The sequence below is a fragment of the Aquarana catesbeiana genome, linkage group LG07 (assembly GCF_042186555.1).
Source record: "Aquarana catesbeiana isolate 2022-GZ linkage group LG07, ASM4218655v1, whole genome shotgun sequence".
Taxonomy (NCBI): Eukaryota; Metazoa; Chordata; class Amphibia; order Anura; family Ranidae; genus Aquarana; species Aquarana catesbeiana.
This window is the reverse complement of record NC_133330.1, coordinates 92180533-92755546: the sequence shown is the minus strand read 5'-3', so window position 1 is coordinate 92755546 and position 575014 is coordinate 92180533. Positions and strand designations below refer to the sequence as shown.

Below are 575014 nucleotides of genomic sequence, written 5' to 3'. Positions count from 1 at the left end.
CTAAAGCTACCTGAAGAAAATTGGTGGTGTTCTTCTAATCCTATTAGTACCACAGGCAGGCAGCTGCAGTATATACAGTTAGTATACTGTGTCCTCTGCACACTGTGCACCTAAAGCTACCTGAAGACAATTGCTGTTGTTCTGATCCTATTAATACCACAGGCAGGCAGCTGCAGTATTTACAGTTAGTGTACTGTGTCCTCTGCACAGTGTGCACCTAAAGCTACCTAAAGAAAATTGGTGGTGTTCTTCTGATCCTATTAGTACCACAGGCAGGCAGCTGCAGTATTTACAGTTAGTGTACTGGGTCCTCTGCACAGTGTGCACCTAAAGCTACCTGAAGACAATTGCTGGTGTTCTCATACTAACAATACCACAGGCAGGCAGTTGATTCTGCTAGCTGCAGTATCAGTATATATATACATCCCAGCTTTGTGCAGCTACATCTCACTGCAGGCCATTAGTATGTCTGGAAGGCCAACAAGGAGAGGCAGACAGTCACAAGCCAATAAAAGACGGCAAGCAGGCTCTGTGTCTAGAGGCAACAGTGCTGGTCATGGAAACGGTGCATCCTCATCAGTATGTGGCCGTGGGATATGCTTGTCCTTTTTTTCAGCAGCTGGCTGTGTTGAGCAGCAACATGCGGAAGACTTGGTAGAGTGGATGACCAAGCTGTCCTCATCCTCCTCATCCTCTCTCACCCAGGCTCAGGGTACTTTGTCTGGCAAAGCAGCTGCCAATGCGGCCTCTTCCCTCGGCTCAATGGCATCAGTCACTCCTTTCCTAGCCCCATCATGTCCTCCTGAGGAGTCCCCCGAAGTGTGCGACCACAGTGTTCGGTACATGCTCCAGGAGGATGCCCAGCGTTTTGAAGGCTCCGATGATGGTACCCAGCTAGAGGAAGGCAGTAACGTGAGCAAAGAGAGAGGGGGTGCCCAAGGACAGCAATCTGGCAGTCATGTTCCCTCAGCTGCAGCATACTGCCAGCTTTGCTCCAGTGATCAGGAGGAAGGGGATGATGAGGTCACTGACTCCACGTGGGTGCCTGATAGGAGAGAGGAGGAGGAGTAGGAGGAGGCACATCTCCAACGAGGCAGGATGCCCTCCAGGGGCCAGCTTAAGAGCAGCACACCGATTGCATCACACCGCAGAGCTCCGCATGTGCAGGGCGCGCTGTCTCTGCGCGTTATTCCAAAAGTTCTTTGGTGTGGGCCTTTTTTGAGACGAGTGCATCAGATCCCACCGCTGCTATTTGCAACATATTTCTCAAGCGTATCTCGCGTGGCCAAAACATCACCCGCTTGGGCACGACATGCTTGACCAAACATATGTCAGCCTTCCATGCAGTTCGTTGGCAAGTGTACCTAAAAGACCCACACCAAAGAACAAAGCGGACGTCTCCTTGCTCCTCATCAGCTGGGATCTCCAACCCCACTATACCTTCAGCCCTCTCTGAAACCTGCACCGAGAGGAATGAAGGTGTAGAATTAGGTGTGTCACAGCCAAGTACTTGCGGGTAATCTGCTATCGGTACACCGACGTCAGATTGTACCAGGAAAATTTCCCTGCCCCAGCTGCTGCACCGCCGAAAGAAGTTTGCTCCCAGCCATCCACATGCCCAGTGGTTGAATGCTAGCTTGGCTAAATTGCTAGCACTTCAGCTGCTGCCTTTTCAGTTGGTAGACTCTGCCCCCTTCCGTGAGTTTGTGGAATGTGTGGTTCCTCAGTGGCAAGTTCCCAAACGCCAGTTTTTCTCACGGAAGGTGATTCCAGGTCTCTACCGGCATGTGGAAGGCAATGTCTTGGCCTTGCTGGACAGGGTCAGCGGTAAGGTGCATATTACCGCTGACTCATGGTCCAGCAGGCATGGACAGGGACGTTACCTATCTTTCACCGCGCGCTGGGTGACTCTTCTGGCAGCTGGGAAGGATGCAGGACAGGGTGCAGTAGTGTTGGAGACTATTCCGCCACCACGCCTCCAAAATTTTACTAATGGTGATTCTGCCACACCTCTCTCCTCCACCCCCTCCTCTTATTCTTCCTCCATGGCCTCTTCCTGTGCTGATTTGTCCTCGGAACCAGCGGTACTCCGTAGGCGTTTAAGGGGCTATGCAAGCACGCAGGCAAAAAGATGCCATGCAGTGCTTGAGCTGGTGTGCTTGGGGGACAGGAGCCACACTGGGGCAGAGATTCTGTCAGCTCTGCAGGGGCAGGTTCAGAGGTGGTTGACGCCACGCCAGCTTAAGCCAGGTATGGTGGTTTGCGACAATGGCACCAACCTCCTCTCCGCCCTCCGACAGGGACAACTGTCCTTAACTTGGTGGTGCAGCGGTTCTTGGGCAGGTACCCAGGCTTACAGGATGTCCTGAGGCAGGCCAGGGAAGTCTGTGTGCATTTCCGCAGGTCATATAATGCCAGTGCTCGGCTGGCTGACCTCCAAAAGGAATTCAACCTGCCCAAGAACCGCCTAATCTGTGACATGCCCACCAGGTGGAACTCAACGTTGGCCATGCTGAAGCTGCTGCACACGCAGCAGAGGGCCATAAATGAGTACCTATGCGGCTATGGCAGCAGGACAGGGTCAGGGGACCTTGGTTTTTTTTCTCCCACGCCAGTGGGCTATGATCAGGGATGCATGCACTGTCCTGTCACCATTTGAGGAGGCCACAAGGATGGTGAGCAGTGACAGTGCATGCATCAGTGACACTGTCCCTCTTGTCCACCTGTTGGAGCACACACTGCTTGGAATAATGGACAGGGCACTTGAGACAGAACAGAGGGAGGAAGAGGAGGACTTCCTTACCTCTTAAGGCCCCCTTTATCCAGAAAGTGTTCCTGCGTGCCCGCCGATCACACAGGAAGAGGACGAGGAGGAGGAGGATTGTGTCAGCATGGAGGTGGAGCCTGGCACTCAGCATCAGCAGCAGTCTTCAAGGGATCATTTACAGTCCCAAGAAACCCATGGACTTGTACGTGGCTGGGAGGAGGTGGCTGCAGATCATGTCTTCCTTAGTGACCCAGAGGACTCTGGACCAAATGCCTCAGCAAACCTATGCTGCATGGCCTCCCTGATCCTGCAAAGCCTGTGGAAGGATCCTTGTATTCGTGGTATCAAGGGAAGGGATGATTACTGGCTGGCAACCCTCCTTGATCCACGTTACAAGGGTAAGGTTGCGATCCTTTTCTTGTGTCGCAGAGGGAGCAGAGGATGAAACATCTTCGGGAGGCCTTGCAGAAAGGTTTGTGCAACGCATTTCCAGAACCTGGGAGGTTACAATTTCCTGGTCCTCCTGGACAACGTGTTGCTGAGGCTTCGGTCAGTCAAAGAAGGAGCGGTGGAGAAGGTGGCCACTTGACCGATGCGTTCAGACAATTTTTTAGTCCGCAGCCCCAAGGTCTGATCGATTCCAGCAACCATCGCCAGCATCTGATTCACATGGTGCAGGATTGCCTAGGGGCAAGATCAGACTTGGACACCTTTCCCACAGAAAATCCTCTGGGTTACTGGGTCTTGAGGATGGCTCACTGGCCAGAGCTTGCACAGTATGCAATTGAGCTACTGGCCTGACCTGCATCCAGCGTTCTTTCGGAACGCACATTCAGTGCTGCTGGAGGCTTTGTAACCGATCACAGGGTGCGCCTGTCCACCGAATCGGTCGATCGGCTGACCTTCATAAAAATGAATCAGTCTTGGATCACCAGCTACCAAGCACCTGATGCTGATGTAACCGATTTTTTTTTTTAATGTGAGATCCCTTCAAGACTGCCTATGCTGATGCTGAGTGACTTTCCTGTTATGCTGAGTCACAATCCTCTTCCTCCTCAATTTTCATGCTGATAGCTTGTAAGAAAGTTTTTGGTTCTGGGCACCGCCACCACTGGCCAAGGCCCAATTTTTCTGCCCCTGTTTAACAGGGGCGTGTAATTACAATTTTTGATGCTATACTTTGCAGCAGGGCTCATTCCTGCGCTCCAACTATAGTATCTGTGAGGGGTTGCAGTGTTGTGGCACCAGCACCAGTGCCCAAGGCCCAATTTTTCAGCCCCTGTTTAACAGGGGCGTATAATTTAAATTTTTGATGCAATACTTTGCAGCAGGGCTCATTCCTGCGCTCCAACTATAGCATCTGTGAGGGGTTGCAGTGTTGTGGCACCAGTGCCTAAGGCCCAATTTTTCTGCCCCTGTTCAACAGGGACATGTAATTACAATTCTTGATCTAATAATTCACAGCAGGGCCCATTCCTGCGCCCACCAAGAGTAACTGTGAGGGCTTACGGTGTTGTGGCAACACCACCACCACCACCACCAAAGGCCCAATTTTTCCGCCCCTGTTCAACAGGTGCATGTAATTACAATTCTTGATATAATATTTCACAGCAGGGCCCGTTCCAGCGTCCACCAAGAGTAACTGTGAGGACTTACAGTGTTGTGGCACCAGCACTACCACCACCAAAGGTCCAATTTTTCTACCACTGTTCAACAATGGCATGTAATTACAATTCTTGATCTACTATTTCACAGCACGGCCCGTTCCTGCGCCCACAAAGAGTAACTGTGAGGGCTTACAGTGTTGTGGCAGAAAGTGAGGTGAAATCCTCTAAAGAGGAGCACAGACAGCAAAACAAATACAGGGGTGATAACCTTTTCCTATGTTTTCCAAAAAGCTTAAAAATAGATTTTTTGGCTGGAGCTACACTTTAAAAATGTACCAGTTCAAAATTACATTCTACTTAACAACAAACCTACAGTCCCTGTCTTGTTTGCACCGCCTGTATACTGCTGTTCAAAGTATATAGGGCCTGGGGGCCCCACGCCTTTCCTTTTTTTAATTTGGGTGCGGGGTTCCCCTTAATATCCATACAAGACCCAAAGGGCCTGGTAATGGACTGGGGGGTGGGGGGTACCCATGCCGTTTGTCTCACTGATTTTCATCCATATTGCCGGGACCCAACATTACATTAAAGCCGCAAGCAGTTTTAAATGACTTTTAATCCTTTAAAAATGTCATTTTGTAGGAAAATGATGTTCAGGACTGCGACCCCGGCATTCTGTGGGAAGCCTATAAGTGCGGTCTACGGGGTGTACTTATTAAACATGGGGCAATTATTAAAAAAGAGAGAAATGAGCAGCTTACCAGGTTGCTCTCTGACCTGTCCACAATAGAAATGCAACATAAACAGCTCCCTACTCGAGACCTTGAGACGAAGTTGGGGACCTTGCGTGCACAAATTACAGATTTACTTCTCTATAAAGCAAAGGCCGCTTTGCAGTTTTGCCGCAAGATGTCTTACGAGTCAGGAGAGAAATGTGGTAAGCTGTTGGCCAGGTTGGTGAAGGAAATTAAAGCCGCCTCGTACATTCCACAGATAACACTACCAGATGGTAAGAAGGCCACCCTTCCTAAGCAAATAGCAAAGGGCTTTGAAGCCTTCTACTCTGATCTATACAATCTCCCCTCCCCCTCCTCCAGTCAAGCGGACATTGACAAATACGTCTCGGAAGCCCAAATCCCCTCATTACCAGTAGAAACTAAGAGCCTACTAGACGAACCAATCACGTTAGAAGAACTACAAATAGCAATAAACTCCATGAAAATAGGTAAAGCGCCAGGACCGGACGGTTACACAATTCAATATTATAAGACTTTTCTGACTGTGCTAGGCCCACGACTAGTGACATTTTTCAACACTCTAGGGGTGAGTTCTAGCTTTCCAAATGAAACTCTCAAAGCTCATATCTCCTTAATTCACAAGGAGGGGAAAGACCCATGTTCTTGTGGGAGCTATAGACCCATATCCCTTTTAAATGTCGACCTCAAAATATTTTCGAAAATCATAGCAACTAGGTTAGCAACACACCTCAACTCCCTGATCCACTTAGATCAAGTGGGGTTCATTCCTACCAGAGAAGCCAGGGATAATACCATTAAGGTTCTCAACCTTGTTCATGTAGCAAAGACCAAGAAAATTCCCAGCATATTTGTTAGTACCGATGCGGAAAAGGCCTTCGACAGGCTGCATTGGAACTATATGTTCTCTGTTCTCCGTCATGTTGGCCTAGGAGACAGAATGATGAAATGGATTGGTAGTATCTACTCGATTCCATCTGCACAAGTGAAGGTCAATGGTATACTCCACTGCCCTTTTCCCATTAGGAATGGTACGAGACAGGGGTGCCCCTTATCCCCCTTACTCTTCGCCCTTTCCCTTGAACCCTTCCTTTGTAAGGTCAGATCGCACCCGGACATAACAGGTCTCCAAGTAGGTGACACACACACTGCAAAATCTGAGCATATGCTGACGATCTCCTGTTCTCCTTAACAAACCCTAAAATCTCTCTCCCAAACCTTATGCGAGAGTTTAAAACTTATGGAGAAGTCTCTCATCTAAAAATAAATTTCTCTAAATCTGAAGCAATGGGTGTTTCGGTGCCCCCTACTACCCTAACTGAACTCCAGTCAAGTTTCAAATTTAAATGGACCTCATCGGCACTTAAGTACTTGGGTACGTTCATCCCCCCAGATGTAACACGAACGTTCGACCTAAACTTCCCTCCACTATTGACAAAGACCCGGACATTATTAGACAAATGGCACACAGGCTTCCACTCCTGGTTCGGGAGATACAATCTGCTTAAAATTAGTATTTTACCAAAATTCATCTACCTTATTCAAGCCTTACAGATTCACATCCCGCCCTCCTTCTTTAAGCAGATCCATGCACTCTTCACCAGATTTATCTGGGCACACAAAAGACCGCGCTTACGCCGTCCACAGTTGACCCTTCCCAAACAATATGGGGGGTTAGCAATGCCCGACATACGTTTATATTATATGGCCTCACACCTGGGACGCATACTCGATTGGAGGAGAAATGGAACATCCAAACTATGGATACAGCTTGAACAATCACAGTCGAGTGTACCTCTAGGGGGAGTGCTGTGGTGTATTAGTGACCTTTCATGCACTCTGAAATTTCACCCTCTCATAGGGGCCACCCTGAGGAATGGCCACCAAATTGCCTCCCACGCAACTCTCACATCAAAGACTTCGCCCCTATTTCCCATTTTGGGCAACCCAAAATTTGAACCAGGCATGGGGGCAGCAGAATTAATGTCTCTTAGAGAGGCAGGAAGGGATTGTGCAATTAAGTTTATCAGCGGGGGGATGTGGCCAACCATAGCAGACCTCTGCAATCCAGCGGGTGTGTACCAACTCACATTTTGGAAAGCATTACAACTACACCACTTTCTCCACTCACTCCCAGATCCACATAACTTCACTCGAGAACAAACGTCGTTCGAGGCCCTTTGCTCTGAGGACACCCCATTAGCGCACATCTTGTCACAAACGTACTCATTACTGAATACACCGACAACACAACCTCATTTGGCCTGTCTAGCAAGTTGGGAAAAAGATCTACACTGCACCTTCTCATCCTCACAAAAGACTCGAATCATTACCCTCTCCCTCAAATCCTCACTTTGCACTAAAATACAAGAATCCAACTTTAAACTGCTCACTAGATGGTATCTGACCCCATCTAGACTAAGAAAATGTTTCCCGGATTCCTCCGGATTATGCTGGCGATGTGAGAAGGAGGTGGGAGCTCTGATTCATGTCTTCTGGACATGCCCTAAGTTACAGGTCTTCTGGGGTGAAGTTAGGCGCATCACACAAAAGTTTACTGACTATGTGGTACCAGAGGACCCCGCATTTTTCCTTCTTCACCTCTCTTCGGTGCCTATTAAGACATACAAAAAATCACTTGTACGCCATCTACTTAATGCAGCAAAGGGGTGTATTCCCATTTTTTGGAAACAAACCCTCCCTCCTCCCATAAAATTTTGGCTCAAAAGAGTTGAGGAAATTAAGCAGATGGAGGACCTGATACTTACAGCACAACATAAGCAAGAGACATTTAAGCAGACTTGGGACAATTGGAATATGTTCATATTTTCTGATGAGGGTCAACGACTATTGGGCTGACTCGGCGGGTCACGCCCTCTTAGTCTGATATAGTGAGAAGTCCTATCTACCGCCGTGTCTTCCTCCCCCCCCCCCTCCTCTTTCCCTTCTAATCTTTCTGTACTTTCCTTTTACCCTCCTCCCCATCCCCACACACTCTCCCTTTAAGATACCTCAAGGTATTGCTTGAGTTTCTTCTTTTTAGAGTAAAGTGGAAAATCGGGTGAGGATCACCATAATCAGATAACTCCCATACGAGATGAGGATTGCCACAGAGTGTACCTTAACAGAAGACAATACACATGTCCATGAACTTTATGCTTGCCATCCTAACCTGTTTTATAATGCATACTTCTTCTTTACAAATTACAAATGTACCATGGTTTATCTCTGTGTAACTGTATGTATTGGTGGGGTCCCCGTCCATATTTGGAGTTTAATAAACTTTATATTTGAAAAAAAAAATGTCATTTTGTGCAGGGACTGTTCTAAGCACGGGAAACACGCGCCACTTTAAAGGCATACTATAGACACCCCCCAGGTACGATATTTAAAGGAATATTTCACCTTTTTTTTTTTCACTTTAAGCATCATTAAAATCAGCCGGCCGTTTTTAAAACTTTTTTTGGCATTGATACATGTCCCCTGGGGCAGGACCCGGGTCCCCAAACCCTTTTTAGGACAATAACTTGCATATTAGCCTTTAAAATTAGCACTTTTGATTTTGAACGTTCGAGTCCCATAGACTTTAATGGGGTTCTAAAGTTTGCGCGAACTTTTGGTCCGTCCGCAGGTTCTGGTGCGAACCGAATCGGGGGGGTGTTCGGCTCATCCCTACTGACCGGATGTCTCCAGTGATTCTGTCAGCAGTTTGTGTCAGTCCTTTATCCAGCAGCTCCGAGATTTTAGTGAAGAGGTCAGAGACATTAAATGTGACATCCAGGGCTGGATCAGCTGGGGCTGGGCTGGGGTCTGGGTGTACAGGGGTTAATTCCAGCGAGGACAGTCCATAGGACCCCATGGATCGGTCTATGAGTGATACTGTGGAAGCTGGGGACGGAGTATGGGTGTTTGGATTGGTGCCTCGCATCTGGGATAGGGTCGCTGGTGTCAGCACTTGCCTGGATGCTGTGGAGTCCTCTGTGGCCTGGTCTCGTGTCTGTGACGTGGCCGCCATCTTGGATTTGCTCCGGTTTTCCAGGGACTCAAACTGGGGTTCTAGGGCTTTTCTGGCAGACCCTCCCGGCATGTACTGGTGCTCGGGGGTCCCCCCTGTGCTCCACCGTTGTTTGTGGGCGTCCTGCAGGTTCCGTTCTGTGGTAATGTGAGCTGTGTGGCTGGTGCAGTGCGGAGCTCCGGGCTTACGCAGCCGGGCTTACGCAGCCAAAAAAAAGTGTCACTTTTATTCCTATTACAAGGAATGTAAACATCCCTTGTAATAGAAAAAAAGCATGACAGGACCTCTTAAATATGGGATCAGGGGTTAAAAAGACTTTAGATCTCATATTTACACTAAAATGCAATAAACAAATAAATAAATAAATAAAATGTTGTTTGAAAAAAATAAATAAAAAAATGTTGCTTTAAGATGTCCCATCATGCCCTGGGACTGTGACGTAATAAGAGGTGGGGTCACCGGGTGACATCACCCAGTGACCACGCCCCATCCCTATATAAGTCGTTGCGGACTGCGCACATGGCATTACAGTGGGAGCGAGCGGCGTGTCAACATCGGAAGAAGAGAAGAGGGAAGAAGACGGCGGAGAAGACCGGGCCACCGCTAGCAAAAGAGCGGGCAAAAGAGCAGAAGATATCAGAGAGCGGGAGAAGAACTGGAGAGCGCGGAGAAGAGGTCGGAGGGCGCAGAGAAGAAGGAAGAGACCACGGAGAAGAAGGAAGAGACCCCGAAGTTGGAAGAAGACCCCTGGAGCTGCCTAATAAATTATTTTAAAAACTTGTCTAGTGTGTTTTTTTATTGACACTTTTTTCCCTAGGTGAATGGGTGGGGGTACGATGTACCCCATACTCATTCACATAGGGTGGGGGGCCGGGATCTGGGGGCCCCCTTATTAAAGGCTGCTCCCAGATTCCAATAAGCCCCCCGCCCGCAGGCCCCGACAACCAACGGCCAGGGTTGTCGGGAAGAGGCCCCCCTGCCCCAAAGCACCTACCCCCCATGTTGAGGGCATGCGGCCTGGTACGGTTCAGGAGGGGGGAGAGCTCGCTTGTCCCCACCCCCTTTCCTGACCGGCCGGGCTGCATGCTTGGATAAGTGTCTGGTATGGATTTTGGGGGGACCCCCACGCCGTTTTTCGGCGTAGGGGGGTTCCCCTTAAAATCCATACCAGACCCAAGGGCCTAGTATGCTCTTGGAGGGGGAACCCATGCTGGTTTTTTATTTAAAATTTGGCGTGGAGTTCCCCCTCAAGATTCGTAACAAACACAGTGCCTGGTATTGGCGGGGATCCCCGTTCATTGAAAGTCGGACGCATGTCGGCTTCAAGTCGCAGGGCAAAGTCGGACCTAAAGTAGGACGGCTGTCGTGTCGCACCAGTGTAAACCCGGCCTGAATGTGACTTGAGGCATCTGGAAGTGTTTGCAAAGCATGGCTTTACGTTTTACACAGCTTTTCTCCCGCCAGGAGGAAGGCGTTCAGAAGAGCTGGGCAAACAGCCAGTGTGCATGAAGCCTTAAAGTGGTGTTCCGGCCGAATACTATTATTCGGGGTATTTAAATAAAAATACTCCTAAAATACACAAGCTTAATGTATTCTAGTAAAGTTAGTCTGTAAACTAAGGTCTGTTTTGTTAGTTTATAGCAGTAGTTTGTTATTTTATAAACTTACAGCAGGCCGTGGCCATCTTAAGTCAGGGCATCTGAAGCCAGACTGTATTTCTTCCTGGATCTCATCCTTGCAGATCTCGCACATGCTCAGTGTAGCACAAGCAGTGTAATAGGTTTCAGGTCAGGTTTCCATAGCAACGGCAGTGTCAGAGATAGTTGCTGCTCCTTCCCAGAAGGCATCGCAAAGAGGAAATGATGCGATGGGCCGCGGCCAGGGAGGAGGAAGTGAAAAATGAATACAGCAGATATACAGTAAGTGCTGAGAATTTTTTTTTTTAAATATCCAATTCGTTTACAGTGCACAGTTTAGTGAGGGATGCTGAAGAGTTGTAAAAGTGGGTGGAACTCCACTTTAAGTGGGGCACACACTATAAGAAAATCGGGCAGACATTTGTCAGATTCTTCTCGCTGTTTCACAGCAAATCGTCCAAAAATTCTTGTACAGCAAAGGATTTTTTTGTTGTTTCTGATCATGCGCAGTCTTTTTTTTACTGATTTTTCTTGTATGAAGATCGTTTTTTGTTGTTGTTTGTTGTCATTGTTTCTGATCATGCGCAGTCTTTTTTTTCTGATTGTTCTTGTATGAAGATCGTACAAAAACGGTACACATTAAACGAAAATTGTTCATTTGGAGTTTGTCACACTATGAAAATCGTACAAATATTCTCTGGTTGAAAATGTTCACCTGATTTTCTTCTAGTGTGTACGAGCCTTAGAGTGTTCATTTCACCTGTACATACATGAGGACTTTATGGAACATAACATGTTTATTACTTCTTCCAGCCTCTGCCAGGAAGACTCTGCATAAACACAGTAAATGACTCCCTCAGTGTACAAGAGGCCATAAATACAGTGCTGATAATATGAGTTTAAACAGCTCTGCCTTCACTGTACATAGGAGCAATGCGGTGGGCGGGGCCTTCCCTCACAGGTCTGCCATTACCCAGAAGGCCCTTCTCCATTCACATCTCCAGTGCAGATTTCTCCTTATAGGAGTTCTGTCCTTTGGGCCTGTCTACTTCCTCTATCATCATCCGGACTATACCACTGCACAGCGTAGGGGGTGATCGCCGTGTTCTCCTCTCCCAGCTCCTGCAGTGAAGGCCGGATTCCCCCCTACTGTGTACAGTCAGCCGCTCCTCCAGGGCTTCCATTGGCCATGCCGGGGTCACACCCCTCACCCTCCAGGACGGATCTCGTATTGTGACAGCTGCGGACGTGCAGAGGATCAGATCGGGGCCGGTGTGATTATTAGAGCCCGAGGGTGACTGGGAGGACCAGGGCATGTGAAGGACATCGGAGGGGACACGTGACAACACAAAGCACAGGCCTCTGACACTGAGCGGACCTACCTAGTGTGTGTGTAGGGTGAGTACCCCCTGGAGGACTACAAATACCAGCGTGACCGGGTTATGTGGAGAGAAGTATGGACAATATATATATGTAGATCAGGAGGGAGGATTATTTCTATGGTCACATCCGCAGAGTTCAGCTGGTAAAGCAGTTCTACACCTAAAAGCAAACATTGATTCTATTGCAGCATTCCTATTCTTAGATGTGGTGACTGCATTCGTTTTCTTTTCACCTGATGATCCAGCCAGTCACCCCTCCTGCCTTCTGGTGGCCATACACACTTCAATTTTATTACCAGATCCCAATCCTACCTATAGACATCACTTCCCTTCAATCGATTGACACTGAACTCTGATCAGCCTGAGATGATTGGTCGGGGTGGAATTTTATTGATTAGTTTTGCAGCAATCGATGCTGAGATACTTTTGTTCACAACTATGATTGTATTTTGATCGATCAGATTATGAGATTGCATGGTGGAAACTGAGATGAGATCAATAATTTAGGATTGTAAGTTGCAATCATATTTTAACTATCCTGTGAAATCCATTTTCTCATGTGTGGTGGATCCATTGATTGTAGAACAATATTTATTTTTTTCTATCGAGGGATCAATTGGAAAAGAAAGCAATCATGTATCAAAGAGTGTATGGCCACCATTAGGGTGTCTCCACTCTGGATGGAGGAGCAATGGAGCCACCTTTAGACAGCAGCATTGTCAGTCGGGGGGAGTGATAAAGCGGTATAAAACCCCAAACCAAAAATCTATTTCAGCTTACCAATCATTAGATGTGGTGGCTGCATTCGTTTTTTTCCTTTTTTTTTTTTTTTTCCCCTCTACTTTCACCTGGTGGTCTGCCCAGTAACACACCTTCTGTGTTAGTGGAACACAACTCTGGAGGAATAAACATAGGAGGCACAGCAGCATTGTCACTCTTGGGGGAGGGGACTGTTAACTATATTAGCAGACTTAGAATGGTTAAACCAGCCATACATGGTGCAAAAAATTTTGCACGGTGCCCCATCAACACAGACAGTGCTGATGGGGGGGATTGTCATTTGTCTTCTCCTGGCGGGGGAAGCCGTCCCCACCAGAAGACATTGATCATCGCTAGCGGCTATAGCAGCCGCTTGCGATCATCAGAAGCAAGTCTGGCAGGCTGGTTGTACCCAAGTTGATCGATCACTCAGCTTGGTACATTCAGCTTGTCCTTTTAATGGTTCAAACCTTGGCCCGTTCTTGCTGAACATGCCGAGATTCAAACTGTGTATGGCCGGCCTAACAAATTGAAGCTGAACTCCAGACCACACTTTGAGTGGCAGCAAATGTTGTGTTAAGTGGTTTGTCTCATCCATGTAAACTGATACATTCTGCTGGAGAGCTTGTGAAAAACAGACTTTCTGGCTGAATCACCAGATGAAAACAGAAGAAATAGACTTCAAAAGAAAACGAATGCAGCCTTCACATCTATGAATTGGTAAGCTGCAGTTTAAAAAGATGTTTGCTTTTGGGTTGAACTAGTTCAGCTATTTGGCCATACTACATGTGTCCAAAGAGTGAACTGTAGGACCCCTTTCACACTGGGGCGCTTTGCAGGTGCTACAACACTAAAAATAGTGCCTGCAAAGCGCCCTGAAAGAGCCGCTCCTGTCTATTCAGTGTGAGAGCCCCGATGACTTTCACACTGGAGCGGTGCGCTGGCAGGACGCTAAAAAAAAAGTCCTGCTAGCAGCATCTTTGGAGAGGTGTGTATACCGCTCCTCCACCGCTCCTGACCTTTGAAATCAGTGGGCAGCACGGCTATACTGCCGACAAAGCGCTGCTGCAGCAGCGCTTTGCGGGTGGTTTTAACCCTTTTTCGGCCGCTAGCGGGGTTTAAAAGCGCCCCCGCTAGCGGCTGAATACCTCCGCAAATACAACGGTAAAGCGCTGCTAACAATAGCGGTGCTTTACCGCCAACGCCGCCCCCGCCTCCTGCTTGTGCAGGTTTTTTTCAGCCGGCTCCCAGCTTGAAGGTGATGCAACGGAAGAGCCAAATTATAACAAAATGTATTAAATTTTTTTTTTTAATTTGCCTTAACCCCTGTTGCCCTACATATGTAACCCATGGTGGAACATGTGTGACGTGTCACCGCGAACGTCAGTGACAACAATAACTCGCATAAGAGCTCCTGGTTTACTCTAAACCGATGAGCTGTAAAAGCGTCTCCTATGGAGATTTTTAGGTACCGCCATTTTTTGCGATATTACAGACGCACACAATTTTAAGACTTGCCATGTTCGGTATCTATTTACTCGACACAACCTCAGCATTTATATTTTACCAAAATAATGGGTATTGTGTGTGTTTGCACTAAAATTCATTTTAATTATTTTTTCCTGAAAATTTGCATTTAATAGTTAAACAAATATTGTGATATAAATATTTGCAACTATCATCTTTTTATTCTATAGGGCCTCTGTTTTTCACACAATGTGTAAATATTCTGGGGGTTTAGGTATTTTTATGGTCAAAAATGAATATTTATTGTGTGTGTGTGTGCAAAAAAAAAAAGAAAAAATTGGCTCTACAGCCGAACTGGTTAATACTGCTTTAAGCTGGCCATACATGGATCGAAATTCAGCAGGATCCGGTCGAGTTTCAATCTGGGTGTAGCTCTCTCTCGATCGAACGATTCTGCTTCACAACCAGCATTTTATCAGCACATTCTGATGGGGGGGGGGATTGTCATAGTGCGACACAGTAGGGAGGATTTTCCCATCCACCTCAAATATGTGATGTGGATGGGTTGTGTTTTGAGGACTGTGGTGGTTTGTTTTTTTATTTTTATTTATTTTTTTTTGTTCAGCAGATTGGTTGACCAAGAAGATTTACATAGACTTAAAGGCTTAGGTTACCTTTTTAAGTGTTAAAAAAAAAAAATTACATTTTTTGCAGCTAAAAAAAATGTTAATTTTATATTTTTCCCCACAACCTGCAGAGCACACTCTTGCTCCATCCTTCTGCCTGATACCTCCATACAACCTTTCTGTTAGAATGGACCAGGAACATGCTGATCAGCACATAGTCCATTGAGAACTATGAGCAAGTCTGCTGCAGTGGCAGATGGGACTTGTAGTTTATTCACTGATCCCTGTGAATGACTGATGTGGCATTTGCCATGTGATAGCAGCTGCGGGGGAGAAGAACCCCTGCCCATTGTAAGTGGAGGGGGGGGGGGGGGGTTACTGGAACAGGATAAACAGTTACAGCAATCCGTTTATTTTTTTGGGATAAAGATTTTACATTATTTCTGATCATTGTAAGTACCCTGTTAGTGGTAAATGGTTTGTGTCGACCCTCTAACTGCTACTTTGTCTGGACAATTTGGGCACTCACTGGCCAGATCACCAGGTGAAAATAAAGGAACACAGAAAACGAATGCAACCACCACATCTAAGAGTTGGTGAGCTGCAATTTCATAAATGTTTGTTTTTGGGTTTAATACTGGTTTAAGGGCGGCTCCTAAACACGTAGAATGGGGCTCATCCACATCATGTCCATTGATCTGCATGGATCAAGGAAAGCTCAACACCACGGTACATGGAAAACTATAGTGTTCTATGTGCCCTGTTCACTCTATACAGGCGCTGTAGTGGATGTCACCTCAGCACATAACATATAGAGATGAATGAAATGCCATTTTGGGACATTTTTTCTGAAAGTTAAAAAAAAAAAAAAAACAAAAACAAAAAAAAACTGCTGTAAGAACTAATCCCGCCGCCCATATCCCGCCCACATTATACGAAGCATCACACACCCCAACTGCTGTGAATGAGCTCTTCAACTACAAAACTACGCTGCAGCCCTTGGGGTTTGCTCACAACTACAATGCTTTGCTTCATGGTGCTGCAAATATAAGCCAGCATGTCATGTTTGGTAGATAGTGCTGCTTGCAAAATGCACCCATTGAAGTCAATGGGACCACACTGTGACCACATACCAACCACCTGGCACGTGGTTGCAGGATTGTATTGTAATGCAAAACCTCCCTAGGGGTTGAATAAAGGCATTAGTATCACCTTTTGATCACTGAAAACTGCCATTTGGCGGCCTCCTGAAAAGCGATCCACCACAGAGAACGGGCCTAATTTGACAGGCGTGCAGGTGAGTGGCCCTGAATGCAGACAGTGTACATTTGGGACTGCTCACTTATATGGACATACCTGTCAAGTCCTCATAGACCTACATGGGCTGCCTGCATCCAGCACCTCCTGCCACATTGACATGCAGCCCATTCATGGACTATGGGTCTCAGCGCCGGTGTGAATGAGGCCTAATAATGTCTTCCATCAAAATGTCACTCAGATTTAGGGCCAGTTCACACCACATGCAGTCCAGTGCATTTTTTTTCTGCATCAAAAACACATGGAAAGTAGGTTATATGGTTTTCAATGGCGTAGTTCACATCAGTGCTTGCAGTTCCAGTTCCAGAAAAAAAGTAGAGCATGCTGCATTTTTCCTGCACTGGACTGTACTGAATGCTGTAAAACGCATCAAAAACACACCTGTCCTTATTTAAGGTTAAGAAAAATAGAGGGGGGGGGGACGCACTGGATCGCATAAAAAAACCAAAAACGCACATGCAGAAAAACATCTGGAACACATCCAGACTGTCTTTCTATGGTGTGAATTGGCCCTAAATGAAACTGCCCATAGCATAATCCAGTTTCTTTATGTCAACCCCTAAAACCACCTCCCAGTGGCCCTTTAAATGGGCTTTAATGGTGATTGGCTCTCACAGCAGTCACATGATTGAGAACCTCTCCCGCTGGCTTCCTATTAGAAGCCATGTTGGTGACAGCTCGGTCAGGTGTTGGAATACACGCAGTGAGCCAACTCTTACCACACAACCTCATGCCACTATGGACGTGTATGTGTGGCAGCTGGGTGATAAAGCCCAATTTTCTTGCTGAGAAATGTTTGTGTGATTGACAAGCAGTTAAAATGGCAAATACACTCACATGCTAAGACTGCACTAGTTGCACTAACGTTATTTGATTGTTAAATCCTATAGTCACAGTAGACTAATCCCAGGGGTCTGCTCATGCAAGGTCCGTAGGATGACATGAGATGTAGTGTGAGGATGTTAGTCCTGTGTTGCAATGGTGGCCATATGGGTTTGTTTTATTATCCTCCCTTTTTGTGTGTATATATGTATGTATACTATATATAAAAAATAAATAGTAAAGCTTAAATAGTAGCTCTTCCCTCTGCATACAAACCCCTCCCTCTACTGCCCTCACCCCCCCCCTCCTTAAAAGCTCCACCATCTGTCATACCTTTGTTGCAATATTAAGCTGAAACACCTATCTGGCTGTAGTGACTCCCAGCATACTATACTATACTACAGTCACTTGCAAGGGAGATTATGCAGTAGGAGCATCAACAACTGGTCACCAGGGAAAAAATGGAGACCACAGAGGGCGCAGCCTACCACGTACCCTCTCCTACCCATGACTGCACTGAACCCTGGGCACCTGTTCTGTATCTCCCTTGTCACTGTCCGGCACTCAGTGGGATCTGCGCAGGGGATCTGACCTGTGGGAGCTAATGGGAGATAAGCTATCACTTGTAAACACAGAAGCTGGACTTCAGTGTTACCAAGTGATAGTGGGGAGCAGAAGTTCCCCCTAGTTCCTGCTGAAAAAACACACACACACACACACACACACACACACACACACACACATATTAGACTGGATTCGATCACACTGAGACGATTGCCCAAGGCAGAAAAATTATTGATCATGTTGCGTCGATCAGCTGTTCTAAGATACTTTGTCTCTTAAATCTCACTCTCCAGTGTGTCTCATATAAGCAGGGGCAGATCTGCCGGAAGGCAAACAAGTGTTTGCCTTGGGTGGCATTTTTCCAGTGGAGTGGCACCACCCTCCAGGCGACCGCGCTATAGCCCTCCCCCTGCACTGTACTGGCTGTCGGCTCATCAGCTGACTTTCTGCTTCAGTGTAGGGGAGGGGGCTTTATCCACCATGTGTTTCTCCTGGAGAGGCAGAGCACCGCACGGAGCGACGGATGACGTCATGGGACATCGACTCAGCGGACTCGCAGCGTTGTGAGCGTCTGAATCGCGATGCTGTGATTATATTCACACCTCTAATATCGGCATTCTTTTCCTCGTGCTGTCACAGCATGAAGAGAGGAGAGAGCCAGTAACTGGCTTGTGTAAAAAGGGACATCTACACTGATCATCAGTATCCTGATTATTAGTGCAGCCCCATCAGTGCCTCCTATGAGTCCCCACTAGAGCCACCCTATCCTCTTCTCCAGCCTATTCGCAGCCACAGCATTTTTACTTTGGACTGCAGAGTTTATTGGGCGGCACCACCTGTCAAACTCGCCCATTGAGATAAATAGGGCTACATCACAACTGCAAGCACACTCAACTCAATTGACACAGTTGTGGTATGGCCCACAATGTAAAATTGCTGTTTAGTAATAATAAAAAAAAAAAAGTGAACAGACATCAGGAGGGGGCACTAGCACCTCCCGAATGCCTACCAGCTGGTGCTCTACCACCCTCTAAAAAGCGATCCACCGCAGATCACTTTTTAGAGGGTGGTAAGTACTACCACCTGTCTGAAAAAGACCCAAGTTAGTGGTAAGTCTCATTCCTTGGGTGATAAAGTGTTTTCGGAGGAATAAAAACATGGAGATATGCGTGTTTGTTTTTTTTTTTTTTTCACTGTAATACACTCCATTGGATCTTTTTAAAGAATGGAGACGTACAATCTTTCACTTAATTTTTTTATTTGTACTATTACAATTTATACGGCCTATGTGTGACAACACTCGGCAAGAGGGACTTTTGTTCTCTTCAACACAGGCAGCTCCCAGCTCTACACTCCAGTCATCCAGTGCTAGTAGGTTAAAGAGGAAGTAAACTCTTCCTTTTTTTTTTTTTTCCTACAAAGTAAAGACATGATGTGCTAGTATGCATCGCATACTAGCACATTATTTGAAACATACCTGCAAATGAAGCCCGCGTCGTCCCCGCTGGAGGCCGCATCCATCTTCACCTGTTTTCCTTCCGGGGTCCCTCCCGCGCATGCCGCCAGTCACGGCACAGGCTTCTGAAGAAACGGCACTGGCGGCCATTCAGAACACATGTGCTGATGACATTGGCGCAGTGTACAGTAAATGTATCCTAAACGGTGCAAGTTTAGGAGATATTTACAGTACCTATAGGTAAGGCTTACCTATAAGTACGAACATTTAGGGGAAGTTTACTTCCTCTCTAAATTAGCCCTAGTTTGTGTATGTTTGAATGTGAGTTGGGAACCTTAGATCAGGGGTAGGCAACCTTAACCACTTCAATACAAGGCACTTAGACACCTTCCCGCCTAGGCCAATTTTCAGCTTTCAGCGCTTTCGCAATTTGAATGACAATTACGCGGTCATGCACCACTGTACCCAAACAAATTTTTTATCATTTTTTTCCCACAAATAGAGCTTTCTTTTGGTGGTATTTGATCACCTCTGTAGTTGTGTTTTTTTTCAAAAAAAAAAAAGTTTTTCTTTGTTTGTTTAAAAATTTTTGTAAATAAGTACGTTTTCTTCTTCAATGAGGGGCACTGATATGGCTGCACTGATACAGCAGCACCGATGAGGCGACACTGATAGGTGGCACTGGTATGTAGCACCGATGGGCACTGATTGGCACAGACTGGGCATGGTGATGACTGGGATGACCATGGTGTACATAGCTGGCCATCCACATGTTGCCCGCTTTCCTGGTGGTCCAGTGTGGTCATCTGAGGGGGGGCTGCGCTGATAAACAATCAGCGCAGACCCCCCCTGTCGGGAGAGCTGCCGATCGGCTCTCCTCTACTCGCGTCTGTCAGACGCAAGTGAGGAAAAGCCGATCAACGGCTCTTCCTATTGACATTGCGATCAGCCGTGATTGGACGCTGCTGATCACGTGGTAAAGAGCCTCCGCCGGAGGCTCTTTACCAAGATTGGTGGAGCGGTGAGTCAGACTGACACACTGATCGCTGTGATGCGCGCCCCCACAGACGCACCGCGGCATGTTATCCTGCTGGACGTCATATGAAGCCCAGTCAGGATAACTGAACCACCGCCTGGCCGTCGATCTGCTATAGGCTGGGCGGGAAGTGGTTAAAGAGGTGGAGCGCTACCTGAACAATGTGGGATAAGTCAAAGATCACTGGGCACAGTGTCGCCTCCTCACACCTGATTTAAACCTCTAATTGAATCGCATGCATTGCACACCAATCGTGGGTATTAATCGGGGGCAGGGGTGGTAAAAAACACATCTTAACTATGGGGATTTAACAACCCTAAACTACAAATATAAATGAACCCTTATTGTTCTGAGACCCCTATAGGGCTGCTTTCACACGCAATGCATCTGCGCCCATCCTGGGTTATCTGCGCTTTGCCATAGACTTTATTATATCTTGCATTCAGAAAGTGCACCAAACCCACAGGGCTAAGAGCAGCAAATCCGCAGGTACACTGCACTGCACCCCCGATATGGGTAAACCGCAGCCCTATACTATTATGCCCAGTGTATTGCTTCACACTGACCTGAGAATCTTTTTTCTTTCCTGCTGCTGACACCACACTGGAGACCGCTAGCCAGGATAAGAGATGGAGTGCAGTTGGTATCACTCCGCATGGGACAGGAGCCAGCACTACAGAGGAGGCATCGGCTTAGGTGGCTCTTGCTCCCTACTACAGCTCCAACTTTACAAGTAGTCCCTCTACATTGTACTCCTTGTTTGATGCTCTGGAATGGCGGGTCAGCAACCCCAGACCGTGATCTACCAGTCATCTGTCCAATCTACTGGTAGATCCTGATCTACTGGTTGCTGACCCCTGCCTTATATTGTAAGCTCCTTGAGGGCAGGGACTGATGTGAATGTATGTAAAGCATAGCGTAAATTGATGGTGCTATAAAACTACTGATAACAACATTAAACAAAACTTTTTAAAACCCGTATTGTGTTTTTGGCTCATAGATTTCAGTGGAAGTGCTTGGGGGGAACGTTGTCATTTGTTGCCAGTGGAAATTGTTGACTTTCTCTGGAGTGCCATAAAGATGTATCTCTTGTAGTTGATACACCACCATGAGTGCACTGTTTCATCACTGGCTCTGCTCCAATTACCTTTTGCTGACCCCTTTATCATTGTCTGTTGAGTATTTGGTAAATTTGCCCATTCCATTCGGAAAGCTCTGTTTATTTGCCGTAGCTGAGATGTCGCAGTATACAGACTCCAGTAAAGTCCACAGACCTGTATTCTTTGCTCGTCTAGGATGAACCCTGAGCTCTGCTGGCAATGAAATGACTTTATTGCTTGGAACATCCTCGAGTGTTCGCTGACTGAATGTGTGCACGTTTTTGCACTTTGTACACAAATTGACAATAATTGTCATGTAACAGCACATAATAATGAATTCTGTAGATATACAGTATAATATAGGATGTAGCTGTGAGCTTTTCAGAATGTGCAATAAAGTGGTTTCTTAAGGCATTTTTTTTTTACATTGAAATAAGAGGGTATTAGAGGTGCACCGAAATTTCGGCCGCCGAAAATGGTGTTTTTTTTTTTTTTTCATTTGGCCGAAAGGAAAAAGCCAATAATGAAAGGGGGTGTGGTCTGCCTGGGTGCCGCCCATTGCGGGAGTGTCACCTTGGTGCGCCCAGTCCCCTCACCCCTCCCCCATCTCCGCGATCTCCGTGTGTCAGAGCTGAATTGCCCAGGCCATAGTAACCATGTCCCGCCTCCTGTGATAGACGGGACATTGAATCAGTGTGATGTGATCACAGGAGGCGGGACATTGTTACTGCGGCCCAGGCAATTCAAATCCAGCTCCGTGACACACGGAGATTGCCGCTGATGCGGGCACAGGCAGGCTGCATATGATGGGCACTGGTGAGGCTCTGACCATCTCCTGTATCATATCTGCTAGAGGTGCACTGAATGGAAATTTTGCTAAAACTATTGGCAATGTGTTTAAGTTCATGTAAGAGACTGCAGACATGATACAAGAGATGGTCAGAGACTGCAGACTGCATTTTCTTAACCTTTCTTGCACAAAAGGTGCCAATAATGGCCAAAAATAAATACATATTAATTTAAATTGATATTGATTAAAACGTTGAATTTAATACAATTGTATATAAAAATTTAAATATTTTTTTTAAAACTGTAATTTTCTATATCGGTTTCTGTTTTTGGCCTTGTACATCCTTCATTTTTGGTTTCAGCACCAAAATTTCTTTGGGAGCACCCCTAGAGGGTATACCTACCTGCTCTAAGCAATGAAATCGCACAAAGCCTGTGTTCTGTCAAAAGAGCCAACTCATCAAAATCTCCAATTATGTCACTTCCCGTGACTCCCCAGCAGCAGTAATTGCAGATTTTCGATGACTTGGCTGTTTTCACAGAACTCCGGCAGCGTATACAGTACGGTACACAATATAATAAGTGGACCATGTTAGACTGTCCACTAGAAACCGACGACATGGCTGCCTCCAAGGCAGCGACCACTTTTTATACTCCTTACCCGGTGTTCTGTCAAAACAGCCAAGTCGTCGTATACCATAGTGTATACACTGCCGGTGTTTGAAAACGGCCAAGTCGTCAAAATCTGCAATTGCTGCTGGAGAGAAAACTAAAGTGACGTAGTTGGAGATTATGACGAGTTGGCTGTTTTGACAGAACACCTGTCCTTCACCTCTTTTGGTGGTTTCCCACGATTACTGCCCCCTCCTCCCTCTTATGAGTGCTCCCATAGCAGGCCCTGTACTATGATGACACCCGTGTGGGTGTGCCCCTGAGCTGGACTGGGTGTGTCCATTGACACACACAGTGTGAGCAGGAGCTGCTGTCAGTGTTTTCTGTGAATCCAGGAAGAGAGAAGAGTAGAGCTTCAGCCAGGCACAGCAATGGAGTGATAGAGGCTTGGGTGAGTGTTTGAGGGGGTAGTTAGTGGGGTGTTTCATCTTAATGCAGAAAATGTATGAAGGTAAAAAGAAAAATAGAAATCAAAACCACTTTATTTAAAAACATGGAAACTAATAGAGTGAAGTAAATGCGCCCCCCACTGAAAGGGTTAAAGCCAATGCTTAGTCTAGGGGTGTACTAATCGCCTTCTTTCCTTGTTCTAGCACTGTCCCCCTCTGCCTAAAGCTCCAGGCTGTGGGATGTGTTGTAAATGGTAATGAAGACCAATAGTTTAATGTAATTATTGGTATTCTTGTGGAAACGGGTGTGCGCTGATGTGTATGTATAACGCATGTCCTTAAGGCAAATATCCAAGATATTCCAGATTGTAGCAACTTTTTGGATCCTCAACAACCGATGACTAGTCCAGCAGAGTATGTGCAGAATAATACAATAATCAGAAGCTTTCCAGTTCTGTTATGTCCTAGCAAGAATATCCAGCATACAGTATATGTCAAATCTGTATGAGGACCTAGGTGGCTTTAATGCATGCATTTATTTATACTGCTTTTTAAATCGATGTTTCTCAACTCCAGTCCTTGAGTACCTCCAACAGGTCATGTTTTCAGGCTTACCATTATTTTGCACAGGTGATTTGATCAGTTTCACTGCCTTAGTAATTACCACAGCCGTTTCATCTGAGGGAAATCCTGAAAACATGACCTGTTGAGGGTACTGGAGGACTAGAGTTGAGAAACTCTAAATCATTCCTTCCATAATCTCCCTACAATCGAAATCTTTCCTTGATAAACCATTTCTTTCCTTATTTGCCAATATTTACAGGCAGCTGATTGGTTGATCCAAACACCTTTTGATCTTGTTTCTTAAACAAGATAAAAGATCCTACCTACAATTAGTGAAAATAACAATTCAAGCCAACTGTAGTGTTTAAAATGCTGCTTTTTTTTTTTTTTTTTTTTTTTTGTTATTTTTTACCTAGGACAGTAAACAATTGCCCATTTGACCAATTACAATAAGGCCTGGCCATACATTATACAATTTTTCCTTCTATTTACCAAAACCATATAGCAGGGATATGCAATTAGCGGACCTCCAGCTGTTGCAAAACAAGTCCCATCATGCCTCTGCCTCTGGGTGTCATACGTGTGGCTGTCAGAGTCTTGCTATGCCTCATGGGACTTGTAGTTTTGCAACAGCTGGAGGTCCACTAATTGCATATTCCTGCCATATAGTATCAACTAGAGCTGCATGATTATTCGTTAAATCGTCATCTCAATTCAACTTCCCTCATGATACTAATACAGCATTTCCACGATTTTTGTTAAACAAGTGAAGAGCCGTTCTCTGCTCAGAGCTGTCAAACATTTACCTACTGAATTTTTTTTTTTTTTTTTTATCAACAGCGCTGAGATAAAGAGAAACAATGTATCCACCTTAAAGAGGAGGTCCAGCCAAAAAATGTCAGAAGCTACAAATACTGTAGCTGCTGACTTTTAATATTAGGGCACTTACTGTACCTGTCCAGGGAGCCAGCGATGTCGGCGCCCCAGCCGATCTTAGGATCGAGTCCTGGGTGCTGAACCCCGCTTTGAAGGCTAAACCTTTTTTTGACACTTGTTGCTTACAAGTTACAATCAGTATTTTTTTGCTAGAAAATTACTTAGAACCCCAAAAAAAAAAATATATATATATATATATATATATATATATATATATATATATATATATATATATATATATTAATTATTTTTCACTCTTTGTTATATTGCAGCCACTTGCTAAAATCATTTTAAGTTCATTTTTTTTTTTCCTCATTAATGTAAACACAGATTTGTTGACATTTTTGCAGATTTATTAAAAAAGAAAAACTGAAATATCACATGGTCCTAAGTATTCAGACCCTTTGCTGTGACACTCATATATTTAACTCAGGCACTGTCCATTTCTTCTGATTATCCTGGCCAAACTGAGCTATCCGGGGAGAAGAGCCTTGGTGAGAGAGGTAAAGAAGAACCTAAAGATCACTGTGGCTGAGCTCCAGAGATGCAGATCGGAGAAAGTTGTAGAAAGTCAACCATCACTGCAGCCCTCCACCAGTCGGGGCTTTATGGCAGAGTGGCCTGATGGAAGCCTCTCCTCAGTGCAAGACACATGAAAGCCCGCATGGAGTTTGCTAAAACACCTGAAGGACTCCAAGAAGGTGAGAAAAAAGATTCTCTGGTCTGATGAGACCAAGATAGAACTTTTTGGCCTTAATTCTAAGCGGTATGTGTGGAGAAAACCAGGCACTGCTCATCACCTGTCCAATACAGTCCCACCAGTGAAGCATGGTGGTGGCAGCATCATGCTGTGGGGGTGTTTTTCAGCTGCAGGGACAGGATGACTGGTTGCAATCGAGGGAAAGATTAATGCGGCCAAGTACAGGGATATCCTGGACAAAAACCTTCTCCAGAGTGCTCAGGACCTCAGACTGGGCCAAAGTTTTACCTTACCCTAAGTACACAGCTAAAATAACGAAGGAGTGGCTTCACAACAACTCCGTGACTATTCTTGAACGGCCCAGCCAGACCCCTGACTTAAACCCAATTGAGCATCTCTGGAGAGACCTAAAAATGGCTTTCCACCAACGTTTACTACCCAACCTGACAGAACTGGAGAGGATCTGCAAGGAGGAATGGCAGAGGATCCCCAAATCCAGGGGTGAAAAACTTGTTGTATCTTTCCCAAAAAGACTCATGGCTGTATTAGATCAAAAGGGTGCTTCTACTAAAATACTGAGCAAAGGGTCTGAATATTTAGGACCATGTGATATTTCAGTTTTCTTTTTGAATAAATCTGCAAAAATGTCAACAATTCTGTGTTTTTCTGTCAATATGGGGTGCTGTGTGTACATTAATGAGGACAAAATGAACTTAAATGATTTTAGCAAATGGCTGCAATATAACAAACAGTGAAAAATTTTAAGGGGGTCTGAATACTTTCTGTCCCCACTGTATGTATATGTGTGTGTGTATGTGTGTGTGTGTGTGTGTGTGTATGTATATATGTGTATATATATATATATATATATATATATATATATATATATATATATATATATATATATATATATATATATATATATATATATATATATATATATATACAGTATCTCACAAAAGTGAGTACACCCCTCACATTATTGTAAATCTATTTTATTATATCTTTTCATGTGACAATACTACAGAAATGACACTTTGCTACAATATAAAGTAGTGGGTGTACTGCTTGTATACCAGTGTAAATTTGCTGCCCCCTCAAAATAACCCCAAAGTGTCTATTTTGTATGGTCACCATTATTTTCCAGCACTGCCTTAACCCTCTTGGGCATGGAGTTCACCAGAGCCTTACAGGTTGCCACTGGAGTCCTCTTCCACTCCTCCATGACGACATCATGGAGCTGGTGGACGTAGAGACCTTGCACTCCTCCACTTTCCGTTTGAGGATGCTCAATAGGGTTTAGGTCTGGGGACATGCTTGGCCAGTCCATCACCTTTACCCTCAGCTTCTTTAGCAAGGCAGTGGTCATCTTGGAGGTGTGTTTGGGGTCGTTATCATGTTGGAATACTGCCCGGCGGCCCAGTCTCTGAAGGGAGGGGATCATGCTCCGCTTCAGTATGTCACAGTAAATTTGGCATTCATGGTTCCCTCAATGAACTGTAGCTCCCCAGTGTCGGCAGCACTCATGCAGCCCCAGACCATGACACTCCCACCACCATGCTTGACTGTAGGCAAGACACACTTGTCTTTGTACTCCTCACCTGGTTTCCGCTTCACATGCTTGACACCATCTGAGTCAAATAAGTTTATCTTGGTCTCACCAGACCCCACAGGACATGGTTCCAGTAATCCATGTCCTTAGTCTGCTAGTCTTCAGCAAACTGTTTGCAGGCTTTCTTGTGCATCATCTTTAGAAGAGGCGTCCTTCTGGGATGACAGCCATGCAAACCAGTTTGATGCAGTGTGCGGCGTATGGTCCTGAGCACTGACAGGCTGACCCACCCCCCCACCCCTTCAACCTCTGCAGCAATGCTGGCAGCGCTTGTATGTCTATTTCCCAAGCTCTGGATATGACGCTGAGCACATGCACTCAACTTCTTTGGTCAACCATGGCGAGGCCTGTTCTGAGTGGAACCTGTCCTGTTAAACCGCTGTATGGTCTTGGCCACCATGCTGAAGCTCAGTTTCACGGTCTTGGCAATCTTCTTATAGCCTAGGCCATCTTTATGTAGAGCAACAATTCTTTTTTTCAGATCCTCAGAGTTCTTTGCCATGAGGTGCCATGTTGAACTTCCAGTGACCAGTATGAGAGTGAGAGCAATAACACCAAATTTAACACACCTGCTCCCCATTCACACCTGAGACCTTGTAACACTAACAAGTCACATGACACCAGGGAGGGAAAATGGCTAATTGGGCCCAATTTGGACATTTTCACTTAGGAGTGTACTCACTTTTGTTGCCAGTGGTTTAGACATTAATGGCTGTGTGTTGAGTTATTTTGAGGGACAGCAAATTTACACTGTTATACAAGCTGTACACTCACTACTTTACATTGTAAGTGTCATTTTTTCAGTGTTGTCACAGGAAAAGATATAATAAAATATTTACAAAAATGTGAGGGGTGTACTCACTTTTGTGATATACTGTATACTTTGTGTCTCGACAAATCCCAGGCGCCAGGTCACCATGGTGACTAGAAGTTGTGTCCTGGGCCTCCCACTTGCCAGCCATGCTATAGCCGAAAGACCACTACAAAGCGCTCGTCCAGTCTTGGAAGGGCGCCTATTGATGTCCTCCCAGAAATCTTCACCCAACTCAATATTGAACCCCATGCCCTTGACATTGAAATTCACGTGCGTGCAGGTGTCACAATACTTTTGACAATACAGTGTATGTATAATATGTGTGTGTGTGTGTGTGTGTGTGTGTGTGTGTGTGTGTGTGTGTGTATTGTGACATTATGAAAGGTGAGGTGATTGGTGGGCGTTGTATTTCACCTCGCATGCGTTCATTTGCTGAGATCTAAGGTGGAATCTTGTCCAGGTTTTACCACCCACCTTGGCAGGGTTGGTTCCAGACCAAATTTTGCGGTCAACAGGTGGTATAAATAAGGCAGGACTGGAGCCAAGAGTTGCTCTTGGCCTGGGACTCGGGAAGCCACAAAACCAAGAGAGCTGTTGATATGAAGTTTGCTTTTGTGAGACGAGGCTTGTATTCTCTTTGTTTTTGGGTGACTGGAAGAAGCCCATCACCTGTGAGTTAAGAACCTGCAATGTTTAGTTAGTGCCTGGATGTCAGGATTTATTTTCTGTTTTTAATTTTTGTGTAACATTTTACAATTAACATGGCTGCAAGTAAGATTTTCAAGCGGAGGTTCACACAAAAATGGAACCTCCGCTTTTCGGAACCACCCCCCCCCCCCCCCTCCGGTTTCACATTTTGGCACCTTTCAGGTGGGAGGGGGGTGCAGATACCTGTCTAATACAGGTATTTGCACCCACTTCCGGGCATAGATAGCTGCAGAAGCCACTCCCCACTGTCTGCTAGGAAACACATGGGTCCCAGAGACAGCAGGGACCATTCGGATTGCGCAGTGTGACTCGCGCATGCGCACTAGGGAACCGGGAAGTGAAGCCGCAAGGTTTCACTTCCTGATTCCCTTACCGAAGATGGCGGCAGCACCCGAGAGCCGAGCGACAGATCAGCTTTGGTAACCGACATTGCAGGCGCCCTGGACAGGTAAGTGTCCTTTATTTTAAAAGCCAGCAGCTGCAGTATTTATAGCTGCTGACTTTAAAAAAAAAAAAAAAAAATTTCGGCAGAACTCCGCTTTAAGAAAACCTGCCGTTTTTGGACTACCTTTTTCCCAGGGAAGGCGATTCCCCCCTGAAAGCTAACCCCTGATATTGACTGACACACACACGCATGTGTATATATATTTTGCACATACTATATACAGCGCTGGCCGTTAACGCTGCATTGTATGTATTTAAAAGATGAGCATGCCACCTTAGAGAGGCTACAGTGCTGGACCAGTTGCATGGATGTAGGATGGTGGAGCACGAAATAAGGTAAATATTACACTTTATTCCTGCACCCTTAAACTAAATGATTACCGTATTTATCGGCGTATAACACGCAGCGGCGTATAACGGCGTAGGAGGGAATTTTAAGGAAAAAAAACTTACTTACATTTAAATGCCCATCAGTGCAGCCTTGCCCCAGTGCAGCCATGTCAGTGCAGCCATGTCAGTGCAGCCATGTCAGTGCAGCCATGTCAGTGCAGCCATGTCAGTGCAGCCTTCCCCCGTGTCCATTGCAGCCTTGCCCCAGTGCAGCCTTGCAGCTCGCAGTTTGAAAATCCTGTGATCCCCTGCGATCCTGAGCTTCAAAATCGCCAACCGCGATTTGAAAATGGCGCCGCCGGAGCCGAAATACACAGAGCCGAGGACCTTCTTGGTGGCTCTCGTTCACTTTCGGCTCCACTCGTAGTCCCGCCCGGGATGGGCGTGACTGTGAGCGGAGCTATCCGAACCTAGCCGAGTACACTCGGCTAGGTTCAGGCGGCGCTCGAGTGAAGCCGAAAGTGGCCGAGAAGAGCCGAGGACCGGCTCTGTGTATTTCGGCGCCGGAGGCGCCATTTTCAAATCGCGGTCGGCGATTTTGAAGCTCAGGATCGCAGGGGATCGGCGTATAACACGCACCCGCGATTTTCCCCTGATTTTAAGGGGGAAAATAGGGCGTGTTATACGCCGATAAATACGGTATTTAACTTGTAGTGCAGGAGGAGATTTTGCCCAATTCCTGGAATTTTAGTGTGAATATGCACACAACAATGCATACCTGTACATTTTGCAGTCTCTATAGTAATGTGAAATGGCATATCCACTTACCCTTACCCCTCTCCCTCTCCTTAAGTTTATAAGGTCGGTCTATCTATCTCAGGCTTCTGCAGGCAAGCCCTGCAGCTTTCAGCCCATACCTCCCATAGGGCTGTCAGTTTCAAAGCTGTGGGGGGTTGCGAATGAACTACAAGGGTGCTCATCAGCACCCCCACAGTTCAGAATTACAAGCTGGCATGCAATACACGTCGTACTCATGTTGGAAAGGAAGTACATATCCGACCTGCTCCACATGAACCAAATCAAACCATTCCCCACATTACAGAAAGAGTTTCACCTCCCAAATTCTGACCTATTGCTATGCCTACATACCAAACACTGTATTGCCTTGATCAAAAGCGTATCTTGCACAATTCCCCAAGAAGCTTGGATATATCTTAGAACCACACCGAAGAGGGATATCGTTGTTTTACAACCTGATGCAGAACAAAAACATTTTTACCAAATCCACTCCACTCCTTAAATGGGAAGCAGACTTGGGACAATCCTTCACAGCGGATAACTGGGAAAGAGCATGTAAATCCACATACAAAACCACTTGTTGCTCAACCCTATGGGAACTAGCAATTAAATTTACATACCGCTGGTACCTCACTCCCGATAGAATAGCCAAATTCAACGCAAACCATGACGACTCCTGTTGGAGGCGTGTGGACAGAAAGGAGACATGATACACATTTTCTGGAAGTGCCCTAAACTGACACAATACTGGTCCTCCATATTCCGCTTACTTTCTGCTATCGCACAAATCTCCATTCCCATGAAACCCTCCCTGGCACTACTATCACTAGAAATAGAGCAATATCCCAACCCAATGAGAAATATAATACTCCATATTCTACTATCTGCAAGACTCATTATTACTAGGAAATGGAAAAACACAGATCCACCCACAGTTAGCGAAGTGGTACAAACAACCCACGTTCACTTCTCATATGAAACCATACTAGCGCTACGCAACAAACACAAATTACAATATCATAAAATATGGGAACCATGGATTAGATGGACTAGTTCCCCAGGACAGATTGAATACATTAATCCTCAACTCTGGTAGAACTCTTACTAGATCTCTCATTTACAGATAATCGTTTTCTGTCTGGTTAGTTAAATTCAGAATAGAAAGTTTATATAGAAAAGCATTCCTATGGTGTATGACATCAGAGGAGGAGGGGGTGTGCCTATATGGACACAGAGTAGCACCGACCAGGGTGTGTAGGTGGGCATGTACCTCCTCATTACCTATATACGATTGGCTGATCGTCGCTAACGTCCGACACCTACGGATATTGAGTTTAGTTCTGTTTCTTCTACTTATACTATATACTACTATATTCTACTTGTACTACTTCTACAATAACTGAGATTATATCTGTTTGAAATGTAAAATAAGAAATAACTAGTGTCCACTATGATTGTTTGGATAATTATCATATGCATAACTCAAAAATACGTTGCTTATTATTGTATTGTACAAAATTTTTAATAAAAACCTATTGAGAAAAAAAAAGAATTACAAGCTGGCTTCCACGGTAGATGATGGTATATGTAGTTCATTGATTCACAGGAAACTGTGAATGAATGATATGGCTGGGTGGGCTGTGCTCTCTTCAAAAAGGGACATCGTCTTATTACATGGCTTCTCATTCTTTTACTTTTTCTTTTTTATAGGATCTTCATCATGACCCACCAACTTCTGCCCCGAGCTTTAGTTTCCTCTCGCTGGCTTTGGGACAATTTACGGACTGGTTCAGCTCTCAGGACAAATGTTCGGGTACTTGATGCATCATGGCATCTCCCCAAAACTGGGCGTGACCCTTGGCGTGAATACAAGGAGCGCCACATTCCTGGAGCCTACTTCTTCGACATAGATGTCTGCAGTGACCGCACCTCCCCATATGACCACATGCTTCCCAGCGCAGACCAGTTTGCTGAATATGCTGGGAAACTTGGAATCTCTAATAGCAATCATGTTGTGGTGTATGATGCCAGTGATTTTGGCTCATTTAGTGCTCCCCGGCTGTGGTGGATGTTTAGGGTTTTTGGGCATCCAAATGTGTCCGTGTTGGATGGTGGTTTTAAAGGTTGGTTAAGGGAAGGACATTCAGTAAAGTCGGGGAAGGAACCTCGCCCAGTGCCAGTAGAGTTCCAAGCAAAGCTGAACACTTCTCAAGTTATAGACCATGAGGAAATTGTGGACAACGTTGAAAAGAGGACATTTCAGATGGTGGATGCCAGAGTGGAGGGAAGGTTCAGAGGACTTGAACCTGAGCCCCGGGAAGGTAAGAATGGATTATTGCTTCCATATCATATTGATGGATTCATCTTTAGAATGTTTGCAGAGGCAATGGCAAATGTATATTTGTTCAGATGTTGTAGCTGCACTAAGATTTAGGGGCCCATTTAAATAACAAGATCATTGGTTTGGTGCTGGGACCTCCTCCCACTGTCGCGTTAATCAGCTTACTTCTAAGTCAGGAGATAAGCGGAAGCCATTTTTCATCATGCCCTAACCATTTACTTCCTGACAGATAAGCACTGAGACATTTATAATGCTACAAGGTTTATTCTGATGCGGTTTTGGGCAGGAAAAAGAACCGCATGTTCCTCAGTTACATATTATGAACCGTGAGAGATTTCAAGGTATCTCAAAGGTTACATCTATTTGTCTAATGTCATTAAAAGATTGTGCTTGTAAATGTATAGGGCTGTTTGCTAACCAAGCCTGCCACTGCATGGAAGTAGTATCAATTATTATTTTTAATTTGAACTCCAGGCATATAGCTAAATCTAGAGAAAAAATCCATGCAAAGCTGTTTTACCTGCCAAAGGATTTGTACTGTACACAACCCAGCCATCTGGCAGCAAAGGAGAGCTTAAATTTTCTTCTTTCTTTTGCAATTTCAGTAACATTGACAATCTGCTTTTCCCTCCTATCTGCATGCTCTTTGCACTGCAGCACAGCTGATTGGCCCAATGTGCTGCTTCTTCCTCCCTCTTTCTTTCTGAGCTCTGCTGTACAGGGTTTGCAAGAGGCTGATACCAAGTTTAAATTTAGGCTCTTGCACTGCTTGCATTTAAAAAATACAATAGTGATTATAAGTCAGACAATTTGCATGCAGGAGCGCAAATCTATCCCTGTTCAGATGTGCAGATACCAGCATACAGCCGTAGCCTCTGCAGCTGTGTGAATGAGCCCCTGCTGAATTGTCTGTTTGCATTGTGGTATACCAGCAAATGGTAAAAACAAGCATCAGGCAGATTAAACAAAAAAAGTAGAAATTCACAAACGTAAGCATGTCCTCGATATCGCAATAATGTAAAGCAGTTGGGTACTAGCACTGCAGTTTACCCTAAAACCTTGTACACACAATGAGAATATTGGACGAATAATCCTCTGTTTTTTATTATAATATATATTTTTTTGGATGCTAGTTTCATATGTAAAATGAAGAAGTTAGTTACAAAAATTCTCACATGACTGAATACAACTTTGGAAATGTATGTAATGTAGAGTAATCTTTTGTTTCTCAGCATGCGCAGTCTTGTGTTTTTTTTGGGGGGCGGGGGTTGCAGACGAATACTGTGCTGATTAAATGAAAACCGTACGTTCTGTTATCGTACGAGAATTTTTTTTTGTCCCTTCGGATAATTTTGTACGATAACTCCAAAAGCAGTATAATATATATTTTTTTTTTTTTTTTCCCATCTGATTTTCTGATTGTGTGTACTAGGCATAATGATACAAGTGATAGAAGAAGGGCAGATCCTAAGACCCCTTTCACACTGGGGCGGTTTGCAGGCAGTATTGCGCTAAAAATACCGCCTGCAAACCGCCCCTAAACAGCCTCCGCTGTTTGTTCAGTGTGAAAGCCCGAGGGCTTTCACACTGAAGCGGTGCGCAGGCAGGACGGTGAAAAAAATCCTGCAAACCGCTTTTTAGGAGCGGTGAAGGAACGGTGTATTCACCGCTCCTGCCCATTGAAATCAATGGGACAGCGCGGCTATACCGTGGCTATAGCCGCCCTGTACGAGGGATTTTAACCCTTTTTCGGCCACCAGCGGGGGTTAAAACCGCACCGCTAGCGGCCGAATACTGCTGCAAGAACGACGGTACAGCAGCGCTAAAAATAGCACTGTTGTACCGCCCACGCCCCCACCGCCCCAGTGTGAAAGGGGCCTAAGTGTAAAATGTTGCCTATGGCTTCAAGTAACCAGTTTAACAAGTCCTATTTGTTGTTGACCAGTTAACTTTGTGGTCCCAACCTCAGGCCCTGTGTTATGGTCACGTATACATGGAGGTTTCACATACCTGATCTGTAACCTAGTACGGATTTGGGACAAAGAGCTAGAGATATACATGATTACATTGGCAGGGAGCAGAGTATGTGTTCTTGTTTCATTTTAATAATCGATCATTGTGTTTTGCAAGGATGCAATCGCATTTACCAGTGGAAAACACTTCGCTTGAATTCCCCCCACCCCAGCATGACATTCTCACATATTTCTTTTACCCCAACACCACTACATTTAGCTGCAGGAAGCGATTCGACTGGCCTGTGTAATTTTTAGAAGTCATACAAGCCACAGCTTTCACAGAACTGGTGCTTGGTGATTGGCCCAGCAGTTTCACATGGAATTTTAGTTCATACATATATATATATATATATATATATATATATATATATATATATATATATATATATATATATATATATACTTTTCAAGGACATTTCTAAATTCAGGTATTGATTTCTCAGTCAATGCAATCGCTTGTACAGAGCGAATGAGGCATTTGTTTGTGTGACCAGAGCTCCTTGCAGGTACCCTTTGTATGTGAATATAGATGCAGTGGCTGTATGGACACGGGGGGGGGGGGGGGGGGGGGCATCAAACATGCACTAATAATGCAGCACGTAGGACTTTTAAAAATGCAATGGACTGGTGTGAAGGGTTCCAAGCAAAAGCAGAAGGAACACTGATTTAGTGTGAAAGGGCCCTAAATGAAATGTACTGCTTAGGATAGACCAACCAATGACATGTATTTACCATCCTTTCACATTTTTGCTTTGTTGTAGGAATTGAGCCTGGTCACATATTTGGTGCCGTGAACCTCCCTTTCCCAAGCTTCCTCACAGAAGAAGGCAATGAGAAGTCTCCAGAAGAACTTAGACGGATTTTCCAGGAGAAAGGCATTGACCTGTCAAAACGACTGGTGGCAACGTGTGGCTCCGGAGTCACTGCCTGCCACGTGGCTCTTGCCGCTTTCCTTTGCGGTAAAGAAGATGTTGCCATATATGACGGTTCTTGGGTTGAGTGGTACATGCGCGCCAAGCCAGAGGATGTTGTATCAGAGGGCAGGGGGAAGACCCTGTAAGTGTCTCGTGACACATTCTGCTTCTAAAGACTTGTGAACTCGCTGGTCTTCACAAACTGCTGGCTATGTATAGCCCTTGTGCTATCCTTGTCGGGTGTACTTGTTCACTTTGAAAACCTTCTGCTATGTTACAACAACATTGCTACTACGTGCCTTAAATCTTTTTTTCATACAAAGTATATGCTTGCATTCATTGACATGAAGACTTGAAGGACTAAAAAATTCAAAGCTGTATTATATAAAGGAGCTTGTAACATCAGAGTCAGGAAAGTATGCGGGGTCTTTAGGAACTTCTCAGAAGTGATATTTGAAGTTATTAGGACCTTGTAGGGGAGATATTTCCCTTTTAAGCAACCGAGCGGCATAGTCCACTCATTTTACCACGTGGCCCATTTAGAGTAGATGCAGTGGGGCTATGCTGTCAGCTATTTTCATTGCAGCCGCAACACATAGACCAGGCTAAAATGCCTCACTTCCTGTAGTGTGAGTTCACACCACAGCAATGCTTATGGTGTGTACTGAGAGAAGTACTGCATGTGCCAGTTTTTAGTTTTTACTTTTTTTTTTTTTTTTTTTTTTTTGTGAAGCGTAAGAACTCACTTGTGACTCTTCCTCCAGCTCTATATCTGTACCGAGGTACGATCTTTCAGTTGGAGAGCTGAAGGTAAATGTCGGTGGACTACAAGCATGGTTATCACTACATTTGTGTTCCTGTTGAAGACAAGTCCATCTGCTGTGGTGGCAGATGGGACTTTTAGTTAATTCTATTCAGAGATCTGTGAACGAACGACACAGCTGAGTGGGTGGAACCACACAAATTTTAAAAGTGACAACTGCTGCAGGGGAGAAGAACCCCTGAACTCTGTCACATGAATGTGGGGGGTCTGATTTGCATCACATGCGCAACGTTCAGAGTCTGTTCCTGTGACTTTTTTTTTTTTTTCTGCTTACAATTGCATTCAAACTTGCAAGGTAGGTTTTATTCCAGGTTGGCTTTTTTTTAATTCTGACATTTTTCACATCAGGCTTTCTTTATGTGAAGGTCCACAAAGAAGCTCCAAGTAGCTAGTGGGCTTTGATCCCTTTGTAGATAAGACTTAAAGTAGAATTTTATATATATATACACACACACACACACACACACACACACACACTAACTACCCTGTGTAAGAAGGATGTATATATACGTAACTATTTTCAGGCCCCTTCGATCCAGTCACGTTATCTAGCTCCTCTGTGTCAGTCAGTGGAGGCTGCAGGGGAGAGGAGGGAGCACCAACAGGTGGACCATAGAAGACTATGGGTGATGTCACCACACCCAGACATAACCAGCATTCTCTCCTGCAGCTGCCACTAGCTGGCACAAGGGATCAGGTGACCGGAGTGGGCTGAAAATAGGTAAGTGTATACATCTTTCTTGCACAGTCCCCATAGGTGTGGGGTGGGAGGGGGAGCATTTTTAAGACTAGTTTGGTTTAGCCTGGAATTCCATTTTGATTTTCAATTTTATGCTGGGAAGTACTGTTCAAAGGAATCATGTCATTTATGACCGGCTTCTGAAATTGCTAGGTACCCAACTGACCTCCATGCTTTGGAGACACTGACCCAGAAGAAGCATATGGATCAGTAAAATCAAGGAAACATCAAAAGTTCTTTGCTGCATATTCAGAAAGTTCTGAAGACAGGGTTAGTGTAACAGCCAAGCAACTAGCATTTTCAGGAAGAGGCCAGCAATGGCAGCTCTGTTTTTTCCAATCATCACAGGATTACTTTAGCACAACTGATATTTTGTCCAGTCATCTTATTTAAAAAAAAAAAAAAAAAAAAAAAAAGGCAGTTGCAAAAGCCCTGCTTTTAAAAAGACCCTGTCACCCGGTTAAAAAAATAAAAGTTTAAAAAAAAAAAAAAAAAAAAAAGTTTATTTACAGCGTATATGCATTTGCTAGAAAATTTGACTGATTTAAGAAGAGTCAATTCCCTAACACAGCCCCTCCCTCCTTGCAGATCCTAGCCCTGTCCTTGACTGGGAGTGTCTAATTGCTCTCTCTGCTGGCCCAGCTCCTCTGTCTCCCCCCCCCCTCGCCTTCCTACATAACCTTTAATGTAGCTGCGGGGGAAGGACTTAAATGGAATACTGTAGAGTGTCACTTAAGTAACAGCTCCAGGGTAGATAAAAATCAAGGTTTTTTTTTTTTTTTTTTTTTTGGTTTAAAATTTTTTTTTTTTTCTTATTACATTTTTTTATTTAATAAACTGCTTTTGGAGTAAAAAATCTATTTTAGGATAGTTTTCTATTTAACATTAACAATTTTTACTTTATTCAGCATGAAATGGAGCTTGGTTTTGTAGCATGAGGCTGTATATTCTGCATTTTTGGTAAACTCATTCAATGAAACCAAGCTCTGCAAGCTGAGATAACATGCACTGCATTGATGCATTCACACAATTTCACAGTACCCATGAGATCCATTGTTTTGCAAATCTATGTACACTACAAACGCTATGATCGAATCGGTTCTGATATCGCTGTTTTACTAACCTGACAGCTTATTATTCTAAATGGGAAACCTTCATTTTGTTTGCAAATATTAGAGATTTAACTACCAGCAAAAATAAGTGCTTTCATTTAAAGAGCACCTGTCATTTCAGATCCATCATGGCAGCGCCTGTTAGCGGGCATCCACTCACCTGCTGCTGCCATGTCCCTCACCTTGTTGTGTCACTGCCGCATCGCCAGCCGTCCCATTAAAGTGAATGGGACTGTCTGCGAGTCAACAGCAGGTCAGAGGAGAGCTGCTGCAGGACAGAGATGACAGTCGCTCTTTAAAAATCCTGATTTGAAATCAAGCCTTTTTACTAGTGATTTAAATCGCCTTGATTTAAATCAAATCCACCCTGGACAGCTCTGAGTCTGCTGACATCACATCCAAGATGGGTAGCAGTAGTCTCAGCTCAGTGCTTTTAGAAGTCTATACAAGGGAGGCTTTTACAGCCATGACATGCATAAACTATGTTAAATGCACATACAATCGTATGATAAGGTTTTCAAATCAAAAATATTTGCAGCTTACCAGTCCTTAGATGTGGTGGCTGCACTAGTTTTTTCTCCTTTTTCAGGCTAAGAACATTTTCAGCAAGTACAGAAAATACCCGCTGATCTTATCAGAAATACAGTGTTTGTGCTTTTTAAATTTTTAAAGGAAGTTACACAAAGAACTTTCTTTTGTAAAGTAGTCCCATCAATCCACCATTTAATGGAGATGAACAAAGGTGGACATTTTCGAAGTCTAGCCTATGTGACAACCATGGCTGCCTCCATTGATACAATGGAGAAAGGAGTGTAGACATGAAGGGGCAAAGACATTTGGCATTATCAGGTGAAAATGCAGGGGGGGGGGGGGGGGGGACAAAAAAAAGAGAACTAATATACCTACAACATCTAGGACTGGTAAGCTGCAATATATTACATTTTTAGTTTTGAGTTTAAGTTTGAGTTTTTTACCTGAGAGGTCTGTACATAACTATCTGTGAAACTCAAATCTCTGGTGTGCATGTGAAGTTTAGAGTCCTGTTGTAAGATTCCTGTTATAAGATTGACATCCATGGATGGCTCTCATTGAGCTAATGTATTATGGGGCTATTAGGTTTTACTGGGACAATCTGATATTTTTATGACTGAAAATGAATACAGCAAGCAGAGATCACCTCATATTTGCTGTAAGATTATAAGTAAAAAAATCAGTAGGGATAGTATGTGAATTTGTATGGATCTGTATTAAAAATGGGAACTTAAAGGCCAAATGTTGCAAAAAGATAACATTTTGTAAATCATTCACAGCGGGGAGATTCAACATAGTTGAGGATACGTTTTTTTTCTCCTATCGCATTCCAGGACAGCACACTCGAGGTAGGCCTGCCATCCTGGCAAGTTCTTAGAAATAACGTTACTGATACGTAACGTAGGTCTTTTTGTTTCAACTATGTATTGCCAACTATTGCAACTAAGTATTTAAAGTGAATTTGTGCCTAAAACATGAATACTAAAGTATTTACATATTTTGAACAAGCCGTAAAAGCAATTTAGAAACAAGTTCTCATTCACCTCTGTATCTAGAAGTATTGTGAAGAAATTACATTTTCAAAATTTTTAATGCAGGCACTGTGTTTTTCTGCGACGAACAGAATGGGGCTCTGATGTAAACAACCAGCAGGTGTTTCTAAGCTGTTAGGAATCTACTAAACGCAACTTTGTAGTGATCTTTAGGCTGAATTCACACAACTTGCAGTAAACTGCAGGGAAAATAGATATTCATTTCCATCCATTTTTTTTTTACCATTCATTGACTTGGGTTTTAGCACACTTGTAAAATGCAGGTAAATTGCATTGACACAAAAAAAAAATTTGTTTTTGTCCTGTTCACACTACAATGCTGCGTTGACCTCTGTTATGTTAAAATGCAACATGAATGCATTTTAACACAAATCGGGTCAATGTAGCGTTGTAGTGTGAACAGGACAAAAACAATTGTTTTTTTATGTGTTGTAAAATGCAGGTAAACGCATAGACACATAAAATAACAATTTGTTTTTGTCCTGTTCACACTACAACGCTACATTGACCTGAGTTGTGTTAAAATGCATTCATACATAACAGAGGTCAACGCAGCATTGTAGTGTGAACAGGCCACACAACTATTTTTTTTTTTTTTTTTTTTTTTTTTTTTATGTTTCTATGTGTTGACCTGCATTTTACAGGTGTGCTAAAATGCAAGTCAGTAAAAAATAGATGGAAATGTATAATCCATTTTCTCTGCATTTCACTGCAAGTCAGTGTGAATTCAGCCTTAATCAGTTGTGGACATGCTACACATGTGTAGTACATTCTGCTCTGCTGCTGCGTCACCCCCCCTACCCCCCACACTCTTGCCAGCAATTCCCAACTGTCAAAATGACAGCCAGGATTTGCTGTGTAAGGTCTCATGCACACAGGTGGTTTTAGCCATCATCCATTGCCCTGTATAGAGTGGCAGATGCAATCGGACATGTGACCGTTTACACCCACTTACATTCGATCCAGTCCTATCTGCTAAAAACAGACGGATGTGGGATCCATTTCCCATCCTGGCAGATCGGATCAGATGATGGATGTAAACGGATAGGCGGTCCGTTGAAATCCAACTGCCCATAGAGGAAAGCGGGCTGTGTCTGCTCTACATAAGTGGAGCAGACACGGACCAGCCATTCGCCTGCTCAGTGGGGATCCACAGACAGATTCCCCACTGAGCTGGTGGGATCTGCCTGTGTAAACGTGCAGGAATAGAAACTACACAACTCAGTTTCCCCAATATTTATAAGCACTGTTCAAGGTAGTAAATACAAAAGTAACATTGTTACTTTGTGTTGCTCTGTATTCTGTGTTATTCATTTGTAGATTGAATGAAAATTGTTTTTGATCAGCAGATATCAGATAATGCCTTCTTCCCCTTCTCCCCTCAACTATTACTCATAATTTTTCATTTTGAAAATTAAAGAATACAGTGTATTCATTTTGTTTACAGTAACAATAAGTTTTTGAAAAGGCCCTCTAATTTAAAATGGGGGGGGGGGGGGGTTAAGGTGTGTGTGTGTGTGTGTGTGTTTTTTTTTTTTTTTTTTTTTTTTTAATATACATTTTTGTCTATGGATTGTATAAAAAATAAAATCATTTTGCAAGACCATGTCCCACACATGAGCTTTGTTTGTCCTAGAAAACATGCTCCACACAAAGTGTACAAAATTGCTCTGGTACATGGGGGGGGGGGGGGGAGCTGAAGTAGTTAAGAAGCTTTGATACTGAATAACTTCATATTAAATACAGTAGTCAGGGGTGGCTTGTTTAAAATCTCATTTATTGTTGCTAAGGAATATGTACCTAGTTTTAATATCCATTGTCTGGGCACAAGTGCACTTTAAATCGGGTTCAGGTTGTCCCTTGACTATAATTACTAATGATTAGCATGTGTTTCCTTCTCTTATTTTGCTGTGATTGGCTGTCATGGTTAGGGGTGGGACACATTTGAGGGACTGCCTATTTATTGGCAAAAAAAACAAACGCTTGCGCCTTCATATTTCCATTTATTTGGTTTTCACTTAATAGTTGTGTTTTTTTGATTGATACAATGAAGCAAGAATTTCTAAGCTGTAAATTGTCAAAACAATCTAAAATTATGAATTTAGATAAACATAGTGATTGGGACCATTGTAAAAATTTAGTAGGTGCAACAAATTGATATAATTAATAAAGTTATTCAAGTTTAATCTTCTCTCGGAATCTGACTTTTTTTGTTTGTTTCTGACTCATGATCCGTATGTATAGATTTAGTAATACATTACTTATTCCCTATTTATTATTTGTGCACAGTCGGACATATTTTCTAAGTTGTTTTGGCAAATGCATCCTAGTGAAGCCTTGACTACTGAACAAGGTTGTTGATTCATAAACTGAACCTGTCATGTGAAATGTGTTGGCTGTTGATATTTGTTTTTCTAAGAGAAACAAAGGCTTTTATTTCTGACCTCCTTCCGAAGATACCATTGGGCTGGCTATTATGCTGACCCTTGACTTTAGTGCTTTGAGTCACTGACTTGGCGTACATATATAGACCAGAAATCCAGTTAAAGAGGAACCCCTTTGCATTTATTTTGTATCGCTTCTTGCCTAATGCTAGGTGGTCTTCAACTCGCATACTCAACCGGCCAGTGAATCCAGCGTTGACCTGCTGTGATTTGCGTTCCACTGCCACATGATCGGACCCTCCTCGTTTCATTTTAAGCCCATTGGCTGCATCTGCTGATCAATAAAAGCTTTCAACAAGCCTGGTTCACAGAAGTCACTCGTTAGATTGACTTTTGTTGAGCAAGACTGGACACATGGATCGACATTAGATTGGTCCCTGCTGAACCAGCCAAATTTTGAGCTATCTATGGCCAGCTTAAAGTGGATGTAAACCCGATTCATGGAATTTGAGCTGGACACATACATCTGTAGTGTGGTTTTTTTTTTTTTTTTGTTTTTGTTTTTTTTTGTTTTTTTTTTTATTATCTCTATTCAAAGCACTATGTCCTGCGGCTTTCTCCTGCTCTGTTCTTCTGTTTATCAGCATCATCACTTCTGACAAGTTCTCCAACACATGAAATAAAACCAGCCTGAAATTTTTGTTGTGGGAGGTTGCTGTAATTAGGTTAGCAGAGAACTGAAGTATTCACAAAACAGCTCTACAAGTCTCTGCCTATGAGGAGAGGGGGTGTGTGCACGCCAATCATCTGTCTTTCCTGTATGCCCAACTTCACACTCAGTGCTGAACAGGAAGAGAAAATCTGTAACACGATGTGGACTTTCTAAAGAAGCTGAAGACAGTAGATATATATGTAAAACTTATGTAGGGAGATTTGTTTTATCCCTGTGTATCATCTGAGGCTGTTCACTTCACTGGGTATATGTGAGGGTTTATATCAACTTTTAAATGCTTGCATGTTTTCTATTTTCATAATTCTCATCCTTAGGGCTTTCCTGTACTAGTGACTTCAGGTTACACGTGCAAAGTGTCTAAAACGTTTAGCAATAGCGGCTCCTGTATTTCTTTCCCCAAAGGTTCCTTTTAACGTGATCTCAGTGAAAAGATAAAGCCATAAACAAACATAAATTGACCATTTCAGACAAATTATGCAATAATCCCTCTGTTTTATGACAAGCAGTCAGTTATTAATAAGTCTGTTAACGTTATATTGTACTTTTTGTGCCTCCTTAATTTAAGGGCCAGGGCTGTGTGCACAAAAAGCTAAAGAAGTACGATGAGTAAATAGGTTTGTGTCTGTACATCTTTTCTTTCTAATTGGCTTTTTAGCTATTTTCCAGGCCAGCTTGTCATTCTGGCAGGCAGATATGACCATGCCTTCTGACATCAGAGTGTTTTGCTTCCTGATCATGCAGATAAAGAAGAAGTGGTTGCACACTGACTGCTTATATGACCTGACAATTCTACATGGAGGAATACATAAAAGTGATTGCAGTATTGGGTCCATATATTGGACTTCCCACCCCTGCTGTTTATACTCCCCTTCCATCCAATGCCTCCTGCCCATCACAACCTTGTTCTCCTGCAGGAGTGCAGTGAAATATTCTCTGTGTACAGACTAATACAGTGTATAGACCAATATGGAGATTGTCGAGCGAGGGGGTGGATTCCTACTATAGTATAAAAAAAACATTTGGGATAAATGTCCATTTGTTTTTTTTTTTTTTTATTTAAAATTTTAATGCTATTAAAAAAAAGTTAAATGTCTGTAGCCATCTTGTGTAAGGATATACTGCTGCTCCTTACTGCAATAAAACGGAAAATTGTATCATACTTACTGTAATTTTCCTTTCCTGACACCAATCCATGGCAGCATACTAGTGATAGGCTCCGCCTTTCTCCCCTCCCTCAGGACCAATGAAATAGCATAAATTAAAGGCCAGTTAGGCCCGCCCCATTCTTCGTAATTAGCTAGATACCGAAACGCATAAGGGTGGGTCCGTATGCTGCCATGGATTGGCGTCAGGAAAGGAAAATTACGGTAAGTATGATACAATTTTCCGTTTTCCTGACGCCACCATGGCAGTATACTAGTGATACATATCCTAGCTGACAGGGTGGGTTCTACTTAAACCAATATAATTATTTTATACATTTTTAAATGGGACAGAAGACTGAACAGTCATTCCTCCGAAGCCCACTGATGCCAAGGCACCCAGATCTATTCTGTAATGGTTGGAAAGGTATGCTGGGAAAAGCATGCCACTTTCTGTTAGAATGAATCCATAGATGCTTTCAACTGGGCCGCCTATGAGGCCTCAACCCCTCTCGAAGAGGATGCATCCTGTCACTGAAGGAGGCTCACGACCCATTTCCCATCTGCACAACCAATCTTGCTAAAGTCTAGGAGGCAACCTCTCTTGCCTGATGAATTCCATCTGGAACAGTGAAAGACTTATCATATGAACTGAAAAGAGCAATTGTAGACAGAAACTTCTTTAAAGCTCTGGGAATGACCAATTTGTGTGGTTTTCTTGCTTGAACGTCTGGAAAGTTAGGCAATGGACAGATGTTTGATAGATGGAGGGCTGTTGCTACCTCTGATATAAGCTGAACTACAGGATGCAGCTCTACTCCTGTAACAAAAGCAATATGCTTTTCTGAAGCTCTAAGGGCTTGAAACTCAAACCGACTTCTGTTTGACGATTTGCGCTAAATACTGGTTAGTAAGCGATGTCTTAAACCGAACACTGCCCTGTTGGAGTAAACAGTTGAAATAAACCCCAACAGCATGGAAAGATTTTAATTGTGAAAGATTCTCTCTCGCGGTTGACGAAACCTCCTGTCTTCAAAATTTTGCAAACTAAAGGGCCTTTCGCCAAATTTAAACCTTGTTCTTGCTGGCACCTGTAATCTCAAAAGAGTATAGGGTAAGGTTCTTGTCCAATCTGACCTACAAGAAGACCAGAACAGCTGCCACCAGAGGCGCAGTAAGAAGTTTGTTCCAGATCTTGGCACAAGTTTGTTCCAGATCTTGGCATAGAGGCTGTTAGTAGAGTGCCTTTCGCACCCCTCAAAGTAGAGCTCACTCTTGGAGCAACTCTGGAGCAATCTAGGTTCTGCGGCTTCCCCTTCCCGCCATTATGCTTGCATCTCTGGTCTGTGCATGTGTGAAGGGGAATCGACTTCTGTATTCTGAAGTAGAAAGCCAGGAAGCACTAAGACTCCTATGGTCAGAATGGAGGGGTGGTCGTGACTACCATGCTCATTCTTGACAGTTTCCAGAGGAATTTCATTACGAGAGAAGTTGGGGAAACATATACAGTAGGCTTGATTGCAGTTTCATGGAGAAACTCAGCTTCTATTCTCCGCTTTGGGGAGCGGAAACCGAGTCAGACCTCTTCTTAAATTGGCCTTTGCTGTGAGAAGCAAAGAAGCCTGTCTGTAGTAGGCCACCTGTGGACAAGCCTCCCCCTCATGCTCTGGCAAGCTTGCATGATGGACCGTATTCCAGTCCCCTAGGAAGTAAATTGCTTCCGTAATTTGCTTGTGATCTTCCTACCCAGACATTCTGGGTTCTACATCTCTCAATAGCATATTGCCGCCAGATCCTCCCTGGAGCTGAAAATACGCAATTGCTGTCCTGTTGCTCAACCGCAAGATGACTGGTCACCCTTGATTCTGTGTAGCAAGATCAAAGTGATAAAAAAAGGCTGCCTGACCTTCCACCGCTTTCGAGACTACCTTCCTTGGCTAGCAAACTCCGCTTGCCTTGACCAGCAGACCCTCGCAGTGCACCTTCCAGGCTGTCTTGCCAATATGATTCATCACATTGATCCAGTCAGGTGGTTCGCGACATCCTCAAAGTCTTTCCATCACCGCGGACCGCTATACAAACTGCGTGACGCTAACCATAGCTGCGCCGGATCCCGTTTCCTCTGTTGTAGTTGAAACTAGCAACGGTGCCCATGTACCCAAGGTATCATCGGTATGAATGACAACATTACGGCCAGGAGGCTGAGACACCTAGAAGTCCTCCCGGAAGTAGAGGAATCTGATCTCAGAATTCTCCTTATGACCGTCATCATCCTTTTTTTAAAGGAAGCAAAACAGAGGAACCAGTAGAGCCCCCACAGGCACTTCAACTGTTGGAAAACAAAAGTTGGCATTTTTTTTTTTTTTAATGTAGAAAGGAATGACGCCCAGGTAGTGGCGAATCCGGAGACCCTGTTCTCCAAGAGGAACTTACATGGCACTGAAACCTCTGTGAATATTCTTAGAGATATTCATAGGCTAAAAGGTAGGCTGATAAAGCGGAGATGTGTCCAACCAATCAACAAATTTACTTACTTTGGAATAAAAAAGAAAAGAAAAAATTTTTGGGTTGTGAGGCTAAGAATCCTGATGATCTAGCGAAAGCCTCCAGCCATCCGCTGCAAGCGAATGCTTCTCCAACCCCCGCAACCTACAAACAGGGGTGGGTAGGAAACCTACAATCTCTACTGTGAGATGGGATCAGGACAGCTCCCCTCTGAGTCTGAAGTGTCTGTAAGTATTGTAACTGCCCTGGTTGCGGTGGATTTGGCAGCTCCGAGGGGGAGAAAAAGGTCCGGAGAAGGAACAGTGAGTAATCCACCGAAGTGACCATGAGTGCCTATCCTCCAAGGATCTGCACAATCCACTGTCCAGTAACCCGTGATGCATGCCCACTGGAACTTACCTTAAAAGTCTGGGCATGCACCCGGTAAAAGGGTTTCCTGTCGCATCTTCATGGCAGCATACACATTGGATTGTGACTCCGCCTCCACAACCTGATGGGACCACATAGCTATAAATTAATGAGTAGGCACCCGCCCCAGTATTCTCTTATTTTTCCTCACCTGTCAGGACCGCACGGATCAGCACCCCCTTACCGATTCGCCCCAGCCTGGTTCTAGCCTCTCCTGGGTGGAAGTCCTTCCTGTACAGCCTCTAAACGTGCTAAATGGAAGGAGCCCCACTCTGGTGATCTCAGGGGCACCCTCTTTCTCTTTTGTCTGCCTGACCATGATATAAGCCTTAAACAGACTTGATGTGTAGCAGCCCATATAAAGCCTTAAATGGGCTTGCTGGAGGAATGGCCTCAAAAGCTTCAGTTTAGGCCTCAGAAATAAGCCTTAAACAGGCTTAGTTGTGTGCAGCGGTCTCCCCCCCCTTCCCCCTTCACTCTTCCTACCTGCTGGGCTTTGTTGTCCTCCAAACCATCCTCTGTGGTCGCCGAGCATCCTTGGCATTCTCGCGCATGCGCAGTGCGTCGTCTCAGGGCGCTCCTCTGCCTTTGCCAGATTCTAAGATGGCGCCGAGTGTCTCTCGGCGCTACTGCTCGGCACTAATGGTGGCAGTTTTAAAAAGCCCAGTGTCAGTTTTTCATTGCTGCTGCTGGATGACTGACCTGAGACAGTTTTTTTTTTTCTCTCTGAAAACGCTCTACAAAGGTAGGTGTCTTGTCTTTTGTCCAGCTGTCTCCTAAAAACCCTATTTTTGTCTGCATATCTCAATCCTACTGTCTCTGCAGGTTCCCAAACCACTCTTCCACTATGGAGACCGCTGCCCCAGTAGATCACCGCCAGCCTAATAGGTAAGGGGGGGGAAGACAATGGTAAGTAGTGAAGATCGAAAAAGAGAGCACGATTAATGCTACCTAAATTGGTCAGCCCTACCAGGTCCTCAGGAACGTCTGCTTCAAGACAGAGAGAGACCTCGCATAGGAGAAGTCGCTCCAGACACAGACGGAGCCGTTCCTACCACAGGAGAAGCCGCTCAAGAGGGAGTCGCAGAAGGAGCCGGTCTAGATCATATTCCAGACACGGTCGATCCCGCCATAGAAGATCTCCTTCGCGCAGACCCCGGTCTCCCGCACGCCACTCCCGTCCCTCCGGGAACGCCTGCTGGATTTGTGGTGTGGCGGCTCTCCCGGATAAACTGGCCTGTCAAAAATGTCTAGAGGAGGCCACAAAAGAAAGAATCTCGGATACCGGAGAATCTGCTGGAATCTCAGCTCCGCAGGCCTCGATGGCGGATGTGGATTTTTCTACCAGTGCCTCTCCAGCCCGGGCCAGCACATCAAGGGAGCAAGACTCTCTGTCCGATAATGAGGGTTTGGAGGTATCGGCCGGATTCGACTTCTCTCTAATAGAGCCGTTTGTCAAGTCGGTCAAAGAGGCGATAGGATGGGAGGACCCCCAGGAAGTCCAACCAAAACAAAGAAAATATTTCCTTCACCTTAAGAAGGATCCAGAGGCCTTTCCGTTTATAGACGAACTGGATGACCTGATTAAGGAGGAATGGCAAAGACCAGAGAAGAAATCAAGTCTGAATAACAGACTTCTTAAGCTATATTCGCTCAAGGAGCCTAAAGTGACCCCCCTGGTGTCCCCTCCGGTGGTAGATGCATCTTTGATGCGCCTAGCCAGGCACGTTACACTCCCGTTAGAGGACGCAATAACATTCAGGGACGTGCTCGATAGGAAGATCGACACGGACCTCAAGAAGGCTTACCTGTCGGCAGGAGGCGCCTGCAGGCCTGCGATAGCACTTGCAGCAGTAGGAAGAGCCAGTAGAAAGTAGAAAGAGTACCGAAGGAGCTGGAAGAATCCTCAGTCATCTTTTATGAAGTTCCAAAAGCCCAAGACTCCCGCTTCCAGTGACCAGAAGCCCTTTTGAAGGTGCGCCCGTCCAGCCAGCGGTAGTGGGAGCAAGACTCTCCAGATTCAAGCTGGTCTGGGCGGAGACCATAAAGGATACCTGGACTCTGGCCACCATCAGTTTTGGCCACAGGTGGTCCTTCAAAAATCGACCCCCAAGGGATCAATTTTGTCCAACCCGCATTCCTCCATCTTGGGAAAGAAGGTTGTCACTACTGAATTATGTTCAGGACCTCCTCCAAAAGCGGGCAATAGTAAAGGTCCCGCCAGCACAAAGAGGCAGGGGATTCTATTCTCCACTATTCCTCGTCAAGAAAAAAACGGGGGATCTACGTCCAGTTCTAGATTTAAAGAACCTCAACAGATCCATCCGGGTGGAGTCATTCAGGATGGAAAGCTTGCAGTCTATCCTCCAGGCCATAAATCTGGGAGGCTGGATGCTTTCCATAGATCTCCAGGACGCCTATCTGCATATTCCAATCCATGCGGCATTCCAGAGATTCCTGCGATTCTCGTGGGTCATGGGCACTTCCAGTTTCAAACTCTTCCCTTCGGGATCTCGACAGCCCCCAGAACTTTCATAAAGGTCCTATTACCAGCAATAGCCTCCTTAAGAGAGAAAGGTCTGTGTGTTCACCACTACCTGGACGACATCCTCCTCCTCTCAAACAGCCGGGAATCACTCGTGCAACATCGCGAGATCCTAGCCTCCACTCTAAAAAGTTTGGGATGGATAATAAATTGGGGAAAAAGCAACACCCAGCCTACCCAAAGGATGGTTTTCCTAGGGGCCGAACTGGACACCCGAGCAAATACATTGGAGCTGCCACGGGAAAAAATATCTCTACTAATCCATAAAGTAAAGAAATCCCGGCTCCGTTCTTACCAGCCAGAGCATGCCTCAGCCTTCTGGGTTCCCTATCAGCAACCATTCCAATGGTCCAGTGGGCGCAATGGAACACCAGACTCCTTCAAGCCTCCTTCTTGTGCCAGTGGGACGGCTTGTCCATGTCCCAACTGATTTACATCTCGGAGGAAGCCAATCTCTGCAGTGGTGGACACACCCCTACAATCTCAGGAGATGCAAACAGATAGTCATTTCCCATCAGGAAGTAGTCTGGAGGGATGGGGGGCACACTACCTACATTATGCGGCTCAGGGCCGCTGGCATTTCAAAATCAAGGACTTGGTCTCGAATGTTCTAGAGATGAAGGCAGCCTTCCAGGCCCTTTTGGCATTCAGCACCTTTCTGAGAGGGAAACAAGTTCTCATAAAGATGGACAACCGAGTGGCAGTAGCCTACATCAACAGGCAGGGGGGTACCAGGAACGTCTCCATGATGCAGGAGGTCGGCCCGGTGATGCGGTGGGCTCAACTGCACCTTCTGGATCTGAAGGCGGCTTATATTCCAGGCGTCCAGAATCTCCTAGCGGATTCACGCAGCAGAACATTCATTTCCAACGAGTGGTCTCTGAGCTCCCAAGCATTTGCCCTCATATCCCAGACATGGGGTCGTCCGGACATCGTGTTCGCTGGCGTTGCTGCGAGGTCTAAGTGTCAGAGATTTTTGTCGAGGATTCCCTTTCCCTCAGCGGAGGGAACGGACTGTCTCCTACACCCCTGGAACTTCCGCCTAGGCTACATTTTTCCACCAACTCCTCTTATAGCCAAGTTTCTTCTGAGGCTCAAGCATTCAGCTGCCCTAGTGCTGGCTGTGATTCCCTTCTGGCCGCGGAGGCCTTGGTTCACCACCCTCCGACAGCTGAACACAGCGGATCCCTTTCCACTCCCCGTGTCGGCAGACTTACTGACCCAGGGCCAGCTACTCCACCCGAACTCGGAGAAGTTACACCTAACGGCCTGGAGGCTGAAAGGTCTAGATTTCTAGGCCAAGGATGCTCTCAGAAGGTAGTCGATACCCTGCTCCAGGCTAGAAAGCCTACCACGAATAATACCTACCGAAGGATTTGGGAAAAGTTCACTTCCTTTGCTCAGGAACAAGCTTGGGACTCTTCTTCCCCATCAGTAGCGCAAGTGCTCGAGTTCCTCCAGTCAGGCCTGGACAAAGGTTTTGGGTCCAGCACCCTAAAAGTACAAGTATCTGCCATCTCTGCCTTGACAGGAGTTAAGTGGGCCCTCAATCCACTGGTGGTTCAATTCCAAAGGGCCTGTCTAAAACTAAGGCCCCCTAGAAAGCCTTCATTTCCGACATGGGATCTCTCAACCGTCCTGGAAGTCTTACCCAGAGAACCATTCTTCCCACTCGAAGACATCTCCCTTTGGGACCTGACACTAAAGGTCTCATTTCTAATCGCTATTACATCAGCGAAGAGAGTCTCAGAAATGCAAGCCTTGCTAGTCAAAGAGCTGTATCTGATGATCTACCCGGACAGGCTAACCCTGAGGCCTTCGGATTGATTTATCCCAAAAGTCTCCTCTTCATTTCACTTTAACCAGGAGATTGACCTCCCGGCCCTCGTCACGGATCGGGGCGCTCCTCATCCACTAGATGTCAGGGGTAACATTTTGCAGTACCTCTCAATAACCAAGCCGTTCAGAAAGTCTGAGAACCTTCTAATCATCCCACACGGATTTAGAAAAGGCCAAGCAGCATCTGCCCGTACCATCGCTTCATGGCTTGTGAAAATGATCAAGAAGGCCTACTCCTTGAGCACCTTGCAGATTCCAGAAGGCTTAAGAGCACATTCTACCAGGGCAATGGCTACTTCATGGGCAGCTTATTGTAGAGTCTCAGCGGAAACCATTTGTAGAGCGGCCACTGGTCCTCCAGAAACGCCTTCATATCCCATTATAAAGTGGATGCTGCAAGCTTATCAGCAGTAGAATTCGGGAGGGCCGTTATACAGGCCAACTCTTCTGTTTCTTGTCAATAAATTTACTTTGCATTCCCACCCAGTGTGACGAGTTACTCCCCAATGTGTATGCTGCCATGATGCGACAGGAAAACGGAAAATTGTATACTCACCTTTCCGTAATTTTCCTTTCCTGTCGCATCTTCATGGCAGCATACAATCGCCCACCCTTCTGAGGTGACTTATATATACAGAGAATACTGGGGCGGGTGCCTACTCATTAATTTATAGCTATGTGGTCCCATCAGGTTGTGGAGGCGGAGTCACAACCCAATGTGTATGCTGCTATGAAGATGCGACAGGAAAGGAAAATTACAGAAAGATAAAGAGTATACAATTTTCCGTTTTTGCGGGTACCTGCGGTACACTCAAAAATGTTCATTTATGGACCTTATGAAAGGTTGCCCCTAGAGGAGCGGAACCTAGTGGGAGAAACATATTTCTCCCTTTATTTTTTTTTATTTATTTTTAGTTATATATAAATATTTTTTTTACTTTCCTGCTTTCTGTTATGGGAAACGAACAGACCCTCCTCCTGTCACTTCCGACATGGTTGTCTTTGGTTTCATATCAAACAGAGATCTTGCACTATAAAGTGACTATTCCAATTTTGTTTCTAGGAAGCCAAACACAGCCCCGGGTCTCAACCCAATGGGTACCCCTAGCCGTAACTGAGTATAGCATTGCCTTAGCCAGGCACCAGGTTGAGACTATTGCTGCTTCCGCAGTGAAATTTGCCGATACATCTTGGCTGGGTCCCAAGATATCACCCCTAAGGATTTCCTCTCCAACCATATCCTGGGAGCAGAAACCCAAAGTACCCGTCACCAAGGTAAGGGCCTCTGTTGAGTGGCAGGCCCTTCCCAGCCGCCACCCTATTGGACAACAGCCGGTCCCACTGTAGGCATGGATTTCAGCAATGCTATATCCGCCTTGAATTAAACCAGTTTCCTAATGGAAAAGTGATTGCTCATTAAAAGGGTAAATAGGACTTTGTCTTTTAACCCATGTAATGGTCTGCATGACTGCCTGGATGCACAGTTCTCCAAAGAAAAACTGACACCAAGTAGCTCCAGATCTTCCTCTGGTGCAAGGGAGCTAAAATCATTTGCAGGCTGCGCCCCCTCCTCAGGAGTACTGAGAGGATGAGTGATCCATGGGGCAGATTGTTCTGCTAGTGGCTAGACCCGCATCAAGGGGGCTGACTAGCTAGAGTAATTACAGTGAGTTTAAAACAGAAGGTTTGTGCCACCTTATAAGTAATAAGGACATTCGAAATTACCTGTCAGCTGCAAACTTCAACCAGGCCGACTTCACTCACCGGCCTTCTGGGCATAGGCACTGCGCCACAGGTCCTGCAGGACTCTTGTTGGGATGCTTGGTCTGGGAAAGAAGAGCTAAGATGTTTTCCTTGAAACCTCTCTCCTGAGTGGGAGCGGCATCCTAGCTAAGCTCCTCTGAAGAACGTCCGCCTTTCTATGGCCTCTGGCTCTGGCCTTTGAGCGTGTGGGCGCGCGGAGCTGAAGCAAATCAAAGCAATCCGCATGAGAGGGCACTCTTTTCCTGAAAACTTACCGACACGGTGGTCCCCACCCTAAGTTTTGAGTGTCTTTTGTATGGGTTTGTGACTGATACTTGAACCATGGAGAAATGGGACGACCAGCTGAGAGACGGACAGCCACAGAAAGACAGAGAAGAGGAAAAATAGATAAGGCAACAGCGACTTTGCTTCTCCCTCCAATAATGTATATCTAAATATATACATCTATACACTCTCTCCTCCCCCCCCCCCCTTTTTTTTTTTTTTAAACAATATGCATGCATATATAAATTCATGCACATACCGCTCAATATAACACCCCCCACACACATACATACCAACCAACATAAGAACACACACACACATATATATATACAAACATATACATACTGCAGAGGGTAAGCCTGGGGCAGTGTTAAGAAGGGGTTAATCGAAGAGGGCAGGTATTTCCCCTTCAGACCTGCTAATTGTCAGCTGGGCTGAAAGTCTCAGCTGTTTGAGTAGGAGTGAGAGACACAGGAGCATGCTGTGTGTGAAAATGTCCATTGCTGGAAGGTGTGCTGGGTGAGCTTACCACATAAAGACTGTAGCTCTGATTGGAGCCATGAACTATTATCTATAAGCCTGTGTGCTGCTGAACTGTGAGCTGTACCTGTGTGCACAACTTTGAGACAAGACAAGTCTGTCTTATCTTATGTTTAATTTGCCATTTTGCTGAATAAAGCCACTTTTGTTTTAATGGGCTGTCTCTGAGCCAGCTGTCCAGACCTCTGATCCCCTACAATACACACACATACATATCTACATATATATATATATATATATATATATATATATATATATATATATATATATATATATATATATATACATACATACATACACACACATCCCCACCTACCCCAAACCTATACATACACAACCTACAAACATAAGCTATACCTACAGCCGGCCTAAGACAGCAAAGGACAGAGAACCTGTCTAGGGGGAGTAATGTACCCAGACCAGTGCCACTGCAGGAGGAAAAGAACAGGAGGTGCAGAAAGTGAGAAAATGACAGGAGACAAACAAAGGCAAAGTTAAGAAGGATGCAAAGCTGGCCTCCCAAAACCCAACCAGCGTTGCAGACACCAACCTTAAAGGCAGATTTCATTCCTAAATAGGAAATACTGCTCAGCGTCATCGAGACCCACAGAAGGAGCTCCCAAGCTACTCTGGCGCTTTTAGCAGCCTGATACTGGGACTTCGCACTGGGAGGGGCTTAACCCAGCCAGCAGCTGCCTGGAGGCAGAGGGGGGAACATAGTACTGCTTACTCTTCACTGGTGCGTGGAGGTATGAGGACGAAAAGAAGAATGGGGCGGGGCCTAACTGGCCTTTAATTTATGCTATTTCATTGGTCCTGAGGGAGGGGAGAAAGGCGGAGCCTATCACTAGTATGCTGCCATGGTGGCGTCAGGAAAAATCCTTTTTTTTTTTTTGCCTAAAACCATGACATTTCTTGAAACTCTGGCTTGTTTGGTCTTTTTATTCCAACTTCATGCAGCGGGTAAACATGGTCAGTGAACTGGTAATGCTATGTCCAGAAAATATTGCAGCTGTGATAAAACAAGAAGGCTTGCTCAGTTTTATATGTTCAATTTAGCATACCCCTTGCTATCTTTGTTATATGGTTCTGTACTGTGCAACCGCCCTCTCATGGTCCAGTGTGCTGAGGAGTTTGCAGTGGATACAGAGCGTGTGGTTTAGGAACACTGCACTTCTGTTTTCACAGGCTCACATTCAGTGCAATTGAGAAATGAAGACATTGGTACTGAGATATCAGGGCAGCCAGGAGCAGAAGTTGAATGTCTGTATGACAGAGCCATTGGGCAGTTTGGTTCAAAGCATATCTAAAGCCAAAACGTTTTTTTTTTAAAGCTTCATTTAGACGTGTGGTTGGAGAAAGGTGACAAAAATGCACGTTTGTATCTCAGAAAAACAGTAAGTGAGGGGACATCACCTCTTTGACCAATTGTTGCTGAAACAGGTGCCCCCATCAGAAGTTTCCCCCACCTGCTCCTTTTTCAATGACCACTCTTAAATTTTGGATTTATTATTATCATCATCATCCAGGATTTATATATTGCCAACAGTTTGCAAAGCACTTAATAAAATCAAAGGAGACAGTACAGTTATAAATGAGGGTTAGAGGATGGCCCTGCTCATGAGACCTTACAATCTAATGGGAGGGGCAATTGTTACAAAAACCTAATGGCTGTTAAGGATGAGCGGATGGAGATAGTAGAATCACAGTTTGTAGATAAAGATGGGATAGTCTTCCCTAAAGGCCAGCTATAGCGCTGCTTGCGTTAATCGGAAGTGAATCCAGCTGAGATTTGAACCATGTATGGCCGGTATAAACCTGCAGTTTGGACACCTTTCCCACTTTGCCTATTAAGCTGAACTCTGGAGAATATTTGTATTGCATACTTGCATTGGTCCAGTGTGGCTCCCCAAGAGGTGGGGGAGTGATATTACACTCTCTACCTTTTCCAATCAGAAAGCACCTTGTATTGGTTGGAAAAAAAAAAATACGTTCCATGACTGGCAGTGAGGCAGCCACTTGCACAGGGCCCGAAAGATTTTAGCTTATACTGTAGTTGTGCCAGCTACTACAATGATTTTCAGTTTCCCTAGCGGTCCCTCAGGTATGAGTAATGCATACTTGTGCTGTGCCACGCTAGATCCGTGTAAGTATGCAATACAAATATTTCCTAAAGTAAAGCCTTAAATGCAGGGTTGCCTTTTCTCATTTTTGTACCTGGTGATCCTGCCTTTCCTAGGACCACCTGCTAGGTAACAACACGCACTCTTGTGAATCTATGCAGAAGCAGCATTGTCGACCTGGGACGCATGCTTCAGCTGAAGAGTACAAGCACACGGTGGTCCTGGTAGGCTCCTATTGTTCCTTAAACACAAAGCATCTGATTGCTTCCAGCGCTCAGAAATCCACCAGAGACAGAAAGTATTGCAGACCGAGGATGACATCTGTCAGGAATAGGGATGAGCTTTCTGTTCGGGTCGAAAATTGGCTGTTCGCCCATTCGTCGAAAACCTAGCATTATGGGCCATTCACGCCAAACTCGAGCGGTGCGTGAAGGCCCCTAATGCACTGCGGAAGCGCAGTGCATTGCTGTATGATGATTGGCCAAAGCATACACCATGACCTGCATGCTTTGGCCAATCCCAGCGCCCTCAGCTAAGAGAGCCATAATTGGCCAAAGGCAGGGTGCCTTTGGCCAATCATGGCTCAGGGGGACTAAGTCCGCGCCCCACACTATATAAGGCTGCCTGAGCGTCGGCCCCATGTAGTGTGTTGTTGGCGTGGACGGAGAGAGAGTGTCATTTAGATTGAGCAGGCACGTAGGTTATTCAGTTAGCTGCAGTGTATTTGTGTGTGTGTGTATATATGTATATATGTATGTGTGTATATATATATATATATATATATATATATATGTGTATATATATATATATATATATGTGTGTATATATGTATGTGTGTGTATGTATGTATCTATGTATCTATGTATATATATATATATATATATATATATATATATATATATATATATATATATATATATTATATTCTATCCAGTTTAGCTATATCTGACTGCAGGTCGTTCCTACTTGCTACTACTTTTCTGGTGGTGTACACAGTACACCCATAGTTATTACACTTCTGTTGGTGTACACAGTACCGTGCACCCCTAATGCACTTGCTACTACTTTTCTGGTGGTGTACACAGTACACACTACAGTGTAGTGTTGCTAAACAAAATTTACAGCATGTCCGGAAGGCCACCAAGAAGAGTCAGACGCTCACAGGCCACTAAAAGAGGGCAAGCAGGCTCCATGTCGACAGTGCTGGTCGTGGACACCAGCACGTGTCCATGGGGCACGTGTGTCCTTTTTTTCTGCAGCTGGCCATGTTATTGAGCCACAACATGCAGAAGAGTTGGTGGAATGGATAACAAAGCCCTCCTCATCCTCTGTCACCCAGGCTCAGAGTAGTTTGCCTGCCAATGCAGCCTATTCCATCGGCTCCATGTCAACAGTCACTCCTTCCCTAGCCCCACCATCATGCACGGAGGAGTCCCCCGAACTATTCGACCACAGTGTCGGGTACATGCTGCAGGAGGATGCGCAGTGATTTGAAGGCTCCGATGATGGTACCCAGGTTGAGGAAGGGAGTAACGTGAGCCTAGAGAGAGGGGGTGCCCAAGAAGGTCAAACTGGCAGTCATGTTCCCCGAGCTGCAGCATACTGCTAAGTTTGCTTCAGTGATGAGGAGGGAGGGGATGATGAGGTCACTGACTTTACTTGGGTGCCTGATAGAAGAGAGTAGGAGGAAGAGGAGGCACATCTCCAATGAGGCAGGATGCCCTCCAGGGGGCAGCTTAAGGGCAGCCAAACTATTGCATCACACCGCAGAGCTAAGCAGGTGCAGGGCGCTGCTGGCTCCCCACATATTTTGAAAAGTTCTTTGGTGCGGGCCTTTTTTGACACGTGTGCAGCAGATCGCACCGTTGCTGTTTGCAACATACAGTGGCTTGCGAAAGTATTCGGCCCCCTTGAATTTTTCAACCTTTTGACACATTTCAGGCTTCAAACATAAAGATATAAAATTTTAATTTTTTGTGAAGAATCACCAACAAGTGGGACACAATTGTGAAGTGGAACGAAATCTATTGGATATTTTAAACTTTTTTAGCAATTAAAAAACTGAAAAGTGGTGCGTGCAAAATTATTCGGCCCCTTTATTTTCAGTGCAGCAAACCCACTCCAGAAGTTCAGCGAGGATCTCTGAATGATCCAATGTTGTCCTAAATGACTGATGGTGATAAATAGAATCCACCTGTGTGTAATCAAGTCTCTGTATAAATGCACCTGCTCTGTGATAGTCTCAGGGTTCTGTTGAAAGCGCAGAGAGCATCATGTAGACCAAGGAACACACCAGGCAGGTCCGTAATACTCTTGTGGAGAAGTTTAAAGCTGGATTTGGATACAAAAAGATTTCCCAAGCTTTAAACATCCCAAGGAGCACTGTGCAAGCGATCATTTTGAAATGGAAGGAGTATCAGACCACTGCAAATCTACCAAGACCTGGCTGTCCCTCTAAACTTTTAGCTCAGACAAGGAGAAGACTGATCAGAGATGCAGCCAAGAGGCCCATGATCACTCTGGATGAACTGCAGAGAACTACAGCTGAGGTGGGAGAGTCTGTCCATAGGACAACAATCAGTCGTACACTGCACAAATCTGGCCTTTATGGAAGAGTGGCAAGAAGAAAGCCATTTCTCAAAGATATCCATAAAAAGTCACGTCTAAAGTTTGCCACAAGCCACCTGGGAGACACACCAAACATGTGGAAGAAGGTGCTCTGGTCCGATGAAACCAAAATCGAAATTTTTGGCCACAATGCAAAACGATATGTTTAGCGTAAAAGCAACACAGCTCATCACACTCAACACACCATCCCCACTGTCAAACATGGTGGTGGCAGCATCATGGTTTGGGCCTGCTTTTCTTCAGCAGGGACAGGGAAGATGGTTAAAATTGAGGGGAAGATGGATGCAGCCAAATACAGGACCATTCTGGATGAAAACCTGTTGGAGTCTGCAAAAGACCTGAAACTGGGACGGAGATTTATCTTCTAACAAGACAATGATCCCAAACATACAGCAAAATCTACAAAGGAATGGTTCACAAATAAACGTATCCAGGTGTTAGAATGGCCAAGTCATAGTCCAGACCTGAATCCAATCGAGAATCTGTGGAAAGAGCTGAAAACTGCTGTTCACAAATGCTCTCCATCCAACCTCACTGAGCTCGAGCTGTTTTGCAAGGAAGAATGGGCAAGAATTTCAGTCTCTCGATGTGCAAAACTGATAGAGACATACCCCAAGCGACTTGCAGCTGTAATCGCAGCAAAAGGTGGCTCTACAAAGTATTAACGCAAGGGGGCCGAATAATTTTGCACGCCCCACTTTTCATTTTTTTATTAGTTAAAAAAGTTTCAAAAATCCAAAAGATTTCGTTCCACTTCACAATTGTGTCCCACTTGTTGGTGATTCTTCACAAAAAATAAAAATTTTATATCTTTATGTTTGAAGCCTGAAATGTGGCAAAAGGTTGAAAAGTTCAAGGGGGCCGAATACTTTCGCAAGCCACTGTATGTCTGAAGCGTATCAAGCGTGGCCAAAACAGCTGTCGCTTGGGCACCACATGCTTGACCAGATATATGATGACCTCCCATGCAGTCCGTTGGCAACAGCACTTAAAAGACCCACATCAAAGAGCAAGGCGGACCTCTCCTTGCTCCTCATCAGCTGGGATCTCCAACCCCACTATACCTCCAGTCCTCTCAAACCTGAACTGAGAGGAATGAGGGTATAGAAATAGGTGTCCCAAGTATTTGAGGCCAATCTGCTAGCGGTACACCAACATCAGATTTTAGCAGGCAAATTTCCCTACCCCAGTTGCTAAACTGTCTAAAGAAATTCGGTCCCAGCCATCCACATGCTCAGCATCTGAATGCTAGCTTGGCCAAATTGCTAGCACTGCAACTGCTGCCTTTTCAGCTGGTAGACTCTGCCTCCTTTCGTGAATTTGTGGAATATGCGGTACCTCAGTGGCAGGTTCCCAAACGCCATTTCTTTTCACGGAAGGCCATTCCGCCTCTATACCAGCATGTGGAAGGCAATGTCTTGGCCTTGTTGGACAGGGCAGTCAACAGTAAGCTGCATATTACTGCTGACTCATGGGCCAGCAGGCATGGACAGGAACGTTGCCTTTCTTTTACGGCGCACTGGGTAACTTGGCTGGCAGCTGGGAAGGATGCAGGAAAGGGTTCAGTATTGTTGGAGCTTGTTCCGCCACCACACCTCCAAAATGCTAGTGGTGATTCTGCCACAGCTCTCTCCTCCACCCCCTCCTTCTTCTTCCTCTATGGCCCCTTCCTCTGCAGATTTCTCCTCTGAACCAGTGGTGCTTCGTAGGCGTTCAAGGGGCTACGCAAGCACTCAGGCAAAAAGAAGCCATGCTGTTCTTGAGTTGGTCTGCTTAGAGGACAGGAGCCACACTGGGGCAGAGATTCTGTCAGCTCTGCAGGGGCAGGCTCAGAGGTGGTTGACGCCATGCCAGCTTCACCCAGGAATGGTTGTATGCGACAATGGCACCAACCTCCTCTCCGCCCTTTGACAGGGACACTTGATCCATGTTCCCTGTTTGGCTCACGTCGTGAATTTGGTGGTGCAGCGGTTCTTGAGCAGGTACCCTGACTTTCGGGTTCTCCTGAGGCAGGCCAGGAAAGTCTGTGGTCATTTCCGCCGGTCATATAATGCCAGTGCTCGGCTGGCTGACATTCAAAGAGAATGCAACCTGCCCAAGAACTGCCTCATTTGTGACATGCCCACCAGGTGGAACTCAACATTGGCAATGCTGCAGCAGCTGCACATGCAGCAGAGGACCATCAATGAGTACCTGTGTGAGTATGGCACCAGGACAGGGGAGCTTGGTTTTTTTTTCACCACGCCAGTGGCTAGTGATCAAGGATGCATGCACTGTCCTGTCACCATTTGAGGAGGCCACGAGGAAGGTGAGCAGTGACAGTGCATGCATCAGTTATACTGTCCCTCTTGTCTTCCTGTTGGAGCACACGCTTCGTGGAATAATACGCTGCATGGCCTCCCTGATCCTGCAAAGCCTGCGAAAGAACCCTAGGATTCATGGTATCAAGGAGAGGGATCATTACTGGCTGGCAACCCTTCTTGATCCACGTTACAAGGGTAAGGTTGCAGAACTTATCCAGCCTACGCAGAGGGAGCAGAGGATGAAACATCTTCGGGAGGCCTTGCAGAAAGGTTTGTGCAATGAGTTTCTAGAGCCTGGGAGGTTACAATTTCCTGGTGCTGGACAACGTGTTGCTGAGGCTTCATTCAGTCACAGAAAGAGCGGTGGAGAAGGTGTCTGGCTGACCAATGCCTTCAGACAATTCTTCAGTCCTTAGCGCCCAGGTCTAAATGGTTCCAGCAGCCATCGCCAGCGTCTGAATTACATGGTGCAGGAATATCTAGGGGCAAGATCAGACTTGGAGACCTTTCCCCCAGAACATCCACTGGGTTACTGGGTCTTAACGATGGACCTCTGGCCAGAGCTTGCTCAATATGCAATTGAGCTACTGGCCTGTCCTGCATCCAGCGTTCATTCTGAACGCACATTCAGCGCTGCTGGAGGCTTTGTAACCGATCACAGAGTGCGCCTGTCCACAGACTCTCTTGATCGGCTCACATTCATAAAAATGAGTCAGACTTGGATCACCAGCTACCAAGCACCTGACGCTGATGTAATTGATTGATTTTTCTATGGATGTGGGATCCCTTGAAGACTGCATATGCTGAGTGACTATCCTATTATGCTGAGTGACTATCCTATTCCTCCTCAATCTTCATGATGATGGCTTCTAGGAATATTTTCGGTTCAGGGCACCACCACCACTGCCTAAGGCCCAATTTTTCTGCCCTTGTTTAGCAGGGGCGTGTAATTACAATTTTTGATCTAATATTTCACAGCAGGGCCTGTTCGTGCACTCAACAAAAGTATCTGGGAGGCTTTACAGTGTTGTGCCACCACCACCACCGCCTAAGGCCCAATTTTTATGCCCATGTTTAACAGGGGCATGTAATTACAATTCTTAATATAATATTTCACAGCAGGGCCCATTCCAGCGCCCACCAAGAGTAACTGTGAGGGCTTACAGTGTTCTGGTACCACAACACCTAAGGCCCAATTTTCCGCAGAGTGTATAGGGCCCGCCGTATAGTATATACAGGCGGTCCCCTATTTTCAAACATCCGACTTACAAACGACTCCTACTTAGAAACGGAGGGAGACAACAGGAAGTGAGAGGAAATCTATCCCTAGGAAGGGAAATTCTCTCCTGTAAGAGTTAATATGGGGAAAAGGTGTCTCCACTGATGCTTTATCACCAATCCTTGTACCCCTAATAACCCAAAATCTTCTAAATCCAATTGTCATTGGGACAGAAAGTGAGGTGAAATCTTCTGAACAGGGGCACAGACAGCAAACAAGTGTTATAGGGGTGATAACCCTTCCCTATGTTATCCAAAAAGCTTAAAAATAGATTTTTTGGCTGGAGCTACGCTTACAAAATGTACCTGTTCCGAATTACAAACAGATTCAACTTAAGAACAAATCTACAGTCCCTATCTTGCTTGTAACCTGGGGACCGCCTGTATACTGCTGCTGTTTAGAATATATAGGTCCTGGGGGCCCCCCGCCTTTTTTTTTTTTTTTTTTTTGAATTTGGGTGCGGGGTTCCCATTAATATTCATACCAGATGGGCCGGGGGGGGGGGGCAACATTACATTACAGCTGCAAGCAGTTTTAAATGACTTTTATTCCTTTAGAAATGTCATTTTGTGCAGGGACTGTTCTAAACACGGAAAAAATGCGCCACTTTACAGGCATACTATAGTCACCCCCCAGGCACGATATTTAAAGGAATATTTCACTTTTATTGTTTCACTTTAAGCATTATTAAAATCACTGCTCCCGAAAAAACGGCCATTTTTAAAACTTTTTTTTGCATTGATACATGTCCCCTGGGGCAGGACCCGGGTCCCCAAACACTTTTTATGACAATAACTTGCATATTAGCCTTCAAAAATTAGCACTTTTCTCACGTTCAAGTCCCATAGACTTTAACGGTGTTTGCACACATTTTTTGCCTGTTCCCTAGTCAGGAATGCTCAGGCAATGCAGCCCTCCTCACATCTGGGAATCCAATGAAAACTACAAAAGAAAGACAGGAGGGTGCAATCACCTAGTGCATTAGCAGAGACTATTCGGCCCATAGCCAAAAGATGGCTACAGCATGGGCTTAAAATGCCGGGAGGGCGTACATGGACGTCCTCCCGTTCTCACGCCCTGCGCGCTCTGATCGCCAAGTCCTTTGGACTCAGCTGATCATTGATCGAGTTAAAGGGCCAATCACAGCAGGTCCTTTACCACATGATCAGCTGTCAGCCAATGACGGCTGATTGCGGAAGTAAACAGAAGCCGGTTATCTGCTTTTTTTTTAATTTTCTCATGCTGTCCGCGTGAAGAAAGCTGGTAATCGGCTTCTGTTAGAGGGACATCATTCCCTTTAGTGCCCTCCAGTGCCACCTACCAGTGCTCATCACTGCCTCATCTGTGCCACCTATCAGTGCCCATCGGTGAAGGAAAAAAATACCTGTTTACAAAATGTAATAACAAAATATGAAAAAGGTTTTTTTTTTTTTTTTTTTTTTTTCAAAATGTTTGTTTGTCAAGCAAAAAATAAAAAACCCAATGGTGATTAAATACCACCCAAAAAAATGTCTATTTGTGTGAAAAAAAAATGATAAAAATTTCATATGAGTACAGTGTTGTGTGGCCGCACAATTGTCATTCAAAGTGTTTAGCCCCATACACACTATCAGATTTTCTGCTGAGTTTTTCCTTCAGATTTATCAAAACCATATAATATGAGGTCAAACCTTAGGAGTTTCAATGTGTATGCAATCAGGCAGGCCCTTGCACTACATGGTTTTGGTATATCTGAAGGAAAAACTCAGCAGAAAATCTGATAGTGTGTATGGGGCTTGACAGTGCTGAAAGCTGAAAATTGGCCTGGGCAGGAAGGGGGTGGTTAAGAACATAGTTGGAAAGACAATAGAAACCAACTGTCATTTATATTGCATTTAAAAAAAAATTACCAAGGATATTTTTCATGATGGTTTCTAGCTTCTCCAGCAGCCCATCAGGTCTGAAATACAAATTGTTCCTGGAGTTCAGCTTTAAAGTGCAAACCACCTAAGAGAGACAATGGGGGTTAAAGCTAAACTCCAGGATAAGTAAATATTGCCTAATTGCTGTATATTCCTTGTGTATTCTTGAATCTTGTGCTATGTATATTTCTTCCAGATCTGTGCAGTAATCCAGTGTGAAATGTTGCCTTTGTGTAGGAGCTTTCTGTAATAAAGACCAGTCATTGCTGTTCTCTCACCTTTTACAGGGTGACTGGTCTTGTCTCCGCCCTCTCCTGTAGTTATCTGCAGGCAGGCTGTAGTAGGAGGAGCCTACTGGGTCCCTCCTACAGCTCTGCTCTGCACAGGCTAGGTGTAGCACAGTGATGATGTTACTGCTACTTTTATAAGGCAATATCTGGGTTTGCACAGGCAATTGGTAGTGGATTTCTATCCTTTGTAGCTATTGAGGAATATATTTGAATGAAGATTTTCATGCCCTGGGTACAGCTTTAACTACAGTTTACTGTTTTTTTAGGACTCATCACACAGGTGTTTAAAATGCAACATACAAAACTTTATGCTGTACTCACTACAGGAATCAATGGGGCCATACACACTGCAAACATGAACATGCAGCGTACAAAAAAAAGTAAGAAACAGCTGCGTCCAGGACATACATATCTGCAGATTTTACATGTAAACACGTACATGTATAAAGTACACATCTAAATGAGTACGTTGTACTTTTGATGTGTATTTTATGCTGGATCTTCTACTAGCTCTGCCAGCAAGAACCTGTGTTCTATGCAGAAAATACACATATGTTCGTGTACAAGAGCCCTTAGGGTTCAGATAAATTTCAAATTATTTGAATTAACAGCTTGAGATCTGCCAGAAAGGTGACACAGCTAAGGGATTTCCTTTTTTTTTTTTTTTTTTTAAGCATTTATCACCTTATTAATTTGCACGGATCACTTTTCCTCATTTGCATCCAGTATGTTACCACTCTTAATCTGGGATTCATAGAAGGACCAGAATAGCGGTTGCTACTGACAAGGTGAGAAAGGCGATCTGATGACAGATGGGACTCTAAGAGGTATCTGCCTGGAGTACACCTGCGGTGACAACCTATCCCATGGGAGAGGGTGTGGTGTACACAGACAGAGGGAGAAGAACCAGAGCTCCTCCAGCACTGCTGAAGAAGAAAAGAATTAAACGATTAAAAAGTAATTAGCCAGAGAAAAGATAACGCCTCTGCTGCTGCACGAGGGCTCGGAGTTGTGTAGGAGCGGAGTTACCGTATTTACCAGGATAGAGTTTCTCGGTCTGCTTAGCATCCGAGTAATTTCAGAGAGCTGCTCCGGAAATCCCGAGGTACCAGAGACTGCTACATCTGATCAGGAGACAGAAGACAATGCAGGTGCCACATTGTATATCTGCCGGAGGGTTTGGCACCCAGCGGGTGGCTGGCGAAGGGGCTAAGTGGGTGCGTCTGAATGTTGGAGGCACGGTGTTCCTCACTACAAAACAGACTCTGTGCCAGGAGCCCAACTCCTTTCTCTGCCGCCTCTGCCAGGAGTCCCTGTTGTTGTCTGAGACGGTGAGACACACAGCCTGTATCTTTCTATTATTACTTCTGCAATCTGTCTTTCCCTGTCTGGTGGTAATACTGACACTGTTCTGTCTTCTGCTTCCTCCCACATTCATCCTCTTAATTTAATATTCACACCGCTCATCTTTCAGTAAATCTCTGGGTCACGCCATGCATTTCTCTCTCTTTAGGATGAGACGGGAGCCTTTCTTATTGACAGAGACCCCACTTATTTTGGTGCCATCCTACGGTATTTGCGCTATGGCAAACTGGTCATAGACAAGAATGTTTCCATTGAAGGTAAGTTTTCTTTTTCAGTGCACATTTTCTTGTTTGTTAAGGGGAATCTTGCGAGACAAAGTGCCTGTGTGAAAAGCCTCAGATGAAAGCTGACTTCTATAGCAGTGATGCTGTACCTGCTTGCTTGGCACTAGCGTGTAGCCGGGAGTCAGAGAGTGACAGCTTTTGCCTTAGGATTCTCAAACAGGTATATTTATTCATCAAAAGTTGGTACTCCAAGTATTTTTTTCATACTTACATTGGCACAGCTTGGCTTGATATAAGCTTCCATATCTGATATCTGGAGGGCCGCTGGGGATAGGGTTGCCACCTTTCCTTCAAGACAAACCCGAACACTTTAGCTGCGCACAGCAATTTTTTTTTTAAGAACACAGGTGAAAAGGGGAACTCTGCTCACCAAACCTCCCACTTACATAAGTTCCCAGCATTCCCCTTAAATTAGGGTCCTTAAAGCCCCCCTTACATCAGAGTCCACAGGACACCCCTTACATCTGAGTCCCCCTAACCTTAGTGTACTCACTCGCTTGGAGGCAGGAGAGAGAAGATAGGAAGGGGGAGACCTCCGCCACAGACAGAGGATGGAGGCTCAGGCACCTGCAACTTTCATCCACAATGTATCTGAGCTGAGTTGCTGAGCTTCAAACTTCCAGCCCACACATCCCTTTCCTGAGGCACAGAACGCTGGGGATTGGAGTGTGAGTGGGCAGACAGAGGGGTAAAAGTGGGAGAAGGAGGAGCAGATCAAGCCCTCCCTTCGCTCCTGTCTGTGTATGGGGGTGGGACCCATGTGCACACCTATGCACTCTGCGTTTGCGGCACTTGGTTAATTGGGGAGCCACAGTCCATTCTGAATATTGTGTTGATCTGAAACCTCGACACAGGATTTAAAACCCGGACTGTCCGGGTGAATCCCGGACAGGTGGCAACCCTAGCTGGGGATGCTGTAAATCATTGTAGTAATCTGTGCATACAATGAGAGCAGCCATCCATTCTGTGCAAGTGGCTTCCCCAATGCTTGGCCTAGGCTGAGAAGGCCCAGGCCTATTGCGGCACTTTGCAGGGAGAGCGGCACCAAACGTGTCCCTGCCAGCCAGTTTAATGGGGTGGACTGGGCCAGGAGGCAGATCAGTCTGGCACCCCCAACTAACTGCTGCTGGTGTGTGGGCGCCCGACGTTCCGCAACTGTGGAGGGGGGGGGCTCACCGCTTCTAGTTTTGACTGTCCTATCATCACAGTGGCTCTCTCACCTGAGTTCTCAGCTACAGAGAGACAGATGCCATGTCGGGAGACTGAAATTGTCTGGAGGAGAAAGTCAGCTGACGGTCGCGGGCCAGTTGAGTGAAGGGGGAGGAGCTCTTCATTGTGTGAGGAGATCCCAATGTTGGGAGAAGTACAATGGAGACACTTGAAGGGAGATAAAAAGGCTGTCAGTACCCAGGCTTAAAGGAAACCACCAGTTGAGTGGAAATTGCAGGATAACTATCTAGCTGCCATGGGGATACTAATCTGGGTAGTGGGGATGGTGCAGATGCAAGGGAGACTGAGATGGTCAGCTACACTTTGGAGGTAGGTAGTAAGACTTGCCTGCAAACCTTTGGGTGATCACAATCTAATACATATACTTTATATACTAGAAACCCCTGAGGGCTTTCGAGCTTGCAATGATGCATATGGCAGTTAAATATTAGGAAATCTGATTTATTTGCCTTTGGCAGAGGAGTTGCTATACAGTGGGGCAAACAAGTATTTAGTCAGCCACCAATTGTGCAAGTTCTCCCACTTAAAAAGATGAGAGAGGCCCGTAATTGTCATCATAGGTATACCTCAACTATGAGAGACAAAATGTGGAAACAAATCCAGACAATCACATTGTCTGATATTTGAAAGAATTTATTTGCAAATTATGGTGGAAAATAAGTATTTGGTCACCTACAAACAAGCAAGATTTCTGGCTCTCACAGACCTGTATCTTCTTCTTTAAGAGGCTCCTCTGTCCTCCACTCATTACCTGTATTAATGGCACCTGTTTGAACTTGTTATCAGTATAAAAGACACCTGTCCACAACCTCAAACAGTCACACTCCAAACTCCACTATGGTGAAGACCAAAGAGCTATTGAAGGACACCAGAAACAAAATTGTAGACCTGCACCAGGTTGGGAAGACTGAATCTGCAATAGGCAAGCAGCTTGGTGTGAAGAAATCAACTGTGGGAGCAATAATTAGAAAACGGAAGACATACAAGCCCACTTATAATCTCCCTCTATCTGGGGCTCCACGCTAGATCTCACCCTGTGGGGTCAAAATGATCACAAGAACGGTGAGCAAAAATCCCAGAACCACACGGGGGGACCTAGTGAATGACCTGCAGAGAGCTGGGACCAACGTAACAAAGGCTACCATCAGTAAAACACTACGCCGCCAGGAACTCAGATCCTGCAGTGCCAGACGTATCCCCCTGCTTAAGCCAGTGCATGTCCGGGCCCATCTGAGGTTTGCTAGTGAGCATTTGGATGATCTAGTAGAGGATTGGAAGAATGGCATATGGCCAGATGAAACCAAAGTAGAACTGTTTGGTAGAAACACAACTCGTCGTGTTTGGAGGAGAGAAAATGCTGAGTTGCAACCAAAGAACACCATACCTACTGTGAAGCATGGGGGTGGCAACATCATTCTTTGGGGCTGTTTCTCTGCAAAGGGAACAGGACGACTGATCCGTGTACATGAAAGAATGAATGGGGCCATGTATTGTGAGATTTTGAGTGCAAACCTCCTCCCATGAGCAAGGGCATTGAAGATGAAACGTGGCTGGGTCTTTCAGCATGACAATGATCCCAAACACACCACCCGGGCAACGAAGGAGTGGCTTCGTAAGAAGCATTTCAAGGTCCTGGAGTGGCTTAGCCAGTCTCCAGATCTCAACCCCATAGAAAACCTTTGGAGGGACTTGAAAGTCTGTGTTGCCCAGCGACAACCCCAAAACATCACTGCTCTAGAGGAGATCTGCATGAACTTTTGATATTGATCAAATACTTATTTTCCACCATAATTTGCAAATAAATTCTTTCAAAAATCAGACAATGTGATTGCCTGGATTTGTTTCCACATTTAGTCTCTCATAGTGGAAGTATACCTATGATGACAATTACAGGCCTCTCTCATCTTTTTAAGTGATAGAACTTGCACAATTGGTGGCTGACTAAATACATTTTTGCCCCACTGTATATAATAGTGACTTGCCATAGATATCAGCTACTGGTAATCTATATAGGAGGTAGGTGTTAATGTTTTATACCAAAGCTGACTAGATTATATAGCATGGGGTACCAAGGGTAGAAGGAAAGCTAAACTATTTTGGTGAAACTTGCAGGGCACTTTCCTAGCTGCCAAAGGGCTTTTAATCTAGGGATGGTGCAGACACAAGGGACACTGACATGGCCACCTATACCTGGCAGGTAGGTAGTAGGACTCTCCTGCAGTCTTTTGCTTGTGTCAGTTGTACATATTAAGGAATCTTAATTTTATTTCTTTTGATTGCTGATGAGAAAAATAAAGAGATGGATTCATTTGTTCCAGCCCCCAATCCTTCCTTTGCTCAAAGCCTGGAGCACATACCTTCATCACTGTGCTATATGTGTTCTGCTGCACCACTGGCATGGTTATATCCTCTTAGTTCTCTCCATACGTTTAGTAGAAATGTGTGCATAAAGTAGAACTATAGACACTTTTTTTTTTCATTTTGGATAGAGTAAGGGAGGGTTATAGCTCTTGTCAGTTTATTTTTTGCCATCTCTGCAAATTAAGGGAATCCATTGCCCCCTCCCCCCTCCAAGGCCCTCAGAACTAGTGTCCCCACTGGAATTTCAGGGCAGATCTTAAACAGGAAGGGGTGTGGCCTTGACAGGAAGGGGTGGGTCATATTTAAATTAGGGGGTGCCTAAATGTCAGGCCTAGGGCAGCACAAAACCTAAATACACCACTGGGCTTCCCCTTTACACACTGACCACAGGGAGTCACTTACTGGGTACCCCTGACATTTATAAAATGCCTTGTAAAATAAATACAAGGTGTTCTATGATTGGACGAGGTGGCAAATGTGATGTCACTGCCCTTCCTCTCCACCTTATCTAGTCAGAGAGCATTTTGTATTCATTAAAAAAAAATTAAATACAATACACCTCCTGTAGTCTGTGTGCAGAGGGAAGCTGCTCACACAGAACCTGGAAGATCACAGCTATCACTATATGCAGGTCAGACTACTACAATGATTTACAGCATCCCTAGAGGGCCCTGTGGATTTTACATATGCATATTTACATCATGCCAAGCTGGACTAACAATATGCTATAAATTTAAAGCTGAACTCCAGCTTTTGATATACTTTACATGATTCTTGTGGGCCAGCTTGGCCCAAACAAATTATGTCCCCTTACTAACATGTGAGGCCGCCGGATGTGAGCTGGGGCTACATACAGCATATCGCACTGTGTTCGAGCCGAGACTTCCTGTCACATAACCGGAACATAAGTAAGTCTATCTTATCAGTGTTCAGCCATTCAGAGGAAGCGATGTATTCTAGCAATGAATATAAAGCTTTCTATGATTAGCTGAGTCAGTGAGGCAGGCTGATGAAATCACAACCTCTGACTCTAAAGCCGGGGTCAGCAAACTATTGTGGGCTACTTGTCAACTGCGGGTAGGTGACAGGTAAACCGAGAACGAGTCTGTGCCTTCAACCCCAGCTACTGCTAGCTGCCAGTCCTTCTATTTCTGCCCTCAGCCTCCTCCACGCCTTCGGTTATTCTCTCTCCCTTCCCTCCAGCCTCCTCCGGCGCTGTGAACAGCAGAGAGCGAGAGGCAGCACAGCCCGGGATGGAGGGCGGACGAGGAGCTGGCCAAGTTAACTTTTCAAGTTAACCCGCAGGTGGTTGGCTGCTAGGTCCTAAGCAACCAATCACCAGCTTGTTAATACTAAAAGTCACTCTGCTCGCTCCTGCTGCCGCCCCCTGTACAGAACTGTGCTGCTTCTCGGTCTCCTGATGCTATTGGGAGGGAGATAGAGGACACTAGTGTGTGTGTGTGTGTGTGTGTGTGTGTGTGTGTGTGTGTGTGTGGGGGGGGCTGATGTGAATGGGGCAGTGGACACTGCTATGGGCAGGGCCACCCCATAGCAGTGTCCTCTACCACCCTGCACATCACCCCCCTCCTCAATCCCTTCACTCTGAGCATAACGGAATTCTGATACTTGCATTTTTAGCGCAGCGCACTCCTGAACCCTGCATTCTGAGCATAACGCAATCCTGATCCCTGCATTCTTAGCGCAGTGCACTCCAGAACCCTGCATTCTGAGCGTAACGCAATCCTGATCCCTGCATTCTTAGCACACTCCTGAACCCTGCATTCTAAGCGTAACGCAATCCTGATCCATGCATTCTTAGCGCAGCGCACTCCTGAACCCAGCATTCTGAGCATAACACAATCCTGATCCCTGCATTCTGAGTGTAATGGAATCCGGATCCCTGCATTCTTAGCGCAGTGCAATCCTAATCCCTGCATTCTTAGCGCAGCGCAATCCTAATCCCTGCATTCTTAGGGCAGCGCACTCCTGATCCCTGCATTTTGAGGGTAACGCAATCCTGATCCCTGCATTCTGAGCGTAACGCAATCCTGATCCCTGCATTCTGAGAATAACGCACTCCTAAACCCTGCATTCTGAGCATAACGCACTCATGATCCCTGCATTCTGAGCGTAACGCACTCCTGATCCCTGCATTTTGAGCGTAACGCACTCCTGGTCCCTGCATTTTGAGCGTTACGCACTCCTGATCCCTGCATTTTGAGCGTTACGCACTCCTGATCCCTGCATTCTGAGCACAACGCAATCCTGATCCCTGCATTCTGAGCACAGCGCACTCCTGATCCCTGCATTCTGAGCGTAACGCACTCCTGATCCCTGCATTCTTAGCGCACTCCTGATCCCTGCATTTTGAGCGTAACGCAATCCTGATCCCTGCATTCTGAGCGTAATGCAATCCTGATCCCTGCATTCTGAGCGTAACACAATCCTGATCCTGGCATTCTTAGGGCAGTGCAATCCTGATCCCTGCATTCTGAGTGTAACGCAATCCTGATCCCTGCATTCTGAGCATAACGCCATTCTGATCCTGGCATTCTTAGGGCAGTGCAATCCTGATCCCTGCATTCTGAGCATAACGCCATTCTGATCCCTGCATTCTGAGTACAGCACACTCCTGATCCCTGCATTCTGAGCATAACGCCATTCTGATCCCTGCATTCTGAGTACAGCGCACTCCTGATCCCTGCATTCTGAGCATAACGCACTCCTGATCCCTGCATTCTGAGCGTAACGCACTCCTGATCCCTGCATTTTGAGCGTTACGCACTCCTGATCCCTGCATTTTGAGCGTTACGCACTCCTGATCCCTGCATTCTGAGCACAACGCAATCCTGATCCCTGCATTCTGAGCACAGCACACTCCTGATCCCTGCATTTTGAGCATAACGCACTCCTGATCCCTGCATTTTGAGCATAACGCACTCCTGATCCCTGCATCCTGAGCACAACACAATCCTGATCCCTGGATTCTGAGCACAGCGCACTCCTGATCCCTGGATTCTGAGCGTAACGCACTCCTGATCCCTAACATTAACAACAAGTATAGGCGCAACAACTCAGGATTCACATGAAGTCAAAATCTACGTCTGCTGATACATAATTATCAAAATAACTTTCGTGAATGGGAATTAAGATAATAAAAAATAGTCCATGTAGCAAACACAGGCAAATAAGTCCATGTGATGATGCTAATGGGGAAATAAAAAAGTCCAAAGGAAGCAAGCAGTTCTGCCATCATAGTAGGAGAGAAACCATAATCCTGGGGCTGCAAAACAAGTAGAGAGGTGCCTCTGGGTGCAGTCGTTTTTATATAAAATAACACTTTAATAGCAAATCAGATAAACTCACATTTAGCAAGAAGAAACAAGCATGGTATCAGATGTCTCGGATGGCGCTCCCAGAACTGTGCCATATGTGGTTTGTGCTGTGAATGTAGTTTAAAAGCTCTTCCGGATGTTGTGAAGGCTGGCTACGGAAGGCAGCCTCAGAGCGAGGCTTGAGACACAGGAGACAGCTGGCTGCAGGGGGATGACGTCATCATAATGGACATGTTTCCTGGGCATGCGCACTTGGATGTACTGCAAGTCGCACCCCTTTCTCAACAGACATGGTCTGATTACCATGCGGGATAGTTAAATAAGGGAAAGGGGAGGAGATGGGGGCGGAGTACACGGGGGCGGAGAGAAATGTACGGTATGCACTAAAACTTCTGATGGAAGCTGACAATTTGGTCATCAAATCGGCAGATGAGGGTGGTGGTATTGTCCTACAGGATAAGAGTGATTACATCAAAGAGGCGAAGAGGTTGCTTTCTGACACCTCCACCTACCAGAAAATCAAGAAAGACCCAACTCCTGAATTTGCCAAGGAAGTCAACACTCTGGTGTCCATGGCTTTTCAAAACAACATTCTCAATAAATTTGAGAAGTCGTTCCTTTTCAAAGACTTTTATAAGATTCCCTACTTTTATCACCTCCCCAAAGTTCACAAGAGTTTAGAAACCCCCCCCGGTAGACCTATAGTGGTTGCCATGGACAGCGTCACTACAGGGCTTAGTCTATACATTGACCACTTTCTCCAGCCCATTGTCCATCACCTGCAGTCCTACATCAGAGATGGGACCCATCTATTAGAACTTCTTTCTGCATACAAGTGGGAGCCGACGTATGTATGGCTCTCACTTGACGTGAACTAATTGTACACATCAATCCCCCATTCTTTTAGCCTAATGGCACTGGAATATTTTTTGGCTAAAGATCCTCTTATTAACCCTCCCCAGGCAGCATTCATTTTGGATGCCACTTCTTTTTGTTTAACACACAATTATTTTGATGGAGACTTTTATGTTCAGATACAAGGAATGGCTATGGGGGCAAACTTTGCGCCCTCCTACGCCAATCTCACAATGGGTTACTGGGAGAATTTGCATATTCTCCACAATAAACTATTTGCATGCAATATCGTGTTTTTTGGCCACTATATCGACGTTATTGTCATTATTTGGGATGGTTGTCGATTTGATTGATAAATTTGTCACTTACTGTAATGGCAACCAATATGGTTTATCTTTCACCTTCGTCACCAGTCCCAACACGTTGCCCTTCCTTGACCTGGAGTTGGGCTCAGATGCAGCTACTTCCACTATTGTTTCTAAAAATTATGTAAAACCTATTGCGGGTAATTCGTATCTGCATCACAACAGCTGTCACCTCCCGCAATGGATTGACAATATCCCTAAGGGACAGTTCTGTCCACTCAGACAGAACTGCACAAGAGAATGCGACTACATCGATCAAAGCATCCTGCTTAAAAATAAGTTTAGAGACAAAGACTATCCCCCAGCTCTTATTGACCAAGCCTTTAAGTATTACCTAAAAGGAAAACCTCAAGAGCATCCCCGTTAACCAGACCATCACACTGTCCGTTTTACCACCACCTTTCACTACCAATTTAGGAAAATGGAAAAAATCTTGGCAGATCATTGGAGTATACTACCACAGGACCCACTCCTGAAACCTTTTACACCCAAGGTTACATATTGCAGAGCGCCCAGCCTTAAAATGAAAATAGCTCCTAGCAAAATTCGATCTAGATGCACCTCTCCCGATAAGCCTGTACTCGTTCCATTAGTGGGGATGTTCCAGTGTCGCAAACCGTTATGCAAAACATGTTCGACATGGCCAAAAGTAATTTACCACAAAGGGAGTCACCCACAGTCTGAGGGATTTTTACAACTGTTCTTCAGATTTTGTGGTTTATGCACTCACCCGCCCCTGCGGCCTACTGTATGTGGGCCGCACGATACGAGCCCCCAGGACGAGGTTCGGCGAACATCGGAGATCCATTGAGGGTGGTATTGATCCTTTTAAAGTGGCACACAGCGTACCTAAACACTTCACCCAAGCTCACCAACAATCCACGGAAGGGCTGCAAGTTTGGGTGATTGAACAAATTTCGAAATCCTTACCAGCTGCAGAACGTTTCAAAAAACTTTGTGCCAGAGAAACGTTCTGGATTTATAATTTAGATGTACTTTCACCCGGTGGTATGAACGAAGGAATAGAGATCTCCACCATTTTATAATATTCTGTTTGATCCTTCTGCTTTCTATACATATGTGTTTCTCTTATGTGTATTATTTATATTTTATTTTTTATATATATGTTTTTTACACATGTATATATTTTTTATATATTTTTTATGTATTATCTATATATATGTGCATTCATATATCCCTTATTTATTCCATGTCAATTTTATACTATTGATACTGGGCTTCTAGGCTTATTAGATGCCATTTTTTCTACAGACCCCAATTTTACGTATATACTCATATATCTTTTTCATATACTCACCATATATTTACCATCTATGAGATTTTATTTTATATATGTCAGTTAATTCCATTTATCTTTCATATATATATGTTTCCACTTCCATTGTGTAATTATCATGCATTTTCCACTCATTATGGTTTGTATAGTTACTGGTGGCAGCAGTCACCCTGTTCCGGAACTTCTGTATGTTTGTATGCCTATATACATTTAATTTTGATTAGTTTTGTCAGTTCCCACATGTCATCTATATTCATGAGGGCAGCTTCCACGCATGCGCATTGGTAGTCTGCACGTATGGCTCCAACCTCTCTCCCTCTATTTATTTACACCCCTATTGCAATAGCGAATATATATATATATATATATATATATATATATATATATATATATAGTACGCATCGCCTATGGCGCTGTTCTCTATATAAATACTTCCCCTCGTCCCCCCCCCCCCTGTTTTTAGCTTCTTATATGTCCATTTTATTACACTTTATAGCCTTCGGATCAGTATACATTTCTCTCCGCCCCATCTCCTCCCCCCCATCTCCTAATCAGACCATGTCTGTTGAGAAAGGGGCGCGACTTGCAGTACATCCAAGTGCGCATGCCCAGGAAACGCGTCCATTACCGATGACATCATCCCCTTGCAGCCAGCTGTCTCCTGTGTCTCAAGCCTTGCTTTGAGGCCACCTTCCGTAGCCGGCCTTCACAACATCCGGAAGAGCTTTTAAACTACATTCACAGCACAGACCACATATGGCACAGTTCTGGGAGCGCCATCTGAGACATCTAATACCATGCTTGTTTCTTCTTGCTAAATGTGAGTTTATCTGATTTGTTATTAAAGTGTTATTTTATATAAAAACGACTGCACCCAGAGGCGCCTCTCTACTTGTTGTTTCACTCCTGATCCTTGCATTTTGAGCGTAACACACTCCTGATCCCTGCATTCAGAGCGTAACGCATTCCTGATCCCTGCATTCTGAGCGTAACACACTCCTGATCCCTGCATTCTGAGTGTAACGCACTCCTGATCCCTGCATTCTGAGCGTAACGCAATCCTGATCCCTGCATTCTGAGCGTAACGCAATCCTGATCCCTGCATTCTGAGTGTAACGTAATCCTGATCCCTGCATACTTAGCACAGCGCACTCCTGAACCCTGCATTCTGAGTGCAAAGCACTCCTGATCCCTGCATTCTGAGCGCAACGCACTCCTAAGCACTGCATTCTGATTGTAACGCACTCCTAAACCCTGCACTCCCTTGTAATACTTTTTTTTGTGTCCACTGCTTTTGAGATCTGTTTTGGGGTTAACAATGTATCATCACCCGCAGTAGATCACAAAGGAAGTGCAGTGTGAACACTATGCAGGAAACACACATGGAACATGCCTTCATGGCATCACGTTCTGGTGTGAACTGGCCCTAACAGGACACTGTGTCCAGAGATCTTTATCTTCATCATTGTTGTTCAAGTAGATCTCCATCTCTCTAAGGTTGCCTACCCCTGCTCTAAAGTATATCTAAAGCCTAGACTTTATAGCTGAAATATGATCCAAAACAATTTTTGTACATTCGCACACTAAAAATAAGTTAGCTCTAATGAAGTGTGTCGTATATCTGGCTGCTGCAGTGCTTGTAGTTTCAGCTGTAAAACAGATATCACAGGAGGTCTTCGCTCAGCAGCTCCTCAATTCAGAAAAAGCCTTACATTCTTTACACTGAATGCAAGGCTTTCTGTAAATGGAGGAATTGTGGATAAGCATTACGGTCTCCTCTCCTCCAATCACAGAACTCCCTACATTTAGTGAAAAGAATACAAGGTTGTTTTTGTTTTTTATGAATGGAGAAGGTGCCAAGTGAGTGGCCCTCCTGTGATATCTGTACTACAGCCAGAACATCAAGTCTCAATGCTGGACTTTTGGCACAAACAGAAGGGTGCAGGCTGAATATATGTTAACATTTTAACAAACGCTGCAGCAGTCAGAGATGGGACGCACTTCACTGGAGGTAACATGTTTTTATTGCGCAAATGTACAAAAATTAATTTTCAGCTTCATGTTTTGGGTAGCATAGGGAATAGTTAAAAAATGTAGACATCGGTCCTTTAGAAACTTTCAGGGTTGCCATGGGGCAGTAAAAATTGGCAATGAATCCATGTTTTTACACCCAACCGCCCACCTACAAGCAGCCATGGTGCCATTCGGGTGAGTACACACAATCTCAACGCAACATGCTGAATTTGACAGGTGCCACTGCCTGTCAAACTCTTCCATGTAACGGAATAGGCAGTTTCAGCACGGTCCTGCAATTCAAAATCACCATTTGGCAGTAAAAAAAAGAAGGCATCAAGAGTCTTTATTGCCCTCTACTTCCTAACCACAAGTCTTTGGGAAGGTGTCTAACCGTCACAACAACTGGATTGCAATGATTAATGTATTTTCCTTAATCCTAACCTATGTGTTGCCTTTTCTGATTGCCCTTGGCAGCCCTGTTTCATAACAACGAAAAATAGAGGTCAGTGAGTCTCCACAGATGCTGAAGGCAACAAAAGAAGCTTTTGAAAGCAGCACTTGAGGGATTAATTGGACTCCTGTACAGCATCAGTTTACAAGGCCCAAGAGGCTGCCTCACTTCATTCGTGGATTTCATGCAATAACCTGGGTAAAAGGAGTTTAAACTGCTCAGACAAGCATACTTAAAGTAAACCTCTCCTGGAAGAAATATGGGATTGGTCTTTGCTGGCCCTTTCTTGAAACAGGTACCTGGTCAATATGCTTAAATGCTACCTTCAATACATTGAGTTTCTGATCTGGAACAAGTTTACTAATCAATATTTGTTCTGGGTCACTGACTCAAAGTATTGAAGCCAAAGGGTTGCATGACAGCCAGGCAACTAGCATTTGCAGAATGAGAAATCAGCTCCATGTTTCAGGAAATGTTTACTTTAATAACTTGGCTTCTGGAAGGTGCTACCCCATTCATGACCACTATTTTACTTTAACTGTCAATTGCGTGATCATGCAACATGGTGCGCAAATTTTTATATCTTTTTTTTTTTTCACACAAATAGAGCTTTCTTTTGGCAGTATTTATTCATCATCTTTTTTTTCACACAAATTGAGATTTATTTTGGCAGTATTTGATCACCACTTGTTTTTTTATTTTTATTATATAAATGAAAAAGACCAAACATTTTGAAAAAACCCCCAATATTTTCTACTTTTTGTTATAAGACATCCAATAAATTCAAATTTCTTCATAAATTTCGGCCAAAATGTATACTGCTGCATGTCTTTGGTGAAAACCAATCTGCGTTTTTGAGGACACTGATATAGTTCTAATCGCGATCAAGATACTGATCCGTACAGACAGCATACTAGTAATGGCGGTGATCAGCAACATATAGTGTGACTGCGATTATGTGGCAGGAAATCTAGCGCTAACCTACACTGGCTGGGGGAAAACTAACTGACACTGACTTCACTAGTGACACTGATACAGTGATTAGTGATAATAATGTACACTGTACTATCAGCACTGGCTGAAAAGGAATATCATTAAGGGAAATCGAGGGGTTAACTGCATGTCAAGTGTAATGTATGCTGCTTTTGCTAACGGACCTGTCTGCTTTTTCTCCCTGAAATTGATTTCAGGGAGAAGAAACAAATCGCTGTCTGTTTATCAACACACAACTCTGTGCTGTGATTGGCCACAGCCAAAATCAATGGCTGAAATCTGCCGACAAACTTGTGCTTCGTCCAATCACAGCATGGCTCAGCAGGGGGCGCACCTCCTAACCAGGAAGTGCGTTGCGGTACATAAGTTGTGGTGCCTGGCTATGCCACCCACTCACTGTACATCCACTGTGGTTGGCAAGAGGTTAAAGTTGAATTTCAGCTTTCATTTGATTTGAAATAGTTTGTTTGGGGATTTTCCTTAATCCTAACCTATGTGTTGCCTTTTCTGATTGCCCTTGGCAGCCCTGTTTCATAACAATGAAAAATAGAGGTCAGACACAAAAATTTATGCAAAACTCATAGCAGCCAGATTAGTAAATATTATGCCCTCACTGATCCACCCTGACCAATCCGGATTCACAAAAGGTAGGCAAACGTTTGATGCAACCCGTAGAATCATTAATATAATCCACCATGCTGAGTCTGAGCGAACGCCTTCTCTGCTTCTATCTCTAGATGCAGAGAAGGCGTTTGATAGAGTCAATTGGATCTACCTCCAAGCTACACTCCTTAAATTCGGCCTCCAAGGTCCCATTCTTTCCGCTATAATGGCCTTATACTCAAAACCTTCAGCCCAGGTTTATACCTCTGAGATGCTATCTAAACCATTTCCAATTTCTAATGGCACTCGCCAGGGCTGCCCCTTATCACCCATAATCTTCAACTTAATGATGGAACCACTGGCTGAACATATTAGAATAAATAAATCCATCACAGGTTTCAAAATTGGTAAATTAGAACACAAGATCAACCTGTTTGCTGACGACGTCATCATAATGGTAACCAACCCTATATCCTCCCTGGCTTCGATACAATCTATACTACAAAAATTTAGTACCATTTCTTACTATAAGGTAAATGAAAATAAGTCATATATTCTGGACCTAGGTCTAGATGCCATAACCAGCAACCTTCTACGAAACTTCTATACATATCCATGGGCAGATACAGGTATATCATATCTAGGAATCACACTTACTAAATGCACCAGAAACCTCTTCACCAATAACTACACCGAACTGAAAAGGATGCTTATTAAAGAAACCTCCAAACTTTCAAAATTTGAATTTTCATGGACTGGTAGGCTAGCAGCATTTAAAATGCTCATACTCCCTAGATTGCTCTACACATTCCGCACTCTTCCTATTCCACTTACCAATACATACATCAAATCTCTTCAATCAATTGTACACCACTACATTTGGCAAAGTAAGAAACCTAGATGTAGTCATCTCAAAACTACTAAACATAAACTGGCGGGTGGCCTGGGATACGTAAATATTAAAGATTATTATTTAGCTACCGTTCTATCTCAACTGAAGGAATGGGTAAGCACGCACACTACTACATTATGGGGAAACATTGAAAACAACATGACTCCAGGGCCCAACCTTAAATACTGGTTATTCAGCACTACAATCAAACGCCCAAATCTTCGATTATATTCGCCAACCATACAAGCTTCGGTTAGGGCTTGGACAATACTACACTCCGCGAAATGGTCCCAATTACCAACCAAAAGCATTCCAATACCTATCCAAACCCTACAATTACTGTCACCTGATTTGACTATTCCCAAATGGATAACAGACCAAAACCCTCATACCACAGACGTCAGAGCTAAGATACTGCATAAACCCTTTACCCAATTACAATCTCAATACCAAGCACCCTCCACAGACTTCTTTAGTTGTACCAGAATTCAACAATGCCTATCGGCTCACCCACGATTAGAAGGAGAATTACCACTTAAAATGTGGAACTACTACTTCTCCAATAACACACCTACCAAAGGCACCTCACTAATATACTCTACTCTGCAGGAAAAAACAGTATTCCTAAAATCTAAACCATACACAGACTGGGAAAAAGAATTGCATCTACAATTCTCAGAACAACAATGGCAAAAGGCAATTCAATCCACATACAAATCCACTAGCTGCACCTCTCTATGGGAATTAATGCATAAAATACACCTAAGATGGTACCTAACACCACAGAGATTGGCCAAATTTCATCCACAATCCTCATCCAAATGTTGGAGAGAATGTGACCACATAGGCACCTTATCTCACATTCTATGGTCGTGTCCAGTCTTAAAAACCCTCTGGCAAGAGGTGGAATACATTATACAAGACATCTGTCACCTTCCCATCAAACTCACTCCACAACTGGCCATACTGAACTTGAACACTGAACTATTACCACCATCTTTTAGACTTGTAATCACACACATACTTCTAGCTACTAGGTTACTCATAACTAGAAAATGGAAAACAAACTTACCCCCAACATTAACAGAAGTCATAACACTAGTTCACTCCCACTTCGCATATGAACTAATTATTTCAAAAGGAAAACCCTCTTATGGGAAAATTCACAAACTATGGCACCCCTGGTCAAATTGGTACGCACAAAAACTTACCTGATAATTTTCTGATACTACTTACACATACTCGTTCCACATTGTTCTCTTCACTCAATACATGACAATGCTCTCCACCCTCACCCACTACTCCTCCTACCCCCTCCCCTCACCCACCCACCCTTTTTTCTTCTTTCTATTATTTATCCCCAACTACCTTACTTTCTACTATCTCTACTACACGTTACATACAGTTCCGTACAAGTACGAATAGCTCTCATAATTATACTCAAGTTTGATAAGTACTCTAGACAAGATACGTTCCAACACAATCCTACACTTGAAGTTATACAACCTAAACTTCTGAGTATTAACTTCCTTTCGTACGAATGGTTAATGTTATTCTAAGTTGTTAAACGATTACTGTTTAAAATGTCTCTACATCATGGGACTGAAGGTTACCACAACCACCCATGCTACAGCATGAGCCCGCACGGGGTACATGGGGATAATAATCCACACACCTTATCTTACCTTCAACACCTGTTATAGTTATATTACTCTCACCACAATTGACGAATGAATATTGATATGTAATTCTTTCAACTGTATGTAATAAGAATGTGATTTTTGACAATGTCTGTTCAATCTTTCATTGAAATCTTCAATAAAAACGATTGAAACAAAAAATAGAGGTCAGTGAGTCGCCACAGATGCTGAAGGCAACAAAAGAAGCTTTTGAAAGCAGCACTTGAGGGATTAATTGGACTCCTGTACAGCATCAGTTTACAAGGCCCAAGAGGCTGCCTCACTTCATTTGTGGATTTCATGCAATAACCTGGGTAAAAGGAGTTTAAACTGCTCAAGTTGGTTCCTAGTTGGCAGACTTATTACTGCCTGGCTGCATTACAGTAATAAATCATGAGGGTTCAATGGGCATTAAGTATTGACACCACACTACAAAGTCAGCCAGACTGGGCCAAGCTGTAGATCCCCTAACTGCATATTTTAGGCAGTTATAGACCATTAAAAAGTATATACATACACATGTCCATAATGTGTTTATCACCTAACGCTCTCCTTTTAACATTTACCCACCAGGTGTTTTAGAAGAGGCCGAGTTTTATAACATTGCTTCATTGGTCAAAATAATCCATGAAAGAATGGACGAAATTGAGGCCAGCAAGGTAAAAAAATGTCTTATGTCTTAATAGCACATTGATAGTTAAAGTTATGCATTTATATAATACTTGTTGCTAGAACTCTAGCATCACATAATTGTTTAGTTGTTCATAGAATTAAGCTTTTCAGCTGAGCAGGTGAGTGGGTAAGGAAGACAGAGGGCAATTAGCTCGTAGGTCAGCAATGGGATGCCTTTCTATTGGAATGTAGTTTTCAGAGCACGAACAGAAGAAGCAGAGACCGATTGAATACAGTTTGAAGAAAAGCTACAGTGATTGATCTTGGTGACCTGGGGAAAAGGCAGGGAGAGTGTTGGGGTCTAAAAAGGATAATTGTACTAAAAGTACACCAGAATTCCCTGCAGATAATGTTGACACCAAGATCCATCCACGGTGACTGTCAATAACCATGTGGTAAAGATGCTAATGGCACGCATGTTCCTCTGTCACCAGGAATCAAGAGAAAGGCAAGATTATACAATTTTTCCTTGCTGTTTACTAGTGTAGCAGCACACCCATAATCAAGCTTGTGATATCTTTTAAGGTACAAAGGAATATACAGTTTTTTAGAGACAAATTGACATGGAGGAGAACAAATATACAGTGCCTTGCAAAGATATTCACCCCCCTTGGCTTTTTACCTATTTTGTTACATTACAGCCTTTAGTTCAATGTTTTTTTAATCTGAATTATATATGATGGATCAGAACAAGTTGGTGAAGTAAAATTAGAAAAATATATACATGAAACTATTTTTCAGAAATAAAAAAATGATAATTGGCATGTGCGTATGTATTCACCCCCTTTGTTATGAAGCGCATACAAATCTCTGGTGCAACCAATTACCTTCAGAAGTCACATAATTAGTGAAATGATGTCCACCTGTGTGCAATCTAAGTGTCACATGATCTGTCATTACATATACACACCTTTTTGAAAGGCCCCAGAGGCTCCAACACCTAAGCAAGAGGCACCACTAACCAAACACTGCCATGGAGACCAAGGAACTCTCCAAACAAGTAAGGGACAATGTTGTTGAGAAGTACAAGTCAGGGTTAGGTTATAAAAAATATCCAAATCTTTGATGATCCCTAGGAGCACCATCAAATCTATCATAACCAAATGGAAAGAACATGGCACAACAGCAAACTTGCGAAGAGAAGGCCGCACACCAAAACTCACAGACTGGGCGAGGGGGACCTTAATCACAGAGGCAGCACAGAGACCTAAGGTAACCCTGAAGGAGCTGCAGAGTTCCACAGCAGAGACTGGAGTATCTGTACATAGGACGACAATAAGCCATACACTCCATAGAGTTGGGCTTTATGGCAGAGTGGCCAGAAGAAAGCCATTACTTTCAGCAAAAAACAAAATGGCACATTTTGAGTTTGGAGAGACGTGGGAGACGTGGGAGACTCCCAAATTGTATGGAGGAAGGTTCTCTGGTCTGATGAGACTAAAATTGAACTTTTTGGCCATCAAAGAAAATGCTATGCCTTGTGCAAACCCAACACATCACATCACCCAAAGAACATCACCCCCACAGTGAAACATGGTGGTGGCAGCATCATGCCGAGGGGATGTTTTTCAGCAGTCGAGACTGGGAATCTGGTCAGAGTTGAGGGAAAGATTGATGGTGCTAAATACAGGGATATTCTTGAGCAAAACCTGTACCACTCTGTGTGGGATTTGAGGCTAGGATGAAGGTTCACCTTCCAGCAGGACAATGACCCCAAACACACTGCTAAAGCAACACTTGCGTGGTTTAAGGGGAAACATGTAAATGTGTTGGAATGGCCTAGTCAAAGACCAGACCTCAATCCAATAGAAAATCTGTGGTCAGGCTTAAAGATTGCTGTTCACAAACACAAACCATCCAACTTGAAGAAGCTGGAGCAGTTTTGCAAGGGGGAATGGGCAAAAATCCCAGTGGTAAGTTGTGGCAAGCTCATTAGATACTTATCCAAAGTGACTTGGAGCTGTGATAGCCGCAAAAGGTGGCTCTACAAAGTATTGACTTTAGGGGGGGTGAATAGTTATACACACTGACTTTTTCTGTTATTTTGTCCAATTTGTTGTTTGCTTCACAATAAAAAAAAAAAATCTTCAAAGTTATGGGCATGTTCTGTAAATTAAATGATGCAAATCCTCAAACAATCCATGTTAATTCCAGGTTGTGAGGCAACAAAACACGAAAAATGCCAAGGGGGATGAATACTTTTGTAAGGCACTGTAAATTGCCTGGTAGCCTAAAATTGCAGCATTCAATAAACAGGTATTTTCATAGCATTGCTGTCAAACTTCTGGGTTGCGACCTATATTGATCCCAAAAGCTTACTGAGTTTGTTGTTTGTTCCTTTCTGATGCTTTGCCAGGCTCTAGCTGCAGCTGTCTTCAGTTGTTCTTTGTGGGTCTTTCTGTCTCCTTTAGTTTTGCCTTCAGCAATTCTTTGAAGAGGTATAATTGATATTTTTACAATTTTACGGCTAGTACTTTGTTTGAGCCAGGTGCATTCAGAGTGTATGAATCTTGGTGCCTATACTGTATTGATAAGGGTTTATTGAACAATGCATGGTTGGCAATGCAACTGGGCTTGAATTGCTGCCATATTGACACATGCTACTTTTTAGTTTAGAGATGCAAAGAAGTCTGTCTTAGTCCACTTTGTAGAAAATAGAATATAAGCACACCTTGTTTTCTTGGGTAACTGTTGAGATGTCTTTCCCTCACTCCCTGTTCCAATGATTACTAACAGGAAGTGAGGCAATGGAACATGGACAGCAAAAAAGCCTGACAAAAGTTCTGTTTTCACATTCTAATAAAATATATTCTTTTTTTGTGATTGCTTGATACCATATGTTATAGAAGATACATTATATAGAAATCATATTGCCACAGTGAGCAGCGATACAGTTATTATTATAATACATACAGTGAGCATATATAGTAGTACCGGTATAGAGAGAGCCCTAAATTTATGTTGCCATTATAGTATATCTAAAGTACATACAGCAAAAAGTCTGTCAATCAGTAAGGAGATTAAAAATCCATGCAAGGGGCATTGCAAAAACTATTGACACAGAATATTACATTGTGTTCAATGCACTCGGAGGCTCTGGGAATTTTATACTTGAACATGTAGTCAGTCAATCAATCAAGCTCAATAGCTCTGGGATGGTGGCTCCCACACAACAAGGCTTCCCTCGATGGGGACCCAATAGTAACTCAAACCAAAGCAATACAGAAAGGAGTCATGAACCAAAACTGGATGAAAGAGTTCAAGGTCATTTTAAGTGTTGGTAAAAAAAAGTCATATAATAACAGCCAACACCACTGCCCCTTCATCAGGGCTCAACACAGGATAAAATTTTGATTCAGATATCTATATTAAAACCAGTATTGTACAGAAGGCGCATGCGCGGCTGCCTGAGAGGACAGTAATGCCGGCTTAGAGCTCCGCTCCATTGACGTCCGCGCCGGAGGACTACAGGTCCCAGAGGTCCTTATTTTTCATAAAAACAGCAGGCATTCATGCCACAAAGCCTCAGGTACAACCTAGTATGGTTTTGAGGGGCACAAGAACGAAATTTAAAGCCGGCATTAACAAAGAAACTCTGCCTCAGCCGTCTTCCAAGATGGCGGCGGCAATCCCCTCACAGTCTAATACCTCACAAAAGGCTAAACCTCTAAAAAACAAACTTAATGCTGTGGATGTTAATGAGGAGTCTGATTCTGACTCTGGAAACTCTCAAACAGATCTTCAATCTGCCTTATTTAAAAAATGTGAGAGTATTTTACAGAAAGCTTTAAAACAAACATCAGACCACATTACGGATAAACTGACAAGAGAAATCAGAGAACTGAGACCAGAGATCAGAGATTCGTGTAGATGATATTGAACACCAAACTCAGCATTATATTTCTGAATTTAAAAATCTAAAAGAAGAGAATGTTATTTTACAATCTCGTTTAGAGGACCAGGAGAATAGAGACAGACGGGCTAATCTACGGATCAGGGGTATCTCTCAGTCTGTCATAGATGTGCAAGCCTATATCACTGCATTATTTCAGGAATTACAACCTAGTATTCCTATAGAGAGATTAGAGATGGACAGAGTGCACAGAGCATTGGCTCCACGCAAATATAATGGCCCTCCTAGGGACATAATTGCTAAAATGCATTACTACCGCACAAAAGAGCAATTGCTTACAGCAGCTAGAGGAAAAGATTCCCTCACTTTCCAGGGTCAAGTCTATCAGATATTTGCAGACTTATCCCCTATTACAGTGGCTAAAAGACGCGCTCTTAAACCCCAATTACAATTACTTCAACAGCATCACATCACCTATCGTTGGGGGTTCCCTTTTTCTCTCAAATTCACACACTTGGAAACTAGATATGTTTGTCGTTCTTCAGAGGACTTACAATCAGCCTTACTTGAATTGGGCCTTACTGATCAGCTCCCATCTACAGAATTATCCCGTAGAAGATCAGGCTCCAGATCACCTCAACAAAATACAGCAGCAGACCTAAATCCATCTATTTCTCCTTGCCAAAATCTACATAAGTGTGGTCGCTTTGAAAATCCAACTCCTAACACTGAAGATTCGATGGATTGATTTTCATATATTTCATGATTCACTCATCTATTTTCTTTTTCAGATCTACAGGACCATTCGATGTCTAAAATGACTTAATTTCTAAGACAAAATGTTTTCAATCTTTTGATCTCCCTACATGTACATCATTTGATGCATTTATATATTTAGTTGAAGTCTTTTTACTACAGAGGTAATTTACTGGTTAGTTCAGGCTTCGATAGATTATGGTGTTTTTGTTTTTTTTTTTAAGGGAAAAAAGAAAGAAAATTTCATCTATTATTATATATATAGTTGACCTTATGGTTCCTGTGGTTCTTCGGCGGTGTTTGTCCTTTCTGGAACTACGTGCTGCCCCCTTTGCCACCCTCAGACCCTTGCTATTATTATGCAGGATTCTGATGATGGCTTTGGAGCCCCTGGGGGTCTTTTCATGACTCCCAGGAGTTGCTCCCACACCCTAATGATTTTTCATTACTTAATATCTGAATACTATTATATTAGGGTTATTTGTTCAAACATTATTTATCCTCACTCTATCTTTTCCTCTCTTCTTCTTTCTCTCGAGGTGATGACTAATATGCTAATTGTAGACCATATCTCTTGTCTAATGATAATCAATTTTATATTGCTATGGCTCCCATAAACATTTTATCCCTAAATGTGCAAGGATTTAATATCCCACAAAAGCGAACAAAAGCTATGTGATCATTTTCAGCTAAGAAAGCACATATAATCTGCTTACAGGAAACACACTTCATTGATAAATCTTCCCCTAAATTCCTCTCCACCTCTTATCCACAATTTTACACTGCTTCTACCACAGTTAAGCAACGTGGAACTCTTATAGGTTTTCATCGCTCCATGCCATTTACTTTATTGACACAACTTAAAGATCCAGAGGGAAGATATATACTTCTCACTGGTTACTTATCGGAAATTCCCATCACAATAGTATCATACTATGCCCCGAATAAAAAACCAGAAGCTTTCTTATCACATCTTTTCCAAGTGGTTGAAACACACAAAATTGGTACCGTTATCATATGTGGAGATTCGAATACAACAATATTCCCTTTTTTAGATAAGTCTCCCTCTTCTCCTATCATAAACTCCAACAAATTAAACCTCCAACATTTACTTACTAAACATGGTTTGGTGGATACGTGGCGTGAAACTAACCCTACTAGCAGACGTTTTACACCTTACTCTTATCCGCATAAATCTTTTTCTTGTATCGATCATATTCTAGTCCCCTCAAGTATGCTTCCTGAAATTTTATCATCCAACATTCTTCCGTTTACTTGGCCAGACCATTGTGCAATTTGAACTACTATTGCTTCCACTGTTCCCAGGTCATACGATACAACTTGGTATATAAATGACTCTACATTAGCTAACCCAGTTCATCGTCTTGAGATCGAAGGAGCACTAAATGATTATCTTTACTCTAATGATACAGGTGATGTTTCGGATCTTACATTATGGGAAGCTCATAAAGCTGTCATTCGGGGCAAATTGATACAGCAAGCCACAAAACTCAAAAGAGAACGTAAACTTATGTTTGCTAAGTTGGAAACTAATTTTAACTCATGTCATAATGCATTTCAATTATCCCCGAATCCCACTACTAATGCTAAACTAGATAAAGCCCGCCTAGATTTAGATTTATTTTTAACGGATTCAGCAGATAAACTTTTACGTAAACGACAACATATACAATACATCAAAGCAAATAAACCTGACTCCCTCATGGCCAGGAGTTTAAAATCAATAAATCACACAAAGTCTTCCATAAGGCTGAAAACATCTCGTGACACATATACTAGTAATCCGATTAAAATTTTAGAAGTGTTCCGTTCTAATCTAGCTAAATTATACTCCCCCACAACTGATTTTAACCGGACCAACGCTAATAATCTATTTTCTAATATTAAACTTCCCACTCTTAATACTGAGCAATGAGGGAGACTTGAGCGCCCTATCACAACTAATGAAATCCAGATTGCTATAAAAGAATTGAAATTACATAAAAGACCAGATCCTGATGGGTTCTCGGCATCATATTACAAAAATTTTGAGCACATTTTAACTCCAATCTTAACCAGGGTGCTTAATTCTCTCTTGGCTGGACACTCGTTTACTCCTGAATCATTAACATCTATCATAGTTATGCTACCCAAACCACACTCTGACAATACTTCTTGGTCTAACTTTTGCCCCATTTCCCTCCTTAATTTAGATATTAAATTACTAGCCAGGATTCTTGCTTCACGCCGGAATAATTTCATAGGCCACCTAATACATCCAGATCAAACTGGTTTTATAACCAAGAGACAAGCAGGAGATAATATTAGACAAGCTCTTTTACTCATTCACGCTGCTAAATCCAGACGTATCCCAACTTGTCTTCTATCATTGGATATTCGAAAGGCATTTGACTCAGTCACATGGCCTTATATGCAATATACGCTCCAACAGTGGGGTTTTGGTGAACATTTCTTGACTTGGGTCTCCTCTCTCTATAACAATCCTAAAGCATATATCAAATACGCTGGTTACAAGTCAGCAATGCTGGATATTAGAGGAAGCCCAAGACAGGGCTGTCCCTTATCCCCGTTACTATTCGCCCTACTTATAGAACACTTGGCACAACTAATTAGATCCAACCCAGACATTAGAGGTATTGAATTAGGTGGTCATTATCACAAACTTTGTCTTTTTGCGGACGATATACTTATTTTCTTATCTCATCCCCACATTTCTGCTCCAAATCTACTCAATATATTAGATACATTTTCTCATATATCTGGACTCATCGTAAACCACACCAAATCGAATGCACTGAATGTCTCTATAAAACAATCTGACCTTCTTCAGGCTCAATCCTCTTTACCTTTCAATTGGGTTAATCGTCATTTACCATATTTAGGAGTACTCCTCACTTCTTCATTATCTTATCTTTTGCAGCCAATTATCTACCTTTGTTAAAACAAACTACATCCTTAATGAAACAATGGTCCTCATTACAATTATCGTGGTTGGGACGGATAAATGCTGTAAAAATGTCAATACTGCCAAAGTTGTAATATTTATACAGGGTGCTTCCAGTATCTTTACCGTCATACTTCTCACGTCTCACACAACGTAGGGTTATGTCTTTTATTTGGGATAACAAACCACAAACCACGTGTTCCAAAATCCACTTTATATCTTAGCAAATCTTGTGGGGGATTGGGACTACCAAACTTCTCCTCTTATTATTATGCAGCCCAATTATCAGTACTAACTAAATATCATTCAACTGAGGACATACCCTTGTGGGTATCTATTGAATCCATTGACTGTGATCCCATCTCAACTGCCAATCTTCTATGGATTCTACCAAAAGATAGATTTCATCTCAACAACCCCATCACGAAACATTCATTGGCTATTTGGGATAGGTTCAACAACTCATATAGTCTAAAATCAAAACATAATCCTCTCCTCTCTTTTCTTGGGAATCCAGCCTTTTACCCTGCGTGGAAATTTGAACATTTGATAACAATGATTGGTCTAATATTTGGTTAGCTACCAAATCACCATCTCCTAATTGTTTCGCCTTGGAAACCAACTTCAAAGTTCTAGCAAGATGGTACTTAGTACCAGCGAGAATAGCAAAATTCTCCCCTTCTTATCCCAATACTTGTTTTAGAGGTTGCTCTTCACCAGGTACACACTACCACATCTGGTGGGATTGTCCAGTAGTTCAAGAATTTTGGAAAGATATTTTCGCAATGGCTTCTAAGGCTCTAGACTTCCCTATTACTCCAGACCCAGCCATTGCACTTCTGAATCTTCAACCAGCTTCACTCACCAGGACACAATTCAAACTACTTATTCTCATTAATACTGCAGCCAAGCAAACTATAGCCAAGGTATGGAAGAATAAGAATTTAATTGCGGCAGAGGTCAAACATAGAATGAACAAAGCTCTCATTTTTGCTAAAATGACAGCTATTGAAGAAAATAATATCAACAAATTCCTTTTAATTTGGCAACCATGGATAAAACACTTCTTTACCTCTGATTTCGACCAGTCATTGTTGTCACCATGCTAAAATCCTTGTGTTATTGTTATTATATAACTTGTTCATGTCATGGTCCAAGTCATCACCTCGAGAGAGACTCCTTTCTTTTCTTTCCCTCTCTTCTCTTTCCCCCTTTTTTTTCTCTCCTTCTTCTACCTTTTCTTTTATACTCTAAGCCAGGGATCCTCAAACTACAGCCCTTCAGCTGTTGCGGAACTACACATCCCATGAGGCATTGTAAAACTCTGACATTCACAGACATTACTAGGCATGATGGGAATTGTAGTTCCTGAACAACTGGAGGGCCGTAGTTTGAAGACCCCTGCTCTAAGCTTATATATTAAGCTAATGATGAATTTGGGATACCTTATCATTTCAAATACTAATCTATACCTCAATAACTTGGAGATTTAATTATACTATGTAGAGTCGATTTTTTTCTCTACAATTTTTCTTTACACACTAGGTTATGATTATCTTATGTTTCTCTATGAGATAGTTACATCTTCATATTAAATTTCATTTAAATATAATAATTATAAATAATTTCATTTTCAACTTTGACTATAAATGTCCCCACCCGTCCACAGTTAGTGCCCATATGGGGTGGACGGGTGGTCTGGAGGCATAGTTTAAATTTTAAATTTTGATCTTATATTGGATATGTCTTCTTGCTATAAAGTCTCTAAGTTACATAACCTTTTGCTTTCAGCAAGATCAATTTGAATTTTATATACAAATCAATAATCATATTGTTCTTTTATTTGTATCCCATGCTTTATTATTTATTACTTGTTAAAATTTATATTTTATTTATACAAACTTCAATAAAAATATTGAACAAGAAAACCAGTATTGTACTCTCCTCAATGAGTAACAACTTAACAGCAGTCGCTGAGCAGCAATGAAGACTCTTTGAAGTCACTGTTTTAATTCAAGCTTTATCCTGTGTGGAGCCTTGTTAAAGGGGGTGTGGTGTTGCCCTCAAAACATGTTAGCTGTTTTTATATCACTTGTTTTTTTACCAATAATTAAAATTATCTTGTACTTTTTCATCCAGCATTGGTCTGGCACTCATTTCTGTTTAATATGTTATGTTGTGATGGCAGCTAATGAATACAGTTAGGTCCATATATATTTGCACACAGGCACAAATTTCATATTTTTGGCTCTGTATGCCACCAGAATAAAAGTAAAACGAAAGAAGCCAAATTAATTTGAAGTGCAAACTTTCAGCTTGAACATAAATATCAAGTACAAATTTTAGGAACTGCAACCATTTTTATACACAGCCCCCCCCCCCCCCAATTTTCAGGGGCTGAAATGCAATTGGACAAATTAATATAATCATCAATTAAATGTTAATTTTTTATATTTTGTTGAGAATCCTTTACTGGCAGTGACTGCCTGAAGTCTGGAACCCATAGGCATTACCAAAGACTGGGTTAACTCCTTTCTGATGCTTTGCCAGACTCTAACTGCAGCTGTCTTCAGTTGTTCTTTGTGGGTCTTTCTGTCTCCTTTAGTTTTGCCTTCAGCAAGTGAAATGCATGCTCAATTGAGTTAAGATCAGGCGATTGACCTGGCCATTGAAGAATACTCCACTTCTTTTCCTTCAAAAGCTCCTGGGTTGCTTTTGCAGTGTGTTTTGGATCATTGTACATCTGTTCTGTGAAGCGCCGTCCAATCAACTTTGCTGCATTTGACAGAATCTGGGCTGACAGTATATCTCTAAACACTGCAGAATTCAACCGGCTGCTTCTGTCTTCTGTCACATCATCAATAAACACCAATGACCCAGTGCCACTGGAAGCCATGCATGCCCATGCCATCACACTGCCTCCACCATGTTTTACAGATGACGTTGTGTGCTGTGGATCTTGAGCTATTCCAAGCCTTCTCCACACTTTTTTTTTGTTCCCGTCATTCTGATACAGATTCATTTTAGTTTCATCCATCCAAAGAATGCTTTTCCAGAACTGGTCTGGCTTTTTTAGATGTTTTTTGACAAAGTTCAATCTGGCTTTTCTACTCTTCAGGCTTATGAATGGTTTGCACCTTGTGGTAAACCCTCTGTATCGAGTGCCCGGCATCCACCGAGCGGCTTCTGTTGTAAATTATTACAACAGAAGCAGCTTGCCAGTGGTGTGCGTGCGTGCCCTATGCAGGCAGAAGTGCAGGATTACATATATATATGTGATCCTGTGCATACCTGCCACCCTTTAGCAGTAAAAGTGCTATAGGGTGGCCAGCAAGCAGTTAATATTTAGTACAGGAAAATATAAAAGATGTATTATGTACAGTATATGTGGTGTATGGCAGATATCATAAGATATTGTTATTGGGGCAGATAATACCAGAAAATAAGATTGTCAGTATCAGTAGGAATAAAAAAATATCCTTCTTCAAATTAAACTTAGAAGTCCTGCCTAAGAGGCGCAACATGACTGGCATTCCATATGTGTCCATCCGACTGTTCATAGGTGTAAGGTTCTAATTGACTTGTCACTTTAAGCAGATTGGAAAATTTGGATTGTCCCTGTTTTGATAATACTGATCTCCTAACCCTAACTATAGATCCAGGATGAAAATTTACCTCCGTAGCCAAGTGAAGAATGGAGATTGAGATAAACACTAGCTGCAGAATGCTTTGTGTAGCTGCTGCCTTGTGGTGCTGAACTGGCTAACTGGCTAACAATATCAACTAGAGGGGGGAGCTTCTGAGCAGGAAGAGTCAGGCAGCAGTGCACTGTGGGAACTGTAGTCAGGAGGTGAGAGATTCTACTGCAATCAAGAGCTTTTGAACTGCATTTCCCAGAGGGAGATTGCCAGTAGGAGGGGAAAAAGCTGTATTTTGTCGGGCTCTACAGGTCACGGCTTCCTCTTGCCATGAGGTGGACCAGAGAGTGCACATTGCTGTCCAGTATGCACCATCACTGCTATATATCAGTGGCCTGAGTGGGATCTGGAGTGCTGAGTTCGGGAGTGCCGACGGACAGAGCCAGCTGGGTACAGAGCAGAGAGTGGACTAATCGCTATGTGTGATCGGATGGTGAGCTGTATTATCACTGGAACTGGTGAGCTGCTATTGTGTGAAATTATAATCTGCTGCTAGAGAGACCTTTAATAACTGACCATACAGCCATCTAGTAGCCTTATTGCTGCCTGCAGGCTTTACGGGGACTAGTCTCATGTACACCAGCAGTACAATTAAGCCCCAACGCTAGCCGGCTGAAGAGGTAGGACTAAAGACTGCCTCTTTACAGCTACTACACAGAGACATTTACTTATTGCTAATGTAAAGAGGTACCTCTTAAGGCACATTGCACCACATCCTAGCCATCCTCCTAGAGTGGACTTTAGATGAATTAGTATTACTTTTTATTGCAGTTAATGCTTATATGCATTGTTTATAGCTGACTTTGCTGATGTATGAGTTAATTCCAGTCTACTGGTACAAAACTCTATTCTAAGTAACTTTGGCATAGTGATTATATTGTCTAGCATAGTGGTTCTCAACCTTAGTCCTCAAGTACCCCCAACAGGTCATGTTTTGGGAACTTCCCTTAGGTAAAATAGCTCTTATCAATACCATGTAATTAATATTGATTTAAAACAGCTGTGCAAAGTAAAGGAAAACCTAAAAACAAGGCCTGTTGGGGGTACTTGAGGACTGAGGTTCAGAACCACTGGTCTAGTGGATTGTGTATGAACCTACCTTCTGTATGCTCAATCCAACATTCATTCTAATCCATACCAATATATTGAGTTCATATACCACTAAACGGTCTTGCGTCTATTTCCTCATACTAATTTACAGTCGAGTTAAAAGTATCCACACTTGTGTTCCTATAAATGCGTGCAGTAACTTTCACTCAACCAGGTGTTCAAGAGGGGCTGGGGTTGTTCTTGCAGTCGAGGTGCAGAACAGGGAAACCAATATACCAAGCAACTCTTTCTGAGGTGGCACTACACTTCTCTTACACTGTGTTTCTGATCAGTATTTGCCTTACTTTTATCTTGCTGATTTTTAACAGTCTTAGCAATCAATAAATTGAGAGGTACTGGACTTTGTGGGGTTTTTTACATTTTTAAATTTAGCTCATAGTTTAGAGGTGCATATTTCTGCCATGTGGTAGGCCTCAGGTGATTCTTGCATCTGTGCATCTGTCACCTGGTCTCAGGTGACCTGACAGTTTGACCAGCCATGGACCCAGCTGACGTGTCGCTTCCTGCAGCTGATCCATTGCAAGGCATAGTCCGCAGACTTGAGACCCAGGAATCTAATCAGACCCAGGTGATGCCATTCCTTTAGGATTTGGCCTCCTGTTTTGAACAGGTTCAGGCCTCATTAGGACCCCCGGTTCAACAACCTCAACCGCTATCTGCTGCTGCACCTATCGCACCAGTCTCAGCCACACATTCATTACAACTGCCAGCTCCGGGCCGCTTCTCTGGTGACTCCAAGGCCTGCAGGGGGTTCCTTAGCCAGTGCACAATTCATTTTGAACTCCAGCCCCAAAACTTCCTGTCCGATCGACGAAGCCTATATTATATCCCTCCTGTCTTGCGAGGCGTTAGCCTGGGTTGCTCCTCTGTGGGAACTGAATGATCCAGTGGTTTCTAGCCTGTCTTATTTCTTGAAACTTTTTCGGAATATCTTCGAGGAACCGGGTCGTGTCTCCTCAGCGGCCAGCGCTCTTTTAGTCTCCGTCAAGAATCCGCTTCTGTGGGACAGTACGCTCTTCATTTTCGTACTTTGACTGCTGAGCTGGAATAATGAGGCCCTAGTTGCAACCTTTTTACATGGCCTCTCTGATAGATTGAAGGATGAATTAGCAGGAAGATCCCTTCCTGCTGATCTGGACGGTGTCATCACCTTGTGTAACCAGATCGATATTCGCTTTCATGAGAGGACCCTGGAAAAAAGACGCCAACACTCCCCGTTCTTTAGGCAGCCTGAGCTCCCTGTTCCTTCTCTTTGACCCAAGTATCTTCCCCTGCCTGCTGAGGAACCTATGCAGCTGGGCCGGACCAAGTTATCTCCCAAAGAACGCGCTAGGCACAGAACTCTGGGCCTGTGCCTCTACTGTGGGGTCAAAGGTCATGTTCTCTTCGTCCAGAAAAATGCTCGGGGCTAATACATCTGGAATGTGGAGTATTAGACCCTGAAATATCACCTTCACCTTCTCGTCTTCTTCTTTCTGCGTTCTTTCATGTCAGCACTTCCTATCTGCTTCCAGACCCACCCTGTTAAGATGTCGATAGGGACACTCCACCAGGAGTGGATATCCTTCCTTGTCTTACCTAAGGCTTCATCTCCTATCATATTAAGTCTTCCTTGGTTAAGGCTCCATTCTCCACACGTTGACTGGACTGCTGGACAGATCCTGGCTTTTGGTTCCTCCTGCTCCTCTTCTTGCCTACTTAAGGTTGCCCCAAAGGAGAAACTTCCTGTTGCCACCATTCCAGTATCTTATGCTCTTCCAGCTGTATATAGCGATTTCTGGGATGTGTCCTGCAATAGTTGGACTGATACACTCTCTAGGTCATGTGGCACTCTGGATGAGGAGCCCACCTATGAACCTGAGCCGATCATTCACTCCAGTTTGCATAACCACTTACCTTTGCCTGTCCCTAAACTCCCTTGGAAGCACACCCAGGTTAACTCGTCTACCAGTTCCACAGTTGCTATGCCCTGCGAGGCGATTGTGGTAGCCGCTGCACCTGGCGATGCTATTCAGTTGGCCTCTGCACCAGTTATGCCAGTCCAGCCTATGCCGAGTGAGCTTCTTGCTTCTTCTTATTCAGGACCTTCTGTAACCTGGCCTCACCCTACTACTACGTCCATTCAAACCTGTTTAAAAGGCCTAATCCATCCTTTGGATAGACTGCCTCATTCGGCCAGGTGGGGTTTTCAATCTTTCTTTCTGGGCTCTCTGCATTCTGCTTGTGTTTCAGCTATCCAGCTTGACTCTTGTGACACGTCACCTTCTAATCAACCCGGCCTCAGGGATCCTCTGCCCAGTCTGATGGTCCTGTGCTGGATGTCCAGCTCATCATTAAGGGTCTGGGGGACCCTGCTCAGACTTCTGATGGTCTTCTCATGCCCTTACCCATTCCTAAGAAACCTTTAGTCCTCAATAAGTCCTCTCATCCCCTCCCTACCTCGGTTTCGGTCTCTGATGTTAATCTAAAGTACAAGGTTAGTCAAGTTCTGGATTCCCAGCTCCGTAGAGGCATTCTTCAGTACCTCGTACATTGGAAAGGGTTTGGTCCTGAGGAGAGGTCTTGGATCACTGCATCTGAGATCTTTGCGCCTCGTCTGTTGAGGAGGTTTCATCTGGAGTTTCCCTTTAAGCCTGGGCCCAGGCGGGGGAGGGGGAGGCCTCATAAGGGGGGTATGCAGTAATGTGTGACTCTCTCCATGTGCTCCTTTAGAGGCCAGCCACTCTCACCTGACTGCACATATAATTTTCCCTCAGCATAGCTCCACCTCAGCCTCTAATTAGGAACACTATATTAACCTGTGCATTGCAAGCCAACCTTGTTGATCAACCATTGTGTGTTTGGCTTCCTGTTTCCTGCTTGCTGTGTGCTCTACGTATGTGTCTGTTACCGACCTTGGCGTGTTCTCGACTATTCCTGTTTGCTCGTGACCCTGACCTTTTGGAGTGTCCCCGACTATCCCTGTTTGCCTGTGACCCTGAAACTTTGGCGTGTACTCTGTTGTCCTTGTCTGCTAGTTGCCCCAACCTTGGCTTATCCCCTTATTATGGTTGTTGTTCCAGCCTGCTGCTTCCTTCCTCTATTTCCTGTAGTCAAACATCAGCGTGAGCTGTGAGACCCTGGGGGCCGTGACCTGGAGCCAGACTGCAGCGCAGTCCATCCTCACCACTAGAGGCTCTGGTGAACACCTGCTGGCTCTTAGACTCCGCGCCCTGGGGAATCTATGTTCTAGCTCCCACTGGGATTTGTGTTAGTGATCTAGTAGACCTTCTTCCTGAACCTCCCAGGGTTCAATCCGCAGTAGTCAGTCCTATCGGTGCACTCCTGACTCATACGGAGTGCATCTGTCACCTGGTCTCAGGTGACCTGACAGCAATATTTCTTCAGCACTACTGAAGCTGTCCTGAGAATGCACTATTCTTCAGGAAGAGTGGAGAGAAATGTAGTTACAGTAGCAGGTGTTTTATATTTGAGACCATTTCTGGACATTTACTGTGATAATCTATTAATGTTATAGCAAATCTGCAGTCCACAGGTGTCTCTAATGCCATGTACACACGAGCGGAATATCCAACAGAAAAAGTCCGATGGAAACTTTTCATCGTCTATTCCGATCGTGTGTATGCCTCATCGGACTTTTTTTTTTGAAAATTATGATGGACCTAGAAATGGAACATGTTCTAAATATTTCCAACGCTCGTCTGTATGCTGTTCCGACAGGCCAAAAACGACGCATGTTCTGAAGCAAGTATGAGAGGGAAGCTATTGGCTACTGGCTTTTGCACTTCCCTTTTCTAGTTCCGACGTACGCGTTGTACGTCACCGCGTTCTGGACGGTCGGACTTTGGTGTGACCGTGTGTAGGCAAGACCGCTTGAGCGGAATTCCGTTGGAGTTCCGCCGGAGAAACCTTCGGAGTTTATTCCGACGGCAAAACCGGTCGTGTGTACAGGGAGGTAAGAAGAAGGTGCCTAAAATATTAATAGCAAACCTTTCCCAAGCAGAATCCAGAAATGGCACTGGCTGGAGTGGAGGAGTGCTTGGGACAGCAGATTTATCATGACTCTGACAAGTAATGCAAGATTGAATGGTAATTGGTACTTGGCCATCCTTGCCTGGCCATCAGTATAGTTTACATAGTCTTTGCCTTATTCTTACAATTCTTTGGTGACTCTTTTGTGCAAGCTGTACAAGGTCTCAAGGTCTCTGGTACTAGTAAGTGGTGAGGTTCATGGACAATATAGCCCCAAACTAATGACAGATCATATCTAATCCAGGGTTGCCAACTGTCAGTAAATTTACTCAGTTTGTAAAAGTCTGATTTTTACAGCGGTCAGTAAATGTACGTTAGAGAAATTTTATGTCAGTAAAAATCAGTTCTTTTAAAAAAAAGGGAGGTTACTGTTGGCTCAGCAAGTGGAAGAAAGAACCCCCTTGACAGCTTGATGCAGCAGCAGCAGCCACTTATCCAGGAAGAGTTTGGAGCCAGTTTGGATTTTTTAAAAATAGAAGCAGGCTGGAGCTGGCTGCGGAAGAAGCAGGTGGCCGCATTTGCCAATCCTGCTTCTCTAGTTCTGGCTGCGGAGTGATCTCAACTGTGCTCTGCCTGCCGCCTCTCTGCATAGATAGGTAGTTGGATACTATAGGTAGTTGGATAGTAGGATACTAACATTTATAGGTAAAGTTGATCAAGGGAAAATCTGATTGCCTCTTGGGGATCAGGAAGTAATTTTTTTCCATGCTGTAGCAAATTGGATCATGCTTTGCTGGGGTTTTTTGCCTTCCTCTGGAACAACTGTGGGTATAGGATTGGGTATACGGGACTGTTTGATATTATTTTTTATTTATTTATTTTTATGGTTGAACTAGATGGACTTGTGTCTTTTTTCAACCAAACTAACTATGTAACTATGATCTTTATACCCTGATCTGTGATGCTTTATACCCTGATCTGTGATGCTATATACCCTGATCTGTGAGGCTGTGTTGTATTCCCTTATCTGTAATGCTATATACCCTGATCTGTGATGCTGAGCTGTATACCCTGATCTGTAATGCTATATACCCTGATCTGTGTCATGCTGAACTTTATACAATGATCAGTGAGGCTGAGCTGTATACCCTGATCTATATACCCTGATCTATGTGGCTGAGCTATATACTTTGTCCTGTGATGCCGAGCTGTATACTCCTGACACTGTTGCCTGCTCCTGAAATTGACCATGAGCTATGTGATTTATAGTGTACATAGAGCAATGCACATGACCACAACTAACATGCACTACTTGTTCCAAACAAACTAAAGTAAGGGGGGAAAAAAGAGGTTCAATACCTCATGTTACAAGGAAGCAGAAAAACACAGTAGGAAATGATTTAATGAAAAATGGATTACAGGACACGATTCTTCCTGCGATTCCAGATCAAGCTAAATTTGTGACAAAACGCGTGACGCACATTTTGGTGCCATTCTTTTTTAATGGCACCCCAAATATGGTGTGATTTTGCTGCTATTGCTTTGGTGAAAGTAAAGCTTGTAGCCCAAAAAGGTGCTAAAGAAAACATGGCGATTTACCATGAATAGGCAAAGCACGGGTATGCTTTAATGTAATGTCATTGCAAATATGGGCTGTTTAAATACCTTACCTCTTACCCATTGTAACACAAATATAGACAACACAGCTGAAAATACACCAAGATTGCAGACATGTCAACTTCATTTTTTAGGGTGAAAAAATTCTAATATCTCATGGGACTTCTGGTTTTGGGATGACATATGCAGCCCACTTATAGATCTACCAAATCCTCCAGTCTACACAATATTCGTATAGATTCATATGTGGTATGAGCAGGCTTCCTTAAGCTGGCCACACACTTATAGAAATTCAGCTGGTTCAGCAAGAACTGGCCGAATTTCAATCAAGGAATGGCCATCTCTGATTGTCTGAAGTCAATTACTTGAATGACTTCTGTCAAAGGGACCTGCTGGAACGTTTTTCTTGATTTGCATCTGCAGATGGTGATCATTGTATTCTGACAGCGTAGGGTGCAGGTTTCAGAATACAATGTCCTGGCCAGGGGGATTCCTCTATCCACCTCATTTGTGCGGATGGAGGACTTTTTTTTTTCTCTTTTCATTTAAACCCACTGGGAGAAATCTCATTATATCCTCTTCTGGTCACATGTTCTTAGACTGTAGTGTTAGTCTATTTTCTCTATTGTTTGAATGTTCTATAACTCTTCTGGTTGAACGCTCTTATCATTTTTTTCTTTTAAGAACAAATGTTAGATGATGTTACATCTGCTTTGCGAAAAGCAATAGAACCTGACATTTCACATATTACAAACATTATGGGCAATATTTGTGACTTTAACTCAAATGCTGAGATATTCGCAAAGCAGATTTTTTGAACATTGACCCCTAACTACGCCAACTTGCATTGAAAATGCCTGTTTTGAGTCCAGTCACATTTTGTTCTCTGTTTTCTCTGATTACTGTACACCGGATTAAAGCGGAACTGCAGTTTGCTCACATAATTTGTAATAAAAACATCTTTGCCATTCTGAAACTTCCCTCCAACCACTTTGCATATTATTTTATATACACTGTGATTCTGTACTTGTCAAATATGCTGCAGAAATCTCCCTCCACTAAGTCTGTCTGCAACCATTTTAACTGTGGGCAGCTGAAGCTGCTGCCTGTTCACTTCTTGGATTTACACAGACACACAGAAGCATAGCTCTAGCTCTGCAGCCCTGCAGCTCTCATTGGCCCTCCTATGACTCCTCCCCCCTCCCTTCCTGGCAAACTCTCACGAGAATGAGAGCGGGAGAGCTGTTCATGATGCTATAAGCCTAGGCAAATGACCGGACAAAAATCAGGAAGTGGGCTGTATAAGGTACTTACTGGCAGAAAAAAAATGTTTTTCTATCCAAAGTTAAAACAAGAAGAGCAGAAGATTTAATAGATGGAAAGTTGAAAAAATTACTGAAGATCCGCTTTAAATCTAAATAACCCGTAGGCAGCAAATTTTCATACAGCTCTCGGAACTATTTCTAAATATTATTTTCTTATCATGAATCACATCATAAAATAAAATATGGGTAACAATTTTTTTCAACAGTAGCTACTTACACACAAAGCGAATGATATAAATAAGTGTGAATAAAATATTAACAAAGATGTCTGCTCACAAAAATGATTTAGGAGCCTAAATGCCACACCAACACAAAAGTCTGTTCGCCCTAATTAGTTTTTGTGTATACTGTAGACAAGAACAGAATATGCTATTCATGGATGCTGCCCAGGGGTGAATGATTAATTTAAAATGTATTATGTATTCCTTTATCTAATACAGCTGGATGCAACATGGAGCCTCTCGCTGTCACACAAATAAGACACTTAGATAAATGCATAGAGTGTGTCTAAGGCACTCTTTGGAATGCCGATGTGCCTCTGTGTGACAAATTCATGTGCCTGTAGTAGACGGGTACATGAATCTGGAGCACACACTGCATGTGGAGGCGCATTGAGTGTTCACATAGACTCTCTGTCCTCATTGCAGCTGTTCTTCTTGATGCGGTGGCTCTTACACAGACAGCACAGCGCGCTAAGGAGTTTTAAAGCTGGGTGGGTGAAGTCTGATGAACCTTCACAGACTCTAGGTCCCCATTGGGTCCACCGCATTGTGATTGACAGCAGGCAGTGGGCAGATCCAGAACAGACACAAACGGCTATTGGCTATAGAATCTACTCACTTTCAGCTGTCAATCACAAGTAGAGTGTGGTCCTGATGGGGGATTAGTGTTTGCGAATCTCGATCAGGCTCCACCACTGTCAGTGTCACTGGTTACTTGGAGGCTGTCAACTGTGAATACAAAAGCATCCTTAAAGTGACACTAAAGGTTCATGTTTTAAAAAAAAAAAATAGCAAACATGTCATACTTACAGTACCTCCACTGTGCAGCTTGTTTTGCACAGAGTGGCCCCGAACCTGCTGTTCTGGGGCCCCTTGGCGGCTCTCTTTGCTCCTCCCCACATCAGATAACCCCCTGAGAGAAGCGCACTCCCTGGGAGTTACCTTGCGGGCACGTTCCCGAGTCCAGCATTCGGTGTCCATAGACGCCGAATGCAGGACTCTGCCCCGCCCCCTGGCGCTCTCGTCATTTAATTTGATTTACAGCAGCAGGAGCCAATGGCTGCGCTGCTATCAATCTATCCAATCAACAGCCGAGACCCCCCTCGCAGAGAGACAGCGCATCCCTGTGGGACAAGTTCGAGGGTTCAGGTAAGTAAAACAAGGGGGCTGGGGGGCCGGTCACTGACAGGTGTTTTTTCACCATAATGCATAGGATGCATTAAGGTGAAAAAACACGAACTTTTACAACCCCTTTAACCAGTGACAGGTGAGGAGGGGAGGAGGCTTTGGTACGCAGCATACAGGGACAGGCACTCTGCTTTTCCCCTGTAAAACTCTATAAGAGGCTGAAAACTGCAACAACTGGATAAGTCTGGATGGTGCACCAAGTGGTACTAATGTTTAAGGCAGTATGTTCCCAAAGACGAATGCCAAAAATTCAAGCAGTTTGCATTCTGGGCATTTGTCCATGGGCGTATACTGCCCTAAACATTACTACCACTTGGTGAGCCGGCAGTCAGCTTTTCTCCCTGACACTCTGGGTTGTGGGCAGTCCCTGGTCATCCTCATGTACAATACATGACCATAGGTCCTTCATTGTAATTGAAGATGTCAGAGTGCCTGCGACTGATGGAGAGAGGAGACTAAGTAGTTGTCACCACTTTTGCAGCCTCCACTCTTCTGCAAAGGCTTTTCCCCCAGGTTTTGCAGCTTCTCTGTGGTAGTTTGTGTTCATACAGCCATAAGAACATTTGTGAGATCATGTACTGATGTTCATTGAGAAGACCTGGCTTGCAGCCTTCAAGCCCATACCTTCCAACTTTGGGAAATGATGAAAAGGAACACCTTTTAGCACACAGTGTGTATACAAAGCACACGTCCTGGCCATGGTTAGGTTACATGGACCATAAAGATATGATAAGCAGAAAATGACGGGCTAAACCACACAAGTGCTTTTTTGACCCTTATTTAGCTTTTTAAAATAACAAATGCAGTAATATAGAGGTTTGATAATAATTGTAGCACCCTCCTAATTAGGTGCCAAGTAGGTATGTTTTAGGTAAATTTAGTTATTTTTGGGCTCTGCTGTAGCCAGTGGAGCTGAGTTGATTACTTTGATCTGTTGTGGGCTCTACAACTGCAGGTGTGCCTGTCTCCAGAAAGCAATGGAACATAGTGGGTGAAAGTAGAAAGTAGAGCCTGGGATGAACTGGTATGCAGCCTCAGCCAATCTCTTACCTGGAGAGTGACCAGCAGGGGCTGAGAGGTGTATATAGGGTCTGGAGCATGGAATAGCAGGGTCCTTTGACTGTTGGAGAGTGACCCAGCCTGAAAGTGCTGTTAAACTTTCTAAGGCTCTGGAAAAGCTGCAATGAGTTCTGGATGAATTAAGGTCACCGAGGAGCTGAAGGACCACCCCCAAGTCGCACAAACAACTAGGCAATGTCCAGGGAGGACCTTATTAGGTGGCTAATGGTACAGTGTCAGCTGAAACTGGAAGGAGGCATCCAGATAGCCTGTGACACAGTGGAATCAGAATCTGGGTTATTCAGGGATCAGGTGGAAGGTCTGTGTTACATATGTTTAGCGCAGAATGAGTAACCCATTTAGTAATAAAATAGTATATTTAGTATAGAGGGACAACTGAGTCTGCACGAACGACAGAGGCATTTGGTCTCAAAGGAGGGACAGCACCTCCAAATGAGGGACTGTTGGGAGCTATGTTCATATGTATTCACTCCAAAGGTGTATATTGGGGCTGTGAGCAGACACCCTGAGTTTCTGAGCCTGAGCCAGACAGAAAAGCGCCTTTCTAAAACTGCATGAGATTGGAAGGACACAGTTGTCTTAAATGTCTCTGTATATCGTATGATTCACTGGAAACACCCAAACTCAATAATTTAGTGGTGTAGTTCAAGGATGTCCACAATCTGTACAAACCCTGCATTTGATGGCTGTCAGACTAGATGGTTGCAGATCTGACTACCAAATCATCTTTGACTCCCATCAATTCCCTCATATCATGCAAAACATACAAGTTTATATTGCACAGAAACAGGTGCGCATGTCCCTTTAAATCAATAGTGTTGATAAATAAATATAATATAAATTTTCAACAGTGTACAAAAAAAAAATACAAAACGAAAACATAAATTTAGAGATATACAATTCAGAGAAGAAGTCCCACTCCAGCAACAGTGCGTGCTTTATATGAATTATTTTTTATTACTATACAGGATTTATATAGCGCCAACAGTTTGTGCAGCGCTTTACAACATGGGAGCAGACAGTACACTTACAATACAAATAAATACAGGAGGGGTCAGAGGGCCCTGCTCGTTAGAGATTACTATCTATAAGATATCAATCAATTACAGTGCTGTGAAAAAGTATTTGCCCCCTTCCTGATTTTTAATTGTTTTGCATATTTCTCACACTTAAATGATTCAGATCATCAAAGAAATTTTAATATTACACAAAGACGAAGAGTAAATCCAAGATCCAGTTTCTAAATTATGATTTCATTTATTAAGGGAAAAAAGCTGTTCAAACCTACCTGGCCCTATGTGAAAAAGTAATTGCCCCTCCCATGCTGAATTATGAATGAACTGTAAATAACCACAATTTTTTGGAAAGCTGAGGTAAATTTCACATCCCACACTCCCCAGGCCTGACTACTGTCAGACCGGTTGAATCATGAAATCATATAAATAGAAACTGTCTGACAAAGTAAAGCACGCCAACAGATCTCAAAAAGCCACACATCATGCTGCAATCTAAAAAAAAATTCAAGAACAGATTAGAAACAATGTAATGTACATGTATCGGTCTATGAAGGGTTTCAAAGCCATTTCTAAGGCTTGGAATCTCCAGTAAACCACGGGGAGAGCCATTATCCACAAATAGAGATAACTTGGAACAGTGGTGAACCTTCCCAGGAGTGGGCGCCCTACAAAAATTACTCCAAGAGCATGATGACGACTCATCTAGGAGGTCATAAAAGAACCCAGAACAACATCTAAAGAACTACAGGCCTCACTCGTCTCAGGTAAGATCAGTGTTCATGATTCAACAATAAGAAAGAGACTGGGCAAAAATGGCATCCATAGGAGAGTTCCAAGGCCAAAGCCACTGCTGAACAGAAAGGCTCATCTCGCATTTACCAAAAAACATCTTAATTATCCCCAAGACTTTTAGGCAAATATTCTGTGACTGATGAGACCAAAATTTTACTTTTGGGAAGGTGTGCGTCCCGTTACATCTTGCATAAAACAAATACATTTCAAAACAAGAACTTCATACCAACAGTCAGACATGGTGGTGGTAGCGTGATGGTCTGGGGCTGCTTTGCAGCTTCAGGACCTGGACATCTTACCATAATTGATGGAACCATGAATTCTGAGCTCTACCAGAAAATCCTAAAGGAGAATGTCTGGCCATCAGTTTGTGACCTCAAGCTCAAGTGCACTTGGGTTATGCAGCAGGACATTAATCAGAAACACAACAGCAGGCCCACCTCCAAATGGTTCAAACAAAGCAAAATTTAGGTTTTGGAGTGGCCTAGTAAAAGCCCGGACTTAAATCCAATTGAAATGCTGTATCATGACCTTACACAGGCTGTTCATGCTGGAAGACCCTTTAATGTGGCTGAATTAAAATAATTCTGCAAAGAAGAGTGGGCCAAAATTGCTCCACAGCAATGTGAAAGACTCATTGCCAGTTATCGCAAATGCTTGATTGCAGTTGTTGCTGCCAAGGGTGGCACAACCAGTTATTAGGTTTAGGGGGCAATTACTTTTTCACATAAAGTCAGGCAGGTTTGGACAGCTTTTTTGCCTTAATAAATGAAACCATTGTTTAAAAACTATTTGTATTTACTCGAGTTATCTTTGTGTAATAATAACATTTGTTTGATGATCTGAGTCATTTAAGTGTGACAAATATGCAAAAAAATAAGAAATCAGAAAGGGGGCAAATAATTTTTCACAACATTGTATGTCACGATTGTACATATCCCTTTAAATTCATAGTGCAAATAAAACAAAATAAAAACCACTGTGGTGCTTGAATTTGTTTATGCTATTTGTTAAACTGCTTGCTAAGTTAGTGCCAATACTCTTTTATTAAATTTGGTTTTAAGTTTACTGCACCATGAGGCTTCTCCTGTGTTTTATCACATGATGGTTTTGCTATATATGGCTCAGAGTGATATAAAGTGAAGTGTCCGGTCCTGAATATCTCTTTGGCGATACAAGCTTTGGAGCCAGCTACTGGAATCATCTGCTGTGCTGCAGCTAAAGAGTGGAGTCACCTGCTTTGTTGCAGGTAAAGCACTTTTGATCTCCGTTTGTTAAGATACTGTCTGGTTAAGGGGCTTTACATGGGGATGGCACTGGAGCACTTGGATCACAATATTGATTGGCACTATGAGCACTTTACACCACAAGACATAATACTGAAGCATGAATAGAGATGTTCTTTTTGCCCATTGTGCATATATATTAATTGGACTATACTTTATTGATTTATGATATAACCTAATATTTGTGATGTCTGGTTATAAAGACAAGACACAATTGATTTTTCTGAAATTGTTTTTATTTATTTGCACTATAAATTCAAACGGATATGCACACACTGTTGCGGGACTGGGACCTCTTATGTAGATTGTATATATGAATTTATGTTTTCATTTTTTTTTTTTTCTACACTGTTGAAATGTTATGTTTTATTAATCCGCACTATTGATTTAAAGGGGCATGCACACCTATTTTTGTGTAATTTAGCATTAAAGTTTGGAATTCAGACTTGCCTATGTGCTGCATCTTTTTTAGTCTACTAAGCGAGAGTTTAACTATATCCCAGAAGAACAATTTGTTCACTTATTTAGGCAAAATCCTTTTTCCTCAGTGGAGGCCAGAGGCTGAAGAAGTACCAAAGACAATCTGATTGTCCCAACGTATCCAAACTAAGCTATCACACTACAATTGTCTGGTTATTGAAGACTAAAACATCATACACACCATGAGAATATCAGATGATTGATCATCCCTTTTTTTTGCAAGCTGCTCTCATATGGAAAATTAAGAGATTACTCAACTTACAGAAATTCTCGTACAACACAATACAACTTCCGAAGTGGTGTAATATGTTGTATTGTAATGTATTCTGTCGTTTCTGAGCATGTTTGGTCCTGGTATTTCGATTTTATTTATTTTTTGGACTATTACTGTACTAATTAAAGAAAATTGTACAATCTGGTATCATACGAGAAAAATTTTCATGTTTGTTCCTTCGGATAATTTCGGATGATCATGGTGATTGGCTCTCGAAAGCTGTGTACCAATGATCAGATTATCATACGATCGCTTCGATAGCAGTATTTTTCGTCCAATTTTCTGATCGTGTGTACAAGGCTTAAAGCGTTTGTTAACCCAAAAAAAAAAAATTACAGATCCTGGTCCCTTAAAGCAGATTAAACAGCACAGTGCTTGTGGTATGTAATCTGCCTCCCTCTAAACTGTAAAAAAAACTCCCTGAACCTTCTACTTCCTGTTTCCTCCTCTCTGCGCTGACCACGAAAATCAGGGCTGCTGAGCCCTGACCATCGTTGTCAGCGTACGTCCCTTCGTCATCCCCAGCCTTACTCTCAGCTCTCCTCTCTCCCCCTCTCCCCCTCCTCTTTGCCTGTCAGCTCTGTCTGTCTCTGCCCCCCCCCCTATCCCCGCCGCTATTAGTACAAATAAAAGTTTGCAAAATGTCAATGCCAGCCCCTCTAAAATAGTTAGGCATAGCACACTGTATAAGTATTTAATAAAAACAAGCGTTGTAAATACAGTTTTAGCGCGATCTTCAGGCTGGTCACGTGACTCTCGGTCAGTTTCCAGGGCTGCTGCAGGAGGGGCTGAGCGGCCATGTGATCTCCCTGGCTGACGTCAGTGGGAGATCTCGGCCCCTCCTGCAGAAGCCATATATCAGATGTGTACAGCGGCCGCGAGTTATGTGACCGGCCTGAAGATCACCCCAAATATGTATTTACAATGCTCGTTTTTATAAATGATTTAGAGTGTGCTCTGACAGGCTCTAATAGAGAGGCTGGCAGTGATTTGCACATGAGGGTTAACAAACCCTTTAAGTCTATTCTGGTAAGTACACAAATCGCTATGGAAATCAATAGAACCAGTTAAAGCAGATAAAGACCAAGTGTGTGTCACAACTGACCCAAGCAACTGCAGCTACAAAAAAATGTTCTGGTTGCTTTAATTCCTGTGGTTAAATTGAATGGTGAGTTATAAGAAATCCATTTTCCTAACTTAACCACTTAGAGCTCAGGCCATTACTTCTGCTCAAAAGTAATAGAAGGCAACATTGGGAAAAACAAACACCAAGCTGTGATCATTACTAAAGGCTATAAAAGAGAATTCTTTGTAAATGCTTGCCGGTTTATCAAAGTCCACCAAAATATATTTGTCGGCTAAGCAAAGTTCATTAGGGCGCAGCATTTGTACTTTAATGCATGTTTACAACTTGTTGCTTCCAGAGGTGTTTGCACTGGATTAATGTACTTGGTTATATTTTGTGGTTTGAAGTGGTTAGACCTGGCTGTTTCAGTTGTGTGTGTGTGTGTGTACAATAGTAAGTAAATAGTGAAATCTCCATGTCAAAGTTTCCTGCTTTGTCCCAGTGCAAGCATTCCAAAGCCAAGCATATGAGAGTCTTGCTCCTCATGCTGCATTCCTGTTAATGGAAAATAAATAAATGCAAATCCTAACCATAAATTAGGTGTTTTTTAAATAAATAAATACTCCAATGCTTGCTAAAAGTGCTGAGATACTTTAAAGAAGTATTCCTCTCTTTTTTTTTATTATTCATTTCCTGATCGGAGAAAGTACATGCAGAATTTTGTCCCATTGGAGCATAGCCATTCATCGTGGCAGCTATCAAGGAGATGGCTGCTTTGCTAGGGAGCCCTTAACTCTGACTCCCAGCTCTTGCCCAAGGCAAGCACCCATAGGAGAAAAACAAAGGGAGGTGAGGCTGACACACCACACCTTTTTCTGCATTTCTCTTGCCAGTGCTTGCCTCAAGCAAGTGCTGGGAGCCTGGCTAGTGTTACAGGGCACCTATAAAGCTGGGACAAGGTACTGCATGGGCCCACTGGGAACTCCTTCCTGCCAGCAGAGGTGAGCTGATCTAATATTGAAGCATATGACCCTGCTGGCAGGGAAAAGTTAAGACAGCTTCACATTTAGTCAGCTTGAACCTTTTTAGCCCCGGACCCTTAGTGTACCCATGTTCCAGAGACAATTACTGTCTGGTCTTGCCTGGCATAACGCAATTTTTCTTTCTTAATAGTTCTGGCTGGGCCATGAGTCCACTGTGCATGCACCTTTACAAAGTATGGAGCCACATCCAAAGGAATGAACAGGATAGATAGTGTGCATGGGCAGTGGATGCAAAGCTCATCCTGTATTGTTTCCAACAAAGGGCTGTATGGTGCCAACCAAGTACACAGTAAAGATCTTTAAAGTGAAAGTAAGTATTTAATACTTCTGAGTACACTGAGGGGGAGGTGAATGAGAGGACTGTTCCTGTGCAGCCACCTTGGCTACAGGAGCCAGTTGTGACTTCCTGATTGCTCACAGCATGTGCAAGATGCAACTGTAGGAAATTGCCCCAAAGCTTTCTGGGATGTGTGGTGTGACCCTAAGGGCCCTTTCACACTGGGGCGGTTTGCAGGCGCTATTGCGCTAATAATAGCGCCTGCAAACCGACCCGAAAGTGCCGCTGCTTTAATTCCAGTGTAAAAGCCCCGAGGGCTTTCACACTGGAGCGGTGCACTGGCAGGACGGGAAAAAAAGTCCTGCCAGCAGCATCTTCTGAGCGGTGAAGGAGCGGAGTGTATACCACTCCTTCACTTCACCTGCCCATTGAAATCAACGAGATGGCGAGGCTATACCGCCGGCAAAGCGCCTCTGCAGAGGCGCTTTGCGGTGGTTTTAACCCCTTCTCGGCCGCTAGCAGGGGGGTAAAACCGCCCCGCTAGCGGCCCAATACCGACGGTAAAGTGCCGCTTACAATAGCAGCGCTTTACCGCCGACAACGCCCCCACCCCAGTGTGAAAGGGGCCTAAAAGGCTGAGGTTGGATTGTGGACTGAGGCTACGTGTCAGGAACCATAAACCAGGTAGAGACAGAAAATGCAGTCAAAATCACGCCTAGAATAAAATGACAAAAAAATAACAGTTCAGGAACGTAGTCAAAAACTGAAGCCAGGATTAGGATACCAGAGCGGGTAATCAGGCGAGTTGGGGTCGGGAAGCCAGAAGTCAGCATAGTAAGGAGCAAAAACAGGAACAGATATCGTAAGAGAAGTCAGCCAGGCCAAGTCATACACAGGACCACACAGGAGATCACAGACCATGCAAGGGCACGGAGGATATTAGCAAATCTGTTTAAATAGCCAATAGGGGCTGACTGTAGGCTGGACTAATGAGGCAGGTAATGGTAACCAGGTGAGTCACTGTAGAAACAAGTGGCTGGTAATTAACCGACAGCTGAGCAGCCTCTGTGCACTGAAAGAATTTTTTTTTTATCCGCACATGTACATTCAGCTGTCCATCAAAAATGACAGTTGCAGGTGTTGAGACAAACCATGTTGGACACAGGAGTGCTTACCATAATCACCTTTTATTAATGTTTTTATGTTCTAACCCCCTGCCCCCCCCCCCCAAAAAAAAATGTTACTGTAACTTCTTAAAAAGTGTTAGCTGGCAGTGATCTCCAGCTTTCATCTAAGATTACAGTGCCCATGCCCTCAGTGATTTCAGTTTTAAAGTGCTGTAAATTAAAGTTAAAAAAAAATCTACTGGCAGGTCTTTAGGTAATAAAACTATGTGATGGGTACTCAGAAAATAAACTGCCATGTTAATTCTGGTGGCAGGCTGCATTATGTGTCATTTTTTAGATCCACGTTAATATTAATGCCAATTAAAAATGCTGAGTTTCTTTTTCAGTCCCAACCGAAGCATGTTTATCGAGTGCTGCAATGTCAAGAAGCAGAGCTGGCACAGATGGTCTCTACAATGTCTGACAACTGGAAATTTGAGCAGGTAAAGCCCATTACTGAATCTTTTAGGTGGGTTGGGGGTAATTAAAAATAAACAAGAAAAGTTATAGAAAATAAAATGTGCATCACTTTTAGTTTTCCTCCCAACTATTTGGGGTGGTAGATCTACAGTACACCACAAAAGGGTCCACAGTAGGGAAAAGTAATGTGTAAGCAGCACTGGAAGGCACATGCCTATAGACACCACTTTGTAAGCTCCTCTAATTGCCAGGGACAGTTGTCATTTGCACAGCTGGATTTTACAGTTTTGGATAGAGTAGAGAAGATATTTACTACAGTTAGTGAGAGGTCCCTGAGGACGTCCTATTGGACAAAATGCGTAGGGAAAGGCCTACGTGCTGACGTCACACCACTGCATAACCCTGCTGTGAGGAAAGGACAGAGATGGTGTCCACTACAAGGCTTGGACAGCATGAAGAGCAGTGGCTCAGAGCAATCAGGCTGTTGTAGCTACACTTGCTATAGCTGAGGATTCTGGTGATTGTGCAATTCACTGGGCGGCAGTGAGCAACAACACATTGTAAGCTTTGGTGCTTATTGGATTGGGTGGTGGATGGCACTTTTTTTTGTGTCTTGTTTTCATTCACATTTCAAATGACTTTTTGGTAAAGAGACTTTCTTTATGAACACTTCATTATATACCATGTAAGGAACATGGTATACAATGAAGTGCTCATAAAGAAAGCCTCTATATCAAAAAGTCAGTGACTATTTGGAGCATGTTTTAACTTACAATTGGTAGTTTAATTATTTGTATTTATCATTTATATTTATTTTATGTATATACACTGTCGATAGAGTGATTATTATTTGGATGTACATATTGGCACTGCAAATGCATTTTTATGTAGATTTCTTAGGATTTGTATATCAATCCCTACTTTACCAGCAGCCTGCTAGCTACACCATAGCACTGGCTTTTCCCCTCACTTTTATAGAAAGTTATCCTACAGAAAGTGATGGGAAGTCTCTGCAGCAAAATACCTTTTCCAGTAAAAAAAGTGAAGGGTTAGAACCTCTGGCAGACTATTATTACTGGCTGTGTTTTCCACTCTCAATGACCACTGCTTCTCCTATATCTTGTCCTGTGGTCAGTTGGAGACATCTGCCTAACAGAGTCACAGACAGCCATAAATGCCTAAAGCGGTATTAAACACCAAAAATGTTATATGTTGCATCTAACCAATTAATGGATGTGGTGGCTGTATCAATTTTCTTTTCTTAGTCTTTTTTCCCCCTCTGTTTTCACCTTGTGATCTGGCTAGTAACACTCCTGTGTTAGAGTGCCCCCCCCCCCACTCTGGATGAAGGAGCACTGGAGGCACAGCAGACAGCAGCATTGTCAGTCTGGGGGGAGAGGAGTGTTAGATGTACTAGCAGATTTAGATCTACCAACAAATTGAAACCAAACTCAAGCTCCTATCTTATAATCCTTTTGCAAAAATAAACAAAAGCTGACCATTGTAAGCACCCCTACCAATGGTTAGTCTCATCTCTGTGCTTGATACATTCTGTTGGAGAGCTTGTTCTTTTAAAAAACAACAGACTTGTTGTCTAGATCCACCAGATGAAAATAGAAGAAAGAAAGCCCTAAAAAGAAAATGAATGTAGCCACCGCATCTAAGAAATGGTAAGCTGTCATATAATGTTTGCTTTTGGGCTTATTACAACTTTAACAAAAACATTTATTCCTCCCATTTCCATCCAAAGTAAAAAAAAGTTCAGCTTTGAACCTTTACCAATAAATCAGAGCTGTGGGTCTAATCCCTCTGTGTATGTTAGCCTGTCACTGTGTTTTCACATGGTAATGACCGTCTCTTTCAATGTTTGGGCCTGGTGATTGGTTCAAGCCCTGCATCTTTGGAGCAAGGAGAGGTCATGTTCCTCCATAGCCAGGGTAAGGCATAGTTGAGTATCAGTTTGTGAGGAGGGAGGTCTGGCCTGTCAAGAGAACATAAATGGGAAAAGTAACAGACTCCCTTTAGTTATGAAGGTGAATGCACAGATACACTTTTTTTTACTTAATTTTTCATATTTGTACTATTTCTGCAGTTGGTGAATGTGGGCTCCCCATATAATTACAGCAGTGAAGGACAACCAGAGTTTCTTTGTGTGGTCTCCCGGGAGTTACAGAGTAAGAAGAAAACATGTGGATCTGGGGCATGCAGCACAGCGCAGGTAAAAAACATTTTGTAAACAAAAAACACAAATGTTTTTCCTTGTCAAAAGAAGTTTATTGAGTATACAATGTTATAAAGATACATAAAGTAAGTTTACAAGGATCTATAAAGTAAGCTCATTGTTTTACAGTAGGGTTTCTATAGGTAAATATAATGAAATTTCAAATATTAAACATTGGGTTTACGTAAACCTAAATTAAAGATATATATAATTTCCTTAGTTACTTTTGTAGGTATTTAAATGATTTATACCTACTATACATATTGTTTACAAGTAGAGTGTATATAGGTCAAATAAATTCTGATAATGAGCTTTAATCGTAAGGTGGAGAAAAGGAAAGAAAAAGAAGAAAAAGGGTTGAAAGGTAGAGGTATGGTCCACAAGGTTGTCCCGCCCGTCAGTTTATTATTCTTTTTAGTTCTCTTTGAAGCCTTAGAATGGGTGTCTCTGTAAGTCATTTAATCTGTTACCATGGCAACAGGACAGAGTCATTGAAGTTTGACAGGAACTGTTGTTTTATCCAAGGATGCCAAAGTTTTTCAAATTTTGGAATTTGATTTTGATCGATGGCTACCATCTTAGCATGGGACATTGTATTATTCATTCTGTGAATTGTTTCTGCTAGTACCAATGTAGGAGATTTCCATGCCTTGGCCACTGTTTGTTTTGCAGCCGTTATTAGTTGGATCATAAGTTTGAATTGAGAGAGTGTTAACCATTCCGGTTTTAGATTAAGTAAAGTTAAATATGGATCTGGTTGTATTATTTTTTTAAATATTTTAGATGCAATCACGAAGACTTCCTTCCAGAAGGTTTGGATTACTGGGCACGTCCACCATATGTGTAAATATGTGCCTATTTCTGGGCATCCTCGAAAACAAAGAGCTGAGGTATTAGGTGAATATTTTGCCACTCTAGCGGGTACAAGGTACCAGCGAGTTAGGACTTTATAATTTGTCTCCAGTGCTAAGATGTTGGGTGAAGATGACTTAGATGTGAGCCATATGTTAGACCAGTCCGTGTCTTCTAAAGTTCGTCCCAGGTCCTCCTCCCACCTCTGAACGTAAGAGGGTCTATTAAGATTTGCTACTCCATATAATTGATTATAAAGTGATGAAATTGTACCTTTAGCAAATGGATCTTTTGTACAGATTGATTCAAAAATGGATAATTGGGATAATGGTGTATCCCCCTTTAGGAATGGTGTATAGAAATTTTTGATTTGGAGATATCTAAATATCTCAGAGTTTGGTAGATCATATTTTTCTCTAAGCGATGGGAATGAAAGGAATGATTTAGATGCTATGAAGTCATTTAGTGTCTGAATGCCTGATGTTGTCCAAGCTTTAAAAGAATTTGGGTAGATCCATGCCGGATAAAAGGCCGGATTTCTGATAAAAGAAAGGAGAGGATTGTGTGGAGATTGTAACTGATATTTGGTTTTTAGTTTATCCCAGAGAGATAAGAAGTGTTTAGTTATGGGATTATGAATTTTAAAGCGGTCTTTAGGATCAAGCCATAATAAATTTGATATTAATAGAGGGTCATTTTCTGAAGCCTCTATAAATACCCATAATGGGATTTCCTGTTTTGCATGGTATTTGGACAGACTGGCCAAATGTGCTGCTCTGTAGTAGTTAGTAAAATTAGGGTATCCCAGGCCTCCTTTATTTTTGGGAAGATGTAGTGTGTGTATAGGTATACGTGGTTTAGAAGTGCCCCATATAAACGAAGTTGCTCTTTTTTGTACTATTCTCAAAAAATAGGAAGGAATTGGAATAGGGAGGACTCTGAATAGATAAAGCAATTTGGGTAGAATAGTCATTTTGATTGCATTAATCTTCCCTATCCAGGATAAAGGAAGTTGCGACCATTGTTTTATTAGATTTGTGATCTGTCTTAATACAGGAGGATAATTGGTTGAGAATAAGTCAGAATGAGATGCTGTTAAATGAATTCCAAGATATGGGATTGATTTTTCTGCCCATGTGAATGGGAGTGCAGCCCTAGCCGGGATCAATTCCATGTTTGTGAGTGAAATATTAAGCATTAGGCATTTCTTAGGATTAATCATAAGGCCGGATAGGGCTGCAAATCCATCAAGAGCTGGTATTAAGTTAGGACCAGAGACCTGTGGTGATGATAGAAAAAGTAATATATCGTCTGCAAATATACATAATTTGTGTGTAATACCTCCTACTTCAATGCCAGTTATAGTTTGGTTTGTTCTGATGTATTGGGCCATGGGTTCGAGTATAAGGGCAAATAATAAGGGAGATAATGGCCAACCCTGTCGGGTACCTCTTTCGATATTAAAGGCTTCAGATTTGTATCCAGCATATTTTATATAGGCTTTGGGTTTATTATATAATGCTTTGATCCATGTTAAAAAGTGGGGTCCAAAACCCCATTTTTGTAATGAATATTGCATATATTGCCAGGATACTGTGTCAAATGCCCTCTTAATATCGAGAGATAGAAAACATAAAGGGATTTTCCGTTTTTTAGCAATATGTGCCAATAACACTGCCCTGCGTATATTATCGCCTGCCTGTCTATTTGGCATGAAGCCTACTTGATCTCTATGTATTAATTTTCCTATAATGCTATTAAGGCGTTTTGCTATTATTTTTGCTAATAATTTAATATCGAGGTTTAACAGAGAGATAGGCCGATAATTCACACAGGAAGTATCATCAGAAAGGGGTTTTGGGATCATACAAACAATTGCCATTAGTGTTTCTTGCCGAAAAGAATGTCCATCTAGAAGTTTGTTAAACGTTTCAGTGAGAATGGGAGAGAGTATTTCTGAGAATGTTTTATAGTATAAAGCCGAGTAGCCGTCTGGGCCTGGTCTTTTGTTAAGTTTTAGGTCTTTTATGGCGTTAGCAACTTCATCTATAGTTATAGGCTCATCCAAACTGCTTTTTTGATTCTGAGATAACTCAGGTAAGGTTATTTTTGAGAAGAAGGATTCAGCCTCTGTAGGATTAAATTCATTGTTTGTCTTATATAAAGTTACGAGATGTGAGTGAAATTTATGGACTATTTTAACTGGATTACAAGTGTAAACATTTTTTGATAATTTCAAACGTATTGGTTTGAAAGATTTGTTAGTTGAATTTAATGCCCGAGCCAAATATGTACCTGGTTTGTTTGTATTCATGTAGAAATTGTGTTTGGAGCGTTTGAGGGATTTATCAACTGACTCAGTGAGAAATAGATCGTATTCCAATCTAGATTTTTCCAGATGAGATTTTGTACTCTGAGATGGATTATCTTGAAATGATATGTAGGCTGCATTAAAATTGAGTTCTAGTTTTTTTGCTAGATTTTTGCGTTCCCGTTTAAATAGTGCCATTTGTCTTTGTATTGTACCACGCAAGACAGGCTTATGAGCTTCCCACAGTGTTATTGGGGAGATGTCTGTTGTATTATTAATTGATGTGTATTCCTTTAAAGCTTGTTCAATGGCCATCTGATGTAGTGGGTGTTTGAGCATTATATCCGGTAAGTACCACGTTGGGTCATGCGCTTTTGGTATGGCTGAGGCTATAGTAGTGTATACTGCATTATGGTCAGACCACGGAATCGGAATTATATCTGATGCAATAATTTCTGGTATCATTCCTATTGTTAGAAAAATATGATCTATTCTGGTGAAGGTTTGATGAGGGTGCGAGAAATAAGTGAATTTCTTTTTCATTGGGTTACTTTCTCTCCACGAATCTACCAGATTGTATTTGCAAAGAAGTTGAGAAAAAGGTAATCTAGAGGTTATTTTGGATGGTGTAAAAGGTGATTTATCTAGAAATGGGAGGAGGACCTGGTTCGAATCCCCACACATTATCACTGTTCCTATTTTGTGTGTATTAATCACTTGTAATATATGTGAGAGGAATGGTGTAGGTTGTTTGTTAGGAGCGTAGTAGGAAATCACCGTGATTGCTGTATCCATTATATAACCCATGAGTATCAGGTATCTACCTTCTGGGTCTTTAATTTCTGATGATAAGGTGAATGGTGTGGATCGGTGAAATGCAATTAGAGTTCCCCTTTGCTTGGTACAGGCAGAAGCCATGTAAATTTGTTGATAAAAAGGAGAAATATATTTTGGAGTAGAATCTTTGGTGAAGTGTGTTTCTTGGAGGCATACTATGTGAGCCTTCTTGTTATGGAAAGTACGGAAGGCTTTGGTCCTTTTTTGAGGGACATTTATTCCCTGAACATTCAGGGAAAGTATATTCAGTGGTGCCATGGCAATAGATCAAATAGTTTTGACTTACTTTTTGTTATGCAGAGCTGACTGCGCAGATCAACCTGTGTGGACTGAAGAGATGAATAGATAGAAAAGAAACCAGTGAATTCTGGAGTAAAGAGTAAACAAAAAACATATGAGATTAGATGATACATTGTATAAATTATTTTTTGCAAGTAATCACAATTTACCCGTGAAAGAGAATAAATATATCTCTCAGGGGAATAAGTGCCTTCGTCACACTCCCACATAATATGGTTGGGAGAATGAGGAGGGCTAATGGGGGTACACGGATCTTCCGCTTACAGGAGAGAAGTGCTATGTCAAAAGACATCAAAATGATGATTCATTAATTGGAGTGCAGAATATAGTTTTTGTTGAAATTATTTATTCCAGGGTGGTTGTATATGGTTAGTCTTGCCCTAGGTTAAATAATTCAGTTAGAAAGGTACTGTTAATAACTTTGGTATTGATGAAGATAATTTGAATTATTTTGGGATTTTAACCCTTTTAGAGTAAACAATTACATATTTTATTCATATGTAACTGTTTAGAAATGTTAACTCATAAAATTAAGGTTGTATTGCTTCAGATTAGAATAAACAAAAACATAATTCTAGGAACTAGTTAGGTAATAATATATTTGTTTTAAGAAAAGAAAAAAAAAGCTTCCATTACTTCTGGATTATTGAACATATTTGTCCTAAAAAGTAATAAATCTATTGTTATTACCTGATAATATATAACTGAACAAGAATTTCCTTATTTCACTTATATATTCTAAGGCTATATGAATCAGAAGTAATAAGAAATATAACTGGAATGTAACATGATCCCACACAGTGTGTGACTATCAGAATGCAGTTACATTCAGTTATAAATACAGGTTTTTTTATAGAGAACCATCTCTTAGTATAATAAATGAAGAGATATCAGGAATTAGGATGTCAGTCCATTGAATCTTCTTGGTCCATGGATGATGTGGCATAACGGCCTCTTTTGTGAGAATGATGATTCCCATTTTGTTCTGAAATTTTCTGGGTGCTGCCTGAAGGTGAAGATGATGTCATTCTTCTGCGTGTGGGAGTGTTGCTGCTTGTGGGTTCTGTCAGATTTAATTTTAAAAGGGTTTGTTGTAGTTCATCTGCTGATCTGCTTCTGTAAATTGTACCTTGGTAGTTAAATCTGACTGAAAAGGGGAAGCCCCATTGATACATAATGTTGTGGCGTTGCAGTTCCATTAGTTGGGGTTTCATGGATCGTCTTTTAGTAATAGTAAGTTGGGATAGGTCAGCAAAAATTTGATAATTGTGTCCTTGAAAATTAAGTTCCTTTTTTTCTCTTGCAGCAATTAGTATTTGTTCTTTCGTTCTGTAATAATGAAATTTTGTGATTATATCACGTGGGGGTCCATCTTTCTTTTTGGCTGTGAGGGCTCTGTGTACTCTGTCCAGTTCTAAACGTTCAATAGGGATATCTGGCTTTAGTTCTTGTAATAGAGCAGTAATAGTAGATTGCAGGTCTGTCGCAGTTTCAGGTATTCCCCTTATGCGCAAGTTTGAACGTCTGGCTCTATTTTCGTAATCTTCGAGCTTAGTTTGAAGTATTAAATTCTCTTTTTTTAATTGTTCCAATTCTGTTATATTTTCTTGGGTTGTAATTTCAATTTCATCCATTTTTATTTCTAGGGCTGCGGTGCGGTTTCCCAGCTCTCTTATTTCTTTGGTTAGGCTTTTTGTTATTTGGTCTGAGGTTTGTTTTAAAGCCTTATGAAGCATCTTTTCAAATTGTAATAATATTACTGGGGATGCTGAGGAGGTTTGTGGAGAAGTTTGTGAGAGGATTTGTTCTGTATCTGACTCAAATGGAGAGTCTTGCTGTGACATTTTCTGTCTGTGAGAGCGCCCTGATGCTGTATCTTGTGAGGTGACTGGAGCTGCTTCAGCTGCAGTGAGTGCCTGTGAGCTCTTTGTGAGGTGATTTTTATTTCTGCCACGGTTTCCTCCCAGTACCATATTTCCTGCCCAAACTTTCACAGTTTGTTCCCAGGGGCAAAAAGGTTCAAATGGATACCTTTTGAGCCTGCAGGCTCTGCTTTGTCCTTCTCTTCTCTCCTCAGCGGTGTGGAGCTCTAACAATGCATGTCTGCTCCGCTAGGCTCCGCCTCCTGCCCCCTCTTCACACAAATGTTTTTCAACGCCAAAAACAAACCGGAGTACAGTGGTTATATAAGTTCGTGCTATGCATGGGCTGCTAGCAAAAACCAAGAAGTATCTATGAAATGGCGAAGAAGCAAAAACAAAGGCAAGTGTACACAGCCTAGTGATGTAGCCCCGTAAAGGATCTTCTGTTCATGGCAGACAAACCCACCATATAATGCCCTAAGACAATTAAAAGATTATGCAAGATGGTAATAAAGTGGCAAATTCCACAAAGCACATATTCCAAAGTCCTGTTAAAGGGACAATGGTGGGGGATGATAGGCATCTAATACCAACCGACTCCAAAGTCCACTTTAGATTAATGAAAATGTCAATATCTGTATGACCATGATGGTGTCCAAACAGTCAGAATAAAAGGGCCAGAAAACCAAAGGAAGCAAATCATGAGATCATCTTAATTGTAAACAATATGATGGAAGGTTATCGAGTGGGGGGATACCATGGGAAAGCTGCCAGGAGGGTGATGGCGGAAGAACCGCATGCAAGCAAAGTGAGCTGCACGCCAGGCCGCGCTGGTAGATAGGACCAGAACTGACGTCAGCCTTCTGAGAGCCAAACACTTCTGGGTGGATGGATTGCTGTCCTGCAAGACTTGCGAAAGAGGTGTAAGCCTCGAAAGGCGTTGTCATAGAGATGTAGTGAAGCTTCCCTCCACCATGGATTGTTTGGCTCTCAGGCCACTGACATCATTTATTACCAGCGTGACCCGGCCTGCAGCTCACTTTGCTTGCAGCGGTTCTTCTGCCCTCACTCTGCTTGCAGCTTTGCCCAAGGTATCTCCCCTCTTGATTGGCCACAAGTCAGAGCACAGACCTTTCATCACCACATTGCGGGAGCACCAGGAAAACTCCATGAGTCGGCTTTCTTTTACTGTAAGTGGATCACCTTTCATCATATTGTTTTCAATAAAGAGGATCTAATGATTTGCATCCCTTGGATTTACTTGGCCTTTTATTCTGAATATTTTGATACCATCATGGTCATCCAGATATAAACATTTTTATTAGCCTAAAGTGGACGTTGGAGCCAATTGCAATTATATTTGCATTATTCTCCACCATTTCCCAGGAGTTTGGGATATATACCTTATGGAATTTGTCTCATTATATGGTGGGTTTATCTGTCATGAATAGAACATCCTACATGGAGCTCCAGCACATAGCCTGTGATTGACAGCCTCAGCTCTGTTGAGGTGTGCTGTATGAAGAGGGGTGTTTCCCTTGTCTCCAATCAGCTATCACTGAGCTCTGAAGAATGTGACTTGAGCTCCCGCCCCCTGCTTTCTGAAGGCTCAGGCAAGCTATATAAATTCTGGTCTTTAAACAGATGTATAGGAAAGAGGGCTGCAGATAAACTGGTACAACTTATGTAGGAGGGTTTGTTTCACTTCTGTGTATGACCTAAGGCCAGTCACTTCACTGGGTATATGTGAGGGTTTGCAACCACTTTAAGGCCCCATTTACACCTGAGTGTTTTGTAGCTGGAAGCTCAAAGCTCCAAAACTCAACAAACACTCTCACATGTATTGCAGTGGTGGTTGTTTACATATGAATGCTCAGGTACCTGTAGCTCGATTCCTGATGCTCCAAAAGCTACATGAGCTACTTTTAAGGCCGCACTCACACATCAGTGTTTTGAATCGTGGGCAGATTTGCCAGGAATCTTCCCGCGATCTGAAAGCGCTAACATGTGAATGGCAAATCGCGGGACTCGCATTTGAGATGTCATTCATTTGAATTGCGGTGCAGGTCTGCTGCGATTGTTGCGCGATAAATCTCGCTGCTATCGCGGCAACACACATCGCAGGAAGCATGTCGCCCATAAAAGTTCAGGAGCTACTTTTGGGCGACATGTTTCGCGCAATGCGTGTTGCAATGGCGGCAGACCCGCGCCACAATTTGAGGTGTCATTCAAATGAATGGCATCTCAAATGCAAGTCCAGCGATTTACCAGTCACACTTCAGCTCTTTCAAATCATGGGCAAATTCGTGGCAAATTCAAAGCAGTTTGGGAGCTTTTGGCACCATATACAGTACTTTAATGGGAATACCTGTAAACCCTGGAATAGAGCATTTTTGAGCTTGTTGGCTGGTCAAAATTCATATTTATCCGTCCTAAAGTGGCCAATCTTATCATCTTCCTCTGAGTCTCAGTTGCTCCTCAGTCTCCCTAAATCATCTTCTTACTTTCAAGTTTATACTATATACAGTATATATCTTATGTACAGTGGGGACAGAAAGTATTCAGACCCCCTTAAATTTTTATCACTCTTTGTTATATTGCAGCCATTTGCTAAAATCAAGTTCATTTTTTTTCCTCATTAATGTACACACAGCACCCCATATTGACAGAAAAACACAGAATTGTTGACATTTTTGCAGATTTATTAAAAAAGAAAAACTGAAATATCACATGGTCCTAAGTATTCAGACCCTTTGCTGTGACACTCATATATTTAACTCAGGTGCTGTCTATTTCTTCTGATCATCCTTGAGATGGTTCTACACCTTCATTTGAGTCCAGCTGTGTTTAATTATACTGATTGGACTTGATTAGGAAAGCCACACACCTATCTATATAAGACCTTACAGCTCACAGTACATGTCAGAGGAAATGAGAATCATGAGGTCAAAGGAACTGCCTGAAGAGCTCAGAGACAGAATTGTGGCAAGGCACAGATCTGGCCAAGGTTACAAAAAAATTCTGCTGCACTTAAGGTTCCTAAGAGCACAGTGGCCTCCATAATCCTTAAATAGAAGACGTTTGGGATGACCAGAACCCTTCCTAGAGTTGGCCGTCCGGCCAAACTGAGCTATCGGTGCAGAAGAGCCTTGGTGAGAGAGGTAAAGAAGAACCCAAAGATCACTGCGCTGAGACCACTGAGCTCCAGAGATCCAGTTGGGAGATGGGAGAAAGTTGTAGAAAGTCAACCATCACTGCAGCTCTCCACCAGTCGGGGTTTTATTGCAGAGTGGCCCAACGGAAGCCTCTCCTCAGTGCAAGACACAAGAAACCCTGCATGGAGTTTGCTAAAAAAAACCTGAAGGACTGGTGAGAAATAAGATTCTCTGGTCTGATGAGAACAAGATAGAACTTTTTGGCCTTAATTATAAGCGATATGTGTGGAGAAAACCAGGCACTGCTCATCACCTGTCCAGTACAGTCCCAACAGTAGGGATGAGCCGAACACCCCCCGGTTCGGTTCGCACCAGAACCTGCGAACGGACCGAAAATTCGCACGAACGTTAGAACCCCATTGACGTCTATGGGACTCGAACGTTCAAAATCAAAAGCGCTCATTTTAAAGGCTAATTTGCATGGTATTGTCCTAAAAAGGATTTGGGGACCCGGGTCCTACCCCAGGGGACATGTCTAAATGCAAAAAAAACTTTTAAAAACGGCCGTTTTTTCGGGAGCAGTGATTTTAATGATGGTTAAAGTAAAAAAAAAAAAGTGAAATATTCCTTTAAATATCGTACCTGGGGGGTGTCTATAGTATGCCTGTAAAGTGGCGCGTGTTTCCCGTGTTTAGAACAGTCCCTGCACCAAATGTCATTTTTAAAGGAAAAAATCTCATTTGAAACTGCTTGCGGGTTTAATGTAATGTCGGGTCCTGGCAATATGGATGAAAATCAGTGAGACAAACGGCATGGGTACCCCCCAGTCCATTACCAGGCCCTTTGGGTCTTGTATGGATATTAAGGGGAACCCCCCACCCAAATTAAAATAAGGAAAGGTGTGGGGCCACAAGGCTCTATATACTCTGAACAGCAGTATACAGGCGGTGCAAACAAGACAGGGACTGTAGGTTTGTTGTTAAGTAGAATCTGTTTGTCATTTTGAACGGGTACATTTTTAACGTGTTTAGCTCCAGCCAAAAAATCTTTTTTAAGCTTTTTGGAAAACATAGGGAAGGGTTATCACCCCTGTGACATTTGTTTTGCTGTCTTTCCTCCTCTTTAGAAGATTTCACCTCACTTTTTGTCCCAATGACAAATGTTTTTTGAAAATTTGGGTTTTTTTGTGGAACAAGGATTGGAAAGCATCAGTGGAAAGGAGAAATGTTTTTCCCATATTAACTCTTACAGGAGAGAATTTCCCTTCCTAGGGGTAGATTTCATCTCACTTCCTGTTGTCTCCTTCCGTTTGCAAGTAGGAGTCGTTTGTAAGTTAGATGTTTGAAAGTAGGGTCCTGCCCTATATACTCCGCATAAATTTGGCCCTTAGGTGTTGTTGTGGCCACAACAACGTAAGCCCTCACAGGGCCCTGCTGTGAAATATTAGATAAAGAATTGTAATTACATGCCCCTGTTGAACAGGGGCAGAAAAACTGGGCCTTTGGTGGTGGTGGTGGTGGTGCTGGTGCCACAACACTGTAAGTCCTCACTCGCTCTTGGTGGGTGCAGAAATGGACCCTGCTGTGAAATATTTGATCAAGAATTGTAATTACATGCCCCTGTTGAACAGGGGCAGAAAAATTGGGCCTTTGGTGGTGGTGGTGGTGGTGCTGGTGCCACAACACTGCAACCCCTCACAGACACTCTAGTTGGAACGCAGGAACGAGCCCTGCTGCAAAGTATTGCATCAAAAATTGTAATTACAGGCCCCTGTTAAACAGGGGCAGAAAAATTGGGCCTTAGGCACTGGTGCTGGTGCTACAACACTGCAACCCCTCACAGACACTCTAGTTGGAATGCAGGAACGAGCCCTGCTGCAAAGAATTGCATCAAAAATTGTAATTACACGCCCCTGTTAAACAGGGGCAGAAAAATTGGGCCTTAGGCACTGGTGCTGGTGCTACAACACTGCAACCCCTCACAGACACTCTAGTTGGAACGCAGGAATGAGCCCTGCTGCAAAGTATTGCATCAAAAATTGTAATTACACGCCCCTGTTAAACAGGGGCAGAAAAATTGGGCCTTAGGCACTGGTGCTGGTGCTACAACACTGCAACCTCTCACAGACACTCTAGTTGGAACGCAGGAACGAGCCCTGCTGCAAAGTATTGCATCAAAAATTGTAATTACACACCCCTGTTAAACAGGGGCAGAAAAACTGGGCCTTAGGCACTGGTGCTGGTGCTACAATACTGCAACCCCTCACAGACACTCTAGTTGGAACGCAGGAACGAGCCCTGCTGCAAAGTATTGCATCAAAAATTGTAATCACACGCCCCTGTTAAACAGGGGCAGAAAAATTGGGCCTTAGGCATTGGTGGTGGCGCCCAGAACCAAAAATGTTCTTTCAAGCTATCAGCGTGATGATTGAGGAGGAAGAGGATAATTACTCAGGGATAGTCACTCAGCATCAGCATAGGCAGTCTTTGAAGGGATCTGAGATTTAAAAAAAATTATTCGGTTACATCAGCATCAGGTGCTTGGTAGCTAGTGGTGATCCAAGACTGATTCATTTTTATGAAGGTCAGTCGATCGACCGAGTCGGTGGACAGACGCACCCTGTGATCGGTTACAAAGCCTCCAGCAGCACTGAATGTGCGTTCCGAAAGAACGCTGGATGCAGGACAGGCCAGTAGCTCAATTGCATACTGTGCAAGCTCTGGCCAGTGATCCATCCTCAAGACCCAGTAACCCAGAGGATTTTCGGTGGGAAAGGTGTCCAAGTCTGATCTTGCCCCTAGGTATTCCTGCACCATGTAAAACAGACGCTGGCGATGGTTGCTGGAACCGATCATACCTTGGGGCTGCGGACCAAAAAATTGTCTGAACGCATCGGTCAGACGGCCACCTTCTCCACCGCTCCTTCTTTGACTGACCGAAGCCTCAGCAACACGTTGTCCAGAAACAGGAGTTTGTAACCTCCCAGTCTCTGGGAACGCGTTGCACAGACCTTTCTGCAAGGCCTCCCGAAGATGTTTCATCCTCTGCTTCCTCTGCGATGGCAAGATAAGGTCCGCAACCTTACCCTTGTAACGTGGATCAAGGAGGGTTGCCAGCCAGTATTGGTCCTTCTCCTTGATACCACGAATACGAGGATCCTTACGCTGGCTTTGCAGGATCAGGGAGGCCATGCAGCGTAGGTTTGCTGAGGCATTCGGTCCGGAGTCCTCTGGGTCACTAAGGACGACATGGTCCGCAGCCACCTCCTCCCAGCCACGTACAAGTCCATGTGTTTCTTGGGACTGATCCCTTAAAGACTGCTGCTGATGCTGAGTGCCAGGCTCCACCTCCATACTGACACAATCTTCCTCCTCCTCCTCTTCCTCCTCGTCCTCTTCCTGTGTGATCGGCGGGCACGCAGGAACACTGTCTGGATAAAGGGGGCCTTGAGAGCTAAGGAAGTCCTCCTCTTCCTGCCTCTGTTCTGCCTCAAGAAGTGCCCTGTCCATTATTCCACGCAGAGTGTGCTCCAACAGGTGGACAAGGGGGACAGTGTCACTGATGCATGCACTGTCACTGCTCACCATCCTCGTGGCCTCCTCAAATGGTGACAGGACAGTGCATGCATCCCTGATCATGGCCCACTGGCGTGGGGAAAAAAAAACAAGCTCCTCTGACCCTGTCCTGGTGCCATAGTCGCACAGTTACTCATTGATGGCCCTCTGCTGCATGTGCAGCCGCTGCAGCATGGCCAACGTTGAGTTCCACCTGGTGGGCATGTCACAGATTAGGCGGTTCTTGGGCAGGTTAAACTCCTTTTGGAGGTCCGTCAGCCGAGCACTGGCATTATATGACCGGCGGAAATGCACACAGACTTTCCTGGCCTGCCTCAGGACATCCTGTAAGCCCGGGTACCTGCCCAAGAACCGCTGCACCACCAAGTTAAGGACGTGAGCCAAACAGGGCACATGGGTCATTTGTCCCTGTCGGAGGGCAGAGAGGAGGTTGGTGCCATTGTCGCAAACTACCATTCCTGCCTTAAGTTGGCGTGGCGTCAACCACCTCTGAACCTGCCCCTGCAGAGCTGACAGAACCTCTGCCCCAGTGTGGCTCCTGTCCCCCAAGCACACCAGCTCAAGCACCGCATGGCATCTTTTGGCCTGCGTACTTGCGTAGCCCCTTGAATGGCTACGGAGCACCGCTGGTTCCGAGGACAAAGCACAGGAAGAGGCCATGGAGGAAGAAGAAAAGGAGAGGGTGGAGGAGAGAGGTGTGTCACAATCATTAGCATTTTGGAGGCGTGGTGGCGGAACAACCTCCAACACTACTGCACCTTGTCCTGCATCCTTCCCAGCTGCCAGCAGAGTCACCCAATGCGCCGTGAAACTTAAGTAACGTCCCTGTCCATGCCTGCTGGACCATGAGTCAGCGGTAATATGCACCTTACCGCTGACCGCCCTGTCCAGCGAGGCATGGACATTGCCTTCCACATGCCGGTAGAGAGCCGGAATCGCCTTCCGTGAGAAAAAGTGGCGTTTAGGTACCTGCCACTGAGGAACCGCACATTCCACAAACTCACGGAAGGGGGCAGAGTCTACCAACTGAAAAGGCAGCAGTTGAACTGCTAGCAATTTTGCCAAGCTAGCATTCAACCGCTGCGCATGTGGATGGCTGGGAGCAAACTTCTTTCGGCGGTGCAGCAGCTGGGGCGGGGAAATTTGCCTGGTACAGTCTGACGTCGGTGTACCAAAAGCAGATTGCCCACAAGTACTTGGCTGTGACACACCTAATTCTACACCTTCATTCCTCTCAGTGCAGGTCTCAGAGAGGACTGAAGGTATAGTGGGGTTGGAAATCTCAGCTGATGAGGAGCAAGGAGAGGTCCTCTTTGTTCTTTGGTGTGGGTCTTTTAGATACGCTTGCCAACGAACTGCATGGCAGGTCAACATATGTCTGGTCAAGCATGTGGTACCCAAGCGGGAGATGTTTTGGCCACGCGAGATACGCTTGAGACATATGTTGCAAATAGCAGCGGTGCGATCTGATGCACTCGTCTCAAAAAATGCCCACACCAAAGAACTTTTTGAATAACGCGCAGAGACTGCAGCGCCCTGCACATGTGGAGCTTTGGGGTGTGATGCAGTCAATGTGCTGCCCTTAGGCTGGCCCCTGGAGGGCATCCTGCCTCGTTGGTGATGTGCTGCCTCCTCCTCCTCCTCCTCTCTCCTATCAGGCACCCACGTTGAGTCAGTGACCTCATCATCCCCTCCCTCCTCATCACTGGAGCAAACCTGGCAGTATGCTGCAGCAGGGGGAGCATGACTGCCAGATTGCTGTCCTTCTTGGGCACCCCCTCTGTCTGCGCTCATGTTACTACCTTTATCGAGCTCAGTATCATCATCAGAGCCTTCCAAACGCTGGGCATCCTCCTGGAGCATGTGCCCAACACTGTGGTCAAACAGTTCGAGGGACTCCTCAGGAGGACATGGTGGGGCTAGGGAAGGAGTCACTGATGACATTGAGCCGAGGGAAGAGGCCGCTGCTTTGCCAGACAAAGTACCCTGGGCATGGGTGAGAGAGGATGAGGAGGATGAGGACGGCTTGGTCATCCACTCGACCAGGTCTTCCGCATGTTGTGGCTCAACAGGGCCAGCTGCCGAAAAAAAGGCCAAGCGTGTCCCACGGCCACATGCTGATGAGGATGCACCATCTCCATGACCAGCACTAGACACAGAGCCTGCTTGCCCTCTCTTATTGGCTTGTGATTGTCTGCCTCTCCTTCTTGGCCTTCCAGACATACTAATGGCCTGTAGCTGCACTAAGCTGGGATATGTATATATATATATATATATATGTACTGATACTGCAGCTAGCAAAATCAACTGCCTGCCTGTAGTATGAGAACACCACCAACCTTCTACATGTAGCTTTAGCTGAACACTGTGAGGTGGACGCACCCCACTAACTTGTAGGTTTAGCTGAACACTGTGAGCAGGACGCACCCCACTAACTTGTAGGTTTAGCTGAACACTGTGAGGTGGATGCACCACACTAACTTGTAGGTTTAGCTGAACACTGTGAGGTGGACGCACCACACTAACTTGTAGGTTTAGCTGAACACTGTGAGCAGGACGCACCCCACTAACTTGTAGGTTTAGCTGAACACTGTGAGCAGGACGCACTGCACTAACTGTAAATAGTCTAGCTGCCCGACTGTGGTACTAATAGGATCAAAAGAACACCATTAATTTTCTTCAGGTAGCTGTATATACTGTAACAAGACAAGCCTGCCTGTCAGTAAGAAGATAACAGGAACGGATCTAGCTGAACACTGTGAGCAGGACGCACTGCACTAACTTGTAGGTTTATCTGAACACTGTGAGGTGGACGCACCACACTAACTTGTAGGTTTAGCTGAACACTGTGAGCAGGACGCACCCCACTAACTTGTAGGTTTAGCTGAACACTGTGAGCAGGACGCACTGCACTAACTGTAAATAGTCTAGCTGCCTGACTGTGGTACTAATAGGATCAAAAAGAACACCAGTAATTTTCTTCAGGTAGCTGTATATACTGTAACAAGACAAGCCTGCCTGTCAGTAAGAAGATAACAGGAACGGATCTAGCTGAACACTGTGAGGTGGATGCACCACACTAACTTGTAGGTTTAGCTGAACACTGTGAGCAGGACACACCCCACTAACTTGTAGGTTTAGCTGAACACTGTGAGCAGGATGCACTGCACTAACTGTAAATAGTCTAGCTGCCTGACTGTGGTACTAATAGGATCAAAAGAACACCAGTAATTTTCTTCAGGTAGCTGTATATACTGTAACAAGACAAGCCTGCCTGTCAGTAAGAAGATAACAGGAACGGATCTAGCTGAACACTGTGAGCAGGACGCACTGCACTAACCTGTAGGTTTAGCTGAACACTGTGAGGTGGACGCACCCCACTAACTTGTAGGTTTAGCTGAACACTGTGAGCAGGACACACCCCACTAACTTGTAGGTTTAGCTGAACACTGTGAGCAGAATGCACCGCACTAACTTGAAGGTTTAGCTGAACACTGAGCAGGACGCACCCCACTAACTTTTGTAGGTTTAGCTGAACACTGTGAGCAGGACGCTCTGCACTAACTGTAAATAGTCTAGCTGCCTGACTGTGGTACTAATAGGATCAAAAGAACACCAGTAATTTTCTTCAGGTAGCTGTATATACTGTAACAAGACAAGCCTGCCTGTCAGTAAGAAGATAACAGGAACGGATCTAGCTGAACACTGTGAGCAGGACGCACCGCACTAACTTGAAGGTTTAGCTGAACACTGAGCAGGACGCACCCCACTAACTTTTGTAGGTTTAGCTGAACACTGTGAGCAGGACGCACTGCACTAACTGTAAATAGTCTAGCTGCCTGACTGTGGTACTAATAGGATCAAAAGAACACCAGTAATTTTCTTCAGGTAGCTGTATATACTGTAACAAGACAAGCCTGCCTGTCAGTAAGAAGATAACAGGAACGGATCTAGCTGAACACTGTGAGGTGGACGCACCACACTAACTTGTAGGTTTAGCTGAACACTGTGAGCAGGACGCACTGCACTAACTGTAAATAGTCTAGCTGCCTGACTGTGGTACTAATAGGATCAAAAGAACACCAGTAATTTTCTTCAGGTAGCTGTATATACTGTAACAAGACAAGCCTGCCTGTCAGTAAGAAGATAACAGGAACGGATCTAGCTGAACACTGTGAGCAGGACGCACTGCACTAACTGTAAATAGTCTAGCTGCCTGACTGTGGTACTAATAGGATCAAAGGAACACCAGTAATTTTCTTCAGGTAGTTGTAAATACTGTAACAAGACAAGCCTGCCTGTCAGTAGGAAGATAACAAGAACGGATCTAGCTAAACTCAATACAGTGTATATATATATATGCAACACCTGGGATGCATATATATATACACAATACACTGTAAGTGCAGCTAACTGACTGACTGTTCTGCCTAATCTATCTAACTCAAATCAAATGTCACTGTCTGTCTCTCTCTCTCTCTCTCTCTCAATGAACGCCGGAACACACACTACACAGGGCCGCCGTGCAGGCGGCCTTATATAGTGTGGGGCGTGTACTAAATCCCCTGAGCCATAATTGGCCAAAGCCTCCTTGGCTTTGGCCAATTACGGCTCTCTGTTCAGGCGGCGCTGTGATTGGCCAAGCATGCGGGTCATAGTGCATGCTTGGCCAATCATCAGCCAGCAATGCACTGCGATGCCGCAGTGAATTATGGGCCGTGACGCGCCACACGAATTTGGCGCGAACGGCCCATATCGTTCGCAATTCGACGAACGATCGAAGCTCATCCCTACCCAACAGTGAAGCATGGTGGTGACAGCATCATGCTGTGGGGGTGTTTTTCAGCTGCAGGGACAGGACGACTGGGAGAGATGAATGCGGTCAAGTACAGGGATATCCTGGATGAAAACCTTCTCCAGAGTGCTCAGGACCTCAGACTGGGCCGAAGGTTAATCTTCCAACAAGACAATAACCCTAAGCACACAGCTAAAATAACCAAGGAGTGGCTTCACAACAACTCCTTGACTGTTCTTGAATGGCCCAGACAGAGCCCTGACTTAAACCCAATTGAGCATCTCTGGAGAGACTGAAAAATGGCTGTCCACCAACGTTTACCATCCAACCTGACAGAACTGGAGAGGATCTACAAGGAGGAATGGAAGAGATCCCCAAATCCAGGGGTGAAAAACTTGTTGCATCTTTCCCAAAAAAGACTCATGGCTGTATTAGATCAAAAGGGTGCTTCTACTAAATACTGAGCAAAGGGTATGAATACTTAGGACCATCAGGCCCGTCGCGACAGGACAGGCAAAACAAGCAATTGCTTGGGGCCCCCGAGCTGGCCTGGGGCCCCAGCCGTGCCGCCGGCCGCCGCTTCCTATAAGCGGCAGCCTGTAGTGTGGCCGAGCTCATCTTCCTTCCTCCTGCAGTCTGTGCGGTACAGGAGATTCAGTTAACTGTTCCCGGCCCGACTGACAGGAAGTGCACACACTGAGTGCTCACTTCCTTTCAGTCCTGCCGGCCGGGAAAAGAAAACAGAATCTCGGGGGGGTTAAAAAGAACACGGGGGGGGGGAGTAGTAAGGGGGGGAGGCAGTCATCAAGACCTATTTAGTAATAAAAATATGGTAGCTTGCTGACCATAATAAAAACAATTACCATAGCTTTCTTGCCATTGCCTTCTTTCTTTACCATCCCATTTCCATCCTATTGCTTCTTTTTTGAATCAATGGTACAGTGGTGTTTTTTTTGCAAATGTTCAATTGTTGAAAATGTTCAAATTTTATGCACATTATATGCAACAGCAGTATTTGCACTGTAAACCTTTTTTATTTATAAAAAGTGTTGGTGAACTTCAACTGTATCGTTATGCTGTGACTCCTGTAGGCTGTGCATGGGGGGGGGCCCTCCATGTCCATTTTGCTTGGGGGCCCCCAAATTCCTATAAACGGCCCTGAGGACCATGTGATATTTCAGTTTTTCTTTTTTAATAAATCTGCAAAAATGTCAACAATTCTGTGTTTTTCTGTCAATATGGGGTGCTGTGTGTACATTAATGAGGAAAAAAAATTAACTTAAATGATTTTAACAAATGGCTGCAATATAACAAAGAGTGAAAAATTTAAGGGGGTCTGAATACTTTCCATCCCCACTGTATGGTAACTCCATCCACCCTGTATATTTAATATATTTGAGGGTGGACATAAGTCGTCTTATACCATTGGTAGAATCATAACACAATGATTGTAATTAATCTTTGTGCAGGTTTTTGTCTTAGCCACAAGTTCAGTTGGACATTTTGTTATGATTGCAGGTTTTTTATTTATTATGCTTATATTTTGTTGCATGCAGAGCTGTGAACCTGAGAAGGAAGAAGAGATTGTGTTGAACCCAGACTGTATTGTCTTCCATGAGAAAGAAAGAGACGGACGGCATTAACTCCTGTGAGTTTCCATTTTCCTCCCTGCTTGAGTAGCTAATCAAGTCAGTTTTTTTTCTCTCTTCTGTTCATGGTTTCATGGATAATAGTTTCCTTATATCTGGATACGGAACTTTCCGGTCTCTTTTCTCAACAAAGACTACCTCTCTGGATTTATAAACAATAATGTGCAGCGCCTCTAGTCCCAGAATAAAGTGTATTCCAATGAGAAAAAAAGATTGTCTTCCAGTGTCCAAAGAAAACCTTCCAGCTTGAATCTTAACACACCACCACTTGTGCTCAGTGCTAATAATGTATCCCCCCCCCCAGATTCTATGCAGCCATAAGCAGCAAGCAGCGCTTCAATGACATAAAAACTCCCAGCCTCTCATACACGACCATCCAACTGCTAGATAGGTCTATAGGTGTCCAACGTTCTGATGTTTGCCAGAGGGAAGCCTTACACTGTGCATAGAAGGGCTGTATGGAAAGAGGGTGCCCACCACATAGAACCACACCGGAGGGTCTTATAGTGTAGTAATTTATTAAAATGTATGGCTGCTTTCACACTCAGGCGCTTTACAGGCGCTATAGCGCTAAAAATAGTGCCTGCAAAGCGCCTCTCCTCTTCAGTGTGAAAGCCCGAGAGCTTTCACACTGGAGCGGTGCGCTGGCAGTCCTGTAAACAGCATCTTTGAGGCGCTTTAGGAGCGATATAGCACCCCTGTCCATTGAAATCAATGGGCAGCGCCCTGCATCGGCGCTGTGCTGGCACTTTTAACCCTTTTTCGGCCGTTAGTGGGGGTTAAAAGTGCCCCGCTAATGGCCGAAAAGCACTGCAAAAATGATAGTAAAGCGTCGCTAAAAATAGCAGCGCTTTACTGCCGACGCCCAGACACTGCCAGCGTGAAAGTGCCCTAAAGGATAACATGGCCTATAAAAATAGCAATTCAAATCCACATTCTAAGATGGCCGCCAATTTCCGATCACTGGAAATGATGGCATTACATCAGCGTGTAATCCATCCTTAATGCATTTCATGCAAGGGCACTATCTCAGAATGCCCTCTGAGGATCTGGCGAGTGCATTATTAGCACTGAGCACAAGTACAAGTGGTGTTGTGTTAAGATTCAAGGTGGAAGGCTTTCTTTGGACACTGGAAGACGACCTTTTTTTCTCATTGATATAAAAAAAAAATTCTCAGTGGAATACACTTTATTCTGGGACTTTTTTGATTCCATATACAGTCAGGTCTATAAATATTGGGACATCGACACAGTTCTAATCTTTTTGGCTCTATACACCACCACAATGGATTTGAAATGAAACAAACAAGATGTGCTTTAACTGCAGACTTTCAGCTTTAATTTGAGGGTATTTACATCCAAATTAGGTGAGCGGTGTAGGAATTACAACAGATTATATATGTGCCTCCCACTTTTTAAGGGACCAAAAGTAATGGGACAATTGGCTGCTCAGCTGTTCCATGGCCAGGTGTGTGTTATTCCCTCATTATCCCATTTACAAGGAGCAGATAAAAGATTCAGAGTTCATTTCAAGTGTGCTATTTGCATTTGGAATCTGTTGCTGTCAACTCTCAATATGAGATCCAAAGAGCTGTCACTATCAGTGAAGCAAGCCATCATTAGGCTGAAAAAACAAAACAAACCCATCAGTGTGATAGCAAAAACATTTAGGTGTGGCCAAATTAACTGTTTGGAACATCCTTAAAAAGAAAGAATGCACCGATGTGAGCACAGCAACACCAAAAGACCCGGAAGACCACGGAAAACTACTGTGGTGGATGACCGAAGAATTCTTTCCCTGGTGAAGAAAACACCCTTCACAACAGTTGGCCAGATCAAGAACACTCTCCAGGAGGTAGGTGTATGTGTGTCAAAGTCAACAATCAAGAGAAGACTTCACCAGAGTGAATACAGAGGGTTCACCACAAGATGTAACCATTGGTGAGCCTCAAAAACAGGAAGGCAAGATTAGAGTTTGCCAAACAACACCTAAAAAAGCCTTCACAGTTCTGGAACAACATCCTGTGGACAGATGCGACCAAGATCAACTTGTACCAGAGTTATGGGAAGAGAAGAATATGGAGAAGGAAAGGAACTGCTCATGATCCAAAGCATACCACCTCATCAGTGAAGCATGGTGGTGGTAGTGTCATGGCGTGGGCATGTATGGCTGCCAATGGAACTGGTTCTCTTGTATTTATGGATGATGTGACTACTGACTAAAGCAGCAGGATGAATTCTGAAGTGTTTCGGGCAATATTATCTGCTCATATTCAGCAAAATGCTTCAGAACTCATTGTACGGCGCTTCACAGTGCAGATGGACAGTGACCCGAAGCATACTGCAAAAGCAACCAAAGAGTTTTTTAAGGGAAAGAAGTGGAATGTTATGCAATGGCCAAGTCAATCACCTGACCTTAATCCGATTGAGCATGGATTTCACTTTCTGAAGACAAAACTGAAGGGAAAATGCCCCAAGAACAAGCAGGAACTGAAGACAGTTGCAGTAGAGGCCTGGCAGAGCATCACCAGGGATGAAACCCAGCGTCTGGTGATGTCTATGCGTTCCAGACTTCAGGCTGTAATTGACTGCAAAGGATTTGCAACCAAGTATTAAAAAGTGAAAGTTTGATGGATGATTGTTAATCTGTCCCATTACTTTTGGTCCCTTAAAAAGTGGGAGGCACATATACAAACTGTTGTAATTCCTACACCGTTCACCTGATTTGGATGTAAATACCCTCAAATTAAAGCTGAAAGTCTGCAGATAAAGCACATCTTGTTTGTTTCATTTCAAATCCATTGTGATGGTGTATAGAGCCAAAAAGATTAGAATTGTGTCAATGTCCCAATATTTATGGACCTGACTGTATTATCACAGTTAATAGGACTTTATTGTTTTATATATGATTCATGTACATACAGTACATATTTTGTGTGTAGACCTATTTCTAGCTGCCTTCTCTATACCTCTAGCACAGACTTCATTTTTACTATTTACCCCTCTGGATTTAAATTATAGATGTAGATAAAATAAAAGAGGTGTTGCCAATAGCAAACCAAGATATTGCAGCTGTTACTTTTTTTGTCTAGTTAAAGTTGGACATCTTATTGGCTGCTTGAGGTCACACCTCCACTTTTGTATACATTTTATAGAGTATCATCTTTATTTTATTGTCAGTATTATAATTCTTTCATTGTTAAAAATAACTCAACATCATCATTCTCATCTCATTCCTTTCTTTTTCTTTTACAGACATTATCTTCAGTGATCATTGCCCTACAATCCCTTCCTATGTCAAATAATTCATCAAGTAAACATGCATTTTCATAGCAGTCTCATTGTTTATTACCATGCATTATGGAAACCTTTTAATAAAATCTATCCACTAACCAAGGCATGTGTGAATAGCAGTATTTGTAAACACTCTTTAGCTTCTACCTGTTTAAGGCCCCTTTCAAGTGGCCGCTATGATCAGGTCCACCTGAAAAACAAATCATAAGCTCTATAAAACTATGGGAAGATGGATGTAAACAAATGTGCATCCATCTACATTCGACTAACTAAACTACGAGTCCAGTCAGGTCCAGAAAAAATACCAACTGCAGCACCAGACGGTGTGGTGCACACAAAAACGTGTGTGTTTGCAGATGTGTGGGGGTGCCATTAACAACTAATGGAATCACTACACAACTACTAAAGGGTAGTTCATTCCTCTGCATGTCGAGAAAGCATGCAAATATGCTCATGTTCCTAAGATGCAAAAGTCTAAGACCCCATACACATTATTAGATTTTCTGCAGATTTTTGTCTTCAGATTTACCAAAACCATATAATATGAGGTCAAACCTTAAAGCCTCGTGCACACGATCAGACTTTCCGGTGGGAAATGTTCGATGACAGGCTGTTGGCGGAAAATCCGACCGTTTGTATGCTCCATCGGACAATTGTTGTCAGATTTTCCGCAGACAAATGTTGGATAGCAGGTTTTCAAATTTTCCATAAACAAATGTGTGTTGTCGGATTTTCTGACCGTGTGTACACAAGTCCGTCAGACAAAAGTCCAAAGTATTAACACGCCTGTTCGGAAGCAAGGGCGAGCCAGAAGCGGTCGGTCTTGTAAACTAGCGTTCGTAATGGAGAATTAACATTCGTGACGTGGCAAATTATGAAATATCGAAATGCAGCGCACATTCTCTTCTTCTTTAATGGGATAATAATGAAGCTGCTTTGCTGGTGATACTGGTGGAGTTATTGCAAACAAATTTTCAAAGGCTTTTTTTTTCTAGTGATATCAAGAATAATATTATTATTTTTTTTTTATTTGGACAAGTTACCACAACACCATTATCCCGTAGTTTTTAAGATCAAAGATACAACTATGTTGGTGTCCCTTGTCAATTTTACATTGTATTTTTTTTTAAATGTAACTGCCTAATCCCAAACTGTCATTTGAAATAAAATACATAGCCAAATATTATTCTCCACAATTTTTTTTATTGTGCATTAAAAAAAAAGAAAATTAGACATGCTATCTACCAATAGAACTTAACCAAAAAGTGCTTTCTATGCATCCAAAAATTTACAAAATATACCAAATCAAATCATTATTCAACCAATAAAATAATGTCAAAGCGAAAACTCCAAGGCCAATAATAAATAACACGTTATCTCCTCCGATTCCTCCGATTCTGTAACACAAAATTAGCAGAAGGAGCCCAAAGGGTAGCACTAAAGAGCTGAAAAACAACGTAGTACGTCACTATGTTCGTATTTGTTGGCCAACAATTGTATGGCCGTGTGTATGCAAGATAAGTTATGGCCAACGTCCTTCAGACAAAATTCCATGGTTTTGTTGGCGAACAATCTGATCGCATGTACAAGGCTTAAGAGTTTCAATTTGTATGCAATCAGGCAGGCCCTTGCACTACATGGTTTTGGTAAATCTGAAGACAAAAATCTGCAGAATCTAATAGTGTGTATGGGGTCTAAGACTAGCCTAGGTGAGAATCTTAACCATAATTATAAGACATTTACTGCTTTGATACACTTTTGAGAATCATACAGAACTGGCAGTACTCATACTTGCAGCTACCTGAGTTGCATATAAATCTACTTTTCAGGACATGTAACTTGATAAATTTCTTCCATTCTAATAAAAAGTATATATATTTACCCAGCAACTTTAGATAGGATAAAGTGTTGCTGTTTTAAATAGACTGCTGGTATGTCATTTACCTGGGTAGGGATTTGGAACTTTACAAACAATAAAACACATTAAGAGATCAATTTATTAAATGAAATAGGCTGTTCATTTTGCAAAGGATTTTTTTCCTCAGCTTAGTGAATGAGCTGAAGCTCTGCTGAGTCCCATCATTTAATCATGTACAAGCAAAAGTACCAGGTGTACTCAGAGGAGTTATCTCTTTTTGCACACTTGAAATTTCACTGTGGGACTTTTTCTTTTTTTAGGCACTTTATATTAAGGTACACAGAAAAATTTGTAATGTGGTCACAGATTTGACAGCGCAACACATGTTTTCTTTATTTCTGGCTTATTGTTGATGTGCACAACATTGTGAGTGCTGCTGTCTAAATTACACTTATTCATAAAAATTTTTCACTAAGTGCAGGTTTTTTTCCAATATATCTATGAAAGATGGAAACAACATAATTGAAGTTTTAGGGAATATTTTCCATCTCTATAAGACATAATGGCAAATGATAAACCTGTATTTCAGCTGCTGATTTTTAAAATTTCCATAATGTCCATAATTGGACTTAAAGATCACAAATATTTCTGCAGAACACCAATGCTAATTGTGTGTGCTCTGGTTTATGTTCCTGTTAAATTCAAATAAATTATAGTTTTCAAAATAAACTATGATGTTTCATGTTAGTTTCCTGCCCTGTTTAAATGACTCTGCAGATCTAATTTTTCCTCTCTGATTAAATGTAGTAAATCATTATAGGCTGACTATACAAAATAAACTTTGTATTGATCAGGAATGCCAAAGATTGCCACGTTAAGCGGGACATAAAAGGTTAGCTTGGTCCAACTGAGGATCATACTTTAACAGGGAATCAACAGGCAAGGTAAATCCTATCGTAACCCTAAGAGAAAACCAGGAATTAGATGGCATTTTAGGTACCAGTTAATTTTAGGTTGACACATGTTATGGCCAAGATAAAAATAGGGAATTTTTGAAAACATTAGTTGTGTAGTAATACCTCAGCAGGAACTGTTAGGTCCTCCTCTCATCCTTAGTGATGATCCACCCTGAAACTGGACTAGACAATACATCAACACACCAATAGCTATATTTGTATTTTATGAAAAAAGCAATAAAGCCTGGAAAAAAGTGTTGGTTAAACACATTTGACAGCAATAAAAGCAACAGTTTGATTACAGAGAGATGCCACCAGCGAAAATCCTTGCCTCAAGGTGAGACTAGAACATCAATGCAGGTTATAACAGGCAACACTCAATACAACAAGCCGAATGAGTGTTGGGACCTAGCTACAATCAAATAGACCCTAGCTAACCAATGATCAGAGGGTAAATCTATCACAGAGTCTACCAGCGGCAAGGCCCTTTAAACATAACAGTGGAGTGAGTGCTCAACCTGCAAGCAAAGGTATTTGTGATCCATAGGGGTATATCTTCGCTAAGTGGCTAAAAACAACTGACAAGATAAGGATAGGGTGGCAAGATAAGATAAGATAAGATCTACTCAGCTGGCCTGAACCAGTTCTTAGGAAATTGATTTCACATTTTCACTGCTCCTACTGCAAAGAAGCCTTTCTGTATGTGGCAGTTACACTTTTCCTCCATATGTAAAGAGTGCTTTGTAATGACCTTAAAGTGAATAACTTTGCACCAAGTTCACTATATGGACCACATATATTTTATACTTGGTGTTAAAATCCCCCCTTAATTTATCCTTCCATGGCTCTCGTCAGTTTGGTTGCCCTTCTCTGTGCTTTTTCCAGATCTCCAATATCCTTTATGAGATGGTGCCCAATACTGAATGGCATGTTCTAAATGAGGTATTACAAATTCCTTATAAAGGGCCAAAATTATGTATATCTCTCTCTGTCTGTTTCTCTCTCTGCAGTCTATGCCTCTTTTAATACAAGAAAGTATTTAGCTTGCTTTAGAAATTACAGCTTGATACTGCATGCTATTATTGAATTGATGATCTACCAGAACACCCAAATCCTTCTTGAGCACTGACTCCCCAGTTGTTATCCTCCTAGAATGTATGATGCATGCATGTTTTTTGTCCCCAAGTGCATACATTTACATTTATCAACATTAAACCTAATTTTCCACCTAGTTGCCCAGTTAATCAGTACATTAAGGTCTGCTTGTAAGTAGGGGACATACTTTAAGGATGTTATTTCACTACACAGCTGGGTGTTATCTGCGAACACCGTCCCAAACTCTGTATCATTTATAAACCTTAAGGTACATGTACACCACTAATAACCTTAGACCATTCAGAGTATAAAGCATTAATCTCTACTCTCTGAATACGGTCTTTTAGCCAGTTTTTTGTCCATTTACAAACTTAATTTTGTAAGCCTTCAGCTTTCTTATTCATATAGTTACATAGTTACATAGTAGGTGAGGTTGAAAAAAGTCCATTAAGTCCAACCTATGTAAACAGTCGTGTGTGGGGAACTGTTTGAAATGCTTTTGGAAAGTCTAAATACACTATATGTGTGTGCACGTGGGCTGTGAGTGCACGTGGGCTGGGAGTGCACGTGGACTGTGGGTGCACGTGGACTGTGAGTGCACGTGTGTTGCGATTACCTGTGTATTGTCTTGACGAGAACCTGTGTATTGTTGAGTATTAGTGTCAGGAAGCTAGTTGTTAGTTCATTTGGACAGAGTATAACCCCCAATCCCCATTAAGTTAGTGGATACGATGCCCGGCGGGTGTGGAGATGCGACTCAGTGTACATCTTGCAGCATGTATGCGTTCCTTGATCATCCAATCGAGGACGAATACTGCTGTGCAAAATGTAAGCACAATGTTTCCCTGGAAGCCCAGGTTCTGAATCTAGGGAAGCAACTGTCAACACTGAGAAGTCCCTCCATACTAAATGAGAGTTGGGATCGTACCAGGCAGGTGCCAGCACAGAGGCGGGTGGAGATAAAGAGGGCAGGCATCAAAGCAGAGTAGATGGGTGACAGTCAGGAAGGATAGGGGGAACGAGTCAGGGAGGCCGATCCTGGGCTGGAACATCCCAATAAGTACGTCCCGTTGCATGACTTTGATTAAACCAGTCAGGGACCAGCACTGCTGGAGCTGAGTGACTCCCCTAGCTGCCAGGGGAATGACTCCTCCAGTGAGGGGGGGAGTAAAGCCAAGTGAAAGGAAAGACAGATTCTGGTGGTAGGGGACTCAATTCTTAGAAGGACAGAGAGGGCAATCTGTCACAAAGACCTGAAGCGCTAAACTGTATGTTGTCTACTGGGCGCTCGGGTTTGGCACATCATGGATCTGGTGGAAAGATTACTGGGAGTGGCTGGGGAAAACCCGGCTGTCATGGTCCACATTGGCACCAATGACAAAGTCAGAGGAAGATGGAGTGTCCTAAAAAACGATTTTAGGGACTTAGGAGCTAAATTGAGGAAAAGGACCTCCAAGGTAGTATTCTGAGAAATACAACCTGTACCTCGAACCACACTAGTAAGGCAGAGGGAGATTAGGGAAGTAAACAAGTGGCTGAAGAGCTGGTGTAGAAAGGAGGGGTTTGGGTTCCTGGAGAACTGGGGCGACTTCTCAGTCTGTTACCTGCTCTATAGAAGGGACAGACTGCACCTAAATTGGGAAGGTGCAGATCTGCTGGGAGTGAAGATGACCGAAAAGTTAGAGGGGCTTTTAAACTAGGCCATGGGGGGAGGGTCCAGAGGTAGAGATAGCCAGCGCAGAACATATTCCAGAGGGTAGTATTAAGGGTATTAGTGGTAGGTTGACTAAAGCACCTAAACCCGAGGTAAGTAAAGTAACATGTCCTATTTGCAACCCCAGAGCACCTAATAAGGAGATAGTATGCGACCGGTCTAAACTAAGTGGCATTTTAACCAATGCCAGGAGTCGGGCGGACAAGATGAGAGAACTGGAGCTATTGTTGTACGAGGAGGATTTCGATTTTGTAGGAATTACAGAGACTTGGTTCGACAGCTCTCATGATTGGCTGGCAACCATTCAAGGGTATTCCCTATATAGCAGGGATACAGAGGGTAAAAAAGGGAGATGGGTATGCCTGTATATCAAAAATGATGTACAAGTGAATGTGAGAGTTGACAACACTAAGGGAGCAAGGGAGGAGGTGGAATCCTTATGGGTAGAGCTACAAAGGGAGGAAACTAAGGGGAAAGTAATACTAGGAGTATGCTATTGGCCCCCTAACCAGAGGTAGGAGGCGGAGGCGGACCTCCTATCACAATTTGGATTAGTGGCAAGAATGGGAAGTGTCATTATAATGGGGATTTTAATTATTCAGACATAGTCTGGGTGGAAGGAACCGCACATTCATCTAAGGCTCGCCAGTTCCTAAATGTCTTGCAGGACAATTTCATGGGTCAGATGGTAAATGTTCTAACTAGAAACAAAGCATTACTAGACCTACTGATTACCAACAATACAGACCTGATCATGGTTGTGGAAATACGGGGCAATTTAGGAAACAGCGATCACAAGTCAATTAGTTTTAGTATAAATCACACAAATAGGAAACATAAGGGGAATACAAAGACACTGAATTTCAAGAGCCAACTTCCCTAAACTATGATCCTTCCTAGATAATAATTGGGATAAAAACTTAGGAACAAAGAACACAAAGGAAAAATGGGTATGCTTTAAAAGCATATTAAATGAAGGCATTAGCCAGTGCATCCCAATGGGAAATACATTTAAAAAAAAAAAGCTAATAAAAGTCCTGGGTGGCTTAACTCCAACTCAAAAATGCATATAAAAGCAAAGGAGAAGGCCTTCAAAAAATACAAGACTGAGGGATCATCATCAGCATTCCAACTTTACAAAGAATGAAACAAGAAATGTAAGGGTGCAATCAGGGTTGCTAAGATAGAACACGAAAGGCACATAGCGAAGGAGAGTAAAAAAAAACCCAAGAAATTCTTTAAGTACATAAATAGTAAGAAAGGGAGGTCAGATCATATTGGTCCCATAAACAATGATGAAGGGAATCTGATTACTAACGATGGAGAGATGGCGAAGGTATTGAATTTATTCTTCTCCTAAGTCTTCACGAGGGAATCGGAGGGCTTCAGTAACCAAGACTGCAATGTTTATCCTTATGACATGTCACAGGAAGAACCCTCATGGTTACCAGGAGGATAGAATTAGAAATAGATTTGAAAAACTTAACATTAATAAGTCACCGGGACCAGATGGCTTGCACCCGAAGGTCCTTAAGGAACTCAGTCAAGTAATTGCCAGACCATTTTTCCTAATTTTTCCAAACATTCTACTGACTGGAATGGTACCAGCTGATTGGAGAAAAGACAATGTAGCACCAATATTTAAAAAAGGGCCAAGATACATCCCTAGGAATTACAGACCAGTTAGCCTAACATTAATTGTATGCAAGCTCTCGGATGGGGATGATAAGGGACTATCTACAAGAATTTAGCAATGACAACAGTATCATTAGCAGTAATCAGCATGGATTCATGAAGAATCATTCTTGCCAAACCAATCTATTAACCTTCTATGAGGAGGTGAGCTGCCATCTAGATAAAGGAAGGCCCGTAGACTTGCTGTATCTGGATTTTGCAAAAGCATTTGATACAGTTCCCCATAAATGTTTACTGTACAAAGTAAGGTCCATTGGCATGGACCATAGGGTGAGTACATGGATTGAAAACTGGCTACAGGGGCGAGTTCAGAGGGTAGTGATAAATGGGGGGTACTCAGAATGGTCCGGGGAGAAAAGTGGTGTCTCCCAGGGTTCTGTCCTGTGACCAATCCTATTTAATTTATTCATAAACGACCTGGAGGATGGGATAAACAGCTCAATCTCTGTATTTGCGAATGATACTAAGCTAAGCAGGGCAATAACTTCTCCAGAGGATGTGGAAACCTTGCAAGAAGATCTGAACAAATTAATGGGGTGGGCAACTACATGGCAAATGCGGTTTAATGTAAAAAAAATGTAAAATAATTTGGGTGGCAAAAATATGAATGCAATCTACTCACTGGGGTGGGGGAAACTTCTTGGGGAATATAGGATAGAAAATTACCTGGGGGTCCTAGTAGATGATAGGCTCAGCAATGGCATGCAATGCCAAGCTGCTGCAAGCAAAGCAAACAGAATATTGGCATGCATTAAAAAGGGGATTAACTCCAGAGATAAAATGATAATTCTCCCACTCTAGATAACTCTGGTCTAGCTGCACCTGGAGTATGCTGTCCAGTTCTGGGCCCTAGTCCTCAGGAAGGATGTGCTGGAACTGGAGAGAGTCCAGAGAAGGGCAACAAACTAATAAAGGGACTGGAGGACCTTAGTTATGAGGAAAGGTTATGAGCACTGAACTTGTTGTCTCTGGAGAGGGAACGCCTGAGAGGGGATATAATTTCAATGTACAAATACCGTACTGGTGACCCCACAATAAGGATTAAGCTTTTCCGCCAAGACATGCGGCCATTCACTAAGATTAGATAAAAAACGGTTTAACCTTAAACTGCGTAGAGGGTTCTTTACTATAAGAGCGGTTAGGATGTGGAATTCTCTTCGACAGGCAGTGGTTTCAGCGGGGAGCATTGATAATTTAAAAAAAACGATTAGATAGGCATCTGAACGACCACAACATACAGGGATATACAATGTAATACTGACGTAAAATCACACACTTAGGTTGGACTTTATGGACTTGTGCCCTTTTTTCAGCCTTGCCTACTATGTAACTATGTAACTATATCCACAGCCTCTCCTTTTCCTTTAAGTTTTTGCTTACTTCCTCAGAAAGCAGATTTGTGGCCTTACTCCAGTCTATTACAAAACCTTCTTTGAGACGCTTTCTAAACCGTTAGTAACTGCACTCAATTCGATCACGAAAGGCAACTCCTTCCCCATAGATTCCCTTAGAGCCTATATATCTTTCATCCCCAAGGAGGGAAAGGATCTGCTCCATTGTGGGAGCTACAGACCGATAGCCCTACTGAACACCGACTTGAAACTGTTTGCCAAGATTTTGGCAAACAGACTGCTTCCACATATACCAAGCCTAATCCACAAAGACCAAGCAGGCTTTGTTCCTCAACGAGAACCCTGTGACAACACCATTAGGGTGCTTAATCTTGTACATGCTGCCAGGACATAACGACGACCCCTTCTCCTGCTGTCAACAGACGCGGAGAAGGCTTTCGATCGGGTGGATTGGACTTTTATTAGGGCTACCTTAGAGCATATTGGTCTTCGTGCCTCGATGCTCAGTTGGATACTGTCACTTTACTCCAGCCCCACAGCTGCAGTGAAGGTTAATGAAACTAGGTCTGGTTATTTCAATATCCGAAATGGTACTCGGCATGGCTGTCCCTTATCCCCACTGATCTTTATACTCACCCTGGAACCTCTGCTCTGTAAGATACGGCAAACCAGCATATTAAAGGCTTCCGCAAAATTTCAGGAGCGCACAAGGTCGCTGCCTTTGCGGATGACCTCATCTTCTTCTTAGCAGACCCTATTACTTCACTCCCTGTACTGCTTCACTCCCTGCAGGAATATGGGGCTCTCTCCCTTTTCAAAATAAATGTCTAAATCTTCCATGCTTAATATTACACTGGGCTCGCACATTATTTGGCAATTGCGCTTGGAATACCAATTCCATTGGGCAACCGATACCATCCCATACCTAGGAGTGGCTATCACCCCGGACCCTATCAACCTCTATCAAGCAAATTTTGCCCCTCTACTTCACAGACTCAAAACAGATTTACAGCACTGGCATTCCCTTACTTTAACATGGTTTGGACGCTGTAATGCCATCAAGATGACAGCACTTCCGAGGGTACTCTATCTATTGCAAGCCCTCCCCATCCATCTTCCATCCTCTTTCTTTAAGCGAATTTATGCACTGTTTCTAGAATTTGTCTGGTCGCACCGGCAACCATGCATTAAATTGCAACTACTCTATATGGCAAAACACAGGGGAGGGGTTGGACTCCCGAATATGAAAGCTTACTACAGGGCAACGCATCTCACCAGACTAATTGACTGGTACTGCCATGCAGAAGCCAAACAATGGGTCACAATGGAGTTAGAAGACTCCGGGGGCACAGCCAAGAGTTGGCCATGGCTTGCCACCCCTATCCCAAAGACCCTCACTGACCACCCAACTCTAGGAAGTACACTGCAAGTCGCCAGAGAAACCTTTCGTAAAACCTCGATATCCCCCCACTCCCTCTCCCATGATACCGATTCTGGGTAACCCAGACTTCCCACCAGGCTGCCAGGGTCCAATTTATAGGTCCCTATCCGATGAGAATAGATGGCCACACCTTCATGACTTTCTGGGACCAAATGGCCAGCTTAATGCGGCTGCCGGGTTGGAAGATCTTAACCCGCCATTGGACTTTTTAAGTAGACTCCAACTGCGTAACTATCTACGCCGGTCCGCTCGGACTCTGGGTAATCCACGCCCACTTACGGAGCTAGAACGTATATGTCACCGCAGGGAACCCACACGCCATTCTCTATCCCTAATTTACTCATCTGATTGCTCCAGCAGAGGGGTTTGTCCCCCCCTTTCTTACTAAGTGGGAAGCCGATCTAGGAGTTTGCTTAGATGAATCACAAAGGGAAAAGATCTTACATTTCGCCCAAAAGTCTTCTCTGGCCACCAGGGTGCAGGAGACATGTTACAAGATTGTGACTAGATGGTACAGAGTGCCATCCACTCTGCATCGTTTTTTTCCGCAGGTCCCGAGTCTTTGTTGGCGCTGTGGATTGGGTGAAGGAACAATGTTCCACATTTTCTGGCACTGTCCAAAGATTAAACCATACTGGCGGGAGGTGACACGTACGATCGAACACCTGATGGGGGCCACTTTGGAAGAGGATCCTGGGGCGTGTCTGCTGCACCTCTCTAGACGGCCAATCAAGAAATACAAAGCCTCCCTTACCATACAGTTATTGAATGCTGCTAAGGCCTGTATCCCCTTATTTTGGAGATCAGAAACCCCACCAACGAAAATTCAGTGGTATGCCAAGGTCAATGAACTGCGTGACATGGAAGATCTTACAGCCACTTTGTACAGCAGGGAGGAGGCCTTTCGGGAGACATGGCGTCCTTGGCAGCACTTTATTTACTCCGAAGCTTACCTCCGCGAGGTAGCATAGTTTGAATATACCCCGGTATGGGGGCCCCGCCTGGCGGGGGGGCCACACCACCGTTCTTTCTCTTTACCCTCCCCCCCCCTCCTCTTTTCCCCTCTTCTCCTCCTCATGTTCTCTCCCCCACTCCATCCTCTCCTGTCTTCTTTTCCCGCTCACCTCTAGCCCCCCTTCATCCCTCCTTTTATTTTACCCCCCTCCTTACGTCCCTCCGGCTAAGGGAAGGTCTGGTCAGATATGTTGTATATCATGGTCTACATCACATCATGGTAGTAACCCCTTGCTGGACTCCACTGGCTGTATAGGAAATTTGTTATTCCTGGTCAGTGGAGAGTCTCTCTTTTTTAGCTAGTTGTTTTATTTTATTCTCTGTCTGGTCATGATAATTGCATGATCTAATAGACCGAGTAAGGTCACTCACAGGAAACTACCGTATTTGGGTAATAAGATAGTTACTTTACAAGATGCATTCACTTTGTTAGATTCCATTCTTACCCCACAGATCGTGTAATCAAGGGAAATGTTAATGTGTACGCTTATACCGGCATTTGACTCTGTCATAGAATTATCTCTCTATTTTTGTTTTATTATATACATAAAAGCTGTATGTGATTTATTTTTATGTTCATCACATTGTAACATGTTTTCTTGGAAAATAAAGGAATATAAAAAAAGAAAGCAGATTTGTTTAAAAACTTTGGTCTTTCAAGATATAAGTATCAAATTGGCCTTGCGCCATTCTAGTAGTACCAAGCAAGTCATTAAAGGGCCTCTAAATATTAGAAACAATGGCTTAAAATAATAGACCTCGACTCTTTGAGAACCCTTCGGTATAAACCATCTGGTCCAGGTCTGATTCTGTGACAGTATTACTCAGTTTATCCCTTTTCAAATTCCAGATAATGTCTGAAGCGGAGCTCACAAACTCCCTACTACCCCCTGTCTTAATGATATGAGAGGCCTCCCACTCATTGACGGTCTGTGCCTCCTGGTCTATCCAAGTCTCCAAGTCCCCCTCTCCAGATGGCACATGCATCTTCCCTGAATAAGATTGCAGATTCCCGTATTCATAGTTAATGGGTGGAGAGGAATTTCTTCCGACATCGACAAAGGGTAAATTAGGAGGGTATCCTGATGGAAACACCAGAGGCGGCATTGATTATACTTAAGTTACAGTGGGGAAAATAATTATTTGATCCCCTTCAGATTTTGTAAGTTTGCCCACTTACAAAGAAAATGGACCGGTACCTTCCTGTCTTCGAGACCCAGTGCGATCTCCAGAAAATTGACGAAGCTCACTGGGTCACCATCCTCATCAGCAAGCTGTCTGGTCGAGCACCGGATGCTTTTGAAGCCTGGGGGTGACAAAAATGACTACGAGCAAGTCAAAGAGCGATTGCTGGCAAGATACGCAATTAACCCCAAAGCTCATAGGTCCAAATTTTGCAGCCTACAATGGAAAGAGGGCCAGCCCTATACGGAATGGGCTCATAAGATGTCCTGATCAGTAGATGCATGGTTCTACTGATTGGAGATTAGCGGATGCTGCCCAACTGATCCTACTGGAACAGTTTTACAACCAATCCCCTAGTGAAGTTTGCCAGTGGGTCCAAGACCAAAAGCCCTTGATGGTAGACAAAGCAGTGGAACTAGCCGACCAGTATATGGATACCTGGAGATCCCACCAACCGGAGCCTCGCGGCATCTCCAGACAACCGCCAGAACCTGCCCATATCCAGCCATCCACCCAGTAGTCAGTCGCCCTCCCTGCAATGGCCCGACTGGCTATACCCATCAAGAAGACTGGGCCTCGCTGTTATGGGTGTAATTAAATGGGACACCAACGAGCTAACTGTCCTCGAAATGTCACTGTCAGTCCATGGAACCGTGCTGCCCCTGGCCCAGCCCGAGTGGCTGCTCATTACCTGGAAGCCGCCACACCATCTACCTCAACTGGCTGGATTAGGTCCGCAGTAAATTGAGTCTCTTGGTCTGAGATAATCTCCTGAGGGAAAGCCAACCTGGCAAAGATTTCGGAGCAGGGCCTCCACTACTGTCTCTGCATTGATGTTTGTCAGAGGAACTGCCTCCGGGTAACGAGTAGCATAATCCAGCACCATCAAGATATATCTCTTCCCAGAGGGACTAGGTCGGGGTAATGGTCCTTCCAGGTCTACGGCTATCCAGCTAAATGGCTCAGCTATGATCGGTAGGGAGTATAAAGGAGCTTTAGATCGGTCTCCCTTCTATCCCACTGCTGCCACCAAATGTGACAGACTCCGGACACCCTGTTGGGTATTTCCGCCAAGAAGCTGCTTCCAAGTCCTGGAACATGAGACCAATGGATCTGGCTATAGAAACCTCAAGGACCAGACAACACCAGTCTTGGAGTACACCAGAAAATGAACTGCTTTATTTTTAGAAACACACTGAATTTATACAGCAAACCATCAGATAAGGGCTACTCCCATTATCTCAAACAAAGGTTACCTTACACAGTAGAGCTAGTCCTATTATCATAACAATGACCTCCTTAGACAGTCCGGCTCCCCGGACTAACTTGCATAAGAAGCCACAAGTAATTAGTGACCAGCTCTGGATAACTTAAGGACACATTATAACACAGAGTTCTCCAGCCCATGGTTCTCCTGCAGCCCAAAGTTTGTGACATGCTTCTTCTTGAGCCACTCCTTTGTTGCCTTGGTGGTATGTTTTGGGTCATTGTAATGCTGGAAGACCCATCCAAGACCCCATATTCAGTTTTCTGGCTGAAGGAAGAAGGTTCTCATCCAAGATTTTACAAAACATGGCCCTGTCCGTTGGCCCCTAAATGCGGCAAAGTTGGCCTGTACCTTTAGCAGAGAAACAGCCCCAAATCATCATGTTTCTACCTCCATGCTTGACTGTAAGGAGGTGTTCTTAGGGTCAGAGTCAGCATTTTTCTTCCTCCAAGCATGGTGGTTCGAGTTAATGCCAAAGAGCTCAATTTTGGTCTCATCTGACCACAGCACTTTCTCTCAATCCTTCTCTGAATCATTTAGATGTTCATTGGCATGACTGTACATGTGCCTTCTTGAGGAGGGGGACTCGCTGTATTTGGAAGAAGAAAAATGCTGACTATGACCCTAAGAACACCATCCCTACAGTCAAGCACAGAGGTGGAAACATGATGCTTTGGGGCTGTTTCTCTGCTAAAGGTACCAACCGATTTTTCTGCATTGAGGGGCCAATGGATGGGTCCATGTATTGTAAAATCTTGGATGAGAATCTTCTTTCCTCAGCCAAAACACTAAAGATGGGTCATGGATGGGTCTTCCAGCATGACAATGACCCAAAACATACCGCCAAGGCAACAAAGGAGTGGCTCAAGTAGGAACACAATAAGGTCATGAAGTGGCCTAGTCAGTCTCCAGACCTTAATCCTATAGAAAATTTATGGAGGGAGCTAAACTTCAAGTTGCTAAGCGACAGCCAAGAAACCTTAAGGATTTAGAGAAGATCTGTAAAAAAGAGTGGACCAAAATCCCTCCTGAGATGTGTGCAAACCTGGTCACTAACTACAAGAAACAACTTACCTCTGTGCTTGCCAACAAAGGTTTCTCCACCAAGTACTAAGTCATGTTTTGCTTGGGGATCAAATACTGATTTTACTAACTGAATTGTAACTCAATTTATAACATTTGTATCATGTTTTTTTTCTGGATTTTTGGTTAATATTCTGTCTCTATCATTTAAAATACACCTATGATAAAAATTAGAGACCCTTCATTTCTTTGTAAGTGGGCAAACTTAAAAAATCTGTAGGGGATCAAATAATTATTTTTCCCACTGTAGGTGCTATCTGACTTAAGCTCTCTGGTTTAAAGATTATCTGGTTTGTAGCTGGCACATGGTGATAAATGAAAATGGTGCTACCATGCATGATAGTAGTGATTTAGTACCTGGTATCTGACAAAATGGCATTGCTACTGTGTATGCACCTGCTATTGTCACTTATTTGCTTACATCACCGACAATACCAATCATGTATTCAGTAAAAAGAGAAAAGCAGCAAAAAGCATTTACCGAAAAGCATTCAGCAATATGGTACCATAAACTGGCACACAGCTTTCTCAACCTTTATACCTTAACGTGACAGGGTCTCCCCTAAGGGTAGTACCTGGTACCATAAGTCAGCCTCTGAATTCTTATATGCTTAAGATATTCCAACAGAAAGATTTTACAATTTTATTTTCTAACTTTGTTATGGTTTACCTGGGTGTTTTCTGTGTTCTCTACACACTTTTGTATGATCCAGCTCCTCCTGTTGCATTCTTCATAATATAAAGTAAATAATTTAATAATAAATTGAACAAGTGGAGTGTGAACCCCTTATAATAGAGGCATATAGACCCAAGAACTCAAGTGCTGAGATCTTATAAAGTGTATTAACATTGCACAAAGTTAATATATTTTTTTATTAAGCTAGATTAATGCATACCAAAAAAGATGTACACTTTGCATGATAGTCAAACAATTATTTCATACATTCTAATATGCGATCTTATTTGTTCCCTTTTGATAAAGCATTAACAGATAAAGTAGAACATTGCAGTAACCTATATGAACCAATCATTTTGAATAACTGCAGTAATAAAAGAAAACAGATTCTGAGCGGTTGCCTTGGATTACTGCCTTTTGTCTTTAAAGTGTATCTATACTAAAACATTTTTAGTTTGGTATAAAGTTAGAACAGTTAGAACCCTTGTCAGGATTTCATTGCTGTCTGTGTCCCCTCTTGGGACCCTCTCAGATTGTCCTGGTGACCACTGACCATGATGAAATAAAATGATGGTAAATCTGCAATTTCACAGTTGTTACCACACCGAGAGGTGAGTAAAAATCAGCAAATAGGGACATCTGTGTAAGCTGGGATTTCCTTTTTTTTCTGTTATGTCTTCTCTGGCACAGGAAGTGAAAGAAAATATCCCCGGTATGACACAAGCAGAAAAAAAAAACAATACAGGATTTGTATCTATGATTCAGTGGAAGAGGTAATTGCAGGTCTTGCAATTGCCTCTTCTGCCTGACTGTTTGTATCTACTTGCCCTGAGTGAGTCTCTTATCTGAGTGCTGTGCCTATCCAGGGCCGATCCTACCCAGGGTGCGAAGGGTGCTTTGCACCCAGGCGCCTGCAGAGGTGGGGGCGCCGAAGAGCCAGACTTCTCCCCTCCCTCCTTCTCTCCTTGTGAGTGTCTGTCCAGAACTCCAGTGTGAGCATAGGGCAGCCCGTCCAGCCTGGCAGTGCTCGGGGGAGGGGCGCTCCTCTTCCTGACACGAGGGTTCTAGTCAGTGGCTGCTGATGTGCGGGAATAAATTCCTCACACTGGGATCCCGCACTGTCTCTACCAACACCAGTTGGAATGCCTCCCCCTCCCTTCTCGGTCTGCACAGAGAGAGAACTGAGGTGAGTCAGTGTGCTGTGTGTAGGAATGGCATCCCCTGCACACCTTTAGATGTGCTCTGGGCTGCCCCTGCTAGGAGATGTTTTATGGCATGATAGATTACATAGGATACACAGGCCCTGTACCTTCCTGCACCTCAGTAGTTCATTTACAGATGTGATGTTTAATGAGATGTACTAAGAGCCCTTTCACACTGACAGTGCGGGGGCATCGGCGGTAATGCGCTGCTACTTTTAGTGGCGCTTTACCGTCGCTTTAAAGGTACATTTAACCCCCACTAAAGGGTTCAAAGGCGCAACTGCCGAGGCGCTTTCCAGGCACTGCCTATTGATTTCAATGGACAAGGGTGCTTTAGGAGCAGTGTATACACCGCTCCTAAGGCGCCTTAAAGAAGCTACTTGCAGGAATTTTTTGGACGTCGTGCCAGTGCTCTGCTCCAGTGTGAAAGCATTTGGGCTCTCACAGTGGGATTGCAGATAAGGCTTTTTCCAGGTGCTATTTTTAACACTAAAGCACCTGAAAAACGCCTCCAGTGTGAAAGGGGTCTAATGGACCATCTCCTGTACTATGTCTGCAGACTAAGGATGAGCTCCAGCGTGTTCGCAAGCTGCATGTGCAGAGCCCGCCAGGAACTCGGCACTGCACAGCGCTAATCACAAGCAGTAAGACATTTCCCAATGTGCGGCTGCAGAGATCGGGAAATGTCTCACAGCTTGTGATTAGCGCAGCGCATTGCCGACTTCCTGGCGGGCTCTGCACGTGCAGCTTGCGAACACGCTGGAGCTCATCCTTAGTCTGCAGTCTCGGATCATCTCCTGTAGTATGTCTGCAGTCTCTGATCATCTCCTGTACTATGTCTGCAGTCTCTGACCATCTCCTGTACTATGTCTGCAGTCTCTGACCATCTCCTGTACTATGTCTGCAGTCTCTGATCATCTCCTGTAGTATGTCTGCAGTCTCTGATCATCTCCTGTAGTATGTCTGCAGTCTCTGATCATCTCCTGTATCATGTCTGTAGTATTTCTGGGGGCTCTTTCTAACAGACTCTCTAACAGAAGCACTCTCTGTCTCCATCAGAGAGGCCCACCTCCAGGTCCCAATAAAGTACTCTTGCTTCTCTTCCTGTATTTTTTTTATTGTACCTGTAAGGATCCCAGGGTAATGAAGACTTTGTGGTGGAGCATCTCTGTGGTTGAGTCGTTGCCATAGAAATATTTGTAAAGGGGAGGAGTTACTAAAATGACCACGCCCATGTGGGGGCGCCAGAAATATTTCTGCACCCAGGCGCCTGTGACCCTAGGATCGGCCCTGTGCCTATCATTGGACTAATATATACAAAATCTTAAGCTCAGCTCAATAAAAATAAGCAATAAAAGTTAATTTGTTATATAAAAATCTTCTCCTACTACCTCCATTAGGTGAGGTTTTTAAAGACTAAAAGCTTGAACTCAATGACTACTAGGAGGTTATCAATCATGGCAGCTGCTAGTTCTGAACTTCGGGTTACTGAAAAACAGCCACGAAGTATTATACTCATTATATATTCCTGAATTGTTAGTTCATGGTTTTTGGTTAAACACACGTTCGCTACTTCAGCAAATATTTTGTACACGAACCTGAAGGTGTTATAAGGAAATTCTAGACCATTGTTTTTTTATAGAGTGGGGAAGGTTTTTCTCTTAGAGTCAGGGTAAATTGATTACTCGGCTGTCTCTTTCAAGTTCTGTGTTTGGTGTAGAAAAACACAGGATCCTCAGATGCCTGAGTGAGTAGGTTGCCTGTTAACATATTCATGGCTATAGCAATGACTCGCTTTGGGTGCTTTCAACGATTAGTGTAGGAACATGCATTACAAAGGTGCCCTGACAGCATGGCTTCACATATACTTGTGTCTATGTACTACTGTGTCCTCTGCCTATAATCTAAATTTTTGATTATTGAAAGGTTTTGTTTGCAGCAGGGTTGATTATAATAAATTCATTTTCCACAGTGGAGATTTCCCCTAATTTTCTGTTGTGTCCCCAAGGTAGGCAGTGAGGGAAATTCTCCCTGTTGAGTACACAGACAGCAGTAACAACCTCACAGAGGTTCTATTCACCCCAGGCAAAGCTGGAATCTCACTTTGAGTAAGCAGCAGTGTGGATAATGGTGAAAGAAACTATTAGAAACTCTTTTTTATTGACCTGATTGGTTGCTATCTATGACCTTATATCATCTTTCTGTACAACAATGTTAAGGCCAAATACAACATTAGAGCTATCTTGTAATCCTCAACAAATTCAACAAATTAATTAATTGTAAGCATAAGGTCCTAAGGAGGCTGAATTACTAAATAACATCAAACATTAAATTGGACAAGTCTGGATATAGGAGCTCATATGCATGTGTCTTTAAAATATAAAGTAGGTCTAATTTCTGCCTATATAACTTTTCATTGAACTTATATAATAATGCAGTGAAGAAAACAAAAATAATCTGCAAAATGCAAAAAACAATATCAGCCAATCAAACTGCACAGTTCCCTAATGAAGAGTCATATGCAGATGTGAGTTACAGCACACTGGTTTATCTTTTGTGTAAAACAATTTTAACAGACAATTTAGTTGCTATAAAATATTTGCCTGGAGATCACTGGTTTGTTATGCCATTTTTTCAATCTCCAAAATTTTCTATTCCTTTACTACGTCATATATAAATGGTACATTATTTTAGTGTTTTCTTTAAAGCAGAGAACTTTTTGATAATAAATAAATTCATTTATAATAGCAAATTCTGGAAACGAATTGCTTCTCTTCTTTGGTTATCTTCAGTTCCTTTCTTTAGTTAATTGTACCCTGTTCCATTGGTATTGAAGGTATTCGTTGTATCTTATTTTGTTACTGGGCCGTGACATTGTGAATCCATCCAACAATTCTAGTTATTCTGGTATATATTCCATAATGGTTGGGTCTTGCACAACCCATGCCCCAACTCACCACCCCTGCTATAAACCATCGCCCTCCAGGTTCTTGGCAAACAAGTGGACTGCCAGAGTCACCCTGAAATACAGAAAGACAGTAGTGTTGTTAGACCAACCTCATAATGATTATTTAGCATAAAATTTACCTCGGGTAGAAAGACTGTAAGGAGATCAGGAATCAGGAGCAGAAAGACAGTATAGTCTAGACAGACTGAGAACAGGGGACCAAGAATCAGGGATCTTTGAGACAGGAGTTGGGAATATGGACCAGTAAGTATGGACCAGTCATTAGGTGTATATTCTTCATGTGGGTAGCTCATCTAAGGGAATAAAAAATAATTTGCTCATAAAATGGCATAGGAGAGGGCCTGGACTGCAGGTAAATGCAAAGAGTAAGAAGAGGGCCAGGACTGGAAGAGCAGTAAGTAATCAGCAAGGCCCAGGAAGGATACAGCAGAAAGCAGAAGATTCAAAGTAGAAACTTAAAGTACAGCAACAAAACATCAGCTGGGGCAGCAGGAAGCAACCAAATATTCCAAAGATGGACACAGTGATAATAATTGTCACCTGTCAAGAACCTAAATGCATCACAGACAGTGGAGCAGGTTGCAATAACTTGCAATCACTTTGCATGTCAACCCCCAAAACAGGTAGGTGAGAGGTCCTTACAAAACCAGAAGTTTAGTTAGAACATCTGTCAGGCTTTTGTTGCTCTATTTGCTTTGTTGGCGAGATTTCATAACACTTCTTGTCAAGGAGACCCATGTCACCAGGACAGAAAATGAAGAGAAAGCAACCTACCAGGGACTCAAACAGCTAGAAAAAGCAAAAGGACACATGTCTATAGAGGTCAATTATCAAAAAACAAAACCTAAGAACCTGCATCCACAGAACACTAACTCCATGGTTGATCCAAAGGAAGGCAAAAAAACGTATAAAGCATGGTCCAATTTCTTATCGGGGAAAATTCTTCCCTTATCCCCTAAGGCAATGTTTCTCAACTCCAGTCCTCATGTACCCCCAACAAGTCATGTTTTTAGGATTTCCCTCAGATGAAACGGCTGTGGTAATTACTAAGGCAGTGAAACTGATCAAATCATCTGTGCATAATAATGGAAAGCATGAAAACATGACCTGTTGGGGGTACTTGAGGACTGGAGTTGAGAAACATTGCCCCAAGGCAACAAGATATTCTCGCAATCAACACACTCTGTGGTGTTATTTCTTATGAATATTACCAGCAAGGTATTTTCTGTGCATATAGTAACACATCCAGCCTTTTTAAAAATAAACTAGCGTTGGCAACAACTGGCTCCTGTAAAAGGATTTTCCACATGTTCACTGCACTTACTGTAAAGAAGCACCCTATGCAGAGGTTATAGCCTTTTCTCTAGTCGCAAAGAGTGCTCCCATGCCATTTGCAATGACCTTAAAGTGGACAACTTTTCACCCGGTTTACTATATGGACAATTTATATAAATAAATAAGAAGGAGAAAGAGAACTTGTTGCTGGATGTAGAATCACCGTTGGGCAAAATTAAACTCTAAGGCATTAAAGGAGAGGTGTGGGATTTGAAAAAAACAAACACACATCATCACTCATACTTGTGATGCTACAGCTCTCCCAGGTTGACTCTAACACTGAAAAACTGAGCATTCACATGACCGCTGATTGCTCAGTTCTTGTTCTGCTCAGAACGAAGAGCAATGGCTGTCAGTCACTGCTCTCCACTCTGTCCCTCCAGCGCTCACTGGACGCTGGGCTGGAAAGGGGAAGGAAGCAGCTTGCTTCAGCTCTCAGCAGTGTGCTGAGAGGTGGTGCCAGCTGCCAATCGGGTATCCGGGTGTATCCTGACAATATTGTCAGGAACCCTTCCAGATCCAGGAGCAGCTCTGCCACATCAGCTGACAGTGGGCAAAAGCTCACTATTGGCTAACGCTGGGTCACAGGAGAGCAAAAGAATGTGCAATCATGTGACCCACAAGAGAAGTATGGCCAAAAAAGTTTTGGCACATACTTCTTTTTTAAATACAATGATAAAGTGAAACTGAGGTGAGATAATTAAACTCTAACTTAGCCTTTATTTGATTATGGATAGTTGGACCTAGTCTGCTAAAAGAATATGAAAAGATCGGAGGATAACTAGGAGCAGAATGGAAAACTTCTTTAAGAAACAATTTTTAGAACTACGTTCACACAGAAGAGAGGCTTTTATGAATGATTTAAACTTGTAACTTGCGCAAATACATACATTGCATGAATCTTTAGTTCCACTAGGCTCCCCAGCACAAAACATTCTAGGAGTAATCCGATAATTGTATAGTTCACTGCAGAGATCTTCAGAGATTAAATTCAAGTCCACTTTTTGGAGAATGTCATTGATTGGACCTAAAATGCACAAAACCTGATTATAAAAATAATAAACATTTGCTAAGATATTTTAGGACATATTCTTAGGTCCACTTTAAGACACTAACCTCCCTGGTGGTATAATTATGTCAGATTTTTGAATCTCAAAGCGGTACATTGTTTTGCATAGAATTTGGCGTTTTATATTGTAGTCCTGTAATTCTTAGGAATAACTCACTTAAATCTGTCCAAACAAATCTAGTAAACATCCCGGGTATGATAAAGTTTGAAACACGAAATCATAAATTATAATATAATAAATAACTATAAATAATTATCAAAAATAATAATATAATAATAAAATGTATTCAAAAATGTAATCAAATCAAAAACACAGAAAATTGCGCAGTTGCAGAATTGTCGCTGTCATCACTTTCAGTGTCTGATGGGGAATTTCCCCACGATTCATTATCGCTCAATTCTGCAAGTGATTCTAATTTACTATCGTTGTTTTCTAGCTGGTCTAAAGCCCCTTTTGACGTAAAGGGACACTTTTTGGATGCCATGGACATTCTCAAGTTTCCAGGCAGAAAGAACAATATATATAAAATAAAAGTGCAGGCAGGGCACTGGGCAAAGCACTAGGGACAAAAGGGAAGTGAAATGATTTAATACAGTAATGTCCAGTAATGTAATCTTATAGATTACAGTGTATTATGTATGTGTTTTGTACTTTTTGAATTTATTGCCGGGCTCCGCCCCCATGCGTTGGGACGCTCGCAGGGAACGGAGCACGGAACAGTAACACATCGGGAGGAGGATCCGGCGGAGGACATTGCAGGATCCTGGGGACAAGGTAAGTAACCTGTACCAGGATACTGTGATACAATCCTCTAACAAGTGATCAGAGTTATTCAGCTAAAATGACCCCCCCCCTCCGCCACCTCTCTACCTGTCGCCCGCTGCTTCCTCCACTCCTGCACTGCCTAAAATGCCTGCTATGTCCCCCTGCACACTGTCCTCTGCCCACTACATCTGTCCCCCCAGCACTCTTTTTTTTACCCCCCAGCTTCAACGCCCCTCCAGCATGGATCTCTGTGGATCTGTTGCAACTGCCGGCTCCCTCCGCTGCCACTCCCACCGGCAATTGCAGTGTTAAATTTTTTTTTCTCTTGAATGATGTCCTCTTCCGCTGGCACCCCCTTCAGTACCCCCCCCGCTCACCAATCCCCGGCGGCCCCTCCATGTAGCTCTGCAAGCCAGCATTCTCGGAAGCTGCTGCCCGGGAGATCGGCGAGTGCAGTGTGTCAGGATGGAGAGCAGGGGGGCTGGTAAACATGTGTTTACCAGCCCCCTTCCTTTCCTAGGTGAACATAGTGAGCATTTGGTACCGATCGCTCACTATGTTCAGCTGTCACTGTGGCATAGTAAACAGTGTTTACTATGTCACCGTTTATGAATGAATGAGAGCCACTATTCAGAGGCTTCCATCCATTCATAAGTATTGCAGCTGAGCCTGCAGAGAAGGGGACTGAACTCTTCAGTCCCTTTCTCTGTCTAAAAAAAAACATTAGAGGTTTGTTAAGACCCCTGATGTCTCTCCAAAGACCCCCCCCCCATTAAAAAAATAAAAATAAATTATATATATATATATATATATATATTAGCAAGGCCTCTTTCACACAGGCATCTCCATGGGATGGAATCTGCTTGTTCAGCAGGGGATCGGTCTGATAATCCCCCGCGGATGACAGGTCCATCTCCGCTGTGCAGAGCAGAGATTGACACAATCCTGCTCTCCTCTCCTCTATGGGGAGATCGGGTGGAAACGGACTGCATGTCCATTTTCATCCGATCATATCCGATCCATCAGACAGATGGAAAATAGGACCACCATCTGTCTGTTTTTTGAAGGCAGGATCGGCAGATGTCAACAGACTTGTCACCGATGACATCCTCCTCTCCATAGGAGAGACTGGAGGGTCCGATCAAGTCCACCTGAAAAACTGACAGGTGGACCTGATGAGACAGCCTGTGTGAAAGGGCCCAAATGCGCTGCAACTGCATGGAGCCTTGTTCACGCAGGGCATACCACTACAGGGCCATTTTTAGGCTGCAGAGGGATACACAGGTTTTCCATGCATCCCATGCAGGCAATCCCATTGATGTCAATTTGGACACAGCAGCTACAAGGACACAGCCACTGCTCCCAACTTGACATCCGTGTGGGTGCATGTCCCTGAACTCACACTGTTTGCGTTTGGGTCCATGCACCTACACCCACATGGATTTCAGATCTGTCCTTGCAGCTGCTGTGCCCCATTTGGCACGAATAGGATTGCCTGCACAGAATACCTGTGTATCCCCGTGCAGGTAAACACAGTCCTCCATGGCCGTACATTTTAGCACACTCCACTGAACAAGGTCTTAGTAGGAATTTAGCAGGAAATACGTAAGTTATATTGTGTTTATGTGTGCAAAGGATTTTAGTGTTTTTTTAGTGAAAATAGTGATTTGATAAACATTTGCGCAAAAATTGCGGGGCCTTAAAAATCAGTAGCAGATTCTTTTTATTGTACTGGTCATGTGCTTTCAGGAAATATATGGGGGGGGGGTCTTTCAAAAATTCTGAATGCTGTAAGGGAAAAATGAAAACCTTCAGATTTTCTGAAAAAATTGGATATTTACATTTTTGCGTATGTTCGATTGTCACCATTTTGCAAAAAGGTGCAAGGAAAAAAGTTAACATTTTGTGTTATCTATTAACTCCAAACAGGTTAAGCTTTTTTTTCTTGTAAAATTAGTTGTGTTTTTATCTGCTAATAATGGTTTTAGTGTTTTTTTTTTGCAAATATATTGTTTTGATAAACATTTGTGCAAATACCGCGGGGTCTAAAAACATCAGTAGCACATTCTTTTTATCCTAGAGATCATATGCTTTCAGAAAATATATGGCTTGGGTGGTCTTTTACAAATTCTTAAAGCTGTAAGGGATCAATGAAAACCTTCAGAATTTAAGAGAAATTTGGATATTTACACTTTTGGGTCAGTTACAAATATTTGTTATTTACTAACTCAATACAGGTTAAGCTTTTATATTTAGTAGGTATTTTGTAAAATTTGCTGTGTTTTTATCTGCAGTAATGATTTTAGTGTATTTTTAACGAAAATATTGATTTGATAAACATTTGCGCAAATATCATTGTGTCCTAAAAATCAGTAGCACCTTATTTTTATTCTACTGGTCATGTGCTTTCAGAAAATATATGGTTTGGGGGGTCTCAGAAAGCTGTAAGGGAAAAATAAAAAAGCAATGGAAAAGTTGCAAAAATGGCCTGGCCACCTAAGGGGTAAAAATGGAGCACAGGGTCTGGCAGCGAAGGGTTAAATAGAACTGTGGGAGAGACGGTTAGGGCCAGGACACCCTTAGATAGAAGCAAAGATAATTGGCAGACTCCAAGACTTCTATAGGCAGACAGCTATACATGTGAAGGCCTCCAGCCGGACACCACTTCTGTATAGGTAGGACCGCTGTCTCCTATGGCAACAATCTTGTAGCGGTTACTAATGGCAATTGAAGTCAACTTTTTACAACACGAACAGTTCTTAGCTTATCCCACCATCACTCACTGCCGGTCTTCACTCAACGAGCTTCCAGTCTCTCTCACTAGACTTCAGATCCTCTAGCCACTGGATCCCCTGAGCTATTTCACTGTTAGCACTCAGTATCTTCCTCAAGCGTCACCCCCGCTTCCCTGCTGGGTGCCTGGCTTGGCACTCACAGATACTCTTTAAGCGTCACCCCCGCTGACACGCTAGGTCCCTGGATTGGCACTCACTGATGCTCCGCAAGCGTCACCTCTGCTGTCCCGCTGGTTCCCTGACTTGGCACTTGCTGAAGTTTTCCCATTTCACTGTCCCCGGCTGGCGAGAAGTCTGCTCTGGTACTGACCTCAGCTTACACACAGTGGTCTCCGGTAGCAAGGTGGATGGTCCCCTAGTGGCGACAGCTTCCTCTCTACCTATGACCACAACTGGTTCCCCGGCCGGTGGAACCATTACTTCTGGTTGGGCTACAAGCCCGCAGTCCCAACCCTACGCTACTTCTGGATAGGCTATCAGACAGCCTAGCAGCCAGATGTTCCCAGGATAGGCCTTAGGTTTCTGGCCTAGCAGCTCGGGGCAATAAAACACATGTCCACCCAGACAGCCACCCAGGGGGCACAGAACCCCGATCACTTGACTCCACCCAAATAAATAGGCTCTCCCAGCAGGCCAAGGGATCCAATAAAATCCCACCCCATTGGCTGAGACACCCCATTCATTCTTAATCTGTCCTTGCTATGCCCTTGTCTTATCTAATGTCACCACCTACAACGCCACCTAGCGACAGAAGAGAAAAGTGCAGCAATTCCAGAATTAGGGGGAAATCAATTGATCTCCTAACAATTGGCATAGACAACTATCACCTGGCAACTAAATTTGATAGCAACCCTGCCTAAACTAAACCCTAAACCCTGCTACAATTATTTAAAGAGGAACTGCAGTCTGAAGCTTCCCTCCAACCACTTTGCATATTATTTTATATATATATATATATATATATATACTCTGATTCTGTACTTGCCAAATATGCTGTAGAAATCTCCTTCCACTAAGTCTGGCAGCAACCATTTTTTTTTGCTCTGGCCCATTCTGCCATTGTTCTTACATTTACCACTGTGACACATCTTTTTGTCTATTTAGATACATCTCATCCGCATCCACCCCTGATGAGCGAGCAATGATCTCGCAAAATGCGCGTCAGGTTTTCTGATGCGTGCCTTTGTATATACTGCATTGTATAACGTTTGTATCAACTTTATTTATTCTCTTCATTATGTGCAAATTCATTGGCTGAGCTAATATTCTATATTATCCATGTATGTACACTCATTTTAATAAACATTTATACTGCTATTACTCTTGTTACTCAGTGGCTAACTGTGACCACTTACCGATCGGCCATTGTATATATACGTCATTACTTTGAAGATGGATATCTCGGTAAGCAGCTGCTGCCACAACCGAGGTATCCATCTTTAGGGCCGGCGGTTCTGTACACGATAATGGTCTCTGCGGCGGGTTCGCCGCGAGATCACCGTTATCAGTGGCGGGAGAGGTGCCACCCCTCTCCCGCCACTCTCCCACGCGCCCTCCGCCGCTTACCAGAGCCGTCGGTATCGGCGGAGGCGATCAGGTCCTTTCACTTCTTAGGTATGGAGACGAGTGAGGCTAAGATGGCCCCCACCCGTCTCCATACCATAGGAGGGCGGAAGCGATGTCATTACGTCAGCTCCGCCCATTTGTCTTAAAGGCACAATTTTTTTTGTGTCATTTTTTCAAACGACTTTTTTTTTTTTTTTTTTTTTTTTTTGCATTAAAGTCCAAATATGAGATCTGAGGACTTTTTGACCCCAGATCTCATATTTAAGAGGACCTGTCATGCTTTTTTTTTCTATTACAAGGGATGTTTACATTCCTTGTAATAGGAATAAAAGGGATCTATTTTTTTTTTTTTTTAAAACAGTGAAAAAATAAATAAAATAAAGTAAAATAAATAAGAAAAAAAAATGTTTTTTTAAAGCGCCCTCTCCCGACGAGCTTGCGCACAGAAGCGAACGCATATGTGAGTAGCGCCCGCATATGAAAACGGTGGTCAAACCACACATTTATTTATTTATTTATTTCAGGTACTTATATAGCGCTGTCAATTTACGCAGCGCTTTACATATTCACTGTACATTCACATCAGTCCCTACTCTCAAGGAGCTTACAATCTAAGGTCCCTAACTCACACTCATACATACTAGGGACAATTTAGACAGGATCCAATTAACCTACCAGCATGTCTTTGGAGTGTGGGAGGAAACCGGAGTACCCAGAGGAAACCCACGCAGGCACAGGGAGAACATGCAAACTCCAGGCAGGTAGTGTCGTGGTTGGGATTCGAACCAGCAACCCTTTTTACTGCTAGGCGAGAGTGCTACTCACTAGACCACTGTGCCGCCCACATGTGGGGTAGAGCGAGAGCAATTATTCTAGCCCTAGACCTCCTCTGTAACGCAAAACATGCAACCTGTAGAATTTTTTAAACGTTGCCTATGGAGATTTTTAAGGGTAAAAGTTTGACGCCATTCCACGAGTGGGCGCAATTTTGAAGCGTGACATGTTGGGTATCAATTTACTTAGTGTAACATTATATTTCACAATATAAAAAAAAAAAAATCAGGCTAACTTTACTGTTGTCTTATTTTTTTATTCAAAAAAGTGAATTTTTTCCAAAAAAAGTGCGCTTATAAGACCACTGCGCAATAAAAAAAGTATTGCAATGACCGCCATTTTATTCTCTAGGGTGTTAGAAAAAAAAATATAATGTTTTGGGGTTCTAAGTAATTTAATCTAGCAAAAAAACCTGTTTTAAACATGTAAACACCTAAAATTCAAAACGAGGCTAGTCCTTAAGTGGTTAAAGTGCCAGGGCGACTCTCTCTTTTTTTTTTGCATATGTATATAGGGATGGAGGTGTATCACTGGTGACTGCAGACCTTTTATTTTTTGCTACTAGTGTATATTCAGCAGGTTTATTATACTGTGGTAATGGTAGTTTTTCCTATGCCCCATGTTTCTGGTTCATTTATGGTGCAATGTTCATGGCCATCCTACTGGCCTATCATACACCACGGGACACCTGTTCCTGCCTAGGCTCTGTTCCTTTTGTGTGTGGGTGGGGGGATGGAGGGGTTGTGATGATTTTTGTGTGTGTGTGTGTGTGTGTGTGTGTGTGTGTGTGTGTGTGTGTGTGTGGGGGGGGTTCAGGTATGGGCCAATTGGATGTCTTATATCCATGTCTTATACCTGAACTCACCTTACCATTTGCCACATGTGATATATACATATACTTCTATGGTCATGGCTACATAAAGGGTCCTATTCTTTGAACAATTTTGTTTGGTACTACTAGACGATCATTGGCCTCTCTATATGAAGCTTTCTATACGGTCCAACGTCCATCAGACCAGGCTGGTGAATCTGGCTTCACTGCCCTATCATTGTAGGGTGTGTCATCTCCTTTCCCTCTTGGTGTTGCGGTCGCTGAAGTATCAAAACCACAAGTTTGGTGAGCACTCATACCCATTGTATAATCATCTATAAATGTGAATAAAATAATTGTTATTGGTATTAACTGTATCTTTTTATAATCTACACAATGTTATAGATGCATGCCGAGCTGCCTTGAAGAAGCGGATAAGAAGTCTGCGAAACGCGTCGGATTTCCGCATACACAAGCATCTGCCTTTATCCTGTGTATTGAGTATTAATTATGGTCAAATAGTTATGACCAAATGCTATTGTTGTATTGATCATTGATCTACTTTTTGTGACCAAATGTTATTATTGTAATATTATTGTAACCTTTTAACTTATTAATCTTTGTAATAAATGTAATCATTTTATGAACACTTTTTTTGTGGTTGTGCTTACCCCAGTGACAGTTTTAAACACATCCTTAAAAATCCCACCAGCTTATAAGGGAGTGGTGTGCTCTCTCTAATTTTCTCTATATACACCAGTGATGTGGATGTGCTAAACTGTCTCTAGAAACTGTCCAACATACAGTGTGTGTGTGTGTGTGTGTGTGTGTGTGTGTGTGTGTGTGTGTGTGTGTGTGTGTGTGTGTGTGTGTGTATAAATAAATATATATATCTTTTATTACTACTCATCTTCTATTACTACTCAATGTGAGTTCTCCCTGTCGGGTTGCCTTCCCGACAGGCTTGTACTATTTTGCTGAACTTCAATTACAATATATTTCTGTTTCTCTGAGTGTTTTCTGGCTCTGTACCGTGCTGCGCCTACACACACACTGCTGTTAGATTGACTTGTGTACAACCAGCTAGCCCATACATGAATGATTCGTAATTCGGTCGGTTCAGCAGAGGCAGGCAGAATTTAGATCCATGTACGGCCAGCTTTATTCAGAAGTCTGTAGCTTGTCAATCAGCATCTGGTTACACCTAGTCCTGACCGTCTCGATCACTGCCGGGCTCCTGCGATCTCTCAGGGCACATGGAGAACCCTGAACTGTGTGTGTAAACAGCGGACTGACAGATCGTCTGTTCATACAGAGTATGAACAGAGATCTGTTAGTTTCCCTGCACAGTCCCCATCCCCCTTCAGTTAGAACATAACCTAGGACACACATTAACCCCTTCACTGCCCCCTAGTGTTAACCCCTTCACTGCCAGTGACATTTTTACAGTAATCAATGCATTTTTCTAGCACTGATCGCTGTATTAATGTCAATGGTCCCAAAAATGTGTCAAAATTGTCCGACATTTCCGCCATAATGTTGCAGTCACGATAAAAATCGCTGATCGCCGCCATTACTAGTAAAAAAAAAAAAAAAAAAAAATTGTTAATAAAAATGCCATAAACTATCCCCTATTTTGTAGACGCTATAACTTTTGCGCAAACCAATCAATATACGCTTATTTCAAATTTTTTAACCAAAAATATGTAGAAGAATACGTATCGGCCTAAACTGAGGAAAGAAAATGTTTTTTTTTTATTTTTTTTTTTTTGGGGGATATTTATTATAGCAAAAAGTTAAAAACAATGCGTTTTTTTTTTTTCAAAATTGTCACTCTTTTTTTGTTTATAGCGCAAAAAATAAAAACTGCAGAGGTGATCGAAGAACTCCAAAAGGCTCTATTTGTGGGGAAAAAAGGACGTAGATTTTGTTTGGGAGCCACGTTGCACGACCGCGCAATTGTCAGTTAAAGTCACGCAGTGCCGAATCGCAAAAAGTGCTCTGGTCTTTGGCCAGCCAAATGGTCCGGGGCTGAAGTGGTTAAAGAAGAAATAAGTAAAATTTATGATTTTCCACACTTCTGACCCTAATCTGAATTTATAGTAGCTGGCACTCAAGTGACAAATTCCACTAAAAAGTGAATAGCAATAATGGGTGTGTTGTGCTTCCTACACCTAGAATTTAAAAACATATACAAAAATCAACTTATTAAATCTATCATTAGTGCATTAATGATCAATGTGCAAAAAAAGCAGTAACAATAAAGTGTAAACTGTGTCCTGTATTAATTCCAAACTGTGTCCTGTATTAACTTCAAAAGCAATAATTTGTTATATTGCAGCTTATCAATTCCTAATGTGATGGCTGCATTGGTTTTCTTTTTTAGGCTTTCTTTCTTCTATTTTCATCTGGTTATCTGGCCAGTTAGTCTGTTGTTTTTTTTAACAGAACAAGCTGATCTGCAGATGTAGCAGTTAGAGGGTTGAGACAAACCATTTAACACTGACAGGGCTGCTTGCAATGATCAGCTTATTTACGTAAAACCTCTATCCCAAAAATGTACAAACCTGTTACAGCAACTGCTTAAATAGCGTGGGCTGAAGTTTGGCTTCATCTTGTTTGTTTACCTAAATCTACTAGTACATCTAACACTTCCCTTCCCCCAAACTGATAATGCGGCTGTCCAAAGGTGTCCTTGTGCTCCTTCATCCAGAGTGGGGGGCACTCTAAGGAGGTGTATTGCAAGCCCGATCACCAGGTGAAAACAGAGGGGAAAATGTCTAAAAAAACAAACAAATGCAGCCACAACATCTAATGATGGGTAAGCTGCAATATATTACATTTTGGTTTTGGGTTTAATACCGCTTTAAGGTGTAAATAGTAAATATCAATGGTCAAAATGTAAAATCGTATATTCATTTCCACATCGTATTTCAATTATTTCTAGCCTAGTCCTATTAATGTGGACAATGTTGAAGCCACTTTGTGAAGATCCCTACACATTTACCTCCTTGAATTCTGTGACACTTATTCACTATGGCCTGTGAGTAGACACTGATGTGTCACAGAATTCATAGAGCCTTCCTTCTGAACTACAGAGGTGCTGAGAGTCAGTACAGGCAGCAACGTACCATGGGATGTGTTGACGGTCTTGAGAGAGATCTTTGCTTTTACCCATCATGAGATGTTTCTTGTGTGACACCTTGGTAATGAGACACCTTTTTATAGGCCGTCAATTGAGACTGAACTAGCTGATATTAATTTGCACTGACAAGGGGTGGGATTGCTTTCTAATTACTGATAGATTTCAGCTTGGCTTTCCATGCCTTTTTGCACCTCCCTTTCTTCCTGCGTTCAGTACTTTTTCCCTGCACCATTCTATTTTATTACACATAACTTCATTTCTGAACTTATTTGATTTGGTTTCTTTATATGTATGGATTGCATGGGTTGTTACCGACATGTGGTGAAAATTTCATGTCAATAGCAGCTTTAGAAATATATTTACCTAGAAAAATGGTGACGTGTTCAAAACTTATTGTACTCGCTGTGTATCTCTTCTGTCTGTTATTCTGAGTGGATTAGATATTTTGTTCCCCAACCATATAGCTGGTTATTTATATTTACCACTGCATATAGATATTCAAGAATAAATTGTCTTTTTGTAAACTTTACATTTACATTACTAAATTATACACCACACTTTTTTGAGGTTTTAATCGATTAATTGAAACAATAATTGGCCAACTAATGGATTATGAAAATAATCGTTAGTTGTAGACATATGCAATCGTTTTCTTCCGAATTTCAGAGATTTTTGTGTTCGTTTTAACAAACGATAACGAACGCGCAGAATCCGAAATCCAACAGATCCGAAATAAAAAAAATGCTTTATTTTCATATCCATTATATTTTCGTATCGTTGTGACAACAGTTCAATATAGATAGATAGAAGATTCGACATGACGGTGACAATAGTGATCTGTGTCTATCAAACCTGCGGTTGAATGTGCCTAACCTAACTCTATTAGTCCAAGATTATTCGACATAGAGAGAAAAGATTCGAAATTATAGAGACATGAAGATTCGATGAAGCAGCTAAAAACATACGATCACCACGAGCGGACATTTACGGTCAAATGCTCCGCCCATAGGCTATAGAAGACTTCTAATGTTGTTTGACTAGTGATAATAATAATAATAATAATTATAATTATTACTAGTCAAACAACTTTAGAATTCTACTATAGTTTGTGGGCCGAGCAGTCGGCCAGAAATGTACGATTGCGGCGTCGTACATCCTACAGAAACCATAAGCCTTCAATTGCCAGATTCTACCTTAATTAATTCGGATTTTCAGACAAATGCATTTTGTAAGGAAAGAAAATAACTCATTTCGGGCGTAACTAAATAAATGTATTTTTCGGACAAAATCGAAATTCTAAAACAAAATATTTCAGTGTGCACATGTCTAGTTAGTTGCAGACTCAAAACTAACGCTGCTTATATCTTTGGATCTACAAAACCAAGCACGTTGTTTTTGTTGGACCTTTGTATATGTTCCATGTAAATTACTCAGTTTTACTTCAATAAGTGAGGCCCGGAACGGAAAAGAAAGAAAGAAAAGTAGTGCAGGGCTGGGCATGACAGTGTGTCAAGAGGAGACAACGTAAGGGTTAATATTTGAAATGCTAAGAGGGGAGGTGACAGTGAGGAAAGTCCGACCGGAGTGGTGTTATTTAAGGAGGAGGCGGGACCGAGCTGGGGAACAGAAAGTTGGGGAAAGAGAAAGGAGGAGGCAGTTTTCCCTCACTGCTCCTCCACCATGGCTGACATAGATTTAATTTTGGCACGGTTAAGAATGACTGCGGCGAGCAGGGGATCAGAGTGGCTGCACAACCAGGTGGCAGCATTGATAGAGGACCAGGCGGGTGGATCCGCGGAGGGAAGTGAGATGTCCCCATGCGCGCGGAGGTCTAGGCCTCTGGCGCGTTTTTCCTCCCCCCTGGGCTGTGCGCCATCCTAGGAGCCCTGGGGAACAATCCACTCCCTCAGCAAAACAGAGTCAGCAGGATGCCGCAGCGGGGCTCGGGTGGACTCCTCGCTGCCGGCCGAGCTCAGTGGGTGGGGCCACGGGCCGCCATAGCGCCGCTTCCCCATCCGCATCGCGGGACTATTGAACACTCGACCCCCCTCTCTGCCTCGCTTGCCACGAGGGGGGATACTCAGCGGGGGGAAACACAAGCACGGACGCTGCCGGCAGCCCTGCAAGTGGGCGAGGCCTACCCGGGCAGCGGGAAGCGGGTCAAAATGGCGTAGGAAGGCCGGGACAGGCTGGCCGGGGCACAGCACGGGATGGCCTACGTGGAACCGCGGCAGTGGGTGGAGTTTCAGGGACAAGCCGGGCCCTACAGCAGCGGGACACTACGGCCTCATTTGGCACAGAATTTGAAATCAGCCTTGCAGCATTTGGGGGTGGTGTTCACGGTTAAACCTTTGCCGGACCTGGTGGTGTCTCCATTGGGGGTGGTGCCTAAGAAGGAACAGAACAAATTTCGCCTCATTCACCACTTATCTTTCCCAAAGGGGGGTTCTGTCAACGATTTCATTGACCCCGATGCGTGCACTGTGTCCTATACATTATTTGACCCAGCTGTAAGGTGGGCTAGGCGCTATGGTAAAGGGGAGCTTATGGCAAAATCAGACATGGAATCCGCGTTCCGCTTGCTTCCAGTTCATCCGGAGGGCTGACAAGAGGAGTTTTACGTGGATTGGTGCCTGCCCATGGGTTGCTCTACTTCTTGCGCCATGTTTGAGATGTTTGCCGGATTATTCCGATGGGTAGGGTTTTCTGGCGACAGCTGTCGGCTGCTACAGCGGGGGTTCAGGCCTCGACCCATTTTATACGGCTTACTAGGGAACATCGGTGTGGATGTCCGGCCCAGGGAGTAATTCCGAAACGGGGGGTCAACGGGCTATGGGGCTTTCTTTCAGGGGCAATGGAGCTTGGAACCTTGGCCCCATTCTTGGGTGGAAGCGGGGTTCCTTCGTAACCTGGTGCTATTGGAACTTTTTCCAGTGGTTCTGGCTATGGAGCTGTGGGGAGAGTCATGCAGGAACCTGAAAGTGAGGTTGAATTGTGACAACATGGATGTGGTTCACGTGGTCAACCGCATGTCCGCATTGTCACAACCGGTCATACGGCTGCTACGCCATTTGGTGTTGCGTTACTTGCAGTTGAAAATTTTTCTCTATGCTGTTCATCTTCCGGGCATCAACAACGCACTGGCTGACTCCTTGTCTCAATTTCAGTGGGACAAGTTCAGAGAGCTGGCTCCGGCCGCGGAGGAGGAAGGAGTTCCTTGCCCGGGCTGGATATGGGAGCTGGCATTGGAGGCGCCACGGGATGGATCCGGCAGTCAGTGAGTGAGTCCACATGGGCGGTTTACGCAAAGGTTTGGAGGGTATTTTTGGTTTTGGTGCAGGAGTCTGGGGTCAGCATGGATGGGTCGGGGGTAAGGTTGTTGGTTTTGTACTTTTTTTCCAGGAACATGGAAAAGGGGAGTCAGTGTCTGACATTGAGCGGAAGCTGATGGGTTCAGCTTTTGCTTTAAGCTACTGGGCGGGGAGGATTGGACAAAGTTCGTATCGGTGTTCCAGAAATGCCTCAGGGAGGCAGGGTTGGATTGTGCCGACTACGCTTCACACTCTTTCCACATCAGAGCAGCTACTGAAGCTGCCAGATGTGGGTTGGATGAAGCGGTGGTGAGGAGGACTGGTAGGTGGGAATCAAGGAGATTCCGCAATTACATACACCCTCATCTGGTGGTGGATTTAAAAAAAAAAGCAAGGGTGGGTAGGCTGTACACACAAGCTGTGCTGTTTGTTGAGTGGGGTATGTTGGTTTTTCTTTTAGAGTTGGTGCTACCTTTTGTTTTGTCCATCTTTTCGTTTCGTATGGAGGGCCTATATGCCTCGTCTGGATTCTTGGTCACTCGTATGTCTGTTGGGGGGCCAGGAGAGCAGATGTGAGACTGGATGGCAGACAGTTGGGTATCTCGAGGAGGGAGGCGTGTATTCGCTGGCTAGGGGTACCCGGGATGATGTAGAGCAGGGTGGTATTGGAAGTAGAACATTATGCGCGGCGGGATAGACCGCCGGACGTTTTGGTTCTGCATGCAGGTGGTAATGATTTGGGGGTCCGCATAAGAGTTAACAAGGTGGTGGGGAGGTTTGTGGCTCAGAATGGGGTCATGGTGATCAGGCACGTAGAGTTAGAAACTAATGTAGGCCTGTATTTGAGGAGCGATGGAGTATACCTCTCGGCAGTTTGAAGGATATCTTTCGGCAGGATTGATCTCTGGGCGCTGGGCTGGGGCTGCAAGATGGGATCCAGCTGGCCCTGCGGGTGTGGAGGGGCCCTTAAGGGTAAGGTGTTATCCTTGCGGGCTGTGGCGGTGTTTTGTCTTTGATGGTGGCAGTAAACATTTGTGATGGAAAGGGGTGGGGGGCTCATCGGTAGTATGTGCCCCTCTGGTGTATTCCAGCAGAAAGGTTAGCTGGAATACTGTAATGGTTGCACTGCGGGAAGGGGGTTGTCTCTGAGCTGGTTATACGGCTGGAGGCCTATCATGTGGAAAAAGGTTCCGCAGTGTATTGTGGAATATGTGTTGGAGTTCGGGGGTGCCGTCAAAGACCAACAGACTGGGGTTAAACAGTTGTTACGGATGTTAGATTTTGTTATATTTTATATTGGAATTATTTATATTGTGTTAATAATAAAAAGGCTGCTATGGCCATTTATACTCCAAATTAAGGTGTGGCCTCATCATTTTAGAAGGGTAATAAATGGGGGTGTTGGAGTACAAGTGGTATAGCAGTAAGAGGCAGGTTTAGTACCTCTGGACTACACTGGTCAAGTGAGGCCCGGAACAGAAAAAGAAAGAAAAGTAGGGGCGGGCATGACATGACAGTGCGTTAAAGGGAGATAACGTAAGGGTTAATATGCAAAGTGCTAAGAGGGGAGGTGACAGTGAGGAAAGTCCGAGGGGGAGTGGTATTATTTAAGGAGGAGGCGGGACCGGGCTGGGAAACAGAAAGTTGGGGGAAGAGAAAGGAGGAGGCAGTTTTCCCACCTGCCCTCCCTGTATGTTGTCTATGTTTGTTTGGTTGTGTGTTTTCTTTCTTACAGGAGCATGGAAGATGGTCGTTATGGCAGCTGTGGATTGGCGGTGTTTTGTTGGTCTTTGACGGTGGCAGTAAACATATGTAATGGAAAGGGGTGGGGGGGCTCATGGGTAGTATGTGCCCCTCCGGTGTATTCCAGCAGAAAGGTTAGCTGGAATACTGTAATCGTTGCACTGTTGGAAGGGGGTTGTCTCCTAGCTGGTTATATGTCTGGAGGCCTATCATGTGGAAAAAGGTCCCGCAGTGTATTGGTGGAACATGTGTTGGAGTTCAGGGGTACCGTCAAAGACCAACAGACTGGGGTTAAACAAGTTGTTATGGATGTTATATTTTGTTATATTTTATATTGGAGTTATTTATATTGTGTTAATAATAAATAGGCTGTTACGGCCATGTATGCTCCAGATTAAGATGTGGTCTCATCATTTTAGAAGGGTAAGAAATGGGGGTGTTGGAGTACAAGTGGTATAGCAGTAAGAGACAGGTTGGGTACCTCTGGACTACACTGGTCATGCATTTTACTCATTTATCCAGCATTTGTGCAAATGATCCCAGCTAAGGTTAGTCCTAGCCAAAGTTTTGTAGTAAACAGTAAGTACACAGCTTAAATACACAGCTGAGTATAACTGAAAAAAAGGTTTTTTAGCATGTACAGTACATATCACACATTTGATTGCAAGAACTATGTGTTACTTACCATTGTAAACAGCTGCTCCCCAACCTGTGACCCAGCAAGTGGAACCAACAGGGAAATGGTGAGTACTGGCAGGAACACAAATAGGTTGCACATGGGGAGACGTAAGAGGCACAGGGTGGTCAAGCTCTGCGAGTGCAATATCATAATCTTGTGTATCATAATCATAATATGGGTGAAGGATTAACTGCGTGAATTTGAAAGCCATCTCCTTCTGGCTACTGCTTTCTTTTAGATCCACCTTCCCCAGGATCACTGTCCAGGCCTCAGCAATAGAGTTTCTGCAACATGGAATCAAGGGTGATAAATGTGTTAATTGTGAGAAACTGTAAAAAGAACAGATGATAGGTGATATATCTCAGCTAGGCTTGTGCGTTTACTTGTGCATGTTGCAGGTAGAGCAGCCCATTAATTTCAATGGGCTGCCCTACCCACTAGACACGTAGGGACAGAAGTCCCTGATGCTTGATAAAAATTGCACCGCACTGAATCACATGGTGCTGCAGCACCATGCTGTTTAGTGCACATGAAAACATGCAAAGTTTGACAATGCGCCATTAAGATTAATGTCACCCTCGTGCATCTGCTAAAGCACAGTGTGTTTCTCTGTGGGTCCCAAATGCAGGCGATTTGCACACATTCCCCATCCGCAGAGATGTGAATCTAGCCTTTACGTGTGTGAAAATGTATTTTTCTACATTTTGAATAAAGTAGGGAACCCTTAGACCATGGGTGCTCAATCTGTGGCAGATGCGCCATTAAGATTAATGTCACCCTCGTGCATCTGCTAAAGCACAGTGTGTTTCTCTGTGGGTCCCAAATGCAGGCGATTTGCACACATTCCCCATCCGCAGAGATGTGAATCTAGCCTTTACGTGTGTGAAAATGTATTTTTCTACATTTTGAATAAAGTAGGGAACCCTTAGACCATGGGTGCTCAATCTGTGGCCTTCTAGCTGTTTCGGAACTATAAGTCCCATCATGCCTCTGCCTTTGGGAGTCATGCTTGTAACTGTCAGCCTTGTAATGCCTCATGGGACTTTAGCAACAGCTGGAGGGCCACAGGTTGAGCACCCATGCCTTAAACCTTCTGTCAGGTTTTTATTGCCGTCTGTGTCTGCTCTGGGGAAATTCACTCATCTATTTGTCCTGGTGACCACTATCCTGTGTGGGGAATCCAACAATTTTGAGTTGTCACCAGAGGGGAGGTCTTCCAATTGGGACTATTTCAGTGAAAACTAAGACAAAAATTCTCCTCACTCTCATTTTTGGTTGCATCTCCCAGACAGGAAGTGGGTGGCAATCTTTCTGGGGGGGGACACAGAAAGCAAAAAAAATGCCTGATAGGGGGTTTAACCCTTTATTTCTTTATCCAAGACTGACAAAAAAGTTTTGAATAAACAAACTTTTTGGGGCCTTTTTATGAAAAAAAAATTCACCAATTGTTTACATATTCTGATCGTATTTTGCTTAATACAGTGATTTCCTAGTACATTTGTAACATGTTACATGGGTGTAACATGTAACATGTTACAAAAGTTGAACTTATCCTTTAAGCAAACTATGGTCAGAATTGGTCAAAGATGGACGAATGTTTGTCACATTCATCACTTTTTTTTTTATAAATAGACCTCAAGTTTTTCAATTCGCATTGCAACTTGTCACAGAGTGTGAAACCAAAGATATCCTTCATTTAGACTGCACCAGAAGAATAATGCTACCAATCTGATTGCTATGGGCAATGGTTTAACTTTTGCTTTTTTACAGATATTTTTACCAACAGTATATGTGCCTCAGACATTACTAGTAAGGTTTAAACTCTAAAGTTTATCTAATTTGGAAATAAGTGGTATTGTACTTAAGTAGTCCTGAACATTGTAGAAAAAGCCCATTGGTAAGGGCCTTTAGCTCTTGCTTAAAACAACTAAGGCCGACCATATGATTTTCTTTCCTGCAACCATGGCTTGCAGAAAAGAAAATTGATTCCCCCATCAACACAGACAATGTTGACAGGGGAATCCCTCTTGCAGAGCCATTGTGTTCTCCCGGTGGGGGAAGCTGTCCCCACCGGGAGAACACAGTGATTATTGCTAGCGCTTATAGCATCCACAGGCAATAATTGCATGTAAAATCCGGCAGGCTGGTTGTAGATCGATCAGCTTGGGTACATTCAGCCTGCCCATACATAGTTCAAATTGTCTATGGCCAGCTTAAGGTTTAGGAATTACATTTACAACCATTCAAAATGATTCAATACTTAAATCTACAAATTCAATGAAAAGAAATACAGTAAGATAAAAAGTAAAACATGCATGTTGTTTTATGAAAATATTATTTATATTTTAGGCATTGTAGGAGAGGAAAAAAACACATGCTGGTATAAGCAGGAAAGGAGACACATACTGTGAAGATACAGAGGCTGCCAGAAGGACAGGTCAGCAATGATAGTCTACATACCTCTTCAATAAGGTTTTTCCTTTACTTATCACCATACAAGCATTTCTTGCAAATGCTTGAGTTGCCAAATGATCACGTTAACACACTAATACAGATATTCTCAACTAAGGTTCCTCCAGAGGTTGCTGTGGGGGGGTTCCTTGAGCTGTGATTAATTTAACCTTCCATTTGATGAGTCCTGCATAGTAGCAGGACCATCGTCATTTAGCAAAGTCAGCACATTATGCCAATTTTCTTTTTTAGCCGTCTGTAGGGGGAATTATGCCCACCACTGTAAAGGTTGCCTTTTTGCCATTGACCCCCATTAAATTGGTTCAAGGAAGAGTTCTCTGAGACATGAAATTATTTTAGGGGTTCCTCTGGGGTAAAAATGTTGGGAAAGGCTGTACTAATATATAAAACTCCATGACCCCATGAACTCAGATTTCTTGGTAGCACATTTGTACAGAACCATGGTGAGAACATCCAGCTGCTTCTTTGTTTTTTTGGTATTTATAGAATGATGTCACATAATGGGACTTTTGTGAGAAAAGGATGCAGATGTTATGAGCTAGTCCAAGGAATAATTTATATTAAGGACTCCCTGGAAGTCTATAAAACTTTAATAAATAACTGAAATATTCATGACAATAACAGTGGATATAGTGACTCCAACTGGCACACAGAGCTTTCGGTGTAGTCTGTTTCTACAAAACAAAAACAGAATGTGGTGCACACTGGACACCCCCTACTTTTTATAATGTACTAATGCCCCATCACCTGTCAAATACAATACTCAGATAATACACATAGGGGTTGATTTACTAAAGACAAACAGGCTGTTCACTTTGCAAGGGAAGTTGCACTTTGCTAGAAAATTTTCCCCAGAGTTTTGTGAATGCGGAAACATTTCTTTAAGCAAAGAATACCCAATCACGGGCAAGAAAAATAAACAGCATTTTTGCTTCCACATGAATGGATAATGAAAGGCCAGCAAAGCTTCACCTCATTCGCTAAGCTGAAGAAAAGTCTCTTGCAAAATGAACAGTATATTTGCCTTCAGTAAACTAACCCCAGTGCCTCAAAGGTTAGCACTTAGCAAAGCCATTCCTAGAAAGTCATGATTCTCTGGGTCTCTTCCTGCAGATGCTCTCTCTCTGCTCTCTAACTAGGATAGAAATACAGGCTGGAGGTGTAGTCTGCAAGAGTTGGGTGTGGCATTGCAGGCTAAATGCTAAAAGGGTAGGGCTGTCACCTTCATATTATAGACCGCTTAAAAAAATTAAAGTAACACTTTGAAAACACATCAGATCTCAATAGTGAAAAATATCATGCTGGATATCTATACTGATATGGACTGGCTAAGGTGTTAGGAACGAAAGGATGCCACATTGTTTGATGAAAATGAAACTTACCAACCTACAGAGGGCTGAATTCAAAAACACCCCGAAAATCAAAATTAAAAATTATGCAGCAGGCTAGTCCATTTGCTGAAATCTTATTGCAGCAACTCAAAATGGTACTCAATAGTTTTGTATGGCCCCCATTTACATGTATGCTTAACAATGTCGGGGCATGCTCCTTATGAGATGACGGATGGTGTCTTGGGGTATTTCCTCCCAGATCTGGACCAGGGCATCACTGAGCTCCTGAATAGACTGAGGTGCAACCTGGCGGCGTCAGATTGACTGAAACATAATGTCCCAGAGGTGTTCTATTGGATTTAGGTCAGGTGAGCGTGGGGGCCATTCAAAGGTATCAATTCCTTCATCCTCCAGGAACTGACTTCATACTCTTGCCACATGAGCCCAGACATTGTCGTGCACCAGGATGAACCCAGGACCCACTGCACCAGTGTAGGGTCTGACAATGGGTCTAAGGATTTCATCCTGATACCTAATGGCAGCCAGGGTGCCATTGTCTAGCCTGTAGAGGTCTGTGCGTCCCTCCATGGATATGCCTCCCCAGACCATCACTGACCCACCACCAAACAGTTTATGCTGAACGATGTTACAGGCAGCATACTGTTCTCCGCGGCTTCTCCAGACCCTTTTACGTCTGTCACATGTGCTCAGGGTGAACCTGCTCTCATCTGTGAAAAACACAGGGCCCACTAGAGGACGTCGGGCCCTCAGGCCACTCTCATGAAGTTTGTTTCTGATTGTTTGGTCAGATACATTCACACCAGTGGCCTGCTGGAGGTCATTTTGTAGGGCTCTGGAAGTGCTCATCCTGTTCCTCCCTGAACAAAGGTGCAGATACCCATCCTGCTGATGGGTTAAGGACCTTCTACGGCCCTGTCCAGCTCTCCTAGAGTAACTGCCTGTCTCCTGGAAGCTCCTCTATGCTCTTGAGACTGTGCTGGGTGACACAGCAAACCTTCTGGCAATGGCATGTATTGGCAATATATAGAGAAGAAAGGAGTGCGCACCGACCTTGTGCATTACCAAAGATAAAATGTATTAAAAAAGTGTAACAGCAATAGTAATACTCACAAACAAAGGTGATAAAAAGGCTTGTCAGTGCACCAGCAAATGGAACCGTGTCTCTAGACACCTGCAAACTGGACCGGGTGTTAGGGGGGACCAGATGGCATCGCAAATGGCTTACGTGTTTTGAGGGAGGACCCTCGACACCCACTCAGATGGACGATAGTAGGATCTGGTGGGTGTTTATTTGGACATGTGCATGTGGAAAACTGGAGGAGGCCAGAGGAAACTGGAGGAGGCCAGTCTTTCACCGCTGTGGCTCTGAGGAAGAGGGTCCTCCCTCCAAACGCGTAAGTCGATTGCGATGCCATCTGGTCCCTTCTAACACCCGGTCCAGGTTGCAGGTGTCTAGAGACACGGTTCCATTTGCTGGTGTACTGACAAGCCTTTTTATCACGTTTGTTTGTGAGTATTACTATTGCTGTTACAGTTTTTAAATAAATTTTATGTTTGGTAATGCAGAAGGTTGGTGCGCCCTCCTTTCTTCTCTATATGTTTCAGTTCTAAGGATACCCATTGTTCTGAGGAGGGCAGAAAGACCATTGACATTCCATATCCTATCCAAAGGGTTGGCTGCGCCACTTACCTATAGACTAAGCCCCTAAGCACAGGAGATTGTGTTGTGTTGTTTGGACGTATTGGCAACTCCTGGAGTTGGACTGCCTGTGCAACCTGACCCTAGCCAAATGCGAAACTAGTGGAAAACAATCAAAAAAGATGAGGAGGGGAAAAAAATGTCAGTGGTCTCCACCTGTAAATCCATTCTTGTTTTGGAGGTTGTATTACTGTTGCCCATCTAGTGCACCTGTTAATTTCATTAACACCAAAGCAGCTAAAACTGATTGACAACCTTCTCTACTACTTAACTGACCAGATCAATATCCCAGGAGTTTAATTGCCATGGTGCTATACTCTGATTAAAAAGTGTTCCTTTAATTTTTTGTGCAGTGTAGTTTGGACTGGTCTACCTCCTTTCCTTTGACCTCTTTTCCTTTGACACAATCCACCACCCACTCCAGTGGCAACACCCTCAAACTTGTATTCTCCCACCTATGCACTCCCTGCAACCTCTCTAACACCCCTTTCTGCTACTGACTGCCTTTATGATAAAATTGCATCCCTACAGCTGTCTGCAGCAACTTACTGTCATCCTCCCTACACACAGAAAAAACTGATGACACCAGAAGTCTAAAGAGATGCAGCTGTGCTCTTGAACGAGCATGGCATAAAACAAAATCCCTGCAATACTTCAACCGCTAGAAACCTTCTTAAATACAACTCCTGCATCCATGCTGCTAAACAAACCTACTACACCACTTCCATCAAAACCCTCTCATCCAATCCTTGTCAACTCTTTTCTACCTTTAATGCCTTACTTCACTCCCCACTGCCTTCACCCACCAACTTTCTTACTGACCAAGAGATTGTCAGTCATTTGAAAAACAAGATCAACACAATATGTGATGAGATCTCAAGTGTCCAGCTTTCTCTTCCAACCAACATAGCAGGTCCATTACCACACTCAATACTTTTCTCCTTCGATCCTGTTACCACTGAGGAAGTTGCCAAACTCTTTTCCGAGGCCCACCTCACTACCTGTCCCCTGGCCCCTGTCCCCTCATATTTACTACAGCCCCCTTCCTGCTCTATCCTAAACTCTCTAACCCACCTCTTCATCACCCCTCCTTCTCCCCCTCTCCCAGTGAGTTGCTACCTCACTGACAATAACCTTCCTAATCCCCTACAGTCTGGCTTACGCTCACAACATTCCACTGAAACTACCCTACTAAAATTGACTAATGACCTACTAACTGCTAAAACCAATGGCCATTACTCCATACTCATACTCTTAGATCTTTCCGCTGCCTTGGATACAGTTGACCTTGACCATCCGCTCCTCCTAAATAAACTTCACTTCCTTGGCCTTGCGACTCTGCTCTATCCTGATTTTACTCTTACCTATGTCAGCGCGCTTTCAGTGTCACATACAACACTATCTCCTCCGCTCCTCTTCCTCTTTCTGTTGGGGTACCCCAAGGCTCCGTCCTTGGGCCCCTATAATTTTCTCTTTACACTTCTTACCTGGGCCAGTTGATAACCGGTGTGCACCTCATGCGTCGGCAGTATTCTATGCTGGCGTTCAGGTGGTAATTAATAGAATTATATTTATCATTTATTATCATCAACTTTTTATTATTTATCAATTATCCTTTCGTTCGTTATTCATCATCATTTTTACAATAATATTATTTATCATTTTGCAGGGGCCATTTTGGTCTCTCTGTGGGGGCCATATGGTTCTCTGGTCCGTTTGAGCTGTTGCCTGTAAGGCAGCTGTATGTTCAGGCTGACGTCGGGGGGCTTTAATGAGCGGCTTGCCTTTGACTTCTTTGAATTCTGACCCCAGCAATATTGTGCCGATCAGTCCTTTACCGCCTACATCATTGACGGGCAACGAATGACGCGGAGGAAGTGACGCGTATCCCGCCTCTTCCTCCTGCCTGGAGCGCAAACGTATCGGCGTGCGTTCCAGGACGGGATTACTATCAGAAAATGATCAGCGCATTGCTGCATACCTGACGGTGCGTCTTTCCACGTGTATGGTTACTCTGAGAAGATATTGAAGGTACACTTTCCACTCTGATACCATCGGTTGTGTAAAATGGGGGGTCCCCCTATTTATTAGGTTCACACACCTTACGGTCATGTCATCTCTGCACTTCATATTCGCAGCATGCCATGACTTGTAACCAAGGGCTTGTTATGCTCCCATTATGGGCAGTTCTCTATTAGCATTATTTACGTATTTATTTATTATCTATCCATTTATTTATTTCTAGTCATCTATTGATCTATTCTACCGCCCATATGATTGAGGGGCGTGAGAGGGAGGGGTGTAATGAGGGGGGGTCCCTAGCGCCCTCCCTGATCCACTGATAGTGTTTTCAGGCTTACATATATAGGGACTGCTGAAGGAGTGTCCACTGCTGAGCTCTGATGAAGAAGCGATGTTCCCTTTGAAACGCGTCAGCTGGTAGTGATGCTTGTGCATTCCTCCACAACCTTTGGAAGGTTTCACTCATCCTAGACTGCATGCTGCTAGTCGGTGCATTTTTTCATTGTGCCTTTTTCTACAACTGCTTGTGAGTAATTTCTTTTTATCATTTTATTCAATAAATATTTTTATCTAAAGATAATGCACATGGCTGGTGCACCCCTTTTTTCCTTTTCTCCAGTTGATAACCTCCCATGGCTTCCAATACCACCTCTAAGCCGATAACACCCAGATCTAACTCTCTACTCCCCAGTTCACCCTCTTGATCTCCTTATGTATCACAAATTTACTGAGTGACATATCAGTATGGATGTCACACACTTCCTCAAACTCAAATCTTTCTAAAACTGAGCTTGTAATATTTCCTCCTCCCTGATCCCCCCTTATGACTTTACCATTGAGATAGACAACACAACCATTGGTCCCTCTGCACATGTCAGGATGCTAGGTGTAACCCTAAACTCTGACCACTCCTTTGGGCCCCACATCCAATCACTGGCTAAATCTTGCTGTCTTAACCTCCGCAACATTTACAGAATTCACCCCTTCCTGACTAACGACACCAGAAAACCAGTATTCGCTCTTTAGTTATATTCCTCCTTGACTACTATAACTCCTTCCTCACTGGCCTACCTTTACACAGGCTATCCCCCCTTCAGTATATTATGGATGCTGCTGCTAGACTTATACACCTTACTAACCGATCCATGACTGCTGTCCCACTCTGCCATTCCCTTCACTGGGTTCCACTAGTCCAACGTATAAAATTCAAAATACTAACCACAACACAGCTACATCACCAACCTCATCTATAGATATCGCCCAAATCATTCTCTCTACTCCTCTCAAGACATCTTGCTCTCTAGCTCCCTTGTTAACTGCTCCCATTCCTGCCTTCAGGACTTCTCCAGAATCTCTCTCATTCTCTGAAACACCATACCCCAGTATGTCTGGTCAGCAATTACCCTGTTCGCTTTTAGGTGATCAATAAAAACAAATGTATTCAGGGAAGCCTACTCCACCTAAAAACAGTATTTGAGTCACCTCCATCAGATCATCCCCTGCAGCTATTACCTTTTATACCACCTCCCCATCCCTTTATGTTGTAAGCTCCATGAGCAGGGCCCTCCTATACCTTTAGTATTGAACTGTGTTGTAATTTTACTGTCCCCCTGTATATTGTAAAGTGCTGTGAAAACTGCTGGTACTATAAAAAAGTCTGTATAATAATAATGTGGGTTGAGTATTATTGAGTCAAAGCCTATCCTAAGTGTGGAAGAGAAAAATTCTATAAGAATCTTCTACTAAAAGCATAAAATGAACTGTTATATTAGGGTCAATTCACAAATGAATACAACCTATCAATGAAATATCATAAATATGTATAAATACTATTATAATAAACCTAAACCATTTTTTCACATACTACACAACATGTTACTTATGTACAGGACTGTCCTTGTGGGCTTTGCTATATGGGATGTACTACTAGACAACTATATCACATGATTTGTGAACATGTCAAAAACATAATAAAGGGGTTCAAGAGACATAGCGTATCTTGGCATTTTAAAGAACTCCACAATGGGGATCTGAGTAAACTGACAATTCATGGAAAAGATAGAGTGTTTGGAACCTGAAGGACAACAAAATTAAAAGAGAAACTTCTAAAAATGAAATAAAGTGGATTAATTATTTAGAAACCATGCAGCTAAAAGGTGTAAATATAGAATTTGTTTTATACTGTTCTATCTCTAAAGATTAATAAAGATTTTAGCATATACTGGAATTAGGGGGTTATTAAATAAGGAGGATAATTTAGGAATTTTACTAGTTAAATAGTTTTAGATTGTGTATTTACACTTTTATTTATGGAATGTCCATTAGGGTTTATTGACTAGATTGGGTATTTTTTGTATTTATAATATATGCCGTATTTTATATATTTTATTTATATTTGTGCCAAATTTGGTTGTAATAGATGATTTGGACACTCATGGGAGTTGCATATACCACCTGGTGTTCAGTCCCATAAGTGATGTTAGTATTGTAGGTTTATTGGAAGCGAATTGTTTAATGCAGGGTGAGAGAGGAGGGAGTATTGCATCAGCATAAGTAAAAGTGTAACCATAGTGATGCCCCACAAGCCACTATCAAGGGAGTCGACTGGTCACACAATGCATAGAGTGAGTGGAACGATGTTGTCCTATGTTTTACTTTACTTTTTCTTGTAATAAAGTGAATGAAAGATTTTACACAATTTATACATGTATTTATGAGCTTAAGCACAGAGGACAATTAAAGGGGGCAACAAGGATAACAGCATACAAGTACATCGGGACCTTATAAGGGTTAATGATATTTGGTGAATGAAATTAATTAAAGGAATAAAGCACTAGGTGAACCTGCACATGGGACTGGGTTTGATATATACAGAGTGGATGAGTTGACATTCTTTGATATTCACAGACTGGATTTCACCTGGATTTTGGACTCCCTACACTATACACTACTGGGCAAACGTTAAAAAAAAATTAAATTAAGAATGCTTTAAGAACAAGAAGTGTGAATAGTTTATTTTTATCAATTAACAAAATGAAAAGCAGTGGCGTCACTAAGGAGGGGCCAGAGGGGGCCTTGGCCCCACCAACATTATACTGTGCCCCTCCATGTGCCCCCTAATTAAAATGCCTTTTTCTATATGTGTAGCAAGTGCTGATGCCGACCCCCCCCCTCGCACCTTCCATCAGCAGGACACAGGGTAGCGGAGCCGAAACTGACAGGCTCTGTGAAGGGAGTGACACAGGCAGAGCTGCAGCTGAGGGGGATTTTCACCCCTCTCTCTCCTCCTTGAGCCCAAATTGTGGCTTCTCAATTACCTGATGTGCCCCCAGCATTACTGCCTAATGAGGAGGAGAGAACGTGGCACCTTCCAGCAGAGAGCAGAGGCAGGGCTGCCTGTGTCTCTGACATGATGGATTCCTGGGCTCCGTCGTGAGGACAGTGCCTGATAATGGAGGACACCCCGGCTGGCTCAGATTACACTTTGCTTCCTGTGACACAGGCAGTGTGGAGCATGGCTAGAATAGCAGCAAAGAGGTCAGCAAGTTTCACTGATGATATGATCTAATCTAAATTTACATGTGCATAGTGTCTGGCTTTTTTTCTGACTATGGGTGTGTAGTGTTCCTGGGGTGGAGGATGGACTCCATATTACTTCAGGCTCTTCAGGTGTCAGGAATAGTGTAAACATATGCAGGGGAGGCGGGCTCTGCGCTGGCTTCTGTTGTCAATTCCCAGGTTTCTTCTGCCCAGACTTCCCCTGACATGCCCTTGGGATGGTCTGAGCTGTGACCTCTCATATGGGGTGGTGTGCACAGGACTAGGGATGAGCCGAACACCCCCCTGTTCGGTTTGCACAAGAACTTGCGAACAGGCAAAACATTTGTGCGAACACCGTTAAAGTCTATGGGACACAAACATGAATAATCAAAAGTGCTAATTTTAAAGGCTTATATGCAAGTTATTGTCATAAAAAGTGTTTGAGGACCTGGGTCCTGCCCCAGGGGACATGGATCAATACAAAAAAAGTTTTAAAAACGGCTGTTTTTTCGGGAGCAGTGATTTTAATAATGCTTAAAGTGAAACAATAAAAGTGTAATATCCCTTTCAATTTCGTACCTGGGGGTGTCTATAGTATGCCTGTAAAGGGGCACATGTTTCCCGTGTTTAGAACAATCTGACAGCAAAATGACATTTCAAAGGAAAAAAAGTCATTTAAAACTACTCGCGGCTATTAATGCTTTGCCGGTCCAACAATACACATAGAAGTCCATTGATAAAAACGGCATGGGAATTCCCCACAGGGGAACCCCGAACCAAGATTTTAAAAAAAAATGACGTGGGGGGTCCCCCTAAATTTCATACCAGGCCCTTCAGGTCTGGTATGAATATTAACGGGAACCCCGGCCAAAATATAAAAAAAACGGCGTGGGGTCCCCCTAAAAATCCATAGAAGACCCTTATCCGAGCACGCAACCTGGCAGGCCACAGGAAAAGAGGGGGGGACGAGAGAGCGCCCCCCTCCCTCCTGAACCGTACCAGGCCACATGCCCTCAACAGTGGGAGGGTGCTTAGGGGTAGCCCCCCAAAACACCTTGTCCCCATGTTGATGAGGACAAGGGCCTCATCCCCACAACCCTGGCCGGTGGTTGTGGGGGTCTGCGGGGGGGGGCTTATCGGAATCTGGAAGCCCCCTTTAACAAGGGGACCCCCAGATCCCGGCCCTCCCCCCTGTGTGAAATGGTAAGGGGGTACTCCTACCATTTCACTAAAAAACTGTCAAAAATGTTAAAAATGACAAGAGACAGTTTTTGACAATTCCTTTATTTAAATGCTTCTTCTTTCTTCTTTCTTCTATCTTCTATCTTCCTTCGGTTTCTTCCTCCATCTTCTTCTTCTTCTGGTTCTTCTGGTTCTTCCCCCGGTGTTCTCGTCCGGCATCTTCCTCCGCGGCGTCGGCGTCTTCTTCCCTTCTTCTCCTCGGGCCGCTCCACATCCATGATGGCATGGAGGGAGGCTGCCGCTCTTCTCTTCATCTTCTTGTCTTCATCTTCTTTTCGGGCTGCTCCGCATCCATGATGGCATGGAGGGAAGCTCCCACTGTGTGACGCTTCTCCTCTTCTGACGGTTCTTAAACAACGGGGGGGCGGGGCTGGTGACCCCGCCCCCCTGACGCATGGTGACTTGACAGGACTTCCCCGTGGCCTCACGGGGAATGCCACAGGGAAGTCCCGTCAAGTCCCCGTGCGTCAGAGGGGGCGGGGTCACCGGGTGCCCCCCCCATTATTTAGGAACCGTCAGAAGAGGAGAAGCGTCACACAGCGGGAGCCTCCCTCCATGCCATTATGGATGCGGAGCGGCCCGAAAAGAAGATGAAGACAAGAATATGAAGAGAAGAAGATGAAGAGAAGAAGATGAAGAGAGGAGAGGGAGCCTCCCTCCATGCCATCATGGATGCGGAGTGGCCCGAGGAGAAGAAGGGAAGAAGACGCCAACGCTGCTGAGGAAGATGCCGGATGAGAACACCGGAGAAAGAACCAGAAGAAAGTAGAAAGAAGAAGCATTTAAATAAAGGAATTTTCAAAAACTGTCTCTTGTCATTTTTAACATTTTTGACAGTTTTTTAGTGAAATGGTAGGAGTACCCCCTTACCATTTCACACAGGGGGGAGGGCCGGGATCTGGGGGTCCCCTTGTTAAATTCCAGATTCCGATAAGCCCCCCGCCCGCAGATCCCCTGTGGGGAATTCCCATGCCGTTTTTATCAATGAACTTTTATGTGTATTGTTGGACCGGCAATTCATTAATAGCCGCGAGTAGTTTAAATGACTTTTTTTCCTTTGAAATGTCATTTTTCTGTCAGACTGTTCTAAACACGGGAAACATGCCCCCCTTTACAGGCATACTATAGACACCCCCCAGGTACGAAATTTAAAGGGATATTACATTTTTATTGTTTCACTTTAAGCATTATTAAAATCACTGCTCCTGAAAAAACGGCCATTTTTAAAACTTTTTTTTGCATTGATACATGTGCCCTGGGGCAGGACCCAGGTCCCCAAACACTTTTTATGACAATACCATGAATATAAGCCTTTAAAATTAGCACTTTTGATTTCTCTCATAGACTTTTAAAGGGTGTTCCACTGCATTCGAATTTACCGCGAACACCCCAAATGTCCACTTTAAATAGCGGAGTGGACACAAATCTGTCATCCACCAGGTTAGAGGGGATCAGCAGACAGATCCCCCTACTGAGCAAGCAGATTCCACTTCACGGAGGCGCCCCTATGAAAGGGGCCTAAAGGAGTTCACAAGTCATGTGCACAGCTGTGTGTGGCAGTGCAGGTGTTTTTCTGCATTCAGGCACTCCATGCATTGCAAGTGGGCCTCCAATGCACTTAAGCACATCTAAACATGTCTGTGAGACTCTTACTTGTGGCACAGCAATCTAAGCTTATTTTATGGATACAAGAAAGCTTTTGGTTTATTTAACCATGCCACTTTAAGCCCCTTCCATTATTAGCACATTAGTACAATCTGGCCTTACCAACGGTTTACTGTGGTGTGCATAGAATGCCGCATAACTGCTCTCCTTGAGGCACCAAAAATCTTTTACAATCCTATAGTTTATACAACAAAAAAAGCTGTGCACCGCTAAAGGGATCGAGTTTGGCTTGAAGAAAAAGTGGCAACCCTGGGCCCAGTGGCTCTCAACCCTGAGCCCAGTGGCTCTCATTCACCCAGCCCAGCAAGCAATTCAGGGCCAATGGGAAACTAACAGCCAGAGAATTATGGGCTTGTAGTCCCAGATACCAGTGGGCCCAGGACGATTCCCTGGGAGTGGACTGCAGCCCTCCAGCATGCCGAGCAGGAGGGGGAAGGAGAGAGGAGAGAGGACCGGGGGCCGGAAGAGGAGACGAGGAACCACAAGGCTATCCAGCTGTCCACAAGGTATGAATACTTTTTCAAGTCGCTTTGTGTGTGTGTGTGTATATATATATATATATATATATATATATATATATATTGTAATAGTGAGAGTCCCTGTCACTGTGAAAATGGGGTTGAGGTGGACATGGGGTATGCACGTTTGCTTGGGGCAGGGCTTCAGAGCATGAATGTGGACTGGAGAAAACTGCTTTTGCAGCTTTCTCCAGGTTTTGAGATCCACCAGCAGATTGACTGGTCAGGTGTGTGTTGGGCTATTTGTAGACACCTGACCATAGTTCTGGGCTCCACCCTCCCGAGGAGTCCAGGCAAGCAAGGGAGAAGTGTGCATGTCTGCACAGGTCTGTCTGTCAGAGCAGACAGAGGGTCTAAGCCTGTGGGCTGGAAAAGAGTGCTGAGGTACTGGGTGTACAGGAAATCTGTTATAGAGCCGAGAGGGCTGAAGCATGTGTACAGGAAATCTGTTATAGAGCCGAGAGGGCTGAAGCATGTGTACAGGAAATCTGTTATAGAGCCGAGAGGGCTGAAGCATGTGTACAGGAAATCTGTTATAGAGCCGAGAGGGCTGAAGCATGTGTACAGGAAATCTGTTATAGAGCCGAGAGGGCTGAAGCATAAGTTTGAGCAGCAGTGCTGCTAAAGAGAGCCAGGTGGCTTGGTATTTCTGATTGAACTTACATTGTTGCTGTGGAAAGCTGAAACCCCTGTGTGGGCAACACTTCTGTTATCGGACATTTTCTTTCTTTAATAAAAGTGGGCTGACAAGCCCTTAAAACTGCATATCTGGCGTGGACTCAGCTCACTGGTAAGCTCTACCTTTAAGCTAAATGAACCCCCGATGTTACAATATATATACAGTATCTCACAAAAGTGAGTACACCCTTCACATTTTTGTAAATATTTTATTATATCTTTTCATGTGACAACACTGAATAAATTACACTTTGCTACAAAGGAAAGTAGTGAGAGTACAGCTTGTATAACAGTGTAAATTTGCTGTCCCCTCAAAATAACTCAACACACAGCCATTAATCTCTAAACCGCTGGCAACAAAAGTGAGTACACCACTAAGTGAAAATGTCCAAATTGGGCCCGATTAGCCATTTTCCCTCCCCAGTGTCATATGACTCGTTAGTGTTACAAGGTCTCAGGTGTGAATGGGGAGCAGGTGTGTTAAATTTGGTGTTATTGGTCTCACTCTCTCATACTGGTCACTGGAAGTTCAACATGGCACCTCATGCCAAAGAACTCTCTGAGGATCTGAAAAAAAAGAATGGTTGCTCTACATAAAGATGGCCTAGGCTATAAGAAGATTGTCAAGACCCTGAAATTGAGCTGCAGCACGGTGACCAAGACCATACAGCAGTTTAACAGGACAGGTTCCACTCAGAACAGGGCTCGCCATGGTCAACCAAAGAAGTTGAGTGCACGTGCTCAGCGTCATATCCAGAGGTTGTCTTTGGGAAATAGACATATGAGTGCTGCCAGCATTGCTGTAGAGGTTGAAGGGGTGGGGGATCAGCTTGTCAGTGCTCAGATCATACGCCGCACACTGCATCAAATTGGTCTGCATGGCTGTCATCCCAGAAGGAAGCCTCTTCTAAAGATAATGCACAAGAAAGCCCGCAAACAGTTTGCTGAAGACAAGCAGATTAAGGACATGGATTACTGGAACCATGTCCTGTGGTCTGATGAGACCAAGATAAACTTATTTGGTTCAGATGGTGTCAAGCGTGTGTGGCGGCAACCGGGTGAGGAGTACAAAGACAAGTGTGTCTTGCCTACAATAAAGCATGGTGGTGGGAGTGTCATGGTCTGGGGCTGCATGAGTGCTGCCGACACTGGGGAGCTACAGTTCATTGAAGGAACCATGAATGCCAACATGTACTGTGACATACTGAAAGTGGAAATTCAGTAATGTTTTCAACTTTCCATCTATTAAATCTTCTGCCCTTGTTGTTTTAACTTTGGATAGTAAATACCTTATACAGCCCACTTCCTGATTCTTGTCTGGTAAAAAGCCTAGGCTTATGACATCATGCACAGCTCTCTCTCTCACTCTTGTGAGAGTTTGCCAGGAAGGGAGGAGGGGTGAGTCATAGGAGGGCCGATGAGAGTTGCAGAGTCGGAGATGTGCCTCTGTGTGTCTGTGTAAATCCAGGAAGTGAACAGTCAGCAGCTTCAGCTGCCCACATTTAAAATGGATGCAGCCAGACTCAGTGGAGGGAGATTTCTGCAGCATATTTGGCAAGTACAGAATCACAGTATATATAAAATAATATGCAAAGTGGTTGGAAGGAAGCTTCAGAATGGCAAAGATGTTTTTATAACAAATTATGTGAGCAGACTGCAGTTCCCCTTTAAGCAGAGCATGATCCCCTCCCTTCGGAGACTGGGGCACAGGGCAGTATTCCAACATGATAATGACCCCAAACACACCTCCAAGATGACCTCTGTCTTGCTAAAGATCCTGAACATAAAGATGATGGACTGGCCAAACATGTCTCCAGATTTAAACCCATCTGTGGAGCATCCTGAAACAGAAGGTGGAGGAGAGCAAGGTCTCTAACATCCACCAGCTCCGTGATGTCATCATGGAGGAGTGGAAGAGGACTCCAGTGGCAACCTGTGAAGCTCTGGTGAACTCCATGCCCAAGAGGATTAAGGCAGTGCTGGAAAATAATGGTGGCCACACAAAATATTGACATCTTGAGCCCAATTTGGACATTCACAGGAGTGTACTTACTTTTGTTGCCAGCGGTTTAGCAAAGTGTAATTTCTTCAGTGTTGTCGCATGAGAAGATACAATAAAATATACAAAAATGTGAGGGATGTACTCACTTTTGTGAGATACTGTGTATGTGTATATATATATATATATATATATGTATACACAGTATCTCACAAAAGTAAGTACCCCCCTCACATTTTTGTAAATATTTTATTATATCTTTTAATGTGACAACACTGAAGAAATTACACTTTGCTAAAATGTAAAGTAGTGAGTGTACAGCTTGTATAACAGTGTAAATTTGCTGTCCCCTCAAAATAACTCAACACATAGCCATTAATGTCTAACCCACTGGCAACAAAAGTAAGTACACCCCTAAATGAAAGTGTCCAAATTGGGCCCAAAGTGTCAATATTTTGCGTGGCCACCATTATTTTCCAGCACTGCCTCAATCCTCTTGGGCATGGCACCAGAGCTTAACAGGTTGCCACTGGAGTCCTCTTCCACTCCGTCATAATGATATCATGGAGCTGGTGGATGTTAGAGACCTTGCGCTCCTCCACCTTCCATTTGAGAATGCCCCACAGAAGCTCAATAGGGTTTAGGTCTGGAGGCATGCTTGGCCAGTCCATTACCTTTACCCTCAGCTTCTTTAGCAAGGTAGTGGTCATCTTGGAGGTGTGTTTGGGATCATTATGATGTTGAAATACTGCCCTGCAGCCCAGTCTCCCAAGGGAGGGGATCATGCTCTGCTTCAGTATGTCATGAGACATGTTGGCATTCATGGTTCCCTCGATGATTTGTAGCTCCCTAGTGTTGGCAGCACTCATGCAGCCCCAGACCTTAACACTCCCACCACCATGCTTGACTGTAGGCAAGACACACTTGTCTTTGTACTCCTCACCTGGTTGCCACCACACACGCTTGACACCATCTGAATCAAATAAGTTTATCTTGGTCTCATCAGACCACAGGAAATGGTTCCTGTAATCCATGTCCTTAGTCTGCTTGTCTTCAGCAAAATGTTTTTGGGCGTTCTTGTGCATCATCTTTAGAAGAGGCTTCCTTTTGGGATCACAGCCATGCAGACCAACTTGATGCAGTGTGTGGCGTATGGTCTGAGCACTGACTGGTTGATCCTCCACCCCTTCAACCTCTGCAGCAATGCTGGCAGCACTCATACGTCTATTTCCCAAAGACAACCTCTGGATATGACGCTGAGCATGTGCACTCAACTCCTTTGGTCGTCCATGGCGAGCCCTGTTCTGAGTGGAACCTGTCCTGTTAAACCACTGTATGGTCTTGGCCACCATGCTGCAGCTCCGTTTCAGGGTCTTGACAATCTTCTTATAGCCTAGGCTATCTTTATGTAGAGCAACCATTCTTTTTTTCAGATCCTCAGAGAGTTCTTTGGCATGAGGTGCCATGTTGAACTTCCAGTGACCAGTATGAGAGAGTAAGAGCGATAACACCAAATTTAACACACCTTCTCCCCATTCACACCTGATACCTTGTAACAGTAATGAGTCACATGACATTGGGGAGGAAAAATGGCTAATTGGGCCCAATTTGGACATTTTCACTTAGGGGTGTACTCACTTTTGTTGCCGGTGGTTTAGACATTAATGGCTGTGTGTTAAGTTATTTTGAGGGGACAGCAAATTTACACTGTTATACAAGCTGTACACTCACTACTTTATATTGTAGCAAAGTGTAATTTCTTCAGTGTGGTCACATGAAAAGATATAATAAAATATTTACAAAAATGTGAGGGGTGTACTCACTTTTGTGAGATACTGTGTGTATATATATATATATATATATATATATATATATATATATATATATATATATATCATTGCTTTATATAGTTGGCCCCCCTACGTTTGTCCCTGTTCCCCCATGTGCCCCCCTAAATATAAAAACTGGAGTCGCCACTGATGAAAAGTAAATGAACAGGAGAGAAATCCAAATAAAATCTGTATTTGGTGTGACCATTCCTTGCTGTCAAAACATAACTCATTCTAGGTACACTGGTACACAGTTTTTAAAGGAACTCGGCAGCTAGGTTGTTCCAAACATCTAGGAGAACTAACCATAGATCTTCTGTGGATGTAGGCTGCCTTAAATCCTTATGTCTCTTCATGTAATCCCAAAAAGACTCCAAGAGGTTGAGATCAGGGCTCGGTGGGGCCCAGGCCATCACTTCCAGGACTACTTGTTCTTGTTTACACTGAAGATAGTTCTTAATGACATTGGTTGGATGTTTGGAATTTTTGTCCTGCCGCAAAATAAATTTGGGGCCAATCTTACACTTTCCTGATGATATGGCATGATGGATAAGTATCTGCCTGTATTTCTCTGCATTGAGGACACTTTTGGTCCTGATTAGGGATAAGCCGAACACCCCCCGGTTCGGTTCGCACCAGAACCTGCGAACGGACCGAAAATTTGCACGAACATTAGAACCCCATTGACGTCTATGGGACTTGAACGTTCAAAATCAAAAGTGCTAATTTTAAAGGCTAATTTGCTTGGTATTGTCCTAAAAAGGGTTTGGGGACCCGGGTCCTGCCCCAGGGAACATGTATCAATGCAAAAAAAAACTTTTAAAAGTGTCCGTTTTTTCGGGAGCAGTGATTTTAATGATGCTTAAAGTAAAAAAAAAAAAAAAAGTGAAATATTCCTTTAAATATCGTATCTGGGGGGTGTCTATAGTATGCCTGTAAAGTGGCGCGTGTTTCCCGTGCTTAGAACAGTCACTGCACAAAATGTCATTTTTAAAGGAAAAAAAGTCATTTAAAACTGCTTGCGGCTTTAATGCAATGTCGAGTCATGGCAATATGGATGAAAATCAGTGAAACAAATGGCATGGGTACCCCCCAGTCCATTACCAGGCCCTTTGGGTCTTGTATGGATATTAAGGGGAACCCCGCACCCAAATTAAAAAAGGAAACAGCAGTATACAGGCTCTGTACTCTGAACAGCAGTATACAGGCGGTGCAAACAAGACAGGGACTGTGGTTTGTTGTTAAGTAGAATCTGTTTGTAATTTTGAACTGGTACATTTTGAACGTGTTTAGCTCCAGCCAAAAAATCTATTTTAAGCTTTTTGGAAAACATAGGGAAGGGTTATCACCCCTGTGACATTTGTTTTGCTGTCTGTGCTCCTCTTCAGAAGATTTCACCTCACTTTTTGTCCCAATGACAAATGTTTTTTGAAAATTTGGCTTTTTTTGTGAAACAAGGATTGGTGATAAAGCATCAGTGGAAAGGAGAAATGTTTTTCCCATATTAACTCTTACAGGAGAGAATTTCCCTTCCTAGGGGTAGATTTCATCTCACTTTCTGTTGTCTCCTTCTGTTTGCAAGTAGGAGTCGTTTGTAAGTTGGATGTTTGAAAGTAGGGGCCTGCCCTATATACTTAGCAGAAATTTGGGCCTTAGGTGTTGTTGTGGCCACAACACTGTAAGCCCTCACAGGGCCCTGCTGTGAAATATTAGATCAAGAATTGTAATTACATGCCCCCGTTGAACAGGGGCAGAAAAATTGGGCCTTTGATGGTGGTGCTGGTGCCACAACACTGTAAGTCCTCACTCGCTCTTGGTGGGCGCAGAAACAGGCCCTGCTGTGAAATATTAGATCGAGAATTGTAATTACATGCCCCTGTTGAACAGGGGCAGACAAATTGGGCCTTAGGCACTGGTGCTGGTGCCACAACACTGCAACCCCTCACAGATACTCTAGTTGGAACGCAGGAACGAGCCCTGCTGCAAAGTATTGCATCAAAAATTGTAATTACACGCCCCTGTTAAACAGGGGCAGAAAAATTGGGACTTTTTTGGGAACCAAAAATGTTCTTACAAGCTATCAGCGTGATCATTAAGGAGGAAGAGGATAATTACTCAGGATAGTCACTCAGCATCAGCATAGGCAGTCTTTGAAGGGATCTGAGATTTCAAAAAAAATTATTCGGTTACATCAGCATCAGGTGCTTGGTAGCTGATGGTGATCCAAGACTGATTCATTTTTATGAAGGTCAGTCGATCGACCGAGTCGGTGGACAGACGCACCCTGTGATCGGTTACAAAGCCTCCAGCAGCACTGAATGTGCGTTCCGAAAGAACGCTGGATGCAGGACAGGCCAGTAGCTCAATTGCATACTGTGCAGGCTCTGGCCAGTGATCCATCCTCAAGACCCAGTAACCCAGAGGATTTTCGGTGGGAAGGTGTCCAAGTGAGATCTTGCCCCTAGGTATTCCTGCACCATGTAAAACAGATGCTGGCGATGGTTGCTGGACCTGATCATACCTTGGGGCTGCGGACTAAAAAATTGTCTGAACGCATCAGTCAGACGGCCACCTTCTCCACCGCTCCTTCTTTGACTGACCGAAGCCTCAGCCACGTTGTCCAGAAACAGGAGTTTGTAACCTCCCAGTCTCTGGGAACACGTTTCACAGACCTTTCTGGAAGGCCTCCCGAAGATGTTTCATCCTCTGCTCCCTCTGCGACGGCAAGATAAGGTCTGCAACCTTACCCTTGTAACGTGGATCCAGGAGGGTTGCCTCCTTCTCCTTATTACCATGAATACGAGGATCCTTACGCAGGCTTTTCAGGATCAGGGAGGCCATGCAGCGTAAGTTTTACTGAGGCATTTGGTCCGGAGTCCTCTGGGTCACTAAGGACGACATGGTCCGCAGCCACCTACTCCCAGCCACGTACAAGTCCATGTGTTTCTTGGGACTGATCCCTTAAAGACTGCTGCTGATGCTGAGTGCCAGGCTCCACCTCCATACTGACACAATCCTCCTCCTCCTCCTCTTCCTGTGTGATCGGCAGGCACGCAGAAACACTGTCTGGATAAAGTGGGCCTTGAGAGCTAAGGAAGTCCTCCTCTTCTTGCCTCTGTTCTGTCTCAAGTGCCCTGTCCATTATTCCACGCAGCGTGTGCTCCAACAGGGGACAAGGGGGACAGTGTCACTGATGCATGTACTGTCACTGCTCACCATCCTCGTGGCCTCCTCAAATGGTGACAGGACAGTGCATGCATCCCTGATCATGGCCCACTGGCGTGGGGAAAAAAAAACAAGCTCCCCTGACCCTGTCCTGGTGCCATAGTCACACAGGTACTCATTGATGGCCCTCTGCTGCATGTGCAGCCACTGCAGCATGGCCAACGTTGAGTTCCACCTGGTGGGCATGTCACAGATTAGGCGGTTCTTGGGCAGGTTAAACTCCTTTTGGAGGTCTGCCAGCCGAGCACTGGCATTATATGACCGGCAGAAATGCACACAGACTTTCCTGGCCTGGCTCAGGACATCCTGTAAGCCCGGGTACCTGCCCAAGAACTGCTGCACCACCAAGTTAAGGACGTGAGCCAAACAGGGCACATGGGTCATTTGTCCCTGTCGGAGGGCAGAGAGGAGGTTGGTACCATTGTCGCAAACCACCATTCCTGCCTTAAGTTGGCGTGGCGTCAACCACCTCTGAACCTGCCCCTGCAGAGCTGACAGAACCTCTGCCCCAGTGTGGCTCCTGTCCCCCAAGCACACCAGCTCAAGCACCACATGGCATCTTTTGGCCTGCATACTTGCATAGCCCCTTGAACGGCTACAGAGCACCGCTGGTTCCGAGGACAAAGCACAGGAAGAGGCCATGGAGGAAGAAGAGGAGGGGGTGGAGGAGAGAGGTGTGTCACAATCATTAGTAGTGGCATTTTGGAGGCGTGGTGGTGGAACAACCTCCAACACTACTGCACCTTGTCCTGCATCCTTCCCAGCTGCCAGCAGAGTCACCCAATGCGCGGTGAAACTTAGGTAACGTCCCTGTCCATGCCTGCTGGACCATGAGTCAGCGGTAATATGCATCTTACTGCTGACCGCCCTGTCCAGCGAGGCCAAGACATTGCCTTCCACATGCTGGTAGAGAGCCGGAATCGCCTTCCATGAGAAAAAGTGGCGTTTGGGTACCTGCCAATGAGGAACCGCACATTCCACAAACTCACAGAAGGGGGCAGAGTCTACCAACTGAAAAGGCAGCAGTTGAAGTGGTAGCAATTTTGCAAAGCTAGCATTTAACCGCTGGGCATGTGGATGGCTGGGAGCGAACTTCTTTCGGCGGTGCAGCAGCTGGGGCAGGGAAATTTGCCTGGTACAATCTGACATCGGTGTACTGAAAGCAGATTGCCCACAAGTACTTGGCTGTGACACACCTAATTCTACACCTTCATTCCTCTCAGTGCAGGTCTCAGAGAGGACTGAAGGTATAGTGGGGTTGGAGATCTCAGCTGATGAGGAGCAAGGAGAGGTCCTCTTTGTTCTTTGGTGTGGGTATTTTAGATACGCTTGCCAACGAACTGCATGGCAGGTCAACATATGTCTGGTCAAGCATGTGGTGCCCAAGCGGGAGATGTTTTGGCCACGCGAGATACGCTTGAGACATATGTTGCAAATAGCAGCAGTGCGATCTGATGCACTCGTCTCAAAAAAGGCCCACACCAAAGAACTTTTGGAATAATGCGCAGAGACAGCAGTGCCCTGCACATGCGGAGCTTTGGGGTGTGATGCAGTCAGTGTGCTGCCCTTAAGCTGGCCCCTGGAGGGCATCCTGCCTCGTTGGTAATGTGACTCCTCCTCCTCCTCTCTCCTATCAGGCACCCACGTTGAGTCAGTGACCTCATCATCCCCTCCCTCCTCATCACTGGAGCAAACCTGGCAGTATGCTGCAGCAGGGGGAGCATGACTGCCAGATTGCTGTCCTTCTTGGGCACCCCCTCTGTCCGTGCTCACGTTACTGCCTTCATCTAGCTCAGTATCATCATCAGAGCCTTCTAAACGCTGGGCATCCTCCTGGAGCATGTACCCAACACTGTGGTCAAACAGTTCAAGGGACTCCTCAGGAGGACATGGTGGGGCTAGGGAAGGAGTCACTGATGCCATTGAGCCGAGGGAAGAGGCCAAGTTGGCAACTGCTTTGCCAGACAAAGTACCCTGAGCATGGGTGAGAGAGGATGAGGAGGATGAGGACGGCTTGGTCATCCACTCGACCAAGTATTCCGCATGTTGCGGCTCAACATGGCCAGCTGCCGAAAAAAAGGCCAAGCGTGTCCCACGGCCACGTGCTGATGAGGATGCACCATCTCCACGACCAGCACTGTTGCCTCTAGACACAGAGCCTGCTTGCTTTTATTGGCTTGTGACTGTCTGCCTCTCCTTGTTGGCCTTCCAGACATACTAATGGCCTGTAGCTGCACTAAGCTGGGATATATATATATATATATATATATTGATACTGCAGCTAGCAAAATCAACTGCCTGCCTGTAGTATAAGAACACCACCAACCTTCTACAGGTAGCTTTAGGTGAACACTGTGCAGAGCTCGCAAAAAACTAACTTGTAGCTTATTTAGCTGCCTGCGGTAGTGATAGGATCAGGAAAACACCACCAACCTTCTACGGGTAGCTTTAGCTGAACACTGTGCAGAGCTCGCACTACACTAACTTGTAGTTTTAGCTGAACACTGTGCAGAGCTCGCAAAAAGCTAACTTGTAGCTTATTTATCTGCCTGCGGTAGTGATAGGATCAGGAAAACACCACCAACCTTCTACAGGTAGCTTTAGCTGAACACTGTGCAGAGCTCGCAAAAAACTAACTTGTAGTTTTAACTGAACACTGTGAGGAGGACGCACTACCCTAACTTGTAGCTTTAGCTGAACACTGTGCAGAGGTCACACTAAACTAACTTGTAGCTTTAGATGAACACTGTGAGGAGGACGCACTACACTAACTTGTAGCTTTAGCTGAACACCGTGCAGAGGTCGCACTATACTAACTTGTAGTTTTAGCTGAACACTGTTCAGAGGACGTACTACACTAACTTGTAGCTTTAGCTGAACACTGTGCAGAGGTCGCACTACACTAACTTGTAGTTTTAGCTGAACACTGTTCAGAGGACGCACTACACTAACTTGTAGCTTTAGCTGAACACTGTGCAGAGGTCGCACTACACTAACTTGTAGTTTTAGCTGAACACTGTTCAGAGGACGCACTACACTAACTTGTAGCTTTAGTTGAACACTGTGCAGAGGTCGCACTTCACTAACTTGTAGTTTTAGCTGAACACTGTTCAGAGGACGCACTACACTAACTTGTAGCTTTAGCTGAACACTGTGCAGAGGTCGCACTTCACTAACTTGTAGTTTTAGCTGAACACTGTTCAGAGGACGCACTACACTAACTTGTAGCTTTAGCTGAACACTGTGCAGAGGTCACACTACACTTATGCCGCGTACACACGAGCGGACTTTACGGCAGACTTTGCCCGGCGGACTTTTCGACGTACTTTCTGAATGAACGGACTTGCCTACACACAATCCACCAAAGTCCGTCGAATTCGTACGTGATGATGTACGACCGGACTAAAACAAGGAAGTTCATAGCCAGTAGCCAATAGCTGCCCTAGCGTGGCTTTTTGTCCGTCGAACTAGCATACAGACGAGCGGACTTTTCAACCGGACTCGATTTCGACGGATTGATTTAAAACATGTTTCAAATCTAAGTCCGTCCAACTTTTGAGAAAACAAAGTCCGCTGGAGCCCACACACGATCGAATTGTCAGACGAAATCCCGTCCGCCGGGCAAAGTCTGCCGTAAAGTCCGCTCGTGTGTACGCAGCATAACTTGTAGCTTTAGCTGAACACTGTGAGGAGGACGTACTACCCTAACTTGTAGCTTTAGCTGAACACTGTGCAGAGGTCGCACTTCACTAACTTGTAGTTTTAGCTGAACACTGTTCAGAGGACGCACTACACTAACTTGTAGCTTTAGCTGAACACTGTGCAGAGGTCGCACTTCACTAACTTGTAGTTTTAGCTGAACACTGTTCAGAGGACGCACTACACTAACTTGTAGCTTTAGCTGAACACTGTGCAGAGGTCACACTACACTTATGCCGCGTACACACGAGCGGACTTTACGGCAGACTTTGCCCGGCGGACTTTTCGCCGTACTTTCTGAATGAACGGACTTGCCTACACACAATCCACCAAAGTCCGTCGAATTCGTAAGTGATGATGTACGACCGGACTAAAACAAGGAAGTTCATAGCCAGTAGCCAATAGCTGCCCTAGCGTGGCTTTTTGTCCGTCGAACTAGCATACAGACGAGCGGACTTTTCGACCGGACTCGATTTCGACGGATTGATTTAAAACATGTTTCAATTCTAAGTCCGTCCAACTTTTGAGAAAACAAGGTCCGCTGGAGCCCACACACGATCGAATTGTCTGACGAAATCCCATCCGCCGGGCAAAGTCTGCCGTAAAGTCCGCTCGTGTGTACGCAGCATAACTTGTAACTTTAGCTGAACACTGTGAGGAGGACGCACTACCCTAACTTGTAGTTTTAGCTGAACACTGTGCAGAGGTCACACTAAACTAACTTGTAGCTTTAACTGAACACTGTAAGGAGGACGCACTACACTAACTGTAAATGAATGAATGAATGAATGGTTTGTAAAGCGCTGCAAATGCGAATTGAATCGCCTCAAGGCGCTAATGCGTTTTGTGCTGTCATCCTCTCAGAAGAGGAAGGTCTTGAGTTTTTTTTCCTGAAGGCCAGATAGTTTTCTTCCATGCGGATGTGAGTCGGAATAGCGTTCCATTGCCGAGGTCCCTGGACTGCGACTCTTCGTTCTCCCCTTGCTTTGTAGCGGTATTTGGGAATGAGGAGGAGGTTTTGGTTAGATGATCGCAGATTGCGATTGGGATTGTAGTGTTTTATTTTCTCTCGGAGGTATTGAGGGGCGTTACCTTGTATGCATTTGTGGGTGAGGCAGAGGGTCTTAAATGTGATCCTATTCTTTACGGTTAGCCAATATAGGCTCCTCAGGGATGGGGAGATAAATAGTATAGTAAATAGTCTAGCTGCCTGAATGTGGTACTAATAGGATCAAAAGAACACCAGCAATTTTCTTCAGGTAGCTGTAAATACTGTAACAAGACAAGCCTGCCTGTCGGAAGATAACAGGAACGGATCTAGCTAAACTGAATACAGTGTATATATATATATATATACACAACACCTGGGATGCGCATATATATATATATATATATACACAATACACTGCAAGTGCAGCTAACTCACTGACTGTCCTGCCTAATCTAACTAACTCAAATGAAATGACACTGTCTCCCTCTAACCACGCCGGAACACACTACACAGGCCCGCCGTGCAGGCGGCCTTATATAGTGTGGTGCGTGTTCTAAACCCCCTGAGCCATAATTGGCCAAAAGCCACCCTGGCTTTGGCCAATTACAGCTCTCTCTACTGACGGCGCTGTGATTGGCCAAGCATGTGGGTCATAGTGCATGCTTGGCCAATCATCAGTCAGCAACGCACTGCGATGCCGCAGTGAATTATGGGCCGTGACGCGACACACGAATTTGGCGTGAACGGCCCATATCGTTCGCAAAACGGCGAACGATCGAACAGGCGATGTTCGAGTCGAACATGGGTTCGACTCGAAAACGAAGCTCATCCCTAGTCCTGATCAAGTCTCCAACTCCATTTGCAGAAATGCAGCCTCACACTTGCAAGGAACCTCCACCATGCTTCATTGTTGCACATTATTGTACCGCTCTCCAGTCCTTTGGTGAACACACTGCCTCCTGCTGCAACCAAATATTTCATCAGTCCAGAGCACCTACTGACATTTTTCTGCACCACAGTTCCTATGTTTTTGTGCATATTTGAGTTGCTTAGCCTTGTTTCCTCATCAGAGGGATGGCTTTTTTTGGCTGCAGTTTGTCTATGAAAAACCAAAAAAGTTCAAAGCATAAGGTGAAATAATAAAACTAGTCTATCCCTGACACCACTCACCTAAGAAGGTGTCATTGTAACCATCAACAACATACCTTCAAAATCCTACACTCTCGTCTCAGTGTTGGCAATGTGGTAAAATAAAAGTTACCCACTATCATATTTTCTGGCAACGTGAGTTAAATGTTCCGATTTGGTCCATGGTGATGTCTCTGCTCCAACGAATATTTCAATCTCCCCTCCAATTGGACCTGCTACATTACCTTTTGGGTCTCCCTTTTCCTGGGATTGAGAAGTCTATGAATAAGTTAGCCTCATGTATCTTGTTAGCTGCCAAGAGAGTTATTCCATTGCATTGGCTATCTCCTTTTCCCCCCTCCCAGGATCAGCTTCTGATTGTAATCTCTGAAATTTGCAGAATGGAGCATATGACGGCTCTGGTGAATGACGCTATGACCAGATTGATGGGATTTGGGATAAACGGGACAGATCCGAATTTGGTTCCCCTCCCATGTACTGATTGAATCTGGTGCAGATGAAACGTATCTTGGGATTCTTATCCCACCCTTCCCATTTTTTGTTATAGCTTACTAAGTACAACCCCCTGGTGTATGTATCCAAGTTCTTGTCCTTGTTTATTTACCTGATGTCTGTGTCTATGCTCATCCGTTGAGTAAGATATTGCTTCTCTAGAAACTTACCTTTGATTTAATCATAACTTGATATCATTTTTTTGTTTTGTATTATTTCTGTTATTTCTTTTATTTTGTTGATCTTTTCTTATCTTAAACCATGCATAACCTGTATGGTTCAAATTCTAATAAAAATACAATTATAAATAAAAAACAATATACCTTCACGTCACGTTACGCCACCTGCACTATGCCCTGCTGATGGGAGCTGACAAGCGTGAAGGATAGCAACTTTAAGTACTTCCTTGACATGGATTGGTATTATGCAAGAGGAAGGTGATATGTCAGATAATGGACTCTAGCAGCAGTGGTGCATGGATCTACAATGACTGTGGTGGAGTATGAACAAGCATTTACCAAACAAGATTTAAATGCTATCGGCTAAACTGTTGCAGGGGGGCAGATGCTGACAAGCCAAGGTGTTCAGTGAAAGCACAACGATTTAAGGACTGATTGCATTATTTGAATCATGGAATTATTTTGCCATTGCTCCACTATCTACATTATCTACATTGCCAACAGCTTGTGAACATCTAGATGCTGCTTACTCGCCCTTTTTCCTCACCCTGCTTTATGCTGCATACCTTCTCATCAGTGCCTTTTTATACTAACTAACCTCCCTGTGTTTCTTGGATGCCGCTAAAACTCATTGAGCGCTCCCGGTAAATCGTGCAATGCCTGTCATGGATCTGCAGTAGTGTTCCTGTCTGCTTACCTCTCTGTGTGATCAGCCTAAAAGACTGTCCGCCTCTCACCTAGCTGCTTAAGTAATCTTCCCTCAAGCATGGCTCCACCCCAGCCTCTAATTAGGAACACTATATTAACCTGTGCATTGCAAGCCAGCCTCACTAATCAATATTGTGTGTTTGGCTTCCGTGTGCTCATTGCTGGGTGTCCTACGTCTGATCCTGTTTACTGACCTTGGCTTGTTCTTGACTGTCCTCATCTGCTTCATATCCTGACCTTTGGCGTGTTCTTTGACTATCCCTATCTGCTTGTTGCCCTGACCTTTTGGCTTATCTCCTAACTATCCTTGTTGTCCCAGTCTGCTGCTTTCTCCCTATCCTCCAGCAGTCTGCCCTGAGCATGAGCTGGGAGAACCTGGGGGATGCGACCTCCAGCCAGTCTGCAGCGAAGTCCATCCCCACCATCAGGGGCCCTGGTGAACACCCACTGGCTCTTAGATTCCGCGCCCTTGGAAATCTCATCCTCTAGCTTCCAGTGTGATTCGTGTTGGTGCTCCAGAGTACCTGCTTTCTTGAACCACTCAGAGCTCCATCCACGGCAGTGAGCCAAAGGGTCCACTACCACAGTGGTGCACTCCTGACCCCAATGGGGTACATCTGTCACCTGGCCTTTAGATGACCTGACAGTTTGATCAGCCATGGACCCGGCTGATGTGCCGCTACCCGCAGATGATCCATTGCAGAGCATAGTTCATAAACTCGAGACCAAGGAATCTAATTTGACCCAGGTGATGCGATTCCTCCAGGATTTGGCTTCCTGCCTCAATTAGCTTCAGGCTTCCTTAGGACCCCGATTCAGCAATCGAAATTGGCAGCTTTACCTATTCCAGATGCAGTCACAGCCACACAGTCGCAGCAGCTTCCAGCTCCGTCCCATTTCTCTGGGGACTCCAAGGCCTGTAGGGGGTTCCTCAGCCAGTGCACCATTCACTTTGAACTCCAGCCTCTAAACTTCTCGTCTGATCAGGCAAAGGTAACCTATATTATTTCCCTCCTCTCTGGTGAGGCTTTAGCCTGGGCTCCCCCCGTGGGAGAAGAATGATCCAGTGGTTTCTAGCCTGCCTGACTTCCTGAAGCTCTTTCAGGATATCTTTGAGGAACCAGGCCGGGTTTCTTCAGCAGGCAGTGCCCTTCTAAGTCTTCTTCTGTGGGACAGTATGCTCTTCAGTTTCGTATACCAACAGCTGAGTTGAGCTGGAATAAAGAGGCCTTAGTTACAACCTTTTTACATGGCCTCTCTGACCGAGTGAAGGATGAATTAGTGGAAAGAACCATCCCCGCCGATCTTGGCGATGTCATCTTCTTGTGTAACCAGATCGATATTCACTTTCAGGAGAGTCCACTCCCTGGTCCATAGTCAGCCTGAGCTCCCTTCCCTTCGTCCCGTGGAGCATCTTCTGCCAGCTGAGGAACCTATGCAGCTGGGCCAGACTAGGCTAACCCCAAGGAACGTGCTAGGCGCAGAACTCTGGGCCTGTGTCTCTATTGTGGGAGAAAGGGTCATTTTCATGACTCCAGCTCGTTTCATTCAGGAAACGCTCGAGTCTAATACATCTGCAAGGTGGAGTATTGGACCCATAAATATCACCTTCTCGTCTTCTTCTTTTGGTGTCCCTTCCCTGGAGAACTGCATCTTCTATGAAGCTTACCCTTTCGCCCCTCACTATGCCACTGGTGGTCTTGACAATTAATTGATGGCACTGTTCTTCCAGGGGGCCGTATCTGCTTCCAGATTCCCCCTGTTAAGATGTCGGTAGGCATATTCCACCAGGAGTGGATATCCTTCCTTATCCTACCTAAGGCCTCAACCCCCATTGTATTGGGGCTTCCTTGGTTACAACTCCACTCTCCACATGTGGACTGGACTTCTGGGCAGATCCTGGCTGGGGGTCACTCCTGTTTCTCGTTCTGCCTACTCAAGGTTGCCCCCAAGGACAGACTTCCGGTTGCAACCACATCTGTATCTTCTGCTTTTCCCCCTGCATATAGCGATTTCCGGGATGTGTTCTGCAAAAAATCAGCTGAGGTGCTCCCTCCTCACAGGTCTTTGGCTGTGCTATTGACCTTGTTCCCAGAGTAACTCTGCCCAGGGGCCATATCTACCCTCTGTCTATCCCAGAGACCCAGGCCATGTCCAAGTATGTCGCTGAAAATCTAGAGAGAAGTTTCATCCATCGCCTGCGGGAGCAAGGTTCTTTTTCATTGCCAAAAAAGATGGTACCTTAAGACCCTGCATTGACTATCGAAGTTTAAATGCAGTGACAATCAAAAATCGATACCCTATACCCTTAATCTCTGAGCTATTCAACAGGTTGAAAGGTGCCTCCATTTTTACCAAGTTGGATCTCAGAGGTGCATACAATCTGATCCGGATACGGAAGGGTGATGAATGGAAAACCGCGTCTAACACTAGAGATGGGCATTACGAATATTGGTTATGCCTTTCGGTTTGTGTATTGCCCCAGCTGTGTTTCAAAACTTTGTCAACAAAATCTTCAGGGATCTGCTGTATCAATTTGTTGTTATATATCTGAATGACATTCTCATCTTTTCAGAAAATCTGCTTGCCCACAGAAACCATGTCCCGATTGTAATTCAGCACCTTAGAGAGAATAATCTGCATGCCAAGCCGGAGAAATGTTCTTTTGAATGTTCTGAAGTCCTGTTTTTGGGTTGCTTTGTCTCTAGTTTAGGTCTTCGTATGGATCCTGGAAAGGTCTCGGCCATTACCAACTGGTCTCTTCCTGCCAGCTTCAAGGCCACACAGTGTTTTATTGGGTTCATAAATTAATATAGGCAGCTAATTGGGAATTACTCTTCCTATTATCGCCTTGACCAAGAAGGGTGCTAATGCCAAGGAGTGGTCCCCTGAAGCTGTCTCTGCATTTCATGATTTGAAACAGGCCTTTATTTCTGGACCTCTCTTGAGGAGACCTAATCCTGGGAATCCATTTTTTAATGAAGTGGATGCTTCTTCAATGGAGGTGGGAGCTGTTCTTCTTCAATCCTTTGAGAAGAAACGTCAACCATGTGCATTCTTCTCCAAAAAAAATTCCCAGGCAGAGAAAAATTATGCTGTTGGTGATCGGGAACTTCTTGGAATTAAATTGGCATTAGAGGAGTGGCGTTATCTCTTGGAGGGTTCTCCTCACTCCATAACGATTTTCATGGATCATAAGAATCTGTAGTACTTACAGAATGCCAAACGTCTGAATCCCAGACAGGCCAGGTGGAGCCTTTTCTTTTCCCGTTTCAATTTCACGATTACGTACAAACCTGGTTCCTGCAAGAATCGGGCTGATGCACTCTCTATGTCATTTGACACTTTGGATGAGGAGTCCACCCCTGAACCTGAGCTCATCATTCCAACCTCATGCATTCTTGCCGGCCATTCTATCACCCTGAAGTCAAAAATTCCTCCTGGCAAGACCTTCGTCCCCACTGAGCTAAGAGCTAAGATCCTTCGCTGGGGACATGATTCCAAGGTGGCAGGTCATGCTGGGTTCCTCCGATCCTTCCTGCTCATCAGTCACCACTACTGATGGCCTACTGTCTGCTCAGATGTCAAGGACTACGTTAAGGCTTGCCATGTCTGTGCTCAGTCTAAATCCTCCACACAAGCTTCTGCTGGTCTTCTCATGCCCTTGCCCATTCCCAAGGAGCCCTGGTCTCACATTGCAATGGATTTTATCACTAATCTTTCACTGTCTGAGAATAATACGGTCATTTGGGTGGTAATAGATTGGTTCTCCAAGATGGCTCATTTTGTTCCCCTTTCTGGTCTCCCTTCTGCTCCTGCTTTGGTTCCCATTTTTGTTTGAGAAATCGTCCACCTCCATTGGGTTCCTTCTCATATTGTTTCTGACAGGGGTGTTCAATTTACTTCTTGTTTTTGGAGAGCCTTTTGCAAATTCATCAATATTGTCTTGGATTTTTCCTCTCCTTACCACCCTCAATCCAATGGACAGACTGAGAGGGTTAATCAGAAGTTAAAGGTCTTTCTCCGCACCTTAGTCTCTGCTCATCATGACGATTGGCCCTCTCTACTCCCGTGGGCAGAATTCTCTCCAAACAATCATGTAAACACCAGTTTTTAGAAGACACCCTTTTTCACAGTTTATGGAAAACGCCCTCAGCTCCCCCTGCCCATGACCTGTTCTCCAGACATTCCAGCTTTGGCTATGGCTCAGGAGTCTTTCAATTCTATTTGGGGTGACGTTCTCTCTAGGCAGCTGCTGGCAAATTCAAAAGTTTTGCGACTGTCGCAAGCATAAACTGCCTTCTCTACAGCTAGGGGACAAAGTCTGGCTCTCCATCAGAAACATGAAGCTCTGGGTTCCTTCTCTGAAGTTTGCCCCAAGGTTCATTGGCCCGTACACTATAACCTCTAAACTAAATCCGGTATGTTTCAAACTTCAGATTCCTAAAAGCCTCAAAATTTCTACCTCCTTCCATGTTTCCCTTCTGAAGCCTTTAGTCCTCAACAAGGTTTCTGAGGATAATCAGGAGTATGAGGTTAGTCAAATTCTTGATTCCCGACTCTGTAAAGGCATTTTTCAGTACCTCGTGCATTGGAAAGGGTTTGGTCCTGAGGAGAGGTCTTGGATCACTGCATGTGATGTTTTTGTGCCTCCTCTGTTGAGGAGGCTTCATCTGTGGTTTCTCGCCAAGATTGGGCCCAAGAGGGGGAGGCCTTGTAAGAGGGGAGTTACTGTCATGGATCTGCAGTAGTGTTCCTGTCTGCTTACCTCTCTGTGTGATCAGCCTATAAGACTGGCCGCCTCTCACCTGGCTGCTTAAGTAATCTTCCCTCAAGCATGGCTCCACCCCAGCCACCCCCAGGCTCCACCCCAGCTAATTAGGAACACTATATTAACCTGTGCATTGCAAGCCAGCCTCGCTGATCAATATTGTGTGTTTGGTTTCGGTGTGCTCATTGCTGTGTGTCCTACGTCTGATCCTGTTTGCTGACCTTGGCTTGTTCTTGACTGTCCTCATCTGCTTCATATCCTGACCTTTGGCATGTTCTTTGACTATCCCTATCTGCTTGTTGCCCTGACCTTTTGGCTTATCTCCTGACTATCCTTGTTGTCCCAGTCTGCTGCTTCCTCCCTATCCTCCAGCAGTCTGCTGTGAGCGTGAGCTGGGAGACCCTGGGGTCTGCGACCTGGAGCCAGACTGAAGCAAAGTCCATCCCCACCATTAAGGGCCCTGGTGAACACCTGCTGGCTCTTAGATTCCGCGTCCTAGGAAATCTCATGCTCTAGCTCCCAGTGTGATCCGTGTTGGTGCTCCAGAGTACCTGCTTTCCTGAACCACCCAATGCTCCATCCGCAGCAGTGAGCCGAAGGGTCTGCTACCTCAGCGGTGCACTCCTGACCCCAACGGGGTGCATCTGTCACCTGGCCTCAGGTGACCTGACACTGCTTATTTTGTGTCCTATATTTTTGTGTGTCTCCTCCCCTAGCTGTACTTTTGTGGGATATGGACACTATGGTCTCTAATTTCAATCTATCTTAGCGGTGGGAACCTAGAGAATCTGTTCTAGATAGGCTTTTAGCTTGAGCTCCCAAGGGGCTGTACACATATGAGTGGATACCATTACTTGATGTTTTTTGGTAAACTTTACTTAACAGCAAATGTCAAGGTACCAGTTAACACTTGGCATCTAGACAATGTTAATTATTTATGTCATTGTATGTTTGTTAGTCAAGCATCAATCTGCATGTTTCTTTTTACTTTGGTGAATCCTTAAGGCTAAGAGGATACATATCCACCTACTGATGGTAACTTTGGATTAAAATTTTGATACGTTTTTTTCTATATTTAATAAAGTTCTTTTTTAACCAATACCCAGCCACGACTTTTTGTCATTGGAAGTAACCTCTTTTTTCTTCCGCTGTAGTCGCTGTACAGGGGCAATTCTTCTATGAAGATCACTTCTGTCCAGACGTCTCTGGGTAGTAGGTGGGTGTACCCGGGCCCCACTGGTTTCCACCAGTTCTGTGCTGATAACACTGCTGGACATCTTCCGTCATCGAAGGGCAGTAAGTATAATGTGTCTTCCATCTGCTGCATAAAGTTTCCTTGGCTGACCACTGTGTCTATGGTCCCTAACATTGCCCATTTCTTTGTGCTTCTTCAGAAGAGCTTGAACAGCACATCTTGAAACCCCAGTCTACTTTGAAATCTTTGCCTGCGAGAGACCTTGCTGATGCAGTATAACTACCTTGTGTCCTGTTGCTGTGCTCAGTCTTGCCATGATGTATGATCTGTGACATCAAAGTGTCTTCCACAAGATCACCCTAGCAGCAGAATTTGGCTGTTCCTCACCCAGTTTTAAGCCTCCTGCACAGCTGTTTCTACTTCAGTTAATGACAAAATCCCTGACTTGCAAGTGTACAAAATGTGCAAGTGTAAGAACTGATGCTGGTTGGAAGCCAGAGGGTAGTCATACCAAATATTGATTTGATTTAGATTTTTCTTTTGTTCGCTCACTTTTCACATTGTAAATTGATAAAAAAAAAAAAAAAAAAATATATATATATATATATATATATATATATATATATATATCCCAGCTTAGTGCAGCTACAGGCCATTAGTATGTCTGGAAGGCCAAGAAGGAGAGGCAGACAGTCACAAGCCAATAATATATATATATATATATATATATACATTTTTTAAGCATTCTTACTTGATAGCATTTCTTCACACCTGCCTAAAATGTTTGCACAGTATTTTACAAATACACTGGGGTTTATTTATAAAATATATGTTAGATGAAGGTCACACATTCATGCAGGCTGGGCAAATTTTCACTATATTTGTTTTGTAATAGATTAAAGGGGTTGTAAAGGTAAGATTTTTTTTTTTTTTAAATAACAAACATGTTATACTTACCTTCACTGTGCAGCTCGTTCTGCACAGAGTGGCCCCGAACCTGGTCTTCTGGGGTCCCTCGGCGGCTGTTTCAGCTCCTCCCCGCAAGCATTAACCACCTTAATGCGAGCTCCCTCGCATGGTGGTGAGTGCTTGCGGGCGCGCTCCCGTGATACAGCCGGCGGCTATAGCCGCTCGCTGTATCACTCGGCCCTGCCCCCCGGCGCGCCGCGTCATCGGATGTGATTGACAGCAGCGCGAGCCAATGGCTGCGCTGCTTTCAATCCATCCACTGCAGCCAATCAGCGACCAGGCTGAGCTGCAATGAAGATGACGAGAACGAGCAGCGAAGATTCGAGGCGTCAGGTAAGTAAAACGGGGGGGCTGGGGGCGGCGGTATTGTCAAAAGTTTTTTCACCTTAATGCATAGAATGCATTAAGGTGAAAAAATTTTTACCTTTACAACCCCTTTAATTCCTATGACAGTGATGGCGAACCTATGGCACGCGTGCCACAGCTGGCACATAGAGCCATCTCTGTGGGCACGTGAGAGGGTCCAGGTTCACGGCGGGGAGAACATGGCAGCAAGCAGCGGCGAGGTGCAGGAAATTATCTGCACGAGTGAGTGGGCAGCTCCGCAGCCTCCATGTGGAATGCTACAGGCCTAACAGCTGGGGGGGGGGAGAAGCAAACAGCGGCGAGGTGCAGGAAACTGTCTGCACAAGTGAGTGGGCGGCCCCGCATCCTCCGTGTGGTAGGCTACAGGCCTGACAGCGCGGGAGGGAGAGAAGAGAAGAGCTTCACCGCTTAATTTTATGGCCGAAGAGGGGGATTCCTGGTGCCTTCCGGAGCCTGGACTCCTCAAACCTCCAACAGTGAGGCCCGGAGAAGAGACTGACTGTGGGCCCGGAAGACGAGGACAGGCACAGGCTGTGAGGGAGCCGCTGGATGAGACAGAGCAGAGGGCTCTCCCGGATCAAGGATGGAGACAGGTACTGGGCACAATTTTACACTGAATACCTGCATACAAAGCCTGGGGCATGGAGGCAGACCAGGGATTGCAGATAGGGACAGAGCTAGAGGTCTCCCTTTCTCTCAGCTCCCCTCCTTTTCAGTCCCCCCCTCCGTGTCCCCTCTTTCTGTTCCCCCTCGCTGTCCCCCTTTCTCTCTGTGTGTCCCCCCTCTCTCTCTCTGTGTCCCCCCTCTCTGTGTGTCCCCCCCCTCTCTCTGTGTACCCCCTCTAAATTTTGCTAAATTGGGAATAAAATTCAATTGGTAAACCATCTGAGCCTGGGGATTTAGATCTGGCGAAACTGGCAATCGCAGTCTCCATTTCGTCTGTGGTAAGAGGCGCCTCCAATAGGTCAACCTGGCCATTTAACAATTGTGGGAAGGTGACACTTTCCAGGAAGAGATTCATCAGTTCTGGGTCTGCAGGTATTTTTGATGTATACAATGTATACAATACAATTCAGCAAAGAAGTCCCTGAACATAGATTTTACTCTGGGTGGGTCTGTAATCTGCTGACCTCCAGAGCCATGTAAAGAGATCACTACTGGGGGTCTGTCCTCGCTATGTACTAGGTATGCTAGTAATTTGCCTGCCTTTTCCTCATGTTCAAACATCTTTTGTTTAGTGAAGAACAGTTTTTGTCTTGCTTTTTCAAACTGCAGTTGAGTCACTACTCTGTTTTGCAGTTTGAGCAGATTAGCCGTTGCTGGGGATGGGTTGGTCGTGTACTCCAGTTCTGTGGAGGACAGTTCTGCCATCGCCTTATCAAAGGCGCTAGCAGAGTCTACCTTAATTTTATTAATGTGTGACATTAGGGATGTGCGAGCGTATAACTTGAAGGAATCCCAGACTGCTGATGGGGGGGCAGAGTGGTCATTCTCCATAAAGTACTGCCTCCATTGATTCATGATCTCTTCATCCTCTGGGAGTAGTGAGAGCCAAAATGGGTTCAAGAGCCACGTTCGCAGTAGTTTGTTAACAGTAGGGATGAGCCGAACACCCCCCCGGTTCGGTCCGCACCAGAACCTGCGAACGGACCGAAAGTTTGCAAGAACTTTAGAACCCCATTAAAGTCTATGGGACGTGAACGTTCGAAATCAAAAGTGCTAAATTTAAAGGCTAATATGCAAGTTATTGTCCAAAAAAGGGTTTGGGGACGCGGGTCCTGCCCCAGGGGACATGTATCAATGCAAAAAAAAAAGTTTTAAAAACTAACGTTTTTCCGGGAGCAGTGATTTTAATGATGCTTAAAGTGAAAAAAAAAAAAAAAGTGAAATATTCCTTTAAATATCCTACCTGGGGGGTGTCTATAGTATGCCTGTAAAGTGGCACGTGTTTCCCGTGCTTAGAACAGTCCCTGCACAAAATGACATTTTTAAAGGAATAAAAGTCTTTTAAAACTGCTTGAGGCTTTAATGTAATGTCTGGTCCTGGCAATATGGATGAAAATCAGTGAGACAAACGGCATGGGTACCCCCCCAGTCCATTAACAGGCCCTTTGGGTCTTGTATGGATATTAAGGGGAACCCCACACCCAAACTAAAAAAAGGAAAGGCGTGGGGCCCCCAGGCCCTATATACTCTGAACAGCAGTATACAGGCGGTGCAAACAAGACAGGGACTGTAGGCTTGTTGTTAAGTAGAATCTGTTTGTAATTTTGAACTGGTACATTTTTAAAGTGTAGCTCCAGCCAAAAAATCTATTTTTAAGCTTTTTGGAAAACATAGGGAAGGGTTATCACCCCTGTAACATTTGTTTTGCTGTCTGTGCGCCTCTTCAGAAGATTTCACCTCACTTTCTGTCCCAATGACAAATGTTTTTTGAAAATTTGGGGTCTTTAGTGAAACAAGGATTGGTGATAAAGCATCAGTGAAGAGGAGACACTTTTTTCCCATATTAACTCTTACAGGAGAGAATTTCCCTTCCTAGGGGTAGATTTCATGTCACTTCCTGTTGTCTCCTTCCGTTTGCAAGTAGGAGTCGTTTGTAAGTTGGATGTTTGAAAGTAGGGGCCTGCCCTATATACTCTGCAGAAATTGGGGTCTTAGGTGTTGGTGTTGCCACAACACTGTAAGCCCCCACAGTTACTCTTGGTGGGTGCAGGAACGGGCCCTGCTGTGAAATATTAGATCAAGAATTGTAATTACATGCTATTGTTGAACAGTGGTAGAAAAATTGGGCCTTTAGTGGTGGTGGTGGTGCTGGTGCCACAACACTGTAAGTTCTCACAGTTCTCTTGGTGGGCGCTGGAACGGGCCCTGCTGTGAAATATTATATCAAGAATTGTAATTACATGTACCTGTTGAACAGGGGCAGAAAAATTGGGCCTTTGGTGGTGGTGGTGGTGGTGGTGTTGGTGCTACAACACTGTAAGTCCTTACAGTTACTCTTGGTGGGCACTGGAATGGGCCCTGCTGTGAAATATTATATCAAGAATTGTAATTACATGTCCCTGTTGAACAGGGGCAGAAAAATTGGGCTTTAGGCACTGGTGCCACAACACTGCAACCCCTCGCAGATGCTATAGTTGGAGCGCAGGAATGAGCCCTGCTGCAAAGTATTGCATCAAAAATTGTAATTACACGCCCCTGTTAAATAGGGGCAGAACAATTGCCACAATACTGCAACCCCTCACAGATGCTATAGTTGGAGCGCAGGAATGAGCCCTGCTGCAAAGTATTGCAGCAAAAATTGTAATTATACACCCCAGTTAAACAGGGGCTGAAAAATTTGCCTTGGGCACTGGTGCTGGTGCCACAACACTGCAACCCCTCACAGATACTATAGTTGGAGCACAGGAATGAGCCCTGCTGCAAAGTATTGCATCAAAAATTGTAATTACACGCTACACAGGGGCAGAAAAATTGGGCCTTGGCCACTGGTGGCGGTGCCCAGAACCAAAAATGTTCTTACAAGCTATAAGTAAGAAAATTGAGGAGGAAGAGGATTGTGACTCAGCATAACAGGATAGTCACTCAGCATCAGCATAGGCAGTCTTGAAGGGATCTCACATTAAAAAAAAATCAATTGGTTACATTAGCATCATGTGCTTGGTAGCTGGTGATCCAAGACTGATTAATTTTTATGAAGGTCAGCCAATCGACCGATACGGTGGATAGGCGCACGCTGTGATCAGTTACAAAGCCTCCAGCAGCACTGAATGTGCGTTCTGAAAGAACGCTGGATGCAGGACAGGCCAGTAGCTCAATTGCATACTGTGCAAGCTCTGGCCAGTGATCCATCCTCAAGACCCAGTAACCCAGAGGATTTACGGTGGGAAAGGTGTCCAAGTCTGATCTTGCCCCTAGGTAATCCTGCACCATGTGAATCAGAAGCTGGCGATGGTTGCTGGAACCGATCAGACCTTGGGGCTGCGAACTAAAAAATTGTCTGACGCATCGGTCAGACAGCCACCTTCTCCACCGCTCCTTCTGTGACTGACCAAAGCCTCAGCAACACGTTGTCCAGGAGGACCAGAAAATTGTAACCTCCCAGGCTCTGGAAACGCCTTGCACAAACCTTTCTGCAAGGCCTCCCGAAGATGTTTCATCTTCTGCTCCCTCTGCAACGGCAAGATAAGGTCTGCAACCTTACCCTTGTAATGTGGATCAAGGAAGGTTGCCAGCCAGTAAATATTCTTCCCCTTGATACCACGAACACGAGGATCCTTCCGCAGGCTTTGCAGGATCAGGGAGACCATGTAGAGTAGGTTTGCTCAGGCATTCGGTCCAGAGTCCTCTGGGTCACTAAGGACAACATGATCCGCAGCCACCTCCTCCCAGCCACGTACAAGTCCATGGGTTTCTTCGGACTGTAAATGATCCCTTGAAGACTGCTGCTGATGCTGAGTGCCAGGCTCTACCTCCATGTAGTCACAATCCTCCTCCTCCTCGTCCTCTTCCTGTGTGATCGGAGGGCACGCAGGAACACTGTCTGGATAAAGGGGGCCTTGAGAGGTAAGGAAGTCCTCCTCTTCCTCCCTCTGTTCTACCTCAAGTGCCCTGTCCATTATTCCACGCAGCGTGTGCTCCAACAGATGGACAAGAGGGACAGTGTCATTGATGCATGCACTGTCACTGCTCACCATCCTCGTGGCCTCCTCAAATGGTGACAGGACAGTACATGCATCCCTGATCATAGCCCTCTGGCAAGGGGAAAAAACCCAATGTCCACTGACCCTGTCCTGGTGCCATAGTCGCATAGGTACTCATTGATGGCCCTCTTTTGCATGCGCAGCCGCTGCAGCATAGCCAACGTTGAGTTCCACCTGGTGGGCATGTCACAGATTAGGCGGTTCTTGGGCAGGTTAAATTCATTTTGGAGGTCAGCCAGCTGAGCACTGGCATTATATGACCTGCGGAAATACACACAGACTTTCCTGGCCTGCCTCAGGACATCATGTAAGCCCGGGTACCTGCCCAAGAACCGCTGCACCACCAAGTTAAGGACGTGAGCCAAACAGGGCACATGGGTCAGTTGTCCCTGTCAGAGGGCGGAGAGAAGGTTGGTGCCATTGTCGCAAACCACCATACCTGGCTTAAGCTGGCGTGGCGTCAACCACCTCTGAACCTGCCCCTGCAGAGCTGACAGAATCTCTGCCCCAGTGTGGCTCCTGTCCCCCAAGCACACCAGCTCAAGCACCGCATGCCATCTTTTTTGCCTGTGTGCTTGCGTAGCCCCTTGAACTCCTACGGAGCACCGCTGGTTCCAAGGACAAATCAGCACAGGAAGAGTCCATGGAGAAAGAAGAAGAGGAGGGGGTGGAGGAGAGAGGTGTGGCAGAATCACCACAAGTAGAATTTTGGAGGCGTGGTGGTGGAACAACCTCCAACACTACTGCACCCTGTCCTGCATTCTTCCCAGCTGCCAGAAGAGTCACCCAGTGCGCGGTGAAAGATAGGTAACGTCCCTGTCCATGCCTGCTGGACCATAAGTCAGCAGTAATATGCACCTTACCACTGACCGCCCTATCCAGCGAGGCCAAGACATTGCCTTCCACATGCCGGTAGAGAGCCAGAATTGCCTTCCGTGAGAAAAAGTGGCGTTTGGGAACCTGCCACTGAGGAACGGCACATTCCACAAACTCACGGAAGGGGGCAGAGCCTACCAACTGAAATGGCAGCAATAGAAGTGCTAGCAGTTTAGCCAAGCTAGCATTCAACTGCTGGGCATGTGGATGGCTGGGAGCGAACATCTTTCGGCTGTGCAGCAGTTGGGGCAGGGAAATTTGCCTGGTACAATCTGACGTTGGTGTACCAATAGCAGATTGCCCGCAAGTACTTGGCTGTGACACACCTAATTCTACACCTTCATTCCTCTCAGTACAGGTTTCAGAGAGGACTGAAGGTATAGTGGGGTTGAAGATCCCAGCTGATGAGGAGCAAGGAGAGGTCCGCTTTGTTCTTTGGTGTGGGTCTTTTAGGTACGCTTGCCAACGAAATACATGGCAGGTCGACATATGTCTGGTCAAGCATGTGAGCATGTGGTGCCCAAGCGGGTGATGTTTTGGCCACTCGAGATATGCTTGAGACATATGTTGCAAATAGCAGCGGTGGGATCTGATGCACTCGTTTGAAAAACAGCCCACACCAAAGAACTTTTGGAATAACGCGCAGAGACAGCAGCGCCCTGCACATGCGGAGCTCTGCGGTTTGTTGCAGTTGGTGTGCTGCCCTTAAGCTGTCCCCTGGAGGGCATCCTGCCTCGTTGAAGATGTGCCTCCTCCTCCTCTCTCCTATCGGGCACCCACGTGGAGTCAGTGACCTCATCATCCCCTCCCTTCTCATCACTGGAGCAAAGCTGGCAGTATGCTGCAGCTGGGGGAACATGACTGCCTGACTGCTGTCCTTCTTGGGCACCCCCTCTCTCTGGGCTCATGTTACTGCCTTTCTCTAGCTGGGTACCATCATCAGACCCTTCAAAACACTGGGCATCCTCCTGGAGCATGTACCCAACACTGTGGTCAGACAGTTCGGGGGACTCCTCAGGAGGACATGGTGGGGCTAGGGAAGGAGTGACTGATGCCATTGAGCCGAGGGAAGAGGCCGCGTTGGCAGCTGCTTTGCCAGACAAGGTACGCTGAGCCTGGGTGAGAGAGGAAGAGGAGGATGAAGATGGCTTGGTCATCCACTCTATCAAGTCTTCCGCATGTTGCGGCTCAACACAGCCAGCTGCCGAAAAAAAGGACAAGCGTGTCCCACGGCCACGTGCTGATGAGGATGCACCGTCTCCATGACCAGCGCTGTTGCCTCTAGACACAGAGCCTGCTTGCCCTCTTTTATTGGCTTGTGACTGTCTGCCTCTCCTTGTTGGACTTCCAGACATACTAATGGCCTGCAGTGAGATGTAGCTGCGCAAAGCTGGGATGTATATATATACCGATACTGCAGCTAGCAGAATCAACTGCCTGCCTGTAGTATTATTAGTATAAGAACACCAGCAATTGTCTTCAGGTAGATTTAGGTGCACACTGTGCAGAGGGCGCAGTACACTAACTGGAAATACTGTAGCTGCCTGCCTATGGCACTAATAGGATCAGAAGAACACCACCAATTTTCTTCAGGTAGCTTTAGGTGCACACTGTGCAGAGGACACAGTACACTAACTGTAAATACTGTAGCTGCCTGCCTGTGGTACTAATAGGAGCAGAAGAACACCACCAATTTTCTTCGGGTAGCTTTAGGTGCACACTGTGCAGAGGACGCAGTACACTAACTGTAAATACTGCATCTGCCTGCCTGTGGTACTAATAGGATCAGAAGAACACCACCAATTTTCTTCAGGTAGCTTTAGGTGCACACTGTGCAGAGGACGCAGTACACTAACTGTAAATACTGCAGCTGTCTGCCTGTGGTATTAATAGGATCATAACAACAGCAATTGTCTTCAGGTAGCTTTAGGTGCACACTGTGCAGAGGACACAGTACACTAACTGTAAATATTGTAGCTGCCTGCCTGTGGTACTAATAGGATCAGAACAACAGCAATTGTCTTCAGGTAGCTTTAGGTGCACACTGTGCAGAGGACGCACTACACTAACTGTAAATACTGCAGCTGCTTGCCTGTGGTATTAATAGGATCAGAACAACAGCAGTTGTCTTCAGGTAGCTTTAGGTGCACACTGTGCAGAGGATGCAGTACACTGACTGTAAATACTGCAGCTGCCTGCCTGTGGTACTAATAGGATCAGATGAACACCACCAATTTTCTTCAGGTAGCTTTAGGTGCACACTGTGCAGAGGGCACAGTACACTAACTGTAAATACTGCAGCTGCCTGCCTGTGGTACTAATAGGATCAGAACAAAAGCAATTGTCTTCGGGTAGCTTTAGGTGCACACTGTGCAGAGGACGCACTACACTAACTGTAAATACTGTAGCTGCCTGCCTGTGGTATTAATAGGATCAGAACAACAGCAATTGTCTTCAGGTAGCTTTAGGTGCACACTGTGCAGAAGATGCACTACACTAACTGTAAATACTGCAGCTGCTGGCCTGTGGTACTAATAGGATCAAAACAATAGCACTTGTCTTCAGGTAGTTTTAGGTGCACACTGTGCAGAGGACGCACTACACTAACTGTAAATACTGCAGCTGCCTGCCTGTGGTATTAATAGGATCAGAATAACAGCAATTGTCTTCAGGTAGCTTTAGGTGCACACTGTGCAGAGGATGCACTACACTAACTGTAAATATTGTGGCTGCCTGCCTGTGGTATTAATAGGATCAGAACAACAGCAATTGTCTTCAGGTAGCTTTAGGTGCACACTGTGCAGAGGACGCACTACACTAACTGTAAATATTGCAGCTGCCTGCGGTACTGATAGGATCAGAAGAACACCACCAATTTTCTTCAGGTATAGTTAGGTGCACACTGTGCAGAGGACGCACTACACTAACTGTAAATACTGCAGCTGCCTACGGTACTAATAGGATCAGAAAAACACCACCAATTTTCTTCAGGTAGTTTTAGGTGCACACTGTGCAGAGGACGCATTACACTAACTGTAAATGCTGCAGCTGCCTGCGGTACTAATAGGATCAGAAGAACACCACCGACTTTCTTCAGCTAGCTTTAGGTGCACATTTTGCAGAGGACGCACTACACTAACTGTAAATACTGCAGCTGCTTGCCTGTGGTATTAATAGGATCAGAACAAAAGCAATTGTCTTCAGATAGCTTTAGGTGCACACTGTGCAGAGGATGCAGTACACTGACTGTAAATACTGCAGCTGCCTGCCTGTGGTATTAATTGGATCAGAACAACAGCAATTGTCTTCAGGTAGCTTTAGGTGCACACTGTGCAGAAGATGCACTACACTAACTGTAAATACTGCAGCTACTTGCCTGTGGTACTAATAGGATCAGAACAATAGCACTTGTCTTCAGGTAGCTTTAGGTGCACATTGTGCAGAGGACGCACTACACTAACTGCAAATACTGCAGCTGCTTGCCTGTGGTATTAATAGGATCAGAACAACAGCAGTTGTCTTCAGGTAGCTTTAGGTGCACACTGTGCAGAGGATGCAGTACACTGACTGTAAATACTGCAGCTGCCTGCCTGTGGTACTAATAGGATCAGATGAACACCACCAATTTTCTTCAGGTAGCTTTAGGTGCACACTGTGCAGAGGACACAGTACACTAACTGTAAATACTGCAGCTGCCTGTCTGTGGTATTAATAGGATCAGAACAACAGCAATTTCTCTTCAGGTAGCTTTAGGTACACACTGTGCAGAGGACGCACTACACTAACTGTAAATACTGCAGCTTCCTGCCTGTGGTATTAATAGGATCAGAACAACAGCAATTGTCTTCAGGTAGCTTTAGGTGCACACTGTGCAGAGGACGCACTACACTAACTGTAAATACTGCAGCTGCCTGCGGTACTAATAGGATAAGAAGAACACCACCAATTTTCTTCAGGTAGCTTTAAGTGCACACTGTGCAGAGGATGCACTACACTAACTGTAAATACTGCAGCTGCCTGCGGTACTAATAGGATCAGAAGAACACCACCAATTTTCTTCAGGTAGCATTAGGACACACTACACTAACTGTAAATACTGTAGCTAATAGGACTAATAGGATCAGAAGAACACCAGCAATTTTCAATTTTTTCTTCAGGTAGCTGTAAATACTGTAAAAACACCTGCCTGCCTGTCAGTAGGAAGAGAATAACAGGAACGGATCCAGCTAAAATGAATACAGTGTATATATATATATATATATATATATATATATATATATATATAACACCTAGGATGCATATATATATATATATATATATATATATACACAATACACTGTAAGTGCAGCTAACTGACTCGCCTGCCTACTCTAACTTAAATCAAATGACACTGTCTCTCTGTCTATCTCTCCACCGCCGTCGCAACACACTACACAAGGCCGCCATACAGGCAGCCTGTAACGAGCCCCTTGCTCGCTCGGTTCCACTCTCCCAACACTCCTCTGCAGCTATAGAATCAGATTGCAGATCGCAACATCTGATTGTTCGGTCATCCAATGCTCCGGGATTAGAACTACAGCTATGTGCCGTTCTAACCCAGTTGTGATAGCTCAGAACAAACACCAGGCAGGCTGTATGTAAGTTCAACCAGGAATCTCTCTTTATTGACAGGAATACAGTCTCTTTTATACAATAAAAGAGGAGGTGCAGACCTTCTGCTCATATTACTCTAACAATACAGCTGTAACCTAATTAACCTAATTAACATGAGCTAATTAACTAATCCCTTTAGACAGCCTAGATGACTCAGACATGACCTTTAGGCCAGACTGGCCATCTTGTAGCTCAGAAAACCCAATCAACATTAAATAGCAGAGTTAATTAACAAAAACAACAATGGGGATCTAATGACTCTTAGATCCCATACTAGAGACTTATTTACAATACACATTTTAGCAGACAACAGACAGGTAGCTGGAATTGATGACATTAGCATTTAACAGTAGGAGTCCCAACGGTATGAATCAGTCACTATTCCAATATGGCAAATCCAGGGTCCCCAGAGTCTGTGTGTCCTGGGGGACCAGGACCCGAATCCACAGTAATACCACCTCAAGGGTCCCCGGGCATACAGCTCACAAAGAGCACCGTTCCCCCAAATGCCAGGGCCCACGATCGATCGGCAAGAGGCTAGCATACAGTCCCCTCCAAAAGTCTCTCTCCTGGCTAGGTCTGTCACATTTCTCCCCTTTCGGCAGGAGACTAACACAGGAGGAGACCCCCGACGGGTTGACTCCGAAGTTAGTCAGTAGTTCCAGTCCTCTAATGCTGATATCCACACAGTACCCCAAACAAATTGTTCCAAACAAAGCATTACTCACCCAGCCAACCTCTGCCTCTCTCAGAGAACATATCTGCCGCTGGGGAGAGTCCTGGACTGGCTCTTCTCCCTGGAGTCCTTCTGCATCTGGAGAGAAGACAGGGTGTCTGGGCTCACTCCGTCATGCTGTTGGGGATCTGAGCTGACTGCCCAGCATCCCTGGGGTATACAGGTGGAGATTGAAGTCCCATCCACCTTCACAGGAAATCCATCCTCTGTTAGTTGAGGGCAGAGTCCAGCAGTACTCGGCCATGTTGCCAGCCCTTCTGCTGGAAACCCCACACCATCTGCTCCGGCTAACTGTTGGGGAGGGAGGCCGACTGCCCTGCCTCCCTGGAACTCCACAGTTGTTGCCGGTGCTGGGCAGAGGTTGGTAGCACTCTGCCCTGTTGCCAGCACTTCTGCTGGGGACTCCGCATCCTCCGCTCCAGCTAACCGTTGGGGCAGGAGGCTGGCTTCCTCCACTCCCAAACTGTGTAGCTGCCATTGGGGAGGTGAGCCGGCTGCTTCCTTTTCCATTCCCTCATCTGGATGTTGGGACGATATGTCTGTGGTACTGTCTCCCAGGTGCACGGAACTTTGCTGGGGAGGAAAGACCACTTCCTCCACCCTGGCCAACTGTTGGGGAGGGATGACGAACACCTCCTCTCCCTTCTCCCCCATATCCTGATCTGCTGCTGGGAAGTGACCACCTCCTTCTCACCCTGAGCCTCCGAAACCGCCGCAGGTGTAGGGCAGAGATCTTAGACCCTCTGTCCGGTTGCCAGCGCTTCAGCTGGGGAAGTTCCTTGTAACTTCACAGATACTTCTGTTGGTGCTGGGCAGAGCACAGTGAAGTTTGGCCCTAATAACAGCTCTTCTTCTGCTAGAGGCTCACCAGGTTGTTCTTCCTCAGCAGAAAAGTCTATCAAATCCCCTGTCTCTGCAACTGGTGTCTGGAGATAAAGGTTCACCATCTCCTCTCCGTGGAACCCAGAAGATGCTATCAGTGCTGGGCAGAGGATAGCAGAGCTCTGCCCTGTTGTCAGCACCTCAGGCTTGGGGACGGCAATCTTCAGATTTTCCACTGCCGACTCTCTGTCATGCTGCTGGACAGGCACATTCCTCCATCCAAGATCATCCAATGCAGAAACAGGTTCATCAAGGTCAGTCAGCACTTGCTGCATCCGCCATAAGACCTCCGCCTCCATAGCTGCGGGGCCAGGTTGGCAAAGCACACTGTTACTCTGCCACATTGTCAACTCTTCAGCCAGGATTTCAGAGTTGTCAACTGGCATTTCCTGATAGTCCCAGGCAAAGGGAGCACCACCCTGCTGCTGAGCAGAGTCTAACAGCTGTCTGTAGGCGATCTCCAGCTCCCATTCCTGAACGGCCAGAAACTCCAAATCTTCCTGTGCCCAGCGCACTTCTGAGACATTCAGTCTTCGCTCTCTGTGCTCCATTATTTCCTCCAAGAGCCACTCCCGATCACTTCCAAAGTCAGGGTCCCTGGACAGCCTCCAGTACAACAATCCCAGGCCATCGTAGTCAAAGCCTTCCGTGGGGCTGTCATCCGCTGACCATGGGCACACTTGGGCTACATACCACTGGAGGGCTCTGTAGCTCTTGTCCAACTGCATTTCTGCCCGGATCAGCCTGCTTAACTCAGCTGTCCACTCCTGGTTCGGCTGTTCCCCCAATAACAGCATTCGCACTTCATACTGCGACCAGTAAGTTACATGGATGGAGGGGAGAACTTTTCCCTGGTTTCACTGCTCACGGGCTAGCGCTTCCTTCCAGAGTTCGCAGCGGATAGAATCAAACCATCCTAGCAGGACCTGCTCTGATACTGGTCCTCTGTGCTGTATCTGCTTCTCTCGCAACCTCCTTCTGAATTCCTCATCCATGGTGGCTGGTATCTCTTCTCTCCTGCTATCTGGACCTTGGATCCAGGTGATGGTTTGGATGTGTTCACGGCAAGGAAGCACGATCCTACCATTCCCTCCACGGCTCTCAAGTAAGTCTTTCAGCGTGGCTCTCCTGCAGGCTGGTTTGGAGTGTCCCAGTAACTGGAGAGCAAATCCCACGGCTGCCAACCAATGTAACAAGCACCTTGCTCGCTCAGTTCCACTCTCCCGACACTCCTCTACAGCTATAGAATCAGATTGCAGACCGCAACATCTGATTGTTCGGTCATCTGATGCTCTGGGGTTAGAACTACAGCTATGTGTCGTTCTAACCCAGTTGTGATAGCTCAGAACAAACACCAGGCAGGCTGTATGCAAGTTCAACCAGGAATATCTCTTTATTGACAGGAATACAGTCTCTTTTATACAATAAAAGAGGAGGTGCAGACCTCCTGCTCATATTACTCTAACAATACAGCTGTAACCTAATTAACCTAATTAACATGAGCTAATTAACTAATCCCTTTAGACAGCCTAGATGACTCAGACATGACCTTTAGGCCAGACTGGTCATCTTGTAGCTCAGAAAACCCAATCAACATTAAATAGCAGAGTTAATTAACACAAACAACAATGGGGATCTAATGACTCTTAGATCCCATACTAGAGACTTATTTACAATACACATTTTAGCAGACAACAGACAGGTAGCTGGAATTGATGACATTAGCATTTAACAGTAGGAGTCCCAACGGTATGAATCAGTCACTATTCCAATATGGCAAATCCAGGGTCCCCAGAGTCTGTGTGTCCTGGGGGACCAGGACCCGAATCCACAGTGATACCACCTCAAGGGTCCCCAGGCATACAGCTCACAAAGAGCACCGTTCCCCCAAATGCCAGGGCCCATGATCGATCAGCAAGAAGCTAGCATACAGTCCCCTCCAAAAGTCTCTCTCCTGGCTAGGTCTGTCACATGGCCTTATATAGTGTGGGGCGTGTACTAAACCCCCTGAGCCATAATTGGCCAAAGCCACCCTGGCTTTGGCCAATTACGGCTCTCTGTACAGACAGGGCTGTGATTGGCCAAGCATGGGGGTCATAGTACATGCTTGGCCAATCATCAGCCAGCAATGCACTGTGATGCTGCAGTGAATTTGGCGCAAACGGCCCATAACGTTCGAAATTCGTCAAACATGCGATGTTCGAGTCGAACATGGGTTCGACTCGAACTCGAAGCTCATTCCTAACAGTAATACTTGGGGTAATCCAATATGGGCTATGGTCTGATAGTAGCCTAGGGCAGAATGCTGTTTCCAGCAGTCTGGGTGTGAGTCTTTGGGATGGCAGAATGAAATTAATGCGAGACATGGAGTTATGGAGACATGGTGGATGAGAAGCAGGAATAGGACTGTGTGTGTGGGAATCTATGTCTTAATGTGTCCACTAGGTGGACACAAGTCTGTAAAATGTAGTATCACTGGCTGCTCTAGTTGTTAATGAGGGGGGCTGGAGCCTATATAAGGCAGGATTTAACGTGGTGTTGAAATCTCCCAACCAAACTGCATGTATTGAGGGGTGTCGGGCCATAAACCCTCCATGATTACAGAGGCAGAGAATGGGAGGGACATAAAAGGCTAGCAGAAGGAAGGGTTCCCCATATAGTTTGGTGGATAGGAATATATAGCGTCCTTGTGGATCAGTGGAGATCTCACATAGCTCAAAATGTGCAGACTTAGCTATAAGGATTGAGACTCCCCTGGCATGGGTCGTGTGGGTAGAATGAAATGCCCATTAAACCCATTGGCGACTGAGGGCCATCTGTAGTCTCCCCTCAATATGTGTCTCAACCAACACCACCACATCTGCATGCTGTTTTTTGAGGAATGTGTGAGGGCTGCCAAGCACTTAACTTTCTCTCGCAGGCCTCTCACATTCCAGGTGAGAGATTTAAAAGACGCCATGGGCAAAGTATCACAAAATAATATGTCTCAGTTATACTAAAGATTTGGTTTCTAGAGGTCTGATCTCCAAGATCCTTCCAACTTAGACATTTTAGTAGCAGTATCAATTAGGCAAAACATAAAATAACCAACTTAAAATTATACATTTCCAGAGTTATATGACCCTTGTTTCTTTGGCTTAAAGTGTCAGGTAGGTGCTTACAACAGCCCCAGTCGTCATAGCTGTGTTTCCTGGATGTATGTGAGGCAAAGTCACGCTGCACTTTACATGTGGCTTGTAGGACTGCTATGATCCCGAGGCTCCTGCTACCAATGTAGCATACTAAGGTGTGTAGGACCCCAGAGGGGGTAAACAATACAAGTTTGACTCTCGTAGATAGGGTAACCTTGTGTTTGGCGTGCACTTGCACCCGTGTACAACAAGAATTTTGCAGTGAGTTCAGCCAGGGCGCATGTCTCGGTTTGCTCCGCAACAGAAAAAAACAACAGGCAGACGTCTGGGCACCATGAGTCATGGCGCGGGAATCCAGGCTATACATCACTGACAGGCGGAAGTGCAATGTAATGGTCTTGGTAATAGTTTACGGTGCATCATGTCCATACTGTTATCAGTCAGCATTTGCAGGGGGTACTCGGCGTTCTAGCCATGAAATCACTTCTTCAGGGTCCTCGAAGAATACGGCACGGCCGTCATGCTCTACCCTGAGGCGTGCAGGAAATAACATGGCATATTTAAGGTGGTGGGCCCGAAGTCTGCATTTGGCTTCCATGAAGCTTTGGCGGCGACGCTGGACCTCCGCCAAGAAATCTGGGAAGACGGCAACTTTGACATTCCCAAAGGGGATATTACCCTTTTCTCTGGCCATTCTCAGGACTGCATCCCGATTTTTATAATTGAGAAATTTAGCTATAAATGTGCGGGGGGGGGGGGGGGGGTCTGGCCAGCATGCGATGTGCCCTCTTGACCACCAACATGGGGGGAGAAGGCCTCTCTACCATAAGCTGTAATGAGTAGTTGTTCCAAGAACATAGTGGGGTCCTTACCTTCTGCCCCTTCAGGAAGTCCGATGAAGCGCAGATTACACCTCCTGAGCCTGTTCTCCATGTCATCTTGTTTGGAGCTTAGCTGGTGTATCCGTTGTTGCATACGGTCGGTTCCTGTCTGGAGTGACGGGATGGCATCTTCTACAGTGCTTAACTGGGTCTCCGTGGTCTTGACTCGGTCACGGAGCTTCTGAAAATCCTGCCTTATCAGGGAGATGTCTACCTTGACCTCCTCGATTTGTGCAGTCAGCGAGGTCCCACAGAATGTGATTGCTTCCAGTAACCTGTCCGTGTCTCCCTTCACCTGTTCTCCCCCTGTCTTCACAGCGTCGCCATCTTCCTCTGGTTCCTCTCCTATCTAGCCAGCAGAATTGTTCCAGTTTCTCCGCGGCGGCTTTCTGTGCTTTGGTTGGGGACATGATGCCAGGAGTCTTGGGTGCTCTAAGAGGTGAGTCTGGATCTAAAATATTGTCTGCGGGTCCGAGGATTCGTCGGGTAACAGGATTAATGGACGGAGCACCTTGTGAAAGTGTCCTACTCCATGCGGTGTCAGGCCACGCCCCCGGCTGAAGTGCATTCCTACAGGATTTTGATTGCCTAGCTCTCAGCACGTTGTTGTCCGCCACAACTCCTGGAAGTGTCAGAAACAATGCCCCAGGCAAGTCATTTTTCCTGGTGCCTCCATAGCAGCATACCTGTGACAAGCTCCGCTTTGGTTCCTGCCACAGGACTAGTGAATATCATAAAAGAAATGGTTAGCACAGCCCCAGCATTCTCCTTTTTTTCCTCAAACCTCATGCCAGTGAATTTTGGTTGAATGTCCTTACCTTCTACATTCGGCAGCTTCCACCCGGGTTCAGCCTCTCCCGGATGCGGTCCCTTCTCTTGGACAGCTAAACGCGCTTATAAGGTTCGGAGTTTCTTCTGTAGGATCTTTTGGGACAAGCAGTTTGTCTCTTAACTAAGAGCTTCACCTGCACGAGTGTTTTCTAGGCATTAGCTCAGGCCTGGCAACAGAGGCAGCAGCTACTCTCTGTTTTCCTTTCTTTTTCCTTTCCAGGGTTCTTTCCAGCTTTCTCTCTACACTCTGTCTCTCTTCCATTTTCCTATATGTCCCTGTCGCCCTCACAGTCACCTTAGGAGCAGCACACGATTTGCACCCCCCTTTTCATTTGTTCCCGGCATCTTCCGCCACATTCTGCACATGCGCCAGCAGCCGGGACTTCCGGGTCCTGAGGAAAGTGGCAGGACACGTGTCTCTTTGCCCTCATACACTAGGCTCAGGACAGAGGTGTTTCCTCTGCCTTTGCCTTTCCCTAATTATCTCCCTGGCAGCCTCAGTGGGACGCCTGATGCTGCCTGAGGAGGTTGTCCGAGAGCTCCAGGGAGGAGTACATTTCGTTTTCACAGGTGGGTAAAACAATCTTTAAAAAAACAAACCCTTAACATTTAAAAAAAAAAAAAGAAAGAGGAATAGCAAAAGGGAAGGGGAAAAGGGGAAAAAAAAACAACAATATATAGGCAAATATCCGCTTAGTCAAGTCAGGACCTAGCCCATTAACCCTTTCCTAATCCTTTCTTAGCTGCTTCTTCTGCTAGCCACCTAAAATGAGCCATTCGCCGCCCGAACAAGATCCTACTCCACATTTAAGGTAAGGGCCTACGTCCAGGTAAGTTTGCACATGTAAAAAAAATAAAAAAATAAAAAAGAGTGCACTTTATAAGGGTACTCTTATGTATTTCAGCCCTGTATGCCTGAAGACGTCCAAGAGGACCTCAAAGTGACATGAAGACTCTGATGATTCTAGTTCCAGCAGAGAAAGGTCATCCAGGCCCGGACATCATAGAAGTGTCAGGAAATCATTGGCCAAAAGAAGCCGACATTCACATTCTCCGAGACCTAGATCTCCAAGATGTCGGGCCTGTGGAGCCCTCCCACTATCAGACAAACTGGTCTGCCAAAATTGTCTCGGGGACTATGCAGCGGACAGAGAGTCTGAAGGACTGCAGGTGGCGGACCCACTTAAGAAAGCAGTCACACATTCTCTCGCAGAGTTGGTAGTGACAATGCCATCGCAACGACCAGCCTCTCCTCCTCAAGAAGAAACGGCCACAGGTCAAACCTCCCACCTGATGGCTGCTTCCTCCTCTAAACATCTGGAGGAGAATGCCATTTTGGGGGACTCCTCTGACGACCTAGATGCCTCAGGTTTTGCCTTCTCCATGGTCCAACCTTATGTGCAGGCAGTAAAACAAGCGATCGACTGGGAAGATACTGACACAGAGGCCAAGAAATCAAAAACTTACTTCCCTTTTCTAAAACATCAGATTTCTTTCTTCCTGCTCATGGACGAGATCAGAGACGTGATTGCAGTGGATGCAGCTGTAGTGAGGTTGGCTTACCAGATGGCGGGCAATGCTTGTAAACCTGCAACAGACCTGACTTCAGTGTCCAATGCTCTGCGTGTTTGGACAGACAACATAGAATCACCAATCCTGCAAGACATCTCAAAGGAGGACATCATCAAGGGCTTAGATAATCTAAAGCTCTCAGCAGACTTTATTGGGGAAGCTGCTATCGACTCAGTCCAATGCTCTGCAAGGTCAATGCTCCACACAGTGATGGCCAAACGGGCCCTATGGCTGAAGCCATGGTTGATGGATGTCACCTCAAAACAAAACTGGTATAAGATACCATTTGACGGGAAAGCCTTGTTTGGGAGAAATTGGATTAGGCCATCTCTCGCGTCACAGGTGGAAAATCAGGCCTGTTACCCCAAGACAGATGACCCAGGCGCACCAGGGCAGGGGAAAAGCTTTAGACAGAATTGGAGAAGCACGCAGTCCACCTTCCTCAAGACTCGTAGACAGAGACCCTTGTCTACCCCTAAGGATCCTGAAAATCTGGGAACAAAAGTGCAGAAACCCCTGGGTGGTCTCCAAAGTCAAATACAGTCACTTTTGGACATTTCTAGACAAACCCCCCGAAGACTTCTTTACTCTAACAAGGGTATCAAGGTCCCCTCAAAAAGCGGAAACGCTACATGAGTTTCTTCTCTCCTTGCAGGAACAACAAGCAGTGTTACCGGTGCCTCCATCTGAAAAAATTTCAGGTTTCTACTCTACCCTGTTTCTAATTCCCAAGAGAAATGGAGGTTGGAGACCCGTGATAGACCTAAAAAGACTAAATCACTATATATTTCTAGAAAAATTCAAGATGGAGTCACTACAAACAATTATTTGTGTAATCCAACCAGGGGACTGAATGCTGTCGATACACCTGCAGGATGCCTACCTGCACACACCTATACTCCCACCATTTCAGAAATATCTGAGGTTTGCGGTGGGGCAAGTACACCTTCAATTCCAGAGCCTCCGTTCGGCCTCTGCATGTCGCCCAGAGTCTTCACGAAGACCCTAATCACTATCATAGCCCCTCTAAGAGAATTAGGTCTCACAGTATATCACTACTTGGACGATATTCTCCTGCTGGTGAAGGATCCAGCTCAGTTAGTGGAACACAAGAATGTTTTGTTGTCAACGCTAGCAGAATTTGTCTGGAAGATAAACCAGGAGAAGAGTCACCTTTCTCCAACCCAGGAGATGGTTTATCTAGGCGCATTATTCAATACAATGAATGGAACAGTATCCCTCCCGCCTCAGAAGGTGACATGCATTATTCGACAGATGAACAGCGTGAGTGTGAGGTCCTGCATGACAGCTTCGAATTGCCTGAGCCTGATAGAACTGATGTCATCATGTATCCCCATAGTCCCTTGGGCCCATTGACACCTGAGACATTTTCAGTTGGAATTCTTGAGGCTTTGGAACAGACGGCCTCTCTCCCAACCCATACACCTAACAATTCTAATGCTCAGGAGTCTACAGTGGTGGATGAAGAAAACACACGCTTATGAAATTGCGTCCATTAGGGTATGTCAACTGGATCACACCGACGCCAGTGCAGCAGGCTGGGGGGCACACTGCAACCAGATTTCAGTGCAGGGAAGATGGTCCTTCCGCACAACAGGCCTGGTATCGAACATCCTACCTAGCGCTACTAGCCCTAAAATTCGAGATTACGGGGAAGCCAGTACTTCTTCGAATGGACAACAAGGTATCTTACATACACCGACAAGGAGGGACACACAGCAGCTCCCTACTGAGGGAGGTGGAACCCATTATTCTATTGGCGGAAAGGAATCTAAGACACCTAAGGGCGGTCTATCTTCCTGGTCGTCTATACTCAAGAGCCAATCTGTCTATCTCTCAGGTTCGTGGATGCCAACGAATGGTCTCTGCACCCGAAGATTTTTTATTGGATTGTAGATCAGTGGGGTCTCCCCGAACTGGACCTGTTCACGACAGCGATCAATACCAAGCTACCAAGGTTCATCTCCATGCGGTCTGGCTTATGCCTTCCCTCCCCGGCCTCTCATCCCAAAATTCCTGATGAGACTTATGATAGAAACCACAACGGTAATAGCAGTCCTACCGTACTGGCCAAGACGCCCTTGGTTCCCCATGGCAATGTACCTGAGTATCCAGCCTTCAGTCAAGATTCCAATAATACCTTTTCTCCTGTCACAGGGATGTCGCACCCATCCGGATCCCCACAGGTTGAGTCTTCACATCTGGCGGCTGAGAGGCAAAGGTTACAATCCTTAGGGTGCTCCACCAAAGTTATTGCAACCCTGCACAGGGCAAGAAAGCCATCAAAAAACAGTATATATGACAAGGTGTGGAACAAATTCAGGACTTTCTCGGTTGGCAGAAGCTTCAATCTGGATTCCCCATCATCCTCTCAACTTCTTGAATTTCTGCAGGCAGGCCTAGACCTAGGCCTGGGGCTGAATACACTAAAGGTACAGGTAGCGGCAATTTTAGCGGCAACCAGTAAGTAGGGATGAGCTTCAAGTTCGAGTCGAACATCGCTTGTTCGACCGTTCATCGAATTGCGAACGTTATGGGCCGTTCGCGCCACATTCGAGTGGCGCGTCATGGCCCATAATTCACTGCGGCATCACAGTGCATTGCTGGCTGATGATTGGCCAAGCATGCACTATGACCCGCATGCTTGGCCAATCACAGTGCCGTCTGTACGGAGAGCCGTAATTGGCCAAAGCCAGGGTGGTTTGGTCAATTATGGCTCAGGGGGTTTAGTACACGCCCCACAATATATAAGGCCGCCTGCGTGGCGGCCTTGTGTAGCGTGTTGCGGTGAAGAGAGATAGACAGAGAGACAGTGTCATTTGATTTAAGTTAGATAGAGTAGGGAGGCGAGTCAGTTAGCTGCACTTACAGCGTATTGTGTATATATATGCATCCTAGGTGTTATATATATATATATATACACTGTATTCAGTTAGCTATTTACAGTATTTACAGTTAGTGTACTGTGTCCTTTGAACAGTGTGCACCTAAAGCTACCTGAAGACAATTGCTGTTGTTCTGATCCTATTAATACCACAGGCAGGCAGCTGCAGTATTTACAGTAAGTGTACTGTGTCCTCTGCACAGTGTGCACCTAAAGCTACCTAAAGAAAATTGCTGGTGTTCTTCTGATCCTATTAGTACCACAGGCAGGCAGCTGCAGTATTTACAGTTATTGTACTGTGTCCTCTGCACAGTGTGCACCTAAAGCTACCTGAAGAAAATTGGTGGTGTTCTTCTGATCCTATTAGTACTACAGGCAGGCAGCTACAGTATTTACAGTTAGTGCACTGTGTCCTCTGCACAGTGTGCACCTAAAGCTACCTGAAGAAAATCGGTGGTGTTCTTCTGATCCTATTAGTACTACAGGCAGGCAGCTACAGTATTTACAGTTAGTGTACTGTGTCCTCTGCACAGTGTGCACCTAAAGCTACCTGAAGAAAATTGGTGGTGTTCTTCTGATCCTATTAGTACCACAGGCAGGCAGCTACAGTATTTACAGTTAGTGTACTGTGTCCTCTGCACAGTGTGCACCTAAAGCTACCTGAAAAAAATTGGTGGTGTTCTTCTGATCCTGTTAGTACCACAGGCAGGCAGCTACAGTATTTACAGTTAGTGTACTGTGTCCTCTGCACAGTGTGCACCTAAAGCTACCTGAAGAAAATTGGTGGTGTTCTTCTGATCCTATTAGTACCACAGGCAGGCAGCTACAGTATTTACAGTTAGTGTGCTGTGTCCTCTGCACAGTGTGCACCTAAAGCTACCTGAAGACAATTGCTGTTGTTCTGATCCTATTAATACCACAGGCAGGCAGCTGCAGTATTTACAGTTAGTGTACTGTGTCCTCTGCACAGTGTGCACCTAAAGCTACCTGAAGACAATTGCTGTTGTTCTGATCCTATTAATACCACAGGCAGGCAGCTGCAGTATTTACAGTTAGTGTAGAAAGAGTCGTGCTAAGGCATTAACTTAATAATGTGTACATTAATCCATAATACTGCCCATGTACCATGTGCATGTACCATATACCGCAAACAAATTGCCAAATAATGATGTGACACCAAAATTAAAAACAATAAAAACAATAAATGTTGATGAAATTAAGACTGTATATGGCATATAGTGTAATGTTCAAACACTAAAAATGGCCAAACACCCGTGAACAAATAAATATGGTGAAATAAAAAAATTTATTGGAAAAGTCCATCAAAATATGAATTAAATGTAATCTTCTATGACGTGAAAAAATCTTGTGTTCAATCCACCACCAGTGATAGAGCTTTGCCGCTTACCAGAACCCCATGATCCCCCACTACAGAGGATTAGGGGAAGCCTGTATAGAAGAAGCCCTCCGGAGGTTAGCAAATGGACCCAGACTCTGGATTCGTTGGTGGTAATGAAACATCCAAAGATACCAAATGGAGCTATTGAACCTCAGATCCCATCATATTTCCCCAGCTCATAAATAACCGTTTTCATCAGCAAATTCTTGGATAATGTCCCTCCCAGATGAGTCAAAACTCATGTGGATCTCCCCACGAGCTCTTTGCTCTCACTTCCTCTTCCCAATCAATGGTGGGTAATCAGGATGGCTTTTTTCTTAATGGTAACTCTGCTCATTAACATCCAAAGAAACGGATCATCTCCCAGCTTGGCTCCCAGATGCGGATCTCCCCACGAGCTCTTTGCTCTCACTTCCTCTTCCCATTGATTGATGATGAAAACGGTATTAGTAGCATAAATTCATGAAAGATAGTTCTTGCCAGACCAACCTGTTAACAACGAGGAGGCCACACTCGCTATTTATGAGCTGGGGAGATGATGGGATCTGAGGTTCAATAGCTCCATCTGGTATCTTTGGATGTGTCATTACCACCAACGAATCCAGAGTCTGGGTCCATTTGCCAGCCTATCATTATTTGTCAAATTGTTTGCGGTATATGGTACATGCACATGGTACATGGGCAGTATTATGGATTAATGTACACATTATTAAGTTAATGCCTTAGCACGACTCTATTATCTTTCTATATTTACACTGTTATTTTGTTGTACCGAAGAATCACTGCTTTTATTATTAAGATTTATTTACTATTTGTGTTTATGTACACTATTTTGATTCACCTTAGCGCAGTTTTTTTCCCCTTTTTTACAGTTAGTGTACTATGTCCTCTGCACAGAGTGCACCTAAAGCTACCTGAAGACAATTGCCGGTGTTCTCATACTAATAATACTACAGGCAGGCAGTTGATTTTGCTAGCTGCAGTATCAGTATCTATATACATCCCAGCTTTGTGCAGCTACATCTCAGTGCAGGCCATTAATATGTCTGGAAGGCCAACAAGGAGAGGCAGACAGTCACAAGCCAATAAAAGAGGGCAAGCAGACTCTGTGTCTAGAGGCAACAGTGCTGGTCGTGGAGACGGTGCATCCTCATCAGCACGTGGCCGTATGACACGCTTGTCTTTTTTTTCGGCAGCTGGCCGTGTTGAGCCGCAACATGCGGAAGACTTGTTAGAGTGGATGACCAAGCCGTCCTCATCCTCCTGATCCTCTCTCACCCAGGCTCAGGGTACTTTGTCTGGCAAAGCAGCTGCCAGCGCTGCCTTTTCCCTCAGCTCAATGGCATCAGTCACTCCTTCCCTAGCCCCTCCATGTCCTCCTGAGAAGTCCCCCGAACTGTTTGACCACAGTGTTGGGTACATGCTCCAGGAGGATGCCCAGAGTTTTGAAGGCTCCGATGATGGTACCCAGCTAGAGGAAGGCAGTAACGTGAGCCCAGAGAGAGGGGGTGCCCAAGAAGGACTGCAATCTGGCAGTCATGTTCCCCCAGCTGCAGCATACTGCCAGATTTGCTCCAGTGATGAGGAGGGAGGGGATGATGAGGTCACTGACTCCACGTGGGTGCCTGATAGGAAAGAGGAGGAGGAGGCACATCTCCAACGAGGCAGGATGCCCTCCAGGGGCCAGCTTAAGGGCAACACACCGACTGCATCACACTGCAGAGCTCCGCATGTGCAGGGTGCTGCTGTCTCTGCACGTTTTTCCAAAAGTTCTTTGGTGTGGGGCTTTTTTGAGACGAGTGCATCAGATCCCACCGCTGCTATTTGCAACATATGTCTCAAGCATATCTCGCGTGGCCAAAACATCACCTGCTTGGGCACCACATGCCAGACATATGTCGACCTGCCATGCAGTTCGTTGGCAAGCGTACCTAAAAGACCCACACTAAAGAACGAAGCGGACCTCTCCTTGCTCCTCATCAGCTGGGATCTCCAACCCCACTATACCTTCAGTCCTCTCTGAAACCCACTGAGAGAATGAAGGTGTAGAATTAGGAGTGTCACAGCCAAGTACTGGCGGGCAATCTGCTATCGGTACACCGACGTCAGATTGTATCAGGCAAATTTCCCTGCCCCAGCTGCTGCACCGTCGAAAGAAGTTCGCTCCCAGTCATCCCCATGCCCAGCGGTTGAATGCTAGCTTGGCTAAATTGCTAGCACTTCAACTGCTACCTTTTCAGTTGGTAGACTCTGCCCCCTTCCGTGAGTTTGTGGAATGTGCGGTTCCTTAGTGGCAGGTTCCCAAACACCACTTTTTCTAACGGAAGGCGATTCTGGCTCTCTAACGGCATGTTGAAGGCATTGTCTTGGCCTCGCTGGACAGGGAAGTCAGCGGTAAGGTGCATATTACCGCTGACTCATGGTCCAGCAGGCATGGACAGGGACGTTACCTATCTTTCACCGCACACTGGGTGACTCTTCTGGCAGCTGGGAAGGATGCAGGACAGGGTGCAGTAGTGTTGGAGGTTGTTCCGCCACCACGCCTCCAAAATTCTATTAGTGGTGATTCTGCCACACCTCTCTCCTCCACCCCCTCCTCTTCTTCCTCCATGGCCTCTTCCTGTGCTGATTTGTCCTCAGAACCAGCGGTGCTCCGTAGGCGTTCAAGGGGCTACTCAAGCATGCAGGCAAAAAAATGCCATGTGGTGCTTGAGCTGGTGTGCTTGGGGGACAGGAGCCACACTGGGGCAGAGATTCTGTCAGCTCTGCAGGGGCAGGCTCAGAGGTGGTTGATGCCATGCCAGCTTAAGCCAGGAATGGTAGTTTGCAACAATGGCACCAACCTCCTCTCTGCCCTCCGACAGGGACAACTGACCCATGTGCTCTGTTTGGCATCACGTCCTTAACTTGGTGGTGCAGTGATTCCTGGGCAGGTACCCAGGCTTACAGGATGTCCTGAGGCAGGCCAGCAAAGTCTGTGTGCATTTCCGCAGGTTATATAATGCCAGTGCTCGGCTGGCTGACCTCCAAAAGGAATTTAACCTGCCCAAGAACCGCCTAATCTGTGACATGCCCACCAGGTGGAACTCAATGTTGGTCATGCTGCAGTGGCTGCACACGCAGCAGAGGGCCATCAATGAGTACCTATGTGACTATGGCACCAGGACAGGGTCAGGGGAGTTTGTTTTTTTTTCCCACACCAGTGGGCTATGATCAGGGATGCATACACTGTCCTGTCACCATTTGAGGAGGCCACGAGGATGGTGAGCAGTGCCAGTGCATGCATCAGTGACACTGTCCCTCTTGTCCACCTGTTGGAACACACGCTGCGTGGAATAATGGACAGGGCACTTGAGGCAGAACAGAGGAAGGAAGAGGAGGACTTCCTTACCTCTCAAGGCCCCCTTTATCCAGACAGAGTTCCTGCGTGCCCGCCGATCACACAGGAAGAGGATGAGGAGGAGGAGGATTGTGTCAGCATGGAGGTGGAGCCTGGCACTCAGCATCAACAGCAGTCTTCAAGGGATCATTTACAGTCCGAAGAAACCCATGGACTTGTATGTGGCTGGGAGGAGGTGGCTGCGGATCATGTCGTCCTTAGTGACCTAGAGGACTCTGGACTGAATGCCTCAGCAGACCTACACTGCATGGCCTCCCTGATCCTGCAAAGCCTGCGTAAGGATCCTCATATTTGTGGTATCAAAGTGAGGGATGATTACTGGCTGGCAACCCTCCTTGAGCCACGTTACAAGGGTAAGGTTGCAGACCTTATCTTGCCATCGCAGAGGGAGCAGAGGATGAAACATCTTCAGGAGGCCTTGCAGAAAGGTTTGTGAAATGTGTTTCCAGAGCCTGGGAGGTTACAAACTCCTGTTCCTGGACAACGTGTTGCTGAGGCTTCGGTCAGTCAGGTCTGATTGGTTCCAGCAACCATCGCCAGCGTCTGATTCACATGGTGCAGGATTACCTAGGGGCAAGATCAGACTTGGATACCTTTCCCACCGTAAATCCTCTGGGTTACTGGGTCTTGAGGATGGATCACTGGCCAGAGCTTGCACAGTATGCAATTGAGCTACTGGCCTGTGCTGCATCCAGCGTTCTTTTGGAACGCACATTCAGTGCTTTGTAACCGATCACAGGGTGTGCCTGTCCACCGAATCGGTCGATCGGCTGACCTTCATAAAACTGAATCAGTCTTGGATCACCAGCTACCAAGCACCTGATGCTGATATAACCGATTGATTTTTTTTTTTAATGTGAGATCCCTTCAAGACTGCCTATGCTGATGCTGAGTGACTATCCTGTTATGCTGAGTGACAATCCTCTTCCTCCTCAATTTTCATGCTGATAGTATGTAAGAACATTTTTGGTTCTGGGCACAGCCACCAGTGGCCAACGTCCAATTTTTCTGCCCCTGTTTTTCTTTTCTGCCCCTGTTTAACAGGGGCGTGTAATTACAATTTTTGATGCAATACTTTGCAGCAGGGCTCATTCCTGTGCTCCAACTATAGTATCTGTGAGGGGTTTCAGTGTTGTGGCACCATCACCAGTGCCCAAGGCCCAATTTTTCAGCCCCTGTTTAACAGGGGCATATAATTACAATTTTTGCTGCAATATTTTGCAACAGGGCTGATTCCTGCGTTCCAACTATAGCATTGGTGAGGGGTTGCAGTGTTGTGGCACCAGTGCCTAAGGCCCAATTTTTCTGCCCCTGTTCAACAGGGACATGTAATTACAATTCTTGATCTAATATTTCACAGCAGGGCCCATTCCTGCGCCCACCAAGAGTAACTGTGAGGGCTTACAGTGTTGTGGAAACACCACCACCAAAGGCCCAATTTTTCTGCCCCTGTTCAACAGTTGCATGTAATTACAATTCTTGATATAATATTTCACAGCAGGGCCCGTTCCAGCGCCCACCAAGAGTAACTGTGAGGGCTTACAGTGTTGTGGCAACACCAATACCTAAGGCCCCAATTTCTGCAGAGTATATAGGGCAGGCCCCTACTTTCAAACATCCAACTTACAAACGACTTCTACCTGCAAACGGAAGGAAATAACAGGAAGTGACATGAAATCTACCCCTAGGAAGGGAAATTCTCTCCTGTTAATATGGGAAAAATGCGTCTCCTCTTCACTGAAGCTTTATCACCAATCCTTGTTTCACTAAAAACCCCAAATTTTCAAAAAACATTTGTCATTGGGACAGAAAGTGAGGTGAAATCTTCTGAAGAGGTGCACAGACAGCAAAACAAATGTTACAGGGGTGATAACCCTTCCCTATGTTTTCCAAAAAGCTTAAAAATAGATTTTTTGGCTGGAGCTACACTTTAAAAATGTACCAGTTCAAAATTACAAACAGATTCTACTTAACAACAAACCTACAGTCACTGTCTTGTTTGCACCGCCTGTATACTGCTGTTCAGAGTTTATAGGGCCTGGGGGCCCCACGCCTTTCCTTTTTTTAATTTGGGTGCGGGATTCCCCTTAATATCCATACAAGACCCAAAGGGCCTGGTAATGGACTGGGAGGGGGTACCCATGCCGTTTGTCTCACTGATTTTCATCTATATTGCCGGGACCCGACATTACATTAAAGCCGCAAGCAGTTTTAAATGACTTTTTTCCTTTAAAAATGTCATTTTGTGCAGGGACTGTTCTAAGCACGGGAAACATGCGTCACTTTACATGCATACTATAGACACCCCCCAGGTAGGATATTTAAAGGAATATTTCACCTTTTTTTTCACTTTAAGCATCGTTCAAATCACTGCTCCCGAAAAAATGGCCGTTTTTAAAACTTTTTTTTTGCATTGATACATGTCCCCTGGGGCAGGACCTGGGTCCCCAAACCCTTTTTAGGACAATAACTTGCATATTAGCCTTTAAAATTAGCACTTTTAATTTTGAACATTCGAGTCCCATAGACTTTAATGGGGTTCTAAAGTTCGCACGAACTTTCGGTCCGTTCGCAGGTTCTGGTGCGAACCGAAACGGGGGGTGTTTGGCTCATCCCTACCAGTAAGAGATGGGCCGAGGATTCCTTAATGATCCAATTCTTCAAAGCCGTCAAAAAGATCTGCCCACCAACTAAACTAATTTTTCCCACCTGGGACATTTCTATCATCCTAGAGTCTTTAGCCAACCAACCATTTGTCCCTTCAGAGTCAGCGTCTCTGTGGAATCTAACCTTAAAACTGACTTTTCAAATAGCCATAGCTTCTGGCAGAGGAGTTTCAGAGCTTCAAGCTTTGGGAACAAATCGTAATCATGTCATATTCTATCCTGACAGAGTGGAACTCAACGGTGCGAGTATTTATCTCCAAGGGTCTCATCTTCCTCAAGTATGTCGGAGCCTTGGGCACTCCCAACATTTTCAGAGAAGGACTCAGGTTCTCTTCATGAGCTGGATATTGTCTCCACTTTGAGATGCTATCTGCAAGCCATGGCATCCTTCAGGGATTCATCTAGGCTGTTTATAATTCCCTGGGGCAAGAACAAAAGCAAGGAGGCATCAGCGAGAACAATTGCCTCATTGATTGTTAAACTCATCCAGAATGTGTACAGGGCAAAAGGACTGATACCACTTTGGCTGTCAGGGCACACTCCACCAGATCGGTTTCTGCCTCTTGGGCGGCAAGAGGCAATGTGTCAATTGAAACCATTCATAGGGCAGCGACTTGGTCGTCCCAACATATGTTTCTAAAACTTTACAAAGTGGATCCGGGAGCTCTCTTATTGGTGGAGTTTGGCAGACAGGCAATAAAATCATCCTTTGCTTCTAAATAGTTACCTCTTCAAATAAACTTCTTTCTAAGCATCATCCCACCCGTCTCAGCTAGTTATTTGTCACAGGTATGCTGCCATGGAGGCTCCAGTAAAACAGAAAATCGTACCATACTTACAGTAATTTTCTTTTCTTGGTGCCTATTCATGGCAGCATACAATCCCACCCTCGGTATTCTTTATTACCGAGAATGCTGGGGCTGCGCAAACCATTTCTTTTATGATATTCACTAGTCCCGAGGGAGGAGCCAAGGCGGAACTTGTCACAGGTATGCTGCCATGGATAGGCACCAGGAAAAGAAAATTACGGTAAGTATGGTACAGTTTTCTGTTTTTTTTTTCAATGGTCTATGGTTTTAAGTCATTTGGATTGAAAGGGCAGGTGACTGGCGGCAAAAAAACAGACTTTCTGTTTTCCATGGAAAGTCCACTATAAAAGATTGTACATGTCATTTTTTATTTTGCCCATTGCTCAACTTTAACTACCTGACCCCCTGACCAATCCTGACATTTTTCTCCTACATGTAAAAATCAGAATTTGTTTTGCAGACCTTATATTGCCATCGCAGAGGGAGCAGAGGATGAAACATCTTCGGGAGGCCTTGCAGAAAGGTTTGTGCAATGTGTTTCCAGAGCCTGGGAGGTTACAAACTCCTGTTCCTGGACAACGTGTTGCTGAGGCTTCGGTCAGTCAAAGAAGGAGCGGTGGAGAAGGTGACCGTTTGACCGATGCGTTCAGACAATTTTTTAGTCCGCAGCCCCAAGGTCTGATCGGTTCCAGCAACCATCGCCAGCGTCTGATTCACATGGTGCAGTATTACCTAGGGGCAAGATCAGACTTGGACACCTTTCCCACCGTAAATCCTCTGGGTTACTGGGTCTTGAGAATGGATCACTGGCCAAAGCTGGCACAGTATGCAATTGAGCTACTGGCCTGTCCGGCATCCAGCGTTCTTTCGGAACGCACATTCAGTGCTGCTGGAGGCTTTGTAACTGATCACAGGGTGTGCCTGTCCACCGAATCGGTCGATCGGCTGACCTTCATAAAACTGAATCAGTCTTGGATCACCAGCTACCAAGCACCTGATGCTGATATAACCGATTGATTTTTTTTTTTAATGTGAGATCCCTTCAAGACTGCCTATGCTGAGCGACTATCCTGTTATGCTGAGTGACAATCCTCTTCCTCCTCAATTTTCATGCTGATAGCTTGTAAGAACATTTTTGGTTCTGGGCACAGCCACCAGTGGCCAAGGTCCAATTTTTCTGCCCCTGTTTTTCTTTTCTGCCCCAATTTTTGTGCCCCTGTTTAACAGGGCATGTAATTACAATTTTTGATGCAATACTTTGTAGCAGGGCTCATTCCTGTGCTCCAACTATAGTATCTGTGAGGGGTTGCAGTGTTGTGGCACCATCACCAGTGGCCAAGGCCCAATTTTTCAGCCCCTGTTTAACAGGGGCGTATAATTACAATTTTTGCTGCAATACTTTGCAACAGGGCTGATTCCTGCGTTCCAACTATAGCATTGGTGAGGGGTTGCAGTGTTGTGGCACCAGTGCCTAAGGCCCAATTTTTCTGCCCCTGTTCAACAGGGACATGTAATTACAATTCTTGATCTAATATTTCATAGCAGGGCCCATTCCTGCGCCCACCAAGAGTAACTGTGAGGACTTACAGTGTTGTGGAAACACCACCACCACCACCAAAGGCCCAATTTTTCTGCCCCTGTTCAACAGGTGCATGTAATTACAATTCTTGATATAATATTTCACAGCAGGGCCCGTTCCAGCGCCCACCAAGAGTAACTGTGAGGGCTTACAGTGTTGTGGCAACACCAACACCTAAGGCCCCAATTTCTGCAGAGTATATAGGGCAGGCCCCTACTTTCAAACATCCAACTTACAAACGACTCCTACCTGCAAACGGAAGGAGACAACAGGAAGTGACATGAAATCTACCCCTAGGAAGGGAAATTCTCTCCTGTAAGAGTTAATATGGGAAAATGCGTCTTCTCTTCACTGAAGCTTTATCACCAATCCTTTTTTCACTAAAAACCCTAAATTTTCAAAAAACATTTGTCATTGGGACAGAAAGTGAGGTGAAATCTTCTGAAGAGGTGCACAGACAGCAAAACAAATGTTACAGAGGTGATAACCCTTCCCTATGTTTTCCAAAAAGCTTAAAAATAGATTTTTTGGCTGGAGCTACACTTTAAAAATGTACCAGTTCAAAATTACAAACAGATTCTACCTAACAACAAACCTACAGTCCCTGTCTTGTTTGCACCGCCTGTATACTGCTGTTCAGAGTTTATAGGGCCTGGGGGCCCCACACCTTTCCTTTTTTTAATTTGGGTGCGGGGTTCCCCTTAATATCCATACAAGACCCAAAGGGCCTGGTAATGGACTGGGAGGGGATACCCATGCCTTTGTCTCACTGATTTTCATCCATATTGCCGGGACCCGACATTACATTAAAGCCGCAAGCAGTTTTAAATGACTTTTATTCCTTTAAAAATGTCATTTTGTGCAGGGACTGTTGTAAGCACGGGAAACATGAGTCACTTTACATGCATACTATAGACACCCCCCGGGTAGGATATTTAAAGGAATATTTCACTTTTTTTTTCACTTTAAGCATCATTCAAATCACTGCTCCCGAAAAAATGGCCGTTTCTAAAACTTTTTTTTGCATTGATACATGTCCCCTGGGGCAGGACCTGGGTCCCCAAACCCTTTTTAGGACAATAACTTGCATATTAGCCTTTAAAATTAGCACTTTTGATTTTGAACATCCGAGTCCCATAGACTTTAATGGGGTTCTAAAGTTCGCACAAACTTTCGGTCCGTTCGCAGGTTCTGGTGCGAACCGAAACGGGGGGGGGGGGGGGGGGGGTCAGCTCATCCCTACCAGTAAGAGATGGGCCGAGGATTCCTTAATGATCCAATTCTTCAAAGCTGTCAAAAAGATCTGCCCACCAACTAAACTAATTTTTCCCACCTGGGACATTTCTATCATCCTAGATTCTTTAGCCAACCAACCATTTGCCCCTTCAGAGTCAGCGTCTCTGTGGAGTCTAACCTTAAAACTGACTTTTCAAATAGCCATAGCTTCTGGCAGAGGAGTTTCAGAGCTTCAAGCTTTGGGAACAGATCATAATCATGTCATATTCTATCCTGACAGAGTGGAACTCAACGGTGCGAGTATTTATCCCCAAGGGTCTCATCTTCCTCAAGAATGTCGGAGCCTTGGGCACTCCCAACATTTTCAGAGAAGGACTCAGGTTCTCTTCATGAGCTGGATATTGCCTCCACTTTGAGATGCTATCTGCAAGCCACGGCGTCCTTCAGGGATTCATCTAGGCTGTTTATAATTCCCTGGGGCAAGAACAAAAGCAAGGAGGCATCAGCAAGAACAATTGCCTCATTGATTGTTAAGCTCATCCAGAATGTGTACAGGGCAAAAGGACTGATATCCCCTTTGGCTGTCAGGGCACACTCCACCAGATCGGTTTCTGCCTCTTAGGCGGCAAGATGCAATGTGTCAATAGAAACCATTTGTAGGGCAGCGACTTGGTCGTCCCAACGTATGTTTCTAAAACTTTACAAAGTGGATCCGGGAGCTCTCTCATTGGTGGAGTTTGGCAGACAGGCAATAAAATCATCCTTTGCTTCTTCTAAATAGTTACCTCTTCAAATAAACTTCTTTCTAAGCATCATCCCACCCGTCTCAGCTAGTTGTTTGTCACAGGTATGTTGCCATGGAGGCTCCAGGAAAACAGAAAATCGTACCATACTTACAGTAATTTTCTTTTCCTGGTGCCTATCCATGGCAGCATACAATCCCACCCTCGGTATTTTTTATTACCGAGAATGCTGGGGCTGTGCAAACCATTTCTTTTATGATATTCACTAGTCCTGAGGGAGGAGCCAAGGCGGAACTTGTCGCAGGTATGCTGCCATGGATAGGCAACAGGAAAAGAAAATTTTTTCAATGGTCTATGGTTTTAAGTCATTTGGATTGAAAGGGCAGGTGACTGGCGGCAGAAAAGCAGACTTTCTGTTTTCCATGGAAAGTCCACTATAAAAGATTGTACATGTCATTTTTTATTTTGCCCATTGCTCAACTTTAACAACCTGACCCCTGACCAATCCTGACATTTTTCTCCTGCATGTAAAAATCAGAATTTGTTTTGCTAGACACTTACTTAGAACCCCCAAACATTATATATTATTTCAAGTAGAGGCCCTAAAGAATAAAATGGTGGGTGTTGCAACTTTTTATGTCACTCAGTATTTGTGCATTTGTTTTTTTAAACACAATTAAAAAAAAAATACACTTGAATGAATTTTAATGCACAGAAACACAATATAATACCCAATTGTTTGGTATAATATCAAAGATGTTGTTACACCAAGTAAATAGATATCAGCGTATCATGTTTTAAAATTGCGTCCATGGAATAGCAACAAACTATGGTACTTAAAAATCTCCAAAGGCAACGCTTTAAAAGCCTTTACAGGTTACCAGTTTAGAGTTACAAAGGAGGTCTGGTGCTAGAATTATTGCTCTCACTATAATGGTTTGCAGCAATACCTCACATTTCCAACTTTCCTAAACTACAAACCTTGCTAGAAGATATAAATTGGGATACAATCTTAGAAACAAAGAACACGGAGGAGAGGTAGGTTTGCTTTAAGAGCATATTAAATAAGGGCATTAGCCAGTGCATCCCATCGGGAAATACATTTAAAAGAGCAAACAAGAGTCCTGGATGGCTTAACTCTAATGTAAAAATGCATATAAAAGCAAAGGAGAAACCTTCAAAAAGTACAAGGCTGAGGGATCATCATCAGCATTCAGACTTTACAAAGAATGCAACAAGATATGTAAGGGTGCAATTAGGGCGGCTAAGATAGAACACGAAAGACACATAGAGGAGGAGAGCAAAAAAAGTCCCCAAAAATTCTTTAAGTATATAAACAGTAAAAAAGGGAGGACAGACCATATTGGCCCCATAAACAATGAGCAAGGACATCTGGTTACCAAGGATGGGGAGATAGCGAAGGTATTGAATTTATTGTTCTCTTCAGTCTTCACAAGGGAAACAGGGGGGGGGGGCTTCAGTAAACAAAACTGCAGTGTTTGTCCTCATGACACATCAAAGGAAGCACCCTCATGGCTAACAGAGAACAAAATTAGAAATAGACTTGGGAAACTTAACATTAATAAATCACCAGGACCAGATGCACCCGAGGATACTTAGGGAACTCAGTCAAGTAATTACCAGACCATTGTTCCTATTTTTTACTGACAGTCAGCTGACTGGAATGGTACTATCTGATTGAGAAAAGCCAATGTAGCACCAATATTTAAAAAAGGGCCAAAATACATCCCTGGGAATTACAGACCAGTTAGCCTAACATCAATAGTATGCAAGCTCTTGGAGGGGATGATAAGGGACTATAATCAAGATTTTAGTAATGAAAATGGTATCATTAGCAGTAATCAGCATGGATTCATGAAGAATTGTTCTTGCCAAACCAATGTATTAGCCATCTATGAAGAGGTGAACTGCCATCTAGATAAAGGAAGGCCCGTAGACGTGGTGTACAGGCGGTCCCCTAGTTACAAACATTCGACTTACAAACGACTCCAACTTGCAAATGGAGGGAGACAACAGGAAGTGAGAGGAAATCTAGCCCTAGGAAGGGAATGTCACTCCTGTAAGAGCTATTATGGGACAAAGGTGTCTCCACTGATGCTTTATGACCAAGGCTTGTTTCCACAAAAACCCAAAATTTTCAAAAGCCAATTGTCATTGGGACAGAAAGTGAGATGAAATCTTCTAAACAGGCGCACAGACAGCAAAACAAACATTACAGGGGCGTTAACCCTTACCTATGCTATCCAAAAAGTTTTTTCCGCTGGAGCTACACTTAAAAAATGTACCTGTTCTGACTTACAAACATATTCTACTTCAGAACAAACCTACAGACCCTATCTTGTTTGTAACCCGTGGACCGCCTGTATTTGGATTTTGCAAAAGCATTTAACACAGTTACCCATAAACTTTTACTGTACAAAGTAAGGTCCGTTGTCATGGACCATAGGGTGAGTACATGGATTGAAAACTGGCTACAAGGGCGAGTTCAGAGGGTGGTGATACATAGGGAATACTCGGAATGGTCAGGGGTGCGAAGTGGGGTCCCCCAGGGTTCTGTGCTGGGACCAATTCTGTTTAAATTGTTCATAAATGACCTGGAGGATGGGGTAAACAGCTCAATCTCTGTATTTGCGGACGACACTAAGCTAGGCAGGGCAATAATTTCTCCGCAGGATGTGGAAACCTTGCAAGAAGATCTGAACAAATTAATAGGGTGGGCAACTACATGGCAAATGAGGTTTAATGTAGAAAAAATTAAAATAGTGCATTTGGGTGGCAAAAATATGAATGCAATCTACTCACTAGGGGGTAAACCTCTGGGGGAATCTAGAATGGAAAAGGACCTGGGGGTCCTAGTAGATGATAGGCTCAGCAATGGCATGCAATACCATGCTGCTGCTAACAAAACAAACAGAATATTGGCATGCATTAAAAAGGGGATCAACTCCAGGGATAAAACGATAATACTCCCACTCTACAAGACTCTGGTCCCGCCTCACCTGGAGTATGCTGTCCAGTTCAGGGCACCAGTCCCCACTGGAAATGGAGCGAGTACAAAGAAGGGCAACAAAGCTAATAAAGGGTCTGGAGGATATTAGTTATGAAGAAAGGTTGTGAGCACTGAACTTATTCTTTCTGGAGAAGAGACGCTTGAGAGGGGATATGATTTCAATTTACAAATACTGTACTGGTGACCCCACAATAGGGATAAAACTTTTTTTGCAGAAGGGAGTTTAATAAGACATGTGGCCACTCACTAAAATTAGAAGAAAAGAGGTTTAACCTTAAACTACGTAGAGGGTTCTTTACTTTAAGAGCGGCAAGGATGTGGAATTCCCTTCCACAGGCGGTGGTTTCAGCGGGGGGGGGGGGGGGGGGGCATCAATAGTTTAAAAAAACTATTAGACAAGCACCTGAATGACCAAAACATACAGGTATATACAATGTAATACTGACATATAATCACACACATAGGTTGGATTTGATGGACTTGTGTCTTTTTTCAACCTCACCTACTATGTAACTATGTAACATGTGTGGGGCAAACACTGTTTACATATGTATGCGGGACCTACATATGCTTTCGCTTTTGCACATGACCATGTGGTGGGTGGTGGGTTAAATTTTTTTATTATTATTTATTTTATTTTTATACTAATCTTTTTGTAATCACTTTTATCACTCTTTTTTTTTTTAATCAAAGGTATGCACAACATCTCTTAGCTGGGGTAGTGACAGGTTCTCTTTACTGAGACATCTGGAGCCTTTTAGACCCCCGATCTTCCATCTGCTTTTTAAAGCAACTGATCAAACTGAGATTGGCTTGATTAGATGCTTTCACAAGCCAGTAATGGCTTGTTTACATCTGAGCAAAACCGTACGTTGCAAAATCTTTGTTGCTTCTGGTTTCTTAGACCAGTGGTTCTCAACTTCAGTCCTCAAGTATCCCCAACAGGGCATGTTTTGGGAATTTCTCTTAGGCCCCTTTCACACATGCGGACAGTATGTCTGTATTTCATCCATCCGTTTTCGGATGAAATACGGACATACATGCATCCCTATGGGATAGCGGGTGTCAGCGGATGTACATCCGCTAACACCCGATGTCGTCCGCCTCCGCTCTCGTCCGATTCTGCGGACGGAAGAAAATCCTATTTTTCTATCCGTCTGCAGAGCGGATCGGAGGAACAAGGACAGACGGTCCGTGTTCCTCCGATCCCCCATAGGGGAGAGCGGAGATCTGACAGGGCGGTCCCTGCACAGTGTGCGGGTCCCGCCCTGTCATCTGCCTGCTCAGCTGGGGAAAGCGGAGCGATCCCTGCTGAGCAGCGGATAAACACGGGGCGGATCAACACGGATCCGTCCTGTGTGAAAGGGGCCTTAGATGAAATAGCTGTCCAAAATACCAAGTCATTGACTCTGATTTAAAGCACCTGTGCAAGATAAAGGAAAACCTGCAAGCATGGCCTGTTGGGGGTACTTGAGGACTGAGGTTGAGAATCACTGTCTTAGGCCTGATTCACATCTATGCATTTTTAGTGTTTTTTGCATTTTGTAGATTTGCACTACAGAACCTGTTCCATAGGAAACCATGTTAAATGGATTGTAGTGCAAATCTGCAAAATGCAAAAAAACGCTCGATTCACATCTATGCATGTTGCTTTTGAGTGTTTCTGCAGTGCTTTTTTGTGGTGCTTGCCACGTTTTTGGACACGCATTTTTACCACGATTTTGCTGCGATTTGCGTTTTGTTTTTTTTTTTAAAAAGACTTGTCGAAAACTGTCTACTCTATTTTTTACACTACACTACTTTTTTTTAGTGAATGGATAGGGGTACAATGTACCCCATACTCATCATTCACATAGGGGGGGAGGTCGGGATCTGGGGACCCCCTTGTTAAAGGGGGCTTACAGATTCATTTTTTTTTACATTCAGCGGGGAAGCCCGCTGACAGCTGATGACTCATCGATTGTTAAGGACACGGTGGCCGGCTTCCCGGCCCCCTCCTTAGCAACCAGTTATATACAGTGAATGTACAGATAAAAAAAAAAAAAAACACAAATTGCAAAGTGCAAATCGTGGCAAAATCGCACTAAAATCGCGGTAAACACGCAGTGCCTGCGTTTTGGATGCGGGTCTGTTGAAGTCTATTACATGCAAAATGCTGCACTTTGCGGGAAAAAAGTCCCCGCACCTTTCCAAAAACGCAGAGGAACAAAAATGCATTGATGTGAACATGTTCCATAGGAACCCATGTTAAAAAATTTCCCTGCATTTCTGCAAAATGCATCAAAAAACGCATTCGTGTGAATCAAGCCTTAGACCATAGAGATGATCAGGAAGGTTCCAGTTCTTGGCCATCTCTATGGCTCTACGGCTTCAGTCCCGGGCTCCCTGGTAGAATGGGAGAGCCTGGAAAGGTGGCTGGATGAGGTGGGGGACCCCTTCCACCACATGTAAAAGCAATCCAGTGGCTATTTAGCTGCTAGGATTGCTTTTACATGAAAGAGCATCGCTGGCTAAAAATAATGGGGTCATAACTGCAACTGCAGCCAGGTACATTCTATGGGCGTTATAAGCCAAAAGGCGTATTTGATCTCCTGACCACAGATCAAGGGAGCTGGTAAGAGGCAGTTGTTTTGAAGGTGAAGGACTGTCCTATCTCCAACACTATTTTCTACGGTGATTTTGAGTATGATGTCACTTTTTTGCTGGGGATGAAGATTTGTGTCCTATGGTGATCTCCTGCCGGATGTCAATTGACACTGTTCTGATGTTTTTGATGGACTCATTAATTTGATGTACACTTACTTCCTTTTAATTTAATTTTATTTAGCGCGGTTTCTATTATTATAATCATCAGACAAGGAACCCGGTTTTGCTGGACTCCTAAGACACAGTTGGCCTTTGAAGAACTCAAGGCTCTGTTTACCTCGACCACCATTCTTAAGCATCCCAATCCAGCCCTACCTTTCGTATTAAAAGTTGACGCATCTGAAATTGCGGTAGGAGCTGTGCTCTCGCAAAGGCAAGGCGCCAAAGCCCTACTGTATCCTGTAGGGTTTTTCTCACGTAAACTTTCACCTTCAGAGAGGAATTATGATGTGGGGGATCGGGAGCTCCTGGCCATTAAGGTAGCGTTAGAGGAGTGGCGCTTCTGGAGGGTGCTGCTCACCCCATTCTGGTCTACACGGACCATAAGAATACCTAAGAACGGCCAAGAGACTAAAACCGCGGCAGGCCAGATGGGTACTTTTTTTCCCGATTCCAGTTCCACATTACCTACAGACCCGGATCCAAGAATGTCAAGTCTGACGCACTCTCTCGCATGTTCCACGACTCAGAAAAAGCCCTGCCTCCAGACACTATCCTCCCTTCTGGAAATTTCCTGCTGCTTCAAGAAGATCTTGTTTCTCAAATTAGACGGGCCTCTATGGGGATGACCCCACCTGCTGAGGCTTGCGCCAAGGACGGGCTGTTTTGGCGTGAAAACAAAATTGTGGTCACTGAGGAGCTAAAGGTACAGGTGTTAGAACTTTGCCATGACCATAAGTTGGCCGGACACTTTGGTGCACGAAAAACAATCGACCTAGTACAACGTACCTTCTGGTGGCCTCACCTTATTAAGGATTGTAAGGAGTACGTTGACTCTTGTAATACCTGCGCCAGAAGAAAGAACAGCCGGGCGAGGGCTTGGGGTCTATTAAAACCTTTACCAGTCCCAGAGAGGCCGTGGAGCATGATTTCAATGGACCATCAGAAGGCTTCTCCTCCATCTTTGTTGTGGTAGATAGACTGTCTAAGATGGCCCATTTCCTTCCCATGAAAAGTACCCCCTCGGCTATGAATACAGCTAGAATCTTTATTAAAGAAATTATTAGATTACATGGAATTTCAATGAACATAGTTTCTGATCGAGGTGTCCAGTTCACCTCCAGATTCTGGAAATCCCTCTGCGGCTCCTTGGAAATCAAATTGGCATTCTCCTCGGCCTACCATCCTCAGTCTAATGGGCAAACTGAAAGGACGAATCAAACTCTGGAGCAATATCTCCGCTGTTTCTCTGCATTCTCCCAGGACGATATGGCTTCCTTGCTCCCTATCGCGGAGTTCTCATATAACAATTCTTTACACTCAGCTACCAACCAGACACCATTCTATGCCAACTATGGCTTCCATTCGTCCTTTCTGCCTGGGTCAATACCCGAGTGCTCTGTTCCTGCAGTATCCAAAACCTTGGATTTCTTTTCAGCAAACAACAAGCTACTACAGGATACCATGGCCAAGGCCCAAGAATACTACAAGAGGATGTTTGACAGGAAGAGGCGTGGAGAGCTTGTCTTGGAACCAGGTAACCCAGTATGGTTGTCCACCGCTAATCTGAAGTTAGCCTGTCCGTCTAAGAAACTAGGCCCTAAGTTCTTGGGTCACTTCTTGGTAAGGGGGAAAATTAACAACGTGGCCTACGAACTTGACCTGCCTAATTCTCTGAAGGTACACCCAGTCTTCCACGTGTCTCTCTTGAAACCAGTTACTCCCAATTCGTTTGTTGGCCGTAGTGTTGGTCTACCCAAGCCTATTCTAGTTAACAGCGAGGAGGAGTATGAAGTAGAAGCAATTTTAGATTGCAGAAGGAGGCGCAATCAAACCCAATACCTCATTAAGTGGAAAGGGTATGGGCCTGAAGACAACTCGTGGGAGCCAGAAAATAACTTGCATGCCAGAGAACTCTTGCAAGCATTCAAGGATTCGCATGCCTCCAAGTTGGCCCAGCTGGGCATCCGGAGTCTGCCCTTGAGGAGGGGACACTGTCAGAGAGGTTACCTGGTTGGGCGCCGGGTCGCGTTGGTGCACGCGTTCCTGTGCGTGCTGGGGCGCGTGCCTCTGGATGCACTGGTGTGTCTGATCCAGCTGGCCATGGTGTGCGCGGTGGTGCCCGCACGCGCGCGCGTCCGCCTATGGGCATTGGGATGTGTGTGCCTAGTGGTGCTGGTGTGCGCGCCGGTGTCCGGGGGCACGCTCGGGCGCGTGCAGGTGTGTGGGCGTCTGTGCGCGTCGGCGCGCGCACGTGCGCAGCGTTTGGCGCCAATCAGCCTATTTAGGCTTGCTGCAATCTCTGCTCAGTGCTGCCTGATCAACAGCTCCTGTGCAAAGTTCCGTTACTCTCTCTGTGTTCCGTATTCCTGAAGTTCTGATCTGTTACGACCCGGCTTGCCTATTGGACCTTCCTGACTGCTGCCTGAACCGACCCCGGCTTGTTTGACCCCGCTCCTGCCTGCTCCTCTTGTACCTCTGCAACCTGCCCGTTGCCGACCTCTGCCTGTGTGTGACCAGTCTAAACAGCTCCTGCTCAGCATCTGTTTCCGGTGTTCCTGACTACTACCTACTGTTTGAAGGACCGCTTCTCTTCCGGCATCCGGATCCCTGCACCAGGCTCTCATACCATTCCACACTCGTGGGCTCCCTGTCTACTCTATCAGGGGTCCAGAGTCGGATACGTAAGGGAGCCTACCCTCTGCCCAAGCGGACTCACCGGTCTAGTAAGTGAGAGACCTGACAATCGCATCGGCTGCTAGGTCAGTGAGAGAGGCCTATCCGGTGATTGCTATATCCAGTTGTGGAAACCGTTTGTCCTCTGGATTGAAGAAATACCCTGATCCGCAATACCAGGTACCTGAATCTCCCTTAACCCTCCATCCCTCTATCTGACTTTGTTAAATAAAAGAATTGGAGAAAAAGAAACTGAGTGTTTGGTGTAGACATCATTGAACATTCTTCTAATGTGACCCCTGTGACGGATACGGTGGAACGGTGAGGTAACGGTCAGCCCAATTTAAACCAACAGCTTCTTCAGGGATCAGTGCTACATGTGGTGACTAAAGGAACCAGTGGGAGGAGTTCTCCCACCTGCTTGCTGCGTGAGACACCGTGTGTGTCCAAACATTCAGAGAGAATGATCTGATTTTACAGCCATGTTCCAAATGTCAGGCTGTATGGAACTTTGCTGACGGACACCGGTATTCGCCTGAAACCGCATGGGCGTTTCATACTATACACGACAGGAGATGTCGAGGCCTTGGGTATGCTGTGCAACAGGTGTGAGGGACAGGTTGTAACTCCCCATCCATTTATCTGGTGCCTACACTGCGGGGAGTACCTGTTCGCCGTAGAACAACCCACCATGCCACCTCGTGCCTACCGGATGGACTGGGCCACGGGCATCACTACTGAGGAGACCGCTACGTTTGCTCCTATGGTGAGGCCTACGCTTACCACATCGGCTACAACGAGTACTCCGGAGGGAGATGGCGTTGTTACTGCCATCACAGAATCACCAGCGAACATCGTCACTGCTGCTACTTTCACTTCTACAAACCCTGTTGTATCTGCCCAAAGGAAGGTGGGATATGTAAAAGCCTCCTGCGGCCACGGTCGAGGCATACCCCAAAGATCACCAGAACCAGATCCGAAGACCATTCCGGGAACGGGTGAGAAATCTGGGGAATGTATACCAGTGGGGACTGTATGTAAATATGTGCCCGCAGAGGAGTTACAGGACTCTGAGTTGGATTCCCTGTCAGACGTTTCAGGGGATGATGACCTATTTGAAACTTTGTCTCAGGAAATGTTGTGGGCGAATAGCGATGATGTCACCTCGGCTTTTGCTTTTTCCGACTAGGTAGCCATAGACTCGGGAAAGACATCACCCAGTGTGGAAACTCCCGTTGTTACTAATGAAGTTCTGGCCAGAGGTATCAGTTCATTTGGGTCTAAAAAGCTGTCTACAAATGCTATGGTGTGCAAATCGCCAACCTCATGTGTACCCCCTGGACTGGGAAGTAACAGAGCTTTGCCAAAGCTAGCCCGATCTCAAAAACTACTCAATGAAAGGGTGGCCACAGAATATGGACTGGAATTTCCTTATGTTCCCAAAGAGATCATGCAGGAAATTGAGTGCAACTGGGAGAAGTGGCACAGTGATGCTGTTTGGGACTATTTAAAGGTACCAAAACCTTTCAGGAAAACAGGTTATTCTTCCACCATGGATGATCGTTTCAATGGATGCCTTTTGCATTGGAGCTATGGAAGACACATTTATGCTGATAAAGTGATCATCTGTCGGCCTGGCAAAGATAATGTTGTGTACTTTGTCACTACCGTGGATACACAAGGAAAAGCCTTGACTTTGCCCAATCCCCACTTTTACTGGTGATCAGTTACAGTGACTGTCCTGTTTGATGTCATTTTGAAAAAAAACAAAAAGGGAAACCTTTATGCTACAAGGACTGTGGGGTATATAGTTAGGTAGTGTTAGTTAATAGAGAACTTTGAGTCAAGATCTTCTACCTACTCCAGTACTTGCATCAAGGACTTGTGTCACAATGCCTTCTGCCACTAGGTGGTAGAAGTTTGCACAACAAAGGTTGAACTTTTACATTTAGTTATTACATACAAAAAAAAAGGGGGAAAGAGAGTTTCATCTTTTAGGAGATGAGGCTTTGCTTCCTACATTGTATAATGATGCGTGTATGTTGGTTCTTCTATGTGTTTTGTTTCAGGTTCAACTGGATCTTCTGTCAAGCTGCTAGAGAGTGGGTGGCTTAGATAGAGAGTTAGATGTTGGGAATTATGTTGCTGTAATTCTTCTTAATGTGTGTTAAAGTTAAGTCTACATTTTGTTGTTACTTTACCCTTCTTCCCTTCCCCATCCAAGTTTGGGATTCAGGTATGGACTCTCAGGATTGAGAGTCAAAATTTTTTTTTTTCAGACGATTGGTGTAGACATCATTGAACATTCTTCTAATGGGACCCCTGTGATGGACAGTGCTACACATATTTTGAGCTCAATGTTTAGAGGTCAGATTTATAACCTTGTGCATACCTTCCTCATTATTTCACTATTGGTTTCTACATTTGTATTGTTAAAATTTATGTCTTGTCCTGCCGTCTCTGCAAAAAAAAGAGCTTTGATGCATTAATCACCCTGCCCCATTTATCATTACCCATTCTTCACAAAGCAGTGAGCCGCAGTCAGAATCCACTTATCAGCCACCAAGGTCCCGCCACATGTGTGTTGTCCATGCATCTGTAAACTGGCTTGCCAAGGCCATTCTCCTTCTAGAGCCTGGGTTCCTCCAGCAATGCGATTTTGATGTCCTTGAACACCACAATCTTTGTGAGAAATAAGGACAAGTTTTATTAATATCAACAATAAAAAAAAAAATTATTGTGAGGGGGTATGAAAGGGTGAAAGAGTTGACAAAGAGATAATTTATGTTTTAATAAGTTAGACCATATAGCACTAGCAACCAAAACAAATACTTTTTTTTACAGTTTAACTTAATATTAACTATTTGATTTAGTGGAATAATGTAGGAAGACTCCAAGTCCTGCCTGTGAGTGTTGCTAAAGGACAACATGGCCGGTTCTAAAATTGAATTCAAGATTTGATGCAGAAATTACACTACTGTACCTTCTAAAATAGTTTTCACATCCGAGCTCAGCTACTGTATACAATATGGCCAACCAGCAGCACTACCTGTACCAGAGATGTACCTCCAGTGCTCTACCCAACATACAGTTAGTGTCAGAGTATTATAGTATGAGTGCAGGCACTGCTATTTCACCCAACAGATTAATATTTCATTCTGGAACCAATGTCATTTAACAGAGTCCACAGCAACAAGACCATGAAGAAGATGGAAGCCTGCTGTTCTTGCTGGTAGGTAGATAGAGGTGCAAACACTGGCACCAATGATATTTTTGCTGCCCATTTGCATTTTACCACTGGCCACCAATATAAGGGACATTCTTTTTTCACCGACCACCAATGTAAAGGGCATTCTTTCTTCCACTGACCATGAATGTAAGAAGCACTCTTTTGCCCACTGACCATCAATGTAAGGAGATTTTTTTTCCTACAGACTATCAATGTAAAAGGCATGCTTTCTTTTAATGACCACCAATTTAAGAAAGATTTTTTTTGTCCACTGACTACCAATGTAAAGGACATTCTTTCTTCTACCGACCACCAATGTAAGGGGCATGTATCCCACTGACCAACAATGTAAGGAGTATTGTTCCACTGACTACCAATGCAAAGGGCATTCTTTTTTCAATGACCATCAGTGTAAGGGAAATTTTGAATGCCCCTAACATTATTTGTTAGTGGGAAGAAAGCCTCTTACATTTGTGGTAAGCGATAATAAACATGACTCATTACATTGGTGGTCAGAATGCTGAATTGTTCTATAATTTGCTACCTACTTGCATTTTTCCACAGGCCACCATGTAATGGGCATTTTTTCTTCCAGTGACCACCAATGCGAGGGATGTTATTTCTTCCACTGACCACCAATGTGAGGAATGGCATGTTCTTTCTCCCCCTGTCCACAATTGGAAGGGATGTTCTTCATCCATATAATTACGAGGGCATTTTCCAACAGACCACCAATGTCAGGGAAACTTGTCCAGCTGATTCCCAATTTTAGAATCATTCTTTTTTACAGCCCACAAATGTAAGAAGCATGTTTTTTCCCACTGAGCATCAATGTAAGCAACATTCTTCTCCCATTGCCTACCAATGGGGAGAAGAATGCTAATGCTTAATTTCCGTTGACCGCCGGGGTTAGGCCTATAAGTGGAAAAATGCCCCCTGCGTCAGTGATCTCTGGGAGGGAGAATACCACTGACATTGGTTATTAGGAGAAGCAAGATGTAATTTTTCCAAAGATGACAAATGGAAAGGGAACTCCTCTTCCCACTGATAAACAATAAAAGGGACATTCGTTCTCCCACTGACCTCCAATGTAAGGAACATTTTTCTGCTCACTAACAATTGAAGGGGCACTCGTTCTTCCACTGATCACCGATGTAAAGCTAATTTTTCTGCCCCCCCACCAATATAAGTGGAATTCTTTACCTTGATGACTACCATTGTAAAGTTAAACCATTTGACCACCAATATAAGGTCTCTGGGAGGAAGAATGTCCATCATATAGGTGGACTCTATAATGGAAAAGTCATATTGGCTGCCAGTGGGAAGAGTGCTGTATAATTTCCACATATTGTCTATACATATATAAATTCAAGAGGAGTTTTCACCATTTAAACTTGGTAGATGTTAATATTACCACATGGAGACAGAAAGTTGATTTTTATATATAATGGCATTCACCTCATCCTATAGATATACCTAATATGGTAATTTACATATTTTTTATGATTTACAATAAAGGTTAAGTTTTAGTTAAGTGGCCTTTTGGTGCATAGGGAAGCGCACCCTCGTCTAGTTCTAGTATAATTTCCGTTAACCACAGGTGCAGTGCATTCTTTTAACCATTTACCAACCATGTGAAGGTCATTTTTCCCGCTACTAACTACCAATTTTTCCTTCCACTTTGGACTTTGATAATGGAATTTTCATTCATTCAATATTAAAGTGGAACTTTGGGAAAACCCTAACTACTCTTACAAGTGTTAACTTCCCTCTCCTAACACATACCTCCCAACTTTTTGAGATGGGAACAAGGGACACCTATTAGCAAAAGTATGTAGGTTTAGGACACACCCCCTGCCATGCCCCGTAGCCTCCCTGGCGGTATTCCCGAGTGTGGCTCGGGGTTAAATTTCAGCACCATTAGTGGTAACCCCGAGCCACACTCAGGATTACATCTCAGAATCCTGGTGTGGTATACTTACCTTGTCCCCAGGATCCTGCAATGTCCCCCCGCTGTGTCCGCAGGCTCTGTCCTCCTCCCGAAGCCTAGCTGTGCTGGGCTCCGTTCCCTGCGAGCATCGCGGAGCCTGGCGGCAAAGTCAAAAAAGTGAAAATTCATAACACATACAGTACTGTAATCTTACAAATTACAGTACTGTATGAAATTATTTCACATCCCTTTTGTCCCCAGTGCTTTGTCCAATGCCCTGCATGCAGTTTTATATGATATATACTGTTCTTTCTGCCTGGAAACTGGAGATTGTCCATAGCAACCAAAAAGTGTCCCTTTACGTCAAATGTGGCTTTAGACCAGCTAGAAAACAGCGATAGTAAATTAGAACACTTGCAGAATTGAGCGCTAGTGAATCGTGGAGAAATGTATTTTATTATTATTATATTATTATTTTTTATAATTATTTATATTTATTTATTATATTATAATTTATGATTTTATGTTTCAAACTTCATCACACCCGGGATATCTACTAGACTTTTGTTTTGACAGATATAAGCGTGTTATTGCTAAGAATTAAAGGCCTACAATATAAAACACCAAATTTCTATGCAAAATAATTGTACCGCTTAGAGACGCAAAAATCTGAAATAATCATACTGCCAGGGAGGTTAAAGGGGAATTATAAAAAAATATATATATTAGTTAAACCCACAAGAGCTTTAATTTGCCACTACTATTCCTATATATTTGCTTTTGAAATCTACAAATGCAGCAAATTAGAAATTGGATTGAAAGGTTTAGCACTGGGAAACACTTTTTTAAAAGATAAATAGTGTGTTTTATATACAACTACAGTATATAGATCAGACCAAAATGAGGGACAAATGAGGAGGAAAGAGGACAAAGGTGCATTTTCACTTAGGGGTGTACTGTTGCCAGCGGTTTAGACATTAATGGCTGTGTGTTGAGTTATTTTGAAGGGACAGCAAATTTACACTGTTATACAAGCTGTACACTCACTACTTTACATTGTAGCAAAGTGTCATTTCTTCAGTGTTTGTCACATGAAAAGATATAATAAAATATTTACAAAAATGTGAGGGGTGTACTCACTTTTGTAAAATATTGTGTGTGTGTATATATATATATATATATATATCATACATACATACACACTTACACACATGGTATATAAAGGTCATTCACCTGGTTCCTTTGCCTTGTGCCAGTGGCTGCTGGGGAGTTGGATGCTTTACTAGGCCTTTTTCCCCCACAAACGGTGTTGCACCCTCTTTAAACATCACTGACATCTACTGGGTAATTAGAGATTGCTGGTGTTACTTATAACCAAATATTTATTGCTATCTGGTTTGGGTTACCTTTGCTGATTCCTTCTTGAATGTATATATTGTTGCAAACCCATTTGTAACCCCCTAAATATTAATTTGTGCTACTTAAAATATTTACTAAAATATTTGAAACAATTGTGGTAACCACATTTTTTGTCTATTGCCATTTACTCTGTGATAGGTATTATTGGTGATCGGTTTATTGAACTCTGGTTATCTAAACAACATCTGAACGTAGAGTGTCAGAAGGGATGGGGAGCTTGCAAGGTCAGGGCAGATTCAGAGGAAAAGCATCTTCGAGTGGCTCCTACCAGCGTGGCGTTACATGTTCGATCCAAGATATTACATAATTTTAGAGACAGACACACTTCTTACTGCAATTCTTTTCATCAGAACCATCACGACAGTCCCTAACCGAGTCACACTCAGGGTTAATCTTCTTCACACAGGTCCCGTCTGCACATTTATAGTTGAAGGCACCACAGGGAACAGCTATATGGGTGAAAACAATAAATGGTTAAACAATATGTTGCTTTATTCAAAAGAAGGGTTATGTGTACTTTCTACTAAATTTACAGTGGAAATCCAATCAAAACTGTTTCAATAACTTTAGTAAGTACTTTTAACCACTTCAGCCCCGGACCATTTGGCTGCCTAAAGACCAGAGGTCTTTTTACAATTTGGCACTGCGCTGCTTTAACTGATGATTGCGCGGTCATGCAGTGCTGTACCCAAACAAAATTTCTTCCCACAAATAGAGCTTTCTTTTGATGGTATTTGATCACCTCTGCGGTTTTTATTTTTTGCGCTATAAACGGAAAAAGACCGAAAATTTTGAAAAAAAATGATATTTTCTACTTTTTGTTATAAAAAAAATCCAATAAACTCAATTTTAGTCATACATTTAGGCCAAAATGTATTCGGCCACATGTCTTTGGTAAAAAAAATGTCAATAAGCGTATATTTATTGGTTTGCGCAAAAGTTATAGCGTCTACAAACTAGGGTACATTTTCTGGAATTTACACAGCTTTTAGTTTATGACTGCCTATGTCATTTCTTGAGGTGCTAAAATGGCAGGGCAGTACAAAACCCTCCAAAATGACCCCATTTTGGAAAGTAGACACCCCAAGGAAATTGCTGAGAGGCATGTTGAGCCCATTGAATATTTATTTTTTTTGTCCCAAGTAATTGAATAATGACAAAAAAAAAAAAATTACAAAAAGTTGTCACTAAATGATATATTGCTCACACAGGCCATGGGCATATGTGAAATTGCACCCCAAAATACATTCAGCTGCTTCTCCTGAGTACGGGGATACCACATGTGTGGGACTTTTTGGGAGCCTAGCGGCGTACGGGGCCCCGAAATCCAATCACCACCTTCAGGATTTCTAAGGGCGTATATTTTTTATTTCACTCCTCACTACCTATCACAGTTTTGAAGGCCATAAAATGCCCAGATGGCACAAACCCCCCCAACTGACCCCATTTTGGAAAGTAGACTCCCCAAGCTATTTGCTGAGAGGCATGGTGAGTATTTTGCAGCTCTCATTTGTTTTTGAAAATGAAGAAAGACAAGAAAAAACTTTTTTTTTTTCTTTTTTCAATTTTCAAAACTTTGTGACAAAAAGTGAGGTCTGCAAAATACTCACTATACCTCTCAGCAAATAGCTTGGGGTGTCTACTTTCCAAAATGGGGTCATTTGGGGGGGATTGTGCCACCTGGGCATTCCATGGCCTCCGAAACTGTGACAGGCAGTGAAGAGTGAAATCAAAAATTTACGCCCTTAGAAAGCCTGAAGGCAGTGCTTGGTTTTCGGGGTCCCGTATGCGGCTAGGCTCCCAAAAAGTCTCACACATGTGGTACCCCCGTACTCAAGAGATGCAACAGAATGTATTTTGGGGTGTAATTTCACATATTCCCATGGAATGTTTGAGCAATATATCATTTAGTGACAACAGTGCAAAAAAAAAAAAAAAATTTGTCTCTTTCCCGCAACTTGTGTCACAATATAAAATATTCCATGGACTCGACATGACTCTCAGCAAATAGCTTGGGGTGTCTACTTTCCAAAATGGGGTCATTTGGGGGGGTTTTGAACTGTCCTGGCATTTTATGCACAACATTTAGAAGCTTATGTCACACATCACCTACTCTTCTAACCACTTGAAGACAAAGCCCTTTCTGACACTTTTTGTTTACATGAAAAAAATATTTTTTTTTTGCAAGAAAATTACTTTGAACCCCCAAACATTATATATTTTTTTAAAGCAAATGCCCTACAGATTAAAATGGTGGGTGTTTCATTTTTTTTTCACACAGTATTTGCGCAGCGATTTTTCAAACGCATTTTTTGGGGAAAAAACACACTTTTTTAAATTTTAATGCACTAAAACACACTATATTGCCCAAATGTTTGATGAAATAAAAAAGATGATCTTAGGCCGAGTACATGGATACCAAACATGACATGCTTTAAAATTGCGCACAAACGTGCAGTGGCGACAAACTAAATACATTTTTAAAAGCCTTTAAAAGCCTTTACAGGTTACCACTTTAGATTTACAGAGGAGGTCTACTGCTAGAATTACTGCCCTCGATCTGACGTTCGCGGTGACACTTCACATGCATGGTGCAATTGCTGTTTACATTTGACGCCAGACAGACGCTTGCGTTCGCCTTTGTGCGAGAGCAGGGAGGGACAGGGGTGCTTTTTTTTTTCTTTATAATTTTTTTGCTTTTTTGTCTTATTTTTAAACTGTTCCTTTCATTTTTTTTTTAATCATTTTTATTGTTATCTCAGGGAATGTAAATATCCCCTATGATAGCAATAGGTAGTGACAGGTAAACTTTTTTGAAAAAATTGGGGTCTATTAGACCCTAGATCTCTCCTCTGCCCTCAAAACATCTGACCACACCAAGATCGGTGTGATAAAATGCTTTCCCAATTTCCCAATGGCGCTGTTTACATCCGGCGAAATCTAAGTCATGAAATGCTCATAGCTTCCGGTTTCTTAGGCCATAGAGATGTTTGGAGCCTCTCTGGTCTCTGATCAGCTCTATGGTCAGCTGGCTGAATCACCGGCTGCATTCTCAGGTTCCCTGTTGAGACAGGAGAGCCAGAGAAAAACACGGAAGACGGGGGGGGGGCATTCCCTCCCACTGCTTGTAAAAGCAGTCTAGAGGCTAATTAGCCGCTAGGATTGCTTTTACATGAAAGCTGACCGCTGGCTGAAAAGAATGATACCAAGATGATACCTAAACCTGCAGGCATCATTCTGGTATAACCACTCAAAGTCGTGAATGGCGTACCTGAAGACAAAAAAATGGTTAACAATAAAACACAGTAAACGGTAAAGTATAAAAAATTGCATACCTGAAAAGCAAACATGATAAAACATAATAACAATAAAACATTGCAGAATAGAATACAGTAAAAAAGAGCAGAACAATAGAGAGAGAATAGAGAGAGAGAACAATAAAACGACAACTATTTTTTTTAATTTTATATATTTTTTTTATTATTTTTACAATTTTTTTTGTAACTAACTTTTATAACTGTAACCGGTTCCAGGTTCGGGTCTCTCAAAATGCGATGGCATCTTCGGAGACCCTGTGAAAGTGCGCCTAGTCTGTGCAATGCTGTACCCTACGCTAATACTCAACTAGTGAATGGTAGCGTTCAAAACATTCACCAATGCAAAGACCAGGATTGTCAGGACAGGAGGGACAATAATAACGGGTGTCACGCCTATATCCGCGCTTGCTGCAGACACGACATCTTTTTTAGGGGGGGGTTCGTTGGGTAGGGGTACTCGGGAGGACATAAAGAAAATGCCTCTCATGCAGCCGACTGCATTTGGTTGGGGATGTGAATGGGGGAAGTACGGGCGCTGCAGAAGCGGTGGGTTCCCAATTAGGATTGGCGAATGCAGCAGGAAGGACATTATGGGCACGACAGGCCTGTGTTTGTCTTCTTCTTGGTGGCAGCGGGACACTACTTGTGCTTGCCACCTCACCAGCTTGAACTGCACTTATGGGACTCGCCACGTCACCAAGTGTTACTGCAGTGCTGGTTTGACTATGACCGGGGTGTACTAGGCCGCTGGTGCTTGCCAGTTCACCAAAACGCTACCAAAAAAACTGTTAGCGATCGCAGGGATCAGGCCTGACTCTGCGAATGCTGCAGTTATGCGTTTAGTGTTTTGTAAGTGACAGTGATCGATCGGTACTGCACTTGGGTGGGCTGGGCTGGGCCGGGCGGAGGGGCAAAACGCAGGTGCTAGCAGGTATCTGGGCTGATCCCGCTAACACTGCATTTTTGGGAACCCTAAACTGCTGGGGACGCTAGTATAGATCTGATTGGATCAGATATTGATCCGTTCAGATACTATACCACCAAGGGAGGCATATGCTGCGTGCGTGGGTGTTAGCGGTACTGGCGCTAACCTGACGCTGCCTGGGGCTGGTGCTTGCCAGTTCACCAAAACGCTACCAAAAAAACTGTTAGCGATCGCAGGGATCAGGCCTGACTCTGCGAACGCTGCAGTTATGCGTTTAGTGTTTTGTAAGTGACAGTGATCGATCGGTACTGCACTTGGGTGGGCTGGGCTGGGCCGGGCGGAGGGGCAAAACGCAGGTGCTAGCAGGTATCTGGGCTGATCCCGCTAACACTGCGTTTTTGGGAACCCTAAACTGCTGGGGACGCTAGTATAAATCTGATCGGATCAGATATTGATCCGATCAGATACTATACCACTAAGGGAGGTGTACGGTGCATGCGTGGGTGTTAGCGGTACTGGCGCTAACCTGACGCTGCCTGGGGCTGGTGCTTGCCAGTTCACCAAAATGCTACCAAAAAAACTGTTAGCGATCGCAGGGATCAGGCCTGACTCTGCAAAGGCTGCAGTTATGCATTTAGTGTTTTGTAAGTGACAGTGATTGATCGATACTGCACTTGGGTGGGCTGGGCTGGGCTGGGCGGAGGGGCAAAACGCAGGTGCTAGCAGGTATCTGGGCTGATCCCGCTAACACTGCGTTTTTGGGAACCCTAAACTGCTGGAGACGCTAGTATAGATCTGATCGGATCAGATATTGATCCGTTCAGATACTATACCACCAAGGGAGGCGTATGCTGCGTGCGTGGGTGTTAGCGCTACTGGCGCCAATCTGACGCTGCCTGGGGCGACTCATATCACCGCCGGGCGATCAGGGGGCTAAACCTTTATTCGGTAATAAACGGCGGGTGCCCTGACACTATAAAAAATAAACGAACTAACCAGCGTCACCCGTAACGGTTATACGGTGATCAGTGGTGAAAGGGTTAACTAGGGGGCAATCAAGGGGTTAAAACATTTATTAGATAGTATATGGGGGTCCCTGTCGCTAGAAAACGCTGACGGTGAACCTAAATATTTACTTCCCTAACTAACGTCACCAGCGACACTAATACAGCGATCAGAAAAATGATCCCTTAGCGACACTGGCGACGGGGGGTGATCAAGGGGTTAAAACTTTATTGGGGGGTTAGGGGGGTATCCTAGACCTAAAGTGTCCTACCACACTAACTGTCACAAACTGACACCAATGCAGTAATCAGAAAAAAACAAAAAACTGCTTGGTGTTAGTGTGAGGGGGGGGGGGGGGGGGGGGGGGTGATCGGGGGGTAAAGGGGGGTGTAATGTGTGCCTGGCATGTTCTACTGTGTGTGTGTGTGTGTTGTGCACTCACATTACAGTCTTCTCTCCTCGGCGCCGGAATGGAAAATACTGAGCCGAGGAGAGATGACATCATTTCCTTTGCTGCTGTTTAGCATACAGCAGCAGAGGAATGATTCTCATTGTCTGGGAGCGATCGCGAGGGGGGGGCCACGAACAGATGGTCTTCCCCTCATCTCTGATTGCTCCCAGACCAAAGACGACCGCCTCGGGCACCGCCTCGCCCGCGGGAAGGCAATCACGTACCAGGTACGTGATTTTGCCTGCCCGTGCCATTCTGCTGACATACATCAGCGTGAGGCGGTCGTCAAGTGGTTAAAAGAATAAATAATACATAGCAGAGGGGAAAGGGAACCTTTGGCCCAGAGGGCAAATGCAACCAAGTGGTGGGGCCAGATTCCAGTAAATTAAAGGATACGTTCACCTTTCATAACATGTAACACATTACACCTGTATTCAGGGTGTAACATGTAACATGTTACTAATGCAGCAGCCCACCACCCCCCAATCCCCCATTGTGAAAGCAGGCCGGGGATCTTCTCCCCGCACCCGCTGTTACTATAAAATAAAAAAAAGCAGCCATGCTGGGCTGGCCGATCAAGTCGTGTCATTCATTCACAGAGTTCATTGGGGAAGTGCAACTATTGTCAGCCATTGTAGTTCTCAAAGAACTACCAGGGCCCTCATGAGCGCTCTAGCTAGTTTATTGATTCTTCCTGTCATTTAGTAACTGCCTGCCCGTATGAGGTATGGGCAGACAGCTGCACTGGCAGTCTGCAGGAGCCTGAGCTTGCACCCATGATCTTCTGATTACAGGCTCCTAATAAAATGTATTACTTTTTTTTTTTACAAAGGTAAACTTATCCTTTAAATAAAGTCTACCATACATAGTGTGCCATAATGTTGCACTGATTGATTGAAACGGGTTAGGATGATACTTGTCTTCTAGCATCAGCTTCCTTTTTGGTTATTTCCATTATGTCCCATGATACTCTGAAACCACAAAGAAGTAATTGCAGGAATACTTATTTTTGCCAAGCACTAAACAAAGAACAGATTGCTAAATAATGCCCACCATATGTCATTAAGAGCAGTTCCCACCTTTCCCGATCTAGGTGGCAGGTGGCGGGCATCGGCATCTGGCAATAGGCGACGGGCAGCGGTGGCAGGCATCGGCTCCTGTGTCCTTTCCTCCATAGCTGCGGCAGTGCGACTCCTCCCCTCCTCCTAGTGTCCAAAAGGATCGCCTGTCCTTTCAGCCAATCGGGTGACGGGTCTCATGACCCACTTCCTGATTGGCCGGGAGAAGGAGCGGTGTTAAAATAGGGAATATTAATTCGCTATTATAACACACCTGGGTGGGCTCAGAGCTCATTCTCTGATCCCCGAGCCCACCCTATTTTGAAGCCTATTATGAGCCTCTAATCGGTGCTTCAAAAAAACACCCCACCCCCATTGGAATCCATGTATCCAACGCCCATGTGCCCTTAATGGACGGGCCTCCCCTGTCTAAAGGCCTCTATACTACTGTGCACAAAACTTATAATACAAACTTTCATTTTTTAGAACATTTGGAGAACACCAAGCAGGATATGATAATAAGGAAGGTGAAAACATAGGTACTTTTTGTAAAGCTTAATCACCTGTATAATCTAAGTGGCATACTGTAGTTAAGCACTGTTCACTCATACTAGTGTAGCGCCCCCCTGGGTCTACTAGGAGCAAAAGGGAACCTCCAGAGCCAGGGAGCGAGCTTATATTTACCCCAGAGCTGAGTCTATGACTATGATGGGAATTTAGAACAGATTTTAGGCACCAGTCACTTTAAGTATTTTGCAATGTTTTAATGAGAACTTTAGAAAAGTAGTAGGAGAGAGGTTTAGGGGAGGTTTCAGATACACTTTTTAGCAGATCACTTACAGACTCCCTTACAGACTCCTTAAATCCAAAGGACAAAACAGCTTTCTTTTAGAAGATCTTGAATAGACTTAGCAGCCATTAGAACTCTTGGATAAGTCTCTCTCACAGACTTAGCAGCCAGGAGCTAGTTACCTTGATTGGATTGTAGAACAGCTTAACAGTACTGGGACCTTTAAGCTGACCCGGCGGTACTGTAAGGGTAGTTAGATGTAGGTGCGTCCTCCAAACGAGTTACCAGGCCCTTCTGAGAGACCTGCCTTCATCCTGGCTCTCTCCAGCAAGGGGCCTCCCCTGGATCTCCTCAGCTTGGCTCGGCTTCTTCCACATAGGCAAGACAGCCTAAGGACCACCTTAGGATTAGTAGGCCCCAGACAGGCTTCTGGGCCTACTGCAGGATATGCAGCAGCACATCCTCTGGCCAGAAGGGCCCCGAGGTAACGACTGAACTGAGAGCACATGGCATCTGTCCAATAAATACCCCTTCCCAGAATGCAGAGTGGCCAGGAACCTCCTACTGGGCTGTTTCCGGAAAAAGAATATTCATTACAGCTCAACCTAGTTTTAATTCCCACACTGTCCTGTGGTACCAGTGACACCTACTGGCAACAGTGGGAAATGCACAACTCAGCCAAGTTTAGAACAGAACCAAATATACAATCAAATCTGAGCTGCTTACACCTCAGCCAAAAAGGAAATTTACACTATAGCCCCATTTTTAGGAACAGGTGGCTACACTAGTATACCAATTTCAATTATGTTGCATTCTTTGTGAGAAGAAGCACTGAAGTTTTTCCGCATTTTTGTGTGCTTTTTTTTATCTTGGGGTTCTCTTAGCTTTCATAAAATATTGAACATTAAGATATGAATGTTGCAATTGGCAGATCACAAGTTTCAGTAGTTTAGTCCATTGACTTAAGTTTTTTGGTAATTTCTTGGACAACCTTTATGCTCATAAATTACATTTTTGAAGGGGTTTTTGGTACTTAAAACAGATCTCCATGAGATATCTTTAGAAAGGACTGCAGGCGGTAATTGTAATGTGTTATGTAGCTCTACTCCCGTAAGAGCTCCTTGAATACTTTTTCTGTCTTGCTTTATCTCTTCAGCCAGGCATGCAGTATTTCCCACAGCCAGGCACACACTTAGGCTCATTTCTTGAATAATCAGTCTAGGGGTTTTGGTTGTTTTTGATGTTTTATTTGAGAACTTGGATAGGAAAGGGTATATAGATATAACTGATTACAAGGAGGACAACTCCTTCAACTTGACTGTGGAATTCCTATCTTTAGCAACATGCACTCTTGAGCAATTCCTCTATGAGGAGGACAGACTATTGCTCTTCAGTACACTAGCCAGTGTCCCCTTTCTGCTGTTCCCAGTAGCTGACTTTCCTTGCACAGAGGGGGTAGCCCACAAAAGAACAGGCCCCTAGATCTTTGGTCTGTATTCACAGGAGTCGCAAACAGATCCTCTTAGGCATGGCTCACCTCAGTCAGCTCTTCAGAACACATGGGTCGGCTCTCCAGCCTGAGGCCGCCTGGCAGCAGGCACTAAGGAGAGCAAGACGCCCTCTCCTCGCTGGACTCTCCTCTCCAGGCAAAGACCACTTCCTGTGTCTCCTCACTGAATATAAATACCCCCTCCGAGCATGCACAGGGCCCTATGCGTGCAACTGGCTAGGATGGCATCCATAGTCATGCCCCTGACCTGCATGAGTTACTCCTGTCCACTCCACAGTTTCCAAAACTGCCTAGATACAGATGAGTCACCGCAAGATCCAGTGACACTTGGTAAACACACAGGACTCCCTACGCCAATTCAGTTTCCCTGTGAAAGAGGTTGTAAACCTCCCTGTGTAAGTTGTACATATAGGTAAGCCTAGAATAAGGCTTACCTATAGGTACTGTAAATATCTCCTAAACGTGCGGCATTTATGTCATCGGCGCATGTGCTCTGAAGGAACAGCCGCCCGTGCTGTTTCTAAAGGAGCGTGTGCCGTGACGTCACATGACTCCGGACAGTCACAGAGCCAGAATCCGTGCCCCCAAAAGGAAGAGGGGCGAAAATGGATGAGGCCTGCAGCGGGGGCGATGCAGGCTTCGTTTGCAGGTAAGTGTCACATAATGTGCTAGTATGCGATGCATACTAGCACATCATGCTTTTACTTTTTAGGGAAGAAGAACGGAAGAAAAACCCACCATGGTTTACTTTAAGCAGGAAAACTACTGTATTTTACCTTAGTTTCCCGTTAAGCAGGAGACCACACTATGCTAACTATATACAGGCGGTCCTCGGTTTACAAACATCCGACTTACAAACGACTCCTACTTGCAAACGGAGGGAGACAACAGGAAGTGAGAGGAAATCTACCCCTAGGAAGGGAAATTCACTCCTGTAACAGCTATCATGGGAAAAAGGTACCTCCACTGATGCTTTATCACCAATTCTTGTTTCCACAACTTCCAAAAATTTTCTAAATCCAATTGCCACAGGGACAGAAAGTGAGGTGAAATCTTCTGAACAGGGGCACACACAGCAAAACAAATGTTACAGGTGTGTTAACCCTTCCCTATGCTAGCCAAAAACTTTGAAAAACATTTTTTGGGCTGAAGCCACACTTAAAAAAGTACCTGTTCTGACTTACATACAAATTCAACTTAAAAACAAACCTACAGACTCTATCTTGTTTGTAACCTGGGGACTGCCTGTACAGTGCATCCAGAAAGTATTCATTTTTTCCACATTTTGTTATGTTACAGCCTTATTCCAAAATGGATTAAATTCACTATTTTCCTTAAAATTCTACAAACTATACCCCATGACAATTTGAAAGAAGTTTGTTTGAAATCTTTGTATATTTATTAAAAATCAAAAACAAAAAAAATCAACTGTAGATAAGTATTCACCAGTGGCAACCGCTCCATAAGGGGCGCCGGCCCCCGTCAATGCGTACGGCCCCCTAATTTACATGCAGGGTGCCGGACGCATGGATTCCAATGGTTTTTTTTTTAAAGCAAGTGATTAGAGCCTGAGGCTTAAAAAAAAGGGTGGGCTTGGGTTGCTGAGTAGGGATGAACCCGATGTTCGAGTCGAACGTAAGTTCGACTCGAACATCGGGTGTTCGCCTGTTCGCCGAATTTGGGGGCACCCCCACGCATTTTTTTTTAAATTTTGGTTTGAGGTTCCCCTGTGGGGGAATCCCATGGCGTTTTTATCAATAAACTTTTATGTGTATTGCCGGGACCGACAATTCATTATAGCCGCAAGTACTATTAAATGACTTTTTTCCTTTAGAAATGTCATTTTGCTCTCGGACTGCTCTAAACACGGGAAACATGCGCCACTTTACAGGCATACTATAGATACCCCCCAGGTACGAAATTTAAAGGAATGTTTCACTTTTATTGTTTCACTTTAAGCATTATTAAAATCACTGCTCCCGAAAAAACGGCCGTTTTTGAAACTTTTTTCTGCATTGATCCATGTCCCCTGGGGCAGGACCCAGGTCCCCAAACACTTTTTAAGACAATAACTTGCATATAAGCCTTTAAAATTAGCACTTTTGATTTTTCATGTTCGTGTCCCATAGACTTTAACGGTGTTCGCGTGTTCAAACAAATTTTTTGCCTGTTCGCATGTTCTTCTGCAAACCGAACCGGGGGGTGTTCGTCCCTAGTGCTGAGCACACCCATTTGTGTGACAATAGCGAAATAATATTCGCAAATGTCTTCCTCATTCTCTTCCTGGCCAATCAGGATCCCCGATTGGCCAATTGGCCAGAAGGGGTGGTGGGTGATCGCCGCCGTTCCTACCCCACATGCGCGGGGGGGTGGTGGTCAGATGATTGCCGCTGATCGTCTCCTGTGGGGGGCTTGGAGTCATTGTGTGATCACCACTAAACGTCTTCCGCACGCGTGGGGGGGAGGTGTTAGTTAGTGTGCCGTCCCCAAAATTTTGAGCACCAGCCGCCGCTCGTTTTCACAGCCTTTGCTTAATATGTTGTTGAAACACCTTTAGCAACAATTACAGCCTCAAGTCTTTTTGAGTATGATACTACAAGCTTGGCTCACCTAATTTTGGGCAGTTTCTCCCATTCTGCTTTGCAGGACTTCTCAAGCTCCATCAGGTTGGATGGGAGTGTTGGTGCACAGCTATTTTCAGATCTCTCCAGAGATTCTCAATCGGGTTCAAGTCTGGGCTCTGGCAGGGCCACTCAAGGACGTTTACAGAGTTGTCCCGTAGCCACTCCTTTGTTATCTTGACTGTGTGCTTAGGGTTGTTGTCCTGTTGGAAGATGAACCTTCACCCCAGTCTGAGGTCCAGAGCGCTCTGGAGCAGGTTTTCATCAGGAAAGTCTCTGTACATTGCTGCGTTCACCTTCCTCTCGATCCTGACTAGTCTCACAGTTCCTGCTGCTGAAAAACATCCCCACAGCATGATCAGGGTTGCCAACCTCCTGCAGCATTTTTTACTGACAAAACATGGAGAATTTAATGGCGGAGCACATTTTTTTACTGGCAAAACATGGAGAATTTAATGGCGGAGCACGTTTTTTTACTGGCAACCTGAGAAATTACAGAACTCCTATTGAAAACTAACACAGTGAATATTTGAACAGTATAAACATGATATTGAAACACTGACAACACCTATAACAAAGTAATTTGCTTGATTTATACTTAAAAATTCAACACAGCATGAAATGATCAGCCCCTGATATTTACTGTAAAAAAATCACAGATTTTTAAAAAACTGCCAGTAAATTTACTGGCGGTTGGCAACCCTGAGCATGATGCTGCCACCACCATGCTTCACTGTAGGGATGGTATTGGCCAGGTGATGAGCAGTGCCTGGTTTCCTTCAGACATGACGCTTGCCATTCAGGCCAAAGAGTTAAATCTTAGTTTCATCAGACCAGAGAATTTTGTCTGAGAGTCCTTCAGGTGCCTTTTGGCAAACTCCAGAAGGGCTGTCATGTGCCTTTTACTGAGAAATGGCTTCCGTCTGGCCACTCTACCATACAGGCCTGATTGGTGGAGTGCTGCAGAGATAGTTGCTCTTCTGGAAGGTTCTCCTCTCTCCACAGAAGAACGCTGGAGCTCTGTCAGAGTGACCATCGGGGTTCTTGGTCACCTTCCTGACTAAGGCCCTTCTCCCCCGATCGCTCAGTTTGGCCGGGCAGCCTGCTCTAGGAAGAGTCCTGGTGGTTCCAAATTTCTTCCATTTACAGATAATGGAGGACACTGCTCTCATTGGGACTTTCAATGCTGCAGGAATTTTTCTGTACCCTTCTCCGGGTCTGTGCCCCGATACAATCCTGTCTCTGAGGTCTACAGACAATTCCTTGGACTTCATGGCTTGGTTTGTGCTCTGACATGCACTGTTAACTGTGGGGTCTTATATAGACAGGTTCGTGCCTTTCCAAATCATGTCCAATCAGCTGAATGTACCACAGGTGGACTCCAATCAAGTTGTAGAAACATCTCAAGGATGATCAGTGGAAACAGAATACACCTGAGTTTGTGAATATCTGGGATTTAATATTTTCAATAAATTTGCATGCAAAGATTTCAAACAAACTTCTTTCACATTGTCAATATGGGGTATTGATTGTAGAATTTTGAGGAAAATAATGAATTTATTCCATTTTGGAATAGGGCTGTAACATAACAAATTGTGGATAAAGTGAAGCTTAGTGAATACTTTCCGGATGCACTGTACATCCTAGCAACCTACCTAGGAGGGTGCTACAGTTAATTACATGAGATAACAGTCTCCCAAAACTAGTCTAGTGTCTAGAGTGCAGCAGTAACATTAGCTGGCCATGTACCTTCTACTTTCAGTCCCTGCTATTTTCTGAATGGACTGAGTCACTGCAAATTGCAGCTTTATAGAATTCTATTGCCATGACTAATAATTTTAAAAGAAAAATATTATCTTGAAGAAGGACTTTATTTTACAAGTTAGCAATAGAGATTCTTGTGAGGTGGAATACAGGTATTTATCTTTTTCTTGTGATTGAAGCATGCCTAAAAACATACATTATCTAAGTTCAACAAGATTTAGTCAGTTTGGTTAAACTCATCCAATCCATTGTTGCCATCCGTAAGTATTTTTACTGGCAGCCAGTAAAAAACAAGCATTTTCTCCTGCCAGTAAATGCCAGTGACAGGAAAAGGTTGCCAGTACAAATATGGCTGTGACCAGTGGCGGCTGGTGCTCCAAATTTTTTGCGGGGAGCAAACTGAAAAATTCTGAAAGAAAAACCCCATCAATTGCAGCCTCACTGTACCATCAAATGCAACCTCACTGTACCATCAAATGCAGCCACTGTACCATCAAATGCAACCTCACTGTACCATCAAATGCAACCTCACTGTACCATCAAATGCAACCTCACTGTACCATCAAATGCAACCTCACTGTACCATCAAATGCAGCCACTGTACCATCAAATGCAACCTCACTGTACCATCAAATGCAACCTCACTGTACCATCAAATGCAACCTCACTGTACCATCAAATGCAACCTCACTGTACCATCAAATGCAACCTCACTGTACCATCAAATGCAGCCACTGTACCATCAAATGCAACCTCACTGTACCATCAAATGCAACCTCACTGTACCATCAAATGCAACCTCACTGTACCATCAAATGCAACCTCACTGTACCATCAAATGCAGCCACTGTACCATCAAATGCAACCTCACTGTACCATCAAATGCAACCTCACTGTACCATCAAATGCAACCTCACTGTACCATCAAATGCAACCTCACTGTACCATCAAATGCAGACACTGTACCATCAAATGCAGACACTGTACCATCAAATGCAGACACTGTACCATCAAATGCAACCTCACTGTACCATCAAATGCAACCTCACTGTACCATCAAATGCAACCTCACTGTACCATCAAATGCAACCTCACTGTACCATCAAATGCAGACACTGTACCATCAAATGCAGACACTGTACCATCAAATGCAGACACTGTACCATCAAATGCAACCTCACTGTACCATCAAATGCAGCCTCACTGTACCATCAAATGCAACCTCACTGTACCATCAAATGCAACCTCACTGTACCATCAAATGCAGCCACTGTACATTCAAATGCAGACACTGTACTATCAATCCAATTCCTGACACTTCACCCCTTAGATCAGTCCCAATTCCTGCCCCATCAGACCTCAAATCCTTGTATATAGCATTTCTCACAAATCCTGCACAATTACCCCCCTCCAGTCTGCACAATTACCACCCCCCGTCTGCACAATTACCACCCCCCCAGTCTGCACAATTACCACCTCCCCAGTCTGCACAATTACCACCCCCCCCCATCTGCACAATTACCACCCCCCCAGTCTGCACAATTACCACCCCCCTTTGCACAATTACCACCCCCCTCTGCACAATTACCACCCCCCGTCTGCACAATTACCACCCCCCTCTGCACAATTACCACCCCCCAGTCTGCACAATTACCACCCCCCTCTGCACAATTACCACCCCCTCTGCACAATTACCACCCCCCCAATCTGCACAACTACTACCCCCCGTCTGCACAATTACCACCCCCCCAGTCTGCACAATTACCACCCCCCCAGTCTGCACAACTACCACCCCCCGTCTGCACAATTACCACCCCCCCAGTCTGCACAATTACCACCCCCCTCTGCACAATTACCCCCCTGCACAATTACCACCCCCCTCTACACAATTACCACCCCCCGTCTGCACAATTACCACCCCCCCCAGTCTGCACAATTACCACCCCCCAGTCTGCACAATTACCACCCCCCTCTGCACAATTACCACCCCCTCTGCACAATTACCACCCCCCCAATCTGCACAACTACTACCCCCCGTCTGCACAATTACCACCCCCCCAGTCTGCACAATTACCACCCCCCCAGTCTGCACAACTACCACCCCCCGTCTGCACAATTACCACCCCCCCAGTCTGCACAATTACCACCCCCGTCTGCACAAATACCACCCCCCAGTCTGCACAATTACCACCCCCCAGTCTGCACAATTACCACCCCCGTCTGCACAATTACCCCCCTGCACAATTACCACCCCCCTCTACACAATTACCACCCCCCGTCTGCACAATTACCACCCCCCCTAGTCTGCACAATTACCACCCCCCAGTCTGCACAATTACCACCCCCCGTCTGCACAATTACCACCCCCCCAGTCTGCACAATTACCACCCCCCCAGTCTGCACAATTACCACCCCCCGTCTGCACAATTACCACCCCCCCGTCTGCACAATTACCACCCCCCCAGTCTGCACAATTACCACTCCCCTTTGCACAATTACCACCCCCTCTGCACAATTACCACCCCCCGTCTGCACAATTACCACCCCCCAGTCTGCACAATTATCACCCCCCTCTGCACAATTACCACCCCCCTCTGCACAATTACCACCCCCCCAATCTGCACAACTACCACCCCCGTCTGCACAATTACCACCCCCCCAGTCTGCACAAATACCACCCCCCAGTCTGCACAATTACCACCCCCCAGTCTGCACAATTACCACCCCCCTCTACACAATTACCACCCCCCGTCTGCACAATTACCACCCCCCCAGTCTGCACAATTACCACCCCCCAGTCTGCACAATTACCACCCCCATCTGCACAACTACCCCCGTCTGCACAATTACCACCTCCTATCTGCACAAATACCCCCCCTCTGCACAATTACCACCCCTGTCTGCACAATTACCACCCCCCAGTCTGCACAATTACCACCCCCGTCTGCAAAATTACCACCCCCATCTGCACAATTACCACCCCCCATCTGCACAACTACCCCCCCCGTCTGCACAATTACCACCCCCCCCATCTGCACAAATACCACCCCCCATCTGCACAATTACCACCCCCGTCTGCACAATTACCACCCCCCCCAGTCTGCACAATTACCACCCCCCCAGTCTGCACAATTACCACCCCCCGTCTGCACAATTACCCCCCGTCTGCAAATTTACCACCCCCCATCTGCACAATTACCACCCCCATCTGCACAATTACCCCCGTCTGCACAATTACCACCCCCCTCTGCATAATTACCACCCCCAGCCTGAACAATTACCAACCCCTTCAGTCTGCACAATTACCCCCATCTGCACAATTACCACCTCTCGGTATGCACAATTACCACCCCTATCTGCATAATTACCCCCGTCTGCACAATTACCACTCCCCATCAGCACAATTACCACCCCGTCTGCACAATTACTGCCCCAGTCTGCACAGTTACCACCCCCATCTGCACAATTACCACCCCCCCAGTCTGCACAATTACCAACCCCCGTCTGCACAATTACCACCCCCAGTCTGCACAATTACCCCCAGTCTGCACAATAACCCCCCAGTCTGCACAATTACCACCCCCATCTGCACAATTACCCCCGTCTGCTCAATTACCCCCAGTCTGCACAATAACCCCCGTCTGCACAATTACCCCCCCAGTCTGCACAATTACCACCCCCATCTGCACAATTACCACCCCCATCTGCACAATTACCACCCCCCAGTCTGCACAATTACCACCCCCCATCTGCACAATTACCACCCCCATCTGCACAATTACCACCCCCCGTCTGCACAGGCCAAGCAGCCAGGCCTCCAGGGATTAGTGTGACTGTGTGCAGAGCAGAGGGGCAGCTCACGTGCCGCGGCCACATACAGACTCAGCGACTGAGTCAAAAAGAGAGAGACACACCAGCCTGACAGTGACACTACATACCTTACCGCGCCAGTCAGGCCGGCTTCTTCCACACACCACACACCCGGCTCCGTCTCAGTCCACTCGCGCCAAATACAGTGAGCCGAGAGACCGGAAGTGACGCGGTGCCGGGCATTAAAATAAAAGAACAGGAGCTGCTGCAGGCAAATTCCTGGAGCTTGGAGAATGGGGGAGTGTTTGTGGGCACATCTTTTGCGCCCCGGACACTCCCTAAACGTGGGCAAATCGGCTTCCCAGCCTGCAATCAGGTGATTGCAGGCTGGGAAGCTTCCCATAGACCGCCGCATGTCCAGCGCCTGGTCACTCTTAAAGTGACCATTTTTTTTCACAGATTGGGGGGGTGGCACCCGAGCGCCCCCTATGGATGGGCCTCCATCTGCACAATTACCCCCGTCTACACAATTACCACCCCCCCGTTTGCACAATTACCACCCCCAGTCTGCACAATTAACACCCCCCGTCTGCACAATTACCCCCCCATCTGCACAATTACCCCCATCTGCACAATTATCTCCGTCTGCACAATTACCACCCCCATCTGCACAATTACCACCCCCCATCTGCACAATCACCCCCCGCCTGCACAATTACTGTAATTGTGCAGACCGGGGGGGTAATTGTGCAGACGGGGGTAATTGTGCAGATGGGGGGTAATTGTGCAGATGGGGGGTAATTGTGCAGACGGGGGTCTGCACAATTACCACCCCCCCGTCTGCACCACGCGTCCGGGTCTGTCTTAGTCACTCCTTCACTCGCGCCAAATACAGTGAGCCAAGAGACCGGCAGTGACGCAGTGCCGCGAAAAGCACCGCCCACTGTCCTCCGGTCTCGGCCATTAAAATAAAAGAACAGGAGCTGCTGCAGGCAAATTATTGGAACTTGGAGAATGGGGGAGTGTTTGCGGGCGCATCTCTTGCACCCCGGACACTCCCTAAACGTTGATTGCAGGCTGGGAAGCTTCCCATAGACCGCAGCATGTCTGGCGCCTGGTCACTCTAACCATTTTTTTTACAGATGTGGGGGGCGGCGCCTGAGCGCCCCCTATGGACGTGCCACCACTGGCTGTGACACTTGCTCAGTTCTGGTCCGGACCTAGCCAAGACCATCAGAGTTCTGGTGGAGACAGTGCCTGAGTGTGTCGTGTGAGGTCATAGTGCAAGGAAACTAGTGGAGCAGCCAGATCCTCGTATGTAGGTCTGCGGGACGGAGTAAGGCAAGCAGGGAGAGGGGGCTGTCAGTGCTGTTTGGACTGGAGTGTGACTCAGGAGGGGATGTGTCATGTCAGTGAGGTGTCATCATTACCTGTGTTGCTGCACACTGCTGTAAGTGTCACTGTGAAAAGTCAATTTCACATGTGTGTGCGTGCCTGCCCATTCTAATGTCTTGCCCTTCTGAGTCCTGTCCCTGAGCTACTAATTTTCTACATCAAAAATAAAATAATGTATGTTTTTTGCCTTAACATCTACCTTAAACCACATTGCTAATTGCATAGTGTACTTGTTTGTAGCCTAAATACTGAAATTTGCACTTAAAACTATAATTTTGTAACTTTTGGAAATGCCAGGAAAACCGTGGCTATGCCAGTAAATTTTGGGTGTTGTGTCAGTAAATTTGAATCTGGCAGGTTGGCAGCAATTTGGGTACTGATGCATACATTTGTGCATAAATTAGCCACCTGCATAAGTGTAACAGGTTGTAGAGTATACAAAAATGACTAAGCTTGTCTATGAATTTTAGGGGTATACTGTATGCTCATGCCCGCTTCCTCCAACTCTGAATCACCCAGATTTTTATTTCCAGCTGCTTTTTTTTTGGTGTAGGGTAGGATTTGTTTTGTGAGAAAAATCACATGAAATATTTGGGGACAATCTGGGTGGTTTGGTATTATCATCAGATGTCTGATCCTCCATTCCCAGTAGCCTATTAAGGGGAAACATGTTGGAAGGAGATGGGAGCTGTAATGTGATGATCCATACTCATAGTTGCCAACAGTCTCGATTTTCCCGGGACAATCCCGATTTTGGGACCCTTGTCCCGATCGGAGGCCATCTCAATTCGGGATTTTGCCTTTTGTCCATGGAAAAACTGGAATGTTTGGCTCTGCAGCAGTTCTGGCTCCAACAAAATGGCCAACGCCGCCACCGTGAGAGCTTTCCCCTTGTGTTCCGCTACATCTCCTCTCATTCCTTGTGTTCAGTGGAGAGGGGAGGGGCTGATCCGTGCAGTCAATGAATTGGCTTCTCTCTTCACAATTCTCCAGCCGGGGTTAGCTGCACGGATCGGCCCCTCCCCTCTCCATTGAACACGAGGAACGAGAGGAGATGTAGCTAGACTGCAGCCAACGCTCCGTCTGCAGCCAACACTCCGCTGGGGGCACTGATTTAAGAGGCACTCTGCTGGAGACACTGACCGCTGGGGACACCTGATGTAAGAGGCACTCTGCTGGGGACACTTGATGTAAGAGGCACTCTGCTGGGGACACCTGATGTAAGAGGTACTGTACTGGGGACACCTGATGTAAGAGGCACTGTTGCTTGGTGACACAGATCGCTCTATAAGGAGGGCTCCACTGCTGCCAGCTGCTGGGGACACTGAAGTAAGGAGGGCTCTGTTGCTGGGGGATACAGATCTGTAAGGAGGGCTCTGCTGCTGGGGGACACCAGATGTAAAGGAGGGCTCCGCTGCCAGGGACACCAGATGTAAAGAAGTTCTCCATTGCTGGGGACACCAAGTTTAAAGGATGAATGTACAAGTTTAGCAGCGCTAGTGGAATATACAGTAAGTGCTGACATATAATGAATATAAATATAAACACATTAAAGTGATATAATAAGGTGAAGTGCCAAGTGCTTCCAAAGGCAATCATCCAGGTAGAAAGGAGTCTCAGAGAACACAATCAAAAACACACTCCCCTCTTGTGACCCCACTCACCAGAGCTTATGGACCCTCAGCTTTGCATTCCAGGGGTTAAATGTGCTTTGTGGAGTTATAGTATATGGATCCAAAGTCAGAGAGGCTTCCACAGTCAATTTTATGCGGACCGAGGAGGATGGTGTATATTTGAGAAAAGAGTACATAATGAAGTACTGCCGGAACTAGGTTATTGAGCATTAACAAAAACGGCACTCACGAGACGGCTTGTAAAAACAGGCATCAATGTATTCCGGGTCTGCATACCAGAAGTTGCGTCACTGGTACATAAAACCGGAAATGCGTAGATGCGGTTCGCCCCTCCTCCAGGACGTCATCAAGGACATCACTTCCAGTTTTCGCAAGGATCTACCCTGGGAATAAGAAGTAAAATGTGTGGTTTTCCTAGTTCTATGTTTGGATGTTCGGCAAATCATACATTTACCACAGTTGAAAAAACCTGTTTGATCTAAAAACGTGAAAGTTTTCTTGGGGGGATTGATCACATTATGTGCCAATTTCAACCTGAGAGTTGGAGGTTTGGTATAAATGAATTGCTTTTGAGCTGGAAAAATGCTACAGAGGTCTCTATCTTTGAGTAACAAGGGCCAATGTTCTTTTATTATTTTGTCAAATTGTTTGTGTTGTCTGGTAAAACCTGTTAGGAACGCCACCCCATAATCTCTCTTTTTGTGTGGTTTCTTCTTAAAAAGAGATTCCCTATCCATATTTCTTACATTTTCTTTTGTACTCTTAAGATCACTATACCCCTATACCCCTTTTTTTGGAACCTATCAACAATGATTTGCGACTGGATGCCATAATCTTCGATTTTATTACAATTTCTTTTTACTCTAAGCATCAGACTATTGGGGATGCCACTCAACCATCTTTAATGGTGGCAACTGCCCAATGGTATATATCCGTTCCTATCGACTTCCTTAAAGAAAGTACGAGTAAATAACTCCCACTTTCCTTAAAAATGGTCAGATCCAGAAAACTAAGCCATGGCCATATAATATCAAAAAATTCATCACGTGTGGAACTACCCATGTTGCTTACCTTTTGTCCTGCCCTTGTGGCTTCCAATATGTAGGCAGAACTACCAGAAGATTGGGCATCAGGCTACGAGAACACGTGAATAGAATTAGAAAGAGTTTCAAACACCATAGTTTGTCTAACCATTTTAGACTGTTTTATAATAGGGATCCCAGGGGTTTCATGTTTTGTGGAATTGATAGGGTTAAGGCACATTAGAGGGGCTCCAAGCTCTAGAAATCCATTTCACAGAACGAAACCCAGTGGATACACAGGTTGGGCACTTTGAGTCTGTATGGTTTATATATCGAATTAGATTTGAATTGTTTTTGTCTAATTGGTAGGGATCAGCATTTTAGTTTTATGTTGTTATTTTTAATTTTTATTTATTTATTTTTTAATTTAATTAATTTTTTTTTATATTTGTATTTTTATTTTTATAACTTTTTTTCATTTTATTTTTATTTTACTTTTTATTTATTTTTGCTGACCATCTATTTGCTATCATCTAGGACAGGGATCCTCAAACTACGGCCCTCCAGCTGTTGCAGAACTACACGTCCCATGAGGCATTGTAAAACTCTGACATTCACGGACATGACTAGGCATGATGGGAATTGTAGTTCCTGAACAACTGGAGGGCCGTAGTTTGAAGACCCCTGATCTAGGATCTTGTTTATCGTATTAACTTCATTAATGAATTTTACATTTTATTTTTATCTATTAATAGATTGTCATTTATTAATGAATTGAAATGTTTTAAACTAAAATTGTTTGTTAATAAAGTTTTGTCAAATTTACGGCAATTAACAAGAAGTGATGTGAGTGAAGGGAAGTGGGTGTTTAATTACACAAGATGGTTTCACCGCACATGATTGGCCATTTAGCTTGGAGACACCCACTCCGTTGCATATAAATTCTGCCTTGCGAAAACCATAAGTGATGTCCTTGATGATGCCCTGGAGGAGGGGTGAAACGCGTCGCCGCATTTCCAGTTTTACGTACCAGTGACGCAACTTTCGGTATCCGTGGAACGCACGCTGCAGATGCGGACCCGGAATACACTGATGCCTGTTTTACAAGCCGTCTCGTGAGTGACGTTTTTGTTAATGTTAACTCAGTGCCGGCAGTACTTCACTATGTACTCTTTTCTCTTTTTTTAGATATACACCATCCTCATCGGTCCGCATGAAAATTGACTGTGGAAGCCTCTCTGACTTTGAATCCATATACTATAACCCCACAAAGCACTTTTGACCCCAGGACTACAAAGCTGAGGGTCCATAAGCTCTGGTGAGTGGGGTCACAAGAGGGGAGTGTGTTTTTGATTGTGTTCTCTGAGACTTCTTTGTACCTGGATGATTGCCGTTGGAAGCACTTGGCACTTCACCTTATTGTATCACTTTAATGTGTTTATATTTGTATTCATTATATGTCAGCACTTATATTCCACTAGCGCTGTTAAACTTGTATATTTATTTTTTAAGGTTTTAGCACCTGCTGCTGTGTGTCCTTATATTTTGTTTGCACTTTTTCATTAATTTCTCACCTATTTCATTATTCCATCAGCGCGAGTTTTAGCTTGTATTGTAAATTTAAAGGAAGGACACCAGATGTAAAGGAGGGCTCCACTGCTGGGGACACCAGAAGTAAAGGAGGGCTCCGCTGGTGGGGACACCAGATGTAAGGAGGGGCTCCACTGCCAGGGACACAGATCTGTAAGGAGGGCGTCTGCTTCTGGGGGCACCTGATGTAAGGACGGACTCTCCAGGGGGCACCTGATGTAAGGACGAACTTTGCTGGGGGCACCTGATGTAAGGACAGACTCTGTGGGGGGCACCTGATGCAAGGACGGACTTTGCTGGGGGCACCTGATTGCATCTGGTGGCAGGTGACCTGGCAGGTGACACGCTCAGGGGTCCTGCTAATTCTGGAATATGGTGAGTTGAATGATTTCATATATCTATATTACAATGTAATAATAGTAAAAATACACTTCAATCATCCTTACACCACAACAACCATGGTGCTTGGATGATTGAAGCGCTAACACCAGGTGTTTGGAGTATCTTTATCTGCTGATTTGTTAAACTCTGGAATACACATTTCTATTGTGGTGTAGCATCTGGGCCTGCTGTCCCTCCATCCCTTTTTCCTTCCTTCTCTCTCCTTCCCTCCTTCTTTCCTTTTTTTTCTCTCCCACCCTCCCTCTTTTCCCCTTTCTTTCTCCATCTCAGGCTCTAACCACACCCCATTTGAACCACACCCATATAAGCCACGCCCACTATTTCACGTAAACCACGCCCATTTTTCCGGTGTGGCGCTTTTTTCTTTTTTGCTATGCCATGCCTACAAATGCATGCCCCACCCCCTAATTATAATAAGACTCCGCCTAAAGCCAAAAGAGTGTCCCTAAAAAAACGTTAAATGGGTGTGTGGACAAGGGATTATAGCGGTGCTAGGGTCAGGAAGATTAGAGAAGAAAAGATAAAACAAAAAATACTAAAATTACAAATTTTATTAATAGTCTATCATAAATACAATGTACATTATAAACAATTCATACAGTAATTATACAAATTTTGTGGATACATGTACTGTAAGTGACCCTAAGAATGGTCAAGTGGGCCAGATGGCAAGTGGCCGTTGAAGGAGGGGGGGCTCATTTTCCTACATGTTTCGCCAAAACATTGGCTTCTTCAGGGAACAGGAGCTCATAGGGTGGATATATATAAAAAATTCTGTGTGGTGGACATAAAAACACATGTTAGAAATATTAATTTGACCAAACACTGCATAGTAAAAACAATAACACATTGCAACTGTGGCTGGACATTCATGCAACCCTAAGCTCCACACCACTAAACGGAACTGCGGACATACCTGGGGCGTCAGTGCCCAAGACGGGAGGGAGGAGAGGGAGAGGGGGAACACAGCCACCCAAGGAGATCCCCACAGGGGAGCAGGCAGACCGCGCCGTAAATTGTGCCTGCAGGGGGCATACAGTAGACCTGGCAAAGGAATGTAAAGATAGTCATGTGTCATAATGCACTGTGGTAGTTATTCCAGGAATAGAGGGTTGCGCATATATGCATTGTATTAAAAAGAGAACAAAAAATATATGTATATAAATAGGTATAAATGTATCTATATCTCTGGAAAAGGTGCGGACTTACATGTATATCTAAAAGCTGTAGAGAGGCAAGGTCAGGAAGTGCCTGTGATATATGTATGCACACAGCAAGGAAAGGACATCAAGGTTGAACCATATCTGCAGACCACTTAAAGCAGGCCTAGTTGGAAAAATGGGTAATGTTAGGGGTCTTGCTGTTGTTAACTGGGGCCAGATATGGTAGTTTATGCCTATACTTACTTGATGGTATCTGCTGTAAGAAAAGATTCTCATAGCGGTACATTCACAGGTATATAGTACCGGTGCTGGGATGAAAAAGGGATACAAATAAACGTGGATCCTATATGAAATATAAAGGAAAAAAGGAGGATCAGAAAGGTAGGGAAATGGAAGCTTTAAAATGTACTTGGGCACAGGTGAGGCTAGTGAAAAGGAGTCTATTACCTAATTCATCATGAAGCACACCGTGTTGCTTGAGAAAATCAGTGTTAACCACCAGAGTAAGAGGCCGGTCCAAAGTAAGTTCTAAAAAGTATGTAAAAGAATAATAAATAATTCATGTAAACAACATGAAGTCAGGCTGTTTTGAAAGGCAGAAGTTTACCTTGTAGCTGTGTGCAGAGCGAATGCAGGCACGTCCCTCGTCCATGGGAACTGAGGGACTGGCCGGTTACTCATATACCCCCCACACCTGATCAGATGATGATCAGGTGTGCGGACGCTAAACGAGGGGTAGCCACGGCTGTGCACTGCACGGTGCCTAGGAACTGCGAGTTCCATCATGCAATGCGCGCACATGCTCAGATCTCACGGACCGTGTGGCGATTGGAGAGGCGAACACCCCTGGAATGGGAAGTACCAAGGTGTCATCTCACCCAATCTGCCGATGGAATAAAGGACCAGAGGGTCTGAGAACAGACGTGGGCACCCAGGGGCAGACAGTTGTCTGCGCCTTGGCGTCCGTACAGGCAAAGACAGCGCTAGCCATGTCACCCCCAAACCGGGAGAGCCCGCGGAGCCGCCGCCCACCACCCACGCCACAAATAATCCCCCCAGTCGTGGGGCTAGCAAAGGCACCAGGGACAACCGCAGTCCAGTGGCGGGGAACAAAGGGGCACGAAGTGTAGTGCGCCGAGACACAGGATGGGAGGATATCCCAAAGGTTACCCAACGATCCACAGAGGCCACTGGGGAAGGTGGGAATTACTGTGTGTCAGCACACGACATCCAGCCACAATGTGTGCAGTGTGCATAGAGAACCACTGGGTCCCAGTACGACAGTGAAACCTGCAACCAAAAATTGAAAATACAATGCAAAAACAATATATAGAAAAGAATATATAAAAAAGGAAACACACAGTATATGTATTGCAACAATTGTGTCGAAAAATATTGTTCAATAATGGCAAAAAAGAGTTTTAAGTCGCAAATAAATACAGGCAATATACACTTATAGAATACACAGGGATATAAGATATATTGAGTCAATTTGCCAGCTTGTCTCAGAAAAGGAAAAAGGCATTTGTAATCAATGTAGAAGGCAAGGTATTAGTCCATGTCAAAAAAACATTATATGGATGAAATACCGGGTGGAGCCATGGCAGCAAAGGGAAAGAAAGACAGGGAATACAGGAGAATGAGAAACTAAGAAGGGAAGAGAAGGGGGGAGGGGGGAAAAAGGGATGGAAGAGGATAGGGTAGAGAGGAAAAACCACAAACGACGTTGTCTGGGGAAGGGGCATGGAAAAGAAAAACTTAAAGGAAGGGCTTAAAACTAATATATTCATTGAGTCCTGGGAAGATGGTAGCATTTAATATATGAATCCATTTGGTTTCGAGTCGTAATAGTGAATTATCAGTACTACCGCCTCTTACATGTGAGGGGATATGTTCAAGTGCGGAAAACAAAATAACATGGGGATCGGAGTTATGTTGGGCAGCGATATGTCTATTAATGGCCGTAGTGGTGATGTTCTTGTATAGTGGTTTGATATGGTCCCGGATACGGGTCTGAAAGGGGCGCTTGGTTTTGCCAACATAAAATGCGCCGCATTGGCATTGGGCCAGGTATACAACCCCAACAGTGGCGCAGGTGACATAGTGTCTGATGGTGTGTGTGTTTCCATCGGGTAGATTAACAACCTGAGAGTTGGCAACGAATGTACATATGTCACATTTGCCACATTGATAGGTACCGGTGGCAGTGGGCCTATGTGCAGTGTCAGTAGAATGATGACTATGAATCAGACGATCACGGAGAGAGGGAGAGCGTCGATAGGTAATATCAGGATAAGTGTTAATATATTTGGCAATGGTAGGATCAGATGTGAGTAAGGGCCAAAATTGTTTGAGGACGTCTTTGATTTGGGTATGCTGATTGGAGAATTGGGTGATGAGTCGTGTGGGTTGTTTAGAATCCAATGGTTTGTCGGAGAAAACCAGGTCTTTACGGTTGAGTTTTTTTGCCTTATGGAATGCTTTCTTTAAGAGAGAGTGGCTGTAGCCTCTATCTAAGAGTCTATTATAGAGGTCGTGTGCCGCCCTGAAGAAATCTTCATCGCGGGTACAGTTACGTTTAATCCTGACATATTGACTATATGGTATACTTCGAAGGAGGGGCTCAGGATGGGCACTCTGGGCATGTAGGATTGTATTGCCCGAAGAGGGTTTGCGATATAGAGTAGTATAGACTTGGCCATTGGGTTGTACACCAATCTGGAGGTCCAAGAAATGGATCTGAGACTGGCTGCACTCCATGGTAAATCTTAGATTGTATGTGTTGTCAGTAAGGCTTTGTACAAATGAGGAAAGTTCTTCCTTAGTACCGGCCCAAAACAGAAGTATATCATCGATATACCTGTACCAGGATATAATCCTGGACAGGTAGGGGTTGAAGTGAATCGAGTCAAAAAGTTCCCTCTCCCACCCCCCCAGGTACAGGTTGGCATAGGCAGGGGCACACTTAGTCCCCATAGCCACACCCTGCACCTGGAGGAAGTGGGAGGAGCCGAACATGAAATAATTGCGTGTGAGTATGAACCTCAATAATTTGAGGACAAAGTCCCCGTATTCATCATATTGGGGGCCTCTGGCACGAATGAGTTTGCTGATAACTGAGATACCTCTATTGTGGGGGATTACGTTGTATAACCTGTACCTGGGGGGGTGGGAGAGGGAACTTTTTGACTCGATTCACTTCAACCCCTACCTGTCCAGGATTATATCCTGGTACAGGTATATCGATGATATACTTCTGTTTTGGGCCGGTACTAAGGAAGAACTTTCCTCATTTGTACAAAGCCTTACTGACAACACATACAATCTAAGATTTACCATGGAGTGCAGCCAGTCTCAGATCCATTTCTTGGACCTCCAGATTGGTGTACAACCCAATGGCCAAGTCTATACTACTCTATATCGCAAACCCTCTTCGGGCAATACAATCCTACATGCCCAGAGTGCCCATCCTGAGCCCTTCCTTCGAAGTATACCATATAGTCAATATGTCAGGATTAAACATAACTGTACCCGCGATGAAGATTTCTTCAGGGCGGCACACGACCTCTATAATAGACTCTTAGATAGAGGCTACAGCCACTCTCTCTTAAAGAAAGCATTCCATAAGGCAAAAAAACTCAACCGTAAAGACCTGGTTTTCTCCGACAAACCATTGGATTCTAAACAACCCACACGACTCATCACCCAATTCTCCAATCAGCATACCCAAATCAAAGACGTCCTCAAACAATTTTGGCCCTTACTCACATCTGATCCTACCATTGCCAAATATATTAACACTTATCCTGATATTACCTATCGACGCTCTCCCTCTCTCCGTGATCGTCTGATTCATAGTCATCATTCTACTGACACTGCACATAGGCCCACTGCCACCGGTACCTATCAATGTGGCAAATGTGACATATGTACATTCGTTGCCAACTCTCAGGTTGTTAATCTACCCGATGGAAACACACACACCATCAGACACTATGTCACCTGCGCCACTGTTGGGGTTGTATACCTGGCCCAATGCCAATGCGGCGCATTTTATGTTGGCAAAACCAAGCGCCCCTTTCAGACCCGTATCCGGGACCATATCAAACCACTATACAAGAACATCACCACTACGGCCATTAATAGACATATCGCTGCCCAACATAACTCCGATCCCCATGTTATTTTGTTTTCCGCACTTGAACATATCCCCTCACATGTAAGAGGCGGTAGTACTGATAATTCACTATTACGACTCGAAACCAAATGGATTCATATATTAAATGCTACCATCTTCCCAGGACTCAATGAATATATTAGTTTTAAGCCCTTCCTTTAAGTTTTTCTTTTCCATGCCCCTTCCCCAGACAACGTCGTTTGTGGTTTTTCCTCTCTACCCTATCCTCTTCCATCCCTTTTTCCCCCCTCCCCCCTTCTCTTCCCTTCTTAGTTTCTCATTCTCCTGTATTCCCTGTCTTTCTTTCCCTTTGCTGCCATGGCTCCACCCGGTATTTCATCCATATAATGTTTTTTTGACATGGACTAATACCTTGCCTTCTACATTGATTACAAATGCCTTTTTCCTTTTCTGAGACAAGCTGGCAAATTGACTCAATATATCTTATATCCCTGTGTATTCTATAAGTGTATATTGCCTGTATTTATTTGCGACTTAAAACTCTTTTTTGCCATTATTGAACAATATTTTTCGACACAATTGTTGCAATACATATACTGTGTGTTTCCTTTTTTATATATTCTTTTCTATATATTGTTTTTGCATTGTATTTTCAATTTTTGGTTGCAGGTTTCACTGTCGTACTGGGACCCAGTGGTTCTCTATGCACACTGCACACATTGTGGCTGGATGTCGTGTGCTGACACACAGTAATTCCCACCTTCCCCAGTGGCCTCTGTGGATCGTTGGGTAACCTTTGGGATATCCTCCCATCCTGTGTCTCGGCGCACTACACTTCGTGCCCCTTTGTTCCCCGCCACTGGACTGCGGTTGTCCCTGGTGCCTTTGCTAGCCCCACGACTGGGGGGATTATTTGTGGCGTGGGTGGTGGGCGGCGGCTCCGCGGGCTCTCCCGGTTTGGGGGTGACATGGCTAGCGCTGTCTTTGCCTGTACGGACGCCAAGGCGCAGACAACTGTCTGCCCCTGGGTGCCCACGTCTGTTCTCAGACCCTCTGGTCCTTTATTCCATCGGCAGATTGGGTGAGATGACACCTTGGTACTTCCCATTCCAGGGGTGTTCGCCTCTCCAATCGCCACACGGTCCGTGAGATCTGAGCATGTGCGCGCATTGCATGGTGGAACTCGCAGTTCCTAGGCACCGTGCAGTGCACAGCCGTGGCTACCCCTCGTTTAGCGTCCGCACACCTGATCATCATCTGATCAGGTGTGGGGGGTATATGAGTAACCGGCCAGTCCCTCAGTTCCCATGGACGAGGGACGTGCCTGCATTCGCTCTGCACACAGCTACAAGGTAAACTTCTGCCTTTCAAAACACCCTGACTTCATGTTGTTTACATGAATTATTTATTATTCTTTTACATACTTTTTAGAACTTACTTTGGACCGGCCTCTTACTCTGGTGGTTAACACTGATTTTCTCAAGCAACACGGTGTGCTTCATGATGAATTAGGTAATAGACTCCTTTTCACTAGCCTCACCTGTGCCCAAGTACATTTTAAAGCTTCCATTTCCCTACCTTTCTGATCCTCCTTTTTTCCTTTATATTTCATATAGGATCCACGTTTATTTTTATCCCTTTTTCATCCCAGCACCGGTACTATATACCTGTGAATGTACCGCTATGAGAATCTTTTCTTACAGCAGATACCATCAAGTAAGTATAGGCATAAACTACCATATCTGGCCCCAGTTAACAACAGCAAGACCCCTAACATTACCCATTTTTCCAACTAGGCCTGCTTTAAGTGGTCTGCAGATATGGTTCAACCTTGATGTCCTTTCCTTGCTGTGTGCATACATATATCACAGGCACTTCCTGACCTTGCCTCTCTACAGCTTTTAGATATACATGTAAGTCCGCACCTTTTCCAGAGATATAGATACATTTATACCTATTTATATACATATATTTTTTGTTCTCTTTTTAATACAATGCATATATGCGCAACCCTCTATTCCTGGAATAACTACCACAGTGCATTATGACACATGACTATCTTTACATTCCTTTGCCAGGTCTACTGTATGCCCCCTGCAGGCACAATTTACGGCGCGGTCTGCCTGCTCCCCTGTGGGGATCTCCTTGGGTGGCTGTGTTCCCCCTCTCCCTCTCCTCCCTCCCGTCTTGGGCACTGACGCCCCAGGTATGTCCGCAGTTCCGTTTAGTGGTGTGGAGCTTAGGGTTGCATGAATGTCCAGCCACAGTTGCAATGTGTTATTGTTTTTACTATGCAGTGTTTGGTCAAATTAATATTTCTAACATGTGTTTTTATGTCCACCACACAGAATTTTTTATATATATCCACCCTATGAGCTCCTGTTCCCTGAAGAAGCCAATGTTTTGGCGAAACATGTAGGAAAATGAGCCCCCCCTCCTTCAACGGCCACTTGCCATCTGGCCCACTTGACCATTCTTAGGGTCACTTACAGTACATGTATCCACAAAATTTGTATAATTACTGTATGAATTGTTTATAATGTACATTGTATTTATGATAGACTATTAATAAAATTTGTAATTTTAGTATTTTTTGTTTTATCTTTTCTTCTCTAATCTTCCTGACCCTAGCACCGCTATAATCCCTTGTCCACACACCCATTTAACGTTTGATTATTTAGGGGATGAGGTGCTGTATCCTCTGGTACCATCTAGCCATCTTTACTTTTTTTGAGTGTCCCTAAAAATTTTTTTACAATGTTGGCAACTATGCATACTTGTTGATAATCTCTTGGACTACCCTCTCTATTGCCTAAATTTATCCTAGTTGCTGTACGTACATTATTTTAGCTTTTAATAAACCTTTTTGTAAACGTATTATGTGATGAGTCTTCCCTATGTTTAAACCCCACACATACACCGAGTGGAGAGCATCAAGCGAGTCCTGGCTGGAGTGTGCAGGGCTGGGTAGCTAATTAGGAGGCTGCTGGATTGATCCATCGAGGAGGTCCGGTTGCATATAGGAGGAATAAACATATCTGTTCACCTCATGCGATATACAGTGGGGACGGAAAGTATTCAGACCCCCTTAAATTTTTCACTCTTTGTTATATTGCAGCCATTTGCTAAAATCATTTAAGTTCATTTTTTTTCCTCATTAATGTACACACAGCACCCCATATTGACAGAAAAACACAGAATTGTTGACATATTTGCAGATTTATTAAAAAAGAAAAACTGAAATATCACATGGTCCTAAGTATTCAGACCCTTTGCTTTGAGACTTATATATTTAACTCAGGTGCTGTCCATTTCTTCTGATCATCTTTGGTTCTACACCTTCATTTGAGTCCAGCTGAGTTTGATTATACTGATTGGACTTGATTAGGAAAGCCACACACCTGTCTATATAAGGCCTTACAGCTCACAGTGCATGTCAGAGCAAATGAGAATCATGAGGTCAAAGGAACTGCCTGAAGAGCTCAGAGACAGAATTGTGGCAAGGCACAGATCTGGCCAAGGTTACAAAAAAAATTCTGCTGCACTTGAGGTTCCTAAGAGCACAGTGGCCTCCATAATCCTTAAATGGAAGACATTTGGGACGACCAGAACCCTTCCTAGAGCTGGCCGTCCGGCCAAACTGAGCCTTGGTGAGAGAGGTAAAGAAGAACCCAAAGATCACTGTGGCTGAGCTCCAGAGATGCAGTCGGGAGATGGGAGAAAGTTGTAGGAAGTCAACCATCACTGCAGCCCTCCACCAGTCGTGGCTTTATGGCAGAGTGGTCCGATGGAAGCCTCTCCTCAGTGCAAGATACATAAAAGCCCGCACGGAGTTTGCTAAAAAACACCTGAAGGACTCCAAGATGGTGAGAAATAAGATTCTCTGGTCTGATGAGACCAAGATAGAACTTTTTGGCCTTAAATCTAAGCGGTATGTGTGGAGAAAACCAGGCCCTGCTCATCTCCTGTCCAATACAGTTCCAACAGTGAGGCATGGTGGTGGCAGCATCATGCTGTGGGGGTGTTTTTCAGCTGCAGTGACAGAACGACTGGTTGCAATCGGAGCATCTCTGGAGAGACCTAAAAATGGCTGTCCACCAACGTTTACATCCAACCTGACAGAACTGTAGAGGATCTGCAAGGAGGAATGGCAGAGGATCCCCAAATCCAGGTGTGAAAAACTTGTTGCATCTTTCCCAAAAAGACTCATGGCTGTATTAGATCAAAAGGGTGCTTCTACTAAATACTGAGCAAAGGGTCTGAATACTTAGGACCATGTGATATTTCAGTTTTTCTTTTTTAATAAATCTGCAAAAATGTCAACCACTCTATGTTTTTCTGTCAATATGGGGTGCTGTGTGTACATTAATGAGGAAAAAAATGAACTTAAATGATTTTAGCAAATGGCTGCAATATAACAAAGAGTGAAACATTTAAGGGGGTCTGAATACTTTTCGTCCCCACTGTATGATCTCTTATAACTTGGAGATCATTGGGATCTGGTAAGCGGCACATTTAATTATATTTGGAAAAACGGATTGAAAACATTCTTTCACTGGAAGTGGTTCCCTCGATTTGATAGGAAGATTTGAACATGGATTGAAATGAAGACACCAGGACACTGTTTTTGATGAAAAGATATAATTTAAAAAAATGTTTGATGAACTATAATTTTGAACTTTTTTTTTTGACGAATAATTTTCTGATGAATTTGGTTTCACATTATGTTATTATGTTCGTTTAATCACATAGTGGTAATTTTTGTGCTTGTTCACAATACTCCACTTTATTGATTCACATGAGACAGCGCATATCTTTTATATTTTGAGCACCTTATCATCAGATGTGCCTATAATAGTATATATTTGTAATGCAGCCCTAACGAAAGGAATTAAAAATTCATATGTGGTGATCACTACTTGTATTTCATTCATTTCATTTATATGCTTCTACATTAGCTGTAGGAAGGAATTCATTATATAACACAAGCAATTACTGTAGATTCACCGGAGAACATGAAAAATGAATGGGGTACCTTGGTTACAGTGCTGTTCATCTGTGCCATTAATACAGTCCTCAATTCCATCACATATCTCAGTAGAATTAATACATTCCCCATCTGGGCATTCATAACTGGCAGGACACACTGAAAAAAAAAAAACATTAAAACACCCAATACAGGTTTTGATACATAGATTATATATTAAATACATAGATTATTACCAAGAGGTACTGGAAAGGCGGGCTTATTCAATAAGGTAGCGCAAAGAAAACTGGAAGTATGTACATTTTTATCATCAATAACAAATATAATTCAATTTTGCTTTTAGGAAAATTATTTTAGATTGCTCACTCTGAGTCACTGCACTATGCACATTGCTCTTCGCCTCACTCAGTAAACCCTAATGCCGCGTACACACAAGCGGACTTTCCGACAGACTTGGTCCGACGTTCTTCCCGCCGGACTTTCCGGCGGACTACCGCCGGACTTTCTGAACGGACGGACTTGCCTACACACGACCGGACTTTCCAGCAGGCTAGGTCCGCCCGTATTTCCGACGGACTTTCGCCGGAGTTACGGCGGACTTTCAGAATGAACGGACTTGCCCACACACAGACAAGTCCGTTCATTTTGAACATGACTCGGGTACGACGGGACTTGAAAAGGAAGTGAATCTCGCCACTTTTATCGGTGAGATTGACACCTTGCGAGCCCCGTCGCGGGGCATACCAGGCCCTTAGGTCTGGCATGGATTTTAAGGGGAACCCCCTACACCGAAAAAACGACGCGGGGTCCCCGCAAAATCCATACCAGACCCCTATCCGAGTACGCAGCCCGGCCGGTCAGGAAAGAGGGTGGGGACAAGTGAGCGCACCCCCCCTTCTGAACCGTACCAGGCTGCATGTCCTCAACATGGGAGGGTGGGTGCTTTGGGGGAGGGGGCGCCCTGCGGGGCCCCCCCACCACAAAGCACCTTGTCCCCATGTTGATGAGGACAAGGGCCTCTTCCCGACAACCCTGGCCGTTGGTTGTCGGGGTCTGCGGGCGGGGGGCTTATCGGAATCCGGGAGCCCCCTGTAATAAGAGGGCCCCCAGATCCCGGCCCCCCACCCTATGTGAATGAGTATGGGGTACATGGTACCCCTACCCATTTACCTAGGGAAAAAGTGTCAATAATAAAACACACTACACAGGTTTTTGAAGTTTATTAGACAGCTCCGGGGGGTCTTCTTCCAGGTTTGGGGGTCCCTCTGGTTCCTCTTCTCCCAGTGTCTGGTTGGTTCTTCTTCGCTCTCTCTGGCCTCTTCTCCCGGTGTTCCAGTTCTTCTGCCGGCTCCTCCGCAATCCTTATGCCGCTCTTTTGCCAACGGAGGCCCGGACTTCTGGCCTCTGGCTTTTGGGCTTCTGTGCTTCTTGGCTTCTTCTCTTCTTCCCATGTTGACACAACGGTCTCTCCAGCTGGAATGCTCTCTAAGAGCTCCGATGTGTCTTATATAGGCGGAGACCCCGCCCCCTTATGCCGTCACAGTCCCTGGGCATGCTGGGACTGTGACGGCATAAGGGGGCATGGTCACTGGGTGATGTTGACCACACCCCCTTATGCCGTCACAGTCCCAGCATGCCCAGGGACTGTGACGGCATAAGGGGGCGGGGTCTCCGCCTATATAAGTCACGTCGGAGCTCTCAGAGAGCATTCCAGCCGGAGAGACCGTTGTGTCAACATGGGAAGAAGCCAAGAAGCCCAGAAGCCAGAAGCCAGAGGCCAGAAGTCCGGGCCTCCGTTGGCAAAAGAGCGGCATGAAGATAGCAGAGGAGGCGGCAGAAGAGGCCAGAGAGAGCGGAGAAGAACCAACCGGACGCCGGGAGAAGAGGAACCGGAGGGACTCCCAAAGCCAGAAGAAGACCCCCCGGAGCTGTCTAATAAATTACTTCAAAAACCTGTGTAGTGTGTTTTATTATTGACACTTTTTCCCTAGGTAAATGGGTAGGGGTACCATGTACCCCATACTCATTCACATAGGATGGGGGGCCGGGATCTGGGGGCCCTCTTATTATAGGGGGCTCCCGGATTTCGATAAGCCCCCGCCCGCAGACCCCGACAACCAATGGCCAGGGTTGTCGGGAAGAGGCCCTTGTCCTCATCAACATGGGGACAAGGTGCTTTGTGGTGGTGGGGCCCCGCAGGGTGCCCCCTTCCCCAAAGCACCCACCCCCCCATGTTGAGGGCATGCGGCCAGGTACGGTTCAGGAGGGGGGGTGCTCGCTCATCCCCACCCCCTTTCCTGACCGGCTGGGCTGCGTGCTCAGATAAGGGTCTGGTATGGATTTTAGGGGGGACCCCACGCCGTTTTTAAAGTCACTAGGATAACTCAGACACCTTCATCCAATCACCATGAATTGTGTCAAGGCAGATATTGATTTTCAAAGGACATGGCATACGGTTTGAAAGTCTGTGAAACCACCCTGTTCTAGTTTCATAATATAATGCCCCTTTCACATGGTCAGACAATCTGTCCGTTTTCCATCCATCTGTTGACAGATAAAAAAAGAACAGTAATGTAGTTTTATGGACCAGCGGATGTGAACAGATGATCATCCCTTTACCATCCATTTACATCTACATTTTTCCAGTCCATTTTTTCAAACAGACAAGGTTCCATCCAGATCCAATGAAATAGAACAGAACGGAATGGATGGAAACGGATGCCATCTGGTTACATCCATTCTGTTTATGTCCCTTTTTAGGCAAGAAACATTTTATGTTTATAGTTTTGTCACCTCTGGTCTCTGCAACAACTAAGAAAAAAACTAATGTAGTGCCCCTTTCACATGAATGTTCCGATCAGGTCTGCCTGTCCTTTTTTGATTGGAACCTCCATTCTCCTCTATGGAGCAGCAGGTGTAAATGGACATTTGTCTGTTTACACCCGCCTACATCCAATCCGATCTACTAAAAACAGATGGATGAGGATCAGTTTCCCTTCCATCCAGCAGATTGGATTGGATCGGATAGTAGTCGGGTGTAAAGGGACAGGCGGACGGTTTATTTCCAACTGCTCATAGAGAGCAACAGGCTGTGTCCAAGTAAGGTGAATGGATGAATCCTTCCCACTGTGCTATTGTATTCTGACAGCAGGACTCCTCCCCTGTCAGAATACCCTGATCCGCGCTGCAGCCGAATGACTGCAGTCACTGACTGAATGAAAGCTTTCCAACAGTCCCATTCGACAGAAGTCAATCTACCAATCGACTCCTGCCAAATAAAGAGGGCCTCACACATATTAAAATTCACCTGTTCCCTGGTGAACTGGCCGAATTTCGATCCGTGTGTATCCAATTTAAGTCTACTTTGTCTTTCTAGATGCTATCTTTGAGCCGGTGCTGATGAGGCTGTCAGCACAAACTCCTGGTCAGCACCTTGAAAATAGAAGGGTATAAGTGAAGCTTGCTTGTATAAATATTCAGCAGTTCTTGTGAGGCAACTGGCTGCCTTTTGATTTACAATAAACAGGTAATTTGTGCAGATTTAATTTACTATAATCTTCTTAAACAGTGCCTAAAAAAAGTATTCATACCCCTTGAAATTTTCCACATTTTGTCATGTTACAACCAAAAACATAAATGTATTTTATTGGGATTTTATGTGATAGACCAGGCGTTACTAAATAGCCACCCGCGGTCTGGTTTCCGACCCCAGTGGCCATTCTGCCCAGACTGCAACCAAGTAGTTTCCTGTGTGTCCTGTGTGTCCTCCCCCTGAGATTTGAACATCTCACAGAGCACTGTTCAATCCACCATCTGAAAATGGAAAGAGTATGGCACAACTGCAAACCTACCAAGACATGGCCGGCTCAGGTGGGAGAATCTGTCCACAGGACAACTATTAGTCGCGCAATCCACAAATCTGGCCTTTATGTTAGAGTGGCAAGAACAAAGCCATTGTTGAAAGAAAGCCATAAGAAGTCCTATTTACAGTTTGCGAGAAGCCATGTGGGGGACACAGCAAGCATGTTGAAGAAGGTGCTCTGGTCAGATGAGACCAAAAATGAACTTTTTGGCCTAAAAGCAAAACGCTATGTGTGGCAGAAAACTAACACTACACCCTGAACACACCATCCCCACTGTGAAACATGGTGGTGGCAGCATCATGTTAAGGGGATGCTTTTCTTCAGCAGGGACAGGGAAACTGGTCAAAATTCATGGGAAGATGGATGGAGCCAATTACAGAGCAATCTTAGAAGAAAACCTGTTAGAGTCTGCAAAAAACTTAAGACTGGGGCGGAGGTTCACCTTCCAGCAGTACAACAACCCTAAACATACAGCCTACAATGAAATGGTTTAGATCAAAGCATATTCATACATTAGAATGGCACAGTCAAAGTCCAGACCTAAATCTAATTGAGACTATGTGACAAGACTTGAAAATTGCTTTTCACAGACGCTCCCCATCCAGTCTGACAGAGCTTGAGCTATTTTGCAAAGAAGAATGTGCAAAAATGTCACTCTCTAGTTGTGCAAAGCTGGTAGAGACATTCCCAAAAAGACTTGCAGATGTACTTGCAGGGAAAGGTGGTTCTACAAAGTATTGACTCAGAGGGGCTGAATACAAATGCACGCGACACTTTTCCTTGTCAAAAGAAGTTTATTGAGTATACAATGTTATAAAGATACATAAAGTAAATTTACAAGGATCTATAAAGTAAGCTCATTGTTTTACAGGAGGGTTTATATAGGTAAATATCATGAAATTTCAAATATTAAACATTGGGTTCACGTAAACCTAAATTAAAGATATATATCATTTCCTTAGTTACTTTTGTAGGTATTTAAATGATTTATACCTACTATACATATTGTTTACAAGTAGAGTGTATATAGGTCAAATAAATTCTGATAATGAGCTTTAATCGTAAGGTGGAGAAAAGGAAAGAGAAAGAAGAAAAAGGGTTAAAAGGTAGAGGTATGGTCCACAAGGTTGTCCCGCTCGTCAGTTTATTATTCTTTTTAGTTCTCTTTGAAGCCTTAGAATGGGTGTCTCTGTAAGTCATTTAATCTGTTACCATGGCAACAGGACAGAGTCATTGAAGTTTGACAGGAACTGTTGTTTTATCCAAGGATGCCAAAGTTTTTCAAATTTTGGAATTTGATTTTGATCGATGGCTACCATCTTAGCATGGGACATTGTATTATTCATTCTGTGAATTGTTTCTGCTAGTACCAATGTAGGAGATTTCCATGCCTTGGCCACTGTTTGTTTTGCAGCCGTTATTAGTTGGATCATAAATTTGAATTGAGAGAGTGTTAACCATTCCGGTTTTAGATTAAGTAAAGTTAAATATGGATCTGGTTGTATTATTTTTTTAAATATTTTAGATGCAATCACGAAGACTTCCTTCCAGAAGGTTTGGATTACTGGGCACGTCCACCATATGTGTAAATATGTGCCTATTTCTGGGCATCCTCGAAAACAAAGAGCTGAGGTATTAGGTGAATATTTTGCCACTCTAGCGGGTACAAGGTACCAGCGAGTTAGGACTTTATAATTTGTCTCCAGTGCTAAGATGTTGGGTGAAGATGACTTAGATGTGAGCCATATGTTAGACCAGTCCGTGTCTTCTAAAGTTCGTCCCAGGTCCTCCTCCCACCTCTGAACGTAAGAGGGTCTATTAAGATTTGGTACTCCATATAATTGATTATAAAGTGATGAAATTGTACCTTTAGCAAATGGATCTTTTGTACAGATTGATTCAAAAATGGATAATTGGGATAATGGTGTATCACCCTTTAGGAATGGTGTATAGAAATTTTTGATTTGGAGATATCTAAATATCTCAGAGTTTGGTAGATCATATTTTTCTCTAAGCGATGGGAATGAAAGGAATGATTTAGATGCTATGAAGTCATTTAGTGTCTGAATGCCTGATGTTGTCCAAGCTTTAAAAGAATTTGGGTAGATCCATGCCGGATAAAAGGCCGGATTTCTGATAAAAGAAAGGAGAGGATTGTGTGGAGATTGTAACTGATATTTGGTTTTTAGTTTATCCCAGAGAGATAAGAAGTGTTTAGTTATGGGATTATGAATTTTAAAGCGGTCTTTAGGATCAAGCCATAATAAATTTGATATTAATAGAGGGTCATTTTCTGAAGCCTCTATAAATACCCATAATGGGATTTCCTGTTTTGCATGGTATTTGGACAGACTGGCCAAATGTGCCGCTCTGTAGTAGTTAGTAAAATTAGGGTATCCCAGGCCTCCTTTATTTTTGGGAAGATGTAGTGTGTGTATAGGTATACGTGGTTTAGAAGAGCCCCATATAAACGAAGTTGCTCTTTTTTGTACTATTCTCAAAAAATAGGAAGGAATTGGAATAGGGAGGACTCTGAATAGATAAAGCAATTTGGGTAGAATAGTCATTTTGATTGCATTAATCTTCCCCATCCAGGATAAAGGAAGTTGCGACCACTGTTTTATTAGATTTGTGATCTGTCTTAATACAGGAGGATAATTGGTTGAGAATAAGTCAGACTGAGAGGCTGTTAAATGAATTCCAAGATATGGGATTGATTTTTCTGCCCATGTGAATGGGAGTGCAGCCCTAGCCGGGATCAATTCCATGTTTGTGAGTGAAATATTAAGCACTAGGCATTTCTTAGGATTAATCATAAGGCCGGATAGGGCTGCAAATCCATCAAGAGCTGGTATTAAGTTAGGACCAGAGACCTGTGGTGATGATAGAAAAAGTAATATATCGTCTGCAAATATACATAATTTGTGTGTAATACCTCCTACTTCAATGCCAGTTATAGTTTGGTTTGTTCTGATATATTGGGCCATGGGTTCGAGTATAAGGGCAAATAATAAGGGAGATAATGGGCAACCCTGTCGGGTACCTCTTTCGATATTAAAGGCTTCAGATTTGTATCCAGCATATTTTATATAGGCTTTGGGTTTATTATATAATGCTTTGATCCATGTTAAAAAGTGGGGTCCAAAACCCCATTTTTGTAATGAATATTGCATATATTGCCAGGATACTGTGTCAAATGCCCTCTTAATATCGAGAGATAGAAAACATAAAGGGATTTTCCGTTTTTTAGCAATATGTGCCAATAACACTGCCCTGCGTATATTATCGCCTGCCTGTCTATTTGGCATGAAGCCTACTTGATCTCTATGTATTAATTTTCCTATAATGCTATTGAGGCGTTTTGCTATTATTTTTGCTAATAATTTAATATCGAGGTTTAACAGAGAGATAGGCCGATAATTCACACAGGAAGTATCATCAGAAAGGGGTTTTGGGATCATACAACACGCGACACTTTTCAGATATTTATTTGTAAAAAAATAGTGAAAACCATTTATCATTTTCCTTCCACTTCACAATTATGTGCCACTTTGTGTTGGTCTATTACAGAAAATCTCAATAAAATACATTTACGTGTTTGGTTGTAACATGACAAAATGTGGAACATGTCAAGGGGTATGAATACTTTTTCAAGGCACTTAACTGAATTACAATCATGAGTGATAAATTGTGACACATAATGAGGTATGAATATGTATACACAGTACTGTGCAAAAGTTTTAGGCAGGTGTGAAGAAATGCTGCAAAATAAAAATGCTTTCAAAAATATATATTTTTAAATATTTATTTTAATCAATTTACAAAATGCAAACTGAGTGAATAGAAGAAAAATCTAAATCAAACCAATATTTGGTGTGACTACCCTTTGGCTTTAAACCAGCATCAATTGTTATGCCCCATACACACGGTCGGATTTTCCGACGGAAAATGTTCGATGGTAGCTTGTTGTCGGAAATTAAAGACAAACTGATTTCTTTATTATTTTTCGTGATCTCATGAATATTTTTTTTTTTTCATCAGATCTCCATAATAATGTTTAGAATTTTTGTTTTTATTTATTTATTTAATCCAGATCTCCTTTTTTTTTTATAGTGATCTCCATAATTTTTTCTTTAATTTTGTGTCAAGTTACCACAACACCATTATTATCTTATATTTTTTAACCTCAAGGAGGTTGGTGTTGGTGTCCCTTGTTAATTTGACATTGTATTTTTTAAATGTACCTGCCTACTCACAAACAAACTGTCCTTTTTGAAGTAAAACACATAGGCAAGTATTTGTGAAAAATAAATAGCCATTTATTATGGGTCATAACAAAATAAAGAGAAAGGCAACACTGGAGAAACTGGTGAAATTTGCAAAGTCTTTGTACCCCAGGGCAGACATCAATTATTTTACAGTCAAAATTGGTGGACTGAGGAGTCCTTATAATAGTGAGCACAATCCAGTCCAGGACTACAAGAGATCAGGAACAACAGCAGATGACATATCTGTCCCCAGGCTGTGGTCTTACAACAGCCTGCGTCTTTTGTCAGATCAGACTGAACCCAGGCCATTACTTTCTTGTCTTCCTTCCACGCTTCCTTCCACGCTTGCTTCCAGGCTGTGGCTCTGGTGTTGTAGTTGTGGCAGGAGGTGGAGGAGGAGGACCATGTTTGAACTCACAAACGTGGCTTTGGCTTGTGAGTTTGCCCCTCAACCCCTTATTTAGGGCTTGTAACATAACTTCTTCCAGTAAGAGGCGTTGGCCCTACTCCATTTCCTGTTGTCATTTCTAGGCTGTCATGTAAGGCATAGCATGTTGCATTTGTTACAATATGATTTTTTTATATCAATCAGACATAAGATACATGGGACATAACATTACACAATAGTGGTTGGTCATAGAGATACTGTCAGGTTTTGGCTTGAGTAGACAATAGGTACGTAGATACCATTGATGTATTACAGTTTGAATAGGCTATTGTCTCTATAGCTACAGTAAAGGAGTAAGAGATTTTTTCCACAAGAAAAAACAAGTAAGAGATTTACTTGTTTGATATTCTTTCAGCTCTCAAACTGAAAGAATGACTGTTAGTCTCTCAAACTGAAAGAATGACTGTTAGTCGGTTGTTATGGAAACAAGTTTGTAACCATTAACTTTTGGTAACAAACTTGTACATAAAAGGGATGAGTAGAGACTGGGAGAATACACATCATCATGCTTTGAAGATCAGAAGCCGCCACTCATGATACAAGAACAGTGCCTGGTGTCCAAGAAGTATCATTGCCAATGGAGATCACGAACATACAGTAATAGAAGATAAGTAACTTTTAAGTGTATTTGTACTAATATAGACCATAGGCTGTTAATTTGCTAGGCATTTTGCTTGTTATAGATATCTGTCAGTCTTGTATTGTATTCCTAATATTGTAATAGTTTTGCATGTACAGCATCTTTGTATAGTAAAAGCAAATTTACACACTGCAGAATCTCAGCTTCCTGGTTTATACCACAAAGTAACCTTGCTAGATAGACGCAAGCAAAACACATAGTCCTCTTGAATATTGGGGGGGGTCTGAGGGCCGCAGTAGCCTTCCGAAATAGGCCAAGTGCTGCCTCCTCCAGGTTACTTCTCTTCCTGGGACTTTTTTTTGGAAGGCGGAGGGGAGGGACCTGGCATTCGGGCAGGCTTCTGGGCCCGGCCACCTCCTGGCCCACTTTCCACAGCCTCCTCCTGGCTGAGACTTTCCTATGTATGAAAAATGGACATAGTTTTAGTTTTTGGTTCAATCACATACAATTTTCAGCTCATGACTGTTGCAAATTGAATGTTAATAAATAGAAAAGACTATCATTCTGACCCCAGCATTTTTCATTCTTGTCGCAATCATTTGTGGCCACTACTGTCTATTGATATGTAAAATAGTTTGTAAAATCAGAAATTACTGATCAATAATAACATCTAGTTAATATCATTAATTATTTGACTAGAAATATGTTGAACAATGCTATACCTGGCTCAAGCTGGGCTCCTCCACTTCTTCCTGGCTGGAAGGCCCAGGTTTGGACGTCGGAAGCCTCAGCTGAGGTGGAAGGAAGCCTTGAAGGAAGACTGGAGAGTGCTGGCCTGGGTTCAGTCTGGCCTGCCAAAAATGCAGTCTGTCATAGTACCACACCCTGGGTACATAAATGTCATCTGCTGCAGCTCCTGATCTCTGGGAATCCTGGACCTTCTTGTGCTCCCTATTGTAAGTGCTCCTTATGCCACCAATTAGGGCCTTCAAATGGGGGATGTCTGCCGTGGGGATCACTGGCTTCACAAATTCCAGCAATTGATCCAGCGCTGCCTTCCTCTTTGGTTTATTGTTATAAAAGGGGTGGTTTACCTGCCACAGACAGGGCAGCTCCCTGGACATATCAGTGAATATGGGGATAAAGTCCTGATCCATTTTCTCTGCAAAACACAACACAAGACAAACCCTAATGTCAGGCTAAACTCTCCTAATCTTGTCCCAATATAGGCCTCAATCTATAAGCAGTATAGGCCACTGATGCACCAAGTTAACCGCTTCAGCTCCGGAAGATTTTACCCCCTTCCTGACCAGAGCACTTTATGCGATTCGGCACTGCGTCGCTTTAACTGACAATTGTGCGGTTGTGCGACGTGGCTCTCAAACAAAATTGACCTCCTTTTTTCCCACAAATAGAGCTTTCTTTTGGTGGTATTTGATCACCTCTGAGATTTTTATTTTTTGCGCTATAAACAAAATAAGAGCGACAATTTTGAAAAAATCACATTATTTTTTACATTTTGCTATAATAAATATCCTCCAAAAAAAATAAAAAAACATTTTTTTCCCTCAGTTTAGGCCGATCGTATTCTTCTACATATTTTTTGTAAAAAAAAAAATAAGCATTTATTGATTGGTTTGCGCAAAAGTTATAGCGTTTACAAAATAGGGGATAGTTTTATGGCATTTTTATTAATAATTTTTTTTTTACTAGTAATGGCGGCGATCAGCGATTTTTATTGTGACTGCGACGTTATGGCGGACATGTCGGACATTTTTGACACATTTTTGGGACCATTGTCATTTATACAGCGATCAGTGCGATTAAAAATACACTGATTACTGTGTAAATGACACTGGCAGTGAAGGGGTTAACCACTAGGGGCGGGGAGGAATTAAGTATGTCCTAGGGGAGTGATTCTAACTGTAGGGGGGATGGGCTGTGTGTGTCACTACGCTGATCACAGCTCCCGATGACAGGGAGCTGTGATCAGTGACACTTGTCACTAGGCAGAACAGGGAGATGCTGTTTACATCAGCATCTCCCCGTTCGTCCTCTCCATGAGGCGATCGTGAGTATCCCCACGGCGATCGAGTCCGCGGGACCCACGACCCGTCTCACGGAGGTCCCGACTGGCGCGCGCGCAATGGCATGGCAGATAATTCAAATGGACGTACCTGTAAGTCCATTTGCCCAGCCGTGCCATTCTGCCGACGTACATCGGCGTGCGCTGGTCGGGAAGTGGTTAAAATTGTACCTTCATTCTAACGATCCGATACTCCTTTCACCTCTCACAGATCGTACGTACGACGCACGCATGTTACGCTTTATATACACTGCGCATGTGTAAAACTCCGCCCGCCCCTGGCGTTCTTTCTAGTCTATTTCCCATCCCGTCGGCGCAGTGGAAGAGCACATGGTGAAGAAAGAGCAAGTGCATGCAGAGGAAACAGCAATGACAAAAGCCCGGAGCCAAGAACGACCCGATCCTGGAGAAGATTTAAGGCCTCAAATATGTCCTTTATAGAGATGGTGGACATCTTGAAGAGGGCCGACTATGATGGTAAGCATGGACCTTACCCAAACCCAAATGTCAGAAAGGCCAAAATCATGGCTAAAGTTGTGAAAAGTCTGCACAGGAATTTTGGGGTACGACGATCCAAGGATCAATTAAGGAAACGCTGGTCAGACCTGAAACTGAGGGAGCAGTAACAGTACAGAAAGATCAAGAGAGTTCTTCAAAAAAGTAAGTAGTTGTCGTGTGTTCCTATTATTATTATTACATGCATGCTGCTCCATGTGCTTTTCTTTACTGTTGTACAGTTTAAAATGGCAATTTTCAGGTTCGCGGGCACAGTAATCGTTCATAGTAAACATCGTTCGTTCGCCCACTAATACAATGTTTTTGGCAGGTTAACTACATTTGTTCAGGCCTATTTGTATTAAAAGAAGTTTATGACATTGTTGTCTAGATGGGTTAGTACTAGAATGAAATGCAAACTCGATTCAGTGTAAGGAGAGGACACTCAGCAGCTGTTTACACGTCTGGACGCAGGAGCACTAGTGTGGGACACCAGAACAAACTTTTTAGGGTGTCCCACACAGGTGCTCCAGTGGATACTAAGGGTGTCTCCATGTGTGAAAATTGTACAAAAAAGGTAAGTATTCCAGCTTTATAAAAGGAAAAAAACAATGTCTTCAGCTTGGAAACCTGCCAAAAAAGACAATTGTACAACACTTCCAAGCAATGTTTCATATTACTATTTCTGGCCTCAAATATCTGTGTGCTAAGTATACCTTTTTTTTATTCACATAGGGGAGAAAAGACTCGGGACATCTGAGGACACCAGGAACCCACAACCTCCTAAAGAAAAGGAAATCCCCACACCACAACCAGAAGATGTGGAAGAAGGAGAGGTTTATGAAGTGGGCAAAATAGTGACCACAACAGGTGAGTGTCTGAGACCACAGCTTCATGTAATAGATGTATGCCTGCATATTTATAATACATGGTGTGTTTTTTAATTTTAGGTGATGTGGATGTTGTAGAAGAAGATTTGTATTTCACAAGTGCAAGTGCACACGTCCTCATCGGGGAGATCATGGTGTGCAATCGTGATTTATAAAAGATCAAGGAAGACATCAATGATGTGGAAAAAAGACTATAAAACATCATTGATGTTTTAGGCAGAATCTAAAAAAAACACAAAATTCTTCTAGTTTATTTTTATTTTAAGTATTTTCACACATTTTAAATATTTTTTAGAAAGCCAAATTTTGAAGATGCACACAGCGTGTCAACATGTGCTATCTGCCATCACGGGATATCAAGGTTCACATTTTGGGGGTGCAACCCCTTCCTCGCAAATAAAGTAGATGAGAGGAAGGGGTTGCACCCCCGAAACACGTCCATTGATCCCCCATGATGGGAGCTAGCACATGTTGACATTAGGCATGGGATCAGGAGGGAAATCCCCATTTTGACTCTCAATTTGTGTGCATTTTCAAAATTTGGCTTTCACAGGGGTGACATCACCCCATCTGATGAAGGCAAGATCAACACAGTTTGGACATACTAATGTCTAATATTGCCTTCATTTTGTCAAAGTTGAACTTTGTAAGTTCCTGAGTTGTGTATTGTTTTATGGTTTTAAACATGCCTGTTTTAACACAAAAAAGGCTATTTGTACTGTCAAAAACAATAATGTTATTACTAAAATATGTTGGTTTGTTCAAAAAACATTTTCTAACGCACATGTGAATCTGCACAGAGTAAAAAGTTTTCTACTCAACAATGTATGGCTTCTTCTTTCAATGCTCAATATCATTTTTTGGACAAAGTTGGTGTTTATACTGAAATGGGGGTTATTTACTAAAGGCAAATCCACTTTGCACTACAAGTGCACTTTCAGTGCTGTTTCAAGTGCAGTTTCAAGTGCACTTTTGCAGTGCACTTGTAGTGCAAAGTAGGTTTTCCTTTAGTAAATAACTCCCACAGTGCTTTAAAATTTGCCACAATCATGCCATTTTCGTGACTCTGCAAAATTCATTCATGGTGCTGAAAATGATGTATATTTTTAACAGTAATGCATTACATACATCAACAACAAAAACAAGGTGTGTGTGTAGCAGACCTACAACATAATACTAGTTCGCTGAAGAAGAGATTGTCACCGCATGTATAAAGTAAATTACGTTTGCACTATTGCAGAAAATGTAAAGAAAAAAGCTCATTGGAGAACCGAGGGGACAGCCAAAACAAATACAAGCAGTAAATCAAAGGAAATATTATTTCAGTTTAAATAAATTTTTTTTTTTGGAAAAAGGTTTATTAAACATTTTCTGGCATATCAATGGCCCTCCTACCTGCAAAGTACTCCATATATTTTATAGGGACCTCCCGTGCACTTTGGGGGACAAGAACTCAAAACCAGATAGGGACCCACAAGCACAAACTGAAGAGCAGTAACGATCGGAAAAGCACGAGGCTGAAAAGCGCAAATCGTCTCTCACCAAACTTCTACTAACACAAGATTAGCAGAAGGAGCCCAAAGGGTAGCGCACTTGGTATTGAACTTCCCTTTTCTAGTGCCGTTGTACGTGTTGTACGTCACCACGTTCTTGACGTTCAGAATTTCTGAAAAGATTTGTGTGACCGTGTGTATGCAAGAAAAGTTTGAGCCAACATCCGTCGGAAAAAAAACATGGATTTTGTTGTCGGAATGTGCGATCGTATGTACACAGCATTACACTTTCACAGTTTGTACACTTGAACAAAGTACAAGTTTTGTAGGATTCGAGTTAGGTGTATGAATAATCAGTTATACCAAGCAGGTGCTAATGATCATCAATTTCAAGGTTGAAACACAGTCATTAACTGAAATAGAAACAACTGTGTAGTACGTTTTAACTGGGCAGGGAACCTAAGACTCTGCTAAACTGCAGAAACTTTGCCAAACTCTGCTACTAAATTGAGTTTGTGGAAGACAGTTTCATGTCACAGGTCATACACATGGGAAGACTGAATACAGCAACAAGATACAAGGTAGTTATACTGCATCAGCAAAGTCTCAGCAAGGTCTCTCCCAAGTAAAGATTTCAAAGCAGACTGGGGTTTCAAGATGTGCTGTTCTTCCTCTTTTGAAGAAGCACAAAGAAATGAGCAACATTGAGTACCATAGACGCAGTGGTCAGCGAAGGAAACTTATTGCAGTAGATAAAAGACACATCATGCTTATTTCCCTTTGACATCGGAAGATGTCTAGCAGTGCCATCAGAACAGTACTGGTGGAAACCAATGGGACCCAGGTACACCCATGTACTTTCCAGAGAAGTCTGGCCAGAAGTGGTGTAAGAACAAAAAGCCATACCTCTGATGTGGAAACAAGGCTAATTGAATCAACCATGCACAAAAACATAGGAACTGGAGTGCAGAAAAATGACAGCAGGTGCTTTGAAATGAACAGTCAAAGTTTGAATATTTGGCTGCAGCTGGAGGCAGTTTGTTGGCCAAAGGGCTGTAGAGTGGCACAATAATGAGTGCCTGCGGGCAACAGTGAAGTATGGTGGAGATTTCTTGCAAGTTTAAAGCTGCATTTCTGCAATAAGTGTTGGAGATTTGGTCAGGATCAATGGTGTCCTCCATGCTGAGAAATACAGGCAAATACTTATCCATCATGCCATGTGTGATTGGCCCTAAGTTTATTCTGCAGCAGGACACCAACACCAAACATACAGCCAATGTCATTAGGAATTTTCTTCAGTGTAAAGAAGAACAAAGAGTCCTGGAAGTGATGGTTTGTCCCCCACAGAGCCCTGATCTCAACATCATCAAGTCTGTATGGGATTACATGAAGAGAAAGAAGAATTTGAACCATCCTACATCCACAGAAGATCTGTGGTTAGTTCTCCAAGATGTTTGCAACAACCTACCTGCCGACAAGTTCCTTCAAAAAGTGCAAGTGTACTTAGAAGAAATTATGTTGATTTGAAGGCAAAGGGTGGTCACAGTAAATATTGATTTGTTCATTTACTTTCCATTTTGTTTATTGATAAAAATAAACTAGTAACACTTCTTGTTCTGAAAGCATTCTCAAAGTGGTTGTTAAGCCACTCTAACATCTTTTTACTATCTGCACTGTCTCCTAATCCTGTGTCCCTCTGTGTGGGTGATTTATAAAAAAAATGCAGTGTATATACCTCATTTCAGAGTGTCGCTCAGTGCTCATGTGATTGGCTGGCTTTCTCCTCTCCCTGTCTGACAGCGGCAGGGGCTGAGATTTCCTTTCTGATGTCAGTCGAGAGGGGAGGAGAACTGACATCGGCAGGTGAATCTGAAATTAGGTATACAGTGGAGATGTAAAGTATTCAGACCCCCTTACATGTTTTACTCTTTGTTATATTGCAACCATTTGCTAAAATCATTTAAGTTCATTTTTTTTCCTCGTTAATGTACACACAGCACCCCATATTGACAGAAAAACACAGAATTGTTGACATTTTTGTAGATTTATTAAAAAAGAAAAACTGAAATATCACATGGTCATAAGTATTCAGACCCTTTGCTGTGACACTCATATATTTAACTCAGGTGCTGTCCATTTCTTCTGTTCATCCTTGAGATGGTTCTACACCTTCATTTGAGTCCAGCTGTGTTTGATTATACTGATTGGACTTGATTAGGAAAGCCACACACCTGTCTATATAAGACCTTACAGCTCACGGTGCATGTCAGAGCAAATGAGAATCATGAGGTCAAAGAAACTGCCTGAAGAGCTCAGAGACAGAATTGTGGCAAGGCACAGATCTGGCCAAGGTTACAAAAAATTTCTGCTGCACTTAAGGTTCATAAGAGCACAGTGGCCTCCATAATCCTTAAATAGAAGACGTTTGGGATGACCAGAACCCTTCCTAGAGCTGGCCGTCCAGGCCAAACTGAGCTATCGGGGGAGAAGAGCCTTGGTGAGAGAGGTAAAGAAGAACCCAAAGATCACTGTGGCTGAGCTCCAGAGATGCAGTCGGGAGATGGGAGAAAGTTGTAGAAAGTCAACCATCACTGCAGCCCTCCACCAGTCGGGGCTTTATGGCAGAGTGGCCTGACGGAAGCCTCTCCTCAGTGCCACATGAAAGCCCGCATGGAGTTTGCTAAAAAACACCTGAAGGGCTCCAAGATGGTGAGAAATAAGATTTTTTGGTCTGATGAGACCAAGATAGAACTTTTTGGCCTTAATTCTAAGCGGTATGTGTGGAGAAAACCAGGCACTGCTCATCACCTGTCCAATATAGTCCCAACAGTGAAGCATGGTGGTGGCAGCATCATGCTGTGGGGGTGTTTTTCAGCTGCAGGGACAGGACGACTGGTTGCAATAGAGGGAAAGATGAATGCGGCCAAGTACAGGGATATCCTGGATGAAAACCTTCTCCAGAGTGCTCAGGACCTCAGACTGGGCTGAAGGTTTACCTTCCATCAAGACAATGACCCTAAGCAGACAGCTAAAATAACGAAGGAGTGGCTTCACAACAACTCCGTGACTGTTCTTGAATGGCCCAGCCAGAGCCCTGACTTAAACCCAATTGAGCATCTCTGGAGAGACCTAAAAATGGCTGTCCACCAACGTTTACCATCCAACCTGACAGAACTGGAGAGGATCTGCAAGGAGGAATGGCAGAGGATCCCCAAATCCAGGTGTGAAAAACTTGTTGCATCTTTCCCAAAAAGACTCATGGCTGTATTAGATCAAAAGGGTGCTTCTACTAAATACTGAGCAAAGGGTCTGAATACTTAGGACCATGTGATATTTCAGGTTTTCTTTTTTAATAAATCTGCAAATATGTCAACAATTCTCTGTTTTTCTGTCAATATGGGGTGCTGTGTGTACATTAATGAGGAAAAAAATGAACTTAAATGATTTTAGCAAATGGATGCAATATAACAAAGAGTGAACAATTTAAAGGGGTCTGAATACTTTCCGTCCCCACTGTATACACTACATTTTTTTTATAAAACACCCACACATGAGGACACAGGATTAGGAGACAGCGTGGATAGTATAATGTAGATGTAGATGTTATTAAGCAGGGAGGAGAGGAGGACAGAAGACACAGCAGATGACTGAGGCAGGTAAACTGACCAAAGTGTCAGGGATCCGCAGCCATGATATACCGTGGTCAGTTTACAGAGGGAGGACATAGCCAGGCAGGATCAGCCAGGTATTTCAGGTGATACAGGGGGCCAAATTACACAGCACCAGCACTGTGCTGTATAACATGCTTTAAAGGGACAGGATCCATTTTTCTTTTTTAGGTTAACAAACGCTTTAATTTACAGCATTTTTTCACACCTGCCTAAAACATTTGCACAGTAGTGTACATTTTCATTCTATATGTAGATTTCATCATGGTGTCCCTTTGATTGCCGCAAACACTCCATGAGTTTGAGGAATGCTTGCATTTTTTGTGAGGGGTTGCTTGAGTCCCCCCTCATTTGCCCTGATGTAGGCCATGGTTTAACCTAAAAAGTGTACATCTTCCTGGTAGAATTTGATATATGCTTGCCTTATTGTTATTGTCTGTGCAGTTCTTGTATGATTTATTGATTTGTTGATTATTTCTTTTCTCTCAGGCGCTGGACTTTCAGATAAAAGTGATCCCTGCAGTGGATCACCGCGAGACCCCCCCCCCCCGCCCGCCTCTACCCAAGCCTTCCCTGTCCCCGCGAATAGTGAACACATACGTAGGTCACGCCCACATATGTAAACGGGGTTTGCACCACACATGTGAGGTATCGCAGAGAACGTCTGAGTGAGAGCAATAATTCTAGCACTAGACCTCCTCTGTAACTCTAAACTGGTAACTTGTTGACATTTTTAAAGCGTTGTTTGAGATTTTTAAGTACGGTACTTTGGCGCCATTTCACAAGCTTGTGCAATTTTAAAGCGTTACATGTTAGGTATCTATTTACTTGGCGTAACATCATCTTTCATATTATACAAAAAAAGTGGGTATTATGTTTTTTTACATTTTTTGTTAAAGTGTATTTTTAAAAATTGCATTTGAAAAACCGCTGCACAAAACATAATACATTGCAATGACCACCAATTTATTCTCTAGGATCTCTGCTAAAAAATACATATACCGTATATACTCGAGTATAAGCCGACCCAAATATAAGTCGAGGGACCTAATTTTACCACAAAAAAACTGGGAAAACGTATTGACTAGTGTATAAGCTAGGGTGGGAAATACAGCAGTTACTGGTAAATTACACAGGCACACACATGTACACAGACATACACACACACAAACACACACACATGTACACAGATACACACACACATGTACACAGGCACACACACACATATGCACACAGACACACACACAACCCCCTTACTTGTAGAACAGCCCTTACTTGTTAGGTGGTGTTCCTTGTCCCACTCCCAGCTGTTGTGCAGGACACAAGAGGGTTGCACATGTAGGAATTTACCAGAGGGGGCAGCAAAGAGCCCAATGTCAGCTCAATAAAAACTCACACACATTCCAAAAAGCCGCGGAGCTCTCCTGCACCCGCCCCTGCTTTCTCCCATCCTGCCTCACTTGAGTATAAGCCGAGTGGGGGCTTTTTCAGCATAAAAAATGTGCTGAAAAACTCGGCTTATACACGAGTATATACGGTATATAAAGTAATTTTCTAGCAAAAAATACAGATTTTTACTTGTAAACAACAATTGTCAGAAAAAGGCCTGGTCTTTAAGTGGTTAATACGGATGATAGGGCACTACTTGCTGAGGGGTTACCACAGGGTCCTTCTTAACTTTTATTTGAACGTAAAATATTGAGATTTTAAAAGATGTTTTGTTAAATGAAATACTGTAGGTTATATATTTTTATAAAAAGAGTCTGTGTATGTGAAGTTTGCATATTCCAGGTGCATTTTGTGTTTTGCAATACACGTTTTTGATCCATTGAAGTCAATGGAACCAAAAACTACAAAAAAGTGCCTAGTCCTTTCCATAAAATGCACAGGTGTGAACTACAGCCATAGGAAACCATTGGAAATTTGGCCAGCAAAAGACCGATGAGAGCTTTTGGTCTGAAAATGCGACCGTGTGCATGCTCCATCGGAATTTTGCTGGCGGAATTCCAGCCACCAAAAGATTGAGAGCATGCTCTCAATTTTTCGGTCGGGAAAAGTTCCTATCCGAAAATGTGATCGTCTGTACAAATTCCGACGCACAAAATTCCTATGCATGCTCGGAAACAATTTGACACATGCTCCGAAGCATTGAACTCAATTTTCTCGGCTCGTCGTAATGTTGTACGCCACCGCGTTCTTGACGGTTGAAAGTTCAGAGAACTTTTGTGTGACCGTGTGTGTGCAAGGCAAGCTTGAGCGGAATTCCATCGAAAAAACCATCCAAGTTTTTTCCGACGGAAAATCCGCTCGTGTGTATGGGGCATTAAACTGTTTGTAGAAGGATGTGGCACAATAATTAGCGCCTTGCCAAAACAAAGTCTAGAAAATAGAGGGATGGTGGGCCAACTTGCTGAATTTCAATAGGAGTAATTAGGAAGGAGTATTAATTGGCTTCCAGGGGTGGGGATGTCTAAATGTATATTACTGCAGTCACTGCAGCTGGATTGCCTCCTCTGATTTGTTTTCGAAAGGGTTTATTGAACCCTATGAGCAGCGGATCTGCAGTATGAACATGTGCTTGGCGGTTCCATAAGACATGGTCCTGCTGGGACCCTTTGTACTTTGTAAGCACAATATATATAGTACAGTTTGACCTCGCTATCACCCTTCTACACTTTCTCTAAAGTGTATTTTTTACTTGTCAAATTTGTTTATTGAAGTTTTATAAGTCAGGGAACAGGTTCAAAAGCAATACAGGAATATACAATAGTAAGGTACAGTATAACATTATAATATGACAAAAGATAAAGTTGTCTCTTACTTTAAACAAAAAATTGTCAACTCAGAGTGACATTTCCTATAGTGTTAAGAAAGCAAAAATGTCTAAACATATACTATGATAGAATAATGGAATCTCAATAAAATTATAAATTGAGAATATCTAAAGTTTTAAATAAAAGAAGCGTTAAGGAATTGTCGCTCTCATATTTCAAGTAAGAGGAAATTCCAATGGTTAATAACGTCATAGAAACATGAAATATAATTAAAAGTGACGCTATATGAACCTGATGAAGAGCAAGGAGTATAAGAAAAAGGAAAAGAAAGGTAGGATAGTCAAAGGGTTAGAAAAGAAAGGAAAGAGGAGAGAGGAAAGGAAATGAAAGGGAAGGGATCTCGTACCCTGATATTAACTAAAACTATAGAATTAATCAAGCCGTGGTTCATGCCAAAACAGAGGCTATAACGCATGACAAAATTCCTAAATTTAAGAATATATGGCTTCCTTGGACGACACATTTCCTGCCTTCTAATTTCAATGCAACCTTATTGATGCCTGGGTAAATTTCTCATGCATTTTCTCTAAAGTGTATTTTATAAAACCTTTAAACCTGGTCACCACTGTCTTTAAAACAGAAAATTATGTGAATTCTCAAACAGGAGGTGATGGGAAATTGTCCAATAAGGACACCTGCATCAGTAATAACTATCTAAGAGAGGATTTCCCCTCACTTTCTATTGAGTCTTGGGGACAGGAAATTAAGTGAAATATCCCCAACAGGACCTAGACACACCCACACAAAAAACACTCTCTAATTTACTCAAAACTTAAGAAAAATGGCAAAATTCTGAAAAGTCAAATAATTTTGTAGTAAGATTGAAGCCATCAGAAATAGCAAGGCATATATCAAAGTAATATGTTGATAAAATTGTTTTAGCGGTAGTGTATTTTCTTGGCAAGCATTCAGGAATAGATACGGTAGAATTTTATAACGCAATATTTGAAAATACACATGCTGTCACATACACCAGTAATGTGAACATCAAACAAAAAAAATACTAAGAAAAACAGCAAAGTGGATGCTGCACTATTCATGTGAGGCCATAAAATATTGTATTTGCAAGTCAAGGAAATGAATAGGCAGTTGTGGGTGTATAGAGGTGTGAAAAGGGCAATCAATTGATTCCAGCAGTCTCCTTTGTACTGCTTTTTCATGTGCTGTCTGTCAAACACCAAATTTGCAAGCTAGAAGACAAAGATGACAGCCAAAGATTTTTTGCAAGCATATACTTCACCTGGGGATCACATAAGTACAGTTCATTCTGCACTCCTGTGACCCGTTTTCAGCCGACAGCAGGGTAAGGTCCGCTGTCGGCTGACGTCACCCGAGTCAGGCTTTACAGTTGGGATTAGACATGTGCAGAATGAAAAAATGTGTAGAGTTTCGTTTCAGATAGATTCGTTATGTTACTAGTTTCCTTTTGGTATTCATTTCCGAAGGATATCCACATTTTCGAAACAAATACAATTCGAAATGGTCAAAAATTGATTGACCAATCTGACATCTGTGTAAAGAATAGCTGTTTTTTAGGAGAAGGCTGGCAAGTCGGTCGTGACGTCCTTAAAAACCATGACTCATCTGCTGCCGCCCCCACTCCTGAACCATACCAGGCCACATGTCCTCAAGGTGCTTTGGGGGGATCCCGAAGGGCCTGGTATGGATTGGGGGGGACCCCCACACTGTTTAAAAAAAAAAATGTAATGCCATTCCAAATATACAAAACTAATTTCGAAATTTGTTTTGTATCTTCGGCATTTATTTTGTTTATTTGTGGATTGGAACTGGAACAGCATTAAAGAATGAAAAAACAAATGCAGAAGATTCAAAACAAATTTTAGAATTAGTTTAGTATTGTTGGCAATCGTTTTATTCATAAATTATAACGTATATTCACAAATTACAATAGCTGGATGTTAAGGACCGGCCGGCCACAACGCTATTAACAACTAATACTTACCTGCTGTCCAGATTCCCCGCTGACAGCAGAATGTAAACAAAACAATTGCTGGCATTACATTAAAAAAAAAAAAAAAAAAGAAAAAAAGAGTGGGTTCCCCCTCCCCCCAATCTGAAGGGTCTAGTATGGATTTTAAGGGAAACCCCACACCAAAAAAAAGGCATGGGGTCCCCCCCAAAATCCATGTCAGATGCCAGGAGGCAAGCAACACGTGTGGGCCTGTTTTCTTTTTTTTCGGGTCAGCGGTGGTGGCGTTCATTGTGATTGGTGCTGGATTTACTTCGGGGGACATTGTTTTTGTTTTTTTTTAATAAAGGACTTCAAAATCGTCAAAATCTGTCTCTTTGTTTTTATTTAATTTTATTACACTTTTTTGGTGAATGTGTAGGGGTACAGTGTACCCCATATTCATTCACATTAGTCCCCCACACGCAGACCCCCACAACCACCGCTCAGGTTTGTGGGAACCCTTGTGGGAATTGTGGCAATGTTGGCATTGTTTGTTTATATTCTCCCACTGACAGCAGATGAGTCATGGTTGTTAAGGGCGCTGCAGCCGGGAGGCCGCCCTGCTCGTTAACCACCAGCTGTTATTAAATTAATTTGAATTATTCATTTAATTTGGATGCTTCACACATCCGAATTAAACAAATTAATTTTGTTTCCTTCGTTACTGTTTAATTCGGATTAGTGGAAATTCATTACTGTTGTATTGGGAAATTCGGGTACCTGCTTATTTCTGAATAAGAAAAATTTTGTCCGCATTTCACATGTCAAGTCGTGATCCACCCAGATGCCTGGACCGGCATCTGGCTTTGCCTCTCAGCGAGGCTACGCCCGCCCCCTCCATGGCCTAGTGCTGCAGTGAGCATTGGAGGGGCAGAGCAGAGAGCTGGTGACTGCTCACCAAAGGCTGAAAATGGTCTTTGATCGCTCATTTCTCAGTCTTAGAGCCGGAGGGGGACAAATGCGGCATCAATCCGAGGTGAGTATAAATTTTTTTTTTTTTTTTTACAAGCCCATACTTCTTTTTTAATAAAAAGGAAGCTGAATTCCATTAAAAGTGTAATTGTAGGCAGGTTTGAAAGACTTTCGTTCAAGGTAGGCCATACATGATTAATTTTTTTGCATTTAAAATGAAAGAAAACTCCCATGGAGCTACTGTATTCTGACAGCAAGGAGGCTTCCCCACTGTCAGAATACACTCAACAGCACCACTAGCTCTAGCCGGAAATGCTGATTGAGTGAAAATTTTCCAACAAGAAGACTCCACTGCAGCCCTGATTGACAAGATTCCAGCCCTGCCTTGGTCCAATCGGACGCCAGTGAAATCACTTCCTGTTCCACAGTCCACGCTGGTCAGTGTGGAGCTTCCTGGTTCCTGCTGAAACACTGTGCTCCATTCCAGTCAGCTGCCCAATCCTTTCCAGCTACCCAGAACAGTGGTGGGACCCGCAGAGCCATGTGGAATGCCAGGACTGCACTTTAATTTGACATCTTCTACCATCTTGTAAGTGTTTTTAATCTAATCCTATTAAAGTCATCATTTTAATACTACACTCAGGTCGGCGCCTCCCCTCCCTGTTTTTTCCTTATTTGGCAGATATGACGGGCATGGGTGGAGAACCATCTTATCTTTGTGAACCACTAAATAAGGAGTACGACAGGATAAGGCCACCAGCTCCGACACTCTGCGTGCAGAGGTAATAGCCACTAAAAAGGCAACCTTCTGTGACAAAGTAAGCAAGGAAATCTCCCAAATATTCCCAAATGGAGTCTTCTGGAGAGCGGAGAGCACACTGGAGGAGCCACGTGCCAAACCCCTTAAATGAAGGTACAAACCAAAGAATGTGTGGCCAAGGGATGTTGAAAGAAAACCAACACAGCGGACATCTGGTCCTTGATGGTACTCAAGGCCAACTTTTGTTCAACTGTTGAAGAAAGGCCCAAATCCGAGCCACTGAAAAGGAACCGGGTGGACGCAAGTTGACTAACACCATAAGATGTACACCCTCCAGGCAGGGCCGCCATCAGGGGGATACAGGCATTACACTTGTAAGGGGCCCGAATGTTCCCAGGGGCCCGAATGTTCCCAGGGGCCCGGCCGCCCCCCGTTCTCAGCTTGCGGCTGAGAGGAGAGAAAACACTTTCATTTCGGCAGTTCCTCCCCCCGCTCTCATGTTATTGCTGGAGAGAGGAGAGAAAATGGTCACATGATAATCTAACCCACCAGCAGACTTGCAGTTCGGTCCAGCTGTCATTCAGCTGGGCCCCTCCTCCTATCACGTGTCCCAGCAGTGATCTCTCCTCCCCCTGATCCTCGGTGGAGTCTGTCCCCAGCCTGCCAGTGATCGTCTCAGCATGATGGTACGTGCAGAGGGGAGGGCGGGGGAATGGATTGGCGCCTGTGCAGGGCATAGTGCTGGCTGTGGAGCCCGAGGGGCTCTGCGAGCAGGGTAACAGTGTGTGTTTTGTTCTCTTTATAGCAGGAAGGCCTGGATGATGGACCCAACTTCCTGTCAGAGGAGGACAGAGCGGTAAGTGGCCACATACCCTTCTCATGGCTGTGTGACACCTCACAGGGAATGGATGTGCCAATGTATGGTAGACATCATGGGCAGAGCCAGTATACAGATGTGCAGCTCATAGATACTCCCCATGGCATACACTACTTCTCATCCATTCATCCCCCAAGCATAGTCTGTGCCTTATTCACTGACCCCCCCTGTCATAGACTGCCCCCTATTCACTGACCCCCCCTGTCATAGACTGCCCCCTATTCATTGACTCCCCCCGTCATAGACTGCCCCCTATTCACTGACCCCCCCGTCATAGACTGCCCCCTATTCACTGAACCCCCTGTCATAGCCTGCCCCCTATTCACTGCCCCCCCGCCATAGACTGCCCCCTATTCACTGACTGCCCCCTATTCACTGACCTCCCCATCATAGACTGCTCCTTATTCACTGTCCCCCCCTCGTCATAGACTGCCCCCTATTTACTGTTCCCCCCTGTCATAGACTGCCCCCTATTCACTGACTGCCCCCTATTCACTGACCCCCTGTCATAGACTGCCAGGGCCGCCAATAGGGGGCACAGACAGCACCCCCCCGGTTCTCAACTCGCTGCAGGAGAGGGCAGAGGAGGTGAGATGACACTTTGACTTTTTCGCCCCCCCGGTTCTCTGCTCCAGGGGGCCCATGCCTGAAGCTGTGTAAGGGGCCCCAAAATTTCTGATGGCGGCCCTGCCTCCAGGTTTGATGCCAAGAGGAAAGAATACAGGCCCCAAAAACATGGCCACCATATCCCGAGTACAGCAAGGGAAAAGAAACAGCAGGCAAGTGACTGTGGCTGAGGGATGCTGGAGGAACAGGGATGAAGGGTTGGCTCCCTCTGATGATAGTGGTAGCTGGCTGCTGAAGGGGTTGTGGCATGGTATATGTGTCTCTCCCTGCAGCTGGAGCCCCGAATCCCACCGCCCCCCCCCGCACTGATTGACAGCCCCAGAGAGGGGCGACCCGGACACCTCTTCAGCTCTTCTCTCCTCCCTCCCCCTTCCATCGGCTCCAATACAGCCCTGGCGAGGCTTCCTCCCCAGCGAAACCCTCCTCTTCCCCTCTGCTTACCAGTCAGGCGCCAGATGACTCCCCTGGGTGTGCCGGGATCACTCAGTGGAGCACTTCAGGGGGGGTGAGGGGGGGAGATCTGCTCTGTGGCTTCGGAGCAGTGGGAATATTTGTATTTTAATTTTGCTCCAGCTACTGTAATGAGTTGCCTCCCCTTTTCCTCCCCCGGACAATACAGTGCTGGCCCCGCCTTCTCCCCAAGACACACCCACAGCTCCGTCTTCTCTCTCCACGGAGCTCACAGGCAGCTCTGCTGGCTGAGTGGCTGGAGCGCAGCGCCACCGCAGCAGCTTTGTCAGCAGAGGTGGCTCTGCAATAAGGCAAATTAGGCAGTCGCGAGGCCCCTGTAAGTGCGAGGCCTTAGGCCACTGCCTAATTTGCCTAATTAGAGAGTCGCCTCTGGATCTAGATTCTCCAGCCCATCGCCCAGGCCAGCCCAGCAGTTGATTGCAGATCTCCGCAGGTAAAAAACAAGAAAAAAAAGTTAAAAATAAAAAGAAGTATAAAACCAAAGGTCCCAGCAGGGAGCTAGATCCTTACTACTGAAACTAGGCAGAAAAAATGGATGCCTATAGCAGAGAGAGATATTTATACCAGCTAGGACTGCCCATAGGCATTGTCACGTTTATTTTCTGCCTAGTGTCCTGCTCGGTAGGTGGCAATATAAGCCTATGGTCGAGAATATGAAGAGCTGTGTCTGTCAATGAACATAAGAGAAAATCATTTTATTCTTTAGTCACAGCGTGTGTTTTGGAGAAGCGTATTTAGGGTAGTTTAATTTATTTCAGATAGTGTTGTAGTAGGGTGTATTAGATTCCTATTTGCCACTGTTGCTTCTTTCTATGGAAAAACTGTATGGTAATAAGTGCTGTTTTTGCAACAAAAACAGATCCAGGATAGTTAAAATGGGCTCTGTAACCCACAGGAGACATTTAAAGCCCACTACAAACCACCATAAACCATCTTAATTTATCTTTCCCAAGTTAGTGTTCACCAAAATAGCAAAATTTTGCCATATCTCCCAATTTTTAACAACATTTTGAGAGAAATGAAGACTCGTGAAGACATTTTTTGTCTCATTTCTACAATTCAGATCAAGAAAGCAAGGGCAGAATTTTATTGCTAGGCAATACACACTTATGTTCTGCTACATGGAAAATAATTCCAGTGGCAGGTAAGTATAACATATTTGTTCTTTTTAACTAAAAAAAAAAAGACTTTAAAAGGAAAGTGTAGGTAAGACTATGAAAATGGAGGCTGTTACTACAATGTTTATATGGCCGCATATCTATCATTGTGACATGAACTGAGCTTTAATATTTAGTTTCGGTCTTAATCATTTTTGCAGTGGCTGAATTTAGTCCGTTTACTCACCACAGTTTCTCTCATCCAACCCGTTTGGACAATCCTTGACACCATCGCATAATGGAACACACATACCATCAATTTCGCACAGGTACTCCCCAGGACAAGCTGCACAATGAGATGTGACAATGTTTGGACTTTAGAAACACAGCAGGCTTTTGTAAAAATGTTCTGAAGGAGGTTAATATTACACAGCACAACTCACGGTCTGTTCGATTGAAGAGGCTGTAGGAGGCCCGTATTCCTGGGCCAGTTTGTGATCCTTGACAGGAAAATTGTATTGGGATGTTATTTGACTTCCCCATGATCCTTAGAGTGTGTGATCTAAGCGCACGTAACCCACAGAACCTATGGATTAAAAGTGAAAGAGTGAAGTTACTGTATTGGAATTTAGATACTGATGGATTCTTCTTTTGTACCTCCATTTTTATGTGTATGGACACTTGTATAATTTGGAAATTGCCTTCTTCTCTTAAATAAAAAAATAGAAAAAACGTGAAATAGTAAGTACCACTTTTGACATTACCTGAAAGTGACCCTGTCAGCACAGGATCACTTTTATGTACAACATGCCAGCCATAAGAAAGCTACACGTATTCCCTTTTTAATGGCCCTTTTCTTGAATTACTTCTGAAGAATTACTGCACTCCCAGCCACTGCACGGGAGGTGTGTGATACCCGCTCTACCCGCTGCTAACTCTGGGTTTTTATACAGGCACATACATCACAACAGGACATACACCGATCAGCCATAACTTTATGACTGCTGATGGGTTAAGTGAATAACATTGATTTTCTCCAATGCCGCGTACCCATGTCCGGTTTTGCTGTCGGAATAAACTCCGAAGGTTTCTCTGACGGTACTCTGACGAAATTCCATTCAAGCGGTCTTGGCTACACACGGTCAAATCAAAGTCCGACCAAAAGTCCGACCGCTCAGGATGCGATGACGTACAGCACATACGACGGGACTAGAAAAAGGAAGTTCAATAGCCAGTAGCCAGAAGCTTCCGTCTCGTACTTGCTTCAGAGCATGCGTCGTTTTTGGTACTTCGGAACAGCATACAGACCAGCGGGTTTCCCGATAGTAATTAGTTCCGTCGGAAAAATTTAGAACGTGCTCACTATCTAAGTCCATCACAATTTTCGACAGAAAAAGTCTGAGGGAGCATACACACGGTCGGATTATACGATTAAAAGCTCTCATCTGACTTTTTCTGACGGACAGTCCGCTCGTGTGTACGCGGCATTACAGTGGCATCTGAAAGTCAGGATATATTAAATGGCAAGAAAATATGTTTCAGTCTTTGCAGATGACACCAAGCTGGAACTGGAGAAAGTGCAGAGAAGGGCAACCAAACTGATAAGAGGTATGGAGGAACTGAATTTATTCTCTCTTGAGAAGAAAAGATTAAGGCAGATATGATCAACATGTATAAATACATAAGGGGTCCATATAGTGAACTTGGTGTTGAGTTATTCACTATAAGGTCATCACAGAGGACAAGGGGGCATTCTTTAAGCCTAGAGGAAAAAAAATGTAATCTCCAAATACGGCAAGGTTCTTTCACAGTAGGAGCTGTGAAAATGTGGAATAGACTCCCTCCAGAGGTGGTTCTGACCAGCTCACTAGCTTGCTTTAACCACTTGCCGACCGCCCGCCACCAGCAGAATGGCTCCCCTGCGAGAATCGCCATAGCTGTATGGCCGCTTTATGGGGTATAGGGGCGCGTACCCATCGCGGTACTGAGGAGCTGATGCGCGATGTCTGCTGGGCACCCGCGAATGCTCCTGACAGAGCGAGAATGAGGATCTGTGTGTGTGTAAACACACAAATCCATGTTCTGGCAGGGGAGAGAAGACAGATTGTGTGTTCCTAGTATATAGGAACACCGATCTGTCTCCTCCCCCAGGCAGTCCCTTATCCCTTACAGTTAGAACATGCTGAGGGAACACATTTAACCCCTTGGTCGCCCCCTAGTGTTCCCTGCCAGTGACATTTATACAGTAATCAGTGGCTATTTTTAGCTCTGATCGCTGTATAAATGTCAGTGGTCCCAAAAAACTGTCAAAAATGTCCGATCTGTCCACCACAATGTTGCAGTCCTCATAAAAATTGCAGATCGCCATCATTACTAGTAAAAAAAAAAAAATAATAAAAATGCCATAAATCTATCCCCTATTTTGTAGACACTATAACTTTTGCGCAACCCAATCAATATACGCTTATTGCGATTTATTTTTACCAAAAATATATAGAATATATATCGGCCTAAACTGAGGAAGAAATTTTTTTTTTTAATTTTCGGATATTTATTATAGCAAAAAAAGTAAAAAATATTGTGTTTTTTTGAAATTGTAGCTCTTTTTTTGTTTATAGCGCAAAGAATTAAAACCACAGAGGTGATCAAATACCAACAAAGGAAAGCTCTATTTGTGGGGAAAAAAGGACGTCAATTTTGTTTGGGCACAGCGTCGCACGACCGTGCTATTGTCAGTTAAAACGACGCAGTACCGTATCGCAAAAAGTAGCTCGGTCAAGAATGGGGTAAATCCTTCCGGGGCTGAAGTGGTTAAAAAGGCCTGCATTCTTTCCTAAATGTAAATAATATAACTGGATACTAACATTTGTAAGTAAAGTTGATCCAGGGAATATACTATTGCCTCTCGGGGGATCAAGAAGTAATTTTTTCCCCTGCTGGAGCAAATTGGATCATGCTTTGCTGTTTTTTTTTGCCTTCCTCTGGATCAACTGTGGGTATAGGATTATGTATATGGGATTATTTTTTTTCCCCTTGTTTGAACTAGATGGACTCGTGTCTTTTTTCAACCTGACTAACTATGTAACTATGTTGTCCATGAAGTTGATATGATTAAAGCAGAGAAAATGGGCATTGCAGTTAGCTGTGTATGGGGCTGTGTAGCCAAAGACTGGTCAGGGTGCCCATACAGACCCATGTCCACAGCCAAAAGAACCTACAGTGGGCATGTGAGCATCAGAACTGGATCACAGAGCAATAGAAGATGGCCTGGTCTGATGAATTGAGTCTTCTTTTACATCATGTGAGTGGCCGGATGTGTGTCCATCGCTTACCTGGGGAAGAGATGGCACCAGGATGCAGTATGGGAAAAAGGTAAGTGGGCAGAGGCAGTGTGATGCTTTGAGAAATATTCTGCTGGGAAACCTTGGGTCCTGCCATTCATGTGGATGTTACATGACACGTACTACCTACCTAAACATTGTTGCTGGCCATGAACACCCCTTAATGGAAATGGTACTCCCTGATGGCCGTGGCCTCTTTCAGCAGGATAGTGCCCCCTACCATACTGCAAAAATCATTCAAGAATGGTTTGGGGAACACAGCAACAAGTTTGACATGTTGACTTGGCCACCAAATACTCCAGATCCCAATCCAATTGAGCATCTGTGAGATGTGCTGGAAAAACAAGTCTGATCCATCGAAGCCCCACCTCACAACTTAAAGAACTTAAAGGATCTGCTATTGGCAGCTTGGTGCTAGATATTATTGCATACCTTCACAGGTGTAGTGGCATCCATGAACCTGTTGGGTTAGGGCTGTTTTGGTGGCAGAAAGGGCTATTTTGGGGGAACTACTAAATAGTAGGTGGGTGGTCATAGAATTATGGCTGACCGGAATATAAGCCAGCAGAATGGACCACAACAACTGACAGGGAAAACAAGTATTCCACCGTCTGTTAATTGCTTGTAAAGGATGCCAAGCAGTGAAATTACATCTTTTTAGGAAACTGGCCATGGAAAAGGAAAGTACTGTATATGCAGTCTTATTTTAGCAGATATATGGTAAGCATAAGTGATCCTGTAAAGAAAGAGTAATTATAGTAGGCGCCTGCTCTAATGATAAAACACAAACTAAAAAAAAATAAATACAAATGAAAAAGCCCCTTTAAGTGTTGTAACACACACAACAAAATGACTGGTATATACAAAAGGTATGGTGCTTACCACAATATAGTCGTGCTCAAATCCATAAAATGATCCCCATGTATTGATTCCAAAAAAAAAATCTCAGTGAAAAAAAGTCCCAAACCGTGCTGCATACAGTTTTTGCACTATTTTGCGCTATTCAATGTTCTTCCTTTTTCTTCTTAAACCAAACCAGTGCTCCACCACGTGCGACAAACAATTGCACTTACCACCAATATATAGTTACATAGTTACATAGTAGGTGAGGTTGAAAAAAGACACAAGTCCATCAAGTCCAACCAATGTGTGTGATTATATGTCAGTATTACATTGTATATCTGTGTATGTTGTGGTCATTCAGGTGCTTATCTAATAGTTTCTTGAAACTATCGATGCCCCCCCGCTGAGACCACAGCCTGTGGAAGGGAATTCCACATCCTTGCCGCTCTTACAGTAAAGAACCCTCTACGTAGTTTAAGGTTAAACCTCTTTTCTTCTAATTTTAATGAGTGGCCTCGAGTCTTGTTAAACTCTCTTCTGCAAAAAAGTTTTATTATTATTGTGGGGTCACCAGTACGGTATTTGTATATTGAAATCATATCCCCTCTCAAGCGTCTCTTCTCCAGAGAGAATAAGTTCAGTGCTCGCAACCTTTCCTCGTAACTAATATCCTCCAGACCCTCTATTAGCTTTGTTGCCCTTCTTTGTACTCGCTCCAATTCCAGTACATCCTTCCTGAGTACTAGTGCCCAGAACTGGACAGCATACTCTAGGTGCGGCCGGACCAGAGTCTTATGGAGCTGGAGAATTATCGTTTTATCTCTGGAGTTGATTCCTTTTTAATGCATGCCAATATTCTGTTTGCTTTGTTAGCATTGCATGCCATTGCTGAGCCTACCATCTATTAGGACCAGCAGGTCCTTTTCTATCCTAGATTCCCCCAGAGGTTCTCTCCGCAGTGTATAGATTGCATTCATATTTTTGCCATCCAAATGCATTATTTTACATTTTTCTACATCGATAGAAAAACAAGGAAAAAATTTGCGCTGAACTAAAAATAAGCAAGCGGCCAGCAAAATTCATTGATATCAAACACAAAGTCACATAAAAAATATATAATGCACGCTAAAAAAACAGTCCAAAGAAATCTGAAGAGTGGGAGGAGTCAAATCACCAGATACAGTGTAGATGTGGAAAAGGCACTCGTCACCACGTGATGATGTAGTCTGCTTACCAGAAGGTAATAAGAATTAGGCATGAAGGGGATGGTTCTCAATGGCATCCAGCAAATCCAGCCCTCTGGAACCCCTCGTCAGACAACAACCTCCGTGTAACTTCCTTCATATATATATATATACAACTCCCAATAATCGCATCAAAGATGGGGCTTTCCAATATGTAGTCATCAAATACCCGGGAAGAGAAATGAAGGACCCATAGTGAAGCCCATAATAATATATAAAACATTCAGCATTCAGCGTGCGGATGTCAACCTGCCTGACATGCGTTAGGAAGAAACATGTCAGGCAGGTTGACATCCGCACGCTGAATGCTGCAGCCGATTGTCCTTTCTCTGATGCATGCTGACTTGAACTTGAATTGTAAGTTACTACAATAAAGTTGTTTTATATATTATTACGGGCTTCACTATGGGTCCTTCATTTCTCTTCCCGGGTATTTGATGACTACATATTGGAAAGCCCCATCTTTGATGCAATTATTGGGAGTTGTATATATATGAAGGAAGTTACACGGAGGTTGTTTTCTGACGAGGGGTTCCAGAGGGCTGGATTTGCTGGTTGCCATTGAGAATCATCCGTTCATGCCTAATTCTTATTACCTTCTGGTAAGCAGACTACATCATCACGTGGTGACGAGTGCCTTTTCCACATCTACACTGTATCTGGTGATTTGACTCCTCCCACTCTTCAGATTTCTTTGGACTGTTTTTTTAGCGCCGCATTATATATTTTTTATTTTTCTACATTGAACCTCGTTTGCCATGTAGTTGCCCACCCCATTAATTTGTTCAGATCTTTCTGCAAGGTTTCCACATCCTGCGGAGAAGTTATTGCCCTGCTTAGCTTAGTATTGTCTGAAAATACAGAGATTTAACTGTTTACCCCATCCTCCAGGTCGTTTATGAACAAATTAAACAGGATTGGTCCCAGCACAGAACCCTGGGGGACCCCATTACCCACCCCTGACCATTCCGAGTACTCCCCATTTATCACCACTAGGGATGAGCTTCGTGTTCGAGTCGAACCCATGTTCGACTCGAACATCGGCTGTTCGATCGTTCGCCGAATTGCGAACGTTATGGGCCGTTCGCGCTAAATTCGTGTGGCGCGTCACGGCCCATAATTCACTGCGGCATCGCAGTGCATTGCTGGCTGATGATTGGCCAAGCATGCACTATGACCCGCATGCTTGGCCAATCACAGCGCTGTCAGTAGAGAGAGCTGTAATTGGCCAAAGCCAGGGTGGCTTTGGCCAATTACGGCTCAGGGCATTTAGTACACACCCCACACTATATAAGGCCGCCTGCACGGCGGCCCTGTGTAGTGTGTGTTCCGGTGTGCTGAGAGATAGAGAGAGAGAGAGACAGTGTCATTTGATTTGAGTTAGATAGATTAGGCAGAACAGTCAGTCAGTTAGCTGCACTTACAGTGTATTGTGTATATATATGCATCCCAGGTGTTGCATATATATATATACACTGTATTCAGTTTAGCTAGATCCGTTCCTGTTATCTTCTATCTAGACTATTTACATTTAATGCAGTGCGTCCTGCTCACAGTGTTCAGCTAGATCCATTCCTGTTATCTTCTAGACTATTTACATTTAGTGCAGTGCGTCCTGCTCACAGTGTTCAGCTAGATCCGTTCCTGCTATTTACATTTAGTGCAGTGCGTCCTGCTCACAGTGTTCAGCTAGATCCGTTCCTGTTAAATTCCTACTGACCGGCAGGCTTGTCTGGTTACAGTATATAAAGCTACCTGAAGAAAATTACAGGTGTTCTATTTGATCCTATTAGTACCACGGTCAGGCAGCTAGACTATTTACATTTAGTACAGTGCGTCCTGCTCACAGTGTTCAGCTAGATCCGTTCCTGTTATCTTCCTACTGACAGGCAGGCTTGTCTGGTTACAGTATATAAAGCTACCTGAAGAAAATTACAGGTGTTCTATTTGATCCTATTAGTACCACGGTCAGGCAGCTAGACTATTTACATTTAGTACAGTGCGTCCTGCTCACAGTGTACAGCTAGATCCGTTCCTGTTATCTTCCTACTGACAGGCAGGCTTGTCTGGTTACAGTATATAAAGCTACCTGAAGAAAATTACAGGTGTTCTATTTGATCCTATTAGTACCACGGTCAGGCAGCTAGACTATTTACATTTAGTACAGTGCGTCCTGCTCACAGTGTTCAGCTAGATCCGTTCCTGTTATCTTCCTACTGACAGGCAGGCTTGTCTGGTTACAGTATATAAAGCTACTTGAAGAAAATTACAGGTGTTCTATCCCAGCTTAGTGCAGCTACAGGCCATTAGTATGTCTGGAAGGCCAAGAAGGAGAGGCAGACAGTCACAAGCCAATAAGAGAGGGCAAGCAGGCTCTGTGTCTAGTGCTGGTCGTGGAGACGGTGCATCCTCATCAGCACGTGGCCATGGGACACGCTTGGCCTTTTTTTCGGCAGCTGGCCATGTTGAGCCGCAACATGCGGAAGACTTGGTCGAGTGGATGACCAAGCCGTCCTCATCCTCCTCATCCTCTCTCACCCATGCCCAGGGTGCTTTGTCTGGCAAAGCAGCGGCCTCTTCCCTCAGCTCAATGTCATCAGTGACTCCTTCCCTAGCTCCACCATGTCCTCATGAGGATTCCCTCGAACTGTTTGACCACAGTGTTGGGTACATGCTCCAGGAGGATGCCCAGCGTTTGGAAGGCTCTGATGACGATACTGAGCTCGATGAAGGCAGTAACATGAGCGCGGACAGAGGGGGTGCCCAAGAAGGACAGCAATCTGGCAGTCATGCTCCCCCTGCTGCAGCATACTGCCAGGTTTGCTCCAGTGATGAGGAGGGAGGGGATGATGAGGTCACTGACTCAACGTGGGTGCCTGATAGGAGAGAGGAGGAGGAGGAGGAGGAGGAGGAGGAGGAGGAGGAGGAGGAGGAGGAGGCGGCAGCACATCACCAACGAGGCAGGATGCCCTCCAGGGGCCAGCCTAAGGGCAGCACATTGACTGCATCACACCCCAAAGCTCCACATGTGCAGGGCGCTGCAGTCTCTGCGCGTTATTCAAAAAGTTCTTTGGTGTGGGCCTTTTTTGAGACGAGTGCATCAGATCGCACCGCTGCTATTTGCAACATATGTCTCAAGCGTATCTCGCGTGGCCAAAATATCTCCCGCTTGGGTACCACATGCTTGACCAGACATATGTTGACCTGCCATGCAGTTCGTTGGCAAGCGTATCTAAAAGACCCACACCAAAGAACAAAGAGGATCTCTCCTTGCTCCTCATCAGCTGAGATTTCCAACCCCACTAGACCTTCAGTCCTCTCTGAGACCTGCAGTGAGAGGAATGAAGGTGTAGAATTAGGTGTGTCACAGCCAAGTACTTGTGGGCAATCTGCTTTTGGTACACCGACGTCAGATTGTACCAGGCAAATTTCCCTGCCCCAGCTGCTGCACCGCCGAAAGAAGTTTGCTCCCAGCCATCCACATGCCCAGCGGTTGAATGCTAGCTTGGCAAAATTGCTAGCACTTCAACTGCTGCCTTTTCAGTTGGTAGACTCTGCCCCCTTCCGTGAGTTTGTGGAATGTGCGGTTCCTCAGTGGCAGGTACCCAAACGCCACTTTTTCTCACGGAAGGCGATTCCGGCTCTCTACCGGCATGTGGAAGGCAATGTCCATGCCTCGCTGGACAGGGCGGTCAGCGGTAAGGTGCATATTACCGCTGACTCATGGTCCAGCAGGCATGGACAGGGACGTTACCTAAGTTTCACGGCGCATTGGGTGACTCTGCTGGCAGCTGGGAAGGATGCAGGACAAGGTGCAGTAGTGTTGGAGGTTGTTCTGCCACCACGCCTCCAAAATGCTGATTGTGACACACCTCTCTCCTCCACCCCCTCCTCTTCTTCTTCCTCCATGGCCTCTTCCTCGGAACCAGCGGTGCTCCGTAGGCGTTCAAGGGGCTACGCAAGTACGCAGGCCAAAAGATGCCATGCGGTGCTTGAGCTGGTGTGCTTGGGGGACAGGAGCCACACTGGGGCAGAGGTTCTGTCAGCTCTGCAGGGGCAGGTTCAGAGGTGGTTGACGCCACGCCAACTTAAGGCAGGAATGGTGGTTTGCGACAATGGCACCAACCTCCTCTCTGCCCTCCGACAGGGACAAATGACCCATGTGCCCTGTTTGGCTCACGTCCTTAACTTGGTGGTGCAGCGGTTCTTGGGCAGGTACCCGGGCTTACAGGATGTCCTGAGGCAGGCCAGGAAAGTCTGTGTGCATTTCCGCCGGTCATATAATGCCAGTGCTCGGCTGACGGACCTCCAAAAGGAGTTTAACCTGCCCAAGAACCGCCTAATCTGTGACATGCCCACCAGGTGGAACTCAACGTTGGCCATGCTGCAGCGGCTGCACACGCAGCAGAGGGCCATCAATGAGTACCTGTGCGACTATGGCACCAGGACAGGGTCAGGGGAGCTTGGTTTTTTTTCCCCACGCCAGTGGGCCATGATCAGGGATGCATGCACTGTCCTGTCACCATTCGAGGAGGCCACGAGGATGGTGAGCAGTGACAGTGCATGCATCAGTGACACTGTCCCCCTTGTCCACCTGTTGGAGCACACGCTGCGTGGAATAATGGACAGGGCACTTGAGGCAGAACAGAGGCAGGAAGAGGAGGACTTCCTTAGCTCTCAAGGCCCCCTTTATCCAGACAGTGTTCCTGCGTGCCCGCCGATCACACAGGAAGAGGACGAGGAGGAAGAGGAGGAGGAGGAAGATTGTGTCAGTATGGAGGTGGAGCCTGGCACTCAGCATCAGCAGCAGTCTTTAAGGGATCAGTCCCAAGAAACACATGGACTTGTACGTGGCTGGGAGGAGGTGGCTGCGGACCATGTCGTTCTTAGTGACCCAGAGGACTCTGGACCGAATGCCTCAGCAAACCTACGCTGCATGGCCTCCCTGATCCTGCAAAGCCTGCGTAAGGATCCTCGTATTCGTGGTATCAAGGAGAAGGACCAATACTGGCTGGCAACCCTCCTTGATCCACGTTACAAGGGTAAGGTTGCGGACCTTATCTTGCCATCGCAGAGGGAGCAGAGGATGAAACATCTTCGGGAGGCCTTGCAGAAAGGTCTGTGCAACGCGTTCCCAGAGACTGGGAGGTTACAAACTCCTGTTTCTGGACAACGTGTTGCTGAGGCTTCGGTCAGTCAAAGAAGGAGCGGTGGAGAAGGTGGCCGTCTGACCGATGCGTTCAGACAATTTTTTGGTCCGCAGCCCCAAGGTATGATCGGTTCCAGCAACCATCGCCAGCGTCTGTTTTACATGGTGCAGGAATACCTAGGGGCAAGATCAGACTTGGACACCTTTCCCACCGAAAATCCTCTGGGTTACTGGGTCTTGAGGATGGATCACTGGCCAGAGCTTGCACAGTATGCAATTGAGCTACTGGCCTGTCCTGCATCCAGCGTTCTTTCGGAACGCACATTCAGTGCTGCTGGAGGCGTGGTAACCGATCACAGGGTGCGTCTGTCCACCGACTCGGTCGATCGGCTGACCTTCATAAAAATGAATGAGTCTTGGATCACCACCAGCTACCAAGCACCTGATGCTGATGTAACCGAATAATTTTTTTTGAAATCTCAGATCCCTTCAAAGACTGCCTATGCTGATGCTGAGTGACTATCCCTGAGTAATTATCCTCTTCCTCCTCAATCATCACGCTGATAGCTTGTAAGAACATTTTTGGTTCTGGGCGCCACCACCAGTGCCTAAGGCACAATTTTTCAGCCCCTGTTTAACAGGGGCGTGTAATTACAATTTTTGATGTAATACTTTGCAGCAGGGCTCGTTCCTGCATTCCAACTAGAGTGTCTGTGAGGGGTTGCAGTGTTGTGGCACCAGCACCAGTGCCTAGGGCCCAATTTTTCTGCCCCTGTCTAACAGGGGCGTGTAATTACAATTTTTGATGCAATACTTTGCAGCAGGGCTCGTTCCTGCGTTCCAACTAGAGTGTCTGTGAGGGGTTGCAGTGTTGTGGCACCAGCACCAGTGCCTAAGGCCCAATTTTTCTGCCCCTGTCTAACAGGGGCGTGTAATTACAATTTTTGATGCAATACTTTGCAGCAGGGCTCGTTCCTGCGTTCCAACTAGAGTGTCTGTGAGGGGTTGCAGTGTTGTGGCACCAGCACCAGTGCCTAAGGCCCAATTTTTCTGCCCCTGTCTAACAGGGGCGTGTAATTACAATTTTTGAAGCAATAATTTGCAGCAGGGCTCGTTCCTGCGTTCCAACTAGAGTGTCTGTGAGGGGTTGCAGTGTTGTGGCACCAGCACCAGTGCCTAAGGCCTAATTTTTCAGCTCCTGTTCAACAGGGGCATGTAATTACAATTCTTGATCTAATATTTCACAGCAGGGCCCTGTGAGGGCTTACAGTGTTGTGGCCACAGCAACACCTAAGGCCCAAATTTCTGCTGAGTATATAGGGCAGGACCCTACTTTCAAACATCTAACTTACAAACGACTCCTACTTGCAAACGGAAGGAGACAACAGGAAGTGAGATGAAATCTACCCCTAGGAAGGGAAATTCTCTCCTGTAAGAGTTAATATGGGAAAACAAGTTCTCCTTTCCACTGATGCTTTCCAATCCTTGTTCCACAAAAAAACCCAAATTTTCAAAAAACATTTTTCATTGGGACAAAAAAGTGAGGTGAAATCTTCTGAAGAGGAGGAAAGACAGCAAAACAAATGTCACAGGGGTGATAACCCTTCCCTATGTTTTCCAAAAAGCTTAGAAAAGATTTTTTGGCTGGAGCTAAACACGTTAAAAATGTTCAAAATTACAAACAGATTCTACTTAACAACAAACCTACAGTCCCTGTCTTGTTTGCACCGCCTGTATACTGCTGTTCAGAGTATATAGGGCCTGGTGGCCCCACACCTTTCCTTATTTTAATTTGGGTGCGGGGTTCCCCTTAATATCCATACAAGACCCAAAGGGACTGGTAATGGACTGGGGGGTACCCATGCCGTTTGTCTCACTGATTTTCATCCATATTGCCATGACCCGACATGACATTAAACCCGCAAGCAGTTTTAAATGAGATTTTTTCCTTTAAAAATGACATTTGGTGCAGGGACTGTTCTAAACATGGGAAACACGCGTCACTTTACAGGCATACTATAGACACCCCCCAGGTACGATATTTAAAGGAATATTTCACTTTTTTTTTTTTTACTTTAAGCATCATTAAAATCACTGCTCCCGAAAAAACGGCCGTTTTTAAAAGTTTTTTTTGCATTGATACATGTCCCCTGGGGTAGGACCCGGGTCCCCAAACCCTTTTTAGGACAATACCATGCAAATTAGCCTTTAAAATGAGCACTTTTGATTTCGAACGTTCGAGTCCCATAGACGTCAATGGGGTTCTAACGTTCGTGCGAACTTTCGGTCCGTTCGCGGGTTCTGGTGCGAACCGAACCGGGGGGTGTTCGGCTCATCCCTAATCACCACCCTCTGAACTCGCCCTTGTAGCCAGTTTTCAATCCATGTACTCACCCTACGGTCCATGCCAACGGACCTTATTTTGTACAGTAAACGTTTATGGGGAACTGTGTCAAATGCTTTTGCAAAATCCAGATACACCACGTCTACGGGCCTTCCTTTATCTAGCTGGCAACTCACCACCTCATAGAAGGTTAGTAGATTTGGCAAGAACGATTCTTCATGAATCCATGCTGATTACTGCTAATGATACCGTTCTCATTACTAAAATCTTGTATATAGTCCCTTATCATCCCTTCCAAGAGTTTACATACTATTGGTGTTAGGCTAACTGGTCTGTAATTCCCAGGAATGTATTTTGGGCCCTTTTTAAATATTGGTGCTACATTAGCTTTTCTCCAATCAGCTGGTACCATTCCAGTCAGTAGACTGTCTGTAAAAATAGGAACAACGGTCTGGCAATCACTTGACTGAGTTCCCTAAGTACCCTCGGGTGCAAGCCATCTGGTCCCAGTGATTTATTAATGTTAAGTTTCTCAAGTCTAATTTTAATTCTGTCCTCTGTTAACTATGGCGGTGCTTCCTATGATGTGTCATGAGGATAAACACTGCAGTTTTGATTACTGAAGCCCCCCGATTCCCTCCTGAAGACTGAGGAGAAGAATAAATTCAATACCTTCGCCATCTCCCCTTCCTTTGTAACCAGATGTCCTTCCTCATTCTTTATGGGGCCAATATGGTCTGTCCTACCTTTTTACTGTTTACATACTTAAAGATTTTCTTGGGATTTTTTTTTCGCTCTCCTTCGCTATGTGTCTTTCATGGTCTATCTTAGCCATCCTTATTGCACCTTTACATTTCTTGTTGCATTCTTTATAAAGTCTGAATGCTGATGATGATCCCTCAGCTTTGTATTTTTTTAAGGCCTTCTCCTTTGCTTTTATATGCATTTTTACATTAGAGTTAAGCCATCCAGGACTTTTGTTCGCTCTTTTAAATTTATTACCCAATGGGATGCATTGGCTAATGCCCTTATTTAATATGCTCTTAAAGCAAACTCATCTCTCCTCCATGTTCTTTGTTCCTAAGATTTTATCCCAATTTATGCCTTCTAGAAAAGTTTGTAGTTTAGGGAAGTTGGCTCTTTTGAAATTCAGTGTCTTTGTATTCCCTTTATGTTTCCTATTTGTGTGATTTATACTGAAACTAATTGACCTGTGATCACTGTTACCTAAATTGCCCCGTAATTCCACATCCGTGATCAGGTCTGTATTGTTGGTAATCAATAGATCCAGTAATGCTTTATTTCTAGTTGGTGCATCTACCATCTGACCCATAAAATTGTCCTGCAAGACATTAAGGAACTGGCGAGCCTTATGCTCCGTACACACGGTCGGATTTTCCGATGGAAAATGTCCGATCGGAGCGTGTTGTCGGAAATTCCGACCGTGTGTGGGCTCCATCGGACATTTTCCATCGGATTTTCCGACACACAAAGTTGGAGAGCAGGAGATAAAATCACACATTTTCCATAGGAATTTCCGACACACAAAGTTTGAGAGCTTGCTATAAAATTTTCAGACAACAAAATCCGTTGTCGGAAATTCCGATCGTGTGTACACAAATCCGACGGACAAAGTGCCACGCATGCTCAGAATAAATAAAGAGATGTACGCTATTGGCCACTGCCCCGTTTATAGTCCCGACATACGTGTTTTACGTCACCGCGTTTAGAACGATCGGATTTTCCGACAACTTTGTGTGACCGTGTGTATGCAAGACAAGTTTGAGCCAACATCCGTCGGAAAAAATCCTAGGATTTTGTTGTCGGAATGTCCGTACAAAGTCCGACCGTGTGTATGGGGCATTAGATGAATGCGCGGTTCCCTCAGCCCAGTCTATGTCTGGATACTTAAAATCCCCCATTATGATAACACTTCCCATCCTTTCTGCTAATCCAAATTGTGATAGGAGATCTGTCTCCACTTCCTCCCTCAGGTTAGGGGGCCTATAGCATACTCCCAGTATTATTTTCCCCTTTGCTTCATCCCTTTGGAGCTTTACCCAAAGGGATTCCACCTCCTCCCTAGCTCCCTTAGTGATGTCATCTCTCACATTCACTTGTACATTAATCTTGATATATAGGCATACCCCTCCCTCTTTTTTACCCTCTCTATCCTTGCGATAAAGGGTATACCCTTGAATGTTTGCCAGCCAATCATGAGAGCTGTTGAAACAGGTCTCTGAAATTCCCACAAAATCCAAATCCTCCTCGTACAACAGTATCTCTAGTTCACCCATCTTGTCCGCCAGGATCCTGGCATTGGTGAACATGTCACATAGTTTAGACCGGTCGCATATTATCCTCGTATTGGGTGTTCAGAGATTGCAACTAGGACTTGCTACTATACTTACCTTGGGTTTTTGTGCTTTGGTCAACCTACCACTAATGCCCCCAATACTGCCCTCTGGAATATGTTCCACGCTGACTATCTCTACCTCTGGGCCCACCCCCCAACACCTAGTTTAAAAACCCCTCTAACTTTTTGGCCATCTTCATTCCCAGCTGATCTGCACCCTCCTCATTTAGGTGCAGTCCGTCCCTTCTATAGTACCGGTTATCAACTGAGAAGTCGGCCCAGTCCTCCTTGTCATTTTGTGCTTGAGCCAATATTTATGGGTTCTCAGGTGGTCTGGTTCACAGGTAATTCTCAAGTATTCAGATCTCTCTTCCCCAATATCCAATGCCAGCTTTCTCTCAGGAAACAATTGATTTGTACCAAAAGATAAATATGTTCATAGTTTAGTATTTATTTACCACAATATGCATAAATTAAATCCACAACGTGAAACTCACATTATTAAGTGCCCAGTACCTTGGCACCAAAACACACTGCTCAGTATTCTGTTCACCGTCGCTCTGCTCGCTGTGGCCAGCGTGCGTTCCAAAACCCAGAGCCTGAAACTGACGTCACTACGTTACCAGAAACGTTTTGCTGTGTCAGCTTGTTCAGGAAGCTCTACTTCACCATTTTGTTAAAGCCTTATATACCCCATGGAGTGTGGTGATTGGTGTGAATAAAATGGCTTACAAAATGATGGCTGCCATCTGTATACTTAACTAACTATTAAACTAAATATTTGCTGTACATAAAAATGTCTACTGGCTGTGTGTACTGTGTCAAGGACTTTACATAGAACTGATACTTTATTAACTAAGAAAAAATAAAAAAATATAACAATAGAAAAAGGGACTTTATGTATAGAATAACACTATGCCATACCCCAACATGTGTTCTATATGATACTACCTATTATTGCAAAATAAAATCAAAGAAATTTCCAGCTCAACTTACCGACAAGCCTGCTAACCAACTAAATTGTCCTGTCTAACAGCATGTGCCCCTGTGCCTTTAACCACTTGGCATCCGCGCTATGGCCAAATGATGGCCACAGCGCGGACCTGAATTCCCGGGAGGCCGTCATATGATCACTGAGACTCGGGTGATCACCGATCCAAGGAAGGGGTCGGTCCCGGCCCCTTACCATGTGATCAGCTGCCAGCCAATGACAGCTGATCACATGATGTAAACAAAAGATCGGTAATCATTTTTTTGTTCTACTCACGCTGACAGCGTGAGTAGAAAAAAAAGCCGATCACCGGCTCAGATGTGAGGGACATCAGTCCCGAAGTGGAAGAGGCACATCTGCCTCATCAGTGCCACCTAATAGTGCCACCTAACAGTGCCCACAGTGCCACCTAACAGTGTCCACAGTGCCACCTATCAATGCCCACAAGTGCCACCTATCAATGCCCACAAGTGCCACCTATCAATGCCCACCAGTAGTGCCAATCAGTGCCACCTAGCAGTGCTGCCTATCAGTGTAACTGATCAGTGCCCATCACTGCCACCCATCAATGCCCATCACTGCCGCCTATCAGTGCCCATCACTACCGCCTCATCAGTGTACATCAATGAAGGAGAAAAATTACCTGTTTTAAATTTTTTATAACAAAATATAAAAAAAAAAAATTTTTTTTTTTTTTATTTAGTTTTTTACATTTTTTTAACAAAAAGTAAAAACTGCAGAGGTGATCAAATACCACCAAAAGAAAGCTCTATTTGTGGTGAAAAAATGATAACAATTTCATATGGGTACAGTGTTGTATGACCACGCAATTGTCATTCAAAATGCGTCAGCGCTGAAAGCTGAAAATTGGTCTGGATAGGAGGGGGGTTTAAGTGCCCAGTAAGCAAGTGGTTAAGGAGGATTGGGCTCCCTCCAGGCTCACCTGCCCTCTGCCCATCCATTGTAATGCATTTGCTTCCACTGTGGAGGCTCTCAACATTTAGAGTTAAGACTATAGAAACTCTACTGGGGTGCCTTGATGGGGCTCTTTAGCTTACGCATGTATTTGCAAATGTGTGCATATGAAACCCCTGTTTTTAACACATACTGTTAGACGGAATAATTCGTTTGGTTAGCTTGCTGGTCGGTAAGTTGAGCTGGGAATTTCTTTAGTTTTATTTTCCATGCATTAATGGATACAATGTTCAATATTGGGAAATAGAGGAAAGTATTAAGCAAACTGACCTATTCTACTTAAAGATCATTCTTTATAAAAAATGATCCCCCAAAAAAACTAAATGTATTTACAAGAGAGCTCCAGGACCTATGATAGCCCAGAATGTAGTAGAACCCCCTAAAAAACTGTTGAGTTTTTAGATGGGAAGAAATTTTATGGATGCAAGAGGTGTAGGGCTTGTAATACCATGCAGGATGAAAAAGAGAGAATTCTATCAATCCATAGAAAAAAATTATGGATAAAAAAATTGGTGTATATTGTGCTGGCACACAAAAGTGTATCTAATAGCAGCCAGCACAACACTAGATCAAGTGTAAACCAAAAGGATAATGTGAAAATAAAATTCTGTGCAGCGCTCAAAAATTCATAATGATACAAATTCATATATATAAAAAATCCAATGTATGATGTGAAATAACCACAACAGTACAAATAAAAATCAAAACAGTGAAAAGTGATGTGAAATTCACACCCAAACTAAAGTCCGTATTCCATCATATAGCGTTATTAAACCATAAATACAACAGTTCATGGATAGACAGTGAGAAAAAAAGGGTATTCCACATGCCGTCAGTGTTGGATTGAAAACACAACAATGAAACCACCACCGGTTGTGTGAAGGCTTACCGGAGTGTAGGAACTCAAATGGGCATATGCTCAAAGAGTCAACAGGGCATATGGTGTAAACACCAGTGTATTGGACCTCCACATCTGGGCTCCAGATCAGGATTGAAGATGGTCCAATTATTCAGGAGATAACTCAGAGAAGCAGTCCTCAGAAGCAGCCAACATGTAAGACCAAATCCTCTCATGTGCTCAAATTGGTGTAACCAAAAAAGAAAATATTCCACATAGTGTGAATCCGTATAAACATAGAAAATTTATTAAAATGGGGAACACTCACATTTGATATGTAGATCAAGCGCTTGAAAATATATGATTTGGGTTACACAATAACATCAGCAGGGCTTGTGCCGGCGTGTTTCGTCTAAGGAGACATCATCTGGGGTATGAGCCTGCTGTAGTTACTGCATTTAAATAGAATAGAGACCCAATAACAAAATTACCAACCTATGATCGTAATTGGTGCTTCTATCCTGTTAGCATTGCGCTTACTGGTTAACTAAAATGGCGCTGGAGTGTGCGTTCCAAGCCTCACTCTGAGGTGAGTTTGAAAATGTATTGGTTTGTGAGGAGGTGGGCTGATGCGGGCCAAGCATCGCAGTGAATGATATGTAAAGTAACCAAGTCAGCTGACACATAAAACATCCTATATGGATGTCGACGTTTTTCCTGCCCTGATCACCTCTGGATTGTATGCGGATCAAGCCTCAATTTGAGACAATGAAAGCAGCCAGCACGTCTACCACGTCATCAACAGAAAAAGTGTGAAAGGCGATGATCATCGGCAATAGACCCGCCTTAATCCTCTCACCCAAACATCATGCAGTTCAGACCTCACTCCCAGTAAACAGAGAGGTCAGTATATCCAAAGCATTCACATGTAACAAACAAATGGCCCCTTCTGCCCATCTATAACTGGCCTTCACAGCAAGGAGCACATGGAAAGGCAAACGCATGAAAGACAAAAACAGAACATTCCATAGCTCAACTCACCAACTAGTCTGCAAACCAACCAAACTGACCTGTCCAACAATCTGCTTTAAAAACAGGGATTTAGTTAGCATGCATTTGCAAATGCATGCATAAGCTGCAAGGCCATCGCATTCACAACCGGAAGTTATGAACAACGATTACACCATCATGTGCTTTTTTTTAGAAAAAAGGGAACAAATAATCGTGTTACAAACCTAATAAAAATAAATACAAAATTTAAAAATTATATTACGATCACAGGACTGGTCTCTGTTACAAATGAATAATACAATAACTATAAGTGCATTACATAATTGAATAAACTGTGATAAAATTATTAAATAAGTAGTTCATGTAAGCTTCACTTTAGGTTTTATAGAAAAAAATTATGAACTAAATACATTTATTACATGCGATAGTCGATATGTAACTTATCTTCTTACCTGTCTCTGTGGACTAAAATACATAGGCTGCACTATCAGGAAGTTATCTAAGCGGATTCATGAACATATTACCAACATCAAAACCAGGTTTAAGAAGCATAGCATTTTAAACCACTTTAGGTTGGTGCACAATAAAGACCTCACTTTACTATAATTTTATGGGACAGAGATAAAGAGGGATAGAGAGATATCAAAAAGTATAACAAAGTCCATATACAAGCTAAATACTTTCGCTCCAAATGGATTTAACAGAAATTCATTTAAACAGTTTTTTACAAATTTTTAAATAATACGCATAGTCAAGGGTACAAGGGTACAACTTTGTGACTGTTTTAGATCACCATATCCTCCCTTTAATTTAAATGTTTTGTCTTTTTAGTTTTTGTATTCATCCTTCTTTTTAGGTTTATTTATGTGCATAATCATTGACTGGGTAATATATTAGATTGGCACTAGATGGAGCCATATTGGGATATAATATGCTAGAATATGGGGCTTTTTACACATTATTCACTTCAGCGCTGGAAGATTTTACCCCCTTCATGACCAGGCCATTTTTTTGCTATTGCGCTACTTTAACTGGCGATTACGTGGTCATGCAAAGCTATACTAAAATTACATTTATATCATTTTTTTCACACAAGCAGAGATTTCTTTTGGTGGAAGTTGATCACCACTGGGTATTTTATTTTTTACTATATAAATGAAAACAGACTGAAAATTTTGAAAAATTACCTAATATTTTTTACTTTCTCCTTTAAAACATAGCAAATAAAAAAATGTTGGCAAAAATGTATTGTATTCTGCTACATGTTTTTGATAAAAATCCCAATAAGCATATATTTATTAGTTTGAGTTAAAGTTATAGTGCCTACAAACTCTGGCATATACAGGTACTCCTCACTTAACGACCAGGTTCTGTTCCAACGACCAACAAGGAGCCACAAGTAATCAATATTTTAAGCATTTTTAACTACTGTCCTGTAGGTATGGGCAAACGGTTCGGTCTGGGTATAAGTTTGGGCCAAACTTTCATTGTTCGGACAAGCGGCGAACAAGCGAACAAATGGGTCGTTCGACCATTTGCCCCCCCCCCCGAACCGACCACAATGCATTGCGGCGCTGAACGGTGCATTGCAAGCCCTGATTGATTTAAGCAGTGAAAGCTTCAGCCAATCAGGGCACAGAGTACTGTCAGAGTCATGATTGGACACTGTCATCATGACTTTATCCAATCATGGCTCATTCCCGCCCCACAGTATAAAAGTATTATTTCAATGGCAGCCATTTTCAGTGTGATTTTGGCGTGTAGAGAGATAGAACAGGGCTCTATTCAGTGCTATTAGTTAGTTAGTGTGCTATACTGTGCTATTCTGCTTCAATTGTCAGTGTAGAATATTAGTTTAGTGTCAGTCTAGGGATAGTGTGAGTGTAGTGAGGAGGACCATCATTCAGCTTTGCATAGTGTGCAGCTAGAGTAGGAACAGCTCAGATAGTTTCACTGTAGTGTAGTGAGTCTGTGTCAGTAATCTTTACATTAGTGTATAACTAGAGTAGGGACAGTTCAGATAGCGTCAGTGTAGTGACAGTTGAACACTGTCTATTTAATTGCGTTACTGCCAGTTTAACGCCATTTACTTCTGTGTGCGTTACTGCCAGTTTAACGCCATATAGTTTTGTGTGCGTTTTTGCCAGTTTAATGCCATATAGTTCTGTGTGCGTTACTGCTAGTTTAATGCCATATAGTTCTGTGTGCAATACTGCCAGTTTAACGCCTTATAGTTCTGTGTGTGGTACTGCCAGTTTAACGCCATATAGTTTTGTGTGCGTTACTGCCAGTTTAACGCCATATAGTTCTGTGTGCGTTACTGCCAGTTTAATGCCATTTACTTCTGTGGGCTTTACTGCCAGTTTAACGTCATATAATCCTGTGCATTACTGCCAGTTTAACACCATATAGTTTTTTGTGCGTTACTGCCAGTTTAACGCCATATAGTTCTGCGAGTTACTGCAAGTTTAATGCCATATAGTTCTGTGCGTCACTGTACGTTTGGTGCATTATATTGCAGTATATTATAGTGTAGTGTAGTGTGTCTGTGTAGTGTGAGTACTCAAATTAAAGTGCACCAAACACCACTTTACATTGATTAAAGTGCATCTACGTACAGATTTCCACTTCTTCTTTATATTTGTTTATAAGCACTGCCCCCTCCCTCCCAATAATGTCTGGGAGGGCAACAAGGAGAGGCAGACGTTCCCTTGGCACTGTAATGCCCTGTACAAACGGTCGGACATTGATCGGACATTCCGACAACAAAATCCATGGATTTTTTCCGACGGATGTTGGCTCAAACTTGTCTTGCATACACACGGTCGCACAAAGTTGTCGGAAAATCCGATCGTTCTGAACGCGGTGATGTAAAACACGTACGTCGGGACTATAAACGGGGCAGTAGCCATTAGCTTTCGTCTCTTAATTTATTCTGAGCATGCAAGGCACTTTGTGCGTCGGATTTGTGTACACACGATCGGAATTTCCGACAACGGATTTTGTTGTCTGAAAATTTTATAGCAAGCTCTCAAACTTTGTGTGTCGGAAATTCCTATGGAAAATGTGTGATGGAGCCTACACACGGTCAGAATTTCGGACAACAGGGTCCTATCACACATTTTCCATCGGAAAATCCTATCGTGTGTACAGGGCATAGGGGGGCCAGCAACAAATGTGTCCACAGGCAAAGGTGGACGTGGTGGTCAGTTCTCAGGCAGGGCATCATTTCCTTTGTGAGTTTGCCCGTGCTATCCAGCCACAGCATGCAGAGGAGGTGGTGGACTGGCTTACTAAACCTTCCTTATCCTCCTCATCCTCTGTCACGCAAGCAGAGACAAGTGGGCAGTCCCCTGCAGTTGCCAGAGTGGATAAACCTGCCTCCCTGTCCACATCTATTCCTGTTATAGCCCCAACATCAGCCATGTAGGAGTCAGCTGAGTTATTTGACCACAGCGTCAGCCACTTGCTCCTTGATGATGCCCAGCCATTACTAGATTCAGATGTTGCTTCTGAGGTTAAGGATGACAGGAACATGAGCCTAGAGAGAGGGGAGAACACAAATTTCTCTGCCCAATCTGCTGCAGCGGAAAACAAAATACAGTCCCTGCCACCCACATGCCCAGCATCTAAATGCAAGCTTGTCAAAGCTGTTGGCTCTCCAACTTCTGCCTTTCAGCCTGGTGGATTCTGCCTCCTTCTGTGAATTCGCACAATGTGCTGTACCACAATGGCAGGTTCCCAGTCTCTACTACTTTTCACGTAAGGCCGTTCCATCTCTCTACCATCACGTGGAAGGGAATGTTCTGGCATCATTGGGCAAGGCAGTCAGCCGTAAAATCCACCTTACTGCTGACACATGGTCCAGCAAGCATGGGCAGGGACGATATATTTAGTTCACAGCACACTGGGTAACGCTGCTTGCAAATCGCAGGATCCAGGACAGGGCTCGGTGCTGCAGCTTGTTGTGCCCCTACGTCTCCATACAGCTAGTGGTGATGATGCTAGACCTGTGAGCTCTACCCCCTCCTCCTTCACCACCTCCATGCTCTCCTCTGCAGAATTGTCCTATGAACATCAGGTAACCCCTAAGCATTCAAAGGGCTATTCCATGAGTCAGACTAAAAGGTGCCATGCATTGCTTCAGCTGGTGTGTTTAGGGGACAGGAACCACACCAAAGCAGAGATTCTTGCAGCTCTGCAGGGACAGGCCCAAAGGTGGTTCATACCACTCCAGCTGGAGCCAGGAATGGTAGTGTGTGATAAAGGCTCAAACCTCCTGTCCACCCTTAGACAGGGAAAACTGCCACATGTGCCATGCCTGCCACATGTCCTTAATTTGGTGGTGCAGTGTTTCCTAAATATGTACCCAGGGTTCCAAGATGTGCTAAAGCTGGCCAGAAGATTCTGTAGCCATTTTAGGTGGTCATACACAGCCAGTGCTCGGCTGGCTGAAATTCAGCGGGAATTCCACCTGCCAGTAAACTGCTTGATTTGTGACATGCCCACCAGGTGGAACTCGACTTTGGCAATGCTGCAGTGGCTATACATGCAGCAGAGGGCCGTCTTTTGTTGGTCAAGAGAGGAGCACTGGAGAAGGTGTCCGCCTAAGTGAGGCATTTTGAAATTTTTTTAGTCCTCGCCGTCCAGGGCTGTCAGCTTCCACATTCCATCGGCAGCGTCTGCATCACATGGTGGACGATTACCTCGGGTGACGAAACAGAGATGGAGAGCTTTCTAGCTGATGATCCACTGACTTACTGGGTCATGAGAATAGACCGCTGGCCAGAACTTGCCCAGTATATTATTGAGTTGTTGGGCTGCCCTACATCCAGCGTGCTTTCAGAACAGGCATTCAGAGCTGCAGGAGGTTTTGTTACTGATCATAGAACGCGTCTGTCCACAGACTCCGTGGACTGTTTGACTTTTATAAAAATGAATCAGTCCTGGATTACTAGCTATGAAGCCCCTTATGCCGATGTCACTGTTTAATTCTTTTTGGGATGTGGAATCTCTACAGGACTTCAAGGCTGCCTAGCTTTGAGGGTGTTCAATCATTTTATCTGGAAGAATGTTTTTGGTATAGGTTTCATGGGCACAATTAACACCCAAAAAAAACAATTTTTCAAAATCTGTTTGACAGGTGCATATCATTGCAATTTTTTTTGCCTTCATCAAGAGCACCTCTATAGGGTTGCGGTGGGAAGGCTCTACTGACACACAAAGACCAATTTTTCTGCACCTGTTTGACAGATACATATCATTGCAATTATTTACAGCAAGGCCAATTCTTGCTTCCATTAAGAGTACCTCTATAGGGTTACGGTGGGAAGGTGCCCCCGACACCCAAAGACCAATTTTTCTGCACCTGTTTGACAGGTGCATATCATTGCAATGTTTTACAGCAAGGCCAATTCTTGCCTTCATCAAGAGTACCTCTATAGGGTTATGGTGGGAAGACGCCACCGACACCCAAAGACCAATTTTTATGCGCCCGTTACTTCTATCCAAAGTCAAAGTGACACCACAATCTATCCAAAACATCTCTAATCTTGTTCCCAGTGCACTAGATTGTGGCCTCATCATACACACTGGGTCCCCAGCTGTTGCTGAGCAAAATAAAGGAAGCTTGCAGGGAAAATGTCTTTTTTTGGCTTTATAGATGCAATTATTGCTGCAGCAGATTCTAGACATGGTACAGATCTGCCACTTAACAGGTAGACTAAGGGGACCCCCAGACACTATATTGGAAGGAATTTTTCATTTTTATGCTTTCACTTTAAAAATAAAAAAAATCATTGGTCATTTAAAAATTATTTTATTGATACATGTCCCCCAGGGCAGGGCCCGGTCCCCTATAACCATTGTATTCCCAATTACTTGCATATAAGCCTTCCAAATGGGCACTTTTGATTTTTGACGTTCAGGTCCCATTGACTTTAATGGGGTTCGTTATTCAGGTCTGAACTCTCACGGTGTTTGAAAGTTCTGGTGCGAACTGAACAGGGGTCCGTTTGGCCCATCCCGACTGTACTGTACTGTACTGTGAAAAAAAGGTCTAAACACAAAACTCCAGCTCAATAGTGTTGCTTTAATTTGCACAAGTACAGAACACAATCGAAAATTCTGTACTGTACTGTACAATAAAATGTTTAGCCCGCCATTCGGGTGGGGAGAGCTGGTCGTAAGTCCGAGTGAAAATGTCCAAATTGGGCCCAATTAGAAATTTTCCCTTCCCGGTGTCATGTGACTCTTTAGTGTTACAAGGTCTCAGGTGTGAATGGGGAGCAGGTGTGTTAAATTAGGTGTTATCGCTCTCACTCTCTCATACTGGTCACTGGAGGTTCAACATGGCACCTCATGGCAAAGAACGCTGAGGATCTAAAAAAAGAATTGTTGCTCTACATAAAGATGGCCTAGGCTATAAGAAGATTGCCAAGATCCTGAAACTGAGCTGCAGCATGGTGGCCAAGACCATACAGAGGTTTAACAGGACAGGTTCCACTCAGAACAGACCTCGCCACGGTCGTCCAAAGAAGTTGAGTGCACGTGCTCAGCTTCACATCCAGAGGTTGTCTTTGGGAAATAGATGTATGAGTGCTGCCATCATTGCTGCAGAGATTGAAGGGGTGGGGGGCTTAGCCTGTCAGTGCTCAGACCATATGCTGCACACTTCATCAAATTGGTCTGCATGGCTGTCATCCCAGAAGAAAGCCACTTCTAAAGATGATGCACAAGAAAGCCCGCAAACAGTTTGCTGAAGACAAGCAAACTAAAGACATGGATTACTGGAACCTTGTCCTGTGGTCTGATGAGACCAAGATAAACTTTATTTGGTTCAGATGGTGTCAAGCATGTGTGGCGGCAACCAGGTGAGGAGTACAAAGACAAGTGTGTCTTGTCTACAGTCAAGCATGGTGGTGGGAGTGTCATGGTCTGGAGTTGCATGAGTGCTGGCACTGGGGAGCTACAGTTCACTGAGGTAACCATGAATGCCAACATGTACTGTGACATACTGAAGCAGAGCACAATCCCCTTCCTTCGGAGACTGGGCCGCAGGGCAGTATTCCTACATGATAACGACCCCAAATACACCTCTAAGAAGACCACTGCCTTTCTAAAGAAGCTGAGGTTAAAGGTGATGGACTGGCCAAGCATGTCTCCAGACCTAAACCCTATTGAGCATCTGTAGGGCATCCTCAAACAGAAGGTGGAGGAGCGCAAGGTCTCTAACATCCACCAGCTCCGTGATGTCGTCATGGAGGAGTGGAAGAGGACTTCAATGGCAACCTGTGAAGCTCTGGTGAACTCCATGCCCAGGAGGGTTAAGGCAGTGCTGGAAAATAATGGTTGCCACACAAAATATTGAGACTTTGGGCCCAATTTGGACATTTTCACTTGGGGTGTACGCACTTTTGTTGCCAGCGGTTTAGACATTAATGGTTTTGTGTTGAGTTATTTTGAGGGGACAGCAAATTTACACTGTTATACAAGCTGTACACTTACTACTTTACATTGTAGCAAAGCATCATTTCTTCTTTGTTGTTACATGAAAAGATAAAATACAAAAATTTACAAAAATGTGAGGGGTGTACTCACTTTTGTCAGATACTGTATTTTTTATGTCATAAAGATTTTGACATCAATGCAGATAGTTAAGGATTATGTAATAATATGTAGTATCATAAAAAACACATGTTGAGTGATGGCATAGTGTTGATGGCATTCTAGTTGGCATTCTATACATGAAGTCCCTTTTTCAAGTATTTCTATTGTTAATTTTTTTTTTAGTTAATTAAGTATCTGTTCTATGTAAAGTATTCAGCACAGTACACACAGCCAGTAGACATTTTTATGTACACCAAACATTTAGTTTAATAGTTAAGTATACAGATGGCAGCCATTATTTTGTAAGCCATTTTATTTACACCAATCACCACACTCCATGGGATATATAAGGCTTCAACAAAATGGTGAAGTATAGCTTCATGAAGAAGCTGACACGGCAAAACATGTTGAGGCAGTACTACCTCTGTCATTGCTGGTAATATAGTGATGTCATTTTCAGGTTCCGGTTTTGGGGTCGCACACCGGCTCCAGCAAGCGGAAGGGCGGTGAACAGGATACTGAGCAGTGGTATTGGTGCCAAGGTACTGGGCACCTAATAATGTGAGTTTCTCATTGTGATTTTAATTTATGAATATTGTGGTAAATAAATACTACATTATGAACATATGTAGAGTATCTTTTGGTGCAAATAAATTGTTTCCTGAGAGAAAGCTGGCATTGGATATTGGGGGAAGAGATTTCTTAATAAGAGGAATTACCTGTAAACCAGACCACATGAGAAGCCATAAATATTGGATCAAGTGCAAAATTACCTTCTTTTAATTAAGTGGTCATATATTGGTGGTAAGTGCTATTGTTTGTCATACAAGGTGGAGACTGTATGCAACACTGAGATTTTTTGTCACTGAGATTTTTGAATCAATACATGGGGATCATTTTATGGACTTGAGCATGACTATATTGTGTTAAGCACCGTACAAGAGATCCTATGTTGAAAGGGTCACTTTAGAAGCTTTTACACTTTTTAGTAAAAAGTGCACTCCAGGCTGGAACTGACCATCTCTACAGTAGCAAAATGGATGGATTGCCCTTAGTACACAACCTGAAGCACCAAATTACTTTTTTTCTCCAGTAAAATGTACATAATAGTAAGTAAACTGGAGCACCAGAACATAGAAAAAGGCACAGCCACCCTTTATGCCAGTCTCCTCTTTTGAGAATGAATTCAAATCAGCAATCATCCCACCCAATGCTGGCCAGGTAGCAGCCACTATAACCTACGTAAAATTGTTATTTAAAGGTTTGAATAAAACAGTATCTGTATACAGTGATGCACAAAGCCAATAAGGAATCCTGTGCAGAAATGATATAACACCCTCAACCCTGCTATTTTTAATAAGAACAATTACAATATAACTGTAAAAAAATAAAAATAACATTACACTAAAAGGCAATAAGCGGGGGGTTGAAAAGACTTTTTTGTGCTTACGTCTAATAACTTCCGTGGAATGCTGTGTATTTACCAGACCCTGTTGAGATAATATAATGCACAACTCCATAGTAGGCTCAATTCTCAAAAGCATAACGCAAGTGATATTTTCATACTGTGCGTTATTTTCTTTTTTATGAGAGAAAGTTGATTTTTCAATTAATAAAAAAGTATTTGCAGGGATCCAATGAATTTACCAAATGCACATTTTATTTATGTAGTGCCCTCCTAGGTAGGTGCTAGAGTGAGTGTATCATATTTGTTGGTTTCTCTGCCTAACAGAGAGACAGTAGGTAAATGTATGTGCTGTCTGCTTAACAGAGAGCTGCGATTGTTTAGCAGAGTCTGCTCAGTGTGCTCTGGTGCTGCTCATGCTGTCTTGACGTTCATACTGATCTAGCGGCTATGGAAAGTGCTGGACTGTGGGTGGACTGTGGGTGGAAACCATGCAGATGGGAGCATGAATATCCATATAACCCTGGCCAATTAGAAGGGGAGGTGCTCCTAAGCATGCTGGGTGACTGTATTTTTATTTGATGAGCACATGGGCTCTGGGTCTTCCTCTACAGAGAGAGGTCCAGGTGGCGAGGGTACCTGCTGCCCCTCCTCAGCACAGATTGCCATGTGACCTCAGGTGGGCGACCTGAGGGCCTGAAACATTGAAGCGGAAACCCAGGGTTCTCCTAAAAGCTGACTGAGGGTGGATGTCCACTAATCCTGTCTGGTATCATGGTATCTGGTATCCAATTGAGCATCTCTGGAGAGACCTAAAATTGGCTGTACACCAACGTTTACCAGAGATGCTCAATTGGGTTTAAGTCAGGGCTCTGGCTGGGCCATTCAAGAACAGTCACGGAGTTGTTGTGAAGCCACTCCTTCGTTATTTTAGCTGTGTGCTTAGGGTCTTGTTAGAAGGTAAACCTTCGGCCCAGTCTGAGGTCCTGAGCACTCTGGAGAAGGTTTTCATCCAAGATATTTACTTGGCCGCATTAATCTTTCCCTCGATTGCAACCAGTCGTCCTGTCCCTGCAGCTGAAAAACACCCCCACAGCATGATGCTGCCACCACCTTGCTTCACTGTTGGGACTGTATTGGACAGGTGATGAGCAGTGCCTGGTTTTCTAAGCACATACTGCTTAGAATTAAGGCCAAAAAGTTCTATCTTGGTCTCATCAGACCAGAGAATCTTATTTCTCACCATCTTGGAGTTCTTCAGGTGTTTTTTTAGCAAACTCCATGTGGGCTTTCATGTGTCTTGCACTGAGGAGAGGCTTCCGTCGGGCCACTCTGCCAAAAAGTCCCGACTGGTGGAGGGCTGCAATGATGGTCGACTTTCTACAACTTTCTCCCATCTCATCTCTGGAGCTCAGCCACAGTGATCTTTGGGTTCTTCTTTACCTCTTTTACCAAGGCTCTTCTTCCCCGATAGCTCAGTTTAAGGATTATGGAGGCCACTGTGCTCTTAGGAACCTTAAGTGCAGCAGAAATTTTTTGTAACCTTGGCCAGATCTGTGCTTTGCCACAATTCTGTCTCTTAGCTCTTCAGGCAGTTTCTTTGACCTCATGATTCTCATTTGCTCTGACATGCACTGTGAGCTGTAAGGTCTTATATAGACAGGTGTGTGGCTTTACTAATCAAGTCCAATCGGTATAATCAAACACAGCTGGACTCAAATGAATGTGTAGAACCATCTCAAGGATGATCAAAAGAAATGGACAGCTCCTGAGTTAAATATATGAGTGTCACAGCAAAGGGTCTGAATACTTAGGACCATGTGATATTTCAGTTTTTCTTTTTTAATAAATCTATAAAAATGTCAACAATTCTGTGTTTTTCTGTCAATATGGGGTGCTGTGCCTACATTAATGAGGGAAAAAAAATGAACTTAAATGATTTTAGCAAATGGCTGCAATATAACAAAGAGTGAAAAATTTAAGGGGGTCTGAATACTTTCCGTCCCCACTGTGTATATATATATATATATATATATATATATATATATATATATATACATACACACAGTATCTCACAAAAGTGAGTACACCTCTCACATTTTTGTAAATATTTTATTATACCTTTTCATGTGACAACACTGAAGAAATGACACTTTGCTACAATGTAAAGTAGTGAGTGTACAGCTTGTATAACAGTGTAAATTTGCTGTCCCCTCAAAATAACTCAACACACAGCCATTAATGTCTAAATGGTTGGCAACAAAAGTGTGTACACCCCTAAGTGAAAATGTCCAAATTGGGCCCACAGTGTCAATAAATTGTGTGGCCCCCAATTTTTTTCCAGCACTGCCTTAACCCTCCTGGGCATGGAGTTCACCAGAGCTTCACAGGTTGCCACTGGAGTCCTCTTCCACTCCTCCATGATGACATTACGGAGCTGGTTGAATGTTAGAGAGCTTGCGCTCCTCTACCTTGCGTTTGAGGATGCCCCACAGATGCTCAATAGGGTTTAGGTCTGGAGACATGCTTGGCCAATCCATCACCTTTACACTCATCTTCTTTAGCAAGGCAGTGATCATCTTGGAGGTGTGTTTGGGGTCGTTATCACGTTGGAATACTGCCCTGCGGCCCGGTCTCCGAAGGGAGGGGATCATGCTCTGCTTCAGTATGCCACAGTACATGTTGGCTTTCCTGATACCATCAATAAACTGTAGCTCTCCAGTGCCGGCAGCACTCATGCAGCCCCAGACCATGACACTCCCACCATCATGTTTGACTGTAGGCAAGACACAATTGTCTTTGTACTCCTCACCTGGTTGCCGACACACATGCTTGACACCATCTGAACTAAATAAGTTTATCTTGGTCTCATCAGACTACAGGACATGGTTCCAGTAATCCATGTTCTTAGTCTGTTTGTCTTCAGCAAACTGTTTGTGGGCTTTTTTGTGCATCATCTTTAGAAGAGGCTTCCTTCTGGGACGACAGCCATGCAGACCAATTTGATGCAGCATGCAGCGTATGGTCTGAGCACTGACAGGCTGACCTTCCCACCCCTTCAACCTCTGCAGCAATGCTGGAAGCACTCATACATCTATTTCCCAAAGACAACCTCTGGATATGACGCTGAGCATGTGAACTCAACTTCTTTGGTCGACCATGGCGAGGCCTGTTCTGAGTGGAACCTGTCCTGTTAAACCGATGCATGGTTTTGGCCACCGTGCTGCAGCTCAGTTTCAGGGCCTTGGCAATCTTCTTATAGCCTAGGTCATCTTTATGTAGAACAACAATTCTTTTCTTCAGATCCTCAGAGAGTTCTTTGCTATGAGGTGCCATGTTGAACTTCCAGTGACCAGTATGAGAGAGTGAGAGTGATAACACCAAATTTAACACACCTACTCCCCATTCACCCCTAAGACCTTGTAACACTAACGAGTTACATGACACCAGGGAGGGAAAATAGCTAATTGGGCCCAATTTGGACATTTTCACTCATGGGTGTACTCGCTTTCGGTGCCGGCGGTTTAAACATTAATGGCTGTGTGTTGAGTTATTTTGAGGGGACAGCAAGTTTACACTGTTATATAAGTTGTACACTCACTACTTCACATTGTAGCAATGTGTAATTTCTTCAGTTTTGTCACATAAAAAGATATAATAAAATATTTATAAAAATGTGAGGGGTGTATTCACTTTTGTGAGATAGTGTATATATAATTTTTTTATTTATTTTTTTTTTTTTTAGGTATCTTGACTCAAAAAAGCCATTCATTAATTCATTAAGATTATCAAACAGGTCAGTGCACCAGATTTAGGCTGAAGTTAACTGTGTTCAGGAAAATAAGCTGCTAATGGTGATAAAAATGGGTGACAATTTTTTTAGACTCAGTTCACTAAGCTATAATGATTTTTATTTGATGTAACAGTTATTTTTGTAGGGGGCCTATGGGAGCCCATGCATTATAGATGCATTATAGATACATTGATTGAGCTTTCTTTTGTAAAATAAAAAACAAACAAAATCCTGAGAATATAAGGCTTTTATGTGCCTATTAAAAAAAAAATCCAAAACAAAGACATTTATTTTCTAGAACTGAACATAACACTGAGCCTACTATGGCATGCCACAATAGCACTGTACATTATACTACATCAGCAAATCATATCACCCAGCAAAAGCACAATATACTGTGCTGTGCAAGAAGCAAATTACACTATCCAGCACAAAGCATATCATATCACACCACAACGTCACACAGCATCATTAAATCACCCAGAAAAAGCATGATATATGTACTAACAACATAAAAAAAGCATACTGCAACAGCAGAATATATGAGAACTCATTTCCAACCTCTTCAACCTTTGTGAAGCAACTTTCATATTCATCTATACCCCCTTCCCCAATCACTTACATCCCATCTAATTCAACCACCGTCTAATGAAATCCCTGTGTACATTGTTGTGCTGTGAGAATGCCTCCGGAACAATAGAGTTTATGAATGCACCTGTTATTTTTGTGGTCATTGCTTGCTACTCTTTTACATTGGGTGTTAGTATACATGTTTGTTACATTGTTGTTCAGTGGTCAAATGCCCTGTTACATTGATGTTCAATGGTCAGCTCCAGGATAATCTTTATCTTTGGTATCGGTGGTTACTATTCCCAGGCAGCAAGCATCAGAAGAGACACAGATGCTACTGGTGGCAACAGTACTGACAAAAACCTATATCGGATGATATCATACTGTGACAACAAACTATATGATTGAGCATAGTCATCGCTAGGCCTGGGCACCTAGGGCACATGCCCTGGATCTCCTGCTTAGTATCCCCGATTTGGCAAGACTCTCTGCTCTGTACTGGAAGGGTGATATCCTTCCTGATGCTAATTGCATATTTCCAGCATGACATAACTTTGCAGAGACCTGTAGCATCACAGGCACTTTGTCCATCCCGACCTGTATGAGCATTTTGAACATTAACTACTCATGTAAAAAAATAAGTGGTGCGTTGTTACCTTCGGTTGTGGATGATCCACTGTCCCTGAGGACAAGGAGCATATGTATATTGTCCGACAAATAAATAGCCTTCAAAACTCAGAGCGAGTCCATATTTATTAGATGGGATCTTATGAATAAGAAAAACAATATATCAGAAGCGCATTTCAATGTATAGACTGTAGCCTAAGGATTCTAATTTAATATTTTCAATTTCAATTGAATTTTCAAGTAAATACATTTCAGCGGTTAAGAAATTTATGGTGGATCTATTAAAGTACTCTTTCCATTCCTTTGAATTTTATCAAATCTATTCAAATACTATTCAAACATATTTCAATATTCTCGAGAGAGACAGTCCAAAGTTTTCAGCATAACAATTGTATCCTTCAATATTTGAAAATGTTTATCTAACTTTAACCTTTTCGCTGCCAATGCCGTTTTTGCACACATGTTTAAAAAAATAATTTTAGGCCTGAAGATTACACAAAACCCCAAAACTTTATATATTTTCTGAGAGCATACACCCTAGAGCAGTGGTTCTCAACCTCAGTCCTCAAATACCCCCAACTTGCCATGTTTTGGGAATTTCTCTTAGACCCCATACACACTATTAGATTTTCTGCAGATTTTTGTCTTCAGATTTACCAAAACCATGTAATGCAAGGGCTTGCCTGATTACATACAAATTGAAACTCTTAAGGTTTGACCTCCTATTATATGGTTTTGGTAAATCTGAAGACAAAAATCTGCACAAAATCTAATAGTGTGTATGGGGCTTTAGATAAAATAGCTGTCCAAAATACAAAGCCATTGACTCTAATTTAAAGCATCTGTGCAAGACAAAGGCAAACATGACCTGTTGGGGGTACTTGAGGATTTAAGCCTTGTACACACAGTACGAAAATCAGAAGGGGATTGTCGTTTTGACAGGCTGTTGTCGGAGGTTCTTACCATTAGTACGCTCCTTTTAACAATTGTTTTCCAATTTTAGGCCAACAAATGTTGGATGACAGGCTAGTACATTCTTGTCAAACGACAGCTCCACGTCAGATTTTCAGATGGTCAGTACACAAATCCGTCACACAAAAGTCGAAAGTACAAACACGCATGCTCGGAATCAATGCTCACCAAACACGAAATTAGCAGAAGGGGCCCAAAGAGTGGCACTCAAGAGCTGAAATTCCTTGTAGTACGTCACTACGTTCGTGTTTGTGGCACGACAATTTGTGTAACGTTAGTATGCAAGACAAGATCCTGGCACACGCCCTTTTGACAAAAATCAGATGCCTTGTTGCCCAACAATCGTACCATGTGTATGAGGCTTTAGGTTAAGAACCACTGCCCTAGAGAATAAAACAATGGTAGGTTCAATTTTTTTATATAACACGATATTCCCGCTCAGTCAGCTTAATTTGTGTGGGCCTGTGAAATGGCGACCCTATATTTTCTATAGGCGACGCTTCAAAAGTCCCCTATAGGTCATCAGTTTAGTGTTATGGAGGAGATCTTCTGCTAGAATTATTGCTCTCACTCTGGCGTGCTTGGCCATATGTAACATGTGTATTGAAATCAACGTTTTAATGCGTTGGCGCCCTCAACACCTGTGTTTCTGTTTGTACGTGCATATATGTGGGGGTGGGGGGCCTCAAAAAAATTTTTTTAATGTGTTTGGGTGTAACTTTATTTTTTTGCAATTAAAATAAAATTTTTTTTTACTTTTTTTTTTTTCAACACATAGGGACAAAGAGTCCCCTATGTGATGATTTTTAGGTGACATGTTCTCTTTAATGAGCTCCACTGGATGCATTGCAATGCATTCCTTCCTGGCTATGCTACAACGTAAGGACCTGGCAGCCAAAGGCTTAATAGACTTATTGTTAATAATTATGTTATATTAATTATATATAGGGAGAAACATTTAGGAGGAATCTGTCATTTGTCATATTCAGGGCACGCTAAGTGCTGTATTTATAAAAAAATTTGCATAACAATTTGCCCAGTGAAAGTGCATGTACATTCATTCTGTGTGAATGGGACAAAAAAAAAACAAATGTCATTTTGATATTTCCTGTACTGATCAATTATTCATTGGTTAAATCAAATTCAATACAGAGCACTTCTTGCCCAGGCCAATTTTTAGCTTTCAGGACTGTCGCACTTTGAATGACAATTGCGTGGTCATGCAACGCTGTACCCATATGACATTTTCATCATTTAGTGCAGACAACGAGACATTTCTTTTGGTGGTATTTAATCACCACTGCTTTTTTTATTTTTTTGCTAAATAACCTAAAAAAGACTGAACATTTTGAAAAAACCTAGTTTTTAGTTGTTTCTCTTATGAAATTTTATAAAACAAATAAATAATTGTTCTTCATAAATTTAGGACAAAATGTATTCTGCTACATTTTGTTTGGTGAAAATAACCCAAATCAGTGTATATTATCTAGTTTGTAGAAAAGTTATGTAGCAGAGTCCACAAACTATGGGATATATATGAAAATTGATCAATCCTGATGTACTGACGGTCTATCTCATTTCTTAAGGCCCAAAAATTTCAGGACAGTACAAATCTTCCCCAAATGACCCCTTTTTGGAAAGTAGACAGTCCAAGGTATTTAGTAAGAGGCATGGCAAATTTTTTGAAGTTGGAATGTTTTGTCATAATTTTTTGTAAAATTAAGCAATTAAAAAAAAACAATGTTCACAATTTTTTTTATATACTGTCACCAGTGCAGTATAGCGTCATCATATAACTGGTGTGGCGCTGATCAGGGACACTGACTGCATAAAAAAAAAAATGTAAATGTTTTATAAATGTACATTTTTTATAATTTTTTTTTCTTTTTTTTTACGATTTTTTTTTAACACACTGTGACCAGAGTAATATAATGTTACCATAGTAACAGTGTACTACTCTGGGGAAGTTATCAGGATATTTTTTTCTTTTGCACATTATGATTGCTTATAGCAGTGAATTTCATTGCTATGAGCAAGCATTTTACTGAATGAAACTGATTCAGTTTGTTTTGTTGCAATTAGCTGTGATCGGACAGAGCTAATCACATCGTACAGATGAGCTGTGATTAGCCTTGTATGTACCATGTGATCACATTGACCAATCACAGCTAACAACACAATTGTACACAATGTATGACATTAAAGGAAGCCATTCATTTTTTACAACTGTCATGTGACCTGCTGTGATTGGTCACAGCTGTCACATGGTACCAGCAGTGAGCGATACACTGATCAGTCATTGGCTGTGTCCAATGGACACAGCGGGTGACAGATTGCACTTCTGCGTTGCGCCTTCTGGGAGGATGTCATATGACGTTCACTCTGAAGGATGAAAGGCCCATCCAGCTGTCAATCTGCAATAATCTGGGCAGAAAGCTGTTAAAAAACAGAAAATACATTTGGCCACTAGATGGCGCTAAGTATCATAGGACATTCCTATGATACATACCACCAACTAGTGGCCAAGTGCTGTATCCTCTCTTTTAAATCAATGAAAATCGATCAACCAGCAAAGACCTAATAACATATATTTTTTTCCCCATTTGCACAGAATTATTATTATTATTATACATGATTTATATAGCGCCAAAAGTTTACGCAGCGCTTAAACTGATTGAATGTGCATTCAATTTCACTGGGCAATCTGTGAGCTTTATTTCTCTCCGCTAAACTGACAGACCAAATTCAGTCTGATAAATGTAATTGATCTAATGTGTACAGTCTGGAGGAAAGAGGGGAAAGGGGAGGCATGATTGAAATCTTTAAATACTTTAAGGGAGTGAATAGGGTTTAGGAGGGAAGTTTTTTAATATATACAAAGTGTTTTCTTCTGTGACATATAAGATTAGATGAAACGTGAAAAAAACAGTGGTGCTATCTAGAAACTAATACTTTCACTCATTAAAGTGAACCCTTAATTAAATGGGCATACAAACGTAAATGCAAATATATATATATAGTGAACACCAAGTGACAAGTGGAAAAAAATATACAAAAACTGCACTACAGCTGATCAAATTAAAAATATTAGTCTTTACATAGAAAATATCGAAAAAATATTTTGAAAAGAAAAATGGAATAAAGTCTTTGAAAAGTGACGTCTTCTTTGCAACTTCCACCACACCAACTCCAATTGCCCACACTCTCCTGTAAGGCTTCAGTGCGTTTGGTACCCACACAGGAAGGGTCACAGCGACAAGCCAAACATCCAAATATAAGTGCAGGAATCGTCCCACATGTAAAATGAAAAAAAGTGCTGCAATAGTGTAATTCGCATAATCAGTTTAATGAAAAACACACAAAAATCCTCAATGTTTAAACTCACATTTTCAGCAATCCCATGAGTAAGTCACTGTTGCGACGAAACATGTCGGGGCGTAGCCGCGTGATGCTGAGCACCAGAGAAGTGTGACGCGCTTTAGCTTACCAGGAAGGGGGATCTGTCAGAGCGGCTTGTATAACGAGAAGTAGGTGAGAGAAGTGATTAGACGCCTGCACACCTCGGGTCCGCCGTGACCGCAACCCCTAACGTTGTTATCCAATAGTTTGCTGTGCTGTGCATTGGAGTTCAGTGTGCTGTGGAAGTTTACTCTGCGTATTTTGAATTTTGAAAGTGTGAATTTTTGTGTGTTTTTCATTAAACTGGTTATGCAAATTACACTATTGGAGCACTTTTTTTCATTTTTTGTGGAACGATTCCTGCACTTATATTTGGATGTTTGGTTTGTCACTGTGACCCTTCCTGTGTGGGTACCAAAAGCACTGTAGCCTTACACAAGAGTGTGGGCAGTTGGAGTTGGTGAGTGAGTTTCTATAGGGAGTGGGCTCACTCAGCACCTGGGTGTGGTGGAAGTTGCAAAGAAGACATCACTTTTCAAAGACTTTATTCCATTTTTCTTTTCAAATTTTTTTTTTGACATTTTCTATGTAAAGACTAATATTTTTAATTTGATCAGCTGTAGTGCAGTTTTTGTATATTTTTTTCCACTTGTCACTTGGTGTTCACTATATATATATATATATATATATATATATGTATATATATATATATATATATATATATATATATATATATATTTGCATTTACGTTTGTATGCCCATTTAATTAAGGGTTCACTTTAATGAGTGAAAGTACTAGTACAGCGCCACTGTTTTTTTCACGTTTCATCTAATCTTATATGTCACAGAAGAAAACACTTTGTATATATCTTCACGTTTAAGGTGGCAGCTTTAGTTAGTTTGATTAATAATTTATTTGTGTATACTCCGAGGCGCAGTGGTGGTAAACAAGGTATAGGTGGGCAGTGATACTTTGAATATCAATTTTTGGTGTGAAGTTTTTTAATATGAAACCAAAATAAGGAACATGGGGACATGACCTCAAACTAACTGGAGGGAAGTATTATATTACTGAAAGGGTAGTTTGGAAGAAACTCCTAGCAAAGGTAGTGAGACAGTCAACAGTAAATGGCTTCAAACGTCCTTGGGACAAACATAGATCTATACTAAGACAAAAAGGTTAACAGAAAAAACACCCAAAAAAACAAGGAACTTTCTTTTCTTTTCTTTTATTTAATTAATTTTAAGATTAATGCAAATGTTAACACTGATAAAATAGATGATATTGAAAATTGAATGCATTGGTATGCTACAGTGGTAAAGAAAAAACTGAAGGGGGCAATATAACAAATACAAATATGAGAAACTGAGAGATGCATTTTTACTCTGTGTTTACAGTAGAGATTATTCTTTGTATTCTGTACCACCATCTTTCACCTGAGGGAATATCAATATCAATCCAAGCCAGATGAATTAATTATTAGGACAGAGATACCATCTTGATCAGAGCATGCCATCTTGAAAATATGACAGTAAATTGCGAAATTATATTCAAATTTCTCTGCAGAGTTACAAAGAAAAAATGTTCCAGGAGTCAAAAAATGTTATGCTAAAAGTGCTATATACCATGTTTTATCCTGCTCAACAAAGTTGTTGCTGGGGGGGTAAACTTCTTTTTATTTACCTGCTGATGCCACTTCATGGATTGATGAGAACAAAAATGAAAAAATGATAATAATGGCTAGAATAATTTTTTGCACCTAACTATGCTAAAAAAAGACTAGATGTACATTCGTGGAAATTGGGAGTATGGGATGCGAGTATCATAAGTAGAGACAGGCTTTTTCTTATTGTGACTATGTTACTATGCTGCTAATGCAGAATTTAACTTTTTTTACCCCTTATGTTCCTGAGGAAAAATTGGTATGTTATGTCTTTTTTTTCTTCCTTCTGATCCTTGTTTTCTGCTGAGCTTGAGCATTTATTATTGTCAGTAGGGAATGTTGCGCTTTTCACAATGTGTGTTACGTTATATGAATAGTGGAAGATTTACTTATTACTTTTTTCTTCTTTTTTTTTTGGTAAGAGCATTTGTTATAGTCAAAGGGGAATGATGTTTTCTCATATTATAATTTAGAAAAATACTGTAATCTAAAAAATCTTTAAAATATTATATTTATATTTTGATTGTTGTTTTTCTATAATAGATATTTGGAACACAAATAATTCCATACATATGGTTTCTTGGAATGTAAAAAAGATTTAAACTAAGTGGAAAACAATTTTTGTACTTATTAACCACTTTCGGACCAGCCACCGTATACAGCTGTACGTTGGCCCTTTAAGATGCTGTAGGAGGCGCACGCCCGCAGCGAGCCGATGCGAGTGCCCGGCAGGCGCGATGACTGTCGGGCACCCGTGATCGATCGTGAAAGAGCGAGAACCGGGATCTCTGTGTGTAAACACACAAATCCCAGTTCTCTCAGGGGAGAGGAGACAGATTGTGTGTTCATACTAAGTATGAACACCGGTCGGTCTCCTCCCCTAGTCAGTCCCATTCCTGTACAGTTAGAACATACCTAGGGAACACAGTTAACCCCTTGATCGCTCCCTAGTGTTAACCCCTTCCCTGCCAGTGACATTTATACAGTAATCAGTGCATTTTTATAGCACTGATTGCTGTATAAATGTCCATGGTCCCAAAAATGTGTCAAAAGTGTCCGATTTGTCCACCGCAATATCGCAGTCTCAATAAAAATCGCTGATTGCTGCCATTACTATTAAAAAAAAAAAATAATAAAAATGCCATAAATCCCCTATTTTGTAGACAACATAACTTTTGCGCAAATCAATAAATATACGCTTATTGCGATTTTTTTTTTTTACCAAAATAATGTAGAAGAATACATATCGGCCTAAACTGAGGAACATTTTTTTTTTTTTAAATGGGGATGTTTATTATAGCAAAAAGTAAAAGATATTGTGTTTTTTTTTTCAAAATTGTTGTTCTTCTTTTGTTTATAGCGCAAAAAATTAAAACTGCAGAGGTGATCAAATACCACCAAAAGAAAGCTCTATTTGTGGGAAAAAAAGGACGTAAATTTTGTTTGGGTACAGCGTCGCACAACCACGCAATTGTCAGTTAAAGCGGCGCAGTGCCGTATCGCAAAAAATGGCCTGGTCAGGAAGGGGGTAAATTCTTCCGGGGCTGAGGTGGTTAAAACAATACCAACCTGCTAATGTTACACCAGATACAGTGAAGTATATACAAAGGTTTAAATACACTCAGGGGCGTACATTCTTGTTATTCTTCTTATTCATGGGGGAGTAGTATTCCTATACACTATATGTATATATACTGTAGGTTAGTAGAATATTAATATGATTCCTCTAATTCATAAAATTGAATATAAGGCTAGGGGAATCTTTGATAACGCTCCATTAGTAAAAAAATTTAAAGACTGCTTTCATTTATTCTGGCTTTAATGTTTTTTTAGGTGGACTGTTACTACAGTTTCTTCGTAAGTAGTCTGGGGCGCCTTGAAATCACATGTCTGAGGACTACTTGTGTAACAAATTTCCCCTTGTTAAAGCAAATACAAAGGAATGGGAAATCAATCTGATGGTACAACTGAAAAAGAAGCAATATAACAGTTCTGCAACAGCTGGAGGTCCACTAATTGCATATCCCTGCTGTATGGGATTTCCCCCAGGGGAGCCATAGATGGTCTCTGCTGAACCTGCCTGAGATCTGAACCATCTATGGGCAGGCTGATTTGATCAACTTGGGTACAGCCAGCCTGTTGGATTTTTTTATGATCATTGCCAGTAGCTATAGCCACAAGCTGTCAAGTACCTATGTTCTCTTAGTTTGATGCATTACCTTGGACTCACTAGCCCCACCTGCTGCCAGCTGTGGACAATCTCCAATCAAAGCAGCCCATAAATAGCAGCACTTCCTATCTCTCAGTGCCCATTTGTTTGGACTAGCTTCCTGGGTGTTTTGACTGCATTTTGATCCGAATACCGTGTTTGAACTTCTGCCTGAATTCCTGACTACTCTCTAGCCTGCTGATTTTGTACTTCATTGCCAGCTCGTGTATGACCTTTGCTTGCCTGACCAATCTCTGGATTTCGATTGTGTACCGCTTTGCCTGATCTGTTGCTGTCCTGATCTGCCTGATTAAGTTTTCGTCTGAATCCTCAGCACACAAGCTCCAGTTCAGACACTACCTATCACAGGTACCTTACATTACAAACGGGCCACAATGGCAGTGGACCCTGCTGAGTTTGTTAAGGCAATTTCACGTCAGGGACAATTGATTGGAGCTCATGAACAGCATCTTTCTTCTCTAAGCCAAGTTAGATGAACTTTGTACTATGCTTAAATCTTGCTTGCCTGGTCCTTCTGCAACGGTCCAGACTCCTGCTCCAATTCAACCTGCCTCTTCTGTACCACCCAAGCTTCCCTGCTTGAAAAATTTGGTGGTGATTAGGGATGAGCCGAACACCCCCCGGTTCGGTTCGCACCAGAACCTGCGGACGGACCGAAAATTTGCACGAACGTTAGAACCTCATTGATGTCTATGGGACTCAAACGTTCGAAATCAAAAGTGCTCATTTTAAAGGCTAATTTGCATGGTATTGTCCTAAAAAGGGTTTGGGGACCCGGGTCCTGCCCCAGGGGACATGTATCAATGCAAAAAAAACGTTTAAAATCGTCCGTTTTTTCGGGAGCAGTGATTTTAATGATGCTTAAAGTAAAAAAAAAAAAAGTGAAATATTCCTTTAAATATCGTACCTGGGGGATGTCTATAGTATGCCTGTAAAGTGGCGTGTGTTTCCCGTGCTTAGAACAGTCCCTGCACAAAATGTAATTTTTAAAGGAAAAAAAGTCATTTAAAACTGCTTGCAGCTTTAATGTAATGTCGGGTCCTGGCAATATGGATGAAAATCAGTGGGACAAACGGCATGGGTACCCCCCAGTCCATTACCAGGCCCTTTGGGTCTTGTATGGATATTAAGGGGAACCCCTCACCCAAATTAAAAAAGGAAACAGCAGTATACAGGCTCTGTACTCTGAACAGCAGTATACAGGCGATGCAAACAAGACAGGGACTGTAGGTTTGTTGTTAAGTAGAATCTGTTTGTAATTTTGAACTGGTAAATCTTTAACATGTTTAGCTCCAGCCAAAAAATCTATTTTAAGCTTTTTGGAAAACATAGGGAAGGGTTATCACCCCTGTGACATTTGTTTTGCTGTCTGTGCTCCTCTTCAGAAGATTTCACCTCTCTTTTTGTCCCAATGACAAATGTTTTTTGAAAATTTGTTTTTTTTGTGAAACAAGGATTGGTGATAAAGCATCAGTGGAAAGGAGAAATGTTTTTCCCATATTAACTCTTACAGGAGAGAATTTCCCTTCCTAGGGGTAGATTTCATCTCACTTCCTTTTGTCTCCTTCCGTTTGCAAGTAGGAGTCGTTTGTAAGTTGGATGTTTGAAAGTAGGGGCCTGCCCTATATACTCAGCAGAAATTTGGGCCTTAGGTGTTGTTGTGGCCACAACACTGTAAGCCCTCACAGGGCCCTGCTGTGAAATATTAGATCAAGAATTGTAATTACATGCCCCTGTTGAACAGGGGCTGAAAAATTGGGCCTTAGGCACTGGTGCTGATGCCACAACACTGCAACCCCTTGACAGATACTCTAGTTGGAACGCAGGAACGAGCCCTGCTGCAAAGTATTGCATCAAAAATTGTAATTACACGCCCCTGTTAAACAGGAGCTGAAAAATTGGGCCTTAGCTTGTGAAACCATGAGTTTGCAGATGTATTTTGCAAGCAAAAGGCAGAGGTTTTACCTCCACATCGTTCTTTTGATTGCGCAATTAATTTGATTCCTGGAGCACCTCTTCCCAAAGGAAGGACCTATCCCCTGTCTTTGCCTGAACAAAAATCCATGGAAGAATACGTGAAAGACAACTTGGAAAGAGGTTTTATCCGACCCTCTTCTTCTCCAGTAGGGGCAGGTTTTTTCTTTGTTGAGAAAAAAGATGGGGGTTTTCGACCATGCATAGATTATCGAGGGTTAAAACAAATCACTGTAAAAGACTCCTACCCTTTGGCACTCATTCTTGAACTGTTTGATGTACTTAAGGGAGCCGTTATCTTCTCTAAGCTGGACCTACGAGGGGCTTATAATCTGATTCAAATTAAAGACGGAGACGAGTGGAAGACAGCATTCAACACTTGTAATGGACATTTTGAATATCTGGTTATGCTATTTGAGTTGTGTAACGTGCCTGCTGTCTTCCAACGTTTCACGAATGACATTTTTCACGATTTCAGCAAGAGTTTTGTGATCATATACTTGGACGACATTTTAATCTTTTCCAAGACTCATCTAGAGCATATCTCACATGTAAAGCAGGTATTACAATGAATGAGAGAAACCCATCTTTATGCGAAGATTGAGAAATGCAGTTTCCATCAAAGCCGTATTCCTTTCCTTGGATACATTATAAGTGCTGTCGGTTTCCAAATGGACCCTCAAAAACTTTCCGCTGTCTTGCAATGGCCCAACCGACCACTTTAAGAGGGCTCCAAAGCTTTCTAGGGTCCGCAAATTACTATAGACGCTTCATCAAAGGTTTTGCCTCCATTGCGACCCCCCCTTACTGCTATGACTAAGAAAGGTACAAATTGCAAGCTGTGGTCCTCAGAAGCAGAATCGGCTTTCCAGCAATTAAAAGACATATTCAACAAGGCTCCAATTCTTCAGCATCCAAATCCCGATCTCTAGTATATAGTTGAGGTTGATGCCTCCGAAGTATTAACAGGTGCCGTGCTGTTCCAGAGACAGCCTAAGTCCAGTAGAATCCATCCAGTGGCGTTTTTTTTCTAGAAAATTTTCTCCAGCGGAGATGAATTACGACGTTGGGAATTGAGAACTACTGGCCATCAACTTGGCATTGTCTGAATGATGACATCTTCTGAAAGGGGCTCCCAAGCCTTTTTCTATCCTCACTGACCATAAAAACCTTGATGTATCTTTAGACTGCAAGACATTTGAACTCACGTCAGGCTCGATGGGCTCTGTTTTTCTCCCGTTTTAATTTTGTTCTTTCTTATGTGCCTGGGCATAAAAACAAGAAAGACAATGCTCTTTCCAGACAGTTCGCTACCTCTGAAAAAGATCAACCTACCAAGCAGTATATAATCCCACCTCACAAAATTGTCGCACAGATCTCTATGGCTCTTTCCCAACAGTTACAAGAAACCCAGAATCGCGTTCCCCAAGGCTTGAAGATACCACCAGGTCGCCTGTTCGTAGCCCCTAGCCTCAGAAAACCTGTACTCCTCTAGGCTCATGATGGTGTGTTATCAGGTCATCCTGGTGTTACCATCACTCTTAAGACCTTGCAACATCATGTCTGGTGGCCTCATATGAAAAGGGATGTTACTGACTATGTGGCTGCCTGTTCAACTTGTGCTGCTAATAAAGTACCTCACACATTGCCTAGTGGACTATTACAACCACTTCCGGCACCTCGCCAGCCTTGGACCCATTTGACTATGGACTTCATTACAGACTTCCCCAAGTCCGAGGGCATGACTGCTATATGGGTCTTAGTGGATTGCTTTTCCAAAATGTCTCATTTTGTGCCGCTCCCCGGATTACCTACAGCAGAAGCACTGTCTACCCTCTTCCTTTCCCATATTGTGAGATATCATTCTACCAAATTGGGCCCTCAATTCATCAGAATTATTGCTCAAGTCAGGCCAGTCTCCTATTGGCTGAAATTGCCCTCCTCTCTCCAGATTCACCACGTATTTCACGTTTCCCTCCTCAAAAAGGGAATTTTCAATTGTTACTCCAGAACACTACAGTTACCTCCTCCTGTTCTTGTTGATGGACAAAATGAGTTTGAAGTTTCTAAGATTCTTGATTCTAGAAGACAGGGTTGTGGCCTAAGGTATCTGGTTCATTGGATGGGATATCCTGTCACAGACCATTCCTGGGTCCCAGCCAAAGATTTGCATGCTCCTGCTCCTATTTGAGACTTTCTTGCCTCCTTTCCCACTAAACCCTGCTAGGCCCCCGGTGGGGTCTACTGGGGAGGGGGCCCTGTCATGTACCTGGGTGTATTTGAACCGGGATGTTCCTGGTCCCACAGATGCTGTCTTACTTGTTGTGCCACAGAAGAGCTCTGGAGTTATAGCTATGTTCTCTTAGTTTGATGCATTACCTTGGACTCACTTGGGCCACCTGCTGCCAGCTGTGGACAATCTACAATCAAAGCAGCCCATAAATAGCACTCTTCCTACCTCTCAGTGCCGTTTGTTTGGACTAGCTTCCTGGGTGTTTTTGACTGCTTTTTGACTCTGAATACTTCTGCCTGAATTCCTGACTACTCTCTAGCCTGCTGATTTTGTACTTCACCGCCAGCTCATGTATGACCTTCGCTTGCCTGACCAATCTCTGGATTTCGATTGTGTACCACTTTGCCTGATCTGTTGCCGTCCTGCTTTGCCTGACTAAGTTTTCGTCTGAATCTTCAGCACACAAGCTCCACTTCGGGCACTACCTATCACAGGTATCTTACACAAGCAATAATCACAATAACTTTGTGTGAGGGATTTCCTCATTAACACTGACTGTGTTGATGGGAAAAAAAGTGCAAAAAAAAAAATACACTTTATTTCATTTGTAAATAACTTTGCAATGATTTGTATACCAGAATCATAAATTTTGTGTAATTTTGAAAAGGACAAATTCAAGAATAAAATGCATATACTTTATGTGCAGTAACACCATTTATTTTAAACAAACCGCTCAAAAACGAAAAAAAAAAAAGTGTGTTTTGTTTGTTTTGTTCTCTAAGGATTGCAAAAACAATAAAAAAATGAATTGTTGCAAGACAATATCATGAAAAGAAAGCCTTGTGTGTCTTTAACCACTTGCCGACTGCCCTATAGCAGTTTTACTTCTACAGGACGGCCGTGCTGCACAGGTTAATGCATATATATGTGATCCTGCACTTCCGGGTATCAGGCGCGAGTGTGTGCCGCTGGTGTGGTAACTAGTGTCATGGTGAACAGGGAAACTGGTGACAAAAAAATATTAATTTAACTCTTTTTTTACATACTGTCACCAGAGCAGTACAATGTCACTGTATAAGCAATCATTTTCACTTTGTAAATGGCATCCATGTATGTCCGTTGTGATCACTGTGACCAATCACAGAGATCATCACAATAGTACGCAATGGCTATAAATGAAAGCCATTGTTTACAACTGACGTGATTGCACAGCGGCCTGATACATCGATCCGTGTTTCGCTGTGTTCAGCAGACACAGTGGGTCACAGATCGCACCGCTGTGTAGATTCTAGGGCACGCACGAGGCTTGCAAATGGGAGGACATCGTATAACATCCCCCCAGGATAGCAGTGCTCCGACCCGCTTGTATTATTATAATAGGTCTAGCGGAAGGTGGTTAATAGTGTTTTTGGTATGTGGTGCTCAGATGCAGTTATGCTTTAAGTATTAATGTAAAATGGAATCATGACAAAAATTACATAAAGATAAACTCTGGTCAACAACTATTTTTGGACATGCACTGTAAAAATAAATTACCACTAGTGAAGCGTGTCCCATTTGTGTAAGCTGCTATTTTTTTAATGACTTTTACTTTTGTTTACCCCTTACTAGGGATGAGCTTCGTGTTCGAGTCGAACCCATGTTCGACTCGAACATCGTGTCTTCGGTCATTCGCCGAAATACGAACAATATGAGCCGTTTGCACCAAATTCGAATGGTGCGTCACAGCCCATAATTCACTGCGGCATCGCAGTGCATTGCTGGCTGATGATTGACCAAGAATGCACTATGACAAGCATGCTTGGCCAATCACAGCGCCATCTGTACAGAGAGCCGTAATTGGCCAAAGCCAGGGTGGCTTTGGTCAATTATGGCTCAGGGGGTTTAGTACACGCCCCACACTATATAAGGCCGCCTGCACGGTGGCCCTGTGTAGTGTGTTCTGGCTTTGAGAGAGAGATAGATAGACAGAGAAACAGTGTCATTTGATTTAAGTTAGAGTAGGCAGGCGAGTCAGTTAGCTGCACTTACAGTGTAGTGTGTGTGTGTGTGTGTGTATGTATGTATATGTGTGTGTGTGTGTATATGTATGTATATATATATATATATATATATATATATATATATATATATATTATTCAGTTTAGCTAGATCCGTTCCTGTTATTCTCTTCTTACTACTGAAAGGCAGGCAGGTGTTTTTACAGTATTTACAGCTACCTGAAGAAAATTGCTGGTGTTCTTCTGATCCTATTAGTCCTATTAGCTACAGTATTTACAGTTAGTGTAGTGCGTCGTCTGCACAGTGTGCACCTAAAGCTACCTGAAGAAAATTGATGGTGTTCTGATGATCCTATATTAATACCACAGGCAGGCAGCTACAGTATTTACAGTTAGTGTACTGCGTCCTCTGCACAGTGTGCACCTAAAGCTACCTGAAGACACCTGGTGTTGCTACCTGGTGTTCTCATACTAATAATACTACAGGCAGGCAGTTGATTCTGCTAGATGAAGTAAAAGTGTATATATAAATTATATATATATATATATATATATATATATATATATATATATATATATATATATATATATATATAAAATCTATATCCCAGCTTTTTGCAGTTGCATCTCACTGCAGGCCAGTGGTATGTCTGGAAGGCCAACAAGGAGAGGCAGACAGTCACAAGCCAATAAAAGAGGGCAAGCAGGCTCTGTGTCTAGAGGCAACAGTGCTGGTCATGGAGACGTTGCATCCTCATCAGCACGTCGCTGTGGGACACACTTGTCCTTTTTTTCGGCAGCTGGCCGTGTTGAGCCGCAACATGGGGAAGACTTGGTAGAGTGGATGACCAAGCTGTCCTCATTCTCCTCATCCTCTCTCACCCAGGCTCAGGGTACTTTGTCTGGCAAAGCAGCTGCCAATGTGGCCTCCTCCCTCGGCTCAATGGCATCAGTCAATCCTTCCCTAGCCCCACCATGTCCTCCTGAGGAGTCCCCCGAACTGTTTTGACCACAGTGTTAGGTACATGCTCCAGGAGGATGCCCAGTGTTTTGAAGGCTCCAATGATGGTACCCAGCTAGAGGAAGGCAGTAACGTGAGTCCAGAGAGAGGGGGTGTCCAAGAAGGACAGCAATCTGGCAGTCATGCTCCCCCAGCTGCAGCATACTGCCAGCTTTGTTCCATATATGAGGAGGGAGGGGATGATGAGGTCACTGACTCAATGTGGGTGCCTGATAGGAGAGAGGAGGTGGAGGCACATCACCAATGAGGCAGGATGCCCTCCAGGGGCCAGCTTAAGGGCAGCACACCGACTGCATCACACCGCAGAGCTCCGCATGTGCAGGGCACTGCTGTCTCTGCGCGTTATTCCAAAAGTTCTTTGGTGTGGGCCTTTTTTGAGACGAGTGCATCAGATCCCACCACTGCTAATTGCAACATATGTCTCAAGCGTATTTCGCGTGGCCAAAACATCTCCCGATTGGGCACCACATGCTTGACCAGACATATGTCGCAGTTCGTTGGCAAGCGTACCTAAAAGACCCACACCAAGGGACCTCTCCTTGTTCCTCATCAGCTGGGATCTCCAACCCCCCTATACCTTCAGTCCTCTCTGAGACCTGCACTGAGAGGAATAAAGGTGTAGAATTAGGTGTGTCACAGCCAAGTACTTGGGGGCAATCTGCTATCGATACACCGATGTCAGATTGTACCAGGCAAATTTCCCTGCTCCAGCTGCTGCACCGCCAAAAGAAGTTCGCTCCCAGCTATCCACATGCCCAGCGGTTGAATGCTAGCTTGGCTAAATTGCTAGCACTTCAATTGCTGCCTTTTCAGTTGGTAGACTCTGCCCCCTTCTGTGAGTTTGTGGAATGTGCGGTTCCTCAGTGGCAGGTTCCCAAACACCACTTTTTCTCACGGAAGGCAATTCCGGCTCTCTACCGGCATGTGGAAGGCAATATCTTGGCCTCGCTGGACAGGGCGGTTAGCGGTAAGGTGCATATTACCGCTGACTCAAGGTCCAGCAGGCATGGACAGGGACGTTACCTATCTTTCACCGAGCACTGGGTGAGTCTTCTGGCAGCTGGGAAGGATGCAGGACAGGGTGCAGTAGTGTTGGAGGTTGTTCCGCCACCACGCCTCCAAAATACTACTAGTGGTGATTCTGCCACACCTCTCTCCTCCACCCCTCCTCCTCTTCTTCCTCCATGGCCTCTTCCTGTGCTGATTTGTCTTGAACCAGCAGTGCTCCGTAGGCGTTCAAGGGGCTACGCAAGCACGCAGGCCAAAAGGTGCCATGCGGTGCTTGAGCTGGTGTGCTTGGGAGACAGGAGCCACACTGGGGCAGATATTCTGTCAGCTCTGCAGGGGCAGGTTCAGAGGTGGTTGATGCCATGCCAGCTTAAGGCAGGTATGGTGGTTTGCAACAATGGCATCAACCTCCTCTCCACCCTCCGACAGGGACAACTGACCCATGTGCCCTGTTTGGCTCACGTCCTTAACTTGGTGGTGCAGCGGTTCTTGGGCAGGTACCCGGGCTTACAGGATGTCCTGAGGCAGGCCAGGAAAGTCTGTGTGCATTTCCCTAGGTCATATAATGCCAGTGCTTGGCTGGCTGACCTCCAAAAGGAATTTAACCTGCCCAAGAACCGTCTAATCTGTGACATGCCCACCAGATGAAACTCAACGTTGGCCATGCTGCAGCGGCTGCACACACAGCAGAGGGCCATCAATGGTGACTATGGCACCAGGACAGGGTCAGGGGAGCTTGTTTTTTTTTCCCATGCCAGTGGGCCATGATCAGGGATGCATGCACTGTCCTGTCACCATTTGAGGAGGCCACGAGGATGGTAAGCAGTGACAGTGCATGCATCAGTGACACTGTCCCCCTTATCCACCCATTGGAGCACACACTGCGTGGAATAATGGACAGGGCACTTGAGGCAGAACAGAGGCAGGAAGAGGAGGACTTCCTTAGCTCTCAAAGCCCCCTTTATCCAGACAGTGTTCCTGCGTGCCCGATGATCACACAGGAAGAGGAGGAGGAGGAGGATTGTGTCAGCATGGAGGTGGAGCCTGCCACTCAGCATCAGCAGCAGTCTTTAAGGGATCATTTACAGTCCCAAGAAACCCATGGACTTGTACGTGGCTGGGAGGAGGTGGCTGCGGATCATGTCGTCCTTAGTGACCCAGAGGACTCCGGACCGAATGCCTCAGTAAAAACCTACGCTGCATGGCCTCCCTGATCCTGCAAAGCCTGCGGAAGGATCCTCGTATTCGTGGTATCAAGGGGAAGGATGATTACTGGCTGGCAACCTTCCTTGATCCACGTTACAAGGGTAAGGTTGCGGACCTTATCTTGCCGTCGCAGAGGGAGCAGAGGATGAAACATCTTCGGGAAGCCTTGCAGAAAGGTTTGTGCAAGGCGTCCCCAGAGCCTGGGGGTTACAATTTTCTGGTCCTCCTGGACAGCGTGTTGCTGAGGCTTTGGTCAGTCACAGAAGGAGTGGTGGAGAAGGTGGCCGTCTGACCGATGCGTTCAGACAATTTTTTAGTCCACAGCCCCAAGGTATGATCGGTTCCAGCAACCATCGCCATCGTCTGTTTTACATGGTGCAGGAATACCTAGGGGCAAGATCTGACTTGGACACCTTTCCCACCGAAAATCCTCTGGGATACTGGGTCTTGAGGATAGATCACTGGCCAGAGCTTGCACGGTATGCAATTTAGCTACTGGCCTGTCCTGCATCCAGCGTTCTTTCCGAACGCACATTCAGTGCTGCTGCAGGCTTTGTAACCGATCACAGGGTGCGCCTGTCCACCGACTCGGTTGATCGACTGGCCTTCATAAAAATGAATCAGTCTTGGATCACCACCAGCTACCAAGCACCTGATGCTGATGTAACCGAATAATTTTTTTTTTAAATGTCAGATCCCTTCAAGACTGCCTATGATGATGCTGAGTGACTATCCTGTTATGCTGAGTGACTATCCTCTTGCTCCTCAATGATCATGCTGATAGCTTGTAAGAATATTTTTGGTTCTGGGCACCGCCACCAGTGGCTAAGGCCCAGTTTTTCAGCCCCAGTTTAACAGGGGCGTGTAATTACAATTTTTGATGCAATACTTTGCAGCAGGGCTCGTTCTGTGAGTATCTGTGAGGGGTTGCAGTGTTGTGGCACCAGCACCAGTGCCTAAGGCCCAACTTTCCAGCCCCTGTTTAACAGGGGTGCGTAATTATAATTTTCGATGCAATATTTTGCAGGAGGGCTCATTCCTGCGCTCCAACTAGAGTATCTGTGAGGCGTTGCAGTGTTGTGGCACCAGTGCCTAAGGCCCAATTTTTCTGCCCCTGTTCAACAGGGACATGTCATTACAATTCTTGATCTAATATTTCACAGCAGAGCCTGTTTCTGCGCCCACCAATAGTAACTGTGAGGACTTACAGTGTTGTGGCACCAGCACCACCATCACCAAATGCCCAATTTTTCTGCCCCTGTTCAACAGGTGCATGTAATTACAATTCTTAATCTAATATTTCACAGCCGAGCCCGTTCCTGCGCCCACCAAATGTAACTGTGAGGGCTTACAGTGTTGTGGCAACACCAACACCTAAGGCCACAATTTCTGAAGAGTATATAGGGCAGGCCCCTGCTTTGAAACATCCAACTTACAAAAGACTCCTACTTGCAAACGGAAGGAGACAACAGGAAGTGAGATGAAATCTACCCCTAGGAAGGGAATTTCTCTCCTGTAAGAGTTAATATGGGAAAAACGTGTCTCCTCTCCACTGATGCTTTATCACCAATCCTTGTTGCACTAAAAACCCCAAATTGTCAAAAAACATTTGTCATTGGGACTGAAAGTGAGGTGAAATCTGTTGAAGAGGTGCACAGACAGCAAAACAAATGTTACAGGGGTGATAACCCTTCCCTGTGTTTTCCAAAAAGCTTAAAAATTTACTTTTGGCTGGAGCTACACTTTAAAAATGTACCAGTTCAAAATTATAAACAGATTCTACTTAACAACAAACCTACAGTCCCTGTCTTGTTTGCACCGCCTGCATACTGCTGTTCAGAGTATATAGGGCCTGGGGGCCCCACGCCTTTCCTTTTTTTAATTTGGGTGCCGGGTTCCCCTTAATATCCATACAAGACCCAAAGGGCCTGGTAATGGACTGGGGGGGGGTACCCATGCCGTTTGTCTCACTGATTTTTCATCCATATTGCTGGGACCCGACATTACATTAAAGCCGCAAGCAGTTTTAAATGACTTTTATTCCTTTAAAAATGTAATTTTGTGCAGGGACTGGAATAGGAAACACTCTCCACTTTACAGGCATACTATAGACACCCCTCAGGTACGATATTTAAAGGAATATTTCACTTTTTTTTTCACTTTAAGCATCATTAAAATCACTGCTCCCAAAAAAACGGCTGTTTTTAAAACTTTTTTTTGCATTGATACATGTCCCCTGGGGAAGGACCCGGATCCCCAAACCCTTTTTAGCACAATACCATGCAAATTAGCCTTTAAATTTAGCACTTTTGATTTTGAACGTTTGAGTCCCATAGACTTCAATGGGGTTCTAAAGTTTGCGTGAAATTTCAGTCCGTTTGCAGGTTCTGGTGCGAACCGAACCGGGGGATGTTCGGCTCATCCCTACTCCTTACAATACAATAAGCACCAAACATTCAACGCTGAGACTCAAACTTTAAGCTGGAGTGCATTGTGAGCAGCTTGCTCTGCACCTCATCCATTCAGAAAACATCTTACATTCTTCTTAGATTGGAGAAGGTGCGGGTGAACATCACAATCTCCCCTTCTCCAATCACAGAACACCTTTTTATTCTGTGAAAAGAATGCATAAATAGTTTTGTTTGTAAAGTTTGCATGTCTGTTAATAAATAGGTCCAAAAAAATGCAACCTATTGTCTTTTATTTCACCCATAAAAAAGATGCCGATATTATTATTCAATGTATTTACAAATACATATTTCTTTAGAACCTTCCCATAAAATAAACATGACATCAATAAAACAAACCCACAATGTTATGTAGGCCAAATATTGCAACATATCTTCATCATATACAAACTTCTCTTCCCACCAACCGAGAAACAAGTTTGCAAAGAGGTGCACCTCAAGTCCCCTTTGCTTTCTTCTCTCTTGAAAACTATCTCATCAAAGAAAAGGTAATTTATTATGCTTGAGGACAAATTTTAACCAAACCAGTACAAACTCAGAATATTTTTAAAAGCGAATACCCCTTCTGACTGGGAAAAAAGAACTAGCTTCTAAACCTAATTGATATTCTCTGTTGCTAAATAAAGCTTCAACATCTAAACTTGGCAGAAGGGTATTTTCTGAAATAATCTTTGTAGTCTTCAATAAAGGATGGAAGTGCTTAACAAATGGTCTTAAAATTGTATCTACTTATATTTTCACATACATTCTGGTTTCCGGACACTTTTGGCCAGCATGTAAGCATTTCTCTATTTTTATATGGTTTAAGTAAGGCATAAAACGTAGTAATCATTGGATTCCGATTTAAAAGGAATGTACTCTCATCCCTTGCATTAAAATTGCATTTTAAAGCCTTTGCTCAGATTTCTCTATTTTTCTATCTTTCTTCTTACATATATCTTCATGCTTTCCTTTCTATTAACTGGATATTATTTCTTCATCAAAAATCCTTAGCTTTACATTTTTCCTATTATTTTCTTATTTCCGCTTTCTATACTAGGAATCCCCCGACTCAACTAAAATACAGCCCTTTCCCCACAGATATATCTACATTTTTTTGCTCAGTGTTTTTAAGTGCTTAAGTGCACAGTTGTGTGTATCACACAATTGGTATAAATATGGCCACTGACCTTTTAGGACACCACCCATATATAGCCTATCTTGTGTCTGACAATTTGGGTACCATCTAAATGATGTCATGTTAATGCCATACCTTGCTCCACCTTCCTATACTGTATATTCCCAAATGGGAACTATTACAAGGAGTACAATATCATTAAAGGAGAAGTAGGGCCAAAGCTTTTTTGGCTGTACTTCTCCTATAGATCATAGGAGTGCAGTTTGTTCTGCACTCCTATGATCCATTCTCAGCCGACAGCCGGCTAAAGCTGGCTGTCGGCTGACGTCACAGAGCCAGTCCAGGCTCTGAAAGATCTCGACCCATATTGTCAGGATCCACCCAGATGCTTGAACCAGCAGCTGGCTCAGCCTATTAGCGATCCGCTGAGCCAGTCGCCCCCACCCCCTCCACAGCCCAGTGCCCCAGTAAATGTTTGAGGGGTAGAGCAGAGAGACAGTGATTGACAATCACAGGCTCACTGCAGGCTGAAGATTGAGTGATTAGCGGTGTTTGATCATTCAGTTCTTGATCTGCAGCCGGTGGGGGACAGATGCAGCATTGAAGGGATGCTGCATCCACCTAGGTAAATATATATATATATTTTTTTCCCCGAACTTCTCTTTTAGCCTTAGCTGAGCACATGTTATTCCAATGCTGTCCAACAGATGGCTTCCTACTTCTCCTAACATTCTCCATAATATTCTACATTTTTCCATTGTCAATGGCCCATTCCTCTACATCAGGGGTAGGCAACCTGGGGCCCTCCAGCTGTTGTGGAACTACATTCCCAAGGCTGGCAGTTACAATTACCCCCAGAGGCATTATGGGACTTGTAGTTCTGCAACAGCTGGGGGGCCCCAGGTTGCCTACACCTGCTCTACATTTACAATAAAGATGAATATTTAAACCTCAACTCAAAAGTTTTTTTTTTTTACCTTAACAAACGTTTACTTTACTTACTTTATACATAGTTGTTACTTGTTTATTCTTTTTGCTGCCCTGCCTCTAACGTGGGGAACACACTATAAGAAAATCAGGCAAACAATCGTCCGATTTTCCTTGTTGTTTCACAGCAAGTCAGAAACCAAGGAAGGAAATAATGCACAGAAATTCTCCTACAACAAAGGCTTTTTTTTGTTGTTTATTGCTTCTGATCATGTGCAATCGTTTCTGATTTTTCTCATATGAAAATTGTACGAAAAAGGGTACACATTAAATGAAAATCGTTCGTTCTGTTCCCGTACAAGAAAGATTTTGAAACTCATCCCTTCGGAAATTTGAATTTGGAAGTTCGGAATCGGCTGTCGAAAGTTTTGTACACACTATCAGAAAATCGTACGATCGCTCCTCAGGCGAAAATGTTCGCCTGATTTTCTTAGTGTATACAAGCCTTAAGTGTACTATTATGCAAAAATCTTATCCTCTTCTACATCAATTTTATTTTGTTATTATTATTGTTTACACTTTACATACTGTACATTAGTCTTCCGTATCTTTATATACTGTATATCCATAATTACATTTTTTTGGTTTATATTCTGTAATGCCTTCATTAAATATATTAGGACTCTAATGCCCTGTACACACGGTCGGACATTGATCAGACATTCTGACAACAAAATCCATGGATTTTTTCAGACGGATGTTGGCTCAAACTTGTTTTGCATACAGGCGGTCACACAAAGTTGTCAGAAAATCCGATGGTTCTGAACGCAGTGACGTAAAACACGTACGTCGGGACTATAAACGGGGCAGTAGCCAATAGCTTTCGTCTCTTAATTTATTCTGCGTGGCACTTTGTGTGTCAGATTTGTGTACACACGATCGGAATTTCCAACAACGAATTTTGTTGTCTTAAAATTTTATAGCAAGCTCTCAAACTTTGTGTGTCGGAAATTCTGATGGAAAATGTGTGATGGAGCCTACACACGGTCGGAATTTCTGACAACAAGGTCCTATCACACCTTTTCCGTCGGAAAATCGGACCGTGTATACAGGGCATTAGAGTTCAATGTAAACATGCATTTGTTTCAGTGCAAAACATTTTCATGTCCAAATTTCCTTTTCTGGGGCCCAGTTTTAAAAACTGTAGACCACAATAGTACTATAGGCATATTGCTCTTACATTGTGCAAAATATTGTGAGCAAGCCTGTGGATACAGGCAGAAAGATAGTTATAACAGTTATGAATAAATATCTGACTATGTGCCTCACATTACTACAGAATATGACAAATTAACATATTAGGGGATGAATCTACAGCGAAATATATATAGGAAAATGTTGCAATAACAAATAAAGAAAACATACTGTATGTTGAAAATACAGTTTTGAGGCTCTTTACTCACTGTAATATTCCAGGTGCACTTTGAAAATGGTGGGAAATAACTGGGATAGTAAGGTGTCTGCAGGTGGCCTTGGACATGGAAGCCCTCATTAAGTTCTATATTTTCTTCACAGGCTGCAAACAAAAAACTGTTCGAATTACCCATGACATAAATTTGTAATAGGTTCTCAAAAACAATGTAAAAACACAGGAATTAACACTCTGAATAGCTAGGTAATTAAATTAGAATAATGAAGTTAAGCTCAAAATGTTGGATCCAATTGCCTAAAGGTTAAATTCATATTTTATCTTTCGAAAAATTCTTCTTATTTATTCTTCAATAATTCCTTAATAATGTATGTATACACTGGGGTTTTATATGTGCTATTAACCCTCTTAGGACAACAAAGTATGACAAGGCACCCCATTTTTGTTTTGATTGTGTAAGTACCTTGATGACAGGTGAGTTCTGGGGACATCATAAATGTTGGTATTTATTAATCTGGGTCCTTCAATGAATGGCGTCTATTGATTTACTGGGAACAAATGTATTTACATCTCACATCCCCAAAAAAGCAAGTAGTGCTTAATAAAAGATAACAACTCAGACTTTAAAAACTGTTTAATTGGGTTTCTAACAGTTTAGATAGAAATTCTGTATGTTTGCTAGTAATGAGTTGAATGTGCCTGGGTTTGGTTTGAGGGACATTTCCAGAGCAGTCACCAAAAAGTTCAAAAACTGCGTTTGTTCCTCAAACTCCACTAAAGTCTATGGGGAATGAACTCTAAAAATGCTTATAGGAAAGGGTTTGTCAGACAAAGGGGGTGGAGAGCTGGGCACTGCCATGGGGAAGAAGTACCAAAATATCAAAAACTTTTTTTTTAAATATGGCGGGTGGAGCAACACTTTCAAAGATGGTTATATGGTTAAAAATGCACAATTCCTCCAAATAAAATGCTCGGGGGAAGCCCTAAACTTGCCTGTGAAGTGGTATACTTGTACCATATATACAAAAGAAAAAGTGACATTTACAAAGAAAAACTATTTAAATTGACAGTAAATGTCAGTTTCCAGCATCTTTGTTCTGTTGGTAAACAAGAAGCTTGGGATTTCCTTTAACATTTATACTAGACCTTTATCCAGTATGTGTTGTAAAAAAAAGACCCGCCCCTTCCTGAAATGCATACCAGATTTTAAAGGTATTCCCTGTGGAGAAAACAAAACATACAAATCCATGGAAAAAATCTGAGCAAGCAGCCTGGCTGGCCAGGAAAGAGGGGGAAGGGTAGTGAGCATGCACCCCCTTCTCCGTGAACCATACCAGGCCACATGCCCTCAGCATGGGGGGGGGGTAGAAGGGGCCTGTTAAAGCGGCCTGTGCCCATATTGATGTAGACAAGGGCATCCTCCCCACATCCCTAGTGGAGGTGGGACAGATATCCATCCCTACCACCTGGTTACCAGGTATGCTTGTTACATATGTGGCTGGTCCAGCTGTATGCACAATCAGCACAAGGAGACTAACAGTAGAATAGAACACATAGTAGGAAGGACCCACAAGGCCATTGCACACTTCTAGGTCCATGTGTAGCCCAAATGGCTGACCTAGAGCTGCACAGTGACACTGAAACATGCATGGGAGCAGCTGGGCAATTCCAGTTGCAATAGACTATCGGATGTACACTGGGGGGGTTTTGCCCTAGTCACTAGATGATTTCTCTAGTCCCTGCCTTGCCTGTGACACATTTTACATGGGAACTGGATGCATTATTACATATAAGAAATAATCTGCTGTTGCTTAGAAGGCCGCCTTGCTTATGCAGAAGCACAATGCAGAAAAAAGAAAGGTCCACTTGATCACATCCAAGTGCTGAAGGATTTATTGATTTCAAGGTATTCAATTTAAAACTGCTGAACTTTAAAGAAACTCTCTGATACCTGGATGTGATCACGGAAACCTTTCTTATTTTTGCTTTGTGATAAACCTTTTAATTAGCCTTAGTAAAATATTTTTAATTCAGCTTATTTAAAATATGTTTAGTTAAACTTTTCAAATCACAATGCTTCTAATATATGGTACATTATACTGATTTAAAGTGGTTCTAAAGCCTTAGGCCCCTTTCACACGAGGCAGACTCCACTTCCACGGAGTCCGCTTCAGTCCGCCGGCTCAGCGGGAGATCTCTCCGTTGATCTCCGCTGAGCCAGCGGATGACAGGTCCCTCTCTGCTCACTATGGAGAAATCGGACGAAAACGGACAGCATATCCGTTTTCATCAGATCTCACCAAATCCGATCCGCCAGCAACGGATCTGAACGTAGGGCCATCCATCTGCTTTTAGCGGATCGGACGGGGTCGGATGTCAGCGGACATGTCTCCGCTGACATCCGTCACTCCATATGCTAACATGGAGCGCCCGTTCAGGTCCGCTGTCAAAACTGACAGGCGGACCTGAACGGTCCGACCGTGTGAAAGGGGCCATAACATTTTTCACCTTAATGCATTCTTTGCATTGAGGTGAAAAATTCCCCCAGTCCCCCCTTAGACGCCAGCAGGACAGCTCGGGAGCGAGCATGCATGGATGCCCCCATGGAAAGCAACACTTGCGGAAGAGGAGGATCCTGAAGAGCCAGCGGGGGACCCCAGAAGAAGAGGATCGGGTTAGTATTACACATTTGTTATTTTAATAATTTAAAAAAAACTTTTATGTTGCTTTAAGCTCTTTCCCTTTATCCCTGCCCTCTGCCGTTTAATAGATTTAGTCCTTGAGACTTGGTTAAAAACTGTCTAGTTTCCTGGCTCAAGTTTAATATTTTTACTCATCTGCTTGGTCTTCTCACTTTTGCTGGGCACAGACAGTGCTGTGATTATGAATGGGTCATAGTAGCTGTATGTTCCCTGCTTCCAGACAACCAGCATTGAAGTCCCAGAAGACAGCACTTCAGACGATGGCTCCTGCTCACTGCAGCCATAATACCTGAAAGAGAAAAGCAGAAATACACTGTCAGAGGAAAACATTATTTTTTTTTTTTTTTTTTACTGCTTGCAGAGACGCTGCAAGCATTTTACTGCAGTAGTGGCAGACAGTGATTGCTGCCTATCTAACGTTATGCTAACTTCCTGACACACACTATTTCTACAAGAATAGCACCAGCTGTTATCTGGGCTCTGCACTCATATTGCTAACAGGTCCTCTTTTACAGAAACCTTTACCAAGAATTTTAATTCCCCCATGGGGTGGGACTTTAAAGGCTGAAGAAGGTATTTATTTTTCTTATAAAAAATGTATACATTTTATTAAAGATACAGTAAAATTGGGGACACAGAACAATATTTAAAATGCCATATAGCAAAGCAAGCACAGGATCATATAATATGATACATGTACACTAATCTTTAAGTAGAGGTGGCAAATTTGGACCAACACGTTTCCCAAAGTCGACTGGCTTCTTCTTCAGGGTCAACTGTGAATATTATGGTGTGAGAAAGTGTTCTCAAACAAGTGGAAATGAAAAGCGATCATATAAAAACAACATGTGAAAACACACATTTGCCACCTTCTTCATGAACCAACTGCCACTCCCCAAGGCAGTATGGACTTGTAGGGGGGCAGGGGGGAGAAAGAAAGGATGCAGTTCCTTGGCCAGAGCGGGCCAATCAGGTGTGCACTGAGACCACCTCATATTGAAGCATAAAGCTCCCAAGTAGGTTTTTAGAAAAGGGGTAGTAGCTTTTGTAGGTAGGTATTAGGGATGAGCCAAACACCCCCCAGTTCGGTTCGCAGCAGAACATGCGAACAGGCAAAAATTTTGTTTGAACACGCGAACACCATTAAAGTCTATGGGACACGAACATGAATAATCAAAAGTGCTAAAGGCTCATGTGCAAGTTATTGTCATAAAAAGTGTTTGGCGACCCGGGTCCTGCCCCAGGGGACATGTATCAATGCAAAAAAAAGTTTTAAAAACGGACGTTTTTTCGGCAGCAGTGATTTTAAAAATGCTTAAAGTAAAACAATTAAAGTGAAATATTTCTTTAAATTTTGTACCTGGGGGGTGTCTATAGTATGACTGTAAAGTGGCGCATGCTTCCCGTGTTTAGAACAGTCTGAGAGCAAAATTACATTTCTAAAGGAAAAAGAGTCATTTAAAACTACTCGCGGCTATAATGAATTGTCGGTCCCGGCAATAAGGATAAAATAAGTCATTGAAAAAAACGGCATGGGATCCCCCCAGTCCATTAGCAGTCCCTTTGGGTCTGGTATGAATATTAAGGGGAACTCCGACCAAAAATTTAAAAAAAAATTGCGTGGGGGTCCCCCCAAATTCCATACCAGGCCCTTCAGGTCTGGTATGGATATTATGGGGAAACCCGTGCCAAAATTGAAAAAAAAATGGCGTGGAGGTCCCCTCAAAAATCCATACCAGACCCTTATCCGAGCACGCAACCTGGCAGGCCGCAGGAAAAGAGGAGGGGGCGAGAGAGCGCCCCCCCTTCCTGAACCGTACCAGGCCACATGCCCTCAACATGGGGAGGGTGCTTTGGGGTGGCCCCCCAAAGTACCTTGTCACCATGTTGATGGGGACAAGGGCCTTATCCCCACAACCCTTGCCGGTGCTTGTGGGGGTCTGCGGGCAGGGGGCTTATCGGAATTTGGAAGCTCCCTTTAACAAGGGGACACCCAGATCCCGGCCTCCCACCCTGTGTGAAATGGTAACGGGGTAAAAATGTACCCCTACCATTTCACAAAAAAGTGTCAAAATGGTAAAAATTAGAAGACACGGCTTGGGACAAGTCCTTTATTAAAAAATAAAAAAATAAAAATGTTCCATGAAGTCTTCTTCTTCTTCTTCTTCTCTTGCTCTGCTGATGGACCGAAAAAAAAACGTCACCAACCCACCTCCATGAGAGGCTCCCGCCGTATGACGTGTCTTCGCTTTGACGGTTCTTTTATAACTGAGGGTGGGTCCACACAGTGACCCCGCCCCCCTCTGATGCACAGGGACTTCCCTATGGCTTACCCGGGGTGTCAGAGGGGGATGGGGCCACCGGTCGGTCGCGTTTCAGAGCATGCGCAAAGTCCGTGAGGCGCATGTGTGCTCCTTTCTCAAGTGTAATGATGGGGAACAGACGAGACGGCACTTAAATACGCCATCTGCTGACCAAAAAAACACAACTGACTGCATAATTTAATTTATTAAATTGTGTGCTGCATAACACTGTGAGGACTAAAGGATATGTGATTGGAGGGTTGTATTATATACGTACCTGCCCAAGGAACATTTTTCGCGACTATGTGAATGTGAAACGTTCTGGATTTTCACTCTGGACACTCTTGCACCCAATAGGCTCAACGAGGAACTTGAGATCAATACTATTCTATAACCTCATGTTGTTTGTCCCCCTATGAGTAGACTGGCTAATTGCTCGTCAGCCCAGATAATTATTTTTCTTTAGTGTGTTGTTTCTGGTTTTCTCCTATAATAGCTCCAGGGCATTTGATTGATCTGGGCGATTACTCTCTATTCACTTTCTCTTTGAGTAAGCTTCTTATACTTACAAACCTTAGTACTATGGCTAGCATTATTATCACCTCTTTATATAACGGTAGAATCTATACAATCTATACATATATATATATATATATTTTATTTTATATATATATATATATATATATATATATATATATATATATATATATATATATATAATGTAATTTTATATTTACTTTTATTTTTATTATTTTTTATTTCTGGTACATTTATCCTCTAGTGTCCATTACAGTTCATATTATGTGATTTTTTAACGATTGTTTTTTGGTCTGCGCGCGCATGTAGCTCTAGATGAAGGTGTGCGCCTCATTTTAGCTGCGCTACTGCCTATATGTTTATATATCCATTTGCCATATACTATGTCTAGGGTTGTAATTCATTTACCCCCTAGTTCCCATTAATTATATATTATTACGCAGCTAGATTATTATTTATTTATTCCAAATCGTTTTAGCCTTAGGCAGGTATATAATACAACCCTCCAATCACATATCCTTTAGCCCTCACAGTGTTATGCAGCACAGATTTAAAATATGCAGTCAGCTGTGTTTTTTTGGTCAGCAGATGGCATATTTAAGCGCCGTCTCGTCTGTTCCCCGTCATTACACTTGAGAAAGGAGCGCGCATGCTCTCCTCACGGACTTTGCGCATGCTCTGGAACGTGTTGTGTTCCCCTCACCTGCTGACGTCACACGCAGTTTCCACGAGCTGCTCGCCACTCTCCTCTGCAAGAATCAGCTCTTTTCCTTCCCGACTCCCCGCCGCTATTGCAGTATAGATTTGTGACACTCCTGGGAACTTGCCTTTGACTACAACTACATCACTCTGTTATATGTTGATTCGTGTAGAGCTTTGTTGCATAATGACATGTAAGTGCCTACTAATATGGATTAAAACACTTTAACTCAGAGGTGCTCTTCTATCTTTGTTTTTTGCTTTGATGATCCCGAGCTGGCTTCACTCCAGAGAAGAGCAGCCCTTTGTGACAGTGGTAAATTGCTCTGATTCATCTTTTCAACTTGCAACCTATCTATAACCACCGCTGATTGGATATCTCCCATATATCAAATATTATGGACTTCCTTTCTTTGTTCAGACATTTTTTTAACATATTAATTATTACAGAATTTTCTTATGGTTATTATTTGCCTTTATCATCATATATTAATTGATTGTGTGATATTACACCGGTGCTCTGAGCGCCAGCATTTTTGTTTTTTGACCAGGCAAGGGTTGTGGGGATGAGGCCCGTGTCCCCATAAACATGGGGACAAGGTGCTTTGGGGTAGCCAAAGCACCCTCCCCATGTTGAGGGCATGTGGCCTGGCATGGTTCAGGGGGGGGTGCTCTCTCGCCCCCCCCTCTTTTCCTGTGGCCTGCCAGGTTGCGTGCTCGGATAAGGGTCTGGTATGGATTTTTGAGGGGACCCCCACGCCATTTTTTAAAAAATTTTGGCATGGGGTTCCCCTTAATATCCAAACCAGACCTGAAGGGCCTGGTATGGAATTTGGGGGGACCCCCACACAATTTTTTTTTTTTAAATTTTTGTTCGGGGTTCCCCTTAATATTCATACCAGACCCAAAGGGACTGGTAATGGACTGGGGGGATCCCATGCCATTTTTTTCAATGAACTCTTTTATCTGTATTGCCGGGACCGACAATTCATTATAGCCGCGAGTAGTTTTAAATGACTTTTTTTCCCTTAGAAATGTCATTTTGCTCTCAGACTGTTCTAAACACGGAAAACATGCGCCACTTTACAGGCATACTAAAGACACCCCCAGGTACGAAATTTAAAGGAATATTTCACTTTTATTTCACTTTAAGCATTTTTAAAATCACTGCTCCCGAAAAAATGTCAATTTTTTAAAACTTTATCTTGCATTGATACATGTCCCCTGGGGCAGGACCCAGGTCCCCAAATACTTTTTATGACAATACCATGCATATAAGCCTTTAAAATTAGCACTTTTGATTTCTCCCATAGACTTTTAAAGGGTGTTCTGCAGCTTTCGAATTTACCGCGAACACCCCAAATTGTTCGCTATTCAGCGAACAGGTGAACACCCGATGTTCGAGCTGAATTTACGTTCAACACCAACATCGGCTCATCCCTAGTAGGTATTATACATACATCGAAAAAGGTATCTAAAGGCTCAGTGTGAATTCATGGCTGGATCAAATCAATACAGCATGTCTATAGAAAGGCAGCACTTTCTTTTCCAGAAATGCCACATATTTTAGGCACTTTTCTACAAGGACAATTTCGTAATTTTTCGTACATATTAAAACCTGTAAAAAAAAAAAAAAATACTTTAAACCCCCAATGTTAACTTTTCTGAAAACACTGGACTTATAGAGTAAAGTAGTGGAAGTTGCAATTTTTTATGTCACACAGTATTTGTGTAACTGTTTAATTTTTTTTGTTTTCATTTTATTATTATTTTCAGCATTTCAGAAAATTCCAAACAGTGTAACTGTTTATTAAATCTATATTTTCATGAAAAAAATTCACTAAAATGAATTATAATGCACATAAAAGATGGAGATGCATTGAGAGAATAGATACCAAACATGTAAATCCTTAAAGGGATAGTTCACCTTTACCAAAAACTGCCTTTGCAGATAAGGGGCACCTGTAGAAAAAAACAACCTGTGCAGCTCTGACTAAAAATGAATAATACGCTTGCTATATGTGTAGGAGATTTACATACCTTATGAAGCCTGAGTAGAATACTCCCAGGACATTGTCAAGTACTCCCAAGACATTGCTAAGTGAGGCTTAGTTATCACTAGGGATGAGCTTCGTGTTCGAGTTGAACCCATGTTCGACGCGAACATCGCCTGTTCGCCCGTTCGCCGAATTGCGAACGATATGGGCCGTTCGCGCCAAATTCCTGTGGCGCGTCATGGCCCATAATTCACTGCGGCATTGCAGTGCATTGCTGGCTGATAATTGGCCAAGCATGCACTATGACCCGCATGCTTGGCCAATCACAGCACCGTCTGTAGAGAGAGCTGTAATTGGCCAAAGTCAGGGTGGCTTTGGCCAATTATGGCTCAGGGTGTTTAGTAAACGCCCCAAACTATATAAGGCCACCTGCATGGCGGCCCTGTGTAGTGTGTTTCGGCGTTGAGAGACAGAGACAGAGAGACAGTGTCATTTGATTTAAGTTAGATAGATTAGGCAGGACAGTCAGTCAGTTAGCTGCACTTACAGTGTATTGTGTATATATATATATATGCATCACAGGTGGTGTGTGTGTGTGTGTGTGTGTGTGTGTGTGTGTGTGTGTGTGTGTGTGTGTGTGTGTGTATATATATATATATATATATATATATATATATATATATATATATATATACACTGTATTCAGCTAGATCTGTTCCTGTTATTATCTTCCTACTGACAGGCAAGCTTGCATTGTTATAGTATTTACAGCTACCTGAAGAAAATTGCTGGTGTTCTTCTGATCCTATTAGTACCACAGTCAGGCAGCTAGACTATTTACAGTTACTGTAGTGCGTCCTCCTCACAGTGTTCAGCTAAAGCTACAAGTTAGTTTAGTGTGACCTCTGCACAGTGTTCAGCTAAAGCTACAAGTTAGTGTAGTGGGACCTCTGCATAGTGTTCAGCTAAAGCTACAAGTTAGTGTAGTGCGCCCTCTGAACAGTGTTCAGCTAAAGCTACAAGTTAGTGTATTGCACAGTGTTCAGCTAAAGCTACAAGTTAGTGTAGTGCGTCCTACTCACAGTGTTCAGCTAAAGCTACAAGTTAGTGTAGTGCGTCCTCCTCACAGTGTTCAGCTAAAGCTACAAGTTAGTGTAGTGCGACCTCTGCACAGTGTTCAGCTAAACCTACAAGTTAGTGTAGTGCACAGTGTTCAGCTAAAGCTACAAGTTAGTGTAGTGCGTCCTCCTCACAGTGTTCAGCTAAAGCTACAAGTTAGTGTAGAGTGACCTCTGCACAGTGTTCAGCTAAAGCTACAAGTTAGTGTAGTGCACAGTGTTCAGCTAAAGCTACAAGTTAGTGGTGTAGTGCGTCCTCTGAACAGTGTTCAGCTAAAGCTACAAGTTAGTGTAGTGTTCAGCTAAAGCTACAAGTTAGTGTAGTGCGTCCTCCTCACAGTGTTCAGCTAAAGCTACAAGTTAGTGTAGTGCGTCCTCACAGTGTTCAGCTAAAGCTACAAGTTAGTGTAGTGCACAGTGTTCAGCTAAAGTTACAAGTTAGTGTAGTGCGTCCTCTGAATATCGTTCAACTAAAGCTACAAGTTAGTGTGGTGCAACCTCTGCACAGTGTTCAGCTAAAGCTACAAGTTAGTGTAATGCGTCCTCTGAACAGTGTTCAGCTAAAGCTATCTGTAGAAGGTTGGTGGTGTTTTCCTGATCCTATCACTACCGCAGGCAGCTACATTATTTACACGTTAGTGTAGTGCGACCTCTGCACCGTGTTCAGCTAAAGCTATCTGTAGAAGGTCGGTGGTGTTTTCCTGATCCTATCACTACCGCAGGCAGCTACATTATTTTAACGTTAGTGTAGTGCGTCCTCTGCACAGTGCTCAGCTAAAGCTACAAGTTAGTGTAGTGCGAACCCTGCACAGTGATCATCTAAAGCTACCTGTAGAAGATTGGTAGTGTTCTCATACTACAGGCAGGCAGTTGATTTTGCTAGCTGCAGTATATATATATATATATATATATATATATATATATATATATATATATATATATATATATATATATATCCCAGCTTAGTGCAGCTACATCTCACTGCAGGCCATTAGTATGTCTGGAAGGCCAACAAGGAGAGGCAGACAGTCACAAGCCAATAAAAGAGGGCAAGCGGGCTCTGTGTCTAGAGGCAACAGTGCTGGTCGTGGAGACGGTGCACCCTCATCAGCACGTGGCCGTGGGACACGCTTGGCCTTTTTTTCGGCAGCTGGCCGTGTTGAGCTGCAACATGCGGAAGACTTGGTCGAGTGGATGACCAAGCTGTCCTCATCCTCCTCATCCTCTCTCACCCATGCTCAGAGTACTTTGTCTGGCAAAGCAGCTGCCAACGCGGCCTCTTCCCTTGGCTCAATGGCATCAGTGACTCCTTCCCTAGCCCCACCATGTCCTCCTGAGGAGTCCCTCGAACTGTTTGACCACAGTGTTGGGTACATGCTCCAGGAGGATGCCCAGCGTTTAGAAGGCTCTGATAATAATACTGAGCTAGATGAAGGCAGTAACGTGAGCAAGGACAGAGGGGGTGCCCAAGAAGGACAGCAATCTGGCAGTCATGCTCCCCCATGCTGCAGCATACTGCCAGGTTTGCTCCAGTGATGAGGAGGGAGGGAATGATGAGGTCACTGACTCAACGTGGGTGCCTGATAGGAGAGAGGAGGAGGAGGCACATCACCAACGAGGCAGGATGCCCTCCTGGGGCCAGCCTAAGGGCAGCACACTGACTGCATCACACCGCAAAGCTCTGCATGTGCTCTGCTTGGGCACCACATGCTTGACCAGACATATGTTGACCTGCCATGCAGTTCGTTGGCAAGCGTATCTAAAAGACCCACACCAAAGAACAAAGAGGACCTCTCCTTGCTCCTCATCAGCTGAGATCTCCAACCCCACTATACCTTCAGTTCTCTCTGAGACCTGCACTGAGAGGAATGAAGGTGTAGAATTAGGTGTGTCACAGCCAAGTACTTGTGGGCAATCTGCTTTCGGTACACCAACGTCAGATTGTACCAGGCAAATTTCCCTGCCCCAGCTGCTGCACCGCCGAAAGAAGTTCGCTCCCGGCCATCCACATGCCCAGCGGTTGAATGCTAGCTTGACAAAATTGCTAGCACTTCAACTGCTACCTTTTCAGTTGGTAGACTCTGCCCCCTTCCGTGAGTTTATGGAATGTGCAGTTCCTCAGTGGCAGGTACCCAAACGCCACTTTTTCTCACAGAAGGCGATTTCGGCTCTCTACCTTCATGTGGAAGGCAATGTCCATGCCTCGCTGGACAGGGCGGTCAGCGGTAAGGTGCATATTACCACTGACTCATGGTCCAGCAGGCATGGACAGGGATGTTACTTAAGTTTCACGGCGCATTGGGTGACTCTGCTGGCAGCTGGGAAGGATGCAGGACAAGGTGCAGTAGTGTTGGAGGCTTTTCCGCCACCACGCCTCCAAAATGCCACTACTAATGATTCTGACACACCTCTCTCCTCCACCCCCTCCTCTTCTTCTTCCTCCATGGCCTCTTCCTGTGCTTTGTCCTCGAAACCAGCGGTGCTCCGTAGGCGTTCAAGGGGCTACTCAAGTATGCAGGCCAAAAGATGCCATGCAGTGCTTGAGCTGGTGTGCTTGGGGGACAGGAGCCACACTGGGGCAGAGGTTCTGTCAGCTCTGCAGGGGCAGGTTCAGAGGTGGTTGACGCCACGCCAACTAAGGCAGGAATGGTGGTTTGCGACAATGGCACCAACCTCCTCTCCGCCCTCCGACAGGGACAAATGACCCATGTGCCCTGTTTGGTTCACGTCCTTAACTTGGTGGTGCAGCGGTTCTTGGGCAGGTACCCTGACATACAGGATGTCCTGAGGCAGGCCAGGAAAGTCTGTGTGCATTTCCGCCGGTCATATAATGCCAGTGCTTGGCTGGCAGACCTCCAAAAGGAATTTAACCTGTCCAAGAACCGCCTAATCTGTGACATGCCCACCAGGTGGAACTCAACGTTGGCCATGCTGCAGCGGCTGCACATGCAGCAGAGGGCCATCAATGAGTACCTGTGTGACTATGGCACCAGGACAGGGTCAGGGGAGCTTGTTTTTGTTTCCCATGCCAGTGGGCCATGATCAGGGATGCATGCACTGTCCTGTCACCATTTGAGGAGGCCACGAGGATGGTGAGCAGTGACAGTGCATGCATCAGTGACACTGTCCTCCTTGTCTACCTGTTGGAGCACACGCTGCATGGAATAATAGATAGGGCACTTGAGGCAGAACAGAGGCAGGAAGAGGAGGACTTCCTTAGCACTCAAGGACCCCTTTATTCAGACAGTGTTCCTGCGTGCCCGCCGATCACACAGGAAGAGGACGAGGAGGATTGTGTCAGTATGGAGGTGGAGCCTGGCACTCAGCATCAGCAGCAGTCTTTAAGGGATCATTTACAGTCCCAAGAAACACATGGACTTGTACATGGCTGGGAGGAGGTGGCTGCGGATCATGTCGTCCTTAGTGATCCAGAGGACTCTGGACCGAATGCCTCAGCAAACCTGCGCTGCATGGCCTCCCTGATCCAGCAAAGCCTGCGGAAGGATCCTCGTATTCGTGGTATCAAGGAGAAGGAACAATACTGGCTGGCAACCCTCCATGATCCACGTTACAAGGGTAAGGTTGCGGACCTTATCTTGCCATCGCAGAGGGAGCAGAGGATGAAACATCTTCGGGAGGCCTTGCAGAAAGGTCTGTGCAACGCGTTCCCAGAGACTGGGAGGTTACAAACTCCTGTTTCTGGACAACGTGTTGCTGAGGCTTCGGTCAGTCAAAGAAGGAGCGGTGAAGAAGGTGGCCGTCTGACCGATGCGTTCAAACTATTTTTTAGTCCGCAGCCCCAAGGTATGATCGGTTCCAGCAACCATCGCCAGCATCTGTTTTACATGGTGCAGGAATATCTAGGGGCAAGATCTGACTTGGACACTTTTCCCACCGAAATTCCTCTGGGTTACTGGGTCTTGAGGATGGATCATTGGCCAGAGCTTGCACAGTATGCAATTGAGCTACTGGCCTGTCCTGCATCCAGCATTCTTTCGGAACGCACATTTAGTGCTGCTGGAGGCTTTGTAACCGATCACAGGGTGCGTCTGTCCACCGACTCCACTGTCAATCGACCAGTGCCTAAGGCCCAATTTTTCAGCCTCTGTTTAACAGGGGCGTGTAATTTACAATTTTTGATGCAATTCTTTGCAGCAGGGCTATTTCCTGCGCTCCAACTAGAGTATCTGTGAGGGGTTCCAGTGTTGTGGCACCAGTGCCTAAGGCCCAATTTTTCAGCCCCTGTTCAACAGGGACATGTAAATAGAATTCTTGATATAATATTTCACAGCAGGGCCCGTTTCTGCGCCCACCAAGAGTATCTGTGAGGACTTACAGTTTTGTGGCACCAGCACCACCAGCACCACCAAAGGCCCAATTTTTCTACCCCTGTTCAAATTTCTGCTGAGTATATAGGGCAGGCCCCTACTTTCAGACATCCAACTTACAAACGACTCCTACTTGCAAACGGAAGGAGACAACAGGAAGTGAGATGAAATCTACCCCTAGGAAGGGAAATTCTCTCCCGTAAGAGTTAATATGGGAAAAACTTTTCTCCTTTCCACTGATGCTTTATCACCATTCTTTGTTTCACAAAAAAACCCAAATTTTCAAAAAACATTTGTCATTGGGACAAAAAGTGAGGTGAAATCTTCTGAAGAGGAGTACAGGCAGCAAAACAAATGTCACAGGGGTGATAACCCTTCCCTAGGTTTTCCAAACAGCTTAAAATAGATTTTTGGGCTGGAGATAAACATGTTAAAAATATACCAGTTACAAAAATTACAAACAGATTCTACTTAACAACAAACCTACAGTCCCTGTCTTGTTTGCACTGCCTGCATACTGCTGTTCAGAGTATATAGGGCCTGGGGGCCCCACACCTTTCCTTTTTTTAATTTGGGTGCAGGGTTCCCCTTAATATCCATACAAGACCCAAAGGGCCTGGTAATGGACTGGGGGGTACCCATGCCGTTTGTCTCACTGATTTTCATCCATATTGCCAGGACCCAACATTACATTAAAGCCGCAAGCAGTTTTAAATGACTTTTTTTCCTTTAAAAATGACATTTTGTGCAGGGACTGTTCTAAGCACGGGAAACACGCACCACTTTACAGGCATACTATAGACACCCCCCAGGTACGATATTTAAAGGGATATTTCACTTTTTTTTTTTTTACTTTAAGCATCGTTAAAATCACTGCTCCCAAAAAAACGGCTGTTTTTAAAAGTTTTTTTTGCATTGATACATGTCCCCTGGGGCAGGACCCAGGTCCCCAAACCCTTTTTAGGAAAATACCATGCAAATTAGCCTTTAAAATGAGAACTTTTGATTTTGAACATTTGAATCCCATAGACGTCAATGGGGTTCTAACGTTCGTGCGAATTTTCGGTCCGTTCGCAGGTTCTGGTGTGAACCGAACTGGGGGGTGTTCGGCTCATGCCTGAGTTATCACTTAGAACTTGAATTGCTCGCAAACTAACCGAACATATGGGGCATTCGCGGGAAATTCGAGCGACGTGGAACGCCCCATAATGCACTGCGAGATCGCAGGGCATTGACGTCTCATGGAAAAAACTAAAAAGTAGGGAAAGGGATAATGCCTATAAGTAAGATTTCCAGATTGGGTAATGTGTGTAGAAACATATAATACGTCAAATCACATACCCATGGCTGGAAACTGAGCCAAATTCCTGCGTATATTATATATGTGAGCAGGGGCGTTCCTCTAGACCATAGCATACATGAAAAAAATGGGAGAGGACCAGGGGGTCACAGGACAGGGTCAATCAATGAGGAACACACTGGCTATAATTATAAATAGAAACAATTTATTGCAAAATGTATCAAAAAGAAGTTTCCACCCACATACTGTAATAAAAAATAAAAACCAACCTCCACCACTGAGAAAGTGACAGTGCAAAAGGACAGATTCACCACCTGGAAAACCCTGCATACATGTATGTACCCATTATATTATATCTTTTCATGTGACAACACTGAAGAAATGACACTTTGCTACAATGTAAAGAAGTGAGTGTACAGCTTGTATAACAGTGTAAATTTGCTGTCCCCTCAAAATAACACGCACCCCTTTCAGGAGGGAAGTTTAAGGAAAAAAACTTACATTTACATGCCAATCAATGCAGCCTCATCAGTGTCCATCTGCAGCCTTGTCCATCATTGCAGAATGATCAGTGTTTGTTTGCAGCCTTGCCAGGTGCCGTTTGCAGCCTTGCTAAGTGCCATTTGCAGCCTTGCCCATTGTCATATGCAGCCTTGCCCAGTGCAGCCTTGTCCATTGTTATATGTAGCCTTGCACATTGTCATATGCAGCCTTGCCCATTGTCATATGCAGCCTTGCCTAGTGCAGCCTTGCCCAGTGCCGTGCGCCGTTTGCAGCATTTAATTGTTTAAATTTGCAGCCGAGATGGACAGAGCCTGTGTACTCGGCACGTCATGCCTCCCCGCCTCCCTGCTGTCTCAGAGGATGAGGAGCGAGCGCTGCCGAAAAAGACCGAGCCAGGTGTACTGTGTACTCGGCTCGGCTCCGCTCGCAGTCCCGCCCAGTCTGCCATTGAACGGAGTGTTATGTCCATCATAGGAGCTAGGCGGGACTGCGAGCGGAGCCGAGCACTCGACTCAGTCTTTTTCGGCAGCACTCGCTCCTAATCCTCTCAGAGACAGGAGGGAGGCGGGACGCGTGACTGCGAGTGGAGCCGAGCGCTCGTTTTTTTACGGCGGCGCTCGCTCTTTTTTGGCACACAGACAGTGGGGATCGGTGTATAACACGCACCCACGGTTTCCCCCTGATTTTAAGGGGAAAAAAGTGCGTGTTATATGCCGATAAATATGGTATATATATATATAGATAGCTATAGATATATATCTATCTCTAGATAGCTATATATAGATAGATAGCTATATATATACACACACACAGTCTAGTCAGCCTGCAGGCAATTTCTTTAAAATCTGGCAGGTTGCCAGGTTTATTTAGCAGAGGTTTGCAAACGCACAATAATGAAAACAAACAAAAAAATAGTAAAGCAAATCCTTGCCATCCGGCACTAAACTATACAGCAGACTTCTCTCTCTCTTTAAGTCTAAACAGAGATCTCTCTCTCAGATTCCTTTCTGAGTCTCAGGCCAGAGCTATCCTGTGCTCTCTTCCTGCTCATTTAAAGTCCATCTGAGAGTAGACTCAAGTGGACCACAACATCCGGACCTGAACCAAGCCTACCACAGAGGCTGGAAAAACCCGGGCCGGATTCCGGTATATATATCGATTATCCATTACCTCACCTCGCATATCATCACATATCCTCCCCTCTGCTCAAGCCCCTGCGTCCCAAGCATACAGTGCATGTTGCAGAGGGCATCCACATTGTTTTGGAGCTTGCCTGACCTATGCTCAGGGCCGGACTTATCATTGGGCTCGAGGGGGCTCAAGCCCATGGGCCCTGCTTAATAGGGGGCCCCGCGGGCAGGGCCAGATCCACGGCAAACTCCCGCCCGCTAGCCAGCACGTTTCGCCGGCACCGCTGCTTATTATTTAACGGGGACCGATCGGGCTTGTGTACTCTCACTTCCTGGTAGCAGTGGAACGCAAGATAGGGCCTCCCATGTCTTGCATCATTTCCGGCTGATTACATCACGTCCGCCCTATCGTGCGTTCCACCACTACCAGGAAGTGAGAGTACACAAGCCTGATCGTCCCCATGAAATAAGCAGCGGTGCCGACAAAACGGGCTGGCTAGCAGGCGGGGGTTTGTGGCCCCCCCCCGAATGTTAGAAATCATGGGGCCCCCGTACATCCTACCTGACGGGGCCCCCTTCGACCCGGTGGCAGGCGACATGACAAGTGACACCCTGCATCCCCTGGCAAGTGACACCCTGCAAGCGCTGGCAAGTGACACCCTGCAAGCGCTGGCAAGTGACACCCTGCAAGCGCTGGCAAGTGACACCCTGCATCCGCTGGCAAGTGACACCCTGCATCCGCTGGCAAGTGACACCCTGCATCCGCTGGCAAGTGACACCCTGCATCCGCTGGCAAGTGACACCCTGCATCCGCTGACAAGTGACACCTTGCATCCGCTGACAAGTAACGTGGCAAGTGACACCCTGCATCCGCTGGCAAGTGACACCCTGCATCCGCTGGCAAGTGACACCCTGCATCCGCTGGCAAGTGACACCCTGCATCCGCTGACAAGTGACACCTTGCATCCGCTGACAAGTAACGTGGCAAGTGACACCCTGCATCCGCTGGCAAGTGACACCCTGCATCCGCTGGCAAGTGACACCCTGCATCCGCTGGCAAGTGACACCCTGCATCCACTGGCAAGTGACACCCTGCATCCGCTGGCAAGTGACACCCTGCATCCGCTGACAAGTGACACCTTGCATCCGCTGACAAGTAACGTGGCAAGTGACACTCTGCATCCGCTGGCAAGTGACACTCTGCATCCGCTGACAAGTGACACCTTGCATCCGCTGACAAGTGACGTGGCAAGTGACACCCTGCATCCGCTGACAAGTGACACCCTGCATCTGCTGACAAGTGACATGGCAAGTGACACCCTGCATTACCTGGCAAGTGACACCCTGCATTACCTGGCAAGTGACACCCTGCATTACCTGGCAAGTGTCACCCTGCATCCGCTGGCAAGTGACACCTTGCATCCGCTGACAAGTGACGTGGCAAGTGACACCCTGCATTACCTGGCAAGTGACACCCTGCATCTGCTGGCAAGTGACACCCTGCATCTGCTGGCAAGTGACACCCTGCATCCGCTGACAAGTGACGTGGCAAGTGACACCCTGCATCCGCTGACAAGTGACACCTTGCATCTGCTGACAAGTGACGTGGCAAGTGACACCCTGCATTACCTGGCAAGTGACACCCTGCATCCGCTGGCAAGTGACACCCTGCATCCGCTGGCAAGTGACACCCTGCATCCGCTGACAAGTGACACCCTGCATCCGCTGACAAGTGACACCTTGCATCCGCTGACAAGTAACGTGGCAAGTGACACCCTGCATCCGCTGGCAAGTGACACCCTGCATCCGCTGGCAAGTGACACCTTGCATCCGCTGACAAGTGACGTGGCAAGTGACACCCAGCATCCGCTGGCAAGTGACACCCTGCATCCGCTGGCAAGTGACACCCTGCATCCGCTGGCAAGTGACACCCTGCATCCGCTGACAAGTGACACCTTGCATCCGCTGACAAGTAACGTGGTAAGTGACACCCTGCATCCGCTGGCAAGTGACACCCTGCATCCGCTGGCAAGTGACACCCTGCATCCGCTGGCAAGTGACACCCTGCATCCACTGGCAAGTGACACCCTGCATCCGCTGGCAAGTGACACCCTGCATCCGCTGACAAGTGACACCTTGCATCCACTGACAAGTAACGTGGCAAGTGACACCCTGCATCCGCTGGCAAGTGACACCCTGCATCCGCTGGCAAGTGACACTCTGCATCCGCTGGCAAGTGACACTCTGCATCCGCTGACAAGTGACACCTTGCATCCGCTGACAAGTGACGTGGCAAGTGACACCCTGCATCTGCTGACAAGTGACATGGCAAGTGACACCCTGCATTACCTGGCAAGTGACACCCTGCATCCGCTGGCAAGTGTCACCCTGCATCCGCTGGCAAGTGTCACCCTGCATCCGCTGGCAAGTGACACCTTGCATCCGCTGACAAGTGACGTGGCAAGTGACACCCTGCATCTGCTGGCAAGTGACACCCTGCATCTGCTGGCAAGTGACACCCTGCATCTGCTGGCAAGTGACACCCTGCATCCGCTGACAAGTGACGTGGCAAGTGACACCCTGCATTACCTGGCAAGTGACACCCTGCATCTGCTGGAAGTGACACCCTGCATCCGCTGACAAGTGACACCTTGCATCTGCTGACAAGTGACGTGGCAAGTGACACCCTGCATCCGCTGGCAAGTGACACCCTGCATCCGCTGGCAAGTGACACCCTGCATCCGCTGGCAAGTGACACCCTGCATCCGCTGACAAGTGACACCCTGCATCCGCTGACAAGTGACACCTTGCATCCGCTGACAAGTAACGTGGCAAGTGACACCCTGCATCCGCTGGCAAGTGACACCCTGCATCCGCTGGCAAGTGACACCTTGCATCCGCTGACAAGTGACGTGGCAAGTGACACCCTGCATCCGCTGACAAGTGACACCCTGCATCTGCTGACAAGTGACATGGCAAGTGACACCCTGCATCCGCTGGCAAGTGACACCCTGCATCCGCTGGCAAGTGACACCCTGCATCCGCTGGCAAGTGACACCCTGCATCCGCTGACAAGTGACACCCTGCATCCGCTGACAAGTGACACCTTGCAATCCGCTGACAAGTAACGTGGCAAGTGACACCCTGCATCCGCTGGCAAGTGACACCCTGCATCCGCTGGCAAGTGACACCTTGCATCCGCTGACAAGTGACGTGGCAAGTGACACCCTGCATCTGCTGACAAGTGACATGGCAAGTGACACCCTGCATCCGCTGGCAAGTGACACCCTGCATCCGCTGGCAAGTGACGTGGCAAGTGACACCCTGCATTACCTGGAAAGTGACACCCTGCATCCGCTGGCAAGTGACACCCTGCATCCGCTGGCAAGTGACACCCTGCATCTGCTGGCAAGTGACACCCTGCATCCGCTGGCAAGTGACACCCTGCATCCGCTGGCAAGTGACACCCTGCATCCGCTGGCAAGTGACACCCTGCATCTGCTGACAAGTGACACCCTGCATCCGCTGACAAGTGACGTGGCAAGTGACAATCCGCATCTGAAGGCAGGTGATGTTGGCAAGTGACACACTCAGGCTCCGACTGATTCTGCTTATGGTGAGTTGAACTATTTTATTTTATATAACAATGTAATAATAGAAATATTGCACTTCAATCATTTTTTTTGCGAAACAGCACTGCGTCGATTTAACTGACAATTGCGCAGTTGTGTAATGCTGTACCCAAACACTCGCAGTCCCGAGCGGAGCCGAGAGCCGCCGAGATACAGAGGACTCTGTATCGCGGCGGCACCGTTTTTAAACTTCAAGACTGCAATGACAAGGCTGCAAATGACAAGGCTACACTGACAAGGCTGCAATGACACTGGACGAGGCTACAGATGGATGGACAAGGCTGCAGATGGACGCTGTGCAAGGCTGCATTTATGGGCATTAAAATGTAAGTTTTTTCCTTAAACTTCCCTCCTAAAAGTTTTTTTCCTTAAAATTCCCTCCTAAACTTGGGGTGCGTGTTATACGCCGATAAATACGGTTATGTATAGAAGGTAGGGCCCGAACGGGACTCAAGCCCAGGGGCCCCCACCACCCTAAGTCCTGCCCTGCCTATGCTCTACTGTAAACTTAAAGGGCTGTAAAGCCAGGAACCATCTTGTCACGCGGCCATTTTTCTCCCTGTTGTCACACATCCACTTTAGGGGAGCATGGTTGGTGACCAGCTTAAATGACCTCCCCAACAAGTAATACTTCAGGGAGTCTAAGGCCTATTTAATAGCGAGACACTCCTTCTCAACAATGACATCGATTTTTTTTTTTCATGCTTGTTCAGATTTCGGCTCAGGTATACAACCGGGTGCTCCTCACCATCTCTGTTCTGGCATAGTACAGGCCCTAGGCCCACCTTAGAGGCGTCTGTCTGTACCACAAACCCGTTTGTGAAGACCGGGGTCACCAGCACCGGTAGTACACAAAGGGCTGCTTTAATTTCTGAATTGCCTCCTCGGCTTCAGGATTCCATTTGACCATGACCGACCCTCTACCCTTCGTCAGGTTGGTCAGAGGGACGGCAATGGTGGCAAAATCGGGTATAAACCGTCTGTAATACCCCGTAATGGCCTGGAAAGCCCGAACGTGTTTCTTGTTTACCGGTTGGGGCCATTTTTGAATTGCCTCAATCTTATTGGTCTGAGGCTTGACCAGTCCCCAGCCAATAATGTACCCAAGGTATTTGGCCTCCTCCAGGCCTATGGCACACTTGGGTTGGCCGTGAGACCTGCTTCCCTAAGGGAATCCACCACTGCTTGTACTCGGGGCAGGTGCGATTCCCAATCTGGGCTGTGGTTGACCACATCGTCCAATAAGCAGCTGCATACGGGCAATGTGGTCTCAAAGTTTTGTCCACCATTCACTGGAATGATGCAGGGACCCCATGCAGACCAAAAGGCATCCTCTTGTACTGAAATGAGCCCTCAGGACTGGAAAAGGCAGTCTTCAACTTGGCCGATTCAGTTAGGGGTATTTGCCAATAGGGATGGGCCGAACGGACCCCTGTTCGGTTCACACCAGAACTTTCGAACACCGCAAAAGTTCGGACCCAAATAACGAACCCCATTAGTCTACCTGTAAAGTGGCAGATCTGTACCATGTCTAGAATCTGCTGCAACAATAATTGCATTTATAAAGCCAAAAAAAGACATTTTTCCTGCAAGCTGCCTTTATTTTGCTCAGCAACAGCTGGGGAGCCAGTGTGTATGATGAGGCCACAATGTAGTGCACTAGGAACAAGATTAGAGATTTTTTGGATACATTCCGGTGTCACCTTGACTTTGGATAGAAGTAACGGGTGCGTAAAAATTGGTCTATGAGTGTCGGTGGCGTCTTCCCACCATAACCCTATAGAGGTAATCTTGATGAAAGCAAGAATTGGCCTTGCTGTAAAAAATTGCAATGATATGCACCTGTCAAACAGGTGCAGAAAAATTACTCTTTGGTTGTCGGGGGCCCCTCCCCACCGTAAACCTAAAGAGGTACTCTTGATGAAAGCAAGAATTGGCCAGAAATGAAATGTGATGAAAGTGCCAGAACCCTCCTCCTCATCCTCCTCCCCTCTCTTATCATGTGTGTTCTGTGACATAGGAATGATGGTGTCTTTTAGGAGGGAAGTTTAAGGAAAAAAACTTACATTTAAATGCCAATCAATGCAGCCTCATCAGTGTCCATCTGCAGCCTTGTTCATCATTGCAGAATGATCAGTGTCCATTTGCAGCCTTGCCAGGTGCCGTTTGCAGCCTTGCTAAGTGCCATTTGCAGCCTTGCCCATTGTCATATGCAGCCTTGCCCAGTGCAGCCTTGGCCATTGTTATATGCAGCCTTGTCCAGTGCAGCCTTGCCCATTGTCATATACAGCCTTGGCCATTGTCATATGCAGCCTTGCCCAGTTCAGCCTTGCCCAGTGCCGTGTGCCGTTTGCAGCATTTAATTGTTTAAATTTGCCGCCGAGATGGACAGAGCCTGTGTACCCGGCTCGTCACGCCACCCCGTCACGCCACCCCTGCTGTCTCAGAGAATGAGGAGCGATCGCTGCCGAAAAAGACCAAGCCGGGTGTACTGTGTACTCGGCTCGGCTCCACTCGCAGTCCCGCCCAGTTCCACCATTGGACGGAGTGTTATGTCCATCATAGGAGCTAGGTGGGACTGTGAGTGGAGCCCAGCACTCGGCTCGGTCTTGTTCAGCAGCACTCGCTCCTTATCCTCTCAGAGACAGCAGGGAGGCGGGACGGCGTGATTGCGAGTGGAGCCGAGCACTCAGCTCGGTCTTTTTCGGCGGCGCTCGGTCTTTTTCGGCGGCGCTCATTTTTTTCCGGTGGCGCTCAGTCTTTTTCTGCGGTGCTCGTTCCTTTTTGGCACACAGGCAGTGGGGATCGGCGTATAACACACACCCACGATTTCCCCCTGATTTTAAGGGGAAAAAAGTGCGTGTTATACGCTGATAAATACAGTATCTATATATCTATATAGAGATAGAGATAGAGATATACACACACACACACACACAGTCTAGTCAGCCTGCAGGCAATTTCTTCAAAATCTGGCGGGTTGCCAGGTTTGTTTAGCAGAGGTTTGCAAATGCACAATGCCTTGAGAGGAAAGGAAGTCCTCCTCTTACTCCTGCTGCTCTGCCTCCAGTGCCCTGTCCATAATGCCATTCAGAGTCTGCTCCACTAGGAACACAACAGGGATTGTGGCACTGATGCATGCACTGTCACGGCTCACCATCCTTGTGGCCTCCTCAAATGGTGACAATACAGTGCATGCATCCTTAATGATCAGCCATTGGCGTTGGGAAAAAAAGCCAAGGCAGCCTGAGCCTGTCGTCCTGCCATACTGACAAAGGTACTCATTGACAGCGCTCTGCTGCATGTATAGCCACTGCAGCATTGTCAAAGTTGAGTTCCACCTAGTGGGCATGTCACAAATCAGGCGGTTTACTGGCAGGTGAAATTCCTGCTGAATTTCAGCCATCCGAGCACTGGCTGTGTATGACCACCTGAAATGGCTACAGACTCTTCTGGCCAGCTTTAGCACATCTTGCAACCCTACGTATTATGGGTATGTATTTAGGAAATGCTGCACCACCAAATTAAGGAGATGTGCCAGGCATGGCACATGTGTCAATTTTCCCAGTCTAAGGGCAGACAGGAGGTTTGAGCCATTATCGCACACGACCATTCCTGGCTCCAGCTGTAGTGGTGTGAACTCCCTCTGGGTCTGTCCCTGCAGAGCTGCAAGAATCTCTGCTCCAGTGTGGATCCTGTCCCCTAAACACCCCAGCTAAAGCACTGCATGGCACCTTTTAGCCTGACTCTGGGAATAGCCCTTTGAACGCTTAGGGGGTACCTGATGTTCATAGGACAATTCTGCAGAGGAGGGCATGGAGGTGGCAGGGGAGGAGGAGGAGGAGGGGGTAGAGCATACAGGTCTGGCATCATTACCACCAGCTGTATGGAGACGTGGGGGCACAACAAGCTGCAGCACTGAGCCCTGTCCTGCATCCTTTTGAGTTGCAAGCAGTGTTACCCAGTGTGCTGTGAACAAAATATATCTTCCCTGCCCATGCTTGCTGGACCACATGTCAGCAGTAAGGTGGCCTTGCCCAACGATGCCAGAACATTCCCTTCCCCGTGATGGTAGAGAGATGGAATGGCCTTACGTAAAATGTAGTAGCAACTGGAAACCTGCCATTATGGTACAGCACATTGTGCAAATTCAAGGAAGGGGGCAGAATCCACCAAGCTGAAAGGCAGAAGTTGGAGAGCCAACAGATTTGACAAGCTTGCATTCAGATGTTGGGCAAGTGGGTGGCAGGGACTGTATTTTGTTTTCTGCTGCAGCAGATGGGGCAGAGAAATTTGCCGGCTACATTCTTGTTAGAAACCATGAAATCAGACCGAGACAGAAGTACAGTTAAATCACACTTGTTTAATAATAAAAGTAAAAAGAAGAAACATAGTTAAAACATAGCCAAAGTACAGTAACCGGAACGGATAGTCAGCCAAGCCAGAAGTCAGGGATCAATGTAGTGGAACAGCAAGCAGGATCTGGAGCCAGAAGGGATGTCAGCAAAGCAAGTCTTTATACAGGAAAGCAGGAGATAGGCTCTGTGATGTTGACCAAGGCGAAGGCAGAGATTTTTTCGGGTGGATGGCTTAAGTAGGTAGGACCGAAGAGCAGGATATAATCAACAACTGAGTAACAGTGGAGAGATAGGAGCTGTCAATTAGCCGACAGGTGAGTGGCCAGCTCTGAGAAGGAAGGGATGAGCCCAGCCCTGACAAGTCTACAGCTGGTGGTGTGCTGCTGGCAGATGTGCTGCTAGGACCTGGGATACCCTGTGCTATACCATCATCCCGGTCAGTGGAGGCTGCTGAGAGGTAATGACTTGGTATCACAGGGGCAGACTGAAGTGAGTAAGGAGGAGGAGGGGGGACAGATTTGTGCCCCTTTTGTGTGGCTTTTAGGTGCTCATGCCAACAGGCTGAGTGGTTGGATGTTAAATGCCTTGTTAAGCATGTGGTACCCAAATGGTTGGTGTTTTGCCTCATTTGATGTGCCTGAGACACAGTTTGCAGATAGCAACAGTGCGATCTGCTGCAGATGTGCTGAAAAAGGCCCAGACAGCTGAGCTTTGGGGAGTGGGTCGGGAGATAACAGCTGCAGAATGTGATGGAATAGGGTCGCTTGCTCTCTACTCTTTCTTGATGTCGGCCTCCTTGGGGTTGTGCCGCCTCACCTTCAGTTTCCTCCTCTGCTCTATCTGGCACCCAAGTTGCATCAGTGACCTCATCATCATCATCATCATTATCTCCATCTCCTCCATCTTCATGATTAGCACTGGAGACAACTTGGCAATATGCTGCAGCTTGAGGAACACGAATGCCAATTTGTCTACCAGTGTTCCTCCCTCTCTCTAGGCTCATGTTCCTGTCATCCTCAACCTCAGAACCAACATCTAAATCCAGTAATGGCTGGGCATCATCAAGGAGCAAGGGGCTGATGCTGTAGTCAAATAACTCAGCTGACTCCTCAAAGGCTGATGTTGGGGCTATGGCAGGAATAGATGTGAACAAGGAGGAAGGTTTGTCCACTCTGGCAACTGCAGGGGACTGCACACTTGTCTCTGATTGCGTGACAGAGGATGAGGAGGATGAGGAAGGTTTAGTAAGCCAGTCCACCACCTCCTCTGCATGCTGTGGCTGGATAGCAGGGGCAAACTCACTAAACAGAGGAAATGAAGCCCTGCCTATGGACTGACCACCACGTCCACCTTTGCCTATGGACACATTTGTTGCTGGCCCCCTTACAGTGCTAAGGGAACGTCTGCCTCTCCTTGTTGTCCTCCCAGACATTATTGGGAGGGAGGTGGCGGTGCTTATAAGCAAATGTAAAGAAGAAGTTGAAATCTGTATGTAGATGCACTTTAATCAATGTAAAGAGGTGTTTGGTGCACTTTAATTTGAGTACACACTACACACAGACACTCCACGGATACACTAGAATATACTGCAATATAATACGCCAAACGTACAGTGGCACACAGAACTATATGGCATTAAACTGTCAGTAACGCACATAGAACTATATGGCGTTAAACTGGCAGTAACGCACACAAAACTATATGGCGCTAAACTGGCAGTAACGCACACCAAATTATATGGCGTTAAACTGGCAGTAACGCACACAGAAGTAAATGGCGTTAAACTGTCAGTAACGCACAAAACTGTATGGCGTTAAACTGGCAGTAACGCACACAGAACTATATGGCGTTAAACTGGCAGTGAGGGTGACATCTCGCAGTTGCTCAGTACAGAAATCCTCTCTCCTGACCTCTAAGTCGGGTACCACATTCTGGCTACTCTCATTGTCAGGGTCAGAGATGTTCTGTTCGTTACCCTCGGGCTAGCTTCCAGGTCCTCCAGCTCCCTAGCCATGACAGGGATAGAAAGAGGTCTTGAACCCTGGAACATTCTTACCAGAACTGCTGGGTGATCTTGCACCCCTAGACACACCAAAGTGGGGTGTAGATAGGTTCACCAAGTCCTCAGTAGCAGTGTACTTCTCCACTAGGTCCACCAATTGGGTTGCAGTTTTGGGGTCCCCCTGTCCGATCCACCTCCTTAGAGCAGCAGGGAGCGCACGCAGGTACCGGTCCATTACCACACGTTTCATGATTTGGGGGCCTGTCAAGGTATTAAGTATCCCTGACTTCAGAGTCTCATAGTTCTGGCCTTATCCAGTTCCAGATCAAAGTAGGCCTTTTGAAGTTTTCCTGTCAAAAATGGTGCCAACAGACCCGCCCACTGTTCTTTTGGCCATCCTTCGCAGACAGCGACTCTCTCAAAAGTCGCAAGGTATGCCTCGACATCATTGGCAGGTTTCATCACAGGAGGTGCGGACTCCTTTTTCAATTCCACCAGAGCCTCAGCGAACTGCCGGTTCATCTCCTGCTGAGCCACCTGATGTGCTGCAGCGGCCTCCGCGACTTGGCGGTTGGTTTACCGCTGAGCTGCATTGGCCTGAAGCAGGGCCTTTTATATTTCCTCCAGCTTTAGAAACTGCCCACATTTTCCACCACGTGTGGGAGATTAGCTCATGGGGATCACGTTTTGTGGGAAAAAAGGTCAGCATGCAGACAATTTCTTTAAAATCTGGCGGGTTGCCAGGTTTATTTAGCGGAGGTTTGCACAATAATAAAAACAAACAAAAATAAAATTTAAAGCAAATCCTTGCCGTCCGGCGCTAAACTATACAGCAGACTTCCTCTCTATTCGGTGTGGGGCTGGTCCCCGACACCCACAAAACATGTGGTAAAGCAAACCTTCTTTTTAAGTCCAAACAGAGCGCTCTCTCTCTCAAATTCCCTTCTGAGTCTCAGGCCAGAGCTATCCTGTGCTCTCTTCCTGCTCATTTAAAGTCCATCTGAGCGTGGACTTAAGTTGACCACAACATGCTTCCCGGAACCTAGCCTGCCACAGAGGCTGGAAAAACCCGGGCCAGATTCCGGTTCAGTCTCTTACAACAGAACGCATGCGAGGTGAAATATACCGATTATCCATTACCTCACCTTACATACTGTCTCAATATATACTGTATATACTCTGCATTTAATGTAGACTAGATATTCAGCGTAGACTCTATATTCAGCCAGTGTAGTATATATAAAACAGTGTACTGAAGTGGCTAAGGGGAACCCCGCGCCAAAATAGAAAAAAAAATGGAGTGGGGGATCCTCCATAATCCATACCAGGCCCTTCAGGAAACCCTGCGCCAATTTTTTTTCAAAAATGACATGGGGTTCCCCCCAAAATCCATACCAGGCCCTTATCCAAGCATGCAACCTGGCAGGTCAGGATAGGGGGGACGAGTAAGCACTCCCTCTCCTGAACCATACCAGGCCACTTGCCCTCAACATGGGGAGGGTGCTTTGGGGCAAGGGCCTCATCCCCACAAAATAAGCACTTCTGTTCATGCCCCATAGACTTTACAAGTGTTTGCACAAATTTTTTGTCCGTTCGCATGTTCTGGTGCAAACCGAACTGGGGGGGGGGGTGTTCGGCTCATCCCTAGTCATCACTGCTCACCTCCACCATCACAGTAGTGAGCTCTCAAATGCTGAGCTCAGAGCTACTGCATTAGGGGAGAGAGAGTATGTGAGGGGGTTTGAATCAGAGAAAGAGCTCACTCCTGTGATGGTGGAGGTGAGCAGTGACAACTAAGCCTCACTTAGCAACGTCCTGGGAATACTTAGCAAGGTCCTGGGTGTATTCCATTCAGGCTTCATAAGGTATGTAAATGGCCAACACCTAAGGATATTATTCATGTAGCAAGGTCCGAGGCTTCCTTCAGTCTAATAAAAAGCCTCCAGGGCCAGAGATAGCTGACATGCTTCTGTATATGGTGGGTTGCAAGGCATAGTGGGTGTAATATGAGGTATATTAATTGGGTGCCAGACACTTCTTGAATGCAAAGAGATTTTACTTCTCTTAACAGACCTTTGGGAGAGAGGGTTAGGGCCAGGACACCCTTGAACAGTTGCACTACTAATTGGCAGGCTTGCCATGCAGGGAAAAGCATTCATCAAGACGCCACATCTGCATGTGTAGGAATGCTGTCTCCTATGGCAACATAGGAGTTGGGCCCTTCGCGGCTTCGAGGAGTGACTGGTGCGCTGGATCCTGGCGTAGTCATTGAGGCAGGGGTAGCAGCTTCTTGCATGACTCTGGTAATTGGCTGGTGGGCTCTGGATATCACTCCCAGCCAGGATAGCGACATTCTTGTCCCATTCAACCTGTACTATGCGCAGAGGTTGAGTTGGGGAGAAAACTTCAAACAGATGCTCTCCGCAGCGTCCACAGACAATCCAAGAACTCAACTGAATGGCCAGACTGGATCATCTCCCACAGATAAGTCCCAAGGCCTCGTAGCCTCCAGTTGTATACAGGGCAAGCTTACCCTTCGGTGTATACCGCACTCCGTTGTCAGTCAGGACAGGTTTAACATCACTCGGACCAACCAAAGCAGCCAATTGTCCCATTACTTTTGGTCCCTTAAAAAGTGGAAGTGGAAGTTTAACTACAGCTGCTGAATGTTTATCTAAATCATTATGACAGGAAGAGTATATCTTCCTTATCTTTGTTATTATTTCACATGCACAGTGCACAGTGCGGATAACTAGGTCTGTATGTATGTAGTGGTCATCTTTCTGTATGTTAGTAAGCGAACCTATTAATTGCAATGGAGTTTTTATACCACTTTTGTTATTTTAGAAACTACTAGGTAGGGACTAAAGTGCAGAGTAGGCTGACTCTGACTCTGAGTTCCAGTGCCACACCACAGTTCCTGCCAGTGAGAATTTCTATTCCAGGCTGGTTGGACAACAGTTGGAGAAAACCCTCGTGACTGCTGATCTTGTATTCAGGTCTCCAACACAAAGACAAATGCTGCATCATCCTCCAGGCCCCTGCAACTGGAATTTGCTGCAACATCACTCTGGAGGTATCTCCATTAATAATTACATATACCGGGTATACCGTGTGTGCACTTTTCCAGCAGGACTCCTATTGGGCCCTTTGCTGATAATACCTGTTTGTACTTTGGATGTAGGCACTGTTATTAATCTCTTCCTATATAAAGCTTGTATTATTTCTTTACTGGTGTGCATCTATAAATTTATGGTTAACATTATATTGTGGTTGCAGTAGTCCTTCTGCTCTCAATTACTTTGTTTACATTCTTGATTCATTTCCCAGGAAGGAAATCCCCTCGGTTCACATACGCCACGTCCTGGGTGGAGGCACTGCCAGCTTTATTAGCAAACCTACTCTTCCACTTAGCAAAGGTTCTGGTTCTCTTATACAGTCAGGTCCATAAATATTGGGACATCGACACAATTCTAATCTTTTTGGCTCTATACACCACCACAATGGACTTGAAATGAAATGAACAAGATGTGCTTTAACTGCAGACTTTCAGCTTTAATTTGAGGGTATTTACATCCAAATCAGGTGAGCGGAGTGCGGAGGTGAACAGAGTGGTAATTACAACAGTTTGTATATGTGCCTTCCACTTTTTAAGGGACCAAAAGTAATGGGACAATTGGCTGCTCAGCTGTTCCATGGTCAGGTGTGTGTTATTCCATTATCCCATTTACAAGGAGCAGATAAAAGGTCCAGAGTTCATTTCAAGTGTGCTATTTGCATTTGGAATCTGTTGCTGTCAACTCTCAATATGAGATCCAAAGAGCTGTCACTATCAGTGAAGCAAGCCATCATTAGGCTGAAAAAACAAAACAAACCCATCAGAGAGTTAACAAAAACATTAGGTGTGGCCAAATCAACTGTTTGGAACATCCTTAAAAAGAAAGAATGCACCGGTGAGCTCAGCAACACCAAAAGACCCAGAAGACCACAGAAAACAACTGTGGTGGATGACCGAAGAATTATTTCCCTAGTGAAGAAAGCACCCTTCACAATAGTTGGTCAGATCAAGAACACTCTCCAGGAGGTAGGTGTATGTGTGTCAAAGTCAACAATCAAGAGAAGGCTTCACCAGAGTGAATACAGAGGGTTCACCACAAGATGTAAACCATTGGTGAGCCTCAAAAACAGGAAGGCCAGAATAGAGTTTGCCAAACAACATCTAAAAAAGCCTTCACAGTTCTGGAACAACATCCTATGGACAGATGAGACCAAGATCAACTTGTACCAGAGTGATGGGAAGAGAAGAGTATGGAGAAGGAAAGGAACTGCTCATGATCCAAAGCATACCACCTCATCAGTGAAGCATGGTGGTGGTAGTGTCATGGAGTGGGCATGTATGGCTGCCAATGGAACTGGTTCTCTTGTATTTATTGATGATGTGACTACTGACAAAAGCAGTAGGATGAATTCTGAAGTGTTTCGGGCAATATTATGTGCTCATATTCAGCAAAATGCTTCAGAACTCATTGGACGGCGCTTCACAGTGCAGATGGACAATGACCGAAGCATACTGCGAAAGCAACCAAAGAGTTTTTTAAGGGAAAGAAGTGAAATGTTATGCAATGGCTAAGTCAATCACCTGACCTGAATCCGATTGAGCATGCATTTCACTTGCTGAAGACAAAACTGAAGGAAAAAATGCTCCAAGAACTAGCAGGAACTGAAGACAGTTGCAGTAGAGGCCTGGCAGAGCATCACCAGGGATGAAACCCAGCCTCTGGTGATGTCTATGCATTCCAGGCTTCAGGCTGTAATTGACTGCAAAGGATTTGCAACCAAGTATTAAAAAGTGAAAGTTTGATGGATGATTGTTAATCTGTCCCATTACTTTTGGTCCCTTAAAAAGTGGGAGGCACATATACAAACTGTTGTAATTCCTACACCGTTCACCTGATTTGGATGTAAATACCCTCAAATTAAAGCTGGAAGTCTGCAGTTAAGTCTGCATCTTGTTCGTTTCATTTCAAATCCATTGTGGTGGTGTATAGAGCCAAAAAGATTAGAATTGTGTTGATGTCCCAGTATTTATGGACCTGACTGTATACCTACAGGTTTAGTGCAATATCCTGTATGGGAGGACCATATCTCATAAATCCCCCCAAAAGCACATTACCAGTACAGTCTACACCCTATGAGAGAAAATAAAACGCTACACACCCAATCGCAGTCTTCGATATTCTAACCAAAACCTCCTCCTTATTCCCAGACCCCGCTACAAAACAAAGGGAGAACGAAGATTCGCAGTCCAAGGACCACGGCTATGGAACGCTCTACCGACTTATGTTCGCATGGAAGAAAATCATCAGGCCTTCAGAAAAAAACTCAAGACCTACCTCTTCTAAGAAGCTGGACAACACAGGACGGATCTAACGCCTTGAGGCAATTCAGTTCGCATTTGCAGCGCTATACAAATCATCATTCATTCATTTGCTACACTCCCAGAATCCAGAAAATGTCAAGTGTGCTGCATGCATGAGGAAGTTGTATCATCAGTGATCACTCAAAGGCCAAATAAAGAAGATTCTGGATGTGGAAGAAGCATTGGAGAAGCTGGCAGCGATGGTGGTGGGAGACTTTAAGCTGTCATTACTGGACAAGTAAATTTGTCATTAGTAACTGTCCCTTGCCTACTCTTAAAGTGTTTGTGAACCTCGGACATGAAAAACGAAGAAAGCATATTCCTCTAAAGAGGATTTGTTTAATCTCTGTGTATAACCTGAGGCCATTTACTCCACTGGGCATACGTAAAGATTTACAACCACTTTAAAAAAGAATTGTGATTGATTTTGAATTTTGAGTACTTTCCATTATTCAAACAGGATGCAGACAGCAATAAAAATGTGCAGAGGTTCAGATATTTTCCTACTTTATTTAAAACTGAAAAAAAAAAAAATGTTTGGCATTTTAGGCCCTAGAGTCATGGTCACCCCAGGTCAACAATGGCCCCATAAATAGTCCTTTTGGCTCACTGGGAACCCCCACTCTCTGGGTGTCAGCAGCAAGGGTCCAGGCAAGAGAAAAAAAAGCAAATCAAATTCTGTTACTGACTTCTTAAAATATTAACATGCAGCCTTAAACATATAGACAAGCATACTTGGAGTAAAAGTACAAAGAAACACTGCCATCATATTACAATCGATGCAAGAAAATAATGGGAAAGGTGTGTGATCTTTTTCAGGGGAAGTGAAAACAGGAGCAGCAGCACATTTCATGAGACAGTTTTATTATGGTTTCAGCTTGATTTATGAAAATCCCACTCTCATGTTCAAAAATAGCACTGCTTATAAACATATCTAGACCAAGTCTTAGATTATGTGTTTTAAAGTGAACATGTGCCATGTCCATGCTAGGCAAAGCAACAGGTTCACTTAAAGAGACCATGTCGCCAGATCATTCATTTCAAGAACAATCTTCCCATAAAATTGTAGGTGCATTTAACATGTTTTCTTCATATTATTTACCTCCCTTGTGAATACGCCCAAAAACCTTGAAACTGTTGCTGGGTGCCACCATCTTGCATGTCATATCAGCATCCCCAACAGACTCAGCACTGTCATTTAAGTGACACTTTATTGTATCCTACTTCTCTTCCACAGTAGCTACATAAACAGTTATACAATGAGAAATGAGAAATTCCTCTACATCCATAGAGGTTGCCCATTCAAATTCAACAAAATTTGCGACAGATGGCTTCAAGCCCCCAAAACTTGTTCTTAATTTGGAGCTCCATTTGTAACTGTTTTACCGCTTCTTCATCACTGTCACCAGTAGTATTGATGTACACGTGATTATACTTGTTTACTTTCCAAGGTAAATGCTTAATGACCACTTCCTTTAATATGTTAATTTGTGTCTTGTGTAATATCTCGTTCCTATAAGGCAGTATATGCAATTAGCGGACCTCCAGCTGTTGCAAAACTACAAGTCCCATCATGCCTCTGCCTCTGGGTGTCATGCTTGTGGCTGTCAGATTCTTGCTATGCCTCGTGGGACATGTAGTTCTTCAACAGATGGAGGTCCGCTAATTGCATATCCCTGCTTTAAGGGATGTTATGCCGCGTACACCCGGTCGGAATTTCCAACAGTAAAAGTCCGATGGGAGCTTCTGGTTGGATAATCCGACCGTGTGTATGCCCCATCGGACTTTTTCTGTCTGCATTTCCGACAGACTTAGATAGAGAACATGCTCTAAATTTTTCCGCCGGAAATGCCGACGAAGCTTGTCCCGTTGGCAAGTCCGACCGTGTGTACGCGGCATAAGATTCTGATTTTCACCCACATTGTTTGTGTTCCTTAACTTGTACAACTTTTAAATAAAAGTTACTGTCTGAAAGTAAATAAAAAAAAAAAAAAAAAAAAGGAAAATGAGTTAGCGAGAGGAGATTGCGGCAGCTGGTAAAATGGTAAGTATATGCAAACCTCAAACAGTATCTTCCGGAAACATGCAGCGCCACCAAACAATTATGTGCAATATAGTGTTTTAAATATATGATATAAAAAATAGTGCAATATATATATATATATATATATATATATATATATATATATATATTGTAGCGGGGTGCCTGTGAGACAGGTTAAAATGACAGGAAAAGTGATTGATGGGATAAATGTTCCTCCACTTTGCTCCACCATTTGCATCTAAGGTAATACCAGCAAAGACTTCATGGTAAAGAAGAATAGTTCTTTACCCTGTATTGGTAAAGTCCGTTCCGGGCTTTTTTTTCAGGGAGTTTGATAGAGCTCGGGGTGGGACAGACTCCCAAGCACCGTGGACTGCAGTTAAATGTCTTCTTTTCAGGTCTTGATTAAGGTAGCTGGTCCTAGCTCTCAGTGAGAGAGTGTGTGTCCCCATGTGAGGAAGCAACGATGAGCATGGCTGCTTAACCCTGACTTTGGATACAAGTATTTGCGTTTGTAAGAACGCTTACTAAAAACCAAGGACTGGTCAGACTACGGACACAGTAAGGCTCATTAGAGCAGAAGTTTATTTTTGTTTGATTGATGGCAAGATGCCTTTTTCTTCTGTTTGGTAATATCCTGTGGAATAAACATGAGGTTTTTCTAAAGAAACTGAGTGTGTCCCTGCATTGAGTATGTTCCCCTACAAATTGGTGGCTTGGAGTGGGCACAAGACCCAGGGACTGTACCTCTTGCAGCGGCATTTAAAAAAAAAAAAAAAAGAGCCAGCGCTCTTAAAGGGGCAGTATGCTAAGAAAGGTTTTTTTTTATTTTAAATTCACTGGTACCAGTAAACTGTTAAGAGAATGGAGGAACTAATTAAACAGCTGGTACAAGCACGCACAGAACAACAAGAAACTAACCACTTGTTGGTGACTGCTACCAAAATGGCAATGCAGGAGCAGAAGTTCATACAGAGTCAGGTACAGTCGCTGACTGACAAGGTTTTACATGTGGACAATGTTGCAGATTTACACAAGCGAGTGCAGGCTGCACGACAGAAAATGACAGCCTAGGATGACGTGGAGGCTTTCCTCACAGTTTTTGAGAGGGTGGCAGAGCATGAAGGGCTTCCCCAGGAATAGTGGGCTGAGGTCCTTGCCCCCTTTTTGACCAGGACCCACAGAAGGCCTATTTTGATCTGAATGCTGCTGAGGCCCGGCAATATGAAACTCTGAAAACTGAGATTCTGGCCCGCCTTGGCATAACAATGGCTTTGAGAGCTCAGCATGTCCATGCTTGGCAATTTACGGTGGACCAACCTGCAAGGTCCCAGATGTATGACCTCATTCCCCTCACATGGATGTGGTTACAGCCAGAGGTCGCCACTTCAGCCCAAATCGTGGAGAGAGTCGTAGCGGAGCGCTTTGTGAGAGCCCTTCGAACCCCTATACAGCAGTTTGCCGGGAGAGCTGATCCTAAAGTGGCGAATGAGTTGGTGGCCCTCGTGGAGCGGTACTGAGGATTTTCTTCAGGGTGTAGTACCCAAAGAATCTTTTCCAAGAGACAGAAGCCCACCAACCTGGAAAAAAGTGATCCCGCCCTAAAGTGGGGGAAAAAGGAGGTAAATGTGATTGAGGTTCCTGAGGCGCAAGGCGTGAAGAGGCTCAATCACCAAAGGGAGAACCACCAGGACCGGGTTCCTATAGTGTGCTGGCATTGCCAAGACCCGGGGCACCTGGCCATCAGTTGTCCGCTAAACCAGGAACCTATGGATTACAGTATGACCCAGCAAAGCTCTTTTGTTGCTACACCAGGAGGCACCCCACAACAGCCGGGCGGCACTGAGAAACAGATTTGCGTCATTAAAGTAGACGGTTGCCAGATGACTGCCTTGCTGGATTCTGGCAATCTGGCAGCCCTACCAAATCTACCATGTCAATCTATTGAAGCCCTGGAAAGACAGATAATCCGTTATGGTCCAAGCACCCTTGGCAATGACTACCGCAGGTCCTTCTACGATGTCTGGGGTAGAGATCACTGAGGCCCTGTCCGTATGCCAAAAACAAGAGACCAAGGAATTTCTGCTAAGAAATAAGGAGTTCTTCTCTGATCTTCCAGGGGTAACTTCAGTAATAAAGCATGATATTGTGACCGAGCCAGGGGTGAAAGTTACCTTAAAACCTTATCGCATCCCAGAAGCTCAGCGCAAAGTAGTCTCAGAGGAAATAAGGAGGATGTTGGATCTTGATGTAATAGAAGAATCCTATAGTGAGTGGTGTAGTCCAATTGTCTTTATTTCCAAGCCGGATGGAAGCATCTGATTTTGTAATGATTTTCGAAAGCTAAATGAGGTGTCAAAATTTAAAGCTTAGCCAATGCCCAGGATTGAGCCTCTAGGGCACACGGATGTTGGATCGCATCCTTAAACCCCACCAAGCCTATGCATCTGCATATTTAGACGACATGGTAAGTTTTAGTGCAGACTGGGAGAGACACTTACCTAAAGTACAGACTGTTATTAACGCCCTCCGTGGTGAGGGTCTGACAGCCAATCCTAAGAAGTGTGCTGTGGGATTAGAGGAGGCCCGGTATTTAGGGTACATTATTGGCAGGGGGATAGTAAAACCCCAAGTCACAAAAATCCAGGCAATCCAAAGTTGGCCAAGACCCCTGAATAAAAAACAGGTCAGGGCTTTTTTGGGGTTAGAAGGCTACTACAGAAGCTTTGTCCCCAATTTTGCTACATTGGCAGCTCCCCTTACATATCTTACCAAGGGGGGAAGTCCTCAGTGGTAACCTGGTCCCCAGAAGCTGAGAAAGCTTTCCAGAACCTAAAGAGAGCCCTGTGTAATATCCCTGTCTAAATCACCCCAGATTTCACACAGGAATTTGTAGTGCAGACTGATGCTTCAGAAGTGGGATTAGGTGCAGTGTTGTCCCAAGTGGTGAATGGGGAGGAACACCCTGTAGTGTTCTTAAAGCGGAGTTCCACCCAAAAATGGAATGTCCCCTTTTCGGAATCCCCCCCCCCTTCTGGTGTCACATTTGGCACCTTTCAGGGGGGAGCATATACCAGTTTAATCCAGGTATTTGCCCCCACTTCCAGGCATAGATAGCTGCAGTATCCGCGGATATCTATGCCATGTCCGGCGCCTCCTCCGTTCCCCCCGCTGTCTTCTGGGAGACACACAGGTCCCAGAAGACAGCAGGGACCAGTGGGATCACGCAGCACGACTCGCGCATGTGCAGTAGGGAACCAAGCTGTGAAGCCTTCACTTACTGATTACCTTACCGAAGATGGCGGCGCCTCCACCTGAGAGCCGAGGGACAGATCGGCTTCGGGTGCCGACATCACAGGTAAGTGTCCATATTGTAAAAGTCAGCAGCTGTTGTATTTGTAGCTGCTGACTTTTAAAAAAAAATTGGTGGAACTCCGCTTTAAGCAGAAAATTGACCCCTGCTGAAAAAAGATATTCCATTGTAGAATGGGAATGTCTAGCCATCAAATGGGCTCTTGAAAGTTTAAAATATTATCTGTTAGGGTGACAGTTTAGGCTTCTAATTTACCATGCCCCTCAAATTGATGGCTCAAAATAAGGAGAAAAAAGCAAGAGTTACCAGATGGTTCTTGGCTCTACAGAATTTAAATTTTTTAGTAGAACATAGACCAGGTAGCCAACAAGTGAATGCTGATGCCCTCTCCAGAGTTTACAGTCTGTTTGCCCAAGGTGCTCAACATCCCGAGTTTGAGCGGGGGGGGGCCGGGAATATGTAGCGGAGTGCCTGTGAAACAGGTTAAAATTACAGGAAAAGTGATTTATGGGATAAATGTTCCTCCATGGATTCTTACATTTGCAATCTAAGGTAATACCAGCAAAGACTTCAGGTTAAAGATGAATAGTTCTTTACCCTGTATTGGTAAAGTCCGTTGCGGGGCTGGTTTTATTGGGAGTCTGATAGAGCTCTGGGTGGGACAGACTCCCGAGTCCGTGGACCTCAGTTTAATGTTTTCTTTCCAGGTCTTGATTAAGGGAGCTGGTCCTAGCTCTCAGTGAGAGAGTGTGTGTCTCCATGTGACAAGCATGGCTGCTTATCCCTGACTTTGGATACAAGTATTTGCGTTTGTAAAGACACTTACTAAAAACCAAGGACTAGTCAGACTACGAACACAGTAAGGCTCGATAGAGCAGAAGTTTATTTTTGTTTGATGGCAAGATGCCTTTTTCTTCTGTTTAGGAATATCCTGTGGATTAAACATGTAAATAAAATCCAAACTTGAATGCAAAAAGCAATTGTGTCCATGTGTAATAATCCACTGTGCCAAAAGTGATACACCACATGTGCTTTGCTGCCACCACTATGGACTCATCGACTCACAAGCTGCAAAAATGACATAAACAATGCATGTAGTAAAGATGGTCACTCCTGCTTCTCCCCTTATGCATGATTAGAGAGACGCAGTACTCATCGCCACCAGAATGGCAGTGTGTCTCAACAAGCAATGGTATTTGTCACCAGGTCCTGAAACTGTATACAAACGCTCCCCATATGGAGCCACATACCAAAAGTGTATATAGTGTTCTAATTTAAGTAAAATTAAAAACTTTCCAAATACAGCATCCATATCAAAGTAAATTACTTTCTGGGCTTAATAAAAAACATAACTGCATAGCTGCATAAAAGTCAAAACATTAGCACCTGATTCCGACAAGAAGGTGTCTAGAAACGCAGTGCATCAGAGTTTGTTGTGTAAAGGACTGCATAGCCCATGATACCCATCCTCTCCCGTATCCACAACAGCACCTACAATGGGCACGTGAGCATCAGAAGTGGACCACAGAGCAATTGAAGATGGTGGCCTGGTCTGATGAATCACGTTTTCTTTAACATCATGTGGATGGCTCGGTGAGTGTGTGTCGCTTACCTGGGGAAGGGATGGCACCAGGATGCAGTATGGGAAGAAGGCAAGCCAGCAGAGGCAGTGTGATTCTTTAAGCAATGTTCTGCTGAGAAACCTTGGGTCCTGCAATTTATGTGGATATTACTTTGCAGTCCATGCCTCAACGGGTCAGGCTGTGTTGGCTGCAAAACGGGGACCTACTCAATATTAGATGGGTGCCTATAATGTTATGGCTGATCAGTTTATACATTTTTGAAAGCAGAGGCCCTGTCAAATAAAATAGTGACAGTTCCAAAGTTTTTTTGTTGCAAGACATTTCTACAACTTTTAAATCAAATTTTCAAAAATGCACTAAAATGTATACACTAAACCTTAATGTATACACTAAAATGTATTTTGGTGCACACAAACACAATATTATACCTATACGGGATAGTCAGCAAACACACCGCAGGCAGTGGAAGAGAGTGGGGGGTTTGCTACAAAAAAACAACAATACTAAGCTTATGGCTGCAGCAGCTACTTCTTAAATACCAGGACAAAGGGTTAATATAGTATTTCTGCCTAATTTCTATGGTGTTTTATAGCAGATGGAGCGCTTTACTGAATGTCATGTTTATGCTTGTCCAGAAGAAATTTAATCAGATAATAAAAGAATACAATATACAGTATTTTCCTTGGTTTACCATTTTATTGACAGCAGGGGGAGCTAGAGTGTCAGTGTGTGCTCTCTTAAAATAGAACACGCTACACAGGCAATGTGAAAACAACACCCTGTTCAGTATGATTAGTAACCTTGTACCGTTACCGCAACGCCCATTATTAAAGAAAAGCACAAACTATTCCACAAGCACTTTGCACAGTATAGTACAAACTTAATCATTTTATGTCACCTTAGCATCGAGAGAGGACAAGAGCCCAAAACAGCTTAAACTTTTTGATTGAAAAAATAAATGTTACGTCTAAGTATGATTTTTGCTGCATTTCTGGGGGAGGTGATACTGACTGTACTACAGGAATCTGTATCAGTGGATGCTTTTTATTACACATTTTTAAGCATTTAATGGATTATAAAAGATGTATGATGTAAAATGATACACCATCTGATGCTTTATATATATATAACTCTCAAGCGTCCCATTTAAGCCTCATGCACACTAGGCATTTAGCCCTACTGCATGAGACCCCGACGTTTTGGTGTGGGCAGAGGGCACAGATGAACCATTCAGCCCCGCTATCAGCAGCCTATAAAACTCTACAAGAGGCTGGTGGATGGTGACCAGAGACCAATGCCCAGATTGCAGGAAGTCTGGGTTCCTGGCATTTGTCTCTGGGTGCATAATGCCTTAAACGTTAGTACCACTCCACAGCAGCTTTCAGCCTCTCGTAGAGTTTAAAGGGCTACCAACAGCAGGGCTAGACAATGCCTTTGCCTTGCACAAAATGGTAGGATTGCATAAGGCAGACCATACACGGTGCAGGAAAGAAATTTGCACGATTCCCCCATCAACATAGGCATTTATGACAGGGGAGTCAGCAATTGTTTTCAGGGCAGGTGGGGGAAGTCATCCCCACAGGGAGATTATCGTTAGCAGCTATAATCACAAGCTTTGATGTTTTTTTGTTTGCCTTCTGGATTAACTGTGGGTATAGGATTGTGCATATGGGATTGTAAAATATATATATTATTTTTTTTTTGTTTACTTTTTCCCTTTTGTAGGTTGAACTAGATGGACTTGTGTCTTTTTTAAACCTAACTATGTGACTATATGTAACAAGAGAATTTGACAAGCTGGTTGTACCCAAGTTGATAGATCAATCAACTTGGTACATTCAGCCTGCCCATTAACGGTTTAAATTTTGGCTGGTTCCTGCTGAATAAGCCGAGATTTGAAACATGTATGGCCGGCCTAAATGCCAAGTGTGCATGAAAGTCTAATGCCCCGTACACACAGTCGGACATTGATCGGACATTCCGACAATAAAATCCATGGATTTTTTCCGACGGATGTTGGCTCAAACTTGTCTTGCATACACACGGTCACACAAAGTTGTTGTAAAATCCGATCGTTCTGAACGCGGTGACGTAAAACACGTAGGTTGGGACTATAAACGGGGCAGTAGCCAATAGCTTTCATCTCTTTATTTATTCTGAGCATGCGTGGCACTTTGTGCGTCGGATTTGTGTACACACGATCGGAAATTCCGACAACGGATTTTGTTGTCGGAAAATTTTATAGCCCGCTCTCAAACTTTGTGTGTCGGAAAATCCAATGGAAAATGTGTGATGGAGCCTGCACATGAATATCCGACAACAAGGTCCTATCACACATTTTCCGTTGGAAAATCCGACCGTGTGTACGGGGCATTAGGCTTATTATTTTTTATGAGTTGCAAGGAATGTTGGTACCCCCCCCACACACACACACACACTCCTTTGGAGCAAATAACCTTCCCAGATATCAATATTTTTGGAGAGTCCTTGCTTTACATTGCTAAACAAGATTGCAGGAAGCCACAGTACATACCCCTGCCCTGGGTGTGTACTGTGTACTGTGGTTAGGTCGAGTATATTCCTTTAAAAACTTGGGCCAGAAGAACTAAGAGTGAGAGGTTTATGGGAAGTAGTAGCCTGCAGATAAGCTTTATGTAGAATACAGAGGTTGCATTCAATCTCAAGGAAACTATAGCAGAGGAAAGTGGAAGTGCTAACTGTCATTTCTGTGTTAAACTTGAATCTGAACAAAACTGTTTTGCAGATGTCTCGAGGAAATAGGAGGTGGTGTACTCCTGTAGCGCAGACAGGGCCACTGTTAGAAATCACAGGGCCTCTTACAGCCTACCTGATGGGGGGCTCCCTCTGCCCCATCCCTGGCCTGCCCTCGACCCCCACCCCTCATCCTGCCTCAAAACAAAATGCAGCTTTGTCTAAAAGTGCATGCAGTAGAAAATTAGGCCTAAGACTACAGGGCTTTTTTACTTAGAAAATAGGTGCAGAGACTCTATCATGCCCCCATTGCATCACTAACCATCAACATAATCAACACCCCCCCTCAGTGTGCTACATAAATAATGCAGAGTTCAGGAGTGCATACAGGGTTCAACAGTTTATTGCAGAGTTCAGGGGGGCGCTATGCACAGAGTGCATTACACATGAAGTGCGGGATTTCAGCAGTGCACTACCAACAGATTGCAGAGTTGAGAAGTGTGCTACGTGCAAAGTGCAGAATGCAGCGGTGTGCTATGTACAGATTACAGGGTTGAGGAGTGTGCATTGCACAGAGTGCAGGGTTCATGAGTGCACTACATAAAGAGTACAGAGTTGAGGAGTGTGCTATGTACAGGGTGAAGTAGTGCACTAGGTGCAGAGTTCAGGATTGAGCTTCGTATAGAGTGTGCAGTGTACAGAGTTCAGGGTTCAGGAGTGCACTGCGTACACAGTACAGGGTTCACAATTGTACTAGGTTCAGAGTGCAGGGTTCAGAATTTTGCCATGTACAGAGTGCAGGGTTCAGGATTTTGCCACATACAGAGTGCAGCGTTCAGGAGTGTGTTACATTCAGAGTGCAGCGTTCAGTGTGTTACATTCAGAGTGCAGCGCTCAGGAGTGTGTTACATTCAGATTGCATGGTGCAGGAGTGCGCAATGTACAGAGTGTAGGGTTCAGGAGTTGCTACATACAGAGTGCAGGGTTCAGGAGTTGCTACATACAGAGTGCAGGGTTCAGGAGTTTGCTACATACAGAGTCCAGGGTTCAGGAGTTTGCTACATACAGAGTGTAGGGTTCAGGAGTTCGCTATGTACAGAGTGCAGGGTTCAGGAGAGTACTAAGTGCAGAGTGCAGCGTTCAGGAGTACATTACATTCAGAATGCAGCGTTCAGGAGTGCGTTACATTCAGAATGCAGTGTTCAGGAGTGCATTACATTCAGAGTGCACGGTTTGCAAGATTGCACTACATAAAAGAGGGCAGGGTTCAGGAGTGTGCTACATACAAGGTTTAACGTTCAGGAGGAGTGCATTACATTCAGAGTGCAGGGTTGAGGATTGTGCTATGTATAGAGAGCCAGTGTGCAGCATATCCCTACAGAGATTTCTCTCCAAATGTCCCCCCCTTCAGGTACAGAGCTCTTCTCTCCTCCCTGCCCAGTGCAGAATGCCTCTCTCCTCCTTTTCCAGTACAGATCTCCCCTCCCTGTCTAGTACACAGCGCTGCTCTGTCTCACAGAAAGTAATGGATTGAAACGTACAGGAGGTCAGGCTGCCGGTGCAGGCTTCTTTTGATGCCACCGGCTCGAGGTTAGAGGAAGGATCACTATGGCACATGGAAGGCAAGAAGGATCGATCACTATGGTACATGGAAGGCAAGAAGGATTACTATGGCACATGGAAAGCAGGAAGGATTGCTATGATATATGGAAGGCAGGAAGGAAGGATCACTATGGCACATGAAAGGCAGAATATAGCATTCAATTCATCAGTGTTGGATCAAGGTTGCCATCAATCCCTTTAATATTATAGAAATATTGTAACAAATTTTTATGAGACTTTTATAAGGCAACCAAAACAGCAAGAAATATAATTATAAAAATATAAATGTTTATTGATAGTAACTCTTAAAAAGGACCTCACATGAGGCCTATATTGATTTTAAAATATCAACAGACATATGATAGCATAATTCGTGTATGGAGTGGTGAGTGATACCTAATACCATGAGTGACTGAACATTCCCCAAGGTTCAGTAACAGTTATTCATGGAACGGGCAATTCCCTATCAATAAACATTTATATTTTATTATTATGTTTCTTGCTGTTTTGGTTGCCTTGTAAAAGTCTCATAAGGAGGTTCCTTACGATATTTCCATGAAAGGCAGGAAGGATCACTATGGCACATGGAAGGCAGGAAAGAAGGATCACTATGGCGCATGAAAGGCAGGAAGGAAGAATCACTATGGTAAATGGAATGCAGGAACGATCACTTGGTACCCTCTTTTCCTGTCAGCCACGCAGGATAAGAGAAAAGGCTCTTTTTCTGATTCGTCACCCAGCTTCCTGCCCATTTTTTTCCTCTCCCCATTGGGCACAGCGGAGGCCAAGCAAAAGAGACTAGGGGAGCATCATGGGTCATGTAGTCCCAGAAGATTGGTGGCCCCATTGTTCTCTAGAGGGATCCGGTTACACCCCCCCAGCATGCACTCTGCTGGGAGAAGAGAGAGAGATCCCGGGAACAAGCTGAGGGAGTGAGTGCTACACTGTAGCAGCCAGTTACAGGAGACAAGAAAAGGAAAGAGAGGACTGTGCTGGGAAAGCCAGAGAGAGCTCCACACTGCCCATCACCACCAGAGGGCGCCATGCTACCCATCAACGCTAGAGAGAACACCACTCTGCCCAGCACCATCAGAGAGAGCGCTACACAACACAGGTTGAGCGAACATCCAGCCGGAGGGATCACTGCTTCTGTTTTGCTGGGTCTGGTAAGAGGGCCTGTTGGCCATTATGCATTCCTGATCCCAGGGACTGAGGGGGGTGACACCATGTTTTATAGCACCAGGTGACATCCGATCTCCCCATATAGGAGAGCGGGGCTCTGACAGGTCCGTTTTAGCACAGTGAGTGGAGACGGTCCTGTCATCCGCCTGCTCAGCAGGGTTCAACGGAGCGATCCTCACTGAGCTAGCGGTGTCCGTCAAAACGTATCGACCCCATGTGAAAGGGGCCTTACAGTGTCGTCTCATGAGATAATGTATGAGAGCATGTTTTATGGGCAGGGCAGGGTAGAGGTTGGGTGGGGCAAGTGGTGGTGAGTAACTCTTAAGGCCTGGCTAGTGGCTCAGGACTTGAAATTTTAAGGCCTGCATTGTACATTCACACCGGTCCCTGCCCTCAAGGAGCTTACAAGTAGGCACTTGGTACCCACTTTTAATGTACAGAGAGGAAGAGGTGGAGCTCTAAGAGGAAAAAGTGGAGCCTAAAGAGGAAGGGGTGTGGTTTACAGATGACAAGGAAGGGGTGTCGCCTTGACAGGAAGGGGTGGGTCATATTTAAATTAGGGGGTGCATAAGTTCAGTCTAGTCTAGTTTTAGGCCTAGGGCAGCACAAAACCTAAATACACCACTGGAGAAGACCTAGCCTCCCTCCTCTTCTATTTGTATGGGACGTAGAGCAGGCAGGGGAGGTGGGGGAACTGTGTTGGCTGGGCACTGAGCGTGTCCGTCTCAGCTTTGCCAGCTGCAGGGCAGTGCGCACCTGGTAGTGCTGAAACTTTTTCTGGCACTGGGCTCTGCTGTGAGATTCAACTTAGATTTGCGGGACACCGGGATTTACTTAAAATCTCGGGTCGGTCCCCAGCGAATCCGGGATAGTTGGGAGGTATGTAGTTAGCTCAGACTGATAGTATAATTTTTCACCTGGTCTTTCCCTAAGCTCAAGTTGGCTTGTGATTTTTCACTATCACCGGTAGATGTCACTGGTATCACTGGTTATAGCATGAGGTTCACAAACAAAATTAAGTTATGAATACTTATACAGTAATACCTCGGTTTACTTTGAGCAACATTTTTAGTCAAATTTTGTCTTGATATACGAGCGCTGTCTTGATATACGAGCAGTAGTTTTACTGTAAAAACAAAATAATTACACTCACATGTTACACTCACAATGTTAAGGAGTCTGGTGTTTATCCATGTAAAGCTGCTGTGTACATGTACAGTAAAGCTGCTGGTGTAAAGTATACAGTATGTGGCCAGAGGTTCGGAGGCGATGGTGGCTCCCAGCGCTTCCTGGAGACACTCAGAGCACCCAGAATTGATGTCAACAGTTCCCAAGTGTCTCTGAGTTCTCCAGGATATACTGTGAACCAGCGGCTTTACATGGATGAGCTCTAGACTCCTTAACATTGTGAGTGTAATTCTTTTTTTTTTTTTACACTAAAACTGTGATTCTTCTTTTTTTTACAACACAGAGGTACAGTACAGTATTAATATGAGCTTTTGCTCATATTTTGCTCATTTTTATATGATGGTTGTGGAACGAATTATCTGAGTTTCCATTATTTCTTATGGGAAAATTTGCTTTGATGTAAGAGTGCTTTGGATTACAAGCATGCTTCTGGAACAAATTATGCTTGCAATCCAAGGTATTACTGTATATTTTTCAGCCAAATCAGTAGGATGTTCATGCCACTGGTGCATGCAGGGAGATGATATAAATATTTGGGACAGGCCTCTTTCTCTTTCCCTGGGCTGGGTCCTAGGGAGGTGCTGCTAGATGGAGCTCTGCTATTAGGCCCAAATAGCCTGGTTTGGGGGCTAACATGTACAGAAGTGGTCCTGAAGCTGTCCTGTCTGGTCTGGGGGAAGCTGTGCCAAGGAGGAGACCCCTTGCTGGAGAGAGACAGAAAGAAGGCTGGTCTCTCAAAAGGGCCTGGTGAATCACTTGGAAGACATACTGAAATTTGGGAACGTGCTTACAGTGTTGGCAGGTTGGCTTAGTGATCTGCCATGGTATCTGGAAACCTTGACCCTCACCTTCTTGACTGTTCTGCAATAAAATGTTAAAAAGACAAAAGTGACTAACACTGTCACCCAATATTCTTTCTTGGTCCTCCTATTATAGCCATGAACTCAGCCCTGGGGTGAAATGCTAGCCCTCCCCTGGCCTCTGGAGGTGCTACATTTTTGACACCCAATGTGGGGCCTGGCAGAATGTGCTTGCTGTTGCTCCTAGCAACCAGCTGCAACTGAATACTTTCATCATGGCACCAGTGGGATTGTGACCTGTAAGATTAAGTGAAGCACTACAGACTGTTTCTACAGCGCTGTACCATTCCAGTGGGGAAAAACCCATGCTTTGTCCCAGGAGTGAGGCTTCCCAGGCTTTGTCACTTTCTCCAAGTGTAGAGGGGTTATTTGCAGTTTACAGAACTGATCGCGTGGGCTTGGAGCGGGGAGAGTAAAACCCGGGAGCTACATGAAGAGCAAGAGGGAGGTGTTGTCGCTTGCTGCTGTGCCAGAGAGAGTCGCTGTGTGTCTGGCGCTGGAGAGAGAAAGAGCCTGCTGCTGTTGCAAGGAAGAAGAAAGCATAGGGACAAGGCTGGATTTCTCCCTGTATCAGCTGTTGTAGGGCTAAAGATGGTTGGTGTCAGTTCTGCTACAAGTGCAGTGCTAGCCCTACCCCTGCCTTTGGGGTGTCAGATGGGTGCTACATGTGAATTAGTGCTTACTGCAAGATGGAGCAGCCAAACAATTCAGCATTTACATTTTCATTTGAGTGTTTTGTTTATGGACCACCTGTTGACACTTGTGGCAAGAATGAAATTGATGGGTGGCAGCATTTACTAAGTGGAGTCAGAAGATTCTCTACAGTTTAGAAAAGATCTAAGGGAAATTATAAGGAGTATCTATGACACTCTTTAGAATTCTGACATGCATCCACATGGCAAATGTCGGTGCGGGCAAAAGATTCATGTTTACAACAGGTACATGAATCCTCGTGTGTGGAGGCGCACTGAGGCCAGTGTGTCAACACGAACACTCCAGCCCTTAATGCCTGAATTTCCTCCTGCTGCTGAAGGTCTCGCAAAGACAGCTTAGCACTGAGGAGTTTGAGCCCGAGGTTCAAACTAGTACGTGCGCACTGCATTCCTGTGCACATCATAAATTTTGTATGGCTCAAATCACATCCACATCAAAATGGCGCAGGACCTTTTTTTTCCACCGCACCTGAATCGCATCGCGTGGGTGTTCACACACCCATCTGTGATCTGTTTTGGGGTGTCGTTAATCTAACATTGACACCTGCAGCAGATCACATGGACGCCGTGCGATTGCTATGCAGTGCAATGCAGGGAAACACAGGGAATTTTGTGCATTTCCCGCATCGCATCAATGTGAACTAGGGCTTAAAGCTGGGTAGATGGAGCCTGATAGGGATTCACAAACACTAGTTGCTCATCAGGTTCTCTCCCCTTGTGATTGACATGTGCAGCAGAGGAGACACAGAGCATCTTGGACTGGTATGTGGCAGGTGCCAGAATGTGTCCGTGCGGCTGCCTATTTGGGGTCAGTGTGGGAACTGCGGTGAGATGTTGCTAAAGCTAGAGCCAAGTGACTGTCAGCCCAGAAAGCTCCAGGGCTTTTTTTCTCAAACAATAGCTGCTGGAACTTAACCACGGCCCCACAAAACTCCTCCCCCTACACACCCTCCAAATCACATCAAATAGTGGATGTGTTCAATCAAATTTCATGAAAACAGTAGGAGGGTCTTAAAGGGGCATTAAAACACAGAAACCAGACTTCTGTGTTTACAAGTGATTGTGGTGAGAAGGCACCAAAGGGTCTGAGCCAGAGGTGGTGGAACTGAGTTCCACCAAGTTCCCCTGAAAAAAAGCCCTGGAAAGCTCTATGTGAATTGGGAGACAGGGACCACTTCTGAGATGCTGATACCTATTGTAGCTATTCCCTTTGGAAGAGGACAGGGAGTACCGAGAACACCACTGGGGCTGGGACCAGTAGTGCATACTCGCACGACCATCTGCCAGACCAGGGAGACCCATATTTTAGAGGTGCAGCACACCCAAGTAGTGGCGTCCGGGCAGCGGCTGCAGGTGCACTGGCTACAGAAACACACAGTCCGGTACTTAAACAGGCAGAGGGGGCTCAATGGGTCTAGCTGGGGTCCTACAATTTGTCAAGTGAGGAGACCAGGGAATTATGCATAGCATGAATCTATCCATGGCCACCGCGGCCACCCCCTGTTCATGCATCTGGCCCCTTTCAGTGCTACAAGACTCTGTGCTGTGAAGCCAACAGTGTCAGGGCCGTCTTTAATGCAGGGCAAATGGGGCAAGTGCCCTGGGCCCTGTCACTGTTGGGGGCCCAAAGCAGCTGCTGCCCCCTTAGCCCACACTCGGCATACTTGCCGTCTGTCCCGCCGTGCTTTTGTCCCAGCTGCATTACGGAAAGCAGAGCCACGGTCTGGATAGCTTACACCCATTTCACTTGTTGCTTCCACTGTCCGCACATCTCTGCCCCCTGAACCACCCCCTACCTCGCTCATCAGCAGTTTCCCTGCTGCTCTCCAGCAAGACTAAGGTGGAGCATCCAGGCTTCTGCTGTTGAGTGGGCAGGATGAGCTGAGCTCTGAGATCGTGCCCGCCTGGAGAAGGGTGGTGTGACAGTAGCTGTGAGCAGAGAGTGCCGAGAGAGTGTGCCTGATGGCAAAAATAACAGTTCATTGTGGCTTAGCTTGCAGGCACCTCTATGCTAAGTCTGCTAAGCTACTGCAGTATAGTATAGAAGTGCCGGCTGTTAGCTGAAAAATTGAAAGATGGCTTTTTCATGTAGCATTATAGAATTGTCCCTGCCCCCAGGTTTTCACTGTTCCGACCCCCTCTGGTGTGTGCCCTTCCAACCCTCCCTGGTGTGTGCCTTCCAGACCCCCCCGGTGTGTGGTGTGTGCCCTCCAGACCTCCCAGTGTGTGCCCTCCCTACCCCCATGGTGTGTGCCCTTCCAACCCCCTCAGTGTGTTGGTGTGTGCCTTCCCAACCCTCCCTGGTGTGTGCCCTCCCTACCCCTCCCTGGTGTGTGCCCTCCCTAGCCCCCCTAGTGTGTGCCCTCCCTACCCCCCTAGTGTGTGCCCTCCCGAACCCCCTAGTGTGTGCCCTCCCAATCCCCCAGTGTGTGCCTTCCCGACCCCCCTCTGGTGTGTGCCTTTCCACCCCCTCTGGTGTGTGCCCTTCCAACCCCCTCAGTGTGTTGGTGTGTGCCTTCCCAACCCTCCCTGGTGTGTGCCCTCCCTACCCCTCCCTGGTGTGTGCCCTCCCTAGCCCCCCTAGTGTGTGCCCTCCCTACCCCCCTAGTGTGTGCCCTCCCGAACCCCCTAGTGTGTGCCCTCCCAATCCCCCAGTATGTGCCTTCCCGACCCCCTCTGGTGTGTGCCTTCCCACCCCCTCTGGTGTGTGCCCTTCCAACCCCCCTGGTGTGTGCCCTCCCTACCCCCTGGTGTGTGACCTTCCGACACCCCCCTAGTGTGTGCCCTCCCGACCCCTGGTGTGTGCCTCCCGACCCCCCGGTGTGCCGTCCCACCCCCTCTGGTGTGTGCCTTCCTGCCCCCCTGGTGTGTACCCTCCCTGCCCCCCTCGTGTGTGCCCTCCCTACCCCCCTGGTGTGTTCCCTCCGATGCCTGTACTGTGCCCCTCCGACTCCCCTGGTGTGTGCCCTCCTGCCTCCCCATACTTTGCCCTCACTCCCTGCACTGTGCCTTGCATTCTCCTAAACCCTTTTACTGTACAATGCAGACCCTCCTGTACTGTGCTCTTTTGATCCCCTGTTAGCTGAAAAAGTGGAAGATGGCTTTTTCATGTAGCATTAACTAAAGCATTGTCCCTGCCCCCAGGTTTTTACTGTCCCGACCCCCTGGTGTGTGCCCTTCCAACCCCTCCTGGTGTGTGCCCTCCAGACCCCCCCTGGTGTGTGCCCTCCAGACCCCCCTGGTGTGTGCCCTCCCTACCCCCCTTGTGTGTGCCCTTCCAACCCCCCCAGTGTGTTGGTGTGTGCCTTCCCGACCCCCCCGGTGTGCACGCACTACCCCCCTGGTGTGTGCCCTCCTGACCCCCCCCAGTGTGTGCCCTCCTGACCGCCCCAGTGTGTGCCCACCCGACCCCCCCAGTGTATGCCTTCCCAACCCCCCCGTGTGTGCCCTTCCAACCCCCCCAGTGTGTGCCCTCCCTAACCCCCTGGTGTGTGCCCTCCCGACCCCCCTGGTGTGTGCCCTCCCGACCTTCCTGGTGTGTGCCTTCCCAACCCCCCCGTGTGTGCCTTCCCAACCCCTCTGGTGTAGGCCTTCCTGCCCCCCTGGTGTGTGCCCTCCCTGCCCCCCTGGTTTGTGCCCTCCCTACCCCCCTAGTGTGTGCCCTCCTGACCCCTGTACTGTCCCCTTCCGACTCCTCTGGGGTGTGCCCTCCTGCCCCCCCATACTTTGCCCTCGCTCCCTGCACTGTGCCTTGCACTCTTCTGACCCCTTTTACTGTACGATGCTGCCCCTCCTGTACTGTGCTCTCTTGATCCCCTGTCCTTTCCCCTACTTATCCCTGTACACTGTCCTTCACTCTAATCACCTCTGTACGCTGCCCTACAGACATGTTTCTGGTGTGTCAGTATGGTATTGACTCTGTATCTGCGGACATGTTTCTGGTGTGTCAGTATGGTACTGACTCTATATTAACGGACATGTTTCTGATGTGTCAGTATGGTACTGACTCTATATCTACGGACATGTTTCTGATGTGTCAGTATGGTACTGACTCTATATCTGCGGACATGTTTCTGATGTGTCAGTATGGTACTGACTCTATATCTGCGGACATGTTTCTGATGTGTCACTATGGTACTGATTTGGTGTTTGCGGTGATATCTATGGTGTGTAAGTCTGGTACCTATTTCGTGTCTGCTGACATGTTTTTGGTGCGTAAGTATGGTAATTATTGTTAGCCACAGGCATGTGTTGTAAAAAAAAGGATGATAAAAATTGATAAAAGGCTGTAACCGTCAGCAAGCAGTAAGGATACACAGTAACTTCTAGCAACTAATCAGTGAGCGGTAATGATGTGTTGTAACCTCTAGAAACCAGTGAGTGGCAATGATAAGTAGTAACCTCTAGCACCCAATCAGTGAGTGGTAATGATGTGCAGTAACCTCTAACAACCTATCAGTGAGCTGTAAGGATGTGCAGTAACCTTTAGCAACCAATCAGTGAGCAGTAGGGATGTGCAGTAACCTCTAGCAACCACTCAATGAGTGTGAACCAGTTCTTTATGTTTACTTTACTGAAGTTTTTGAGATAGGTCTATGTGCATGTTTATTTGTTTTTTAGGATGTTGGGGTGGAGAGCCAAATTGCATGGGGGGGGCAAAGAAAATGTTTGCCAGGGTCCAATCAATATTAAAGATGGCCCTGAACAGCATCCTTGACAACTCATGACAGGTCCGAAGGAAAGTGAGTAACGGCAGCACTGCTACACAGTGTATCGAGATAGGCACTCTGCCCATCTCTGTACACTAGCCTACAGTTGGTCTTATTTACCTTCAGTTTTGGTATCTACAAAATGTATGAATCTTGTGCAATAGTAGAACCACTTTGTAAAAGTGGTGCTATTAGGAATACCTGAATCTGCTGCACATGTCGGTAAAGCTACCAAAATGGGCAGAAGGGTTTTGAGTGTCGTTAGAGATTGATTGAATTCCTTCCATCATCTGCAACTTCTTTGCGGGTTCTTGACTTGTAGATCGCAAACTTCAACTGTATCTTTGCTTACAACACAGACAGGAAGACGCCTTCTGTCACATGTTTTCATTATTTTTAGGAGAAAAAGCATATAAGAAGGCCAATAAAAAAGTAACGAGCAGAAGAAAATTGCGCAGTCATTCAGACATGCGTTCTATTGCCGTTAGTATATGGAACACCCCCAGAAATGTCATTTCCTACTGGCTCACTGATTAAGGGATGCAGACATGCAACTTGTCTCAGAACACTGAAACTGTATCAGGTGCTTGTAATGAACCTGACCTCCCATTCAGGAATCAGCCTGAAAAGGACATAGTAGTAAAAAATAATTTTTTTCTTCAGAACAGAAAAAGGTGGAAATCTGCTACAAAGTTTGCTAAGGCTCATGTTTAGGTTTGGACTATTTTGCATTGGTCAAGTTTGGACCAATGTATCTATGATGTATCATGCCTGGACGATCCCTGTGGACTGCCACTAGCTTCTGGGTCTTGTACCGTTCAGGTGGAGAGGTGAGGTGGTGACATTACAAGCTCCATCTTGTCCAATCAGAGAACACTTTGCATTCATTGAGAAAATGCCTAATGCTTTGTGAATGGTGCCTGTGTTGAACAAGCGACTTCCTGTGTTTACTAGGCAGCAGGGCAGGCAATCACCATGGGACCATTTAGCAGTCCCATGTCGATTGCCTGCCTTGCTGCCTAGAAAACTGTAGTAATGGTGCCTACTACCATGATTTCCAGCTTCCATAGGGCTCTTTCAGGTATAACACATACAGTACATACTTAAATTGGTCCAAGCTGGACCAATATACCTATGAAAGATAGTCCATACACAGCTTCAGCAGAGACTGGCCACGTTTTGATCCACCTATGGTCAGACTGGTTGTACCCAAGTCAATCTAGCTACTAGCAGTAATTATTGTGTTCTGCCAGCCGGGAACGCTATCAACCGGCAGAACACAATAGCACTACAGGAGCGATTACCCCATCAACACTGACTGCACTGATGGGGGAATCTAATAATTTTCTTTTCTTCCACCTGTGGTGGAAGCGCCTGTTGGTTATAATGCGCAGTGCTTTTGCAAACTAAATCTTAAGCTGGCCGTAGATGGATAGAATTTCAAATGACAATTCTTAGTAAAGGCCTTAGGAAATCATATGATAATTCTCAGAACATTTGAATGTTGTTCAAAAGATTTCATTTGCTTTTAACATTTGATTTCGGAATAAATGGACTGAACGAAAACCACATACACTGTTGGAAATTCATTCATCCAAGAAAAATTTCCCATCCTTCTCCTTTGAATTTTCTAGTCACTGCAGTTGAAAACGAATGTCTATTTAACTCCACTAATGACTAGAAAAACTAACAAATTTGGAACATTCTTTCCCTATGAATTTTCATTAGAAAATGCTACCCATCTATGGCCAGCTTTAAGGTTTAAATCAGCACTTTATTGTTGTGTCATAAATGTCACTGTTTCTTGGAATTTAGTGTATCTTTAATATATAAACCTGAAGGCATGAACATGATGTAATTAGAAGTTTAACTTTGTGGGCTTTGATTTATAAATGATCATTAAATGTTGCCTAAAGTTAGGCAATGAAAGAACATCTGGTGCCTCTTTACTGAGACAATAAGAAGAATATGTCAGATCAAGCCAATAGAGACGGCATCATCTTCTTTATTCAGGGAGAAGTGGAACAGAATATGCAATGTTTGAAATAAGCGTGTATTATTAGATGAGCTGATTCTGTCAGTTTAATGATATTCTCTGACTGGAAAATAGCCAAAAGTTTTGGGGTTATGGTGATTATCCATTTTTACTGACATCTGTAGTTGTCATACACCAAATGTTCTGTGCCTATGGATAAATATGTTTTAAATATTTTATAAACATGTATCTTCTTTTTTTTTTTTTTTTTTTTTTAACTTTGGATATGCCATAATGTGAATCCAGATTAAAGCAGTATTACACTCAAAAGCAAACATTTATTATATTGCAGCTTACCAATTCTTAGATATAATGGCTAAAATAAATCAAAATTTCTTTTTTAGGACACAAAAAGAGGGGGGGGGGGGCACTACAACCATTGTGTGCCATGTATTGTAAAGTGTAATTTTTAATAGAAAAAATAAAAAAACACTCACAAAGATAAAATACAGCTCAGCATGACAGTCAGGTAGCATCTGGGATAGAGATCAGACACACAAAGAAGATGCTTTGCTTTGGCCACTGGCAAGGGAGCCAAGATGGAATGGAAGCAGGGAACCGCTTTCAATGGAGAGCTAAAACCATGGATGGAACACAGAGCCCAGGATATGAAGCCACCTTATGTAGTAGGAAAATGTTGGAGCTGGAACAGGAATGTGTTTCAAAGCAACCTTGCTTCTTTTTCATCCTCCTAAAGGTTGCTTTAAAAATGCATTCTGGTTCCAATTCCAGCATTTTCCTACTACATAAGGTGGCTTCAGACCCCGAGCCCTGTGTTTTTCCAGGGGGTAAAAAGCCAAAAAAAAGAAAGCTAATGCAGCCACCACATTTTATGATTGGTAAGCTGCAATTTATTACACTTTTGGTTTGGGGTTTAAAGAATAAATTCACCTTTAGGAGCATGTTACACCTGTATTTAGTGAGCAACCTACAACTGTACCAATATAGCATACAGAGTTCATTGGTCAGGAGCATGTCATATACAACTCAACGTGCAGAGTACAGTGGTCAGCAACATGTCATATACAGCCCGATGTACACAGTTCAGTGGTCAGGAACATGTCATATACAGCTCAACGTGCAGAGTGCAGTGGTCAACAACATGTCATATACAGCCCGGTGTAAAGAGTTCAGTGGTCAGGAACATGTCATATACAGCTCAGTGTATGGAATGCAATGATCAGGAACATGTTATATACAGCTCAGCAGTGACGGTGTGTCCATAAGGGCGCACGGGTGCCGCCCCCTCTTTCCAGCCACCCCTTCTATGACACAGACATTAATGACATTAAACAATACACAAACATGTGAATGCTACTGTTAAAGATAACCTCATTGCGTTTCATTCATAGTTTTGTGTTTAATCTTCTTCAGGGGGATAAAGCCATCTATAACAAATCAATACATAATATTAATATCATCATCATAATCATATTAATTTGAGAATGACCAGAAATACAACTGATCACACCATAATATTCTCACGGTGGTCAGCCATCCAAGGGGTGGGCAAGGAGTCCAATTCTATCTACAAAAGGTCACACTTCATTAGGCGTGCAGGGGTGGAGGGAGTCACAGGTGCCCATACAGTGTATATGGTATCTAAAAATAAAAATAATATACCTACAGCTATTCGACTAGTTTTAAAATGTACGTTATATTGGTTCAAATTATATAGATTTTGCTAGGAGAACATCTCCTAGATTTAATACAGGATATGAATTTCCAACAAGTGTGTACATGTATCTACTGTATGTTCTTACTTATAGAGGTTTATAGCATATATCTATATAAAGGGAGCTGTATTCCATAGGCATGATTACCTTATTTTATCATATGTGGGTCCCAAATAAGATGTATTGGTCTATCCAGTATGTCAAAACAACTGGCAGGTTATACGTTCATCACAAGATTAGTGGTATCACCAGTGCCTCACCGTTATAGCACCCACATGCTGCATTGAAAAAAAACATATACAATATCTCACAAAAATGAGTACACTCCTGACATTTTTGTAAATATTTTATTCTGTCTTTTCATGGAACAACACTGAAGAAATGACACTTTGCTACAAAGTAGTGAGTGTACAGCTTGTATAACAGTGGAAATTTGCTGTCCCATCAAAATAACTCAACACACAGCCATAAATGTCTAAACTGCTGGCAACAAAAGTCAGTACACCCCTAAGTGAAAATGTCCAAATTGGGCCCAATTAGCCATTATTCCTCCCTGGTGTCATGTTACTCGTTAGTGTTACAAGGTCTCAAGTGTGAATGGGGAGCAGGTGTGTTAAATTTGGTGTTATCGCTCTCACTCTCTCATACTGGTCACTGGAAGTTCAACATGGCACCTCATGGCAAAGAACCATCTAAGGATTTGAAAAAAAGAATTGTTGCTCTACATAAAGATGGTCTAGGCTATAAGAAGATTGCCAAGACCCTGAAACTGAGCTCCAGCACGGTGGCCAAGACCATACAGCGGTTTAACAGGACAGGTTCCACTCAGAACAGGCCTCGCCATGGTCAACCAAAGAAGTTCAGTGCACGTGCTCAGCGTCATATCCAGAGGTTGTCTTTGGGAAATAGATGTATGAGTGCTGCCAGCATTGCTGCAGAGGTTGAAGGGGTGAGGGGTCAGTCTGTCAGTGCTCAGACCATACGCCGCACACTGCATCATGTGACTTGGACTTTGGGAACTCTATATCCGTGTTCATCTACTACATGTCTCCCTACAGGAAGATAAAAGTTACCGATTTGCATGCTGTATATATGTTTTTGAATTCTTCCCCATAGTTCCTGTTTAGTTTTGCCCACATAAAATTAACCGCATTTGCACGATAGTAGATATACGAAGTGTTTTCCCCATTTGGTAGAACAAATCTTTTATCTTTATTAATCAAAGAGCAGCAGGAACAATGGCCTCACGCAAATGTGCCCTCAATTGAGCAGTGCGTGCGTTTAGACGTATCTGCGTATTCACTCTGGACAACTTTGTCCGTGAGAGAGCTAGCTCTCTTAAAAGTAATTGAGGGAGTAGGGCTGACAAATTGTGTAATGGTGGGGTCAGCTGTAAGTATTGACCAGTGTTTACATAAAATGTTCCTAATTTGAGTATGTTGATTAGAATATCTAAAAAAAAATCCTAGATGGTTCGTGGTTCTCTTTTTGCATCGCTGCACTTGATTTGTTTTTGAATAAGAGGTCAGGGTATGATTTTAGTTGTGCCTTATTAAATGCTTTACATAAGCATGTTTTTCTATATTCTCTATTTAGCAGTCTTAACTATAATTTTCTTACTTCTTCTTGAAATAGGATATCATTAGAACAATTACGTCTCAGCCTGAGATACTGGCTGTAAGGTATCACATTTTCCAAAGATGTGCGGTGGAAGCTGGAGGCGTGCAGTCTCCTTGTGGTAGAGGGTGCTTTCCAATTTGCCCTGTAGGTTTTTTACAACCATCAAATCCAAAAATGTGATCAGTTTGGGATCGCACATAATTATAAATTTAAGATTAAAGATATTATCAGTAATCCTATCTATAAAGTCCAGAAGGCTTTCCTTAGACCCCTCCCATACCACAAACATGTCGTCAATGTATCTGTGCTATGTAGGAATATGACCAGAACATTGTGCAAATCTCTCATCTGAGAGGAGAGCCTGCTCCCACTCCCCCAGGTACAGATTGGTGTAGGATGGGGCACGACAAGTCCTCATTGCTACACCCTTCACCTGGAGGTAGTGGGAGCAGTTAAATTGAAACAAATTCTGTTGTAAGATAAACTCCAGTCCATGTATGATGAACTCATTAAGAGGCCTATCATCCGAATGTCTTTGAGAGAGTACTCGCCGTATGGCTGCCAGTCCTTGTGAGTGGGGTATGGAGCTATATAGAGCTTCTACAGCCACTGTCACCAAGAGGCAGTCATCTGAAATTGTAAGTTCGTTTATAATCTCTAAGAAATGGATTGTGTCCTTTACGTATGACGACAGAGATGTAAAATGAGGTTGTAGATAGGCGTCATCGACCCTACTGAGATTCTCCATCAGTCCTCCCCTTCCCGAAACTATAGGTTGACCTGTGGGACAGGTGGGGTTTTTGTGTATTTTGGGAGGGCTATAAAATGTGGGTATCTTAGGGTGTTTGTTACATATATAGCCATGTAGATCTTTGGACATTATCCCTTTGGAAACTGTCCACAAAGTCATAAAAGACTTTGTTGAAATTTTCAATTACATTGCCTGAAATAGGTTTGTACCAATCTCTATTATTTAGAATTTTTTCACACATTTTGATGTAATTTGAGTTGTCCATCAGGACAACATTGCCCCCCTTGTCAGACGGTTTGATCATAATTGTTGTATTGTTTTGCAAGGATTGTTTTTCTTTGCGTGATAAATTGCCATTGTCCATCTTATCGAATGACAGTTTTTTGATGTCTCTAATGTCCTGCACACACGAGCAGACTTTTCGACTGGACTGGTCCGATGGACCAAATCCGTCGGACAATCCAACCGTGTGTGGGCTTCATCGGATGTCCCACGGACCTTTTCGGTCGAAAATCCGACGGACTTTAGATTTGAAACATGTTTCAAATCTTCCCGCCAGAACTCCGCCGAACCCAGTTCCTATCGGGAAGCCCGTTCGTCTGTATACTGGTCCAATGGACCAGCACCTGCCCACGAGAATGTTTCCAGCGTGATCCTATCGCACTGGTTCTCAGCGACAGGGTACTCTACAAAAACAAACAAAATATTTGGGGGTACTATACATCTCACACTTGCTGCAATAGGAAAAACACATTTCCTATTGCAGCGAGCGTGAGAAAGAGGCGACAATGTCCCTTAGGTCTGGTATGGATTTTAAGGGGAAAAAACGGCGTGGTGGTCCCCCCAATATCCATACCAGACCCTTATCCGAGCACGCAGCCCGGCCGGTCAGGAAAGGGGATGGGACAAGCGAGCGCCCCTTCCCTGAACCGTACCAGGCTGCTCCGGAGGTCTTCCTCTGACTTCGGGGGTCTCTTCCAACTTCTCCGCTCTCTCCGGGCTCTTCTCCCGGTGTCCGGTTCTTCTCCCGCTCTCCAGCCTCTTCTCCGCTCTCCGGTTCTTCTCCCACTCTCCGGTTCTTCTGCCAGGCTCCTCCGCTATCTTCTGCTCTTTTGCTGCTCTCTTGCTAGTGGTGGCCCGGTCTTCTCTGTTGTCTTCCTCCCTGTTCTCTTCTTCCGATGTTGACACGATACTCTCTCCCGCTGTAATGCTGTGTTCACGGTGCGCAGCGACTTATATAGGCATGGGTGGTGGTCACCGGGTGATGTCACTGTTGTCTTCCTCCCTGTTCTCACCCGATGTCACCCGGTGATCCGGTGATGTCACCCGGTGACCCCGCCCCTTATGATGTCATAGTCCTGGGGCATGCTGGGACTGTGCCGTCATAAGGGGCGGGGTCACCGGGTGATATCACCTGGAGGTACCCACCCCCCATGTTGAGGGCATGCGGCCGGGTACGGTTCAGGAGGGGGCGCTCGCTCGTCTCCACCCCCTTTCCTGATCGGCCGGGCTGCGTGCTCGGATAAGGGTCTGCTATGGATTTTGGGGGGACCCTATGCCGTTTTTTTGGCGTAGAGGGTTCCCCTTAAAATCCATACCAGACCTGAGGGCCTGGTATGCTCTGCGATGGGGCTTGCAAGGTGTTAATCTCGACGATAAAAGCGGCGAGATTGACTTCCTTTTCTAGTCCCATCGTACCTCATCAAGTTCAAAATGAACAGACTTTAGTCTGTGTGTGGGTAAGTCCGTTCGTTTGTCCGCCGTATCTCCGTCAAAAGTCCGTCGGGAAGACCATCGGACCTATTCTGCCGGAAAGTCCGGTCGTGTGTGCGCAAGTCCGTTCATTTGGAAAGTCCGTCGGAAGTCTGCTGAAAGTCAGTTGGGAAGACCGTCGGACCTAGTCTGCTGGAAAGTCCGGTCATGTGTACAGAGCATAAGTGTCTGTTGTTAAAATATAGCAACGCTTTGATTGGTATTCAAGGGGGGGAATTTAGCAGATGGAGGTTTAAAGGAAGATAACGGAGTTCTAGAGGGGGTCTCTAATGATGAGAGAATACCCTCTAGATCGATTTGATCTATTTGGTCAACTGTGATGTTCTCTTTCCAGAGAGCTGTAAGATGCCTCAGGGCTTTGAATTCTCTCATAGAGTACCTTGGCCATTCTTTTGTATCCAGATCCTTACTAGGTTTCGCATATGAACATTTAACCACTTAAGGACTGAGCCTCTTTTTGAGATTTGTTGTTTACAAGTTAAAAACAGTTTTTTTTTTGCTAGAAAATTACTTAGAACCCCCAGACACTATACATTTTTTTCTAACACCTTAGAGAATAAAATGGTGGCCGTTGCAATACTTTCTGTCACAGCGTATTTGCGTAGCGGTCTTACAAGCGCACTTTTTTTTAGAAAAAATAGACTTTTTTTAATTGAAAAATAAGACAACAGTAAAGTTAGCCCAATTTTTTTTTTATATTGTGAAAGATAATGTTACACCAAGTAAATTGATACCCAACATGTCACACTTCAAAATTGCGCCCGCTCATGGAATGGCGACAAACTTTTACCCTTAAAAATCTTCATAGGCAATGTTTAAAAAATTCTACAGGTTGCATGTTTTGAGTTACAGGGGAGGTCTAAGGCTAGAATTAGGGCTGGAATTATTGCTCTTGCTCTACTGATCGCGGCAATACCCCACATGTGGGTGCTGCTCACCTATGCGTTTGCTTCTGCATGCGAGCTTGGAGGGACGGGGCATGTTTAAGCTTTTTTTTTCTTATTTATTTTCCCTTTTTATTTTTACACTGTTCTTAAAAAAAAAAAAAAAGTGTCACTTTTATTCCTATTACAAGGAATGTAAACATCCCTTTTAATAGAAAAAAAGCATGACAGGACCTCTTAAATATGAGATCTGGGGTCAAAAATAGCTCAGATCTCATATTTACACTAAAATGCAATTGTCATTTAAAAAAATGGCCCTTTAAGAGCTATGGGTGGAAGTGGCGTTTTGACGTCGCTTACATAACAACGATATTCCTCTTCAAAGTTAGGACGTATATCAGCATGCGGCGGTCCGGAAGTGGTTAAGTAACAAATTATGTGCAAATAATTGCAGGTCTTTGGTAACTTCAAAAAATATCTGTGTCCTGTTGTGGACAAAAGCTAAGATCTCTGGCAAGGACATCTTTTTCAATGTTTGTTATTTGAAGAAAGGTTGATAACATTTAAGTGCTCAGTGGCTTCAAAATTGCGTGATTCTGTGTTCAATTGTGATATAGGTATGGCCTTATCCCCCTCTGCAGGGGAGGGTAACCTCCTCAGGTGGGGGTTGCCGTTGCCCAGTTGTTGCGTGGTTGTGCTTTTGAACCGCCTAAAGGGTGTGAAGTGTGACTTGTGTTGCTGGATGTGTCAGATAGTGAGGATTCTTGGTCGCCAATAAGGGCACCTTGTGTATGTCCACTCGTACTAGGTGGCATTTGATCTTGTACATATTCTACTTCCTTGTCCAAAGTGCGCTTTTTATTGTTCTGTTCTAGAGAACTTCTGTGTTTTCTATTTCTTTTAGATAAAACAAGTACATTTATTACTTGCAAGCTGCGTATATGCAAGTTATTGGCCATTAAAAGGGTATGGGGGCCTGGGTACTGCCTTAGGGGACATGTATCAATGCAAAAAAAAATTAAAAATAAATAGTTTTTTAACCACTCCAACTCAAAAGGTTTTACCCCCTTCTTGACCATTCCATTCTTTGCGAAACTGCACTACATTGCTTTAACTGACAATTGCGCAGTCGTGTGACAAATGTGTGAACCAAATAATTTTTTTTTTTTTCCCACAAATAGAGCTTTCTTTTGGTGGTATTTGATCACCTCTGAGGTTTTTATTTTTTGTGCTATAAACAAAAAAAGCGACAATTTAAAAAAAAAAAAAATTTTTACTTTCTGCTATAAAGCACACCCACTAAAAAAAATAGAAAAAATCTAAATCCAATTTAGGCTAAAAAAATGCATTGTCGCTGTATAAATGACACTAGCAGGGAAGGGGTTAACATCAGGGGTGATCAAAGGGTTAACTGTGTTCCCCAGTAGTGTTTTCTAGCTGTGGGGGGATGGTTTAACTGGAGAAAAACAGAGATCCGTGTTCCTGCTTAGCAGAAACACAAGATCTCTGTCTTTCTTACTAGCAGAACGGCGATCTGCCTTGTTTACACAGGCAGAACGCCGTTCTGCCTCTCTATGAATGATCCCCGGGTTCCCGGTGAACATAGTGTCCACCGGGAACCCACTGAATGGCTCCTGCTGTGTCCAATCACAGCGGGAGCGGGTCTCCGGCGGCATGCTCCTAAGACCCCAAAGAAGGACTCACGTACAGGTATGTGATTTTGCTGCCATGCCATAGTAAATCTACCTGGGGTGGTCCTTAAGTGGCTAAAGAAGCAGTGATTTTAATTATGCTTAAAGTGAAACAATAAATATGAAAAATTCCTTTAAATATAGTGCATGGGGGGTCCCCTTAGTCTGCCTGTAAAGTGGTGCATCTGTACCATGTATAGAACCTGCTGCAGAAAAACTGACATTTATAAAGAAAAAAATACATTTAAATTGATTTTCCCTGCAAGCTTTCTTTATTTGGACAAGCTAGAATTTGGACGCTGGGCATGTGGGTGGCAGGGAGTGTATTTTTTTTTTTTGATGCAGAGGCTGGGGCAGAGAAATTTGCCTGCTATATTCTACAGCTGGTGGTGTGCTGCAGGCAGATGTGTTTCAAGGACCTGTGAGTTCCCTTTGGTATATCATCATCCCCGTCACTGGAGGCTGCTGAGAGGTGATGACTCATGAGATATAGAAGGGGTAGACATGCCAGGTGAGGAGAAGAATTATTGTGTCCTTTGTGTGTGGCTTTCAGGTGCTGTTGCCTACAGGCTGAGTGGTGGGAAGTTAAATGCCTTTGCAAGCAAGTAATTCCCAAATAGCTGGTGTTTTTGCCATGCTTGATCTGCTTGTGTCAGAGATTGCAAATTGCAACAGTGCAATCGGCTGCATGTGTGCTAAAAAAGGCCCAGACAGCTGAGCTGTGGGAAGTGGGCCAGGAGATAACAGCTCCACAATGTGATGGAATAGGGTGGCTGCTCTCTACTCTTCCATGATGGCTGCCTCTGGAGGATATCCTCATTGGGGTTGTGCCTCCCCCTCACTTTCCTCCTCTGCTCTACATGGCACCCATGTCGCGTCAGTGACCGCATCATCATCATCCCCTCCATCCTCATCATCAGTGGAGCCAACTTGGCAATACGCTGCGGTTGGGGGGAGGGGAACATGACTGCCAATTTTTGTTTATCAGTGTTCTCCCCTCTCTGTAGGCTCAAGTTACTCCCTTCCTCTACCTAAGAACCAACATCAGAATCAAGTATTGTCGGTGAATCCTCAAGAAGCAAGTGGCTGATGCTGTGTTCAAATAATTCAGCTGAATCCTCCATGCATGATGCTGGGGCTATGGCAGGAGTAGCTGTGGACAAGGAGGCAGAATAAGCCGCTCTGGCAGCTGTGCACTAGTGTCAGCTTGGGTCATAAAGGATGAGGAGGATGAGGGGGATTTAGTAAGCCAGTCCACCAACTCCTCTCCATGTTGTGGCTGGATAGCACAGGCAACATCACTAAACAGAGACAAATGTGCCCTGCCTGAGGACGGACCACGTCCATCTTTGGCTGTGGACACAGACGCTGCTGGCCCCCTCATAGTGGCATGGGAACGTCTACCTCTCCTTGTTGTCCTCCCAGACATGATGGGGGGGGATTATTGCCCAAATTTAATACAAACTTGAAAATGTGTAATTGGATGCCCCCTATAGAATGAAAAGTGGTGCTAGGTGCACTTTAAATTGAGGACTGACGCTGACAGAAATGTAAAAACTATAAAAAAAATTAAAAGAACAAAAAAGGAGGAACACCAGCAGTCAGAAAAACTGCAGCTGACAATTTAAAAAAAGGGGGGCAGGCAAGGGACAAAAAAAAAACATGCAGCAACCCAAAAAAAAAAGTATACAGCACTGTATACAGCACTAAATGTAATGTAATGCTGTGTTAAACACTGCACTACACTAACAATACACTGACACTACTCTATACTGACACACTACTTTATACTCACACTACACTATAATGACACACTATACTCACACTATATACTCAGAGTCAAAATAAGTGAACACACTAACTAGCTAGTAGCAAACTAAGCCCTACTCTATCTCCACTCCAACAACACACTGCAAAAGTTTCCTGTGGGAATGAACATTTTATAGTGTGGGGTGGGACTATGAGCACTGAGCCGTGATTGGACAAAGTCATCATCTGACAGTGCTCTGTCCACTAATTGGCACCTGCAAGGCTTCATCCAATTAGGGCCCTAGAATGCACTGTGCAGCACGCAGTGCATTGTGGGGCGCTTGGCGGACGAACATGCGATGTTCGGGCTAAACTTTTGCTCAGCCTGAATCGTTCGCCCAACTCTACTAAATACCCAAACAGCTGTCAATTCTCTATCCAGCTACTTAGATTTTTTTACCGCATAGCAAATTGTAATCAGTTTATAAAAAACTGACTGAAATGTTGCAGTGTATGGCCTGTTTTCCCTAAACTAAATGTCACAGTTTAAATATATTTGAATTAAAGTTACAGAGTAATTTGCATCACTAAAAAATATGCAATAATAGAACACAAAAAATATATATATTTTTTTAACCAGCTGGTAACTAGTAAACCGCAATGTTCAGCACTTGTTGGCTAGGATGGGAGGGCTTAAAATGTACACTGAAGCCATAAGAACTTATACTCTAAAAATCAGCTGATGCTGAAAAAAGTTGGTGAGCTAATTAATAATTTTAAAGTACTGCTGCTCTTCTTTGGCAATGTCCAACCACTGTCCTAGTACATAATAGTGTCCTGACTATGCTAACAGCTCTCATGCAACCTGTCTTTGATTTGGGGATACTTTATGTTCAAGCATAGGTCAATCCAAACCGTTTTTTTTTTTTTTTTTTTTAAGTTTTAAAATGACTAGGACAGAATTAGAACTCTAATTTTTATGTCTATCCAGAGCTCCATTGAAGAGATTTTTCCTCACTTCCTGTCCTGCGGACAACAGTTTCACCAGACAGGACATGAGGGAAAATCTGCAATGGGGATGAACAAGGGGTGAACACTAGTAGTATTCTCCAAAGAAAAGCTATTTAATTTCGATATGTGTTGTTGTTGGTGAGACCCCCTCACTTCCTGTCTGGTAAAACAATGTCAGAAGGACATGAACTGAGGGGAAATTTCTCTAAGGGAGTCTTGGATAGCAGTAAAAGACAAATACGTGTTCTAATCTTTCCCCACAAACCTAAAAAAAAGTTTTGGACATACACTCCAAACTCTTAAGACCCTATTTTCTCTAAATTGACACTGCCAGGTGCTACACAGAGATGTTGCTGGGGTCAAAATGTTGCTATGGATCCCCATGAATTGTGGTGACGTTTCTGTCTATCAGCATAACTTCTTAACGTGGATTTTTTACTTTTTTAATCTTGATTTATTAAAATTGCAAGGTTAATCAAACACTTCCAACCGTATTCATGTTTGAGCTTCAGAATATTTAGAATGCTAATTTTACGTCTAGTCTAAGAAGCTAGTATCTTGTGTGGACACCTGCACAATTTTATTACTGTGGTCTGCTTTACATTTCAAATTCTTATGAACAGCACCTGCACTTTCTGACTGACATTTTCCAGACCACAATGACACGTATCAGGTGCTGAGGTGCACAATCTTAAATCATTTTGAGAACATTTTCTACACACTGACATATTTTCCACTACCATTTTTTTTCTTTCAGGAATTCATTCAGATTCACATATTGCTGCTCTTTCAGTGAATAAAAACCTGTCTTAGAAGGGGAACACCACACTCTAGATTTTTGATTAGTTTCCTCTTTGAGGAAATTCCCTTCACAAAGGACAGCGTCAGTAAGATCAGAAGCTCTTGTATCAGGTTTTTTTATCTTTCTACCCCCTTACAGCAGGGCTGCATGTAACCTTTAACAGATAGCACTCCAAAATTGACAATTTCTAAGCCATGGTTCGCAATTGAATTTGGTGTATAAAGCTCTGCCCTTACACACGCTCACTAAGGAATCCAAAGTGTTGTATTTGTAAAAATTAATTATCTGAGAATATTTTTTTTCTTTCTACCAGTTGGTATCCTTTCTATCAAAAATGGCCTTCATACATCCTACCAGCTCAAATTCTTAAATCAGTATTTTTACCACGCAGTATATTGATCATTGTTCCTAATTTCAAAATACAGCCCTGCTCCATTATAAAAATGTTTTTTTTTCTATTTGGATTAACTAGGGATGGATTAGAACTACTGTTTTTTACTGTGAGGGAAAATCTGTAAAAGGGAAAGCATTTTTATTTTTGTCTGTGTTGCTGTTGGAGGGATCTCCTTACTTCCTGTTGGTAAAATGTTGCGAGCATGTCAGCAGGCTGGTTGGGTTGTTGTGCTAGCAGGGGTAGCTGCTGTGTGGTTGTTAGTCACGTTCTCCATTGTTCCAATTAACTTGTTGGGCGCCAAGTACTGGGTCACATGTGAGTCCTACCACACGTGGGTTCTTCTGGGCTACGTGAGACACTTTGTTACAGGGCCACATTTCATACACACATGGAGTACCTTTACTGTGTGACATTTTCACCAATGCTCTGGGACAAGGTTGAGGTTGTCATGAGGGAATACTTAACCTTAAGGTGGACCTCTAAATACAGCCTCCCCTTACAATTAAAGCTCCCCCATATCACAGGTCCCATTTCTCACATCACAGCTCCCCCCAAATAAAGTCCCCCCTTGCAATCACAGCCCCTCATATCACAGCTTCCTCTTTTGTCTTCTGTATACACTTGCCTGCCCACTGTTGCTGTTAAATTCACAGCAGGGAAAAGGGTGGGAGGCCCAAAAGGGCTACACTGAGGGCGGGAGCTGGCCAACTCTTCTAGTTAACAAGCAAGTGATTGCTAGCTAAGACTGCTTTGTGTTCTAGCAACCCATCACCCGCTTGTTAATTTGAAAGGTTGGGCAGCTCCCGCTCCCCATGTAGACCTGCCGTGCCTCCTGCCCTTCTCCCTGCTGTAAGTTTAACAGCTGTGAGGGAAAATCTGGAGGAGGGGAGGGAGACGCTAAGCCAATGTCCATATCCACTTGTCCGGTGTTTTCCACCACTACTGTTGTTCATCTCTTGTGATAGCAATAATGTTGAATGAAAAATTTATTGAACATGCACATAGGTCCCACCAGCATACTGTATGTAAACAGTGATTGCACCAAACGTTAGGTATCACCACGAATGTCAGACTGAAAGCAATCAATATAGCATCATAGCTCATGTTTAACTTTAAACCAGTAATCTGTAAAGGTTTTTAAAGTGTTGATTTTTAGGTACGTTGGTTTGTCACCATTTCACGGGCGCACAAAATTCGAAATCTTGACATTTTGGTATCTATTTACTCTGCATAACATCATCTTTTAGTTTTTATCTAAAAATTAGGTATTGTATTGTGTTTGTGTGCACTAAAATGCATTTAAGGGTATTTTTTTTCCTGAAAATTAGCATTTTAAAAATATTGTGCAACATAAAACAAACCTCTGCTTTCAGAATACATATTATCTTTGGGGGTTCCAAGTAATTTTCTAGGAAAATAAATGCTTATTTTAACATGTGTGTGAAAAATTAAAAAATTGGGTGGGACAGCAAGTGGTTACAGCTATCACCCCAACAAGTGTCCCCATTGTAAAATTTCCTCATTATCCTTTTCCAGTGACAGCTCAAAATTTGGGATTTTTCTTTGCAATCCTCTCTAGATCCATATACAAAAACCTTTTTGGAGTACAGTTCAAAGCAGTAAAAAACTTTCTCCTGCAGTCTAAAGCACTGGACCGGCTGCCAACGTTCAAACAAGCTTATCCAGTTTAACTGAAATAAATCAGAAGACAGACTTACACCAGTCACTGCATTGTATTCTGCCTGTATTCCTCGTAGAGACCAGTGGAGCATCCAACCTCTCATTCTTTCTTTAATAATTGAGTGCTGAGATCCCAGAGAGGATTGGAAGACAGAAGGTGAAATTGCCACACACCGGGACCCAGCCACTATATAGAGAAGTAAAGATACTGCTTCAGCCTGAACTCTCCTGGCTATGCTCCTCTGACATAATTTGCCCAACCTATGGGACTTAATCATTCGTTCTGGTTCTGTAGTGTATCCAACTTTTGTCTTCCAATCCTCTTTAGGATCTCACCACTCAATTATTAAAGAAAGAATGAGAGGAGGAATGCTCCATTGGTCTCCGCAAGGAATACAATGCAGACAGTGACTGGTGGGCATCTGGAGGATTCAAGAGTGAAAACTTTGAGAGAATAGTAGAGCAGAGCAGTCATGAGAAGATCATATCAGGCCAAGTTGGTCTTTGGAAAACAGAAGTTAATCTTCTGACCCCAAATTTTGGGCCTTCTCTCTCAAGAGTAGCACAATTCTGTCATGCTAGTAGTAACTAGCCAGCCATGCTACAATATCCACAGACTTGCATTTCTGAAAATGAGCATTTTGGAGAAGTCCATGAAATTTCTGTGAGTAAAGGTACAATCCACTGGACTGTGTCTGTTACCAGCTTGTAAGAATAAAGCTTTCCAAAATCAACCATTCCAACACCAATTCTGCAGACTGTACACCATAAACTTTAAAGCAAGTCTTAATATTAAGCTGCCATTGCACAGGGCAGTCATTCCTGACTCAACAGATCACTGACCCAAATCAAACACACAGTAAGTCAATAGTTTTTTGACACCTGATCGTTCTGCTTTATAAGATAAAACTTCCACTATATATTAAGCCACTGTAAACACTCAATACAGGGGTGCATTGACCATTCTGGTGCTGTCCGAGGGCCCAGGTCTGTAGGGGACCCCATGAGAGGCTCTGGGAGACATGGCAGGGCGGATTCCTCTTTTGTATGTACTCACCTGCCTACCACCGCCACTGCTGCTGATAAACTTATAGCAGGGTAGGAGGCACAGCAGGTCTACATGGGGAGTGGGAGCTGCCCAACCTTTCAAATTAACAAGCGGGTGATGGGTTGCTAGAACACAAAGCAGTCCTATCTAGCAATCACTTGCTTGTTAACAAGAAGAGTTGGCCAGCTCCCGTCCCCAGTGTAGACCTTTTGGGCCTCCCACCCTTTTCCCTGCTGTGAATTTAACAGCAACAGTGGGCAGGCAAGTGTATACAGAAGACAGAAGGGGAAGCTGTGATATGAGGGGCTGTGATTGTAAGGGGGGACTTTGTTCGGATGGAGCTGTGATGTGAGAAATGGGACCTGTGATATGGGGAGCTTTAATTGTAAGGGAAGGCTGTATTTGGGGGAGCTGTGATGTAAGATGGGGAGCTGTGATTGAAAGGGGGGATTTTATTGGGGGGAGCTGTGATGTGAGAGGGGAACCTGTCATATGGGGGGGCTGTGATTGTAAGAGGGGACTGTGTTTGCGGGGAGCTGTGATGTGAGAGGGGGGAGCTGTGATATGGAGGGCTGTGATTGTAAGGGGGACTGTGTTCGGGGGAGCTGTGATGTGAGAGGGGAGAGCTGTAATATGTAGGTAATTTGATTGTAAGGGAGGGACTTCATTTGGAGGGAGCTGTGATGTGAGATAGGTGATATGAGGACCTGTGATTGTAAGGAGGATTGTGTTTGGCAGGATCTGTGATGTAAAGGGGGGGAGCTTTGATGTGGGGGGGCTGTGATTTTAAGGGGGGCTTTATTTGGAGGGAGCTGTGATGTGAGAGAGGGGACCTGTGATATGGGGGGCTGTAATGTGAAAGGGAGAGCTGTGATATGGAGGGCTGTGATTATAAGGAGGACCATGTTTTTGGGAGCTGTGATGTGAAAGGGGGAAGCTGTGAAACCAACTGAAAAACAACTGAAAAACTGTTTTTTGTAACTAAATTGTTTTATTATAAATGTACTGTTTAATGTGTGTTTTGGCTTTTATTATATCAATATTTAGGCTTTTGCTTAAAGGGACAGTAAAGAAAAAAGTAAAAAAAAACGCTTTATTGAAATTATTTATGATGCTTTTTGATAATAATTAAAATTACAGGTGGTGTTAATATAGGTAATTACGGGTGGTGGTGTTATGCTGTATAGGTGGTGACATTAAACATTTATTTAAACATAGTGTAGAGAAACTCTGTGATGAATACATGCAATATTTACAGTGTAATATGTAGGTGGGGCTTTGTGTGGGTGTGGGCAGGGACACAGGGGGCCTCATAATCTCCTATTGCTCAGGGCCCCATAAGTTTTCAGTCTGCCCCTGCCCCAATATGTACATAAATTGCATAATAAACCAACCACCAATTTTACATCAATATTAAAAATGACAAAACTGTCTTATTAAAGGTTGTACCCTTGCTGTATTCAGGTCTATACAAAATTGCCCTTGAGGTAAAAAAAACAAAAAATACTCAGTCCGCTATTATGTAACAAAATGGAAAACCATTGTATCAAACCAGTCTCTGTAGTCTCTAAAAAGAACCATTCACCTTTACAAATATAATAGGTCTAGGGATCAATACTTTTTGATGAACTTTATAAAAAATAAACTGAAATCCAGAGGGAATAATTCATCACATATGATGTGTAATTAATGAACTCCCTTTGAATTTTACATCAGCCTCCCCAAATTTTTGTAGCTCTGAATCTGTGGTGATGACAAGATCCAATGAACTTACAATATATGTGGGCAAATATGCATTTTCATAAGTGTCTATTATTCAATTAAATCTAAGTCAAGCATGCCAGCTGGTATATGAATATATATAACTTACAGGGTGATGACCTTCTCATCAATTGGGGCAGGTGTATCGTACATGACCAGTAGATCTCTACAATCAGGTTTCATCCATTTGAGCCGCAGTTGCAGCAAGTAGGTTGGAGGGCCTTGTAGATGCCATATGCAGGAGGTAGAGGTGTAATCAGGGCTTGAGAGGCGTACTTCTTTCCCAGGATGCACAAAGCTGTACCTATAGCAGGCTGCATAGGAAAATAAGATGGGAGAAAGGCACAAAATCAGACAAAAGAAAGTGATAGATTTTACAGAAAAATGAATAAAGTCAACAGAACCCAAAGGTCACTAGAAAATATAATGTTTGGGGTAACTATTACCAAGGTAATAAAGTAAAGAGTAAATTCATTTTAAGGGGGGGCGATAAACTATGAAATATCTAATTTTTTACTCCAACCAGAGCTTATTCATAAAGTACTCTCTATGATAAGTTAACTCAAAAAAGGGTGAAAATTCACATCAATAATCCAACCATGCGAAACACAAATTACTGCTTAATTTTTTCATCTCCGCCTCAATAATGAGCACTTCGAACCCTTCACTCTCAGCTCTGCTCAATAGTGATGAATTCTGAATATCAGATGAGCTTCTACTAGGTCAGAAATATTCTCTCACATTTAGTGCTGAAAACTGGAAGCATGCTTGTTTGTTAGACCACTCATGGGCACCTTTTAGACCTATTCTAAAAGCATTCACTATGATTAGTCCCACTTGTTTCCAATTAGTCAAATCAAAAGGCATTGTACTTGGCTATCACAGATATGATATTATCTCCAAATATTAAAAAATAAAAACACATTTTACCAACATGGAACAAACCAGTGTGTTGCTTGTTGCTTTCAAGGAGGTTAGAATTCAGAGCTACATGCATTTGTGAACATTGTGTGAATTTTGATCAAAGAAAACAAGCAAAGCATTTCCAAATTAATACATTCCAATAAAGACAGCCAAAAGATTAACACCAATTTAAACCAAATCACAGCAAAATTGCACACTTGCCAATTAACCTGCCTGTATTCTGTGTTCTATTTTGTTTCACTTATGTCTTCATTCTAGACTAATACCTTGGATAGAAGTAGACACCAACTTTTTTTTATATCCTGTTGAATATGTTGGAAATTTAAAATGTATAAAGATGTCAATCTGAAGAAATTCACATTTTTGGAATACAAGGATGAAAAATGACATAAGGTCTTGTGATTGGCTTGGGATCTTCTAGGTATCGGATTTTGTTAATGTAGCACAGCAGTCACAGCATATCAATTATGGAAGCAGAAGCACGATAAAGGTTTGGGGTTCATATGAACATAAGGAGTAAATAGAGCCTTAGATAAGTTGACAAGAGGACACCAAGGTTAGTAACCAAAAAGAAAGGCCCCTCGATCATACTGCATGATTGAAAACAGAACGTAAGTACAATAAAAGGAAAAGTTAGTATAGCATTGCATTTTTATACTTTTCTGCCTTCTCAGAAAATTAATTGCCAGTTAATTAACTGAAGCATGATTAATAAGAAACTAATGTTGTGGATTTTCCTACCAGTACTAGAAGAAAACAGCTGCATGTTCTGTAAACTGGCCTCTGAAAATACAGTTCAAAATAAGTTTAAAGGAAAAAAAATCATTGTAAAGCTCAGTTGGACACAGAAAATAAAATGGAAATCATATTAAGTAACAATAATTTTTCAGTCTGCTAGGGAGTATAAAATTCAAGAGTTTGCGTGGTAGCCTTTGCTCTGTAGATGTCTATAGATGCTCTGTTTCTTCTCTACTCTTAGGCCTATATATCGAGGTGGGGCGAGTGAGAAAATATCATCCCTTCTATAGAGGCACCATCCCGTAAATATATGCAAATATTTTCCTAAAAAGGTATATAGAACTGAATGGGACTTTAATTGTGCCTCTAAAAAAAATAAATAGATGAAAAACAATTAATGAAAAAATACATTATTTTATTTTATTCAGTATAAAAACAGTTAATACATTACAGTTAATACAGTTGAAATGGATTCAGGGTGTGCAAATCCCCGATTATAACAGAGTTATGGCCTACACGTTTTGCGGACGAGGCCACTTCGTCAGGGCCTTTGAGAATGGCACAATGTGATCACGTGTAGATTCTACAAGTGAAGCATCAATTAATATTGCATAGATTTATAAAGTTACATCAGTGAAGGCTAGAATAAAAAATATATAGACATTGATGCATAAATTTATACAAAGGTATGTGTTTAATGAGAAATTGTTAACAATGTTTACTAAACAGATCTAGATGTTTTATAAAGTATTCAACAGACAAATATAGCTGCATTATCAGTCCACTAGGGGTGTGTATGGCAATGCTAGTCAACGTGTGAGGTTAAGCAATGATCAACTCTATACTGTTAAATGTTTAAACAGGTAATGCTGTGGTTTTATATAAGAAGGAAAAGAGAATGTATATATATATAAATATGAGTCATAGTGTTCTATCAAAAAGTTTTTTTCCCACTCACCCGGGAACTGTAATTGGAGGGTACCGGCTCGACGGGACAATGTGAGGCCTTTGTGGTCGTGGGAATACTCCAACCCCAATCCTCCTCAACCGAGAAGAAAAAGGGCAGGCCCCTATATATGCAGATGAAAAAGCTCTTTCATCTGCATATATAGGGGCCTGCCCTATTTCCTCTTGGGAAACTCCTGATAGTTTTAACTAAATTTTGAGAACCTGGCATAGCTGACAAATGGGTGCAGGAGGTAATGTCTAAAGGTGATAAATTAGATTTTCACCACCATCCTCCACTTTGGTTCTTTCCCTTTTGAAAGTTCTTCCGGTACTAAGGAAGAACTTTCCTCATTTGTACAAAGCCTTACTGACAACACATACAATCTAAGATTTACCATGGAGTGCAGCCAGTCTCAGATCCATTTCTTGGACCTCCAGATTGGTGTACAACCCAATGGCCAAGTCTATACTACTCTATATCGCAAACCCTCTTCGGGCAATACAATCCTACATGCCCAGAGTGCCCATCCTGAGCCCCTCCTTCGAAGTATACCATATAGTCAATATGTCAGGATTAAACGTAACTGTACCCGCGATGAAGATTTCTTCAGGGCGGCACACGACCTCTATAATAGACTCTTAGATAGAGGCTACAGCCACTCTCTCTTAAAGAAAGCATTCCATAAGGCAAAAAAACTCAACCGTAAAGACCTGGTTTTCTCCGACAAACCATTGGATTCTAAACAACCCACACGACTCATCACCCAATTCTCCAATCAGCATACCCAAATCAAAGACGTCCTCAAACAATTTTGGCCCTTACTCACATCTGATCCTACCATTGCCAAATATATTAACACTTATCCTGATATTACCTATCGACGCTCTCCCTCTCTCCGTGATCGTCTGATTCATAGTCATCATTCTACTGACACTGCACATAGGCCCACTGCCACCGGTACCTATCAATGTGGCAAATGTGACATATGTACATTCGTTGCCAACTCTCAGGTTGTTAATCTACCCGATGGAAACACACACACCATCAGACACTATGTCACCTGCGCCACTGTTGGGGTTGTATACCTGGCCCAATGCCAATGCGGCGCATTCTATGTTGGCAAAACCAAGCGCCCCTTTCAGACCCGTATCCGGGACCATATCAAACCACTATACAAGAACACCACCACTACGGCCATTAATAGGCATATCGCTGCCCAACATAACTCCGATCCCCATGTTATTTTGTTTTCCGCACTTGAACATATCCCCTCACATGTAAGAGGCGGTAGTACTGATAATTCACTATTACGACTTGAAACCAAATGGATTCATATATTAAATGCTACCATCTTCCCAGGACTCAATGAATATATTAGTTTTAAGCCCTTCCTTTAAGTTTTTCTTTTCCATGCCCCTTCCCCAGACAACGTCGTTTGTGGTTTTTCCTCTCTACCCTATCCTCTTCCATCCCTTCCCCCCCCCCCCCCCCTTCTATTCCCTTCTTAGTTTCTCATTCTCCTGTATTCCCTGTCTTTCTTTCCCTTTGCTGCCATGGCTCCACCCGGTATTTCATCCATATAATGTTTTTTTTGACATGGACTAATACCTTGCCTTCTACATTGATTACAAATGCCTTTTTCCTTTTCTGAGACAAGCTGGCAAATTGACTCAATATATCTTATATCCCTGTGTATTCTATAAGTGTATATTGCCTGTATTTATTTGCGACTTAAAACTCTTTTTTGTCATTATTGAACAATATTTTTCGACACAACTGTTGCAATACATATATTGTGTGTTTCCTTTTTTATATATTCTTTTCTATATATTGTTTTTGCATTGTATTTTCAATTTTTGGTTGCAGGTTTCACTGTCGTACTGGGACCCAGTGGTTCTCTATGCACACTGCACACATTGTGGCTGGATGTCGTGTGCTGACACACAGTAATTCCCACCTTTCCCAGTGGCCCCTGTGGATCGTTGGGCAACCTTTGGGATATCCTCCCATCCTGTGTCTCGGCGCACTACACTTCGTGCCCCTTTGTTCCCCGCCACTGGACTGCGGTTGTCCCTGGTGCCTTGGCTAGCCCCACGACTGGGGGGATTATCTGTGGCGTGGGTGGTGGGCGGCGGCTCCGCGGGCTCTCCCGGTTTGGGGGTGACATGGCTAGCGCTGTCTTTGCCTGTACGGACGCCAAGGCGCAGACAACTGTCTGCCCCTGGGTGCCCACGTCTGTTCTCAGACCCTCTGGTCCTTTATTCCATCGGCAGATTGGGTGAGATGACACCTTGGTACTTCCCATTCCAGGGGTGTTCGCCTCTCCAATCGCCACACGGTCCGTGAGATCTGAGCATGTGCGCGCGTTGCATGATGGAACTCGTAGTTCCTAGGCACCGTGCAGTGCACAGCCGTGGCTACCCCTCGTTTAGCGTCCGCACACCTGATCATCATCTGATCAGGTGTGGGGGGTATATGAGTAACCGGCCAGTCCCTCAGTTCCCATGGACGAGGGACGTGCCTGCATTCGCTCTGCACACAGCTACAAGGTAAACTTCTGCCTTTCAAAACACCCTGACTTCATGTTGTTTACATGAATTATTTATTATTCCTTTACATACTTTTTAGAACTTACTTTGGACCGGCCTCTTACTCTGGTGGTTAACACTGATTTTCTCAAGCAACACGGTGTGCTTCATGATGAATTAGGTAATAGATTCCTTTTCACTAGCCTCACCTGTGCTCAAGTACATTTTAAAGCTTCCATTTCCCTACCTTTCTGATCCTCCTTTTTTCCTTTATATTTCATATAGGATCCACGTTTATTTTTATCCCTTTTTTCATCCCAGCACCGGTACTATATACCTGTGAATGTACCGCTATGAGAATCTTTTCTTACAGCAGATACCATCAAGTAAGTATAGGCATAAACTACCATATCTGGCCCCAGTTAACAACAGCAAGACCCCTAACACTACCCATTTTTCCAACTAGGCCTGCTTTAAGTGGTCTGCAGATATGGTTCAACCTTGATGTCCTTTCCTTGCTGTGTGCATACATATATCACAGGCACTTCCTGACCTTGCCTCTCTACAGCTTTTAGATATACATGTAAGTCCGCACCTTTTCCAGAGATATAGATACATTTATACCTATTTATATACATATATTTTTTGTTCTCTTTTTAATACAATGCACATATGCGCAACCCTCTATTCCTGGAATAACTACCACAGTGCATTATGACACATGACTATCTTTACATTCCTTTGCCAGGTCTACTGTATGCCCCCTGCAGGCATAATTTACGGCGCGGTCTGCCTGCTCCCCTGTGGGGATCTCCTTGGGTGGCTGTGTTCCCCCTCTCCCTCTCTTCCCTCCCGTCTTGGGCACTGACGCCCCAGGTATGTCCGCAGTTCCGTTTAGTGGTGTGGAGCTTAGGGTTGCATGAATGTCCAGCCACAGTTGCAATGTGTTATTGTTTTTACTATGCAGTGTTTGGTCAAATTAATATTTCTAACATGTGTTTTTATGTCCACCACACAGAATTTTTTATATATATCCACCCTATGAGCTCCTGTTCCCTGAAGAAGCCAATGTTTTGGCGAAACATGTAGGAAAATGAGCCCCCCCTCCTTCAACGGCCACTTGCCATCTGGCCCACTTGACCATTCTTAGGGTCACTTACAGTACATGTATCCACAAAATTTGTATAATTACTGTATGAATTGTTTATAATGTACATTGTATTTATGATAGACTATTAATAAAATTTGTAATTTTAGTATTTTTTGTTTTATCTTTTCTTCTCTAATCTTCCTGACCCTAGCACCGCTATAATCCCTTGTCCACACACCCATTTAACGTATTCTTCCCTTTGTGTTTTCCGGTGAACAATATTGGACAGACCTCTGTTTATCCAATAACGAATTGTTCAGTCAGGGGGTCAAGCAAACAGTTTCAAGGTTTTTATCCTAACCTGTTTACAGTTGGGAAACCCATTGCAAGCTTTCACCCCATTGGGACCTTTAAAGCCCCTTTATGTCCCTTTATGGGTAGTACAGTGGCTTAGTGGTTAGCACCTTTGCCTGGTAGCGCTAAGATCATCTGTTCAAATCCCAGCCACAATACTACCTACATGGAGTTTGTATTCCCTGTACTTGCATGGGTTTCCTCTTGGGTTCTCTGGCTCCCTCCCACACTCTACAGACATGCTTATATTTTAGATAGCTTCTGTTTAAATTGGCCCTAGTATGTGTATGTATGAATGTGAGTTTGGGAACTTAGATTTTAAGCTCTTTGAGGGTAGTGACTGATGTCAATGTACAATATATGTATGTAAAGCGCTGTGTAAATAATTTCTCTTTGAGATGAAAAAAGTATTCTGAATCTGAAATTGTTGGCGCTATATAAATACCTGAAATAAATGCTTCATTAACCCTCAAAAGTTTCAGATAGAATGTATTCAGGCAGTTGTTGTCTCCTTTAATTGTTGAGTTTTTTTTTTTCATTAATACATATTTTTACTTTGCTATCTTTCCAGGTCCTCAGCAATGTCTTCACTGTTCTGTGTGCGACAATCAGTATTAGTTTGTTGCTCTACCCTTCGACTTGCTTCAGCCTGAGAGTGTTTCACAAAGCTAATTTCAGCTTCAGTAAACTTGACCATGCCCAAATTTCTTAATTTTCTTCCCGTAAGGTTTATCATCTAATGTGGACGATTTATTTTCTACTTGGGATTCCCCATGTACCTCCTTGGTGGCCCTTTCCTTTTTAGGGTTCTTTCCTTCAGTTGGGGGTAGGACAAGGCTTGTCCCATAGTACTGCCAAGGGTAAGGTGTCTGCCCTGTCTGTTCTTTTTCTTGACTCATCACTTCACTCAGTAGGATTTCTAGTTATTTGTGTTGTCCTATAGGGAGCCCCATTTGATCTTACAAGGTAAAAAACAAGGTTTTGAAACCACTGACATCCTTCCTGCCCAGAGCTGTTTCCGTTTTTCACCTTAATGAGGATATTGTAGTCCCTTCCCTGTGCCTGGTACCTGTTCATCCCAATCTCTCCCCATTTTCTGTATGTGGTGAGGGTGGTCATAGTTAAATCTCCTTCAGAAGGATAGCTTTGGTTAGAGCATTAATAGTTGAGTCAAATTGCTAGTCCCACAGAAACAATATTGATTGAAGTTGTAGCTAGGTAAAGCTGCTGTACAGAGAGGTGGAAAGGATTTACAATTTGTGACTAATCCAGAGGTACAAGTATACAATAATCCCGGATTGAATTAGATACTTTCACTGAAAGTTCCATCATTGGATAACAGTAGCAAGCTGACACTATAGTGAAGCAGGCTAACAAAGGCTGAGGTATAGTAAAATACCAGGAGCAAAGTAAACCAAGCAATTGGAGGACCAAAGGTCCGCTCACCCCACCATATGTGGAACAATATGGTTACAGTCCAGATGGATGTATTGTCATTCTCCGGTCCGGGAGCTATATATGTCCTGTATGTTTTGTTACAGAACGGGGTCCGTGGAGCTCCAGCAAGTAATTTCCTTCAGCTCTGCACTGCTCTGTACTGCTGTAGAGTCCTCTGGGCCACCGTCCGCTCACCTCAGCCAAAATGATTGCCATTAGCTTCAATCAATTGACTGTGCATGTGCAAGCGTTATGTGGTACATCATCCGTGATACACGGAGCGTCTCTGTCGTGATGCAAGATCCGACATGTTTCACCATATACACTGGTTTTATCAAGACTTGGTCTTCTGTAAATAATTTCCGCTAAGTTTTTTACAAGGTTGTTGTGTCTTCCCCCGCAGATGCTATTTTTGGGTGTGCCCATCTGACAGTTTGGACATTTTTGGACATGTGTAGGTTTTTTGCTATCAAGCTGCATCCCTTAATGGGTGCTTGACAATATAGGATTTTTGTTCTCATTGTGAAATATTTTCTCAGAGTCCATTGAGGCATACAGCTCCCTCCGCTCATATATTATTGTTCTCTCTTTGAACTACTTGCTACCACTGAGCAAGCACAAGGTGGGAGATGTGGTGGTAATGTGGTTCTGGGTATGAGGTGTCATACCCAAAACTCAAAACTTTCAGCAATCAAAGTCTCGGGCTAAATAGTCAGCTCAGAGACACAGAGCAGGCCATCAAAAATTCTATCAACACAGCTCAAGCTAGAATCGGGAAGGGGGGGGGATTGTTGGGGTCATTCATTAAAACCTCTTAATGGTTAATCAGCCATCATAAGTATCATTAAGGCAAAGCCTGGAAAACCAAACATTGTTTAATGGCTATAAAAAAATGTGTTAAAAACATTCCAGTTTGCAGCTTTTCTGACAATAATCTTACTAAAATAATCCGTTAGGAAAACATTTCTCAAACAAACAACCTTAACAGTATTGTAAACCTCTATTAGCAGAGACATTATGGCATGTCATAAATATTTTAGCAAGTAGTAGAAGCCAGGCCACATTCCTGGCTTTTATTTCACATTGCAGAACCAAAATCTGATCATGTTTCACAAATCCTAATCTGATGAAATGATTGCATAGTTACAGAGTTGGTAAGGTTGAATAATGACACCCATCTATCCAGTTCAGCCTGTGTGGGTGTGTGTTTATGTCCAAACTATTTCCCATATCCCTGTATATTGCGTTCACTAAGATGCAAATCTGAGAGTTTTTTTTAAATTATTGATACTCACCAACTGTTGAAGGGAATTCCACATCCTTAATGCTCTGACGTAAAGAACCCCTTACGCAGTTTAGGGTTAAACCGCTTCTTGTCCAACTTCTTTGAGTGGTTGTGTGTCCTCTTAAGTAACCTGAGACTAAAAAGTTTTCTCCTTATGCTAAAATCACCATTGAGATATTTGGATAGCGCTATCATACCTCCAATTTAGCGTCTCTTCTCCAGGGAAAATTTATATTAGTATATTTCTTGTAGTCATTCCTTGTAACTGAGGTCCTCCATTCCCCTTACTAGGGCCCCCTGATCTTTTTCCACCCTGGATTCCCCCAAAGATTATCCCCCTAGCAAGTAGCCTGCATTTATATTTTAAGTCTCCAAGTGCATTTTTTTCAATTTTTAACTTTAAACTTAATTTGCCATATAGCTGCCCACCCCTTTATGTTTGGAGATTAAATATCCCTATATTATGAGGTGCAGGAGGCAGATTAGACACATTCAATTTCATGCTCCACAATAGTAAATGGGTTATCAGACATGTAGCATGTGATCATAGAAAAATATTGATATAATTAGAAAACTAACATTGTGGGATGGTCTTTTTCAATATTCTATACACTTTAACCCTCCTACTCGACATTCCTTAGACTCTTTGATTGGTCATGTTATTTCTGCAAACGCCCTCATCAGGGGCAGGAAGTTACAGTAAGCACAATTTTGATTTTATTTTTTTTTACTTTGATTGGTAAGTGATTAGAACCCCTGTTTTTTTTTCTTTTTTTATCTGTGTCCTTGTTAGGAAAATTTCTTAGGCCTAAATTTTAAATCAGACATCAGAACATGAATAGGGGGATTTTTTTACTGGGCACATATGGTACAAAAAAACACCTTATCTGGACGTTACTGAGGGAACCAGACAGGGACAGCAAAACAAGATTATATAAAAAAATAAATTTTATTATAAATAGTTAAAACATGATTACGATCAAAGGAAAACAATCCCTGTTTATGCGATATAAGCCATATCAACTATCAATACAAATTTACTAACTTAGTTAAAGCGGAGTTCCACTCAAAAGTGGAACTTCCGCTCATCTGATTCCTGCTCCCCTCCGGTGCCACGATTGGCACCTTTCAGGGGGGAGGGGGGTGAAGATACCTGTCTACCTGTCTACCCCCCCCCCCCGCTGTCTCCTGGGAAACACACAGGTCCCAGGAGATAGCGGGGACCACTTAGGACGCACAGCGCGACTCGTGCATGCGCAGTAGGGAACCGGGAAGTGAAGCAGCAATGCTTCACTTCCTGATTCCCTCACAGAGAATGGCGGCAGCAGCAGCCAAGAGCCGAGTGATTGATCGGCTTCGGCTGCCGACATCGCTGGACTCCAGGACAGGTAAGTGTCCATTTATTAAAAGTCAGCAGCTGCAGTATTTGTAGCTGCTGGCTTTTAATAATTTTTTTTTAGGTGGACTCCCTCTTTAACTTGTATTGATATGGCTCAAGCCAGAACCCTTCAGAGGGAGAAAAATCAGGCAGATACCAGGACAAAAGATGGGGCACCAGGGCACCCACACAGAGATTAATATTGTTTAAGCAGACATTGAACAGAAGTATGTGTATACTACAGCTTGGATACCAAACATAAAATCTTTTGGGAAAATTGTATGCATTGATGAATGTGAAATGTTATCGTTTGTAATCTTAAAGGAAATGTAATTCTGTAACACACTTTATATCTTTTAACTATATTTTTTGGTTGTGCTGTGAAAATCCCTCCATTTCTATGGGTTTAGATCCTTTTAGAACTTAAACATGTTGAATTTAGTGTGTGGCACTAAAAAGGCCAAATAATTAATTAATTTATACAAATAACCTTTGTTATTTACATGTGCAAAGTTATATATATATTTTGGCATTTGAGGTATAGTTGGATGGATTCATAAATAATTCTGAGCTCATGTGGTCTATTTTAGCAGGCCAATGGGCATCCAATATTGCCAGAGAACATATACATTTGTTGACGTTAACAGAAAAAGTTTATAAAACGAGAGACAAATGCTTTGGATTTGTAGGATCACTGGCTACTTGGCTCCTGTTTAGGCTATGTTTAAAATTAGCTGGTCAGCCATTTTAAACTTACAGTATAAATGATCTGCCCACAGGCTTCTGTCACCTTTCTTGGCCAGAAAAGCATTGTTTATGGTTCCCTTTTGGTTCTATTTTATTACTAGAGGGTTTGCGTTCCCTGACTGTGAGACTAGGCCCCCAGTCTAAGCCCCACCAACTCACTATCTCCCTATCCATTAACAGCATCCTTAATGACCACTGAAGCACATTTTTTGGACAGGGAGGGGATAGTTAGGTGGGTATTAGCTCCAGAAATTTGACTTTTCTGTCCAAAGATAATATTGGAACTCTTTGTTGTTTCTACCCATAGGTAAAACTATTACATTGAAAAGTGTAAAATTACCTACAGGTTCACGTTAAAATGATAGTTTATTTAAAAAATGAAATAATTTGTACAATACAGATTAAGAAAGTTTAGAATTATAAGTGTAAATAATATAGACTGGTCAATAGTTTCAAAGTTGGGCTTACAGCATTATAGCTATTGTTTTCCAAGGCAAATCCTTCCAGGAACCCAATTGTATACAAAGGTGATCATGACCATGTATGCATGTTCTGCAAACATAAAGAAAGGAACATGTACAATGTATATACTGACCATATATATTCAGTGAGTGTCGGTCCACGTAGTACTGGTCAAATATGTAGGCTTTTGAGTTGTTAGCCTTGGAGGCCAGAACACGATAAAGTGCTGCTCTTACAGTGGATACTGTGACATATTTATTGTTCGAATTAGGGACATCCAATATTACCCAGAAGAAGACTGTCAAACCCTTCCTAAAGAAAAAAAACATGGACCTTGGTGATTTTATCCATGAATTCATGGCAATTCTATAATTCTATGTAATTCTATATAAAAAGGCTCAATACCTCTACTGAGGTGGCTCCCACACTGCAAAATTGCTCTCAATGACCACCCAACAGTAACTCAAACTATAGAAATACAACAAGGAACACCAGAGTAAAAACAGATGAAAGAGTCCAAGGTAATTTCCAATTCTTGGTGTCACACCACTATCCTTTTATCAGGGTTCAAGCTGCAATGGAGGGTTGAGCAGCAATGTAAAATAGTCTATTTCTCCTCAGCAACTGTTAGCCACTTGCCGACTGCCTAACTGGGAATATATGTCATGATTTTAAAAGTTAAATACAGGGGTAATCCCTTAGGTGGACGGTTTTTAGATAAAAGTTATCCCAATGGCGGATTCATAGAGGGGTCACTTTTAGAAGGGTGGGAGAGGTGCCATCCCCCTCCCGCCGCTTCCCAGTGGTTCCCGGCTTGACGTTACCGATCACTGAGCTCTGGAACCATCCGGCGTTGGCAAGATGGCTACCACTCATCTACGGAGGACCGCAGCGATGTCAACATCACTTCTGGTTCATAAAGAAAAAAGGGGGATTTTTAGGGACTTTCAGGAAGCCTAAACCTGGTAAGGTTATGTATTTCCATCCCTATGGGACTTTAAATGAAATTGTGGCCTGGTAGGGTCACATATTTCCATCCCTATTGAGTCAAGCAAAGAGGGAACAAGGAGGTTGGGACTTTAATTGAAGCACGTGAAAGCGAGAGAATAGTAATTAAGTGGAACAAAGGAATTTTATTCATATTACAATATAAATGTACATAGAATGTTGATACATGGTAACAGCACTAATAAGATGATAACAAAAGTGTCTTGAATCATAACCACTGATGTCAAAGGTAAAAAAGGTAGGCACGGTAGTAAACAATAGACAATAAAATGGTAACAAAATCTCAATTAAGAGCATGGTAATTCCATGAAAAATTCCAAAGTTCCACAAAAACATGATTAGATAAAATTATAATATATAAGGTAAAACCTGCAGGATCTATTGCCTCACTGAACCTGTAAAGTTGATAATTGTATAGACACTTGAACCAGGTGTGAAAAAGATGGAAGCACGGCATTATGTAGCTCTACACGTTTCGTGGCTGATACGCCACTCGTCAGGAGCATGCACGTGGTAGTCTAAGATAAAATTAATATACAGATAATCAGTAATCAATATACCATAGATAGGGTATTTTTTTCTTTATCAACATAATTCAGGGATGGAAGCACATGTTTAAGCCCTATTGTAACTATCTTTATTACATTCCTTGCAATCAATGATCCTATGTTTAGCCTTCCCCTGTGCTTTATTTATTTATCTCCTGTAATTTGTCATCCATAGTTATTTTGTTAGTCACCATATCTTTATTATTACCCTATTTGCATATTATCATTTGAGCGCTGGCACTGGTGTGAACAGTGTGGTTGCTGCGGCGTCCGCTCTCCTCCTCCGGGGGCCGTGACGCACATCAGGGGCCCTCCCTTGCTCCCTTGATGCCGGGAGGGCCATAGGTCCTGAAGGTTTTACCTTATATATTATAAATTTATCTAATCATGTTTTTTTGGAACTTTGGCATTTTTAATGGAATTACCATGCTCTTAATTGAGATTTTGTTACCATTTTATTGTCTATTGTTTACTACCATGCCTACCTTTTTTACTTTTGACATCAGTGGTTATGATTCAAGACACTTTTGTTATCATCTTATTAGTGCTGTTACCATGTATCAACATTCTATGTACATTTATATTGTAATATGAATAAAATTCCTTTGTTCCACTTGATTACTATTCTCTCGCTTTCACATGCTTCAATTAAAGTCCCAACCTCCTTGTCCCCTCTTCACTTCTGGTTCACCGGCCACGTAAACATGAATTTTTTTTTCTTAAAGCAAAAGATAATGTAGCACACCCATAGGGAGCCGCAAGTATACTTGCACCCCCCACCCTGCACAGCTAGGCACACCAAATCTTCACAGGCACACTTGAGTCAGAGAACAGCCCATGACTTTGTTTTTATGGTTTTATGGAGGGTAATTGTGACAGACCTAGCCAGGACAGGGGCTTTTGGAGGAAATTGCGAAACCTTTGTTTCAGCCCCCCCCCCCCCCCATGTCCCTCTTATGTGTAAGTCACCCTGTGTCTATTAAGGGCACAGGGTGACCAAGCAAATAATGTTCCAGAGCACTGGGAAGCAGCTTCTTGGTGGAAATATCCAGTCAGGCTGTCTGGGTTCTGTCAAATTTGGTGGCAAGCAGTGGGATGCTTCCTTGTGCCTGGGACATCCAAACCTCCACTGGGATCCAAGATTGGTCTAGCAGACTTTGGTCACCCCAGCAGAGATATGAACCTGGCATCAGAGTTCCAGGGGCTGCTGCAGATTGTCTTTTCATCATACTCCAGGACCGTGTCTGCAGATAAATACCTGGAGCTCAGGCAGCAGATTCAGGTAGGACTCTGGATTGGAGTCCTCCAGGTCGCTGGTATACAACAGGGCAAGTGCTTTCCAATCCCAGAGCAACGGGCCAGTGACCAATGGGCATTGCGGATGGCTTTCCTGGGAGAGTGGCCCCAGGAGCAAAGGGTGACTGAGTTGGACAGGCTGGTTTAGCAGGAGCTGGACAATCGTTATCGGGCTCTGCAATGACATGTAGAGCAGGAACATTTAGGGGAGACAAAAGAATGCTTTCCAGAGGGATACGACTTTGGTGGGTCTGGATTACTGTGGGAGAGCCTTACAGATTGTTTTGTGTTTGGCGATAAAAGGGAATCAGCCTTGAGGACCTGCGAGAATACAGAGAGGCTATGCTCGGTCTTGCAGGGGTCTCAGAGCTTAAACCTGGAAAGGGCATACAGGGAACTGCTGGAACAGGTTCAGCAGCATGCCCCAGAATCGGCAGCGAAAACTCCAGAGATGGCCGCCCCCAAAGCTGAAGTGCTGACAATAAGACAGAGCTCTGTTAACCTCTGCCCAGCATCGGTAACATCTTCTTCATTCTATGGACAGGAGATGGTGAACCTCTATCCCCAGACACCAGTTCCAGAGACTGGGGATTTAATAGACTTTTCAGCTGAGGAAGAACAACCTGGTGATGCCATCTCTTCAGCCTTCAGCAGAAGAGCTGGCATCAGAGCCAAACAACAGATTCAGCCTTCCTGAGAGAAGAGGCAATCAGCCTTTCTCCCACAACACTGACAGGGACATGGGATTTCCTGCTAGCAGCATCTGTGTAGTTACAAGAAACTTTTCCAGCTGAAGTACTGGCAACCGGACATAGGGTCCAAGGCCTCTGCCCCACACCTGTGTCAGTTCCGGAGGCCCAGGGTGAGAAGGAGATGGTCACTCCCCAAGAAGGTTTCGTGCACCTGGGAGACAGTACCAGAGAAAGGGCGTCCCAACAGAAGGCGGGGCCCCAGAATTATGACACCAACCCAGCTGAAGCAATGGCAACCGAGACTTCTGCCCCACACCTGTGGCAGTTCTGGAGGCCCAGGGTGAGGAGGTGGCGATCACTCCTGAGCAGCAGATCAGGATCAAAGGGGAGAAGGGAGAGAAGGTTGTCGTCTTCCCTCCCCAACAGTCAGCCAGAGTGGAGGAAACTGTCTACCCTCCCCAAGTTAGTCAAAGCAGATGATGTGAGCGCTGAAGCGCTAAAAGGGCAGAACACTACTGGCCTCTGCATACAACAATCCACTCCGCAGGAACTCCAGGGAGAGAGTGCAATCGGCACCTCACAACTGCTTGAGCTGGTGTTGGTGGATAGGTCTGAGGTCCCCACTAACAGAAACCCAGCAGAATTGCTGGCAACAGGGCAGAGTGCTACCAAGCTCTACCCAGCACCTACAGTTCCTCCACAGCTTCAGGGAGCTGGGGCAAATGGCCCCTCTCCCCAGCAGCAGACCAAGCTCCGGAATGACAGACAGAGTCAATGATCTTTGCCCCACACCTACTAATGACAACTATTCCTTGCAGCCAAGAATGGAGATTATGCGGACTGACTATGTGAGTTCACTCTGCTCGACTAATGCATGTCCAGACCAGGCTGAGGTCTGGGACCTTGTTAGTCGACTTTTGATGGGGAGAAATATGACAGTCCTATACAGTGGTTTTTGAATGAACCTTTTATGTACCCCCATGTACCTCTTATGTGTAAGTCACCTTGTGTCTATTAAGGGCACAGGGTGACCAAACAAATAATGGACAACTACTTAATGGACACTGAGAATTCGGTTGGGATTACTGCAGATGGGACAGTAATATTTATCAACAATATCCCTCAAGAAATCTATGACACATTAATTACACTGTATCAGAATGAGCATTGTATGAGCTTTACCTCAGACTGTTGTAGGTAGGAGACGAACAGTTTGCTACTGAGGTCTCCTGCTTTTTTCTGAAGGTGTTCTGTGTTTATACTTATGATAATGTGTATTGTACCTTCTGAGCTTGGAGTCGGCCAGTCTGACCTGCAATGTGACATCTGAGTCATCCATGTGGTTAATTAGGGATCCGGGTACAATAAAAAAAAAGTTTTTGATCTTTTGCTTTTAAGGGTAGAGGAGAGATTTGGGGTCTTTTGGCCAAAAATGCTATATTGTTTTTGCAAGGGATGTTTACATTCCTTGCAAAAGCAATAAAAGTGATCACAAAGCACAGCATAAAAATTAAAAAAATATAATAAAATGTATTTAAAAAAAAAAATTTTAATGCCCCAGTTCTTAGTGAATGCATACGTAGTTCACACCCGCGTATGTAAACGGTTTTTGAACCACACATGTGAGGGATCGCCGCAAATGTATGAGCAAGAGAAATAATTCTAGCACTAGACCTTCTGTGTAACTCTAAACTGGTAACTAGTAGACATATTTATAGCGTCGCCTATGAAGATTTTGAAGTACCGTAGTTCGGCGCTATTCCACGAGCGCACGCAACTTTAAAGCATGACATGTTGGGTATCTATTTACTCGGTGTAAAAACATCTTTCATATTATACAAAAACATTGGGGTATATATTATGTTTTGTTTTTTTGTTTTTAATTCATTTAAGTGTATTTTTTCCCAAAAAATTGCATTTGAAAAGCTGCTGTGCAAAAACCGCATGAGATTAAAAAAAAATTCAACAACTGCTATTTTATTCTCTAGGATCTCTGTAAATAATATATATATATATATATATATATATATATATATATATATATATATATAATGTTTGGGGGTTCTAAGTAGTTGCTCAGCAAAAAATTGTGATTTTAACTTGTAAGCAACAAATGTCAGAAAAAGGTTGGGTCCTTATTACTCTATGAAGAGAAGTTAATACCGGTACTGGTTCTAATATAGGACTGTGAGGTCATTGCTTTTTAGAGTCCATCCAAATCTTATCCTGGGTTGAGCCCTGATAACCCCCCCCCCCCTTCTCCCCAGTGGTATTACCACTTCTCAGGAAAATAACATAGTTCCCAGCTTCTTAAAATATCATATCTGAATATACAGTGTCTAGAAAAAGTAATTTTCCAGATTTTGTCATGTTACAACCAAAAATGTAAATGTATTTTATTGAGATTTTATGTGATAGATCAACACAAAGTGGCACATAATTGTGAAGTGGAAGGAAAATTATAAATGGTTTTCATTTTTTTTTACAAATAAATATGTGAAAAGTGTGGCGTGCATTTGTATTTAGCCCCCCTGAGTCAATACTTTGTAGAATCACCTTTCGCTGCAATTACAGCTGCATGTCTTTTTGGGGATGTCTCTACCAGCTTTGCATATCTAGAGAATTACATTTTTGCCCATTCTTCTGTGCAAAATAGCTCAAGCTCTGTCAGATTGGATGGAGAGCGTCTGTGAACAGCAATTTTCAAGTCTTGCCACAAATTCTCAATTGGATATAAGCTTGGACTTTGACTGGGCCATTCTAACACATGAATATGCTTTGATCCAAACCTTTCCATTGTAGCTTTGGCTGTATGTTTAGGGTCATTGTCCTGCTGGAAGGTGAACCTCTGCCCCAGTCTCAAGTCTCTTGCAGACATTAGCAGGTTTTCTTTTAAGGTTACCCTGTATTTGGCTCCATCCAGCTTCCTATCAACTCTGACCAGCTTCCGTGTCCCTGCTGAAGAAAAGCATCTCTACAACATGATGCGGCCACCACCATGTTTCACTGTGGGGATGGTGTGTTCAGTGTGACGTGCAGTGTTAGTTTTGCACATAGCATTTTGCTTTTAGGCCAGCAAGTTCAATTCTGGTCTCATCTGACCAGAGCACCTTCTTCCATATGTTTGCTGTGTCCCACGTGGCTTCTCGGAAACTGCAAATCGGACTTCTTATGCCTTTCTTTCAACAATGGCTTTCTTCTTGCCACTCTTCCATAAAGGCCAGATTTGTGGAGTGTACAGCTAATAGTTGTCCTGTGGACAGATTCTGCCACCTGATCTGTGGATCTCTAGAGCTCCTCCAGAGTTACCATGAACCTCTTTCCTTGCCGGTCTGTCAGTTTAGGTGGACGGCCATGTCTTGGTAGGTTTGCATTGTGCCATACTCTTTCCATTTTCAGATGATGAATCAAACAGTGCTCCGTGAGATGTTCAAAGCTTGGAATATTTTTTTATAACCTAACCCTGCTTCAAACTTCTCCACAACTTTATCCCTGACCTGTCTGGTGTGTTCATTGACCTAAATTACACAAAGGGAGACTTTATTTACTAATTAGGTGACTTCTGAAGGCAATTGGTTCCACTAGATTTTAGTTTGGGGTATCAGAGTAAAGGGGGCTGAATACAAATGCATGCCACACTTAAATGCATGGCTTTAACCACTTGCCGACCGCCTCACGTCTATATACGTGAGCAGAATGGCACGGGCAGGCAAAATCACTTACCCATACGTGATTGCCTTCCCGCGGGCGGGGGGTCCGATCGGACCCCCCCCCCGTGCCAGCGGCGGTCGGCATTTGTCTGGGAGCGTTGAGAGGCGAGGGGGAGGCCATCCGATCGTGGCCCCCCCCTCGCGATCGCTCCCAGCCAATGAGAGACATCCCCTGCCTGTGTATAGTACACACAGGCAGAGGATGTGATGTCATCTCTCCTCGGCTCGGCAGTTTCCGTTCCGGCGCCGAGGAGAGAAGACATCTGAGTAAGTGTAACACACACACACACACACAGTAGAACATGCCAGGCATACATTACACCCCCGATCCCCCCCCCGAACGCCCCCCGATCCCCCCCAATCACCCCCCCCCCGTCACAAACTGACACCAAGCAGGTTTTTTTTTTTTTTTCCCTGATTACTGCATGGTGTCAGTTTGTGACAGTTAGAAGTGGTAGGGCAGTAAGTGTTAGCCCTCTTTAGGTTTAGGGTACCCCCCTAACCCCCCCTAATAAAGTTTTAACCCCTTGATCACCCACCCATCACCAGTGTTGCTAAGCGATCATTTTTCTGATCGCTGTATTAGTGTCACTGGTCCCGCTAGTTAGGGACGTAAATATTTAGGCTCGCTGTCAGCGTTTTATAGGGTCAGGGACCCCCATATACTACCTAATAAATGTTTTAACCCCTTGATTGCCCCTAGTTAACCCTTTCACCACTGATCACCGTATAACTGTTACGGGTGACGCTGGTTAGTTTGTTTATTTTTTATAGTGTCAGGGCACCCGCCGTTTATTACCGAATAAAGGTTTAGCCCCCTGATTGCCCGGCGGTGATATGCGTCGCCCCAGGCAGCATCAGATTAGCGCCAGTACTGCTAACACCCACGCACGCAGCATACGCCTCCCTTAGTGGTATAGTATCTGAACGGATCAATATCTGATCGGATCAGATCTATACTAGCGTCCCCAGCAGTTTAGGGTTCCCAAAAACGCAGTGTTAGCGGGATCAGCCCAGATACCTGCTTGCACCTGCATTTTGCCCCTCCGCCCGGCCCACCCAAGTGCAGTATCGATCGATCACCGTCACTTACAAAACACTAAACGCATAACTGCAGCGTTCGCAGAGTCAGGCCTGATCCCTGCGATCGCTAACAGTTTTTTTGGTAGCGTTTTGGTGAACTGGCAAGCACCAGCCCCAGGCAGCGTCAGGTTAGTGCCAGTAGAGCTAACACCCACGCACGCACCGTACACCTCCCTTAGTGGTATAGTATCTGATCGGATCAATATCTGATCCGATCAGATCTATACTAGCGTCCCCAGCAGTTTAGGGTTCCCAAAAACGCAGTGTTAGCGGGATCAGCCCAGATACCTGCTAGCACCTGCGTTTTGCCCCTCCGCCCGACCCAGCCCACCCAAGTGCAGTATCGATCGATCACTGACACTTACAAAACACTAAACGCATAACTACAGCGTTCGCAGAGTCAGGCCTGATCCCTGCGATCGCTAACAGTTTTTTTTGTAGCGTTTTGGTGAACTGGCAAGCACCAGCGGCCTAGTACACCCCGGTCGTAGTCAAACCAGCACTGCAGTAACACGTGGTGACGTGGCGAGTCCCATAAGTGCAGTTCAAGCTGGTGAGGTGGCAAGCACAAGTAGTGTCCCGCTGCCACCAAAAAGACAAACACAGGCCCGTCGTGCCCATAGTGCCCTTCCTGCTGCAATTCGCCAATCCTAATTGGGAACCCACCACTTCTGCAGCGCCCGTACTTCCCCCATTCACATCCCCAACCAAATGCAGTTGGCTGCATGAGAGGCATTTTCTTTATGTCCTCCCGAGTACCCCTACCCAACGAACCCCCTCAAAAAAAGATGTCGTGTCTGCAGCAAGCGCGGATATAGACGTGACACCCGCTATTATTGTCCCTCCTGTCCTGACAATCCTGGTCTTTGCATTGGTGAATGTTTTGAACGCTACCATTCACTAGTTGAGTATTAGCGTAGGGTACAGCATTCCACAGACTAGGCACACTTTCACAGGGTCTCCCAAGATGCCATCGCATTTTGAGAGACCCGAACCTGGAACCGGTTACAGTTATAAAAGTTACAGTTACAAAAAAAAGTGTAAAAAAAAAATAAAAAACACAAACAAAAATATAAAATAAAAAAAAAAATAGTTGTCGTTTTATTGTTCTCTCTCTCTCTATTCTCTCTCTATTGTTCTGCTCTTTTTTACTGTATTCTATTCTGCAATGTTTTATTGTTATTATGTTTTATCATGTTTGCTTTTCAGGTATGCAATTTTTTATACTTTACTGTTTACTGTGTTTTATTGTTAACCATTTTTTTGTCTTCAGGTACGCCATTCACGACTTTGAGTGGTTATACCAGAATGATGCCTGCAGGTTCAGGTATCATCTTGGTATCATTCTTTTCAGCCATCGGTCGGCTTTCATGTAAAAGCAATCCTAGCGGCTAATTAGCCTCTAGACTGCTTTTACAAGCCGTGGGAGGGAATGCCCCCCCCCCACCGTCTTCCGTGTTTTTCTCTGGTTCTCCTGTCTCAACAGGGAACCTGAGAATGCAGCTGGTGATTCAGCCAGCTGACCATAGAGCTGATCAGAGACCAGAGTGGCTCCAAACATCTCTATGGCCTAAGAAACCGGAAGCTACGAGCATTTTATGACTTAGATTTCGCCGGATGTAAACAGCGCCATTGGGAAATTGGGGAAGCATTTTATCACACCGATCTTGGTGTGGTCAAATGCTTTGAGGGCAGAGGAGAGATCTAGGGTCTAATAGACCCCAATTTTTTCAAAAAAGAGTACCTGTCACTACCTATTGCTATCATAGGGGATATTTACATTCCCTGAGATAACAATAAGAATGATTAAAAAAAAAAAATGAAAGGAACAGTTTAAAAATAAGATAAAAAAGCAAAAAAATAATAAAGAAAAAAAAAAAAAAAAAAAAGCACCCCTGTCCCCCCTGCTCACGCGCTAAGGCGAGCGCAAGCGTCGGTCTGGCGTCAAATGTAAACAGCAATTGCACCATGCATGTGAGGTATCACCGCGAAGGTCAGATCGAGGGTAGTAATTTTAGCAGTAGACCTCCTCTGTAAATCTAAAGTGGTAACCTGTAAAGGCTTTTAAAGGCTTTTAAAAATGTATTAATTTTGTTGCCACTGCTCGTTTGTGCGCAATTTTAAAGCATGTCATGTTTGGTATCCATGTACTCGGCCTAAGATCATCTTTTTTATTTCATCAAACATTTGGGCAATATAGTGTGTTTTAGTGCATTAAAATTTTAAAAAGTGTGTTTTTTCCACAAAAAATGCATTTGAAAAATCGCTGCGCAAATACTGTGTGAAAAAAAAAATGAAACACCCACCATTTTAATCTGTAGGGCATTTGCTTTAAAAAAATATATAATGTTTGGGGGTTCAAAGTAATTTTCTTGCAAAAAAAAAATAATTTTTTCATGTAATCAAAAAGTGTCAGAAAGGGCTTTGTCTTCAAGTGGTTAGAAGAGTGGGTGATGTGTGACATAAGCTTCTAAATGTTGTGCATAAAATGCCAAGACAGTTCAAAACCCCCCCCCAAATGACCCCATTTTGGAAAGTAGACACCCCAAGCTATTTGCTGAGAGGCATGTCAAGTCCATGGAATATTTTATATTGTGACACAAGTTGCGGGAAAGAGATACATTTTTTTTTTTTTTTTTTGCACAAAGTTGTCACTAAATGATATATTGCACAAACATGCCATGGGAATATGTGAAATTACACCCCAAAATAAATTCTGTTGCTTCTCCTGAGTACGGGGATACCACATGTGTGGGACTTTTTGGGAGCCTAGCCGCGAACGGGACCCCGAAAACCAAGCACCGCCTTCAGGCTTTCTAGGGGTGTAAATTTTTGATTTCACTCTTCACTGCCTATCACAGTTTTGGAGGCCATGGAATGCCCAGGTGCCACAAAACCCCCCCAAATGACCCCATTTTGGAAAGTAGACACCCCAAGCTATTTGCTGAGAGGTATAGTGAGTATTTTGCAGACCTCACTTTTTGTCACAAAGTTTTGAAAATTGAAAAAAGAAAAAAAAAAAAGTTTTTTCTTGTCTTTCTTCATTTTCAAAAACAAATGAGAGCTGCAAAATACTCACCATGCCTCTCAGCAAATATCTTGGGGTGTCTACTTTCCAAAATGGGGTCATTTGGGGGGGTTTGTGCCATCTTGGCATTTTATGGCCTTCAAAACTGTGATAGGTAGTGAGGAGTGAAATCAAAAATTTATGCCCTTAGAAATCCTGAAGGCAGTGATTGGTTTTCGGGGCCCCGTACGCGGCTAGGCTCCCAAAAAGTCCCACACATGTGGTATCCCCGTACTCAGGAGAAGCAGCTGAATGTATTTTGGGGTGCAATTCCACATATGCCCATGGCCTGTGTGAGCAATATATCATTTAGTGACAACTTTTTGTAAATTTTTTTTTTTTTTTTTTGTCATTATTCAATCACTTGGGACAAAAAAAATAAATATTCAATGGGCTCAACATGCCTCTCAGCAATTTCCTTGGGGTGTCTACTTTCCAAAATGGGGTCATTTGGGGGGGGTTTGTACTGCCCTGCCACTTTAGCACCTCAAGAAATGACATAGGCAGTCATAAACTAAAAGCTGTGCAAATTCCAGAAAATGTACCCTAGTTTGTAGACGCTATAACTTTTGCGCAAACCAATAAATATACGCTTATTGACATTTTTTTTTACCAAAGACATGTGGCCGAATACATTTTGGCCTAAATGTATGACTAAAATTGAGTTTATTGGATTTTTTTTATAACAAAAAGTAGAAAATATCATTTTTTTTCAAAATTTTCGGTCTTTTTCCGTTTATAGCGCAAAAAATAAAAACGGCAGAGGTGATCAAATACCATCAAAAGAAAGCTCTATTTGTGGGAAGAAAAGGACGCAAATTTTGTTTGGGTACAGCATTGCATGACCGCGCAATTAGCAGTTAAAGCGACGCAGTGCCAAATTGTAAAAAGTGCTCTGGTCAGGAAGGGGGTAAATCCTTCCGGGGCTGAAGTGGTTAACATGACAATACTGCTCATTAACCACTTGCCGACTGCCCGCCACCAGCGGCAGAATGGCACTCCTGCGCAAATCGTCGTAGCCGTACGGTGGGTGCTTTAAGGAGTATAGGGGGCACGCTCACGCCACCGCATCCCTAAGGAGCCGATGCTCGTGCCCGGCGGTTGCGATGTCTGCCGGGCACCCGCGATTGCTCCTGACAGAGTGAGGACAGGGATTTGTGTGTGTCACAGTTAGAAAAAACAGTGAGGGAACACATTTCACCCCTTGATCGCCCCCTAGTGTTATCCCCTACCCTGCCAGTAATCAGTGCATTTTTATAGCACTGATCGCCATATAAAGGTCAATGGTCCCAAAAATGTGTCAAAAGTGTCCAATCTGTCTGCCGCAATGTCGAAGTCCCGATAAAAATTGCAGATTGCCGCCATTACTAGTAAAAAAAATAAATAAATAATAATAATAATGCCATGAATCTATCCCCCATTTTGTAGATGCTATAACTTTTGCGCAAACCAAACAATATATGCTTATTGCAATATTTAATTTTTTTTTTATCAAAAATATGTAGAAGAATATATATCGGCCTAAACTGATGAAGAAATTCGTTTTTTTTTTATAATTGAGGATATTTATTATAGCAAAAAGTAAAAAACAATGTCTTTTTTTTTAAATTGTCACTCTTCTTTTGTTTATAGCGCAAAAAATAAAAATCGAAGAGGTGACCAAATACCACCAAGAGAAAGCTCTATTTGTGGGAAAAAAAGGACATAAATTTCGTTTAGATAGAACATTGTATTACAGCGGAATTGTCAGTTAAAGCGACGCAGTGCCATATTGCAAAAAATGGCTTGGTCAGGAAGGGGGTAAATCCATCCGGGGCTGAAGTGGTTAAATAAAACAGGCTCATTTTAAAGACAAATTCATTTGCATTACAAGTGTGTTTACTCTGAAGCAAGTTCCATTCATATTATTGATTTAATTAAAAAAGTGATGGGCTACATCACCTGTCAAAGTCATGTGACCATCTTGATTTCTGTGGCACTGGGATTTAAAGAAATTCCCTGGGTCCTGCAAACTCACCCCATGTCAGGGTGGCAGGGGCACTCTATACAGTGGGTTGTATATTACATACTTCTGACCTTTGCGGCCTATATGCCATATATTCCTGTTTGATGCACTCTGTAGGCTGTGCTGGTACTAATTTGTCGCAAGTATTAGCAAAGCTCTTCTTTATGGTAGGTTCAGACACAAAAGCATATGTAATGGGAGAGTTTGTAAAAATTATATTTCCTCCTAGAGTTCTTTTGTTCTGACTCCTGGTTGTGGCACAGGATTTACGAAAACATTGCGTTTACACTTGCTTCTACAGCATGTTCTTATGTAGCGTTCTGTAGAAGGTTTGGAGGCACAGAAACTCATTGTTTGGGCTTCTGGGCTTAGCACTAGACCTTGGTCATCTCTGATTGTAAGGCTGGCATTGTAAGTCCAGGCACTGTATTTAAAACACGCTGGGACAAATAATCCATGTACCAATGCCATTTTATAATGGAATTCTAGTGGTTAAACTATTCCCTACATGATCAACAATAAAATATTTTGGCTATAGATAGACTTTAATCAGTGGAAATGGGTTGTATGTAATGTTGTAACAGCATTGGTGATTTCATCGAGACAACTGGGGGGGGGGGGGGGGTATGCACATGGATATGTTTTGATCAATATTTATATTTATACTGTTTTTGCATAAATATACTTCTACTATCCATACATATACATTGTTCACATATTTTTACTTTCTGTTAGTTTTGAACCCAGGCTCTTTTGTGAAATTTTTTTTGTTATGTAGGGATGTTGTATACAGTAAATGTGCATTTTTTTTAGAGCTGCTTTCTTTGTTGGAGTTTTTGCTAAATGGTAACCTTGCACCAGAAAATTTAAAATGGTTGAAGGTAATGATAACCTTCAGTCTTTTTTTTTTATCTTACCCAAAAGCATAAACTTTGCTTGTATTGTGATAAACAGCCAGTTCAGAGGCCAAGACAAGACCAGTGACCTGAAAAGAGAGTAACATGATTACACAAGACATTATTATTACTGTAGCGTACAGACATCCGGGCTTCTTACATAAAGGTTATTTTTCAAACTAAACACGCTTTAAATACTTGCAGTATTTTCATAGTGTGCAGCAGGCATTTCCTATGTGTACTCAGAGTGCTAGAAAGACATTATTTTTTGAAATCCCTGAATACAAAGCGAGCAAATAAGTACTGTGAGGAATTAGCTCAGCAGTGGGTTGTGCGTGTCTCCTTGGATGAGTACACATCATGGTGAAAAAGGAACCTAATTACCTGTCCTGGAGCAACCTATGGCTGCCCAGGCACCTGACTGTCAAGGAGCATCCCCCCTAAGCAGCCTGGGAGTTTCATAGAGCCCAGGGTACTCAACCTTCTTCAGCTGAACTTGTTAACCCCTCAGTAAGCCAAGCCAGCTCACCACCCAGCAAAGAAAGGAAAACAGTTTGTATACTGCATGAACCTGGGACAAACATATCTCCAATCCTGGACACAACCAATAGTTTTTCCTCGCTTCCTGTTACAATACCCACCACACTCCTGAGAGAAAAGGGTCTGGGTAATAGGAAGTAGTTTATTTAATATTCTAGACCTGGGATTTTTTACCTGGGGTCCATGGATCCTTAAATTTGAACATTAGTCAGAAAATTAGTTATGTAAAACATTAAAAATATGTGTCCATACTGTTTAAAATTCAGTAAGGCACTGTCAAACTCTGCTCTGCACATGCTCAGTTGCTCTCTATTTTTGGCACTGTGCCTAAAATCAGAGCCACTAGAGGCTGATCAGCTGACAGCTTTAAGATTTACTGTTGCTGAAAGGGGCAGAAAACAACAGGAATGGGGTGGGAGAAAAGAAAAGCAGGAGAGACAATAGGACAAACTGTGCTGCCAAGGGGACACAATAGAGTTAAATTTACAATGATAGTGTTTTTATCTCCCTGATTCTCTCCTTTCTCTGCCATCAGCAGCTTATGAAATTCAGCACTGTAAAGCTTCGGTCAGCCTTCCTTTCTAGCTAAGCCAAGACATACAATCAAGGGTGGAAATGTATATATTTTAATTGAAGAAGGTGAAAGATTGTTTTTGAGACCAAGAAGAGGGGGAGATATTCCATTAACTGAGTGACTGACTCATTCAGGAGCAATACTTGAGGCAATTTAGAGCACACACTAATTTTGGTAGCATAATTATTAATGTGGAATATATATTCTTTTGCTAAAGAACATTATATGTCATCAAACTGTAATGGGTAAAGTTCCACGGATGGTGGTGGCCGGTGGGAATTTTTTTGGGGGGGCGGCAAACAGTATGCCGAACCCCCAGTCCGTCGTTAGCACTTATCCCATCACCGGCGACCGCCACAGCTTGGCGGCGGCAGCCTCCTGTTCTCCTGCTCTCCATGGGTCACCACAGCGGCGCCTTCTGTTTCCTCCCTCCTCGGCTGCCAATTAGGAGTCTTCTCTTTTTGGCCAATCGGAAAGACGGGTCTCACACCAGCTTCTGATTGACCGGATTGAGGATCAGTGTTTCAACAGCGAATATTCATTCGCTGTTGTAACACACCTGGTTGGGATCGGAGCGCATTCTCTGCGACCCGAGCCCACCCTGGTATGAAGCCTATTAGAGCCCATGGCTCTAATCAGGGGCTTAAAAAAAAACCTGGCCGCTGTAATTTATGCGCCCGGTGTCCTGAAAGGGGCCAGACGCATGAATAGGAGGTGGCTGCGGCCGCCGTGGATAGATTAATGGTATGTATGAATCTATCCATTGCATATAGGGGGTGGCGTGGAGAGAGGGGGTGGCGCCTGGGCGCCCCTAATGGATGGGCCGCAACTGTTCATGGATGGGTTTAATGGGTTCCATGAGGGTCAGATAATAAATACCTTTTACTTTCACTATACAGCTCCCCTCTTGTCCCAATCCCTGCTTTTCTATTGAAAGAAATGAAAGAAAACACATCCTGCCACTGCTTATAGCTCCAACTGCTAAGCACCTCTTGACTTGTTGTTGGCCCATGTTTACTATTTATATTTGTATCATATTCTCTCAACCGTCATCTTGAGTCATCCCATAATAACTGCTAATTCTCATTTTCTAGTAGTAGTAATAGTAGTAGAGGCATAACTAGAACTTTCAGGGCCCTGGTGCAAGCAACCCTGAAGGCCCCCCTTGGCCCTCCTTCCAACGGAGCCCCAGGCTTTCAGTTCTGGGAGGGTACCCATAGATATATCCATAGATATCCTCCCAGAACCTTGCCTCTCACGTGCCCCTTGGTGCACACATCCAGCGTGCTCTGTGATTGCTGTGTCCCTTGGACACAGCTGGTCACAGATCACATAGTAAAGGGCCAATCACAGTGGCCCGTTACTGTGTGGTCAGCTAATCACATGTAAACAGACTTGCCGGTTATCAGCAGTCCTTTCCTCCCACGCTGTGTCTGTGTGAGGAAAGGAGAGCCATTAACCAGCAAGACTGTCAGTACATTGTTTACACTGATAATCAGGGCATTAATCATCAGTGACCTGATTATCAATGCAGCCCCATCAGTGCAGCCTATAAGTGCTGCCTATCAATGCCTATCATTCCTGCCTATCGTTGTCGCCTATCAGTGCTCATCAATGCCGCCCATCAGTGCCGCCTATCAGTGCCACCTGTCAGTGCTCATTAATGCTGCCTTTCAGTGCCCATCAGTGCAGCCTATCAGTGCTGCCTATCAGTGCCACCTATCAGTGCTCATTAATGCTGCCTACTAGTGCTCATCAGTGCAACCTATCAGGGTTGCCTCTCAGTGCCCATCAGTGCCACCTCTTAGTGCTGTCTAACAATGCTCTCCAGTGATGCCAGCTGCTTAGCTTCACACTTCCCGTGGTGCACACAGAAGGAGAGGAGCGGGAGGAGAAGGATCAGATTGACTCTGTCCTTTCACATCCATGCAAGGGAGGAGGGAGGGGGAACTGTCAGGGCAGGCTCTGGACTGTATGAGAGAGATGCTCTCAGTTCAGAGCCCTGTGGCCAGCAACCCCGCTGGGGCCCCCACGACAGTGGAGAAACGTCAGGACCAGGTCGCAAGTGCAACCTTTTGTGACCCTGGTAGTTCCCCCACTGAGTAGTAGTAGATTTGAGCAGAATTAAAATTATTTTAATTTGCACATAGAATGTATTTCATTTTTGTAATGAGTGGCTATTCGTTTTTGCATGAAAAAGGAGTGAGTTTTTTTGTTAAGATTGTTTACTTCATTCAAACTTTTTGTTTGTCATATATGTATGAGGCAATCAATTTTCAATAAGATAAAGTACATATATGTATTGCATGCAACTCTGTGTTTATTATGAATCGTGAATATTTCTGGGGAGGGGGTCCATAGCTTTCATCAGATTGTTAAAGTGGTCCTTGACTTATTAAAGGTTAAAAACCACTGGTCTAGACTATAAAGAATATATGAAAAAAAAAATGTAATCAAAGCAAATGCCAAGAAAACACATAAAGCATTCCCATTCATTTAAATGAGAATATTAGTTACCTCTTGTAAGTATTTATTAGCAGTTAATGACCAGGAAAATGGCAGTCTCTGGCCCCATTTGTAACATTTTCTCCCACTTAATGTTCGGGTGACAGGTGCCAGAATAGGAAGAGGAGAGAAATCTGCTCTATGATGCATTCTATGCATTAAGGTGAAAAAACTTCTGACAGTGACCGACAGTGACAGTGACCGGCCCCCCAGCCCCCCAGCCCCCCATTTTACTCACCTGAGCCCTTCGATCCTTCGGTGAAGATGCGCTCTAGCGCTCTGCCCAGGGTTCTCAGCTCTTGATTGGATAGATTAATAGCATCGCAGCCATTGGCTCTCACTGCTGTCAATCAAATACAATGACCGGGGGGGGCTGGGCCGAGTCTGTGTCTATAGTCGCAAATGCTGGACTCAGGAGCACGCCCGCAAGGTAACCCCCAGGAGAGCGCTTCTCCCAGGAGGTTAACTGATGCGAGGAGAAGCCGCGAGAGCCGCCGGGGGACCCCAGAAGATGATGATTAGGGCCACACTGCACAGTGGAGGTAAGTAAGTATGATATATTTGTTATTTTTTAAAAAAACAAGGCTTTACAAATCCTTTAAAGTAATATTAAAGTCTTGTTTTTTGTTTAGAAAATAACAAACATGTCATACTTACTTGCTTTGTGTAATGGTTTTGCACAGAGCAGCGCAGATCCTCCTCTTCTCGAGTCCGGCAGTCCTGGCATCTCCCTCCTGCCGAGTGCCCCCACAGCAAGCAGCTTGCTATGGGGCACCTGAGCCAAGCTGCTGCTCTGTGTGTTCATTCAGACACCGAACCATGGCTCAGCCCCACCTCTTCTCGCTCCTCATTGGCTCACTGACTTTGATTTACAGAAGCGGGCGCCAATGGCGCCCGCTGCTGTGTATCAGCCATTCAGGAGGGAGAGTCCCGGACAGCCCAGTCTCTCGTGCAACATCGGTGGATTGAGATTGGACTCAGGTAAGTATTGGGGGGTTGAGGGGGGCTGCTGCACACAGAAGTTTTTTTATCTTAATGCATAGAATGCATTAAGATAAAAAACCTTCCCCCTTTAGAACCACTTTAAATTGTTTTTCAGGTCACAGTCACTGCTAGCTTGTGCATTATTCTGCAGACTTGGCAAATTGATCCACCGCCCAACTGTGCATACAAGTGTTCCATCAAAAGCAATCTCCATAATCATATTGCTACTATATATTTAATATGTGTCCTCAGCATCATAGCAGCAGACAGCACTGTTAAAGGAAACCTGTCAACTGTGCCATGCCAGAACTATACAATCACTGCTTGTGGCAGTTTTGTTTCGATGCAATTCATTTTTCAGACGAAAATTTAATTTTTAGAGATTCGGATGTATCCGGATGTATTCGGATGTATCCGAATCCTTAAAAACAACTATAACGAAATTAACAAATGCATTTGTTTCGTTCGAATAACGTTATATGATGCAATAGTAGTTCAGGCAAATAGGAAAATTAATTTAATTTTCTAACTTGCTGGATAATTTGGATTCAGATAATGAATGGATCCGACTTTTGTTCAATTCTTTAATTGGGATGCACATGATGCCAGTCGATATTGTCCAATCAGCTCATGCCATTTCTATTGGTGGTTTGGACTAGTGTCTGAAAATATCAAAACCTTCCAATTCAAATTCGTCCGATTTAATAATATATCCAATATATAGCAAATCTTATGCAAAAAAAATTTCAAATCTACCCAGACCAGCGAATATACAAAACAAATGCCAAAGGTATGAAACAAATTCAGAAAACAAACTGGGTCAACATATTGAATATTACAAAATGAAATTCTTCAATGAATGGATGCATCCGAAGTGAAACAAAAATTTCTGGTATGCACATATCTACAGATCAATGCACCAGTTGGCTGTAACTGTATAGTAGCAGACAAAATTTTTTATCAAAATGCTGCCAATCACCATGTTGCTGATGACCCCGTGTACTTTATATTGTGTAAAGTGCTATAGGAATATATAGTCAGAGCCCCAAGCTCAAAACAGGCTTGTTAGCTAACAGGGAATCCCAGCCCTAAAAATTGACAAGGAAACAGTAGAGAATGTAAGGAAGTGGGCATTTAAAGTGGTTGCAAACTCTGTTACACCACTTGTACCTACAAGTAAGGCTTACCTATAGGTACTGTAAATATCTCCTAAACTTGCACAGTTTAGGAGATGCTCACTCTCTGAGCTGCTACCGAAGTAATTGGCGCATGCGCTCTGAAGAATTGGCCTGCTTGTGACGTTTCTTCAGTATCCATGGCGTGACTAGCAGCACCCGCGCGCATGCACGGGAGTGACGTAATCGTGGCTCTGACCAATCACAGCGCTGGAGCCCGCAAATCCAGAAGTAGCTCCGGGGAAAGATGTCGGCCGTGGGAGCGGAGTGTGGGCAGCACTGCAGGGCATCGTTCTAAGGTAAGTATTTCATAATGAGCTAGTATGCCAGGGGTAGGCAACCTCAGCCCTCCAGCTGTGGTGAAACTACAAATCCTATCATGCCTCTGCCTCTAGGAGTTATGCCTGTGATTGTCAGGGTCTTGCAATGTTTCATGGGACTTGAGTTTCACCACAGCTGGAGGGCCGAGCTTGCCTACCCCTGTAGTATGTGATACACACTAACTCATTATGCCTTTGTCTTACAGGGTTTTTCATTATTTTATTTTTTTTTTGGAGGTGCACAGTCTTTTTAAGTGGTGATTCCCTGATGATAGAGCATACACATAAATTCATAAAAACAAACATTTATTGAAACATACAACAGATGATACATATCCAAATGCATAAAGGTGGCTAACAAACAGTCCCCTATATCTATAAAATTACCACACATGTAACAAAACATCAAATGGTATAATATAAAAATGAAAACTTGTCACAGCATAATGTCAAATGGGTGTTGTATGGAGCTTGCCAGCATGTTTCCCGGCACAATGGCCGCTTCCTCCGGACTTCATTCCATAGAGTATAACTCCACACCCAGGCTCAAAATTGTCTGGCACGTCTGACCAAAGAAAAAACTGTGCAGTCAGCCACCAACATACAGGAAAGGAAACCCAGCTATATCAGAAGATACCTGGATATGATGAGCCACTCAAAATTCAATCAGAGGTTAGGTAATCCCTGCAACAAGTGCAAATCATCCAATGGTTTAGTCAATCAAAGGATCCTTATTCAATATTGAGATATATATCGCCCAATAATGACACAAATAAAGGTTAAAGATGTCTCACATCTCTGAAAAATGCATGGAAATACCTCCCATTTGTGGAGGGGACAGAAACGATAAGTATCCGGGTCTCCCGAGGAACCCACAATCCAGCCAAGATGGATATAGGGCACTCTTTGTTAGCCCCCTTTATGTATTTGGATATGTATGGTCTATGTATATTTCAATAAATGTTTGTTTTTACAAATTTATGTGTAGGCTATATCATCAGGGAATCACCACTTAAATGCCCTTACATTCTCTACTGTTTGCTTGTTACTTTATATTGTGTCCTAGGCAATCTGGCAGCAGATAGTGCTGTTAAATAAAAAAAAATAAATGACATTAACTGTGCATCTCCACACCACATAGATTTGTGACTCTTAACCGCAAAGCCGCCAGAGCCACAAGTCCCGCCAACACTTTGCAAAAACCTTGGGAGTGAATATGGTGATGGAGCAAACACTCTATACATTTTGACTGACTGTTTCAGGAAATGTGGGAGACCTCACAGTACTTCACTGCTGCCTCCAGGGAAACCTGAGTGCTTGAAATCCCTTTTGTGCTTTCCTCTGGATAAATTAGGGGTATAGCTCCCTGAATCATTGGAAGCCAGGGCTGATGTAATGTAACCCCCCCCCCCAATATCTTTATTTTTAAAGCGGAGTTCCACACAAAAATGGAACTTCCGCTTTTCGGAACCCTCCCCCCCTCCGGTGTCACATTTGGCACCTTTCAGGGGGGAGGGGGGTGCAGATACCTGTCTAAGACAGGTATTTGCACCCACTTCCGGCATGCGCAGTAGGGAACCGGAAAGTGAAGCCGCAACGCTTCACTTCCTGATTCCCTCACCTAGGATGGCGGCGGCAGCTGCCGAGAACCGAGGGGGTTCTCGGCGTCCCCTGCCGACTTCGCTGGACCCTGGGACAGGTAAGTGGCCATGTATTAAAAGTCAGCAGCTGCAGTATTTGTAGCTGCTGGCTTTTAATATTTTTTTTTTTGGCGGTGTGGGTGAACCCCCGCTTTAAAGAGGGGTAAACCCAAAAAGCAAACATTTATTATATTGCAGTGTATTAAGTCTTAGATGTAATGGCTGCATTCGCTATCTTTTTAGGTTTTCGTCTTTCTTCTTTCTTCTAGTTTCACTTGGTGATCAAGTCAGTAAGACTGTTGTTTTCAAAAGAACAAGCTCTTTTGCAGATGTATCAGTTACAGGAATGATACAAATCATTTACCACTTACAGGGGTTCTTGCAATTATCAGTATTTATTTATGTACAACCTTTATTCCAAAAGGAAAAAAACATTTTTTTCTGTAACTTCTTATTAACCACTAGCTGGAGTTTGAATAGTTTCAATATTGAACCCTACACACGAAGACTGGGATGCAATTAAAGTGCCTGTGCGTGTAAAGGCAGGTGTCCCAATAATTTTGGTAATATAGTGTATATCAGGCCCAGGTGATCTATGGCTTTTAAAGTTGGAAAATTCTGCATACTGCAGCACAGATTTCAGACATAATGATTTTTTTTACTATGTGCAATGCAAAGCACCCATAGTAACCAGTACAATATCAGTTTACATCATTTGAAGTGGACTTATCCTCAAATGTTAACATAGAGGTATAATAATGACAGTGTAGAAATGATAACTTTAAATGAACAGAAACATTCACCTTTCCTAAGAAAAATGCAGGTCCTCCAGTGTTGGTCATATATCTGAAGGTCTAGGCACTTGGTCATGTGATCACTACTGAAAGGATTTTGGAGAGGAAACAACCAGGACTTCTCCAATTAAGCCCTGTCTCCTCCAGGAGAATGGTTATGGACTATTACGGTACCTCATAAATACATACAAATAGATAAAATTTCAATTTATTCAAAACATAAACAGATTACAAAATCCATATGTGAACAAAAATTTTATCTTTGCACATATCAATATACTTGGCCAAACTACCCCCCCTTGCTCGCCCCCGGGGGAACGCCCGGCGTGGGCGTCTCACAAGTACCGTTCCAGCCCTTAGGGACAGTGGTTGGTGAGTGCAAATACAAACTATTCAATCAACTACTCCAATGCCATGTTTTCTCATTTGTTCACATATATCATATGTATTGTAATTGTATTTGTAATGCTGATTATTTCACCTTGTAGAAATTGTACTAGGATGCCTCCTGAAGAAGCGGCTTGACCACGAAACTGTCGAGGTTACGTTCATGAGTACTTACCAATCTGCCTTCATTTACCCTTGTGGGCTTGTAAATTGTTATTTCCATCAACATTACTGTGAAATATGACTGTACTATATTATTGTCTATCCATATTTTTGTTCACATATGGATTTTTTAATCTGTTTACTTTTTGAATAAATTGAAATTTTATCTATTTGTATGTATTTATGAGGTACCGTAATAGTCCATAACCATTCTCCTGGAGAAGACAGGGCTTAATTGGAGAAGTCCTGGTTGTATCCTCTCCAAAATCTTCTCTAAATACCTTGAAAGGATGATGGTACCCACCAATGACATATCACCCCCTTTCTAATATTGTGGCATTCACCTTACAATCTCTACTGAAAGGGAGGAATAGCAGATAGACAACATACACACACATGAATAGATCTTCACACATATGGCCAACACAGTAGGAAATCTGGAGCAGCATTTTTCTAGGAGAAACAAACAATTTAGTCCCTTTAATTCTATTTGGCCAGTCCTGTGAGCTAGACATCTATGCCAGACAGCATACCTTTCTACTGCATTCCTACATTGTGGGGACACTGAGGGTCCTCTCACAATCCAGAACATGGAAGGGAGGAGAAGAGTGCTGGCTGCCAGGGGTATGAAGGATGAGGTAAGTATAACTGCTTTTTCTGATCCCCCTTGATTAAATAGAGCCTTTACCTTTGCCTTGGGGGGGGGGGGGGGGGGGGGCAGGTAATGAGTAAAGTTTTATCAAACCTGGAGTTCAGCTTTAAGCTATGATTCCTGGTTTGCTCTAAGAGTTACAGGCAGTCCCTGGGTTACAAACAAGATAGGGTCTGTAGGTTTGTTCTTCAGTTGAATTTGTATGTAAGTTGGAACAGGTACATTTTTTAAGTGTAACTCCAGCCAACAAAATAATTTTTATGTTTTTTGGATAGTATAGGGAAGGGTTAACACCCCTGTAACATTTATTTTGCTGTCTGTGTCCCTGTTCAGAAGATTTTACCTCACTTTCTGTCCCTGTGACAATTGGATTTAGAAAATTTGGGGTTGTTGTGGAAACAAGGATTGGTGATAAAGCTTTAGTGGAGATACTTTTTTCCTATGATAACTCTTACAGGAGTGAATTTCACTTCCTAGGGGTAGACTGCCTCTCACTTCCTATTGTCTCCCTCCATTTGTAAGTAGGAGTCATATGTAACTGGGATGTTTGTAATGGCCTGTACTGCACTTTGCTGTGCCTTATTGAATAAGCTCCATGAAAGCTCACAAAATAAATTTTAGATTATATATTTCGAATACCAGTTTTTCCAGATGCGTGGCTTCTTTTTTGAATGAGTTGCTCTCCGGGATTGTTAGGTCTCTGGTGAGGTCACAATTGAGTATGCGCAGTTGACAGGCGTAGACTTTATTAGTTCTCAGCTCTGGCTTGAAATCCACCTCTGAGCAAGACACATTGACACATAGGAGTGAGAAACGCGGACAATGAAGACAATTCCTTGACAGCACATCCATTTTTAACATGACAAATGACACTAGCTGACACTCATTATAATCTCTAACCTTTTACGGTATATACCCCTTTACAGCACAAATAAAAAAATGAATTTTTCCCTTTTTATAAATTGCTTTTTCATGTAATTAAGTCATCTGATCATTATTTGTGCCATCAATTGCATTTCCTAATTTATGTCTTCTGCTCCCTTTACAAAGCCACAGGACCTGTAATATGTTTGGAGTTTCTACCACTGGCATGACATTTGATCCTCCACATTTGAACTGATCTGAGGCATGCACCACTCCTCTGCTACCATACAGACTGCACAAAGTTATAGTAACAAAAGACCAAATTTGCTCCTTTGTATTTGTCAATAACTTTGTAACATTCTGTCACATTATTTTAACTTGTAACTTTTCTAACATGCTGCTTTACGTCTATTGCTTATGGTATGGAATTTTGATTTTCTGTGACCCAGGTCTTCCCTGCAAGGGATTCCATGTGGGCTTTTTGGGTAGCTGGTTATACGTGGCTTATGTGAGGTCAGTGGTATGGAATATGGAGATAAAAGATTACTATTTTTAAAACATGTGTTAACCTAATGCACCAAAATGGCAAGTTAAAAACAGACCCTTGAATACATCCGAATGAGTTTCAGAGTTTCATGCCTTACTAACAGCAGTTGAAAGTCTATAGGCTGCAGTTTTCTGATACTGAAAAGACCGGCAAACATTTTTAGAATGACTTTTATACTGTTTATTGGCTGGAACATCACTTGCTACATCTGCCCTACACCCACCACAACATATCACAGAAGGGGGTGGGGGGAACAACTTTTAAAAGGGTGTGGAGCATGCAAAATTCAAAAGACATGCGTTGTTGCCTATGTTTAGTATACTTTTTTAACCACTTAAGGACCGAGCTTCTTTCTGAGATTTGTTGTTTACAAGTTAAAAACATTTTTTTTTTTGCTAGAAACTTACTTAGCACCCCCACACATTATACATTTTATTTTCTAACACCCTAGAGAATAAAATGGCGGTCGTTGCAATACTTTCTGTCACACCGTATTTGCACAGCGGTCTTACAAGCGTACTTTAAAAAAAAAAATGCTTATGTCTGCTTTGTGATATCTTGTCTGTAAAATATTTTCTTGCACTGTTTTTTTCTTTCATTTCATTGAAAACATATTTAAAAATAGTTAAACAAAATCTTTGAATGCTCTATATAGAAACTAAAGAACTGTAAAGAGCTACCAAATTAAACTGTGCTACATTCCTGTCTGGGCCTGGTAATGAGTGATACAGACATTTTCTTTGAAGGTCAGAATTTCAGTAACAGATGCTATGACTGGTACGTGTTTCCATTAAAACACAAGGTGGCTACAGCCTGTGTAAAGGTTTAAATGCCGGTAATCTTCACCGGTAACAACCACTCTCAGTCTGCTGATGCTTAGATTGTTTTCCCAGAACAGGAAAATCTCTGCACAAGGTAAGGCTGAGTACGTAAAATGTCACATTCTATTGGCAGTGGTGAAATCTGGGAGTGTTATGGCCGGTACACACGATGAGATTATCGAACGAATGATCGTCTGTTTTTTTTTGCATGCTACTCTCAGATCGAATCTGATGAGTTTACGACAGATTCGCGTACAACAGAATAAAAATTCGGAAGTGATGTCATGTGTTGTAATGAATTTGTATTGCATTTTTGAACTAAAAAAAAATTTGTGCATGTCTGATCAAATAATATCAGATGAACTGTCCTACTTGGCTCTCAAAAGATCTGTACTAACAATCAGATTTTCGTACGATTGATCAAAAATCTGTATTTTTCGTACGATTTTCTGATCGTGTGTACCGGGCATTAGGCTCCTTTCACATAGAGCGGGTTCTGCACCAATCAGCAGGGGTTCTGTGAGCTGATCCCCTGCTGATCGGAGCAGAGTGGGACAGATGTCACATCAGTGTCTGCTTAGTTTATGCAGTGCAGACATGGACAGACCTGCTCTGCTTTATGGATGGCCAAGTGTAAACAGACTCTGCTGTCTGTTTACATCTGGTTACCTCAAATCCGGTCTGCCAAATTGGAAAAGAATGCAGTCTTTTTTCTTTTTTTTTTTTGTTTAGGTGGTCTGATCAGACTCAGAGGTAAGTGAAAAGAACCGCTGGTCACAGGTGAGTTGAATAGACCATAATCCTCATAGCATGCTGCCTCGGTGGAGTGCACGCCCTGCCACTGCCAGCAGTTAACTCATGGAACAAAATGGGACGATCGGCTGCACTCCCACACGATGCAAGGTTGGCTTTTATTGAAGTAGTAGAATCATAAAAACATGGGCACAGGAGACCACAAGATTAAAGCGTTTCACACGAGATCCTGCTTTATCAAAACCACATGGAAACGCAATAAATCTCTCAGTATATTTGGGAATAACGTTCAAGGAACACAAATGTGTCCAATTTCCTAATTGCACTTCTTGTTTTTCATTTCATGGATGTTCAAAGTCTAGCAAACCCTCAATAAATTGATTCAGGTGATACAAAAGTGTATATACAAAAGTAGAAAGAATATATATAAAGCAGAGCATATAACATAGTACCAATTATCAATTATCATCCCAAAATTCTAAACAAACTTGAAGAAACTTTTAAAAACAAAAAATAGTACAGCAACAGATAAATGCAGAAAATATTAATCATATAGACACCACATCAATAAATATAAATGTGAGTCTAAAGATACATATTTCTTTCTTATATAAGATTTTCACCACTAATCATATAAATAGATCATACATAAATCCATATCAAAACTATAGAAAAATGGATATGTAAAATGTGAATCCATGTCCAATGTGTCAATACCAATAGCTCCACAATATATCAAATAGCTTTGCAAAAATATGTATATTTAGTAAAAAATTAACTAGATAACACAGTGGGGACACAAAGATGCATATCCATAAGGAAGAGAGGTAGACAGATCGTGCTAAGGCTACAACACATGACTCTCTTCATAATCGCTGTGTAATTTGTATAAATATCTCTGTCCCCACCATATCATTATACGGACATGAACACACATAGTGCACATGAACACATAGTACACGTGAACACAGTATATAACTGTACCCCCCCACTATGTCTGCGTTCCTCAAAAAGGGGGCACTGCAGACACATTAGAAACACCTATACAGACACAGATACAGACAAAATATAGTGTATTATATAAAAACCTTCTTAATTAATAATAAAAAAAATGGGTGAAGTCCCTTTCAAAGTTTAGACCTTTTGGAATTCTAGTCTGTAAACTGAATATCCAAAAACGTCACGTTTACATAGGATTCTAAAACTATCACCCCCTCTTCTAGGTGTTATAATTTCTCCATACCCTGTATCTGTATCAATGAGGTGTTTACATTATGGGCATCATTAAAATGTCTAGGTACATTGGTGTCCCACCCCTTCTCAGTGTCACGAACATGATCATTCAATCGGTCTCTTAACTTTCTTGTGGTATGACCTACATATTGAATATTAAATTTTTTACATGTTATTAAATAAACCACATATCTGGTGTTACAATTGATATATGTACCAACACTATAGGATCTGCCACTAATGGTGGAAGAAAAACTATCTCCCTTTCTGATGTGTGGACAACATGGACATATGTTGGCTCCACATCTGTAGTTTCCAACATAGTCAAGCCATGTCCTCCTTGAGGTGCGGGAGCAAATGTCACTTGGTGATAGTTTATTGCTCAAAGATGGAGCCCATTGAGACACTATTTTTATTACCCCTTTTGGCATATACATCATCCTCATATAACATGGGGATGTGTCTCTCAACAATTCTGCTAATTTTGTCAAATTCCAAACTGTAAGGGGTTGAAAAAACTGGTGTGCCAAACTTTTGTCCCCTACGTTTTTTGTCTAGTAAAAGTTATTCCCTATCCATGGTATCAACGATACCAACTGCCTGATCCATATCCTTGTGAGGAGAATCTCTAATCCATTAGTTTTTTATCCTCCTCATAATTAGGATTCTCGCTGCATATTCTCCGTAGTCTAATGAACTGCCCCAAAGGTATGCCCTGTATGTATGTTTTGGGTGTCCAGAACTCGCATGAAGCAATGTGTTACCAGAAAAGAGTTTCCTATATATGCTAGAGACTATACGGTCATCTTTATAAGAAAGCAACACATCCAAGAATGGAATAGACACTGTGTCCGTCTGCCCCATGAAACACAAATTCAAACTGTTATCATTCAGATAAAGCAAAAATCTGTCAAAATCTTTCATGTTTCCTGAGCAGATGAACAACAGGTCATCAATGTACCGACGGTCCTTTTGTACCTGTCATTAGGCACACACATGCTTGCACTGCATTAGCAACATTGAAACAATACAGCTCAGAAGCAACATGCAGCTGGTAATATAGAATTTCTGAGTTCCGATCTGCCTGTGGTACTACATTTCCCGTGATTCCATCCGGCTGCCATCCGTGCACACCTGTCTGACGACATTGATTCAGAGTCCACTTAACTATACTTAAGCCTGTTTGACACGCAGAGCGTACGCTCTAGCGTGTTCAAACGATCTGGTAAGCCTCCCCTACACTTGGTGGTGGTTCTCTTCACAACTGTATACATCCACTGTTTGCAAGATTTCCTCGCACTCAGACTGGGAATATATTCACATTTATTATTATTCATGGACTTTCTTTCATTTTAGATAGTATTGATTGTGTATATTATCTTTATTTAGTGTATTCATGTTTTCATCCCAGTGTCATTTAGGTTTACTTATATATTGCACTGGGCACATCATCCTTTAGCTCTACACTTTGTTATATTTGGTACATCTTAATGGAGGGACGAAACTGTAAACAATCTCCAAAGATTCGGACCCTCTCCCACCAACCCATGTAGAGTTTGGCGAGAGACAGTGAAAACCATGCCCCCATCATGGCTCCGCATCTCTGGAGATAAAGGCCACCATCAAAGGAAAATGAATTATGGGTCAGCAAATAGTCCAGGCACTCCAAAATAAATTATTTGTGTACTGGAGAATACTTGCTGTATAGATCTAAGAAATAACTCACTGCTTGTATACCCAGACCATGAGGAATGGATGAATACGGGCTAGATACATCACACACAATCCATACATTCCCTGGTTCCCATGTCATGCAATTGACAATATTGAGGAGTTGTTTAGTTTCTCTGAGATAGCTAGGAAGAGCTTTGACCAGTGGCTGTAATTGGCAATCCACCCAGCGACCTAATTGTTCGTTAAGTGATCAAATACCAGCCACTATGGGGCGGCCAGTGAGAGGGGTCAAACCCTTATAGGTCTTTGGAAGGTGGTGAAAAATAGACATGATAAGAGTTTAAGGAACCATAACCTCACTTTCCTTGTTAGAAAGCACCCCTAAACATACCCCTTTCTCCACAAGAGAATCCAAAATCTTTTTGTAATCATGCGTAGGATTGTTTTTAAGTATTTGATATGTATCCTGGTCTGAAAATTGTCGAAAGGTTTTCTCTTTATATGTAATATATGTTTACATCTTGAACTACCACAAGACCCCCTTGGCTAACATCTTAATTACAACGGAGGTGTCCTGACTTAATATTTTGAATGCGTTGCATTCTTCCACAGTAAGGTTATCGTTATGGACAAACCCTCTATTGTAAGAATGCAGGGCGAGTCTAGTAAATTCCTTTTCAATGTTTTTCTGAAACAAATTCAGACATTTACCCCTAGAACTGATCAGATAAAAATCAGATCGTGATTTAAGGGGAGCTTGTACAGGTGGAACATATTCTCCATCATAACAGTAGACAGATTCCCCCTGTATTTATTCAAGGCATTGTATAGCACATAATTCTTCAAAATCATTAGGTACAGAAATATCTACAGAAGCGATGTCAGAAAGGCTATCAGACATCGCATTGTGTTGATCCTGAAAATTTTGTTTTCGCAGGGTTAAATTACGATAAAATGTATTAACATCTAGGACTGTTTCAAACAGATTAAAGTGTCTTAATGAACAAAAGTTCAAACCTTTAGCGAGCAGAGAGGTGGCCGCAGAGGTAAGCTGTTTCTGAGATAAATTCAGTACATTCAAAGGTCCTTCTGTTGATGACCTCTCAGATTGTACACCCTTTTTCTTCCTCCCCCCTCTCCTGATTTTCCCATGGGGTGCTTTTTCCCTTTTTTTTTTTCCTTCTTCGGTGGAAGACTGTGCGGTGCATTTAAATGAACATTGGCCAACAACTGTGCTTCTTTCCTTGTTGTACTCTCGGGGAATTAATCTAAACCCGATCCGGCAATTGTATAATCCAGTACTTCAGTTTCTGTATCGGAGAAGCTAACATGTTTCCACAGATTATTTTGTATAGATGTTTTGCGATGCCTATGTTGGAATTGAAGTTGGGGTTTCTTCCAAACTTACACAGTATTGGTCTCGTAGTCAAAATGATCCCGCAACAGCTTGGCTTTTTTGTTACCAATAATGTCTCTCTCCATTCGATCCAATTTATCGCTTAGCTTAGTATTAAGATCTTTGAATAAAGGGGAATCCTTAGATGGCAGGATCTCCACTTTTATACTTGAGATCTCCAGTTGCAGTCTGTCAATCTCCTCAGTTTTGGAATGAATAATGATCTTCATAAGCTCAAAAGAGCAATTAGTAAGTACATCTGTCCATTGTTTCCTTTGGTCAACGTCTGTAAATTCATATGTAGGGAATTTTTTAATTCTCAAATCTCTTGGGATACATTCCAGGGTCAGGTAGTCAAAGTCTTTTTGTCCCAGAAAGACTTCATTTCCTTGATCATAGAGCTTTCCATTTTACAGAACAATAGTCTGAGTGATCCCGATCCATCTTTCGCATTATCGTGTAGACTATGGCCGGCAGCTGACCTCAACTGATTATCTGTTGCTGTACTATTTTTTGTTTTTAGAAGTTTTTTCAAGTTTGTTTAGAATTTTGGGATGATAATTGATAATTGGTACTATGTTATATGTTCTGTTATATATATTCTTTCTACTTTTGTATATACACTTTTGTATCACCTGAATCAATTTATTGAGGATTTGCTAGACTTTGAACATCCATAATGAAATGAAAAACAGGAAGTACAATTAGGAACATGTATGTTCCTTGAAAGTTATTCCCATATATAATGGGAGATTAATTGCATTTCCATGTGGTTTTGATAAAGCAGGATCTCCGTGTGAAACGCGTTAACCTTGTTGTCTCCTGTGCCCATGTTTGTATGATTTTACTACTTCAGTAAAAGACAACATTGCCTTGTGTGGGAGTGCAGCCGATCTTTTTGTTCCAGACTCAGATGTAGGCACATGTAAACAGACAAAGGACTTCATAGACTTTCCAATCAGGACAGCCTGAAAAACTGACAAGCGGACTTGATCGGAACGGCCGTGTGAAAAGGGTCTAACTGTTACACTGATACCTTCATAATAGTATTTTACCTACCTAGGAGGAACCATGTCATTCCGGCTGCTACAATAATTATGACGAAAATCCATAGAGGTGCAAATCTCATCCAGTCTCGAGGTGGCCACATACTGTTCACAGGCTGCACTAGAGATTCTACATCCTGAAAGAGAAAAAAAAAATGTATATCAGCTTAGCCACTATAGAAGAGAGTAACTAGCTCTCCTAGGTTCGCAAAAAGGGGCCGTGTCACATCCAAAAAGCTTATTCAAAGAAAAAAAAAGGGGTTCCCCTAAGTGGATTTTTCTGGCACTTGCACAACAGTTATATAGAGTGGGAGAGTACAAACTCATGTAGAGAGTAAAACTAGAGTTTTACTCTCTACATGAGTTTGTACTCTCCCACTCTATATAATTGTTGTGCAAGTGCCGGAAAAATCCACTTAGGGGAACCCCTTTTTTTTCTTTGAATCAGCTTAGCCACTACAACATACACTAAGCAATTACATGGTGCTAATGAGCAATGAATGAAAGTGAAAACCAAATAGGAATAGAAGGTTAGAAGGTATGAAACACTGGGTAAGTATTGTTTGCAAAAAAGTATTGCTTAGCTGTCTTACATTAGGGATAGTTTTCCTTAGCTTGTAGAAGCTGTTCACTTACAGACCAGAAGATTTACCTGCTTAATAACCAGGCCATTTTTTGTGACACAGCACTCAGTTCCTGGGCTTGATAATTTCTACCGGATGGATTGAGATGGATCCTCAAAAAGTTTCTGCAATCCTGATTTGGCCAGCACCCACAGATAAGAAGGGGATCCAGCAGTTCGTGGGGTTTGCTAATTTTTACCGCAGATTCATTAAGAACTTTTCAGCTATCATCCCCATTACACAACTCACCAAGTCTTTGTCCCAGAAAATGTTCGAATATCAGTTCTGGGGTTCTGCCATGACCACCCCTTAGCAGGGCACTTCGAAATCTGCAAAACAGTGGAATTGGTGCAACGCACATTCTGGTGGCCTGATCTGGAAAAGGACTGTAAAAGCTACGTGAATGCATGCATTACTTGTATCTGGAGTAAGAGCACCCCAAACAAGGCCTCGGGCTTGCTCAGACCTTTGCCTGTGCCTGACAGGCCATGGACCATGATCTCCATAGACTTTATAGTGGAACTACCACCCTCTGAGGGCTGTACAGCCATTTTTGTCATAGTCGATCGGCTGTCTAAAATGGCCCACTTCCTGCCTGAGAGGTACACCATCTGCTGTGGAGACTGCTCGAGAATTCATAAAAGAGGTCATTAGATTCCAAGGGGTGCCAAAAGACGTCTCAGACCGAGGGGTTCAATTCACATCAAGATTCTGGAGAGCACTATGTGAAACCCTGAAGATCAAACTTGATCTTGGTATGTCTTCTGCATACCGCCCGCAGTCTAACGGGCAAACCGAATGGACTAATCAGACCTTGGAGCAATATATCCATTGTTTCATGTCATTTGTCCAGGACGACTGAAGTGACAGTTTTCAGCCATTGTACTATATGTTTTGACATTTTATTAAACTTTTAAGACAATATTGTGTGGTACTGTGAAAAAAAGAAGGTCACAAGCCATTAAACTGTTTTGCTACTCACCAATTGAAGTTGAGGGCTGTAGCTTTAATTGTTAAAGTGCACATGGCTTTTAGATCCGTTGTAGCTGCTACTTCCACCATTCAATTCAGGCCTTTTACCGGTGCATAAAAAAAAGTCAGGTTTTGCAAACAAAGCTACCCAAAAAAAAGCCTTTTTTCAAGTTGTAATGAATCATTTTGGGGTGCTGCTGATGTGGTATTGAAGCCAAAAAATTGTTGATTCCCCCCAACCCCGCCTTGACTTTAAAGGGGTTGTAAAGGTAAACATTTTTTCACCTTAATGCATTCTATGCATTAAGGTGAAAAAACTGCTAACAATACCGCCGTCCCCAGCCCCCCGTTTTACTTACCTGACCCCTCGAAATTGCTGCTCGTTCACGTCCTCGATTCCGCTGCTCAGCCTGGCCGCTGATAGGCTACAGTGGATGGATTGGAAGCAGCGCAGCCATTGGCTCGCGCTGCTGTCAATCACATCCAATTGCTCATTACTATTTAACAGGTTTAATTGGATGTCCTGGATATGACCTCAGAGGAAGTGTCTGGCAGAACACTTCTAGAACCAGAAGTGGTAGTGCGAGAGCATCTAAACACACAGACTAGAAAAGACCTACGCCATGTTTCAAAATGCATTTGTAGATGAGCAGGAATCAAGCATGGGATCTAGGTGCAAAACAGCAGACTGATTCTGCAGGGGCTGCTTGGTTTGGAGACAGCCAACTTTGATGCAGGCAAACACCCAGATACACAGATGAAAAACAAATAAAAGAGCTGTTTTGCCCTCAAAGGATTTGCATTTATGTCCATCTCATTCTTATATTTACACAACTCTGTCAGACAACACAGAATTGCCTGGAAGGGGGGAGTAGAGATAATTTTTTGTTCTGCTCCAGTTCAGTAACACTGGACAGTAAAGGGAGAAGCAGCAGACTAATGAGCTCATCCTGCTCAACCCGTTCTGTCACTCCGCTTTCTCCTCCTATCATCATGCTCCTTGGATTGCAGCACAACTTACTGGCTGCTGGTGCTGCTTCTTCCTCCCCCAGCCTGAATGCTCTTATATAGGGACTGTAAGAGGCTGATACCAAGTCAAATTCAGGTACCTTTAATGGTTGCATTAAAAAAAAAAAAAAAAAAAAATGTAATGATATATTATTAAATGCAGGGCTGCATTTATTTGTGTTTTGTATCTTCTCAGAATTCAGCTTTAAAATGAGAAAAGAAGAAAACACATTTATAAGGAGTAAATTGTTATTTTCTTTCTTGAGCAAAGTCACTCTTGCATGCTCTGCCTGATTTATACTTTCCCTTTAAAGATCTGTTCTTCTCAATAAAATGTTCCCTTAGGTAATAAGCAGCTGCTGCCGCTGCTGTGCATGCTATTAAACTCTTACTTTTGTCAAGGGCTGGGAGAGTGGGAATTGACCTGGTACAATGACACACAGCTGCTCAGGGATTTCCTCTGCCCAACTTTGCATAAGAACATTCATTGATTGTCAGCAGAGTTTGTGAATTATTCAAAAATGATTAGGCATTTAAGGAATTAAGATGCACAAATAATATCATTCTATATATAGTGAAAATATTTTTTTACTATTGTGTTGCAATGCTATATGATGTTTTTACAGTGAGTTGACAAGGTTTTGTGACACACTAGATATCTGTTGGACCCTCGTACATACATTAGAATCATCCTGCAGAAAAGTGTGGATGACTTAGTAATGTAACTGCAAGATGTATTTTATTTTAAAGTAGTTAAAATAAGAAAATGGTGTTTATGTCATAATAACTTCCCTGTCCGCCCCCTCTGACGTCACGGGGAAAGCCTCGGGGAAGTCCCCGTGCGTCAGAGGGGGGCAGGGTCACCGGGTGGCCCCGCCCTCCATTATTTAAGAACCTTCAGAAGACGAGAAGCGTCACGCAGCGAGAGCCTCCCATGGATGCAGAGCGGCCCGAGAACGAAGAAGGGAAGAAGACGCCGCGGAGGAAGATGCTGGACGAGAACACCGCAGCAAGAAGCAGAGGATCGGAGGAAGAAGACGATGGAGGAAGAAACAGAAGGAAGATAGCAGAAAGAAGATGGAAGAAAGAGGATAGAAGATGGAAAGAAGAAGCATTTAAATAAAGGAATTGTCAAAAACTGTCTTTTGTCATTTTTAACATTTTTGACACTTTTTTTGTAAAATGGTAGGGGTTACAAGTACCCCCTTACCATTTCACATGGGGGGGGGACCGGGATCTGGGGGTCCCTTTGTTAAAGGGGGCTTCCAGATTCCGATAAGCCCCCTGCCCGCAGACCCCCACAACCACCGGGCAAGGGTTGTGGGGATGAGGCATTTGTCCTCATCAACATGGGGACAAGGTGCTTTGGGGGGGACCCCAAAGCACCCTCCCAATGTTGAGGGCATGTGGCCTGGTACGGTTCAGGGAGGGGCGCTCTCTCATCCCCCCCTCTTTTCCTGCGGCCTGCCAGGTTGCGTGCTCGGATAAGGGTCTGGTATGGATTTTTATGGGGACCCCTCACCATTTTTTTTTTAATTTTGGTGCGGGGTTCCCCTTAAACTGCATGCCAGACCTGAAGGGCCTGGTATTGATTTTGAGGGGGACCCCCACGCCATTTTTTGTTTTATTTTGGCGCGGGGATCCCCTTAATATCCATACCAGACCTGAAGGGCCTGGTATGGAATTTCGGGGGAACCCCACACATTTTTTTGTTCTTAATTTTGTTTTTTTTTCTTAATACTGTTTTTATCAATGAACTTTTATGTGTATTGCCTGACCGACATTTCATTATAGCCGCGAGTATTTTTAAATAACTTTTATTTCTTAAGGGCCAGTTCACACCACATGCAGTCCAGTGCTTTTTTTTTCTGCATCATGTGGGGGGGGGGGGCGGCAAGAGAGTACATTTGGGTGTCCTTACCGAGTTTCTAACACATGTATTTTCTATTTGTATTTTGTTAATTATGTTGTTGCAAAACAGATGTGTTTTTATGCAATTTATTTGTTACTTTGGTTTGTTGTTTTTTTTTGGGTGGTGGTTATTTTACCATGAAATCTTTTTTATGTTGGCAATTTTTGTTGTTTTTACGTTGTTCACTTTGATTTAACTGTCTGTGCTGCATTATTTAAAAAAAAAATTCTCAAGATGTTGTGCCTAATGTTGTTTTAATCCTTAATAGATGTCCATTTGTGGGTGCACTCCTTTTAACTCCTGTTAAGTTACACTGCAAAAGGGTCAAACCTCAATATTCTGTTAGTGTCTCAAATTAACATACAAGTGTGTATTTTGCTTTCCTTGCTTCTTTTCCAAGTCCTGTTTTTTTGGACCAATAAAATTGTTTCAAATTTTTTATGTTTTATTTATCTTTTCATGCAACAGATTTCCCAGCTGCAGCTTAACTAGGCTGATTGGCATGTCTTAGAGCCCCTTTTTTTATTTTTTTTTAGTTTTAAGTTACTTTCCTGGTGCCTTCATGGTAGCACATGCATGGATTGTGCGTATGCTGCCATGGATAGTGACCAGGAAAGTAACATTTCAGAGTGGTAAGTATTCAATTTTCTTTTTGAGCAGTGGTTTTCAGCCTCAGTCCTCAAGTAACCCCCCCCCTCCGACAGGACATGTTTAGGAAATTTTATCTTATCTAAAATAGCTGTCCAAAATACAAAGCCATTGACTTTGATTTAAAGTACCTGTGCAAGATGAAGGAAAACCTGCAAACATGGCCTGTTGGGGGGTACTTGAGGACAGGGTTGAGAAGCACTGATTTAGAGCACTGAACTAAAATCAATCTCAATACAATCCTATTCTAATTGTGGACATTTGAGGGAAATCAAGATTTTTATTTTTATATATTTAATTTTTTTTTTTTAAGGTTGGGCTTTGTGTCCCTTTTCTTAAAATTGGCTTTGCTTCCTGTCACATAGCCAAACAGGAAGTGAGAGTAAAACCCTAACAATATTTTTCCTTGGGGACACACAGGTCAATCTAACTAGTGCCCCCACTATGCATATTGCACTCTAGCACTTTGTTGTGTACACCACAAATTATTAGGTATTTTCTGCAATACAAGTGTAGTTGATGAAAATCTGAGGGGTAGTACTGGTGATTTTATCATCCAATCATGTAGAGGCAAAGATGCTGTTTTTTTTTTTCTTTTCCTTGCTTGTCCCCCTCGGATCTCCAGCAACTGCACTTCTAAGTGCACTTGTAGTGCAAAGTGGATTTACCTTTTAGTAAATAAACCCCAAGATACATAATAATTTGGGATGTACATGGCAAAATGCTAGAGTGCAATTTCCCAAATGGGGAAACTATTTAGATTGACCTGTGTGTCCCCAAGGACATACATTGGTAGGGTTTTACCCTCACTTCCTGTTTGGCTATGTGACAGGAAGTGAATAATTTTGAATGAGAAATTAGCAAAATTTGGGAGTTGTCTTCACCCTATCAGGGGTGCAGACATCCCCCAAAACTTATAATCCCTCTGCAGTCTATCCCCAAGCAAAAATAAGAAAGGATTTTAATTAGTTTAACTTTGCAAAGACACATTCCTAAGTTCAATTGTGATGCATGTTAATGGCCCATTTAGACCTTTAATAGAAAGTCATCAGTCTAAATATTAATTTTGGCCAGTCCTAGAAATCTGCATCTGTTTTTCTATTAACCACTTGGTGTCTGTGCTATAGCCAAATGCCGGCCACAGCGTGGACCTGAATTTCTGGGAGGCTGTCATAGAACGGGCTCCCCGTGTGCTCCCTGCAGGGCACGCAGCGCGCACTGTGTCACTGAGACTCGGGTGATCACAGATCGAAGTAAGGGCCCCTTACCACGCGATTAGCTGTCAGCCAATGATGGCTGATCACATGATGTAAACTAAAGCTCGGTAATTGTTTATTTTTTCTCCTCACGCTGACAGCATGAGGATCAAAATAAAAGCTGATCACCGGCTTAGGTGCAAGGGACATTGGTCCTGAAGAGGCAATTTTGCCTCATCTGTGCCCACCTGCCAGTGCCACCTATCAGTGCTCACCAGTGGTCCCAAGCAGTGCTGCCTATCAGTGTAACCAATCAGTGCCGCCTCATCAGCGTACATCAATAAAGGAGAAAAATTACCTGTTTGCAATATTTAATATGAAAATATCTAAAAATATACAAAATTATTTTTAAAAATCTGTATTTTCTTTTTTTTTTTTTTTTTTTTTGAACAAAAGAAAAAAACCACAGAGGTGATCAAATACCACCAAAACAATGCTCTATTTGTGGGAACTTTAAAAAAAAAACATTTGGCTAAGTATGACCGCGCAATTGTCATTCAAAGTGCATCAGCGCTGAAAATTGGTCAGCACAGCAGGGGGGTTTAAGTGCCCAGTAAGCAAGTGCTTAATTTCCATGCAAAATATGGATTTCTGTAATAAAGATGTGTGCTCGCTGTCTACACGGCATGTGCGTAAGCAAGACGCACACATATGAACGGTACTCATTGTAAATCATGGGGTAGAACTTGTGATGCAACTTTTCAGTCCCAAGTGGCCTTAGGATCTCTTTCCACTACTGCGAGTTGTTGTGGGACTTGACACGTGTGAAGTCGCAGGACAAGTCAAAACACATGTATTTCAATGTTCCCCCGTTCTTATTGGTGCAACTCCAAAAAAAGTTCTTGCACTACTTTGTTTCAACTTCAGTGTGACTTTTTCTCCAATGTTTTGAACTAGTCGCATGACATGGCATTAAGGCTCAGTTTCCACTATTGCAAGCCCAAAGTTGCGTGTTTTTTTCTGTGAGTTTCCCGCAACTTTTTGCCAAAACTTGAAGCAATGCCTGTGTATTTTTGAGGTCTATGGACCTCAAGTCGCATCAAAGTGGGACCAAAGTAGTGCAGGGACTACTTTGAAGTTGCTGCGACTTGAAGTCAAAGACATATGAACGGTACTCATTGTAAATCATGGGGTAGAACTTGTGATGCAACTTTTCAGTCCCTAGTGGCATGACAAGTCGCAATAGTGGAAAACAAGCCGAAAAAGCACATTGTAAATCACGCAACTTTGGGGTTGAAATAGTGGAAAGAGAGCATTAGGCTAAAGCGGTAATAGGAAGGTGCACTGTAAGAATTACTTCTAATTGTAAAAAATCAAACAGGCTCTTGCACTGAATCTAATTTATGGAAGATCTAACTGATTGGTCAGTGTATGGTAACCTTTAAAGATATGAAAACTTGAATTTCTGGTGTTTAAGCCTCATACACATGATGGGACTTTGTACAAACTTTCCCGTGGATTTTTGTACAAAGGGCGTTGGCCTTAGGGTTCTTTCACACGGACGTGTCCTGGTATGGAGCCCGCTCTGCTCAGCGGGGGATGGCTCCATCGATCCCCACTGAGCAGGCAGATGACAGGTCTGTCTCTGCACACTGTGCAAGGATGGACCTGTCAGAGTGCCTCTCTCCTCTATGGGGGATCGGATGATGACGGACCGTAGAGTCCGTTGTCACCCGATCCGATCCGCAGACGGATGGAAAAATAGGTTTTTCCTCCGTTACACTTTTTCAGATTGGAGTGGGTCGGATGTCAGCGGACATGTCACCACTGACATCCGACCCTCCATAGAGGTCTATGGCGTGTCCGTTCAGGTCCGCAGGTCCGTCCGTGTGAAAGGGGCCTTAGGTGTGGGCGGCAGCGGTAAAACGGTGCTATTTTTAGCGCTGCTTTACCGGCAGTATTCGGCCGCTAGCGGTTTTAACCCCCGAAAAGGGGTTTATATAAATCCACAGCGCCGTTTTGCCGGCAGTATAGCTGCGCTGTCCCATTGATTTCAATGGGCAGGAGCGGCTTATACACCAAAGGTGCTGCTAGCATGACTTTTTTTAGGCCCCTTTTACACCGGGGCATTTTTAGGCGCTACAGCGCTAAAAATAGCATCTGAAAAATGCCCTAAAGAAGCAACTCCATTCACTCCAGTGAGGGCTTTCACACTGGAGCGGTGCGCTGGCAGGGCGTCACAAAAAGTCCTGCCAGCAGCTTCTTTGGAGCGGAGAACTCACCACTCCTCCTCATTGAAATCAGTGGGGCAGCGCTGTGATACTGCCGGCAAAATGCCGCTCCAGCAGCGTTTTGCGGGTGTATTTAACCCCTTTTTGGCCACTAGCAGGGGGGGTTAAAACCTCCCCGCTAGCAGCCGAATAACACCGCTAAATCGACAGTAAAGCGGCGCTAAAAATAGCGCCGCTTTACCACAGGCACTCCCACCGCCCCAGTGTGAAAGGGGCCTTACTTTCCTGCTAGTGCACCGCTCCAGTGTGAAAGCCCGATTCACACTGGAGTGAATGGAGCCACTTCTTTAGGGCATTTTCAGGCGCTATTTTTAACGGCTGAAAAACGCGCTAATGTGAAAGGGGCCTTATCCTTTCACACGGATGGATAGAATTGTGCTTTTAGCTGCGTTTTCTACCGCAGCTAAACGCACACAATGCTTTCCTATGGCCCCATTCACACACTGCGTTTTATTACATGCGGTTCGGTGCGGATAGAAAAAATAGAATTGACTGCGTCCAGGAGCGATTTAGCGCAGCTATCGGCACATAACCACAGGTAATCGCAGTGCACTGTGTCAGCTGCAGATAGCAGCGCCGAGCTGGCTCACTCATCGGGAAAGGAAAAAATGTTTTTTTCCTTTCCCAATGAGCGACAAGCAGCACAGGGATCCGACTTGGATCCCCGCCAATGCCAGGCACTGTGATATGAATCTTGAGGGAGAACTCCACGCCAAATTTTAAATAAAAAAACGGCATGGGTTCCCCCTCCTGGGGTATACCAGGCCCTTCGGTCTGGTATGGATTGTAAGGGGAACCCCCTACGCCAAAAAAATGGCGTAGGGGTCCCCCCAAAATCCATACCAGACCCTTATCTGAGCACGCAGCCCGGCCGGTCTGGAAAGGGGGTGGGGATGAGTGAGCACCCCCCCGCTCCTGAACCGCACCAGGCCGCATGCCCTCAACATGGGGGATGGGTACTTTGGGGAAGGGGGGTGCACTGCGGGCCCCCCACCCCAAAGCACCTTGTCCCCATGTTGATGAGGACAAGGGCCTCTTCCCGACAACCCTGGCCGTTGGTTGTTGGGGTCTGCGGGCGGGGGGCTTATCAGAATCCGGGAGCCCCCTTTAATAAGGCCCCCAGATCCCGGCCCCCCACCCTACGTGAGTACCCCTACCCATTCACCTGGGGAGAAAAGTGTCAAGAAAAAAACACACTACACAGGTTTTTAAAGTAATTTATTAGGCAGCTCTGGGGGTCTTCTTTCGACTTCGGGGGTCTTCTTCCATGCTCTCCGGCCTCTTCTCCACATCTTCTCCCAGTGTCCGGTTCTTCTCCGCACTGTCTGGCCTCTTCTCCTGGTTTCCGGTATCTTCTGCCGGACTCCCCCGCTATCTTCTTCCAGCTCTTTTGCTAGCAGGGGCCCGGTCTTCTATCGCTGTCCGGTCCTTCTCCGGTATCTTCTGCCATATCCCCCCGCTATCTTCTTCCAGCTATTTTGCTAGGGGGGCCTAGTCGTCTTCTCCCCTCTTCTCTTCTTCCGATGTTGACACAACGCTCTCTCCCGCTGTAATGCCGTCTGCGAGGTGTGCGGCGACTTATATAGGCATGGGGCGTGGTCACCGCGTGATGCCACCGGGTGACCCCGCCTCTTATGATGGCATAGTCCCATCATGCCCCGGGACTATGCCGTCATAAGAGGCAGGGTCACCCAGTAACATCACACGGTGACCACGCCCCATGCCTATATAAGTCGCCACACACTGTGCGTGCACACTGTGCGTGCGTGCGCCGGTTCACACGCTCAAATAAGGATTTATCTGGTGTGCCAATTAAGGTATGAACCAGCGCAGCACATTCATCTTAGTAAATGACCCCGAAGGTGTCTTACCTTTTTTTTTAGAATTAAACTGGAAACTTAAACAGGAATTTCAAGTATGGATATTTTACACATAGTTACAGTACATTAGTCAATGCTCTCGGAAACTGGAAGACAATTAAATAAACACTACTACACCAGTGAGATCCATTTGCTTCCAGGTCCTGTGCCATGTGGCTGCCCTGCTGCAATTTGAACACAGGAGGTCGGAAAGCAATAGAACCCTTTGCATTTGTTCAGAGAATGTAAAGCATTCTCTGAATGGAACTTGTGCCGAGCTGCCGACCTCTTGTATTCAGCATGTAGTAGGACAGTCACTATATGTGAATCGGGAAGAAAGCGGAGATCACTAGAGTAGTGGAGTCTACTTCAGTGATTTCCAGCTTCCAAGGGCATTGACCCAGTATTGTGTATATATATAGTTACAGTATATTGGTCCAAGCTGGATACACAACATAACGCTCACACAAATGTAAATAAGCTAAATAGGTAAGTACTCTTATCCTTTAAGCAACTTTACCCTAGTCTGATCTAAGTGTTGCATGTGATCATTGAGGACTGGGTCATAAAAAGGCTATCCTAAAGAGCAATAACAAATACTTATTGCTGTTTTACTGCTAAGATCTTTTTTGTTGATGGGAAATCTTTGTGTGAGATAGCTCCTATTCTCCCATTTACATAAAAAATTAAAAGAAGTGGTATGATCAATAAATGAACCTGCAGCGATTTACTCTGTTGGTGATCCAGCAACTCCAGCCTTCTGGTCAGTGAATAAATAGGTCAATAACTGTTACCCTATAATACCTGTACAGTGGATGTGCTACACCATTATAATGTATTTTTTTCTATTTCTTATAGTTGATATAAGTAATAAGCTCCACAATGATGACAGACATAAGCTACTAAAGAGTTCAAATGACCAAGTATACCAGAGCTCCCAGAAGACAACTGGCAATTTTTGTTCATTAATTTTTCTAATCTGGAGCAAATCTGTACCTCCCTATTCGTCAATGCATGTGACATTACTCTTTGCACAGCATGGTCTGGTCAGTTTGAACATGGCAAATGTCCTGCTAATTGGCAAATTGCCATCTGTTGAATCTAATAACGGTGTCTAACCATCCTTATATCATTATTTATTGTTTGCCTTTAATCATTGTTAGACTTCTAGTCGTGAAAGGCATTACTTAATACTGTAGGCCTTAATTACCTTATTTACATTCGATTTGAGGATGTGCTGCCAGAAGGCATGTAATGATATGTTAGGGAGTTTTCTCCTGGGATAAAACCCTTTATTGTCTGATCATGTGATAAGCAATTACACAGATCACATAGAGACATCCTAAACTGGCTGCATTATATGACACTGAACTTATTTGTGCCTTTTACTCAGCAATACATTTTTTTTTTTTTTTTTTTACGGTATGTGGAAATGTAACCATTTATAAGTTGTATTAACTGCTGACCCTCAATTATATACTAAGTGTATTGTATTAAAATATTGTCTGTTTCTTTTAAATTCTCTACCATGTTTACATTTCTAGATGCCTATATGCCGTCATCATGCTTAATCAGTTTATTATCTGGCCATGTTTAACTTGGCTTTTAAGGAAAATTAGGTTATGTGTTATATGCTCCAGACAGGATAACATACTGATGCCCCTTATGGTACACATTGGGAAAGAACTGGAGTATTTCAGGTTAAAGGGTATTGAAACTCTAATGCCGCGTACACTTGATCGGACATTCTGACAACGAAATCCATGGATTTATTTTCGACAGATGTTGGCTCAAATTTGTCTTAAAAATTGGTGGAAAAACCTACGCTAATGAGCAAGACAAAGTGAATAAAAATGCTTAAATTCGCAAAGTGCAGCTGCAACAAAATACTTCAAATATCCATAAAGTGAAAAAACCATATAAACTAAAATTGTGCGCTAGCATAAATATAACATGTAATGAGGTTTTACGATTGAAAAGCTCCTTGGGATAATACTCGGAGCTGTAGTATGTTTAAATCCCAGTGCAGAGAAATAACAAAACAACAAATTATAAATTATATCATATCTCCATAAAAAATTAGTAAAAAAAGGAGTGAGAGTTCAAAACGTGCGATTGGACCCCCAATCGCTTGAAAAACACCACATTCAGTCCATGAAAGACAAGTTAGCAAAAACAGAGTATATGAAGAGTAAAAGCCGTTCCTTTGGTGTGTCACATCAGGGTAGAAAGGTGAAAAATGTAGAAACACTTCCAAGCCACCGATAGTTGTGGGAGAGGAGTAATGGATGTACCCTTACCGCACTTGTTGGACCTCCTCTGTGGCGAGGTCATACGAGCTTGCAGATATAACCCTCTGCAGGGACATATGGATATCGATGTCCGGGTCTTATTTGCGAGCACCACCCACTCAAAACTGATCTTACTGCTGCAGCGTCAGGAGGGAGACTCGTGATTCAGAGGATCCGTGAATAAGAGAAAAAAAAGGGGGAAAACTCCAATAGTGTAGTAGTAATAGTAAGGAGTTTATTACTTAGATAGACCAAAGGTCTTAATACAAAAATACAAGTATAAAAAACGTTAGATTTAAAAAAGCCGGCATAAACACAAAGGCTGAACGCCCGTGCAAACATGGGATGCGTGATGGCAAGCACTGCGAGGCCACGCCCTACATGTTTCGTCATACGTGACGTCTTCTACGGGGCACGTAGAAGACGTCTGGCTACACACGGTCGCACAAATGTTGTCGGAAATTCCGAACGTCAAGAACGCGGTGACGTACAACACGTACGACGAGCCAAGAAAAATTAAGTTCAATAACCAGTGCGGCTCTTCTGCTTGATTCCGAGCATGCGTGGAATTTTGTGCGTCGGAATTGTGTACACACGATCAGAATTTCCGACAACGGATTTTGTTGTCGGAAAATTTGAGAACCAGCTCTCAAATTTTTGTTGTTGGAGATTCCAACCAAAAATGTCCGATGGAGCCTACACACGGTCAGAATTTCTGACAACAAGCTCCCATCGAACATTTGTTGTTGGAAATTCCGATCGTTTGTACGCGGCATAAAAATTAGTGATAGATTACTCTGCCCAGGTTCAATTTCTTAAGGGTTTGGCAAATCTTGTTTGAAATTTGGCAAACTCAAACTGCAGTCTAAGCAGGAAGTGAATATTACTATTAAATTGTGGGCATTTTTAGGGCAAATATGCAAAAACATGTTGAAAAATATCATGCAGCTGTCCCTGGGGGTTGGTGCTGAGCAAGTAACAATCTTGTTCTTTTTCTTCCTCTACATTTCCTCTTCTTATACTTTTCTCTTCCTTTACTGCCTCTTTCATTTGGAAGCATTCATTATATGCTATTGTCTTGCTGAATCAGGATGGAGGACCTTCTTTTCCACTACCATACAGTGACAGTCATTCTGAGGATAACTTAAGGCTCAGGTGACAAGATGTGGGATACATACTACAGAGCTACTGATTTTACAGTTGACAGTTCTCCCAGGACTACTTCATCACCTTCTCTCACTCAAAGTTCTTCATATGTTCCTATAATACAGACATTTGATTACAAGGATTTCATACGAGGGTATGCCTTGGAGTTATCCCATCTTTGAGCCTGAATATACAGTATTTTCTTTTACCAGCCCATATGGTGATTTTCAGAATGTATCCCTATTCTTGTTAATCTACTGGGTCTAGCTATGTTTGCTTACTACTTATTTGTACTTCTGTACTTCTTATTTGAAAAAGGGGATACAAATCTATTGAAAAGAAAAAAATATCATGCAGCAGGGATAGGAGCTTCTTATGCTCCTTTGAATACAATATTAAAAATGCACATATCCTTTAAATAACATTCCCGGGGGATACCAGGCCTCTTGCACACTACTGCCAAAATACTGAGCATTTTTTGGGCATACAGGCTTTTTTTTCTGAACAAAATGCAACTCATTTTTTTCAATGTGCCTGTTCACACAGGCATGTAAACATGTTATAGATGTGTAAAAACAAAAATGCAGAAATCTGAGTATGTGGTCAGTATTTTAGACACATATGAGTACAAATACATGCAAAATAAATGTTTGAAATTTCGGCCAGGACTATTGATGTTCAAACATCACTACCATTTGCAAGTACCCTAAAGCTGTGTGATGTTATAGGACTGTATGATTATTACAGTCACGCAACTACTTACATTTTCTTCTACAATTAGCTTGGCTTACATACAGCAACAGCATCTCAAATACAATACTGTATCTCACAAAAGTGAGTACACCCCTCACATTTTTGTAAATATTTTATTATATATTTTCATGTGACAAACACTGAAGAAATGACACTTTGCTACAATGTAAAGTAGTGAATGTACAGCTTGTATAACAGTGTAAATTTGCTGTCCCCTCAAAATAACTCCACACACAGCCATTAAAGTCTAAACCGCTTGCAACAAATCCCCCCCCTAAAACTTCCCCTAGTACACATCTTCTCCCCACCACTGCAAATCCCCCCTCCCAGGACAAATTCCCTCAATTCCACCCCATAGCACAAATCTTCTTCGCCATCCTCCTCCCAACACAAATCCCCCTAAATCAACACTTATACCCACTCCAATTTCCCCTCCAAGAACAATACTTATCCTCTGCAGCCCCCTAAATTCCCCCTTCCAACACAAATCCCCTCCCCTTCATCACCTTGTGGTGCCCCACCACCTCACATGATACCACAGTGCCCAGGGCAGCCGTCCCTCCAGCCCACCCCTTGACCCGGCCCTGAGTACACCCCTAAGTGAAAATGTCCAAATTGGGCCCAAAGTGTCACTTTTTTGTGTGGCCACCATTATTTTCCAGCACTGCCTTAACCCTCTTGGGCATGGAGTTCACCAGGGCTTCACAGATTGCCACTGGAGTCCTCTTCCACTCCTCCATGACAACATCACATCACCATCACGAGCGGGTGGATGTTAGAGACCTTTGTGCTCCTCCATCTTCTGTTTAAGGATGCCCCACAGATGCTCAATACGGTTTAGATCTGGAGACATGCTTGGCCAGTCCATCACCTTTACCCTCAGCTTCTTTAGCAAGGCAGTGGTCGTCTTGGAGCTGTGTTTGGGGTTGTTATCATGTTGGAATACTGCCCTACGGCCCAGTCTCCGAAGCAAGGGGATCATGCTCTGCTTCAGTATGTCACAGTACATGTTGGCATTCATGGTTCCCTCAATGATTTGTAGCTCCCCAGTGCCGGCAGCACTCATGCAGCCCCAGACCATGACACACCCACCACCATGCTTGACTGTAGACAAGACACACTTGTCTTTGTATTCCTCACCTGGTTGCCGCCACACATGCTTGACACCATCTGAACTGAATACGATTATCTTGGTCTCATCAGACCACAGAATATGGTTCCAGTAATCCATGTCTTTAGTCTGCTTCTCTTCAGCAAACTGTTTGCGGGCGTTCTTGTGCATCATCTTTAGAAGAAGCTTCCTTCTGGGATGACAGCGATGCAGACCAATTTAATGCAGTGTGCGGTGTATGGTCTGAGCACTGACAGGCTGACCCCCCACCCCTTCAACCTCTGCAGCAATGCTGGCAGCACTCATAAGTCTATTTCCCAAAGGCAACCTCTGGATATGATGCTGAGCACGTGCACTCAACTTCTTTGTCTGACCATGGTGAGGCCAGTTCTTAGTGGAACCTGCCCTGGTAAACTGCTGTATGGTCTTGGCCACCGTGCTGCAGCTCAGTTTCAGGGTCCTGGCAATCTTCTTATAGCCTAGGCCATCTTTATCTAGAGCAACAATTCTTTTTTTCAGATCCTCAGAGAGTTCTTTGCCATGAGGTGCCATGTTGAACTTCCACTGACCAGTATGAGAGAGTGAGACTGATAACACCAAATTTAACACTAAAAAAATACAAAGAATCCTGCGAGCCACCACTAGCCAATACCCAGTAAATATATAGAGAAAGGAAAGCTGCTGGAGTTAAACACGTCTCACAAATCGTGCAAACATAAATGAGTAAATACTACGCCGCGCTATAAATATGATCTCATCAAAAATAAAATAATTATAAAAGGTATTGGATCAATATAAAATACAGCAGCTAAAAATAGATTATTAATAATTAAATTGAAAAGTGCTGTGCTAGGTATTATGCACTATACACCCAATAATTGGATACCAAATGCACACATAACATAAAAACACACAAATGTTGACCAATGATGAAGTGCCAGTAAATAATAATAAATAAAAAATAAAAAATAAGGGAGTGGAAACTCAAATGCACAGTAAATACTGAAAATAAACTGAAATAATTTAAATATTGTAGTAAAACCCCCCCAGCTGTTTTGGCTCTAGCAAATTTAGGCCTAACCGTGCTCATTAAAATTGCCCTGCTACTAACCAGTTTTACATTACTGTATCACCTAAAGTCTCTTAGTTCCTATGGTAAAACAGCTGTTGTACTCTTTGGCTCTAGTGCATTTTGGCCTATTATCCATGATTAAAAATATCCTGCCGCTGCCAAAATGTACACTGATGTTTCATTTAAGCCTAGTAGTAAAGACCCTACCTGTTCTCTTAGTCTCTAAATTTAGGTCTAGCCTTGCTATTTAAAATTGTTCTGCTGTTGGCTAATTTTACACTGTTGTGTCAACTGTGGTCTTTTATTTTTTTGTGGTAAAACACCTGCCTGTACTATTGTCTGTAGTACATTTTGGTCAATTCTTCCTTGTTAATATTGATCTGTCTTGGTCAATTCTACATGACTGTTTCATCTGTGGTCTCTTAATTTTTAATCAGAGTTTGATAGAAATAGACCTGCAACAGGACAGTTTTGCATCAGCAGGAACAGAGACAACCACAGTGAACTACTGGCCAATTTGTATCTGCTTGTGAAAGCAAACTTTTACTGTTTGATGAAAAACCATGTGTCACTGCTAAAAATGCTAAACTGAAATGTACAGTATCTCACAAAAGTGAGTACCCCCCCTCACATTTTTGTAAATATTTTATTATATCTTTTCATGTGACAACACTGAAGAAATTACACTTTGCTACAATGTAACCTAGGGAGTGTACAGCTTGTATAACAGTGTAAATTTGCTGCCCCCTTAAAATAACTCAACACACAGCCATTAATGTCTAAACCACTGACAACAAAAGTGAGTACACCCCTAAGTGAAAATGTCCAAATTGGGCCCAATTAGCCATTTTCCCTCCCCAGTGTCACGTGACTCGTTAGTGTTACAAGGTCTCAGGTGTGAATGGGGAGCAGGTGTGTTAAATTTGGTGAGTAAATACTATGCCGCGCTATAAATATGATCTCATCAAAAATAAAATAATTATAAAAGGTATTGGATCAATATAAAATACAGCAGCTAAATCGATTATTAAATAATTAAATTTAAAAGTGCCGTGCTAGGTATTATGCACTATAAACCCAATAATTGGATACTAAATGCATACATAACATAAAAACACACAAATGTTGACCAATGATGAAGTGCCAGTAAATAATAATAAATAATAAATAAAAAAATAAGGGAGTGGAAACTCAATTGCACAGTAAATATATAGTGCTCATGTGAAAAAAAACATATAAATTAATAAATTTCAAAAAGTCCATATAATGTATGTGAAAAAATATAAGACAAATATTAAAGTGCTCGTGTGCAGACAAAGTGTCCTGCTGTGCTTCTAATCAATACGCTGAGTAGTCCATGCAATCACAAAAACAACTTGGTAGGTGTTCAAATGTGCCAAGGTGTCCTCCCTTCAGTGATCCCCTAGGTAGTGAACACTCACCTTAGAGCGTGCGACTTAGTGATTAAGCTAAGTCTAAACACGTATTAGAACCTCCTCTGAGCTCAGAAAGGAAAAACTGCATCCAGGGCTCCTCAGTGAAATACCTCAATTTTATGTAAAAATAAAAGCGTTTGATAGTGGGGTAAGGTTTAAACAATTTAATGAACACAAGTAAACAAACCCTAACACAGGGTACTCACATTTATGAAGTGCGTCTAGTGCACCACTCTATTGCCAGCAATAACCACTAAGATCAGATACCGGAAAGGTATGGGGGTGATGTGCGTCTTCTCCTGTGGCAGGTAAACTGCTCCTCATGCCGTCCTGTCCCCTCCCCGACTCCAATTCTCCCTGAAGTAGATACGAATTCCCTGTATCATATACGCGTCGGTGAGGGGATAGGATGGCATGAGGAGCAGTTTACCTGCCATAGGAGGAGACGCACATCACCCCCATACCTTTCCGGTATCTGATCTTATCGGTTACTGCTGGCAATATAGTGGTGCACTAGACGCACTTCATAAATGTGAGTACCCTGTGTTAGGGTTTGTTTACTTGTGTTCATTAACCACTTCCCACCCGGCCTATAGCAAAGTGACAGCCGGGCGGTGGTTCAGTTATCCTGACTGGGCGTCATATGACGCCCTGCAGGATAATAGCCGCTGTGCGCCCATGGGGGCGCACATCGCGGCGATCGGTGGTGCTGTGTGTCAGTCTGATACACCGCTAACCAATTTTGGTAAAGAGCCTCCGACAGAGGCTCTTTACCACGTGATCAGCTGTGTCCAATCATGGCTGATCACGATGTAAACAGGAAAAGCCATTGATCGGCATTTCTTCACTCGCTTCTGACAGACGCGAGTAGAGGAGAGCCGATCGGCGGCTCTCCTGACAGGGGGGGTCTGCGCTTATTGTTTATCAGCGCAGCCTCCCCTCGGATTCCCATAATGGACCACCAGGGAAGCCGCCAGGACCACCAGGGAAGCCCCCAACATGTGGATGGCCAGGTACATCCCCATGGCCATCCACATGTGCCCAATGTGCCCAATCTGTGCCAATCAGTGCTTACAAATGGGCACTGACTGGCACCATAGAGTAATAGATGAATTGAGTAATGCCCAGCAATGCCACTCATCAGTGTCATCAGTGCCACCCATCAGTGTCCATCAGTGCCACCTATCAGTGCCCAGCCGTGCCCATCCGTGCCACCTATCAGTGCCACCCATAAGTACCCACCAGTGCCACCCATAAGTACCCATCAATGCTGCCTACGAGTGCCCATCGGTGCCACCTATCAGTGCCCATCAGTGCCGCCTATCAGTGCCCATCATCAGTGCCCATCAGTGCCACCTCATCAGTACCACCTCATCGGTGCCCATCAGTGCTGCCTTATCAGTGCCCGTAAGTGCAGCCATATCAGTGCCTGTCATTGAAGAAGAAAACTTACTTATTTACAAAAAAATTTAAAAGAAACAAATAAAAACTTGTTTTTTTTCAGTCTTTTTTTGCTGCGCAAAAAATAAAAATCGCAGAGGTGATCAAATACCACCAAAAGAAAGCTGTATTTGTAAGAACATGATAAAATGAAAATGATAAAAAAAATTAGTTTGGGTACAGTGCAGTATGACCGCGCAATTGTCATTCAAATTGTGACAGCACTGAAAGCTTGGGCGGGAAGGTATCTAAGTGCCTGGTATTGAAGTGGTTAAATTGTTTAAACCTTACTACACTATCAAGCGCTTATATTTTTACATAAAACTGAGGTATTTCACTGAGGAGCCCTGGATGCAGTTTTTCCCTTCTGAGCTCAGAGGAGGTTCTAATACGTGTTTAGACTTAGCTTAATCACTAAGTCGCACGCTCTAAGGTGAGCGTTCACTACCTAGGGGATCACTGAAGGGAGGACACCTTGGCACATTTGAACACCTACCAAGTTGTTTTTGTGATTGCATGGACTACTCAGCGTATTGATTAGAAGCACAGCAGGACACTTTGTCTGCACACGAGCACTTTAATACTTGTCTTATATTTTTTCACATACATTATATGGACTTTTTGAAACTTATTAATTTATATGTTTTTTTTCACATGAGCACTATATATTTACTGTGCAATTGAGTTTCCACTCCCTTATTTTTTTATTTATTATTTATTATTATTTACTGGCACTTCATCATTGGTCAACATTTGTGTGTTTTTATGTTATGTATGCATTTAGTATCCAATTATTGGGTTTATAGTGCATAATACCTAGCACGGCACTTTTAAATTTAATTATTTAATAATCGATTTAGCTGCTGTATTTTATATTGATCCAATACCTTTTATAATTATTTTATTTTTGATGAGATCATATTTATAGCGCGGCATAGTATTTACTCACCAAATTTAACACACCTGCTCCCCATTCACACCTGAGACCTTGTAACACTAACGAGTCACGTGACACCGGGGAGGGAAAATGGCTAATTGGGCCCAATTTGGACATTTTCACTTAGGGGTGTACTCACTTTTGTTGTCAGTGGTTTAGACATTAATGGCTGTGTGTTGAGTTATTTTAAGGGGGCAGCAAATTTACACTGTTATACAAGCTGTACACTCACTACTTTACATTGTAGCAAAGTGTAAATTCTTCAGTGTTGTCACATGAAAAGATAAATAAAATATTTACAAAAATGTGAGGGGTGTACTCACTTTTGGGAGATACTGTACATTTCAGTTTAGCATTTTTAGCAGTGACACATGGTTTTTCATCAAACAGTAAAAGTTTGCTTTCACAAGCAGATACAAATTGGCCAGTAGTTCACTGTGGTTGTCTCTGTTCCTGCTGATGCAAAACTGTCCTGTTGCAGGTCTATTTCTATCAAACTCTGATTAAAAATTAAGAGACCACAGATGAAACAGTCATGTAGAATTGACCAAGACAGATCAATATTAACAAGGAAGAATTGACCAAAATGTACTACAGACAATAGTACAGGCAGGTGTTTTACCACAAAAAAATAAAAGACCACAGTTGACACAACAGTGTAAAATTAGCCAACAGCAGAACAATTTTAAATAGCAAGGCTAGACCTAAATTTAGAGACTAAGAGAACAGGTAGGGTCTTTACTATTAGGCTTAAATGAAACATCAGTGTACATTTTGGCAGCGCAGGATATTTTTAATCATGGATAATAGGCCAAAATGCACTAGAGCCAAAGAGTACAACAGCTGTTTTACCATAGGAACTAAGAGACTTTAGGTGATACAGTAATGTAAAACTGGTTAGTAGCAGGGCAATTTTAATGAGCACGGTTAGGCCTAAATTTGCTAGAGCCAAAACAGCTGGGGGGGGTTTACTACAATATTTAATATATTTCAGTTAATACACCAGTGCAAAGGTCAGTTTTAATTAAGGATAATACTGTATGTTCAACTAACTCATACCTCCAAACTTTTTGAGATGGGAATGAGGGACACCTTTTAGCAAAAGTATGTAGGCATAGGAAGCACCCCTGCCACACCCCCTAAAGAAGAATTATACAAAAAAAGATGAGTTAAGCTCACAAAGTCTTTTTTTTTTTTGCCACTACAAAATTCCTTTATATTGGATTTTGAAATTTACAAATACAGCAATTTAAAACTGAATGAAATGTTTTAGCACTGTGAAACACTTTTTGAAAGATAAAGAATGCATTTTATATACAACTATATAGATCAAACCAAAATGAGGCACAAATGAGGAGGAAAGAGGGACAAAGGGACTTTGTTCCAAATGAGGGACATTCCCTTGAAATCAGGGACAGTTGGGAGTTATGCTAACTTTCATTTTATGTATGGGGATAAGGGTGCATTGCATGACAGTAATATAATGTAAGGCGGTGTAGATGCACACTGTTCTTGCAGTATTTTCATTAACAAATGATGCAGCAGTGTGCTGAACAAAAAAGACAACCCAAAGAATAGATGACCAGTAACAAGAGAATGCTGTGCTTTAAGCACCCTAAATGTAAAAAGACTCTAGCAACAAAAATAAAAGGACCACAAAAGAAATTAATACTGCAAAATACCACCTCTAAAACAAAAGCCCTCTTTTTTATGAGAGAGGAGAAGACTTGTAAAAAACAAGAACAAAACAAAAAAAGCAGCCTAAGCTAAAATAAAGGCCCTTTTAACATAAAATAAAAAGTAATATTCCTCCACAATAAATGAAAAACCCCAAATATCAACCCTTGAAAAACAAGCCCATTTTTAAACAGAAGACTTGCTAAGGATGGAACAGAACAAAGAAAAAACGCAGCAAATAAGTCAAATGCTCAGAGCTAGCAGCTATCAGAATAGCAATCAGTAGAGCTAGGCGAACAGTTCGAGCCGAGCAAGAGTTTGGCCCGAACATCGCCTGTTCGCCCGTTTGATGAATACACGAATTTGTAGGGTGCTAGGTGGGATGTTTGCTCACCAAACACCCCACAATGCACTACGTGCTGCACAGTGCATTCTGGGGCCCTAATTGGATGAAGCAATGCACCTGGTCGCTGGTGAGGTGCAAGGCTTTGCCCAATCGGGGCACAGAGCACAGTTAGAGCCATCAGTGCTCATCATCCCACCCCACACTATAAAAGGTTCCTTCCCACAGAAACCTTTTGCAGTGTGTTGTTGGAATGGAGATGTTTGCTACTAGCGAGTTAGTGTGTTATTGTGACTCTGAGTGTAGAGTGTAGTGTTAATGTAGGGTGAGTGTAGTGTGAGTATAGTGTAGTGTCAGTATAGTGTGAGTATAGTGTAGTGTCAGTGTAGTTTGAGTATAGTGTTAGTGTAGTGCAGTGTTTTACACAGCATTACATAACATTTAGTGCTGTATACCCGTTTGTTTGTGTTTTTTTTTTTTTGTTCTATGCCTGCCCCCTTTTTTTTAAATTGTCAGCCGCAGTTTTGTTACTGCAATGCTGTTTTTCCCCTTTTAATTTTTAGCATAGTTTTTACATTTCTGTCAGTGGCAGTCCTCAATTTAAAGTGCACCAAACACCACTTTTTTATTGAATAAAGTTCATCCAATTACACATTTCCCAGTATCTATTAGATTTGGGTAATAAGCCCCCCATAATGTCTGGGAGGCCAACAAGGAGAGGCAGATGTTCCCATGCCACTATGAGGGGGCCAGCAGCCTCTGTGTCCACAGGCATAGCTGGAAGTGGTCTGTCCTCAGGCAGGGCATGTTTTTCTCTGTTGTGAAGTTGTAATGTTGCTCCTGCTATCCAGCCATAGCATGCAGAGGAGGTGGTGGATTGGCTTACCAAACAATCCTCATCCTCCTCATCCTCTATCATCCAAGCGGAGCCTAGTGTGTAGTCCATGCAGCTCCCAGAGCAGCTTATTCTGCCTCCTTGTCCACAGTTAATCCTGCCATAGCCCCAACTTCATGCCTGGAGGAGTCAGCTGAATTATTTGAACACATTGTCAGTCACTTGCTTCTTGACAATGCACAGGCATTACTTGATTCTGATGTTGGTTCTGAGGTTGAAGAAGGAAGTAACATGAGCCTACAGAGAGGGGGGAACACTAATAAACAATAAATTGGCTCCAGTGATGATGAGGATAGGGTTACAGTGTGAAGGCACCACCAACACCCAAGCCCAATTTTTCCGCACCTTTTACTTCTATTCAAAGTCTGTGAAAGAGACACCAGAATTTATCTAAAAAAAATGGTTAATCTCAGCCTGAGTGTACTTTAATTTGGCCTCTTCACATAAGGCTTGCTCACTGTGGTGCAAAAATGTGTTATTTCCATCCAAAGTCTGCCAAAGAGACACCAGAATGTATCCAAAAAAATCTCTAATCTTGTTCCGAGTGCACTAACTTGTAACCTCATCAATCAGACTGGCTCCCCAAGCCGTTGTTTACAAAATAAAGAAAGCTTGCAGGAAAAATCAATTTTAAATGTCATCTTTTTTTTTTTCTTTCTATATGTCAGTTTTGCTGCAGCAGTTTCTATAACAAGGTACAGATGGGCCACTTTACAGGCAGACTAAGGGGACCCCCTGTCACGGTCCCTACCGTGCCATGCAGATGGCCAGGCGTGGTCACACCCCAAGTGGCTCAAGGAGGTATTGAACCTATGACTGCCTGTTTAGTGCTCCTGTTACTTTGTCTCTGAGCCACACCTCTGTTCCTTTCAGCCTGCTTTCCAGAGTTTTGCTTAGTTTTGCATGAAATACTAGGGCCATACTCTGGATCTTGTTGCAATTTGTAGCTGTCTCTCCTGGTTCAGCTGAGGCAGTTTATCAGCCGGGTATAAAACACTGCCTCACACTAAGGGCTTTGTCAGTTCATTGTTTCCTGTTTTGCCTAAGGTTCCAGTAGTCCTGTGTTCCAGTGGTCCTGTGTTCCAGTGGTCCTGTGTTCCAGTGGTCCTGTGTTCCAGTGGTCCTGTGTTCAAGTTACAGCATTCCAAGACTGACTCCGGCTTCTGACCCTGGCTCTGCTTATCGTTTATTCTGTCTTCTGGAATCCCTGACTATGGCTTTACCTTGACTATCCTTTGGCAAACTCCTGTCAAGCCCCCATGCACAGATTCACAGCCCAGGTAGCTTATTACCCTGTTACCGTGGGCTGTGTGTATTTGCAAGGGTGAACATACATCTCTGCATCATGGACTCCAACCTAGGTAAGCCCTTACACCCACCAGGCGCTATATTTAAAGGAAGTTTTAATTTTTATTGTTTCACTTTAACCACTTGCTTACAGGGCACTTAAACCCCCCTCCTATCCAGACCAATTTTCAGCTTTCAGCACTGACGCACTTTGAATGACAATTGCGCGGTCATACAACACTGTACCCAAATGAAATTTGTATCATTTTTTCACCACAAATAGAGAATTCTTTTGGTGGTATTTGATCACCTCTGTGGTTTTTACTTTTTGTTAAAAAAATGTAAAAATCTGAATTTTAAAAAAAAAATATTTTTTATTTTTTTATATTTTGTTATAAAAAATTTAAAACGGGTAATTTTTCGCCTTCATTGATGTACGCTGATGAGGCGGCAGTGATGGGCACTGATGGGTGGCAGTGATGGGCAGCACTGGCAGGTGGCACTGATTGGCACTACAGGTGGGCATTGGTAGGTGGCACTTGTTGGCATTGGTAGGTGGCACTTGTTGGCATTGATAGGTGGCACTGTGGGCACTGTTAGGTGGCACTGTGGGCACTGTTAGGTGGCACTTTTAGGTGGCACTGATGAGGCAGATGTTGTACTTCCACTTCGGGACCGATGTCCCTGACATGTGAGCCGGTGATTGGCTTTTTTTTTCTACTCGCGCTGTCAGCGCGAGTAAAAAAAAAAATTACCGATCTTTTGTTTACATCATGTGATCAGCTGTCATTGGCTGACAGCTGATCACATGGTAAGGGGCCAGGACCGGCCCCTTACTTGGATCGGTGATCAGCCGAGTCTCAGTGACTCAGTGATCACAGCGCGCCCTGCAGGATGCGCGCAGGGAGCGTGCACAGGGGAGGCCGTCATTTGACGGCCTCCCGGGAATGCAGGTCCACGCTGTGGCCGTCATTCGGCCATAGCACGGATGTCTAGTGGTTAACCACTTCCCGCCCGCCCTATAGCGGATTGACGTCCGGGAAGTGGTTCTGTTATCCTGACTGGGCGTCATATGACGTCCAGCAGGATAACATGCCGCCGCGCGCCCCCGGGGGCGCGCATCGCGGCGATCGGTGGAGCGGTGTGTCAGCCTGACACACCGCTCCACCGATCTTGGTAAAGAGCCTCCGGCGGAGGCTCTTTACCACGTGATCAGCCGTGTCCAATCACGGCTGATCATGCTGTCAATGGGAAGAGCCGTTGATCGGCTCTTCCTCACTCGTGTCTGACAGACGCGAGTAGAGGAGAGCCGGTCGGCGGCTCTCCTGGCAGGAGGGGTCTGCACTGATTGTTTATCAGCGCAGCCCCCCCTCAGATCACCACACTGGACCACCAGGGATCGCCACTAGGACCACCAGGGAATGGGCAACATGTGGATGGCCAGGTATGTACCCCATGGCCATCCACATGTGCCCAATGTGCCCAATCTGTGCCAATCAGTGGCCACAAATGGGCACTGATTGGCACCATTATGTCCAAGATCTGCCCAGCAATGCCCCCAATGTTTTATCAGTGCCACCTGTCATTGCCCATCGGTGCCACCTGTCTGTGCCCATCTGTGCCCATCTGTGCCCATCAGTGCCCACCTATCAGTGCCCATCAGTGCCACAAATCAGTGCCACCCATAAGTACCCATCAGTGCCACCCATAAGTACCCATCAATGCCACCTATGAGTGCCCGTCGGTGCCACCTATGAGTGCCCATCAGTGCCGCATATCAGTGCCACCTATCAGTGCCCATCAGTGCCCATCAGTGCCGCCTATCAGTGCCCATCATCAGTGCCCGTCAGTGCCACCTCATTGGTGCCACCTCATCGGTGCCCATCAGTGCAGCCATATCAGTGCCCATCATTGAAGGAGAAAATGTACTTATTTACAAAAAATTTTAACAGAAACAAATAAAAACTTGTTTTTTTTCGAAAATTTTCGGTCTTTTTTTATTTGTTGCGCAAAAAATAAAAACCGCAGAGGTGATCAAATACCACCAAAAGAAAGCTCTATTTGTGGGAACAAAATGATAAAAAATTTGTTTGGGTACAGTGATGGATGACCGCGCAATTGTCATTCAAATTGCAACAGCGCTGAAAATTGGCCTGGGCGGGAAGGTGTCTAAGTGCCTGGTATTGAAGCGGTAAAGCATAATTAAAATCCCTGCTCCTTTTAAAACAATCTTTATAACAAAATTGCATTGGTACATGTCCCCCAGAGCACCCATACATATAAACCTTCAAAATGGGCACTTTTGATTTTTCAAGTTATACCATAGACTTTAATAGGGTTAGTGGATCAGATCCAAGCTTTTGCGATGTTCAAGAGTTCTGGCACGAACCGAACCAGGGGCTCTTTGGCCCAATGCTAGCAATCAGTAGTTTCCTTACTGACCTTAATCTTTCCTATACAGTTTTCCAGCTCTCTCAATGCTATTCCTACAACAGCTTCCATTTCATTGACACTATGGTTGCTCCCCCATCCCCAAGGACCCATGCACACTGGGCACTTAGCCCCAGTGCATGAAGCTCCAGTGTTCAGGTATGGGTTTAAAGCAGGTTCACTTTCTAGTCCTCAACTGTTGGCCTGTTAAACTCTATGAAAAGTGCATAGCTGGTCTGGCTAAACAGGGCTGGACAGTATACCGAGAAGTACTAATGTCTAAAACAGTATGTGCACAGGGATGAATGATTGGAGCACAAACTCTTTTGTTCCTGGGTGCATACTGCCCAAAATGTTAGTACATCATCCAGCTGCAGCAGCGGTTAGCCCCTCATAGATTCCCCTCATAGAGTTTACAGTGTTTCTAAAGCCTTAAGGTTTTTCACCTTAATACATTCTATGCATTAAGGTAAAAAACCTTCTGTGCTGCAGCTGCCCCCCCCCCCAGACCCGTCCCCCTTTTTCTTACTGAAGCCTGATCGAATCCAGTGATGTGCAGCCGATCCAGTCACTGTTTCTCTCTTCATTGGACAGATTATTAGCAGCAGGATCCATTAGCTGCTGTCAATCAAATCCTGTGACACAGGAGCGGGGGGCAGGGTCAAGTCCCACTGTCTGTGTCCATGGATGCAGCAGGGAATCGGATGAAGAGGAGGGGCCTGGAGTGCCAACGGGGGACCCCAGAAGAAGACGATCGGGGCTGCTCTATGTAAAACTATTGCACAGAGCAGGTAAATATAGGCACGTTTAGGCAAATAGGCAAATAAAGACCCCCATGGCATGTCTGTGCATGCACTAGATCTTAGTTTAATATGGTGGTACTGGAGAAGAACTGTAAAGAGAGAACTTTGCCTGCAAGTAAGACAATGCTGGTCTACATGGATTAGTAAGTACACTATATTGTCAAAAGTATTGGGACACCTGCCTTTACATGCTCATGAATTTTAATGGCATTCCCCATTTTAATCCATAGGGTTCAATATTGAGTTGGCCCACCCTTTGTAGCTACAACAGCTTCAACTCTTCTGGGAAGGCTGTCCACAAGGTTTAGGAGCGTGTCTATGGGAATGTTTGACCATTCTTCCAGAAGCGCATTTGTGATGTCAGGCACTGATGTTGGATGAGAAGGCCTGGCTTGTACTCTCCGCACTAATTTGTCCCAAAGGTGTTCTATTGGGTTGAGGTCAGGACTGTGCAGGCCAGTCAAGTTCCCCAAACTCGCTCACCCATGTCTTTATGGACCTTTGCTTTGTGCACTGGTGCGCAGTCATGTTGGTACAGGAAGGGGCCATCCCCAAACTATTCCCACAAGGTTAAGAGCATGAAATTGTCCAAAATGTCTTGGTATGCTGACGCCTTAAGAGTTCCCTTCATTGGAACTAAGGGACCAAGCACAACCCCTGAAAAACAACCCCACACCATAATCCCCCCTCCACCAAATGATTTTTACCAGTGCACAAAGCAAGGTCCAAAAAGACAGGGATGAGCGAGTTTGGGGTGGAGGAACTTGACTGGCCTGCAGAGTCCTGACCTCAACCTGATAGAACAGCTTTGTGATGAATTAGAGCGGAGACTGCAAGCTTGTTCTACGTCAGTGCCTGACCTCACAGATGCGTCAAACATTCCCATAGACACACTCCTACACCTTTGTGGACAGCCTTCCCAGAAGAGTTGAAGCTGTTATAGCTGCAAAGGGTGGGCCAACTTAATATTGAACCCTACGGACTAAGACTGGGATACCATTAAAGTAATGTGCGTGAAAAGGCAGGTCGTCCCAATACTTTTGACAATATACTGTGTATATTTTTTTATTTTTACACAGGGACAAGTGTTAAGCTGGCCATAGATGAGACAGTTTTTTGTTTGTTCCACCAGTGAGTTGACATCCCCACATTTAAGGTAGATGGGGGAATTCTCCGGTTGTGTCATTGCATTTCTAACAGAGAGGCTTCCCTGCTGTCGGAATACATTGTGCACAGTGCAATAGGGCGGTTATACAGCAGTCGATCAGTAAATTAACTGCTGTACAATCCAAGTTTCCATACATGGTCTGAAATTCGTCTAGTTCCTGCTGAACCAGATGAATTTTAATCCATCCTTGGGCAGCTTAAAGTGGAACCACCCTGCATCTGAGCATCACAAACCAAAAATGCTAATGATACTAAAGTCTTGTGTGTTTTTTTTTTTTTTCATTAAAAATAACAAACATGTTATACTTACCTGCTCTGTTGTAGTGGTTTTGGACAGAGCAGCCCAGAGCCTCCTCTTATCGGGTTCCTCGCTGGCACTCCAGGCTGCTCGCTTGCTACGGGGGCACCTGAGCCGAGCTGCTGCTCCCTGTGTCCATTCAGACACCCCCCGCCCCCTTCCTCTCCTCATTGGCTCACTGACTTTGATTGACAGCAACGTGAGCCAATGGTGCCACGCTGCTGTCTCAGCCAATGAAGAGAGGAGTCACGGACAGCCGAGTCTCTTGTGCAACATTGCTGGATCTAGAACTACCTCAGGTAAGTATTAGGGGGGCTAAGGGGGGCTGCTGAACACAGAAGGTTTTTTTTTATCTTAATGCATAGAATTAAAAAAAAAAAAAAAAAAAAAAAAAACCTTCTGCCTTTACAACCACTTAAATTCATTTTGCTGGGAAATCATTTTAGAAAACACTCCCTAGCATTTCTGACCATGGCCATCTTGGGTCGGCTTAGGCAGATGATTCATGTATCATCTACTTCCTGAAATCCATTTACCCTTCGCTCAGACATGCAGGCAGGAGGGTGCGCTTAGCTGGGAAAACCCCTCTCCCCCTCCTGAAGACTCCTGGTGATGTATGACATCATTTGCCTAGGCCTAGAAACCAGGGAAGAACTGAAGTAATGTAAAACAAAAAAAGTTTAAAATAAATATGATATACTTTCCTATATATGTATATAGAAAAGTGCAGCGCGGATAATAAACCAATGGTTTTACCAAGTGAACATAATATATACATTTACATTAACGTGACATATGTATCATAATCAAAAATATCAAGTGAAATAAAATAAGTTGAAAAATCAGGTAAAAATAAATAAAAAAAGGGAAAAATCCATACATTTATGTGTTAAAGAAATTATGTGTATAAATATGACAAACAAAGTTTATAAGTGAAGGTGTCCCAATGGAAAAACTTCAATACAGGAACCAGGGTCTATGTTCTCCGCTTGTGCTGCCCGTCACCTTTATAGTAAACAATGGAGGCTTACCGGAAAGCCTGCAACTGCCCTTCTTAGGGGGGTCAAAACAGGCTTAGTAGAAAATGCAGGAACACTGTTAGGGATTCCCAAGTGACCAGCTGGCATCAGTCAGGAGAAACTTCCATGATTCATTAACAGGAAATAAATGCTGTGCACCAAATGGATGACCAAAGAGGCAAGAGCGCACCAATGGGCGACCATTGAGACAGGAACTGCGCACCAATGGATAACGACTTCCGCAGCATACAAATGGGTTAACCAAAAAAAGAAGGGGAGAAAAAACTCCAGTAGTGCAGAGATTCCTTTGATGGTTTATTTAAACAACAAAGTTCCAAAACAATAAAAGCATTCCTTGCAAGGATACAGATAAAAAGCTCTGCTAGTATCTTAAAAACAAGAACGCGCATGCGCTGTGTGTGTATACGCAACAAACCCTACGACCGTTTCGTCACAACTGACGCTATAAACAAAAAAAGAGTGACAATTTTGAAAAAAACGCAATATATTTTTCCTTTTTGCTATAATAAATATCCCCCAAAAATATATAAAAAAAAATATTTTTTTCCTCAGTTTAGGGCGATATGTATTCTTCTACATATTTTTGGTAAAAAAAAAATCGCAATAAGCGTATATAGATTGGTTTGTGCAAAAGTTATAGCGTCTACAAAATAGGGGATAGTTTTATGGCATTTTTAAAAATTTTTTTACTAGTAATGGTGGCGATCTGCAATTTTTATCGTGACTGCGACATTATGGTGGACACATCAGACACTTTTGACACATTTTTGGGACCATTGGAATTATACAGCAATCAGTGCAATAAAAAAAAAACACTGATTACTGTAAAAATGTCACTGGCAGGGAAGGGGTTAACCACTAGGGGGCGATGAGGGGGTTAAATGTGTTCCCTCTCTGTGTTCTAACTGAAGGGGGGAGGGGACTGTGTAGGGGAGATGACAGATCGCTGTTCATACTCTGTATGAACAGACGATCAGTCTCTTCTCTCCTCAGAGAACCGGAAACTGTGTGTTTACACACACAGATCCCGGTTCTCTGTGTGTCACGAGCAATCGCGGGAGCCTGGCGGTGATCGTGACTGCTGGGCACTCGCATCGACTCCGCGGGTGCACATGCGCACCTCCGGTGGCGCACACGCACGCCCCTAGTAGCCACAAGGTGAAGCGAAGTTGCATAACATCGTTACGCCTAGCCGTGCCATTCTGCAGCAGTAAAACTGCGGCGGCTGGTCCGCATGTGGTAAAGGGATATAAAATTTCTATTTTGATAGGTAGGGTGGAGCATAAGGTTGCCACCTCATCCCTTTAAACCTGAACACATATTAATTACACAGGTTCCGTGGCTGATTAAGGTGGAAGCTAAACTCACTTAGTGTCTTACCTGCATTCATTTAGCGTCAGAACCTGTGTAATTCATATGTGCTCGGGTTTAAAGGGATGAGGTGGCAACTTTAGTGGAGCACCTCTTTAATCAGATAACTTCCTGTGCTTTCTGACTGTGTTGGCTCAATTCTATATTTCTCAGCTATCTCTGGGAGTGGGGACTACAGAACCATACCCTTCTATGTTATGATAAAAAAGTGCAGAATTCTGTAATCCTATTTTGTTTCTGTTGTCTTGATACGGAGGCAAGAATGAAGGTTGTTAACCTAGAACTAGAAATGTGTTACTGGAAGGATCAAAAGGTTAAAATAAAGGAACAAAAACTTGCAAAAAGGAAACAAATGCAGCCACCACATCTAAGGATTGGTAAACTGCAATATCTTATATTCTCAGGGTGGAAAGTTAAATGCTCTTTAGGTTGGCTGTGTGAAGAATGGTTGGGATCAACAACAAACTGTATTATATAAAGGACAATACACGTCTCCTACATTAGATTGTATTTATATTAGAGATTAAAAAGGATTAACATGTCCATATAAAACTTTTTACCATAGGTCGAAAGTGTCCGAAAACTGGTTATATCTATAACTCAAAGTGGGAAGCCATGATAGAGTTCTTTACGCTAATAACATAAAAATAACACAATGATTTGTGGACATAAACCTCAGGAGACTCGCAATTTTTTAGTAATTGGTAAGAAGTCAATGAAATCAGAATTACTTTCTTCAAGCACTATATCACATTCACTCAAGATGAGCAACATTACCATTTGTCTTTTAGACATCATGCTTGTTAAGTGGGATTTTTTTTTTCCTCTTTTAAGATTGTTTATGTTCCAGTTTATTTAGGAGATGCTGGTGGATTGTGTCATTGTGCAGTATCTAGAAAAATGATTAACCAGACATTCAACTCTCAGCACACACATTGTGCAACTAGCTAATGCTTGTTCAGCACAAACATGGTGACAGCATGACAAACTTGGTAACTCCAAAAGAAAATGAATGTGTATGTACTGCAAATGTGTAGAGCTTTAGGGATTTGAGAAGCTAAATTGGTGTTGATTTTATAAATGAGCTTATTACAATTTGCGGATTTAAGTAGCATGCGGTTTGCTTTATAAGCACAACTACTTTTTTTTTTCTATCCAAACCACAAAACAAGAGAAAATTGAGATGTTTTTTGTTTTCAGAACTACAGAGAACCTCTTGACTCCTATTAACATTCATCATCCTACCCTCTATAGTTCTCTTGCTGGATTTAGCCACATACAGTACTGAGCAAAATTTTAAGGCAGGTGTGAAGAAATGCTGTAAGAATGCTTTCAAAAATATATATTTTTATTGTTTATTTTTATCAATGTACAAAATGCAAAGTGAGCGAACAGAAGAAAAATCGAAATCAAATCAATATTTGGTGTGGCTACCCTTTGGCTTGAGTTTCTTACATTAAATATAAATTTAACACAATAAATATAAATAAAACACAAATACAGCTGCTGCAAACACCAATTGAGTTCCCACAATAATGATGAAATTGTATTTACTGAGGGTGCTGCGCTGCTGTCTTTTAATAAACAATTATTCTACCAACTGTGCAAATTGTACAAATGTACGAATAAACAAACTAATATAGTGCCTTAAAAAAGTATTTATACCCCTTGAAATTTTCCACATTTTGTCATGTTACAACCAAAATGGATTTTTTTGAGGATTTTATATTTGTGTGTATTTGCTAATGATCATTGAAACATACACATTTGAATTGTGATTCACCATATATTGATATATTTTTACTAGTATTGATAGATAGATAGATTAACCACTTCAGCCCCAGAAGGATTTGCCCCCTTTCTGACCAGGCCATTTTTTGCGATACGGAACTGTGTCGCTTTAACTGACAATTGTGCGGTCGTTGTCAGGGCCGGATTTCCCACAAGGCCACCGAGGCCAGGCCTCGGGGCGGCAGTGGTACAGGGGCGGCGCCGCTCCTGCAACGAATTCTCGGCCGCCCCCCACACTAACATAGCAGCATGTGATGCAGCGCACCCGGGCGCCAGAGAGGTGGGGGCGCTGAAGCACTAGAGTGCTCCTCTCCCTCCTCTTCCTCCTCTCTGTGTGTGTCCAGACTGAGGCGGCGTCCTCCGCAGGTCACCGCCGCTGCTGGTTTTACGATGCTCAAGCCTGTCCCCCCTCCCTCCTCCTGTCAGAGAAGGAGAGCAGCCGAAGGAGATCGGAGCGGCTGGTCTCTGTGCGGGGGAGGGGGGGGGGCGTGTGTTCTCCTGTGTCCTCCTGTGTCTCTCACTCCCGCCCAAGCCTGTCTCCATCTGTACACTAATGGAGGGGTCTGTACTAGTGAAGGGGGGGTTTGTCCTGGGATGTCTGTACTAATGGAGGGGGGTTGTCCTGGGGGTCTGTACTAGTGAAGGGGGGGTTTGTCCTGGGATGTCTGTACTAATGAAGGGGGGGTTGTCCGGGGGGGTTTGTACTAATGAAGGGGGGGTTGTCCTGGGGGTCTGTACTAATGGAGGGGGGTTTGTCCTGGGGGGGGTCTGTACTAATAAAGGGAGGGGTGGTTTGTCCTGGGGGGGTCTGTGCTAATGGAGGGGGTTGACCTGAGGGGGGGTTTGTACTAATGGAGAGGGGGTTGTCCTGGGGTGGTTGTACTAATGGAGGGGGAGTTGTCCAGGGGGGGGTTTGTACTAATAGAGGGGCGTTTGTCCTGGGGGGTCCGTACTAATGGAGGGGGGTTTGTCCTGGGGGGATCTGTACTAATGAAGGGAGGGGGGTTTGTCCTGGTGGGGGTCTGTACTAATGGATGGGGGTTTGTCCTGGGGGGGTCTGTACTAATGGAGGGGGGTGGTTTGTCCTGGGGGGGTCTACACCCAGGAAAGTACACCCAGGACACTGCTGAGGGAAAACCATTAGAGAGAGAGAACCCGGCTGCCCTGTGCCACCAGAGGGAAAGCCACACAGCCTGGTGCCATCCCTGGCGGAGAAAGGAATGGAGTCATTGCAGGAATACAGATCTGGGTGCTACCCAGCGGAATCGCCACGGGCAATTCAGAGTGAGCTGACTCCTGATCAGAGGAACCATTGCTGTATCGCTGGGTCAGGTGAGAGGGCCGATCGGCCATTATCTACTAATGTCCATAGGAACTGCAGTCTCTGACCGTCTCCTGTATCATGTCTGCAGTCTCTGACCGTCTCCTGTATCATGTCTGCAGTCTCTGACCGTCTCCTGTATCATGTCTGCAGTCTCTGACCATCTCCTGTACTATGATTGCAGTCTCTGACCATCTCTTGTATCATGTCTGCAGTCTTTGACCGTATTATGTCTGGGGGCTCTTTCTGGTGGTGTGTGTGTGTGTGTGTGTGTGTGTGGGGGGGGGGGGGGGGGGCGGCATTGAAGGGCCCGGCCTTGGGGCGGCAAAGGGAGTAAATCCGGGCCTGGTCGTTGTACCCAAACAAAAATTTATGTCCTTTTTTTCCCCACAGATAGAGCTTTCTTTTGGTGGTATTTGATCACCTCTGCAGTTTTTATTTTTTGCGCTATAAACCAAAAAAGAACAACAATTTGGAAAAAAATACAATATTTTATATTTTTTGTTACAATAAATATCCCAAAATTGTTTTTAACCACTTGCCAACCAATATACGTCGGCAAAGTGGTTTGTTCGTATGGGTACATCTGTACATTTAAGGGCGATAACAGGCATACGTGCGCCCGCTGCACAGCGGGGAATCCAATGCGCTTGGCCGGTGGGCGCGATCACCGCTGGCCAGGCGCGATCGTGTGCACGAGAACAGGAACAGGGATTTGTATGTGTTCTGTCAGGAGAGAAGAGACATATCGTTTGTTCTTCTAAGTAGGAAAAACGATATGTCTCTTCCTCTAGTCAGTCCTATCCCCTTACAGTTATAACACATACAGGGAACACACATTTAACCCCTTGATCACCCCCTAGTGTTAACCCCTTCCTTGCCAGTGACATTTACACAGTAAACAGTGCTTTTTTATAGCACTGATCGCTGTATAAATGTCAATGGTCTCAAAAATGTGTCAAAAGTGTCCGATATGTCCGCCACAATGTCACAGTACCACTAAAAATCGCAGATCGCCGCCATTACCAGTAAAAAAAAAAATAATAATAAATTTTTTTTTTTTTACCCAAAATATGTAGAAGATTATATATTGGCCTAAACTGAGGAAGAAATTTGTTTTTAAAAATATTTTTGGGGATATTTATTATAGCAAAAAGTAAAAAATATTGGTTTTTTTTTTCAAAATTGACGCTCTTTTTTATTAGCGCAAAAACTAAAAACCGCAGAGGTGATAAAATACCACCAAAAGAAAGCTCTATTTGTGGGAAAAAAAGGACGTCAATTTTGTTTGGGTACAGCGTCACACGATTGCGCAATTGTCAGTTAAAGCGACGCAGCGCCGTATCGCAAAAAATGGACTGGTCATTAAGCAGCCAAATCTTCCGGTCTGTAAGTGGTTAAAAAAACTATTTTTTTCCTCAGTTTAGGCCGATATGTATGCTTCTACATATTATTGGTAAAAAAAATCGCAATAAGCGTATATTGATTGGTTTGCGCAAAAGTTATAGAGTCTACAAAATAGGGGGTAGATTTATGGCATTTTTATTATTTTATTTTTTTTTTTACTAGTAATGGCGACGATCTGCGATTTTTTTTTATTAGGAAGGACCATTGACATTTATACAGAGATCAAAGCTAAAAATAGCCATTGATTACTGTATAAATGTCACTGGCAGGGAAGGAGTTAACACTAGGGGCCTATTAAGGGGTTAACTGTGTTTCCTAGGCGTGTTCTAACTGTAGGGGGGATGGGACTGACTAGGGGAGGAGACTGATCGCTGTTCATACTTAGTTGGAACACACGATCTGTCTCTTCTCCCCTGAGAGAACCAGGATTTGTGTGTTTACACACACGGATCTTGGTTCTCGCTCTGTCACGAGCGATCGCGGGTGCCCGGCGGTCATTGGCTTCGGGGGGGCGGGTGCGAGCACTCGCCTGCGCCTGCTGTGACATCTTAAAGGAGCGATATCGGGGAACTGGAGAAAGTGCAGAGAAAGGCAACCAAACTGATAGGAGGCATGGAGGAACTCAGTTATGAGCAAAGATTAGAAGAACTGAATGTATTCTTTCTTGAGAAGAGGAGACTAAAGGGGGGGGGGGGGATATGATCAACATGTATAAATACATAAGTGGTCCATATAGTAAACATGGAGTTGAGTTATTCACTTTAAGGTCATCACAGAGGACAAGGGGGCACTCTTTACATCTAGAGGAAAAGAGATTTCATCTCCGAATACGGAAAGGTTTTTTCACAGTAAGAGCTGTGGAAATGTGGAATAGACTCCCTCCAGAGGTGGTTCTGGCCAGCTCAGTAGATTGCTTTAAAAAAGGCCTGGATTCTTTCTTAAATGTATATAATATAACTTGATACTAGCATTTATAGGTAAAGTTGATCCAGGGAATATCCGATTGCCTTTTGGGGGATCAGGAAGGATTTTTTCCCCTGCTGTAGCAAATTGGATCATGATTTGCTGGGGTCTTTTGCCTTCCTCTGGATCAACTGTGGTTGAAGGATTGTGTATGTGTGTGTATATAAATATATATAGTGTGTGTGTGTGTGTGTGTGTGTGTGTGTGTGTGTATATATATATATATATATATATATATATATATATATATATATAATTTTTTTTATTTTTTTTTAACTGGATGGACTTGTGTCTTTTTTTCAACCTGACGAACTGTGAATCAAACTAAAATGAATGAATACATTTTAAAACTGAAGCTATACATGTTCAAACAACATCGCCCCAGACCTGTATTTCCACCTCTGCGCTATACTTATAAATGTCAAACCCTTACTGAAGCTGCCACTTTATAATAAAGTATATGAAAACCGAATTCACCAAAGGAAAATTGAGGATGAATAGTGGCGCTGATCCCCAGGTGGTGGGGAGATGTCAGACACTCCTATACAGCCAGTAAACTGAATAAAGACGTGACTAAATAAACTAATACTAGATGGGGAAGATTGACATATTATACATCAATAATCCCTAGTGCCCAAAAAATTATTATTAATATGAGCTAGTGAAAAATTATATATATACACAACACCTTGTGAAAGTGGTATAAAAATATATACATCCCCAAAAAATTATTATAAAATGATAAATTGATAAAAAAATATTAATATATATATAAAGTCCAAAAATCAATCAATCGTGAAACAAAAAATGAAGGAAGTCCAAGAAAAGTGAGGGTGTCTCCAAAACTGCTCAGCTGTGTTTCAAAACATCCACCACACCTCTGTGACGTGATTCCACTCCCTTCTGAAATTCAAACTCACCAGATTTTAAGGCCTCTCACTCTCGTGTTTGGCCTGACAGAGCTTCTAACCCGCCATCATGGGGGTCAACATGCGAGCATACACCTCCACTGCTCCATAGGACAACCGATTTCCTTATGTTGGTAGTGTGACATATAAATAAAAAGAAGCTCCAATAGTGTAATCCCGTTTAAAAGGTTTAATCACACATAAAAACACCTTCAATGAACTCACATTTGAAATAAAAACAATGGGCTAATCACTTCACAGCAAATGGAAATATCTCACGGCAAAGCATGCGATGGCAACTGAAATAGCAACAGGCGGCCACGGCGGACCCAGGAAGTGTGTGCGCTCACGTTCGTCTCACCCGTCCGCTGCACTCGTCCCTTCACTGGTTCTCTGCTCTGTCCCCCTTCACTCCCTCCGCTCTGTCCCCCTTCACTCCCTCTCACATTCGTCTCACCCGTCTGCTGCACTCGTCCCTTCACTGGTTCTCCGCTCTGTCCCCCTTCACTCCCTCCGCTCTGTCCCCCTTCACTCCCTCCGCTCTGTCCCCCTTCACTCCCTCCGCTCTGTCCCCCTTCACTCCCTCCGCTCTGTCCCCCTTCACTCCCTCTCACATTCGTCTCACCCGTCCGCTGCACTCGTCCCTTCACTGGTTCTCCGCTCTGTCCCCCTTCACTCCCTCCGCTCTGTCCCCCTTCACTCCCTCCGCTCTGTCCCCCTTCACTCCCTCCGCTCTGTCCCCCTTCACTCCCTCTCACATTCGTCTCACCCGTCCGCTGCACTCGTCCCTTCACTGGTTCTCTGCTCTGTCCCCTTCACTCCCTCCAGGGAGTGAAGGGGACAGAGCAGAGAACCAGTGAAGGGACGAGTGCAGCGGACGGGTGAGACGAATGTGAGCACACACAATTCCTGGGTCCGCCGTGGCCGCCTGTTGCAGGACCTCTTGCATCCCCATCAAAGTCCCCATTACATCAGAATCCTCCTTTCATCAGAGTCCCCATCGGAATGACATCCTACATCAGAGTCCTCTTTGGGGTCTCCATCAGTGTCCCCATTAGATGAGAGTCCCCATCAGAATTACATCTTACATCAGGGTCCCCATCAGAGTCTCTCCTACATCATGGTCCCTATCAGAGTCTATCCTTACATCAGATGGCCAGATAAAAATCGTACAGCAGGTTGCATTTGGCCCATGGGCCATAATTTGGAGACCCCTGCTTTCATGTACAACATGCCTAATCTTGCTCAGAAAGAACAGTGACTGGGACTTGCTGTAACATTCTGCATGAATTTGCCTTGTGTTTTATGTGAAGGGGGCCATTATTTTTTCTCCGTTGGTTTAGTTTTACACAGAAGGACCTAACATTAACTTTTTAGGGGCAAATTAAAAAATGCAAGAGCAATGGCATGTTTAGCCTGCTTTAAAAATCCAAGAGACATTTTAGCCCAAGAAAAAGCAAAGCAGTTCCTTTTGGCAATCTCAGAGCTGCTTGGTTTTGGGACATAAATGCTAATTGACATAGCGGCTTCTGGCACAGAGGTGAGTATACAGCAGGCTAGGGGTTTATTAGTATTAGAGCTTGGTTTAGGGGTTCAATTAAAGAATAACTAAACCCAAAAACAAACATTTTATATAATGCAGCTTATCACTCCTTAGATGTAGTGGTTGCACTAGTTTTCATTTTTCAGGATGAAAAAGTTTTAACAAATACAGGAAATACACATTGATCTTATCAGAAGCGCAGTGCCCTTTTAACTTCCTGTACTTAAAGAAAAAACAATGGTATATTTATTGCGTGGACTACTAATCCCATCATCCCCCACATATAATGGAGGTAAATAAAGGCAGAAATGTTTGGAGTCCAGCCTGGGTGGCAACTATGGCCCATGGATATAGTGGAGGAGTAAGTGTAGCCATCCAGGGACAGGAAGTGTGTTATTTGCAGTATTTGCAGGTGAAAATAAAGTGAGGGGGGGGGGGGGGGATCAAGGCAGCAACTGTATATAAGGACTGGTAATCTGCTGTATATTACATTTATGTAGGAGTGTGTTTTTGGGGTGGGTGGGGGGCATAGTGTGTGTTGTATCTGGGGGAGAAATGGTTATGGGTTTATGGTAATGTGTTGGAGTGGGGGGATGTGATATGGGTTAAGTACTAAAGAGCAAATTGTTTGTAGTGCATGGGGTCAAACAAATTTTGGGACTTGTTTTAGGTGTAATGTAATTTTTATTTTTATGGATGAGGTTTATACTATGCAAATGTCTATTTAGTATATTTAGCCATTCGCCTCAACTGAATCTCTTTTTTTTCTTGGCCGCAATACAAATGCCCTTCTTGGATGTCAATCATTTTTATTTTATATACTGTCGATTTGTCACTGTTGTAGCTGTGCCAGTACTGTGATACGATTTCACCCTGTGAGTGGACTTTGTCCGGATGTAATTGAGGCACCAGTGAGGCATTTTCACTTAATACAGTGTATGAATTACTGCTATTGACAGCAGTAATCATTGTATTCTGACAGCAGGGATTCCCCCATCAACACTCATTGTGTGGATGAGGGGATCAAGCCATTTTTTTTCCTTCAATCCGTGGGTGAAGGATAGAAAACTGCATAATCTATGGCCAGCCTTAGGCCTTTTTTTCCTTTAAAGCTCACAAGACCTTGGGTAATCTGTATAGGGATAACTGTCCTATATCATACAAATTTTTAAAATCAGATATTTCAATTTTTAATCTGAAAAGAACCCTGGACCTTTCCACATAAGCCATCTTTCTGAAGATATGAGCAGTACTCTAGCCACAGACGTGAACTAATGAACAGGAGATCTGACACCATATGGTGGTTCTGTAGAACTATTGTGATATAAACATGTACAGGTATATTTGCTGAACATGCCTGTTTATTTACTGAGCACAATCTCCAAGGACTGTCCAGCAGAATTGATGATTGCTAAACAAGTTATATTGTAATTGATGCTACTACAGGTAGTCTAAAATGTTACTTCCTTGAAATATGGATAATTTGGGGGATTTCTATCCACTTCAGCCTCGGACCATTTGGCTGGCAAAAGACCAGAGCACTTTTTGCGATTCGGCACTGCGTCGCTTTAACTGACAATTGCACGGTCGTGCGACATTTCTCCCAAACAAAATTGATGTCCTTTTTTCCCCACAAATAGAGCTTTCTTTTGGTGGTATTTGATCATCTCTGTGGTTTTTATTTTTTGCACTATAAACAAAAAAAGTGACAATTTTGAAAAAAAACGCATTATTTTTTACTTTTTGCTATAATAAATATCCCCAAAAAATATATAAAAGAACATTTTTTTTTCCTCAGTTTAGGCCGATACGTATTCTTCTACATATTTTTGGTTAAAAAAAAATCACAATAAGCGTTTATTGATTGGTTTGCGCAAAAGTTATAGAGTCTACAAAATAGGGGATAGTTTTATGGCATCAGCATTTCCACAGGACACACGATCACACTCACGGAGCGCGTGCCCGCAAGCCGCTTCTTAAAGGGCAACCTACGTACATTAATATGCCTGTACGTGCCCAGGGCCGGTGCTACCACTAGGCAAACTAGGCAGCCGCCTAGGGCGCACTGCTGCCTAGGGCGCTGGCCACTGGTGTTCCTGCTCTCTTCTCTCTGCAGCAAGAAACTAAGTCTCAGCATCAGCAGACAGCCACCACTCCTTTTGCACATAGTGTCAGAGGCACAGCGCCGGCGGAGGACTGTGTCCCAACTCCTGAATGAATGGAAGCAAGCAAACATTCATTGATGGGCACTAGTAGGCTGCATTTGATGGGCACTGGTGAGGCTGCATCTGATGGGCGCTGGTGAAGCTGCATTGATGTGCACCGGTGAGGCTGCATTAATGGGTGCTTGTAGGCTGAATTTGATGGGCGCTGGTGAGGCTGCATTTGATGGGCGCTGGTGAGGCTGCATTTGATGGGCGCTGGTGAGGCTGCATTTGATCGGCGCAGGTGAGGCTGCATTTGATGGGCGCAGGTGAGGCTGCATTAATGGGTGCTTGTAGGCTGAATATGATGGGCGCTGGTGAGGCTGCATTTGATGGGCGCTGGTGAGGCTGCATTTGATGGGTGCTGGTGAGGCTGCATTTGATGGGCGCTGGTGAGGCTGCATTTGATGGGCGCAGGTGAGGCTGCATTAATGGGTGCTTGTAGGCTGAATATGATGGGCGCTGGTGAGGCTGCATTTGATGGGCGCTGGTGAGGCTGCATTTGATGGGCGCTGGTGAGGCTGCATTTGATGGGCGCTGGTGAGGCTGAATTTGATGGGCACTTCCTTAGAAAGGTGGGGTATACATGGGCAGGGCAAAGGGGATGGAGTCAGGGGTGGAGCCAGGGGGGGCGGCAAAATGAGGTTTCGCCTAGGGTGTCAAAATTTCTTTGCACCAGCCCTGTACGTGCCCTTCTGCCAACGTATATCGGCGTGAGCCCGTCGGCAAGCGGCTATACATGGTTTGTGCACAGATCACCTCCAGAACTTTAAATACTGGTTCACTGCTTTTCCCAGAAGCCACCACAAAGCCAAATCAAACTACAGGAATTCCTTATATGAGTTTATTGTATTTAGATCAGTGTTTCTCAACCTTTTTTCAGTCAAGGCACCTTTTAAAATTATGGACAATCCCAAGGCACCCTTATGGACAGTTTTAAGGCACATCATTCTAAAATGTAAAAAACTATTCTAATAGTTTTACACACTGCGGCAGCATCAACACACATAGGACGCTAAATGTTAGAGGTGTTTTTTTCTTCCAAAGCAAATACATTTTTGCACACTAGTATCGACTAGTATTCCTGTGTTTCTCCTTTCCCTCAGTTTCTCTCTATCACTCAGCTAATGTGACCCCAGTCCTGACAGAGAGGAGGGGCAGGGGAGGGTCAAACAAGGATGCTGTGCAGGCACTCAACACCCTTTTTATCAACACAGATGACATCATTGGTTGTTAGGATACCGGTGGCTGGAAGGTTGAAATGGTGCACAATAATTACCTGTGGCTTTGTGCAACTAAAAGGCAGGCTTGATCCACCTGCTGGCTTGTATACATTTTTGGGCAATTTTTAGGCATTTTGCCAAGGGACCTCCGAAGAAACCTCAAGGCACCCTGGTTGAAAATGGCTGAGTTAGATATACTTAACGCAAACGTTCATGCTCTTCTATCACTTGCCAAGAATGATGTCACCCTTCTACGCACGCACACCCTAGCTAGAGGCCTCCAGGGATACCAATGTCACAGATTTTAAAGAGGCTTTGGAGCAATCCCCACTATACTGTGAATGTGCTGGGCAATCTCCACCGCACTGTGTACACTCTGGGGGAGATTTACTAAAACTGGAGAGTGCGAAATCTGGTGCAGCTCTGCATAAAAACCAATCAGTTTCCAGTCTTTATTGCCAAAGCTTAATAGAACAAGCTAAAGTTAAAAGTTGACTGAGTATCATTCACAGGTGCACCAGATTCTGAGTTCTCCATCTTCAATAAATCAACCCCACCTTGTCATCAGGGGGCTGGCTTAAAGATCATTGGATGAGAAGCGGACAGTACAAGATCCGGAGTGCTGAGATGGATTGGTGACTTCTTTTTTTTTTTTTAATGTAATTTTTATTGGAAAATTTTCTCATGAATATGATACAGTAAAACACTTGATATAGCTTTCACACATCAGAATAAGCAAGCATATGGTCAGAGACAGGCAGTCAGTAACCTTGAAAAAACCTAGCCTAACTACAGGTAAGTATGTTTTTTGTGGACAACACAGTGGACATAGCAAAGAGCTTAAAAAATTGTAAAGGGGGGGGTGGGGTTCTTTAAAGTGGTTGTTTCACAGCCGCCAGCTCTTTCCTCATTGGACAGATTGAAAACAGCAGGAGCCCACTGCTGTCAATCATATCCAGTAACACGGGAGTGGGGGGCTGGGCTGAGTCCAGCTATTTGTGTCAATGGGGGCACCCAATGAAGAGGAGGGACCTGAAGTGTAGTTAAAAAAAAAACAGAGGGCTAGCAACCCTTTTAAGGCCCCAGTCACACTTGCGAGTGGGGCCATTTGCGATTAGCTGCGGGAGACCCAGAAGGGGTTCCCTGGGATTAGCTGCAGGCAGGAAGCCCTGTTGAAAGCAATGGGAGGTTGACAGCTCCCTGAGCTCTTCATGCTCAACTGCATGTAATTCTGGGATGATCGTTCACAGGTAATCCCTGCATGAATGAGTATATGTGATCGCTACAGGAATTGGCAGCCTTCCTTTGCTATCAACAGGGCTTCCTGCCTGCAGCTAATCACAGGGAACCCTTGCTGGGTCTCCCCCAGCTAATCGCAAATGGCCCCAACTTGCAAATGTGAATAGGACTATAGGGCTAAAGATTTGCACATGAAGCGCAAAGTCATGTTACACAACTGAGATTACTCAAGGTGGTGTAAACAATGGGAAATAAAGAGCAGCAAAATGTAGACAACCTCTGGGTATAAAAAGTTCAATATTGAACATGTGAACCAATTGACTTTGACTGTAAAGTTGACTTTAAAGTTTAATATGATCAGATCTTGAAAGAAAATAATTTGTACCCCCAGGTATAACCACATAACCAACATAAAGCACATCAGTGTTCAGTGTGGTGTCATATCAGCCTACTGGGAATGGTAAAAGACCTCTGGCACACTAGCTGCAGTAGAAAAGGTTTAAAGCATCTGCTGGGACTTGACGCTGAAAAGATTCTTCCCTTAAGGCAATATTCACAGATAAGCTGTTCCCAGAGGTACAATACCGTCAGCTACCAGAGAACAACGATATAGAACATAGACGTGTCTTATAAATCAATCACGCTTGTTCATATCTCAGTGCTGCAGTGCAATTTAAAATGGAAAACACAAGCTGCTTACATTTCCCTGAGACAGGTGCAAACAACATTCATAGTTTGTCAGTCTGCTTCAAAATGTATAAATCAGATTTACTGAAAAAAAAAAAAAAAAAAATCATAATTCTCAGTAACCAAAGTTTGCATAATCTATGAATTAAACTATTTGGCACAGATGTAAAATATACAGTAACTAGAGCCAAAAAATTTGTATGCAGCTTTGGATTGAGATGGAATGTTTAGACCTTCGCCAGTTTTTGATGTATTTTTTGCTGTCTTTGATCTGTTGGGGAGATTTTCCTTCAATTTCTTTTCCATAGAGGAGAAAATGAGTTGACATTTCTGCAAAGTGAAGGTGAATCCCTTCTTAAGTTCACCATAAACCTTACAATCTAACCATATAATCAACTTTAGATTTACATAAACTATGCAATCATATTTTATCCAGCCAAGCAGATCCTTATACTACATAAATATTTATAAATCTAGGGCTCCATTCACGCCTGAATGTTAGCATTTTCTGGCATTTTCAAAGTTTTCTTTCCTTTTTCTTGTGAGTTAAAAGCGGAGTTCCACCCAGGAATGGAACTTCCGCTCATCCGGTCTCCCCCCGGTGTCACATTTGGGACTTTTCAGGGAAGATAGGGGAGCAGATACCTGTCTAATCCAGGTATTTGCTCCCACTTCTGGCGAAAGATTGCTGCAATCTACGCCATGTCCGGTCCCTCCTCTGTCCCCCCCGCTGTCTTTTGGGAGACAGCAGGGACCACTCAGAATGCGCAGCGCGACTCGCGCATGCGCAGTAGGGAACCAGGCTGTGTAGCCGCAAGGCTTCACTTCCTGATTCCCTTACTGAAGATGCTGGTGCCTCCACCCGGAGCCTAGGGACGGGTCGGCTTCAGGTGAGGACATTGAGGGCGCCCTGGACAGTAAGTGTCCTTATTTTAAAAGTCAGCAGCTGCAGTGTTTGTAGCTGCTGACTCTTAATTTTTTTTTTTTTTTTTTTTAGGCGGAACTCCGCTTTAAGGCGCAATGTGTCATACAGGAGCTTCTTTGGGATTGGGACAGGAGTGCATGTTTTTGACACCATAGACTTTCAAATGTTATTTTCAGGCACTCCCATTGAAGTCTATGGGGCTAAAAACACTCAAAAGTACTGTACTGAAAAGAAGTACTGTAGTTTTTCAAGCAATAGGCACTTGAGCGCCCAGGTGTGAGCAGGCACCATTTAAGGCCTAATTTATACTTGTGTTTGGGGGGGTGGCTGCAAATGCAACAGAGGAGGAGTATAGATGGGGCGGCAAAAACTATGCCTGCTGTCGCGTTCAGAAGGCAGTACCGCCCATTGAACTGATTGGCGGTGACTTACGACTGCGTGCAATGCAGTGCACTAGTGAGGGCTTTAAGGGGTAAAACAGGCAGTGGGGAGGCGGTACAATGCCTTCTTACCTCCTGTGAAATGCTCTCTGAACAGTGATCTGAATGTGGATCACTCTTCAAAGGGCAACTGTAGTGTAAACTAGCCCTTAAACTGGAATTAAAATGGGATTTTTAATGTTGAGCCTTTTGTAGCTTTGAGCTACAAATCATTCAGGTTTGCATGCGGCTTAAAGGAGATTGTACATGCAGATTGTAATGTGTGTGTGTGTGTGTGTGTGGTGAGCTTTAGATGTTTGTCACCAGAACTGATACCCCCATTGGGAGTTTGTCCCTCATTTCCTGTTCGGTGACAACTGTAAAATGTTGGATTTCCCCTTTTGACCTAGTGGTAAAGGTTACCACCTAGATATTTAGAGAGGGGAATTTCTCCAGCAGAGACACAGATAGCAATAAAAATCTAAGGCTTCATTCACACAAGCGATTTCCTGCTGCTTTCATTCACAGCAAATTCCTGCCACTGTCATTCACACCTGGCCAAATTGCCTCTGAGTATGTACCCGCCTAAGGCCTGGTTCACACCTATGCATTTTTTAGTGCGTTTTTAGTTTTGCAGAAACACACTACTGTCCATTTAACATGGTTTCCTATGGATGTAGTTCATCTGTGCATTTTTTTGGAAAGGGCCAGGGACTTTTTCTGGTCTTTGGTTCCATAAACTTGAATGGATGAAAAGCATGTATTGAAAAACGCAAAATGTACCTGCAATATGCAAACTGCAACCTGCATAGGTGTGAATCAGGCCTAATAGAGGATCTAAAGCTGGCCATGCACTAAGCGAATTTTGGCCAATTCCTGATGCATTGACTGAAATTCTCACAATGGGTGGCCCTATTCCATTTGCCAAAAAAACAATTGCTCAATCAACTTTTATTGAAGCCCACTGGAAAATTTTCTGCCAAACTGCGGCTGCATTCGATCAGATGGAACCGCTGCTAGGGTATTGAGATTATAGTATCCCAGCAGAAGGATTCGTCCATCCTGTTTAGAGAAGATTGAGATATCTCTTAGATTTGTATTAGTGAATGGCCAGATTCCATACCCTATCCGTAACATAAAAAAAAGGTCTTAGTTTTAGAAGTATTTTATGATGGAGATTTGTTGTGTATTATATCCACCAACAAATCGCTTTATTGGTAATTGATCCACCAATTTCTAAAAAGCAAAATGTAGTTGCCTAACAAGCAAATACCATGTAGTATATAGCCAGAATAACACTATAGAGACTGTCACTGTTACAATCTTTGTTCAAAATCTTTCACTTACAACCTACATGAACAGTGTGACTTACCGGACTCAGCTCTTTCGGGGGGTTTTCCTCTGGAAGTGGTGGGGGATCAGGAGGGGGCTGAAATCCAGACATATTTAACACTCCTCCAGTTCACCTGGACATACGGCTCACCTCCCTGATGCTGGGACATGCTGTGCCAGTCATACACACATCACACACAGCAGGCTGCTGTTGACACATCCCTGAACTCCCAACGGATTCGTCATTCTTCGCCCCTCTGGCTGTTTTGGAAAAGAGCAGGGCTCCCAAGGGGCATGAAGCCACACTGTGCAACATGCTGTGATCAATGTACAAAACACACACTCCAATCACTATAATCAATGTGCAAAACAGGTACAGCTGGACAAGGAACAGAGGTCACCAAGATACCAGGACATGCATTGAGAAATCACAGGAACAAATTAGAACATAAAGCTAAGGAAATCCTAATCTGTAATCAATGGCTACAAAGATTAATAATTAATAAGGTGATTGAAATAAATAAAGGGGATACATTGCCAGAAGATCTCTGAGAAATGTACAGCTGCATTTAAGGCCTCACGCACACAGGGCATTTGCCTAACTCTCCTAATTGCCTTTCTTCCTGGCAGTGGCGTTTTGGCAGAAAAAACGCTTAGGAACACGTTTAGGCACAAGCACTTAGGCATCAATTCATTTAATTGGGCAGAATAATAATTTATTCTGGCCATTGCAATTAATTCACGCTCAAGTGCTAAATGTTCCCAGCTTTAATGTGTATTTAGATTCCTTTAGGTGCATCAAGGGTTTTTTCTGCCAAACTGCCACTGCTCCTAGATGCACAGGCAGTGTTTATTTTTTTAATTTTGTCTCTAAACTCTAAATGCCTATGTGTGCATGAAAACATAGACTAACATGCTGGGCATTTAGAGGCAGAAAAAGAGTGTTCCTCTGTTACTGTGCAGTGGTGCAGTGAAACCAGATGCCAAAGAAACCTGCCTCATGGTCTACAGCTGTGAGACCTTAGGGGTAGGCAACCTCAACACTCCAGCTGTGGTGAAACTACAAATCCCATCATGCCTCTGCCTCTAGGAGTCATGCCTGTGATTGTCAGGGTCTTGCAATGTCTCACGGGACTTGTAGTTTCACCACAGCTGGAGGGCCAAGGTTGCCTACCCCTTCCTTAGTAGGGATGAGCCGAACACCCCCCTGTTCGGTTCACACCAAAACTTGCGAACAGGCAAAAAATTTGTTCGAACACGCGAACACCGTTAAAGTCTATGGGACACGAACATGAATAATCAAAAGTGCTAATTTTAAAGGCTTATATGCAAGTTATTGTCATAAAAAGTGTTTGGGGACCTGGGTCCTGCCCCAGGGGACATGGATCAATGCAAAAAAAGGTTTTAAAAACGTCAGTTTTTTCGGGAGCGGTGTTTTTAATAATGCTTAAAGTGAAACAATAAAAGTGTAATATCCCTTTAAATTTCGTACCTGGGGGGGTGTCTATAGTATGCCTGTAAAGGGGCGCATGTTTCCCATGTTTAGAACAGTCTGACAGCAAAATGACATTTCAAAGGAAAATAAGTCATTTAAAACTACTTGCGGCTATTAATGAATTGCCGGTCCGACAATACACATAAAAGTTCATTGATAAAAACGGCATGGGAATTCCCCACAGGGGAACCCCGAACCAAAATAAAAAAAAAAAAAAAAAAGTGGGGGTCCCCCTAAATTCCATACCAGGCCCTTCAGGTCTGGTATGGATTTTAAGGGGAACCCAGGCCAAAATTTAAAAAAAAAATGGCGTGGGGTCCCCCTCAAAATCTATACCAGACCCTTATCCGAGCACGCAACCTGGCAGACCGCAGGAAAAGAGGGGGGGGGACGAGAGAGCGCCCCCCCTCCTGAACCGTACCAGGCCACATGCCCTCAACATTGGGAGGGTGCTTTGGGGTAGCCCCCCAAAACACCTTGTCCCCATGTTAATGGGGACAAGGGCCTTATCCCCACAACCCTTGCCCGGTGGTTGTGGGGGTCTGCAGGTGGGGGGCTTATCGGAATCTGGAAGCCCCCTTTAACAAGGGGACCCCCAGATCCCGGCCCTCCCCCCTGTGTGAAATGGTAAGGGGGTACCCCTACCATTTCACAAAAAAACTGTCAAAAATGTTAAAAATGACAAGAGACAGTTTTTGACAATTCCTTTATTTAAATGCTTCTTCTTTCTTCTATCTTCTTTCTTCTATCTTCTATCTTCCTTCGGTTTCTTCCTCCATCTTCTTCTGGTTCTTCCTCCAGTGTTCTCGTCCGGCATCTTCCTCCACGGCGTCGGCATCTTCTTTCCTTCTTCTCCTCAGGCTGCTCCGCATCCATGATGGCATGGAGGGAGGCTCCCGCTGTGTGACGCCTCTCCTCTTCTGACAGTTCTTAAATAACGGGAGGGCGGAGCCACCCGGTGACCCTGCCCCCCTCTGACGCACGGGGACTTGACGGGGACTTCCCTGTGGCATTCCCCGTGATGTCAGAAGGGGGTGGGGTCACCCGTTACGTAACCCCGCCCCCTTCTGACGTCACCGGGTGGCCCGCCCCCCCGTTATTTAAGAACCGCCAGAAGAGGAGAAGCGTCACACAGCGGGAGCCTCCCTCCATGCCATCATGAATGCGAAGCGGCTCAAGGAGAAGAAGGAAAGAAGACGCCGACGCCGCGGAGGAAGATGCCGGACTAGAACACTGGAGGACGAACCAGAAGAAGAAGATGGAGGAAGAAACCGAAGGAAGATAGAAGATAGAAGAAAGAAGAAGCATTTGAATAAAGGAATTGTCAAAAACTGTCTCTTGTCATTTTTAACATTTTTGACAGTTTTTTTGTGAAATGGTAGGGGTACTTTTATACCCCCTTACCATTTCACACAGGGGGGAGGGCCGGGATCTGGGGGTCCCCTTGTTAAAGGGGGCTTCCAGATTCCGATAAGCCCCTGCCCGCAGACCCCCACAACCACTGGGCAAGGGTTGTGGGGATGAGGCCCTGGTCCCCATCAACATGGGAACAAGGTGTTTTGGGGGGCTACCCCAAAGCACCCTCCCAATGTTGAGGGCATGTGGCCTGGCACGGTTCAGGAGGGGGGGTGCTCTCTCGTCCCCCCCTCTTTTCCTGTGGCCTGCCAGGTTGTATGCTCGGATTAGGGTCTGGTATGGATTTTTAGGGGTACCCCACGCCTTTTTTTTTTAAATTTTGGCACGGGGTTCCCCTTAAAATCCATACCAGACCTGAAGGTTCTGGTATAGATTTTGAGGGGGACCCCACGCAATTTTTTTTTTTTAATTTTGGCCGGGGTTCCTCTTAATATCCATACCAGACCTGAGGGGCCTGGTATGGAATTTAGGGGGACCCCCCATGTTATTTTTTTTTTTATTTTGGTTTGGAGTTCCCCTGTGGGGGAATTCCCATGCCGTTTTTATCAATTAACTTTTATGTGTATTGTCGGACCGGCAATTCATTAATAGCCGCGAGTAGTTTTAAATGACTTTTTTTCCTTTGAAATGTCATTTTGCTGTCAGACTGTTCTAAACATGGGAAACATGCGCCCTTTTACAGTCATACTATAGACACCCCCCAGGTACGAAATTTAAAGGAATATTACACTTTTATTGTTTCACTTTAAGCATTATTAAAATCACTGATCCCGAAAAAACGGCCCTTTTTAAAACTTTTTTTTTTGCATTGATCCTTGTCCCCTGGGGCAGGACCCAGGTCCCCAAACACTTTTTATGACAATACCATGCATATAAGCCTTTAAAATTAGCACTTTTGATTTCTCCCATAGACTTTTAAAGGGTGTTCCGCGGCTTTCGAATTTGCCGCGAACATCCCAAATTTTCGCTGTTCGGAGAACTGGCGAACAGCCGATGTTCGAGTCGAACATGAGTTCGACTCGAACTCGAAGCTCATCCCTATTCCTTATACTGTCCAATATTCATGATTGTCAAAGGAGAAGAGTTTCCTGTCGTTGCTGCTGATGTTCATTTTGGAGTATTCCATGCCGTAACCCCTCTCCTGTTAAAGTTTCTTCAAGCAATAAAGCTTAAAAAGACAACACCTAGACTAAGTTATTGAAGCCAGAGTGTGTGGACTGGGGCTTGGGTAGATGGGAAGCCTTTGTACTATTAAGGAAGAACCAGCTATTACCAGTGGCCCTTACAGGGGTAGCGCTACAGCAATAAGGCAGTGCAAACTGCAACTAAAATTTGTAAAGTGCAGAAACTCAAATCAACCAATCATACCTCAGTTTACTATAGATCAGTCTAGAAATGATCACTGATTAGCTGGTAACTTCTTGATAATGATTAATATTGCTCTTTCAGCTTTTTTATTGAGTAATCATACTAGCACTTAGTCATCGTGAATGTTTGTTAAATTTGCATTACACATAAAGGACTGGTATACAGGTTTACAAAGTGCATTTGTTGCCATTTTTTTATGACATAACAAATACAATACATTTCACAAAAGGCTTTCTTAAAGTAACCATTATATTTGCCTATTTAAAAAAAAAACTGCTAAAAAATGGAAACTATTCGGTGGAAAATGACTGACAATGCTTGGGGATTCCTCTGATTGACCGCAGTGAATGGGATTTTTTTTTTCCCTTGTCAACTGGTGACGTCAGGACATTCTATCTCCCAGTGATTACTGATGCTGGGGTGTTCTTTCACCAACTGCTCACCTACTTAAGGGACAAAGTGTTTACTTTGTGCGGATAAAAGCAGTGTTTTAGTTATTTATTAATTTTTTTGTACATATTTTTTTCTGGTAGACTTTAATATATACAGTATCTCACAAAAATGAGTACACCTCTCACATTTTTGTAAATATTTTATTATATCTTTTCATGTGACAACACTGAAGAAATGACACTTTGCTACAATGTAAAATAGGGAGTGTACAGCTTGTATAACAGTGTAAATTTGCTGTCCTCTCAAAATAACTCAACACATAGTCATTAATGTCTAAAACACTGGCAACAAAAGTGAGTACACCCCTAAAGGAAAATGTCCAAATTGGGCCCAATCAGCCATTTTCCCTCCCTGGTGTCATGTGACTTGTTATGCTGCATACACACAGTCGGAATTTCTGACAACAAATGTGAGCTTGTTGTCGAAAATTTTGACCGCGTGTAGGCTCCAACAGACAGACATTTGTTGTCGGAATTTCCGACAACAAAAATTTGAGAGCTGGATCTCAAATTTTCCAACAACAAAATCCGTTGTAGTAAATTCGGAATCAAGCAGAAGAGCCGCACTGGCTATTGAATATAATTTTTCTCGGCTCGTCATACATGTTGTAAGTCACCGCGTTCTTGGCGATCAGAATTTCCGACAACATTTGTGCGACCGTTTGTATGCAAGACAAGTTTGAGCCAACATCCATTGGAAATAAATCCAGGATTTTGTTGTCGGAATTTCCGATCGTCTGTACGCGGCTTTAGTGTTACAAGGTCTCAGGTGCTAATGGGGAGCAGGTGTGTAAATTTGGTGTTATCGCTATAACTCTCTCATACTGGTCACTGGAAGTTCAGCATGGCACCTCATGGCAAAGAACTCTCTGAGGATCTGAAAAAAATTATTGTTGCTCTACATAAAGATGGCTTAGGCTATAAGAAGATTGGCAAGACTCTGAAACTGAGCTGCAGCACAGTGGCCAAGACCATACAGCGGTTCAACAGAACAGGTTCCACTCAGAACAGGCCTCGCCATGGTCGACCAAAGAAGTTGAGTGCACATGGTCAGCGTCATAGCAAGATGGTTGTCTTTGGGAAATAGTTGTATGACTGCTGCCAGCATTGCTGCAGAGGTTGAAGGGGTGGGGGGTCAGCCTGTCAGTGTTCAGACCATACGCCGCACACTGCATCAAATTGGTCTGCATGGCTGTCGTCCCAGAAGGAAGCCTCTTCTAAAGATGATGCACAAGGAAGCCCACAAACAGTTTGCTGAAGACAAACTGACTAAGGACATGGATTACTGGAACCATGTCCTGTGGTCTGATGAGACCAAGATAAACTTATTTGGTTCAGATGGTGTCAAGCGTGTGTGGGAGTGTCTTGCCTACAGTCAAGCACGGTGGTGGGAGTGTCATGGTCTGGGGCTGCATGAGTACTGCTGGCACTGGAGAGCTATAGTTCATTGAGGGAACCATGAATGCCAACGTGAACTGTGACATACTGAAGCAGAACATGATCCCCTCCCTTAAGAGACTGGGCTACAGAGCAGTATTTTAACATAAAGACCCCAAACACACCTCTAAGACGACCACTGCCTTGCTAAAGAAGCTAAGGGTAAAGGTGATGGACTGGCCAAGCATGTCTCTAGACCTAAACCCTATTGAGCATCTGTGGGGCATCCTCAAATGGAAGGTGGAGGAGCGCAAGGTCTGTAACATCCACCAGCTCCATGATGTCGCCATGGAGGAGTAGAAGAGGGCTCCAGTGGCAACCTATGAAGCTCTCGTGAACTGCATGCCCAAGAGGGTTAAGGCAATGCTGAAAATAATGGTGGCTACACAAAATATTGACACTTTGGGCCCAATTTGGACATTTTCACTTAGAGGTGTACTCACGTTAGTTGCCAGTGGTTTAGACATTAATGGCTGTGTGTTGTGTTATTTTGAGGGGACAGCAAATTATACTGTTATAGAAGCTGTACACTCACTACTTTACATTGTAGCAGTGTAATTTCTTCAGTGTTGTCAAATGAAAAAATATAATAAAATATTTACAAAAAAGTGACAGGTGTACTTGAGATACTGTATATGCAGGGTATACTGGGAGGAGGCTCGGAACCTTTTTCTCCATGCCTCCTTAAGCCATACCTAATATTCAGCACAATTTAGTTGTGTCCATTTTTCATTTTAAGCTTCTGCACTGTGAGAAGTTTTGTCTTTAAGGGCTACTTAGCTTTTGTTCATAGGTTGCATAAAAAGGCCAAAAGGGTGATCTGCTAAAAAAAAAAAAAAAAAAATATCACGTTTAAAGTATTCTTTACCTCTTCTTTCATCTCTTTAGGTAACAAAGATCAATATGAAATTCCCTGCTACTATCCTCTATCAGTGGTCCTTGCCTTCTACATCCCCTCCATTCCAGCATTGCTGTTTCTGTCATTATCTTCAGAATTCAACATTTCTGGGAGTGTTGGACGCCTGTGCCCCCCACTACACCATGCTTCCTTCCTCTGACCCCAATGTAACTTCAGGACTCAGTAAAGTAGGGGTTGGGTGCGTATCTGCCATTGGAGCAAATAAGGCATTTGCCTTGGGCGGCATTTTACAGGCAGCCCCAGAAGTGGCCAAGACCCATAGCTGGCTCCACCACTGGCTCTACTGCCCACTGGTTGCAAGGGCACCATGGCCCGGTGTCTAGCAACCAGTGACGTCACATCTCTGCCCTAATGCAGAGGGAGGCCAAGGCCCAAAAATTCAAAGCAGAGGAGGATTTAACTTCCTCCTCCTCCTCTGCACCACGACCGTGCCTAGTGCTTTCCACCCACCTCCTCCATTCCAATGATCTTCTCTGGCATGCTCTGAGGGAAGGGAACACTGAAGACCCCGAGGTGAGGCTGGAACCATGTGTGCAGTGCCATGAGGGAGCCGGGCACTGCAGAGCCAGAGCAACATACAAAGAGGAGGGGTTCATGCTGGGATGTAACCCCCCAAAAAGTGAAGGACTACAGGTCCCAGCATGAACCCCTCAGAGTCAGCAAGCTGAACAGTGTTGGCAATCAGTGCTGCCTATCAGTGCCCATCAGTGATGCCAATCAGTGCCCATCAGTGCTGCCTATCAGTGCTGCCCATCAGTTCCGTCTATCAGTGCTGCCCATCAGTGCCACCTGTCACTCCACCTCAGCATTCCAGCTGTGGTGAAACTACAAATCCCATCATGCCTCTGCCTCTAGGAGTCATACCTGTGATTGTCAGGGTCTTGCAATGTCTCATGGGACTTGTAGTTTCACCAAAGCTGCCGAGATTGCCTACCTCTGGATTAGAGGATGAAACCACCACACATGTTGAACACAGGCATGGATGAGCATCAAAATTGTATTTCTTGAAACACTAGTGCATAACACACCTGATCCTATGATATGCCACAGCTAACCCATACTTTTGTATCCTCAAATGAACACATTTGCAATACCCTATACTGTGGCCCTTAGGTTAAAAGATTATACTGCCTGTTAATAATACAAATAGCAGCAATCACGTTACAATCAATTAATGCCACTACAGTATTAATCTGAACTTACTCTCACTATACTAGTTGCCTGTCAGATACTGTAGAGCATTTGTTTTATGCCCGAATCCAGCCAAACCCTTTTATTTGGTTTTTAGTTGCAGAGAAAAGGGCTGAAATAAAAAGACTTTGTCACCAGCGCACACAACAACAATTTTCCAATAGGGATATATGTGTTTTTTTTATCAATTTTTTTCATGTTATTTAACTGTAGAAGTCTCCATTGTGTAGACATCCAAAAGCCCTGGATGCCGTCACTTTGAATGCCATATCAGCAGCCCCTGCAGACTCCAAGCTGTCATGACTGCTGAGGCGCAATGGGCTTAGGTCCCACTTAACGTAACACCAAGGGATAAAATCCCCCACCACCCTTGCCCTTCACTCCATTAAACACGACACTTACAACCATTAGGTTGGAAAGGGCAAGGCCACAGCTTTATTAAATTCCAACACATAACATGTGAACATATTTAACCAGTACCAGTCACAGTCGTACTGTGAGCACTTAACCAAAAGAGGGAAGTGGGGCCTGTCCTTACCATAAGTGCTGGACAGACAGCCTATTTCCAATTTTCCATCAAGGGCATAGCCCATTACAGCAACTTTAACTGCTGGCAAGGTCAAGAAAACCGCCAAACGCCCGTCAGTTATCAAACTGACGAGCGCCCCACCGCAGCCAGCACCTGTTCCACACCTCGCAGCAGGCCAAGATTGAATATATCAAACCCAATGTCATTAAGGTGATCACCATCCGGTCTCAACAGATCATCATTATTACCCTCCAGATCCTTGTGACTGATGACGAACCCCCCCCCCCCCTATTTGCCGAACAAACTTGACGACCTGAGCGTACACCTTCTGACGGATGCGTTCTAGCCAGGGGGGTGGGGCAGGTAATTCCCTTGCCCACAGCAGGCGAGGCATAATTTCTGACCAGATGGGCACCAAATTGGTGTAAACTGCATAGCATTGAGCAATGTCCCGCTTGACAGCAGAGATCAAGTCACAGAACGTGTATAACCCACATAATTCCCCCCAGTGTGAAGAATCAAGATGATGGGGCCAGACACGTGGGACCGAATGCGTAAACACTCTGGAAGGACCTGAGGCCAGCGTAAACCATGAAGCCCAAGCCAGCGGATTCGGCCGAGATCATAGGTAAAAACCCTCAATTCTTCCCGTAGCTCCGAACCTCCGCCCGGCCCAGTAAATGAAGGAATCTCCCACGTTCCAGAAGAGGAGGGTCTCAAATGGGGAAACAAACGGATGGCAACAAGGAAAGGAATCCGGAGAGAATAGGGAGGGAACCCGGATGCCAGGAATCGGGGGAATAAGTCGCACACCTCCACCCCCTCAGGACCCGACGGGTCGGAAACGCTTTTGTGATGCCCTCCCACCCAAGGAGCTGAAACCAAGAAGGACAAAGAAGGCATGGCCAACAAAACCGTGGCAACCTGAAGAACCTCTTGTACTAAATAAACAAGGTAAGAAATGGAAACCCCAAGAACCTTTTGTAGTAAATAAGCAATGTAAGAAAATAAAGCCACACGTATTACCTGTGAAGACGAGATGGAAATCTGACAGCCCAACGCCTGAACCCATTTGCCCACATGCGGCAGTACAACGCCCATGTCCGAAGGGAAGGCGACACCCAGAGGACTGGCAAACCTCAAAAACGAGGTTCCACAAGTAGGTCGGACAGGGGAGGCCCTCCGGGGAAGCCAACGGGGCGAGGGCGCGGAAATGATGGAGCTTGAACGAGAGGGAGCATCGGCAATATCATTAGCAGTTCCAGGGACATGCCTAGGTCTAAAGCAAACGTTGAACTGCGGGCACTTTAAAACCAAAAAACGCAGCAACGACATGACCAGAGGGAATCTGGCAGACTGTTGATTGACCACCTGCACCACGCTCTTGTTATCAGACCAGAAAAAACCCACCTATCGATTGCGCAACCGCTCGCCCCACAGCTCAATGGCGATAATAATCGGAAAGAGCTCGAGCCATGTGAGGTTGCACAAAAGATCCATGCGGGCCCATGAGGCCGGCCAACATTCAGCAGACCACTCCCTTTGGAAAAAGCACCGAAAACCACAGAAGCCTGCTGCGTCAGTGTATAGCTCCAGCTGTGAATTCAGTACCACCTTCAGCAACCAACATGACTGGCCGTTGTAGGACTGGAGGAAGGACAGCCACATCCCCTAAGTCAATGGGCTTGATGATACGAATATAATGGTGGGGGGGGCAGCCCTTTGTGGCCCATGCCAGACATCTACAGAGAGCCCATCCAATGCGCGTGACGCGGCAGGTAAAGACCAATTGACCCAGCAAAGACTGAAGTTGTTTCAACTGCAGATTTTTTTTTTTTTTTTTTTTAATTTTTTTTTATTGCCAAGCAAACTAGGGAGAGTAGTCTGGCCAGCTGGAAAACCATCTCCACGATGTCGATTTCAATACCCAAGAAGGCCAGAACCGTCACCGGGCCCTCGGTCTTGTCGGCTGACAGTGGGATGGCACTCACAGCTGTCAGATGGGCCCGCGAAGAGGAAGTTATCCAAATAGTGTAACACGGACTGCAAACCAACCGCCTGGAAAACTACCCGTTCAAGAAAACTACTGGAGAGTTCAAAGAAATAATAAGAAAAGGTACAGCCCATGGGAAGGCACGTGTCAAAAGTAGCTTCCCTGAAAGTAACCTCCCAGTAGATGGAAGCATTTCGGGTGACCGGGAGGAGGCGGAGGGCAGACGCAATGACCGCCTTGGCCAGCGAGGCTGAAGGACAAGCCGTCCTGATCAAGTGGAGCGCCTTGTCAAATGAGGCGTAGTGGACCCTTGATTCCTCCTTGTCGATGCTGTCAGAGACCGAGTAGCCAAAAGGATAGGACAGGTGGTGCATAAGGCAAATTGTTTTTTTTTTGTTTTTTTAAATTAGGCGCCATGGTCGGCACACCGGAAGGAGTAAAGGGGGAGTCCAAAAACCACAGTCTAAACCATCCCTTAAGGTCAAGGCTTCTCTATGAAAGGGAGGGGGGAGGGTACCAGTCTAACCAGCGAAGCATCACTGAGACGATCACTGGGGTTTTCCGGTTCAGAAATGTCAAGCTTGGCCCCCGGCCGAGAAAGAGCATAAGCAATAACCATAGGCTACCATCCTGGCAATCAAAGCAGAACTCCTTCCTTGAAGCCTCTCTTTGGCAAAACTGCGTGTCATAGTGGAAAACTGGTCCCCGTACGCCTAGTAGGCACCCCAAATGCGATCAAGATAACAAAATTGATGTACTAACTCTGGAAAACGCTCGCAAGGCACTCCGGCGTAAGCACGGAACCCCCCGGCAGCTAGTTCCTGAATGTCCGAGGAAGCGGCTTGGATTTTCGCACCGCCACGTCAACCCAATGGGATTTTCCGATCGTTTCATGGTCGGGGAGGGACCAATTGGATTTGACGATCGTTTTACGGTCGGGGGGGGCTATGGTGTGGAAAACCATAAATTCACATCACCTCTGACAGGTGCGTGCCGGTAGGCTAAACCGCCCACGAAGCGCCACCAGCGGAAGAGGCCGGACTACATGCCGAACCCGACACACCCATGCGAGACAGGACCGATTTTACGACCATGACAATGCGTTCGTCCGATGGACCCGCTACGGCAGCATCACCGGACCTACCCCAATCAAATCACAATCATACTCACTTAGTCGCGGGTGTGCAGCTGAAGAAGGGCGACCAACAGCAGGTTCAGGAGGAACACCCGGTACAGGATCGTCCGTGGGAGGAGCCATCAGGAGGCCGTGATGGCCATCACCTTGAAGGATGTTGACGGCTGCAAGGTCGAAGGATGTTGGCGGAAGGATAGGTCCAGGGGGGTGGTCCGGCCCCCGACCCTGAGGAGCCTGAGGGGCCGAGGACGGCAGCTGAGCAGCCTATAGAGCAGCCGGAGACCCAGGATGGAGGGCTCGCAGCGAGCGCAGCCCCATCCCCGGCGTGGCGTGCGCATCTCCCGCCCTACCGAGCGCAGGGAGATGGTGGGGTAAGGCTGTGGCAGTGCGCGTCTGGAAGGAAGCTCCAGCCCAGCTGGGCGCAGGGAGCTGCTGATGGTTAGAGATCAGTGATGATGGGGATGGGAGCCGGCGACCGTCAGCCATCCCCCGCCCAGCCGGACGCAGAGAGATGTGAGACGGCAGGGGTCTGAGAAGTCTGAAAAGCACTGCCATCCCCCACCCTGCTGGGTGCAGGGGGATGCATGAAGGCAGGGGTCAGCGGTGGGGGGGGTGAGCGGCATGCGCCGACCCGCCATCCCCACCCAGCTTGGTGCAGGGGGATGCATGAAGGCAGGGGTCAGCAGTGGGGGGTGAGCGGCATGTGCAGCACCACTATCCCCCACCCAGCTGGGTGCAGGGGGATGCATGAAGGCAGGGGGGGTGAGCGGCATGTGCCGCACCACCATCCCCCACCCAGCCGGGTGCAGGGGGATGCATGAAGGCAGGGGGGTGAGCGGCATGTGCCGCACCACCATCCCCCACCCAGCCGGGTGCAGGGGGATGCATGAAGGCAGGGGGGTGAGCGGCATGTGCCGCACCACCATCCCCCACCCAGCCGGGTGCAGGGGGATGCATGAAGGCAGGGGGGTGAGCGGCATGTGCAGCACAACCATCCCCCACCCAGCTGGGTGCAGGGGGATGCGGGATGGAAGGTTAGCGGCAGGGGTGAGCAGCATGTCCACCCACCATCCCCCACCCAGCTGGGTGCAGGGGGATGCATAAAGGGAGGGGTCAGTGGGGTGTGAGCGGCCTGTGCAGCTCCACCATCCCCCACCCAGCCGGGTGCAGGGGGATGTGGATGCACAGGGGACCTGGCAGAGGCTGTGATGCCTGGAGCTGAATTTGATTCTCCCGCCCAGCTGGGCACAGGGAGATACACCGGCTGTGACGCTCCGGCCGAATCATGCTGCACGGAGGAGGGAGGAGGACGGGCGGTCAGTGCCAGAGCTCCGGGCTGGCGTGCCCGGTAGTGATGGGAAGTCCGGATCTTTTAAGTGAATCGGTTCATTTCGAACTACTCACTGAAATGAACCGATTCAATGAATCGATTCTTCGGTTCTTCGGTTCACTTGCTGAGTCTACTGACAAGCAAGTGAACCAAATCTCTGACTCAACCTTCTTAAATGATTAGAATCAAAAGAATGATTCTTCACAGAAGGTTGGCAGGTCCTGGGGAGGTTTACTTGTATTTAGTTTGTTGCTCAGAGCACAAGCACAATACTATTGTGTCAGACCGTCAGAGCAGCCAGCGTCATCAATTTTGGTGTCGCACAAAAAGCTGTGTCGTTGAAAAGCAGGTTTTTGTGAATGTGAACCTCATTCTGATGGGCCAACTTCACAGTTAACATTGCTAGCCATCAGATTTTTCCGTAATCTTTACAGTGCATGCACAGAAAAAATTATCGGATTTTACTACCACGGGCGGGCGAAGTACCCACGGTAGTAAAATCCAATTGTTAGGCTCCTTTCACACTTGTGCCATTTGAAAGTCGTGCAATTTTTGCCACGATTTTTACCGTGACTTTGATGCGACTTGAAGAATTACCTATGTAATCTTGAGATCTCTGCCTCAAGTCGCATCAAAATAGGACCAAAGTAATGCAGTGACTACTTTGAAGTCGTTGTGACTTGAAGACGCACAGATATGAACGGTACTCATTGGAAATCATAGGGTACCACTTGTCATGCGACTTTGTAGTCCCAAGTCGCAGGACAAGTCACACAAGTGTGAAAGGGGCCTCATTATGCACTGTAAAGACTACGGACAAATCTGATGGCTAGCAATCTTAACTGTGAAGTTGGCCCATCAGAATGCAGTTCACATGCACAAAAACCCGCTTTTCATTTACACAGCTGTTTGTGCATCACGTAAGTGGCAATATTGGCTACTCCTATAGATTGCTTGATCTGACAGAACACCTGCTACCCAGGTTACTGAGCACAATCCTATACTCATATGATCATATAACAGACCCAAGATGCAATAAAGAGAACCTGTCACTTCAACAAACTATCACATAGACTGAGGCTTGTTATCTTGACTTTGTCCTCTCTCTCTTTGAAGCAGTCTGTAGTGTAGTGCTGCTACCTGATCATTGATTTAGTGTATTGTTCTACTGGTGGTGACTCATGGTTCTTTCAGTGTACTATGTTCTAACAACTCCTATGATTCTTTAACTTGGTAACCTGTATGATTCTTTAACTCGGTGTACTGTGTACTCCTGACTTGTTTTAAGTTTGTATCCAGTTCCTGAGTGTCACTGTGCCTTGAGCATGCTGATTGGTTGCAGGGAGGGGCCAAGCTCTCTCACTCTAGGATCATATTACCAGGCCTGCTCTGCTCTGCTCTGCTAGTATTGAGTGCATACTGAGTTTCAAACGGATCAGTTCACTCAGATGAATCGATTCATCCGGTTCACTGAAAAGAATCGATTCAAAAGAACGATTCGTTCATGAACTGGACATCACTAGTGCCCAGCATCTGACACCGCAAGACACTCTACATGCCCCCCCGCCCGCCGATCACCGGTGGAGCGGGGAAGGGATGGTAACAGGCTGCTGCTCCCGGAGGTGAGAGGCGGGGAGCGCAGCGGCAACCGCCCGAACTGACGAGCGGGAGCCAGAGGGGGGAGGCAGGATGCGGAGCCCAAGCAAAGCCATGTGACTCTGGGGATCCTGGAGGGGGCCGGGCGAGAGGAATCCCGGTGTTCTGCCATATAGTGTCCTTGTATCAGATAGTGTCCGCCTCGTACTGCACAGGCGCAGCGCCTGCGCAGTACGGAGGAGCAGGAGATGCCGAAAATGCCCGAAGTTGATCAGCTGACCATCAGCTGTACACGGCGCTCGGGCACCTGTTAGCGATGGCAGTGTAAGAGGGCCCCTCGCGGGCTCGCTTCGCTCGCCACGCTTCGGGCACGGCCTCGCTGCGCTCGGCAAATATTTATTCTAACTCTATGTCCACTTGGATAGTAGGGAATGATCCTGGACATAGGGTAAGAATAAATGCGCAGGCGCCGTGTACAGCTGACGATCAGCTGTTGAACTTCGGAGACTTTCGGCGTCTCTTTTGTCCTCCGTACTGCGCCTGCGCAGTACAGGGAGGACACTATATGATAGGGGACTGAATTCGATAAGACACCGGCCCGCAGAGCAGACAGATAGGGAGGAGGGGGGGACCCGCTGGGTGGTGCTCCGGCAGTGAGGAAAAGCAGGGGGGAGGGAGGGGCCGTGACAAACTGATCTCCAAGGGATGGGGGGGTGACATGAGGAAGGCCTCGAGGGACTGGGGCCGAGGAAGAGGGGGGGGCAGGTACGTCTCATAGCCGAGCAGCCTGGGGCACCCGGGGGGTGGAAAGGGGGGCATTTCAGGGGCAAGAATATCAGTTACCATGTCCTTGGAGAGCCGGCTCATGGACCCCAGCCAGCAGAAATTCAGTGTCCATAGCAGGGGTGCAGGGTCCACAGCAGCTCTTCCAACAACTCTTCCGAAAGACCCAGAATTCCCTGGGGCACACGATTTCCTGAGCTCAGGCCCATCCCATCCCCATGTCCCAATCAATCGTTCCCCTTGTCACACACCTAGCCATGCCCCCATCAGTCAAGGCTCTCTTTCCCTAGATGGCTCAAGAGGCCTTCATTGGTGTGATACTTCATCATAGTATTTAGCTTTGCTCCTCCTCTGACTGATACGTAAAAGGTTATGTAGAGAGGAGATGGGATGGGTGAAGGAGCTGTGCCAGCACTGAGAGTTACTAGACACTGCCAGAAAAGTTGAGTGCTAGGAAGTTCAAGGTGGAAAGGGGCTGTACTTTGTCAGCCTGGGTTTTTACCTGCATTTTTTAAGTTGGTGTCAGGGTCTCTTTAAGTTGATAAATGCTCATCAGTGCTCTAGACGCCTTGGAGCTGCCTCTATACATCACAGAAATAATTATTCTGCTTCTGTCAGTGAACCTTCTTCTATTTGACTTAAACCAAAGCTGAATGTCTTTTTACGTGAGAGTAGGAAAACTCACTTTAATGTTGCTTTTTTGGGCTGCCTTTAGATTTCTTATTTCTTGGTCAATACCACGTATGTTATTTTGTTCTTAGCTTGTATTTCTTCACTAATGCCATCCAAATTCCTGTATCTCCCCATGCCCCTCCTTCTTCCTTCTTGTTGTCATCTTATATTACTGCTGCCTTTAGTGTCTGACAGTCTGACCCCTCTGGCCTGTATATCATGTCACTGCTCACTGTGAAGTCCTTTCATCACCTTGTATAACATGTCATTGCGGCCAGTATAAATGTTATATTCATCTCATCTAGCACAACTACTGCTCAGAATGTCAGACAGAAATCAGGCCTGTAACATATCTGAAAAAATGCCAATATGCTTGTTTCCATTTCCTCTGTGGAAACTTACAACATCGTATCAACACCTAGTTCTGTGATGCTGACAGCCTGTCTGCAACCTGTCACCTCGAACTAGCAAGGAGAAATCTTGTTGTCTTAAGCTACAGAAATATGTAAGTACTCTAAATAAAAATGTGCAACCAAGACCATAAATTGGTACATAGTTGTGGATGTCTTTATATTATAAAAATGACAACACTTAAAAAAAATGCAGCTACAGCTACAAATGTGAGGCCATAGAATAGATCATACACATCAAAGGAGAAGTACAGCCAAAGTTTGTTCTGCACTCCTGTGACCCATTTTCAGCAGACAGCGGGCTGAAGCCCGCTGTCAGCTGACGTCACACAGCCGGTCAAGGCTCAGGAAAGATCACGACCATATGGTCATGATCCACCCAAGAGCCTGGATCGGCTCAGCCTCTGAAAGCTTGAGTACCCCTCCACATCCCAGCGCTCCAGTGAGTGCGGTGGGGGGGGGGGGGGGGCAGAGCAGAGAGCCAGTTACTGACATTCACCAAACCGGGAGGAGCCGGGTGACGTCACTTCCGGTTACGGCCGTGACCGGAAGTTCTTGTGTTTGGCACATTTTTTTTGCTGATGGCGTTTTTGCCATTTTAAACTGTTATGCTGCTATCCTTTTTAAATAAAATGCAAGATTTTTGCTACTACACTATGGAGGCTCTTCTCTTCTACCCTATGTCCCTGGAGACAATGTTTTAAAGAAGCTGGTCGTGGAACTCGGTGTCTGTGGAGAAACAGCCTTGACACTACAGTGACCATCTGTCTAGGATATACCCAAGGAGGAGGAAAAGGACGCAGTGGTGGTATATATCCGTTTGATGAACGATTAGACCCATTTGGAGTCTTCCCTTGAGGTGCACTTACTCCTATAGAGACTAATGCTTATTACCTGTAGTTATTTCGGATACATTTTGGATTACTCATCCCTGTTGATTTTTTGTTTTTTTTTCTGATGTCATTGCTATTTCACTATTTTGCACATTGGGAAGTGAGATTGTTATCAGCACTTTAAACCTTAGGATTGGTTTAGAGGTATCCATGAATAGTATTAGCACTTTATTATTAGCACTTTAGATTTTAGTATTGTTGTAGAGTTATTTAGAGCTGCTTCACTACAAATCACACAAACCTATCTGGTTATTAGAAATGGGGACAAGGAAATCCCCAAACTTAGTTTATGTTTGGTAAGCTGACCAATTTCCCCATTTACGATCAACGATGGCATGGAATCCATGAGAATGTGATGCACTCTTTCTATCAATCTGATAGACTTCATACAGAGGAGCACCTGTGACCATGGTACCGAGGGGCATCACCAGTTTAGGGCGATGGCCCATTGGATAGCACTAAAAAGTGCATGTGCTAACTTTTGTTGGGGGGGAAAGACCCCTGGGAGTTCAGCAAATAAAATGCACATCTGATAAGTTAGGGTCACAGGTACGCCTGTTATCTAGAGTACCAGCGAGGAGGTTTTTTTGCCACAAGGATCTCAAAACTGTGCAGCCCCAGAACATGTGAAGGAGAGTACCCCTGTCCTGACATCCTCTGAAGCATGTGTCAAGAACCAGTGGGTAAATTCTGTGCAACCTGTCAGGGGTATAGTACCAGCGGGTATGTAATTTGACTATAGTCTCTTTAAATCCCATACTTCTCTTTTAAGATATACATACATACTGAATGTAGATATCATTATTCACACACATTAAATAATGTATACAGTGTATTCAGGTGCTGAATCTGAGCCACATTGGACCTGAATGGTAAAAACCAGTAATGGCCATTTTCTAATCTACAGTGCCTTAAAAAAGTATTCATACCCCTTGAAATTTTTCACATTTTATCATGTTACAACCAAAAACGTAATATATACTTTATTGGAATTTTATGTGACACAAAGTGGCACATAATTGCAAAGTGAAAGGAAAATGATAAATGGTTCTCCAAATTTTTTACAAATAAATATGTGAAAAGTCTGGTGTGCATTTGTATTCAGCCCAAGCTCTGTCAAATTGGAAGGAGAGCGTCTGTGAGCAGCAGTTTTCAAGTCTTGCCACAGACTCTCAATTGGATTTAGGTCTGAACTTTGACTGGGCCATTCTAACACATGAATATGCTTTGATCTAAACCATTCCATTGTAGTTCTGGCTGTATGTTTGGGGTTATTGTCTTGCTGGAAGGTGAACCTCCGCCCCAGTCTCAGGTCTTTTGTGGATTCTAACAGGTTTTCTTCTAAGATTGCCCTGTATTGCCCATCAACTCTGTTCAGCTTCCCTGTCCTTGCTGAAGAAAACATTATGCTGCCACCATCATGTTTCAAGGTGGGGACGGTGTGTTCAGGGTGATGTGCAGTGTTTGTTTTCCGCCACACATAGTGTTCTGCTTTTAGGCGAAAAAGTTAAATTTTGGTCTCATCTGACCAGACCTCCTTCTTCCACATTTGCTGTGTGCTCCACATGGCTTCTCGCAAACTGCAAACTGGACTTCTTATGGCTTTCTTTCAACAATTGCTTTCCTCTTGCCACTCTTCCATAAAGGCCAGATTTGTGGAGTGACCGACTAATAGTTGTCCTGTGAACAGATTCTCCCACCTAAGGTGTGGCTCTCTGCAGCTCCTCCAGAGTTACCATGGCCCTCTTGGTTGCTTCTCTGATTAATGCTCTCCTTGCCCAGCCTGTCAGGTTAGGTGGACGGCCATGTCTTGGTAGGTTTGCAGTTGTGCCATACTCTTTCCATTTTCGGATGATGGATTGAACAGTGCTCCATGAGATGTTCAAAGCTTGGGATATTTTTTAAAACCTAACCCTTAGTTCTCCACAACTAATTAAATTACACACAGGTGGACTCTATTTACTAATTAGTTACTTCTGAAGGCAATTGGTTCCACCAGATTTTAGTTAGGGGTATCAGAGTAAAGGGGGCTGAATTCAAATGCATGCCACACTTTTCACATATATATTTGTAAACAATTTGGAGAACCCTTTATTATTTACCTTTCACTTTACAATTATGTGCCACTTTGTGTTGGTCTATTATATAAAATCACAATAAAATGCATTTACGTTTTTGGTTGAAACATGACAAAATGTGGAAAATTTCAAGGGGTGTGACTACTTTTTAAGGCACAGTAAGGCTGGGTTAACACCTATGTGAATAGGTTTCCCCGCATCCAATTCACATAACAGGAGAATGTGACCGGCTCTCTATGGAGCCGGTTCACATATCTCCGGGGCGACTGTGGAGCACACTGCACAGAAACGCTGTGCGTCTTTGGCTCCATTTCAGGGCGGAATTCAGGCAAAGATTCGTCCCTGATTCGTCCCTGGGATGGAGAACGGGGACGCACAGCGTTCCTGTGCAATCCGAGGCTGGTTTAGGTGTGAACTGAGCCTTAAGGTTTGGTGGGCGGGGTATGTCTTTTTGATGATGATACAAAGGTGTGCATTAGAATTGATATTCCTGGAGGTATATGTAACATGGAAAATGATTTGTCATTGCTTTAGGATTGATCAAAGCTGTGGAAACTGCAGATTAATGTTTCTAAATGTAAAATGATGCACCTAGGGAAAAATATTTCCTTGATAGAGTACAATTTTGGAGGTTCAGTGTTGCCCAGAACTACAGAGAAAAAAGATTTAGGGGTGCGTCCAGAGATGGGCAACACAAATGATGAAAGGTCTGGTGGTGGGTAAAACATATCAGAAGAGACTTTAAGTTATTACTTTCTCCCTTTGAGCTATTTTATATTTCCATAAAAGTAGGACATAATTAGAAAGGCGTATATGAACATGAGGTTAAAATAACATTTTATCATTCAAGAGTGCAAGAAAGATATCAGCAAGTGCTGCAAAAAGGAAATCATGTTGGCAAAACATCTAAATGAAATGTAGGTTGCTAAAAAGAGACAGAAAAAACGGAGGCACGGTCTGAGCATGACGAACCTCATACACGGAGACAGTACAGTGCTATACTGATACTGACATAATAGAAAATCCATCACCGTGTCTAAAAATAGACATAAATTTGCCAGCTGGGAGGGAATACTTTGCTATAAAGTGCTTTATGCATATCATGACAGACTTACCTCTCAGCCTGTTCTCCTCCACTAATGGCAGATATATGCTTACTGTCATCATCCAGCTGACACCATCTTTTCTGACACTTCAACTGCAACAGCGTCTTCTTACTTTGGCCATTGAGCAGCAGCTGATGATATAAATCCTGCATGTTTGCTGAAGTTATATTATCCCACACACCCAGCTTGACTAACACATGCGCTGGCACTGCACATGCTCAGCAAAACATTTGCTGGGAAAAACTAGGAGTTTTTTGGCCGAGACATACAAAGTGTCATCTGTCATATATCCTCGACCTCCTAGCATTTCTTTAAACTTCAGTTTCACTTTACCTTTAATATGTGTAGCACTGGTTTAGTATTGCCTCTGTAATATATGCAGAGTATTGCTCTCTGAAACATTGCATTGCGTTTTCTGGCTAAACTGATAGCAGCCCAGGAGAGACTCTGTTGGGTACAGCTGTAGGATTGAAGGCAGATTGGCTACTGCTGTAGCTAAGAAGGAAGCCCACCCCTAACAACAAAAACAAGGAAGGATAGCGGATAGCAGCGCAGAAGAGCTGTGATTGGGGGGGAAAGAGGAAAACACAGGAGGAGAGACATGGACTGGCATTGTGGCAGCCAGACAGGGGAAAGCGTCCCATGTGTTTGTCTCCTGAGCACTTCCAGAGCCTGTGAGGGGAGTTTGCAGCATGTTCTGCCCTTTCACCTGATTACCGAGGATGTGTTAACAGTGCAGTGAAATCTAGAGACGAATTTCAGTACTGCATATCTAACTCGCTCCAGTTCCCAAGTCTTAAACGAAGGGCGGGTAAGGCCTAAACCTTTGTACTCAACCTCGCCCAAAGCCTCAGTTAGGCTTCCCAAGCTACTCTCAGAGTCGGGTCCCAGATTGCGGGAGATCGGTGCACACCACGCCCCCCAAAATAGTCAGTCCAGACAACAACGGAAATGGGCACAGGCCAAAAGAGGGATTCAAGCCAAAACAGCTGAGCAAGCTGCAGCAAAACAGCCAAACAAGTTCCCTGACAGAGGTGAGTCCTTCTCCTATAGTGCCAGTTCAGGTGGAAGGTGTATACAGAAAAGGCCTTCTAGACTCTGGTGCCCAAGTGACTCTAATTAACTGTGATTTCTATAATAAAGACCTGCCCTTGCAGAAGTTAGAAAGCCTAGAGATCTGGGGTCCTAAGAAGGTCCCCTATGACGGATATCTTCCATTTAGGCTTGAATTTGGCCCATCTGTTGTAGGGCAGACAGAGACTGCCATTGTATGTCCCCGCCCCCTGAGGGATAATCGGAGTTCCATGATTGTGGGGACAAACACTGACTTGGTTTGAAGGTTGCTTACTCCTCAGGTCTCAGAGGGTGAGGCTGCAGTTAAAAGTGTACATCGGATGTTGCGCTCAGTGTACCGGCGATTGGTCCAGGAACAAAAGGCCCCAACAGAGGAAGTGAGAAAATTGTGGAAGTTGGACAAAACGGAAAAGGTCTTGCAGCCAGGTGAAGTAGCATGTCTGCAGGCTTCAGTCAAACTGAATTGGGACCAACCTGGTCCTTATGTTAGCCTTGGAAGTGACCCACAGAATACAGATTCGGATTTGGAACTGGTTCCGGATAGGGATGAGCTTCGAGTTCGAGTCGAACTCATGTTCGACTCGAACATCGGCTGTTCGCAAGTTCGCCGAACAGCGAACAATTTGGGGTGTTTGCGGCAAATTCGAATGCCGCGGAACACCCTTTAAAAGTCTATGGGAGAAATCAAAAGTGCTAATTTTAAAGGCTTAGATTCATGGTATTGTCATAAAAAGTGTTTGGGGACCTGGGTCCTGCCCCAGGGGCCATTGATCAATGCAAAAAAAAGTTTTAAAAACGGCCGTTTTTTCGGGAGCAGTGATTTTAATAATGCTTAAAGTGAAACAATAAAAGTGTAATATCCCTTATATTTCGTACCTGGGGAGTGTCTATAGTATGCCTGTAAAGGGGCGCATGTTTCCCGTGTTTAGTCTGACAGCAAAATGACATTTCAAAGGAAAAAAAGTCATTTAAAACTATTCGTGGCTATTAATGCATTGCCGGTTCGACAATACACATAGAAGTTCATTGATAAAAACGGCATGGGAATTCCCCACAGGGGAGCCTCGAACCAAAATTTAAAAAAAAAAATGACGTGGAGGGGTCCCCCTAAATTCTATACCAGGCCCTTCAGGTCTTTAACAAGGGGACCGCATTATTAAAATCACTGCTCCCGAAAAAACGGCCGTTTTTAAAACTTTTTTTGCATTGATCCATGTCCCCTGGGGCAGGACCCAGGTCCCCAAACACTTTTTATGACAATAACTTGCATATAAGCTTTTAAAATTAGCACTTTTGATTATTCATGTTCGTGTCCCATAGACTTTAACGGTGTTGGCGTGTTCGAACAAATTTTTTGCCTGTTCGCATGTTCTGGTGCGAACCGAACAGGGGGGTGTTCGGCTCATCCCTAGTTCCGGAAGTCATTTCAATGAAGGCCTTACGGAGAACCCATGGAAAGGTTCCTGTCAGTGTTCAAAATGTTACTGATTCTCCAGTGAAGCTTCAGGCCCAAATGATGATAGAGCAGGTAAATCCAGCCACACCCATCACACAACATAGTTTAGTGGGGGAAGCCAATGAAGAGTTACCAGAGGAGTGCTTCTATCCAAAAGGCTCTCGTATGACATCTGAATGGAAAGAATGGGCAAAAACACAACTCTTAAAGTGGAGGAAAACTTTCTCTAAAAATGAGTTTGACGTGGGATGCGCAGAGAGTGCACAGCATCAAATTCGTCTACAAGAGGATAGGCCATTTCGAGAAAGGTCTCGATTAATCCCATTAGCTGATTTAGATGACCTTAGAGAACATATTGCGGAGTTGAAGAGGACGGGAATTATTCGGAAGTCCCGAAGTCCCTATGCTTCTCCCATGGTGGTGGTGAAGAAGAAAAATGGGTCATTAAGGATGTGTATCAATTATCGCACTCTCAACAAAAGAACCATCCCAGACCAGTACACCACTCCACGAATAGAAGATGCCCTGCAATGCCTTTCAGGAGCCAAATGGTTCAGCGTGTTGGACCTGAGAAGTGGGTACCATCAGATCCCCATGCATCCAGATGACTGGTAGAAGAATGCTTTCATCTGCCCAGTGGTATTCTTTGAGTTTGAACGGATGCCACAGGGTCTGTCTGGAGCCCTTGCTACACTCCAACGGTTGATGGAACAGACTGTTGGTGACATGAACTTAATTGTAGTGTTAGTGTACCTAGATGACATAATTGTCTTTGGAAAGACTTTGAAAGAACATGAGGAGCATCTAGAGAAGGTTCTGAAGCGACTCTATGAAGAGGGATTGAAGCTGTCCTTTGACAAGTGCCAGTTCTGCAAGTCATCAGTCACCTACCTTGGACATGTTGTCTCAGCAGAGGGAGCGGCCACTGACCTCAAGAAGTTGGAAGCCATTACTGGCCCAGGCCCAGAAATGTGCAAGAGCTGAGATCTTTTCTTAGGTTCTGCTCCTATTACAGGAGGTTTGTGGAGGCATTTGCCAAAATATCCAGACCTCTCACTGAACTTTTGCGGACTGGAGACGATGGAGAGCAAGAGGTCTCAGAAGTAGTCCAGCAAACTAGTGGAGCGAGAAAGTCTCTCTCGGGAGTCCATAGAAGGAGAGTGGTCTGATAAATGCGAACAAGCTTTCCTTCAATTGAAACGAAGCTTGAACAATGCACCAGTTTTAGCCTATGCTGACAACCGCAACCCCTATGAGCTCCATGTTCATGTCAGCAGAGAAGGACTAGGGGGTGTGTTGTACCAAGAACATGATGGACATCTGAGGCCTGTTGCTTATGTGAGTCGAAGCCTTACTCTATCTGAGAGAAATTACCCTACCCACAAGTTGGAATTTTTTGGCGTTGAAATAGGCTGTCATGGACAAGCTGAAACAATATCTGTATGGTGTAGAATTCGAAGTCAAAATGGATAACAACCCGCTCACATATGTCCTAACCACGGCCAAGCTGGATCCCAGGGGACATCAATGGCTGGCAGCACATTCTAGTTTCCGTTTCAGCTTGAAGTACCGACCTGGAGTTGGAAATAGGGATGCTGATGCTCTGTCAAGGAGACCCTATGACCCACTAACTCATAAGGAAGGGTAAACTCAACTGACGACAGAAGGCATTAAGGCTTTGTGTCAAGGGATTGAGTACCGAGCCAGAGGAGCCACAGGGGCCAAAGCCATTTGAGTCACCACTGTTAGGGTCCCAAAGCTCTACTGTGACTTGACCCAAGTGAGGGATGAGGGACTGCCTACCCTTTCCAAGAAAGACTTGAGAAAGGATCAAACAGAAGATCCTCTTTGTTCTCTGACTTTGAAAGCCTTGGAGAGTGGTCGCCCAGAACGTCTACTCACAGCAGACTCCTCAAAGGAGGTTTGATTGGTTCACAAGGAGTGGAATCGACTGCAGCTCTCAGACGGGGTGGTCTACTGAAGGGGCCCCTCGGATGATTGAGAGGAGAGTTGGCAGCTGTTCCTCCCGGAGAAGCATAGGGGGAGAGTGTTCAATGCATTAAACAATCAACATGGACACTTGGGACCTGATAGAGTATTTAAGTTAGTTAGGGATTGTTTCAAAGTCCCATGGATCTGGTGTGCATTGATTTCTTGTGTCTGGAACCCGACACGAGTGGTCAAGGGAATGTGTTGGTAATGACTGATCATTTCATCCATTATGCTTAGGCTTATCCAACAAGAGATCAACGAGCTGCCACAGTCGCCAAAGTGTTAGTGGAGAAATTCTTCATTCATTATGGATTACCTCAGAGAATTCACTCTGACCAAGGAAGAGACTCTGAAAGCAGGCTCATTTAACAGCTATTGGATCTTCTGAGCATCAAGAAATCGGGAACGACACCTTACCACCCTCAAGTGGATCCTCAACCAGAGAGGTTTAATCGTACCCTCCTTGACATGCTTGGAACTAGGGATGAGCCGAACACCCCCCTGTTCGGTTCGCACCAGAACATGCGAACAGGAAAAAAGTTCGCTCGAATACGCAAACACCGTTAAAGTCTATGGGACACGAACATGAATAATCAAAAGTGCTAATTTTAAAGGCTTATATGCAAGTTATTGTCATAAAAAGTGTTTGGGGACCCGGGTCCTGCCCCAGGGGACATGGATCAATGCAAAAAAAAGTTTTAAAAACGGCCGTTTTTTCAGGAGCAGTGATTTTAATAATGCTTAAAATCAAACAATAAAAGTGTAATATTCCTTTAAATTTCGTATATATATATGTCTATAGTATGCCTGTAAAGGGGCGCATGTTTCCCGTGTTTAGAACAGTCTGACAGCAAAATGACATTTCGAAGGAAAAAACCCATTTAAAACTACCTGCGGCTATTGCATTGCCGACAATACACATAGAAGTTCATTGATAAAAACGGCATGGGAATTCCCCACAGGGAAACCCCGAACCAAAATAAAAAAAAAAAATGACGTGGGAGTCCCCCTAAATTCCATACCAGGCCCTTCAGGTCTGGTATGGATATTAAGGGGAACCCCGGCCAACATTAAAAAAAAAAAATGACGTGGGGTTCCCCTTAAATTCCATACCAGACCCTTCAGGTCTGGTATGGATTTTAAGGGGAACCCCGCGCCAAAAAAACCCCAAAAAACGGCGTGGGGTCCCCTCAAAAATCCATACCAGACCCTTATCCGAGCACGCAACCTGGCAGGCCGCAGGAAAAGAGGGGGGACGAGAGTGCGCCCCCCCTCCTGAACCGTACCAGGCCACATGCCCTCAACATTGGGAGGGTGCTTTGGGGTAGCCCCCCAAAACACCTTGTCCCCATGTTGATGAGGACAAGGGCCTCATCCCCACAACCCTGGCCGGTGGTTGTGGGGGTCTGCGGGCGGGGGGCTTATCGGAATCTGGAAGCCCCCTTTAACAAGGGGACCCCCAGATCCCAGCCCCCCCATGTGAAATGGTAAGGGGGTACTTACCCCTACCATTTCACTAAAAAACTGTCAAAAATGTTAAAAATGACAAGAGACAGTTTTTGACAATTCCTTTATTTAAATGCTTCTTCTTTCTTCTATCTTCCTTCATCTTCTTCTGGTTCTTCTGGCTCTTCTGATTCTTCATCCGGCGTTCTCGTCCAGCATCTCCTCCGCGGCGTCTTGACGTCACGGGGAATGCCACAGGAAAGTCCCGTCATGTCCCGTGCGTCAGAGGGGGCGGGGTCACCGGGTGGCCCCGCCCCTTGCTATTTAAGAACCGTCAGACGAGGAGACACCGTCCCACAGTGGGAGCCTCCCTCCATGCCAGAAAATGAAGAAGAGAAGAAGAGAAGAGAAGAGAAGAATGAAGAAGAGAAGAGGATGAAGAAGAAGATGAAGAGAAGAGCGGGAGCCTCCCCCCATGCCAAGGAGAAGAAGATAGAAGACGCCACGGAGGAGATGCTGGACGAGAACGCTGGAGGAAGAACCAGAAGGTACCTAAACGCCACTTTTAGGGGGACTCCCACATCATTTTTTTTTTATTTTGGTTCGGGGTTTCCCTGTGGGGAATTCCCATACCGTTTTTATCAATGAACTTCTATGTGTATTGTCGGCAATGCAATAGCCGCGGGTAGTTTTAAATGGGTTTTTTTCCTTTGAAATGTCATTTTGCTGTCAGACTGTTCTAAACACGGGAAACATGCGCCCCTTTACAGGCATACTATAGACACCCCCCAGGTACGAAATTTAATGGGATATTACACTTTTATTGTTTGACTTTAAGCATTATTAAAATCACTGCTCCTGAAAAAACGGCCGTTTTTAAAACTTTTTTTTGCATTGATCCATGTCCCCTGGGGCAGGACCCGGGTCCCCAAACACTTTTTATGACAATAACTTGCATATAAGCCTTTAAAATTAGCACTTTTGATTTCTCCCATAGACTTTTAAAGGGTGTTCTGCGGCATTTGAATTTGCCGCGAACATCCCAAATTGTTCGCTGTTCGGCGAACTTGCGAACAGCCAATGTTCGAGTCGAACATGACTTCTATTGTTGTGGTCTCATTGATGGCCCTCTGCTGCGTGTGCAGCCGCTGCAGCATGGCCAACGTTGAGTTCCACCTGGTGGGCATGTCACAGATTAGGCGGTTCTTGGGCAGGTTAAACTCCTTTTGGAGGTCCGTCAGCCAAGCACTGGCATTATATGACCGGCGGAAATGCACACAGACTTTCCTGGCCTGCCTCAGGACATCCAGTAAGCCCGGGTACCTGCCCAAGAACCGCTGCACCACCAAGTTAAGGACGTGAGCCAAACAGGGCACATGGGTCATTTGTCCCTGTCGGAGGGCAGAGAGGAGGTTGGTGCCATTGTCGCAAACCACCATTCCTGCCTTAAGTTGGCGTGGCGTCAACCACCTCTGAACCTGCCCCTGCAGAGCTGACAGAACCTCTGCCCCAGTGTGGCTCCTGTCCCCCAAGCACACCAGCTCAAGCACCGCATGGCATCTTTTGGCCTGCGTACTTGCGTAGCCCCTTGAATGGCTACGGAGCACCGCTGGTTCCGAGGACAAAGCACAGGAAGAGGCCATGGAGGAAGAAGAAGAGGAGGGGGTGGAGGAGAGAGGTGTGTCACAATCATTAGCATTTTGGAGGCATGGTGGCGGAACAACCTCCAACACTACTGCACCTTGTCCTGCATCCTTCCCAGCTGCCAGCAGAGTCACCCAATGCGCCGTGAAACTTAAGTAACGTCCCTGTCCATGCCTGCTGGACCATGAGTCAGCGGTAATATGCACCTTACCGCTGACCGCCCTGTCCAGCGAGGCATGGACATTGCCTTCCACATGCCGGTAGAGAGCCGGAATCGCCTTCCGTGAGAAAAAGTGGCATTTAGGTACCTGCCACTGAGGAACCGCACATTCCACAAACTCACGGAAGGGGGCAGAGTCTATCAACTGAAAAGGCAGCAGTTGAAGTGCTAGCAATTTTGCCAAGCTAGCATTCAACCGCTGGGCATGTGGATGGCTGGGAGCAAACTTCTTTCGGCGGTGCAGCAGCTGGGGCAGGGAAATTTGCCTGGTACAATCTTACGTCGGTGTACCAAAAGCAGATTGCCCACAAGTACTTGGCTGTGACACACCTAATTCTACACCTTCATTCCTCTCAGTGCAGGTCTCAGAGAGGACTGAAGGTATAGTGGGGTTGGAGATCTCAGCTGATGAGGAGCAAGGAGAGGTCCTCTTTGTTCTTTGGTGTGGTTTGGTGTGGTTTTGCCAACGAACTGCATGGCAGGTCAACATATGTCTGGTCAAGCATGTGGTACCCAAGCGGGAGATGTTTTGGCCACGCGAGATACGCTTGAGACATATGTTGCAAATAGCAGCGGTGCGATCTGATGCACTCGTCTCAAAAAAGGCCCACACCAAAGAACTTTTTAAATAACGCGCAGAGACTGCAGCGCCCTGCACATGTGGAGCTTTGGGGTGTGATGCAGTCAATGTGCTGCCCTTAGGCTGGCCCCTGGAGGGCATCCTGCCTCGTTGGTGATGTGCCGCCTCCTCCTCCTCTCTCCTATCAGGCACCCACGTTGAGTCAGTGACCTCATCATCCCCTCCCTCCTCATCACTGGAGCAAACCTGGCAGTATGCTGCAGCAGGGGGAGCATGACTGCCAGATTGCTGTCCTTCTTGGGCACCCCCTCTGTCTGCGCTCATGTTACTGCCTTCATCGAGCTCAGTATCATCATCAGAGCCTTCCAAACGCTGGGCATCCTCCTAGAGCATGTGCCCAACACTGTGGTCAAACAGTTCGAGGGACTCCTCAGGAGGACATGGTGGGGCTAGGGAAGGAGTCACTGATGACATTGAGCCGAGGGAAGAGGCCGCTGCTTTGCCAGACAAAGTACCCTGGGCATGGGTGAGAGAGGATGAGGAGGATGAGGACGGCTTGGTCATCCACTCGACCAAGTCTTCCGCATGTTGTGGCTCAACACGGCCAGCTGCCGAAAAAAAGCCCAAGCGTGTCCCACGGCCACATGTTGATGAGGATGCACCGTCTCCATGACAAGCACTAGACACAGAGCCTGCTTGCCCTCTCTTATTGGCTTGTGACTGTCTGCCTCTCCTTCTTGGCCTTCCAGACATACTAATGGCCTGTAGCTGCACTAAGCTGGGATATGTATATATATATATATATATATATATGTACTGATACTGCAGCTAGCAAAATCAACTGCCTGCCTGTAGTATGAGAACACCACCAACCTTCTACAGGTAGCTTTAGCTGAACACTGTGAGGTGGACGCACCCCACTAACTTGTAGGTTTAGCTGAACACTGTGAGCAGGACGCACCCCACTAACTTGTAGGTTTAGCTGAACACTGTGAGGTGGACGCACCACACTAACTTGTAGGTTTAGCTGAACACTGTGAGGTGGACGCACCACACTAACTTGTAGGTTTAGCTGAACACTGTGAGCAGGACGCACCCCACTAACTTGTAGGTTTAGCTGAACACTGTGAGCAGGACGCACCCCACTAACTTGTAGGTTTAGCTGAACACTGTGAGCAGGACGCACTGCACTAACTGTAAATAGTCTAGCTGCCTGACTGTGGTACTAATAGGATCAAAAGAACACCATTAATTTTCTTCAGGTAGCTGTATATACTGTAACAAGACAAGCCTGCTTGTCAGTAAGAAGATAACAGGAACGGATCTAGCTGAACACTGTGAGCAGGACGCACTGCACTAACTTGTAGGTTTAGCTGAACACTGTGAGGTGGACGCACCACACTAACTTGTAGGTTTAGCTGAACACTGTGAGCAGGACGCACCCCACTAACTTGTAGGTATAGCTGAACACTGTGAGCAGGACGCACTGCACTAACTGTAAATAGTCTAGCTGCCTGACTGTGGTACTAATAGGATCAAAAGAACACCAGTAATTTTCTTCAGGTAGCTGTATATACTGTAACAAGACAAGCCTGCCTGTCAGTAGGAAGATAACAGGAATGGATCTAGCTGAACACTGTGAGCAGGACGCACTGCACTAACTTGTAGGTTTAGCTGAACACTGTGAGGTGGCCGCACCACACTAACTTGTAGGTTTAGCTGAACACTGTGAGCAGGACGCACCCCACTAACTTGTAGGTTTAGCTGAACACTGTGAGCAGGACGCACTGCACTAACTGTAAATAGTCTAGCTGCCTGACTGTGGTACTAATAGGATCAAAAGAACACCAGTAATTTTCTTCAGGTAGCTGTATATACTGTAACAAGACAAGCTTGCCTGTCAGTAAGAAGATAACAGGAACGGATCTAGCTGAACACTGTGAGGTGGATGCACCACACTAACTTGTAGGTTTAGCTGAACACTGTGAACAGGACGCACCCCACTAACTTGTAGGTTTAGCTGAACACTGTGAGCAGGACGCACCCCACTAACTTGAAGGTTTAGCCGAACACTGAGCAGGACGCACCCCACTAACTTTTGTAGGTTTAGCTGAACACTGTGAGCAGGACGCACTGCACTAACTGTAAATAGTCTAGATGCCTGACTGTGGTACTAATAGGATCAAAAGAACACCAGTAATTTTCTTCAGGTAGCTGTATATACTGTAACAAGACAAGCCTGCCTGTCAGTAAGAAGATAACAGGAACGGATCTAGCTGAACACTGTGAGCAGGACGCACCGCACTAACTTGAAGGTTTAGCTGAACACTGAGCAGGACGCACCCCACTAACTTTTGTAGGTTTAGCTGAACACTGTGAGCAGGACGCACTGCACTAACTGTAAATAGTCTAGCTGCCTGACTGTGGTACTAATAGGATCAAAAGAACACCAGTAATTTTCTTCAGGTAGCTGTATATACTGTAACAAGACAAGCCTGCCTGTCAGTAGGAAGATAACAGGAACGGATCTAGCTGAACACTGTGAGCAGGACGCACTGCACTAACTTGTAGGTTTAGCTGAACACTGTGAGGTGGACGCACCACACTAACTTGTAGGTTTAGCTGAACACTGTGAGCAGGACGCACCCCACTAACTTGTAGGTTTAGCTGAACACTGTGAGCAGGACGCACTGCACTAACTGTAAATAGTCTAGCTGCCTGACTGTGGTACTAATAGGATCAAAAGAACACCAGTAATTTTCTTCAGGTAGCTGTATATACTGTAACAAGACAAGCCTGCCTTTCAGTAAGAAGATAACAGGAACGGATCTAGCTGAACACTGTGAGCAGGACGCACTGCACTAACTGTAAATAGTCTAGCTGCCTGACTGTGGTACTAATAGGATCAAAGGAACACCAGTAATTTTCTTCAGGTAGCTGTAAATACTGTAACAAGACAAGCCTGCCTGTCAGTAGGAAGATAACAAGAACGGATGTAGCTAAACTTAATACAGTGTATATATATATATATATGCAACACCTGGGATGCATATATATACACAATACACTGTAAGTGCAGCTAACTGACTGACTGTTCTGCCTAATCTATCTAACTCAAATCAAATGTCACTGTCTGTCTCTCTCTCTCTCAATGAACGCCGGAACACACACTACACAGGGCCGCCGTGCAGGCGGCCTTATATAGTGTGGGGCGTGTACTAAATCCCCTGAGCCATAATTGGCCAAAGCCTCCTTGGCTTTGGCCAATTACGGCTCTCTGTTCAGGCGGCGCTGTGATTGGCCAAGCATGCAGGTCATAGTGCATGCTTGGCCAATCATCAGCCAGCAATGCACTGCGATGCCGCAGTGAATTATGGGCCGTGACGCGCCACACGAATTTGGCGCGAACGGCCCATATCGTTCGCAATTCGACGAACGATCGAACAGCCGATTATAAGTCTGAGTACTTATAACACAGGATTTAAAGGGCCCCAACGCTGGCAGACTGTGTGTGTGTCTGTGAATAGAATTCCCACTGGCCAGTAGTTAGCTAGAACCTACAAGACCTAGCTAGGCTCTTATAGTCAGTAATATAACTTTTGGGAAATTGTTGAACATTATTTTTGTATTGTGCAACTGACAGTTTTGTTCACCACTCGCTCAGTGCATTTCAGGCAAGGCCTCTCACTGGCGGTTAAAGTGAATGAACACCAATCCTGTTTTAATTTACCGAGCAGTTGTATTATATCATTGCATTTAATATTGGTACTCTGTTAATCAGTTTATCTCTTTTCAGGGCTTATTGCTAGTTTTAATAAAGCCCAGCTAAAAGTTTAAACGGTGTATTGGTGTTACTTGGATCCAGCAGCCCTTCCGGGGGTAGCGCTACATACGGCTGATATCTGATTAGAAAACAAACTGACCTACAGTTTTCATCCTTGAGTACTTACAGAGCTGAGTGCAGTTATTTCTATTTATTAATCTACATCATCCAGGGAGTTGTGCTCAATTCTTCATACTCTCAATGCTCTAAAAAGCTAAAATTCTAGCTAAAAGCTAATTCCTTGGGGTTCTGTCCTTGGACCATGATTCTTTAAATTATTTATAAAGTATGTAGTGCTTGAGATTCAAATCATTATTTCTTTGTTATTTTGACAGTTTTATCAATGTTGGGCAACTCAGTCATGTCTAACTCGAGTTCTCTCGACGACCAGCGCACGCCGATGTACGTCGGCAGAATGGTACTGGCAGGCAAAAGGGCGTACAGGTACGTCCCCTCTAAGAAGCGGTGTCGTGAGCACGTGCATGCCCGCTGTGGTCTTCGTGGCCGTGACCACGGGTCCCATGGACTCGATGTCCTCCAGGTGCCCGCGATCGTGTCACAGAAAGGAAGAACGGGGAGATGCTTATGTAAACAAAGCATTCCTCATTCTGCCTAGTGACAGGACAGTGATCTACTGCTCTCTGTGTCGAGAGCAATGATCACTGTCCTGTGTGTTCAAGCCCAGCCCCCTTACAGTTAGAATCACTCCCTAGGACACACTTAACCCCTTCACTGCCCCCTAGTGGTTAACCCCTTCACTGCCAGTTTCATTTACACAGTAATCAATGCATTTTTAATCGCACTGATCGCTGTATAAATGACAATGGTCCCAAAAATGTGTCAAAAATGTCCGATGTGTCTGCCATAATGTCTAAGTCCCAATAAAAATTGCAGATTGCCACCATTGCTAATAAAAAAAAATTAAAAATAAAAATGCCATAAAACTATCCCCTATTTTGTAGACGCTATACATTTTATGCAAACCAATCAGTATACACTTATTGCAGGTTTTTTTTTACTAAAAATATGTAGAAGAATATATATCGGCCTAAACTGAGAAAAAAAAATTGTTTTTTTATATATTTTTGGGGGATATTTATTATAGCAAAAAGTAAAAAATACTGCGTTTTTTTCAAAATTGTCGCTCTTTTTTTGTTTATAGCGCAAAAAATTAAAACTGCAGAGGCGATCAAATACCACCAAAAGAAAGCGCTATGTGTGGGAAAAAAAAGGATGTCAATTTTGTTTGGGTACAGCGTCGCAGGACCGCACTATTGTCAGTTCGAATCGCAAAAAAACGCTCTGGTCTTTGGGCAGCCAAATGATCCGGGGCTGAAGTGGCTAGAGTACATTATAAATCAACTTCTCTCTTGTTTATCACATTGCAAAAAATTGGTTCTTCTATGGTGTTCTATCTGAACTGTCTCCAATAAAGTATCCTGAGGGTGATACCAGCGGTGTGCGACCCTCCTTTTTAACTGCCATAGAATTGTATTATGCCCATAATAATTATAAACAGATGTCCAGAGCACCCCCCCCTTAAATTAGATGTCAAGAGCCCCCCACCATCAAAAGTCAAGAGTCCCCCAACCTCTCTTACATCACAGTGCACCCCCTTTACCTTGTGCTGCTGCCAGGAAGGTGGAAAGTGGGGGCGAAGCTTAGAAGCAGAAATTGCAGGGTCTGGTGGACCGGAGGAGGGCTGGATTTAGCTGTCGAAAGCTAATACCAGGAGAGGGGGAGATGAGGGGGTGCTGT

At 44.1% G+C, this 575014-nt stretch overlaps 3 protein-coding genes across 5 annotated transcripts in view; 2 read left to right on the top strand and 1 right to left on the bottom strand.

Annotated features, from left to right (window-relative positions):
• Positions 1-41784, top strand: part of LOC141103169 (3-mercaptopyruvate sulfurtransferase-like) — a 107221-nt gene extending 65437 nt beyond the window's left edge. For 2 of the 3 annotated variants that reach the window (XM_073592486.1, XM_073592485.1), the window contains 2 exons: positions 31777-32387; positions 35184-41784. In XM_073592486.1, coding sequence (XP_073448587.1) covers positions 31777-32387; positions 35184-35482 — 910 coding nt within the window. In that variant the 3' untranslated portion in view covers positions 35483-41784. Of the gene's footprint in view, positions 1-11774; positions 12180-31776; positions 32388-35183 lie in introns of those variants that run through there. The other variant, XM_073592487.1, reaches the window with a different exon arrangement.
• A 23205-nt stretch (positions 41785-64989) lies between these two features.
• KCTD17 (potassium channel tetramerization domain containing 17) lies at positions 64990-137197 on the top strand. The gene is made up of 7 exons (XM_073592488.1): positions 64990-65572; positions 65755-65863; positions 82541-82626; positions 112172-112267; positions 114337-114462; positions 133709-133800; positions 137057-137197. Exons 1-6 carry the CDS (start codon positions 65387-65389, stop codon positions 133793-133795), a joined length of 690 nt encoding a protein of 229 aa, XP_073448589.1. The 5' UTR covers positions 64990-65386; the 3' UTR covers positions 133796-133800; positions 137057-137197.
• Positions 137198-154403: 17206 nt separating this feature from the next.
• Positions 154404-540550, bottom strand: TMPRSS6 (transmembrane serine protease 6). The gene is made up of 18 exons (XM_073592484.1): positions 540259-540550; positions 492264-492387; positions 484556-484695; positions 474205-474272; positions 460012-460190; positions 449652-449693; positions 448096-448300; positions 380031-380167; positions 377211-377323; positions 353558-353667; positions 320877-321019; positions 320681-320779; positions 293141-293251; positions 259843-259959; positions 255446-255614; positions 174662-174939; positions 158827-158963; positions 154404-156653 (listed from the first exon to the last, which is right to left on the bottom strand). The coding sequence occupies exons 1-18, from the start codon at positions 540328-540330 to the stop codon at positions 156492-156494; spliced, it is 2406 nt and encodes an 801-aa protein (XP_073448585.1). The 5' UTR covers positions 540331-540550; the 3' UTR covers positions 154404-156491.
• Between the last annotated feature and the right edge of the window lie 34464 nt (positions 540551-575014).

Coding starts and splice junctions, on each gene's coding strand:
- TMPRSS6 (XM_073592484.1), bottom strand. CDS start 540,330: ATGTCTGGATTTCAGCCCCCTCCTGATCCCCCACCACTTCCAGAGGAA. Junction 449,694..460,011: donor ACACTCACTGAATATATATG/GTCAGTATATAC, acceptor CTGTATTTTCAG/AGGCCAGTTTACAGAACATG. Junction 174,940..255,445: donor CACTGCTTTGTGAAGAATGG/GTAATGATAAAT, acceptor TCCATGTTGCAG/AAACTCTATTGCTGAGGCCT.
- KCTD17 (XM_073592488.1), top strand. CDS start 65,387: ATGCAGGTGCCACATTGTATATCTGCCGGAGGGTTTGGCACCCAGCGG. Junction 82,627..112,171: donor ACGAAATTGAGGCCAGCAAG/GTAAAAAAATGT, acceptor TTTCTTTTTCAG/TCCCAACCGAAGCATGTTTA. Junction 112,268..114,336: donor ACAACTGGAAATTTGAGCAG/GTAAAGCCCATT, acceptor CTATTTCTGCAG/TTGGTGAATGTGGGCTCCCC.